We start from the raw sequence: 532,432 nt of genomic DNA on the forward strand, positions 1-532,432 counted from the left end.
AAGAGGAAAAATGATCGGCCACCTGCTACGACACGACCAATTCATCAGGAACATCGTAGAAGGGAAAATAAACGGAAGGAGAGGTAGGGGAAGGCCAAGAAAAAGTTATATGAGCCAAGTAAAGGAGCATGCAGGGGCCGTGTCGTACCAGGATACTAAAGGGCTGGCTTCGGATCGACCAAGGTGGAGACAACTTCATCACGCTGCACCGACAAGAGCCCACAGCTCTTAAATTGAATGTTTGATGAAAAAATAATAGGTCAGTTTGGGTAAGTAGTTTTCAAGTAGGACTCATCCTTAGCTCATCTACTTATATCAGCGAATACCCGAAACATCTCAGCGAAGCTATATAAGCACTTTCACTGATTGCCCGCGTGAGTTGCGCGTCGAAGCCCATGTGAGCGCGCCGCGAGATCGCGCGGATCTTAAGTGCAGTGCAGTGTATTTTTTTGTGATAAAGGTGAGTTTTGGTTTTTGAGGATGATTTGGGATGAGTATGTAAAAATTAAAAAGGATGTTCTTTAAAATTAATTTAGAATCCATTTCTAATATATTTATTTCACATTAATAGATCGTAAGTAAATAAAAATATTATTTAAAAAAAAAATTAAATAATTATTATAATTATTACAATATCTCCATTGATTGATAATTTATTTGTCCATTAAATCCTACATCAAAATAATTTTTTTGTTTGATAAAAGTTTGTTAAAAAATATAGTGTTAGAATATATAAAAAAAGTACGTCGAAGTATATTTTTTTTCACTTAAGAAATGTATTTTGATTTCTAATATTTTTAATAATTAAAAATGATAGTCTATAACTAATAATAATTATGATTCCAAAATATTTAATAAATATATGCCCTACTTACTGTTTACTGCAGGTGCAGTCTACAGATATTATTTTTATCTTTACAAAACAACCTGTTCAAAGAATAAAAATTCGTTCTAACGGAAAACAGTGCGTGTGAAATTCGGGCCGCAATAATGGCGCGCATCAAATAGACATCAACGGGTCGTCAGCGGGCATTATTGTTTGCCTTTGTTGCTTATTTTATATGCTTTGAAAATGCAATTCTTAGTGTTACATAATATCTGCTTCCAAATTTATATGGAAAATTGAAACTTATTTATGTTTTTTAGAATTGTGTCAAACATATAATTGAATTAAAAAAAGTACAACATTTTTTCTCAAACTTTGGACATCAATCGGTACTAAATTATTGGCTTAAAAGTATACGAGTCATATATATATATATATATATAGTCATATTACTAAACTTAAGGTCTAGACAAGACAATATCAGAAATAGAAACTGTAATTTAGAAACTAACTAAATAAAATATTTTACATGCACAATCAAATCGATTTCTGGACATAGGTAGTTGTATACATAATAATTGTTGGTAGTTAGTAATTGAAACGTGAATTTAAAGTAAAAATCATACGCAACATGTAAATCGTTTCCAATTTGTTACGAAACAAGGTAATTGTTTGTTAGTTAAACACCATTTAATTTGTCGGACACAAATTGATTGACCAGCAAACTGAATAAATTGGACAATAATTAATGCTTCTTGATAAGTCAATGTTTGCTTTAGGTCTATTTTTAATTATTAGATACTTTTTTTTTTTTTTTTTTTTTTAATATATTTGTTCCAATTCATGTTACTGAACACATGTGTTACATGTCGTGTTTATGTGTTGTTTGTGTCACTCATAAATCAAATCATATGTCAACAAAATTAGTAGAACATTTTCCGACTTTCAAAAATAAAATATTGTTTTTTTTTTTTTAAATACGACTTTAGGCAATCAAAGCCATACTACATAACATAATAATCATCGAATAAAAAACATTTAAAAAAATTCCAGTGTCAAACTCTTTAGCTACCAACGCAATTTTCTAATCAACATTCAAGATTGAGCAACCCTTTGTTTCAATACAGACAATACTATTTAACCACAATAAGCATTTATGAGCTTTAAGCTTTATTGCACTTAAGTGATGCGCAAGCACGTCTATTAAAAGCTTAGATCTTGTTTAAATTGATCAATCAAGACAAGACTCAACCTTACTACTCGACATTATAGTTTAAATTAGTATCACAAGCGTCGACACTTAAGAGCTTGCTACCGCTATCCCTTTGATGCATTAGGTGTGGCTAAGTTAGCAAGCTCGTATCTGTCAAACCTGCGCTTGAAAAGAAGACTTTAAGATAAGACATTAAAGTCGAAATTTCTAGTAAATCATAAGTTAGATGTGTAACGTGTTAGGGGCGCGTGAGTAACCTTTTGCCAGGGACGATCCTATGAATGCTAAATAACTTGAGTTGATACGTCTAGTAGATAAACTGATATTAAACGGTGACGTGATAATTATCGATTTGAATTAATTCAAGTCCAATCCATTAGCTATAGCATATATAGCATAATGTTAAATATCCCTGTATGGTTTTAAATATAGGTATATCATTTTTTTTTTACTAGCCTATTATGGTGTCCCACTGCTGGGCAAAGGCCTCCCCCCTTGTCTTCCACGACTCCCGATATAGTGCCTCCTCCGGCCAGTTGTTGAGAAAGGTGTCTAGGTCGTCCCGCCATTTCCGTCTGGGCCTGCCGGGTCCGCGCCCCTCTTCTGGCATCCATTTTGTGGCTATGCTAGCCCATCTGTCTGGATGCATGCGGCAGACGTGACCGGCCCAGTCCCATTTGAGCCTAGCAGTCTTCTCACCGACGTCAGCAATGCGGGTTTTTGCGCGCAGCGTGGTGTTCCGGATACGATCGGTCCTTTTCACACCTAAAATGCTGCGCTCAATAGCCCGTTGGCAAACCTTCAACTTGGACTTCTGACTCTCTGTGAGTGACCATGTTTGAGCACCGTAGGTATATCATAAATTAAAATATGTATTTTACTAAACATTTAAATTTATTACATCTCATCTTCCTCGCGTTGTCCCGGCATTTTTGCCACGGCTCATGGGAGCCTGGGGTACGCTTGGCAACTAAACCCAAGAATTGGCGTAGGCACTAGTTCTTACGAAAGCGACTGCCATCTGACCTTCCAACCCAGAGGGGAAACTAGGCCTTGTTGGGATTAGTCCGGTTTCCTCACGATGTTTTCCTTCACCGAAAAGCGACTGGTAAATATCAAATTATATTTCGTACATAAGTTCCGAAAAACTCAGTGGTACGAGCCGGGGTTTGAACCCGCGACCTCCGGATTGCAAGTCGCACGCTCTTACCGCTAGGCCACCAGCGCTTTTAATTTCACATTTAAATTTATTACAATATGTATTATGATTTATCTTGATAATGTTGTTTAGCCCTATGATTGACGCATTATATAAATATCTTTATACTGTTATGTATTGTACAGGTAGTCAATCTTTATTAAAGTTCATGATTAATGATGTACCTAATTTATAAAAATAAACCCGATTGCGGTAAGGTGAACATAAATTTTGGCGTCTATTCGTCAATCTCTAAACACTCTTTCGGCGCGATTCGGAAAATAAATTAGAGATTCACTAGATATGAAATAATAAAGATATGTGACGTCCCACGGGTAAAGGTACCTTTACCCGTAGTACCTTATAGCGGTTGGCGCTCACGCTATTATTAACGCCGCTCCAATTAATGTTGGATGGCGCTTTCGTCGCACAGCGCCGCAAATTATTACTATGCGACGTAAGCGCCAGCCACCATAAGTTACTTTTTGCTGTGGAACGTCACAATATCTTTACTATTTAATATCTAGTGAATGTCTAATTCATTTCCCGAATCGCGCCTTCTATCACTCCCACAATTGAGGCGTTTAATTAGGCCAATTTTCGTTGTCGACTTGTTTTTCGTTACATTTGGAAAAAAAATCTGGGATGTAGAGCTCCTTATTATCCTCACAGGCGTTAAGTCCACCATTTGTACTATCGTGTGCAATAAAGATTTAATAGATATATCAGATCAGTAAAAAGCTATTAACTCACTCGGGATGAAAGGGAATGCTAAGGTCGCCTAACCGGTAGTTTGCAATGTCAAAGGTCGTGAAAGGAAAAGCAAGTTCGACGTACTATCTTCGCCATCTTGCTACAAAACTACTACTAAAGGTACGGTGGGATTCGGACTGCACTTTTTATGCAGCAGTATTGCGGCACGATATTTCTACCATTATCAATTACTGCTATAAATATCAATCTGTGCATGACATTAATTGTGACATTCTTTAATTCTTATTTCTAAAGCTTGTTACACACAAGACTACATGAATGATAAAATAATGTGGAATTAATTATGATTCGAAATGATTAATTATTTATTAGGTATATTTTGATTAATGATGAGGAAATAGATAATCCAATGTATGTGTTACTGTAAAAGCCCGTAATACGGTAAAACCTAAGTTTTACCGATGCCGATCGGTAAAAGCCCGAAATGTTAAATAATATTAGTTTACTTCGGGCTTTTACCGACACTGATTCGGTAAATCCTAGGTTTATACCATGGCGACCGGTAAATGTTGAATCATGCACTGGTTCTTGAGATTATTAGATGAAATTTGTTGTAATTTTTTTTGACATTTAGATTATATTCTAGAAACATTCTAGACTTGTATTTTTTTAATAAAAAATTGACGATTTTTTGTGAAATTCTTAGTATTAAATTTAATCTGTATAATAATTCTGTATTATAAAGGAATAATATTAACACCAAGAATATGCTCTGCTAGCTTAAGATACCACCACCATTATTAAGTGCTTGTTGCTAGGCCTACATGAATTAAGTATATTTGAACTTTGAACTTTAGAAACGAATTTAATATCTCTATCTTGAAGGGTAATAAACAAAACTTATCGTCGATTATCTATAATCGAAGTGACAAAAAATGCGAGTTTGTATCTGCGGAATTGTAAATTTTGATGTTAAGTGTGAATTTAAGAAGTGTGTGTATTGCCATACGATAAATCAATAAAATAGAAGTACCTATTACTGGACATTTAATTTTTAGGACTGATAATCATGGGCTCAAGGTCAAATCAAGTTGAGATAAAAAAATATATACGCCTTTAGGCCAGGATCATCGCTTATTGAAGCTTGATTTAAAAAAGGCATTGATTTACAATAGGCCGATATTGGAAACTAACAAATTTACCTACTCAAAACCCTACAAAATCTACTAACACATACGATCTCATTAAACCAAGACTAGTAGCTGGCCCATTAGCATAAGGATGTGCAGATCAGAGATACAAGTCACAATAGGCCGACCATACATCACTGCTCAGCGATACCAGAGACAAAGTTACTAGTAAAGACTGTCTTTAAAGAGCTTTTAAGATGGTACTGGGTTGACTGTAAGGCAGGCTTCTTCTTAGTCGCTCACACTTGACAGGGTGTAAGATTGTAACGGGCCAATTTGAACAATGATCTAGATATCCACTAGATATAAAACAGAAACGATAACAGATATTTAAGAAAGTTATGTCAAATTTGACATTTCTGCGATTCCGAATGTCCTCTTGAGCGATCTCTTTAAGATTTGCTTAAGATATTACTTAGACATCCAATGGATATTGGATATCCCAAAACGTCACAATTATTGTAGCGTGAAATGACAATTGGTTTCTCGAATCGAACTGCAAAAGATAACTAGTTGAGAACTAAACTATAACGTATCTATTAGATCTCGAACTGTTCTCGTATCTAATAGTAATAATCACGTTTATCGAATTGACCGGTTGGTCATTGACAGCTATAATCGCAGTTCATCTTTTTCCATAAATTCATGTGCATGGCGTTGCGAGAACCCGTTCAACCGGCCCAAAGCAATCATTTAAGGAATAAGTACTTAACTTATCAACACAGTGATTTGAATGCTTAATATTGCCAGCAACGCGCTTGTAACACCGCTTGTCTTGTGAGGTGTGCTTGTAAGGCGTTAAGATCAGTACTCGGTACGTTACGTACCGAGCTTTAATTTTATAGTTTCTCCAAAAAACTGACATGGGAATGTAGATGCTATATCCTCTGTCTAAACATGCCTTATTTGTCTTATTATTTCTATGTGCAATCGGACCGGGAGCCAAGGATCAACAAAGACACAACATTCATAGGGCATTCAAGTTTGCAGTGTAACCAGTCTTTATTAAATACTTTTCTCTGATCGCTGCCGACCGATATAGAAAAGCGTAAATGCTTATAGGGACGAGTAGCTGCGAGGCCTTCTAACATGAAGATCTAGCATATGTATTATGTATGTCTTAAACGAACTGTCAGGCAGAATGCAGCGATAATGTATATACATACGGTGAACGTTTTGTTTTATGACTATTGCATAAGGGGCAAAAAAGTAGATTAAAATTTTATAGGTAAGTACAGTAATTTTCTTTGCAAAAAATACAAAAAAAAGTACCCATATTTTTATACTTGACTGTATGTTCAAATTAGCCAGAGTGTTTTATGAAACAAAGTAAAAGCTATGATCTAGGTTATAGAATAAGTAAAGCACCAAAGATCTAGAATCAGCATCTTTCATTTGCATCTTGTGTTCTAGTCATTTCATCATTTCCAATCTGCATAACGAATCGTGGGAAAAGGCTAAGCACATACTCATTTCATTAGGTATTTAAATTAATATAGTAGCTTTAATATTAAATTACAGACATTTATTAAACGTTACTGATGTAAATGTACATATTTATAATTATTTACTCGTATACAAGTGCTTGAGACTGTGCTATTAGTTGCCACCAGCCACGGAATATATATAGCTATGACTTCGAAAGACGGTCTATATGACTGACGCTTATCTTACACATATCACTGACAGTTAACCCTTCTCCATAAATATACACCGCTCGCAGCTATAAATATTGGCCTATACATAAATTCTCGTCATAGAAAAAAGTTGGGATGTTATTCTCGTTTGTTGGTTGCTAGTTTCAATTTTAATTCAAATTTTACAAACAAGCTAAAGGGAACGCGAAACTCTGCGTAGGTGGCGCCACTACCACAATCTGGGGGTCTATCGCGAAACAAGAAAATCGTTATCTAACATCTCTGTCACTTGCATATTCGATCTATAAAGAGGCAGATAGCGAAATTTCGGATTCTCGTTTCCCGGTAGGTCCTCTGTAAACAAACCGCCTTGATGCATCAATGTCATATTTTATTATCTCTAAAAACTTGTCAAAAACCTGTTAAAGGTACAGTATGTATAAGTTACTCTATGGTTTACTAAAAAGGCTAGTGCTGCATTCTGGTGGCAGAACATTGCAGTAATATCCCCTATTATTAGAATTAGTTTATCAACCACAAGGACGAATGCCTTAAGAATTAAGGGACGAACGCCTTAATTAATAAAAAAATGTTTGCTTCGGCATTCTCTACATTAATCAAGAAGGATTCAAATGTGTAGACAAAATGTTTTATGATAAGACCAGAAAGCAGTCGAATTTAAATAATATTCATATCGTTGACATAATTTATGTTTAAAGAATTTAATTACCTAATAACCTTGTAACAAAAACAACGAAAACTACCTATTTTGTATAAAACTCTTTTATTTATGAATGTTTTTATCGGTATTGATTGGCAACAGTTCTATAAATACTATTGAATAAACCGTTTGAAAAAATATTTTATTAATTTCACTGTACCTATTTGTTTACTATTGCTTTTTGATAACTAAAATATTAAAAGTTAATTTAAGTTTAAGAACGGTTAAGCAATTTCATTTCTGTTGCACTTCCTACCCTGTCACATGACAATAATATGAGATCTCTAGAGGCTTTTTTTAAATTACTTTTGTCCTTGTCTGTACCTACATAAATACTTAGGCGGAATAGGGAAAATAACGCGAAACTCTACGTAGGGGGCGCCACTACCACAATCGGAGGGTACACCACGAAGCAAGAAAATCGAAATCTTGCATTATTCGATCGATAGAGACAGATAACGAAATTTCGATTTTCAAGTTTCCCGGTAGGCCCTCTCTGTAAACAAATCGCCTTGATGCATCAATGTCATATTTTATTATCTGTGTAAACTTGTCAAAAAACTGTTTTAGGCACAGTATGTATAAGTTACTCTATGGTTTAAGATGTGCTAATACTGCACTCTGGCAGCAGAACATTGCAGTAATACCCCCTATTTGAGGGCATTGAACTAATATGAATTACCCGTAACATATCGATATTTAACTCGAACGTCATCAGTAAATGTCATCCGGTCAAATATCCCAATATCCTTATGACATAATTTGGCATAATCATAAATCTTTGATATCATTAAATAAAAGTTAATATCTAATGTCTAACAAGTCAGTATATGTATTACGTAAGCTAGAAATTCCAAAAAAGTCTATTAATTAGTCTAAGCCTTAAATGGCAATACAGTTGAAATGTCAAGCGGTCACGCCCAGTATGACCATAATGACCATATTAATCCAAATTTGACTTGAGCCATCTTTGTCACTCAAAGATTTGAGTAGGTATGTAACTTTTGATAATGTTGATTCGATCAACCATGACTAAAGTTTATTTCATGAACAGTCAATTTTTTTTTGTTCAGATTACATCCTTATTAGTTATCCTAGTCAGTTTTTTATTTGTTTGGAATTTTCTTTTTTGTATCAAAAACAATGTCAAAAACTTTCGTAACATTTGCCAAAATTATGTCAAATTAGCGAGTTCCAAAAGTAAGGATTTTATTTTTATTTGGAATCTTTATCATTAAAAGTACTAAATCATAATTTCGAACATGTACAAAAAGCAAAGATAACGAAGACTTGTGTCTTAATTAATACAATTTTATTATTATATAATATATAATATAAATATTCTTTATTTGCTTAAAATATGGTACAATGAGATGGTATAGATAACATATTTCTGCACTAAGACATATTTTGCTAGTTAGCATGCAAATGTACACTTAACCTAAACTTAAACCTATCTAAATTCTACTTAATACTATTACATGCAAACAAGTCATCTATACTGTAAAACATCTTAGTTACCAGCCAACGATAAAGTTGAGTTTTAAATAAATTAAGAGGGAGATCCTTAACATTATCTGGAAGAGCATTAAATATTGGCTATCAATAAATCTGTCACAAATAATGAGGTAATCAAATACATAACAATAGTGTATTAGTGTACAAATAATGAAGCGATATAGCACAATAGCATATAATAATGTAACAACTATACGACCCATCAAATGTCACTCGGTCAGTGACGAGATAGCCACAATTAAAACAAAAAGCGAAAGCATACATAATAGCATAGTGTCAAATGTGAAATAGGAAACAATATGGCAACAATTAAAAAAGAAAACAATGAAAGTGTATTTTTTTTATACTACGTCGGTGGAAAACAAGCATACGGCCCGCCTGATGTTAAGCAGTCTCCGTAGCCTATGGACGCCTGCAACTCCAGAGGAGTTACATGCGCGTTGCCGACCCTACCACTCCTCTCCCTCGAGCTCTGGCAACCTTACTCACCGGCAGGAACACAACACTATTAGTAGGGTCTAGTGTTATTTGGCTGCGGTTGTTACTGGTTGTTATCATTTGCATAGTGTAATGTAATGAAAAAAAAAATGTTCTTTATCTTTCTTCAAGAGAAAATTGTAACTACTACACAACAAGCTTTTTATCGCTAAAATCCGAACTTCCCATAGAAATTTTTGGTTGTGAAGATAATAATATTTCAAAAGAAGATATGTGTAGTTGAAACAAAAACAATTCAACTTAACGATAAAAAGATTAAATCGATACCTACAGAAATACTAACAAGGTGATAGCTTACACTGACATAATGTAAACAAGCACTTACTACTTAAATTTTAAAACACTTTACGTAACTCATGTCAAGTAGTCAAATTTTGATAAATTGTCTATAGATTTGATGTTCTCGTACGAGAATGGATGGAAAAGGTATTGCTCTTCAACTCTAATAAATGAGGAATGTCTTTTCAAAAGGGCTTATTTCTCAGAAAGCCATACAAAAGCAAGCCCTTTTGAAAAGACACTCCTCAAATATGACTCATTTCAAAAATGTTGAGTGGATTATTTCCTTAAATATTTATACTACGCACATTTAGCATAATAAACGAATACCACAACACAAAAATTTACATTTTAAAACTAGTTTACACAATACTTACAAAACTACACAGATTTAAGTAATTAAAAGTAAAACAGTCAGAGGCATAGATCATAGCTCAGAGTACTGTAATGTCAGAGGTCGAGCGAAAGTGGAGATGTTGCGTGTTCTTACGTAACTATACTGTCGCGTGGTCACCATCGCGTCAACTGTCCAGATGTGAACTCTATTTCAATGATATAAGGTATATTGTTGAATATGTCAGTGTTACATTGGGCGAGTGGGTCAGTGGGTAAGGATGAGCTGCCCGGTTTTTTGTATATTTGTTCAGTGTTTGAGTTTCAGTCATTGTCAAACTTTTACTAATATTTGTGTCATGTAATCTGTCATATTTGACATACATTAATACCTACCTTAAAGACTAAAAAGATTTTAATTCAAATTTAACGATTTGCCCATTACTTAATAATAGCACAAAGGTTACCCAAAATTACCCTATTAATAGTTTAGCTATTTCTACCGACTGGACTGTCGCTATTAGATATACCGAAGCGGCCATGGTGGTCAAAAATATCTAACCATTCATTTTAACATCGTGATACAGTATGAATTATCTCAGATGATTTTTTCGGGCTCGGGCCCTAATCTGTTAAACAAAAGCCTTTATTTCTTTTAAGAGCGGTGTTCAGCGCGTGCCAAAGCAACCATGGCGTTTAAAAAGCAACTATTGTGGTAGTAGTAAGGTTCAAATTTTTGTGACAGCTCATTCAGGGAACAATCAGGGTGGTCTCTTCTTTGGTGATATCAAAACGTGTTATCTCCGAATGGGGTGTTTCATAAATTTGAACCATATAAATAGAATGGTAAATTTGCTTTTTGAACGGGCTTGTTCCTGTTACTTATATCGGTGCTATTAGCAGTAAGCAATGTAACCACTGCATAAAGGAAACAATACCTTTTGTTTAACAGATTAGGGCGCGAGCCCGAAAAAAATCACCTGAGATAATTCATACTTATAATAGCTTTGTTTAGATATTTGTGAACGCCTTAGCCGCTCCGATAAATCTGATGGCGACTGGACAGTAAAGAGTAAAAGCGAATACGAATAGGTTAAATAGTACCGCGAGAATAAAATGTGTAACTGTGTCACACATCTTCCGTGAGAGAATTCATCTTAGACAATAGCGACCTCAGGGGGCCGGTTCGAACTTTACTTGGTCTTATTTTGAGCGCATGTGCATCACACGCGTAGAAAAATATAAGTACGAGCGAGATGTATTGCGTGTGTAATGAGATGAAAAATGAGTTTATATTAAACTGAAATAGATGTCATATACATATATACCTATTAAAGAAAAAGTGACCAAACCCTCTTCTGGCCCAGTCCGGATTTACATAGTAGTGTAACTATTAATAGGTCAAACCAAATTGTCAGTAAATAAGAACAAAAAAAACTATACTCATCCTTTTCTTTTGGGTGCTAGTAAGGTAGTTGGGTGTAAGACATAGATAGTATGATTATCTGTCTATGTTTGAAATGAGGCAGTCCTTTGACAAACTATAATTAAAAACGCAAATCAAAGTATTTAGTAAAATAATTTGATTTATTCCCTCGGCAAGCTCGGTTTTCCGTATAAACGTAGTTACGCTCTCGTTTTAAAACGAGTAAGTACTTTGTACTTACAATAGGATAAGCCTTGATATACCTCACGACATTGTATGTGCAAAGTTTCATAACAATCCTACACGTAGTTTTAAAATGAAAACAAAACTCCGTTTGTATGGGAAGGTGAAATTCGGCCGAGCTTGGCGCGTTAAAATCCTACACTAACTACTGCAATACGCATACTTAGATCCATCTTATTTAAACGCATAGGTACATTCATTCACACAAGTAGGCTGCATATCACCAGCATGTGAATGTTTATTTACTTTTTTTTATTTTACTTTTTTAGACTAGGTAATATTATGAGTATTTTGAGTCGTGAGTCAAGTCGCATATACGACCCCTTAATGACTTGAGGCTTATAAAAAAGACTTCGCCATAAAATTTTATTTTTCTTTCAATAAATTGTGGCTTTTTATATAAATTATTTTGTTTTATTAGCTGTAGCTATTATCATAGGGCACAGTAGCTCTTTTTGTTTAGTTTAACATGAGTTATTGCAAATTTCAATTGCCTCCTCATGAGATTATCAGACACGAGTGTTGACATTTAAAGTTCAAACATAATATGCAGTAAACATATTGATTGAAGAATTGATTTGACTAGTCAATATACATTTATTAGATGACTCGGTTAATGGACTACTTAAATACTACAATGTATGGATATTATCCATTGGGTAACAAAGCTTAAATACTAAAAATATTAGTCAAAAGTATGAGTCTTTATCATGTGAAGATTAAGACGAAAGAAGATATTCTTCATTGTAGGTATTATGCGATAATGGTTCTAAAAGTTCTTTTTTAGGGTTCCGTACCTCAAAAGGAAAAAACGGAATTATAGGATCACTCGTGCGTCTGTCTGTCTGTCTGTTTGTCTGTCCGTCTGTCACAGCCTATTTTCTCCGAAACTACTGGACCAATTAAGTTGAAATTTGGTATACATATGTAAGTTTGTGACCCAAAGACGGACATATATCGTAAACAAATACATTTTAAACACGGGGCCACTTGGGGGGTAAATGAGAAAATTAAAAAAATAAAGTTTTTCAAAATATATCTTGTTACATATCAAATGAAAGAGCTCATTGTGAGAATCTCAATTTTTTTTTTAAATAATTTTAGGATAAATAGTTTAGAAGTTATTCAAGAAAATAGGCAAAAAATGACCATTCCCCCCTTTATCTCCGAAACTACTGGGTCTAAAATTTTGAAAAAAATACATAAAATAGATCTTTACCTATAGATCACAGGAAAACGTGAAGCGCGTTTAAATTGTGTAATGTACGGAACCCTTGAAACGCGAGTCCGACTCGCACTTGGCCGGTTTTTTTCTCTCGAATTAACAAGCATAAGTGTCCGCTAAAATACTAGTTAAACTTTAACGCTAACTTTAACTTTAACGTTAGCTTTCGGTTTACTTTATTGCTTTGGATAATACATTTTGTATTTCATTACGTTCCCTTTGAGCATTTCTGCTTTAATTAACTAGTGGAAACTGTTTTGGCTTGTGTTTTATTAATATTAATTAATTTTGTGTAAGATTGTAAGCTGTTTGTTTCCCAATAAAAAAAAAATAAAAAAACCACTAGACCAGTGCTGAAGCGAATGTTGAAATGATGTTCTCTAAATAGTGTGCAATAAAGATTAAATATAGGTATATAATTACGGATGATCGTTGCACTTTTGTCGTCTGTCGTACGTGTCATGCATCACTTACATGATAGAAAGTGAACGGTGATACGATATAAGCTCGACCATCTTTGGTCCTCATGGACCTCAGGTAACGAAGTTTTCCATCAACGTAAATTGCCGTCTAAACGCTCAAGAGGTCATTTAACATGAAACACTCTCCCATCTTAGAGAGACCCCACACTATTAGCGTCTCGCGAGCGTTGGCGTCTAGTTAACTCTATAGCTGCTACTCAATTGACTCGACGCAACGTGTGCGCAAGTGCGCAGTGACGTCATTTTCCATAGCGCTGACTAGACGCCAACGCTCAAGTCTGGCCTTTAGCGTGTATCCCGGTTACGTCAGTTACTACTTAGTAGCCCAGAGAGCCGACCGCGAAATCGGAAATCGAAACTTCGTTATATGCATCCCTATCGCTCATGCAAATTTCAGAGATAGAGAGGCAAATAGACGAACTGAGTTCGTGATAAGCCCAGACCCCTCAGAGTCCGGTTTCCGACTTTTTCTCCCCTTCGAACCGTTTTCAGCATCTCATTTAAGGCCATTGCATGTCATACATCACAAGGTCATGTGAATAATTGACTAAATACCAAAACTCCTTAGTAAATGAATCAGGTATTGTAACCGCTATTATTAAGGAATTAGCTTATTTTCCCACGAATCTGATCTGAATTTAGTATTGTTAATGTTCATTTTGTCTTTTGTGTAAGTCTTTAAGTCTGCCTGGGAGTTTTAGATAGGTAATTGGATTACAATTACTCAAATAATGACAAAATATTATCATGTAATTACAATTACTTAGACAATAAAATCCTTGAAAATAAAAAGCCTTGAAAATCTATCAGTGTTATTAAAATCTGTAATCTTTTTCATGCTATATAGAAAAAATAAATAACTTATTGTTTATTATTAAGATACTTATATCTAAAGGTTTATTTAAGTAGGTACCTAAGTAGGTAACTTGTGTCAGATAAAATAAACTTTCCAAAACCTTTTTTTTCGATACGACCTTTAACCCCTTAAGAAAAGAGTATACTTCCATCTTAAATGCCGGCAACACACTTGCGAACTCTCTGGTGTTGCAGGTGTTCATGAGCGATGGTAATTGCTTACCATCAGGTGATTCGTCTGCTTGTTTGCCTCCTATATCATAAAAAACCGGACAAGTGCGAGTAGGACTCACCCACCGAGGGTTCCGTACTTTTTAGTATTTTTTGTTATAGCAGCAACAAAAAATTTAACCGTCTAGCTATCACGGTTCATGAGAAACAGCCTGGTGACAGACAGACGGACAGTGGAGTCTTAGTAATAGGGTCCCGTTTTTACCCTTTGGGTACGGAACCCTAAAAACTAGTCACTGATTCGATGCTTTATAAAATCCTGTAGATTTTACAACAAATCGTTACATTCAAAACCAATAAATATCAAATGATATTGTATCGTATATTTTCATTCAAAATTCCCATCATTATTCTTGTGTGCACCCTTTATATTGGTATATTTAATCAATCATTCACTGAAGGTCAATGAACTTTAAACTGCAACTATAAGCCGCAAAGCATCTTCAACAAGTCTTTCAACAATACATTCAGACAAAATTGAAATGAAATGATTTGCAATGTGAAATTACAATTTAATCACATTTAATCTTCATAAAATAACTATTCAATTTCTATAATCGATGAACACACAATATACACGTCTATTATTTGACTTTTTAAATAGAATATATTGATTGATTGATTATATATTGATTACTTGTCGGTGACTGTCAGACAAATGTTGTTTGACTTGCTAATAGTAAACTCGAGAACCAGTTGTAAGCCCTTGGCCCTAAATGGTAAAAAATGAGCCGTCAAAGCTGATATTCTTTTATAATTTTATTAAATGTTAACCGTCCATCAGCACTTTTGTAATCATTTATTATTAACAAATATTTATACATAATCATCACTTGTGTATTAGTAATAAATTACGTTGCGTGCTGGATTATTAGGTAAGTTTAGGTTTAAGATAAAGTTAAGTTGCATATCAACAGCTAACACAAACGCAAAGGAGCCTCGTCTGCCAACAAACCACTGTGTGGTTTGGCAAAAGAAAATATGTATTTAGTTGTAAGTAAGATCTTTGAATAAACGTTTATTATTTATTTATTTTATTTATGAGGAACTAAGTCGTAATTTGTTTGGTAAACATATGCAAGCAAATTAGTATGGGTCTATACTAACTGCTCGTAGAATACGAGTCATTATATTTCGCTTGCCCTTGTCCCATTCACTTGGGGTCGGCGCAGCATGTCTTTTTCTTCCATACCTCTCTGTCACCCGTCATCTCATCATTCACTTGCGTTAGTTTCATATCATCTTTCACACAGTCCATCCACCTTTTCCTCGCTTTTCCTCTCCTCCTACCTCCCTCCACATTCATTATTTTCTTTCTCGTCACATGACTTTCATCCCTCCGCATTACATGCCCGTACCATGCTAGGCGATTTGCCCATACTTTTTCTGTTATGGGTGCAACTTTCAGGCTTCCTCTTATATACTCATTCCTTATCCTATCCATTCTCGTCACGCCACACATCCACCTTAACATTCTCATCTCCGCTACATGCAATTTCTTTCCATCCGTCACCTTTAGGGCCCAACACTCTGATCCATACATGACGACAGGTCTTATGATCGTTTTATAAATTTTACCAATGAGGATATAATAAGATAGAGCGGTACTGTCATAGTAAATTTTGTAACCACTGTAAATTCACTGCCATCTATCGACATACTTCAAAACTAAAAATGAAGATTTATAAAAATACGTTAAAATGTATTTAAATATGGATAAATGATTTTTTTATTTGTATTAATTATTTTTATATGATTTTGACCCATGTTCTTTCACTGGTATGCGTTAAAATTATAAATAACAAACGAAACAGTCAACGCCCTCTATACGAGAGTTGGCCAAAACTAGTGGCGCCATCTGATCGAGAATCAAATTTTCGTGATTTTCGAGGCACGTTTTTTCCTTAGACTGTATCCATCTATTACGGAGTTATATCTATCTTTGATTTTACCCATCAACCGAAGGGGCATACGGGCGTCACAAATCGCTCGTAGAATACGAGCATGTGTTCGTATAAAATACACGCTGTATGTGTACAATATAAAAAAAATTCGAAGTGGTGTATTTTATCAGCATAATAAGTGTAACAAAATTATGTCCTATCGAAAAAAAAAGGTTTTTTGAACCAATGATATAAACAACAGTATTAAACATACCTATCATGAAAACTTGTTGTACTTTTGGGACGTTTACCTAAACTGTTATATAGTCACATCACAGAAGACCTATTAAGCTACTTATGTTATTTGATTGGTAAAATATGAATCAATTTGTCATAATAATATAATACGAGTAGCAGTATCAAAGAAAAACCAGTAGGCGAATAATAAACAATCATCATATTTTGTTGGCTCGAAACATTATATTACCGGTCGGGCGATCACAATAGGTCATTGCTCATCTGTTATTAGGGCTGTCAAACCTTTCACTATGTTGCTTTATTGAATGGTTATAAGACAATCAATGTCGTTATAGGTCTCAGCTCTGTTAGTTATGTCAATTACACTTTGCCTATATTTACGAGATATCTTAGGAAGAAGAAAATCCGCCTTTAATAAATAATCATCATAATTTGTTGGCTCGAGACATTACCGGTCAGCCGATCACAATAGCTCATTACCATCTGTTATTAGGGCTGTCAAACCTTTCACTATGTTGCTTTATTGAAAGGTTATAAGACAATCAATGTCTTTATAGGTCTCAAGCTCTGTTAGTTATGTCAATTACACTTTGCCTATATTTACGAGATATCTTAGGACGAAGAAAATCCGCCTCTAATAAACAATCATCATAATTTGTTGGCTCGAGACATTACCGGTCAGGCGATCACAATAGCTCATTACCATCTGTTATTAGACTTATTAGGGCTGTCAAACCTTTCACTATGTTGCTTTATTGAAAGGTAATAAGACAATCAATGTCTTTATAGGTCTCAGCTCTGTTAGTTATGTCAATTACACTTTGCCTATATTTACGAGATATCTTAGGACGAAGAAAATCCGCCTCTAATAAACAATCATCATAATTTGTTGGCTCGAGACATTACCGGTCAGGCCATCACAATAGCTCATTACCATCTGTTATTAGGGCTGTCAAACCTTTCACTATAAGTTGTTGTATTGAACGGTAATAAGACAATGAATATATTTATAGGTCTCAGCTCTGTTAGATATGTCAATTAGCTTTGCCTTTTTGACGAGATGTTTTAGGACGGAGAAAATTCGCCCTTAAACATATACAAATGACACAGGTATTAATTACTTTGGAGATAGGAAAATGGAAACTTTACCTAAAACTTTACTTGTATTTCAAAAAGGTAGTATTTATATTATGCAGTACACTGAAAAGATATGAATGAAATAGCTTCGTCAATTTAGCACCCTTGATTAACATAAAAATGATACCAAACATGACTACATAGATAAATATTTTTTCAGTTTTTGGGTTGCACCCCGGCTTAAGACAAAATTGTGCGTAAATAAAATTACTGGCTGCCCTCCTGCTTAAACGTCAATCTGTGAGTCGAAAGGCAGAAGAGGCAAGAGAAAATTTATCATATTTGCTTTATAAATAAGTGTACATCACGGACTATACGATTTGTCAGATAGTAATGTCGAAGATGGTACCAATGACACCAAGTAACAGCCATAAAGAGAGATGGTAATGCCACTAAATGACCGATAGCTTTCGAAGCCGATGGCGCTTGGTCTTTCACGATTCCGTGGCAAAGTATGTGTTCGTAAATGAAGTAAAAAATACCTAATTATAAACAACAAGTTTTTCTTGAAAATGTATAATCCGTTTTATAAATAAACTATTTGCTGGCACCTGAATTCGCTAAAATTGTGAAACTTTGCAAGTTGCAACGCATAGCAACGTTACAACAAAGCAATGTTATAGTGCCATCAAGCTGGCTAGGAACTCCTGTATTAAAATAACGCAGCTTCTTGTGTAGATATAGAAAAGTAAAGTGCTAAAGCTTGTACCATACATCAATATTTTTGCACAACTTTTTAAATGTCAACTCCGCTAAAAATCATTATCTGATTATTCCATTTCAACACTAATAGAACATGTGTGCCGTGTCAGACGTGTGTAATTACGTACCGTACCGATTGCATATGTCCATGTATGTATGTAAATCAACATTATTAGTATCGTATCGTCCACATCGTTAAGAGTCATACAAACCTAGCGGCCGCCATACAGTCAAAGTTACGCTCTCGTTTTAAATTTGAATATACATATGTATCAATAGAACTACGAACACAAATTGTATATTGTTATGTTGTATAAAATTATAATTATATGGTTGACATTGTATATTATAGTATGGCTGAGGCTGAATTGACGTGTAAAATTTGTACAATTTTATCAATAAATGTATCGTATCTTATCTTATCATATACTCGTATCTTTGTCTTGTACCAGTTTCCGTTGCTAGAAATTGAAAAACAAATTAATGCTAGTTATACAATACTTCTACATGCTCTATGTTCTTTGTATAACATTTTTAGCAACAAAAACTAGTAGGTACCAGACAGATGTATGGTAATGTTCATTCAGTTTCATGTAATTTAATAAATTAATATTTATTTTTGGTTTTTAGTTATTTTTTTTAAGATTAGTTTTATTTATTTCAATTTAGGTTTAAGTTTCATAGGTAAGGTATTTTATTTCGGTTTTATTTATAAGTATATTAAGTTTGTAAGTAATTTGTCTCTTTATTAAATACATATTTAATGAACGCCTTTTTAAAATGAGAGCGCAACTTTGATTGTTTGGGAGTGGTTTTTTGACTTTTGGCGGCAGGTTAGTGTGACTCTTAACTGATAATTGGTAAAGTGTTAGTACATTGGAAAGATGAGATGTTTGCTTTCGTGAAATTAGTAAATACAATCAAGTTGGTTAAGCTGGATCTTAAATTATAATCAGAGAACACATGTTAATGAGGTGTGGTTATTACGAAGATGTTGAAAGCAGCAGGTCATGTTTCTTATAATTTGTTACTTTGTACTATTAAAATTAAATGCATTGCAACCGTTTTGTTTAATTACATATATATTTCGACGACCGGTCTGGCCTAGTGGGTAGTGACCCTGCCTGTGAAGCCGATGGTCCTGGGTTCGAATCCCGGTAAGGGCATTTATTTGTGTGATGAGCACAGATATTTGTTCCTGAGTCATGGGTGTTTTCTATGTATTTAAGTATTTATATATTATATATATCGTTGTCTGAGTACCCATAACACAAGCCTCCTTGAGCTTGCCGTGGGACTTAGTCAATCAGTGTAAGAATGTCCTATATTATTTATTTTATTTATATTCATTTGTACGTTAGTCAATGTCTTTTATATGAAGATGAATAGGTAGGTAAGTATCTGTCTTCTGCTTAATCATTACATTGTACGCACACTGATAGTGTTGTGTTCCTGCCGGTGAGTAAGGTTGCCAGAGCTTAACGAGGGTGCGGAGTGTTAGGGTCGGCAACGCGCATGTAGCTGCTCTGGAGTTGCAGGCGTACATGCTACGGAGACTGCTTAACATCAGGCGGGCCGTATGCTTGTTTGCCACCGACGTAGTATTTAAAAAAATGTTCTTTTTTCAAAATGAATAAAGCTAAGAACCACTAGTCTACTACTACCATCGTCAGCATCGTCAACTGACAATAGTCAGTCAAAAGTGTTGATATTATTATTATTACCCATGCCCAAGTAAAAGTCAGTTCAAAGCATACGTACCTACGATATCTGACGAATCATAGAGAATCCCAAAGGGCGCGACCTAGATGACAATCACTAAGTAAATTGTTAACAGCAATCAAAAAGTAAAAACGTATCAGATTGACAGATGTGATAGAGAAGTCACGTGGTAATTTTTTAGGGTTCCGTACCCAAAGGGTAAAAACGGGACCCTATTACTAAGACTCCGCTGTCCGTCTGTCCGTCTGTCCGTCTGTCCGTCTGTCTGTCTGTCACCAGGTTGTATCTCATGAACCGCTATCTATCTATCAAGCTAGACAGTTCAAATTTTCACAGATGATGTATTTCTGTTGCCACTATAACAACAAATACTAAAAAGTACGGAACCCTCGGTGCGCGAGTCCGACTCGCACATGGCCGGTTTTTTACATAACGATTGGCGTTAACGATTATGATTAAAGTTTCGATATCGATATCGATATCGATATCGAAATTCGAATATCGATATAAGTATACATTCGAGTATCGTATCGTGTAAAAAAAATCCTACAATACCTTTGAATGTATTATATATGTTATTAAGTTCATGTTACTAGATTATACGTACGCAATAAATCTTAATGCCAAATGTAAATTCAATCGTGGGAATGTTTACCAGGAAAGACAAATTAAAACCTTAACTGAATCTGATTATTGTAATTGCAAACATCATAATTGCATCTCAATTAAATCAAATACCATATTAATGAGATAGTATTTATAATGAATGGACTCTTGAAAGGGGAATTTTATCAATGATTTAATTATGCGCGAGTATGTTCATATAATTAATGTCTTGTTAGTAAGATGCAAGGAATGCCGGTTCAATGACTATAGGTCACAAACCTACCTGCAACCTGACTCCAAGTTTGAATTCTTACATTCAGTCATAGGGCGGCACAGGGCGGACACGCTATACATCAAAAATCACTTGCGTTTCTATGTGTGAACGGCACGTCTGTACACGCGGCATGCGTCATTATGTGAGTAAGTTGCTTAAAAACAGTACTGAGCGGACGGCAAAAGGTCGCTGTCGCGGGGCGAGGTAATTCGAGTTGGTGCGGAGCGGTGCGTGGCCGTTCTGTATGATAATACTATTACTTATTCTGTGGTGTGCGTTCCATAAGTTCTTATATGTTCGGAACTATGACATTTTAAGATTCCGCCATTACGCACACGATAATAGTTTAATGCATTCGTTGCGACACATGTGTTAACTGAATGTGTAAGTCTGAAAAGGCCACTTACGCAAGGAAAGTAAGATTTTACAGGTGCATAATCATACTAAAATAATTGACATTTATGTTTTATTTGTGTGTCTTAGGACATATCATGTCATTCAATATACTCATTGTAATTAAAGTCAATAATAGTTTTGCCTTCACAATCTGCATCATTCCGGATAGAGAGGCTATCTATTGCGATTTAGCGTGGCAACGTGGCGAGAGTAATGGGTATTTTTGCATATGGAAGGGCGCTGGTCGAGTTCCTTGACTAGATTTTTTTCAAAATTAATTATATTCATAGTATTTTTTGTTTACAAAATTTATTATATTTTATTATGTCATTTATACCCAACGTTCGGAGACTCGTGTTACTTAATACGTGTTAATATGCTAATTTCTAACGTAACTTCTTTGACAAAAATGAATAATGATATGCTAAAAACCCATGAGAAACTCAACTGACCATTGTAAATCATGTAAATGTCTACAATAAAGGTCACACATCACACACATCCATACATATATACATACACACACACTTAGTTCCTTGTCATCGCAACTCTCATACAACTTCACTTAACACCATAGAAGTCTCAAAACGACATAGTGGTAATATTCGTAAACCAAAGATAAGTTAACAATAAAGAACTTTAATGTATTTTTTTACATTAAAGGGAGTGGGAAAATTCACCGCCTCGGACAAGACTCAACTTGTGACATTTCGGAACACCGGTCCGATCGCTCTTAACCAACTCAGCTACCAAAGCTTACCAAAAGCGTGCGACTCTTTCCATTCCTTTCTTTTTTGTTTACACGCCTTAAGGACACGCATAGCGATATCTACTGTAGAATGTTCTATCGTCAATCTACATACCCAGCGTTCCTAATCAATTGTATATATGGCGCCACAGTTTGCTAAAAAGGTCAGATCTGTATATTTTCTATAGAGCTCTGACCGCGGAGGTCAACCGTAACACCATGTACGGATTAGTTACCTATAACATGTACCTTGTACAGTTTGATAAAATGAAGATAAATGTTCACCTACTGTATTTTATTTGGAAATTTTGATGTTATTTCTATTCAGCGGTGTCAACATGGTTGCATTTTTATCATCTGTCACTATGCTTGTCACTTTCGCACTTACGTACTTGTTAGAACGTGACAGGCATGGTGACAAGCGATAAAAAATGCGACCGCGCTGAGCCTGCAGAATCACGAGCTCTTTCGATCCTAATAAGAGAAATAAGTGTCCCAAGATTTTTATTTCAAATTCAAATTCAAATCACTTTATTGCCCAAACATGATAGTACAAAAAATACCAATACAACAATACAATACAAAAGTTCTAGTTTAAGTATAGTGTTAACTTTTTTGCATTCCGTTACCATTTTACATAAAGATAAGATAAAGAAAGTTTATTTTTCAAGTAGGCATATATAACTCGTACAATGCGCTTATGAACGTCAAATAACGATACACCGGCTCTAACCCTACACCACCCAAGATGATTTAAGTAGTTTTGTATGACGGTTCCTAACAGAATGGAAGGACAAAAAATGTACTTATGGATAATTTTGGGTCAGTTTTTTCTCCTATTACGCTCGAAAGAGCTCTGCCCGCGCAGCATGGTTTCCCCTATCACTAAGTCCGTCACTTTTGCACTCACATACTTGTTAGAACGTGACAGGCATGGTGATAAGCGTACCGTGCAGACTCCTGGATTCTGAGTAGTCAAATCTAAAAAAAGTGTAGTGTACAACTTTAAAGAAGTAAAACCATTATTTAAAACCCTTTATATAAAAATATAAAGATAAGATAAAGATAGATAGATATAGATAGATAGATAGTTCATTATTCAAGTAGGCATATTACAATGCGCTTATGAACGTCAAAGAAAGCTACGCCGGCTCTAACCCTACACCGCCCAAGAAGATTTAAGTAGAGTATGACGGTTCCAAACGGAATGGAAGGACAGAAAAATGTATGGATATATTGGGACAGTTTTTTCTCCTATTACGATCGAAAGAGCTCTGGATACTATGTAATAACATAAAAATACCCAAATCTAAAAAAAAGTGTAGTGTACAACTACAATAATGACCCATTATTAATGCGCTATAAAAGTATAAAGATAAAATAAATATAAAGAAAATAATAATAATTAAATTCGGATATATAGAAAGTTTATTATTCAAGTAGGCATATTACAATGCGCTTATGAACGTCAAATAAAGCTACGCCGGCTCTAACCCTATATCGGTGCCAAGAGAAGATTTTAAGATTTATAAAGATCTTAGACCTATGTGGCTAATCGGCATCGCATTATCTACAACAATAAGGAACGCGACTTCGTATAGATGTTGTCAGTCTTTTTTCACTAATCTCTGGTAAAGCCCAACTAATCGTTTTCAAACTATGACTCATTAGCAGCTGTACAGTAACGCACATGTAACTTTCACTCACACCCAAAATGTCATATCTACACTAAAGTTTTAAACACATACGTCATTTCGCGTCTTTAGAGTACTCAGTTGGCAAACTATCCGATTCGTCTCGCCTAAGCGAAAGCGACTCGTAATATTTGTGTTTGTCTATAACACCCTGTATAGTTTATGTAATTGTTTAGGTCATACGATGAGTTTACGATTAGGATGAATGAAAAATTGCGTAAGCGATTGTATACGATTTAGCGTGATAGACATGAGAACTTACCTCTATAATAAAGTTCAGCTAACCTGTACCTACCCCTAGGGTAAATTTCATTCGATATCGTGACGCGTTTGCGCTGTGTGTCATTTTGTATGGATTTTTGAGTTTCCAAATTTTCCGCTTGGCGCGCTGTTCAAAATCCCATACAAAAATAGACATAACGCAAACGGAAACACGCTCGTCACGATATCGAATAAAATTTACACTGTTACTTATTAAAATTCGTAGTTTTTATACTACGTCGGTGGCAAACAAGCATACGGCCCGCAACTCCAGAGGAGTTACATGCGCGTCGCCGACCCTAACACTCCTCTCCCTCGTTGAGCTTTGGCAAACTTATTCACCGGCAAGAACACAACACTATGAGTAGGGTCTTTATATTATAATTTTTAAGTTTTTCTTTTCTCAACTTTAAAAGTCGATATCTTTTCGATGTCCCGCCCTAAGACACTCAGGAAAGAGGAGCATCGGCTTCCCCGATATATATATATAGTTTTCCCAGTACTTTAGATAGAATAGTTGTATGGATGGCTGCTTGCGATTGTAAAATGTATATGTTTATTAATTTGTTTGGTATGATGTTATAATTTTATTTTGTCTGTTTCAGGTAATTATACTGGATCAAATGTAGGCCATGGCGCTTTGCAGGCACTAAGCCTACCCATTTTATAAGTCCCACTGCTGGGCGCTGGGCGCTGCTTGGTCTCGCATAACGGTTTGGAGAAAAACAGTAATAATGTTAAGAGTTTTGAATGATTTACGGTTAGTTTCACTAGACATATTGACCGGGATATAGACAAAAGGTAATCACGGTCTAAACTCTGATTTGTAATTAGATTCCAAAAAACTAACCTCACTCAGATCCTTTTTCTTTCGTAATAATGGAAAATATGTAAAGAAGTAAACTCAAATTTCCCTTTTGCATACTCTAACATTTAAAATAAATATAGATGTATCCTTTTAGCTTTGTTTAGTTTCTTAAAACATACGGAAAAAGAGAAAAAGTGAGGTTAGTTTTTTGGAATCTAATTACAAATCAGAGTACATATCCCGGTCAATGTAAGTCTAGTAATAATGTTGTTTTGTTTAATAGAGCTAATATGAGGTAACTTTTTATGTTAAGTTAGTGAGTGAAAAAAGTACATTATTAGCTCAACTTATGAGTTACGTACTCAAAATAGTACTAACTAACGATTTAATGTAACGATGTAGTTTAACCTTTTTTAAATGGAACTGTTAAGATCGTTTTGCATATAAAATAGATATGCATACATTGCATAATTTTATATCAAAAATAATTAAGAAATTAAGACAATTCTAGTATCAAAAATAAGCAAGTTTAGTACATGCAAATAAGTTTATTTTTACCCCAAAACAGAAATATTCTAGATAACCGTTTTGAGACGAAGGTACTGAGCTGAGACCGTTTTTATCCATAATCTAAGATCCTCTTTGGTAAATACACATCTTAGAGATCTATTAAAAGTAATTTAATGTTATTGGTCAACTACATATGAGCTTTGCTTTAATTGGGTATGGTAAAAAACGTAATAAAAAGAATTTATTTTTTACATTGTTATAATATGTAAGTATCAACATTGACGTCTATCAACGGGCAATCTTTATTTTTACGTGTTTATAATTGATCTGACAATCAAAATGTATAACAAATAAATAACGGCAAATTTGTTTGTTTATAATCTAGACACATCAATAACAGCCATTATATTTGCATAATCACTAACTACGATCATCAAATGTAATGATGGAAGGACTAATTGCAAAAACCAATACAAATAAAGACATCTATAATTTTTTATGCACTTTGTAAAATTTGGCAATCCCTAATTTCATAAGCTGGCCATTTGACACGAGGTCAGACAATAATAGAATAGTTAGACAGATACAATAGGTAACTACGATAGATTAACAATGTGTTCAAGTACTTGCTTTGCTGGCGACAATTGAGGAGTATTTTCAAAAGGGTTTATTTCTCCACGAACACCATACAGCAATAAGCCCTTTTGAAAATACACTCCACAATTGGTAATGAGCCAATCGTGTTGTCCCGAATTACTTTACTGAATACCAAACCAAATACCTAGGTATTTCCGAATTTAAACTGTTGTGAGACATACTAACATTAAATAATACCCCAAACACACATCTTACATTATACATTAAATTATACATGTTTCGGCGAGGCTCTCCGAAACATGTCGCGCGAGTGACTAAAACAAGTGAAATTATTTAATGCTAACCTAGGTATTTATTTATAAACTTTGTTACCTGCAGGTAAACATTTTTTTTATTATTGTCCGGGTAGATAGCTCCTACCTAGTCTAGACAAGAAAAAAATCTGTAACTTGGTACGTAAATGTGAAGTGGCTGCAACTTTTAAAATAGTTTTTCTCCCACAAAATTACAATTCTCACGTGACCGAGTCGTTTCACAAGCTCATAATGAGTGCGTGGGCGCAGAAACAAATGACTGTCTTCAAATAATAGCAACCGTTTGATAGCTCCAATGACCACTAATTAATCTTTGATGATTTTCACCTAACTTAATGTACCGGTTAATAATATGTCACTCTGTTCTTTTTTGTAAGTTTTTAGTTTAGTACCAATATTTTTTTTAACAATACATGTGAACTAAAAAAGCATATAAACTACTATTTAAAATACATATATAATAAGTTGTAGTCAAACCTCTACACTCCAGCACTTCTCAACTTAAGTGAAAAAAAACGCGTAACTTTATTATTCACAACGACGGGACTTAATCGCGTAAAATAAGTTTTAAATTTACCTCCGACGTTTCGAGGACGGCGTTGTCCCCGTCGACAAAATCAAAATTGGATAATGAGTAAAAGTCGTAAAAGTTTAAAATGGTGTGACACGTAACTTTGTATCGATTTTTTACAGTCAGAGGCAGAAGTACCTAGCTCAGAGATTGGGAAGTTTAAAATGTATAGCGAGCTACAAAATTGGATTTTATGAATAGAATTCATTCATAAAGTAACCATGCATTTTTGCATCTTGCATACACACTTATATTAGCAATAAAGTTATTATTTTGAACACCTTGCCCACTTGTCTGATGTCTTTACATCTACGCTTTAAGCATAGGATAGCTTTAACTACCGAAATTTAGTTTTAATTTATTTTAAATTAATGGTTGACACTGAGTTTTTTTTTTCAAATGTTTACCTTCATAACGTGTTCCTGTATCGATGCAGAATATTAATTTGTGAGATCCACGCATATCCATAATATTTACATAATTACATCCTTGTAGCTTGTAGCTGTGTCGTCAAAAATATCAATTTATAGGTAAGTCAATTATAAGACTGTGTGGGTGTTCGTCTTTTATTGGGTTACAAAGGTTGCTATACAATCATATAATTTGACAGCATTATCTCATTGTGTGTGAAGATAGAAGTAACTGCTCGGCCGCAAAAGCGCGACTGACGGCGGCGTCGCCATCAACTATAGGTTGGAGCGAGACACAGCGATCGGACTGTTCGTTCCCACCCCAGTCGTGGCCGGGCCGTAAACTTGTCGTACCTACACATATTTATTTTGCATAACAACGGTATGTTACATTTTCCAACCAATTCGAATGTGCACGTTGCACGAGAAGACGAAATCGTCTCGCGTCTTCTCGCAAACAAGTGAGTATTTTAGTAGCTAACCAACTTTAAATCGATTTAGATCCTAAGGGGCACTTTATAATTTGAAAAAAGTGATTAAAACAGAGAATCTCCATTCGATCATAATTCACTCGACATATTTTTAAGGTTCCGTACCCAAAGGGTAAAAACGGGACCCTATTACTAAGACTCCGCTGTCCGTCTGTCCGTCTGTTCGTCTGTCCGTCTGTCTGTCTCACCAGGCTGTATCTCAGGAACCGTGATAGCTAGACAGTTGAAATTTTCACAGATGATGTATTTATGGTTGCCGCTATAACAACAAATACTAAAAAGTACGGGACCCTCGGTGCGCGAGTCCGACCCACACTTGGCCGGTTTTTATTTTTAACAGCATAGCGTCTGATAAACACATGACCCTCCTTTGCTTTGCGCTATCGGGTAAAGCGATTTGCATGCTATCTCTTCATATCAAGTACGAGTAATACGATTAACATCGCATCAGGAAGAAACATTGTAAAGTATTCGATTGATGCGTTACCGACCTACGGCCCGCAAAACTTCCTTAATATATCTCATGTTATTCTGGTCGCTTTGAAATTTCAGGTGAGGCGTAACTTTCATTTAAACCAGTACAAAGGGTTATTTAGGTGTCCTTGCCTCCCGCTTGAACCACATATGAGATAATCGCCTCGAACCTGGGAGAAAAAACAAATGGCCACTCGTACAAGTAGGTACAAGTACTTGTGTCTATTCGAGCGCTTGAGATACAAATAGACGGACGAACTAATGGTTCGCGGTAACGTTCGGCTCGCCAGTGCTCGGTGACAGACAGGAATATACGGTGTGCGCATGAGTTGACTTTCTCACGCATTTCCCAAGAAAGCTTGGTTATATCTTCGTTGACAGTCGTAATAGCTTTTGGATAACCTGCCTCATTACCACTTTATGGAGATTTGCAATATTGAAGGTATATAAGTAGTATAGTGGTTAAGCAAAATGTATAAATCATTGCTTTGTGTATTGCAAACACAGCGTACGCACGTACATACGATTTTGTTGTGTGCGGTTTTCCATGCACCAACTTTGTGTGTGCTTTGCACCGTCTTTTGGAACATTTATTTAAAAATAATTTAAATCTTATTCAGATACCTTAATACCATCCAACTGTTGTCCAACTGTAACTATGATCAACAAATTCAATGCATAATAAAAAAAAAGAAAAAAAAGAGTTTAAATACCAATGTTGCTTTAGTTTTATGTGGGTTTTTTCTCCCAGCTATGTAAATATTTGGCCTCAGAACTGAGTCATTCGATAAAATTACAAGTAATTAAAGATATTCGAGTAAGTTTTGGACAGTAGTTGGGAGATTTTGAAATATAGTTGCGTAGTTTTTCTGGTTGTAACTGATTCCTTAAAAAGGTTGATTCCGGCCAGGTGCGAGTCGGACTCGCCCACCCAGGGTTCCGTACAAATACTACAAATTTCACAATTTAATTCTTTTTTTACAAATTTACTGTTTTCAGATTTTTCCTTGTATTTGAGACGATATTACTTGCCAAATTTCATAGTTCTAGGTCAACCGGAAGTACCCTATCAATTTTGATTCCCTTGAGAGTGTCGAAATATACGTTTTTGCGGCATTTATCTTTTTTTACGTTAACTTAGAAGTTCGATTTTTTTACAGCTTCAAGGGACCGTAGATCTGAGTATATGGTTTAAATTCCATGCGTTCCCGAGATAAAGGATCTTGACAGACAGATGGACGGACAGACGAACAGACGGACGGACAACAAAGTGATCCTATAAGGGTTCCGTTTTTTTCCTTTTGAGGTAGGGAACCCTAAAAATTAACACTACTTCTAATTCTGGATTAGTTATAGTAACAGTTGCCATCAGATATATCGGAGCGGCCAAAGTGCTCACAAAATATGGGGCATTTTCTATGAAAAGGGACCTTTACGCCGCACAGCGTGGCGCGGCATTGTATCTCCAAATTGTATAATGACATACCTTATGATATAAGGAAATGTAAGTCATTTAGGATGTTTAAGTCTAGAATAAAAATGTTTCTGTTAAACAAAATTACATTGTACTGTACTACCGTACTGTGTACTACCATAAACACTAAGATGTACCTATGTAAGCTATGTACTTAGTATGTAATTAGCTAAGACTACCCATCTGTATTAAGGGAGTCCCCTCTGCCAACAAACTGTCTTGCAGTTTGGCAGAATAAGAAAATGTAAAATAGGGTTTATTTCGCCAGAATAAATTATTTATTTATTTTTTATTTATTTTATTTTATTTTATTTTTTATATTTATTTATTTATTTTATTTTATTTTAATTTCGGAGCATCGTTAATAATGGCGTAAGCGCCATCGACAATAAGGTCCCTTTTTATAGAAAATACCACATATAAACACTTCCTTACGCGTCTAAATTATTTACCCACTGACCTCTAACATTAATAAATTCATGTTGAAAACTGAGAAACGTATTACGAGTGCGAAGTGCTAAATCGGAATCCGTCAAGCTTGCACAATGTTTGCATACATTTGCTCGTTGCAACAAGCTAGTACAAATAGATCTTATGTCGCGTGGGTATTCGGTAGCAAAAATGTTGATTATATGTGGTATTTTCTATAAAAAGGGACCTTATTGTCGATGGCGCTAACGTAATTATAAACGATGCTCCGAAATAAATACAATGCCGCGCGACGCTGTGCGGCGTAAGCGCCATCGACAATAAGGTCCCTTTTCATAGAAAATGCCCCATATTTGCATGGTAGCAAACGATGAAAACGCATGTATAGTTTGTCAAAGGACTGTCTCATTTCAAACATAGACAAAGAGAATCATACTATCTTTGTCTTAAGAGGCCCACTGACTATCAGTCCGCCGGACGATATCGGCCTGTCAGTTGTTCGGAACTGTCAAATTATTGTTCTAACTGGCAGGCCCATATCGTGGGCTGATAGTCAGTGGGCCCCTTTAGACTAGTACTAGCACCCAAAAGAAAAGGATGAGTATAGTTTTTTTTTTGTTCTTATTTACTAATAATTTGGGTTGACCAACAAAATTCATTGTCATTTGCTTTAAATTTTAAGTAAAAATAAACATTGCGCGAAACAAGGACACTATGATAGAGAAAAATAGTCTTATTGCGTTTCCTATAAGAAGAAAGAGAAAATAGTGTCATGCTTTGTCCTTATCACCGACCGGGTGGCATCGTAGGTAGGAGGCGATGGCTAAATACCGAAATTTATAAGAGTGAAGGAGAAAAAATGCTATGCTGTCCAAATTTTATACGAATATTCTTTCTCTCGCTCGGTGGCGCGTCTATAATTATTTGTATATACTATGTCTATGGCGCGAAACCATCGCATTTACACGAAAATATACGTGCTCTTTTCCCACATCCTATACCAGCCAGTATGTTTAGCATATCTAGTCAAAAGTCGCGCGATTTGACATATAGTCACTACTTTGAAAAAATCTCGTATCTCACTGCTACTCAAAATTGAAAGGCAGTACCTGCCTACACAAAGACCCCACATTTTTCTTTTGATTGACAGAACAAGATACGAGTTTTATTTAAAGTTGTGCCGATATATATCTAACATAAAACGTCGCGCCATTCGTGTAAAGATATGCTAATTTATTCCGTAGACTAAAATGACGTTTCATGTGTAAGACATGACATTTCTTAGTACCACATGAAATGTCATTTTAGTCTACGGAATAAAAAAACAGAATAGGCCTTCAATACAGTATTCAAACCGGTCAATTCGAACAACGTGATTTACTAGATACGAGAACAATACGAGATCTAATAGATACGTTATAGTTTAGTTCTCAACTAGTTATCTTTTGCAGTTCGATTCGAGAAACCAATTGTCATTTCACGGTACAATTATTGTGACGTTTTGGGATATCCATTAGATATCCATTGGATGTCTAAGTAATATCTTGAGCAAATCTTAAAGAGATCGTTTAAGAGGACATTCTGAATCGCGGACATGTCAAATTTGACATGACATTCTTAAATATCTCGTTATAGTTTCTGTTTCATATCTAGTGAATATCTAGTTTATATCTAGATCATTGTTCGAATTGGCCCGATAGCCTAGCGATATCTTTCGTAAGATATCGTTCATAAGAAGCATTATACAAGGTGTTCACGAGGAAACCGAAAGATTTTAACCACGCTTTACTGAGGCCAAAAGAAGGAAAAAATTTAATAAGTTTAGGTAAAATTAGCAAAAAAAAAATTTTTTTTTGTTTTTTTTTCGATTTTTCAGATGTATTTGTACATAAAAAGTAAATATTATTGGTAAACTTGTCACTTAAAATGGACTTTTACCTTTTTTTTCGTAAAACGTAGTTTTTACAAAGTGGTACTTGTCACTTTTTGACATCTATCAATAAGGTTACTTAGACTACGTCCCACAGTGGCAACATCGACATCAAATATGCGTTTTGCACTATGTAACAATAAAAACTTGTTTTTGTTTTGGTATTAACTCTGAAACTAGGCAAATTACAGAAAAGTTTATAGGACATTAAAAACTGTAATAGATGTCATATATTAAAGAAAAAGTGACGAAGCCCTCCAGTGGTGAAGGCCGGATTCGAACCGGCGTCTTTAGCTATCGCGGCTAACGTCATGAACCCCTAGGCCACCCCGCCACGGCGGTGCCCGTCCGAATTTCTCGACTATATGCCATCTTAGTAAGACTAGGCGTCTTTGACCAGCTCTAAGGGCAAGCAGTGCACGCTTGCACCTCCTACACCCTTAGAGCCCTTAGAGCTGGTCAAAGACGCCTAGTCTTACTAAGATGGCATATAGTCGAGAAATTCGGACGGGCACCGCCGTGGCGGGGTGGCCTAGGGGTTCATGGCGTTAGCCGCGATAGCTAAAGACGCCGGTTCGAATCCGGCCTTCACCACTGGAGGGCTTCGTCACTTTTTCTTTAATATATGACATCTATTACAGTTTTTAATTTATATATAGTAGTGTGACTACTTAAAAAACACAAATCAAAAATATTTAATAAAATAATTTGATTTGTTCCCAAACTTGTTAATAGATGGCAGCACCAGTCTCTCTCGCTACAACGTAAATCCGTAAGGAGTTCGTGTAGGAGGTGCAAGCGTGCACTGCTTGCCCTTAGAGCTGGTCAAAGACGCCTAGTCTTACTAAGATGGCATATAGTCGAGAAATTCGGACGGGCACCGCCGTGGCGGGGTGGCCTAGGGGTTCATGGCGTTAGCCGCGATAGCTAAAGACGCCGGTTCGAATCCGGCCTTCACCACTGGAGGGCTTCGTCACTTTTTCTTTAATATATGACATCTATTACAGTTTTTAATTTATATATAGTAGTGTGACTACTTAAAAAACACAAATCAAAAATATTTAATAAAATAATTTGATTTGTTCCCAAACTTGTTTATAGGACATTTTAGTCTTTAAATATGACAGGAATACGCTGTTAAAATTATTCGGTATCCTCATGTTACACCGTGTATATTATGATGATATAATGACGGTTTTTATATTTAAACCTACTTTTATTATATAAACCTAAATTATTATAAATCATGACCTCACCAAGCTTCAGTTTATTTTTAAAGTGGCATTTATCCGATTTGCAGATTAGGTATTAGTCGATATTTTAACAACCGATTATCATAATTTTGTAAAATAAAAATTAGCTAATAAAATCAATTTTGTAGAAGTATAAACAGTGTTATATTTGAATTAGGAAGTGCTGACATAATTATTGCGTTCTGTCACCTTGTATTTCGATGATCCTTCACTTAGTTAGTGTAAATATACAAATAAAAACTTCAACAACAGAAAAGTGTCCATATATGTCTGAATTAGAATTAACTGCAGTGTTGGCCGCAACGTTAATGCAATTAACCATTAACCAGTACAAATTGAACCGTAAACTGTAACCGTCCGTTACGGTTTACGGTGACCTAAGATATAATATCACAAAACTGCAAACATCTGTATGCAACATTTGCTTTATCTGAAAAACAAATGTTAAATTTGAATGAGGAAGTGCTGACATAATTATTGCGTTCTGACACCTTGTATTTCGATGATCCTTCACTTAGTTAGTGTAAATATACAAATAAAAACTTCAACAACAGAAAAGTGTCCATATATGTGAATTAGAATTAACTGCAGTGTTGGCCGCAACGTTAATGCAATTAACCATTAACCAGTACAAATTGAACCGTAAACTGTAACCGTCCGTTACGGTTTACGGTGACCTAAGATTATCACAAAACTGCAAAAATCTGAATGCAACGTTTGCTTTATCTGAAGAACAAATAAATCAATCAATTTAGTCTTTTAATTTGGCATTAAATTTGGCACAGGTGAGTTAATTAGCATAAATTTGTTTATTTTCACTAAACATGACACTAAGTGCCTCTGTCGTATATTAACTTTGTCACTTGACCTTTTCTTCGCGACCAAAGCATCCGCTGACCTTGGTTTCTTTTAAAATCAATTAGGTATAGGTGTTATATTTAAGTTTCAAATGAATAGTATCCACGTGACTTGGGTTGCGAATATAATAAGTATTATTTGATATTATCCAATTTATATTAAATGTTTTATGAGAAAAACAACTCTAACAGATGGATAGAGCGACGTTTTTTTTTCAAATCTTTGACGGATCATTGTGGCTAGCCCCGGAAACAAACAGATGTGATCTTCAGATAAATGTTTCTTGACTATATGATAAGGGGTTAGATACTAGTCGAAACACGAATGCTTAAAATTTTCTCGATAGAAAATAAATCCAAACTTACGTCTTCATTTTTAGTTTTTAGCTCTGTGCAACTAGAAAACACATCTTTATCCAGCATAATCCACCTTTTATCGTCTATCGTGTCTTTGTATGAAATTTGTATTTTGTTATTACTTGTATTTTTATATGTTTGTATTTTCATCTGCTTTGTAGTTGGCAGTGCCTTAATTGTAATATATAATGCTGTGTAACTAATTTTTATAATAAATCAATAAAATTAATAAATAAATAACTCTGGATCTTGTAAAAAATCGGCATCCGGAACAACAGATGATAAAAGCTTGACCATTTTATAGGAACGCTGATTGTTTTTAAAATACCGCATATAAGTCCACTGTTATTCCACTCATTTCCTTTCCGATCCTAATAAAATATTACACTCACTTTCTGAAGTTTAGACGAATGAAGAGCCTATTTTTGCCTAAACTTAAGACCCGTTTCGCGATTGTAAAATGTTCATTACGAGCTTCACGCTTTCGTTCTGTTACACCGACAATTGCACTCATTCATTTAATTTTGCACAACGAACTGCAATTTCGTCGTTGCCGCCATTACCATTGTACCTATCTTTTAGCATGTTTTCACTAGAATGTTCTCTTTGATTTTATTACTTACCTTCTGCAAACTGTTTTAAAGTGACCAATAAATAAATATTTAGTCACAATTGGATAATTTTACTATAGGCATAATTGATATATAAATTAACCTAGTGTCACGCAAAAAAGGCACAGTGGTTGTCGATTTGCGGAAATGTCCAGTATTACTAACTAACCTAGTGTTTTACATAAAGTAAGCACAACAAGGCTTGTGCTGTGGTAACTAGACGACGATAAAATAAATAAAGCAAAAGAAAACACTCAAAAATTAAAAATAACGAAAATGTTTTAAGATGCACTTAGTGAATTAATTAATTTATGTTGGTGTTAAAAATTGTGACAAAGAGTACTCGTAACATCCGCACATCAAAATTTCAGAAGTAACAGGCATTCAATAGAAAATTTTACACACTACACAACTACTAAGTACAGTCAAGTGTAAAAATATAGGTGCACTCATCATACTCAAAAATATGTCCCATAGCTCTTATGTCAGCGAATTAAAAACTATGAGACATATTTTTGATAAGTTGCATGCACCCATATTTTTACACTTGCCTGTACATAAATTAAATACATACACCTCTAGTGTGTATTTTATAGTTTTAAATAGGGAATAAAACCCTTAGCAACAGAAATATCCATTCGAAACGAAAACTGCCAAAATTAGCATTTAATTTAAATAAATCGCGATACAATTTCAAGAATTCTCCATCTCCCAACGAAAAAAAAAACTGCTTACAAATTATTATTCAACTTTTGACATTAAATAATCAGAATAGTGGGTGGGTCAGTCCTTGACACGGCGAACTAACGTAATAAAATGTCTATTATATGGCTATTTTACGATTTTATTTTATGCCTATGAAATTTTATAACCGGAATCGATCAGAGTTTTGGCACATCTACAAACATTATGTAAGTATTGTGTTATTTTAATAGTATTAGTGTCAAGGATTATACTCATTTGACACTTACTTATTTTAGAAAATATTATTAAAAAAAAAACATTCAGTGTAAAAATGTAGTGGAAGTTTGTAGCATATAGTTGTTTGCTTATAACGGCCCGATTCGAATTTTAAGATACGTCAAATATTACGTCGAGATACGATATGAATTAGATATGTCAGTGTCAAAAGTGACGTTTCTTCAAACAAAAACGTAGTTCTAATACGCCTGATAAAAAATAATTATTATATCAAAGAAACCTTCAACATGGGAAGGCTTTTCTCAATATAATATCTTTACATACTTTGACTGCAGCAGCAGACTGCACACGCATTATAATAAGATGAAATCATTTATTCATCTGTTAAGGAAGGTCGATGACGTATAATTATAGGAATTTAATGGTGCTTATCTTGAAGCAATATATATTTATAATTTATTAAGCAAACATTCATGCATGTTATTATAATGATTGTAATATATTTTAGATCATCATTCGCTTGCCCTTGTCCCATCACTTGGGGTCGGCGCAGCATGTCTTTTTCTTCCATACCTTTCTGTCACCCGTCATCTCATCATTCACTTGCGTTAGTTTCATGTCATCTTTCACACAGTCCATCCACCTTTTCCTCGGTTTTCCTCTCCTCGTACCTCCCTCCACATTCATTCTTAATACCTTTCTCGTCACATGACTTTCATCCCTCCGCATCACATGCCCGTACCATGCTAGGCGATTTGCCCTATAATCTAGAATCTCACAATAAAACCTCACAATAAAACCACTGCAGCTACATTTTAAATGCATATATATGTTTAAGTTAAATAATAACGTAAAGATTACCAGTCCGCCGGACGATATCGGCCTGTCAGTTGTTCGGAACTGTCAAATCTTTGTTCTAACTGACAGGCTGATATCGTCCGGCGGACTGATAATCAGTGGGCCCCTTAACGCAAAATGTTTATATACAAACCCTATAAGAACCTATGTATGTGTAAGAAGTAAGCAAGCTGCTGTTTTTTTGTGACACATACTTTAATTTGTCTGAACTTCTTCTCATTAGCATGTCTATCTACTTCTCGAGACCTTTCTAATGAGCCTAATATCGATATATTTGTGTTTTGCCATTGAGGACTTCCTTAGATTGCGTTCCAAATGCATCCTCCATGATACCATATTATTGCATTGACATTGAAGTACTCCAAGTTTGAACTGAATCAGATAGTAGGAAGATGGTTCAAATTTAAGTTGCAAGTTTTGAAGCAGATATTTATACATTATACAAATACTAGCGACCCGCCCCGGCTTCGCACGGGTGCAATACTGATATATTATACATATATAAACCTTCCTCTTGAACCACTCCTATCTATTAAGAAAACTGCATCAAAATCCGTTACGTAGTTTTAAAGATCTAAGCATACAAAGGGACAGACATCTATCCAGACAGCAGGAAGCGACTTTGTTTTATACTATGTAGTGATACGCATGAAGCTATGTAAGTTTGTAACAATGGTAGTTCTAAAGTCAAGCCCGTAGGCTTTGCCGTCCGTTACCATCACGCAAACCCTTGGTTTTTTTTCTTCATGTTTTAAGAAAACTTATATTTTACGTCAATACTTCAATGAGGAAGCATCTTTATCGCAATTCCTTCCTCGGTGAGTCAGATCGAAAGCGATCAAGAAGACAGTGAGATGAGCCCATCTGATCGAGATACAAATCGGTCGATCACGAGGTGAAAGTGCACTTTCTGATTAAATGCACTTTTTGTGACCTAAGTCCTTTCATTTGATGCTTCGCTATCTTGAATAGATTTCTGGACAGTCGCCGTTAGACATAACTTGCTCTCTAACGCTTTGAAAATAGAGGCATCCTTTGTATGGTGTTCATAGAGAAAAGAAAAAAAAAAGACTTTTGAAAAGACTCCTCAGATAAATTCAGACTATTTCAGACCTTGACTGTTCCGATATGCTTGACTACTCGTACGTGAGTATAAGGAAATGTGCGTCAAACATTGTTTTTTTTTTTACAAGATATAAAAGGGGTCTATCAAAGGGTCTGTGTACTCAGGGGTCAGGGGGTGTGTATAGACAACAAAGTGGAATAAAGAAATTAATTTATTAATATGTATTTTTTAAACTCTTTAATTACAGTATAAATAAAATTTACTTAAAAGTAAGTAATTTACTAAAAATATAACTTAGTTTGTCTAAAATAAGTCAAAAAATGGCCCCTGCGGCATAAGCTCTGGAGATAACCAAAAGGTCAAAGTGATTGGATGTCCGATGGATTCTTTCCATAGATTGACTATTATAAAAACCAAACCTAACCAGTAAAGTTTATATTGGAAAGTGACGTAACTCCAAATCCGGATTTTATTGTATGTAAAACTAAATAGGTAACATTAATAATATGGATTAACCAATTATGGTTCTTCCATACCGGTTATTTTACAAAGAACTGAATAGAGTGGATTATTTTATTTTATTTTATTTTCTTTATTGGGGAAAAAAACAGATACAGACCAATAAGATTTACAGACAAAGTTAAAACAGTACATATAGCCTACATCCTAAGACAATTCCCACTAGGAGGTTCGACAGTAGTTTTAGGATAGCATTGTGATCGGAACTAAATACACAGACATACACTATATACTTAAACTTAACAATAACGACATTTAACACTTCTAAAGTACATAAGCACAAGCATAGGTTTATCATAAAAATAAATTATGGCTAATGAACACTACAAGATATACAAAAGAAACAAAATTACACAATATAAATAGGCTTAAAATTAAAGTTGTAATATCGAGCTGACTTTGCGCTTAAATTCAACTCGAGTATTATTAAATATGTCAACCGAGACTAGGCGTTTATTGTAGTTATTACATATCCTACGCAGCGGAGCTCGCACCCCAGCGTTAGTGGCAGCTATCGGGACCGCGAATAAGGACAGATTTCGTGTCCTGTAATTAGGAGCTCGGAAACTAATAGCCTCAAGTAGCTCCGGACAGTTGTACTGACCTGTACATATGTTGTATAATATGGTGGCGTCTTTGGCGTGGCGTCTGCTCGCCAGGGTCTTCAACTTGTATGTGTCGAGTAGTTTGTCATATGACATTGTTGTACGTTCGAGTCTGTAGTGGAGGGCTCTAAGGAAACGCTTGATAAGTATTCTATTATTATGTCGTTTTCCGACTGACCTTTTTTAACGTTAATGAGATGTAGGTAGATTTAGATTTTGGTAGTAAAGATAAAGATTTTGATAGTGATTTTAAAGCCAATTTAATTTTACGGTCTTCGTTAGATACCTACGCGACAATAACTTTTCTAAGGCAAAAATATAATTAGTAAAGTAAATATTTAAAAAAATATGTAAATAAATGTTTGATTACAATACCTACTAGCGACCTGCCCCAGTTTCGCACAGGTTACACAAAACCTAATAACAAATTATACACAAACCTTCCTCAAGTATCGCTATATTGATAAGTGAAGATTGCATGAAAATCCGTTCGGGAGTTTATGAGTTTATCGCGAACATGGAGAACATGGAGACAGCCGTACGAGACAGACGTGCCGTTCAGCTGCGATCGTGGCCCACAAATGGACTCGCCGGAAGATCAGCGCCGACACTTGGGTCGGCATTATACTGAGGCGAGCCCATTTCGTGGTAAACACTGCAAATATGTTTTTTTAATTTTCCTTGTAATGCTAGTATGTAAGTTTATCACGAAATAAATGATTTATGATTATGACATAATACAGCCTTGAGTTACCATGATTACCAGTACAATTTGACACTGGGTTAGTAGGATAGTGTAAGTGGCCCTAAGGATATTAGGTTTTTTTTGGCAATTGTAAGCCAATTATTGTTCTTATAATCACCAGCTGTTTCCATTTTCATATAGAATTAAAAAATGTCTCAGTTTATTCTCTCGTTCCGTTGCAATCTTTCATGTTACACTTCATTATGACAAGTTGCGGAATATACGGTAGGTATAAAAATGTATGAAAATCAAGGAAATCTTATTTCCTAACTAGAAATCTATACTCCATGATTTTTTAGAAGACTCATTAACATTGTAATTTTTCACAACATCGAAAACCATCAACAATGTTTCGCTTGCCAACATATTAAATCCTCATCATTAAGATCATTATCACGACGATGACAATATTCGTCACGTTTATCTCTAATCGTGGGTTGTATTTCAAATGTCAATATGGAAAGCTTACCAATTATGGCGGTAGCTGTTCAAATGTACGGTCGAGTTAAACATCTTACAAGCTAACGTCCCAAAAATATGTTTACAGGCCTTTAAGACACTGCCAATAAGACCGTGTAAATGTATTATTGGAACGTTGGTTTGTATAGATGTTTGTGAACTCGACAGTACATATTGTTCCATTGATCATGGATCCATTGTGTCGATACTTATGTAACCTGCTTGTGATATAACAAGTGATCTATTGCTGTGTAATCGAGTTTTTATTGCGATGCTATCTGATTTGATTGTTCTGTATTTGATTTGATTGGGTATGTAAATATTGGATTGCGATTTGCGAATGAGTATGATTGCAATTTTTATGAGTGGTACAAGTATTGGAACCAGCTACCTTCCTAAGAGAACACATGAATGAACTTATTTCAAGTAACTATATGTAGACTCATATAAATTGTAGGGTGGCAAAGCGGGAAACTGCCACGGGCTTTGACCCGAGAGAGGCCCTTCAACGCTCACACAGTGAGCACATAATGTAGGTTGGTAAATGATTAGAAACCACAAAATAATATAAAATCACATAATGGTCCAAAAACGATTCTGTGGTCTACCCTTTTTCACTAACCGTAAACGGGTATCTTTTATTTAACCATGTACTCATAACCTTCATAATTAATTTACTTTATTGGTACGGTAATAGACACGTACCGTTTACTAATTATACTAGAACATATGTTCAACGTGCAACTAACATAATGATTAGCGATGTGAACACTGCGTATATGTCTTTTATAAAACGATTCCCACAAGCGATGAACTAGAGGTGAACTTTGAACTTTGGAACCCATTTATTAAGAAACTAAAAAACGAATACTAAATTTTGATGACTTCATAACACTAATACTGAAACTTTTATAACGCTGTCGCAAAATACTTTCGACGCTTAGTCTTATCCGCGAATTCCGCGATGTATGATCACTCATGTAGAATTACTATTACGGGCGAATAATATCAAAATGTAATCAGTTAAATATCATTTTGACACAAAAAAATTATTGACGCCTGGTTAAGTGTAAAGCTCTACATTGCGTCTCGCTCACGCCAATACAAGTACGGACAAATAAGCGCGAAATACACGCGTGAATAATAACAAAATAACATCATTTAGATATCATCCAGGGTTCTAACTTTCTGTCCCAAGGGCCACAAACTTTCGTCTCTCCCGCTTCTTTTTCGCGTGCTCTCCTCCGGTTTTGTTTCTTTTCGTTTTTGCGAGCTGGATTGAAAGAGCTGGGTAAATGAAAAATATGATTCTCTCATTTTAAACAGATAGCTGCATCCATATTGCTCATAATTAAGTGCAGTATTGTTACGTCTGTATATATTAAACATATTAATAACGGGTCACTCAGTATTTTAAGTCGAAAACGCTCGACATGTTTCATTCCGTACAAACTCCGTCCGTCCGTCGCGTTTTCGACTTAAAATACGTGAGTGACCCGTTATTAATATTTTTAATATGTCTGTGTCTCACGGACGTCTGTATATGTCTGGGCGAACACCAAGCGTACACTTGTTGCATTTAACCTTTTGGTATTTGAAGTTTTTACGCTTCACTGCCGGGCAATCGAGTTAATATCAAACTGCTTAACTCGAGATAATTTAAGATTACACAGGGCTTATGTTTATCGTGGGAACTGAATTGTAAATGATATTAAATGGCAGCACATTTGAGTTAACGTACTTTATTTTGCAATAAGTTGAGACGTATAATTTAACTGTAAATTTTTATGGGCGTTATTATACCTTTTTGATTTAACACAATCGAGATTTTTAGGCTAGTACAATTACATATACATACATACATATAATCACGCCTATTTCCCGGAGGGGTAGGACAATTAGGTACAGAAAAAAGGGTGACTTCAAAATTTTGGGGTGACTTTGCTTCATTAGTTTTTACATCATAACACTTCTTACACCAGTATTTTTTGTAGTAGATAGAACTACACGAACAGTTTGAGAAAATAAAGAATAATGATGTTGTGACTTTTCAATATATCAAATTAACCTGTTTTTTCGTAAAGTTTCATTTTGTGGCAGCCATATATTCTCATGACTTATTAAAAAAAGGAGTTAAACGGCAAAAGCTTAACTTACCATGTTATTAAGTTGTTTGGAAAACTATCGTAACTGTCCTAATCTGACGACTCCTCAGAGGAATCACTAGACTAGTCAGTATTTCTTTTTTAAGGGGTTAGTGTTATGTACGATTCCCACCGACCGGCTGGAGTCGGGCCGCGCCGGAGCGAATTTTCAATGTGTCTATACATTATTATGTATGGCAGAAGCGATGGAATCCGACCGAAGCTGTCCGCGTCCGCGAGCAGCCGACCGGCTTGCGGTCATACAAATGTGAAATGCGCGCCGACTCCGCCCCTTCGGTGGGAATCGTAATTAGTGTATTAGATCCGCGGCAGCAACAGTCTCAAACGGTTCACTTTATTTGTTTAATCCAGGAATATTAATATTCTAATATATTTCGTTTCGTTTTTACAGGTATGTGAGAGAACGATTGGGAGATTATAACCAGGTTACGTAACAAATATCTTTATACCAAGAATTCCTAAAAATAGGTATACTTTTTAAAATAAAATATTAACAGACTTTTATTGACTATTAAATGAGCGAAAAAAAACACATTTTTCGGTTTTTAGCATGTTATAGTGGAAAAAAACGACAAAACTAAGCCTATTAGCCTTATTTAATGATGTGACGATTTGTATAATTTGTTTAAATAGATAGGTGAGGTTTTTTTCTCTATTAAAACTGGTCACATGTTCAAAACTAGTTATTTGGTAACTAGTTGTTAATGGTCCCGCCGGAAGATCAGCGCTGACCTTCGGTTCAGCATTATGCTGAGGCGAGACCATTTCGTGGTAAACTTCAACTCCTACCTATTTTATAAGTTTCTATAGCTTTAGTATACTTTTGTATGTAATTTTAGTTTTAAGTTTATCATGAATAAAACATTTGAATTTGAATTTGAATTTGAATTTGAATTTGAATTTGTAATGTCAGTTTATTATGTCGGAAGATCCATTTAATTTAATAATGTTATCTTTTTTTAAATTTTGCAATTTATTTCCACCTCCAAACGTGATTAATCACAAAATAGGTTAAAAACAGTATTTTAAATCAGATAGGAATCTTCAATAATCTAAGAACATATTTTACAGTACATATGGTGCTACTTTCTCGCACTAGTGCGTAAAGGAGCATATTTCGTGCATATGTCGAAACTTTAAAGGGCCATATGTACTGTAAAACGTTGTACGATACACGTGCGAATAGGTAATTCGCAGCTCGTGTCGATTTAAAACACTCCCTGCGGTCGTGTTTTAATTTATCGCCACTCGTTTCGAATTTCCTCTTTTCCGCACTTGTATCGTAAATAACTATTAATAATCTCTATTAGACGGTCTTCCACATTGACTTTCAAAGTAACAAATAAATCGAAGTTCTATTATAGAGTATGTGCAATATGTGCATGTGCATTCGCGAATTTTAATTGCTTAGATATTTAGAACTTACTATACATTAGGCATTTCATAACGTGTTTGAACTAACAAATAAGCAGGAACCCTAAATGACTCAACAATTAAAGACCGTTCTTTCTTTTTCTCTACATTATCACTGACGCTACCATTTTCTAATCAAAGTGCGTCAATTTATAGACAAAGTTCACTATGCAAGAATGAGGGTTCGCGCAAGAATGAGGGTAGACAGAGCGCTGTCTACACAACTTTGACACCCACCCGCTATCTTCAGTCACCCGTGAACATGATGCATGTAACTGCGTCGAAATATCGGGAGCTCACAAATAATACAAAAGGTAATCACGGTCTATATCCCGGTCAATATAAGTCTAGTGAAACTAACCGTGAATCATTCAAAACTCTAAAGTTCACTATATTATGAGCTAGCCATTCGCCCTGACTTCGCATGGGTAAACCTTAACAAATTTACCACCTACACCTTCCTCAAGAATCACTCTATTGATAGGTGAAAAATAGTTTTTGAGTTTACCGCGAACATACAGGCAGACAGATGAGAGGGACTGTTTTATAAGGTGCAGTGAGAAAGTTTCCTTCTATTGTGACATTTTCAACCAAAAGGTACCACATTGTCGCTTGTCAAAAAATCAAAAAATCAACCGATTTCGAATTGAAGCTGTATGGAAATAGCGCTTTATTGACAACCGACAATAATAGGTACCCTTTTGATTGAAAATGGCACTATTGGCTTGTAGTCTGATAAACTGCAAGTGTTCCATAATAACTAATGGTGCTGGTAATGAGTATGTGGCGACGATGATTCTCACAGCCTTCCGACCTCATCGTTGCGTCATACGCATCGCAAGCGCATCAGTACCTTGACTTTAAGGCATAGAGTGACTTATACTAGAGCGGTACTGTCATAGTAAATTTTGTAACCCCAGTAAATTCACTGCCATCTGTCGACACACTTTAAAACTAAAAATAAATATTTATAAAAATACGATAAAATGTATTTAATTATGGATAAATGATTTTTTTATTTGCATTAATTATTTTTATATGATTTTGACCCATGTTCTTTCACTGGTATGCGTTAAAATTATAAATAACAAACGAAACAGTCAACGCCCTCTATACGAGTGTAGGCCAAAACTAGTGGCGCCATCTGATCGAGAATCAAATTTTGGTGATTTTCGAGGCACGTTTTTTCCTTAGACTGTATCCATCTATTACGGAGTTATATCTATCTTTGCTTTAAGGTAAGATACGAGTCAATGATAATTTTAAACACTGTAATAATTATTATTTACAACGACGGGACTTAATCGCGTAAAATAGTTTTAAATTTACCTCCGACGTTTCGTTGAGTCTTCTCCGAGACCACGGGGACAACGCCGTCCTCGAAACGTCGGAGGTAAATTTAAAACTATTTTACGCGATTAAGTCCCGTCGTTGTAAATAATAATGAGTAAAAATCGTGAAAGTTTAAATCAGTGTACTGTAATAATTAACAAATGGGCCTAAAACGGGCGTCTTTCCTGTAGACAGTAAACCTAAGGCTTTTATATAATAAAGTTCATATGAAATAGAATATTTCAAGCCACTTTCAAGCTGCCTATGAGGGTCTTGAAAGAAAATTAAGCTCTTGACTTAAATCCAATTTTATGATGTCCACATGAAAAAACGAATAACACGAGCATAAGCTTAAGCGATTTAAGTCAAAACATTTTTTTTTGTATAAACAAAAAAAATGTTTTGACTTAAATCGCTTCTATGGGTATTTTTGATGATTTAAGTAATAGAATAGCTATAAACTGGCCCTTGAAAATGATCTTAGCATCACATTACGGTACGGTAGAGGTTTAGATATCAACGCGCTTTCACGTACACATGTTTAGTAAAAAATTGTGTACCTAACATACGACCCAGATCATTGCATTTTGGTGTAACGGAGAAACGATAGTATGAAGGTGGTGTACATATTTTTGTTAAATTGTTCGCATCAATAACTTAACCTTGACTGAAGATGACAGGTTTATCATTCATTTTACAAATGACCCTAAAATACACGCGTATATTAATTATGAGTATGGGTTTCCCTGTTCTTACTATATGAAGTCAAGGTACTGGTAATAATAGAACTATGTTTTCATCAACCTTAGATTATACTATCCGTGAAATAATAATGAACTGTGCCCTTTTAGAAATTGTATTGCCAATTAAATTTGACCCTTTTCATATACACAATAAGGTTCTTATGCAAACTCATGTGACATAAATTATGAAGCGATATAGTAAATTAATAATGCATTTCTTGAATAGATAAAAAGGTTAAATTTGAGTGCTATCGCTAGTTATTGACTTATTGTATACAAAAGGGCCTATATGATAATTCTATACTTAGAAAGGCTTATTTGTGTAACTATTCATTATGAATTAGTTGTACAAATAACTCATTTGGACATCGGCATACTATAGCTAATTTACTTAACCTTTTATTATACCTCAATAAAGTTGTCTAAACATAACTTTGTTACTTTGATCTTAAGCTGTGAAATCATTTATTACAATAATTAAAGGCCTAATATATTTTTTATGATTTATTGCCAATTGAATTAGGCATTCAATTGTAAATAATTATTTTGACGCCATCGAAAATTGTTTTTTGTGGTTAAAAACTTTTATGACTCTGACGTGGATTGAATATGTATTTTAAATACATAGGAAATAAATCCAGCTAGTATTTATGACCTACTTATTCTTAGGCGTCCAATATGGATCCCTGAACAGAACGAATACCAAAAATATATTTTGAAATTGAGAAAAATTTACACTGCGAAGTAGGAATACTATTGATATTTATGTCAAATCCAATTGAATACAATAATACATTAACCACACACCACCACGCCACATTTTGACTAATTGAAGTATCCAAGAAATATCAAAATTATTTACCATTACATTATTTTAGCTAAACAAAACAATTAGCTGAAGCCGCGGGTTCGATTCCCGTCACTTAGTCACTTTTTCTTTAGTGTATGATATATATATTTCAGTTTATAAAACAATTAGAGTTTGACAGATACTTTTAAATGCGGATTGTAGATATATATCTATATTCTGTTTTTTTATTCCGTAGACTAAATTGACATTTCATGTGGTACTAAGAAATGTCATCTCATACACATGAAACGTCATTTTAGTCTACGGAATGAAAAAACAGACTTTAGTGTCGTGATAGGTTCTTTTGATGCGTTGTTTCATACGCCCCTATTGATGATAACGTGATGAAGCAATATGTTTTTGGCACTTCATCGTCATAAAATACTTTGACTTTATATTGCAGTTATATTTCAAAACTTATGCACGCGTCAAATCACGCTTGCACATACTACGCTTGGCATTATCTGCTAATTTCACGCCACTCGCCCGTCAGCTTAACCTTTTGGTTCATAGTGCATAGGTATACCGCATTTAACTTGGCACTTTTCTTACTCTAAACATATTTTATTGTGTACCGTAAGATCTGGGGCCCATTTCTCGAACGGTATTAGACTAATATTATTTGTCCACAAACTGTCAAGTCGTATGAGTTACCATGGCAACTCCCTAGTTCAAACCCCCTAATGCAAACCGGTTTTTATTTGTATGAAATTTCGGCTAATAACCGGTTATTAACCGGTTTTTCTATACAATTAAAAACCGGTTTGCATTCCCTAATGGCAACACACTGATAATATTAGACTAATACCGTTCGTGAAATGTGCCCCAGGTAACTTTAGTCCACAACTTACAACTATGGTCCAAATTCAAGTTCCAGTAAAATATGTATACTTAAGTATTTTTCAAATTATTTTTATTATATAATATAGATTAGTGTATCTAAGCTTCAAAATAAATGTAACGAGTACAAATCATAAAGGCTCGTTAAGAATCAACGTTAAAAACTGAACCATAGTTTTACTTAAGGGGCTACCTGAGATTTTCTTCGATTTTTGACAAGTTTTGAATCGTATCTCCTACTTTTGCACTACATATAGAATTATAAGACAAGCGGCTATCGGTTCTTCAATCTTTTATCTCCATTTTTGTCTACCGGATTGTGAAAAAAAATGAATACTTATTTATTTATGATTGTTTTAAACATTGTCTAAAAAAACACTTTTTTCGTATCTCGATTGCTGTGAAAGATCTTACTTATACGAAATCTACATATTTGGGTTCGTCTTAGATGTCTCTAAAAATTTGTCTAAGGTTTTAATTTTAAACTAATTTACACAAAAGTTATGGCCAGAAAACCAGTTTTTTGGCCTAAAATTGTTCAACTTTGATGCCAAATATTTCGAAAACAATGAACTTTGAAGTAAACATGGGATACTATATTGCTAAAATCCGTTGCTGTTAATATGATAAGCTACAAAAAACATTAGAAAAAACTAAGGGATTCAAATCGAAGGTCATTGGGGCATGGGATCCCCTTAAGGACTATAGTTACCTGATTTAACAATACTACAAGAGTATGATTCTATTAGCGTCTGCCCGCGATTTAGGGCCCATTTCTCGAACGGTATAAGACTAATGGGTTCCGGCAGAAAATCAGTGCTTTGCTCCAAAGAGCGAAGCGTTTCACTGAGCCGTGACCCTTTTGTCCTGCTGCAACGCACACAGTTTGCACATAATTTTACACCATTTCTGTTTCATTTTTATTAGGGTATTTACGTTATAATTTTATTTCTTTGTTAGTGTAAGTAGTAATTAGTATTTTTTTTTCTTCTGATGTGTTTGTAAATTAATATTGTGTGTAATTGCAGCTGCACAAATAAATCATTTAAATATCTATCTAATATTATTTGTGTGTTGTCATAGAAACCCATATGATTTGACAGTTTGTGGACTAATAATAGCCTAATGCCGATCGAGAAATGGGCCCTTGTTGGACCCATCTACGTGATATGATGAGTACACCATTTCCCGCTATAATTAAACAAAACAGTTGTGATTGGTCAATATAGGATTTGATTGGGTTGTGTTGAGACATGTAATGATTTATACATAAGACCTTTTGTACACACACTAAGCAAGGAATAAAAGAAATGAAATGAAATTGGCTAAAGTCGTGCGGTATTACAATATTTACAATGTTTGAAGTTGTCAACATGCGCGCACGCACTATGGTTGAGTCGCTCGCGGCACAATTCCCGTGGGGTCATTTTTAGGGTTCCGTACCCAAAGGTTAAAAACGAGACCCTATTACTAAGTCTGCTGTTCGTCTGTCTGTATCTCATGAACCGTGATAGCTAGTTGAAATTTTCACACATGATGTGTTTCTGTTGCCGCTATAACAACAAATACTAAAAAGAACGAATTCCTTTATTCAGACTTCTATAGTTCGTTGTGTGTTTACATTCTTGACAAGCTATAATAAAACACTCCACACATTGAAATCCTCCATACAAGGAAATCATACAGATATGACGTAGCTTATGAGGCATGTAACTTGCTGCATAGTTTATTTAGGTCGCATGTCGCATTAAAGTATGTTCTTAGATGATCAATTAAATACTAACGGGTCACGATGCACCTAATAATTTAGTTTCTATGCCAAATAAAAATCGTTGAAATAACAACTTTTAGAAGTTTTGGTCAATATCGACTAGTCACGAACTCGTCGCAATAAACTACATAAATCAAAGTGATATAAGGTCGTTTACGAAATACTTTAATCGAAGCCAACAAAAAAAACCTTTTTTTAAGTTATAAATCTGTTATTTATATGCATACTGGTCAACTTAGAGATCATATGTTACTACAATGGATGTATTTGTACTTTTTGTTTAACACATGCTAAAAGTAGTAGGCACACACCCGTACGTGACCCGTACGTCACTGACATTATCAAAACTGACATACGTACGTCTACGTAATTTACTTTTTATACAACTCGCTCGCACATGAGAGTACAAGCGAGATGCATAGAAAGTAAGTTACGCTCTTGATAGCGTTTATGTCAGTGCCAAACTGGTGGTAGCCAGTGTAGCCACACCCGAGATAGAATACCCGTCTTTTACTATCTGTATGAATTAAAGAGGGACGGGTAGTCTATGTCGCGGCGAGATACTCTCGCGCCAATCATGTGCTAGCCCGGCTGGTGCGATGACAAAAACGATTGATGACAGGGTCGTACCTACCTACTCTCCTCAAATCCATCCACAAGTATTTTATAAAAATGAGAATAGCTATTATAAATTACCGTAGTGAAAGTCAACACTTATAATAATCTATATTATTGTTAAGTTGGTAAAACTTCAATTTAATTAAAAACTACAATTAATAACGCCGTCAATCATGTAACACAATGATTATCTCCACTGGCCAATGACATTCAATTGTTTTGACGCAAAAAGTTAGAACTATGTGTTATTGTCAGCTGCTCACACGACGTTATTGTTTAACAAAGTCCCTGTCAAAATGTTAAGTTTGACTTGGGACCAAGGATAAGACATTATGACAATCGTATAAATATATGGGTCAAGGGACAGTGGATCAAGTGGATACAGTGGATCGCTCATGCTGTTACTTAAATTAGGAAGTTGTTTGTTGTTTTAATTGTCATAATGAGCAGGTTTTTTTTACCTATTGCCATCGAAAAATATTTTCTGAACAAAGCAAAGTACGTTATATGGGTAAAATGATTTGTCAATCCTAAATTTAAGGATAGACACAATATGACAGAAGCGCGATAAATGTCAATACCGAAAACGTTGTAAAAGCTAACAAGTGTAGATATCTCAATAAAACAGATAAACGTTCCATTACGCACAATCAACGAACTGACCAACGTTAAATATGGCGTTTGTCGTATAGAACAGTCGTATCATCAGTAGATAACAGTCAAACTTTTCATAAAAGCTTTTAACGAACTACAATAACTTTAACAGATGGTTTAGTGCAACTGGCCCTTACTTAAACGTTGTTATTGCTAACCCTAAACTTCTCGCCACCTATCATTACCTCCTCATATTTCGAGCGCAACAATTTAGATGAGAGCCGCTCTTTGGTTAAGTTTTGCAATTGTTTTTACTTTTTAACTCTGAGAATCATTGTCCGTTTGTGAAATGACACCGCCTCTGTTACGCAAGTGTGTCCATTGTTTCTGCGATAATAAATTAATATACAAGCACATGACCTTGTAATTTCATAATTAATGCTTAGATTTCGATGTGTGAAATATTGAATGGTTTAAACTCGAGTTATATGGAGATTACCTAAAAAGTTTAGACATTTAGAAAATGAAATCAAGAGGTGGCTAAACTATTGAAATGGCTTTTAGTTTTCTGGTTAAATAAGACTAAAACCGCATTTATGGTGTCACCATATTTGTCAGACGGCTTTGATGTGTCATACTACAAATTTAATAAGTTACAGTCCGATTTCAAATCGCGTCTTCAGAGCCGAAGCGAAACGTATGTATGTAGTCGTGTCAGTCTCATAGGGAATAGTCTCGATATACCTAGACTCCCGCTGGGCTGCTGGATGAAGGGTCAGATGCAGAAGGCGGTAACCGCCTTGAGGTATCTCTTCCAGTTAACCTTTGAGGCGTAATGAGTGTGTTTATATTGTATTATCTAATAGACGATTAGTCACTTTTTCTGATTAGTCTCTCTAGGTAGGTCGAGACTTTGCTATAAAACCGTTCGCTGACACGACTATCGTAACAATGATCGTCGAGTCAACATCCCACATGGCGGTTGTATCTTGGACCAAGTCTAGGTACTTGTTGAACTTGTCCTTCTCGGCTTTCAAGAGATTCTCATCATGGGGGATGGTGACGTCGACGCGCACGGTCCGGCGCTGCGATCGCTCTATTCTTATTCTTATTATTCTGTTAAGGCCGTTCCATCGATTTGCCGCTGTCTTTGTCACATTTCGCAAGAAAGAACGGGAAAGAACATACGCGCCAAGTGTCAATTTTGATCAAATTTTGTCGGTTTTTATTTATTTTAAAAACGTTACCTTACAATATCGAAATTCTAAAGCTATGAAATTACTATTTACGTTAAGATTGTTTTTTCTTCTTTTTTGTTTATAGTATCACATAATAAATAACCGAGTAAAGTAGGATTAAAAGTCCGAGTTAGAGGTTACTTTGGGGATTAATTGTATCGAGCGAAGTGTCATAATTCGTGTATCGGAAGCTATGTTGTTAAAGATAATATAGTCAAGAACTACATATATTTTTTCCACGTCTAAGAATATCAACGCCTCTTAGAAAAACATGATCATATAAGGAGATTTTTCGCCTTCTGGCTCAGGGAACCGCTTTAATATTATTAGTACATGTCGTTAATTCTTATGTATTGCTGCGAGAGGTATTACGCACATTCGCGTGAGCTTGCAAGCTGCGACAGTCATTGACAAGTGATATTCAACGACCTTCTAAAGCATCTTATAAACATAAGGTCAGACATTCCCACATTCTTATGTGACTAAGTTACCTACATAACGATAAAACTAAGATAAGTAACGATACGTAAGAACGATAAGTAAGAAGGTATCCTTTATAAGTTTAAAGACTTATAATTACTTAGAGGCCGATTCTAACATTAAAAAAAATAGTCATAGTAGTAGTAACGTCTTTACTCAAAACTCATACTATAAGTAACTTACAACTAAGAATAGTTAAGTACAAAGGTGAACTTATCCCTTTGAGGGATCTCTTCCAATTAACCTTTGAGTAGATGAGAGGAGAAAGTGAGAAGAGTGTGACAAATGCAGCAACATGTACCAAAAAGACAATAAATGACATAGGTAGGTAGGTTTTGATATTGTTATGATAAGATCTTGACACCTATAAGTGCGAACGAAATGCCTAATTGCATGGCTATGCTATGACGCGCTTGTGCAGGGAATAAAACAGGGTGAGCGTTGGCCAAGGCCGTACCAAAACAATATCAAAACATTTACAAATGGTTAAATCAGAACCGGCTATTGTGTCGATAAACACTGTATGTAATGTAAAAGCCCTGCTGCTATGTCGACCTTTCGTTCCCAGACAGCTTGGCGCCGTCAACTGCTCTCGTTTAAATGGCCTCCCGCGAAGGTGAAGTCGATACTACCTATACCTATAATACGCTCCGACAATGGGCACAGAAAAAACAAAAGTAACTGTTTTCCTGTTTTGTGGGCAGTGACATAAGAATACACAATATTTTGTAATGTTTAGATCATTTTTCTACATGATCGATAAATTTGTTTCTAATGATGAATAGGTGCTGGACTTAACAGAAGCTTTAAAGCGGCCCACTGACTATCAGTCCGCCGGACGATATCGGCCTGTCAGTTGTTCGGAACTGTCAAAGTTTTGTTCTAACTGATAGGCCGATATCGTCCGGCGGACTGATAGTCAGTGGGCCCCTTAAGTAACCCTTTTCTCATTCATGTTTTATTTACTTTAAAAAAAATATTTTAAACTATTCCTGAAAAATTATGGAGTCGGTAATAAATGTTTTCCTAAACATTCTGTAAGGCAGAATTGAAAAGACGAGAGGCAGTGGAAAGCCTAGAATCACATATCTCAGCTAAGTGAAAAAGAATGAATCGTACGAGCAAATCAAAAGACGGCTCAGAAAATAAGTATTGGCAATTACTCCATCGACAAGAGCAGAGCTCTTAAGTTATGATGATGATGAATAAATGCAGCATGAAAAAACACGTGAAAAGATGTCATTAAATTTAATTAACTAATTTACAAATGTTTTCTTATTAACATTTAAAAATGGAAACATAGATCACACTGCAATTATATTAGGATTCAAAGGACACTGGAAATTACAAACAGACAGATCACACTGCAATCATATTAGGATTCAAAGGACACGGGAAATTACAAACAGACCAACAGCGGCCTCTGTGTAGATATTTGTTCAGTTAAGTAAACTGCTGCAGTGCTACTAAAGCAAACAGCCGCAAGACTCTTCCAAGCTTCACAATATGACCTCTTAGAATTAACGCCAAATCTATTGCATCAGCACGTCAAATACTTCTCGTGACCCGGGTGAAATGTGAGCAAATGTTAGTTATTTCAATATTAGTGTTCGGAGATGTTTCATACTAAAAAGTTTACCAAATAACACGTTAGATGGCGCTGATGCGTGCTCGACGATTCCTACATCGCGATAACGACATTTTATACCTACATATACATTGTCATTTGTATCTTAAGTAGTTTCAGATGCATGATTTGCATTATTACATTGTCCGATCCGATGTCGGATGTCGGATGACTCTTGGAAAGAGACAGCTACTAGAGATAGCATCAAATTTGCAATAACGCTTTTTTTTAACAATTGACAATTATTAAAAAATATAAAACGGTTTTATTTTACTTCTTTGTGGTGGTATCATACTAAAAAGTTTACCAAATAACACGTTAGATGGCGCTGATGCGTGCTCGACGATTCCTACATCGCGATAACGACATTTTATACCTACATATACATTGTCATTTGTATCTTAAGTAGTTTTAGATGCATGATTTGCATTATTACATTGTCCGATCCGATGTCGGATGTCGGATGACTCTTGGAAAGAAACAGCTACTATAGATAGCATCAATTTTGCATTTACGCTTTTTTTTGAACAATTGACAATTATTAAAAAATATAAAACGGTTTTATTTTACTTCCTTGTGGTCGTATTCGGGTCGTTTGACGGACAATGTGAAAACGCTCTAAAAGGGTTAGTTTTAAAGTCTCGAATGTATAGTAAGTATACATTCAATTGCGCTTACGTATTTCGTAATTATTGTGTTAGATGGCTCATCTTGAAAGCGTTGACCGTCTTTACCACAAATTATGGTGCAAATAGTAGTTTTAGGGTCAAAAAGACTCATCTAAACCTAACCGTTATAGCAACATGTGACTTTTTTCGTCTAACTACATTGCTGACTATGCTAACGATTTGCACGATTATGCCTTAGGTTATGTTTAATTTAAATAATGCAGTTTGTTCCGGATGAGTAATTATTTCCTTTATAGGTCGATGATATATCCATATTGTAAACAATGAGCTGTGAGCATTTAACGCAATAGAGAATATCAACGTTTATATATAAATCTTTAGAAGAGCGCTGGTAGCCTAGCGGTAAGAGCGTGCGACTTGCAATCCGGAGGTCGCGGGTTCAAACCCCGGCTCGTACCAATGAGTTTTTCGGAACTTATGTACGAAATATCATTTGATATTTACCAGTCGCTTTTCGGTGAAGGGTTTTCCTTCGTGAGGAAACCGGACTAATCCCGACAAGGCCTAGTTTCCCCTCTGGGTTGGACGGTCAGATGGCAGTCGCTTTCGTAAATACTAGTGCCTACGCCAATTCTTGGGATTAGTTGCCAAGCGGACCCCAGGCTCCCATGGAGCCGTGGCAAAATGCCGGGACAACGCGAGGAAGATGATGATATATAAATCTTTAGGATAATTGTTTATCCCTACTTAATATTATAAAGGCGAAATCTACTCCGTCTGTGTGTCTATTATTTCTTCATGTTAAAACTGCTGAACCGACTTAGATGAAATTAGGTATTTAAATTGGGGAATTTAAACAACGAAAACTAGTACCAGACAAATGTTCACACCCATGTAATTTAAGCATATTGTTTTCATTTAAGTATGTTAAAAAGTTTTAAAATGAGAACGTAAGTTTAATTGTATGGAAGCGGCTTTTTGGCGGCGGGCTCATGTGACTCTTGAACGTTTTGATTAATTGAAACGTTATAATGCTATACTTAGTCACAATAAATATTTTATTATTTACTATACTAGACTTTATAAAAACAATTTATAAATTACAACATACCTGTTAAAATCAATGAAGTTTATTGATTTACTTATGATAACATTCGAATATAAATTAAGTCAGTTTTTTGCATTTTTTTCTTCTATTGAAAAACTAGCAAAATGTCATAGGTACTGGCATTAGTGGCATTTAGCAAGTTTTTGGATTTATAAGAAAGGTCAAAGTAGATTAATAATATATTTAGTAAGTACCTATTGACACGCAAAATGTAATTTTTTTTAGTGATCATCCCGGTTTTTTCGCTATTGTTATTTTGTTATATTACATCCCTTTTAGGCAGTTCTGATTCAAGATACAAAGTTTGTGTGTTATTTTATATTTAATTTAATAATATTATCATTTATTAGTTTCATTGGATTTTACCAACAAGCAAAAAATTTAAACTTAACGTCATAATTTCAATAACCGACGCATCGCCATCAGAAAGGCAGATGTCACGAGTTTACACTTAACAAGTAAAATCAAGGGCATAAATATATATACATTCCCAAAGTTTCAAAAACATGTGTACGCTACCTTAGACAATAAAGTGTTCACATATTTTTGAGCCATTTGTCTGGATCGATATTTTTGCTTTCGACTGTACAAATTGCCAGTAGCGTAACCTATAGCAAGATAGATTGCGTCCTAAGCGCGGAGCATACGTGTGCGTCAATTTATGATATGATCTTTTACATTCGATCGTATCGTGCCCGACCTTTGCACATTTAATGACCATTTATGTACCTTGCTGCGTTGGGATCAGGAGTCGTAGCACGGTACGCTTATCACCATGCCTGTCACGTTCTAACAAGTATGTGAGTGCGAAAGTGACGGACTTAGTGATAGGGGAAACCATGCTGCGCGGGCGGTCTACAAAACATATAAAAATAAACGTCTGTGAACTGAAAGTCCAAGATGTATATGCCAATGTGTAGTTGACCAGAATAAGTCCGGTCCGCGATTATTTAGACATCGTACTTTGAAATCCATAGGTCAAATTATATTAGCTTATAATAAGTTTTGTAATTTTGATATTAAAGAAGGATGGTATGTGTAAAACATGAAAGGTCGCCGGCGATTCTAGTATTTATCTTGTAATTATACATGTGTAACAAAAATAGTGGGGATCCGTTTAAAGGGCATATTCGGGATCGTGTTCTGATTAGGAAATAGTAGTAGAAACAATTTCTTGACAAAAATTTTTTTTTTAAAGTAAAACTCCTTTAGGCGCGACTAACCCAGATTTTTTTTCTGACGGAAGTAACGCTCAGTAGTGACACACGCACAATAGGACACACGTCAAAGTGCCAACATAGCGATTAACGTCATCGTCAAAGAAGTTTTACTTCAGTCGCGCGTAAAGATTACACACTTTTTTTATGGGGTAGGTCGTTTAAATCGGCCAACCGTCCATACAAAGGCTAAAAATTGTTCGCATCAAAAAGGGGATCCCCACTATTTTTGATACATTCTGTATAAAGCTAAATATAGGTACATTAGGTAGGAACCTACAAAGATGCGTAGTGTAAAATATTGTAGCCGCAATGTTCGCACCTGAAGCAGCTGGCCTTGTATCGCGAGTATCGCGACCAATAAGCGCCGCAAGTGGATAAGTTTGACAGTCCAGTTATTACAAAACGTATGGGTTTAAAGTTTATGCTTCTTTCCTTTGAACATTATGAAAAAATTAACTTGCCTAAACCTATTACTTCTTTCCCCGATGTTTCTTAACTTTTTATTTGCAACAAATCGGTATGGATGGTCTCGATTAAAATCTCCAGCTAACCGTGCTATATTGATACTTCATAAATCACCATAATGGCAATGATATTGGTTAAGAATAAAGATAACATACCAATAACCCACAATCATCACACCTGACATACTTTGAAGAACCAGAAATCTGAATCATAACATTCATAACACTTTATCAACAGCGTGTTTTTGAAATATAAACTCTATTATGAAGCTTTTAAGGAAGCTTTTCAAATCTAGTAACACATATGTTTAAAATACGAGCTTTAGTAACTAATTCGAAATCGTGCATTGCCGTTAAAGAATTATAGTAATTAGGAGTAGTTTTGTTCAATAACTGTTTGCAAACAAAATCGTGATCGTTTTGAGTTTTATACCTATTTTACAGATTCATATGATTTGGTGTTGGTAATATTTTAATATGTTGACCGCATTTAATTGTTTATATGATTCCGATTATATTGCGTATCGGTAATATTTTCAATCCTTTTAAAATTATGACCTATACGTAAATTTGACAGTTTTTACGTTTGGATGTTTTTTTTTTCATCACACAAAACCCGATTAGGAAAATTACACACTGTTAGTTTATAACCTAAAACTGTGATACCTACACTACAGCTTGCCAAAGGGATGAACCGATTTGAGTGCGGTTTTTTTAATTAAAAATCTTGTATATTGAGATTGTACTTAGCTATTTTTTGAGGTTTTTAGTTTTACAATTTTATTTATAGTTAATTAGTTATTGTTACACATTGCGCTAAAAAAATCTTCTATACTGATATTGTACTTACTTAGCTATTTTTTGAGGTTTTTAGTTTAACTATTTTATTTATAGTTAATTAGTTATTGTTACACATTGCGCTTACACTTTTTTATGCTATTTGTCGCCTAATACTTAATACATGCTCAGTCTACAAATTACCCTAAGCATATTTCACCTTCAATGAATATTCATACACACGTAACTGATGGATGAAAGATGTACTATTATGTTGTCATCACTTTTTCCTTCCTTAAATCGTAAAAGTGAATGTTTAAAGCTATTAACGAAGAGTAAGTGGCATTCAAATGAATAATGACATGTTTAGAAAAGTGTCTTACAATACACTGATTTAAACTTTCACGATTTTTACTCATTATTATTTACAACGACGGGACTTAATCGCGTAAAATAAGTATTAAACCCACCTCCGACGTTTCGAGGACGGCGTTGTCCCCGTGGTCTCGGAGAAGACTCAACGTGACCACGTGGACAACGCCGTCCTCGAAACGTCGGAGGTGGGTTTAATACTTATTTTACGCGATTAAGTCCCGTCGTTGTAAATAATAATGAGTGTCTTACAATATTTCTAAAAGACCGATTAGACGTACATCAAAAATTCTAATGCATTAAAATCACATTAGACTGATATGTTCAAGAAAAAACCTTAAATATTGCTATTTTTGCAATTAAGTATGTACCTATCGATTCTAGATAAAATAAAATAAATTTTAAATAGATTGACCTAGCCCCAAACTAAACAAAACTTGTAGATACCATAGGTACTAGGCGACGACATACATACTTAGGTAAAAACAAACTTAGATACAAATAAATAAGTTTGAACAGAAAACGTGTAGTTCAACGTTCACAAGTTGCGAGAATAATTGGTGACTTTATTACAATGCAAAATAACTATAAGAATACTAATGCTATAAAAAAATTACGCATAAAAAAAATTCCCCAACTTGCTAAAGTAATACAGATTAACATTCTACAGGATAGTGTTCTTAGTTCTTACTGAACTTTAGTAACATGTTACTCTGTCTGGGGTCGGAAACCGGTATTTGCTCCATACAAAAATACCGGTATTATTACGTTCTTTTTCGTTCTACATACATACATACATACATATAATCACGCCTATTTCCCGGAGGGGTAGGCAGAGACCACGGATTTCCACTTGCTGCGATCCTGACATACCTCTTTCGCTTCCTTCACTTTCATAACATTCCTCATACACGCTCGCCGGTTTAGGGTGCTCTTGACCTGGCCTTTCTTCAGGATTTCCCCGATCTGATCAGAGAAAGGACGCCGAGGTCTGCCCCTTCCAACTCCCGTTTCTACCTCTCCCTTATACACTCTCTTTGTTAGCCTTCTTTCACTCATTCTTTCCACGTGTCCAAACCATCTCAACATACCTTTCTCAATTTTTGTCACTACATCTTCGTTCAGTCCACACTTTTCCCTTATCACACTGTTCCTAATTCTATCTTGTAATCTCACACCACACACACTTCTCAACGCTCTCATTTCCACTGCATTCACTTGGCTCTGATGCCTCTTCTGCCATACCCAACTTTCGCTACCATACATAAGTGTAGGCACCAGCACCCCTCTATGCACAGCCAACCGTGCCTTTTGCGACACCTTCTGGCTGCTCATAAAAGCATTAAGTGCCCCATTCACGCGATTTCCAGCACTCACTCTCCTTTCAATATCTTTATCATGCTTACCGTCCCTAGTGAATAAGGTTCCCAGATACACAAACTCTTTCACTTGTTCTACTCTTTCTTGACCAATCAAAATTTCACAGTTTGTCATATATTCTTCCTTTTCAAATACCATTACTTTCGTCTTACTTACATTAATTTTCATTCCTTTCCTTTCAAAAGATCCAAGCATTCTAGTTACCATCTCCTGCAACTCTTCACCCGATGACGCTAGCAATACCAGGTCATCAGCGTAAAGAAGACATTTGACGGGTAACCCACTCATTCTCAGCCCACATTCATCATTTCTCAAATCATGCAAACTACTGTCCATGAACAGATTAAACAGCCACGGTGACGCTACACATCCCTGCCTAACACCCTTTTCGATGCTAAACCACTCAGTGTACGACCCGTTTACTCTCACACAAGCACTGGAATCCTCATAGAGCGATTTCAGTGCCTGAATGAGACGGCCGCTCAATCCATACACCGACAGTACCGACCAAAGTTCATTCCTCACCACTCTGTCATAAGCCTTTTCCAAATCCATGAAAGCGCAATAGACCTTCTGACCTTTAGCCAAATGCTTTTCGGCTATGCATCGCAAGGAAAAGACTTGATCCGTACATCCCATACCCTTTCGGAATCCCGCTTGTGCATCCCATACTTTCTCATCGGTTTCTTTCACTACTCTTTCAATCAATATCTTTGCATACAATTTGCCGACGACGCTGAGTAAGCTAATGCCTCTGTAGTTTTTGCAATCCAGTTGTGATCCCTTTCCTTTGTAAAGAGGTACAATGACGGCCTTGCACCAGTCCCTGGGCACTTGACCGGACCTTTTTCGTTCTTTTGTTTACAATTTCATTTTTAATGGGACGTTTTAATAATGCAAAATTGTTTCCTAAATACATGATTCAGTCCTACGTAATGAGCATAAAATAATTCAAAATATTGGGCTATTTCGGGGTTTTTAAAAAATACCGGTTCCGAGCCCTGCTCTGTCTTAACGTAAAAAATAGTATGTTTCCGTACATTTATAATAAGCCCATGTGAAAAATAAACGATTATACCTACGCTTAAACCCTTTAAAAATAGAATATCCGCCATTTTAACAAATGCCGGGTCATAAGTCATAGCCCGCATTTACTCACATGAGTGATTACTTGATCGCCCATCACTTTTTACTATTGGGCAACGTAAGGTGTGGTTACGTAGGTATACAACATTCTAGTTTAATTATTATTTGATTAAAATATTTATATGGTATTTACTATGAAGTTACTACATTCACTAGAAAGTTTATGGCACTGATGGTATTTGCATTTTTATTTTATCTACATTCTGACAGATATTTTAAAGAAAAACCCGGATTTTTTTTTTGTTTTTAAATACAATTAACCATAGGTATATGTTAGCTGCCCTTTTCGAAAAAGAAGGAGTTGAATATAAAAAAAACATACGGGTTAAACTGAGAACCTTCTTTCGGGTTACTTACAATTATTAGTTTTTTTGTAGTAATATGATGAGCTTAAATCGAATAGGTAGTGGTATTAGGTAATAAATATAGCATTGCAGACGACGCGCGTTACATTGATATTATCATAGAAATGTATACAAAAGCGAACTCATCCCTATAAGGATTTCCGGCTACCCTTTCAGTAATTGGGTGCAAAATTGCAAGTTAGAGAAGAAAACTTTTCTTGCACAGTTAATACAATCTTGATACAGGACACAATAACTTTAACAAACAAGTACTTAATTTAATAAAAAAGGTATACCTGGATCGCACTAGAACAGTAACTTGATTTCATTATATTAACTTGATGTGTCGCACTCTATCTCGCGCGTGCTAATTAAATACAGGGTGGCCCAAACATACCTTGATAAAAAAGTTTTAGGAATATTTTTCTTACTATATAACACTTTAAACTCTCGCGTTTTGTACACATATTTAATTAGACCCGTTAATGATAATAATATTTTTTTCTTACTTCCACGTCTTTTACAAAATGTCATTAAAAATTAAAACTATAATTATTTAAGTAAAACCGAACGTCTTCAAAATACGTACCAATAAACGTACTGTCCGCCTTTGGTTTTGATACACGAACGCAGACATTGTTAAAATTATCATCAATATGCACAGGAACAAATCTGTGAACGTATTATTTGGCCAGCCTCTTACAAGCAAGTGTAATTTCCAACCAATATCAAACCAAGTCGAATTTTTAAAGTACAAATGACTGTTCTAATCCATACTAATATTATAAATGCGAAAGTCTGTCTGTCTGTCTGTCTGTCTGCCTGTGTGTTACCTCTTCACGCTTAAACCGCTGAACCGATTTAGTTGAAATTTGGTATACAGTTAGTTTGAGTCCCGGGGAAGGACATAGGATACTTTTTATCCCAGAACTCACTCCTCAAGGGGGTGAAATTTGTATGGGGAATCAATAACCGCTGAACCGATTTAGATCAAACTTGGTATGGGGATAGTTTGAGCTGTGGGAAAGGATATAGAATAACTTTTATTCCCGGAATCATCCCTTAAGGGTTAAAAATGGGGTGGAAATGTATAGTGTGGACCAATTTGGGGGTGAAAAAAGGATGGTTTAAAAAGGAGATTTGTTTAAGAATTAAGGTACCCAAATTACTAATTCCACGCAGACGAAGACGCGGGCAAAAGCTAGTTGAAATATAAAATACGGGAGTCTCGACACCAACTACAACTTTGTTGCATTTGGACTCGAGACTCTTGGTCCGTGGGGCCCCACAGCACAGGGCCTATACCGACAATTGGCGAAACGGCTGGTGGATGGGACCGGAGATAAGAGAGCTGGCAGCTTCCTCGCCCAACGCTTGATCATAGCGATCCAGCGAGGAAATGCTGCCAGCATCCTCGGCACCATGCCACGGGGGCCCATTTTAGATTTAGATTCTTAGTTTTATAGTAGTTTTAGTTTAGTTAATTGTAGTTTTATTTTTACTGTAAGGCTTTGTTTATTGTTACTATTATTAAGTATTATCTATTAAACTTTCTATTGAAATATTATTAACTGATATAATGATATATCGTAAATTCGACATCGGCCAGTCATTTACCCATCTTAAAATGATTTTAAACTCCCGATTAGTCGTTAAATCGAGTCGTGGGCTCATTCTGGGTAAACTGAGGTCAGGTTGGGTCAGGCCATTCGGCTTATGGTTTGTGCTAACTGATTATTGCATGGTAGATCCTACGGTCAAATGATGTGGGCTATTTTAGACCATATGTCTCGGCTATATAGGAGACGTTCGTGTGTTATGTATGTGTGTTTCAATATAATAATTGATTTTGAAATTTATTGGTGGTAAATGTTCGAATTGAAATTATGAAATAGTGTAAAAACTGAGAATTTATTAGGAAAGACATTATAGGCAAGTGCAATCATCTTTGACAATATTAGTAAAATGAATTGTTGCACCCTTTAAACTTTAATCCGATTTCATTTTCTTCTACACTCCTGTCCTGACTAGAATTAGATTAACATTGAGTAACTTAACCCTTCGAATGCCTTGTCCCGTATACGTCACAGACAATTTGAACTTTAATGTACAATTTCGAGGTTATTAATTCGGTAGCAAATTTTTGACACGAGCGTTCGAGGGGTTAAGACATTTATTAAGACGGAAAAAGCGCAACGGCGAGAGTTGTAGAGATCAAGGAGAGAGACAACTGCTCAGCAGTGGGACACTTGCACCATTTACTAAAATCACTAGCCCGGGGTTAACCGGTTAAACCTGGAGTTACAATGGTTAACGGTTTAACCGCTTAACCCCGGGTTAGTGGGATGGTGCAAGAGGCGCTAAGAAAAAAAAATTAAGATATTACCAAAGATAGATATAACTCCGTAATAGATGGATACAGTCTAAGGAAAAACGTGCCTCGAAAATCAAGAAAATTTGATTCTCGTTCAGAGGGCGCTACTAGTTTTGGCCTACAGTCGTATAGATGGCGTTGACGGTTTCGTTTGTTATTTAACAGTTTTAACGCATATCAGTGAAAGAACATGGGTCAAAATCATAAAAATAATTAATGCAAATAAAAAAAATCATTTATCTATATTTAAATACCTACATTCTATCGTATTTTTATAAATCTTTATTTTTAGTTTTAAAGTGTGTCGACAGATGGCAGTGAATTTACTGGGGTTACAAAATTTACTATGACAGTACCGCTCTAGTATAAGTAACTCTATGATATTACACACATAGATATGTAGGTACATAAAACTTCTACTTTTAAAATTCCAGGTTAATTGAGAACCTACCCCATAAGACTTGTAAAACACGGTAAGTTTTGTAAGAAAAAGTCCCCCAATTATCTTTTTTTTTCCTTGTTACGTAACATTGGCAAGATCCATCCCGCTCCCTTAATTACAGGCCGCGCCTGCGCAATTATGTCGCAAGCGCTCGGAAACATGGCCGGGATGACTGTTGCGCTACTTTTCAAGTGTCAAACAGAGCATACTTAGGTAACTTTACTTTTTTGTGCGAGTTATTTATGAGTTTTGACTGATAACAAGTAAAACTATGCTCCTCCCTAAGGCGTGTAGACAAAAAGGAATGGATTTCAAAAACTCAGTTTTTTAACCTCCTGTACCTTAAAATTAAGCAATACATTTTTAATCTACGGTAAAAAAAAATGTGCTATACAATCATAACCACCTAACCATAAGTAATAAGTAGAATATTAAAGTCATAATACTTTTGTCTTTGTTGTGTTTAGTTGAGTAAAAACTGTAAAAATAGGTTGACAAAGAAAAATTACTCACCTCTTTTTTGACCGAGTAATTAATAGCTTAATTCAGCTTCATCCATTGTCTATTATAACCCTATAAATAGTTATACACCTGGTCAGTATATCAAGTCTCACATGCTGCCGCAAAATTACGTAAAACCAAATAAATCTTCTTTTTGTGTGAGGATTAATGATAGTCACGATAAGGCCCTATATTTCCATCGCACAGAGAACCTTGAAAAAACTATCAGAATAAGTTGGAACTCTATGTTCTAACTAAGTATGCATAAGTGGAGTTCTTACTTATAATGGTTTTACAGACAATGCTCTTGGTATGATATTAGGTGTTTTTAAATGGTGTTTATAATTTGTTAGGGCAAGTGACCTTTCACGCCAGTTTTTTTTTCTATTGTTGTGAATCTTTAAGGCATTCATTAGCACAATAGAAGTACAATATGTAAATTAATTTTATACTTAAGAGTCCCCAGCAAGCTGTGATGGTCTTGTGGCTGATTGCCTGTACCCTCTGAGATATACTACTGTTACTAAGTATTTGAATGAGAGAATTTATATGTAATTGCTTGCATGTAAGAGAGATCTGAGCTACTTTGGGGTGTCGATATAAGGAAAATGCGCATAGCGATTTGTAATATTGGATTGTTTATTATCGCAATTTTGTTTGGTATGGCGTTCCTAAGACAATCTAAGTATATGGCATTAGTTAAGTAAAAGTAAATTATTAGAATGAATATGAAATCTTTACACTGCGCAAATACAGATATAAAATGCGAACTATGCCTTCTATTGTTTGAAACATAATCAGTATTCGATGGTCTTTATACAATAACAACTAACGCACATACCATCCTGGAATAAAACATTATCTGTAATTTACCTATCCGTCGAACCAGGAAAACCAGGGAAAACCATGGTTCGACCCTTAATAATCTAATTTGCAAAATCTAGATACATCAGTGCTTATGCGGTGCAGTTGGACCAATAATAAAACAATTTAATCGCAATTAAAACTTCTAAGACAATATGAACAGGTTAATATTAAGGTTAACTGTTTAACATAATTATACGTTAGGTACAATTCACATAACAAGAATAACACCGTATCAATAATTTCTATTGGCAATTAATTCACATCCATTACGTACAGGAATTCGAATCCTTGAGTCTATGTAAATGTATTTATACCATACATTATTTGGTGCCACTAATGAGAGTCGAACTCATCATATATAATGGGTTAACATCAGTTGTCTCGTCATAGGGTGTTTGTTAGGTGACCTAGGTCATACAGGGGCAATTCACTTATTAATCAAGTTACTCAATAATTATATAGATTCGTCCCAACAATGAACTTGGTTTATTGAGCAAGGCTTGAACTTCCTCATGGCAAATAGATGGTTAATTGTTGAAAATACAACTTGGAGACTATTTGGACGAATCTCTTGGCATAACGTTCTAGATAGATTACTTAACTGGATTATATCGCCTAAACTGGAACCACTGGCTTTAATTTGAATTTGACTTTATACAATTCAAGAACAGTTAACAGTTAGTTAACATTTAGGGCTTTACTTTTATACAAAGCTCTAAGTTTTTAGAGAGCTAATTTAATCGACCGCCTTCTTCCTCCGAGTCTAAAATCTGAGTGTCCCTAACTCTCCATCTCTTCATCCCCATGTTATCATATTACCTTACAATCTGAACTCAGCTCTACTTAGACTAGAATCGACTTTATTTACAACGGGATAAGGGTATCTTCGATGCATCTGCGCCTGCGCGTCCAGGGCGCTGTCGAAATCTCCTTTCGTCCCTCGCTCCGCCGACCTCTGCCCCGTCTTGGACAGCACGCGCTCTTCTATCTCCTTCCAACAACTCGCATCATCGGCTGATGTTGCTCTGTCTCGCTCGCTCGAACAGGGATGCTCTTTGTTCGCATAGTTACGGTCAGCGGTGTCCGGTGTGACCACCAAGATGTTCTGCACATGTTTCTCTGAAATTTTAAACAGGCCAAAGTAGATGCCGCTGCGTGTTCCGTCGTAAACCTTAGATCATGTGCTGAGGTTCTATATTAGATTACGGTTGTGTACAGTGACGACCTTTTATATTTATTGGAGGGTGCTGGTATTGTTTTTGCGTAGTTATTGTAATCTATAAGTATTGTATCTGGCTTCTCGAAACTAGGGCCATAATTCAAGATCCAAGTTTTTGTTGGTTCACAGAAAACGTTCACATGTCTAGAGCTATTCAGAAATTTATTACTTCCTTGTGTTGGGACTTGTAATTTAAAAATTATTAGCACCCTACGTATTCCCATCTCAAAGCTCGGTTCTCAATACAAACGTAGTTACATATTACGCTCTCATTTTAAAACGACTAGATAGATTGCTCTGAAACTTTGTACTTACAATAGGATAAGTTATATCTAGGTCTGTAAGTAGTTTATATAGGTTCAGATACAATAGTTTAATAGTTATTTGTGCAACAAGAGAGGAAAGTTGGTTTTTCTTGCGAGTGTTTATTTTGAGTCCCGAGAAAGCGAAAGATTTTATAATTGAATCACGAGCGAAGCGAGTGATTCTAAGGTAGAATCTTGAGCGTAGCGAGGGACTCAAAAACACGAGATGTAAAATAACTTTGCTCTCGTGTTGCACACATAATTTTTCACCTCAGTAGTGAGAACATATTAAAGGTTAAAAATGTATTTCGAATTACACAGAATAAACAGAAAAAAAAAGTATTATAATATGTACGATACGATAAGATACGATACGATACGATACGAGACGAGACCGGACCGGACCGGACCGGACCGGACCGGACCGGACCGGACCGGACCGGACCGTACCGTACCGTACCGTACCGTACCGGACTGTACCGGACCGGACCGTACCGTACCGTACCGTACCGGACCGGACCGTACCGTACCGTACCGTGCCATAAAAAAATGTAATGAATGTAATGTAGTTATGTGGTGTAAGGTTCATGGCCTTCACTAAATTAAAAAGCTACATTGTTTCACTCCCTGGAGTGAGGAAAGTCGCACTTTCCTCACTCCAGGGAGTGACGAAAGTAGGCTTGTTCGAGCTGCTGATGTGAAAAATTTTTAGCTAATTTAAGTTTTTATACAAAATTAATTTTTGCTCTATTTCGTTTGTTTTATATACTAGAGCTATATAAACGAATTATAGACCTAGATATACCCTATGTCATTGTATGTGCAAAGTTTCATTACAATCCAAGACGTAGTTTTAAAATGAGAACGAAACTCCGTTTGTAATGGAAGGTGAAATTCACCCGAGCTTCCCGGGGACTCTTAACAGATACGTCTGCTAACAATTTTAACAAAAGAATAATCTAACCGTAAAATTTCACAACAAAATCTCAAGCTAAATTTGATCTCGCATCTGGCATACAATGATATTTGAGTTCGATACGAAATTTCTCTCAAAATATTCGAGGGTACTTTTAAAATCAGAATGTTGCTCCTCGGAATATTCAGTCAGTATCTCAGCACCATCAGTTAAAAACGAGTACGAAAAATAATTTAGTTGTAAGTTGTATCAAATCTAATTTTTTAACCATATGTAGTTATCACAGAGTAAAGGATAACTCACGTTAGAACGGTCTAGGACTTGGACCGTTTAATTCTAGCAGAATTTAATATTTTAGTAGACTTTTCAAGTGACAGGTTCTTTATGAGCCGATATATTAGCTCCTCAATATCCAAGTATTAGTTACCTTGACTTTTGTTTTGTATATTCGTAATTTTTATAACTCAAGCTGTCGTGACCACGCCTTTTTAGGCGTTTTAAGTCAAGGTACTACAAGGTTAATATTTCTATTGTGACATAAAGTTAGCTGTCATAATCTATTGATGTGTGAAATATTTGTGTTACCTTGGCAGAGGCGTGGCTAAAACTTAATTTATATTAATTGCCTTTTTCGACTACTGAGAAGATTTGATGTTATGATGAGACAAAGGTCACGTACTTATAAAGGATGTGGTGCAGTTAGCCTTGCATAAATCATTTTTGTTAATTATTTTGTCAAAATTTTTCATATTATTCTTATCTTCGGTTTTGAGTCGTTAATTAATAAAGCCATTTTGTGAAATTAGTGTGTAAAAGCATTGTGTGTGCTTCAAAATAAATGTAACGAGTACAAATAATAAAGACTCGTTATGAATCAACGTTAAAAACTGGACCATGCTTGTACTTAAGAACTATAGTTGTTGACGGAGTGGTAAAATGCGTATAGGGGGATATGTGTGACTCCCTCCTGTAGCCATCCTCTCCTATAGAGGAGGAGAGGAATAATACCCACTGAAAGCCACTCCGGCACCCGTCTTACCGTTTTAAAGGAGCCATGGGATGCCTGAGATTCTCCCGTGACTCCTTCCAGCGGCCCTGGCTTATCTTGCGCCAGAGTACCTACACCGATGGATATTAAGGACTATAGTTAACTGAGTTGATGATACCTACATAATTATGGAGGACAGTTCTGATTGAGAAAAGTCTCAGGCAGGCAATTATTTTCATTCTCAAGCACCTTGTCAACTGGCGGTCAACTTTCTGTACAGTTCCACTCAAAACCTATGGTAGGTCACCTAGTCGGTACACCTACCGTACTATGCTGCGAATATACCGACAGAATGAGAAAAGTAATTATAATCAATAAAAGGACGTCAGTTCGGCCTGTTGCGTTTATCAAGCACATTTTTAATAAATACTTAAAATAACACCTATGTTTAACAAACTAAATGAACTGAACTGAACATTTTTAAAGTATACTGTTTTTTTCCAAAACTATATTTGTACCTAAGCGTAAAGGAAAGAACCTTGTATTTTAGTACAAGATAAAGTTTTTAAATGAGAAAAAAAAACTTTGTTTTATACAGAACTCACGCAAAAAAACGGTATTTTGGTGTTACATTGATAAAAAATATAACGTTTCTATCAACAAACGAATATTCGAAAGTAGATATATGCGCTCATGTTTATGTAGTAATAGTATGTAATGACTTAATAAAACGCGATTGTTGTTTGTATGGAAAGCGAACCACTTTAATTTCAATGTTTTTGCTAGTAACTGTACACACTGCAGAAATTTCGAAATGTATCGACATAAAGCTCTTCACAATAGTCATCGAACGATGACGGCCCCGGTTATCGATAATATCTTTTCGTTTATTTTATTGCTTCTGACGTTCTGACACTTGTAATCATCTCCAAAATTGTGTAAGCGCTACATTGTTATGTACTGACTTTATTGATAACGGCTTTTAAACATACACTTTAGTGTTCTGCCTCCTCACGCATATAGCAGGTATTGGAAAACCAGTTTGAATTTCGAATTTGCGTGAGAATACGATAATAGTATTTTACAGTACATATGGTGCTACTTCCTCGCAGTAGTGCGTAAAGTGCACTTTTCGTGCATATGTCGAAAGTTTAAAGGGCCATATGTACTGTAAAACGTACGATACATGTGCGAATAGGTAATTCGCAACTCGTGTCGATTTAAAACACTCCCTTTGGTCGTGTTTTAATTTATCGCCACTCGTTTCGAATTTCCTCTTTTCCGCACTTGTATCGTAAATAACTATTACACAATCGTGACATAATGAAGAGTTTTCGGTCGAGAACCGTGTGTAGGCCACGCCGCTTGCTACGTACTTGCTATTTATGTCACAATTTTTCACAATACTTTTTCTAAGTCAACCGAAATAGTTAATTAAACAAACTATGTAGGTATCTACTGAAAATTTAAATTCGATGTCTAGCCTACACGAAGTGCATTGTTCCCATTTCGTTTTTCGTTAATGTCTTTTATTCTATGTTTTGGTTTTATCCTCGTGTCCGCGGCGGCGTCACGTGATTGGGCAAATTCATAATAGTTCACAAAAAAAAATTTCATATGGGTAGAGCTGGGAGCTCAATAGAAAAAGTATGGGGTTATTGTTTGGTCTACGAAGTCTTAAATCAAACATTTTAGTCGACGAGTACAATTGAATAGAATATAATAATCTTATTCGTAAACATAAAAGAGACAAATTGCATAATAATATAACATAAATAGTATTAATAATATTATGTGTGTGGGACCTGTACTTATGTACATACAGGGTGACCTTAGCCAATGGGCAAACCCTGAAATCCCACGTAGGGTTACTTCTCAGGAATGCTCAAGCGTTAATATTTTTTTAATGAGAACAAAAGATAAAAAATAAATTTTCAAACAAAAATTAATTCCAATGATCAAGACAAAAAGAAACATACTGTATTAATCATTGGCAGTGTTTTTGACAAGTTCGAAAATGTGCGGCAATGATGACATTTGTCAAAAGTCAGAATCTTATTAATGTCATAAATAAAAAAGATAATCAATAAGGTCGAAGAAGGTTTCATACTATTTATTACCTCAGGAGCTATTAACACATACAGGCTGCTCCAAAGTAAAAAATCGTAATTTGTAAATTTCTTCGTAACCGCTACACCGATTGTTATACTAATTCTAAATACCCTAATGCATATGTACATTTCGGCTTTGTCCACTGGCTAAGGACACCCTGTATACCTATGTTGAACAAATAAATGCTTTTGACTTTTGACATTTGAAAAACATTGAAGGAAAATAGTGCCACGAAATAGCCTCATCTCAGCATATTGCTGGTGACTTCCAGCGCTGATCTTCCGATGAGATCATACAAAAGAAGAAAGACATAAAATTACATAACATAAGAGTAGAATAACAATTAAATACATTTTCCGATGGTTGTTATGCATGTTTGGGTTCTTTAGATATCTAAACAAAACTGTCATTTTGACAGAATCAAGTACCTGCCTAAATACTGCTTGATTCGTACTTCTGTATGACTATTCATTTTTATACAAACCACATCTTGAAAAATTGGTTTGTATGTACAAAGATAGATATAACTCCGTAATAGATGGATACAGTCTAAGGAAAAAACGTGCCTCGAAAATCAAGAAAATTTGATTCTCGTTCAGAGGGCGCTCCTAGTTTTGGCTTACTGTCGTATAGATGGCGTTGACGGTTTCGTTTGTTATTTAACAATTTTAACGCATATCAGTGAAAGAACATGGGTCAAAATCATAAAAATAATTCATGCAAATAAAAAAATCATTTATCTATATTTAAATACAAAATAAAACAAATAAATAAAAATACAAATTTAAATACATAAATTTAAATACATTTTATCGTATATTTACAAATCTTCATTTTTAGTTTTAAAGTGTGTCGACAGATGGCAGTGAATTTACTGGGGTTACAAAATTTACTATGACAGTACCGCTGCTCTAGTATAAGTTACTCTATGGTATGGAATATCGTTTTATGCAATTGTTGTTTGTCTCTTACCATTAAGTTTTACCATAAACATTTCATAGATCTAAAACCAATAATAGACATATAGCCGGTCAGACAAGTTTGTCAGTAGAAAAAGGCGTGAATTTAAAAAATTATATGGGACGATAACCCTTCGCGCCTACATTTTTTAAATATGCCGCTCTTTTCTACTGACGGAAATTGCTTGACAGAGTATAGATACCAATTAACTAAACAATACAAAATAACATGTGTTTATTGCCTGTTAAGTAGAATGAGGAAAGTTTGGTTATCATTATAAGTATTATAACACGTTGTAAAACATATATTAAATTTAAAATTAAATAAACTAACTAATCTCTAAAACTAAACTAAACTTATAAAACTTAAAATAAACTTATAAATAAAAAATGCTCCCCAGGTCGCTATCATGTGTTATGGTGCCTAGAAAACTGGCAGCGTTACCTCTTTGGATGGCCAGACTTAGTCTCTGGCGGAAGTAGCTGCCAGCCCTCTGGTCACCAGAGGCGTCTACAAGGCGCTCCTGGGCCCCCACGGTCCCATAGTTTCGACTCCGCGCAAATATGTAGCCCTCGCCGAGAATAGCATGTGTGTTTATTTGTAGGTAGCTCCTTGACCGGCTACATTTAGGCTCACCGTACTAATATGAAGTCATACGATATTATATTACCTAATTAACATACATACGAAGGTTAGCTAATCAAGTCATAAAGTTCGAGGTTTTTTAACTAACTATAGATTTGTTATGATTATGACTGTCAAAATATATTGAACTTACTCAACATAAAAATCGGCCACGTGCGAGTCGGACTCGCGCACCTAGGGTTCCGTACTTTTTAGTATTTGTTTTTATAGCGACAAATACATCATCTGTGAAAATTTCAACTGTCTATGAGGGTTCATGAGATACAGCCTGGTGACAGACAGACAGACGGACAGCGGAGTCTTAGTAATAGGTTTTTACCCTTTGGGTACGGAACCCTAAAAATAGTTAAGGTATAATAGTCTGCATAATTTGTTTTTACTTTGAAGTAGTTTTACATTTTTTTATGGTTGTGTTGTTTTATTCATTATTTAACCCCTGAAGAAAGGTGTTATACGTTAGACCGCTAAGTGTGTGTCTGTCTGTGTCATCGTAGCTCTTAAATGGGTAAACCGATTTGAATACAGTTTGTTTCAATTTGAAAGCAAGTTTTATAGCGGTGGTTCTTAGGGGCATTCTCACTCAAAAGTGTACCATTTACTTTTTTCGAAAAACAATTAACTTTTGGGTTATTTCTACTCAAAATCACGAGGACTATCGATTTAAAAAAAAATGTCCCACAAAAAATTACAGTTTTGTAACGCATTTTCTTATATACTTATTTTGTATGGACGGTTACAAAACTGACACCCAAAATTTGTATGAAAAACTGGGGACACTTTTTTTCTTTGTCTCATTCAACAGTACTCGTGTTTCTGAGTCTAATCTAAATAACCCAAAAGTTGATGGTTTTTCGAAAAAAAGTAAATAGTACCATTTTTTCTGAAAACCCCCTTAGACATGTTTTATCAAAAGCAGTTCATCCGTTTGATTGCGTTGACTGTACTAGAAAACCCTAAAAAAGGTTTAGTACGAACATGCAGTAAGGTACATAAAAATGACAATATCACGTAAACAAGACAATATCCAACTGGATATTGTCTTGTAATGAACTCATTAACACCACGTTTACAAATTGAACTTTTATCGTAAACTCGTATTACGAATTGTGGACAAAGTGTGCCATGGTCGTGACATCACGGATCCTCCGGACCGGTCGGACTGGTCGCGCGATCTGTCGCACGATTTGTCGGGCAGATGCGGCGAAACGCGAGGTGATGTATTTTGTACAATCTACTTATTGGATTATGCATATCAAAAAGTTATTGTTGATTCTAAAAGTCTTAAAAACGTATGATAGCTGAAATAGATTGCATACTTGGATGTATTAAAGAAGTGGAGCCACCCAGATTTTTCATATTTGTGTATATGTGTTTTAGTTCGGAATGGTGTCATTATGATATCATAAATTAATTCGACATCTCCGATTTATACGAAAACGATACCAAACTTGATGGATGGAGTTGAGACCCCCCCCCCCCCCCCCTAATAATTCTTGGTGGCTCCACTTCTTAAATCCATCCTTGGGTCGCAACTCCGTATTTTGGACATCGGAATAGTCCATTTTCATAGTAATTTCCTTCCAACTCTTATATTAATTATATCCAATACATTACACAACAATGCGTAAATCCATAGAGCCAAGTATCGATTATTGACAATCCAATCGATTATCGGTAATCGATATTAGACAAAGAGACAATGAAATTAGTGTTTTTGTAAATCTATGTACTGGGAAAAACTTGGGAGATACAAGACAATGCCGACAATAACATATAATTACTTCGCACCATACTTAGTTGCTTGAGAGTACATTTATATAGTTTTTGCATACTAGTGAAATATTTCGGTAGTGGTATTTGTGTCATATATTAACGTTCGTAATATTATCACATGTGCATAACATTTATCAAGACCTACGTCTGGAGTATAGCGTTATATGGTAGCAAGACGTGGACATTAACCCAGAGTGATAGAGACAGACTAAGCACTTTTGAAATGTGGACATGGAGAAGAATGGAAGGTATAAGCTGGAAGGAGAGGAAAACGAATGCAGAAGTATTGGATTTGGTAGGTGAGAAGCGATCTCTGCTGAGAATGATTGAAAACAGAAGGGGAAACATGTTGGGGCACCTGATACGGCACGATACTTACATAAAGTCTATAATAGAAGGAAGAATAGAAAAAAGGAGAGGCAGAGGAAGACCGAGACGTGCGTTTTTGGACCAAGCCAAGGAGAAAATCAACGTAGTGACGTATCAGGAGCTCAAAACAGTGGCAAAAAGAAGAACGGAGTGGCGGTTACTCCACCGACAAAAGCCAGGCTCTTAAGAGTTATGACGATGATGATGATGCATAACATGGTATATATTTGGGTTCCCCTCATCTGGCAGAATATTATTTGTCAGAAATACACTTCGCATAACACGTGTTGCAGAAAACTTCCGCGATTATGCGAATGATACTTTCGCATAAATATATACTTGCCATAATAGTCATTTCGCATAATATTCATTTGGCAAAAATTTCTAAGTAACTAGTAAAGTTAGGTGAGGTAAATATAAAACACGGGTAAAAATAAGTTTTTAACACTCAAAAACATATTATATTTTATTCCTATTCCATTTAAAAAGAAGCTTTGTGTGTAGAGATGGAATAGGAATGAAATAGAATAAGTTTTTAAGTGTTAAAAACTTATTTTTACCCGTGTTTTATATTTACCCCACCTGACCCTAAGTCTAAAACATTTCGAGGTAACTAGTACCAAAATTAAAAGCATACCATAAGCTGCAGTGTTATTGTTTTATTCATTCATTCATTCATTCATCTATTTATTGCAATCATGTTCATTACATACAGTTGGTAAAAAAAAAATAGTCGGTACATGATACCCTGTTAGGGCACAGCAAAATTGTCTTAAATACTAAATTAACAAAACATTTTTTTAAATCAATTTTTTTAACATGCAAATACGTCTGCGAGCGATACTCCAAATTTCCATGAGGCTTCCGTAGCTCAATTGGTTAAGAGCAACGCACGGATTGCGGAGGTTGCGGGTTCAAACCCTGCCGGAAGTGTAACTTTTTCCATTTTTTCCTTTAATATAAAATTTAAAACATTTTTTTATTTATTTTGATAAACATCGTACATATTATCGACTTTAGACTTCTTCTACTATTTCTATCTGAGTGTTATTATAATGAAAGTGTTATTATAATGACAGTGTTATTTATGACCAACTATCGAAGAATTTTAGCAATAGTTTTCCGAAGTTTACTAGGTCACTCCGTTAGTAAAAACTGCTACGTCTGGGTCTGTGGAAACACGCGGAAGCACAGATCACACCGCCGACCTCAAGAGGGAGACGGCTGCAATTAAGCTCGTGATCGGCCATTTTAAGTACTACGTATTTATTTTATAGGACGGCCCAAGGAGGAAAGGGTGACCCATTCCTAAAATAGAATTTCTTTTTTATTAAGCCGATATATGTGACGTTTTAAATCAAAAGGTACCACATTGTCGCTTGTCGATAAGGTTGATTTCTAATTGAAGCTAATAATAATAATAATAATAATAATAATATTGTTTATTTCAAGTTTTAAACTCATACAGTAAAATAAAATAAGGTAACATAAAACTTAAAAATACAATAATATATGGAAATAGCGCCTTACTGTCAAGCGACAATAAGTACCCTTTTGATTGAAAATGGCACATATTATTTAAACATTTAACCCTTTAAAGGGCACACTTAGATATTATACGTCAAAAATTACCACCTTATTGTAACTATTTCTTAAGCAGAATTTTTAGGACTTTTTAGGCGATGACTTGAATCGTGTTTCTTATTTTATATTTGGACTGTTTAAGGGTTAAATGCCGAAGTATATTTCCCTCCGAATTTTTTTACGTGAAATCAATTCATTGAAAGCAAAATATACTTTTTTTAAACTGATAAATTAATAATATATGTGGTCGAAAATTTATAATGTACCTATGTTAATTAAACAATTTTTCTAAAAGCAGATTAGATTTAGTATGGGATAGCGCATCGTTACCTACTGGTGAATTTCCAATATGACTTGGAACTCCGGTGGCCGTTTAAGAAGTGTAACGCTCTTACGGTAGATGTCTCTAGAGCCTCCCTATGGCTCATATATGGTAAAAATATTCGCTGTATTTGGTACGGTCTTGGTAGCTTCGACGGCAGAACACTGTACTAGTGATCCAGTGGTGGGTTCAAGTCCCACCCAAGTGTATACGCGATTTCGAAGGACCAGCGGGAGCGCAGCCCGAAGATAAAGAGGGGCTATGGCTGAAAATGAATCTATGAATTAATGGGGCCGACCTTACCTGCTCAGTAAAATTCTGTCCGGTTGCGGCGGCCGCAGAGTTATATTATTGTAATTTAGTGGTTCGTTTGCTTCTGATTTCTTCTCACAGTTCTTTTTCTTTTCTTGATGGACTTGAGGGCGGTGTTGCCCGTAGCCAATGTCACGTAAAAGGGTAGGAACAAAATAAATGCTCTTAGAGCACGACGCTGTTCGGTGGTTGTTGTAGTTGTCTCGTAAAACCGATAGCTAGATTTTACGAGAAGCACGTGGACTACCGGCCGTTGACTCCAAAATGGTGGTTAAACACGCTTTGAGATTAATTCTCCATTCACTGCACACTACCACATTAGATTATTGTATAATAGAACTATCGATATTACACTTTAAACGATATTAATGAGCAAAAAACAAAGGAATTAATCACGAGGCTACTATCAAGATGGCGTTCGAACCGGAAGTCCTCACAGTTCTCACCTTCACACTCACGTTTATCGTTCACGAGGAAAGATGCGTTTTTATTTTTATTGACAATTTTGGCAATGACAGATATATTCAAATTCTTCTGCTTTTCTTTATAGCGTTTAAGAAGGTCGGCAAAAAGGCGGGTGATATGAAAATGAGGTCGAATATATTTATGAAAGAAAGATCGAGCGAAATGGATGAAAGTGAATGACAAGGAATGAAAAGGGGCGCGAACACCCAAGACAGTGAATTTTTCCCTTTTTCATTTATTTAAAAGTTTAATCTTAAAGCAGGTTGCTTCACTGATTTGGGCAATAAGGTAAATCTTTTATCGAAATGTTTTAACCTTAAAGGGTTTACAATAGTGTATATATGGTATCGGGATTCCGAGCTATGTCGGTATGTTGTAGGGACGTGACGTATTTAGAATGGTCTTTATGACATAAATGGAGTAGTTACACTACTTTAGCGACAGCAATGTTGTCTGTTTTAGAATCATTTTATATGATAAGATTGATCAATCATCATCATCATCATGTCAGCCGATAGACGTCCACTGCTGGACATAGGCCTCCCCCAAGGCTCGCCACTCCGACCGATCCTGTGCCGCTCGCATCCACCGAATTCCCGCGACCTTCACCAGATTGATTGATTGATTAATAAGAGCTAATACTAAATTTCGATGACAATATTATAAGATTATTAAAAATCTTATGTTATTTAGTTGGGTTAGGTTAGGTTTTTCGTCGCGTCGCTACAAGTACATGCGGCCCACACCAATTTTGGTGTCTAGCCATAGGTAGTTGCCGCGCACCGCTACGGAATGGACGCCTGTTCGCGCTTGTCATATCTGTCGTAAAAGACGCGGTTTGTTAGAGATTGAATCTTCTCTACCTAGTACTAATTTATTCTTTGGTTGGGTCAAAAACACTCCGGAAAACTGTAGCCTTACCACGACTGCCTTAGTAGTGTCAAACCGTCATATTCGCTAACGTCTGCGTAACTCACTTTCTTGTATACATCTCGCTCGCACTAATCTACGAGTACGAGCGAGATGCATAGAAAGTAAGTTACGCACACGCTAGCGAAAATGTCAGTCTCAAACTGGTGGTAGCCGTACTCGTGTCGTTTCTGTGGACAGTACGAAAGTTAACAATTTGGACACATTTATTTTTACTGAAACATACCTATAAGAGTCTGCATAGAAAAATAGGCTATATAGGTACATTTATTTGTTGATGTCCACAGAAAAGTCGTATAACCTTAACTTATAAAGTTTCTACAGTTCCTATCTAATCATATGGCCACTTATTATTGCTACCATTAAAATATAGATTAAATTTGATTTAATGCTCATTTTCATTGACAAAGAACCATTACATCCTTCATCCTCGCGTCGTGTTCCTCATTGCTGAGGGTCGTGAAATCCCCATGGAATCAGCTTCTCTTTGACGGTGTCATCTATGTCTGTTTTTGGCATCGTGAAGCGCGACGTTCAGTTAGGTGTCTAGGGTAGAACGGTCTTGATCTGCCCACCTTATTGGGCTACGGCCTCTAGGTCGTTTGTCATCAACCTTGCCAGTAACTATGAGTTGTTTAAGATTATGACCTTTCCTGGCTATGTGCCCGAAAAACTCCAGTATCTTGCGTAGACTAGTTGAGTCTATTTTTGATATTGAGTTCGCGTAAGATCCTATTTATGCGAAAAGCAGTCCATTACCAAAAGCATACACTTACATCAGAAACCACGAAATTAATTCTTCAAACCGCAGTTCAAGAACCATCAGGTCAAGGAATTTAAAATAACATAACAATTAAACATGACTAGCTGCACCATGGTCACCGCTCTGACACTTTATAAACCTTATTTCAAGAATATAACGCTTACTTTTGATCAGCTAATAATGTTGCCAGTAGTGAGCGTGACGGATTTCCTAATTGAATCATGCTGTGTCTATAACTCTATAATGGCTCACGATCTGATGTCGATTCATGATCTCAGCTGCTTCCGACATTTGAAAGCCATGAAATTGATAATGCAATTAAAATATTACTATAATATTTCGTTCCATTTGGAGTTGAAACTAGGTCCATGGGGTCCCAGCGCGCACAAGTTGTTTGTAGAAATCGCGAAGCGTCTGGTTGACGTAACTGGTGACCGAAGAGCTGGCTGCTTCCTCGCAAAACGTATCAGCATTGCCATACAGCGAGGAAATGCCGCCAGCATCCTTGGTACAATGCCTCAAGGGCCTATTTTAGATTTAAGCTAGTTATTAATTTCGTTTACGTAGTACCACTGCATATATCTTGTATGTAAATAAAGTTTTAAAATATTACTATGGTATTTTTCAAACTCAAACGGTACGCTGACAGATATCATTTCAATATTTATACATATAGTTTGTCAAAGCACTGTCTCATTTCAAACATAGACAGAGAGAATCATACACTTTGTCTTACACTAGTACTAGCACCCAAAAGAAAAGAATGACTATAGTTTTTTTTTGTTTTTATTTACTGACAATTTAGTTTGACCGACTATAATTGCGAGGTTTGGTGTTTTTTAGGTTACCCTATCCATCTAGTTTGTAAAATACTATAGTAAATTTTTTACCCTTAATTCGGCAATGCAAAATAGTGGAAATATTTATTTGTTATATTGATCAATTTTATTGGCGATTGAATCCACCTAAATAAATTACTTAACTTAAAAAGGGGGGAGGGGGTTATTCCTGTTCCTGCTTAAGGGGCCCACTGACTATCAGTCCGTCGGACGATATCGGCCTGTCAGTTGTTCGGAACTGTCAAATTTTTGTTCTAACTGACAGGCCGATATCGTCCGGCGGACTGATAGTCAGTGGGCCCCTTTAGTAGCCCTTAGTGACTAGTCATAGAGAAATAAGTAAGTTTACTAATTATTTGTGAAGTTTTCAACCAAAAAGTACCACATTGTCGGTTGTTGATAAGGTTGATTTCAAATTGAAGCTATATGGAAATAGCGCCTTATTGACAACCGACAATAAGTACCCTTATTAAATCATTTTACGGTTTAGACTCACTTGTTTTAGTCACTCGCGCGACATGTTTCGGAGAGCCTAGGTCTCCTTTCTCAAGCACTAATAGTGCGAGCAGCGGTTTTCTCGGCGCGCGCGCAGCGAGCGACGCGGCTCGCGGCAGCGGCAGTACGCAATACACGGTCGTCGTGAACGCTGCTCGCACTATTAGTGCTTGAGAAAGGAGACCTAGGCTCTCCGAAACATGTCGCGCGAGTGACTAAAACAAGTGAGTCTAAACCGTAAAATGATTTAATGTTAGTATGTCTCACAACAGTTTAAATTCAATAAGTACCCTTTTGGTTGAAAATGGCACATTTCTCTATGCTCGAGTTTCGTCAATATACACGCAGGGTGCAACAGACCAACAGGAGCAAAGAATTAAAAAATAGTTTACTCCTTAGATACATTTACACATATTTCTGTGGTATCAATAATTATTAAAATCAATTTCCCTGATATTACTTATACGATTGTCAAAAATAAGAATTTCAAAGTAGAATCTAACAAATGCGATTTATGGACTGCGTTAGAAACCTTGCATACCGTAAAATGGGGTGAGTAGGGTTCGCGGGGAGAGTTGGGTTATGAATGGGGAGAGAAGGGATGAAAGGGCGGTGAGATGGGATTTTAAGGCTACTGCTACAAAAAAAAATATACTCCAATTTAAAATGGAGCTATAATTTAAAAAAAAAAAACGATCTAACAATCTTCCAAAATCACCTTTGTATGAAAACCCATCTCACCCCAATTACGAGGGACTACGGGGTGAGGTGGGATTTCCTGTTTATCGTCAAAGTTATGAAATGGATCTACCCAAAATAAAATAAAAACTCAAATACAAACGTCCGGAACACTTATTTTTACACCATTCAGTTTGCATATGTAAAAATAAAATGTTATCGAGGTTGGAATGTCAGTTTTGCTCCTACTCACCCCATTTTACGGTAACACTTAAACCACATTTAACGGTAATTTTATTATAATTACGATAGTAATGTGGTATTTAAGTTTCATAAACAGTACCTAAACTAGGAGCACGCGGTTCACTTAAACGAGATTTAATAGCCCATTATATTGATTTCAATTACTTATAAATATATTTGTTTTGTTTCAGGGCCCCATGAAGCGGCTGTCATGCGCATAGCGGCACTGATTGCACTTGTGCAGGTAACCAACATATTATTAACAATAAAATAAATAAAATAAATTGATAGATAGATATGTTGCGAACGCAACCCTTTATTTGTATAATGCAGTAGCAAAACGCAGCCGTCGGGCTCGCTTACTATGCGGAGGCTTATTTGAATGCACCAATAGGAGCGCTCCACATAACCTGTATCGCGGCCAATTAGAGGCACCTAAATTTAGACTACCTTTTTACCATTCAAAATTAGCTTAATCACTTTCGCATCAGCCTCCATACTATTACCACCACTTCTACACCTTTAACCGTTTTTGTCAACTGTACCTCGTAACCAGCACCTATGTGATTACACGTTTACTTCAAATCGAAGTCTTTTTATTTGTCGTCGAGACCTGCACGGCGGCTACAAGATATAAAACTGACATGTCGGACGCCTCGGCCCAGGTACGGGCCGTTCTAGCGTCGGTCATCCTTCACTCAAGAGTCCATTGACTCCAAAAACATAGTAACCACACTTTAAAATTAAGCAACACTTGTCATATAGATACCACATTACAAAACATTTCCATCTTTCGTTGCGCTAATCATGTCAATACTCTATGACCTCGCGTTTCGACTCCTCGTTTCATAATTATATAGAAATGGTGGAATCTAAAATTTTAGATTGTATCGCTGTTATGCAAATCAAATTACGATGAGCTTTTACGTAACATTTATTTGAGAATTGAGAGACGACAAAAGAGCTTATAAAAAGCTTTATAAGTAAATTCTAACTGATCTAAGTTGAGATGGCATTTATTCGGTTTTTTTTTCTTTTGGTCTATTCAGCCATTTTCTTTAATAGTAAGTGGCGTGAGCTCACGGGCGTTTTCTGCGATAAACGAATGCCAGTTCGTATTAAGGGCAAAGTTTATGAGGCAGCTGTGCGACCGGCAATGACATACGGCTCTGAGTGTTGGCCACTCAAAAATAACAAGTCGCAGTGTTAGCCACTCTAAAAAGAACAAGTCGCTAAACTCCATGCTGCGGAGATGAGGATTCTGAGATGGGCTGGCGGAGTAACGTTGAATATCCACGTTAGAGGCAGTTTCAGAGTAAGGCCAATCGAAGAAAAACTTACCGAGAAGCGACTACGACCACCAGACCACATGACAAGAAAGGTGCTAGACACAGGGCGGACACCATATACCTACATCAAAAATCACTTGCGTTTCTATGTGTGAACGGCACGTCTGTACACGCGGCTTTCGTCATTGTGTGAGTAGTTGCTTAAAAACAGTACCGAGCGGTCGGCAAAAGGTTGTCAATCTGCAGTCGCGGGGCGAGGTAATTCGAGTCGGGGCGGGCCGTGCGTGGCCGTTCTGTATGGTAATAAATAAAATAAAATAAATAAAAATAAAAAAGCCTTTATTTCTTACAGAATTAATTAATTATACAGTTTCCAAAAGTAGTCTTGTTAGTAATATCATGAAAAAAGATTGTAGCTATTTTAGTGTTAGTAAACTATGAGATAACAAAAAAAAAAAATATTATTAGAATATTATTATTTGATTCTTTTCCCGTGAGTTATTCTGCAAGAACCCCTCTGCAGGTAAAGGCCTCCTCCAAGGTGAACCAATCGTCTCTGGATTTTGCAGTTTGCATCCAGCTTGGACCCGCTGTATGTTTGATTTCATCCTCCCACCGATTTCTGGGTCTCCCTTGCTTTCGTTTGCCTGGTGGTCCCCTCCATGCGGTCACACTTTTCGTCCATCTCTGGTCTTCAAGGCGCGCGACGTGTCCAGCCCACTTCCATTTAAGCGCTAAAGCATATGCCAAGCCATCTGTTGCTTTGGTGATGTTTCTTATTTTTGTGTGGCGTATTCTTTCTATTCGTTTTATATTTAACATACTGCGCTCCATTCCGCGCTGGCACGTAGTAATTTTATTTCGCAGATTCTTATTAAACTTCCAAGTCTGACAAGCATAGGTCAGGCATGGTATGAGGCAAGTATTCATTACCTTAGTCTTCAGATTGATTGGCAAGTTGCTCTTAAATATTTCTTTTAAGCTCCAGTATTTATTCCATGTTAGCTGTGCTCTGCGTTCCACCTCTTGGTAATTGCTTGAAATGTCGAAGCTAATTTGTTTACCGAGATAAATATATTTATCAGTATATTTAAGAGGTTCGTCGTCAGCATATATTGGTAACTTAGTGCTGTTAGACATTAACATAGTTTTGGAGAGGTTCATTTCCAGGCCAGCGAGTTTACTAGCGCAATTTAAAGACTCTACCATATACTGTAGTTCAGTTGCTTTTTCTGATATCAGCACCAGATCGTCGGCGAAGCGTAGGTGGTTAAGGTATCTGTTTTCGACTCTTATACCGTATTTTTTCCAGTCAAGTTTGTTTATTATTGACTCTAGTACAGCTATAAAAAGTATAGGAGATAGAGGGTCCCCCTGTCTTACACCTCTTTTGATAGGGAACCAGGTACCGGCTGTTTCTAGTTTAATTCTACTTTTGCTATTTTTGTATATGCTCTTGATAACTCGTATATAGTCATTTTTCACGTTCTGCGTTGTTAGAGTTTCCCAAATATAATTATGTGACACTGAATCGAAAGCTTTTTTATAATCGATATATGCCAAGTAGAGCGGTCTTTTTTTCTCCTGGTATTTCTCTATAAGAAGCTCGAGTGTGTGGATGTGATCGATTGTAGAGAAGCCCCTTCTGAATCCTGCCTGTTCTATGGGTTGTTTTTCTTCTAATATAGAGCTGATTTTTTTGGTAAGGATTGTGGAAAATAGCTTGTACATACTTGGGAGTAGACTTATGGGTCTATAGTTGCCGATATCGTTTGGATCGCCTTTTTTGTATAACAAAATGATATTTGATTCAGACCATTGAGTTGGTGTCTCTCCAGTTTCGAGGATGTAGTTGAAAAAATTTGTAAAGGGTGCGGCTAGTATCGGGGCGGCTATTTTCAAAGCTTCGTTTGCTATGTTGTCCGCGCCCGGGCTCTTGTCTGATTTGAGTTTTATCAATGCTTCTATGACTTCGCTTTCTTTTATTTCTGGTCTATTTAATTCGCTGGTTTTGCTGGTAGTACATTGGATTTTGTTACTGATGTCTGTCGGTCCTTTAGCACTGTATAATTCTTCATAAAATTGGGTAGCTATGGAGATGATTTCGCTACGGTTGTTTTTGGTTGTTTGGCCTTGATTTAGCCCGTCGATCCAATTTTTATTTGTTTTTAGCTCCCTGTATGCTTTTTTCGTACTTCCAGTGTGGCTCAAATGTTTTTCAATTGTGTTGTATCTATAATTTGTGTAGTCTTTTTTTATATATCTATTAACAAGCTTGTAGAGAGCCGAAATTTCGTTTTTCATTGCTCTGGTTTTATTCTTGCTTTTTTGCAGCTCTTGTCTTCTCTTTATAAGCTTTAGTGTACGATTGGATAATATTTTATGACTTTTTTCGGAATTATGTGCTTCACGGGTGTTTTGTAAGCTTTTGGTGATGATATTGATTAGGTTATCGTAATATTTTTGAACTGGAGTAATTTTTTGCATGATCGTTTGATCTTTCAGTATATAGGAGCTTAAACATTCTTTGAACTTTGAAATTTCTTCTTCGCTTTTTAATGTATTATTTTGACAGTTGGTAAATTTTGTTCTACTTTTTTTTTGTCGTAAGCATGTTATTGTAGCTCTCACTGGCCTGTGGTCTGAAGGGTAGTTTATGTTTAGTACCTCTATGTTTTGGAATATAAGAGGTCGATTTGATAGCACGAAGTCGATTTCGTTTTTATGAGTCCCATTAGGTGATCGCCAGGTCCATTTGTTTTTCGTTTTTTTTTTTGAAAAATGTGTTTAAAATTGACAGTTTGTTCTCGCTAGCGAAATCGATTAATCTTTGGCCTCTCTCGTTCCTATCACCATAACCGTGTGCTTTCATGATAAGGTGTTCCTCTTTTTTTGGTATTCCAATTTTCGCATTAAAGTCGCCCATCAATATGTAGTCCTTGTATGCCAGTTCTATTGCCTTATTAATTGTTGTGTAAAAATTATCGATGTCAGCGTCGCTTGCTTTTGATGTAGGAGCATAGACCTGTATGATTGATAAGCGAGAGTTTCAAAATTCAGGTTCAGTATTGCCACTCTTTCCGAGAGGCCGACATAACTTTCTATATTATTTTTTAGATGGAGTTTTATTATAAAACCTATGCCATACCTTCCAGGTGTGTGTCCTGTATGGCACAAGATAAAGTTATCGTGTTCTTCGATTTGATTTCCAATGCGTCTCGTTTCAGCTAGCCCTATTATATCGTATTTGATTTCTTTGAGAGCTTCGGTTAGCTCTATTAGTCGTTCGGCCGATGAGAGTGTTTTGACATTGTATGTCAGTATGTATAACTTTTTTGGTGGGTTTGTTTTTTCGCTTGGAGGGTTTTGGTCTTGATCTTCCACGGTGACCAGCCGGTTTGGAAGATTTTTACTATGTTTATATTTTACACATGTATTATTTTGCTGTGGTCGAGGAGGAGGCGCTAGTTGCTATTTAGTTTGACTTGTGTTGTTGCCTGAAGGTGTTCTGTTTGTAGTAGTGACGAAGCTCAATAGGGTCGAGTTTTTATCTTTATTTATTATATTTGGTGTGATGCTGTTTCTGTTGCCGGGGTCCCTTAGCAACGGCTCGGTTGAATATTTATTTTTCTTATTCGATTGTATGTGTGAAGAGGATTCGTTACTTTGGCCGGCTTCGTTTTGAGGCGACAGCGACAGGTTCCTTTTTTTCTTAGTGTTTGAAGGTGTAGCGGATTCCTTATTCAGTATTATTAATTTGTCATATTTAATAATTGTTCTGTTGCCCTTTTCCTGTTCGTGTTTTGCTTGTTCTTGCAACTCTTTTCTTATTTTTAATATTTGGGGAGGATAGTCCTCTTGAATGTAGTAACCTGAGTTATCTAATTTTTTCTTTTGTTTCAGTATTTCTATTTTTTTCCTGAGTGTCGTGAAAGTTGCAATAATAGGGCGGGCTTTTTCTGATTTTTTTCCTACCCTTTTGAGACATTCTATATCTCTACAATCAAGCTCGATTGAAAAAAGCTCGCCGATGAAACTTAGAAAGGTACTTTCCAGTTCGAAGTAAGATTTTTCGGTGTCTGCTATGCCGAAAAAGACTAGATTACGCTGTCTAGCATGCTTCTCTAGAAAATATAGCCTTTTTTCGTTGTTCTCTACCCGATCTTTTAAACTTTCGTATTTTTCTTCTAGTAGGTTGAACTTCTCGTCAAGGGACTGCTGTATTTTTTGTGTTACATTTTCGCCGCTTTTTTTAATAGTTTCATTTTGGTTGTCTAGATCTGTTTGGATTTTTTGTAGAGATAGCATGATCTGTTCTAGTTTCGATTCCATTTTTTCTATTCCTTATTCTGTGCTAGAGATGAGTGGAAAGCCTAGGGGTCACGGGCGTTTTTTGGAAGAATTAATTTCCAGCATGCTGGAAATCGTTTCATTAGGTCCTAAATTCGTGTAATCCGAATTTGCGCAATCCCAGAAGGTGGTTAGCTTAATTCTGGTATTAGTTAACGGCCTCCTAGCAGTCCTAGCCTAGTCGGAGTAGTCGGTAGTGACCCTGCCTACGAAACAAGAGGTCCCGGATTCAAATCCTGGTAAAGGCATTTATTTTTGTGTTCATCACTGATAGTTCCCGATTTTTTTGATTTAGATTTATTTATTTCAGGATAAAAATTACACTATAAATTTGCATCAATGTCAAAATTATGCTTATCTTCTTATCATGATCGTCAAACATTACATACTAAAAAATACAAAATAAATTAAAATAATTATCTCTCCCAATAAGGATCGTCATATAAGTATGTATAAACAAAAACATGTCAAAAATAGATGTCAATCTTAGCAATTTAGCATCATCATTAAATGTCAAACAAAATAAAATTAAAGTTTCCTATGTATAAAGGTGTCCTTAGACATTGGACAAAGCCGAAATGTACATATGCGTTAGGGTATATAGAATCAGTATACCAAGTATCACAACAACCGGTGTAGCGGTTACGAAGAAATTTAACAAATTACGATTTTTTTACTTTGGAGCAGCCTGTATGTGTTAATAGCTCCTGAGGCATAGAGCAACTTATACTAGAGCGGTACTGTCATATTAAATTTTGTAACCACAGTAAATTCACTGCCATCTGTCGACACACTTTAAAACTAAAAGTAAATATTTATAAAAATACGATAAAATGTATTTAAATATGGATAAATGATTTTTTTTATTTGCATTAATTATTTTTATGATTTTGACCCATGTTCTTTCACTGATATGCGTTAAAATTGTTAAATAACAAACGAAGCCGTCAACGCCATCTATACGACAGTAAGCCAAAGCTAGTAGCGCCCTCTGAACGAGAATAAAATTTTCTTGATTTTCGAGGCACGTTTTTTCCTTAGACTGTGTCCATCTATTACGGAGTTATATCTATCTTTGTCCTGAGGTAATAAATAGTATGACTCCTTCTTCGACCTTATCGATTCTCTTTTTTATTTATAACATTAATAAGATTCTGATTTTTGACAAATGTCATTATTGCCGCACATTTTCGAACAAGTTGTCAAAAACACTGCCAATGGTTAATACAGTATGTTTATTTTTGTTGTCGATCATTGGAATTAATTTTTGTTTGAAATTTTTTTTTTCTTTTGTTCTAATTAAAAAAATACTAACGTTAGAGCATTTCTGAGCTAGAAAGGGATTGAATATTTTTTTTTTATACCACGTCGGTGGCAATCAAGCATACGGCCCGCCTGATGGTAAGCAGTATTGACGCCTGCAACACCGGAGATATTACACGCGCGTTGCCGACCCTAACACTCCTCTCCCTCGTTGAGCTCTGGCAACCTTACTTACCGGCAGGAACACAACACTATGAGTAGGGTCTAGTGTTATTTGGCTGCGGTTTTCTGTAAGGTGCAGGTACTTCCCCAGTTGGGCTCTGTTCTAGATCTGGAATGACATCCGCTGTCCTGTGCCCTACCACACAAAGCGAGATGTCATTCACAGTGCCCATACCTCTCTTTTGGACGTAGTTTAAGGACATATCCGGGTCCGGACGCAGTTTAAGGACATACCCGGGTCCATTTAAGGACATACCCGGGAATAATAATAATAATCCCTACGTGGGATTTCAGGGTTTGTCCAATGGCTAAGGTCACCCTGTTTATATACATCTACATATTACATATATCGCCGTCGATCGGTTTGTGTAAGATTGCCCATAATATTTATTTAAATTGTGTTTTAGTTTCGTGAGTGTTGCGGATTGATTAGTATAGCACGTGACAAATGTAGTGTAGTCAGTGTTGGCCGAACGTTAATTGCAATTAACCATTAATCAGTGCAAATTGAACCGTAAACCGTAACGTACGGTTACAGTTTACTGTTCAATTTGTGCTGGTGGTTAATTGCATTAACGTTTCGGCCAACACTGAGTGTAGTGAGATTAGGGTGTAACTTTTGCATTAATTTCGCAATATGCGGAAAAGGTTGTATGAGTGCCTACTGCGTACACAGTGAGAGTCGACAATAAATAATTTGATTTGCAAAAAATGAATTCACCTTCTTCTCATAAAAATACTTAGTTTTAAGTTATGTCTTAGTTTTTAGGGTTCCGTAGTAGCCAAATGGCAAAAAACGAAACACTTATGGATTCGTCATGTCTGTCTGTCAGTCCGTCCGTATGTCACAGCCACTTTTTTCCGAAACAATAAGAACTATAATGTTGAAACTTGGTAAGTAGATGTATTCTGTGAACCGCATTAAGATTTTCACACAAAAATAGAAAAAAAAATTTTTGGGGGTTCCCCATACTGAAACTCAAAAATTTTTTTTTATCAAACCCATACGTGTGGGGTATCTATGGATAGGTCTTCAAAAATGATATTGAGGTTTCTAATATCATTTTTTTCTAAAGTGAATAGTTTGCGTTAGAGAAAAATGTGTGCCAGTCAAGCATTCACGGCTGCCTTATCGCGCAGCTAATATTTTATTGTTAACACAGACAATGCTTTTTGCTCACACGAGATACATATTTCCATGTTACACATAGTTGTGTAAAACTGTCATTGATGAATCATTTACGTAGCTGTCGACAACTTTCGATTGTGCCAAGTGATATTTGGTACAGCCACAGAATAAATAATGGTACTAGGTACAGAAGGTTCACCTTCCAACAAAAGGCGTCTATTACGAGAGATATAAGCGCAAGCGCGAGCAGGCGTCCGTTCTATAGCGGTGCGCGGCAACTGCTACTGCTAGACACCAAAATCGGTGTGGGCCGCATGTAATTGTAGCGACGCGACGAAATCGCGGAGTGAGCCACGCCTGGTACAGCCAAAATTAATTCATTGTAGCTAAGCTGTATCCCGCTAGCCTTACAAAGCTGGCCTTTGACCACTTTTTCAGTAGCTTTACTACGACTACCTGAGCAGTGTCAACCTGTCATATTCGCTAACATCTGCGCTGCGTAACTGACTTTCTATACATCTCACTCGCACTAATATGCGAGTAAAGGCGAATTGCATAGAATTAAGGTTTGCAAGTTACGCACACGCTAGCGTATGACGCGTCAGCGTCAAACTGCTGGTAGCCGTATAAATAAGTGTCATTAAAGCCGATAACCGCCGAATAAGCCGATAAGTAGAACTAGGGTCACCGACATAGCTCGCAGAATTGCAAACCTTAAGTGGCAGTGGGCGGGGCACATTGCTCGCAGAACTGATGGCCGGTGGGGCCGGAAGGTTCTGGAGTGGCGTCCGCGTACCGGAAGACGAACTGCCGGTAGGCCTCCAACAAGATGGAGCGACGACCTGGTGAAGGTCGCGGGAATTCGGTGGTTGCGAGTGGCACAGGATCGGTCGGAGTGGCGAGCCTTGGGGGAGGCCTATGTCCAGCAGTGGACGTCTATCGGCTGACATGATGATGATGATGATGAAAGCCGATATACTCGTAATAGTTTACCATTTTAAGCTGTGTAGTGTGTGTGTGTGTGTGTGTGTGTGTGTGTGTGTGTGTGTGTGTGTGTGTGTGTGTGTGTGTGTGTTTGAGAGTGCGATTTGGCTCTGATGGTTCTGTGGTTTATACTAATTTCACCTTTATTTATTTTCAGCTGTCGCTCGCTACAGCTTCAGATGGCGAAACCCTTACTGCTGCCGAGCTGAACTACCAGCTCTCTGACAATGTCCTCTCCCCCTTCTACGAGTCCTCGGAGGAAACTGGAGTCACCTTCATCCGCGGCTCGCGAGCGGCTGACTCGCCTCAGGCACCTGATATAGATGTCCAATGTTCGGGCGATTATATAGATGTTACTGTGGAATTCGCCGATGTTTACGATGGAATCATTTACAGTAAAGGGTTCTTGAATGATCCTAAATGCAAGTGAGTATAATCAAGCTATTATTTACTATTATTTAGGTATGCTAACTGGTCAGGAGAAACTGGGGTTTACTTCATACGCGGTTCGCGAGAGGCTGACTCGCCTCAGGCACCTGATATAGATGTCCAATGTTCGGGCGATTATATAGATGTTACTGTGGAATTCGCCGATGTTTACGATGGAATCATTTACAGCAAAGGGTTCTTGAATGATCCTAAATGCAAGTGAGTATAATCAAGCTATTATTTACTATTATTTAGGTATGCTAACTGGTCAGGAGAAACTGTGATCCCATTCGCCCAGTGGTCCGATTCACCTCGGTCTACCCTAATTGACTGGTTTTGGTAGGTTGTGGGGCATAAAGTGTAATAGGAAGAGCGTGGAAAACTATATTGCGATAATACAGTTCACAGCCCTTCACTCTATATGAGTTATACAGTGCATACGATAGTGATCATATGATACGAAGTCTAATTAGATTCTTGATATAAATTTTAAAAAATTGAACAAATATATGTAAGTAACAGAGTAATTTTCTTTTTTGGAGAGTATTTAAAATTTTGCACATAATTTAATAATGTTATTTATTACCAACATTCGATGTACAGTACACAGCAAAATGATACCACCATAGAAACATCACACAAGATACACACATAACATCATACACATTACACATAACATCTCACATAACATCATAGAAGGGAAAGTTGAAGCAAAGAGGAAGGAGGGAAGACCAAGGAGAGCGTACATGCATCAAATAAAGGAAAAACTCAACGTCGTGTCGTATCAGGCTGTCAAAGAGAAGGCAGAGGACCGCGAAACATGGAAATTGCTCCACCGACAAGAGACTTACTCGTATATGATGATGGTATTCTATTTGAAAGTTCACGGTTCAAGTTCCAGTCCCTATTCGGTACCAACATCTAGGTACATGTTTTCACTTCTTAATAAATATTCCGTGTTTCCAGATACGTGTCGCTGGGCGGCAGTCAGTCTCGCTACTCGTTCCGAGTACCGCTGAATGGCTGCGGCTCCCGGCCTCTATGCAACGCTTGCGGCACTGTTGACAATGTACTCGTCTTCCAAGCTGATGACTTCGTGCAGGGCCCGCTTGACTTCGCCAGAAAGGTACTTTTATAGTCGGTTAGCTGTAAAAAGTAATGAAATAAACTCATTTGTATTTGTATTTACATCGCCATTAGAACTTCAATAAACAGCTGTGCTGGGGGCCTAGCCAAGATTACAATCTAACATCGAAAACCGCCAAACGAAAATCAAAAATGTTTTGGTATGAGATGCTGCAAGTCACGTGAATATTTCCATACATTATTTAAGTTTCCATTGGGGTTTTCTATCAACGATTGTTGGTCTTTCACGCTTACATTGCCTATGATTTCTGGCACAGCCCTTGATTTCGCCACAATAGTAGTAATAACTAATAACTACTTATAAAATGATAAGTGTCCACATCGTTTTCTTTGTCGGTGTCAGCAATTTCCCTAACAAAATCAAGAAACATAATCCTGTCCTAATTTATTTTACTACTTTCCAGGTGTCATGCGCTCGCACATCATACGAGCTGTCCACCGGGCAGCGCCAGGAGTCACACACGCTCAAACTGAAGCCGTTCATGGTTGATATGTTAGATGTGGTCGCGGTTGAAGGACCAGCCGGTGGCGTGGAATGCTGGATGGACATACAGAAGGGTGTCTTCCCCAATGTGAGTAAATTACAATATCCAGATATTTCACGTACCTACACAAGATATTAGCAAGCCAATATTAAAAGAGATTTTAATATTTTTTCCCTCAATACAAGTTTCGTTAATAAAAATCATCAAACATGTATTATATGTATTTTTCAGACCTATAAGGAAAGCCTCATCGCAAGCCTACTTTTTTTAGAGCATATGCCTTCCTAAGAAGGTTTAGGCAATATATGTCGTCCTTTGGACCAGGGACTTCACATCACACGCATCTTTGAACTTTTGTGTATATTTTATGTACGTACGCTTGTTATCTAAACTTTAAAAACATTTTTCCAGACGACCCCGCTAAAAGACTCCATCAAGATCGGCGAGTACCTGACCATCCTGGTGTACCTGAAGGATGTGAGGAACCAGTTCAACCTGAAGATCCACGACTGCTGGGCGTATGATAGTGAACAGTACGACAGCCCGAAGACCAACAAGATACAACTTACGGACAAAGAGGGATGTCCAAAGTAAGTCCTCAATCGCTTTCTCTAAAGGTTTTCATTATGGAGGCTTGGTTCCTCATGCTCCTGCTCTTGAACTTTCCTACTGTGCTCTTTGGGATTAAGTAACCATCGGGTTGCAAAGCAGACTGGGCTTGCCTCTTTTTACAATTTGGGTACCAGGTTTTACAAAAGCGACTGCCATCTAACCTTCCAAACATGTCTTATGAGATGCTTTATTTTACCCGAGAACTAAAAATAAATGGTTCGAGAAACTCATTGTTACGCGACGGGATTTGCGCCTTGCATACCGCTTAGGTATCAAGACTTGCGTTGTCGCGCGCGACTCCTTATGTCAAGCGCGGCATCAAGAATGGGTTTGCTCGCGACAACGCAGGTCATGCTAAGCGGTCATCCTACCATTAAAGCACGCACGCTTGGTTACTAGCGCTCATTCACTCACTTGGATGTCCTAAGTAAGAAACTGACTTCACAGTATCCGCAATATCTCTGAAACCCGACAATGTTGTTCCCAGAGATCCAACTCTTAAAAAAGTGAAATTTATTTTATTTGCTATATTTTTCAGGAAGAGGAAGCTTATAGATTTGTGGCAAAAGAGCACAAACACTGGCAAAAGCGGCGCCACCCTCATTGCTTACAGTAAAGTTAGCGCCTTTCGCTTTCCTGAGACCGACCAGGTCTATCTCACTTGCAATGTCGAGGTAAGGGAGATTCATAAACCCTTATTTATTAAGTTAGCTTTAGCCTGTGACTTTGTGCAGCAGTCGTTAGTATATTAAAGCTAGCAAAATCTATAATATTAGTTCCCCTTTGTACCTCTATTTCTGTAAATTTTATGTAAACCTGTGTTGTATACAAAGGGATTACTACTACCTTTACTATAATTATTAAGTAGAGAACCTTAACAATCGGGATATAAAAAACTGGCCTATATATTATTTTACTCCAGGACAGGACCAGGTAACTTTATTTTAAAAAAAATCGTTTGGTAGCATTTTCATTTGTTAACTTAGATTTGTTAGAAAGACGCAGGCATTATCATTATTATTTATTTAAACATTATTGCACAAAAGAAAAAACATTTTTCAAAAGCATACTTTTGAACGTGTATATGAACATTAATTTAATTAGGTATATTTAAATTCTATTGATTCATCTTTTATTCCACAGCTCTGCACGAGCAACTGCGAAGGAGACTGCAAAGAAATCACGACCGAAATAACAACAGGCCCACCTCAGAACAAATGCTATCCCGGATCCACAGATCCCAGGTGTCCAAAAGCCATACCACCCGCACCTAACTGCTACCCTGGTAGCACGGATCCAAGATGCCCTCAACAGACAACACCCCCATCGACTTACGTACCAACAATCGGTCGTCCAAATTGTTACCCAGGTTCTACTGATCCAAGGTGTCCAAGACCTACTACGCCTTCCCAACCAAATTGCTTTCCTGGTAGCAATGACCCTAGATGTCCTAGACCAACCACGCCAGCTCCACCTAATTGCTTCCCTGGCTCTAATGATGCTAGATGCCCTAAACCAAACACCACTCCGGCGCAACTCAACTGTTACCCAGGAAGCCAAGATCCTCGTTGTCCTGAAACTCCAAAATGTTACCCGGGAAGCACCAACCCAGCCTGCCCACGAACGACACAGCAACCTAACTGCTATCCAGGCAGTACGGACCCTAGGTGTCCTAGGCCGACCACACCCGAGCCAAAGCCTGTCTGTTACCCTGGCTCACCAGACCCTAACTGCCCTCAACCGACTCGTCCTTCAACATTGTCGCCGCCGACATATTTGCCACCGTCAACAACTGGAGAGCCTAAATGTTATCCAGGAAATACTGATCCTCGATGCCCTAGGCCAACGACACCAGCTCCACCAAATTGTTACCCTGGAAGCACAGATCCTCGATGCCCTAACCCTAAACCAACCACTCAGGCACCGCCGGACTGCTACCCTGGATCCAGCGACCCACGTTGCCCACGACCAACAACTCCTGCTCCACCAAACTGTTATCCCGGATCTACCGACCCTCGTTGCCCAAGACCAACCACCCCTGCACCTTCAACCACTGCTGGTCCTAATTGCTACCCTGGATCCACAGATCCACGTTGCCCAAAACCAACTACACCAGCGCCCCCTAACTGCTACCCTGGAAGCACAGACCCTAGATGTCCAAAACCTACCACACAAAAACCAGTCTGTTACCCTGGATCACCTGATCCCAACTGCCCTCAACCACCAAGACCAATCACTTCGTCGCCACCAACTTACCTACCCCCTTCAACTACTGGACAACCCAAATGCTACCCTGGAAGTAACGATCCACGATGCCCAAGACCAACTACACCAGCGCCCCCTAATTGCTACCCAGGATCTAAGGATCCTCGTTGCCCAAGACCTACTACTCCTGCTCCTACAACCACTGCTCGTCCTAATTGCTACCCTGGATCCACAGACCCACGTTGCCCACGTCCAACAACTCCTTCCCCACCAAACTGTTATCCCGGATCTACGGACCCTCGTTGCCCAAGACCAACCACCCCTGCACCTACAACCACTGCTCGTCCTACTTGCTATCCTGGATCCACAGATCCACGTTGCCCAAGACCAACTACACCAGCACCCCCTACCTGCTACCCTGGAAGCACGGACCCCAGATGTCCAAAACCTACCACACAAAAACCAGTCTGTTACCCTGGATCACCTGATCCCAACTGCCCTCAACCACCAAGACCAACCACTTTGTCGCCACCAACTTACCTACCCCCTTCAACTACTGGACAACCCAAATGCTACCCTGGAAGTAACGATCCACGATGCCCAAGACCAACTACACCAGCGCCCCCTAATTGCTACCCAGGATCTAAGGATCCTCGTTGCCCAAGACCTACTACTCCTGCTCCTACAACCACTGCTCGTCCTAATTGCTATCCCGGATCCACGGATCCACGTTGCCCAAGACCATCAACGCCAGCCCCACCAAACTGCTATCCCGGATCTATGGACCCTCGTTGCCCAAGACCAACGACTCCTCCACCCACAACTATTACTGCTCGTCCTAACTGCTACCCTGGAAGCACAGATCCTCGATGCCCAAGACCAACCACACCAGCCCCCACCACATCAAGAAAACCTGTATGCTACCCCGGATCCCCTGACCCTAACTGCCCTCAACCAACTCGTCCTTCTACGTTGTCTCCGCCAACATATTTACCGCCGTCAACTACTGGACAACCCAAATGTTACCCTGGAAGTATCGACCCACGATGCCCAAGACCAACTACACCAGCGCCCCCAAATTGCTACCCTGGATCCACGGATCCCCGTTGCCCAAGACCAACAACGCCTACCCCACCAAACTGTTACCCTGGATCCACGGATCCTCGTTGCCCAAGACCCACTACCCCCGCACCAACAACCACTGCTCGTCCTAATTGCTACCCTGGGTCCACAGATCCACGTTGCCCAAGACCAACTACTCCAGCCCCACCTAATTGCTACCCTGGATCTACGGATCCTCGTTGCCCAAGACCCACTACCCCCGAAACAACAACCACTGCTCGTCCTAATTGCTATCCCGGATCCACAGATCCACGTTGCCCAAGACCAACTACACCAGCGCCCCCTAATTGCTACCCTGGAAACACCGACCCTCGATGCCCTAAACCTACCACACCAAAACCAGTGTGTTACCCTGGATCCCCTGATCCCAACTGTCCGCAACCCCCAAGACCAACTACCTTATCACCACCAACTTACTTACCCCCATCAACTACAGCACAGCCTAAATGCTATCCTGGAAGTAACGATCCTAGATGCCCACAGCCTACTACACCAGCACGCCCAAATTGCTACCCTGGATCCACGGATCCCCGTTGCCCAAGACCAACAACGCCTGCCCGACCAAACTGTTACCCTGGATCAACGGATCCTCGTTGCCCAAGACCCACTACCCCCGCACCAACAACCACTGCTCGACCTAATTGCTACCCTGGGTCCACAGATCCACGTTGCCCAAGACCAACTACTTCAGCACTCCCTAACTGCTACCCTGGCAACAACGACCCTCGATGCCCTAAACCTACCACACCAAAACCAGTGTGCTACCCTGGATCCCCTGATCCCAACTGTCCGCAACCCCCAAGACCAACTACCTTATCACCACCAACTTACTTACCCCCATCAACCACTGGACAGCCGAAATGCTACCCCGGAAGTAACGACCCTCGTTGTCCCAAACCGACCACCCCAGCACCACCGAATTGTTACCCTGGAAACAATGACCCAAGGTGCCCTAGACCGACCACCCCAGCACCTCCTAATTGTTATCCTGGATCCACAGATCCACGTTGCCCAAGACCCACAACTCCTGCTCCACCAAATTGCTTCCCAGGATCAACCGATCCTCGTTGCCCCAAACCTACTACGCCTGCCCCACCAAATTGCTACCCTGGTTCCACGGACCCACGTTGTCCAAGGCCTACTATTCCAGGGCCTACAACAACTGCCCGCCCTAATTGCTACCCTGGAGCCACTGATCCACGTTGCCCAAGACCAACTACACCTGCCCCACCAAACTGTTACCCTGGAAACACGGATCCACGTTGTCCAAGGACTACCCCTGTGCCTACAAGCACTACCCGGCCCAATTGCTACCCTGGATCCACGGATCCACGTTGCCCAAGACCCAGTACTCCTGCCTCACCAAACTGCTACCCCGGATCAACAGACTCTCGTTGTCCAAAACCGACTTCTCCTAAACCTGTTTGCTATCCAGGTTCTCCCGATCCTAACTGTCCACAACCATCAAGACCTACAACCCTAACTCCTCCAACATACTTACCCCCTGAACCGGAGAAACCTAGGTGCTACCCTGGTTCCACTGATGCGAGATGTCCTAGGCCATCTACTCTAGCACCACCTAATTGCTTCCCTGGGTCAACTGATCCTCGTTGCCCCAAACCTACCACTCCAGCACCTCTAAATTGTTATCCTGGGTCCACTGATCCTCGTTGCCCAAGGCCAAACACCCCAGCCCCTCCAAATTGCTACCCCGGATCCACGGATTCTCGTTGTCCAAGACCTACTGCCCCTGCACCTACAACCACAGGTCGTCCTAATTGCTACCCCGGATCCACAGATCCACGTTGCCCAAGACCAACTACCCCTGCACCACCTAGATGTTATCCTGGAAGCACGGATCCAAGATGCCCTAAACCTACTACACCTGCACCTACAACTTCCAGACCTAATTGCTTCCCTGGATCGAATGATCGTCGTTGTCCCACACCTACTACTCCAGCACTACCTAGGTGTTATCCTGGAAGCACAGATCCAAGATGCCCTAAACCTACTACACAAAAACCAGTATGCTACCCTGGATCCCCTGACCCTAACTGCCCTCAACCGCCAAGGCCCACCACATCTTCACCCCCCACTTACTTACCCCCATCAACTACTGGACAGCCAAAATGCTATCCTGGAAGTAACGATCCACGATGCCCAAGACCTACAACCCCAGCACCGCCTAACTGCTATCCTGGTGCCACGGATCCACGTTGTCCAAGACCTACTAATCCTGCACCTACGACTACTGCTCGCCCCAATTGTTATCCAGGCAACAATGATCCAAGATGCCCTAAGCCAACTTCTCAAGCCCCACCTAACTGCTATCCAGGGAATAATGACCCTAGATGTCCAAGACCAACTACCCCTGCTCCTCCTAGATGCTTCCCTGGAAGCTCCGATCCTCGTTGCCCAAAAGCAACTACCCCAGCCCCTCCCAATTGCTACCCTGGTAACAGGGACCCTCGCTGTCCCCAAACGACTCCTAGACCCGCTTGCTACCCTGGTTCCCCTGACCCTAACTGCCCTCAGCCATCACGACCAACCACTTTGACCCCACCAACATACCTTCCACCTACAACTGCGGCTCCAAAGTGCTACCCTGGTTCTAATGATCCACGTTGTCCAAAACCCACAACGCCTGAACCTCCTAAATGTTATCCGGGATCAAATGATCCTCGCTGCCCGAAACCAACCACACCAGCTCAGCCAAAGTGTTACCCTGGAAGCACAGATCCAAGATGCCCCAGACCAACTACGCCAGCACCCCCCAGTTGCTTCCCCGGATCAACCGATCCTCGTTGCCCAAAACCAACTACCCCAGCTCCGCCAAACTGCTATCCTGGCAACACAGATCCAAGATGCCCAAAACCCACAACTCCAGCTCCTCCCAATTGCTTCCCCGGGTCAACCGATCCTCGTTGCCCAAAACCAATTACCCCAGCCCCTCCGAACTGCTATCCTGGCAACACAGATCCAAGATGCCCAAGACCTACAGCACCTCCTCAAATCAAATGTTACCCAGGATCAACCGATCCTAGATGTCCAAAACAAACAACTCCTAAGCCTGTTTGCTACCCCGGTTCCCCGGACCCTAACTGCCCACAACCTCCAAAACCTACTACTTTAACGCCACCTACTTACCTACCACCTTCCACTCAAGCACCAAGGTGTTACCCAGGCTCGAATGACCCTAGGTGCCCTAAACCAACTACCCAGGCACCTCCTAACTGCTATCCAGGAAATAATGACCCTAGATGTCCTAGAACTACTCCACCACCAACCACTCAAGCTCCGAGATGTTACCCAGGCAGCCAAGACCCTAGGTGTCCTAAACCAACAACTCCTGCCCCTTCTAATTGCTTCCCTGGATCAACCGATCCTCGCTGCCCAAAACCGACAACCCCTGCACCTCCGAACTGCTATCCAGGAAACACAGACCCTAGGTGCCCTAGACCTACAACCCAGGCACCTCCTAATTGCTACCCTGGAAGTACCGACCCTAGATGTCCTAGACCTACTAGCCCTGCCCCTCCTAACTGTTACCCTGGATCCACTGATCCTAGATGCCCTAAGCCTACAACTCCAGCACCTCCAAGGTGCTATCCAGGAAGTAATGACCCTAGATGCCCTAAACCTACCACACCAGCCCCACCAAATTGCTTCCCAGGTAGCCAAGACCCTAGATGTCCTAAGCCCACAACACCTAAACCTGTCTGCTATCCAGGATCTCCCGACCCGAACTGCCCACAACCACCAAAAACAACGACGGTGGGACCCACATACTTGCCACCTTCCACTCAAGGACCTAGATGTTATCCTGGCTCGAATGACCCTAGGTGTCCTAAACCAACGACACAGGCACCTCCTAATTGCTATCCAGGAAATAATGACCCTAGGTGTCCTAAACCAACGACACAGGCACCTCCTAATTGCTATCCAGGAAATAATGACCCTAGGTGTCCTAAACCAACTACCCAATCACCACCAAATTGCTATCCAGGAAGTACAGATCCTAGATGCCCTAAGCCCACTACTCAAGCCCCACCTAACTGCTACCCTGGAAGCACTGACCCTAGGTGTCCTAGACCAACTACCCAGGCTCCACCTAATTGCTACCCTGGAAGCACTGACCCTAGGTGTCCTAAGCCAACAACTTTGGCACCTACTACTCAAGCTCCTAGATGCTACCTAGGCTCAAATGACCCACGGTGCCCTAAACCTACCACACAGGCTCTTCCCAACTGTTATCCTGGCAGCAACGACCCTAGATGTCCAAGACCTACCACACAAGCGCCCCCTAACTGTTATCCAGGAAACAATGACCGTAGGTGCCCTCGACCCACGCCCCCGCCAACCACAACAAAACCCGCGTGCTACCCTGGTTCTCCCGACGCTAACTGCCCACAACCATCAAGACCTACAACATTAACTCCTCCCACTTATCTGCCACCTTCCACCCAAGGTCCAAGATGTTACCCAGGCTCTAATGATCCTAGATGTCCTAGGCCTATCACTCAGGCGCCGCCAAACTGCTATCCTGGAAGCACAGACCCTAGGTGTCCTAAGCCTACTACTTTAGCACCAACTACCCAACCTGCTCCCAGATGCTATCCAGGCAGCCAAGATCCTAGGTGCCCGAGGCCAACTACTCAGGCTCCTCCAAATTGCTATCCTGGAAGTGCAGACCCCAGATGTCCTAGACCTACTACTCAGGCACCGCCTAATTGCTACCCTGGAAGCACAGACCCAAGGTGCCCTAAGCCTACCACTTTAGCACCAACTACCCAACCTGCACCCAGATGCTACCCAGGCAGCCAAGATCCTAGATGCCCTAAACCTACGACACAAAAACCCGCATGCTACCCTGGATCTCCCGATCCTAACTGCCCACAACCTCCAAGACCTACGACTTTAACGCCACCTACTTACCTGCCACCTTCCACTCAAGGGCCTAGGTGTTACCCTGGCTCAACCGACCCTAGGTGCCCTAAGACAACTACCCAAGCTCCACCAAATTGCTACCCTGGAAACACAGACCCTAGATGTCCTAGGCCTACCACTCAAGCACCGCCTAATTGTTACCCTGGAAGCACAGACCCTAGGTGTCCTAGACCAACTACCCAGGCTCCGCCAAATTGCTACCCTGGAAGCACAGACCCTAGATGTCCTAGGCCTACTACTCAAGCACCGCCTAATTGCTACCCTGGAAGCACAGACCCTAGGTGCCCTAAGCCTACCACTTTAGCATCAACTACCCAACCTGCACCCAGATGCTACCCAGGCAGCCAAGATCCTAGATGCCCTAAACCTACGTCACAAAAACCCGTATGTTACCCTGGATCTCCCGATCCTAACTGCCCACAACCTCCAAGACCTACGACTTTAACGCCACCTACTTACCTGCCACCTTCCACTCAAGGGCCTAGGTGTTATCCTGGCTCAAGCGACCCTAGGTGCCCTAAACCTACTACTCAAGCTCCACCGAATTGCTACCCTGGAAACACAGACCCTAAATGTCCAAGACCCACAACCCCGGCACCTCCAAGATGTTACCCAGGAAGCACAGATCCTCGTTGTCCCAAACCAACTACCCCCGCACCTACCACCCCCGCGCCGACTACCCCAGCACCACTCAGGTGTTACCCTGGCAGCCAAGACCCTAGGTGCCCAAAGCCAACCACACAAAAGCCACGTTGTTACCCTGGATCCCCTGATCCTAACTGTCCCCAACCACCACGACCTACCACAGTAAGTCCTCCGACTTATTTGCCGCCTTCTACGCAAGGGCCGAGATGCTACCCAGGATCAACTGATCCTCGGTGCCCCAAACCAACCACTCCATCTCCTCCCAACTGCTACCCAGGATCAAATGATCCCCGTTGCCCCAGACCGACCACACAAGCACCTCCGAACTGCTACCCAGGAAGCACCGATCCTCGTTGTCCCCAACCCACCACCCAAGGTCGTCCTCAATGCTATCCAGGCAGCACAGACCCCCGCTGTCCGAAACCCACTACCCAGGGCCCAAGATGTTACCCAGGATCTTCAGACCCTAGGTGCCCGCAACCTACCACTCCTAGTTCTTGCTACCCAGGATCGAACGACCCTAAATGCCCTCAACCCTTCAGGCCAAGCAGCACTAATCCTCCATCGACATATCTACCGCCTTTCCCTAGTGAAAATGAAATTAGGGGCGGAAGAACTGCAAAAAATTTAGACTACGATGATGAAGCCCAGGCTGCTATAGGTAAGAATAATTAAATACATATATAATTTAGCGACATTTGGCATTTTTATTTTAGGTTACAAATTGTTTGGAGATGACATCTATCATCGTACCCTTCCAGTTTGAAAAATACTATAATCTAATAATATTATATTTTCATCAAGTAGGTATTTAGAGAAAAAGTAAATATTGTCAGTGGAAATGAGATTGTGATTACCAAAATGTTTACACCTTTAAGGTTTGACCTATACAAAATTTACAAAAAATGCAAATTAAGTAAAAGCTAAAAAATATTTATTATACTTTACCTTTCCCTGATCCATCCAAAATTCCGTCTTATCCGTTATAATGTAATCCTTTAATTCCGTTTCCACGTTTTACTCGTTTGGCTGAATGCGCCAGGAGCGCGATGCCATTAAATAAAAAATAAAAATAAAAATATGACAGGCTAACCGGGTGTTCCATTTTTAAATTTATAACTGAATAACCAGCCTTTCCGATGGCATAACATGCCAGTATCAAACTAATGAGCATAGACACCGAATAAGTATTATGGCATAGAGTATCTAATTTTTTTGGCAATTTGTATGAGTACTAATTAGGAAATTGTCGTGCACGATACAATGTACTCGTAAATCTTAAGTTTTGTCCCTATTCACCCCACCCATCCCTATTGACGGGATTGATCAAAAAAGCGTACGTACTCACGCCTTTCAGTTTACAACCGTATCTAATGGTACAGATTTTACAGCTGTTTGAAAGCTAAAATAATCGACTAACCTAACCTAACGGGCCAATTCGAACATCTAGATATCAACTAGATATCTACTAGATATGAAACAGAAACGATAACGAGATATGTATTTAAGAAAGTCATGTCAAATTTGACATTTCCGCGATTCCGAATGTCCTCTTGAACGATCTCTTTAAGATTTGCTTAAGATATTACTTACCCAATGGATATCTAACGGATATCCCAAAACGTCACAATAATTGTAGCGTGAAATGGCAATTGGTTTCTCGAATCGAACTGCAAAAGATAACTAGTTGAGAACTGAACTATAACGTATCTATTAGATTCTCGTATCTAGTAAATTATCACGTTGTTCGAATCGACCGGTAAGTAGGCACAACAAATAAATTTATCTTTGTTGTTAAATTAACACTTCTATTTCGTTTCCAGATAACTTTCAGTTCACAAGGACGAAACCTCGTTCCAGAAAAGCCCGTGATGTCAGTCACTTAGTCGAAACCATTGCCCAAGCAACCAACAATTCCGCTGTCATCTACATCACAGTTGGTTCAGTCCTACTCATGCTCTTATCTGCAACCGTTGCTGTGTATATGTACAAAAATAACAAGAAATCTAACCCACAGAGTACTTGTTAAATAACATTTTGTCCTAACTGTAAAATAAAGCTAATAGAAAAAAACGATATTTGAAATATGATTTATGATTGCGTATCCTAATCATTTAAAAAGGTGATAGCGGTATTGGTTGCGCTGCGTTTGTCATGACGCATGTCATTTGTCGATTCAGTCAGCACCGGTATCATGGTCGCGTTTTTGTCACTTGTCATATCATGCGTCACTTTCGCACTTACGTACTCGTTAGACAGGCATGGTGACAAATGATAGACAGCCGTCCATCTTAGCCCCGCAGGACTGTTAAAAGTAATCATGATACATTGTGATACTAGTAAGTTTTTTTATATCGTATTTTTTGTGATTTTCAATGCAAATGGCTGCTTTTGCGTTATTATTTGTATTTGTATCTGTCACTGCCGTATATTAAGCTAAAGTCATAATACTCGGATGCCTATTTTATATCTTATAAAATAGTGCCATAAAAACTCCGTTCTGATGCATCCTCAGAAAATATGTACATAAATATTTCTTTATATACCTTATTTATTTACCCTAGTCAAAATAAATGTATTTATATTCTGAAACCTTCAATTTTCAAGCTTGATTTTGTGATATTTACATGCATATTTGTAAATAATAAATATATGCCAGTATTTGTGTGGCCATTCGATGTAAAAATATGTATTTTAGTTATTTTGTAATATTATGTCAAACAAGTTGACTTGCCCAGTTATGTACAAAAACAGTTATACAGTCGGTGGCAAATGTTGCTACTCGCACGAAGTGATCAAAAAGATCTACACAAGTTCTGTATACCTACTCTTGATCGTAGAGTAGTGTAGAGACCATTTTGAGCACTTGTGTTGCTGACGTGTAAGAAATGTAAAAATTAGAATGTGTTATTTTTAAGGTGACCGCTTTTGTACATTTCAGGTGTTTTTAAGATTTGATGTTTTGTATCAAATAAAACATTCTATGAATGTAAATTTATAAATATTTGTTGTTTTATTCCCAGTTTTTAGAACCATCCATGGCGTCTACTTTAAAAGGTACCTATAACCTAGGTATTCACGTTTCTTATCAACAAACCGGTCTAGTGCGAGTTCTTCTAACTCGCGCACCGAGGGTTCCGTACAGACTTTAAATATCTCATGTAACTATAAACAGAAAATACTTTAGACCAGAAGTATACTAAGCATAATTGCGTACAGCTCCATCTATCGGCAAATTGGCTAACTAATTTGTGGACTTCTATGTATGTTGGTTTTTCAAGGATAAATTATTTATCATGTGAACCGATTTCAACAATTTTTGTTTTATTTGAAAGAATGTGTTTTTAGTATAATCTCGCAGAAATTCCAAGTATCATAAACACCCGCAAAGGGGGTTGTTGCAAATTAAATTATTTGATAATTTAAAAAAAAGTTATCTAGATAGAGATGTGATTATATTTATCCTATAATATTTATGATAATTTTAATGTTATGTAAAAGTTGGATAATTTTCAATTTGAGCTCTTTCAAATGATGTCCCATCCCACTTTACCTAGTATTTAAACAAAAATTTTGCCCCCTTTTAATATTGGTAATTTTATATAGTTAATAAAATAAAAAAATAATGATGCTTTCGATGTATTTGGGTTAGAGTTGTTCATGACTATTCCAAATTTCAAATCGATAGCTTAAGAATTTCTCGAGATGTTAAGCGATGTGACAGTCGGACGGACAGGCGGACAGACGGACAGAGTCGCACCATAAGGGTTCCTTTTGTACCTTTTGTTACGGAACCCTAAAAACGGGAGGAATATAAAGATTTTAGGGGTATTAATACAAAATAAAATTTTCAATAAAAATTATAATACAATAACATACAATACTGAATACGAAGTCTTTACACATAATGTACTTAATGAATACGTAATAAAATTACGTCATTTACAGTTACATTTACCCAGTAACTATCAAAACCCTGAATGACTTTACCGAATCATATTCGTAAGACCATAGTTGCAAAGTCAATTTTAAAATTACTATTCTAAAATACCAACGAAAATGTTGAGGACTTTACTTTAGTACTCTGTCTACTCTATGTATTTAATAGTTATGTAATACCTATGTAATCCACACTACAAAATAAGTCTACAGAGAGCAATTCTTTTTTTGATGTGATATGTGATAGTTTTAAGTCCATCCATCGCGATATACAATACAGCCAACGAGAGACATTGTCCCTCGCATACAGACGCTGCATAAATCATTAGTCGAGATGTTAAAGGCCTCATGATGACAGTTCTAAGTACATTTGTTACAACATTTTCATGGGCTTACTTGGTATTTTGAAGATTAAGTATTATTATATAAGAGCTTATTGGCAATAGGCATAGACATAGACATTTATTCATAATATTTTTAAATATTACATGTCAATCATTATTCAGTTCGTATATATTATAATAACATTATAATAAAATATAAGGATTGAATTATTCAATTAAACACATTATTAAATTCGATTTATAAATTAAAATTGTAAAAATAAATTCGTTAAGAATCATATTTCATTGAATAAACATAAGTGACACATAACAAAAGGTACGCAGCGATCGCGCGAATAGCATTTGATATTTACATCAAACCCTAATGCTAATAAAATTTGATTGCTGAAAAAATCTCGTAGTTTTGGCTGAACTACGTTTGTCAGTACATCCATTATGGACTTTCAGATACTACAGAACTTCTGTGATACTCAAACACTTAAATGATTAAAAACGAGTCACCACGATTAATCGATCGTCAACTATTTTAAACGGACCGTTTCAAATAGTATTAAACTGACTTTAGGTATTAAGCTAAGGGCTAAGCTATAGCTACGCCCTAAATACTTTCACGGTCAATAAGCTTGATCCGAATAGGTCCGTTAGGTGTGTACATAGGATGAATATGGTAGTCTAGGGGCTCGTGGTGGTATTCCATTTTGAACGCCTGCACCATCTGCGAAGAAAACTTTGATTTAATAATTGCAGACAAGTTTTTAAACGACTTAAAAATACTAAGGCTGCCTGGATTACAACCAATACAATTCCTCTCATCTTCGTCTCAGTGGAAAGTCTAGGTATTGGAAAATTGGTGATATATTATTTTTCCAAAACAAAATCTCGAATGCATCGGCCCGGACTGGACCGTTATAGTTCGTGTCATCCTTTGTACTTCACCTTACAAATGACGGTGTGTACCTCCAGCTCGGCGAACCTCCTGCCGAGACACATGCGCCGGCCGAAGCCGAACGGCAGCGACGCGAAGGCGTTGTGTTTGTTCAGCGCGACCGCTTGAGCCAGCGCTCTGGACGGTATATTATAGTCTAAATTGTATTAAAGGCCTCCACATGGCGACCCTGCCACGATCAATTGGGATTAATTAGTAGCCAAGACTGGATCATGGGCTGTTTTTGGATGGAACCGAGAAAAAAACTAAGACGAAGAACATTTCTGCAGACTGCATTGCTGCCGCAAATTTCGGAGACGATGTTTCTGCCCGCATTTTTGGAATGCAGCCGACTGCGCTGCTGCAGGAAAAGTCTAAAAGGTTATTTTATTAAGAATTTTATATCAAATTTAACATTTGTGGCGGTTGTTGGTGTAGTCTGAATCCGAAAGGAACCAAAATACTTCACCTTACAAATGACGGTATGTATCTCCAGCTCGGCGAACCTCCTGCCGAGACACATGCGCCGGCCGAAGCCGAACGGCAGCGACGCGAAGGCGTTGTGTTTGTCCAGCGGCGACCGCTTGAGCCAGCGCTCTGGGCGGTACTCAGCGGCGTTGGTGAAGTTTTCTTCGCTGTTGCCCATTACGTAGTGTTGGAAGATCACTTGAGTCTGGAATAAAAAGTGTGTGCGTGTAATCTTTACGCGCGATTGAAGTAAAACTTCTTTGACGATGACGTTTATCGCTATGTTGGCACTTTGGCGTGTCACTACTGTGAGCGTTACTTCCGTCAGAAAAAAAAATCTGAGTTACCCTCTAGTCGCGCCTAAAGAATTTTTACTTCAATAATAATAACTATTTAACTTACTCATCCTAAACTAACCTAAACCTAACTCTATAATGTACATAATGACATGTCATGAGTACAAAACGATGATATACCTATAAATAGATTAGTACCTAATAGTATTTTTACTCTTCGACTTTATACCGTAGGGTCTTGCCACCGAGGATGCGAGATTCTCGAAACGATTTTATCGAATGCAATGCTCAGTGGCACGTTGTTTCGTTCACACGAGCGAATGGGTTTATCGTATGCGAGACGCGTGCGGGCGCAGGCACAAGTATACGGGAAGACCGCATACGTGAAAAAACCAAATGAACCTCGCGCCGTGTGAACAGTCGTCTCGTATACGGTGAAACCTTATGTGAGAATAAATCGAATCGAATAGTCGCCGTGTGAACCTAGCCCTAGATTTTCAACAGATACCTTCTGTACTACAAGAAGTATTGTATAATAGAAAAGTAGTGTGATAAACAGTGAATAAATTCCAATTTGACGACAGCGAAAGGGCCAAGCCACATATTTTGACTGATGTTTAGAGTTTGTAAAGTTAGGGCTTAGTATAGAGTTAAGGGGCCCACTGACTATCAGTCCGCCGGACGATATCGGCCTGTCAGTTAGAACAAAAATTTGACAGTTCCCAACAACTGACAGGCCGATATCGTCCGGCGGACTGATAGTCAGTGGGCCCCTTTAGGGCGTGTAGAGTTTGAAGCTTGGCTCTACATGAGATCATAACTTTTTGACAATGCAAGCCATTGGCAAAATTTTAGATGAAAATGTTTTTGGTGGGATTTATGTTACTTATTTAGTAGAAGTCGAAGTAAAGTACGTATACACACCCCTTTAGGAACATTGTACCCGCAGATAACTGTGTCTTTAGTCAGTTGTCGACCGTTGCCGATGACTACTGGATACATTCTGAAAATAAAAATCCCGAACAAAGCATTGACTTATAAAGGTATGTATAAAGACGGGCCTTACGGCACTAATGGTGCTAGTTGTATTCAGGAATTCGAGCCAATCGTGCGGTCTGACGCAACTAGTTGCGACCAATCGCACGCGTGATGCGAACTCATCAACCAATCGCGTTGTGGCGTTTAGACTGCACGATTGGCTCGAATTGCAGGGTGTGCGTGACACCGCTGTATTGGCACCATTCTTAGTGCCCGTAAGGCCCGTCTTTACGAAGTAATATAAAGTAAGCTACAAAGTTAGTGAGTCAAAAAGTCAAAATTGTACCTCGTAGAAAATTTACAAAAAAAAAGAATTACCCAAATCGGACAACGCACGAGTAATCGGTGAACGTACATAAAAAACCGGCCAAGTGCGAGTCGGACTCGCACACGAAGGGTTCCGTACCATTACGCAAAAAACGGCAAAAACATCACGTTTGTTTTATGGGAGTCCCACTTAAATATTTATTTTATTCTGATTTAGCATTTGTTATTATAGCGGCAACAGAAATACATCATCTGTGAAAATTTCAACTGTCTAGTCTATCACGGTTTATGAGATACAGACTGGCCAGCCAGACGGACAAACAGACAGCGGAGTCTTAGTAATAGGGTCCCGTTTTTACCCTTTGGGTACGAAACCCTAAAAACTGAAGTAGAAAGCACCGTATAGTATGCGTAGGTAACTCTAACTAGGTTGACACCCGCGAATGTTAAACCTATCACATGTCATTGTATGTGCAATGTTTCATTACAATCCAACACGTAGTTTTAAAGTGAAAACGAAACTCCGTTTGTATGGAGAACCGAGCTTGCCGGGGACCCTTAAGGAAAGTGCAGTATTTACGTCGTGTGTACCTTATTCTGGAATCGCGCTAACCTTAATACTTCCTTAACGCACGCTTTAAGGTACGGCATCTGGTTGATGTCTCCAGGCTTCAAGTCCCTTCCTTGAAGTGCTTGTGAGACCTCACTGTAGATTTTCTCTTGTACATGTGGTCTAAGCGAGATTTGGTAGAGAGTTGAGGCCACGGCGTTTGAGGTCTGAAATGTTATTATAGTATGAATTTTCGCAAATAATTTTTACGCCTAAATCCCTAATCTATTGTACAATTGTTATACGCATTTATGTTTTAATCGTTTAGTAAAGAAAGTTGGAGAATTGTTTAGAAGTAGAAGCGGGAGTTGAAAGGGGTAGACAGCGGACTTTCTCTGATCAGATCGGGGAAATCCTGAAGAAAGGCCAGATCAAGAGCACCCTAAACCGGCGAGCGTGTATAAGGAATGTTATGAAAGTGAAGGAAGCGAAAGAGGTATGTCAGGATCGTAGCAAGTGGAAATCCGTGGTCTCTACCTACCCCTGCGGGAAATAGGCGTGATTATATATTATGTTATGTTGTTTAAGACATGTTTACACATAAGTCAGACATTATAGTCTATAAAGTTATATGAAGAAACGGAAACTGGCTGCATCTAAATTATTAATTAAATTAAGTAACTGGATTAACCGATTGAGTATAATTTCATTGCGTGTCTGGTTAAATTCGCGCATGTTTTTTATATCAAAAGTTCATTATATTTTCCAGGGCGGTATTAAAGTCTTCTTCCTATAAAAAATGGCTTCGATAAAATTTATGATGATTTTGCCAGTGCCAAAGTGTGCTCGGAGAGTATGATGTTGTTCTGTAGTTCGTTTTTAGAACAGTGATAACAGGGTTTACAAAAAACCACGATAGATTGCCTGGTGTTTACTTTAGAATGGATGAACGCGTTTCAAGACTAAGTAGTAGGTAGGTAAGTAGATAGGTAAGTAGATAGGTAAGTAGGTAGGTTAGGTAAGATAGGATTTAGGAATGTAGGTAGGTTAGAGAGGTATGGGCACTGTAAATGACATCTCGCTTTGTGTGGTAGGGCACAGGACAGCAGATGTCATTCCAGATCTAGAGCAGAGCCCAACTGGGGAGGTACCTCCACCTTACAGAAAACCGCAGCCAAATAACACTAGACCCTTATTAGTAAATAGTGTTATGTTCCTGCCGGTGAGTAAGGTTGCCAGAGCTCGAGGGAGAGGAGTGTTAGGGTCGGCAACGCGCATGTAACTCCTCTGGAGTCACAGGCGTACATACGAGTAGGCTACGGAGACTGCTTAACATCAGGCGGGCCGTATGCTTGTTTGCCACCGACGTAGTATTAAAAAAAAAAAGTCGGTAGGTACCGTATCTATCCCAACTAGGAACATGTCCAAAGCCGCCACAGCAGCTACCCTGGTGCCGGCAGCAGCCACTAAATCCTGCAGCAGAGACTTGTTCGAGCTGGCCTTGCTTTCCTCCAGTGCTCTCTCCACGTGGCTTAGAGTTACACTGAAAATAATGACAGGGTAGTTTAATCCAGAGGCCTCTAAAGTTTTTGTCGCGAGGGTCATGCATCCACTTCCTTTTTATACAGTGTGGAAAGAATGAATGGGCCCTGGAGGTCATTTTGCTCAAAGGAAACATTCTTTTATTTTTAAAAAGAAACAAAATTGCATTCTAAGATTTTTTGAAATTCGCTTGTTTCACCCGGGAATCGAACCGACAAAAAATTAAAAAAAATTACACTCGCTATTTTATTCTACTATTCGATACAGTTAATGTTAATGTACAAAATATCCATAAAATCGAATATAATAAAATATTTTTTAGACAAATTGAAAAAAAAAAAATGAAAAATCTTTCAATGCAGTTTAGTTTGTCTAATACTTTAAGAATTTTAAAAAGCCTTAAACAAAATGACGATGATGAACTTTAAACACTTAGAAGTGTTTTTTTATAACTCTTTTAGACCCATATGAAATAGAATAGATTTGATGGAACTGGAACTCAACAAAGTCAAAGCGGTACTTCATTTTCACAACCCATAGCGCCTCTGGTGATGTGAAAAAGGGTTGGTTAAAGACTGACTGTAGATTTTTTAACAGAATATCTTGGAACAAGTTAATGGCGTGGTACGAATGTGGCACCGTATATTTGATGATGTGACCGGACTTTCAGGTATCCGCCTAAGAAGGAGCTAAAAAGGTGAAGCTTTTTTAACGAAGATACCCGTGTTCATTTGACCTAGGCAACTACAATCTTACCTGAGGATAGTATCAAGAGCGTTAACGTATTGCTTAAACATGCGAGTGTTCCACAATCGCCACCAGGGCGCCTTGAGTTCTAGTTGTCCAACGCAGAGGAAGAATGTGTTGACGGCGTCGATTAGACGCTGGCTTTCTGAGCCAGAGGATGCGTGGAAGCAGCCGAGGCGGGTATCCAGGGCTATTAGACCGAGAGCTGGAAAAAGGAGTTAGTTAGCCGTTAATCCAAGGTATTTCGCGTTTACGAATACCCTTTAAACCCCTCAACCCCCAGGGGTCTAAACTTGGTAGCAAAAGACGATCTCGCAGTTTTAAATTAAGAGTTGAATTTTAATAACCTTGGCTGGCCTGATAACAAGACGACGGGAAGAAAGGGGTTAATAGTTGTTTTAAAAATGCTAGTAAGACGAATTTGGTCTTAATATCCACCAAATAAATGCCATCAAATATCATTATATTTCATGGCATTTACAGTGTCAAACTAACACCAACTTCGAAAATCGCAAGAGTATCGTCCATAAACAACTCTGGCGAAATGTTCCTAATAAGGTAATAAATAAAATACAATGGAATGTAGCTACTAACTACTTACATTCTAATGACCACTTGTGAACTTCATTTAAAAAGTCCTCTGACGTTTCGTTGTCCTCTTTTCTGATTTCGCGCAATCTGGAGATAAATATGAGTCATGAAAGTCATGTGACGAGAAAGGTATAAAGAATGAATGTGGAGAGAGGTACGAGGAGAGAAAAACCGGGGAAAAGGTGGATGGACTGTGTGAAAAATGATATGAAACGAACGCAAGTGAATGATGAGATGACGGGTGACCGAGAGGTATGGAAAAAAAAAGACATGCTGCGCCGACCCCAAGTGAATTGGACAAGGGCAAGCGAATGATGATACAACTGCCTCTAAATAAGGTAGGTACTAAGATGTCCAGGGGAGGCCGAGCTATGCACGTCATGTCAACGATGGGCGGCCCAACGGCCCGATTGTATACAGACTGCGTTGTCTGACAGACCATGTCAGAAAAGTAGGTACGTGTAGGAAGGAAGGTAAGTGTTATGTTTACCTGTTTATAAAGGAGTCCGCAACTTCACTAACGGCCACCGTATACTGTGCGGCAGCACTGGTGCTCAGTGCAACTCGCGAGACCTTTGTGCGAAACGCGGACCATGAATCGCCGTGCCTGTAATCATACCAACAGCATAATTGATTTCTCCTAATCTTTCCCTCCAGGAGTGTTGGCCGAACGTTAATTGCAATTAACCATTAACTAGTACAAATGGAACCGTAAGCCGTAACGGACGGTTACAGTTTACGGTTCAATTTGTACTGGTTAATGGTTAATTGCATTAACGTTTTGGCCAACACTGCCCTCAAGAGCTACTTCTAAAAAGTAAAATATGTTCATCCTCAGTAGTTAGCCGTGAAAAGGTAGCAGACAAAGTTGCTGTCACATTAAGGATGACTCACGCTAGACCGGGCCGGAGCCGAACCAGAGCTTCCAGCGCTTCGTTTTCTATAGAAAGCACCACGTGATCGCCGATCAGCCGTCATAGAAAATGACATGTCGAACGCCTCGGCCCGCGCACGGCCCGGTCTAGCGAGAGTCATCCTTTACTTGATAATAGTTAAAATACTACTACATTTAGGTACCTATTTAATAGATATATACAGAGGTAAACTAAACTAAATAAATTAATAACCAGCTTAAATCTAAAATAGGCCCTTGAGGATGCTGGCGGCATTTCCTCGTTGTATTGCAACGTATACGTTGTTGTTGTTGTTGTATACACACAACGTGCGAGGAAGTCGCCAGCTCTTCGGTCACCAGTTACGTCAACCAGACGCTTCGCGATTTCGCAAATAACTTGTGCACGCTGGGACCCCATGGACCTAGTTTCAACTCCAAATGGTACAAAATGGTACTATTGGTACTCTCTACCGAGGCTCTCATATTTATTTTTCATGGCGCTTTTCACCGCTCCGCCCGCTTTTATATTAGCCCGTTGGAGGTGGGACGGTGCGGTGCCAGTGTTTATAGTTTGAATTGAATTTAAAAATGAGGACGGGAAGATGGTTTTAACAATCGCTTCATCAGGAGGTAGGCCGACGGCCCAATTCGAACAATCCTTATAAGTAGTCCCAGCGATACGATACTGATCTGTCAGTGTCAAAAGTGACGTTTTTTAGTTGAAGATACTTTTGGGAAAAATAAAGTTGTATGTCCAATGTGCACTCGAATAATAAATAAATCAGATGCCTGTGGTTTTTTACGAGCAAATTCGATGAAAACCGTCATCGAGATATTTAAGGATATTTTTTTCTATTAAGTTGTATAAAGAGCCATTTCAACGGATCACTTTGTACAGGAATTTCCTAAGAAAGTAACCAGTTTCTATTGTTTTTGAGTATGAGTATCTATTTTACTTACACGGCAATGACTCCTGCGCAATTTTCTTCGGCGCCAAAGAAATCTTTTCTCAAAACGTGCTTGTAGTAATTCAACGAAGGCATTGATGGTCTGTAGAATTACAAAAAATATAAACGATTAAAGATTTTCTTATTAATTAAAAAATAAACACTTTTTTTAGAAGAAAGCGGTACAAATTCATATAAAAACACCTAATTGATTTTTTTGCTTTATTATTTTTGTTATCCCTTTTTCGTCTGTTAACATTTCGCATATGAAGGGTACACGAAAAGAACATTTTGAGTAATCGCGGTTTTAAAATTTCGAACCATGTCAAAATGTATGGTAATTTCATGGCCAGGTCTTTTTTAAATAAAAAAAAGTTGTGTTACATATATTATACAGTGGTAGCAAAGAATATAACTAATAGTTCATTAAGAGCTCTTCATTCTGAAATGAAAATCTCATTTTCCGAAAAAAGTGACTAGACATGTTCTTTCCGTGTACCCTTCATATGTAATTTTAATAACAAAACTTCCGTGAGACACATGTAATATGTCCTTCATATGTAATTCCAAATAGACGTGCGATTGTGAGGTATTTGTAATAAAAAAATCACCTACCTATGAGGAGCTCCGTCTTCAGATCTGAACACCCTTTCCACTTCTGCCGCGTCAAAAACGAAGAGCATATCCGGACGGCCGAGTAGACCTGCTATCTTGACGCACTTCCCATATTGTTCCCGGAGTGTCAGACACACTTTGTCTACCTGTTCCACTGAATAGTTACCTAAAAAAGAAAATTATTGTTTCGATACTGTTTACAAATTCACGGCGTTATAAGCAGAATCAAATGACATAATCTTATAATATGTTATGCAGCAGGCACATAATAAGGGTTATTAAAATTCAAGGGCCATATTTAGTTGTGGCTATTTCCATACATTATTTAAATTTGAAGGCTTATTACAGGGTCGAGGACTACTAGACAGACAAACATGCATGACCATGCATGGTCCAAACCAGAAACTGTAATAAAAAAAACCGGCCAAGTGCGACTCGCGTTCCAAGGGTTCCGTACATTACACAATTTTCAACTACTTACAGTAATTGTTGAGCAACACTTTTCGTCAGTCGTGACACAAGTGATATCTAGTGTCGAGTAGCAGTACTGATAATTCCGCTACTTGCCGCTAGATGTCGACTACGAAAATAATAGTCTCTTCGGTATCAAAACTGATATAAGGAGTGAGCACTATGTTTACTTAAATCTCTTTGCACATAACACATGAATAATTAATATGACTTACTCACGTATGGTAACATGATACGAGTATATTAGCTGAAACTAGTTTCTAGAAAGTCATTGGCAGTCCCGTTACAGATAACCTAATGATGATCGATAATGATCGCTATGATCAAAGATAGGTATAACTCCGTAATAGATGGACACAGTCTAAGGAAAAAACGTGCCTCGAAAATCAAGAAGATTCTCGTTCAGAGGGCGCTACTAGCTTTGGCCAACTGTCGTATAGATGGCGTTGACGGTTTCGTTTGTTATTTAACAATTTTAACGCATATCAGTGAAAGAACTTGGGTCAAAATCATAAAAATTAATAATGCAAATAAAAAAAAAAACATTTATCCATATTTAAATACATATTATCGTATTTTTTTTAATGAAGATTTATCTTCATTTTTAGTATTAAAGTGTGTCGACAGATGGCAGTGAATTTACTGGGGTTACAAAATTTACTATAACAGTACCGCTCTAGTATAAGTAACTCTATGCTATTATCAAAGAGGATATAATATTATAATAAAGTAAATTTTGTAACCACAGTAAATTCACTGCCATCTATAGACACACTTTAAAACTAAAAATGAAGATTTATATAAATACGATAAAATGTATTTAAATTTGGATAAATGATTATTTTTATTTGCACTAATTATGTTTATTATTTCGACCCATGTTTTTTCACTGATATGCATTAAAATTGTTAAATAACAAACGAAACCGTCAACGCCCTCTGTACGAGAGTAGGCCAAAGGTAGTCTGGAAAGGTAGGTAGGTAGGTCTGATCGAAAATCAAAGTTTCGTGATTTTCGAGGCACGTTTTTTCCTTAGACTGTATCCATTTATTACGGAGTTATATCTATCTTTGCTATGATCTATTCAATCATGTCCACTGATATGTGATTTAAAATACAGGGCGACCTAAGCTTTTGAACAAAAGCTCAAATTATACCTCTACTATGTAGAGTTTCTTTTTAAATGTGGCGTTAATTCTGCGCGCACGGGTAGTAAAGCGTTATATTTTATATGTAAATTTTTTTCAAATTCGACTTAAGGATGACTCGTTAGACCAGGCCGTGTCCGGGCCGGAGCTTCCGGCGCTTACTTTTCTATGACATGACAGGTGATCACGTGATGCTTTCCATAGAAAACGAAGCGCCGGAAGCTCCGGCCCGGTCACGGCCCGGTCTAACGTGAGTCATCCTTAAATGTTCAATTTTACCATATTATATTGTACAACTATCTACCAGACACAAAGCACATGCGACCTCAAAGTTTAATTTTGAAATGTTTCACTACACGTAAAACATTACACCTTCCAACAACACAACTCAAAAAGACAATAAAATACATCCAGTCATTACATAATTTCGAGTAACAAACATGCACTTCGAAAGTATATTCATTTATTATTATTAGGGAAACGCGTTTCGCACGGTCGAGCTACGCACGTGGGCACAAAAATGCTTCGTATGAAAATGTAGGTACCTCCTTCCACAATAGTGCACGAACACGCTACGCACGGAATAAATAAATAAATATTATAGGACATTAGTACACAAATTGACTAAGCCCCACAGTAAGCTCAAGAAGGCTCGTGTTATGGGTACTCAGACAACGATATATATATAATATACAAATACATGAATTGTAAACACCCAAGACTCAGGAACAAATATCTGTGCTCATCACACAAATAAATGCCCTTACCGGGACTAGGGTATTTTTTAGGGTTCCGTACCCCAAGGGTAAAAACGGGACCCTATTACTAAGACTCCGCTGTCTGTCTGTATGTCTGTCACCAGGCTGTATCTCATGAACCGTGATAGCCAGACAGTTGAAATGTTCACAGATGATGTATTTCTGTCGCCACTTTAACAACAAATACTAAAAATAGAATAAAATTTAAGTGGGGCTCCCACACGACAAACGTGATTTTTTTGCCGTTTTTTGCGTAATGGTAGGGAACCCTTAGTGCTCGAGTCCGACTCGTTCTTGGCCGGTTTTTCCTTTACTCGCGCATACGCGAAAGTGAGAGTGCGCTGCGCCGATGATTGCTGTTAGATACGAACTAGTAGATTGATTATTGCGATAATTAGAACAATTTCACTTATTCATTACGGAAGGGAACGGTGGAACCTGTCTGTTGGGATTTTATCGCCAAGTTGAGCATTTTATTTATTTGTTACGTAATACTGGCCGAGTTTTAGTTATTCAGTCTGTTTCCAATATGATACAAATTTTTCAGTGTCAAAAGTAACATTTCTTCAACTAAAAACATCACTTTTAACACTGACAGATCGGTAGGTATCATATCGGAATCAGAACAAATATAAACTCGAATTGGCCTATTAGTTCTTTGGATTAGGCATTGAGTAGAGATTTACTTATGTCAGTTAAACGAAAACCCAAAAATTAACTTCATCAAAAATCTAGTCACTTCTAGAAAAAAATACTGGTCATGTGCGAGTCGGTCTCGCGCACTAAGGGTTCTGAACAAATCAAACAAAACTGTTCATCCGAAATAGGTGGTTTATTGAGGTTGGTAAACAAAAACATGACAGACTACTTATACAATCTAAGAAAAATCTTAACACCGCGATGTACAGAACAACGCGGAGGGAACAGCGCCATCTAGCGGGACATTGGTACACTACCTTTACTATACAAGTTGTACATACCGCCCACCAAGGAACGTCTTACGTTCTTTAATTATAGGAAGATACCGCCCACCGTGACAGAATTTTATAAAAACGATGAGTAGATGGGTAAAACCTTCCTTAAGGGCTAACAAAATTAAACTAACAAACTAAGAACGTAAACTAGGTAAGTAATCTAAGTTATGGAAATATACATTTCTTCTTATTGTTTACATAAGAAGAGTACTCTTAATTAGAAAAATGTGACAAACAGAAATCACACTGACTTAAAACTAAAAGGCCTTGGTCCATAATTGACCAAAAAAACATATATAATGTAAGTTAGACTTAAAACTAACATCATATTGTCCATCTGGGACGAAACTTAATAATAGGAAATGACAACTTTTAATTTTACATGCAACTTAATTACTAACTGGCAGAACACACAGTTTGGAGGTTGGGCGTTTCATTAATGACCCCTTTGAACGTAAAGTAACAACGCGAGTTATGTTGTCCGCACCAGGGTGTTTGTTAACAACTCTACCAAGCAGCCAACGACTGGGAGGCAAATCGTCTTCCTTGATTAGGACAACATCTCCAATGTTGGGTTCTGGAGTCTGTTGAGACCATTTATAACGATGTAAAAACCTTGTGAGGTATTCATTTGACCATTTTCGCCAGAAATCTTGGACCATGCGTTGCGTAAACTGCCACCTGCGCAAACTGCTAACATTAGTGTTCGAGTAATTGTAATCTGGCACGGTAACCAGTGGTTCTCCAACCAAGAAATGTCCAGGTGTCAAGACATTTATATTATCTGGATCATTGTTTATACGGGTCAGGGGTCTAGAGTTTAAACAAGCTTCAACCTGAGCCAATACCGTCGCCATTTCTTCATACGTCAGCGTGGATTCACCTATGACCCTTTTTAGGTGGTACTTTGCGGATTTGATACCTGCTTCCCACAAGCCGCCGAAATTGGGAGCATGTGGCGGAATAAAATGCCATGTGGTGCCTTCGGTTGCCAAAGCTTCTGCGATTTCTGACAACATATTTTTATTCTCCGCTTGTAGCAATAATTTAAGTTCTCTGGAGGCACCCTGAAAATTTGTTCCATTGTCACTCCAAATTTCTTGGCACGGTCCACGTCTAGCTACCAATCGTTTAAAGGCTTGTATGAACCCTTCAGTTGTAAGGCTGCTGACTACTTCGATATGGACAGCTCGCGTGGACATACAAATAAATAGGCATATATACCCTTTAACGGATCTGTGTCCACGCCCTCCAGACGTTCGGAGGTGGATAGGGCCGGCATAGTCGACACCACAAAATTTGAACGGACGTGCTGGTGTAACCCTTGCTGCTGGTAATTGTCCCATTAATTGAGATTGAGATCGACTTGCTGTAGAATGTCTGATACATGTCACACACTTTCTGAAACAGGCATTTACCAAATCTTTTGATCCTAAAATCCAATACCTTGAATTAATGTAATTTTGCATAATTTGTGGTGCACCATGTAAAGTCTTCATGTGAGCGTCCATTACTATCAGACGTGATAATGTAGAGATCTTGGGCAGCAAGATTGGATGCTGCCTATCGTTGCTTAAGTGGGTAGTATTTGCTAATCGCCCTCCAACTCTCATAATTTCCTGCTCATCTAAAAATGGATTCAGAGACTTTAAGTTTGAACCTCGTGGCATTTGTGTTTCTTTGTTTTTTAACTTCTTAATTTCTTCTTCAAAATATTCTTTTTGGCATTGCCGTATGCAAACGTAGAGAGCTTCCTTTAGTTCTTTACTGGTTAAATATTTGGTGTTATATCTTTCAGTGACAGACCTTCTTGAGTTTAAGAAACGTCTGCAATAAGCAATAACTCGGATCAGTCGTGATAACGATGAAAACCTATCCCAAATTGTACAATCACTTGTAATATGCAAGACCTTTGCTACTTCGAGATCTGTGACTATGTTTTTTGGTCTGTCATATTTTATTGGTTCTTTTTTAAGGTACTCTGGTCCATTAAACCACATAGAAGTAGTTGTAAGCTCTGATGGACGTAAACCTCGTGAGGCATAATCTGCAGGATTAAGCTTGGATGGGACGTGGGACCATTGGTTGGCATCTAATGTAGTTAATATTTCGGACACTCTGTTCGCGACGAATGTTTTCCACCTATTTGGGTGGCTGTTAAGCCAAGCTAGGACGACTGTAGAATCCGTCCACGCATGAATGTCACCCTTGTTGACATTTAGATTCTCCGAAATTTCCATTAAAAGCCTGGTTAGAAGAACCGCCCCACAAAGTTCCAGTCTGGGTATGGACACTTGTTTAATTGGAGCAACCTTTGTTTTTGCCGACACTAGAGTGACCGTTACATCTTCTGTTTCGTCTACTATTCGGACATACACCACAGCAGCAAATGCGATTTTTGATGCATCGCTAAACCCATGGAGTTCTATTTTCTTGCTAGTTTTCTTTAATCTGATCCATCTTGGAATATGAACCTGTGTAAGCATTGCCAATTCTTCACGATAAGTACTCCATTCGTTTATTAGGTTGCTAGGAACTTCCTCATCCCAGGTTATTCCTGTCAGCCACAACTTCTGGATCATAACCTTTGCTAAAATTACACAAGGAGCTACCCAACCCAATGGGTCGAATAATCTCGAAATATCCGAAATTATATTTCTTTTTGTTACCGGTATTTTCATAGGTGTAAGTGACACGGCGTAGTGAAATTCATCACTTTCTCGATTCCAGGTAAGTCCTAAAATTTTGATTATTTCATCCTGTTTAATTTCTATTCCACTCCCCACATCCTCTTTCTCTCTTTTAATCATCTCCAATAAGTCATTGCTGCTAGTAGTCCATTTCTGTAAAGTAAATCCGGCCTTTCCCAATAATTCATTCATTTCCCTGTAAATTTGAATCCCTTCTTCTTCCGTTTCGCAACCTGTCATGAAGTCATCCATATAGAAGTCTTTGAGTGTTCTTTCAGTGGCTAAAGGGTAATGTTCTCCTTCATCTAGTGCTATTTGTTGTAAAGCCTTGACGGCCAAATATGGTGCACTAGCCGTACCAAAAGTTACTCTGAGTAGTCTATAATCTTGCAGCTCTGAATCAGGATTATCTCTCCATAATAACCTTTGAAAGTTGGCATCTTCGTCCTTTACCTTGACTTGTCTGTACATCTTTACGATATCTGATACTAGCGAAATGGGATATAGTCTCCAGCGAAGTACTAAATGTCGTAAATCTGGTTGTAATTTTGGTCCAATCATAAGATTATCATTTAATGACACTCCATTCTTTCCTTTGCAGGAAGCGTCAAAAACAACCCTAACCTTGGTTGTTTCTCTCTCCTTTTTCACCACAGCGTGGTGGGGTAAGTATACAGCGTCTATTTTATTTTTCTCTTTTTCAGGTACTTTCTCCATATGTCCTAATTGTAAGTATTCATCTATTACATTTTTATATTGTGATAGAAGTTCCGGGTTTTTATTTAATCTCTTTTCCAGTGTATAAAATCTTTTTTCTGCTACATCTCTAGATTCGCCATATTTGCAGCCAGGGTCGTCGTCAGCAAACGGGAGCTTTACAACATATCTTCCCGTATCATCTCTAGAAGTAGAAGCTGCAAATATTTCCTCGCATCTTTTCTCTTCTTCTGTCCACAGGTCGTGACCTTTGACCATAGACACATCAGACTCTAATTCCCAGAATTTCTGATACTAGCGAAATGGGATATAGTCTCCAGCGAAGTACTAAATGTCGTAAATCTGGTTGTAATTTTGGTCCAATCATAAGATTATCATTTAATGACACTCCATTCTTTCCTTTGCAGGAAGCGTCAAAAACAACCCTAACCTTGGTTGTTTCTCTCTCCTTTTTCACCACAGCGTGGTGGGGTAAGTATACAGCGTCTATTTTATTTTTCTCTTTTTCAGGTACTTTCTCCATATGTCCTAATTGTAAGTATTCATCTATTACATTTTTATATTGTGATAGAAGTTCCGGGTTTTTATTTAATCTCTTTTCCAGTGTATAAAATCTTTTTTCTGCTACATCTCTAGCTTCGCCATATTTGCAGCCAGGGTCGTCGTCAGCAAACGGGAGCTTTACAACATATCTTCCCGTATCATCTCTAGAAGTAGAAGCTGCAAATATTTCCTCGCATCTTTTCTCTTCTTCTGTCCACAGGTCGTGACCTTTGACCATAGACACATCAGACTCTAATTCCCAGAATTTCTTAAGCAGATCATCTCCAACAAGGTAAGTATGGAACACAGATACATTGGATACATTTTGTTTGGATCCAGTCGCTCCCATTATAATCCAACCCAACGACGTTGCTTGGGCTACAAGAGTTTTTTCTTTGTTTTTCCTTATTTCTCCCGAAACAATCTGGCTGTAAACTACTGCACCTAACAAGACGTCAATTTTGTTAGGCGTGTGATAATTTGGATCAGCCAGTGGTAATCCTGTGACGTCTATTGAGCCCAAATCTACCACTTTCTTGGCTGGCATAATAGTAGTAATTGTACTCAGTACATATGCCTTTACTGAAAGCCTTTCTTCAGGATCAATGATTGCAAATTTAGTATCACCCTCGACCTTGGTGTTGCATTCTTTTGTCCTCCCAGACCAAATATGTTACTGCGGACTGGGATACGTTTCAGTCCCAGATATTGAGCCGTTGCCTCCGTAATAAATGAAGCTTGAGAACATGGATCTATCATTGCTCGCACGGGATAATATTCATTGTTCCTCGACTGGGCTCCAACAACTGCAGTGGCTAACAGTACTTGACCCTGATCACCCGAAGAAAAACAAGTCGTAATATCTGTTGGTTCTGAGTCAGTTAATTCTTCCATGTCTTCCATTGTACCAACATTAGTTGTACCTTCAGCTACCTCGTCGGAAGAAACACTGGCACCAGGACCATTTTTGGGATGAAGTAATGAGTGGTGGCGGCGTTTACAAACTCTACATGGTGTGGGATTCTGGCATACCTTCGCTGAATGGATTCCGCCTAAACAGTTAAAACATAAACCCTTGGTTTGGACAAACTCGCGTCGTGAGTCTACGTCTTGCTTGACGAATTGTTTACAGAATATTATTTTGTGAGATTCTGAACAAAACGGGCATTGACTGCCTTGAGCTACATGCAAGGCGCGTGCCTTATAAGTTATAGGGGTGGGGTTATGATTAACAGTTTTCTTGGTTTCCATAAACTCTAAAGCTCTAAATCGATTTGTTATAAAATCTTTGAATTGCTCAAAGGTCGGTAAGGTCTCCTCTGTGGTTTGCATTGATGCAGTCAACTCCCACTGCTTTCTTGTTTCTGGGTCTAACTTGAGAGTGAGCAAATGAATCACTATGGCGTCCCAAGCATTGACGTCTATGCCTATATTTTTTAGAGCATGTAGACAGTCTGAACTAGTATCAATTAATTCCTTTAAGAAATTTGCTGACTCACAAGTTGCGTTTTTTTGAGATAAAAAGCGTTTTAAAATAGTTTGACACATGAATCTTTTATTGTTATATCTTTGTTTTAAGCATTCCCAACATTTGTTATAATTGGAATTAGATATCGGAATTTGACGAAGCAATTGTTCCGCCTCTCCAGACAAATACCCTTTTAAATAGTGCATTTTTTGTACATTGTCTATGGACTCATTATTGTGAATAAGGGACTCAAATAAATCACGGAAAGTAGTCCATTCTGTATATTTGCCCGAAAAGGTCGGAATAACAATTTTTGGTAATTTCACTGAGTTGTTTTTTAACACAGCGGGTGATGTACCTGGGAATTGCATGGATTGTTCTTGAATATGGTCAGTGACCAAAGTTTCAGCAACTGATTTTAACTCAGTCTTAAACTCTACATACAATTCCTGAGTGATATCATACATATCGCTCTGAACATAAGTTGACGACTTTATTTCTTTGTGATGATTTTCCATTAATCTTTTGTGACCCAACAGAAATTCCGTCCACAATTCATCCAAAGTTTCTATCCTAACTTCTATATACTTTACTGTTATACGCTCTTTCGGAGATTTTTTGTAATTCGTTCGAGCTTTATTCATACGCTTATTTATATCCTCTTGGCTTGCAATCAAGGCTTCCATGTTGTATGGGTTCTATGTAAATGTATTTCTAATCAAAATTCTAAAATTGAATAAGTATCCAGCGTAATATGACACTAACTTTCTAAGTTCCTATAATGCGTTAACAAAATTTTACAAGTGTTTATAGGACCTAATGTCTATAGAATAAACCTAAAAATTTTACAAGTGTTTACCGGATGGAATTCTTCTAAGTCTATAGAATAAAGTTTTAAAATTGTACAAGTGTATAGAATAAGTTTTTAAAATTTTACAAGTGTTTTTTCGGATGGAATTTTTCTAAGTCTATAGAATAAAGTTTTAAAATTTTACAAGTGTATAGGATAAGTTTTTAGAATTTTACAAGTGTTTTTAAGATTTAATTTCTACCAGAAATCGGGCATAGGTTCCCCGTCGGAACTAATTTCCTTAAACTAAATTATTCTAAGTTAATAAGCTAATGCACTTAAAGTTCAAATTGACTTGATTCTCGATTCGATGATTAATTTTTTAAAGTTTTCCAATTCTTAGACACAAGGCTCAAATTTGCACAACACCTTTTTACTACTTGACCACTATGAAAACACTGAACCTTATGACACTGGATTAAAGGTTGTTATTTCTTTAACAATTGTAAAAGTACTCACAGTTGTTTGACCATTGATTTTGTCACCTGGCTGTTCACGTTTGCACCATATCCTTCCGTGACGTCACGGATGTAGATTGCTCGCTCGCTGTTGTAGGCTTCCTTCCAAGGCGCCCTCTGTCGGCAGCCTGGATGCAGTCGTACGCTCCTCACGTACTTGCTGAAATCGCCCCGAACAGCAATCCACTGCCCATAGGTGCGCGTTAAACAATTCGTCCAATTGACGAATTGTTTATTTTTATTTACGCAAAAACGTTTCCACTACTATTCCTGCCGGAATCCGGCTCGAAGGACCATGAACAAATCAAACAAAACTGTTCATCCGAAATAGGTGGTTTATTGAGGTTGGTAAACAAAAACATGACAGACTACTTATACAATCTAAGAAAAATCTTAACACCGCGATGTACAGAACAACGCGGAGGGAACAGCGCCATCTAGCGGGACATTGGTACACTACCTTTACTATACAAGTTGTACAGGTTCCGTACCATTACGCAAAAAACGGCAAAATAATCACGTTTGTTGTATTCCCATACAACAAACGTGATTATTTTGCGTCACTTAAATAATTATTTTATTCTGTTTTTAGTAGGTATTTGTTGTTAATCCTCTGGATTGAAAGTCACACGCCCTTATCGCTAGGCCACCAACGCTTATGTACATAACTAAACTGTGGCATGAACCGCGAACGGAACGTGAACAACCTTTGAACCTTCAAGAAAAGAGCGTACTCCCATCCTAAACACCGGCAATGTACTTGCAACCCCTCTCGTGTTGCAGGTGGACGACGGTAACAGGCGATTCGTCTGCTTGCCTAAAAACCGGACAAATGCGAGTCGGACCACCGAGGGTTCCGTACTTTTTAGTATTTGTTGTTATAGCGGCAACAGAAATACATCTCAAGTGAAAATTTCAACTAGCTATCACGGTTCATGACACATGACGCCTGGTGACAGACGCACAGACGGACGGACAGCGGAGTCTTAGTAATAGGGTCCCCGTTTTTACCCTTTGGGAACGGAACCCCAAAAATGAGCGTATGGTAATGATTCGGAACAAAAGCCTTAAGTGACGAACTGAACATAAGTTTTAATAAAACCAGCGTTAAGTAAGTATTTAGGTACTATTAGGGACATTCGCGGTGAACCACCTTCAGGGCGAAAATCTTTTAAACGTCTTGCAGGCGGTCAGGCGATTACACAAAAGTGGAATTTTCATTAAAACCATAAAAATTATTAATACCAAACTTACAATAAAATGTAGGTAACCTAAAACCAGGTTTGAGTTGAAGAGAGCAATATTAAACATTAATAACGGGTCACTCACGTATTTTAAGTCGAAAAACGCTCGACATGTTTCACTCCGTACCGAGTAGCGTCATCAGGAGCTTGCGTTGACGGTGACGGACCGGCGCGTCTGCGTTATTAATCCATACTAATCCATACTAATATTATAAATGCGAAAGTGAAGTCACGCTTAAACCGCTGAATCGATTTAGATGAAATTTGGCATAGAGATAGGTTGAGTCCCTGAGAAGGACATAGGATAGTTTTTATCCCGAAAATCATCCCTTAAGAAAGTAAAAAGCGGGATGGAATTGAGATAATTAATGAAGTGTCTGCTAATTTGTGTGCATACTGCATAATATGCTCAAATTGAATAATTGCTATAAGATTTTCTCCAGGCGCTATTCTTACTCTAGCTGGGGTTACTAAGTCCACGCAGATTAAGTCGCGGGCAAAAGCTAGTGTTTAATATGTCTGTGTCTCACGGAAGTTTTGTTGAAGAGAGCAATATTTATGCACGTATTCTACACGGTTTAACATGTCAAATACAGCTTCTCTATTGTATGCAAATGCGACATTAAAACAAATTTAGGTCATGTTTTAATTACATATTTTACGTGGCACGAGTTTCTAAAATCCTTACTAGGTACTTAAAGAAAGATCCGTAAAAATTATAATTATGTAAAATAACAGCACGCTCTCTTACTTTTTCATACGGTTCTTAAAATTAAAATGAGTTTCATTTAAGTAAATTTCTTTCTCAAAACGTCGCCTGCTCTTTATTATATTTAATGTATAATCAAATCATTTCTACTAATAAGACCATTTTATAATCTGAATGAATATTTTGATAACTTGGCATTTTAATTGTAATTAGTTTATTTAGATTATTATTTTCAGTCTAAGATTTTGCATGCCATATTGTGGTAGACCATATATGTATGTACCTACACTTAATAGCTACAATATGTACCTATAACTTCCCAATGACATGTAACCATAAAAACTGTGTATGTTCAAGCGAAATATATAAAATTGAAATTGAATTGAAATAAGGACCGGCCATTTGCATGCTGCCAGAATCAGCTAAAAAGGCCTATGGGCTATGTACCTTTTATAATATCTATGTAAAACCCTTTTTATGTGCAAATAAATGATTATGATTATAATATATGTTTGACTCTTTATTATACGATTATACGCTTGTTACTCAATGTTATTTTATCGTTTTAGTAATGTCTCGCCTTTCGAGCTTTATCATCAGACGTATATCAGACGGTTTAATTGAATCTCACAGTATGTCATCTTAATTTTCTTTTTACTAAGTTGCTAAAGCCCGACCATATGATCATTGTCAAGAGGGCGCTGTTATTCTCATGTATGCGGTGACAGTTCAGTATAGTATGAAAAATTTAGTTCCAATGAAATTCCGCAACATGGCGCGATCATATATTACTGGTCAGGCTTTAAAAAAGTTGAGAAGCCGCGACTTCATAGAGATCGGATATCAAAACGGTGATGTTATCTTTAGGCTTATACCAAAGTCGAATAGCGGTAAACGGAATAGAGATGGCACAGATTATATTACTTGACGTTTAAGCCTACTCAAATTTGGAGGTCAAAATTAATTCACGAATGCCTAACTGCACAGAGCTTAAGGTACAAATATTCTTTAACAGTCGAATAAAAGACGTAACTATGGATGGTATAGAAAGGATGCACATCTCTTATGGCAGAATTGTTGCAAAAGTGACTGCTTTCAGCTTTAAATAATAGTTCCTAATCTCTCCGGTGGCGCTAGTTAGGCTCTGGGACATAAGCCATATAAGGCAACAAATAACCCGACCAAATTACGTAGGTTGTTTTTGGTAGTATTTCGGTGTATGGTGGCGCCGCCTAATTACTGTTTTTTGATGGACACTTTTCATACATAGAGATTTGGGTCCTTTATATAGTCTCCATGATCAGACGGTTTAATTGAATCTCACAGTATGTCATCTTAATTTTCTTTTTACTAAGTTGCTAAATCCGACCATATGATCATTGTCAAGAGGGCGCTGTTATTCTCATGTATGCGGTGACAGTTCAGTATAGTATGAAAAAAATTTAGTTCCAATGAAATTCCGCAACATGGCGCGTGATCATATATTACTGGTCAGGCTTTAAAAAAGTTGAGAAGCCGCGACTTCATAGAGATCTGATATCAAAACGGTGATATTATCTTTAGGCTTATACCAAAGTCGAATAGCGGTAAACGGAATAGAGATGGCACAGATTATATTACTTGACGTTTAAGCCTACTCAAATTTGGAGGTCAAAATTAATTCACGAATGCCTAACTGCACAGAGCTTAAGGTACAAATATTCTTTGACAGTCGGATAAAAGACGTAACTATGGATGGTATAGAAAGGATGCACATCTCTTATGGCAGAATTGTTGCAAAAGTGACTGCTTTCAGCTTTAAATAATAGTTCCTAATCTCTCCGGTGGCGCTAGTTAGGCTCTGGGACCTGGGACATAAGCCATATAAGGCAACAAATAACCCGACCAAATTACGTAGGTTGTTTTTGGTAGTATTTCGGTGCATGGTGGCGCCGCCTAATTACTGTTTTTGATGGACACTTTTCATATATAGAGATTTGGCTCCTTTATATAGTCTCCATGATCAGACGGTTTAATTGAATCTCACAGTATGTCATCTTAATTTTCTTTTTACTAAGTTGCTAAAGCCCGACCATATGATCATTGTCAAGAGGGCGCTGTTATTCTCATGTATGCGGTGACAGTTCAGTATAGTATGAAATTTTTTTAGTTCCAATGAAATTCCGCAACATGGCGCGTGATCATATATTACTGGTCAGGCTTTAAAAAAGTTGAGAAGCCGCGACATCATAGAGATCTGATATCAAAACGGTGATATTATCTTTAGGCTTATACCAAAGTCGAATAGCGGTAAACGGAATAGAGATGGCACAGATTATATTACTTGATGTTTAAGCCTACTCAAATTTGGAGGTCAAAATTAATTCACGAATGCCTAACTGCACAGAGCTTAAGGTACAAATATTCTTTGACAGTCTGATAAAAGACGTAACTATGGATGGTATAGAAAGGATGCACATCTCTTATGGCAGAATTGTTGCAAAAGTGACTGCTTTCAGCTTTAAATAATAGTTCCTAATCTCTCCGGTGGCGCTAGTTAGGCTCTGGGACATAAGCCATATAAGGCAACAAATAACCCGACCAAATTACGTAGGTTGTTTTTGGTAGTATTTCGGTGTATGGTGGCGCCGCCTAATTACTGTTTTTTAATGGACACTTTTCATACATAGAGATTTGGCTCCTTTATATAGTCTCCATGGACGTAACAATCAAGTTTTTGTTTTTGAAAGAACTATAATTAGTGTCGGGTTTTATGAGTATAATAATGATTGTCACCAATTAAATTGTATTGTAATTTTACCACATACCTTAAGTACCTGATAAAAAGCCTCATGCTTATACTTCTGTGAATATTTTTCTACGTGAGTTTGGCACTGTCATAAACGCTATCGAGAACGTAACTTACTTTCTATGCATCTCGCTCGTACTCGCATATTAGTGCGAGCGAGATGTATAGAAAGTAAATTACGTAGACGTTTTGACACTGTCAGTGACTCGTGTGGTACGGGTACTTATGCTTAGAACGTAGCATAGCATGTCACCCGAACCAAAACGTAATTTAAACTTTATGTGAACGTCTATTTCATTTCGAACTTTGAAAACAAAATCTGGGATAAACTGTATGTATGTGCGAAAGTTTATACAAACCCATTAGTAACAAACTTCCAAACAAACAGAAACAGTATGTTTAATATTAATACAATATTAATGCAATTTAATTTAAGTGTGCAAATTGCAAAAACAACGACCGTAGAATTATAATAATACTGTGAATAAACTTACGGTCTATACCATATACGCCTAGGCCTATGCTATGAGCCCATGGTTAGATGAAATCCAATTCAAAACGGGTTTTGGTACTTTGTAGATACACAATGACCTCACAATTCGCCATTTGGGAATCCCTGCCGCGCCTCTTTCTTGGTGGGCCTTTGAAATAGGCTCATTTATACGATTAGCAAAATAATTAGGCATAAGTGATGAATTAAACATAAATATTAAATTAAACAAGCAATATTATGATGTTCACATATCAATAAGATTATTTTAAAGTACCTGTTGCAGTACCTAACCTATAAATATTAAACAATAAACTAAATTAAACTAATTTTAAAATAAATAGTGGAGAAGTCAAGAAAATAGGCAAGGACCATTCCCTTTAACTCCGAAATTGAAAAAAAAAAGTAAAAAAATCAAAAAAAGGGTAAAATTTAAAATAAAATTGACAAAATAGATCTTTACTTATCGATCACAGGAAAACCTATTAGAAATGTGCAGTCAAGCGTGAGTCGGACTTAATTACTTAGTTTTTGATCCGACTCCTACGGGTTTTTTAAAGACATTTCACTCACGTTTCACATAAAAAAACTACATTGCTTAAATTGTGTAATGTAGAACCCTTGGAACGCGAGTCCGACTCGCCCTTGGCCGGTTTTTTCTTAAGTAACTATGATCCAAAGGATGACATAGATAAAATACTACTACTACTACTGGTGTGGCGCGACGACCCGAAGTGGATCTTGGCCTCCGACACCAAAGACCGCCATGCTACTCTGTCCAAAGCCGTTTCTGTCCAGTCGACGGCGCCGAGTTCGCTGAGGTCTTTCTGCACTTCGTCTCTCCAGCGGTACCTAGGGCGTCCAGACGGTCTTCGGCCACTTGGTACTCCAGAGTACGCCCTCCAAACTGCGCGATCTTCCCCCATCCGGACTACGTGCCCGAGCCATCGGAGATATTGGGACCCACACGTCGAGAGGATGGAACCTGGAGACTCCGCAAGAACCAGGAGATTGAAGATCTGGTGTCCGAGCCGAACATCATCGGGGAAACGAAAGCCGCCAGACAAAGATAGATAAAATAAAATAAGTTTTGATACAAAACAAGGTTTATAAAACCTCCAGTGTCATCTTGTTTGCATTTTATCTTAAGCCTCAGTTTAATATATTTCGTCATCAACACGAGGCCTATAAAATGTTTTCAATGTTATGTACTTGCCTAATTTGTCAGTTTTGGCCCTCTTTGAGCCTCTCATTAGATTGCGAATTTAAAATGGCCTTAAGTTCAGCCATTATTTAGAAGTCAGGAAGTTTAAGTTAAGGTCACCGTTTATGTTTTATGTTGTGCCTTGACTTAGGGCCGTTACAGACGGCCCGGACGGGACGAACGGTGCAGTCAGTCTGTATCGGCCCTTATAGCTAAGCATTGCTAGGGCAGACGCAGAAGTAAAAACTTGTTTGTCATTAAAAAACGAGTTCTATATATTTATTAATAGGATTTAATTTTAAACTGTCAATTTTCTCATGAAACAATTGTACGTTAGTTTGTGTCAAATTATAAACAGTTATTACTATGGATGGTATAGAAAGGATGCCAATCTCTTATGGCAGAATTGTTGAAAAAGTGATCGCTTTCAGCTTTAAATAATAGTTCCTAATCTCTCCGGTGGCGCTAGTTAGGCTCTGGGACATGAGTATAACATGAACCATATAAGGCAACAAATAACCCGACCAAATTACGTAGGTTGTTTTGGTAGTATTTCGGTGTATGGTGGCGCCGCCTAATTACTGTTTTTTGATGGACACTTTTCATACATAGAGATTTGGCTCCTTTATATAGGCTCCATGGTTATTACTAACAAACACAAATGTCAACATGACGGATAACGCCAAAACCATTATCATGGGCTTCATGGAGACTATATAAAGGAGCCAAGTCTCTATGTATGAAAAGTGTCTATCAAAAAACAGTAATTAGGCGGCGCCACCATACACCGAAATACTACCAAAAACAACCTACGTAATTTGGTCGGGTTATTTGTTGCCTTATATGGTTCATGTTATACTCATGTCCCAGAGCCTAACTAGCGCCACCGGAGAGATTAGGAACTATTATTTAAAGCTGAAAGCGGTCACTTTTTCAACAATTCTGCCATAAGAGATTGGCATCCTTTCTATACCATCCATAATGGGCTTGTTAGACTTGACAACCGTCTATGATTAGCGCCACGTAATTTTAACAAATCGTAAAATCAGAATTGCCCTCCGGCCACAATAAGCCATAGTCGGAAATACAGACTTCCTTTACGGTAACGACTGAACGCACATGTAGGCAACCATTTGCAACATTCTTGCTTCCTTTCAGAAATCGCGGTTTATGTGGCCTCGGGTACCTAATGGGAACTTATGAAGTACTAGTACAGTTGTATATACAATCGCCATCAGATATATCGGAGCGGCCGAGGCACTCGCAAATATCTGAACACGCCTCTATTGTCAAGGCGTTAGAGCGCGTGTTCAGATATTTTTGAGCACCTCGACCGCTCCGATATATCTGATGGCGACTGTACTAGTACAGTTGTTGTACAGTTGTAAAATATCTGAACACGCATTCTATTTGCCTGAGGCGTCTCATTGTTTATTGTCAAGGCGTTAGACTGCTGTTACTGATTCCACGCAGACGAAGTCGCGGGCAAAAGCTAGTATTACATAGGTACTGGGCAATGTTGAAATGCCTGATAAAATGGATATGAATATTGATTGAAATCCGTTAGCAAACACGCTACCTATTATATACCTGCAGTCTATACCAAAAGAAACTTGGTAAGCAGTCCTAAATATTCGCTGTTACAAGCAACAATTAGGTATACATATTAAGGTAAAGTAGGGTAAGAAAGTATCACCGGGGTAAATAAGACTATCACTTGACTTATATCGACCGGGATATGGTCCGTAATTAGACTTATAAAGTAGCCAAACGATTGAATAAAATAGTTGCTGAAGGACTGGACCGTACCGATATAGTATTTTATGCAACTGGTACATAATAAGGGTTCTTAAAATTCAAGGGACGAAGTTAAAAAACGAAACGAAGTTGAGTTGAATACATATTTACCTATGATGAACACACAAAGGCCATAAACCGATTTGAACCGAAGACTTCCTGCTTCGTAGGCAGGGTTACCTACTGCCTAGGTTTGGAGGCCGTTTATTTATTTATTTAAGCCATTTAATTCCTTAATAATTATACGCATATTTATATTTCATTATTAAATTCAAAACATAATAATAGCAAAGATAGATATAACTCCGTAATAGATGGATACAGTCTAAAGAAAAAACGTGCCTCGAAAATCAAGAAAATTTGATTCTCGATCAGAGGGCGCTACTAGCTTTGGCCTACTGTCGTATAGATGGCGTTGACGGTTTCGTTTGTTATTTAACAATTTTAACGCATATCAGTGAAAGAACATGGGTCAAAATCATAAAAATAATTAATGAAAATAAAAAAAAAACATTTATCCATATTTAAATACATTTTATCGTATTTTTATAAATCTTCATTTTTAGTTTTAAAGTGTGTCGACAGATGGCAGTGAATTTACTGTGGTTACAAAATTTACTATGACAGTACCGCTCTAGTATAAGTTACTCTATGATAATAGTAATACATTAATAAATTAAATTAAATATTATCAAATTATTTAACATGCATGTTTAAGTCTGTAGAAATTTTATACGATAATTTAATTATTTTTATTATTAAGGACCTTTTGACGAGTAAAGGCCTCCTCCATTTTACTCCACATTTCCCTATCTTGGGCTATTGTTACCCAGTCATCGCTGGCAAACTTTCTTAGTTCTTCAGCCCATCTTTCCAGTGGGCGGCCTGACTTTCTTTTACCGGGAGGCTGTTAATCTCTTCAAATGTTCAACTGGGTCCACGTCTTGCCAATCACGGTAACCACATGTCATGACAATAACATCTGTGGTAACAGCGACCTTGGCCGGATTATTTTGTAACGGTACTTGTATTTTGTATGCCGATCGTCAAGTGTCATCGTACTTAGAATAACAAATGCAACGGTTTTTATTTCGCGCTAATTTGATCATTAGTTGATGTCATGTGGCTGCATACATAGAGTAACTTATACTAGAGCGGTACTGTCATAGTAAATTTTGTAACCCCAGTAAATTCACTGCCATCTGTCGACACACTTTAAAACTAAAAATGAAGATTTATAAAAATACGATAGAATTTATTTAAATATAGATAAATGATTTTTTTATTTGCATTAATTATTTTTATGATTTTGACCCATGTTCTTTCACTGATATGCGTTAAAATTGTTAAATAACAAACGAAACCGTCAACGCCATCTATACGACTGTAGGCCAAAACTAGTAGCGCCCTCTGAACGAGAATCAAATTTTCTTGATTTTCGAGGCACGTTTTTTCCTTAGACTGTATCCATTTATTACGGAGTTATATCTATCTTTGATGGGAACTATTGTCTTTGTATCACAGATGGGTCAAAAACTGCAGGCAACAACGACGACAAAATAGTTTTGCCAGTGCTATTGATATCCGAACATCAGCTTAAGGTATCCAGTAACTTGGCCATAATATCGCTACACTATAACCATACCAATCTTTTTTAATAATCTATTCCCAGTTCACTATAAAGTATGACTCACGTTAGACCGGGCCGTGTCCGGGCCGGAGCTTCCGGCGCTTCGTTTTCTATGGAAAGCATCACGTCATCACCTGTCATGTCATAGAAAAGTAAGCGCCGGAAGCTCCGGCCCGGACACGGCCCGGTCTAACGTGAGTCATCCTTAACTTGGATCTTTTTAAATCGAGAGTGAATAGACATCTTTTAGGTAACCATGATCCATAATCACACTTACATCACAAAGGCTGTGACTTCAGGCAAACTATGCGTTCCTAGAATTAATAACTACTACGGGGATAGAACCCTTAGGAAAAGAATACCATATTTGCTTAATAGTTTGCCCGAAGCCATAAGATGTGAAAATAAGAAGTCTAAATTTAAATCTATGTTAAAAATACACTACCTCAATATTTTGTAGTAATTGCACTACTATAAAATTAAGTTAAGTACATATGTAACTAGAGACTGATGACCCCACAGTCAAACTCATTATTGAGTTTTGCGGGGCTATGATTATTGTATGAATACTCTGTATTTTATTAAGTAAATAAAATAATTTAAAAAAATTACCATCAGGTGAGATTGCGGTCAAATGCTTGCCTTTTTGTAATTAAAAAAAAAAACAATTGAGGGGGGATTTAAATCTTCTCGGGCAGAGGCGTAGGATTGCAGCCGGCGTAGCTTTATTTGACCTTCATAAGTGCAATATGTCTACTTGAATAATAAACTTTCTTTATTTTATCTTTAACGATTTAATGAAACTTTTATGTGAATAGTTAAATATTCTATCGTAAAATCAAATCTCATCACCTAGCTAGAAGGACGTTTCTAATTTTAAAAAATCTTATGGTTTTGATACGACCTTGTTGATCGTCTTGGTGATTGGCGCGCATCTCACGCACGACTTTCACTTCATTTTGCATGCATCAATCAGCGTGAGTGATGTACAAGGTCGTATCAAAATAAGATCAGAGCTGTAACAAGTTGTTTAAGCTGAATCGGGAGAGCTCATTATTACGATTTAGTGAATGTTGTTTTGTTGTTACCTGAATAGTTAAACTTTCTATCGTAAAATCGAATTAAATCATTAAAAAAGCTTGTACTATGGGTGCTAGGCGACGATATTAATACTTATATAGATAAATACATACTTATATACATAGAAAATACCCATGACTCAGAAACAAATATTTGTGTTCTTCACACAAATAAATGCCCTTATCGGGATTCGAACCCAGGACCATCGGATTCACAGGCAGGGCCCACTAGGCCAGACCGGTCGCCAACCTACCTAGAATGGTAATGTTACCAGCTAAAGTAATCTTAGAGAACACGAGAAACCCTTCGTGAGAACAAGTCGTGCTTGAATGTAGAAGCTAGCTTTCTTACCATTTTAATGAGGTTTCCACGAGTAGGTAGCTGCCATTTCTATCATTACTAATGTTTTGAAGAAACCTAAAGCCGATAATCTACAAGGTACAAAAATGTCTGTCACTGTTGACTGTTGTCAACTGACTGTACACTCTGTGTACTGTTGTAATCATAAAAGACGTTTATTCAAAAAGTTTGAAAGTTTGAAGTACACGATAATGCTTACAAACTAATTGAAAGGGAAAGTGGCTCAGCTAATGTCTGTGCTAAAAGGCTTCGGGACACAGCGGCCCTAAACACTTCCAGCATGGGACGCTGTTATTCTGCCACCGCCGTATTTGTATAGCCAAAGATAGATATAACTCCGTAACTCCTAAGGAAAAAACGTGCCTCGAAAATCAAGAAATTTTGATTCTCGTTCAGAGGGCGCTACTAGTTTTGGCCTACAGTCGTATAGATGGTGTTGACGGTTTCGTTTGTTATTTAACAATTTTAACGCATATCAGTGAAAGAACATGGGTCAAAATCATCAAAATAATCAATGCAAAAAAAAAAAAAAACATTTATCTATATTTAAATACATTTTATCGTATTTTTACAAATCTTCAATTTTAGTTATAAAGTGTGCAGGGACCGGCCCGCTATCCCTTATCGGGGTTTTATAGCATAAGGCTTAACTCACCATACCCTTTGCCAGACGAAACCCTTTGTTTTGCTTTTAAAAACCCTTATATAAAGCTAACACATTTGAGTAATCGGTAGCCCAAATACCCTTAGAAAACCCTTATCATCCGCTCACCAACACCTTGCATATTGCTTATAAGGGTTAGCCTTATATAGGGCTTCACTTTTAGCATATAAGCGTGCTAATTTAAGTCGTCTACCTTGTTCATAAAGCACACATTACTTCGAATCCGAGCGATCGTCGGCGGCGACGGCGGCGTTCTTTGACTAGGCACGTATTTTCTTTCCTTTTCATACACTACCGTAGATATATACTAATCCTGTCTCTTTCACGCAAAGGGAAACCTTTATAAAAAGCGCTTAAAGATAAGGGTAACCCTTTTTGGTTAGCTTTTCGGTAAGGGTTAGTCAAAGGTAGGAGTATGAATGGGCTTGCAGTTCAAAAGGGAAAGTCTTTCAATGTGTTAGCCGTGTTTAAGTGTCGCCCATTGAAAGGGTTTTATCGCGGAAAGGGTTGTCCGGTCCCTGAAAGTGTGTCGACAGATGGCAGTGAATTTACTGAGGTTACAAAATTTACTATGACAGTACCGCTCTAGTATAAGTTACTCTATGGTATAGCTAAGGACAGCAGAAACATTTTACACAATTACATATAGGACAATTACATATAGGCAAATAAAGGATAGTAAAACCACAGAATAACTAATAGCACTACCGGTAAAACCGAACAATGCGCAGTGGAGTGGAAGTGCTAACTACAATTTAATATCTACAGAGCAGGTTACTCAACCAAAAGTGTAGGTACGATTTGTGTTTAAGTACTTATACAATAAAACCAAAGTCTCATTAGTACTCGACTATTTATTGGTGTATCACTCCCATTCACACCTTATACATTTGTGGCGGCCTGCTCGGCTTGCCACTCTACAACCGCTACCTTACGCGCCTAAGTCCGCGCGCCTGCGCGATGCGCCCTCGCCGTGACTAGGCAACGAATAATATATACTTCTATTAGATCTGCCTAAGAAGAAACGTTATTTAAATTGTTGAAAATAAATTGCAATTTAGTGTAATGTTATGTAAATACTTATGTAAATAATATTGTAAATACTTTTCTCGTCTTCTTCTTGTACATTACCCTCTACACTGGTGACTACCGACTAACGCAAGATGTCTACTGAAGATCTCCATGAAAAATTTGCGAACGCAGACGAGGAGGCGCAGGTATGTAGGGTCGGAGTCCGCGTGCCTCCATTTAACGCAGACGAGCCCGCACTGTGGTTCGCCCAGATTGAAGCCCAATTTCATCTATCCAAAATTATGCTCGACGATACGAAATTTTATTATGTCGCTGGGCAGTTGGAGGCGCGGTATGCGATGGAGGTAAAAGACGTTATCACTAACCCTCCCGCTGCCGATAAATACCCTAAAATCAAGGCGGAATTGATTAAGCGTCTCTCCGCGTCGCAAGAAAAACGGACGCGGCAACTACTAGTTCAAGAAGAGCTTGGCGACCGTAGCCCGTCGCAGTTCCTGCGCCATCTACAGAACCTGGCCGGCGCCGTTGCAACTTCGGACCTCCTACGGACAATTTGGTGCGACCGTTTACCGCACAACGTTCAGACCATACTTGCGTCGCAGTCCGAGCAGCCTTTAGATAAGCTCGCCGATTTAGCAGATAGGGTTTATGAGCTAGCTCCTTCAACCCCCCGTGCTCCGCAAGTGGCGACTACTTCTGGTGCTGCTACCACCTACGCACCAGCGTGTTCTGTCTCCCACGCGCCCGTTTCGCCTACTGACGCTTTGACGCAGCAAGTCAACGAGCTTACAAGGCAAGTTGCTTTATTAACAACTAACTTTAAAAGAGGTCGTTCACACTCGCGCTCACACTCCTCGTCAAAGCCACGAAGACACAGCCGCTCTCGACCTAGGATGCCGCAGCCGCCGCCTAACCATCCGCACTGCTTTTATCACTACAACTTTGGGCAAAAAGCACACAAATGTAGTAAGCCCTGCAGTTTCGACTCGGGAAACTCCCCGGGCGGTCGGAACTAGCGGCCAGCGACTGCCCTACCTTAAAATCTGGCCGTCTATTCATCACCGACCGGACTTCGAAAATAAGATACCTCGTTGACACAGGATCTGATTTATGTGTTTTCCCCCGGTCGGCTGTCAAGACGCCTCGCCCACAATCAAAATTCGAACTAGTTGCAGCCAACAATTCCGTCATACGTACCTATGGACCAATACAACTAACTATCAACTTGGGTCTACGAAGAGCGTTCCCATGGAACTTTACTATAGCCGACGTGTCAAAACCGATTATAGGAGTCGACTTTCTTATTTATTACGACCTACTGGTAGACTGCCGAAACCGTCGACTGATAGATAATCTGACATCATTATCGGTAGCCGCAATACCCTACAAGTCGTCCGATAATATTGCTGCCATTAAAATCGTGACCGGTGAAACAGAATTCCATGAAATCTTACGCGAATATCCCGCTATCACTAGACCTCCAGGTAGGCACTCTCCATCGAAGCATAACACCTTGCACTTCATCAAGACCACTTCCGGACCGCCAGTATCCTGCAAACCTCGCCGCCTTGATCCGATGCGTCTGAAAGCTGCCAGAAAGGAGTTCGAGGATATGTTGGCATCCGGTATAGCCCGTCGGTCAGAAAGTCCTTGGGCCAGTGCACTTCACTTGGTGAAAAAGAAAGATCATTCCTGGAGACCCTGCGGTGATTATAGGGCACTGAACGCCAGAACGATCCCTGACCGATACCCCATTCGTCACATTCACGACTTTTCTCACCAACTGTCCGGATGCACCATCTTCTCAACCATTGACCTGGTCAAGGCTTACAATCAGATAGCCGTGAATCCTGATGACATACCCAAAACCGCGATTATCACTCCATTTGGATTATTTGAGTTCCCATTCATGAATTTTGGACTAAGGAACGCGGCGCAGACCTTCCAGAGGTTTATTGATGAGGTTCTGCTCGGTCTAGACTTCTGTTATGGTTACTTAGACGATATCCTGATTTTCTCATCTTCACTGGAACAACACAAAAGTCATCTCCGTCAACTGTTTCAGCGTTTGACACAGTACGGCGTATGGATCAACATCTCCAAGTGCTTGTTTGGCCAATCCGAAGTCACTTTTCTTGGTTATCATGTGACAGCTTCAGGTACCAAGCCCTTGGAAGCTAAGGTACAAGCTATCCAGGAGTACGCCGTCCCTAAAACAGTCAAGGAACTCAGAAGATTCCTGGGTATGATAAACTTCTACCGCAGATTTGTACCCAACGCTGCACAACTTCAGGCACCGCTTCACTCCATTCTGTCAGGACCCAAGGTCAAAGGATCACATCCAGTGAATATGACTCCTGAATTGCTACAGGCTTTCGAAGACTGCAAGTCTTCGCTGTCGAAAGCAACACTCCTAGCTCATCCGGATCCTTCTGCTCAACTAGCGATCTTCAGTGACGCTTCTGACACTTCTATCGGTGGAGTACTTCAACAGCTTGTAGACGAAACCTGGCAACCCTTGGCATTTTACTCGCACAAGCTTACCAAGCCACAGACGAAGTACAGCCCGTACGACCGAGAACTCCTGGCTGTGTACGAAGCCATCAGATACTTCAGGCATATGGTCGAAGCTAGAGACTTTATAGTGTATACAGATCACAAGCCACTTACCTTTGCTTTCTCCACTAACCGAGATAAATGCTCGCCAAGGCAATTTAGATACCTGGACTTTATCTCGCAATTTACAACAGACTTAAGATTCTTACCTGGAACTCTCAACGTTGTCGCTGACGCCTTGTCTCGCGTCGAGAAAATCGCCGTCCCTATCGACTACCAGGTGCTTGCACGATCTCAGGAAGCCGATCCAGAGCTGCAAGACCTGATCCTCCACGGCTCCTCACTCAAACTGCAGAAGTTGCCTGCACTTGGCAGTACCTTACCTGTCTTCTGTGACACTTCTACTGGACAACCTCGTCCATATGTCACTTCAGAGTTCCGGAAACAAGTCTTCGACCAGCTACACCAACTTCATCATCCAGGATGCTCAGCTACCGCGCGACTGGTCTCTGAAAAATTTGTATGGCCAGGGATTCGCCGAGACTGTAGAGAGTGGGCCAAACAGTGCTTGAGATGCCAGCAGACCAAAATCACTCGCCATACCATTTCACCACTTTCCACTTTCACCACTCCATCCTCGAGGTTCGCTCATATTCATCTCGACCTCGTAGGGCCTCTTACCCCGTCTTCTGATTACAGATACTGCCTCACCGTCATCGATAGATTCACCCGATGGCCTGAGGTATTCCCACTCAAAGACATCACTGCCGAATCTTGCGCCTCTGCCCTGGTATCTGGCTGGTTTGCCAGATTCGGATGTCCACTGCGGGTGACCACAGACCGTGGGCGTCAGTTTGAGAGTCATCTCTTCAAGGCGCTGACCTCAATGGTTGGTGCTCACCACCTCCGCACCACTAGTTACCATCCAGCCGCCAACGGCATCATCGAGAGGCTGCACCGTCAGCTCAAATCCGCCATCATGTGTCACTCATCTCCATCGACTTGGACTGAAGCTCTTCCCCTCATCCTGCTTGGTATTCGAAGCGCCGTAAAGGAAGATTTACAGACTACCCCGGCAGAGCTCGTCTATGGCGAGACGCTTCGTTTACCCGGCCAGTTCCTGTCACCTCTACCAGACTACAAAGTGGCAGATATCACCGAGTACGCCACACGGTTACGCTCACAAATGGCTAAGCTTACGCCCAGACCAGCATCTTGGCATATATCATCATCACCATTTTACATCCCACGGGACTTAGAATCATGTTCCCACGTGTTTCTTCGAGTCGACCGAGTCCGCAGCTCTCTTGAACCACCGTACGAAGGCCCATATAGAGTCATTAAGCGACAGTCGAAATACTACTCTATAGACATTAAGGGCAAGATGAACAACGTTTCGGTCGACAGACTCAAGCCGGCATTTGTCATGCAGGAAGTGTCGCCGCAATCCCCTGAGACGGATAACAGCATTAACAGTGATGCTAACAAAGAGAAGCAGACGAGGAGTGGAAGACTTGTGAGGTTCCCCGCTAGGTATCGACCGTAGTCACGGTCTGGCCAGGGGGAACATGTGGCGGCCTGCTCGGCTTGCCACTCTACAACCGCTACCTTACGCGCCTAAGTCCGCGCGCCTGCGCGATGCGCCCTCGCCGTGACTAGGCAACGAATAATATATACTTCTATTAGATCTGCCTAAGAAGAAACGTTATTTAAATTGTTGAAAATAAATTGCAATTTAGTGTAATGTTATGTAAATACTTATGTAAATAATATTGTAAATACTTTTCTCGTCTTCTTCTTGTACATTACCCTCTACACATTCGTCACTCGTGTTTTAAGAAACATGAAAATTGCCGTGTAAAATTAATACCTACCTATACCGGTCACAGCACAAAAATCCACCACAAAAAGCATCCTACGGAAGTCATTATAAACTTACCAATATAGGGCGCGAATCTCCAAGTATTCCCAACCAGCGGTAGAGGTTTAGGTCCAGGAACCTCCTCCCACGGTCTGATGGACGAAGGGGTCACCGTTTCGAACACTGAAGTGTCCAGGGCCGCGTGCGTGGACCGGGCACGGTGGCCTTGGACTGGGCATGAGCGGGGTGGTAGTTTGGCACCTAGAGAAAAGTTTGGTTTTATAAAAAATTAAATATTTGGGGACAATCTTGGGTAAGTCGACCTAGCCCCAAAGTAAGCTAATATGCTTGTATTAGGTGTGTATAAACAAACGTATGATAACCTTAAACCGCTGTACAAAAAGGGCTTTAGGAGAATGAGCCAAGTGCGTTTCAGGGTGTTCGTATCCTACTGAAAATTTGTACGCATGAGAAAGAGTTAATTAGCACGCATGAAAATAAAGTGGCGACTTAACTACTTTACTTTCCTCTATTCTAAAAACTTTCGGTTTCCCCTCGTATGTATGCTAATGACATTATTACATACATATGCACTTCAATAAACAAAGTCAACAAAAAACAACTATGTATAATTACTTACGCCTCAACACATCTGCTAATAAAAAAACTAAAAATTATCATTTAGTTCTGTCATGCGAATACTGATTCATTGAATTCTAACATACTCATTAGTATAATTTAACTAACACAATCTTGTTAGCAAAACTACGTATGGAACCAGGATATGATAAAGCCATATATGTACCTATTAAAGCACAGGTACTAAGTTATCTAATTACTTGTTTAAACACGCCATTGTTTCCATGCTCTATAAAACAGTGACATAACGTACTCGTATGTGGGTATGTGTATGAGTATGTAGGAATAGTTGCAAACTATTACTTCTAAGGCTTTTCGGTTTGTCTTAGTTTTTCCTTCCATTATAGGTATATGAAAATATTTTGTTTTAGAGCTGCACGCATTCAAATAATAATTACCCCATACACGAATACATTAGAGTAGTTATTTGACCAATGACACAGAATAAGTAATAGTATTATCATATGGAACGGCCACGCACCGCCCCGCCCCGATTCGAATTACCTCGCCCCGCGACAGCGGATTGACGACCTTTTGCCGACCGCTCAGTACTGTTTTTAAGCAACTTAAGGATGACTCACGTTAGACCGGGCCGTGTCCGGACCGGAGCTACTGGAGCTTCGTTTTCTATGGAAGGCATCACGTGATCACCTGTCATGTCATAGAAAAGTAAGCGCCGGAAGCTCCAGCGCGGACACGGCCCGGTCTAACTTGAGTCATCCTTTACTCACACAATGATGCATGACGCGTGTACAGACGTGCCTCCACACATAGAAAAGCAAGTGAACTTTGATGTATACCATGTCCGCCCTGTGCCAATAGTTGGGAGATTTTGGACTTATTTTTTGGATTATAGTTGGGTTGTTTTACACTTTAGTTACCTTGTGCTGTCTGAAATATATACCCCGTTGTGACAAATGCCGGATCTATGAGAGACTAAAGGATGACTCACGTTAGACCGGGCCGTGTCCGGGCCGGAGCTTCCGGCGCTTCGTTTTCTATGGAAAGCATCACGTGATCACCTGTCATGTCATAGAAAAGTAAGCGCCGGAAGCTCTGGCCCGGACACGGCCCGGTCTAACGTGAGTCATCCTTAACTTGTTTGTGACTAAAACATTAATATCTACTTAGGTATTATACGTACTCAAATAATAGACGCAGCTCGGAAAGCGGCTAAGTTGAAATGGGACTGGGCTGGTCATGTCTGCCGAATGCCGGACGACTTGTGGGCCAAGTTAACCACGGAGTGGGAGCCCCAGCCCCACGAGTCTAACCGGGGACCTGGCAGACCTCGTCGGCGATGGCGGGATAACGTGGACTCCTTTTTGAGAGGCTGGACAGATATAGCAATAAACAGAGACGAGTGGCAGGAGAGGGGGGAGGCTTTTGCCCAGCAGTGGAACACAGTGGGCTCTGAATAATAATATTATACGTACTGTCCAAAGGTCCATCAGCCGCTTGTCGGTGCCTGGCGCTGGTGGTGACCTGCCGGCAGTAGCTCTTGACAGGCCACTGTGCTAAGCGAATCTGACTCCTCATCTTCAGCTAATAACCTGGTAACAACAATGAGATTTTTGAATACTTGAGATACTTTGAGATACTTGAATACTCGTACTTCATATATTCAGAGTTATTGAGGTAAAACGCCCATATCATTCGTCGCAAGTTTCGCGCGGCGCGCCATATCTTTTGTTCCCTGTAATTTCCTGGCGTTAATATTCCTCTCTTAAATATTTTTAAAATTGGATGTGTATGTCTATACCAGCGTTAAATTTAATATGAATTTAATTTGATAATTTATTTGTCAATATGGGTTACAAAGAGGTCTTAAAACTATTTACAATATGTAAGTACATAGGATCTCCACATTGTGCCTACAAACTAGCATACAAATTTAATTAAACTAGCCTAAGTCCATGCATATTATAGCCTTAAGGACGACTCACGGTAGACCGGGACGTGTCCGGGCCGGAGCTTCCGGCGCTTCGTTTTCTATGGAGGGCATCACGTGATCACCTGTCATGTCATAGAAAAGTAAGCGCCGGAAGCTTCGGTCTGGACACGGCCCGGTCTAACGTGAGTCATCCTTTAGTCGTAAGTGTCGTAACGAGTACATAGAATTGCTAAAGTTCACTGGACTCAATTAGGTTTTATACATAAATTAAATAGTTATTCATAAAAATAAATAAATTACAGAAGTCATGAAATCCGAAAATACACGAAAGAATTATATTCGTATGCTTTTAATTCAATTATTTTAAATTAATAATAATAACTCAATAATAGAACTTCAATAATTTTATGAATCAATAATGTTAGTTTTATGAAAATACAAGGTAGTTTTTATGCGCTTTCCAATATTTAAAATCAGCAAAACCTCTTATAAAAGTTAGACCAAGACAACTCTGCAGCGATTTTGTTAGCACAGACTGTGTAACTGCTATTTTAAATGTAAATTTGGGTGGACATTATCTATAAGACTGGGTCATTGCTAAGAGGTAGGTACGGACACATGCCATAACATTTCGATCAAAAATCTTTATTTCAAAAAAACATATGGTCCATTTTGTTAGTTATAACTAATCCCTTATGTTAGTAACAACAACACCAGTAACCTAATTAAATATTTAATATTGAAATATTTAATGCTACGCGATGCACATATTATCATCACTACGTAGTATAAAACAGTCCCTTCCGCTGTCTGTATGTCTGTCCCTATCTTTAAAACTACGCAACGGATTTTTATGCGGTTTTTTCCAATAGACAGAGTGATTCAAGAGGAAGGTTTATATCTATAATGTGTAAAGGTTTTGTGTAAATTAGTTGAACTACCCGTTCGAAGCCGGGGCGGGTACGTTACTTATTAAACTGTTGTTACAATCTTACAATCGACTTTCGCTTTCGTAATGCTCATTTTGCTCGCGTGAGGAAAGCCGACTTGCCTACACGTAGAATTTACTTTTTTACGCGTCTCTTTAAGAGGATAGTCGGCTAAAAAGATTTTTTTTGCGAAAAGTAGAAAAAATGTTTTGATTCCTAATAGGTCCGATAAGAAAAAGCGCTGAAACACGAACAGCCAAGAACAGCTTGATTGTACTATATTTTTTCCTTTTTTATTTTTTATATAATTATTTATTTATTAATATTTTTTGTCTTTGGATACCGCGATTACTTCATGAAATAAAACTATGAAAACGTATTATATCGCGTATATTGAATTTATTACATTTATTACCTAAGTATATATATTAATTATTGTATAATTAATATATATATTAGAAGTATAAGTTGTAGTACACTTTTAACGTCCGTTTTCTTTATATTTAACATTTCCCAAAAAAAATTTTTTTGAGTATTTTGAAATATTAGTGATGAAGCTAAGATGAAAATTAGTATAATATAAAATATTTGCAATATTTGTATTTAGGTGGTTAAGTCATCCATAATAAGTTAAATTAGTAATACAACATGGACTTCATAAAAAAACAAAAAGATTTTCACTACAATCCAGACAATTGGGTAAAAAAGCAGTCGCAAGGTTTAACAGTCACGAATAAAACTATTTAGGGATAAAACAGAGGATAAAGTTTGCAGAATAAATGTAAGAATTGGCCGTGGACTATCTTAGATTGTTCGCGTGTGTTATTGTGTAACGTGATGAGATGAGAGATAACTTGATGGGTGGTATCTCGCAAATTATAGTATTTACGTGACACGGTACCATTATGTCACGGTACAATTTAAAAGTGCTTGTTGCTAGGCCTATGTGAAGAATATTTTGGCTCTTGACTCTATGACAGGGTAATTTTTTCCAGACCAAATCTATATAGTCGCAAATTTTACTACACCTTATAAAACAAAGTCCCCCGTCGCGTCTGTCTGTTTGTGTGTATGTATGTTCGCGATAAACTCAAAAACTAATGAACTGAATTTCATGCGGTTTTCACCTATCGATAGTGATTATAGAAGGTTTAGGTATATAATTTATTAAGGTTTTGTGTAACCCGTGCGAAGCCGGGCGGGTCGCTAGTTATATATATATATATATATATATATGTTCAGATCCCGATGATATGATACGCGGACTAAACATTATGTAGATAGACAAATTTGTGCCTCGAATTTCACAGCTGATGTAGATTGGCTCTGTACCGTTTTGTACTCAGCATTATTCGGTACCTCTATGACTTTTATTAGTAATGAACTAACGTCATTAATTAGGTATTAATGTCATTACTAATATCTAATTAATTGGGTCTAATTGTAATTATACTTTCTACTAACACGCCTAATATAAGTTATTACTAACACAATATGGATGTATTTGTGTCCGAAATAAATGCTTTCATTTCATTATTGACATTACTAGTCAGTGGAATAAAATAAAATTATTTGTATGTTTCTAAAACAAACGAATCTAGACATTCCCACTGATATTGATGGATTGTTCTGGTATTTTCGTCATTAAAACATATCAATTATTTAATTAATTCTAACAAAAATAAATATATTAAATAACATTATTATGAAAACTAATTATAAAAACGAAACTAAAACTAGATAACACCCTGTGGTATATAATACCCAAGACGTTGGCAGCTGGCAGCATTTCGTCGCTGAATTGTTAGGTTGATACGTTGAGCGAGGAAGCTGCCAGCTCTGCGGTCTCCTGTGGAATAATATAAAAAAATTGCATGCCAAGTAAAAGGAACGGGCTCAGGCTGAGCCATGGCTGAGACCATACTGAGAGCATGCAATTTTTTTATGTTATATTTTGTAACTTATCCGATTTTCTTTGTGTGGCAAAATAAACGGTTTCTTATTCTTTTATTCTTATTCTAATATGTAGAACTATTTTAAATTATTATTATTCACAACGATGCGACGGGACTTCATCAAATAAAATTTCAATCGAGACGAAAATTTTAGGATCTCATCCATGGAACCCAGATCATGGTTCTCTCTCATGGAACCCAGTCATTAGCAAATGTAAACGAAAACTAATATCGCAGGTTGAAAAATCGAACATCGTGAGTGTTGTGTGACTTGTGTGTCAATCCGGTGACATCCTTAGTGCGCAAAACGTTCAAGTTGATAAACAAGACCAAGTGAGGGTAGTTCGAAAAAATCGCGCGCCTAGACGATGTTGATGTCAATTAAAGTTGACATCAACAATCATCAGAATAAAGCCAGTCTTCTCCGAGACCACGGGGACAACGCCATCCTCGAAACGTCGGAGGTAAATTTAAAACCCGTCGTGAATACTAATGAGTGAAAATCGTGAAAGTTTAAATCAGCATTTTAAATTTAATTTATTACCTAACTGTTTATATCGAACACGGTTAAACTTCGGCTTCGGTAGGTTAGTAGGTATACACGAATATAACATACCATCGTCAATACAAATAATTGACCAGTTATAAAACTTATTGCAATGAATTAAGGTTCAATATTGGTTAATTATGTATGTCGCTATTAGGCCATAAATAATAAATATGTAATATTACTAATTAATTTATACGACGCATGGCTCGGAGTAGTAGTCGGAGTGCGTAGGGGCATTGTACGTTATATAACATAACATATGTTCGAAACCAGTTTTTTTAAGCACAGCGTTTGTATTAGAATTTAGAATGATAAATTATGTACTTAAATTAAAGCAACGTTTACCGCTTTCTATCAGGCGGCCTGTATGCTTATTTCCCAGTGGCACAAAAGGTAGAAGATAGAATTATTAATACACGATAGAATTAGGAACAGTGTGATAAGGGAAAAGTGTGGACTGAGCGAAGATGTAGTGACAAAAATTGAGAAAGGTATGTTGAGATGGTTTGGACACGTGGAAAGAATGAGTAAAAGAAAGCTAACAAAGAGAGTGCATAAGGGAGAGGTAGAAACGGGAGTTGGAAGGGGCAGACCTCGGCGGACTTTCTCTGATCAGATCGGGGAAATCCTGAAGAAAGGCCAGGTCAAGAGCACCCTAAACCGGCGAGCGTGTATGAGGAATGTTATGAAAGTGAAGGAAGCGAAAGAGGTATGTCAGGATCGTAGCAAGTGGAAATCCGTGGTCTCTGCCTACCCCTCCGGGAAATAGGCGTGATTATATGTATGTATGTACAAAAGGCGTTTTTTTGTGTGAAAGATGACATGTACTCGTAGAGTTAAACCAATCTTAAAATATTGAGATCAGTACGGTTTTACTCACTATTATTTTTAGTCGCTTTTTAGTGCCTTAGGAAGGATTCCCAAAGAATCCGAAACATGTCGCCAAAAGCGACTAAAAATAATATTGAGTAAAACCGTACTGATCTAAATATTTTAAAATATGTCTCACGATAGTTTAAGTTCGACAATCTTAAAATGTTTACCACTTTATCAAGTTTTTACGTTCGCATCTAAACCTGACGATTAGCATAGTGGCATTGTCAATTTTTACTGGCAAAGTAATCAGCGGTGTCAGCATGGTTGCATTTTTATCACCTGTCACTATGCCTGTCACTTTCGCACTTACTTACTTGTTAGAACGTGACAGGCATGGTGACAGGCGACAATAATGCTTCCGTGCTAAGCCCGCTGGACCCAACTAGAAGATCAGAGGGGCTACCGCGAAAACCGAAATTTGCAAATTGCGGGGATCTTTCTCTTTTACTTCCGAAATTCGCAAATTGCGGGGATCTTTCTCTTTTACTCCAATGAAGGTGTGATTTGAGTGACAGAGAAAAATGCCCGCAATTTGCGAACTTCGATTTTCGCGTTTATAGCCCTGTATCTCTATAAGTATTGCGTGGTGTTAAAAAGTGTCACCACTCACCTATCAGAGTATGTTGCTGAATGTGCTCGTAATGTAGAATGTAAGTCGTATCGAATAAGAATAATATCGTAGCTAGTCTATTATCGTAAATATAATAGACTAGCTTCTGCCCGCGACTGCGTCTGCGAGGAATGATGATGATTGATAAAAAACCGGCCAAGTGCAAGTCGGACTTGCGCACGAAGGGTTCCGTACCATTGGGGTACGGAACCCTAACCCTTAAATGCAGTTTTATTTCTTTTTAAGAATAAAAGAATGTTTCCTTTGAGTAAAATGAGCTAACTTAAGGTTTTAAGGCACTTTCCTTCCAGGGCAGGGCAGGGTTTTGTATAGTGTTGTGTTCCTGCCGGTGAGTAAGGTTGCCAGAGCTCGAGGGAGAGGAGTGTTAGGGTCAGCAACGCGCATGAAACTCCTCTGGAGTTGCAGGCGTACATAGTCTACGGAGACTGCTTAGCATCAGGCAGGCCGTATGCTTGTTTGCCACCGACGTAGTATAAAAGGGCCCATAATTTTTAGTCCACACTGTATTACCGATAATGTACGAGTCAGTGCGTATACGTATATTAAAATACAACGTAAGCACCTAAACAATTATATAGGTATGAAATTATCGTGCCAATTAACTTAGACGGTTTCCTTGCTTATACCACCGCTGTGAGGAAAATCAAAATTATTGAAACTATTTCCTATTCTTATGTAAATCGTACAGACTTCATTGTAGTACATAAGTACACTGATGAGCCTCCTTTCAAGTACCGTAAAACGGGGTGAGTAGGGTTCGCGGCGAGAGTTGGGTTATGGGATGAAAGGGGGGTAAGATGGGATATTAAGTCTACTGCTACAAAAATAATGTATTCCAATTTAAAATGGAGCTATAGTAATACTCCAACGATCCAACAATCTTCTAAAATCACCTTTGTATGAAATTCCATCTCACCCCAATTACGAGGGACTACGGGGTGAGGTGGGATTTCCTGTTTATCGTCAAAGTTATGAAATAGAACTACCAAAAATAAAATAAAAACTAAAATACAAACGTCCGGAACCCTTATTATATATCGCCACTAAAATTGCGCTTGCTCAGTCTCTCCTCCTGCCCATTTTGGACTATGCTGATATCTGCTATCACCATACCAGACCCCTATACTGAAGAGCAATTGAACAAACTCGAACGACTTCATAACGTCTGCATTAGGTTCATTTTCGAGTTGCGCAAATTCGACCATATTTCCATATTATAAATATATACTTACATACATAGATAACACCCATAACTCAGGAACAAATATTCGTGATGAACACTCAAATAAATGCCCTTATCGGGACTCGAACCTAATGAAGTCTGATTGTGAATTATATTGACCAAAACCGGTGCCGACATAATTTCGACCAGCACTTAACCAACATTTGTAGGGTTCCGTCAATGTTCTCAAATTTCGGTAAAAAAATATTATTATATGACCCTTTCATGTTTATAAATTGTACTGAGATATGCTGTCATAAAAAAAAAGATAATAATTACCGTCTTTAATCCACACAGTAAAAAATATTTCACTTCACACACTATTATTCATAGTACACTGACACTACAGTGTTGTTTGTTTAGTGTTCCCTTTTGGCGAGCCGCGAGCGAACTGAGCGCCCGCGTAGAGGGTTCGTGCGACTTTCTGTGACCGCGGCTCCGTTGTCCAACGGCACGATATTTCATCCGTCACGGCATTTATCGCAGGTAAAATGTTCATATTTAGCAATTAACAGCTCTATATTCTTTTTTTATTTAAGGTGAAACGGGACTTTATAACGTACACTTACTTTCTTATTTTTTTAACTGAAGTTTTGCGTAACATTGGAATAAAACAAAAATTAGTTTTTTCTATTAAATACAAATTAATTAGTATAAGTTGTATACCTAATGATTTAAAATATAATACTCTTTATTTATGTACAAGATATATAGTTGTACTACGTAAACGAAATTAATAACTAGCTTAAATCTTAAATAGGCCCTTGAGTCATTGTACCAAGGATGCTGGCGACATTTCCTCGCTGTATCGCAATGCTGATACGATGTGCGAGGAAAAATGATTTAAAATATGACAGATTAGATTTTATAATAATGTAAATCTCAGCATTCTTAGCTCTCAGCGCGTCACGCACGCACTCGTATGCTAGCGCAAGAGGATCACAATGAGATAAGTATCATTATGATAAAGTCTATGTACTTATAGGTTGTTACAGTTTTGATTTTATTTTCATACGACCTTGAAGATCGCTCACGCTTATTGGTGCATGTGACATAAAGTGAAAGTCGTGCGTGAGATGCGCGCCAATCACCAAATTTTGTACTAAAAAGACGATCATCAAGGTACTCCTGGAATTCTAAATACATACGACCCTAAACATTCTACTAGACCAGCGGGCGCAGCATGATTCCATTTTTATCGCCTGTCACTATGCCCGTCACTTTCGCACTTACTTACTTGTTAGAACGTGACAGGCATGGTGACAAGCGATAAAAATGTGACCGTGGTACCGCCGCAGGTTAACAACACCAGAGGTCTCCTTCTTTGCTATCTAATTTTCAACAATAACAAAAAGTCTAATTTTTTTTTCATTCATAATAATCGGATCTAACTTCATTGTATTATGGAAACACGGCCACTACGGCCAGTAAAAGAATGACATCGGACGTTTTCATCCAAGTGTAAGGTTACTACTTACTCAAACGAGATCGAAAGTGCCGATTCGTAACAAGTACAATCGAAATTATACTCTATAGCTCCTACAATAAGGTTCAAGGTTTCAGGAGAATGTGGAGAAAATAACAATAGTCTTAGGGTCAGCAAATTTGAGTCGCAATTTGCATCGAGGTGCTAAACATGTGAGATCACGAATGGCTCTTGGACTTTTTAGGGTTCCGTACCCAAAGGGTAAAAACGGGACCCTATTACTAAGACTCCGCTGTCTGTCTGTCTGTCTGTCTGTTTGTCACCAGGCTGTATCTCAATTCTCATGAACCGTGACAGCTAGACAGTTGAAATGTTTACAAATAATGTATTTCTGTTGCCGCTATAACAACAAATACTAAAAATAGAATAAAATAAATATTTAAGTGGGGCTCCCATACCACAAACGTGATTTTTCGTAATTCGACCTTATAGACAACCGACAATATGGTTCCTTTTAGTTGAAAACGTCACATATGTTTAAATGTGAATATATATCTATGAAACTACTATGACGTTTAAAATAACACTTGCACAGCCTGTACTATCAAAATTGCTGCTGACATCAGGTTTGTTTACAGAGGACCTACCGGGAAACGCGAAACCGAAATTTCGCTCTGCCTCTTTATCGCTCGAATATGCAAGTCACAGAGATGTTAGATAACGAAATTTCGATTTTCTTGTTTCGCGATAGACCCTCAGATTGTGGTAGTGGCGCCCCCAACGTAGAGTTTCGCGTAATATTCCCTATTGACCTAACCTTCTCTTTATATGTGCGCCGATAAGCCGATATTTTTTTCAGTTTTTATTCATTTATTCCTTATACAGCCAGCTGCAAAATTGCATGGCCACTATGAATGAATTCATTAACAATGTGCCCATGCAATATTGTAGCTCGCTATACAAAACGAAATACGTGTAACAGGTACACCCATTCATTACTATTACGCATCTAGCGACCGCACTTTTACTTGATACACATACTTACTTTCTATTTTTTTTTGCCGCTAGGCGCGAAGCTACAGAGTAAGGCCCACCCCACACTAGCGTCTCCCGAGCGAGTCTAGTGAACTCTATGGCTGCTGCCCGACGCAACGTTGGCGCAACTGCGCAGCGACGCTGTAAATGTACAGCGCTGCCCTGTTTATCGTATGTGTATGAAAAACATCATTTAAATAAAGAACTTATTCAAAGAGAACAAGATAAACAATTGTATGACTGTTCAACTGCGGTGGCAGCATAATTCAATTTTAATAGCCTGTCACTTTCGCACTTACATACTTGTTAGAACGTGACAGGCATGGTGACATTGGTGACAGGTGATAAAAATGCGACCGGCGTACTGCGTAATGTTGTTAGCAAGGCTGAGCGCTGACTAGACCGCGACGCTCAAAAAGCGCTAGTGTGGGGTGGCCCTAACAGGCAGTTACAATTGTAAGGTGAATGACCAAAGGCGCGTTTACACTAAAGTGTGTTTTATTTATTAATACTAAAATCGTATATTATATTTATTATTATTCAAATTAGTTACACAGCATTACAGTATTACTACCAAGGCATGCACTGCGAACTACAAAACAAATAAAAAATACAGATACAATACCCAGGTAGCATTTAGACGTCATTATGAGGTTACTTGTGCGTCGCTCACGTCACTTTGCTACCTGGGTACCCTACGAGAAAACACAAAAATTTAAGTATTTAAGATTTGGGCGACGACATAACAGCGTGGCTCCGTTGCGTCGTCTGACTTGGTGTAGGTAGAATTCGGCAAGTTGCCCCGGAACCGCCGAAACACCCTTCGGCCAGAAGTCCGCGCTAGCGATGGTGTCCTGCAGCGGCCGCGGCACGAGCACCACAAATGAACTGATGTGCACATAGTGACGCGACTGCAGCTGGTGCACCCTCAGCGTATAGCCAGTCTTCTGGCCTGGTTATATATATGTCTTTACAAAAAGCGTATTAAAGATTAATTTTAAGTGATAATTGGATATATGGGGCATTTTCTATGAAAAGGGACCTTATTGTCGATGGCGCTTACGCCGCACAGCGTCGCGCGGCATTGTATTTATTTCGGAGCATCGTTTATAATGGCGCGCCATTGACAATAAAAAAAACATATAAAAAATAAATTTTATAGAAAATACCACATATTTGTTGTATAGGTAATATTATAAGACATTTGTAATAACTGGTTATGAGCCTTGCAGCTTGAAATAAATTAATTTTATTTTTTATTATTTTTTTATTAAGCAAAATGGTGGTTTTATTTTATTAGGCTTCAGAAAATGGGAATCGTCTCGTGATACAGGTTTCTGACAGTAAATTAATTAGACCTCAGAACTTTTTTGTGATTAATGACAATACTTACAGCCTTCTAAAACAGATACACGGATGACGTATATCCGTCATATATCGAAGTAGGTATCTTGAAAAAATAAAAGTTTCTAGCTATCGGCTGTAGCCCAATCCTATTTAAGAAACGGCGTCATAATGAAACGTCGACACATTTCATTTAAGTAAAACTTGAATGTAATAATATGTAGTTACAAGTGTGATCCTGTAATTGGCATTCCATTTCTTATGAATTGGTGCTACTTTGTATTGATAGGTGTTGGCTCTCCAAAATATAAATAAATAAATAATAACTAGTAGAGCTCTGCGAGCTGCGATAAGCTTAAAAAAATACCTATTGTGTACTACCAGAAAAGTTCTGTCTAACTACCAAACCTGCACACAAAATTTGACGAGAATCGGTTAAGACATGCGACTTGCAAGTAACATACGGAAGCGTTTGGCCCAAGCTATCGTCGCTATCGCTCGGTCAAAAATTTAATTTTAGAATTTGGACTTAAGTCTACTGCCGCGACGTCGTTCGTCGGATTGTGTGTCGACTTTTCGGCCACCCAGTGTAAATGTGCCTTTATTCAGACCATTTGCATCGTGTAATCTTGTGATTAACTGAGATCATGTTTACGTCATAAGTTAATGTTGGATGTTGGATAATAGAGTCCGTATAAGCTGACTAGGGAATGCAAACCGGTTTTTAATTGTATGGGAAAACCGGTTAATAATCGGTTCTTAACCGAAATGTCATACAAATAAAAACAGGTTTGCATTCCCTAAAGTTGACTTTGCACCGACTCGAACAGAACAAAGTGAGGGAGTGTCATTATACACGTCCTATTTTCATAGAAATTAGCTCCATGCATGAATTTATTTATATTTTTGGATTCATCATTTATATCGTTGGAACACCGGAAATGATAAAAATACTTTTGTAAACCTTAACATTATTTTATTAAAAAATATTTAAAATGTTGAAAAATTTTGAGCGGTTGAAACGCTCATAATTTTTGGCGCGAATTCGACAGAGCGTGATGACGTCACACGTTGGGCGGCCCAACTGACGTTTGCTACTAATGACACTAATCTGTCGAACGCGTGACGTCACGTGGCGTTTCGAGCGTTTCGCTCACTAGCTTTTCGCGGGCAAATTTTTGTACTTTTTATTTATAATTTTAAGTAATTAAATGGTAATTTAAAAACGGAAATGCATTTGTAACATGATATAACGGTAACAAACATCCGAATAAAACGTATTTCGTTCAAATATACACTTCATGCATGAGGCTAATTATACATCACGATGACATTACCAGTTACCACACTTTGTCATTGCAAATGCCATTAGTAAGCTTGATCTCACTCTATATACTATACAGGCAAAACATGGCAAAAAAATGTACATTCCAATTGCTAGGGAGGTTTTGGGATTATACTGCATGAGCAAGTTTTACTATTGGACCAACTACACGAAATCGCGAAATAGTGAAAATAGCGAAATTGTGCAACAAGAGGATAGTTGGTTTTTCTTGCGAGTGCTTATTTTCAAAAACACGAGATGTAAAATAACTTTGCTCTCGTGTTGCACATATAATTTTTCACCTCAGTAGTGAGAACATATTAAAGGTTAAAATGTATTTCGAATTACACAGAATAATACAGAGAAGCAAAAAAAAAAAAACAATTTGTACTAGATGTATGAAGTGGCAGTTCATGGCCTTCACTAAATTAAAAAGCTAATTGTTTCACTCCCTGGAGTGAGGAAAGTCGCACTTTCGTCACTCCCTGGAGTGAGGAAATCGCACTTTCCACACTCCAGGGAGTGACGAAAGTAGACTTGTTCGAGCTGCTGAGGTGAAAAAAAATTTACTCTCTCATAGAAAATGGACCAGCCAAAATTTATGAAACAGCCAAAATGTTTACACTTCTAGACATAAAATTAGTTAGGTCAAGCCAATATTAGCGCCTAGGTACACTAGCAAACTAACAATATATTATGTGTGTCATTAACGAAGTCTCAAACACAGATGATAATCATCATCATCATCATCATTGGCCTTCAACATCAATTAAATGATGGTTTAAACAGCGTCCCTAACCCCTAACACTGCGGCACTTACGTAAATGACTAGTAAGTCCAATGCGAGAGCGGCAGCCGCGACCGCATAGCGGGCAAGAGAATGTTGTGCCCTGTGATGAAGGTGGGAAATCAGCGCGCTGGTGTCTTAGTTCTCGCCTAGTGTGAAGGAGGTCAAGCCATGCTTCATCGTGTGCAGCTGCTCCCTTGCCCAGGGTTTTCCTCCAGTGATAATAACTATACCTAAATAAATTTTTAACAAGCAGAAACGTCTGCAATCGATGCTATTAAGCTTAGAATAAATTTAAAAGTACCTAAATACCTAAATAATTGCATTAAACCTTGAACTAACGTCGTGGTAATTAAAATAATCTTCGCTGTTCGTCACATGTATTTAACTATCATTTAAAAGTACGTAAAATCGTTCATAAAAATAATTGATTGTGCTTATAATTGCTTTTGTTGAGTGAACCTTCTGTACCATGTACTATTTATTCTGTGGTCAGGGGTTAAAACCGAAAAAAGTGTCCTCAGTTTTCAATAAAAAATGTATGAGTCACTTTTTTGAAGATCCATACAAAATATAATATACATTTTATATGCAACGTCATGATAAAACTAACAATTAAATTTCTTGGGACACTTTTCTTTTTAAATTCAATTGTACCTACTATTGAATGAACCTAGTTACTCGAATATTAATTCGCAAATGGGTCAAAATTCTTTTCATTGTCTTGTTCTTTGTCGCCAAAAAATGCGACGGAGTGGAGGTTTATAAATGCAAAGATAGATATAACTCCGTAATAGATGGATACAGTCTAAGGAAAAAACGTGCCTCGAAAATCAAGAAATTTTGATTCTCGTTCAGAGGGCGCTACTAGTTTTGGCCTACAGTCGTATAGATGGCGTTGACGGTTTCGTTTGTTATTTAACAATTTTAACGCATATCAGTGAAAGAACATGGGTCAAAATCATCAAAATAATTAATGCAAATAAAAAAAATCATTTATCTATATTTAAATACATTTTATCGTATTTTTACAAATCTTCAATTTTAGTTTTAAAGTGTGTCGACAGATGGCAGTGAATTTACTGAGGTTACAAAATTTACTATTTATTTGGCCCAAGTTAAGGTAGAAAGCGGAATGTAGCTGGAAAGCAGGGTTATAATGAATTCAATCAGATTAACCTTTCGTATGACTTGTCCCGTATACGTCCCAAGACCGTTTATAACTATCTTGTCAATTTATAATTATATTGTCAATGTATAATTAATAATTTCAAGGTTATTCAGTAGCAAATTTTAGACAATTGCTGCATACGTAACTTAAGAATCACTGCTTAACATACGTGCAAATACTGCAATTGTTATTTGTGATATTATGTACAAGTGTGACAAGTAAGCAAAACACTACGAGAGGCCAATTCTAACTTTAATTTGATTTGATGTCTAAATAATTTCATTTTGTTATTACGCGCGCGTGCATTTCTCTCGTACTTTTTCGTAATTATGTATTGGCACAGAATAACTAAAAGTTGGTATTGGCGCGCGCGAGGCCTGTTGGCTTGAAATTTAGAAAATTCTGGTAAACTATATAGTTTAATTCCTGTTTCACTACCTAATTTTCTCCGATTTATTTTATTCATAAGAATTGGTGACTTCAAGATAATCATGACACCGACCTGTTAAAGGTTGACTCACGATAGAACGGTCCGGGTCCAAGCCGAGGCGTCCGACACTCCGTTTTCTATGAATGGTGACGGTGATTATTTACGTGATGCTATTGAAAACGGGGTATCGGACGCCTCAGCCTGGCCCCTAAACATTTTAGCGTGAGTCATCCTTAAAGCATCATAAACCTGATTACTGTCTGTCAAAAAATATGAATTTCCCAAAATCATGAATCTAGTATAACTGGATCGGTCATGAAGGGTGGTGACCGAACGGGATAGTCTTATGTATCTTTCAGTGGGAGTAGCAGAGAAAGCGCTGTTATTGTTTATCCTTGTCACAGTTTCACATTTTTTTATTCCCCACCGTAAATTTACTATGGTTTATGGTGGGCTACAAATCTACTCGACCAATCATTTTGTTACTTTGCGTATATGTTTTGTCCCTCACGGGCGCACGCGTATAGTTGATCTATGTAATGCTAGGTGGGGTCCCTTTGTTTGACATAATTATTGAAAGTCATAATGTAATGATTTTCATATTATCATTAGTCATAATTCTGAAACCGTTAACTTTTCAGGAATTTCCTCGGGTTATCGTATAGATAGGTTAGGTTAGGTTTGTTTTATGGCAATCCTGAAAAGTTACGCGTTTCTGAGAAAAACCAAATTATGACTAATGATAATATGACAATCATTACATTATGGCTTTCAATAATTATATCAAACAATAGAGAACCAATGCTAGGTCTATGCCCAAAACGCTTTCGCTTTTAATATGAACCCGTGCGTCAGTGACACAATCCATTGTAGATTTGTCAACCGGAACTTTACATTCCCATAATCAGCTTCACACACTAAAATAACAATACAAGGCACACTCCATTTAGTGTACGTACTTATTTATTGTTATTTTCAACACTTTATGTTGAGGCCAGGGGCCCGTTTCTCAAAAGCTTAGCTTTTAATACAAGTGGAAGTCCCTTTCTAACAGAAGCTGTCGAAAAGTATTACAAGTTATAGTATGCGGTCTATCTACTGAGCTCGTTCACTTACCTGTACTGACAATGGCATTCTGTTAAACAAAAGCCATTATTTGTGCCTGAGCGCGTGGCCTTTGTGCCTGAGCGCGTGGTCATTGTGTGTGAGCCTCAAGCACAAAGGCCACGCGCTCAGGCACAAAAGAAATAATGGCTTTTGTTTAACAGAATGCCATTGTCAGTACAGGTAAGTGAACGAGCTCAGTAGATAGACCGCATACTATACAAGCTTTTGAGAAACGGGCCCCAGGCGTCTTTTACGGCCAACGGAGGTCTTTGGTGCACATAAAATTTATCGCTTGCGTAGGCGCAACTAAAGAGTTGCCTGCTGTACAATTTGTACAGATTAAGTGCTTCAATTTTGAAACGCCTACAACATATCAGATAGGTTGTAGGCGTTTCAAAATTGAAGTTTAATATGTATATCATATGGTTGAGTTACGAAAATTCAATAGGTTTATTATTCACTTCGTTTTTAGTATATACTCTTACGGTGAAATTACCCGGCTCGTACCAGTGAGTTTTTCGGAACTTATGTACGAAATATCATTTGATATTTACCAGTCGCTTTTCGGTGAAGAAAAACGTCGTGAGGAAACCGGACTAATCCTGACAAGGCCTAGTTCCCTCTCTGGGTTGGATAGTTAGATGGCAGTCGTTTTCGTAAAAACTAGTGCCTACGTCAATTCTTAGGATTAGTTGTCAAGCGGACCCCAGGCTGTATCAATAAATCAAATATTGTCGAAATCTGACGGAAAATAAACAGACAACCAAAATACAAAAGCGGCCCTTTACAATAACTGATGTTAACTGCTCCGTATAACATTGCATTCCAGTACCAGTTCTATTAGTAGACAGGTGTTGTTACTAATAATATCCAGAAAACGTAACTAGCTAGATTTTATATCCCATTAAAGCTGCATTAAAGTAATTAATTACAGGCGAAGGTACCTTTCCTTTCGTAAGAAGTGGTTTCTCTAGCCATGAGAAAACTTTTCCAGGAAATTAAACCTGTCTTACAACATGGTAATCGTATAGATTAGCTCTAAATACTTTCAAACCAGTTTTGTTATTAGCGCCATCTATACGCAGCGTAATACAACTTAAGCAACGACATCTAACGAGCATTTTGGAAAGTTGCTCATTGATAAGGTATTGTAGATGGGACACTTTATAATTAGCACCAAAGATAGATATAACTCCGTAATAGATGGATACAGTCTAAGATCTCTATCTCACTCAATCTAAGAGTCTAAAATCAAGAAAATTTGATTCTCGTTCAGAGGGCGCTACTAGTTTTGGCCTACAGTCGTATAGATGGCGTTGACGGTTTCGTTTATTATTTAACAATTTTAAAGCTTATCAGTGAAAGAACATGGGTCAAAATCATAAAAATAATTAATGCAAATAAAAAAAATCATTTATCTATATTTAAATACATTCTATCGTATTTTTATAAATCTTCATTTTTAGTTTTAAAGTGTGTCGACAGATGGCAGTGAATTTACTGGGGTTACAAAATTTACTATGACAGTACCGCTCTAGTATAAGTTACTCTATGTTAGCACCTACTAATTTCAACTAAAGTTTGTTTTATTTTGAAGTCTGTATGTATATTCTTTCTAATCTATTTATAACACATTTATAATATATATGTGGTCCCAAGCACTATTATTGGAACTAATACACCCATAGTACAGCTTTGCTTAGTTTGGGGCTAAATTGATCTGTGTAACATGTCCCCTAATATTTATTTATTTTATTTTATTATTTCATCATTCGCTTGCTCTCATCCCATTCACTTGGAGTCGACTCCGCGTGTTTTTCTTCCGTACTTCTCTGTCGTCCGTCATCACAACATTTTCTATTTGGATCTAATAATTTGGGAAAAATAATAAACAAAACATATTGATTACCTAATTTATAAAAAAACTTTATTTACATGATTAAATTCTATGTTGTTACATTTAAAGATGAAAAATACAATCTTATTTATACACACACATGTAGAAATACATACATACATTTAACGTGCAGTTAACATTTAAAAAACGTATACCTAGTAGGTTATAATCACAATGTTTTTTTTATTCATCATATTAACTTATGTCTCGTCAATAGAGGTAATATTAAAAGGTAGTATTTCGGTGGAACTATTAAAGTAATTGTTAGAAACGTTCTAATCTTCGATTTAAGAAAATCTACGGCTATTACGTATCTGAGGGCCTACCGCTAAATTTCGCTATTTGTCTCTCTATCGCTCATCCATATTCGTGCGATAAAGAGGCAGATAACGAAATTTCGTTTTTCGCAGTAGGTCTTCTGTTTTCAAATTATATGAAATATTCACCCTGTGATCTATTGCACTTTTTTCTGTACCTATATTAAAATTAATTATAATTAGGTATCCTGCTAAAGTTAAAGACCTAGAGATAGAAAGACAAGTGTATATTATTTGCTCCGGTATCAAGAACAAGAGGCTTATTGAAATTGTAATAGCAGTGTGTATTTAAGTTTCGATTTGCATTTTTATCAACGTTTTTCATATTGTCAAATAACGTGACCACGCATTGCGTCGCTCAGCCGAGTCAACTGCTTAGGACACGTATTCACTATAAACAATTTTGTTTATAAACAATTTTGTGTTGGTAGACAAGTTTTCTCAGAAAATGTATGGTACACATTACGAAACACACAATAGTCAATAACATCCTTGTAAGCGTTCTTCTCGTCGTACTCGCCTGCATCGGTTGCTGCGTCCTGTCACGGTCGCCATGTGGTAAGTATGGGACTCGGAGGAGAAGTGAAACACACGTGCTTGCTCGTGAGCGTCTATAATGTAACTAACAACGTACATCGACAACTTATATCTATATCTTATATTACTACGCACACCTCACATTGTTTATAAACCTCGTTTCTAAACAAAAATGTTTATTGTGAAATGTTTATAGTAGCCTTTAATTCTAGGTATATTAATAGTGTTTTATACAATCGTGATATAATAGAGAGCTTTTCAGTCGAGTACCGTGTTAACGCAACGAAGCTTGCTGAGTTGCCTAAGTAAGGTACGAGATTGAAAAGCTTGATTATATCACTATTGTATACAATACTTTTTCTACGAGTCATCTAAAATAATACTTTTTTTACTATAAAACCTAAATAATTAATGAAAATTGGTAAGTATACAGAAGTAGTCGCGCGTTTATGTCTTTTATATGGGAGCGTGGCGCCATGTTATTAGTCAAATTCTTTTATAATTGACTATAGCGTATTGAAATGCATGAAAAGTACGCATTTATAGTTTGGTATACGAAATCTTAATTCAATTCATAATTAAGTCGACGAGTAGAAAAACGTTTTTATTTGTGTAATATGGGTAACTAATACACCTAACCATTCGTAAACCTTACTACATCGACATAAGGTCTACTAACAGTTAGTGTTGTTTATCGTTCAATCATGCGCAGGCGCAGCGGGCCCTCCGGCGCGTACATGAAGGTGACTGCGTAGTCGAGAGGCTCGTGGTGGTATTCTAGCCGGTATCGGCGAATCAACTGTAGGTAAGAAAAATATTTGTTAATACTTAGGTACAGTCACGGACTTTAATTGTTGAGCTATTTAGGGTTTACTTTACATTGGATATTTGATACCGTTAGTATTGACAACCAATTTAGCTTGAACCCTAAATTGCTCAACAATTAAAGTCCATGACTGTACTTAGAAATCTTAGAATACATATATAAAAGACAAAAAATTAGAGGAAAATTTGAGAGTTCTACAACTGTCTCCTACATGAGCGTTTCTTAAAAATGCCACAGTAATGCGTACTGCTTTGGCTTTATTTGTGTCGTTTTCAAGCAAAAGGTACCACATTGTCGCTTGCCATACGGACGCTCTGACACGTTTTTCGTATAAAGATACAAGCCATTTTCGTCCTTATGGTAAGCGACAATGTGGTACCTTTTGCTTGAAAACGACACAAATAAAACCGTCACATTTTTTCGGCGTTACGATTACTTATTTCTTAACCATATATGTCACCACAAGGCTTTAGAACGTCATAAATATCTTAGCACATTTGCATAAATGATACAAGATTACCTTAGCCAGCAGAACTTGTATCTCCAAATCAGCGAACCGCCGTCCCAAGCAGATCCTGGCTCCAAATCCATAAGGAAGGGACGCGAAGGAATGCAGCCGCCCGTCGCCCTCCAGCCAGCGCTCCGGTTTGAACTCCAGCGGGTTGGACACGAACTGCTCCATGTTGCCGGTCACTATGGTGGGGAATACCACTTGAACCTGGAAGGAAAATGTGATTTAGTGGCTAATCGTCAAAATTCTAGGTATTTTGGAGCCAAACAAGGCTATTTAAGAGTCTGGCTCTACTGTAGTAGGGAGTTGACTTCCGTTGGCCATAACCAAGGAACGTTGAGAATTTCTCTAGTTAACCTCCGTTATTATAGCTTATATTGATTATAATCAGGGGTTCCCAAACTGTGCGCCGTAGACAATAAAGAGGGGCGCCGTGAGGCAATCCTCGTCACCATGATACGTATTTAACCCGAATAGCCTCGCTAGGTTAGAACGCTAAAATTACATTTTAAACTTACTATATAGTGCGCCGCGAACCGAAAAAGATTGGGAACCCCCTGGATTATATGATATGTAGTATTAGTAGTAAGTAATCACTTTATTGTACACAACACAGGTTTACAAAAATAAATTACAGTAATGGAAGTACACAGGCGAACTTATCCCTATAAGGGATAGATATACATGGAATTTAAGATGTAAATCCTTAGCGTTTTAGCTAAGGGTACCATTTCGGAGATGCTAAGAGTTTATAAAACAACTAAAATAATGACATTCGCTTACCCCCTTAGGAATATGGTATCCGCAAATGACATCGTCTTCTTGCAACGTACGTCCATTGCCAATGACAGTTGAATACATCCTGCAAAAATAAAAATATAATGTTATTGTTTAAAATGTATGATTTCTGAAATAGATCAAAATACAAATATCGTATGAAAAGCTAGAGTCCGTCTTATTAAGCCATCCCTGCTCCGGCGACGAAATGATTTGACGTTTATTTGCTTCAACGCTTTCCAAATCTGTGCAGAGTTAGCAGACTCTAGCTTGTTTGATAAAAACGCCTGCATAAATATTACGGCCATAACAACTGTGAAATTACTGTAGTTGTTACATTGTTATTATGTATACAATAATATCAGAATTTACCTAAATACTTCTCTAACGAAAGCTTTAGTGTAATGCAGCTTATCCAGATCGGCAAAGTTGATGGGTTTACTGGGATCAGGGAAGACTCGTGCGATCTCCTCCGCCATCTTTTCTTGTTGCGGCAGACGTGTGGCCGCTTGGTATAAGATTGAGCAGACAGCCATTGATATCTGCAATCGAGCAAAACGTATTTCTTTAGCGAACAATCTAGCTTGTTTTCATGTTAACCTGGTTGTTGTCAAATAAAACTAAAGCTATGAAAGAGAGGGAAATAAGGACCCATTATTTTTCTTTCTTACATCGTTTTACACTTACAAAATTTAAAGGCAAACTTTTACCTAAATAAAAAAGTTGTCGGTTTGCTTCACGCGGCAATTTCAAAGTGCCTTTTTTGAGTAAACATAGCTCTTAAACAATTTGTTTAATGTATGGAAAGATGGAAAACGAATCCTAGCAAAACTCGATTAACGTTGTTGCTTGTGTTGAAATTTCTCTAATTACAGTAAAATGGGGTGAGTAGGAACAAAACTGACGTTCAAACCTAGATAACATTTTATTTTTACATATGCAAACTGAATGGTGTAAATAATAAGTGTTCCGGACGTTTGTATTATAGTTTTTATTTTATTTTGGGTAGTTTCATTTCATAACTTTGACGATAAACAGGAAATCCCACCTCACCCCGTAGTCCCTCGTAATTGGGGTGAGATGGGATTTCATACAAAGATGATTCTGGAAGATTGTTGAATCGTTTTTTTTAAATATGAGTATTACTATAGCTCCATTTTAAATTGGAATACATTATTTTTGTAGCAGTAGCCTTAAAATCCCATCTCACCCCCTTTCATCCCTTTTCTCCCCATTCATAACCCAACTCTCCCCGCAAACCCTACTCACCCCATTTTACGGTACTTGGCTAGGGTAGATAGATAGATAGATAGTAAAAGTAATTACATATATTAGTTGTAAACTGGCATGCACAACTCACCCTAACCACTAACGTGTGCCTTTTTAAAGGGCACCATGGCCCCTATAAATAATCTAATTTTACCAACTAAAGTCGAAGGTTTAGAATTAACGAATATAACTTACCGTGTCGATGCCCACAAGAATGAGGTCAAGTGCCATGATGGTAGCTATCTTGGGATCGCCTTCGCTGGCCAAAACTCGCTCTAGTAGGGACAAGTCGTTTTCCGAGGTCACTTTCTTGGTCTTTAGCCTTTCTAAGGCTTCATTGATATATTTCGAGCATAACCTGTGATAAACAAATAGGTACAACATGGTAAGATTGAATGAAATCAAGTTCTTGGCTAATTATTCATAATTCATAATTTATTGCTTATTATCATGTGGTACAAACAGATGTTACATTAGGGTACGTTCACACATGAACCCTGTTAGGGCACAGCAAGTATTTCTTAAAACTAAAGTATAACTAGGTACATAAATTAAAATTAACGCATTTTCATCAAGGCATAATTATTTAATATTTCGGGTTTTGTGAAGTTAAAACTTTAGATCACCCATTGATTTATCGTTATATTTTACAACTACAAAAGATTTGTTTGTAGTCTATGAAAAAGAAAGTAAATAGTTTGATACACGTATGAATATAATTCAAACTACTGGGCATTGTATATCCCTCGTATAAAAAGACTTGCCTAAAGATAAATCTTACATGATAATAGCAGTACCTATAAGTATGTAGCAGCCAAAAAGATGCAATCTTTTTCCAATTCACGTGGTATAAAAAAATAAATAATCTGATACTTACTCGACAAAAAAGTTCATATTATTCACATATTTCGTCCACAGGGGCGTCGGTATATACCGCCAGTACGGCGCCTTCAGCTCCAAAACAGCGACGTTCCTCAGTGCGAATTTTGCCGCGTCTATAATCCGTTGCGGCTCAGATTCTTTGGTCAGGTCGGATGAGAGGCAGCCGAGTCGCGTGTCAAGTGCTACTCGTCCAATACCTGGAACATAGATGGCGTTACTGTTAAATTATGAAACAGGTAGCTTGTGAAAGAATTTAATGTTAGGTTACTAATTTTAAAGATTCATTAAAGAGATGTATATTAATCAAGAGTTTCATATATTAAAACGTGAGACTCATCATTGTTGTAGAATTTTTATTCTATAGTGTTTGTATTTTTAGCATTTCAGCTCTAATCGTAGGCTGTAATTTTAAGCCTGTGATTGCGTCTGCATTAACAAATGAAATATTCACTTACACACACGTAATCATGGGCATAAATTTACAGTAGTGATAAAAAAATTAAGGCATTTTTAGCATGCGCCACCTACTTTTAACAGTTTTAACTTTTTTTAATCATGGGAAACACTTGTGGGGAATACGGTAAACATTTTTTAGATAGGGCAGGACGTTTTCAAAAGGGAGAAAGGGAGATTTTGCGAGTGGGATAAAAACAGATAAAACTTACACTCCAAAGACCACCTATGAATATCGTTGTCGAACTCATGAGGCAGGTCGCCTTGTTCGTCTCTCGCGTTCTCCATGTATCTGATGAAGTCCTCAGTGACGGTCTCGATGGGGGCCACGTATTTCTTCACGGTTTGGGGCTGAAGGATGGGACGCTGGACCTTTGAGCGGAACTGACGCCATTTTTCTCCATGTCTGAAATGAAAGAGAAATTTTGTTCAAGGTTACGTAGCAAAGTTGTACTTTGGTCGCGGAATGAGGATAAAATTATTTTAGGAATAAATTTAAGTGCAAAGATATTTGTGCTCATATCTGGTGAACTTTTTTACTCCTATCTCCTATTAGCTCTACTATCATTTAAATTTGTTTAGCCCTATGGTTGACTGGTAGAGAATGACTTCAGGCATCAAGTCCGTCATTTGTTATTTGTGCAATTGTGTAAATAAATAAATAAATTCCTCTTTTTAGCATTTTTTTACCTTTAATATTACAGTTAATCATTATTAATATCAATTAATAGGTATGATGTAACTGAAATATTAAGGCTATTCCTTTTCTGCATTGTGTCATGGAAAATCTCAACATTGCATTTATTTTAACATATCTACTTCGATACTATACCTACGGTCACAGACGACTATTCGTATTTAATAATTATTAATTCAAAACCTCATCATCATCATCATATCAGCCCTTTATCGCCCACTGCTGAGCATAGGCATCTCTTCCAGTACGCCACTTGTCCCGGTCCTGAGCTAATCTCATCCAGAAGTGACCCGCAACCTTCCGGATGTCGTCCACCCAACGACAACCTACCAACTTCAAAACCTACTAACTTCAAAAGACATTATGTCCAAATAAATCACGAACCCATCCTGCCTTTATTTTTAAGTGATTTAAACAAGGCAACGGAATGGAGTCTTATTTCGTATTCCACGTGCGATTTTTGCCTTCTCTCGGTGATGGTCATTTGTTTGATTTAGCCATGTTGGAAATTCCATTAGGTATGTTGTTATGTACGTTGAGGTACCTTTTGTTAACACGTTGAACATACTTACAACTTTGTATAGACGATGTGATAATGGATATACATTATTAAATACAGGCACTTCCTTATCCGTTGTACGGCCAAAGGCTTAAGGGGCCTACTGACTCAGTTCGCCGGACGATATCGGCCTGTCAGTTAGAACAACAATTTGACAGTTCCGAACAACTGACAGGCCGATATCGTCCGGCGGACTGATAGTCAGTGGGCCCCTTTAGATTTTAAGTGTACGTATACTGTAGATACTGCGCAAGTGCTATAATAGTTATTTACGATACAAGTGCGGAAAAGAGAAAATTCGAAACGAGTGGCGATAAATTAAAACACGACCGCAGGGAGTGTTTTAAAACGACACGAGTTGCGAATTACCTATTCGCACGTGTATCGTACAACGTTTTACAGTACATATGGCTATTTAAACTTTCGCCATATGCACGAAAAGTGCTGTTTTACGCACTAGTGCTAGAAAGTAGCACCATATGTACTGTAAAATATATTACAAATATACACAGTTTAAGAAACGTGGAACGAACGATGAATGAATGAAATTATGTACAGTCGCCATCAAATATATCGGAGCGGCCGAGGTGCTCAAAAATATCTGACCACGCACTCTATAACGGCTTGACATAGAGGCGTGTTCAGATATTTGTGAGCACCTTGGCCGCTCACATATATCTCATGGCGACTGTACATACTGGTAGTGATGTAAAACGATCTCCCACCGACTTGCCCATTTCGAGACAATATGTATCGATGAAGTTGCAAATCAATATACTTAATCGTACCTAATTGTATCAGAAACTCAAGATTATTTTCACAAGCAAACGCTATAAGTGTCTCGAAAGCATAGTCAATAGCAATGAGGATATAATAAGATAGAGCGGTACTGTCATAGTAAATTTTGTAACCACTGTAAATTCACTGCCATCTATCGACATACTTTAAAACTAAAAATGAAGATTTATAAAAATACGTTAAAATGTATTTAAATATGGATAAATGATTTTTTTATTTGTATTAATTATTTTTATATGATTTTGACCCATGTTCTTTCACTGGTATGCGTTAAAATTATAAATAACAAACGAAACAGTCAACGCCCTCTATACGAGAGTTGGCCAAAACTAGTGGCGCCATCTGATCGAGAATCAAATTTTCGTGATTTTCGAGGCACGTTTTTTCCTTAGACTGTATCCATCTATTACGGAGTTATATCTATCTTTGTCAATAGTAATAATCATAAAGTCCAACATTACTGTTGACTTGTGATGTATGTTCAGCAAACACTCAATCATATTCATATGTTACGTAGAATAAGCACTACTTATAGTACTTATACCTATATCTGTACCTACTATCACAACATGTTCAAAAGGATTATCCCTATATTTAGCAGGTATTTTAAAGGGGCCCACTGACTATCAGTTCGCCGGACGATATCGGCCTGTCAGTTGTTCGGAACTGTCAAATTTTCAAATTGTCAAATTGATAGTCAGTGGGCCCCTTAAGGGTGTTATTAAAAGCAGATGTAAATTTTAAATTAAAAATTTGGACTAGAAAGTCTGTATGACGACATTTTATAAATATATAGACAAAAACCACGTACATACATAATATATGAATACATAGAAAACACCCATGATTCAGGACCAAATATTTGTGCTTATCACACAAATAAATGCCCTTACAGGGATTCGAACCCAGGACCTTCGGCTTCATCAGGGCCACTACTCACTAGGCTAGACCGGTCGTTCTTTTACACATCAGTCACGTATAATTCCCTCATTATTATGACTCGATACATCTCTACTCCAATGGAATACTGAGCCTATACGTGTGTGTGCTTACATACCTACATTATTTGTATTACGAAAAGTACAGATTCAGATTCATCTATATTTGCAGAAGGTTTAGTTAAAGTAAAATTAGAGTCTTAAACTTAACAGACAAACAAATAGACAGACAGGTCTGAAAATTAACATTACATTTAGATTTTAGATCTAGGTAACAACTTCTCGTCTAACTTCGGCTTGCCTATTTTCATGCTTATTCAATATTCTATGATGAACGACAATATTATCAGTAGCCCATTTCTCGAAAGGTAATTATTAGACTAATATCAAAGATCTTATTATATCCTCATTGCTAATATTATTAGCCCACGAACTGTCAAATCGTATGAGTTTCCATGACAACGCACTAATAATATTAGTCTAATGCATGGAGACTATATAAAGGAGCCAAATCTCTATGTATGAAAAGTGTCCATCAAAAAACAGTAATTAGGCGGCGCCACCATACACCGAAATACTACCAAAAACAACCTACGTGATTTGGTCGGGTTATTTGTTGCCTTATATGGTTCATGTTATACTCATGTCCCAGAGCCTAACTAGCGCCACCGGAGAGATTAGGAACGCGGTCACTTTTACAACAATTCTGCCATAAGAGATTGCGATCCTTTCTATACCATCCATAATTATTAGCCCACGAACTGTCAAATCGTATGAATTTCCATGACAACGCACTAATAATATTAGTCTAATGTCTAATATCGTTCGAGAAATGGGCCCCTGGACACAGATTATATAACAGTCGCCCTGGATTAAATACTTAATATTGTTCGATGAAACAAATAGGGCCATGTACTTTAAAACGTACGATACACTTGCGAATAGGTAATTCGAAACTTGTGTCGATTTAAAATACTCCCGGTCGTGTTTTAATTTATCACCACTCGTTGCAAATTTCCTACCTTTCGCACTTGTATTATAATGTATCAGTATTGCCAAAGATAGATATAACTCCGTAATAGATGGATACAGTCTAAGGAAAAAACGTGCCTCGAAAATCAAGAAAATTTGATTCTCGTTCAGAGGGCGCTACTAGCTTTGGCCTACAGTCGTATAGATGGCGTTGACGGTTTCGTTTGTTATTTAACAATTTTAACGCATATCAGTGAAAGAACATGGGTCAAAATCATAAAAATAATTAATGCAAATAAAAAAAATCATTTATCCATATTTAAATACATTTTATCGTATTTTTATAAATCTTCATTTTTAGTTTTAAAATGTGTCGACAGATGGCAGTGAATTTACTGGGGTTACAAAATTTACTATGACAGTACCGCTCTAGTATAAGTTACTCTATGATATTGCCCTGGATTAAATACTTAATATTGTTCGATGAAACAAATAGGGCCATATGTACTGTAAAATAGGTAATTCGAAACTTGTGTCGATTTAAAATACTCCCGGTCGTGTTTTAATTTATCACCACTCGTTGCAAATTTCCTACCTTTCGCACTTGTATTATAATGTATTAGTATTGCATTAAACATTACCCAGTTTAAGAGGGCGCAACGACTGTGAAGATTTGACCATCGTACTTATACTTTCACCTACATAGTTGCAAACACACAATAAGTAATAGTTACAAATATATAACTTTATCATGACATTTGCCTTTGTAAAAACGTGTAACGGCTGGCGTCCACTAGACTCGCCGAGGCGAATCGAATCGAATCGCAATAATTCGCCTTCTATACATTTACTATGAATGGTAAATTCGATTCGACGCGCCGCGGCTCTTCGTCAATAGACGCAGTTTCATAGTAAATGTATAGAAGGCGAATTATTGCGATCAGCCTTACAAATTCAATATAAATACTACAATTTTGGTTAGCCCCCACTTAATCATACCTTAGTAAGTTAGTATGTGATAATATTGTACTTAATTATAATCATCACATTAAGTTTCTCGCCCGTGCAGTATGTACCAATGTCCTTACCATTTAATACGATGGTGCGTTGCGAAATGTCGGGCCAACTAAGATTAACCTGCGGTTTTGCAACGGAGGCCCTGTCTAATCTTGGAGTTGTGTGCGTGTTATATAAAATATAATAACCTCCCTATAATATATTCAGAAACGATAAGCTAACGGCCTATATTAACAAACCTGTATCTGTGGGTGCATCGTAATTTTAACTTTACGTTATCCCGATACCTAAATTACATTCAAATTTAGAACATCTCTGAGAAACAAAGAAATGTGATTTAGCCTCTATTCTATGGATGGTATAGAAAGGATGCCAATCTCTTATGGCAGAATTGTTGCAAAAGTGATCGCTTTCAGCTTTAAATAATAGTTCCTAATCTCTCCGGTAGCGCTAGTTAGGCTCTGGGACATGAGTACCTATATAACGTGAATCATATAAGGCAACAAATAACCCGACCAAATTACGTAGGTTGTTTTTGGTAGTATTTCGGTGTATGGTGGCGCCGCCTAATTACTGTTTTTTGATGGACACTTTTCATACATAGAGATTTGGCTCCTTTATATAGTCTCCATGCTCTATTCTAATATCAGTAAATGAAGTGTCAGTTGCAAACAGTTTTGTCAAATTTGGTATGCTACTTGATGTCGAACGATATGGCAGTCGGCACCCGATTCTAGTTTGTCTCTGAATAAAAAAAAACAACGGATGCGTGACATGAGCGAAAAAGTAAGTCTAAAAATCGAAATTTTGTGTGATGTAATTAATGGTTAAGTTATTTTTACTTGTAGCATCGTGACACAAAAAAACACTAATCGAAATAATAGCATGAAATCTAAGTTCTGTTTCAGTTTACTGTTTAATTTATTTGTATTTTTTTTCTACCGTTTGTTCTTCTTTCTTCACATAATGATGAAAAACCGTGATAAAACGATAAATCAGCGGTCGTCTATCGTACCGCCTCTTATTTAATATTCACAAGGTATTCTTATACAAACATTGTAGATATACGATACGAGACAAAGAAAATCTCTCCAAATAAAGAAGGGTAACCGGTCAAAAATCCGTTATAACATCCGTATGTATTAGGGTTGCCACTAACCAGACACAGGGTTGGGCAAAATACTTGCTTCCACATATTTCAAATACAAATTACATAACACGCAGAAGCCAAAAGAAAAAGAACAAAATTTGAATTTGATGTAAAAAAAGAAAGAATAAAGAAAATGTCAGAGAAAGATTTTGGTGCGGTGGATTTTGCGAAAAGGAAGATTTTATTATTTGGGCCATTTTTCTATGAAAAGGGAAAGGTCCCTTAAAGGGACCTTATTGTTACGCCGTACAGCGTCGCGGGGCATTGTATTTATATCGGAGCATCGTTAATAATGGCGTAAGCGTCATCGACGATAAGGTCCCTTTTTATAGAAAATACCACATTTAAGTACCTTTAAAGAAAAGTGAGACTTGCGGCAGACTTGCTGTTAAGTGAAGTTACACAGCACACAGCGGTTTTTTAACGACATATTTATCAAACATTGCACAAGGAACAAACCTGCACAACGCCACGGGGGTGAGTGTGCCTTTATTTATCTATATTTATCCTTTTGAGTTTACCATCCTTTGCGTGCATGAAACGGGTGTGGATTTTGTGCGTGGTGCTGACTAAAATCGGTGTAATTGAACCAGCGAAATCATCAAGGTAAAAATCCACGCTAACCGGGCAGCTGGAAGGCTTTGAAAACAATACCTATTTGAGGCATTTTCTATAAAAAGGGACCTTATTGTCGATGGCGCTTACGCCGCACAGCGTCGCGCGGTGTATTTATATCGGAGCATCGTTAATAATGGCGTAAGCGCCATCGACAATAAGGTCCCTTTTTATAGAAAATACCACATTTATAAAATAAAACGGCCAAGAGCATGTCGGGCCATGCCGAGTGTAGGGTTCCGTAGTTACCCTTCGTCACAATAGACTAAACTGGAGCTTTTAGTATAGAAGATTGCTAACAAAAGGATGAATTGATGCTTGGTGCCTTTCACCCGAGTTAAACAATATACTTTCCATATCGAATACGAGGTAACCGAAAAGACAAGGCAAATTTTCATAATCAGTACTTAATTAAAGTAATAGACGTATGGCCATGATTGTTTCCTTAGAACTCACTTTTAATCGAAGACTGCATGTCTGGTCATAATAATTCATAGCGAAAAACATTAAATTGCAATATTTATGAAACAAACACATATTTTAGGAAATTGCAGTAATTTTGAAATGATTTGTTAATTAAAGTATGAAAATCAGCACGATTATCTTTTACTTTTTTTAAATTACTTTTTCGTTCTAAAACTGCCAATAGTCAACGGCATTACTCATTCAGCCAATGAAACAGTTTTAGAGAACTTTAATAATATATATATTAAATAAAAAGTTCCTTCAAGGTAGGTAAATATCGTCACGTAAATTACATTCACTCATTTGTTTATTCACTGGGTAATAGGGAATGTTACGCGAAACTCTGCGTAATAGGGGGCGCCAGGGCGCCACTACCACAATCTGATGAGGATCTATCGTGAAACAAGAAAATTTCTTTATCTAACATCTCTGTCACTTGCATATTCGAGTGATAGAGGCAGATAGCGAATTTTCGCATTCGCGTTTCCCGGTAGATCCTCTATAAGCAAACCTCCTTGATGCATCAGTCATATTTTATTATCTCTAAAAACTTGTCAAAAAACTGTTAAAGGCACAGTATGTATAAGTTACTCTATGGTTTAAAAAGGCTAGTCCTGCACTCTGGTGGCAGAACATTGCAGTAATATCCCCTATTAGTAATGTAGCTGTGTTGTGTGTGTAGGTATTCATTCACCTCAACTCTCCTGCCACCAAATGTGACGTTTTCAACTAAAAGGTACCACAATGTCGCTTGTTGATAAGGTTGATTTCTAATTGAAGCTATATGGAAATAGCACCTTACTGACAAGCGACAATAAGTACCCTTTTGGTTGAAAATGGCACAAATAGGTACGCAGTTCTGCGTGCTTGTCACGACGCTGATAGGCACGCGGCATCGGTGACGCTTTCGTTACGCCCTGCTTCACATGTGGGTCACATATCACGCAGTTCTTTAGCACACGATAACAACATTAGAGCATTGGCCTTCTATTTACGCATGGCTTATGTTAGAACACCGTTATTAACCGGTTCATGAACCACTGGTGGGCCTTGAAATGACTTGGACGTATTGTCAGAGCTCTAGTCATAAGTTTTGTTTACTGAAAAGTCACATTTTTATTGCAAAATTTTTTGTCCTTACATTATAAAATAAAACCGGCCAAGTGCGGCAAAAATAGCTTCGTAAGTCACGCACATTGTCGCACATGTCAGAAGAGGGCAAATGACACTTTTGTGACCATCTGGCAACACAGTGAAGCAAAAAATACTGAAGAGTGAAGTGGTCCGAGAAGTGTAAGCAGAACCTTTTGTGGACTTTATGTCGATATAGATTTACTTCCAGACAAAGAAACATACAATATAAAATTGTAAAACGGGACCAAGTCGCGTTTTAATTAAGTTTTAAGATTTACCACCGACGTTTCGAGGAAGGACGGTGTTGCCTCGTGCTCTCGGAGAAGACTGGCTAAAGTTGACAACATCATCTAGCCGCGCGAGTTATTTAAACTACACCGCACTTGGTCTTGTTTGTCAACTAGTGAAAGTTTTACGCACTAGTGATGTTACTCTGTTTTACAATTTAATAATGTGTAAAAATCGTGAAAGTAAATCAGTGTTAAGGAAACATACAGTCATGGGAATATTGTTGATTTTTAGGGTTCCGTACCTCAAAAGGAAAAAACGGAACCCTTATAGGATCACTCGTGCGTCTGTCTGTCTGTCCGTCTGTCACAGCTTATTTTCTCCGAAACTACTGGACCAATTAAGTTTAAATTTGGTACACATGTAAGTTTGTGACCCAAAGATGGACATGTAACGTAAACATATTAATTTTGAACACGGGGGCCACTTTTGGGGGGTAACTGAGAAAATTAAAAAATAAAGTTTGTCAAACTATATCGTGTTACATATCAAATGAAAGAGCTCATTGTGAGAATCTCCAAATAAACGTTTTATCTATCTATCTCAAATATATTTTTTTTATAATTTTAAAATAAATAGTTTAGAAGTTATTCAAGAAAATAGGCAAAAAATGACCATTCCCCCCCCCCCTTTATCTACGAAACTACTGGGTCAAAAATTTTGAAAAAAATACACAAAATAGATCTTTACCTATAGATCACCGGAAAACCTATTAGAAATGTGCAGTCAAGCGTGAGTCGGACTTAATTACTTAGTTTTTGATCCGACCCCTACGGGTTTTTTAAAGACATTTCACATAAAAAATTCATTCTTTAAATTGTGTAATGTACGGAACACTTGGAACGCGAGTCCGACTCGCACTTGGACGGTTTTTCTTTCCTTAATTTGTGTAAATGCTTCAATCTACATCACTCTTAAGCTGAAGGACGCATCGTTCACACCGTTCGCATAATAACAATGCAGTATTGTGCAGATCTTTAGCTATAATCTTTTAGCGACAACGACAATTCAACGGACATTTAAAATTTATCTGATCTGTCTACGCATTCTCATTGAAGATGTTTCGACAGGTGTTACAAAATAGTAGTAGGTACCTGTACCTTCACAATATGTTACAATACAGTTTTATGGGCCGATCACATTTCCGTAATATAAAAATTCCGATAAATTGAGACCGCCTTTTATGAAATCGGTTAAAAAGACATTGACGCCTTATTTGTATGGCGAAAACTGAAAACGAAATATTATTATATTATTCATGTACTTCGCTCTAAAGTTACGATTTTTTTTTTCTTAGTGCACCCACATTGACGATTTTCTTTTAGCCCTGGTAGAGAATGTATATAATGGCATTAAGTCCGCCTGTTGTACACTTTTTATGTGCAATAAAGTTTAAAATAAATAAATAAATAAAACGCAAAATAACTGCGTTTACAATAAGTACTGTAATTTTTTTACCGTGCGAAGGTCGTGTAACGTTCTTTATAAGATATCACAAATATTTTCTGCATTTTAGTTCAGTTTGTCAGGTCAGCGGACATTGTTCATTAGTTTCAAGTTCACAACTGTAAACAATACGTAAGAAACTAATACTGTCGTAGCATTTTAGCGAAGGCACGCAAATTGTGAGAACGCACTTTCAATGACTGGCGTTGACCTTATGGGTTATGGTTATGCAGTAATTTGTATGAACTAACAGCAATAAACAAGTGACCACTCCAATGAGGGGAGTGAAATATCATTCAATTGTTCGGGTGCGCTCAGCTCAATGCTCACCACTCCGAGCAGTCCTATCGCTGCTAAATATTACCTATAGTTTTTAGGTTTCCGTATCAATAAGGTAAAAAACGAAGCGTCGGAAGCTCCGGCCCAGACCCGGTCCGATCTAACGTGAGTAAAGGATGACTCACGTTAGACCGGGCCGTTACCGGGCCGGAGCTTCCGGCGCTTACTTTTCTATGACATGACAGGTGATCACGTGATGCTTTCCATAGAAAACGAAGCTCCGGCCCGGTCACGGCCCGGTCTAACGTGAGTCATCCTTAATCCTGGTGGGACTCTGTCCGTCCGGGGTATGTCTGTCACATCGTTAATTATCTCGATAACTACTTGAGGAATCTAAAGCTATTTTCTACGCTGCTTACAGGTGGGAATTTTTTTTGTACTAATTAAAACTCAAATAAGAAAAGCGGGATATTTATGTACCCGGGTCGTTAATTTTTATTGCATTGTCCACAGAAGTGACCCATTTCTAAGACCTGTTTGACCCGTTCTACGCAGTGGCGTAGCTAGACGTGGGCGAAGTGTGCCGTCGCCCACGGCCTCGCGCCCCACTGGGGACCTCGCGCGAGGCCCCTTCGGGCACAGCGAAAGAAAAGGGCCTCGCAGATGCAATTTCGCTCACGGCTAGATTAGTTCACGCTACGCCACTGATTCTACGGATATTCCATTTATACTGACCGGATTGATATTTATATTTATCCTAAAACATTTATGCCCATAAAGTGATGGCTTGGTTTTATTCGTGGAATATATTGAACCCCATACAATCCATGACTTCTCTTTCCGCACAGACTAAATAAATATGAAATTTCTATATTCAATTGTCAATTGCAATCTCATACTAACTTTCAATTGAGGTGGTTCACACTTTCACACATAGTTCGCTGGATTCGAAAAAGCTTTAAATTCCTCGGCCCACTTTAACCTCGGGTTATTTTACCTATTTACATATTAATAACTACGGCCTTCAGACCCAACCAATGTTAACACGAGTATCCTCTAAACCCAATAAGGCGTGCTAATTCCAAAGACACTAGGCGATAAATACAAAACTAACACTAAGTAGGTACCTATGACCATTACTGTGAGCAAAGATAGATATAACTCCGTAATAGATGGATACAGTCTAAGGAAAAAACGTGCCTCGAAAATCAAGAAAATTTGATTCTCGATCAGAGGGCGCCACTAGTTTTGGCCTACACTCGTATAGAGGGCGCTGACGGTTTCGTTTGTTATTTATAATTTTAACGCATATCAGTGAAAGAACATGGGTCAAAATCATAAAAATAATTAATGCAAATAAAAAAAATCATTTATCCATATTTAAATACATTTTATCGTATTTTTATAAATATTTATTTTTAGTTTTAAAGTGTGTCGACAGATGGCAGTGAATTTACTGGGGTTACAAAATTTACTATGACAGTACCGCTCTAGTATAAGTTACTCTATGCTGTGAGATCCATACGTACAGTACCGGCCAATAATATATCACCTTTGAGTGTTTTTGTATGAGCTTGTATAGAGTAAATAATATAGGTTATTTTGTAGATTGCATGTTTTACTAGTAATTTTATACAAATATAATTATGACGAATATTGCAATGAAGTACTGTGAATTACAATAGAATACTCAGCATATGACTAAAAAAACCTCTAGTAAACCTCGAGTTAAATGAAGTTAACAATACATTTAAAAAAAAACTTTTTTTTTACGTGAGACCAATTTTTCTAATCGCCCGAACAAAGGAATACTACTATACTACCTAAAGCAGTGAGGTGGAAGTCACTCACGAATATAAAAAAAAAGTTATACCGTAAAAACATGGAAGTGATTTATTATTGGTAGGTACTAAGTATGCATCTCACTGTCATGGAATTTAGCACATTTAGCATCGACTAGCTAAGTGTTACTAGTATTGTATACAGTGATACAGCATTTTAGCTAAACCAAGGTTGAAAAGTTATCTAAGACTAGGCCTAAGATTAGCGTGCGAATGCGAAGGCCGAAGTGCTAAACGGAATTTAAATTAATTTATAGTATGAATCTCTGAATTAAATAATATGTATTGAGGTTTGAGGTTATCAGCCGTATTACACAATAATTACCTAGTCGGTCACAAAGTGCTGTCACAAAGATTTTGACTGATAAAAAAGTTATAGGTTATTTATTATTATTTTAAACTTTTTTGCACAAGAACAAGTACAAAAGGCGGACTTAATGCCTTGAGGCATTCTCTACCAGTCAACCACTGGGCCAAACATAAATTAGTTAAGGTGGGTGCAGTGCGATGCGAAAAAAAAAAAGTTCTAAATATAAATTCTAATACTAACGCCAATATACAAACTAGTAATATTTATATACTATAATACCTTTATAAACTACATAAATAAACATAATATAATATACATAATTATATATAGGTTGAAAGCTTATTTAATGCTGAATTACTGACAATATAATTTAACGTAATTTGCTGTTTCAGTTTTGCATAATTCTATATAATATTCTTAAAAAAGTATATAATATCCCTATTTAATTATTTTTCTTTTTTAAATTGAATATAACAAAAGCTGGGTCTTTTATCTTTCTTTACATATATAATTTATGTGTATTGGGCTGCCAAAATTGCAACTGTACATGTTTTACCAAACCTACTCGTTTGATGGTAAATAGTCAAAAATAAGCGTATTAGGTACTAAAAAGTACCCTAAGTTTGAAGGGTATTAAGGATGACTCACGTTAGACCGGGCCGTGTCCGGACCGGAGCTTCTGGCGCTTACTTTTCTATGACATGACAGGTGATCACGTGATGCCCTTTCTATGAAGCGCCGGAAGCTCCGGCCCGGACACGTCCTGGTCTACCGTGAGTCGTCCTTTAACTGATGTAGACTTATCGGAGAACTAAATGCTGGTGATAAAATAACGTTCTAATAAAGTAACTTAGGTTCATACAAGTAAACAATTGTACCTATTTTATTAATGTGACACTGATTTTTGAAGTATATTTCCCTTTTTGAAGTATATTTTTTTTACAATCCAGCCGCGTATTCGCTTATGTCGTTAGACAACCCCAAAGACCCCAAAGTAAACAAGTAGTAAACAAAATCGCGATCCAAATTTTAAAATAATTATACTTATTACATTTTTCGAGCTTTCAAATCATGGCAAACTTTTTTTATTAAAAGCTTTGTATTACATTTTATCAGTCAAAACCTTTGTGACAGAAGAACTTATGACCCGACTATATGGATGGTATAGAAAGGATGCCAATCTCTTAAGGCAGAATTGTTGCAAAAGTGATCGCTTTTAGCTTTAAATAATAGTTCCCAATCTCTCCGGTGGCGCTAGTTAGGCTCTGGGACATAAGGCAACAAATAACCCGACCAAATTACGTAGGTTGTTTTTGGTAGTATTTCGGTGTATGGTGGCGCCGCCTAATTACTGTTTTTTGATGGACACTTTTCATACATAGAGATTTGGCTCCTTTATATAGTCTCCATACCCGACTAGGTACATATACCGGGTGTTTCCTGTGACAGGAGCAATAAATTAAACTGTAGGCTGTACTCCTCAAACTGACCAACATTAGTTCAGCAACTTTAAAAAAAAACCTGTGTTTTGATTTTTATTACACTTTAAAGTTTTTCTAAGACGCAATGTATTGCAAATTTTGTCATGTTTAAAGGGGTGAAAAAAAAAAATTTTTTTTTTTTAATTTTAAAAAGTTGCTGAACAAATGTTGGTCAGTTTGAGTACAGCCTACAGCTTAATTTATTGCTCCTGTTACAGGCAACACCCGGTATAATCACAATATCGTAATATAATAAGTTTTTTGATCGTTATCGCAATCATTAAAATTACTATGATTGGAATTTTTTCTTCTACGCTGTTAGGCTGCTACATTTTTTTAACTATTAAAACTCCGTTAGTTAGACCAAGATAATTCCGCAACGATTTTGACAGCACACGCAGGGTAAGTGTTATTTTATGAAACTTCTATGAAATTATGCGATTTCAAGTTCCGGGTTATTGTTTGATGGCATTTAGCGATCGCAGGGAGAACCTACGAGATAATAAATTACGTCGCTAGCCGGTGGCAATTGGATAGGCAGGGTTCCAGCTGTTGAGAAAATCCCTCCTGGCGCCTAACAACACTTAGTTTAAGATTATTAGATTTAAGTTCTTCGTTCACCCTTTGCATTCTAGTATATTAGTGGTTATCTTATTAAATTCATTAAAACGCATCAGTTGGTTGTCTTTCATACCTCAACAACCCGTAACAACTGCACCGTTGCACTGTTTTGCTATCAAAATCGTACTTATCTTGGTCTATGGGATTCGTTATAAAGCTATACACAGCTACAATTTCACCCGTCGGTCGGATCGACTTTCTCATGCTAACCATGTACTTTCCCGACGATCAAGTGACTCTAAAATGCATACTTGTTTGTTTACAACATTGTAACTAAGAGTACATTTTGTTTACGATATTATTAAACATAAATAAAGCCACTGGAGGGCTTCGTCACTTTTTCTTTAATATATGACATTTATTACAGTTTTTAATTTATATATAGTAGTGTGACTACTTAAAAAAAAACATCAAAATATTAAATAAAATAATTTGATTTGTTCCCAAACTTGTTCATAAACAAAGTTATCAAACCAAAAAACGCAACTACTTAAATTAAGGCTTTCCATAAATATATAAAACTAAAATACGCTTATTTTTCGAATTAAAGTAGTTGAAATTTTAAGGTACGGACTTAAGCTGTTTACAATATTTTTTGCTTAAAGGCCTTAAACTCTGTTTCCAAGGTCTCAATCTGTAGTTAAAGTTCATTAAAATGACTATACGTTGCGTGCCGAATGAAACTGTGTGTCAAGGAAAGGCATAAAGAATGAAGGACTTTGGAACAGGCTATCTGGAACCAAAGGAATTCAAAACGCTACCCATAAGGTCCATCATCCGGCATATGGAGATGGTGGGCTCTTGAGTAGCGGACGGATCTTTCCTAGGGGGTAACTGCACAAAAGATCCCTATGGGTCGAAGTGTATCCGCAAGGGCCCCCGAAATAATAAGATAAGATAAGGGAAGGCATAATGATATTTATACAAGATAAATTTGTTTAACAGCTTATGTTAAGCACTGAGGCCCTTTACCGCGAAAAACGAAAACCGAAATTTCTTTGGCTCTAGATATTGAATATGCAAGAGCGATAGATAATAACAAAATTTCGACTTTCGTTTTTCGCCGTAGGCGCTCTGGGTACTTCGAAGGTGTTAGTGTCAAGCCATAAAAAACGGTAACTAGAATAACGGGTGCATAAGACATGGCGGGCCGCGCGTAGTTGCGACGGGATATAGCATAGTGCTTAATATATATACAACTAGCGACCCACCCCGGCTTCGCACTGTTCAACTAATTTACACAAAACCTTTACAAATTAGACATATAAACATGGAATCACTCTATCTATATAAAAAAACCGTATCAAAATCCGTTGCGTAGTTTTAAAGATCTAAGCATCGTACGGACGGACGGACGTACATAGCAGTATAATTTTAGTATAAAATAGACATTGCCGAGGGATCTAACTTGCAAAATTGTAAACAGAAGTATGTTTTCAGAGCAATTGCAATAGAAGGTAAAAAATCTGTGCGATGACCATTATCTTTCCTCGCAAGTTTCCCGAAATAATGAAAATATCTGTTGTCCCCTTTTAATTTCGTGGCTTTGCACCCCGTCTTAAAATAAAAAGGTTTCACTGCCATCTATCGACACACATTAAAACTAAAAAAACCGGCCAAGTGCGAGTCGGACTCGCGCACAGAGGGTTCCGTACTTTTAGTATCTGTTGTTATAGCGGCTCCAAAAATACATCATCTGTGAAAATTTCAACTGTCTAGCTATCACGGTTCATGAGATACAGCCTGGTGACAGACGGACAGCGGAGTCTTAGTAATAGGGTCCCGTTTTTACCCTTTGGGTACGGAACCCTAAAAATGAAGATTTATAAAAATACGATAAAATGTATTTAAATGTGGATAAATGATTTTTTTTATTTGCATTAATTATTTTTATTATTTTGACCCATGTTCTTTCACTGATATGCGTTAAAATTGTTAAATAACAAACGAAACCGTCAACGCCCTCTATACGAGAGTAGGCCAAAGGTAGTAGCGACATCTAATCGAGAATCAAATTTTCGTCATTTTCGATGCACGTTTTTTCCTTAGACTGTATCCATCTATTACGGAGTTATATCTATCTTTGGACTTATTTAGACGTATTGTGTTATAAAAAGTAGCATTTATACGTCATTATGACGTCAGCGACGTCATTATGACGTAATAATGCCGTCATTATGACGTCGCTGACGTCATTTTGCTACCTGGGAAGCTAGGTTATGCTTATGAATTATGCATCCGAATTCGAAGCTAGATCAAGACCACCAGCTATAATTACTTAATTAGCTGACCTTACCTAAAGTTATTTAATATACGTTTTCTCCGGCATAAACTGCCGTATCTTAAGTTTGATTTTTCACAGCTTTAAGGGACTGTAGGTAGACCTGAGTATATCGACTACCTTAGGCTCAATGGACGTAACGGACAAAATGCGATATTTCAGGAGAGCCAAAAAATTGATTTATTAAAAAAAAATATCAATACTTTTTGTTTCTTTGAATAAACTGATGCTTGTTTGTGGCTTATTCTTAGCTTTCTGAGCTCTTTTAAACTAGACTTATATTGACCGGGATATAGACCGTGATTACCTTTTGTATTATTTGTGAGCTCCCGATATTTCGACGCAGTTACATGCATCACAATATCATTGCAGTTGTCATCGGGAGCTCACAAATAATACAAAAGGTAATCACGGTCTATATCCCGGTCAATATAAGTCTAGTGAAACTAACCGTGAATCATTCAAAACTCTCTTTTAAACTGTTTTGTTGAACTTAGGATACAATGCTTATTTACGTAAATAGCATGTCCGTTACGCCAAAACACACGAGTGTTTTTAAAGAAGGGAGTCCCTTGCGCCCCTTTTACAATATTAACCTTATTAGCAAAAGGGCGTAATGTACAAAAAATAATACCTTTTTAGTACCATTTGGCGTAAGTCCAACCATTTCCTTACAATATTGATAGTCCCATTGAAGATACACTTTTCTGGGTACTGTAATGTACAAACTTTTTTTTTTACAAAAACATAGATTTATTAATTGTTTAGTTATTTTTTCCTAATTTTGTTATTTTGATTAGAAGTAGATTATAGATTATGCTCTGGTCGAAATAAATAAATACAGATAACCTTCGTCATCGTTTTAGAAGGGCCGGTGAAAGTATCAAATTAAGAAGCAGAGAAACTTAAACTACTCACATTAGTAGGCATTTAATGTGATGACATCATGCTAGTTAGGCAGGTATGTAGGCGAAAATACTGGTTATGATATGTGGTCTGTCTGTCTGTGTCTGTCTGTTACCTCTTCACGCTTTTATCACAGAAATCATCATTTAAGGGGGTGAAAAGGGGGGTGGAATCCGTGGAAGTTTGTATGGGGAATCAATAAAAACCAGATTGGATAAAAAATTTGCTACGCAAATGAAGTCGCACACGAAGTCGGCAAAAGCTAGTACTAAATAAAGTGCTTAGGTACCCACAGGTACCTACTACGTAGGTACATATTTATAGTTAAACGTGAAGTAGATTATAGATTATGCACTGGTCGAAATAAATAAATACAAATTAACCTGCGTCATCGTTTTAGAAGGGCAGAAAGTGAAAGTATCGAATTAAGAAACAGAGAAACTTAAACTACATTAGTAATGGCATTTAATGTGATGTCATGGTACGCGAAAATAATGGTTAAGTATGTGCCTTTTAAATAATGACAAATAATGTGCGCTGGAGTAAATTGAAAGGGGTTTTCATGAGGGGTAGGATGTAAAGTCGCCCGTAGCGCTTCGGCATGCGGATGATCTTTTTGTCTTACCCCTTACCCCTCATGAAAAACCCATCCAATCTTGCCCCAACGCAACTTAATCGAAGAAAATAAAAGTATGTTGGTACCTTTACCTAGGTACAAATAAAGGTTTGGTGCCACCTGACCTTAAGATTATTTACAATGTCGTAGAATTACTTACTTTATTAGGTACTAGCTTATGCCCGCGACTTCGTCTGCATAGCTTTGGGTAGCTTATTTTTTATCCAATCTGCTTTTTGTCGATTCCCCCTAAAAAAATCCACATCCCTTTTCACCCCCTTAAAGGGTGATTTCTGGGATAAAAACTACCCTATGTCCTTCCCCGGGACTAAATCGGCTCAGCGGTTTAAGCGTGAAGAGGGTAACAGACATACAGATAGACAGACAGACAAGACACCTTTCGCATTTATAATAATTAGTATGGATTGTCTTAAGTAAATGGAATTTAATATGTATACCTATGTATAGTTAACCATTTTAACCAGATTTCAAAAATAAACGTTCTCAATTCGTCGAAACCTTGTTTTATGGGGCAGACTTTTGTTTTTTGTTTTGTTTTTTTGTTTTTGGGTCATTTGTAATCAAAATTTAAATTAAGATTATTGAGGAGTGAATAATAATAATAATTATAGCCAAAACTACGTTACACTAAGCACTCTTAAAAATAATGTAAGACATGTGTGAGATAAAGATAACATAAGATTACTTTCCATTCTTTTGTTGCTGACTGGCAATATTTTAAAGAAAATCGATGAAATAAAATTAAAAAATAAGTACTTACACCCCAACAACTCCTGGCAGCTCTCCAAAGAAATCTTTTCTGACCTCCGACTTGTACTTCACCAGGCACGGCATAGCTGGTCTGAATGGTGTCGGACCCTCTCGCCTATACATCCTCTCTATCTCATCAGCATCGTACACAAACAACAAATCCGGACGTCCGATCAATCCACCCAATCTGACAATTCGACCATATTTATCCAGGAACAACTTAGTCACTTTCGCGAACTCGGATATATCGTACTGCCCGATCACGGGCACCATACGCCACGTATTCCCCAAAATCGGAATCGGTTTAGGCCCCGGCACCTCAGAGTAAGGTTTGGCGTTAGCGAAAATTTCCTCGCTAACCTCAGCGGTTGGGGCTATTTGGGAACGCTGTCGTTTCGAAAACGGGCAGCCCGTGGTCGCGTATCGAACATTTTTTGTGGCGAAAGTTTGGTACGTCTTAAGCAAGGAACGACCCATGGCGGTTAAGGCCGCGCTGTAGACTGAGCGCTGCGCGGTCCACAGTAGGTTAGGTACCGTTGTGCCGGTCATGGTCGACTATCTCATAAACTGGATAGCAGTGTACGTTTTTTTGCCGTTCTCTTTTTTTTTTCAATGTGGGATTTTAAATGTAGCTGCCTAGCTGCATACCGAGATCCGGCCTTCAAAACGCAGGTGTTAATTTTTTTTGCTTTTTTTTTTTTCAAGTAAAAGTTGTACCCTATGTGGGAATAAAATTGTTATAGAAATGCCTATATTACAATGAAATATTTTACCTAAAATTATTAAATTTAATAAGTTAGAGTAAATAAATTTAATAAATCATATTTTAGGTTAAAAACTACATCGTTTTATAAGATTATTAGTATAAAAAGTAATATTAATATTTTGTAGACCCTACTGATTCTGACCATTAATCTACTAACTGCAGAAATTTGTAAGCATTTTTTTTATGATATAGAATGGAATAGAAATAATTTATTCGTTAGCACTCACAAATAGAAAATTATACAAAGCAGAGAAACATAAATAAAAAGAAAAAGTGCCACGAAATGGAGCAAAAGGCAAAAGAGCAGACGGATCACCATGGTAAGCGATTACCACCGCCCATGGACACCCGCAACACCAGAGGGGTTGTAAGTGCGTTACCGGCCTTTAAGATGGGAGTACGCTCTTTTCTTGAAGGTTTGAAGGTCGTATCGGTAAGCATACCTACATATCCCTATTCTAAGCTCTATACTTGATGTAGCACTTGGCGTGAAAACTTAACGTGGTCCGACTCTACTGTATATGTAGTTTACAGTTTTACACTTTGTTAAACTCGGCGGGAAACATTTGTACTTGTGACGTCATTGAAATCGTTCAAGTGAAGTTGAGCTACATAATGAAAACACGTTCTAACATACGGAACAAAACTTTCTGTATATATATAGTTTAATGAAAGTATTTTTATAAGGAATAAATTTGGACTAAATTAATTTACTTAATAACAATATTGAAATAATACTAATTTTAATAAAACTACATTTACCTTAATGACGTAACAGTTTAAAAGTAAGCTCGAATACTTTTTTTTTTACCTGGCAAAGTATTCAGTTGTGTTGTCAATGCTGTCAATGTCAATTGTCAAATTCCCAATCAATTTGGACGATATGCTGTTGTTTACATCAGTTTTAATTCAATAATAAACACAAATGATATCAGATTTTGCCAAAGAGAAGGTCTTCTGGACCAGAAAGATGAACCTCAAATTAGTAAAATACATACAGTGTAAACCCAACATCTGGAACCCGAAGCATCCCAAATACACTTCCGTCGAGCACAGGGACAAAACTTATGCAGAATTTGCAGAAAAATACGGCAATGAGTTCACAGGGCAGGCTGTGAAAGACCGATGGACGAATATTCGGTCTACTTTTGCTAATTATGTGCGGAAAATTACCGCCAGTCGGATGAAAGGCGACGGAGAGGCTAGTCTACGTAGAGTTTGTTTACGTCTTTAGATCTACTTTATCCCGACTGCTTTAGCTATTTATGATAGAATTTACGATTTAACACGATATTATAAATACGATAGTTTATGAGATGCTATGAAAATCGAAATATTTCCCAATCTTTTCAAGCATAATGATCAGTGAAGTGTACTTAGGCATAATTATTGATTGATTATGATGAATGAAGTGATTATACTGAACACAATTTCCACAGTCTAGTACCTGTTCAAGTAGGGTGTCATTTGAAAGAGCTTGCGTTGCATTCAAAACATTTTTTTTGTTATGATTCAAGCTTATCATAATGTGGAACATCATTTAGGAACTAAATAAGAAATAAATGTCTTTAAAAATCATGAATTTTACATTTCAGGAGTATAAAGTCAACTGGCCTCTATGGGAGCCCTGTCAGTTCTTAATGAAAGTGAACCGGAGAGCCAAAGCTGATACATCCACTAGTATTGCCGAGGAATTTGAAGATGATGTTGAGGAGAAAAAAGTATGATTCATTTGAATACTTGAAGTGGTACAGTAAGATAATGTTGAATCCTTCCTTGGTAGAGTTGTGGTCGAGCCGTTCCCGGTAACATTCCCCATACAAAATGGGGAATGTTACCGGGAACGGCACAACTCTATTCCTTGGACAAGAAAATAGGGCGCGTTGGGGTAGGATTGAAAGGGTTTTTCATGAGGGGTAAAACAAAAAATCGTCCGTATGCCGAAGCATTACGGGCGACTTCATCTTATCCCGCATGAAAAACCCGTTCAATCTTACCCCAACGCACCCTGCTTCCTTAGCCATTCTCAAAACTTCTCTTTTAACAAACACAAAATGATCAGGGACCGGACAACCCTTTCCGCGATAAAACCCTTTCAATGGGCGACACTTAAACACGGCTAACACATTGAAAGACTTTCCCTTTTGAACTGCAAGCCCATTCATACCCTAACCTTTGACTAACCCTTACCGAAAAGCTAACCAAAAATAAGGCTAGCTCTTAATAAGGGTTACCCTTATCTTTAAGCGCTTTTTATAAAGGTTTCCCTTTGCGTGAAAGAGACAGGATTAGTATATATCTACGGTAGTGTATGAAAAGGAAAGAAAATACGTGCCTAGTCAAAGAACGCCGCCGTCGCCGCCGACGATCGCTCGGATTCGAAGTAATGTGTGCTTTATGAACAAGGTAGACGACTTAAATTAGCACGCTTATATGCTAAAAGGGAAGCCCTTTATAAGGCTAACCCTTATAAGCAATATGCAAGGTATTGGTGAGCGAATGATAAGGGTTTTGTAAGGGTATTTGGGCTACCGATTACTCAAATGTGGTAGCTTTATATAAGGGTTTTTAAAAGCAAAACAAAGGGTTTCGTCTGGCAAAGGGTATGGTGAGTTAAGCCTTATGCAATACCCTTATAAAACCCCGATAAGGGATAGCGGGCCGGTCCCTGAAAATGATAACAGAATTTTATTTATGACTGTAATGTATTTGTTATGTATTTGTTTGGTATGTATTGATAATTAGTAAAAAATTAAGACATTCTTTATCATATTGATCATCATCATCTTCCTTGCGTTATCTCGGCATTTTGCCACGGCTCATGGGAGCCTGGGGTCCGCTTGACAACTAATCCTAAGAATTGACATAGGCACTAGTTTTTACGAAAGCGACTGCCATCTGACCTTCCAAGTTTCCAACCCAGAGGGGGAACTAGGCCTTGTTAGGATTAGTCTGGATTCCTCACGATGTTTTCCTTTACCAAAAAGCGACTGGTAAATATCAAATGATATTTCGTACATAAGTTCCGAAAAACTCATTGGTACGAGCCGGGGTTTGAACCCGCGACCTCCGGATTGAAAGTGGCACGCTCTTACGGCTACGCCACCAGCGCTTCTTTTCTTAATTATATTGATAATGTCTTTTATCATGTATGTCTCTGTTTTTCAGAATAACAGTGTAATCTCCACAAAAGAAGATGAATGGAGTAGCGATGACAATGATGCTGCCTCAGATAGTTCCGCTACAAACACAAACTGCACAGCTATAGCAAATAACTTAGTTACCGTGTTCAAGGGAGTCCGAAATGACGCCTTCGGTCTAGACAATTCTAGAAATGGAAAAATAGGCAGATCTGTGAATAGAAAACTTTCACAAATGAATTCTTACGATGCTGCTACGATGTCACATAAAATTATGGAAATATTATTGCTGTATGATGAGAATAACCCATTGAATCCAAATACATTAAAGTCTGATTATATGTAATGAAATGGTATTTTTATTTTAATGCTCCCTTTCATATATGACGGATGAATGTATCAAACCTTGTATAAATCCATACTATCTATCCCAAATCTATTCTCTCAATCTGTGTTTTTGAGTTCAGTAGCCTTGGTTTAGCCGTTAAATTTAGAGCCACCCCACACTAGCGTCTCCCGAGCGTTGGCGTCTAGTCCCAAGAGTAGAAAATATGGTCTAGTCAACTTTATACTTTATGGCTGCCATTTTTCATAGCGCTAACTAGGCGCCGAAGCTGAGATCATAATGCTATCTCTTTTACCCTTGTTAAGACCAACCAAGAGTGATTCGCCACTTAGTTTTGCGGTAAGTATAGTGTCGGGTGGCCCTTATATAGTCTGTCAAACAACTTTGGCAGTAGAAAGAGGCGCGAAATTCAAATTTTGTATGGGACGATAACCCTTCGCGCCTATATATTTTAAATTTGCCGCTCTTTTCTACTGACGGAAATGACTTAACAGACTATAGCTCATTAATAAAATCTGTTATGCGATTTTATTTTTAAAATTCATTTTTCAAGCCCCCGCGTTCCGGTTTCGTGACATGGGTGCGTTCTTGGTTTTGCCTACTCTGTGGTTGAACAGCTGAGCTTGACATTGACATGTCATGATGACCATGATGACACTGACGTTTTATTTCCTTGTAAACATAAAACAAATACTTCATTGTCTTCATTATTTTATTCATAAGTTTAAATACTTACGTTTGTGTAAAACTAATTTATTATGTTTACTATCAAAATCCCATCTTATTGTTCAGAGAGTGCCCAAAAAATAACAAATATTGACAGTGATCGCTTCAAGCAACTACTTAAAACAAAATGGGATGAAATTCACGATCAACCAGATGTTTTTCGCTACAAAGTTAACAAAATGAGAGAAATAATTGTGGATAATAGATACATACTACTGGTAACCATCTATTTTTTCGCGTATATTTAGATTTCAACATACATATATTTATTATGTATACTGTCCGCGCGCGAATTCCGTGCACGGCTGAGGAATGTTAGGTTGTTAGGAATGTTGGGCGTCATGGCCGAGTGGTGTCCTGGTGTCATTTTATACGTACGGGTGCGGCGCACACCCTCCCACTTCCTTGACCTCCGAATGCACGAAGTTGGCGCGCGGACAGTACCTACCATTTTTTTTTCTAGTTGAATCCTGACCGTGGATTCAAAAGAAGAGAGCCGGAGTTCATAGACAGTATCCACAAGCCATATAACCCTGATGAGTTCAATTTTAACAAAACATCAACAAAAGAACATTTATTTACTATGCATGAAAACAACAGTAAGTATTGCTGACCCTTTAATTGTCATAGTACTAAAATTTGTAACAAAATTCTGATTCTTCTGTTTGTCCTTTTCCTGCCTAATATTCTTCATAATAATAATAATATAATAAAGCCATTTATTCCGAACAATATAAGTTACAGTTGTTTTTTTTTTATTTATTTTTTTATAATATATCTCTCAGTTCGGTGTGCCGTAAGGCATAGGCCTCCTCCAACTGTCTCCATTGGGCTCTGTCTGCAGCAACCCTCATCCAGTATGGCCCCAGAGTCAGACGAATGTCATCTTTCCATCTTGTAATTGGATGTGCTTGCTTTCTAGTACAGCCTCTAGGGTACCATAGAGTAATCTGTTTGCTCCATTTTTCTATTGGGCAGCGTAGCATGTGGCCTGTCCAACCCCACTTTAGATGATCAATGCGAGCAAGTATGTCAGTAATCTTTGTTTTCTTTCTTATTTCTGAGTTTCTAATCTTATCCGATAGTTTGACCCCTAACATACTACGCTCCATTGCCCTTTGACACCTTGCAAGTGTCTCGCGATGGTTTTCGGTAAGAGACCAGGTCTCACAGCCATATGTTAGGCAAGGTAGAATGCAGGTATTGAATGTTTTCTTTTTAATGTTGATGCTTAAATCTTTGCTCTTCATAATTTCTTTAAGTGACCAATACTTTTTCCACCCGCTGGCTATTCTTTTATTTATTTCCTTGGACATCATATTCTCAACAGAGATGATTTGTCCCAAGTAAACATATTCGCGAACATATTCAAAACTGGTTCATAAAGGACATATTTATTTTTAAGGGTATGGAAGTTCTTTTAATAATGCTTGAGCAAGATAATAGTCAGTTGAGTAATAAAATAAAATTCAGGCTCAACTAAAAAAAAAAAAACATTTTATTAATGTCATTTTTTCCGTCTGTCTATCTGTCTGTCCGTCTGTCACCAGGCTGTATCTCGTGATCTGTGATAGCTAGACAGCTGAAATTTTCACAGATGATGTATTTCGGTTGCCGCTATAACAACAAATACTAAAAACAGAATAAAATAGAGATTTAAGTGGGGCTCTCATACAACAAACGTGATTTTTGACCGAAGTTAAGCAACGTCGGGCGGGGTCAGTACTTGGATGGGTGACTGTTTTTATAGTTATAATAATAATAATATAATATAATATTAGCCTTTATTTCAGACAAGTGTTTTGTAAGTACAATTTGTTAACATATATGTATATATATATATATATCTAATTTCCATCTGTATGCCTTTTGTAGGCAAAGGCCTCCCCTAACTCTTTCCATTTATCCCTATCTTTTGTTATTGTAGTCCAGCAACCTCCTGCTGCGCTTTAATAAATTCCTCTATGTAGGGTTACAGTTCTGGTTTTACTAAAAATCCTGTGCCATATTGGCCCGGTGTTACTCCTTTATAGTACATAAGAAAGCTGCCATGATCCTCTATATTTTCTCCTAGTCGTCTAACTTCACTAAGGCCCACAATGTCCCATTTTATGTTTGATAATGCTAGTTCTAGCTCGTTTAGACTTTCAGGAGTTCGAAGTGTTCTGGTGTTTAATGTACACACGTGTAGAAAGTTGTCTTTACTGGTTGTCTGTTTCGCTTGATTTTCTTTTTTTAGGGTTAGGGGGTATTGATCATTATCCCCTCGGGGACCAGCCGGCTTGGGGAATGTTGTTTTGGTTTGTTTGTTTGATAGTTCTGTATTAATATTTGGTTTTATTGATTTTCCGGTGGCCGGGGTTTATTAGTTTTTTGACTGGGAGTGAAATGTGTGGGTGATTTTAGTTTGTTTGGCAAGCTGATTGATTTTGTTTTGCTTCTCGGGATTGCTAAAGTTGCTTGGAGGTGTTGAGGGAGGTGATGATGGTAACCTTTTCCTTTTCTCCGTTTGCTGTTCGTTTTTTTCTTTTATTATAAGCTTGTCTTGTTTCAGGATGGCATATTTTCCTGCCTCTCGTGCTTCTATCAATTTTGGAATAAGTGCCTTTCTTTCTTCCATAATTTCTTTTGTAAAATCTTCAGTTATCTTTAAGTTTTTTGGGTATGATTTTCTATTTCTGAGTAATTCCATCTTTCGCCATTCCAATGTGAGCGTTATTTTAATTGGTCTGTGTTTTTTCTCAGTCTTTTTTCCTAACCTTTCAACTTTACTAACTTCCCACTTGTCCCACTCGGCGCCTTTCTGATTTTTGTCCGAGCTGTTCAGTACTTCCAAAACCATTTCCAATTTTTTATAGTTAATGGTACGGAACCCTTCGTGTGTGAGTCCGACTCGCACTTGGCCGGTTTTTTAAATCATAGTATTTTAGATACCTGTACTTATAAAATAATAAAGATATCAAATTGATATGTAACAGATTTTTCTTGTATTTAAAATTTAAAAAATATTTATTATCAAATCTTAATTAACCAATCTCAAGTTTCATTGCTTGATTATTATTTTTAGGTACAGACACACACCTACTCCTAGTAAATGTGAGTCCCATATCCCGGTACCACACTCTGCTGTGCCCGTCAGTCAATAAATGTCTGCCACAGGTTGTGACTGAAGACAGCATTAGATTGGTTTTAGACGTCAAGTTCTTGGCTCAGGATCGGTGAGTTAGGCAAGTAATTTAGGAAAATATATGAACAAATAGTAGGTAGATAATCTTTTAGTTGGTTTTAGTCAGTTTGTTTAGGAACAACAAATGAACTGGAAATAGTGTGGTAGAATATTAACCTAGTATACATTAGTTTAAATTTAAATAATACAACAAAATTGAAAAATTTCAGTAATAAATTAAATATTAACTATAATTTAACCCTTAAAATGGCAGTGACAATTTACGGCATTTAAACTTTGAAATTTGATCAATTAAAATAAAATCGAAATTCTAACAAGTCAAAAATTACGTATGCCACTTGAAAGGGTAAAGTCGCCAAAAGCGACTAAAAATAAAAGCGAGTGAAACTGTACTGATCTAAATATTTTCAAAGATAGATATAACTCCGTAATAGATAGATACAGTCTAAGGAAAAAACGTGCCTCGAAAATCAAGAAAATTTGATTCTCGTTCAGAGGGCGCTACTAGCTTTGGCCAACTGTCGTATAGATGGCGTTGACGGTTTCGTTTGTTATTTAACAATTTTAACGCATATCAGTGAAAGAACATGGGTCAAAATCATAAAAATAATTAATGCAAATAAAAAAAATCATTTATCCATATTTAAATACATTTTATCGTATTTTTATAAATCTTCATTTTTAGTTTTAAAGTGTGTCGACAGATGGCAGTGAATTTACTGGGGTTACAAAATTTACTATGGTAGTACCGCTCTAGTATAAGTTACTCTATGATATTTTGAAATATATCTCACGATAGTTTAATTTCTAATATAAGAAATAAAACTATGAAAACGGATTATATCGCGTATATTGAATTTATAATACATCCCGACGTTTCGAACTCTTTACAGCGTTCGTGGTCAACGGGTAATCCGTTTTCATAGTTTTATTTCATGAGTAACTATCGCGGTAACCGAAGACAATATTTCTAATATAAGTTTATTAATGTTTTTAATTGAATTGCAGTGATCTAAAAATTGGTTTCAACAGTCTCTGTGCTTTTGCTTCTGTGAACCACCTACACTATCACTTGATGTATGAACAGAATACACTTCATGTTGCAACTGATGTAAGTAAATCTTTCTTTATTTTTGATTAAATGTGGCGTTTTCAAGCAAAAGGTACCACATTGTCGCTTACCATAAGGATGAATTTTGCTCGTATCTTTATTTATACAAATAACCTGTCAGAGCGTCCTTATGGCAAGCGACAATGTGGTACCTTTTGCTTGAGAACATTACAAATTCAGTTTATGACCTTAATACAAATGTATTTGCGACTTGACAAACATCTACATTGCTATTTCATAGATTAAGGCACTTGCTTTTCAGATATAATATGATGTAATTGTGATCATTATGTTAACACACAACATTACCTACTAGAATAAGTTTATATCATTATTAATTACCTTTTTGGTTATACGCTTTTATTACTGACTGTACTGTAGTTTACGCCGTGAAATAATTGGATACGTCAAAATGGGTCATTTGAACTCAAACTCATGCGGTTTGCTAGTGGCTACCAAATAGTTTCGTTGTCCTTCCTCAAACTCCATGCGATTAGCTAAATAGTACTATATTATTGTATTGTAATTTACATAAAGTAGGTACATTACGCACTTGCCAAAATATTATATCGATACGACTAGGCATAGTAGGCATTAGAAGTTAGTTAAAGATTTTATTACATTGTTATTTTATGAGTTGCATGCCAAGAATTTTATAAAAGCGTCTTAATTAAAATTTACTTAATCAGTGAGTTCTTATTTTGTTACAGAAATGCACCCACATAAAAGGTCCTCTCTATTTAATAAATAATATAGTCCCAGCATTCTGTTTCCAAGTGACAAAAGAAACAAAAACCAAAGCAGTTAAACACATCTTTAAACTGGCTGAATATCTCGTATCAAAGTCCATAGGACATAATATATTAGTCACTGATGGGGAGCCTATGGTACTAGGGTGTAATAACGTGGTACCAGAGTGTAAGAATATGGTACCTCGGTGTAATGATATGGTAACAGGGTGTCAGAATGCGATACCAGACTGTAAGGAAGTAGTACCACGGTGTAATGATATGGTACCAGAGTGTCAGGATAGTGAGGTGGTGAGAGTACTGGTGACGCCAAGATTGAGCACTGCCGGTGTTAAAATGTTGACGTCGTTCAATGTGGCTGTTTTGGAGCTGAGCGGATGGTTTCCTGTGTACGGTAAGTAATTATCTTATCTTAAACTTATCTGAAGTTTAAGTCTTTGTCCGCCGAAAACGTAATCTGACGCGCGCGGCAACAGCCCAATATGGATCTTCGTGCATTGCGACAAGGTTCTTAATGACGCGCCGCGCAAGGAGGCGTGGAGTTCAAAAGGTTAATGAAAATAGCAAAGAATGTAGACAAAACAACTTACCTTAATTAGGTAGGTAACTTACGAAGTAGTTTGTACCGTATTTTAAAGAAATAATATGGTTCATCATCATCAACCATTTATACACTTAAACCTTGCAAATACAATTTTTTTTGCATGAAATGTCTTTTCATGTTTCTTATTTCATTAAAAATGAACTGTTAAAATGAAGGCGGTTAATTATTAAGTTATGTGTCAAATGGTATACCTATTTCTAATCATTTTTTGTAATTTCTAGAAAACACCGTTTCGGTAGTTATATATGTATAGCTATTAGCTACTCTATGCAAAATATACGCGGTTAACTGTTAACGTAATTATGATGGCGTTAAAATAACATTTCAAATGAAAAGAATGATGAATGATGTAGGGTAAAACAACCTTTTATAAGCACTCACTATTCTATTTTTGTCACCTCTTTATACCAATTTCAGTTTTTGAAGTAAAACTTCTTTAGGAGCGACTAGAGGGTAACTCAGATTTTTTTCTGACGGAAGTAACGCTCAGTAGTGACCTAGTGACACACGCACAATAGGACACACGTCAAAGTGCCAACATAGCGATAAACGTCATCGTCAAAGAAGTTTTACTGTATTGGTAAAATGGTTAAGTTGATTTTACGCCTACGATTGGTGGGTGTACTCATCAAATTCTGACTACACAACAAACCTTATTCAGTCATAATGCGGTTTAAAATTACGAACTATATGATATGTAAAATAATATTATAATCGAATTAAAAAGTTCATATTTACGTAGGTATATGATATCATAATGAATTTATTATGAATTCTTAATTTTAAATAACTAATGACAGAGAGAAGAACAGGCGAACCCCTGTGGCTCCACCGTTATGAATAATTTCCAAAAACTGGATCTATAAAAAAATCCATATAGCTATCGAACCTGCTCACAAAATCCATATAGCTATCGAACTAGCTCACAAAATCCATATAGCTATCGAACCTGCTCACAAAATCCATATAGCTATCGAACCTGCTCACAAAATCCATATAGCTCTCGAACCTGCTCACAAAATCCATATAGCTATCGAACCAGCTCACAAAATCCATATAGCTATCGAACCTGCTCACAAAATCCATATAGCTATCGAACCAGCTCACAAAATCCATATAGCTATCGAACCAGCTCTCAAAATCCATATAGCTATCGAACCTGCTCACAAAATTTCACGAGAATCGGTTGAGAACTGCGACCTGTAGAGGAAACCAGCCGGACAAACATACGAAAGCGGTTTTGCCCAAGCTGAAACGGAGACCTTAGCTGTAGCTCAGTCATTTATTAATTTTTGTTTCAGATGCTGAGTATTTCGATACGTTCAGTGCGGCAGATTTAGAAAAGGAATTGAGTAAATGGAAGTTACCTAATTTTGACGAATTATGTGATGAAGTTAAATCATTGTATTAATTGTATGTGATACCTACGTGTTATTTATGTCTTTATTATACCCAAGGCTAAGTAAAAGATAATTAATTTTAAATATTTTCCTTCCAACACACATAAAGAGGTACATTTGGAATAGTGGCATACCAAAGATAACTCCACAAATAGCAACAAATAATTCTTATCACCTTTGATAACTGAAATAAAACAAGTAAAACTTTTTTTCAGTTTTAAAAGTTTTCAGTAAACTAAAAAGCCTGATCAGGAATATATGATCACACATCACGCGCTATGTTGCGGAATTTCTTGTTCTTCTTATCGTGCCATATCCTATTGGATGTCGGCGATCATCATGCGAAAGTCTTCTCTACTCTTTGCCGTTCTAGAAAGAGTGGCGGCGTCCTTGGTACCGGTACCGGTCCAATCCCTAATATTGTTACTCCATGTTGTTCTAGGTCTTCCTGTACCTCTTTTACCTTCTATTATTCTTCTCAATATTTGGTACATATAGTCGGACGGTTTTAACATGTCGGAATCCACTTAAAGGATTACCTACCGATGAATGGCATTGTTGTCTTTTGTTAAGCCCAACCGCTAATTGGCTGTGCAAAATGGAATGCAATAACAACAAAAGATTCCATACAGATAACAACCTTATCGCTTGAAGAATATAGTTAAAATTGCAATAGCAGGTACACGATATAGAACCTTTTGGAAATTAAACATGAAAATACCACCAGGAGTCGTAGCACGGTACGCTTATCACCGTGCCTGTCACGTTCTAACAAGTATGTGAGTGCGAAAGTGACGGACTTAGTGATAGGGGAAACCATGCTGCGCGGGCAGGTGTGGAATTTTGTTAGTCAGGTACAGGATGCTATATAATATCGAGTACCTGCTATTGCAATTTTAACTAGGTATATTCTTCAAGCGATAAGGTTGTTATCTGTATGGAATCTTTTGTTGTTATTGCATTCCATTTTGCACAGCCAATTAGCGGTTGGGCTTAACAAAAGACAACAATACCATTCATCGGTAGTTAATCCTTCAAGTAGATTCCGACGTGAGTATTATATTCTTTGATTCCGACATTTTAAAACCGTCCGACTATATTTACTATTTGCGGAATTTCACTGGAACTATTTTTTTCATATTATAACTATCAGCCTATACTATACATGAGAATAAAAGCGTCCTCTTCCCTCTTGACAATAAAATCGTGCTTCGAATTCGACAGCTCATGTAGATGGCGCTGTGCCCTTACATAGATACGGTAACTCTAGTTGTCAATAGTTGATGTTTGACAACCCAGTAACAATATAACATATAATAACAACATCCGCTTAGCTGTCAGTGTCAAAGTGACGTTTTTGGTTAAGAAAATGTCACTTTTGACACTGACAGTCAAAATCCATAACTAATCCAGACCGCCGAACACCGAAAATCCGCAAATTGCGGACATCTTTCTCTTCTACTCCAATTAAGGCGTAATGAGAGTGATAGAGAAAGATGTGAAAAGAGAGAGATAAAACTGTGGTGTTCGCTGATCTAGTTCATAACTTGTTATTAAAATCTTGCCTGTATGAATAATGCCATAAATGACTAACCCAAAGACTTATTGCATACAGATAAGATAAGGTCTAATCGGTGTTGGTCAGTAAAATGTGTTGTTGTATGTGTGTTATGTCTATAGTGTCGGTGATAACAATTTAACGATTTGTGCATTTTTTGTAAAATAGCAATGTTTACCTACGTTTAAAATCTCCACATATTCTTAAGAGGAAAGGGGACAGCCGTTTCTTCATACAAACCTAGTCTCCATTTTCCTCTCTGGATTGACATTATGGAAATTTTTTTATTTTTATAATTTGATGTATATTAACCATAGCTATGCCGCTGCGTTTGACTTTTATTAGATTTTTTGATTATTGTAAAAATTAGGACCGAAAAACAGATTTCATACAAATTATTAAATGCTCCTAACTCTTATAATAATTACAAAATTCGAAAAAAATCCAACGTACGGGCATAGCTGTGGTTGATATACAACAAAATATTTTCAATAATGTTAATATCCAGAGAGGAAAATAGGGACTACGTTTGTATGAAAAGGCGATTTCGTGCGGGTCCTCTACTTTCGTCTTAACATTTTAAGAGTTATGTATAGACTATTTTGTCTTTTTGTTTGTTTATGAGTAATTAATTTTGTCATGTTCTTTTACCACAGAAAGTTGATGGTTATAGTTTATTAACTAGGCACTGGTATATAATTTATGTTTATAACTATAATATTGTCTTCGGTTACCGCGATAGTTACTCATAAAATAAAACTATGAAAACGGATTATATTGCGTATATTGAATTTATAATACATCCCGACGTTTCGAACCATTTTCAGCGCTCGTGGTCAACGGGTGACGGCGGTCGGGATGTATTATAAATTCAATATATGCGATATAATCCGTTTTTATAGTTTTATTTATGTTTATGATGAGCAGCTTGAATATAAAGATTATAAAGTATCCATGTTGTGACATTGAAATTTTCAATGGCATGAATATCAAATGGCACTCAGACCGGTTTCGTACACCTCTGCTCCGACGGATTATTACAGAATGTTTAATTTTGTCGTTGCGTTTACCAAATCGTGTGCGAGATTTAAATCAAATGAATTAATACCTTCTGTGTTTTGTGGCTAGGTAACTATTTGTCAATCAAAAATCGAGCACATAACAGCTTTTAAAAGCGCAACGACAATACTACTTTATACGTCGTTTTACGACGCGGCACTATTTATAAACTAAGTCGCGTACGTCAGCTCCCTCAATTATATAATAACATGAATCATGCTAGTTGTAGCCGTACAAGCCCAATATCAAAGGAAAACCGCAAATCGATGTACAGGTTAGCCGTTTGGTTAAAACTAAATTTTGATCCGCAGTTCCTAAAAAAAATTCCCTTAGGAGGGGAGTGCTGAAACTTTTTTTTTGTATGGAAAAATTTTTTTTTTCTAAAATCTCGTGTGTGGTATCATACGAAAGGGCTTTTTGAGGCGATACCACAAATGATACTTGATATCCTATCTAACCCCAAGAAAGCCATTTTTAAAAATAATTTCATGTAGTATTTCTTTTTTAATTTTCAATATTACAAAGTGACACAGTTCTACTTCAATACCTATTTTACGAGACTTATGTAACTGTACTGCAGATACGGTACATATTAATCATAAAATGATACGTAATATCCATATAGCCAACGGCAATACCTCTTTAACCCTTTAATTGTGCTTTTTCATTAGTTGGTATAGTATGTTTAGTTTTGGACACAAAATATCAATGTTGAGCTCTTTCAGATACGGTATACCCAACTGATTTTTTTATACAATATACCACAAATGATAATATCTTGATATCTAATTCCAAGAAAGCAATTTTGAAAATAATTTCATTTACTAGTATGTTTTTTAAATATTTTTTATGTGTATAATTTTTCAATATTACAAAGTGACACAGTTCTAATGGAATTGTATTGAACTGTGCTGTTTTGTTTATTATTGGTGTTATCTAAGTGATGATTACGATCAGAGCAGTGGGGATGGAAGAGAAGACCTGACCTTTCATTAGAGCCTAATTAAATAAATAAATATTATTATAGCACATTTTTACACAGATTGACTAAGTCCCACGGTAAGCCTAAGGAGGCTTGTGTAATGGGTACTCAGACAACGATATATATAATATATAAATACATAGAAAACACCCATGACTCAGGAACAAATATCTGTGCTCATCACACAAATAAATGCCCTTACCGGGATTCGAACCCAGGACCATCGGCTTCACAGGCAGGGTCACTACCCACTAGGCCAAACCGGTCGTCTAATTGGATTGAACTAGACTGTTTATGGCATGCAGTTAACCCCAAACCCCAACTTGAGCCCAAACTTGGTATGTTTTGAATTTTTTTGTTTTTATTTATGAAAAATGGCTGAAATGTAATGATGTGGTATATTTTTAGAATCGCATCAAAAAGCCCTTTCGTATGGTACCACACACGATAGGTTTTTGAAAAAACAAATTTTATTTGCATTCGAAAACAATGTTTCAACGTAAGGAATTTTTTTTAGGAACTGCGGGTTAAAAAAATTGTTTTGACCTCCAGTATGCGTGTATCAAACGGCTAATCTGTACATCGATTTACGGTTTTTTTATGCGAACAGCTTACACTATACGTGTTTACAATGTCTGGTTCACTGCTTCCTTGACCCCGCTCTATAATAAATTACGTCCTCCCGGCATCATTCGTTTCAGTGTGCGACATACACGCGCGGCGCCATGAGGCTCCCGGTTTTATTTTTGTTTACAATCGTTCTCATACAATACGGTGATTGCCAGAGCACGTGGTTCTCACATATCGTCGGTAAATTTAACAACAAAACTACACAGCTGAAGAATTATGTGCAGGACAAAGGACGCGGTATCATTAATCACGTTGGTAGTGTGCAAAATAAAGTGACTTCTTATTTTAAACCGGCTCACGGAAGGAGTTTGGACGTGACAACAGAAGATCAGATTAAAGGCAGGTTTCAAATTTACTTAAATGAAGCGGAAATGTATGACTCTAAATTGTTTGACGTCATTGCTCCAGCGAATATGAAATATAATTGCACGCCCGATGATCCAACGATTTATATGACGACGCCTCAATTAATAGCCCTTCATGGATACCCCGCCGAGTCCCATGTGGTCATTACTGACGACGGATACATCCTCACGCTGCACAGAATTCCTCATGCCAAAGTGGGTAATGGGAGCAACCGTATTGAAATTCCTCGAAAAACTGTTCTTTTGCATCACGGTTTACTTGGCAGCTCTGCAGACTGGGTAATGGCGGGCCCAGAAAAAGGTCTGGCATATGTTTTGTCTAACGCCGGATATGATGTTTGGCTGGCGAATGTCAGAGGGAACACATATTCGAGAGCTCATATATCTTTAAATTCAGACCGCCGGGCATTTTGGAACTTTACATTCCACGAGGTCAGTCAGCACGACTTGCCAGCTGTGATCGATTACATAATGGAGACCAAAGGATTGGACGCGAAGCTCAATTATATTGGACATTCAATGGGCACGACAGTTTTATTCGCTTTGCTGTCAACTAAAACCCATTACAATAAAGTTTTAAGAGCAGGCTATGCACTCGCGCCTGTGGCTTACATGACGGAGATTAAAAGTCCGATAAGACTGCTGGCCAGATTCGCCGATGACATTGAATATTTGCTAAATCTTCTTGGCCAGAATGAGTTTCTGCCGCAGAATGCTGTCTTGCGATGGCTGTCGAAGCACGCTTGCGAAATAAGTCACATCGAAGAAGCTATTTGTGAAAATTCCATGTTTATGCTTTGCGGGTTTGATGAGAAGCAATTCAACAGGACGCTATTACCCCTCATTTTGAGCCACGTCCCAGCTGGGGCTTCAACGAGAACTCTTATCCACTACGCCCAAGAGATTCGCAATAAAGGCCAATTCCAAATGTTTGACTTTGGCAAGGAAGGAAATAAGAGACAGTACGGGACCCCAACGCCTCCTCAGTATCCTCTTGAGAAGATCACCCTGCCAATCGCCCTACTAGGTGCGCAGAACGATTGGCTAGCCAGCACCGCCGATGTCACCAAACTATATCAGCAACTACCTAACCCCATTGAGAACTACGTAGTGCCTTTGGAAGAGTTCAATCATATTGATTTTCTGTATGCAATTGATGCGCCGAAGCTAGTGTACAACAAGTTATTAGATCTTTTAGAAAAAGGAGGTAGTAAATATGAAAACGTAGACGTAGAAATCATAACTAATGAAATTAATGAACTTCATTAGTAGAGCTTGCAATATCGGATGGTTCCCAATTCCGGAACCGATTTTCGATATTGGGTTACAATTCCGGAATTCCGGAACTGGTTCCAGATTCCAAAAGTAGGATTTATCATGTTATTATTAGATTTTTTAACAAAAAATGTAAAATTATGATACTTTGTTTTGTTTATCAAAGGAAGTACTTATTGTTTTAGAGGAAATTAATTGAAGTATGTTTCATCCAGAAATTTCAACAAATTGAGTTGTGCCGTCTTTTCACCGCTTATTTTAGCACCTTGTTACTATGGTCACTTATTCATTTATTTTATATGATACGGCGTATTTATATGGGAAAACTGCGGTTGTTAGCAAACCATTCTAATTTTATATACTTAATATTTAAATAAAACTGCTTCCTATTCTTACTATTATCTTCCTAGCCTAGAGTTAGACCAAGAAAAGTTTGCAACGATTTTGATGACATACGCTGTGCAAGTGTTATGTATACGTAATAATGTCTTAGAAGTTTGACGTTTAAAATAACACTTGCACTGCGTGTGCTATCAAAATTGGTTCAGACTTTTCTTGGTCTAACTCTAGTAGGTAGTGGTTCTATTTACTAAGTTTAAGGTCTTAGGCTCCTATTTCTGTAAGGGCATTTATTCGTGTGTGTATCTAATATTTTGCTTTTGACTTGTGATTGTGTTCTATGTATTTAAATATTTAACTGTTACTTATCTATATTCAATCCAATTCATCATTCTGTATTATCTGTAGCGCCAACAACGCAAGCCATATTGAGATTTTTGTAATATTGTCCCTGTGTACCACCATAACATTTATGTAGTATGGGCCATGGGGCATTCTAATAATGTATGTATTTTAATTAAGATAGGTTTTTTTTAAATAAGTAGTTGTATTTATATTTGTAGTTTATTTGTAACTCCTTAAACTGAAGAATAAATATTTATTTTCATGTCATGTCATAATAAACCAAATCGGTTAAATTATTAAAATTAATTTATCAACGTTTCGGTACGGCTTAATGAGAAAAAGGCGGATGATGAATTCTCCCAGATTTGTAATAAAGAGTACAATATAACTATGACAGCTCATATGGCCCTTCTAGCATGGAGACTGTATAAAGGAGCCAAATCTCTATGTATGAAAAGTGTCCATCAAAAAACAGTAATTAGGCGGCGCCACCATACACCGAAATACTACCAAAAACAACCTACGTACTTTGGTCGGGTTATTTGTTGCCTTATATGGTTCATGTTATACTCATGTCCCAGAGCCTAACTAGCGCCACCGGAGAGATTAGGAACTATTATTTAAAGCTTAACGCGGTCACTTTTACAACAATTCTGCCATAAGAGATTGCGATCCTTTCTATACCATCCATACCCTCTAGTGTTGCCTCCCATATAAAAAAAGAATAGACGTAATGCGAAACAGTGCTTTGCATTCATCGACGTTACGCTTTTCAAGTTTTTTTTTCTAGTTCCTAATCCTAATCCAGAATATCACATGTACTTCTACAGGATCCGAAACCGTTGATAGAGAAAACCCCTTTCTGAATTGATAATGAAATATTCAAAAATTTATAATTTCAATTCAAAAATGTCACTTAGGTATGTAGGGTTATGGCCATGTAAATGTAGCGCTTAACTTTAGCAAACTTATGAAAAGCAAAATCAAAAAAAAAATGATTAGGCACGTTAATGCATTCTGCTAGTCTTCCTACTTTTGTTAGTAACGACGTATTAAAATCCGTAAAAAATAAATGTACTTTAAATCCGGTACCAAATTGCTAATTTCACGCAGACGAAGTCGCGGGTAAAAGCTAGTGACTTCATAAGTTCGACCGCATTTTAAAGAAAGAATATGTTTGATTTCAACTATTAAATTTATACACCTACCTTGTACATATTTGCATTAATGTTTGCTTGAAATGTTTTTTATTTTGTTTTTCATATTTCATTAAAAACAAACTTATGGACGGTATAGAAAGGACGACAATCTCTTATGGCAGAACCAAAGAGTAAAGTAAGTATATGGCAGAACTATTGCAAAAGTGACCAGCTTTCAGCTGTAAATAGGTGGCGCTAGGTAGGCTCTAGGACATGAGTATGACATGTACCATAGAAGGCAACAAATGACCCGACCAAATTACGTAGGTTGTTTTTGGTATTATTTCGGTATATGGTGGCGCCGCCTAATTACTGTTTTTTTATGGACACTTCATACATAGAGATTGTGCTCCTTTATATAGTCTCCATGAACAAACTGTTAAAATTATTAAGTCATGCGTCAATTGACTATTTGTATAATTTTTTTAGCATTTCTAGTAAACACCGTTTCGGTAGTTATATACCTACACCGTGTTTTTAGGGTTCCGTACCCAAAGGTTAAAATGGGACCCTATTACTAAGACTCCGCTGTCTGTCTGTCTGTCTGTCCGTCCGTCTGTCACCAGGCTGTATCTCATGAACCGTGATAGCTAGACAGCTAAAATTTTCACGAATGATGTATTTCTGTTGCCGCTATAACAACAAATACTAAAAACAGAATAAAATTAATATTAAAGTGCCCATACAACAAACATAATTTTTTTTTCTTCTACTAAAGGGGCCCACTTTGTTCGGAACTGTCAAATTTTTGTTATAACTGACAGGCCGATATCCTCCGGCGGACTGGTAGTCAGTGGGCCCCTTTAGACGGGCGCGGGTACCGTATGATCCACTACGTCATCAGATACAAGGATAAGCCCCATGGCACACGTTCATATAAGTGATGCTAAGTTTGGAAAAAATTGTTAAAAAAATTTGAATTGGCCGAACGAAAGCGCGAAAAAAAGGACCACTGCCGGTTACAAAAAAAAGTTAAAACGTCATCTGATACAAAGATAAGTGGTGGCAACAGATAGGAAATTATATGTAGCTTCAGAGACCACTCTCCTGCCAGCTCGCGTACGTCAGCTCCCTGAACTATTAGACGAATCATTCGTGTTTACAAAATCGGGTTCACTGCTTCCTTGACCCCGCTCAACAGAACGTCCCAAAACTATGGGATATGAAGGGAAAGCACCTTAAATATCGTAGATAGGATATTTTGCTGAAAGAGGATTTTATGTTATTTTTAAAAGTCAGCAATACTGCATTCAAAGATTCTCAATAAATTACTTGCTTTGTCTGGGAATCGAACCGCCTTAAATGTGAAAAAAAAATCACCCGTATTTTTACGTGGCCAATCGAAAGAATGGACAAAAAATATTAATTCTTCTTAAGTAACATAGTATCTTAAAAGAAAGGAATAAGGTAAAATGTTTAATTCAAATTTCAAGAATAATTATTTATTGCCGACAACGACGTTCGAAAAATAACGATATTATCATTATGATAATATCATATCATTCCACAGATACCATTCATTATTCGCAAATAAGTACCCACTTAAATGACTTCCTAGGATAGTTTTTCTAAAAAAATTAAATGATAAAACTTTGTATTTGAGCATTTAATTTATTTATTTACAAAAAATACTCAATTGACTTCGGCAGTTTCAAGTATGTTTTTATAATTTGATTAAAATAATTACTATTAAAAAAAATTAAATTAAAAAGCTTTTATTTCGGATTAATTACATCCATAGAATTACATATTATTTGAATTAAAATTAAAACAATTAAATTAATGTTAAACTTAAAACTAACTTAAACTAAACATATTTTAAAGAAATTACTTTTTAAAATCTGCACGTGGCGCGTGCGATTTCGCCCAGTGGCCAAATATCGGGCTGTCATATGCCCCTGCGACCGCACTCAGGAGCCCGTTGGTGCTGCCGCGCGCACGGCGCATCAGGGACGCGACGCGTTTGCGCATAATGGCATGGAAATCATCCGTGTGTGCCTCCGCGAACATCCCAGAAGCACTGCAGTACCGCGGCAGCCCCATCAGCATCCTGAACGCGTTATTGTAGAGGACGCGCAGCGCACTATAAGCTTTCTTCGTGCAGTTGATCCACAGGCTGCAAGTGTAAAAAGTTTGGCAATATGATTTGAACAAGGTTAACTTAACACTTGTTGTGCATTTTGCAAACCTGCGGATCAACATGTTGCTTCTCACTGATAGTGCCCTGCGCTCCCTCTCCACGTCCACGTCATCATTTTGAGACGCAGTGGCCCAATGCCCCAGGTACTTAAACTGTGTTACTAATTTCAACTGAACGCCCCCTAACATGACTGGTGGTACTATGCTGTATGTTTTTGTGCCGGCTTTGAATATCAGTAACTCATGCAGTCTTATTAGAATTGTACCTGAGGCCGTGTGCCTCTGCGTATCTTTCACATATGGCCAGTAGCTTATTAAGTGCGCAAATCGAAGGGCTAAGTACCACCATATCATCAGCGTAGCTGATGTTATTGAAGCACCGCCCTCCGACCTACTATGTTTTTAATTTTTAACAAGCAGAAACGTCTGCGATCGATGCTATTAAGCTTAGAATAAATTTAAAAGTTGAAAAATTACTGCCTTGGGTGAGACATGAACTCACGGCCTCTGGATAGATAATCCAGCGCTCTGCAAACTGAGCCACCAAGACCTCATCCATAGTCAGCAAATCTTCCCACTATATGGGTCTAAGGGACCCTAGCGACATCTACCGTAAGAGCTAAGGGACTGCGTAATCCAGAGGCCGTGAGTTCAAGTCTCACCCAACCAAGGCAGTAATTTTTCCACTTCTAAATTGATTACTATGTTACTTAAGAAGAACTATTATTTTTTCTCCATTCTTTCGATTGGCATTATAAAAATACGGGTGTTTTTTTTTACATTTAAGTCGGTTCGATTCCCAGACGAAGCAAATCATATTTTAGAAAATCTTTGAATGTAGTATTACTAACTTTTAAAAATAACATAAAGTCTTCTTTCAGCAAAATATCCTACCTACGATATTTAAGGTACTTTCCCTTCATGTCCCATAGTCTTGGGACGCCCTGTAAGTATAATAAATAAAATACCTAATAAATTACGTCCACCCGGCACGCGGCATCATTAGTTTCAGTGCCTCAGTGTCCGACATACACGCGCGGCGTCATGAGGCTCCCGGTTTTATTTTTGTTTACAATCGTTCTCATACAATACGGTGATTGCCAGAGCACGTGGTACTCAGACTTAGTCAGTATATTTAGCGAAAAAACTACACAGCTGAAGAATTATGTGCAGGACAAAGGACGCAGTTTCAAAAATTACGTTGGTAGTGTGCAAAATAAAGTGACTTCTTATTTTAAACCTTCGGCTCACGGAAGAAGTTTGGACGTGACAACAGAAGATCAGATTAAGGACAGGTTTGAAGTTTACTTAAATGAAGCTGAAATGTATGACTCTGAGTTGTTTGAAGTCATTGCTCCAGCTGATATGAAATATAAATGCACGACCGATGATCCAGCGATTCATATGACGACGCCCCAATTAATAGCCCTTCATGGATACCCCGCCGAGTCCCATGTGGTCATTACTGACGACGGATACATCCTCACGCTGCACAGAATTCCTTATGCCAAAGTGGGTAATGGGAGCAAAGGTATTGAAAGTCCTCGAAAGGCTGTTCTTTTGCATCACGGTTTACTCGGCAGCTCTGCAGACTGGGTAATGGCGGGCCCAGAAAAAGGTCTGGCATATGTTTTGTCTAACGCCGGATATGATGTTTGGCTGGCGAATGTCAGAGGGAACACTTATTCGAGATCTCATATATCTTTAAATTCTGACTGCCGGGCTTTTTGGAACTTCACATTCCACGAGATCAGTCAGCACGACTTGCCAGCTATGATCGATTACATAATGGTGACCAAAGGATGGGACGCCAAGCTCAATTATATTGGACATTCAATGGGCACGTCAGTGCTATTCGCTTTGCTGTCAACTAAAACCCATTACAATAAAGTTTTAAGAGCAGGCTATGCACTCGCGCCTGTGGCTTACATGACGGAGATTAAAAGTCCGATAAGACTGCTGGCCAGATTCGCCGATGACATTGAATATTTGCTAAATCTTCTTGGCCAGAATGAGTTTCTGCCGCAGAACGCTGTCTTGCGATGGCTGTCGAAGCACGCTTGCGAAATAAATCATATCGAAGAAGCTTTTTGTGAAAATTCCTTGTTTATGCTTTGCGGGTTCGATGAGAAGCAATTCAACAGGACACTATTACCCCTCATTTTGAGCCACGTCCCAGCTGGCGCTTCAACGAAAACTCTTGTTCACTACGCCCAAGAGATTCACAATAAAGGCCAATTCCAAATGTTTGACTATGGCAAGGAAGGAAATAAGAGACAGTACGGGACACCAACGCCTCCTCAGTATCCTCTTGAGAAGATCACCCTGCCAATCGCCCTGTTAGGTGCGCAGAACGATTGGCTAGCCAGCACCGCTGATGTCGCAAAACTATATCAGCAACTACCTAACCCCATTGAGAACTATGTAGTACCTTTGGAAGAGTTTAATCATATCGATTTTTTGTGGGCAATTGATGCGCCGAAGCTAGTGTACAACAAGTTAATAGACCTCTTAGAAAAAGGAGGTAGTAAATATGCAGAAGTAGACGTAGAAATCATAACTAATGAAATTAATGAACTTGATTAGTTTATTATTTAGGTCAGCGCATTTGTAGATGTATTTTAAATAAGAGTAGATAAAACTTGCGTTAGTGAAGGGAAGTGAGATAACTTCGTATTTTTAAGACGAATTTGAGATTAGCTGTAATATTATGTTTAATAATAAAGTACATACTATCTTTCTACAAGTATTTTGTTTGAATTATATTTACTACATGGTGTTATTTCAACCCTTCGCTAAATTTTACGAGGATTTCGGAGTTGGTCACATAGTAAGTTGCTCTGTATCACCTATATTCACCACATATAATATGGCTAAGGGTTGATAAACATCCTGTATAAAAACAGTAGGTACTTACCTACCTACTGTTTTTATAGGCATACAAAAATAATAGGTAGGTATACCTTTGATTTTTTAGCTGGACCCTGGATGCTATAATCAATCTACCATTGAGGACCAAAGTACTCAAGACAAATTAAAGGAGCCCAAACTCAAGGGGTTTGCGTCATTTTATTTTTATGGCCATCTTCCAGATCCATCATCAGGTCAGCTCCTTGTCATAATAATTGCATTGTCATTCAATTTACATTTTTTTATTTTATTTATTTATTCACTTTAAATATTCATACAACTTTTGCCAGCATGCCACTATTGTAAAGGGGCCCACTGACTATCAGTCCGCCGGACGATTTCGGCCTGTCAGTTAGAACAAAAATTTGACAGTTCCGAACAACTGACAGGCCGATATCGTTCGGGGGACTGATAGTCAGTGGGCCCCTTAAACCTGTATGGTTTATGTAATAGTTGGCGAGATCGCGCGGTCCGATCCGCGTTAGCTTAATACTATTAGGTATATAATTATTATATTAAATTAATCTATACACATCAAATCTCTGCATGTGTTTTAAACATTTAGAACCTAGGGCCGGTAATGTTGATATGTATTGGTACATATATTATATATAGGTATATGGTTCGAATCCGCGTAAGGGCATTTTTTTCTGTATTTATCACTAGTATGTATTCCTGAGTTACGGATTATATAATTATTAAAGTACCAAAAGCAACACAAGCCTTAAAGGGGCCCACTGACTACCAGTCCGCCGGACGATATCGGCCTGTCAGTTAGAACAAAAATTTTACAGTTCCGAACAAGTGACATACCGATATTGCCCGGCGGACTGATAGTCAGTGGGCCCCTTAATGAGCTTACTGTAGGACTAGGTTGGGTTGTTTGAGATTGTCCTATACCATAAAAAGGTGTATTCCCATTTTTCCCCGCCGGATGCAGATGGGAATAGGTGAAGTAATATAAATCCCAATTGTCCCTGCCTCCTGTATGGCGGGGGTCACGTGAGGCGATGACAAATGTGAATACGCGCACAAAATTGACTTGAACCCGTTTTCAGATATTGAGATGGACAAGGGGGGGGCCCCAAATTCTAAGTGCTATACCGAGTGCCTATTAAAGGGTCCCTAGGTTCTAAATCCGTTCCTGTGCCTCGCACAGCTAAACTGAACTGTCGCCTGCGGTATTTCCGGACCGATAAGATCTTCAAACCTTCAAGAAAAGGGCAGGAGTACGCTTAAAGGCCGGCAACGCGCTAACAACCCCTCTGGTGTTGCAGGTGTCTATGGGCGGCGGTAATCGCATACCATCAGGGGATTCGTCTGCTCGTTTGCCTCCTATATCATAAAAAACTGGCCAAGTGCGAGTCGGACTTGCGTACGAAGGGTTCCGTACCATTACGCAAGAAACAGCAATGTGTGTGTTGAATAGGAGCCCCACATAAATATTTATTGTATTCTGTTTTTAGTATTTGTGTTATAGCGGCAACAAAAATACATCATCTGTGAAAATTTCAACTGTCTAGCTATCACGGTTCATGAGATACAGCCTGGTGACAGACGGATCGACAGTGGAGTCTTAGTAATAGGTACCCGTTTTTACCCTTTAGGTACGGAGCCCTAATTAAGGTGAATATATAGGTCATATATATATACCAAGTCATACTGAGCCACTTTTGCTATGGAATCAACCCCGGTAATGTTTGTAAATTATAAATTATAGTTCTGTCATCCTATTATGTCATTCCTGGTGCAAAGTTTATCTATTGCGGTTCAACGCGGAAACGCAGCGAGCGTGTTGGGAACTTTCGCGCCTGGAATGACCCGGGGTGGGTTATTTGATTAGTTGTTATTGTGCTTTTATGTTGACTGTTTTTTTTTGTAATTTAATAATTGACATTGTAATTGTATTTAGAGTTATGAATTTTATTATTTATGTTTTTATTACTGAGATGATCTTAGTTACATATTTTAAATTTCAATGATTTGGAAATAGACTAGAATTAGACCGATAAGATGAGCTGTTGTTTATCTATCGCCTCTAGTTTTAGTATTTGTTTACACAGTTTTGTTTTGTTTATCGCTGTGTGCAACAAAGAGTATTTGATTTGATTGTTTATTGCAATTTATGCGCCAACTCTGCTGATGCATTACGCAATATTTCAGCTGTTCAGCATGTTATTTAAACTTCATAATTTCATAGAAGTTACACATTTAAAATATATTTGTACAGTTTGGGCTATCAAAATCGCTTCCAACTAAATAGCTTGGTCTAATACTACACTACCGCTCATAACTAATGTGGTGGAAATCACTCACAAATATATAAAAAAGTTATACCTGTTCAGGCATGAATACTATATACACTACCGCATTTGGTAAATAGGCAATGTACACGAATATTTAATTCTGCACATCATTTTGAAGCTCGATATGTTTGTTAAATTAAAAAAGTAAATTGCACAAAAAACTGTTACCCGACTGCGACTTAGCTGTATAATTCTGAGAGACGATTTTGTATACAATTGTATGGAAAAAATGACGAGTGCCTAAATATGTAGTTATTAGCGGTAGTGTAGAATTAGACCAAGCTATTTGGAAGCGATTTTGATAGCCCAAACTGTACAAATCTATTTTAAATGTGTAACTTCTATGAAATTATGAAGTTTAAATAACACTTACACAGTCTAAGGCTATCAAAATCGCTGCCAAGTCTAGCCATAAATTCTGTAACAAAGTTAATTGTCTCTATAGAGACTATAATTTAAAAGTTATTTAATAAAGTTTTAAATACCTAATAAAGGGACGAATTAAAAATGACTAATAATTATTCCATGCTGCCAGTCCTCGCCTTTATAGATGCCTTTTAAGCAAAGATAGATATTGCTTTTAAGGAACAAGCGAAGAGGGCCTAATTTACGCACAATTTTTTGCGCAAATATGACATTTTTGGTCTGAAAAAAAATATTCAGGTAACCAAATTTTTACTTTTATTCAAACTATTATTTTTTTGTCCGAAGAATACAGATCTAAGGAAGCGGCAGATGTAGTTAACATATTGCTGCGAGACTATCATCTCGTGTATTTTATGGTTTGTTGAGCAGGCCCAGATAAAAGGGTCACCATTAAGCCCAATTTTTGCGCTTAATGGCAGTTAATACACTTAATACACGTGCATGAGTGTTACAAAATACCGTAATAGACGCTTAAGTCCAAGAGGATATAATAAGATAGAGTGGTACTGTCTTGTAAATTTTGTAACCACTGTAAATTCACTGCCATCTATCGACATACTTTAAAACTAAAAATGAAGATTTATAAAAATACGTTAAAATGTATTTAATATGGATAAATGTTTTTTTTATTTGCATTAATTATTTTTATATAATTTAGACTCATGTTCTTTAACCCTTAAATGCATAATGATGTATATATGCATCGTATATTTGATGGTCCGTGGCTCAATATGCAGCTATCCAAAATATTATTCCCTCAATCTATACAACATGACACATCTATTTCAATTTATTAAAAAGTTATACAAAAAATCATGCATTTAAGGGTTAACTGATATGCGTTAAAATTATAAATAACAAATCAAACCATCAACGCCCTCTATACGAGAGTAGGATAAAACTAGTGGCGCCATCTGATCGAGAATCAAATTTTCGTGATTTTCGAGGCACGTTTTTTCCTTAGACTGTATCCATCTATTACGGAGTTATATCTATCTTTGCTTGAGTTTAACCTATTTGCAACACCGTATTTCATGATAAAAGATTGACATTTTGTTAAAGCTCATACCTGAAAAACGTAACTCCTACTTCCCAAACCTCTGAATATGGATTAATTTACCAAGGTTGTTGAGGCAACTTACTTGACTTGGCACTGTGGCATACTTACTTCCGTGACAATCAGACATACTATCTCCGGCTAAAATTTTTATGTTTATATACAGAATTAACGTTTCTAATTCCTACATATTTATCTTAAAAATAATAAATCAGTAGGTATAGGTACAAAAACTTGTCAAGTGACAACCCCGTGCCGACACGCAGCTCGGTCATAAAACTGCGGCGCGCAAAGAAGATTCACGGTTCGTGCGCGGTTATAAGTTTAAATTTTGCTTGCAGGCGGCGAGTGTAGGTATAATTTTATACCTAAATCTGGCTTTTGTGAAGGAGTGAATTTTCTGTACGGTAGTACTATTAGTTATTCTATGCTCTTGGTAAGTAAGTCAATGTTTGATCCATTGGATAAAAAGTCATGTGTCTTAGAGAACAAGGCCTGCTCTACGCGATACATAAAAAATAGTTTGTTAAGTACAGAAATGTTTTAAAGCTATGGGGTCGAAATTCCCGACGGAGGTGGTGAAGGTGAATAAGACGTTGTATTTTTGAGGCAATTCGCTGCTTCGTCAAAGCACGTAGGTACATAAATAAGCAAGAAATGATAAAATCATTATGTTTTTTAAATTCGTCACTAGTTTGTCTATTTGATAATATTGATTTTGTTTCAATAACTTTTAATTTATAGTCGTTATGTGTAACTTACGTTATAACGGAATTTATGGCTATATATTTTTGGCCTCTTTGGCCGTCACTATCTATTTATCAGTCCGCCACGATCAGCCTGTCAGTTAGAACAAAAAGTTGACAGTTCCGAACAACTGACAGGCTGATATCGTCCGGCGGGCTGGTAATCAGTTGGCCCCTTTATTAACTGTGGCTTTCTGACCTCAAAAAATTTAAACATTTGCCTATTCTTTCTTTAAAATTTCCAGCTTGCTTTTTTATTGACCGTTAAACAGCCTGAGAAGAAAGGATAATATATATGTCTTTCCCAAATCTCCTACAAAATATGTATGCCTATCAATCCCTTAAAATATGATTCTATGATCTTTATTCACAATCACATCATTTGTGAGTCATTCCATCTTACAAACTTTAGTATTATAATTATGTCAAAACAAAACATATGATTCACAATGATATATTGACCTTAATTATGCTTATGATGAGTATCGATATTAAACCATAATTAGTTCAATTATAATAAGCATACATTCATACCTACTCGTCATGTCCACAGAGTGAGTCATAACGGATACTCCTTATCAATAGATACCAGTGCAACATGAAATAGTAGAAATTGTGACAGTTTCGTAGGAATTATTAATTCATTTTCTAATAATTTTCTACAATTTCTTGTCGGACTATACGTCATAGCTGCTGAGTACGCACCTACTTATCTCCACATTAACTTCGATTTAAAAATTCAAAACATAGTTCTATTTACAAACAAAACTATACTATTTTAACTCTAGGGTTCAGTCCTGTTTTTCAAAAGCTGAATTTCTATTTAATAACCCGTTGTATGAAGCCTACTAACGACAACGCTTTTGAAAGAATCAAAACACATATTGCTCATCATGTATTTCTCGTTTTTAGACCAAGCACAAATGCTATTATGGCATATGGCTTTGACTTGCTAACAACTTATTGAAGGCATTGGAGCCCATATTTCCAATTTGTCATATGATTGGTCGAGTAGATTTGTAGCCCACCATAAACCATACTAAATTTACGGTGGGGAATAAAAAAATGTGAGACTGACAAGGACAAACAATAACAGCGCTTTCTCTGCTACACCTACTGAATGATACATAAGACTTTCCCGTTCGGTCATTTCCCCCCACCCCTCATGACCGATCCAGTGACTAGATTCATGATTAAGCCAGAAATTAATTGCAGCAGTTACTATATTTGTAAGTATTCGTTTGTCAAAGGACTGTCTCATTTCAAATGCACTTCAAACATAGACAGAGAGAATCATGTTTTCTTTGTCTTACACTAGTACCAGCACCCAAAAGAAAAGGATGAGTATCGTTTTTTTTGTTCTTATTTACTGACAATTTGGTTTGACCAACTATATATTCTTCACGCTAATTGAAAATATATTAGTTGGTCAAGCAAATCTTGTCAGTAGGAAAAGGCGCGAAATTCAAATTTTCTATGGGACGACAACCCTTCGCGCCTAGAAAAAGGCAGCAAATTTAAAAAATATAGGCGCGATGGGTTGATATCCCATAGAAAATTTGTATTTCGCGCCATTTTCTACTGACAAGTTGGGTGTGTTTCAGTATCGCTTCAGCCGACAACTCTACAAAAAATTGCCCGACAAACGTTTTAATTTTTACTCTGTGACTCGAACCGTTTTTAGTACCTTACATTGGCGTTTCAATGACAGTGACATAACAAGTAAAACAATCATTTGGTCGCATATTATTTTTGTGAATTCCAATTCCATTGCTGTTTTAGTAAAACGTATGAAATAAATTAGTAAGAATAGAGATCACTAAACAATATGGCTTCATTCAAAGGTTGGCGGTACGCTGCCTTCCTTGGAGGTTTTGTGGGAATGATCGGACTGACTTTGTACCCAATTGCAATTAGTCCTATGATGGATTCTAGCGAATATAGTAAGTTTATCAACACAATGTTTATTTTATAAGTTTTGCTCACTTAGAATCGAATGTCCTGTTAAAAAGAAATGAAGTTCTCACGACACAGGCATAACCTAACTTTGTAGTCTGGCAAAAGTTTAGTACAGCCGTCCACCAGATTTTTCGCAAATATTTAGGTTTCTCGCAGCCTACTCAATAAATATATTAGTGAAGATAATAATGTTTGTACAGCTGTTAGTTCATTTATTAAATGAAGATGGAAATTTAAATATGAAATATAACTATTGTTTTAGAAAGCATTCAAAAGGAAACTAGAAAGAATATCAAAATTGAAGACATTCAACCTGGTAGTAAGTATAATTCATAATATAAATATTTATTCTCAGATTGTGTTGGCATATCCTATCAGAAATGATACTTTTAACGCTCAATCTTAGTCTAATTGTATGGTCAGGTTGGGTAAGAGAAACAGTATGAGAATTCTCTACAAGCGTTTCTCTTGCCCCATAGTTTATTATATTTATAATCCTTGAGTGAGTGATAGAAACCAATGGATTTAATCAAAGTATTCTATTATCCCTTTCTCCATAAACTTTTAAATTATTGTACCTACTGTACCTCCATTTCTGTCACTAGAATATTGCAAATCTATATTTATGGTAACAAATTTACAGGATACAGTTGCCATAAATATAGATTTTCTTAAGAACAGCCTGTGGTACATATTGTGCAATAATTGATATAATATACGTGGAAAATTATAGGATGTTTATTTAGTCTCCTGCAGTAATTTACGGGTTAAATTTGTAGGTCATACTGAGCAACTTTTCTTTAGGACCAACCACCACATTGCGAAAAAAAAATTGGCTATTTCATACATTTTGACTATCTGACCTTGACATTTTCTATGGGAGAGTAAATTTTTTTTTCGGGATTTCATGGTTGGTCCCATAGTAAAAGTTGCTCAGTATGGCCTATAAATTCACCCTGTAAATTATTGCAGGTGACTAAATTTAATGAACATTTAATTAGTATTAATTAGTATTTTTTGTTTTTAGATATGAAAGTGTGGAGCGATCCCTTTGACCGTAAGAAACCCCAGAGCGAGTGAATATTGTATTATGTAAATAGTGTAATTATACTTATTATGTTAATGTTGTTGTATTAAAGTTTAGTTAATCATTAGAATGGTATTTATTTATGGTCGGTTGAATTATATATGTCCACTAAATTTAGAAGGAAGGTTCTCATCCTGGTCATAAATACTAGTGGCTCTGTGAGCTGCAGACCAATAATAAAAATAATAAAAGTACTAGGTACAGAAGGATCACTCTTTAACAAAACATGTCTATTAAGGCAGATATGACCGCTAGGTGGCGCAAGCGCGACCAGGCGTCCATTCCGTAGCGGTGCGCGTCAACTACTATGGCTAGACACGACAATTGGTGTGGGCCGCATGTACTTGTAGCGACGCGAGGAAATCGCGGAGTGAGCCACGCCTGCCGGCGGACAGATAATCAGTGGGCCCCTTAACAAGGCTGTGTTAGGCAACTAACAGCCAGTACCAAGGCAAAAAATTAAAAACATATCAAGAAGTAGGTAACTGAAGTAAAACCACTAATTAATATAAAGAAGTTTTTATTTTAGAATTTCCAAAATAACCTATTTGGGAACACTCCGCACGGAGCACCCCTAAAACTTTGTACAAAACAGTGGAGTCCCTGTTGCATGCAATTTTGTAAAAAAATAAGTCTGAAACTCCATGACATTGTATTTACATTTAAAATGTGCTTTTCAAAGCATTCAAATCAATAGTTCTTACTTAGTACTTGGATATACAGTTAACAGCAGAAGTTGTTAAGCGGGCGAGATGTTCAAAATTACCTCGACTCTTAATCTCTTAACAATAAAGTCGCGTCAAGATCATTTTGAACTCCTCGCCCGCTTAGCAACTTCTGCTGCTGCACCACTCCCAAGTTGTTGACTATCAAAAAGTTGCTATGCAATGTATTTTTTTATGACAAATTAGTGTAATCACTAATCAAACTGTAATTTTTGTAGGTATCAGCCGGGTCCACACAAAGCGAGCATACGCGCGAGGCAAAACGGCCGGTGTAGACGTGCCTCGGCCGAGGCGGCGCGCGCGAGGCATGTCTACAATTGCCTCGCTGGTATGCTCGCTCTGTGTGGACCCGGGTAGATACCGAAGTATACGTAGATACGTATACTTCGTTTTTTAGCATTAGAAAGAACTTCGCAGAAATAAGTATGAGGTTGAACCGCGCAATTTTTGCAGTCAAATTTTGAAGTAAATAAAAGTATTGGCCATGCTACATTAGATAATTCCATTATTATTAGCCTGATAAAAACTGCACGCCTATTTCTGTGGAGTTCTATCTAATGCTAAAAACGAAGTATATGATTTAAAAACAAAATTTGAATGTGAAACTTTATATAATGATACATTGATACATTAAAGTGCATTGGGATAACTTTGAATGGGGGGTAATTTTAAAAATTGCAGGTATCTACTAAACTTCTAGCACTTTATACTGTAGCAACGGTGAGCAAGATGCCTTGATGACCATTGCAGAAGCGTAAGTGTTGCCAAAGTATGCAGTGCTCCCAATACAGTAAAATCTCGATAATTGCACTTTGATGGTCAGGTATACCCAGTAATCCGGCACTAAAATTGGGATACGAATGATCATTCTATGTCCTAATTTACTATGTGCGCTTACATTTTCACCCTCCAATCTCTTTATAAATGGTTAAGTTACTATGAATTTAGTATTTTCAAGTGTATTTCTACGACATACTAAAAAACACATCAATAATATGCAGATTTGTTCTAACTTCTAGTAATCCGGCTCTCTTGTGTCAGCATGTGCCGGATTAGTGATTGTACGTAGATATTAGCAATTTTCAATATTACAATTTCCGTAATTACCCCAATGTTTTTTTTTTAAAACAAAATGACAACAGTATACATGAGTTGCCACAAAGCTAACAGCAATTGATTAGAATTTCTTGCTACAATTGTATAAAAACTATAATAACCGACCATATATGTATTTACATAGTCACAGTAATACCTTTAACAATTGAGATAATAAAGAGGATAGTGGACGACAGTTCCATTCTCCATAAAACGTAGATATTCTCTATAATGTTATATCCAGAGAGGAAAATCGTGACTACGTTTGTATGGAGGAGCGGTCTCACGAGGTCGCCCCCTTTCCTCTTAAGGTCTTTACACTGTCGTTTTTGACCGGCAATTTTTTACCCATATTAAATCACATTTACAATCGGGTCTATCGCGAATTTATTTTGTTACCTTTATTTACCGATTTTTCGATTGTAAATGTGATTTAATGTGTTCAAAACGCGAAAGTTTTTAATGTTATAATTTTTTACCTTTTAAGATGCATTTTAAAGAATCGCTGGTAAATAATACGAGTGTATACATGACATTAGAAGAAAGTGTTTTTACAAATGAATAAGTAGTGATTGCCACTAAAACAAATAATACATATTTCTTTGTATAAAATAATTTGACGGCAAAAGTGATAGCTTTAATTTTCTATTTACCATTAACATGAGCAAATGCAAGACGGTACAATAGAAAAAAAAAATTGAGCTATGATGAGTATAGTTATTAATTTATTATCGTGAACACAGATTACAAAATTAAAAATTAAAACTGATTCTATATCACAATTTTTGGTTCAAACTAAATAAAAATAAGAAAAATGATTATATTTGTAAGGAAACTTAATGAAAACCTTTCACTCAATTACAATATTTGCAAACCTATGTATGAAATTGCGTCACGTTTTTCGAATCTCCATTTATTCGAATACATTCTTAAAAAACCGTGACATATATGAATCGTTGTCAAAATGAGTATGAAAAATAGGAATGCAAAATAACTAAAATATGGTATCATATACGCCTAAGCGACTCATTTAATCATTCAATTACATTCCCTTAAAACCATTCATTCAATAGTTTTCATTCACTCATTTTTATTGCCATAGCGAAATAATAGAGCTCGTCTTTTATTAAACCTAACTTTAAAAGCCCTAGATCACATGTTTATATTAATCTAAACATAGGTTTTCTTTGAATCTATAAAAATCGAAAACCTTGTGTTGTTTTACATAGAACACATTTTTGACAATTATTGAACAACTATATGTAATATTTATAATTGGTAGACACATTAATAATTTACAAGAATGTTATATTCTCGTACTAGAAATATTTACACAAAGATTAAGGAATAAAATATACAAAAACTATTAGGTTACTGACATTCGTATAAAATTAAAGTAAATAAATGGACACGATTTGTTTACTTATATAATTGCAAAGATTGCACACTTATCCGATTATCTTATGACACTTTCGGATCTATCTGCTGTTTTCACTTTTTATTTATAAACAGTTTTTGCCAAAAACATTGTAGGTGAAAGCTGTATCATTGCAGAAACTCGTCATCATCGCCCACCTGAAAAAAAGAGGTTCACGTTAAAAAAAACCGGACAAGTGCGAGTCTGACTCGCCCACCGAGGGTTCCGTACAAATATCGATGGCTGAAGTAGATGTCGCTGTACGGCCCTCAAAAGTTGACGGCACAATAGTACATTACTACAGAGGCCGGGAAGGAAGGGGTTGCCGGCCGAATAGAATATACGGCCGAACGTAGTGAGGCCGGATAGTTATGAGGCCGACAACCCGTTTTCACGCCGATGTATGTATAGTGCTTTTCTCAAACGTTTAATATGGGTATATAGTTTGTCAAAGGACTGTCTTATTTCAAACATAGAGAGAATCATACTATCTTTGTCTTACACTAGTACTAAACCCAAAAGAAAAGGATGAGTATAGTGTGGTGACTACAACTCCACACTACCAACTTCTCCAGCGGGCCCGAAGTCAGGCGACGGCGAGAGCGGCCGGCAGCCTGGCGGTCCCTGGCTGTGACGTCACGCCCCCACCGCGGCGCGGCCGCCCGGAGCTCAGTGCGTCGCCTGCGCTTGAACAGAGGCTCCCAGAGATTCGCACTAAACGCACGCCGCTTTTCTCCGCGTTATCGCTAGCCTCTGCTTGCGCGCGTTACGCTAACAACAACTATAATAATTGTACATAGCTTCTTTCTGTCGCCTAAACTTCTTCCGCTCTTTGCACGCGTTTGTAAACTACGTTTCTTAATTATTATAAACTTTATATGGATCTCCGAGTTTGATTTCTACACCGCTGAATAGGAATCCATATTGGTGACCGCGCGACGTTTTAATACGCGATGTCGGACACGGAGCGCGAGAAGACAGAGGAGCCAGCGGGCGGGGCAAAGGTTAAACCGCCGGCCAAGAAGGTAAACGTGGCCGCGGCTCCCTCGTCGGATAATGACGTCGCGGAACCTTTAGTGTACGGCGCAGTGAATCGAGTTGCTGTTCGTTTGCCCCCGTTCTGGCCAGATGACCCAGAAATTTGGTTCGCCCAGGTGGAGGCGCAGTTTGAAGTTACGCGTACGAAGACCGACTCCACTAAGTCGCCTAAACTTCTTCCGCTCTTTGCACGCGTTTGTAAACTACGTTTCTTAATTATTATAAACTTTATATGGATCTCCGAGTTTGATTTCTACACCGCTGAATAGGAATCCATATATAGTTTTATTTGTTCTTATTTACTAACAAGATTTGCTTGACCAACTATATATATCAATTAAATATCGTTTTTTTTTTACTAGGAGTATTTCAGCTTCCAGCGTAGCAAAACCGTCTCGAGTGATGCGGAAGGGTCCTGGATTTTCCCCAGGCTACCATCCCCCCACACAGTCCTACCGCTCGAATGGCCATAGTGCCATAGAGCCCGTCAGGTTCAAAACAAAAAAAATGGCTGAATGCCATGATGCTGTGCCACAATTAGCTTCATGCATGAATTTATTTTTATTTTTGGATTCATAATTTATATCGTTGGAACACCGGAAATTATTTTGAGCGGTTGAAACGCTCATAATTTTTGGCGCGAATTCGACAGAGCGTGATGACGTCACACGTTGGGCGGCCCAACTGACGTTTGCTACTAAGACACTAATCTGTCGAACGCGTGACGTCACGTGGCGTTTCGAGCGTTTCGCTCACTAGCTTTTCGCGGGCAAATTTTTGTACTTTTTATTTATACTTAATTTTAAGTAATTAAATGGTAATTTAAAATCGGAAATGCATTTGTAACATGATATAATGGTAACAAACATCCGAATAAAACATATTTCGTTCAAATATAAACTTCATGCATGAGGCTGTGATATGTGTGAAATAGAAATTAAAAAAAAGCCACTTCCCGGCCTAGGCCTGCAACTTTGTATGAAATTTCATTACAGACCTCTCGTCTAGCCGGGCCTGAAACGTGATACTTCCCAGCCTAATATAAAGAACGTAATATCAATATTACATATCATGTTTGAGAAAAATAAATAATTGTACTATACAGAAGGTTCATTCTCTAACATAACGGGTCTATTACGACAGATATGACCGCAAGGTGGCGTAACGCGAGCAGGCGTCCGTTCCGTAGCGGGTCGCGGCAACTACTACTGCTAGACACCAAAATTGGTGTGGGCCGCATGTACTTATTGTAGCGACGCGACGAAATCGCGGAGTGAGCCACGCCTGGTAGAGGAGCCATTTGACATAGATTATAACCACAAAGTAATAGTATTATCATACAGAACGGCCACGCACCGCCCCGCCCCGATTCGAATGGCCTCGCCCCGCGTCACCAGATTGACGACCTTTTGCCGACCGAGTACTATTTTTACAAGCTTTTTATTAACTTGCAATGTGCCTATGTAAGTATGTATGTAACATGTTTGTAAGGGTCAAATCTTGCAAGTTAAATTTGACCCACTTCCCGGTTTCCGTTGAAGCTGAAAATTTGCATACATATGTAAATCGTGTGACAATGCAATATTATGGTACCATCGAGCTGATCTGATGATGGAGACAGGAGGTGGCCATGGGAACTCTGTGATAAAACAACGCAACCTAATTGTGTTTGGGGTTTTTAGAATTGTCTCGGTGAGTATTAGTTGTTTGTGGAAAGTAAAGTACAGTCAGCGATAAAAACTTGTACCAAAAATGATATTTTTGCCAAAAACTTATTAAGCAACTTACTCACACAATGACGCATGCCGCGTGTACAGACGTGCCGTTCGCACATAGAAACGCGAGTTATTTTTGATGTATAGCGTGTTCGCCCTGTGTTATTTATAACTTAGATTGCTTAACTCACTTGCATGAAGTACTCAAATTCGCTCCGGTGGCAGCTGCCCTCGGCCGAGAAAGTAAACTTGTGGAACGTGCCGTCTTCACATATGACTGGAAAAACAAAGTTTCGTGTTTATGAATTATCCCTTGTCCAGATAAAGTTCGCGCCAAGAATCTCGGGATTGGCGAGAGGAGACAAAAGTGGAAGTGGAATTCACTGTCAACGCGTAAGTCTCGGTAGCTCAGTTGGTTAAGCGGCGCGCTGGCACAAAACCAACGTTGGCAAAAGAAACTTCCTACAAAACCGAAGTTCGACAGCGATTCAGGGACGAAACATGCTGTCCCTTTCTTATGTATGTGGTACCATTAGGACAGGCCGGCGGCGGGTTGGTCAACGACACCTTCTCGTAACTCATGAGGCCCTGGTACCTGCTCCGCGCTAAATTAAATTTTGAGACAGTATTTTTCTCGATTTTGGCCACCGTAGCCTATGGAGACCAACAAGCAACGCTAAGCGGTTTTCGTATCTATGGATATTGCTATATTAAGGATGTCGCGCGTTTCTGACTTATGAAGCAATCGTTTCTACTATACAACCTAAAATAATTAATTAATTTGAGCTATCGTTTTGTTTCGTCCTCTTGACCGCGGCGAGTTGTGATTGGTCAATTTCATTATAGTTTATTAAACCGTTTCGAAATGTTTATTATAGTTGAGTTGGGAGGCCATACATGAAAAGTACCCAATTACAGTTTGGTATACACATTCAACCATTACAGTCGACGAGTAGAAAACTTGTTTTTTTCTACTCATCGACTATAATCTGTGTATTACAACTTAACACACAACACGCATATAACACTACAACCTTACTCTTTTCAACGTTAGATAGTCTATAGTCTATGGCACTTGCGACTCAAGCATAATTTTATCGATACGGTTTAGTCAATTATAAAAAATTTGAAAATAGAACTTTATACATTTCGATAAAATATTTCTTGTTTAAGGAGACTCTCGATTCAATGCAAATTAGCCTACTTAAACACGCTTCTGCGTCGCATCTGCTTTGTGATTGGTTGGCCAACAAAAAAAAATGTAGTAGAAACAATCGCTTCATAAGTCAGAAACGCGCATGTGACACCCTTCATATAGCAACATCCATACCTTACGAAAACCGCTTAGCCCTGCATGTTAGTCCCCATACGCTACGGTGGCCAAAATCAAGAAAAAAACTGTCTTAAAATTGAATTTAGCGCGGAGCAGGTACCAGGGCCTCATGAGTTACTCGGAGGTGTCGTTGACCAACCCGCCGGGGGCGCCGGGCCCGGCGGCCGGGGCGCGTGTAAGTATGAAGATATCGCGGGCTGCGGCAGCTCGCGTATCTTAGCTGTATACTTTTGGTTTGTTTACCTATATGATTCTACTAGTTGAAAATATTATTTTTTTGTCTCGTAGAAAAAGTATTGTATACAATAGTGATATAATAGTGATATAAAGTATCTGGGCGTTACGCTTGATGAAAATCTTAATTTCAAAAAACACATCGAAATAATGTCTACTAGAGTCAGAAAGGTGATATTTATTATGAAGCTGCTACGAAATTCTGCTACGAGGGAATTGCTTAAGATTGTATACACTTCGATATGCGAATCCATCCTGTCTTACTGCATTGGCGTGTGGGGTGGCTCCACTAGCTCTGCACTACTGCCTCTCGAAAGGGCCCAAAGGTTTGTGCTCAAGGTCATGCTTGGGAAGCCTCGGTGGTTTTCAACGGTCACCCTTTATAAAGACGCGGATGTTCTTAGTGTGAGACAATTATTGATCCTACGAGTTGCAACTCACGTGCATCGAAAAACTATAAATTCCGAAGAATATCTTACCCTAATCCGTAATCGAATCTTCAAAGTTCCTACTCCCATCACAAAATCCGCATTCGCGAGGCGTTTGCCTAACTCCCTGCATCCTTATATTTACAATACAGTAGTAAAGGCCTGCAACATATCTAAAAAGTCTCCTCTTGAAGCAAAATTCGTAATTAAGAACTGGTTGAAAGGTCTTAACTACAGTCAAACTGAAATGCTGCTGAAGGTCGTCACCTAATCACTTACGTATGCTAACAATCTCTGTAGCCTTAATACATGCGCAAGCCAACACACACTCACACACATACACACACACACACACACACACACACATACACACACACACACACACACACACACACACATACACACACACACACACACACACACACACACACACACACACACACACACACACAGAGACAAAGTTTTTCTTTAATTTTCTTTCTTTAAATTACTTAATTTCTTTAATTATTACTTCTATTAATGTCACCTAGTTTTTTACTTAACCTTTGGTTGTTTAATGCGAACCCGGCTACCACGTGATTGCCTAGTGTGGGGCCACTGGATATTGTCGAATATTATTAAGGTTTTTTCTTTTAAATAAATATATTCTTATTCTTATATTCTTATTCTTATAATCAAGCTTTTCAATCTCGTACCTTACTTAAGCAACTCAGCAAGCTTCGTTGCTTAAACACGGTACTCGACTGAAAAGCTCTCTATTATATCACGATTGTATAAAATACTTTTTCTACTCGTCGAGTATAATCTATGTATTACGACTTCATATGCGACACTACAACCTTACTCTTTTCAACGTTGGATAGTCTATGGCACTTCCGACTTAAGCATAAGAATTTTATCGATACGGTTTAGTCAATTATAAAAATTTTGATAATAGAACTACATACATTTCAGTAAAATATTTCTTGTTTAAGGAGACTCGATTTAATGCAAATTAGCCTACTTTAACACGCTGCTGCGTCGCATCTGCTTTGTGATTAGTTAGCCAACAATTGCTTCATAAGTCATAAACGCGCATGTGACACCCTTCATATAGCAACATCCATATCCTACGAAAACCGCTTAGCGTTGCTTGTTAGTCTCCATAGGCTACGGTGGCCAAAATCGAGAAAAAAACTGTCTTAAAATTGAATTTAGCTCGGAGCAGGTACCAGGGCCTCATGAGTTACGAGGAGGTGTCGTTGACCAATCCGCCGGGGGCGCCGGGCCCGGCGGCCGGGGCGCGTACGAGTATGAAGGTATCACGGGCTGCGGCAGCTCGCGTATCTTAGCTGTATACTTTTGGTTTGTTTACCTAAGTATATGATTCTACTAGTTGAAAGTATTATTTTTTTGTCTCGTAGAAAAAGTATTGTATACAATAGTGATATAATCAAGCTTTTCAATCTCGTACCTTACTTAAGCAACTCAGCAAGCTTCGTTGCTTAAACACGGTACTCGACTGAAAAGCTCTATTATATCACGATTGTATAAAATACTATTTATTCTCGACAAACGAGCAGACTCGCCTGGTAAGCGGTCCCCGGAGCCTACGAACACTCACCAACAGCCTGGTCGTCCCCCGCGAAGGCGCACAGCGCGCGCGTGTCGGGCGCGGCGCCGGCGGCCGCCACGTGCGCGTGCGCGGAGCTGCCGCGCGCCGCCCACACGTGCAGCGTGCCCGTGTCCGACACGCAGCATACGAGAGTGCCCCCGGGGTTGAACTTTATACTGTCATCAAAATTCATAAATACATGTGTCGTTTTCATGCAAAAGGTACCACATTGTCGCTTGCCATAAGGACGCTCTGACAGGTTTTTCGTATAGAGGTACAAGCAATTTTCGTAATGGTAAGCGACAATGTGGTACCTTTTGATTGAAAACGTCACATATATGCGTTTTAATTTTTGTAATTTTTTAACCATCGATTAGTCCATGCTGTTATTGAAAAGAGGCCATCAAAAATATCTGAGAAGCTATTAATTTAGTTTAAATTCATGTACTTGAAAAAGAGCAAAAATATTTCAGAACACGTTCTTACCAATAAACGTTAGCGTAATCAGACCCCCGCCTCAGTTCGTGCAGCATTTGCTTCGACGCGGTATCCCACAGCCGTATGATGGTTCCCCTCGCCGACGCCGTAGCCAGCTTCGCGCCGTTTGCCGAGAGACCTATGCATACTAGCTCGCTCTGATGGCAGCCTAGGACCGCTGGGGAGCTCGATTGGGCACCTTTTACCGCCCGGGACACATCCTAAAAAAAAAAGTTTTATTTAGTTTTTGACGTCAAACTGACTTATAAATATTGTTTGGCACCTCCACCCCACCTGACTTATAAATGTTGGCACCGCAAACTGTCTCTTAAATTTTGTTTGGCACCTCAAACTGTCTTATATATTGTTTGGCACCTCAATCTGTCTTTTTTATGTCGTTTGCCACCTTAAACTGTCTTACAAATGGTATTTGGCACTTCAAACTGTCTTACAAATGGTGTTTGGCACCTCAAACTGTCTTACAAATGTTGTTTGGCACCTCAAACTGTCTTATTAAATGGTGTTTGACACCTCAAATTGTCTTATAAACGTTGTTTGGCACCTCAACTGTCCCTTATATGTTGTTTGGCACCTCAAAGTGTCTTTAATATGTTGTTTGGCACCTCAAACTGTGTTATTAAACGGTGTTTGGCACCTCAAATTGTCTTATAAACGTTGTTTGACACCTCAGCTGTCCCTTATATGTTGTTTGGCACCTCAAACTGTCTTATATGTTGTTTGGCACCTGAAACTGTAGCTTACCAGCAGCTGCGCTGAGCCTTTTCTCGGCGCAGGCGCGGCGAGCAGCGCTGCCCCCGACTCGGTGGATAATGCGCACAGGGGACGCGAGCCGGTTGGAGTCCTGACTAGAGCGACCCGTTGCAGCGACGGCAGAGACAGGACTTGTATGCTTGACGACAACACTACTGCCACTCTGAAAAAGACATGATTTGTATTAATAACTGACTTTAAAAAATACTGTCCGCGCGCCAATTCCGTGCATTCGGAGGTCGAGGAAGTGGGGGGGTGTGCGCCGCGCCCGTACGTACAAAATGACACCACTCTGTCATGACGCCCAACATTCTTAACATTCCTCAGCCGTGCACGGAATTCGCGCGCGGACATTAGTTTGAAATGCCATCATTTTATGATCTTCATCAGCAGTTTTACCAAATGATGCTTTCCGAGAGTAAATGCTTGAGCTAGTATAAAAAAATATCGATACGAGTATGACTGTAGGCGCGTTTATAATATTTGAAGCTATCCCTCAATTTCCCAGCCGTTTTCGAGATATATGGGAACATACATAAAAAAAACAAAGTTGAGAACCTCCATTGATAAATATGCAATAAAATAAGTATTCACCCACTTCCACAGTTTATACCTTAAGTTTAAAATAATGAGATAGATTGTTTATAAGTTTTAAAAAGTAGTTTAATTTAGATTAGCTTATTTATATTTGTAAGTCCTATATTATCTGTCTTTTTCGTATCACCTTATTGATAAATCTCCTGGAATTTCCTAGAGTTCACTACACAGGCTTACCCTAGTGTGAGGGCTACTGCCAAATTGTAATATTTGTAAATGAAACTGACCCTTGTCTTTATCTTATATTTCATCTATGCCTGGTAACGAAATAAATTTTTGTATTTTGTTTTGTATTTGTATGTTAAACGCTATGTGTGTTATCTTAACTAAATTAAAAGTTCATTTGACTCACGGTGGTGTGATCCAGGAATAATATGAGGCATTTTCTATGAATACCAGGAATGATATGGGACCTGGCGATGGCGCTTACGACGCACAGCGTCGCGCGGCATTGCATTTATATCGGAGCATCGTTAATAATGGCGTAAGAGCCATCGACAATAATGTCCCTTTTTTTTTAAATACCACATATGCATGACTTACACGTAGATAAGTCCGCATAGTCTGAAAGTGTTTGTTCTATTTATAACTATATATATTACAATAGTAATGAACAGTGCACTTTAGATCAATGAAAATGGGTCACTTCGTACAGTAATGTATGTCTAAAGTTAATAGATTTCATTGGTTTTGAGTCTACATGATCTACACGTGCTGTGGACATCCAAGTGTTTAGTGATAACAATAAAATAACAATAGAAATGATAGAAACACGTTTTATCTATGAAACCGTTTCAAACAACACAAAACATAGTCTTGACTATAGCCATCATCAACAATATCTGGACTAGACAGATGCTCAAAAATATCTGCACACACACTATAAGTAGGGGAGACCTAGGTGAGTTGTGACAGAGGAGAGTTGAGACATCGCCGATTTTTTGGAATCTATTATACTCGCCCTCAACCAAAATGACGACTGAGGCCATAAAACTCGAGGCAGGGCTAATAAAGCTCGGCGGTCGTAGTGATGGCAATATGTCGATTACGAAGTGTTTTAAACGTCGATGTAAATCTATTTTATTTTAGTTTCACTGTAATTGCCCAATTATTTAATGATTTTTGTCTGTATACATATTATAAGTTAGTAAATAGTAGCGTAGTTAACCTTTTTATACTTCAATTTTACACTTCTATACCTTAAATAAAGAAATAGTATAAATTATTTATTTGAAATATTATATGCACATGTTTTTAATTATAATGTTACACCGTATTTCCCCTTTAATTATAATAATATTGAATTCATGCACAAGAAATGTACCTATTCACTCACTTAACTTATCGACAATATCGACATTCCTTTATGTGGGTTTACTACCTGCACTAATGGTCTCCGCTCGCTCCGTGCAATACAATGAGAAACTGATAACGCGAGCTCAAGGGTTTTATTGCCCTAGTCGTCATCTTGGTTGAGGGCGAGTATAACTAACAACGTGGTCGCAATAGCGGGCGTTTGTTAGTTAAAGTTATAGTCGGACGTTTTTAAAATGTCGGAATCCACTTAAGGGATTACCTGCCGATGAATGCCATTGTTGTCTTTTGTTAAGCCCAACCGCTAATTGCCTGTGCAAAATGGAATGCAATAACAACAAAAGATTCCATACAGATAACTATTTATTTTATATTTATATTTCTTTGTTGTTAATATACTTTTTGTATGTTAAGTTTACCACGAATAAATGCGATGATTTCTGATAACAACCTTATCACTAGAAGAATAGAGTTAAAATAACAATAGCAGGTATTCGAATTTAGAATTGATAGAAGTTTTTGGAATGCAGGGCCGTACCTGACTTTAACAAAATTTCACACCTGGTGGTATTTTCATGTTTAACTTCCAAAAGGTCGTGGGCTTAACAAAAGATAACAACGGCATTCATCGGTAGGTAATCTTTTAAGTGGATTCCGATATTTTAAAAACGTTCGACTATACTAGCTAACAAACGCGCGCTGTTGCGAGCTCGATAACGGTTAATAGTTTCCAAACCGACGATGTCACAACTCTCCTCGGTCTCCCCTACTATAACACCATGACAATAGATTCGTGTATAAATATGTACGATTGTACACGTGTGCCTATTGATGATATCGCTATCTTAAAAAAATATTGTGACAAATTTCAAGAGAACACAACAACGATGTACGAGAGGGCGATACATTACACTCGAAGCGAACCGAAAGTATTATTTATAATAAAATTGAAAAAATATCTGATCAATATATTTAGTAAGAAATATAGAGAAAGTTACTAACATCCCATTCATTATTTTAGATATTCATTCACATAAGTCTTGGCAGTTTACACCTACGAGAGGTCTAATGTACTATTAGATATAACGGCCTTTTAAAATATAGGTAAGTAAATTAAACAATCTAGTTACAATATTATATTGTATTTAAACTACTAGGTTATTCGGCTAAGGTCTCCTTATCTTATCGACGCTTTACGACGAAGCGTGAGCGATGTGTGAGAAAAATCAATTTACTTATTGGTGATTGCAGAAATACCAGTAACACAAGTGCCAGAGAAGCATCAGCCAGGAGGGATCGTTCGTCTGCCACACACGCGACAAAAAAGAGGATAATTTTTCACTCGATCACTGTTGGTGCTGTCCCATCCTGCATAACAATGAAGCGGCTATTTACGCATAATGGCAGCAAAACTATCCACGCGCGCCTCCGCAAAGATTGTTGACGCCCTGCAGTAGCAAGGGAGCCCCATCAGCACCCTAAACGCATTATTATACTATACTCGCAGGGCACTGTGCGTGTAGTTCACCCACAGGCTACTGGTGTAAAAATATCTACATAATGTAACCTTTACTGCTGAGCTACAAGGGCAATCATGTTCGCTTTCACAGCCAGTGCCCAGCGCTCCTTTTCGACGCCGGCACCGTCCTTGAGGGAGGTAATCATATGTCCCAGGCAGTGGCGTAACTAGGGGTGGGGGGGGGGGCAGAGGAGGCAAGTGCCCCGGGCGCCATCCAAGGGGGGCGCCAAAATGGGCAAAAGGCAGCAGCGGGGAAACTTTTGTCAGTCGTCAGGGGGCGCAAATTTGGTGATTGCCCCGGGCGCCATATCCTCTAGCTACGCCCCTGGTCCCAGGTATTTAAAACTGTCTACCAACGTAAGCGGGTTGTTGTTTAGTTGGTCCCAGGGGTCGGAAACCGGTATTTGCTCCATACAAAAATACCGGTATTATTACGTTCTTTTTCGTTCTTTTGTTTATAATTTCATTTTTAATGGAACGTTTTAATAATGCAAAATTGTTTCCTAAATACATGATTCAGTCCTACGTAATGAGCATAAAATTTTTTAAAATATTGGGCTATTTCGGGGTTTTTAAAAAATACCGGTTCCGAGCCCTGGTTGATCCATATGTCACAGGCAAAACTGTCTACCAACTTAAGCGGGTTGTTGTTTAGTTGACAATGGGACTGTTGATGGACATTTACCTCTGTTCGCTCTTCACAGAGAGAGAATACTGAATGAGTATTTGAGACAAGGAATCTTTGTTACTGAAAACTGTTTAATAATACAAAGATTTCTTGTCTCAACACAGGCAAAGTAAATCGAAGGCCAGGCAATCTGAACGCCTGCTACGATTACGTCTAGATTAGGCGTTTCAAACTTCCGTGTATGCGTTTTGCATATAAAATAGGCATTTGAAACGTAAATAATATAAGCTTTGTTTTTGCTAACGCTAATATTAACATAAGATTAAAATTCCAAATGCTTCACAATGTCGGTTATGGATTAAGTGCACTGTATGTGTTGAACAATATAATAAAAGTACCATAATAAATGTACCATTTTCAACAAAAAGGGTACTTATTGGCGCTATTTCCATATAGCTTCAATTAGAAATCGACCTTATCGACAAGCAACAATTTGGTACCTTTTGGTTGAAAACGTCACAAATGTTCGTACGAAGTAAACGGTTTTGACGGTCGGAAACGGTCTTTTCAGTGTACAATGTATCACATATAATGTATCGCACTTTGCATAAAGCTATCTGGTTCAGTCAACGTTTGGGTAGCGAAATAGTACCTATTTTATACAATAGTGATATAATAGAGAGCTTTTCAGTCGAGTACTGTGTTTAAGCAACGAAACTTGCTGAGTTGCTTAAGTTAAGGTACGAGATTGAAAAGCTTGATTACATCACTATTGTATACAATACTTTTTCTACGAGACAAAAAAATAATACTTTCAACTAGTAGAATCATATACTTAAGTAAACAAACCAAAAGTATAGTTAAAATACGCGAGCTGCCGCGACCCGCGATACCTTCATACTCGTACGCGCACCGGCCGCCGGGCCCGGCGACCCCGGCGGGTTGGTCAACGACACCTCCTCGTAACTCATGAGACCCTGGTACCTGCTCCGCGCTAAATTCAATTTTAAGACAGTTTTTTTCTCGATTTTAGCCACCGTAGCCTATGGAGACTAACAAGCAACGCTAAGCGGTTTTCGTAGGATATGGATGTTGCTATATGAAGGGTGTCACATGCGCGTTTATGACTTATGAAGCAATTGTTGGCCAACCAATCACAAAGCAGATACGACGCAGCAGCGTGTTTAAGTAGACTAATTTGCATTGAATAGAAATATGTTACTGAAATGTATGAAGTTCTATTTTCAAAATTTTTATAATAAGTCGTAATACACAGATTATACTCGACGAGTAGAAAAACGAATTATGTTTATCCGGAAATAGGTATGTACATATTTATATAACAAAGCGCTATTTTGTAGCTGCTAATAATTACATTATGCAAATTATAATCCCCGCTACCAATGCCAAATACGTATATTTTGTGGATTTGTATTACTATTACTACGCATCACGCAATGCTGCGTAGCTGACATCATTTATGATTTTAGATTCCATTATTTTAATTTGAGTTAACAATTGTTACAAATTTTTAAGGTGCGTTTTAGACCAATACTTTTGTTATTTTTTTTATATCGAGCGAAAGTCAAGAAATCTGGTTTCGAAACGATGAAGGTACAAACAAGGGCTCAAGATTGCTAATAAAATTTTTAGCAACCGTATCTAAAAAAGCGCTACAATTTTTCAAAAACGAATCTACTGCACCTTAAGCTAGCCAATGGTCTCGAGACTGCGGACCGCAAAACTGTCAATTTAGTCCGTGTAAAGCGGAGGACTGGCTACGGCCCTTTGGTCCAAAATGTGACCCCTGTTAATCAGAAAACACTCATCTCGCTGCGCTCACAGCGCCCGTACATTGGCGACTTGAAAAGCACCCCGGCCTGGACTGCTCTTTGCTGGTCGTCCAGCAACAGCAACGCGCAAGGCCGTCTCGCCTTGACCACTAGGAGCCAGTTGGTGCGAAACACAATCACGGAGAGGGACACGTCGCCGAACTCTGCCTAGAAATAGGCTACAGATCTAGTAATACTCACTTATCACGCCGCGCTCGTAGCGCCCGTATTGGCGACTTGAAGAGCACCTCGGCCCGGAATGCCCTTTGCTGGTCGTCCAGCAACAGCAGCGCGCATGGCCGCCTCGCCTTGACCACTAGGAGCCAGTTGGTGCGAAACACCATCTCGCAGAGGGACACGTCGCCGAACTCTGCCTAGAAATAGGCTACAGATCTAGTAATACTCACTTATCACGCCGCGCTCGTAGCGCCCGTATTGGCGACTTGAAGAGCACCTCGGCCCGGAATGCCCTTTGCTGGTCGTCCAGCAACAGCAGCGCGCATGGCCGCCTCGCCTTGACCACTAGGAGCCAGTTGGTGCGAAACACCATCTCGCAGAGGGACACCTCGCCGAGCTCTTCTTTGCCTAGAAATAAACCATAGATCAAAAGTAAGGAAGCTAAGCCAGAATAATTTCGTTATTTTATTTTATTTGTTAAGAAACAAACTGTCTCGTATTTGTAACATTAGGTACAAGGGTAGTTAGTAATATTGTACACTTACAGTTTCCTTAATTAAGTTTATGTAAACCTAAACATTAAAGCATTTAATTTGAAAGTATCTAATATCTATATGAATTATCGATTTCAATCGTTAATAACAATTAAAGGTGTGTTAATAAATAGTACCAGAAAACTTGCAGTTATGTAAAAACAATACTAAAAACAATAGGTATGTAGAACAATATGTAAAAACAATATTATGTCTGTTGAATACATTTTAAGGATAATCGCTTGAAGTAACATAGTGTTATTGACTCGCATAATTATATAGCTGTCATCATGGACAGCAATATACATATACATACCTAATAGCGTCCTCACCTTATAATATCCTAAGGCTTTAAATATTTGAAGTACTTATGTAAAAGGGAAGCCTTTACTTAGAGAACCTTATAAGCTCCTGATTTGACCTCCATATACCATTTCAGTCAAATCTGAATAACATGTATAGTGGTGTAATCTGGTCTCCTGAGCATTATTTTGCAAGGACCTATTCGACTTGCATTAATAAGGCCCACTTGCACCATTCCACTAACCCGGGGTTAACCGGTTAAACCTGGAGTTACCATGGTGACCCGTTTAGCGCGGGTTAGCGGGGGGGATTTTTTTGGTGTAATTAATTGATATAATAAATAACAGTCATAAAAATGGTAAATTAAATGACTCGCAAAAAATAATACTAAAAACCGCTTATTTTGATTATAACTCGCATACCAAATTTAACCTTAAGATATCATTACTCTTTAGTATTCAACTGTGGCAATAGCAAAATAACATTATGCTTTGTTACGTAGGTATTAAGAATTGACGCATTTATTAAACACAAACATGATAATGATAACATAATGATATACTGTCACGATTTTCGCTCAATTGTTTGACCAAATACGACTTTTTAGGGTCCAAAGGGTAAAAACGGGACGCTATTACTAAGACTCCGCTGTCCGTCCGTCTGTCACCAGGTTGTATCTCATGAACCGTGATAGCTAGACAGTTGAAATTTTCACAGATGATGTATTTCTGTTGCCGCTATAACAACAAATACTAAAAACAGAATAAAATAAATATTTAATTGGGGCTCCCACAAAACAAACGTGATTTTTTTGCCGTTTTTTGCGTAATGGAACGAAATCCTTCGCGCGCGACTCCGACTCGCACTAAGATAAGATAAGATACATTTATTGATAAAATTGTACAAATTTTACACGTCAATTCAGCCATACTATAATATACAATGTCAACCATATAATTATAATAAATTTATACTACGTTACAATATACAATTTGTGTTCGTAGTTCTATTGATAAAGTTCATTATTACAATTATTATATTTATTATTCGTTATTACAATTATTATATCTATATCTCAGTTTTTTATCTAATGTCAGGGCTTATTACACTTCCTTAAAATAAATTCATTCACACTGTAGCAACACAGGTCAAGCAACATTTTTTTAATCTTATTGTAAAATATTTTATCGCTCGCCGAGGTAATTATGTCACTAGGTAGGGTATTATAGATCTTGACACCTAGGACAGCGAGTGACTTTCGAGCTTTAGCGAGTCTGCGGTGCGGGACAAGTAGCAGGTGTGCACCACGGGTATTTCTACCATGACACTGACCGCGCGTTGGGTATTGTTTAAGATTAGACCTCACGTGTTGGCAGGCCATCAATATGAAGATACAAGGCAGAGTTAGAATTTTATGCTGCTTAAATAATGCTTGGGCTGGATGATCGTAGGGCTTACCAGATATAATTCTAAGAGCACGCTTCTGTAGTTTAAACGGTCTGTCACAGTCTGCTGACGTACCCCATAGTTCGACACCTTGGGTTAAAATTGAGTGAAAGTACCCGAAATAGGCAGTTCTGAGGTTGTCAGGTGTCAGGGTGGGTGCCAGTCTGGATAAAGCAAAACAGGCAGATGCTAACTTGTCGCAAACTGCGTCTATATGGGGTGACCATGTCAAACCTGAATCCATCGTGAAGCCTAGATATTTCACCTGATCAACTTGAGGTAAGTTAATATCATTTATAACAATATTAAATTGACATTCGTTACTTTTACGCAGTTGGAAGTGCATAATGTTAGTTTTGTCAATGTTCAGTTGCATGCCGTTAGATAGGAACCATTGGGCAATCTTATGCATAACTTCGTTCGCTTTTACTTTTAAATTATTAAAATTCTCTGCGTTAATTATTATGCATGTATCGTCAGCAAACATAATGTATTCAGGTTCCGAACATGCAGTTGTTATGTCATTAACTAACGTTAAAAAAAGGTTATTCCCCATTATGGATCCCTGGGGGACAGAACAACCCCCGATGGGCTCGAGATTTGATTTTGCACCGAGAACGGAAGTACTCTGCTGTCGATTAGACAAGAATGACGCAATTGTGCTCAAAAAATGTCCTTCGAAGCCGTAGCGATTTAGCTTTTTTAAGAGCAGGGCATGATCGATCATTTCGAAGGCGCGCGACAGGTCGCAGAATATCGCTGCTACCTGCCGCCCGCCCTCGAGGTGCGTCATCACCCGGGTGAACACATCGCGGGCCGCATCCCTCGTTGACCGGCCCGCCTGGTAGGCGTATTGCTGCCTATTTAAAAGGTTATTTGAGGTGAAATGCTGCATTAGTCTTGCACTCAACAAACTTGGCAAGTTTTTCCTTTAATATAAATTGTAATGTCAGCCGTCTTTGTATCTGACTGTACAAATGTTTTGCATATTGCCCTGCATACTTTCAATAAAAAGCCGTGTCAGAAATTAGCCAAGTGTCAACGACCGACTATATTTAGCTTGGCACAGATATTTTGAATGAAGTGTTATCTATGTCTGCGCATTGGATCTGTTAGGGATTAGGGAGCGTGCATAAACTGTAGGGGGCAGCACAGGAGATGTCAGATTTTTGGCGCGAGGCGTAAATGTGTAGTTTATGCTTCCAAAGTAGCCCACAAGATGGCAGCACTTGCTTTGGCGTGAAGTGTCAATGTACATGTTTATGATTCCGATTCAGGCCACAAGATGGCAGACCCGCCAACGCGCACGGTCCCTTTGAGAACTGCAAGCCAACTGCACCGTCGGCATGCAGTTCCCATACAAGTTGCAGTCGGGTTGCAGTCTGTAGAGTCAGTGCGGAAAGAGAAGAGTCGTGGAATGTAAGGGAGCATATCAGTGGCGGATTTGCCCTAAGAACAAGTAGGCCCGGGCCTAGGGCGGCAAGACGTTAGGGGCGGCAGCAAGCAAGATGAGTGCTGAGAAAGGGGCGGCTAGTAGTTAATATTACTACAGGCACGCACCGCCCCGCCCCGACTCGAATGACCTCGCCCCGCGACAGCAGATTGACGGCCGTTTGCCGGCCGCTCAGTCAATGATACCTACTGACAGACCCCGTTTACCCTATTCTGACAGAATGTAACTACGGAACCCTACACTGTGCATGGCCCGAACGATTTTATCTATTCTAGTTTTAAACAACTATTGACGTCGAATATATATTATGCGTAAAGCGATTTAAAATGGAGATTATGCACAACACCACCACAACACAATTCCATCGGTAAACAGTAGGTATACCTACTCATAATTTTAACACAGAAAAACACTGCACAGTATACTATTTGACTATAGGCACCTACATCCAATTTTTCAGTAGAAAAAGATGCGAAATTAAAAAATTATGTACAAACTAAATTGATTTTCTTGGAATAAATATAATAATTATACTTATTTTATCCCCTTATAGAAGCACCCCAATACCCAGAATACTAGTTATATTACGGCCATTTTTTATTTTTTTGTCAGATTTTGATAGAAATTGGTAGGTTTTAAAAGCTCCTTATTCTGGTCAGAATAAACACGAAATTAAAATTTGAAACAAAAAATTTTTTTTACATACATTTGTATGAAAATTCCCATTGAGTTACGGAAAATTCCATACGTTTTCCGTAACTCAATGGAAGATTTTGTAGGACGTAGAGTGAAATTGCGCTTGTTGTACAGAATAAGGAACACTATCTATCCACCAAATTTTATCAAAATCTGAGAAAAATAAAAAAAACTCGAACTCCCGCACGAAGAGTTCCGTACCATTACGTAAAAAACGACAAAAAAATTCAACAGTCTAGATAACGGTTCATGAGTACAGCCTGGTGACAGGCGGGCAGACAGACAGACAGCGGAGTCTTAGTAATAGGGTCCCGTTTTTACCCTTTGGGTACGGAACCCCAAAAATTACCAATTAATGACAAAAATACCCGCCATTTGACGTTTCTCTTGGGACCCGTTATAGGTATTTTAAGTATAATGAGTGAAGATCGTGTTAGTTTAAATTAATATACCTAACCTTAACCGTGTCAGCATAGAGTAACTTATACTAGAGCGGTACTGTCATAGTAAATTTTGTAACCCCAGTAAATTCACTGCCATCTGTCGACACACTTTAAAACTAAAAATGAAGATTTATAAAAATAAAATAAAATGTATTTAAATATGGATAAATGATTTTTTTTATTTGCATTAATTATTTTTATGATTTTGACCCATGTTCTTTCACTGATATGCGTTAAAATTCTTAAATAACAAACGAAACCGTCAACGCCATCTATACGACTGTAGGCAAAAGCTAGTAGCGCCCTCTGAACGAGAATCAAATTTTCTTGATTTTCGAGGCACATTTTTTCCTTAGACTGTATCCATCTATTACGGAGTTATATCTATCTTTGGTTTCAGTTAGGTTGGTAGTTCCGTACCCAAGGGGTAAAACCGGGACTCCACTGTCCATCTGTCTGTCTGTCCGTGTGTCTGTCACCCGGCTGTATCTCATGAACCGTGATAGCTAGTTGAAATTTTCACAGATGATGTATTTCTGTTGCCGCTATAACAACAAATAGGTACTAAAAACAAAATAAAATAAATATTTAAGTGGGGCTCCCATACAACAAACGTTTATCTTATGCCGTTTTTATGCGTAATGGTACGAACCCTTCGTGCGCGAGTCCGACTCGCACTTGGCCGGTTTCTAATTTTATTTTTAACTCGAGAATTTCTGACAGAGAGCTTGTAGTCAATTCATTTGATGCCATACGGATAGAAAGAATAGTTCTCATTCCATAGTATTGGTCCTTATTATTATATGATTAAGGTCGAATTTAGATAACAAGATTTAGAAATAATAAAGTGTTTTCCTCAATAAAATGAGTCATTTCGCGAGTGATGCATGACCCTAAGTAACCCCTTTATAATTATGTTTTAAAAACTAAAAACAGAAAGATTCAATAAAGGTTAACAATATTACTGATATAGTCTCTGCAACCATTGGAGGAGCATTGACATTTTAATGATTAAAGCGAGGCTTAGACTAGCAAGAACATGCATGCAAATTGCAATTCACGTTACAGTAAGGTAAACTGTATTCAAAAGTTTGATCAGATGCCGTAATGCAATGAAATTTGAGTGCAAATTCTTGCTAGTCTAAACTCTAAACCCCGGTTAAAAATTGATATGACCAATACCGAAATCGCGAAAAAAATGTTGGCTGTTCCATAGAAATCAGCGGCATCACATCAGCCGAGAGTATGAAACAGCCAAATTTTTTTTCGCTATTTCGGCATTGGTCCCATAATAAAAGTTGTTCAGTATGACCTATAATATCACTACGTAGTATGAACGGTGGTTAAAATTTCACCCTGTATACAGGATGGCTAAAAAATAAGTGTTTTGGGATTACACTGAGCAACTTTTACTATGGGGCCAACCACGAAATCGCGAAAAAAAATTTACCCTCCCATAGAAAACCGACCAGCCAAAATGTATGAAAAAGCCAATTTTTTTTTCGCGATTTCGGGGTTGGTTCCATAGTAAAAGTTGCTCAGTATAATCCCAAAACCTCCCTAGCAACGGGAATGCACTTGTTCCAGGGGCCCGTTTCTCAAAAGCTTGTAACTTGTAATACAAGCGGATGTCACTTTTTGACAGCTTTTGTTAGAAAGGGACTTCCACTTGTATTAAAAGCTACAAGCTTTTAAGAAACGGGCCCCAGATCTACAGCAGAGACATAGTATAAAAAAAAACTAAAGTAAACTTACTGTAATGTGCTTTCTCCACGAGCGGTTCCACATTGTAGACGCGCAGGCCTGATGTGAGGCAGCAAGTGAAGCAGCCTGCAACAGAACATTTACTGATCGCCATCATGTTTGGGCTTGGCAAAAACAACTGATAAATAAATACAAAAAAAAAAAAATATGGGACAATTTTACACAGATCAACCTAGGGCCCGTTTCTCAAAAGTTTGTAACTTGTAATACAAGCGGATGTCACTTTTTGACAGCTTTTGTAAAGCGAGGTTTAGACTAGCAAGAACTTGCATGCAATTTTCATTACATTGCGGTATCTGATCAAACTTTTGAATGCAGTTTACCTTAGTAGTCGGCAATGTAACGTAAATTGCATGCAAGTTCTTGCTAGTCTAATCTTCCCTTTAGAAAGAGACTTCCCCTTGTATTACATGTTACAAGCTTTTGGGAAACGAGCCCCCAGGTTTACAGTAAGCTCAATAAGGCTTGTGTTGTGGGTACTATACGACAATACATGTATTAATATAGGGGTGTATAAGTGTGTTATAAATTTAACATGTGTATCCATATTGGGAGACTTATCTACGAGTAGTGTGACTACTTAAAAACAGCAAATCAAAATATTTAATAAAATAATTTGATATGTTCACAGTTCTATCATCTGAGTTGAGCAGTAGGTCAGTACCTATATAACATTTACGGAATATAATATTATCATTCGCTTTTTAGCGATAAGACCGCCTGTTGTTTACCTCTACTTCTGCTGCTGTTTTCTTTTTGTATTGTTTTTTTTATTGAGGTGTGCAAATGCAAAAGTAACTCGGTCTTTCTGTTACCTCTTCACGCATAAACCACTGAACCAATTTAGAAGTTTGATTTGAAGATAGTTTGAGGCTCGGGAAAGGGATTTTTTATCCATAGGCAGGTCTGCTCATTCGGTGTGCCTCGGGCAAGGCATGTCTCCACCGACCAAGCTGCTTCATGTGGCAATTTCCTGTGAGGTAGCCCATTCTATGTGGATGCACCTAATTATCATCATTCCACACCAGCAAAGTCACGGGCAGACGCTAGTAAACTATAAACATCACTAGCTCCCAGTCCCAGTCTGCCTGTGACCACAAACGTAACGTCACTTTCGAAACGTCAGGCCATAAATAAACGTAAGTTTGTACGCGATTAAGTCCTGTGTTAGTTTTAAAATTATCACTAGCTCCAACAACCTCATATAATAGTTTGCTGGAAACTCGAAATAAAAAAGCAGAATCAGTTATATTTGTTACAATTAAATTATGGCATCTGATTGTGATATTTTAAGTCTGTTGTTGGTATCCGAAAACACTAACAACATTTTAATCAAACGGCTAGTTATTTCGCTTTATAACTCTGGTCCGAGACAAATAGAAAACCTTTTGAACACATTATTTTTTAAACCGTAACATATGGCATGCAAAATTATAATAGCAAATTAACAATAGCCTGACAGGATATAAAACTGGAATAAATATGTATGTGTCATAGAACACAATGAAATAAATTAACCTTGATTCATCTAACGCGTTAGCGCGCTCTAACCTCATAAGGAACCTAAATAAAAATACATAACAATAGTTCCTTGACGTAAGTAAAGTACGTAAACAGAGATAGTTTACACACAAGTGTGTACCTAGTGTGTAACAAAATTCAAAACAATAGTGGGGTAAGCAAATGCGCGTAGGAGCCACTAAAAATAATAACACGTGGAGTGTATGATGGTGATAAAGCGTGGCCACAGCGTGGCGTTACGTTTGCAACCAAATACCATCTCAAACTTCAATATGTAACGTGTAAGACCGCGTTTTAGGACACAATTAAAACATTCACACACTCATCACGCACCAACATAATATCACCAGAACATAAGAACCGTATTGAAGAACAAAGAAGGTGATCGAACTAGGAAGTGTCACATCACAAACCTTGGTCCTGGTTAAACCCCAGGCTAGTTATCCCGCTGCCGCTCCGCCGCGCCATTGCTCTTTGACAATGAATTTATCATAAACATCGAGTTTCTTTATCAGTGGACATTTTCACACGAATAATTTAATACGCACATTTATTATGTACATGTTCCCTGTGTGTGATACACAGCTGATTTGATGACTTATGACAGAAAAACAACGCGGTGTTGAAAGCGTGAATATAGATGTGTGGCAGATTAAAGTTGCCAGTGTAAGAATTAAATTTATCCTAAAAAAACTAATTCAAGAAGTTCCAAAATGAACAATTATTTTGTGTTAAAACATGGCATGACATAGTGACATGCAGATTGTCATTACAAAAAAATATATATAACTTCAAAAATGTTGTCGTCTTCCCTTTTCGAAGAAATTATCACACAGATAAAGTTTTTGGCCTCAAAAGTCATTCTAAATTATGTAGGGTGCTATTTAGCAAATGTAGTATTAATAAACCTGAAAAAAACTAACTTATATATTTAAGGTAAGTGTTTATTAACAGTGGTTTGACAAGCCCTTTGTTTGGTTGGTTTACTTATGACGTAGTTTTTTCTTGTACCTTAACTACTTATACCTTATTTTCAGAGAAACGAAAAAAAAAATGGATTTCTCAACAACAGTGTCAAGCGATTACCAATGGCCCTTTCCAAAGCCCATCATAGGAAAGTAAGTACATTACGCCTACAAGTTTTCATTAGCAATCTTCTATAATGTCAATAACGACCATAATTCATTTCATTAGGCACTACTCTTTTCTTTACCATTTATATTTACAGAAAATTTCTAGCTCGAAAAAAGTTTCCACTTCTATTCTTATTTAGCCTTACCTTGGTACATTTCCTTATCAAGGAATTAATTTAAATTTTAGTACCTACAATTGTAGTAAACACGCATACAGTAAAGTTACAGGGCGCCGCCTCTATTGCCTATAAACATGAGTGGCGTATACATATCAAAAGGTTACTAAATAAGAGACAAATAAGCATTCCCAGTAGTATTTAAATTGTGTTGAAAGCCTATACATCGTCTACAGTAAGTGCCAGTTGCACCATCCGCACTTGACAGACTGATCAACGTCACCCGGCGCGCCGCGGCGGTTTACTATGAAACTTTCCATACCTACAATAAAATTTTGCCAACTCTTTAACGATGAAAAACAGTTTGGTGCAACCGACCCTAAGAGATCCTACAACCGCGTAGTCAGGCCGCGGGGGCGCGCCCGGGCGCCGTCTTTAGCGGTTACGCGTGCACGCACACTACAATAAACATTATGCCTACTCACACGCACACAAACAAATGTTATCGGTCCGACAGCTGACGGGGGGCTCCGACATGGCTGAATTTATCGGAATCGCCTTTCCGATGTGCCGATATCGGATGTCGGAAGGCGCCTATAACAATAACAACTGAAGGAGAGTGCCATCGGCATTAAGTCCGCCTTTTTTGCGTTATTTATAATAATGATTTATTAAATGCATAAATAAATAAAATACAGAGAAACACATATCTTACATTTTACTTCCTTCCGACATCCGATATCGGCGAATTTAAAAACGCTCTAAGTGTCACTATATTATTTCCAGACCATGTGAGCCGCCATCTCCGGACTCAGCGCCGCCGGCGAGGCCGGCGCCCGTGGCCCCGTACTGCCACTGCGACGCCCACTCCTACTCCCCGAGAGTGCAGCAGTACCAGCAACTATTGGAAAAGGAGAAGAAGCTGTGTGAGGACTATGAGCAGCTGCGGAGACAGGTTGGTTTAGAAATCCCGTCCGTCCCGTCCTCGGCAAGCTCGGTTCTCCATACAAACGTAGCTACGCTCTCATTTTTTTAAAAATCTATTCTCTTTTTAGTCAAAAGTAGGTTTTAATAAAAAAGACAGCGCAGCGCTACCTATTAGCTGTTAAATTTCCGGTTACTAGATTTTGCAGTACGTTAATTTTAGTATGAGCTATAAATTCTACCTTCTGCAACATTCTGAATGTAATTTTTTTATTATACTTTCACGATGTTTGTACATGTGCGTTATGAATGACACTTTCAAAACCTCAGATCAAGACAAGAAATAAATGTATGTGTATTGTATATAATATGTCCGATTTCATTTAAAATAACGTTATATTTTGTTTGCAGATGGTAGACGTTACAAATGATATTTTGGACCATCCATGCGACGATTTGGACAGCAAAATGACAACAATGTATAAATCAACATACCAAAAAAGATGTAAGTCCTAATTTTAACATTTAACCTTGTGCTTTCGTTTGCCCTACTGAAAGGACATAGACCGCCGTTATATATGTGGTATATAGTTTAAATTAAATATACGAGTAGGAGCAGTTGACGTTTAAAATATATTTACTTCCCAACAGCTACTTTCTCAGCTTGAACGAGGTCTTCAGGATTTTGATATTTTATTACAGCATTCCCAGTAACCGAATACAGAGCTATAATGGCCGCCTCGCAGTCACCCGCCCCGATCCCAATGGAGAGCAACCGTCTCGGAGTCCTACGCTGCTACAAAGACCCAACCCACTTCTCAGAACCCCCGCCGATTGTCCGACCAACAATCGAACCACCCAGAGAAGTCCACACGGGAGTTTCACCCCAGTCCTTCCAATTGTATAACGCGGACTTCCCAGGGAGGACAGAGTACCAGGATACTTATAGCGCCTCTGCTAAGGCTTGCTGGAGATCTATGCAGAGGTATAAAGAGCCCATACCGTCCACGAGGAGACGGGCGGATGATTCGTGCGTGTAGTTTTTCTTAAAGCAATAAATCTAAGGGAAGACTAAACTATGCTTTTTCTTTTGCAACGACATTTTAAAGATTTCACGACATTTTAAGTCAAAGTCAATATACTATTTATTCAAATAGGCCTAGCAACAAGCACTTTTTTAATTACATTTACCTATAGGTAGGCTAAGTTGTTCTTTGTGAGAGTCCTACAGATCTTCAAGAACAGATATGTAGCTCATACATTCAGCCTGCTTTGAAATGAGCTGCTAAATTATGTCATAAATATAAATATTCTAATATTGTCTTCGGTTACCGCGATAGTTACTCATGAAATAAAACTATGAAAACGGATTATATCGCGTATATTGAATTTATAATGCATCCCGACGTTTCGAACCTCAGTCACCCGTTGACCACGAACGCTGTAAAGGGTTCGAAACGTCGGGATGTATTATAAATTCAATATACGCGATATAATCCGTTTTCATAGTTTTATTTTATAAATATTCTATTAAAATGACGGCAACAAAACATTTAAGTTCATGTTTTGAACAACCAAAATTATACAGTTCTGAATTCGTTGATATAAGAGCTATGGGACATATTTTTGAGTATGATGAGTGCACCCATATTTTTACACTTGACTGTACTTTCGGTGTTAATATACTCTCATTTGTTATTTAATCGTGTAGTTATATCAAAAATGAAAGCTTATTTTATTCTTAATCTAACTGTAATAGGTTGCCTTATTTAAAAGTTGGCCCAGTCTATTGGTTGTCTAGATTTTAGATGTAAAATTTAATATTTTCGATATCCTACACGAGTGGGAAAGCAAAAATAACACTAAATATAAACGTCACATACCGTCAATATTTTATTATTAAGTAGTACAAATACCTAATTGAAATAATTAAAAATAACTCATTGGAAATATCGCTACTGGAAATTGATAGGTTATCAGCTTGGCCGGCGAAACGCAGCTGGCTCGTTGTATGTTCATCTCAACGTCCTGCAATGAACAAAGGGAGTCTGTGTTAAATATAGACCAGCTATAGGAATTTATTATCAAGTTATTTAGTCTAAAAATAATAACTATCACACCGAAGCTAACTCATGTAGATGGAGTCGGACTAAACTAACTTGGCACCAATTTTAACAGAACAAAGTGAGGAGATGACATTATATTTTCATAGAAATTTGATCTTAATGATGACATTGTCGCACTTTGTCATTGCAAATGCCATGAAGAGTTAGCTTCGAATTTGTTTCCTTGTTCATTATATTATTTATTATTATTATTTAATTACAAACCAAATTAAACATGTTTTCAGTGTTTTACATTTGTAGATTTTTATTTTATTTGAGGTAACATTTTTAAGAAATATGTCACCCACTGGAGTGGAGTGGAGGCCCCTCGCGAAATCGCCTTTTCATACAAACGTAAGTAGTCCTCATTTTCCTCCCTGGATATTAACATTATTGAAAATATTTTGACACAATTTGTTGTATAACTTGTATATCAACCACAGCTATAAGAGTTAGAAGCATTTAAAAATTTGTATAGTCTGTTTTTCACTCCTAATTTTTACCGTAATCAAAAAATCGAAAAAAGTCAAACGTAGGGGCATAGCTATGGTTAATATACATCCAATTATGTAAAAACATTTTCCATAATGTAAATATCCAGAGAGGAAAATGGGGACTACGTTTGTATGGAGAAACGACCGTCCCCTTTCCTCTTAATGTGCCAGTGTCCAGAGAACTAACTAGAGAATAAAATACTTACTCAAGTAACCCTGTGACCATCCCAGAAAACAGAGGCATAAATCTCTTCAACGTCTCATAATATCGGCCGGCTACCATCGACACCATGTTACCCACCAAAAACGACATATTCTTCAGTCCTTCCTGGCTCATGGCCATTTGTCTGGCTATTTTCAATAGACCCAGTAACCCTTCAACTATTGATTTGCCCATTTGAAAGCCGTTTGATTGTAATTCTTCAGAAAGTACGAAGCTAGGAGTCATAGGGTCGTATTCGGTTATTTGTCCTGCGTTTTCATCTTTGGTCATTGATTCTTCCATTTCTGCGGAGAAATCCTCATCGGATATATTGCTTAGTGAAGCTGTGTAGACGGTAGCGATGCATAGAAGGAAGATAGTTCTCTGAAAATTAATATATAGGTTATCCTTAAGTCCTGAAGATAAGTAGGCCTAGAATGGCCCTACGTTGTTAGCATTGTGAAAATTACTAATTAGGACGCTTTTTGGCGCTTTTGGCGTTAAAGGGTTAGAATATTTTTGACATTTATTTATATTTATGTATAACTCTTATGGTAGGTACTTCTATAATTAGAATAGCATTTGGTTCAAGGCCCGGTCGGTCAATGATGTCCATTTCGACAATGGATTGATTTTTATGGGATCGGCAAATTCATTGTGTACCTAATGCTCTTCATTGAATTATACACTTCATTGAATTATATACTGCGGGGCCAGCAGTTACTACTCTAAAAGCAGTCGAAGTGCGTAAACATATTCACTTGTGGAATATGGTCTCGAGCGCTGAAGAAATTAAAGAGTACTTGCAGAAACTGTGCGAAGGGGCTGAATGCAGTGTGGAGGAGCTTAAATCTAGGGGCAACTATAAGTCTTTTAAATTGGGTGTTACTGCAATCCACTACGATAAGTGTATGTCGGCGGACGTCTGGCCCGAGAATGCAAGGGTCAAAGTGTGGTTATTTCGAAAACAGAGAACAGAATCCTAGAACCCACCGCGTCCCTGTCAACATCCCTTCTCTCAACATCACTTATCAGAACGTCAGAGGCCTTAACACCAAGCTGAGAAGTTTCAGGCATAATGTCCTTGCTCACGAATGTGATATAATCGCTGTCACTGAAACATGGCTATCTGATTCAGTCGAGGACTCAGAGTTGGTAGGAAGCGACTGGAGCGTTATTCGACGAGATCGCGCCGACGGACGAAGAGGGGGCGGTGTCTTGGTTGCAGCGAGATCTGGGATTGCTCTGCGGCATTTACCTGACCTTGAAACAATGAGCGGAGAAGATTTGTGGGTCTCGTTTGTGGTGGAAAACACATTATTTTATCTGTGCGTGGTGTATATCCCACCTAATGCCGCCGAAAGCGAGTACATGAGATTCTTCCACAAGATTGAATCAATCATTGAGTCGATAGCCGGTGTCGTAATTATAGTTGGGGACCTAAATTTGAACCCTAAGCACACCTCTATTAGTACTTTAAGTTACTACTGTTATTTTACTACAGTTTGTGATTTGAAAGAGATGAATGAAGTTGCGAATATGTATGGCGGAGTGTTAGATGTAGTGCTGGTGCGTGGGCGTGAAGGTGGGGTCACTGTAACGGAAATTAAAGAGTGTGGACTGGTTCCGTATCCCGATGCGTACCATCCTCCGCTTGAGATCTCTGTTCCTTGTGTTGATGCCAAGAGTGCTACTGCTAAGCTGCAACCAAGCAATGTTGACTCGAGACTCGATTGGAACTACCCCAAAGGAAACTATACACTCCTTTACCAACTGATTTCTGAAGTGTCTTGGGAAGAAGTTCTTGAAAGTCGCGAAGTCAGCACTGCTTTGGAGCACTTTTATAAGATAATATACAACATATTCGACATTTGTATACCTAGGAAATGCAGATCTGAGAAAGCGCGTACACGTTATCCAATATGGTTTACAGCCGATTTAATAAAGGATATTAGGCGTAAAGCTCATCTTCACCGTGAATGGAAGCGAACAGGTGACAGTGCGGTATATGAAGATTTTTCTAGGCTAAGGGCAGCTGTAAAATCGAAAACCACAGTAGCCTATGATACTTATGTCCGTCGTATCCAAAGCAAGATAACTTCCGAACCTAGGGCATTTTGGCAACATGTGAGCAGTCTAAAATCTAAAGGAGGATTTGAATCGCAGGTCAATTATAAGGGAAAGATGCACGAAGGGGTTGAAGCAGCCCAGGCCTTCTCAGACTTTTTTTCAAGTGTTTTTCTTCCGTCTGAACCTCTCCTTGACCATGAAAACATTATCCGTAATGACTCAACATGTAACTCAAACTACATAAACGTAAATGAGATATCCCTTGCGGATCTAATAATTGGTATAGCTCATTTAAAACCTCAGAGCTCCCCTGGCCCTGATGGCATACCTGCATTTATTATCAAGGGGTGTAAGGAATGGCTAACTGGGCCACTACTTCATATTTTCAACTTGGTTCTTGGTTCTGGAGAGTACCCGAGTCAATGGAAGATTACACGAGTGCGTCCCATCCCAAAATCGAGTGAAACGTCAGAGGTCGAGAATTACCGCCCTATAGCCATTCTATCTTCAGTTGCAAAAGTGTTTGAGTCAATCATAAATAGACTTGTCGCTTCTCAAGTAAAACCTTACCTATGCGATTCTCAGCACGGCTTCAGGCCCAAGCGATCTGTTGAAACGAACCTATTAACTCTGGTTGACTCAGTCTCTGAACATTTAGATAAGGGAATACAAGTTGACGTGCTGTACTTCGACTTTAAGAAGGCCTTCGATCGCGTGGATAACGACATACTGTTGAGCAAGCTATGTAGCGTTGGCTTCTCGCCGAAGCTGCTCCGGTTGTTTGCCAGTTATCTGCGGGATCGACAGCAGTACGTGCAGCATGGATGCTTCGTATCGAAAGCCTACCACACACGTTCCGGAGTCAGTCAGGGTTCGATTTTAGGTCCGTTTCTATTTGGCTTAATGATAACTGACTTAGCTGCAGTCCCTAAGTATGCCAGATGTTTATTATATGCTGACGACCTAAAGCTCATTTATGGAGTGCAGCAATTGTCCGACTGTGTGTCTTTGCAGGAGGATATTGACCGCCTTCATCAGTGGAGCATTGACAACAAGCTCCTTTTTAACAAATCAAAGTGCTCCGTGATGACTTTCAGCCGTGCCAATAGTCCCTTATTCGCCCAATACCTGCTAGGTCCTGATCCCATAACTCGTGTCGAGTCTATACGTGACTTGGGTGTCATCCTCGACACGCAGCTCAACTTTCATGAGCACATGAAAGCGTTAGCCAATAATTGCTACCAGAGGTTAGGGTTTGTAGTTCGGAATGGGCGAGATTTTGATGACGTCAGGGCTATTAAATTAGTGTACACTGCGTTAGTACGGAGTAAACTTGAAGCTGCCTCGGTCGTTTGGAGCCCGCATGAAGACAAGTACGTCCTGCTTCTGGAAAAAATCCAAAAAGCCTTTCTGCGGTTCTTATATAAGAAGATTCACGGGTATTACCCATATTTGTACCCATCAAAGTTCCTGCTTGGCGTTTTGGGGTTTAATTCCTTAGAGGTAAGGCGTAACTACGGGCTCTTGACTACTGCATGTAATGTCTTACGGGGGAACTCGGACTGCCTTGAAATGGTTGCACAGCTCGTACGCCTGTTCGTACCATCTATAGCTAAGGCCCAAATTAATTTACGACCGCGAAGTCCTCACCTATTAGCTGTGCCTAAAACGCGCACTATGTCTCATGGCAAATCACCACTTGTCCGCGCTCTACAGTATATCAACGCGCTCCTCGCATCAGCACCGGAATGTGATTTATTTGCAAGTAGTTGGATGGATCTGTGTAAAGAATGTATGAAGTACTGTGAGGCGATGGATAAGCGTGAATCATCTGTTTTGTACTAGTTTTTTTTCTTACATTTGTTCTGTTGTCCTTTCTAGACTGTATCATGTACCTAGTTGTATAAATACTTTCTATTATAAATTTCTCAGTGTATTAGTTCGCTGTAATGCTGTGTAAATTTTTTGAATTAATAAAAAAAAAAAAAAAAAAAATACAAGTACTTGATTTAAAAAAAAATGCAAAAAAAATTGTTATTCAATCCTTGTATACCTAGAGTCCGCCTTAGCTAACTTGGCACCAACTTGAGCAGAACAAAGTGAGGGAATGTCATGAACTTGATCATCATTGCTAATGTCAAAGATTTTATTACATAAATTAAATTGCACTATTCATTATACATTAATATCTGGGAGCGAATACATACATATAAAAACTCAAAAGAAGAAAAAGGTGGAAGTCGTAACAACTATTAAAGAAAGGAAAGCTTCATATTTCGGACATATATATAGAAACGCAAAATACGACTTGTTAAAACTAATAATTGAAGGGAAGATTGAAGGGAAACGAGGACGTGGCAGAGGGAGAATATCATGGACAAGGAACATAAGAGACTGGTTAGACGTGGACAGTACAGAAAAACTAATTCGCATGACTACGGATAGAACGGCATATAGGCATAAGGTCGCCAACCTCTGGGACGGAGAAGCCACTTGAAGAAGAAGAAAAACTCAAAAATGCGCGTTTTCCCAGAGATAAGACCTAGCTCGATTTTTCGGTCTCGAAAACCGTTAGAGCCGTTTACGAGATCCTCGAAATATATAAATATATATACAAGAATTGCACGTTTAAAGGTATTATAATTAAATAAATAACTCACCTGTATTTGTGACATTGTACAGCAAAAGGTATCTTAGTCGTTCCTGTTCTGGTTAAGCACACTTTTCGATGCTGAATGATGTCAGGATAATCTATTATGCAGTTTATATAGTTAAAAATCCACTTCCTAAGCCTAAATGACCTAATTAAGAATAATATTAAGATGTTCTTATTACAGGATTGTCAATTAGGAATTCTTACTAATTGATGGAAAATGTCACTCATACTCTAATCGAGTTAGGTGTGTGATCTAATTGCATGTATTAAGAGTATATTTTGTAGTAATGTAATTAATTATGTCATTGGATTTAATAGTAATTAATACGCCATTATTTAAAACGCTCATTATCGGAATCATGATAATATTAGTCATTATTCGCGATGAATGCGACGATACTGCAAGCAATTCTCATACCAGCCTATCTTTGAACATACTTACCTTTCATCATCATATACTTAAGAGTAAGTCTCTTGTCGGTGGAGCAATTTCCATGTTTCGCGGTCCTCTGCCTTCTCTTTGACAGCTTGATACGACACGACGTTGAGTTTTTCCTTTATTTGATGCATGTACGCTCTCCTTGGTCTTCCCTCCTTCCTCTTTGCTTCAACTTTCCCTTCTATGATGTTTTTGATAAATTCGTCGTGTCGTATCAGGTGCCTAAGCATCTTTCCTCTTCTATTATCTTACTTACACTTTACTTACATTGATTGCTTTTGAGTCGTGTTCGGATATTATTGAACAAGTTGTTCGCTGCTTGTCTGATGAGGGGTGTTTTATCATTCTTAGGCATATTTTCTAGGGGACTAGGTACACCCTTTAACTACGAGACCAAATTATAAAACCCCGAAAAATTTTGTTTCTTTTTTTGTAATGGAAATTATTGAAAGTCATAATGTATGATTGTCATATTATCATTAGTCATAATTCAGAAACCGTTAACTTTTCAGGATTTTCCTAGGGTTATCCTATAGATGGGTTAGGTTAAGTTTGTTTTATGGCAATCCTGAAAAATTACGCGTTTCTAAGAAAAAAAAAAAACAAACTATGACTAACGAAAATGTGGACAAACAATACATTATGACTTAAAACTGTATGGGAAACAATAGAGACCCCTGGAAAATACACCTTGAATGTATTTTGAATTTTTCTAGCTCAATAGCCGGGTCCACGCAAAGCGACAATACGCGCAAGGCAATTTCCTCGCGCACAAAACGGCCAGTGTAGACGTGCCTCGGCCGAGGCGGTGCGCGCGAGTAATTGTGCCGTTCCCGTATGGGTTTCCCGCTCGAGAAATTTCTCCATACAAAATGGGGAACGTTCCCGGGAACGGCACAACTTTAAGCGCGGGGCACGTCTACACTTGCCGTTTTGTGCGCAAGGGAATAGGGATGATGACTCTTGAATTTTATAATAAAATCTAGTAAAATATATAGCAAATAAGCAATTTGTCAAAATAATGTTGATATTAAAATAATATATGGAAATAGGGAAAATAATACAAAAATACAGGACCTGAAAGTTACAAAATTTAAGTTTTTTTTTAACTTTCAAAAAGGAAAAAAGTAAGAGTACCATTACATTTCCTTACATTTTGCCAACGCAATATTTCATCGACAAAAACGCAATTTTCTTATTTTGTCCATACTTTAAGATGGGCACCCAGTGACCTTGACGTCACGTTAACTTATCGTTTTGTTAGGAGCGTTTCGCGACTTTCGCGAGTGAAGAATGACTGTCACTAACGACTTTGACTATCATTTCTGACTTTTGTATTGCTTTAATGCAATGGGTCCCATATGGACATTTACTGATCCTAAAAACAAACCTGCCCGCGCAGCATGGTTTCCCCTATCACTAAGTCCGTCACTTTCGCACTCACATACTTGTTAGAACGTGACAGGCATGGTGATAAGCGTACCGTGCTACGACTCCTGATCGATTGATACCGTTAAGACGGTTCCCTGAGCCAGAAGGCGAAAAATCTCCTTATATGATCATGATCCTGTTTTTCTAAGAGGCGTTGATATTCGTAGACGTGGAAAAAATATATGTAGTTCTTGACTATATTATCTCATCATAGCTTCCGATACACGAATTATGACACTTCGCTCGATACAATTAATTCCCAAAGTAACCTATACCTCGGACTTTTAATCCAACTTTACTCGGTTATTTATTATGTGATACTATAAACAAAAAAAGAAGAAAAAACAATCTTAACTTAAATAGTCATTTCATAGCTTTCGAATTTCGATATTGTAGGGTAACGTTTATAAAATAAATAAAAATCGACAAAATTCGATCAAAATTGGCACTTGGCGCGCATGATCTTTCCCGTTCTTTCTTGCGAAATGTGACAAAGACAGCGGCAAACCGATGGAACGGCCTTAATGAAAATTTGTTATCTAGCCTATTGCCTTGCGCGTATGCTCGCTCGGTGTGGACGTGGACTCGGCTAATGAGATTAGGCTAAGTTAAACTAAACTGTTTAATAACTTAAGCTCACTATAATCAACACAGTTAAATAAAACAACTTTTAAATTGATTGATTTATCTATTAAAAATATCAATATCAAATTGTTATAAATAACTATTTCACGAGAATATTATTACAATGGTAACTATTTTATTGATTTAAGATATAGATAAAATAAATAATCTATGATAATATATTAAACATAACTAGGTATAAGAAATTCTTTTAATTGATTGTATATGTAAATACTTCACAATTTCGATCTCCGAAAAGTCATATGTCAAACTCGCGGGAACACGATTTTTCTTAAATTATTTCATTCTTTGTTAGTCATGTATTTTACAACGGTTTGGTCGGTTTTATCATTTATCACTTATCACTTACAGTACCCCTAGTGTAAATTTCATTCGATAAAGTGTCGTGACGTACGCGTTTGCGTTAAGTGTCATTTTGTATGGGATTTTAAGTTTCCAAAACATCCCGCTTGGCGCGCTGTTCAAAATCCCATACAAAAAATAGACATAATGCAAACGCGAACGCTCGTCACGCAATCGAACAAAAATTTACCCTAGGGGTTCAGTTCTGAAAAAGTGAGTGATCTTATACTTGAATGTATGTAACTTACGAAATTTGTGCATTGAAATCACGAGAAAATGAGAAATGGAGCTAGAACTTTCTTTAGGTATAATTATTTTCTGTACAGTCAAGGGCATAAATATATATACATTCCCAAAGTTTCAAAATGTGTACGCTCTTACATCTCAGACAATAACGTCGTGTTCACATATTTTTGAGCCATTTGTCTGGATCGATATTTTTGCCTTCGACTGTACAACTTTACAAGTATCTAATCACCTGGCCGAAATCAACCTTACACTGCCTACAGCCCTTACCAAAAACAAATATGTGGTATTTTCTTTAAAAAGGGACCTTATTGTCGATGGCGCTTACGCCATTATTAACGATGCTCCGATATAAATACAATGCCGCGCGGCGCTGTGCGGTGCGGCGTAAGCGCCATCGACAATAAGGTCCCTTTTCATAGAAAATGCCCCATATGTGATATAGCTTATAAGTACAGTTTGACTCATCAGCAGCGGATAGAACAATGCTCTAAAAGTATCACCGTCTCATAAATTTATTATAAAAATCTAGTTTGCGTTCAGTATTTGTCGTAATCTAATCGTTTACATAATAGAGACGTATATATATGAGAAGTCTTCAGAAGGGCTTATTTCTCTATGAACACCATACAAAAATAAGCCCTTTTGAAAAGACACCTCATATATACTTTTGACACGTATTCTCATCCGCTACTTTTGATGCTACGCACCTAATACAAAAACTTTAAATCATTGGTAGCAGAATTATGCGACGTAGAATATAATGTTGTGTACAGTCGCCATCAGATATATCGGAGCGGCCGAGGTGCTCAAAAATATCTGAACACGCACTCTAGCGTCTTGACAATAGAGGCGTGTTCAGATATTTGTGAGCGCCTTGGCCGCTCCGATATATCTGATGGCGACTGTACAACCTTTTATCAATCATACAATTTTACACATCATTGAACTAAAACGGGACCTAATCTTGTTATATATTTTTTTGTATCAAAAAAATTAATACGGTCGTTTCGTTAACGAATAGGACGCAATATGCTAATTTATTTTTATATGTCGCTGACTAAGTCCCGTTTGAGTTTTAATAACGTGTTTAAAATATTATAAACAAATATCTCTGACATGAGTACTGCAGACACCATATATCATCACACACAGCATATGTGCAATTTTATTTGTAAATATCTATTCCACGAGAATCACTACTGAGTTACATCTTACACTATTTTATAGGTAACCTATAACTAATTTTTTCTAGATATTTTTCAAGTCACAACTGATAAATGCATACCTTCTAAATTAGTACGACAGCGCTGTGTGGCGGCGAGTTGTCTTATACGAGCCATGTTGCAGTTGAGAAACTTTAAACTAGTCTCACATATCTACTCGTAAATCTAGCCATCCGACTTGTGTCATAAGTATGTAGTTATTAGGTAACTATACTTTCTGTAATCGTCAGACACATTGCGGTTCGATGCACTATGTGTAATCTCCGATGTCTGTGTGTGGGTGTCGGGTTGGAGGGAACCGTGCCATGGCAGGAGGCGGTAGCCCGTGACGCTGGTTGCTAGGATTGTGACGCACAAGGCGAGAAGAACCTGAAACAAATATATGATGATGTTAAAATAGAGTTTCTAATATGTTATTGATTTTAAGATATATAGCAAAATGTTGGTTTGTAAGAAACATTACAACTTTAACATTACACTAGTTAAGAGAAATCAAACCACGTTCGAAATCTGATGTTGAATAATTTTAAATTTCGCGTCCGTCGTGTACGTACATGACATAAACTACCTACAGCGTCATTTACAGGGTAAATTTTCTATAGACACTGGAGACAGCTAGAGTTAAATAGACCAAGATAAGTCTGCAACCAACCGACGCCGCACCAAGGTGCAAGACGTCGGATACGTTATTACCAAACATAAATGGAGCTGGGCGGGACATGTTGCCAGACAGTGATGGCAGGTGGGCCAAAATGTTAACGGAATGGTGGCCGCTTTCAGACGAAAAGAGTGCCTGGCGTCCGTTGGCTCGTTGGGTGGACGACATTCGGAAGACTGCGGGTCACTTCTGGATGAGATTGGCTCGGGAGCGGGATAAGTGTACTCGAAGAGAGGCCTATGCTCAGCATAGAAGGCTGATATGATGATGATGATGATGAAGTCTGCAACGATATTGTGCTGCGTAATAATTTCATAGAAGTTTGACGTTTAAAAATGACACTTGCACTGCGGGTGCTATCAAAAATGTTGCAGTCTTACCTTGGTCTAACTCTACCAGATTCCATGCTGCTTTCGTATGTGGCTTTTCTTAGTGCCTCTACACAAAAATGGAGAAAATATGTAAATGCCAATTGTCGTTAATTAAAAAGTTAGGGAAGGTCTCCTAAGACACTTTTTGGTAGCTGTAACGAGTGTCCCACTTAAAAAATCCACCGTGTATAGTAATCTTATAAAATAAACTCAAGGAGCCCAATTCGAACGTAACGTACATATGACCTCAAAATTATATCTAAAGACGTCATTATTATCATTCGCGCGTGCATTTTGTTCGTACTTATTAATTAATTCATTGGCGTGAGCGAAACGCACGGGCGAAATGATAACAAAAAGACATCATAAAAGACAACCTACGACCGAGATTGTGAAGTGTGAAGTAAAAAGGTTTCGAATTAGAACTGCGTTTGAGCGCCGGTATTTCATTCATTCTTTGTTTTATAACCATCAATAATCGTAACTATTATAGCCCCCCTGTCTGAACCGTTCTCTTATCGAGCCGTTTCGACCTAATCATAATCAATTGAGCCGTAGACGTGAGTCATGCGAAACAGGCATGCCATGTGTTTCACAGTTGACTTGGTGTTTAATCTAATTTGGCTCAAAATTGTCCTTCCTGTTCTTGGCAGCTCAGAAGTGGAGAGCATTCGACCTTTTTTAGGGTTCCGTTACCCAAAGGGTAAAAACGGGACCCTATTACTAAGACTCCTCTGTCCGTCTGTCTGTCTGTCTGTCTGTCTGTCTGTCTGTCTGTCTGTCTGTCTGTCTGTCTGTCTGTCTGTCTGTCTGTCTGTCTGTCTGTCTGTCCGTCCGTCCGTCCGTCCGTCCGTCCGTCCGTCCGTCCGTCCGTCCGTCCGTCCGTCCGTCCGTCCGTCCGTCCGTCCGTCCGTCCGTCCGTCCGTCCGTCCGTCCGTCCGTCTGTCTGTCTGTCTGTCTGTCTGTCCGTCCGTCTGTCTGTCTGTCTGTCTGTCTGTCTGTCTGTCTGTCTGTCTGTCTGTAGGTCACCAGGCTGTATCTCATGAACCGTGATAACTATATAGAGAGTTGAAATTTTCACACATGATGTATACTTATTTCTGTTGCCGCTATAACAACACGGAACCCTCGGTGGGCGAGTCCGACTCGCACTTGTCCGGTTTTTTTTAAATGTGCGATATACTTACATACAGGCTAATTCAAATGTTATTTACCTATCGTGCCTCTCGCTTACGCCAATACCTACATGTACGGGCAAGTACGAGGCACCAAGGCTAATATGATAACTAAATGACATCGTTCAGTCAAAGTCAATATATTATTTATTCAAATAGGCCTAGCAACAAGCACTTTTATATTTTCAAGTTTTAAATATTACCTTAATCTAAATATCAGAGCAATTTATTGATGCAGTTATTATTATTCTTAAAAACATTGAATTATTATAGATATGTCAAACTTATAATAAGAATTCACAAAAGGATCGTCAAACACCAAAATTGTATAAAAATACTAGTCTAGAAACTTTCTAGAATAAAAATCTTCAGATATCATACTGATTTCAGTGGGGCTAAGATGGACGGCTGTCTATCATTTGTCACCATGCCTGTCACGCTCTAACAAGTACGTAAGTGCGAAAGTGACGCATGACGTGACAAGTGACAAAAACGCGACCATGATACCAGCGGGCTCAGCACGGTCGCATTTTTATCGACTGTCACCATGCCTGCCTAACAAGTATGTAGGTGCGAAAGTGACAGGCATAGTGACAGGTGATAAAAATGCAACCATGCTGACACCGCAGTGCAGTGTACGAATTGGACTGATAGCGCTTTAATGTGGCTTTTGAGTTATTGCAAAAAGTCTTCTCTTCTTAGTAAAAAAACGTAAACCTACTCCCTTATACTTGTCATGTACTACATGATACCCACTAATTTACCCCATTCTGATAAACTAGTATCTACAGAACCCTACACTGAGCATGGCCCGACATGCTCTTGGCCGATTTTTAAGTGTATAATCGTTCCTCAACTGATTCTATCGGCCTTCTTACGCTTTAGTACCAAGCAAGGTAAAATGGAAACCCTTATGGTGCGAAAGTCTATACAGGGTGGTCAAAAAATATGTGCATTCCCGTCGCCAGGGAGGTTTTAGGATTATACTGAGAAACTTTTATTACGGGACCAACCACGAAAACGCGAAACAGATTTTTACCCTCCCATAGAAAATGGACCAGCCAAAATGTATGAAACAGCAAATTTTTTTTCGCGATTTCGGGGTTGGTCCCATAGTAAAAGTTGCTCAGTATAATCCCAAAATCTCCCTGGCAACGGGAATGCACATAATTTTTGGCCACCCTGTATAGATACTATAAAAAGTTATAAAAGTTCTAAATATCTCCGCGGACCGACGTTGCGATAAGTATTTCAAGTTTTCTTTATTTAGAGGATATAACCAAACGGAGTAGCCATTAACAGGCGTTCCCCTCTGTCGAACATAGTCGGCCAATGGTCATACACAATGTATGGACTGACGTTTATCTGACATGGCTATTTTGACGTTACGTAGTCCATTCACGTCACATTTGACGTCCCCTCCCCCGCAAAAATTGGCAGACTTTTTTGTACAGCAAATTACAGACAAGGCGTCTCCGTTGGTTATATCCTCCAAGTTTCTTTAACCGGTACTTAGATTCCACAAAATGTGGTATTTTCTATAAAAAGGGACCTTATTGTCGATGGCGCTTACGCCATTATTAACGATGCTCCGATATAAATGCAATGTCGCGCGACGCTGTGCGGCGTAAGCGCCATCGACAATAAGGTCCCTTTTCATAGAAAATGCCTCAAATAGTATGGATGGTATAGAAAGGATGCCAATCTCTTATGGCAGAATTGTTGCAAAAGTGACCGCTTTCAGCTTTAAATAATAGTTCCTAATCTCTCCGGTGGCGCTAGTTAGGCTCTGGGACATGAGTATAACATGAACCAACAAATAACCCGACCAAATTACATAGGTTGTTTTTGGTAGTATTTCGGTGTATGGTGGCGCCGCCTAATTACTGTTTTTTGATGGACACTTTTCATACATAGAGATTTGGCTCCTTTATATAGTCTCCATGTCAAATAGGTTCGAAATGTGCGGCATGTCACCAAGGTAACCAAGGTTGTATGAGTGGCGGACTTGTTAGCATGTAGTTGTTAGTAAACGACGCGTGACGCGTGTAAATGGAACATGAGCCAAGACCATAGACATAGTATATACAAGTAGTTATAGACATGAAACCGAGCGACCAGGGTAAGAGAAAAACATATTGTATGATTGACAGTTTCATGTAGCAGCATAATCCTATTGCGGTATTTGTTTTCTTTGGCTTATAAATTTCAGTATTTCGCCATCGCCTCGCCTCCTTGCGATAACCCGACCATGAAAAAATGCCCAGTCGGTGATAAAGACATTGGCACTATTTTCTCTTTCCTCTTATAGGAATCGCAATAAGACTCTTTCTCTACCAAAGAGTGTCAGGCCCTTGGGCAAGACGGAGAATGACTGGGCCTGATTCGAACTTTAAGGTACGTCAAAAATTTGCTAAAGATACGATATGGATCGGATATGCCAGTGTCAAGTGACGTTTTTGGTTTAAGAGGGCCTATAAGCTACCTACTTGATGGAAATACTTACAGTCAGCAAAACTATTAGCTTAGCTACCCTACCTACATATGCGATATAAAAAAAATTGTATTTTTTATTTTTATTTAGGCAACAAACAGTCATTATACAAAAATGATGTAATAATAAGCAATTTGTTAATAGACCTGGAGTGCCCTACCTTAATTAAATAATTTCTAATCTAAAGTAGCTAGTGTAGGAGCAGTAAGCGGAAAACAAAGTTATCATTAATTAACAAACTTATCAGTGACTTGAAGTGTATCTATATTCATTCATCCAAGCTCTGGTTGGATCACCTTCACCAGAAACGAATTCGCAGAGCTGCTGGACCACCTCAGGAGTCAAGACACATCTGTGATCGGTGCGGCAAGAAATGCCGATCAGCCATTGGTCTTTACAGTCACCGCAGTCAATGTAGACTGTAGACATCTCCTCAAATACCTCTAGTTGCTGCAACTATCATCTGTAAAGATGCTGTGGCCAATGATGATGTATATGTATGCACGGGCAATTTTAACAAGGAGGTCAAGGAACGAGTCGGTACGAGTAGGTAAAGCTTCTTGCAACCTTAGCTAAATGCTACAACATAATTTTGGCACGCGTCAAACTCTCGGTCACGTTCATTGCCAACAAACATACCTATTTTCATATCCGATCATAGTTCATTTGTAAATATTAACATAAATTAAGAGCCACACGAACCTAGGCGCCGCCATACAATCGTAATTACGCTCTCATTGTAAAACGGATTTCTGCAATAAGAATTGGACAAGAACATTCAAGTAACAGTCTATTTATACCTTTGTCTAGTCTGCCTTCGTAAAAATTAGAGCAAGTAGATGTCTCATACAAACACGCAGTGGCTATCCTCCTAAAGCCCAAGGTCCTACCTATAGTACTTCAGTTCCATGAAATTTCAATCTTATTTAATTGACACAAAGTCGCTTTTGCATTGTTTCGTTCAATTTTCAAACAACGCAAAATCAATTATTTCCTATACTATAGTTTCAAAATGCTGTGGCAAATTTTGGATTTTTTATTTCTATGGCTGGGCCTTAGGCTATACGTATAGTTAAGGGCATAAATATATATACATTCCCAAAGTTTCAAAAATATGTTTCGCGCTCTTACACCATAAGTCCGCTCTAGACTACGCGGCGCGAAGCCGCGAACGCGAGTGTGGAGTCGATTTCGCTGTTTAGCGAACTAGACTCCACACTCGCGTTCGCGGCTTCGCGCCGCGATTCGCGCACGAGTGTGGAGGCCCTTTAGACAATAAAGTCGTGTTTACATATTTTTGGGCCATTTGTCTGGATCGATATTTTTGCCTTCGACTGTAGTTCAACCTTGCCAATTCATTTACTAATCGTGATAGCAAGCGGTTTATATTCATTATATTTATCCGCTATCGGAGCTCTACCCATTACTATTAATTTGATATTAGCTTGCACTTAATAGGTGTGTTCGTAGGGTCTCTATTGTTTGACATAATTATTGAAAGTCATAATGTAATGATTGTCATATTATCATTAATCATAATTTGGTTTTTCTCAGAAACGCGTAACTTTTCAGGATTGCCATAAAACAAACCTAACCTAACCTAACCTATCTATAGGAAACCCGAGAAAAATCCTGAAAAGTTAACGGTTTCAGAATTATAACTAATGATAATATGACAATCATTACATTATGAATTTCAATAATTATGTCAAACAAAGGGACCCCGTGTTCGTATCATACCAATAACAAATTAAGTAGAAAAAATAAATTTAATAAAAAAAAAATACCAAAATTTCACAATAACATACCTATCCTAAGAGCTACACAATTTTGGCTACGGAACCCCTGAAAACATTTAATCATATGGCGAACCTCTTTTAATTTTTTTCGGTGACAAAGCGAATGAAAACGGATTAGCGTATATCGAATTTATAACATCCCGACGTTTCGAACCCTTTACAGCGTTCGTGGTCAACGGGTGACTGAGGAAAAGCTAAAGTGCAAAAATACCCCCATACAAAAATAATGAGCCATCATAAACTATAAACTTATGTATTATAAATTCAATATACGCGATATAATCCGTTTTCGCAGTTTTATCTCATGAGTAACTATCGCGGTAACCGAAGACAATATCAAATGCACTCGTATTGTCACTTGAGTGTGACAGTGAACTACTGTTGATTTCGTTTCGACACCCATTTACTACTGATATGATTTTTGTAAGATAAGTTTACAATTTAATAAGGTCAAGTGACTTAATCTTAAGATTAGGTAGTATAGGTATAGGTTTATCATGTACGGAAAATCTGTCGTGACATTGACTTCACATTTCGACATCTCTGTAATCACTGCAACAACTGCACGTTTTGTGTTATTAAAATTTTCTATTTTTTATATGAACTGCTCAGCAAATTACCTTACCTTACCTTAGATTTAGCTTAAAATAATGTTTATAATAAGTAAAACATAAATAAATAATTCACGTGGCTTATTTTACAATATTTACTACTCAAAATTTCAATAGTAATACTTATAATTCGCATTTAATCGCACAGTATTAACTATTAGGATTGATTTATGTAATATTTTGAAATTCGTCCGTCTATTGTAACACAGTATTCTAGTCGCTGACAATGGCCCGCGCCGTAGCACGCGCTCAGACGCAATGATACACAATGGGCGACCGCTCGCCCAAAAGGAACAATGGCTTTTGTTTAACAGAGTCAGGCGAAAAAGTCATTTGAGAAGATGCAGACTATACAAGTGACGACAGCGACGTCATAATGACGTCGCTGACATCATAATGACGTATAAATGCTGTTAGGGACCACAAGAAAGATATCTATAAAAGTCATATTTCCATAGGAATTAAATAAAATATGTTGCAATTTCCACACTCAGTTCCTTACCAAGTAGGTACTAGATTGATCTGACTATTTCCATCGCTACGGAAATACCAAAACGCTCTTTAAGCATATTTAACCCTTTAATAAGTATGGAAACAAGTTGCAGGGGGACGTGCGAAAGTAGGCGTAGGTATTACGCGGGAAATCATTATATTAAGTGATAGTAATAAGCAGGTTTTACTGTAGAAGATAACGGTCAAAGAATATAATACTCACTAATAACGGTCGATCTTAGAGGATATAACCAAACGGAGACGCCTTGTCTGTAATTTTCTGTAATGTATACGTAACGTAAAAATAGCCATGTCACATAAACGTCAGCCCATAAATTTTGTATGACCATTGGCCGACTATTTTCGACAGAGGGGAACGCCTGTTAATGGCCACTCCGTTTGGTTATATCAAAGATAGATATAACTCCGTAATAGATGGATAGAGTAAGGAAAAAACGTGCCTCGAAAATCCCTAAAATTTGATTCTCGATCAGATGACGCCACTAGTTTTGGCCTACTCTCGTATAGAGGGCGTTGACGGTTTCGTTTGTTATTTAAGTGAAAGAACATGGGTCAAAATCATAAAAATAATGAATGCAAATAAAAAAAATCATTTATCCATATTTAAATACATTTTATCGTATTTTTATAAATCTTCATTTTTAGTTTTAAAGTGTGTCGATAGATGGTTGGTTATATCCTCTAAGTTCTCTGTGAAAGAACATGGGTCAAAATCATAAAAATAATGAATGCAAATAAAAAAAATCATTTATCCATATTTAAATACATTTTATCGTATTTTTATAAATCTTCATTTTTAGTTTTAAAGTGTGTCGATAGATGGTTGGTTATATCCTCTAAGTTCTCTGTATACTAATACATGACACTAAAACCAGAATCTGCCGTAGTCTCTGTATTTGCATACATATTATTAACCCGTTTGACCCGCGGCCGTCACGCAACTTCAGAAAAACTAGTAGCAAAGATTTATTAACGTAGAAGAGGTGCAAAGTCTTAGCAAAATGCTTGTCTCGACTTTGTATCGCTGTACGGCCCCGCACATTACGCGCTGAGTGAAAATGTTTGACAATGAGGGCTACCGCGTTTAATTTCGCCGCTAGGGGCGCTAGTGTAGATAGAGGTCGTTCAAAATATCAAATGCATAGAAGTTTTGGGGGTTTCGAGCTTTTTATCGGGAATTTTCACTCCTTATTCATAATTGTGGTAGATCTTTGTCCATCTTTCATTAATCATGGTAAACAATAGATATAGCTCAATAAATGTTAGTGGTTTAAAAAACCGGCCAAGTGCGAGTCGGACTCGCGCACGAAGGGTTCCGTACCATTCCGGAAAAAACAGACAAAATCACGTTTGTTGTATGGGAGCCCCATTTAAATATTTATATTATTCTGTTTTTTGTATTTGTTGTTATAGCGGCAACAGTAATATATCATCTGTGAAAATTTCAACTGTCTAGCTATCACGGTTCATGAGATACAGCCTGGTGACAGACGGACGGACAGACGGACAGCGGAGCTTTACTAATAGGGTCCCGTTTTTACCCTTTGGGTACGGAACCCTAAAAAGTACCAACTAAAATATATGCAAAATAAAACAGGTTGAAAAAATGGCACATTTAGACGTTAAAATACCTTTTTGTATATGAGAAGATTGAGAAGTGGCGCAAACTGGTGAGCACAAAAACGGTAGCCCTCATTCTGAGGGTCTACCGCGCAAATCGAAAAATCGAAATTTCTGCCCGTCTATCGCTCATAGATAGGCAAATCGACAAACGAACTCGGTATACAAAACATAATATGGCTCCGTATAGCGCTGTCAAGTTTGGTTGTCAAACTTGATTTTACACCTCTTCTACAATCTATAACTCTTTGTTTTTAGCAGGGATCGTTACCGGTATAACTTAAAATCAAAATTATTATTTACAACGACGGGACTTAATCGCGTAAAATAAGTATTAAACCCACCTCCGACGTTTCGAGGACGGCGTTGTCCCCGTCTCGGAGAAGACCACGGGGACAACGCCGTCCTCGAAACGACGGAGGTGGGTTTAATACTTATTTTACGCGATTAAGTCCCGTCGTTGTAAATAATAATGAGTAAAAATCGTGAAAGTTTAAATCAGTGTTAAAATCAAAATATCACGTATTCGAAATATTTCTTTGATATTGAAGAATGGTATTTAGGTAAGCACAATGAGTTATCAGATTACCTAAATGAAATGAAAAAAATATACACAAACAACCGAGATAGCGAAATTGAATACCGGTTAATTTGTATGAAAAATATACCGGTATTCGATCCCTGGTTTTTAGTAATTAAGAGCCAACAGGAGTGGTCATTTCTCCATACAAACGTACTCGACTGTTTCCTCCCTGGTTTTTGAAGCTAGAGGAATGATTTTTTCAACACAGATTAATATTGTCAATATCTGTGTCGGTGTGTTTTGCTTTTTTTGATATTTTTGTTTTTTAAGGCGCTAGAGCCCTTCAAACATGGCCAAAAATGGCCTCACTGACTATGCCGCAATGAGAGGCGTGGTATTCAAAACTGGTATCAATTAGCCAAAAAATCAAAACAGTCCGACACAGACAATTTCATAATCATTTAGATTTCCAAATTTGGTTACGATTGCTTAAGTTTTGGAGGAGGAAACAGTCGAGTACGAAACCTCGATTTTTGAGATTTTTACGCAGGATTTTTCGCCTAAGCTGCAGTTGTCCTTATCGCACTAATTTTAGGGGCGGGGTCAAGTTTCTAAATACGTACACGGACAGAAAAGTGATGGGCAATAGTCGACATTGAAAGTCGATAATCTAGTGATGTGATAAGTTATCGATAAACCATAACAAAGTCGCGATTTGCCTCTTAGTAGGCGAAGTAAGTAAAGTGAGTATGCACTTTGGCCTCAGGGGATATCGTTTAACACTATTTATTATTCCTTGGTTCATACAAAGCTGAGCTGACGCACTAGCTACGAGATTAAGTCCTGGCTACCCCCCAAAAAGGGAGGGGAAAAGTCGGCTTCTGCGGTCCAGTTTGCCTCTATTTCTACCTATCTCTTGATATGAGATCAAATTTGGTATAAATTTTGTGTAAATTAGGGACGAATAATTTATTTTAGAAATAATAGTTTCACATTTTCATACACAAATCTGAATATACGAACGAAAAATTAAAACTATATATAATTTTTGGTCACAGATTTGCTCTTTAGAAGCAAATTGTGGTGATTTGCACTAAAAATTAATTACACAATTTAGTTTATTCATTCTTTATTTAGAAAAGTATCAGTTCTAAGTACGTATTATTATATTGCTTTATATTTTACAATTTTCACTATTATTCAAAAATTTATTTTAAACAAAGTATTAATTTTATTAAAACTTTTGTGACGTGATCTCATGAAAGGGGCTCCACGAGGCGAAATACTTTTTACGCCAATTATTTTCTTTTTTTTTTATTTACAACAAAGACGAAAGTTCGAAAAAAATGTGGTTACTTAATAATTGCCTAACTTGTTGAAAAAATTACTTTACATAATATCAATGTATAACCGTAGTATATTCCATGATATGTTTTAAATACACCATATTATTTCCTAATTTTTAAAAGAATATTTAATACCTTTAAAATAATATCTGTCTGTCTGTCTGTCAATCTGCCTGTCCGTCTGTCACCAGGCTGTATCTCGTGAACCGTGATAGCTAAAAAGTTGCAATATTTACGGATGATGTATTTCTGTTGCCGCTATAACAACAAATACTAAAAACAGAATAAAATATTTTTTTAAGTGGGGCTCCCAAACAACAAACGGGATTTTTTGCCGTTTTTTGCGTAATGGTACGGAACCGACTCGCACTTGGCCGTTTTTTGTTAATAGCTTTGAACTTTTTTTATGTGGGAATAAACATTTTCTAGACATCATTCTAAATCCAATGAGGTATCATACGTATTTTTAGGAGTTAGTATCTCTATTAGTGGCAGCCGTACAAGCCCAATTTCAAAGAAAAACCGCAAATCGATGTACAGGTTAGCCGTTTGGCACACGCATACTAAGAGGTCAAAACAAAATTTTTGACCCGCAGTTTCTAAAAAAAAATCCCTTAGGAGGGGTATGCTGAAACATTTTTTTTGTATGAAAAAAAAAACATATTTTTTTTCCAAAAACCTATCGTGTGTGGTATCATACGAAAGGGCTTTTTGAGGCGATTCTAAAATTATACCACATCATTACATTTTAGCCATTTTTTGTAAATTAAAACAGATAGAATTTTCAAAACACACCAAGTTTGGGGTCAAGTTAAAGGGTTAAGTAGAACTGTGTCACTTTGTATTGAAAAAAAAAAAACTAAATAAATTTTTTATTGCTTTTTTGGGGTTACATATGAGGATATCACGTATCATTTGTACAAAAAAATCAGCCATATCGTATCTGGAGGAGCCCAAACTTGGTATGTTTTGAAAATTCTTTTTCTTTCAATTTAAGAAAAAACCGGCCAAGTGCGAATCGGAATCGGGCGCCGAGGGTTCCGTACATTACACAATTTAAACAATGTATTTTTATGTGAAACGTGAGTGAAAGGTAAATTGCGGTTTACGATTTATAACGTATTAAAAAAAAACTACTAACTAGATCTCGTTCAAACCAGTTCTCGGTAAAAGTTGGCAAGGTAATGTACATCATATATTTTTTCAGTTTTATCATTCTCTTATTTTAGAAGTTCCCCCTCTAACTTACACATTTTACCACTTTGGAAGTGTCTCTCGGTCTCGCGCAAACTATTCAGTTTAGAAAAAAAATATATGAGAAACCTCAATATCATTTTTGAAGACCTATCCATAGATACCACACACGTATGGGTTTGATGAAAAAAAAAATTTTTGGGTTTCAGTTCTGAGTATGGGGAACCCCTAAAATTTTTTTTTCCTATTTTTGAGTGAAAATCTTAATGCGGTTCACAGAATACATCTACTTACCAAGTTTCGACAGTTCTTATAGTTTCGGAAAGAAGTGGCTGTGACATACGGACGGACGACAGACAGACAGACATGACGAATCCATAAGGGTTCCGTTTTTTGCCATTTGGCTACGGAACCCTAAAAATGGCTAAAATGCAATGATGTGGTACATTTTCAGAATCGCTTCAAAAAGCCCTTTCGTATGATAGATGAGAAGTATACGATAGGTTTAAAAAAAAAGTTTTTTTTTATACAAAAAATGGTTTCAGCACTCCCCTAAGGGAATTTTTTTTAGGAACTGCGGGTCAAAAAATTTGTTTTGACTAGTATATACGTGTACCAAACGGCTAACCTGTACATCGATTTGCGGTTTTTTTATGCGAACAGCTTACACTATTTTTTTCACCACCTTGAACCTTTTGTAGACTAGACTATTGTCCCAAAAATATTGGGCGACGACCGGTCGTCTGGCCTAGGAGGTAGTGACCCTGCCTGTGAAGCCGATGGTCCTGGGTTCGATGATATGATATGATGAGCACAGATATTAGTTCCTGAGTCATGGGTGTTTTCTATTTGTATTTAAGTATTTATATATTATGTATATCGTTGTCTGAGTACCCATAACACAAGCCTCCTTGGGCTTACCGTGGGACTTAGTCAATCTGTGTAAGAATGTCCTATAATATTGATTTAATATTTATTATTATTTATTTATTTATTGGGTTTCATATTTATTCCGATCAGAATTAGGAGCTCTTCAATTTATACCTATTTTTATCAAAATCTGACACATAAATAAAAAAACGGACCATCAATAAAACTGTATAATTACATCAAAGTAAGAAATATCACATGTCACATGTTTCTTTATTATGATAATTTTATCTAACCTGAGGCTTTCTTTTTTTCTATTCAACGGAGCCGGAGAGCGGCAAATTTGTTTTTCAAGACGCTTGCTCGAAAAGATCTTATTTCATGCAGGTGTACTGAAGGGAAAAGGCCTATATTGTTCCCGAGGGAGTTATAGCTTTCTTTTTTAATTAGGTATGTCACTAATTCATACGAACCAAGTAAGTTATAAGTAAAATACTTTGTTTAAAATCAAGGTATAAGGGAGTTTTACTTTTAAAATACTCACGACTATAATTTAATATTTTTGTTTATCATATTTAAAAATATTTAATTGGATTAATTTAACAGCCGTTATCTTGTATGTTTTTATACAACAATGTTTTCTTGTATGTCCATGTTATGTTATGTTTTTTTACTATTCTGTAACTCGAAATGTTAATTAGATTGCAGGTTGTAGAAGGATATTGAATTTAGTTACTAAAAACGCGAGCGGCGTGAGGCCGGCGAGGAGCGCAAATAACGTGCGCGTCGGTGTGCGTGCACCACACACACTGGGATAGTCCCTCGGTACGCGGTACCGCCCCCGTCAGCGCGACGACGATATTCTCTTTCAAATCTCAAAATTGAGTTTGGTCTCTGCTCCTGTTGGCTCTTAAACAGTCTTTAAACTACACGCTGTTACAAGTTTCTAACTTTGTAAGGTTTCTTGAGTTTCTAGAAGCTGTATTAAGACGTTACCCAGGTAGCGAAGTGACGCCAGCGACGTCATAATGACGTAATTTACACGTCACAATGACGTCACGGACGTCACAATGACGTATAAATGCTACCTGGGTAATAAGCTAACTCGCTATTTAAAGTGGCTCAAGAGTCAGACCACGCTAATAAGTTTTCATGAAGATAAGATTCGTGATTAATAGAAAACATACAAAAATATTGGTTTGATAACAGAACACAAATATTTTGAGTATCGCCCGAAATAAAATAACTTTATATATGTATAAGTATTTTTAAAACAATAGACCGGCCAAGTGCGAGTCGGACTCGCGCACGAAGGGTTCCTTACCATTACGGAAAAAAACACCAAAAAAATCACGTTTGTTGTATGGGAGCCCCATTTAAATATTTATATTATTCTATTTTTAGTATTTGTTGTTATAGCAGCAACAGATACATCATTTGTGAAAATTTCGACTGTCTAGCTATCACGGTTCATGAGATACAGCGGAGTCTTAGTAATAGGGTCCCGTTTTTACCCTTTGGGTACGGAACCTTTAGGGTTTGTAATGACCAAAGTAGGTATTTGTAATGACCGAAACCGTAATAAAATAATAGACCGTTAAATAAAAAAATAATAATAATAAGCCCGCAGGGCAGCTTGTGGCGAGCTTTTGGGGAGTGACGACCCCACGGACCCGAGTGCTCCAGAGAGTCGGTCAGGGTCTTCGTCTCCGGCGTGTCTTCGTCGGTCGGAGTGGACCCCAAGGACTCTCAGCTCTGGCTTGCCTTCATTGGATGTCCAGAGGGGAGTCGTAAGAGCTATATGCTCCAGGGGTGGAAGTGTTAAAGGGCATAACGCCGCGAGTAACTTCGGAGAAAGCGCAGCACACCTCTCGACACCCCTGAGCCGGTCACGCCGGTGTTGCGCCTGGCCGTCTTTACGATGGCGCATCAGGTGCCCATCTAACGAGTGGCGAGTCACCGCCTGCCTCGATAACTTGTGCAAGCAATGTTATGGCAGGTGTCCGGACTTCTTTGCAATAGCCCAGTCTCTTTCCACCCAAACTTAAACCATAGACCAGTACTCTGTCCATATTCTCTACAATAGCTTCCAATGCCTGCTGAAACCGGTTCACGGGTATCTATTGATGTACCCATGAATGGGTTCCAGCAGGCGTTCTACATGACATCAAATCTCTCCAAACGGCCTCTACGTGTTGGATCTATATCCCCACGCACGCCTTATAAATGACCGGGATCGAAAGACCCGAGAGTTTTAAAACGGAGATACACATAATAATAATAATAAATATATAAAACATGACACACCCACACGATTTCTAATAAATACTTAACTTCAATTCTGCAACTAGATAGCGAAAAGAGAATCGTACGTTCGATACTTGTCTATAATGTATTTTATTTTTACTTTTACCACACTTTTACTTTTACTAACACCGTAACAACCTCATCTCTTTTTTTGATAAGATATATCTTTCTTTATACGTTATGCAAGAAATTATACTATCTATATAATAATACTAGCTTTTGCCCGCAACTTCGTCTGCGTGGAATTAGTAATTTAGGTACCTTAACTCTTAAACAAATCAGCTTTTTAATCCATCCCCTTTTCAACCCCAAATTGGTCCACACTATACATTTCCACCCCATTTTTTACACCCTTAAGGGATTATTTCGGGGATAAAAGTTATTCTATATCCTTTCCCACAGCTAAAACTATCCCCATACCAAGTTTCATCTAAATCGGTTATTGATTCCCCATACAAATTTCCACCCCCTTTTCACCCCCTTGAGGGATGAGTTCTGGGATAAAAAGTATCCTATGTCCTTCCCCGGGACTCAAACTATCTGTACACCAAATTTCAACTAAATCGGTTTAGCGGTTTAAGCGTGAAGAGGTAACACACAGACAGACAGACAGACAGACTTTCGCATTTATAATATTAGTATGGATGTTTAGGTTTTTGGTCATTAAAATGTTTTTAAAATAGTTAAGAGCGGTGGACAGTCTATTTTTTTGAAATATTAGAATAAAACTATCCTGGAGGGTCGGATAGGAAGGAAGCGGGGTAGAGGAAAACCCAGACGCAGCTTTTTAGATCAAGTGAAAGAAAGAGTAGGGGTCGTGTCGTATCAAAAAGTCAAAGAGCTGGCGCGGGATAGGGAAAGCTGGAAGATACTCCACCGACAAGAGAATAACTCTTAAGTTAATGATGATGATGAGAATAAAATAAGTACCTATTTGATACCTATAACTACTATCTCGGTAGTAGTTGTAACTTTACACTATCATAATACCACTATCATATTCGCTTATTTTATTTTAAACTAGCGACCCGCCCCGGCTTCGCACGGGTAGTTCAACAAATTTACACAAAACCTTTACAAATTATACATATAAACCTTCCTCTTGAATCACTCTATCTATTAAAAAAACCGCATCAAAATCCGTTACGTAGTTTCAAAGATCTAAGCAATCATATGGACAGACGGACAGACAGCGAAAATGCGACTTTGTTTTATACTATATAGTGATGTAATATATTGATGTTAGTAAACTAGATAATACTAAAACTAGATAGAACACAAAAAGGATGAAATGGCCTATTTATTATATGCCCCAATTTCCTATTTGAACATATGATAATTCTTTTATTTCAAACAAGACAATAGTAAGCAGTAATATTTTGTGACATTACGGATCTAAGACGTGGGCGCTAACGATGGGCCTCATAAGAAGGCTCAAGGTCACGCAAAGGGCAATGGAGAGAGCTATGCTCGGGGTTTCTCTGCGTGATAGTCAGAAATGATGATATCCGCAGTAGAACTAGGGTCACCGACATAGCTCGCAGAATTGCAAACCTTAAGTGGCAGTGGGTGGGGCACATTGTTCGCAGAACTGATGGCCGGTGGGGCCGGAAGGTTCTGGAGTGGCGTCTGCGTACCGGAAGACGAACTGCCGGTAGGCCTCCAACGAGATGGAGCGACGACCTGGTGAAGGTCGCGGGAATTCGGTGGTTGCGAGCGGCACAGGATCGGTCGGAGTGGCGAGCCTTGGGGGAGGCCTATGTCCAGCAGTGGACGTCTATCGGCTGACATGATGATGATGATGATGATGAATATTTTGTTATAAAACTAAACCTCATTATCATAATTATGATTAGTAATAATATTCTTTAAAATAATACGAGTAATAATAAGAAATTAGGTACTAGTTGTTAATGCCTTCTTTTCTTTGTTACCCGACTACAACAGAGCAAAAATAAAGAGTGATAATTGTGGAAAATAGTATATCTATGTAGACTTTATGGATTTATGAAAATGTTTAAAATAATTATTTTATTTTATTGATCAAATAAGTAACACAGCAGTCAGCATTACAGTAAAATCAAGCCCAAGTAGCAAAGTGACGTCAGCGACGTCATAATGACGTAATAATGACGTCATAAAGACGTCGTCGACGTCATAATGACGTATAAATGCTACCTGGGAGGAACTGTGAAACTATAAAATAACAGAAAATACCTGGAGACAAAAAAAATACACATAAAAAACGTAACAGCGCTAGTTAGCGCTATTATGGTAATACCTAGTCTTAAGTCATGTTACTCATGTTTTAATTGAAGATTTTTATCTTGGACACACCTAAATTTAATTAAGCATACCTAGAGATAGGTAATTAAAATGAGCATAGCCGTAGTAAATATTATCCTAATGGTAGATGTAGATATATTATATTTCCCAGAATGTAGGCCATTTTTACAGAAAAATATCGCTTATTAACATAAAACTATAGAAAATTTGCGATGATTACCAAACCGGTATTCTTAACTATTATTTTTAGGATAATCATCAGTGACTACTTAAAACACACGCTAATACTTAGCTCTTAAATAACTATACACTTTATCTAGGTATCTAATTGACCACAATTGACTTAACACACAGGAAATTACACTTTGCGTAATGTAGTTAAAGTATGAATTGCTATACTTTGCTATTTTTTTAAACCTGTCCAATTTCGAATATCGAAAATAGACTTACCGTTCGGTTCATTGTGTCAACGTCACGTCACTTCACTGTGTAAACACGATTGTTATCATGATTTGTTTATATTGTTCACGTTTGTTTATTGTTATGTTTACGTGCACACGTCCGTCCCTGCGGCCGCTCACATGGGGAATGAGATGAAGTCCGCGTGCCGCGTGCTCTGAGTTTGATAACATTGCTATTTTTATATCGTCAAATAGGATGAAATTGGATAATAATAAGATGGGAACCTGTTGGGAGGTCATCGACATTAGGGTGAAATGTAGTTTGTTTTTACATTCTAGATATTAAAACGGTAGTTCGATTGCCAAAATGTGTTATTTAACTGTGTCATTTTAATTTTATTACAAAAATAGCACTAATGTAAGTAATGTAGGATGACTGGGTAGTAAATTGGCCATAGGTTTGTTATTTTAGACCTAGAACTAAACAGTTTGCCTTCAAAAGTATCTATCACAACAAAAAACATTTCATGTTTTTTTACCTTACAACCATCGCCACATGTGGCGATAGCGAAATGGCCTAGCCACATATTTTGACTATAATAATATATCTATCTTTGCTAAGGTGTAGAGTTTGTGAAGTTAGGGCTTGTAGAGATAGGGCGTGTAGAATTAGAAGCTTGACTACATGAAATCTGGGGCTCTACCGCGAACCACGTTCGACGTGTTGCCTCCCTGTCACACTTACGTACGAATTTACAAGTGCGACAGAGAGGCATCACGTCGAACGTGGTTCGCGGTAGGCCCTCTGATAACTTTTTGACAGTGCGACTCAAGTTTTATTTCATTTCATTTCATTCTTAAACAATACAATCATTGTCAGAAATCACATTAAATACAATTTATAAATAACAATAATAATAAACACATTTAAACTAATCCTAAATAACAATTATAAATACCTTAAATTAGCGCCCTATCAAGTATTTCCTCAATACTATATAGGAGCATCTAGTCAATAAGAACATAAAAACCAATCCGTAATGACTTTTAGGTCATTAGGGAGCTTATTAAATATAGTGACTGCTTGGTATCTTACGCAATGTCACAGAATAAATAATAGTATTATCATACAGAACCCTCCTACCCTTTGGGTACGGAACCCTAAAAATCACTATTTTCATAAGTCTTCGAGGGTGGCAGATATACTTTTGGCGCGTTGTTTCATCCGTCTTGTTTTGATTTTGACTGTACGATCATACACACTATAAAGGATGACTCACGTTAGACCGGCGCTTACTTTTCTATGACATGACAGGTGATCAATCAATCAATCAATCTTTAATGTCAAAAAACAATTACAATACAAATAGAATTAAAAATACACAACACCCTAAATCAAATAACAAAATCGCGCATTAAAAAATAAAATATAATTATATATACAAATGTCAAAAATAAAAAACCATTAAAAATACAAATGTGATCTCGTGATGCTTTCCATAGAAAACGAAGCGCCGGAAGCTCCGGCCCGGACACGGCCCGGTCTAACGTGAATCATCCTTTAACTAGCAATTTTAAACCTTAGGATCCAATTAGTCAGTTAAGAATGTTGCCTAGTACATAACTATATAATTGTCTAAATGTGACAAAACTAACGTCACAAGCGAATCTGTTCCGGGGTATCAAGAATATTCATATCAAAAATATGTTTACAATTTTGTATCATATTTCGTTGTAATAAGGCTTAAAATGTGTACGTATATATGAGGTCAATGTAGGACAAAGTTGAACTAGATAAATAATGCGATTACATGTCTGCGCTGTGTTTGCGATAAAATCCATAATGTTTACTTTGTTTGCCGGAAACCTTGTGTTTATTTAAATATTTATTAAAAATGTAATTAATAATATTTAAGAAACGATTGTTTGCTTTAAATATAATAATTTACAGCTCTCTAGCATTGTCCAAGACGAAGCTACGAGAGTTCGAATATACGGCGAAACGTGCCGAGAAAAGATATGCACTGCCTTTTGCCCTTTGTCTCGTATTGACGTTCAGTGCTGAGAGAACTTGCGTAAACTATAAAGAGCTGAACAAGATATTAAGTTTTTTTAATTTTGAATTAATTCCGATTTGGGCCGATGGCAGTCTAACAAAAAATAAAACTTCGTCGGTTAAACACTAAAAACGAAATTATTCAAAATAAATAATAGAAATTTCGTCATAGAATTATCATGATTCCTCTTAAGTGTAAGTAATGATTTCATGATATAAACGTGATTTTTAGATAAGTAATAAATGCACAAAGATATCGGTGCATTGAAATGAAATGTCACGCGCACGCGTCTGCGCAAAGAAAGATAATAAGTATTTTAATGCCATTTTAACATCGTATTTGACTTCGAATGCTCCGTGCATTAAATTTACGTCTCACAATTCAGTTACCACCAAACATATGGCGCCATACTAAACCATCTACTTCAGCTTTTTTCTTAGACTTTACATGTCTTCAGAAGCAATAATTATTTGGCCATACGATTTAAACTATAAAACTCCCGTGAGACTCAAACATATTAGATTATTTTAAAACGGGTCACTCACGTATTATTAAGTCGAATAGCTCGACATGTCTCGATGTGTGCTCAGTGAGTGTTGTGTGCGATCCGACATTTGACAAACGCAATACGGAGGGTAGAGCCATCCTCGCAACGGTGACGTCGCCGGCACCGCCGACGCCGTTTGTCGTGAGACTCGTGAGCGGCCGGGCGAGTCGGGCTTTGGCCCGCAGTACGCAGTACCGGCAGTACACGCCGCGCCCTCGACCAGTGAAGACGTGTCGTGGCTCCGTGAAGACGGTCCTCGTTAATTGGACCGAAACATGTCGAGCTATTCGACTTAATAATACGTGAGTGACCCGTTTTAAAATAATCTAATATGGCCATACGATGTCATACTATTGACGTACAAATTGTAAAAGGTCCGGGCTGCCGAGCGTCTCAAACGCTAACGCCATTACTTTACGTGACTTGTAATAAGCAATAAAAACCACTGAAGATGTACTATGGAATTATTTTTAATGTCGAATTTTAAAGGCGGAAAGGCAATCCATGTTATTTAGCTCCGGCTTAATTAAGAACATTACCTTATGCGCGGCCACGATGTACTCATTGTACTCACCTATATTTGGGGCATTTTCTATGAAAAGGGACCTTATTGGCGATGGCGATTACGCTGCACAGCGACGCGCGGCATTGTATTTATATCGGAGCATCGTGTTAATCGACAATAAGGTCCCTTTTTATAGAAAATACCACATTTATATTAAAAACTAGTTGAGTTCATGGTATATTTGTTTACCACGCGACGGCCGGCTACACGTGCAAATGTGTTTATAATAGTAGTGCTAATAGGGACGACAAATTGTTAGTAACACGGCAAGCAAAATACGTGTAGATAGCATCTGTGAAACATAAGTAAATACACTGCTAGTGTTGGAATGTAATGAAGGAATGACAATACAGTGAAATTTCGATAATCCGGCACTTTGATGGTCCGGTATACCCAGTAATCCGGCACTAAAATTGGGATACAAATGTTCATTCTATGTCCTAATATACTATGTGTTCCATATAAGAGCAGAATTTTCTTTAAATTTAGTATTTTAGTAAAATGTATTTCTACGACATACTAAAAACACATCATAATATGCAGATTTGCTCTAACTTCCAGGAAAACGAATTTTTCAGTAATCCGGCTCTCTTGTGTCATCATTAGTGCCGTATTAGTGAGATTGGACTGTATTATAGGGGCATTTTCTATAAAAAGGGACCTTATTGTCGATGGCGCTTACGCCGCACAGCGTCGCGCGGCACTGTATTTATATCGGAGCATCGTTTAAAATGGCGTCAGCGCTATCTACAATAAGGTCCCTTTTTATAGAAAATACCACAAATTTATTTATATTTATATGAGCCTAGTGTCCCACTGCTGGGCAAAGGCCTCCCTCCCCCTTTCCACGTATCCCGGTCTTGACCCGTCTCCCAAGGCGTCAAAGTCATCTCGCCAACGCCGTATATACATTTTATAATACATATTCATGTCTTTCATATTGACAGTGTCTGATACAGTTTTCTCATCATCATCATAATCATAATCATAATCATTTTATTCATAAAACCAATTTACATGTCAAAAACTTATAATTACAATACAGTTAAAATATAAATCGAGATAAAACTATTCCACCCAACGAGCCGATGGACGCCAGGGGCTTCTTTCATTCGAAAGCGGCCACCATTCCGTTAACATTTTAGTCCACCTGCCATCACTCTGCCTAGCAACATGTCCCGCCCAACTCCATTTTAGTTTGGTAATGGCGAAACCAACGTCTTGCACCTTGGTGCGTCGACGGATCTCGACATTCCTTACTCGATCTTGAAGCTTGATACCGAGCATGGCGCGCTCCATGGCTCTCTGTGCTACGCGGATTTTATGCACAGCCTCCTTAGTGAGCGTCCATGTCTCGGCACCGTATGTCATGGTGGGCAGGACACATTGGTTAAAGAGGCGAGTTTTCAGGCATTGTGGAATGTTAACAGGTTTCAGGATGTCCGCTAATTTATTAAATGCCGCCCAACCCAGCTGGATTCTCCTGGAGATCTCCTTCTGCTGCTGTGCTTTTTCAAATGATAGAATATGGCCAAGATCTAAATTGAAAATTGTGCTTGTTATTTTCCAAATTCTAAATTATGCTTGTTATTATTACTCAATGTTATTGTTAAATTCAACTTTAAATTCAAAATACCTAATAATTGTACTTTTTTTTCGGAGCAAAGGAATTTTGTATTAACTATAAGTGGAAACTCTTTTGGCCTATGTTCTTACTATATCTTTTACCTTATTGTATTATTATGTGCTGTATGTTTCCCAAATAAATAAATAAAAAAAAAAAAAAAAAAGATACAAGTATTGCTCGACCATCTCTAGCATTTCGTTCCCAACCTTAATGATTGGAATCAAATTACCGGGGATGTTCGTCATAACCTTAGTCTTGGACATATTCATCTTAAGACCTATCTTCAAAGAAGCATGGTATAGGCTTTCAATCATGCTTTGAAGATCTTCCAGGGTCTCGGCAAACAAAACAATGTCGTCGGCAAATCTCAGGTGCGACAAGAAGACACCATGGATATTTATACCAGTTTTGTCCCATGCAAGCGTTTTTATGACGTCTTCAAGTACCGCCGTAAAAAGCTTGGGTGAAATGGTATCCCCTTGACGCACTCCCCTTTGGATGGATATTGGGTTACTTAGTTTGTGAAGCCGAACTTGCATTGTTGCCGAGCTATATAGTTCCCGGAGCACATCCACATAGCGAGTATCAACTGAACAGCGATGGAGAGAGTCAAACACGGCCCAATGTTCGACACTGTCGAAGGCCTTCTCGTAATCTACGAAAGCCATGCACAGGGGCCGGTTGTACTCGTGACTCTTCTCTATCAGCTGCTTTTCTCGCCAAGTGCTAAGCACGCCAAGAATGGCTCCTATACTATTATATAATCTGTGCCTATAGGCTATAGCATTGTCACGTGCATTGTCACTGTTAACTTGCCAAGTCGATGCAAACGTATTGTGGTCAAAGTAATAAAGAAAAAAAAAATAACTTGTGGATAAATGTTTATTTTATTTCAATGTATTTTATGTCAAATCATCACTATCGAGACAAATTAAACAAATGAAAAGAAGAAAAAGTTTTTTTGGGTTATGCCTCGTTCGTTGTTCAGCACGGTGTACCACGAGCAGGTGAGGATGACTTGGGGCCCGAAGTGTGTTTTTTGGGCCCCCCATTACACCCCAATTCACCATGCATTGCAACTAATTACTAATGTAATAATATTGTCTTCGGTTACCGCGATAGTTACTCATGAAATAAAACTATGAAAACGGATTATATCGCGTATATTGAATTTATAATACATCCCGACGTTTCGAACTCTTTACAGCGTTCGTGGTCAACGGGTGATTATAAATTCAATATACGCGATATAATCCGTTTTCATACTAATGTAATGTCATAACATTACATTAGTAATTAGTTGTATCTTATCTGTTGTATTATGTTTGTTATATTTATAAAATAAATTAATAATCTTTATTTACTTGAAACCTAATACAGTATGTAGGTAAGCCTTACACTAAATCACAAAATAAAACTTATATTAGGTTTGTAACAGTTCCATTAGGATGGAGCCTCTGTTTCCTGTTATAATGTAATGTGGAATTACTGAATCCTGAGTCACAGGCTTTGTCCTAGTTCAGGAAACAGAGGCTCAATCCTTATGGAACTGTTACAAACCTAATAGAAGTTTTATTTTGTAATTTAGTGTAAGGCTTACATACTGTATTAGGTTTCAAGTAAATAAAGATTATTCATTTATTTTATTAATGTGTATTGATAAGTACAACAGATAAGATACAAGTAATTACTAATGTAATGTCATAACATTACATTAGTAATTAGTTGCAATGCATGGTGAATTGGGGTGTAATGGGGGCCCAAAAAACACTCTTCGAGCCCCAAGTCATTCTCACCTGCTCGTGGTACACCGTGCTGAACAACGAACGAGGCAGTATATATATTATATATATATGTATATTTAATATGAACGAGGCATAACCAAAAAAAACTGTTTCTTCTTTTCATTTGTTTAATTTGTCTCATCACTAAATCCATTAGCCTAGGGTACAGTACCCTAGACTAAAGGATTTAGTGGCTTAGAGAAATATACCTGAAAAAGAAAAATAACTTATTTTATTTTATGAAAAACAACTAAATTAAACCGCGTCAGTACTGGCAAGGAGCCCCGTTAATCACCAAAATCATTGTGGCCGCGTAATATGTTGATTGTTGACAAGCATGTCTCAAACCATCTATAAGTACTCGTAGTAATGGCACCAATCATGAGACATTTAGGCGGTTCACTGAGCCAGAAGGCGAAAAATCTTCTTATACGATCATGTTTTTTCTAAAAGGCGTTGATATTCGTGGAAAAAATATATGTAGTTCTTGACTATATTATGTTTAATAACATAGCTTCCGATATACGAATTATGACACTTCGCTCGATACGATTAATTCCCAAAGTAACCTCTAACTCGGACTTTTAATCAAACTTTACTCGGTTTTATTATGTGATACTATAAACAAAAAAAGAAGAAAAAACAAACTTAACTTAAATAGTAATTTCATAGCTTTTGAATTTCGATATTGTAAGGTAACGTTTTTAAAATAAATAAAAACCTACAAAATTCGATCAAAATTGACACTTGACGCGCATGATCTTTCCCGTTCTTTCTTGCGAAATGTGACAGTGACAGCGGCAAACCGATGGAACGGCCTTAAGGAAATATTTGAAGTATTTTTACCGACTTGTGCGTTAAAAGTAGTGTCCTATTTCCTAATTGTCTTTTTATATTGTGACTTGTTTAATGAAATATACTGATAGCAGTATCTACCCAAACCAAGAGTGGTTTCAACATAATTATAAGTCTCCACCGATATAGCGAATTTTAAGTCACACATTAAGCGCTCCTTGTTAAGTAAGGCGTACTACACTGTAATAGTAGATTGTGTCACAAGGGAGCAAAATGACATGTTTACGGCGAGGGCGTATATTGAATCCTGAGCGTAGTGAGGTGAGTGATAACGCCCAAGGTGGAAATAATTTTACTACCATGTGACACATACTGTTTTTCACATCATCTACGAGGATTGTTATGTTCCAAAATATAATTTTACCTAAAAAAAATTGTATGCAAAAAAGAAAAGAAAACCTAGAACAGAAAAGTGCCACTTTGATCCCTCCTAGCAGGGAAGAAAAGTGCCACTTTGATCCCTTCTAGCGGGGAAGAAAAAGCCCTTTTTCGAATAGGTGATGTGAAATTACATTGTGATACAAGTGTGCTACGTTTAGGGTTGCCATACGTCAGGATTTGTCCGAACATGTCAGGATTTTTGACCCTTTGTCCGGATTGCGGCCGGACTTGGCAATAGCAAGTGTCGGGATTTTTAGGAATGACCCACCGCAGAGCGCAGCGCGCCACCGGGGTGTTGTCAAGCTACGCCAAATTTCTGTTGCAAGAAATGTCAGGATATTTAGGGTGATGTCAGGATTTTTATCAGGACATTTAATTCTTCCATATGGCAACCCTAGCTACGTTGGTCATTACACACGAGGCGATATTGTGCGCGACTCTCCTACCATGCTACTCCAAGGAGACGGACGGGGGAGACCAAGGAGAACGTACATGTACATAAATAACCAATGGACCGCCAAAGACGTCAACTGATATTTCAATAAGGTTCGTGTTCGGTTCATTTCAAAAAGGCGTTGCGACCAAAGTCAAGGGCGTAGCTAGAGGATATGGCAGTCACCAAATTTGCGCCCCTGCTGCTGCCTTTTGCCCATTTTGGCGCCCCCCCTTGGATGGCGGGGCACTTGCCCCCCTGTCCCCCCCCCCTTAGTTACGCGACTGTCCAAAGTTAAGCGGGTTATACTGTAACTTGATGATGATGATGCATTCCCGTTATCCCTCATTAGGGACAAAAGGGCTCGTAGAAAAATCCTCCATTTGTCACGATCCTGAGCGGCTACTTCCAACTCTTTCCAGTCGAGTTCAGTTGAGCCAGCCTCTTTCTCAACTGATCACCCCTAGGGTTTGCACGACGGATCCGAAATGTATGGGAAGATCCGCGGATCCGGATTCAGATCCGGATAATTTCATAGATTTCGGATCCGGATTGCAAACCCTAATCACCCCACAGTACACGGTGTAGTATACTGTAACTTAAGGTCTGTTTTTTATTCCGTAGACTAAAATGACGTTTCATGTGTATGAGATGACATTTCTCAGTACCACATGAAATGTCATTTTAGTCTACGGAATAAAAAAACAGAATATATTAGTTTACCTTATCTGATTCAAGGTAAAGGCACAGAAACACCTCTTCAGCTTGATAGCAGTGGTCAGTAATATGCTCGGTCACTGTAAATAACCAAACTATTGTCACTTAAGGTACCTACCGTGATATAGGGTAGGGTAGGAAACAGTGGCTCGGAAAAAAATAGCCGGGTACAGTGGCTCACTCAACCTAATTCCAACATGGTAGAGGCGATATTGGGGCGACTAAGCCACTGTTTCCTATCCTACCCTACTCATGAAAAAAAAGATGTAAATATAGTATATCGCGTATAATGAATTTAAAATCAGAATACATCCCGACGTTTTGAACCTTTTACTGCGGTCATGGTCAATGAGAGACAAAAACTATAAAATTATAATATTGTCTTCGGTTACCGCGATAGTTACTCATGAAATAAAACTATGAAAAAACGGATTGTATCGCGTATGTTGAATTTATAATACATCCCGACGATTCGACGTTCTCGTTGTTATAAATTATAAACTGAAATAGATATCATACACTAAAGAAAAAGTGACCTAGTCCACCGGTGGCCGAGGTAGGAATCAAAACACAAATCAAAATATTTTGCTTCGTTCCCTAGTTGAAAATCTATAAATTTTAAGGCTGGTTGTATGTACCTATACAAATAAGGGTATAAAGCTATACATAAACATTATTTTAAAGAAAACTACTGTACTAAAAAAACCGGCCAAGTGCGAGTTGGACTCGCCCACCGAGGGTTCCGTACCTTTTAGTATTCATTATTATAGCGGCAACAGAAGTACATCATCTGTGAAAATTTCAACTGTCTAGCTATCACGGTTCATGAGATACAGCCTGGTGACAGACAGACGGACAGCGGAGTCTTAGTAATAGGGTCCCGTTTTTACCCTTTGGGTACGGAACCCTAAGAAGTATTATACCGTTACCATTATCCATTTACAAAGTTTATTTCATGTGTAAATTAATAGGTTAATATGAATTGCGTTCAAGAGTCCGTCTAAACTGCAACGGCTTTCGCGTGGCAAAGTGTGTAGTGCCACAATAAATTTTTGGTATTTGTCCGGTTCCCTCAAGATATTTTCTTTTACTGAAAATCGACTGGTAAATACATTATGAAAATGATATATCGTATCGTACATACTAAACATTAGTTTCTAAAAACTAATTGGTACAGTCGCCATCAGATATATCGGAGCGGCCGAGGTGCTCAAAAATATCTGAACACGCACCTAGCGCCTTGACAATAGAGGCGTGTTCAGATATTTGTGAGCACCTCGGCCGCTCCGATATATCTGATGGCGACTGTACAAGCCGGGGTGAGAACCGCGACGTCCGGATTGAAATTCGCACGCTCGTAAGTATCGATAGGCTACCAGCGGTTTATTTGAATATATCCACACATGTTTCAGAGGTTGACACTTGACTGGTAGGTAATGCCTCATGGCATTAAGTTCGCCTTTTGTATGTGTTAAGACCTATCTTAACAAGTAACAGATAAGTAGGTATTAGCATACCTAAATACCTACTGACCTAATCTAGATAGATTAAGTCTCTCAATCGTCGGTAGGTGGCACCACAGTCCTATGATATGTAAAGGTGACATCTACCGAAACTCTTGTGTACTAGCATAAGTACTCTCTAAGCTTAGTTAGCTATGTCAGTATATGTAATAGTTCATAACCAACCCGTAGTATCATAGTGTGTCGCTGTACTTACCTATATAAGCTTCTACATGTACGTAGATACTGTAGATAGGATCACTTTTCCCAACCAGCCTTCTGTTAACATTAAACCTAGATTCTTAGTATCCCTGTTTTCATTTGGTCGCCATTACCTCCAAAGCTGAACAGTATGTTAAGGTTTTCTTTTGTGCACTAATGTTGAAATAAATATATTTACCTTTGATGCATTTTGTTGCGATGTTTTCGGCTTCAGTTTTGTTATAGTATATGTCATACCCAAGTATCACGTGCATGAGGCGTAAACCGATAAATCTTGTCATTTCTGTCTCCACGTATTCGTTGTCCTGGATCTGCAGAGTACAATAAGCTATAAGAAGCTAGAGGATATATTCCAATTTATAACTATCCATACTAATATTATAAATGCGAAAGTCTGTCTGTCTGTCTGTCTGTGTGTTCCCTCTTCACGCTTAAACCGCTGAATCGATTTAGATGAAATTTGGCATAGAGATAGGTTGAGTCCCTGAGAAGGACATAGGATAGTTTTTATCCCGAAAATCATCCCTTAAGAAAGTAAAAAGCGGGGTGGGGGATAATTAATAAAGTGTCTGCTAATTTGTGTGCATAATATGCTCAAATTGAATAATTGCTATAAGACTTTATCCAGGCGCTATTCTTACTCTAGCTGGGGTTACTAAGTCCTCGCAGACGAAGTCGCGGGCAAAAGCTAGTCAATATATAATGCGAGTGAAACATAATCCTCTGGGCTCCGAGTCCAAAAGGGGATTTTTTGAAGTTACACGTGCCATACCATCCCAACAATATAAGTGTCATCATCATCATCATCTGATCTTCTATCGCCCACTGCTGAGCATAGGCTTCTCTTCGAGTACGCCACTTATCCCGCTCCTGAGCCAATCTCATCCAGAAGTGACCCGCAATCTTCCGAATGTCGTCCACCCAATGTCTGTCACCTTTGGGCAGGAGCACTTGGATGCCAGCTTGGCCCCTTCGACTCAGTCCAAAGGCGCGCTGTACGAATCGTCGACGATCCCAAACTCACAAGCGGTATTGAACCTTTAAGTCTAAGTAGAGACTTCGCCTCCTTATGCGTGTTCTACCGCTTGTACAATGGGCTGTGCTCTGAAGAGCTGTTTGACATGATGCCAACGGCCGCTTTCTATCACCGCACCGCTCGCCATCGGCAGGGTGTTCATCCTCACACCCTAGCACCTAAATGGTCGCGTACTGTGCGGTTTAAGAGGAATTTCCTCCCGCGTACGCTTCGGCTGTGGAATGAGCTCCCTGCCCAGGTTTTCCCTAGGGGCTACAGTATGGGGTTCTTCAAAAAAGGAGTGTACAGGTTTTTAAAGGGTCGGCAACGCGCGTGTAATATCTCCGGTGTTGCATGCTTCATTGCCACCGACGTGGTATAAAAAAAAACCCAACGAGCCAACGGACGCCAGGCACTCCTTTCGTCTGAAAGCGGCCACCATTCCGTTAACATTTTGGCCCACCTGCCATCACTCTGTCTGGCAACATGTCCCGCCCAGCTCCATTTAAGTTTGGTAATGACGTATCTGACGTCTTGCACCTTGGTGCGGTAATATTAAGTGTGTAACATCCCAACAAAGTGGTTAAGGTATACATCTCCACGGGTAGATATCATGAAGATATGAGTGACAAGCTCGAGTAACTCCAAAAAATCTCCTCTTAGGCTGCCCCACTACTTACTAGCTTGATCCTTTCGGGCTGTTTTCTGTAGCTTCCTATGATGAACTGTCTTGCTCAGTGATAAAGGTCAATTTGTATAAGCAAAAAGAGACAGTACTATTCGGATCTAGGTATGTACAAAGAGAGGCAAAATTGCATACTCACTTTATAAATGCAATTTATTAGTAAAGAGGACATGCACTTTCGCAGCTTGATGTTCAGCGAGCTGCAAAATTACATGGACACATTATTAAATGGAATTCAAACATAAAGAAGCCATGCACTTTTGCAGCTGGGTGTAGTACATCTGTGATAAAAAGTACCATTAAAACTTACAATACCATATTTCTTCAATAGACACCTTCCGACACAATCCTCCTCCTCCTCCTCGCAATTTTTACGACTATTCTCTAGTGTATCAACTTTCTTGTTGTAAATCTAGAAATAACCGGGAAATAATCAGTTAGAGGGGCTGGGGCAAAATTGTAAACGAAAGTTAATAGAAACCTGTGTATTAGGAGATATGTTAAGGCGGGATAAAGCTTAAATTTTATGAAATAAAATATGTCCCTGAACATAATATATACCTAAATGGTTTGCCTAAAAAATATGGTAAGGCTATTTTTAATAAATTTTGGAAAAAAATCTCTAAATTTCACCGGCTAGCCTAGTGTAGGGGTCACGGGTAATTTTTAAGTTCCAATTAATTTGTATTTTGCAGTGTCAGTAAACATCACGTAAACATATAAATATAATAAGTTGTATTTTTTTAACTATAAAACTCCCGTGAGACTCAAACATATTAAATTATTTTAAACCGGGTCACTCACGTATTATTAAGTCGAATAGCTCGACATGTTTCGATCCAATTTACGAGGACCGTCTTCACGGAGACACGACACGTCTTCACTGGTCGAGGGCGCGGCGTGTACTGTCCGACGCGTCGGACAGTACACGCCGCGCCCTCGCGACGGTCCGACGGTCCTCGTAAATTGGACCGAAACATGTCCAGCTATTCGACTTAATAATACGTGAGTGACCCGGTTTAAAATAATTTAATAAGTTGTATTTGTAACCTGTAAAAAAGCACTGTTTATAAATAAATCATTTTTTGAATTTTGAATTATTAATATATCAGCGAAAATTACCTTCGTAAATATTAAAAACTGTAATACATAGATGTCATATATTAAAGAAAAAAGTGACGAAGCCCTCCAGTTATGGATGGTATAGAAAGGATCGCAATCTCTTATGGCAGAATTGTTGTAAAAGTGACCGCGTTAAGCTTTAAATAATAGTTCCTAATCTCTCCGGTGGCGCTAGTTAGGCTCTGGGATATGAGTATAACATGAACCATATAAGGCAACAAATAACCCGACCAAATTACGTAGGTTGTTTTTGGTAGTATTTCGGTGTATGGTGGCGCCGCCTAATTACTGTTTTTTGATGGACACTTTTCGTACATAGAGATTTGGCTCCTTTATACATATAGTCTCCATGCTGGTCACTTTTGCAACAATTCTGCCAAGAAATTGACATCCTTTCTATACCATCCATAGTTCAAAGGTTTAAGCTGGTTCAATACTTACCGTGTTACCGTAACTACTAGGTCTACTAGCATACCTGAAGCATTAGTTTACGGTAGCGCATATCCACTTCGTTACCTCGTTGGCAGCCGTTTGTGATAAGGTTGTTGACTGTAAGCACAATATTGTCTTCGGTTACCGCGACAGTTAATTAAAGTCGTCGTCAATAGAACTTGCAAACAATGTAAACAAATATGACAGATTTTGTTAGCGTTTGACACATAACCTAACATATTTACCAAGGTTATTTTCGCTGAAATCATGGAGACTATATAAAGGAGCCAAATCTCTATATATGAAAAGTGTCCATCAAAAAACAGTAATTAGGCGGCGCCACCATACACCGAAATACTACCAAAAACAACCTACGTAACTTGGTCGGGTTATTTGTTGCCTTATATGGTTCATGTTATACTCATGTCCCAGAGCCTAACTAGCGCCACCGGAGAGATTAGGAACATTCAAAAGCTGAAAGCGGTCACTTTTGCAACAATTCTGCCATAAGAGATTGGCATCCTTTGGTCGGGTTATTTGTTGCCTTATATGGTTCATGTTATACTCATGTCCCAGAGCCTAACTAGCGCCACCGGAGAGATTAGGAACTATTATTTAAAGCTGAAAGCGGTCACTTTTGCAACAATTCTGCCATAAGAGATTGGCGTCCTTTCTATACCATCCATAGCTGAAATATTAATAATTTATATAAATAAAATATTTAAGTATATACACTGTTGATAAGGTGATGGTTGTCCTTTTAAAGAGCGAGATTACGAAGTAATGAAGGTAAAACGGTTTGTTTGACATTGTTTGCAAGTTCTATTGACGACGACTTTACTCACGAAATAATACTGTAAAAGTAGTATATCGCGTATATAGAATTTAAAATACATCCCGACTTTTTGAACCCTTTACAGCGGTCAACGAGACACTGAGGAAAAATAAAAATTAGAATGTGCAAAAGTACCTACGTACATAAATGGGGCATTTTCTATAAAAAGGGACCTTATTGTCGATGGCGCTTACGCCGCACAGCGTCGCGCGGCACTGTATTTATATCGGAGCATCGTTTATAATGGCGTAAGCGCCATCGACAATATGGTCCTTTTTATAGAAAATACCACAAATAATGAACAAAAACTATAAAAGGCAGGTTGTTCATGCACCATTAGTATAGGCCATAAAACTTGTTATACATTACCATTATTTAAACATTACTTTAAGTTACCTCAATGTCCTTAAAAGTAAACTTTCTTAACAAGACCGATGGATGAAACTATCTACTTTGGAAATGCTTAAGGGGCCCACTGACTATCAGTCCGCCGGACGATATCGGCCTGTCGGTTGTTCGGAACTGTCAAATTTTTGTTCTAACTGACAGGCCGATATCGTCCGGCGGACTGATAGTCAGTGGGCCCCTTTATGTTAACATCCCGTATGATGTATGATACTTAAGTAAATATCACCATGTGTTTACGGCCATGCCTCGTTGCACTAAGTTCGCCTTTACATTCCGTTTTTAGGGTTCCGTACCCAAAGGGTAAAAACGGGACCCTATTACTAAGACTCCGCTGTCCGTCTGTCCGTCTGTCTGTCTGTCACCAGGCTGTATCTCATGAACCGTGATAGCTAGACAGTTGAAATTTTCACAGATGATGTATCTCTGTTGCCGCTATAACAACAAATACTAAAAACAGAATAATATAAATATTTAAATGGGGCTCCCATACAACAAACGTGATTTTTTTGCTGTTTTTTTCCGTAATGGTACGGAACCCTTTAACGGAACGCAATAAAATTTAAATAAATAAGTATGTATATTTACCACCATTGCAGGTCTTAGAGATATCTTCGACTAGATCTGATAGTTTCTGGGATTCTTCAATGTGAGGTAGTAAATCAAACATAATATTTGTAAAAAAGTCCCATGTATTATCGTCACACCGTCCGTTCTCCTCTATCTGCAAACTGCAAACTATAAGAAGCTAGAAAATGCAATATGGCAAACTACACTAATAGTACGTTGCTTCTGGATCGAAATATATGGAAAACTTGGCATAATTAATGGAAGACTTTTTTCAATTTGGGATATGTACGTTATGGACCGAACTTATTTTTCATTAACCCTCTCTACCCCTCCCCCCTCTGCGTCAACCCCCCGCACCCGCGCAAAGGGCCCGCAACGCGGTTTTTCTCAATTTTTAAGGAAACCGTTCAAGATACAAAAAAAGTGTGTAGGAACAAAGTGATCCTTAATTAATTTGCTATTAATCTCTTAATTATGCCGTAATTTTAGCTAATTTCCCTCAGCTATAATAGGACTGGTTAGATAAACACAGGCCTAGACTCATCATCAGAGCCCGGAATTTTCGCGGCAAAACAAATACAATCTTGCTAGAGTTAGAAACATTTTTTTATCGATATCGATAGTTCGGTAATAGAAGAAAAAAATGGTCCACCACTAAAAAATATTTAAAAACTAAATTTACGTAAGGTTTTTATAAAAGTATATGACATTTTCTCCTAGTCGCTTTAGCTTTGCATAGGCTTAATTTAAATAAAACCGGTCAAGTGCGAGTTCGTTTAACTGGCGCACCGAGGGTTCCGTACAAAACTTTAAATTTTCTCATGTATGGTTAAGCATAATTGTTTAAAGCGCCCTCTATCCCTGTATGTAAATGTATGTTGGTTTTTCAGGGAGAATTCTTTATCATGTGAACCGATTTCAACAATGTTTCATTTATTTCAAAGAAGGTGTTTATAGTGTAATCTCAAATAAATTTAAATTATAATAAATTAGGCTTAAATTGAAAATTAAATTAGTAACTGTTTGTTAATTAAAAAAGAAGTTTTCTAGCTAGAAATGTGATTATATATTTTTCCTGTGATATTTATGATAATGTTATTATTATGTAAAAATTTCATAAGTTTTCGTTAGTAAACTTCGGAGATAACGGGGGTAATGGTATTTTTTCACATTTTCCTTCATAACTCCTTTTTTTTACTACAAAAAAAAAATGCTTTGAAATGTTTAATTTGAACTCTCTTTCAAATGATATCCCACTTGACTTGGTTTCTAGTTTGAAATTTTGCCCCCTCTTTAAATTTGATATTTTCCATAATTAATAAAAATAATTAAAAAAAAACACTTTCAAGATGTCTAGGTTAGCGTTGTTCATAACTATTCCAAATTTCAAATCGATAGCTTAAGTAGTTGAGATATTTAGCAATGTGACAGACAGACGGCCTTCGCCCTCGGAGTTCGCCTTTGTACCTTGTATACTTTCTGTTTAATTGTATATCTTAACCTGTCTAATGTGCAATAAAGTGTTTACATACATACACACATACAGACGGACGGACAAAGTCGCACCATAAGGGTTCCTTTTGTACCTTTTTGGTACGGAACCCTAAAAATAACTGAATACGTGGTTTTTACAAATATTTTTATAAAACATTTAAAAATGGCATTTCCACTTTATAAACGGAATTCGTTAATAAAGTGGCCATGTCATTTTGCAGCTGGCTGTATACCCAGCACCCATATTAGGTAGGTACCTATAACTGGAATCCAATCATAAAGTGGCCATGCACTTTTGCAGCTGGTTGTACATCCGTGTTAAAAAATAAACATCATAACTTACAAATCCAATTTTCTGATAGTAACACAGCATAACACAAGTCTCGTTTGCTCGGCAAATTTCTTCAGCCGACTTTATAGACCAGAGGAAATCCGTTTTTCGGGCCTGTTTTCAGAAAAATAGTCGTCATCTCTTCTAAATACCTAAAACTGGTATGGATGTGTTTCCTCGTGGTCCCTAGAATACGAATTGACCTGTTGTATCTGTTGTAGTTTATGAAGGGGGGGACGGGTCGCAAAGGGGGGGGGGGTAATAATGGCCGCCCATCATCGATATTTGGTCAGATCTTGAGTCCTATCGAACCGATCGGTTCGTGTGAGGTGTCGTTTGAATGAATATCGATGATGGTCGGCCGCCATCTTTACCCCCCTTTTTTTCGAACCGCCCCCCCCCCCTCCATAAACTACAACAGGTCAATTCGTATTCTGGAGACCACGAGAAACACATCCATACCAGATGTAGGTATTTAGAAGAGATGTCTACGAAAATCGTGAAGGAAAATACTTTCATTTAATTTGCCTATAGGCTATTAATATTTCGGGTGTTATCTTAAAATAACCGGAATAGTTATTTGTTATACAAGGGTGCAAAGTTGTATTTTACCCGCGAGTGTGGAATTGAAACACGAGCAAGCGAAAGGATTCTATAGTTGAACTAAACTAAAATAGAATCCTGAGCGCTGCGAGTGTTTCAACACACGAGAAGTAAAATACATTTGCACCCGTGTGTAACTTTTCTCCTCACTATAGCGAGGAAAGTGCAACATCCACAGGCGTTAGATCATCTTCATCACTGGAATCACTCATTTTTTTACGATATTATAACAAAAAACCGGCCAAGTGCGAGTCGGACTCGCGCACGAAGGGTTCCGTACCATGAAGGAAAAAAAACAGCAAAAAAATCACGTTTGTTGTATGGGAGCCCCATTTAAATATTTATATAATTCTGTTTTTAGTATTTGTTGTTATAGCGGCAACAGAAATACATCATCTGTAAAAATTTCAACTGTCTAGCTATCACGGTTCATGAGATACAGCCTGGTGACAGACAGACAGACAGACGGACAGCAGAGTCTTAGTAATAGGGTCCCGTTTTTACCCTTTGGGTACGGAACCCTAAAAACTGGAAATTCTGTATTTGTACGTGAGAAGTTTTTAAGTAAAAATTTTGTTGACAATGTTGACATTTCTGACGTGTGAAATCATGAAATGTCAATGATGCGTTTTGAAATTGCATCGACTCAACGTGTGCGTTCAGAATTATATTTAACATCATTATTATAAAGCAAACGTTTCTTATGGAACTTTAAGGTTTATGACATAAAATCATTAAATAAAGCTAAATTTGGTATTTTTTATTAGATTCTCAAACCATTTGTTTAATGATAATTAATATCAAACGAATCATTATTATGAGCGTTTTACGTTTTGTTATCTGTCAAGCTACTTAAACACGCTCCATCAAAGGTCAAATTACTTTCCCCACTAGTGGATAAAATGCGTTTTTCCCCGCTTGTTTTAAAGGATAAAAGACAACTTTCTGAGCTAGTGAGGGGAAAAATATATTTTCCACGATTTCAAATTGTGGCTGTATGCTAAACATTGTTAATATTTTCAAAGATAACTCCGTAATAGATGGATACAGTCTAAGAAAAAAAAACGTGCCACGAAAATCAAGAAAATTTGATTCTCAAACAGATGGCGCCACTACCTTTGGCCTACTCTCGGATAGATGGCGTTGACGGTTTCGTTTGTTATTTAACAATTTTAACGCATATCAGTGAAATTGGTTAAAAAAATGCAAATAAAAAAAATATATCCAATACATCTTCATTTTTAGTTTTAATCGTGTGTCGATAGATGGCAGTTTACTGTGGCTACAAAATTTACTATGACAGTACCGCTTTATACTATTATATCCTCTTTGTTATTTTGAAGTTACACGCGGTATTTTTGATTTTTAACTAAGTTGCATTCGGCACTCGAGGTCACAAACTTGAATTATTCATTGTGCCAACATCATAAACAAGTAAGCAAAAAATCAAAACTACCGGATTTGACGCAAAACGCTACAAAAGTTGACAATGTTACTGGATTATCATATTTTGTTTCGTTTTCTGCAAGCGATTGTCGTCTTGGCTAGGCCTCAAGGCAGTCAAGGCTAGAAATCATATTTCATATTTATTTATTGCAACCATATTACATGCATACTTAGGATCTAATCTTAAATCTATGTGTATAATATAATATAATATAATATAATATAATATAATATAATATAATATAATATAATATAATATAATATAATATAATATAATATAATATAATATAATATAATATAATATAATATAATATAATATAATATAATATAATATAATATAATATAATATCGAGAGAGACATACTCAAAAAAGATGTGGATGGTAGGTGCCGGCTTTGTCTTGCGAAAGATGAAACCGTTCAACATATAGTTTCGGGATGCGAGAGACTGGCTGGCACTTACTATACCAGAAGGCACAACAACATTGTTCAATATGTACACTGGTCACTAGCAAGAAAGCACAAATTCAATGTCAATAACCTTTGGTGGAAAGAAACTTTAACGCAACCACAGGTAATAGAAAACGATACTGCAAAGCTAATTTGGGAGATACCGGTTCAAACAGACGTAACAGTAGCTCACAATAGACCAGATATTATATACATAAATAAAATACAAAAGCACATATACTTAATAGATATTACTGTTCCATCAGACTACAACATAGGACCAAAAGAGGTGGAAAAACTGAGCAAATATCACCTACTAAGAACAGAAGTAACGAGATTATGGAAAATGCCTGCCACAGTAATCCCGATAGTAATAGGAGCCACCGGTATTGTAGCCAAAAACTTACACAGATATATAGACAAACTAGATGCACAAATAAACATACACATTTTACAAAAGCAAGCAGCCATCCATACAACTACTATTTTATCTAAAGTACTAGGAAATACTATATATATTGGGGAAGCCGATGCTCCTCTTCCTTGAGTGTCTCAAGGCGGGACATCGACTTAATACCGATTTTTAAAGTCGAGAAAAGAAAAACTTTAAACCTAATATAATATAATATAATATAATATAATATAATATAATATAATATAATATAATATAATATAATAATGTCAATAACCTTTGGTGGAAAGAAACTTTAACGCAACCACAGGTAATAGAAAACGATACTGCAAAGCTAATGTGGGAGATACCGGTTCAAACAGACGTAACAGTAGCTCACAATAGACCAGATATTATATACATAAATAAAATACAAAAACACATATACTTAATAGATATTACTGTTCCATCAGACTACAACATAGGACCAAAAGAGGTGGAAAAACTGAGCAAATATCACCTACTAAGAACAGAAGTAACGAGATTATGGAAAATGCCTGCCACAGTAATCCCGATAGTAATAGGAGCCACCGGTATTGTAGCCAAAAACTTACACAGATATATAGACAAACTAGATGCACAAATAAACATACACATTTTACAAAAGCAAGCAGCCATCCATACAACTACTATTTTATCTAAAGTACTAGGAAATACTATATATATTGGGGAAGCCGATGCTCCTCTTCCTTGAGTGTCTCAAGGCGGGACATCGACTTAATACCGACTTTTAAAGTCGAGAAAAGAAAAACTTTAAACATACTAATATAATATAATATAGTCAATTCAGTAGTTTTTTATATCAAAAAATAAGGATAAATAAATATAACAATACGTAACGATAATATTAAACTGTAATCTAATTAAGTAATTTATATTCTCTCTCTCCCTATGTCAACTTAAAATTAAGTTAAAAAGCATGTTTAAAATGTTACTTAATAATGTTAATTCTGAGCAACAGAGATGTATTTATTCATTCGTGGAAACTGTGTGGCTTGTGAATGTGTATTATGATTTTACCATGTGTGTTGTATTTGCCTGTTTATTTCGAAATTATAAATAAATAAATAAAAATATTTGTTGATCGTATTAAGATGGTGATGGTTCTACTGTAAGGCTGGAAACATTGCTCGACCGACGGTAAGCGCTGACTGTCGGTCCTGACCAAATATGCCAATACCAAATCACGCACGTACCGTCATCGTCAGCGTAGCTGTGTGCGCGTTCATAGACTTGCATAGATATTCAGCGCTGACTGTCGGTCGAGCACTGTTTCCAGCCTAGGTATGTATTTTTTTACTAACCTCATCAACAGTCACATCACCAACAGTCTCATCACTAACAGTCTCATCACTAGTACAAGAAAGGGGCAGTGCCAACAACGCCGCTGTCATGTAGACGATGAACGTTACTGACACCATTATTTGAAATAATATATCTTTCGAACTGCAACAGAAGGTAGTTGTGAATATTTTATACTAGCTTTTGCCCGCGACTTCGTCTGCGTGGACTCAGTAACCGCAGCTAGAGTAACAATAGCGCCTGGAAAAAATCTCATAGCAATCTAAATTTAGGCATATTATGCACACAAATTAGCAGGCACTATGTTATTTATCTCAATTCCACCCCGCTTTTTACTTTCTTAAGGGATGATTTTCGGGATAAAAACTATCCTATGTCCTTCTCAGGGGCTCAACCTATCTCTATGCCAAATTTCATCTAAATCGATTCAGCGGTTTAAGCGTGAAGAGGGAACACACAGACAGACAGACAGACAGACAGACAGACTTTCGCATTTATAATATTAGTATGGATTATACTTAATTTAATACAGATTTATTTTTTTGTCACCTGCAATCATTTACGGTTTGAATATACCTATATATGTCATACCGAACAACTTTTAGGCACTATGGGACCAACCCCGAAATCCAGAAAAAATAAAATAACTCCCATACAAAATATCATCAGACCAGCCAAAATGAATGAAACTGCCAATTTTTTTCGCGATTTTGGGGTGGTCCCATAGAAAAAGTTGGTCAGTATGACCTATGTCACACCGTAAATTATTGCAGGCGAGTAAAAAAACACCCTGTATGGCACATTTTTATTGTGTAGTCGATTCTGCTTTTTCGTTAGATTTTTTATTTTTTATTTGTCTCATCTTAAGTTAGGGTTTTTATAATATGGATATAAAAGTAAAATATAAAAGCACTTACAAAACAATACAAAAAATATATAAACACATTATTAAAAACCTAACTTAGGGTGCCGCCGGAAGGCAAGTAAGACAAGGCCCAAGCTGCCGCGCGGTAGTCAGGGCCGCAGATTGAAGTACCGACGCGCCGTGTCCAAGATCACGGCTTATTGGCAGATGTTTATAATTATTATGAGCCCATATTTCCCACTGTTGAGCAAAGGCCTCCCTCTTATTCTACCACGTAGGCACGTATCCCTATCCTCGGAAGTCTTCCACCAGTCTCTGTCACGCCGTCAAGCTCGTTAGATATTGATAATATTTGGTAATATTGCATGAGAACCCCTCATTCTGGGCGGAATAAATACGAAATTCCAATTTGACGAGTATTCCATACGTTTTCGTAACTCGGGTTACATTAGAAATTGTACATAGGGAACTCTATCTATCTAACTTTATCAAAATCTGGCGAAAAAAAAAAACAACAACATCGAAATCAGCCCATATAATTTGACGTAACCTGTGCTAAAGTTATTTCATTATTTTATGTGTAAAAATGTTCAAAGGGTCTAGCCGTGAATGTACGAGTATCAATGGGGAACCGGCCTCAGACGACGCCAAATGTGAGGTGCCACCAAATATTAACCCTAAAATAACAAGTTTTCTAAAAAAACTAGTGGCTCTGTGAGCTGTAGACTTAGACCTCGCGAGCATAGCTTAAAACTGAATTTGGTATGGCTCCACCGCGCCGTTAAGAAAAAAAAACGGAAATTTATTGACAAATAAAATAATTCCCTGTTGTCATTTATCTGTTTGTGTTCACATCACATAAAGCCTGACCAGGAATATATGATCATTGTCAAGAGGGCGCTGTTATTTTCATGTATAGGGTGACAGTTCAGTATAGTATGAAAATATTAGTTCCAGTGAAATTCCGCAACATGGCGCGTGATCATATATTCCTGGTCAGGCTTTACTTACAATACGGTATTTTTGGCCTGCTGATCCAAGCGAATGTTTTTGAAAAAAATATGTATATTATAGAATATTAGTTAATAATCAAAATTGGTGGGTGGTGTGTTTCTCGGAAATATAAAAAAACCGGCCAAGTACGAGTCGAACTCGCGCACGAACGACACGAAGGGTTCCGTACCATTACGCAAAAAACGGCAAAAAAATCAGGTTTGTTGTATGGGAGCCCCACTTAAATATTTATTTTATTCTGTTTTTAGTATTTGTTGTTATAGCGGCAACAGAAATACATCATATGTGAAAATTTCAACTGTCTAGCTATCACGGTTCATGAGATACAGTCTGGTGACAGAAGGACAGACAGACAGACGGACAGACAGACGGACAGACAGACAGACAGACAGCGAAGTCTTAGTAATAGGGTCCCTTTGGGTAAAATAAAAATATTGTAAAATTCAGTGAAAATTTCACTATTTATATTAGACATTTGGAACTACGTATTTTTATTAAATAATACATCTAAGCTACTTACATAATATGTATAAATTACAAAAAAATCGGTTCAGGGTTTTAGATAGAAATAAAATTGAGAACATTTTTTTTTCTTGATAACTAGCATTTTAGGGTTAACATTTGGTGAAATAGCATCTTGCGTTGCAACAAATTGCGTTTTGCCGAAAACGCAATTTGGTGTCTTGGATTGCCTATACATACAAACATGGCTAGATTCTTTTGCGTCCACGTTCGTTAGACGGGGTTCAACAGGGAAGATGGGTACAAATTATCGTCAACTTGGGGACCAGTGATTCAGATGTTGAAACCGAGGGATCTATCTTAGGACCAGTGTGCGGATATTGTTAGTTGCGTGTCGTGCCGCGGACAATAAACATTAAACAGAAACGGGTAGATAAATTTATTTGTCTACCCCGAACATTTATATAAACGAATGTCGGGTAGTTTAGTGTTGTTTACCAATATCTCAATTGACATTTTGCTAGGACGTCAGTCATCCGCGACCACAGCTAGTGCAACCTAACAGAAACGTCGGAATTAAAGGTAATGTTGCGAACGCAACCTTTTATTCGTAATGCAGTAGCTAAACGCAGCCGTCGGACTCGCTTACTATGCGGAGGCTTATTTAAATGCACCAATAGGAGCGCTCCACATAACCTGTATCGCGGCCAATTAGAGGCACCTAAATTTAGACTACCTTTTTACCATTCAAAATTAGCTAAATCACTTTCGCATCAGCCTCCATACTATTACCACCACTTCTACACCTTTAGATAACCGTTTACGTCAACTGTACCTTGTAAAGTAACCAGCACCTATTAATTACAAGTTTACTTCAAATCGAAGTCTTTTTATTTGTCGTCAAGACCTGCACGGCGGCTACTACAGGTAAAAACAATGAAATTAATAAATCGCGGTAGACCCGTTCGTGTAATTAAATATGTAATTAAATACATGTTCGCTAGTACCATAGTCACCATAGACGAAACGGTAAGTTCATATTAAATATAAGAAAAAAATATATACTTACCGAAGAGCGCGCAAATGTATGTATAACGACGAAGCCTAACTTGCCGAATAACGATTCCGTTCAAATGTATACGATAACCGTAAAATTTTCTTGGTAATTAATGATATGGTTTTGATTGCAATGCGTTGATGAGCAATAATAGTAATTCGTTCTGCTAGTTACACTAGTAGGGGAGACATGGGGACGAAAATGTAAGTGTCATAAGTCATGTCAAAAATCATTTACTTTCAATTAATTCAATTATTTATTTAATTCAATTAATCAATCAATCAATCAATCAATATATTTTATTTCAGACTAATGTCCATAGTGTTAGTGAACATTCCCTTAAGCCTATGTTAGTTAAACCTATACTAACTTATAATAACCTATAAACTAAGCCTCTGGATCCCATATGTACATTGTCCCAATGTTTCCAGAAGGCGCAAGCAGGCGACTCTAACACTAGGCGCACGAGGCTGTTGGAACTGTCTCGCACGCGACGCATCAGGGAGGCAGTTCTTTTGCGTATTATCGCACCGAAGCAGTCCGTACGCGCCTCCGCGAACATACCTGACGCGCTGCAAAAACGAGGCAGTCCCAACAGCATCCTGAACCCATTGTTGTACTGGACGCGCAGGGCATTGAAGGCTTTTTTAGTATAATTTGTCCACAGGCTGCACTGGGCTGCACGTATAAAAGGTCTGACAAAATGCCTTATTTTGACATTATTCGAATCATTTTGATCCATATAGTGTTAGTAAGTACAACAAAACTTAAAATGAATTAAGGTTAGTGACATGCAATTACAATTCACAAAACACACATAAATTATAAAATAAAATACAATAACAGCTAGAATAAAATCTAGGCAATCTAGATGCAACATTTCTCAACATCTGTTGCGGCCACGTGTAGACTGTTCCAGTGTTTGAGTAATTTTAAATAATTAATCAATTTTTGATTATTTATTATTGAATTAAATTAATTATTTATAAAATATGATAGATTATGTCACAAGGGAGAAAAATTACATATTAACGGCGTGGGCGTACCTACAAATCCTGAGCTTAGTGTAGGATTCAAGTGTTACGTATAGTACGCTGCGTTAGCGTTAGCGCCCAATGTGAAAAAATAATTTCTATCATGTGACATATAATACTGCATTTTATATCACATATGAGGAACTTGTTATGGTTAAAAATATTATTTACTTAAGCTTAACATTGTATGAAAAATACCTACTATTTTATTCTATTATACTGGCAATAAAATGTCCTAGACCAGAAAAGTGCCACTTTAATCCCTCCTAGCAGGGAAGAACGAACTTTTCAGACGAAAGGAGTGCCTGGCGTCCGTTGGCTCGTTGGGTGGACGACATTCGGAAGACTGCGGGTCACTTCTGGATGAGATTGGCTCAGGACCGGGATAAGTGGCGTACGCGAGGAGAGGCCAATGCTCAGCAGTGGGCGATAGAAGGCTGATATGATGATGATGATGATGATGAGCAGGGAAGAAATCGCCCTTTTTCAAATAGGTGATGTGAAAATGTAATGTCAAATGTCAGGTACTAATTATATATTTTAGGGGATCCCATGCCCCAATCACCTTCGATCTGATTCGTTTTCTAATGTTTTTTGTAGTCTATCGTATTAACAGCAAGGCTTTAAGCAACATTATTAGTATCCCATATTTACTTCATAAGTTTATTGTCTTCGAGATATTTGGCATCAAAGATAATTTTAGGTCAAAAAACTGGTTTTCTGGCCATAACTTTTGTGTTAATTAGTTAAAAATTAAAACCAGTTTTTAGAGACTTACTAAATAAGTCACTTAATTATTGGGTTAACCGCCACTTGAATGGATATGAATTACTTATTCTGTGATATGGGTGCCAAGTTCTAGTTCGCTTGGGATGTAATTAATTAAAGTTCAGGATTTGACTTGGCGAGTTTTTACTTACCCGCTATTTCTATGCTACTTTTCTGAAATTTAGTTTGTTGGTATAAAAACTATCCAAGACAAATACTGAACTTTAATTACCTACATCCCAAGCTAACTAAAACTTTGCACCCATATATAGGTATATGTAGATATCTCAATTCTTTTTCCGGCGAAGTATACCTATATGAATATTGAACTTGGCTCTTATTTCACATTTATGTTTTTGATGGCATTATCAATATTTTTTTGTACATAAATTATTAGTATTCGTCATAGTTGATTTCGAAATTAATATTTATTTCTGCTACTCCAAATTCGATAGGCGCTTAGTGTAAATAAAAACTGTTTTTTTAGAAAATAATACATATCGTAAAAAAACACTGTTGTTAGGTGAGTCAGTACGCACGTCAGTCATTCAGTCAATTAGTCAGTGAATACCGGTTAATAAGATAAATATAGATCGTGTCATTCACGAGGACGCGTGCCTTGGTTCGTATTGTCATGCCATTAAAGGTTAGATTTGTCAGATTCGCGTGTCATCGTGAACACATCGTGAATGACACGATCTATATGTATCTTATAACCGGTTGAGCTGTATTCATGAAATTTGGTAAAAAGGCATAATTTAATTGCTATATTCAAATAGCCTATTTAACGCTGATTCTAATGATATATGATTAATGTATACTTTAAAACAGAAAAGTTTAAATCGACGATTTTGTGATTTCCTTTTAATTTGCGCTGACCACACACCGGGGCCCCGCCACGTGACTGCTTTTGCGCAAATCCGCGGCGCCACTTAACTACTTTTCGCGTTTTCGCTGGCGCCACTGGCGAAGCCTATAACGACGCATATTCTTAATATTGAACTTGGCTCTCATTTCACATTTATGTTTTTAAGGGGATCTTACTTAGGTATCGATGTCATTTTATCGACATATGCTCGTGACTATTTCTTCTTTGCAGGGCTATGATGCATTTGTCACCATATCATTAATCATTTAATGCGTGAAATGACGATTATCTGATATTTAATTAGGATTACGTATAAGTGACTAAATGATACCGTGACATGTTTTGACATTTTTAAAAATCAATTTTAACCTCGATGACTTAAGGCGTATTTTAAAGAATAGATCAATAAAAACTGGATAAAATGTTAGTTTTATCATCATTTATACAACCATATCATTTTATTTATAAAGTCGACCATCATATCCCTGCTGGTATTATTTTAACCTCATGTCACTTTAGTTCGCCTAATTCTGGAGGCATTTTTAGGGTTCCTTACAAAAAAGGTACAAAAGGAACCCTTATGGTGCGACTCTATCAGTCCGTCCGTCTGTCTGTCACATCATTACCGTGCCCCCAGATTAGCAACTACACGAAAAATATTTACAATGACATTAAAAATTTAATGAATTCCCGAATTTAAACTATCGTGAGACATATTAACTTAACTAACTTAGCGGTTTCACTCGCGCGACATGTTAAGGAGAGCCTAGGTGTCCATTTTCAAGCACTAACAGTGCCTGAGTGAGTACCGGTCACGACGGGTACGGGGACGTACTGCTGCGCGCCGCGTCGAGCGCTAATGAATTCCGCTATTAACGGATAGCAATTAATTGTTTACTTAATCTTTCAATGCAATAACTATTATTTATCCATTACAATCATCCTATAGTGCGGTTAACATTTTGCTATTTTAAGTAATTGTGTCTAAAATTAATTTAGCAACCCAAAAATATGTTGAGCTTCGATGAGAATTTGAGCATGTTTATATAGTTTCATGGAACAAATGGTAGGCAGGCATACTTTGAGAAAACTTCGGAAAAGAATGGAACAGTTTTTCATTTCAGCAAACGTTATTAAATACATACAATATTATCGTCATCATCATTTCAGCCTTTTAAGAGTCCCCGGCAAGCTCGGCCGAATTGCACCTTCCCATATAAACGTAGTTCCGCTCTCATTTTAAAACTACGTGTTGGATTGTAATGAAACTTTGCACATACAATGACATGAGTTATATCTAAGTCTGAAATTAGTTTATATAGGCGACTGGAATATTTCGGAAAGCCAAATTATAAAGAAAAATTAGTTGTACCGAGCTGAAATTTACACTACATACTTTGGTTATTCATCTGTCCTCTTGCATTATCAGTTTTTCAATTAATACAGTTATAAAGTGGCTAGACAAGTTTAAAAAAAGGGGAAATGAGCCACTGTGTACCGGTACTGGGTTATTGTGCATTTGTGCCTCTACCCTCTAGTACACAGAGACTAACACTATAGAACCGGTATGTGTATACACAGTGACTATAAAAATCAATTAAAAAAAACTATAATTTCACATCAGTGTGGTATATTTATTTATGTAGAATAAAACTCTGAGCATAATTATTTATCAATACCAATCACCCATCATAGAAAACGAAGTATCGGACGGCGCGGCCCCGACCCGGACCGTAGCGTAAGTCATCCAAGAGTCACAAAACACTAGCGATAAAGTGACAGTGACTCAATGGTCAAACCATGGTATCATGGAGACTATATAAAGGAGCCAAATCTCTATGTATGAAAAGTGTCCATCAAAAAACAGTAATTAGGCGGCGCCATCATACACCGAAATACTACCAAAAACAACCTACGTAATTTGTTCGGGTTATTTGTTGCCTTATATGGTTCATGTTATACTCATGTCCCAGAGCCTAACTAGCGCCACCGGAAAGATTAGGAACTATTATTTACAGCTGAAAGTTGGTCACTTTTGCAATAGTTCTGCCATAAGAGATTGTCCTTTCTATACCGTCCATACATGGTATAATAATATACTCCGCCTGGTACTCTCTTCCGAGACTCGCGAACCACGTCTGACACAAGCCTACGTCATCGTGAACCTGTGAACAGCACGATGACGTAGGCTTGTGTCAGTCACGTGGTTCGCGAGTCTCGGAAGAGAGTACCTTAATATTATTATACCAAAGATATATATAACTCTGTAATAGATGTATACAGTCTAAGGAAAAAACGTGCCTCGAAAATCACGAAAATTTGATTCTCGATCAGAGGGCGCCACTAGTTTTGGCCTACACTCGTATAGAGGGCGTTGACGGTTTCGTTTGTTATTTATAATTTTAAACGCATATCAGTGAAAGAACATGGGTCAAAATCATAAAAATAATTAATGCAAATAAAAAAAGTCATTTATCCATATTTAAATACATTTTATCGTATTTTTATAAATATTTATTTTTAGTTTTAGTATGTCGACAGATGGCAGTGAATTTACTGGGGTTACAAAATGTACTATGACCACGGAGTAGGATGGAGATGGCAAGTGGGCGTTCCCGTCTATCCGACAGTTAGTAGCGACCGACTCACTTTATGCACAGACTATGCTCAGTTGTTGTGTAAACTTCATGCTCGAATGACATTCACGTCGTACGTACGCTCGTCTAACAAAAATTGATAATTAAATTTAAAATGCCGTATTGTGCAGTATTAAGCTGCAGACATCACAGCGGTTTAAAAAATCTTTCACGTGGAGGTATTTCCTATCACCGGTGGTTATTTATTTAAATATAATCCGATAAATACGAAAAATCTGTTTCTATTGCATTATTTACGAATGTTCGTTAAGTAAATCTATATTTTATCAGTTAGAACTTAGAGTTCACAGTCCTTTGTCACTATTCTTTACGTTTATCTGGAATATTCGCTATCCTAAATGTCAAATAACTTCGCTACTCAGATGCTGCGCAATGTCGATATTTATATCGATAAAGTTAAAGTTACGATATTTCAAGTTTGATGTTTGGTAGTTCGGTAATAAATTATTATTTTAGACACGTTTCTAATTATTATTTGGGATAATCAATGTCTTAGTAAATATGGCAGCTCTGGTCATCAAGCACTAAGTTAAGTCGGGGTCATTTCATGGCAACCTTTCAAACCTTCGTATTCCTTTACATACGTTTTTGTTTTTTACACCCATCATATTTTCATCGTTAATATAATTAGACTAGGTACTTAATGCACTTATGCGTACAATGCATGCAATGTGCCATGAATAAACGTTTTATATTTTCAATTTCTTTATTATTAATTATTGTAGGTTACCACAAGATGCCGATATTAAAAATAAATGGGTCAATGCTACTGGGCAAGAAAATTAGTTTCCGCAAAAATATAGCACCATTTGCTAGGAGCATTTCTTAGAGAAAGATTTCTGGGGATAAAATTGCCATACATCTCATCTAGCGTCCACACGCCTAAAACTTAGTTACTAATTTAGTAATTATTAGTGACATTCGGGCTCACTTAATTAATAAAAAGTGTTCCGTACCACGCAAACTAGCGTGAAATATTGGAATTTTGCCGCCCCCCTTCCTGATTTGATAGGTCACAATCTTACAATCAAATCAAGTGGGATCGATGAGCCAGTTTCATGTATGCTTTCACACCATACAATTAATTTGACAATTTAATCAGGTTGTCCCGTCTAGATTGCCCTTAAATGCTGCTACAAGTAAATATATTGTTAAAGACGAATACTTACCTATGTAAGTAATTGCAGATTTGTGATCACAAAATAACAGCAATACCGAGTTAATAGACCTTTAAAGAACTATGATTTTATCTGTTTGACTTTAAGATATATTTAATGTTCACATTAACAACCTAGTTGGTCAATTAATAAGAAACAAATTTCTAGTTAGATATTTGTTGTACTGTACTACATATTATTTTTCATACAATCACGATTATCACTACCTATATTATAATCATAAATAAAGTATCATCTAAATGTGTTAAAACATACGGTAATGAAATATCAATACCTAACTGAACACACAAATATCGATAAAACACTCCGATTACACTGTCCCCTCCCTATATCGTCGAATGGAAAGAAGTTCCAACGGTTAGCTACTCGCAGGCGTGTAGAGGTCTCGAAAACACCAGTGTAACGTGACCGTGAGATCCGTAACAAACCATGCGTAATTAGACCTTACTTGTACTGGTTTTTTAGCCCTTTTCTCGCCTGTAATAAGTAAGTGATTTTAAAATTATATAAAATAACGCCATCTGGTGGTGAGTAGTTGTATTAGGTGAACGTTGAGCGAGCTTTTGTGAGATGAATGAGATAATGAAAGAGTCGTATGTCATATAGCTTTGACATTATAATTTAAACCGTCACTCATGTAGCCTACAGTTGATATTCGTTCGAGAAATGTCCACCGGTAATAACTTTTTGGTATGGAAAGTTGCTACGAATCAGAGCAATTTTGTAAGTGTGTGACGTATTTTAACGTGGCTATGAATGTGTGAGTTTAGCGACACTGGTTTTCATACTAAATAGGAGTCATTTCACATCCACTAGTTTATTAATTCGTGACTATGACAGTACCGCTCTAGTATAAGTTACTCTATGATTATACCATGGGTAAAACCTAGAAATTGTGAGCTATTACGTCGCACTTTTTATTACTCAATTGGCACCTTTGTTTGCCTATATTAACGGTATGGGAAACCTGTCTGAATTTTCCCAACATGCATTGTTTATTAACAATCTATCTGAGATTCAGTAGATTTACTTCAATGTATCACGCAATTCACGCGTCACTATCTCCTAAATAATTTCTATATGGCGTCATTCATAAACGCGTTACTGGCCTGAATTAGCTGTGAATCGTTTGTCTTTATCTGTCATTTTGACTAATGTATTTGTAAGAAAGGGATAAAACATAATTTAACTAAATCAGGCCCGTAAAGTTTTATGAATTAGGCCCACTTGCACTATCCCACTAACCCGGGGTTAAAAGATTAAACCGTTAACCCAGTCACAGATTATAAATTATAATACCCAGTATCAAATTGTACTGATAACCATGGTAACTCCAGGTTTAACTGGTTAACCCCGGGTTAGTAGGATGGTGCAAGTGGGCCTAAGGGGTATAAATTATTGCGTTTTTTTATTATTATCCGAAACTCATTTGATCAACGATATTTTGAGAACTACAATATATTCTGCCATAGGCTAGGTATTCAATGCATACCAATAATACACTGAATTAACCTAAATTCTGTAAGATAATAAAATAACTAAAAATAAAATACACGATTTACCTGTTTATACCTGTCCTACGTACCATCGGAACTTATTTCAAGTGTTTTGTGAACGCAGCTGTTTATTCATTTGACGTGTAACTTTGACATGAAACTGACATCGTATTTTTAAACGTATTAAACTTTAAATTTTTAGCGTCTGATTCAATTTTAAAATTCAAAAGTGCTATTTAAATGTTTCACCGTTTGTATCTTTTGGTTCTTTGTATATTCAACGCGTCTCCAGGTCAAAGATGTGTGCTAAATTCTCGGTCTCATTTTGGAGAACCGTTGCCGGTATTTTTAAGGAATGGAAGACTTTTAGAGCCCGATGATCGATATGGAAACGTGGAGATGAATAGCGGAGACACCTTGACTTTAAGCTGTGGGAGCTCAGGGCCTATATCGCATCCTAACGCCATTCGCCAGCTCAGAACTGCTACTATAACTTGTGAAGCCGGCGATAACTTCAGAAACGATGATTGGCTAAACGCGCCGGCTAGCTTCAGCCAATTTCGCTGTCAGGATCCCCCAGACTATAATAGCCAACGCACGAATCAATCATGCTTTAATGGGCATCAAATCTACGAAGTTGGGTATCAGATTGATAATCAATGGCATCCAGTATACCAGTCCTGTTTCGATGAAGATGTCCTCAGACCTGTTTATTCGAAATACACGCAGAAGCCATATAACGCCATGTTTCAAACGAGAGTAGATAGACCTTATTTTAAAGCGGATGGCAATTATAGAACCATTCCAGTGGAATCCTTGTTCTCTCCGTGGGGTCAGAGGGCAGCTATCGGAAACCTTGTAGGGTCTGCTATCGACCGCTACGTTACTAGATCCGAAGAGATGTCTAGAGGCCACTTAGCTGCGAAAACAGACTTTGTGTTTGCGTTCGGAGAAAGGGCTACATTCCACTACGTAAACTGCGCGCCTCAGTGGAAAAATTTCAACGGAGGAAACTGGAATACCTTAGAAGTTGACTTGAGAAACCACGTCCACGCAGCAGGATACAATACCATATTATACACGGGAACTTTTGGAGTGACCAGCCTTATTAACCAATATGGAGAACGAGTTGATCTCTACCTTGCAAATGATAATAACAACAATCCAATAATTCCAGTCCCTCAATATTATTATAAAGTGGTTTATGATACGGATTCTCGCAAGGGTATCGCCTTTGTGGGTATAAATAACCCGTATTACACTTCGAGCGAAGCAAGGGACCTGTTTTTCTGTGAAGACTTGTGTAGGGGCAACCCGGAATTTCGCTGGTTGACATGGCGCCCGGATAACCCTTCGGAGGGATACACTTTTTGTTGTAGAGTTGAGGATTTTCGGCGTACGGTTAATCATTTACCGGAATTCGAGGTTACAGGATTGCTAACGTAACTTAAAAAAAACTGTTCGTTATGTACTATTATAAATATCCATATTTATATAAATATATTATTTAATTGCTATCGTTTCATTTAAACATTACTTTATTTTATTTTTGTATGTTATCAAAATGAGTAGAAAAATAGAAAGTGAATTATTTGACACACCATTTCTACGTTGAAAATCTATAATCGAATTTAAACTATCGTGAGACATACTAACTTAGCTAACTTAGCGGTTTCACTCACTTTTGTTTTAGTCACTCCATTATCTTGGTCCTATTTAGGTCTTGATCATTATCAAGCACGCGGTCACGACGCTACACGACGCCGACACACGACGACGACGACGGTGCTAGCTAGGCTCTCCGAAACATGTCGCGCGAGTTACTAAAAGTACGTGAGTGAAACCGCTTAGTTAGCTAAGTTAGAAATCTAAGTCAGAAAACCGGTTTAGTTATGAATATAGGCAATTTCTGACTTACGATCTATTCTTAAAAATTTATGAGTGTAATGTAACAAGAATGTAACTCGTTTTTTGGTAAATATAATAGTTAAATTGACAAACGTGTGCCAATCACGAAATAGGTATAATGTGTATCGAGCCATTGCCCTCTTTTACAGATAGTGACCGTAATGAATATAGCTAAGCGTCTTATCACAACTATGCGAATATAAAAACAACGGCCCAAATATTTCCAGATATAATTAAAACTGATTATTGTGATATTATGTGAAAACTGGTCTGATCTGAGCGTAATGGTGCTCCCACATTAGCTGTTATAAAATTTTATATAACATCGTGTGACAGGGACAGCATGATAGGATCGATAGTGCTTTATTAATTTTATTATGTTGTCCCTGTCACACGATGTTGTATAACATTTTATAACAGCCAATGTGGGAACCATAATTCCGACACTGCCCCACCAAACACAGACACATGAAAACGGCCCAAATATTTCCAGATATAATTAAAACTGATTATTGTGATATTATGTGAAAACTGGTCTGATCTGAGCGTAATGGTGCTCCCACATTAGCTGTTATAAAATGTTATATAACATCGTGTGACAGGGACAGCATGATATGATTGATAGTGCTTTATTAATTTTATTATGTTGTCCCTGTCACACGATGTTGTATAACATTTTATAACAGCCAATGTGGGAACCATAATTCCGACACTGCCCCACCAAACACAGACACATGAAAACGGCCCAAATATTTCCAGATATAATTAAAACTGATTATTGTGATATATTATGTGAAAACTGGTCTGATCTGAGCGTAATGGTGCTCCCACATTAGCTGTTATAAAATGTTATATAACATCGTGTGACAGGGACAGCATGATAGGATCGATAGTGCTTTATTAATTTTATTATGTTGTCCCTGTCACACGATGTTGTATAACATTTTATAACAGCCAATGTGGGAACCATAATTCCGACACTGCCCCACCAAACACAGACACATGAAAACGGCCCAAATATTTCCAGATATAATTAAAACTGATTATTGTGATATTATGTGAAAACTGGTCTGATCTGAGCGTAATGGTGCTCCCACATTAGCTGTTATAAAATGTTATATAACATCGTGTGACAGGGACAGCATGATAGGATTGATAGTGCTTTATTAATTTTATTATGTTGTCCCTGTCACACGATGTTGTATAACATTTTATAACAGCCAATGTGGGAACCATAATTCCGACACTGCCCCACCAAACACAGACACATGAAAACGGCCCAAATATTTCCAGATATAATTAAAACTGATTATTGTGATATTATGTGAAAACTGGTCTGATCTGAGCGTAATGGTGCTCCCACATTAGCTGTTATAAAATGTTATATAACATCGTGTGACAGGGACAGCATGATAGGATCGATAGTGCTTTATTAATTTTATTATGTTGTCCCTGTCACACGATGTTGTATAACATTTTATAACAGCCAATGTGGGAACCATAATTCCGACACTGCCCCACCAAACACAGACACATGAAAACGGCCCAAATATTTCCAGATATAATTAAAACTGATTATTGTGATATTATGTGAAAACTGGTCTGATCTGAGCGTAATGGTGCTCCCACATTAGCTGTTATAAAATGTTATATAACATCGTGTGACAGGGACAGCATGATAGGATCGATAGTGCTTTATTAATTTTATTATGTTGTCCCTGTCACACGATGTTGTATAACATTTTATAACAGCCAATGTGGGAACCATAATTCCGACACTGCCCCACCAAACACAGACACATGAAAACGGCCCAAATATTTCCAGATATAATTAAAACTGATTATTGTGATATTATGTGAAAACTGGTCTGATCTGAGCGTAATGGTGCTCCCACATTAGCTGTTATAAAATGTTATATAACATCGTGTGACAGGGACAGCATGATAGGATTGATAGTGCTTTATTAATTTTATTATGTTGTCCCTGTCACACGATGTTGTATAACATTTTATAACAGCCAATGTGGGAACCATAATTCCGACACTGCCCCACCAAACACAGACACATGAAAACGGCCCAAATATTTCCAGATATAATTAAAACTGATTATTGTGATATTATGTGAAAACTGGTCTGATCTGAGCGTAATGGTGCTCCCACATTAGCTGTTATAAAATGTTATATAACATCGTGTGACAGGGACAGCATGATAGGATCGATAGTGCTTTATTAATTTTATTATGTTGTCCCTGTCACACGATGTTGTATAACATTTTATAACAGCCAATGTGGGAACCATAATTCCGACACTGCCCCACCAAACACAGACACATGAAAACGGCCCAAATATTTCCAGATATAATTAAAACTGATTATTGTGATATTATGTGAAAACTGGTCTGATCTGAGCGTAATGGTGCTCCCACATTAGCTGTTATAAAATGTTATATAACATCGTGTGACAGGGACAGCATGATAGGATTGAGAGTGCTTTATTAATTTTATTATGTTGTCTCTGTCACACAATGTTATATAACATTTTATAACAGCCAATGTGGGAACCATAATTCCGACACTGCCCCACCAAACACAGACACATGAAAACTTATTTGTACCACACCAACTCGAAAAAGCTTTCTTTATTATTAAAAAAAAAAACAATGGGAAGGTCGCATTTTAACCACAAGAGTTGCAAAGTAAGTTGCAAATTTTGAGTTGTTTTGTCATGTTGGCTAGTGAAACTGACTTATAAATGTTGATTTTGAATGATAAACATTTAATTGCGTCCATTGAGACTTGATTGGTAATGTTCGTATTTTTCTCGCGCGTTGCACGAAAAATGTGTTTCACTCGTTAGCAAAGTTTGTTTAACCCTCGTGCCTTGAAACCCTCGCAACGCTGAACATTTCACTTTTCGAACCACTCGCTACGCTCGTGGTTCAATTTTGGAATCTTTTCGTTGCTCGGGTATCAATATTAGCACGAGGGGTTGAACATCAACTTTGTCCCCTTGTAAAAGAATAACTAGTACAATATATGTTGTATGTGCACGCATGAGATCTATGATGTTAGTATGCCTCACATCAGTTTAAATTCAAATCCACGTATTGCCACGAATTAATTGTATATGCACGCATGATGTACGAGTTCTCAATTAAAAACACTTGATGTTTAAAACCACAGTTGTCTTTATTTATCAACTTTTACTTATAATCAGATTTAACTAACAATCTAATGCTGTTTTCCATTTCTGATGCAATCTATCTCTAGCTGTCAAAGTGACAGATCTGAATTATCTCTCTTTTCTTGATGGACTTGAGGGCGGTGTTGCCCGTAGCCAATGTCACGTAAAAGGGTAGGAACAAAATAAATGCTCTTAGAGCACGACGCTGTTCGGTGGTTGTTGTAGTTGTCTCGTAAAACCGATAGCTGGATTTTACGAGAAGCACGTGGACTACCGGCCGTTGACTCCAAAATGGTGGTTAAACACGCTTTGAGATTAATTCTCCATTCACTGCACACTACCACATTAGATTATTGTATAATAAAGCTATCGATATTACACTTTAAACAATATTAATGAGCAAAAAACAAAGGAATTAATCACGAGGCTACTATCAAGATGGCGTTCGAACCGGAAGTCCAGATTTGAATTAGTGATGTTCCATCACTGATGGACTCTACACATGAGATCCTAAATAATATAAAAATTATATTCTTTGATTTTATTAAGCACTATTCGCACGATCATACACGACGATCTTGTAAGAACGAGACATGTAAGGTCGTTTATCTTACTATATTAAAATGATAGCTGATCGGGTCGTGTAGACGCGGGCTGTGGCTATAATAATTATCTGTTTTCACTTTTCTTAGTGGATACATATTAAAAAAAAGTAAAAAACAATATAGTAATTACTTCCCGTTCGCACACAGGACAGGTTTGTTTTTCTTATTATTTGAATTGGACCGTAAAGAAGAACTTCTCGTAATTTTTGCTACAATAAGGTGAACATTTCCGAGCATATTGGTGAAAATAACTATTTCAATATTGGTTTAACTTTCTATTGTTTTATCATTATCAAATATTATAGGATAGGTGAAATGGCTTTCACAGTCACTTACTAACTTAAAATCCTAGTGTGTAATTAGCTTATAGACTCCAAACGAGCTAAAACCGACCTAGGAAATATCTAAATGGATATTAATAGCCAAATTGATTATGATTCACTATCGTTCATTAGACATTAATGCATTGCCGAAGGAAGTGCTATAATTAGGCTGACGGCCAAGTTAGATGCCATTTGCTTATTGTGATTTGGTCAGGTCGTGTGAAAGTGGTGTTTGGTCGAAATGAGGATATTTTTGGTAAGTTTTATTATGATTTGATAATTTAAAGTTTGCTATAGGAATTTGTATAGTTATTTTATTTCACATTACCTACTAATGTTAACAAGATTCAGAAGATCAAAATCACCGAATGGGCCCTACGGAAGACCAGCGCTGGCTCTATAGCTAGCATTATGCTGAGTTGGGTCCATTTCGTGATGCACACTTGATGATCTCTTCTTTTCTTGCTGTTGTTGTCTGTACATGTTCGTACTTGTGTTGTGATCGTCACGAATAAATGTCTTTTATCTTTATCTTTATCTTTAAAATTGGTCCACGCTAAGTTTTCATGCCAAGCATGTACAGGGGGTCCACCGCAAAATCGGAAATCGAAATGCCTTTATCTGCCTATGCCGATAGCGCTCGAATGCAAGAGTTAAGGAGAGGCAGATAACAAAATTTCGTGTTTCGCAGTAAGGCCCTCAGCCATCCTCAGCGCTAATAGAAGAGAGATATTATTACTGTTATGCTGTGAAATGTAATGAATAAAGAAAAAGTTATGTACCTACCTAGGTAAGCATTGTCACTCTTAAGTCAGTGCAAGCTTAGTGTGATAGGAGTCTAATTTAGGTACCTAATATCTAAACTTGATTGGTATTAACTCAATTATAGGTCTCATTTTGTAAACTAATGCAAGAGTTGAGGGCATGAATTGTCAATTGAAATAGTAACTACTTACGTAGAAGTGGTTTGGGTTATTATATAATTTTAAGACTTGCATAGCTAATATAGCTATGGTAATTTTATATATTGAATCTACAACTTATTTACTATTTCTAACCTACTTACTGATAAATATGATTTTTTTAGGGTTCCGTACCTCAAAAGAAAAATACGGAACCATAATAGGATCACTTGTGCGTATGTCTGTCTGTCACAGCCTATTTTCTCCGAAACTACTAGACCAATTAAGTTGAAATTTGGTACACATATGTAAGTTTGTGACCCACAGACGGAAATATAACGTAAACAAATGGATTCTAGACATGGAGGCCACTTTTGGGGGGTAAAAAATTTTTTTTACAAAATTGGTACCTATTAATAAAACAATAAAAAATATATGAGAAAATTTAAAAATAAAGTTTTTCAAACTATATCGTGTTACAAATCAAATGAAAGAGATCATTGTGAGAATCTCAAATATATATCTTTTATAATTTTAGGATAAACAGTTTAGAAGTTATTCAAGAACAGAAAATAGGCAAAAATGACCCCCCCCCCCCCCCCTTTTATATCCGAAAGTACTGGGTCTCAAATAAAATAAAAACTACAAAATAATTCTTTACCTATTAGAAATGTGCATTGCAGTCAAGCGTGAGACGGACTTAATTACTTAGCTTTTGATCCAACCCCTACGGGGTTTTATAGACATTTCACTCACGTTTCACAAAAAAAATACATTGTTAAAAATTGAGTAATGTACGGAACCCTTGGAACACGAGTCCGACTCGCACTTGGCCGGTTTTTTTTCACTACGAACTAACTTTACTGCATCGAGGCTTACCTTTGGGTATACTCAGCTCATAGTACATTGTTTTAAGTTGATAAATTAACAAGTTTTGGTTGCGATGCTTTCTTGAGAAGGTCTTTTTACCCATTTCAACACGTGTTTATTTTAACAGGATATTATAAGGGTGTGTAACTTATAAAGTAAAATTCCCTACGTCTCTTTCAGATATTTTATTCTGCGGCCATAATAATTGCATTAGCCTATGCCCAACGAAAGCCTAACATCACCAAACCGGTCGTGAACCTCGAGAAACGACCACGTATTCCAGTATGGCATCGACCTCCCGAGGAGAGAAGAAAATTATCATTTTTCCCAAAAAACAACGTAAAATTCGTGGTCACCCCCAAACCTGTGAACGACGAGCCAAAGGAGTCACCAACTAAAAGGCCGTTAATGAGAAAGTTTATAATGCAGGACAAGAACGAGAAAGGTACCTGGTCATTCGCACCAAGAGAGCCTCTCATGAAGACACAGAGATTCACTGTGACTTTGGCACCACCTAAATCTAGCAACCAAAAAGCCATAGACCATGTGGAATCTAAAGAATTAAAAAAGGTACCAATTGTGATTGGTAATATAAACACCAAGCCAAAATCAAGTAAACATCATAATATAAACAATGGACATCTAATTGAATCGGTAAAAATAAGAAAGGACCCTTCAGCATCTAAAAACTTACATAAAATTGAACAAAATATTACTAAGGAAGACATTTTACAAACGGCAAAGGCAAATTACATACAAACTACCCAACTAGTTCAAAAGAACGATACTACTCGACCGACATTTAGTAAAGACTTAATCGATGTTCAAAGTTTCAACGATAGCGGTGTTGTTTTGGATAAAAACGAAACTGGAGAGCAATTCTCAAATGAGTCATCTTCACATATGACTGAGGAAGAGTTATCAAATGAATCTTATGCAGATAAATCTATTAATTCGGAAGAGATTTCAAGTGATTCCATAATTAAAAACTCCAACAGTTATTCTGGTGAACAAATCTCAGATGAATCATCAAACATAACCGAGGAAGAATATTTGAGTAACGAGTCTTATTTGATTGATGATAATACAAATGAAAGCATTGAAACCTCTGGCAATATAACAGAAGAGGAATCCTCAAATGAATCATCATCAAATACGGCTAGCGAAGAAATATCAATGGAGTCAAGTATTGAAACATCTTACAATTTCACTGCAGTGCCACAGGAATTGTTGAGTGATAACTCTGACAATATAACTGATGAAAGGATACCTGATGAGATAGTGGCTAGTGAGCAAGGAATGAGCACCGAAGACATTGAGGAGGAAGCATTATTAAATAGATTTAAAAGGTAAATGTCATGTTACTTAATATTTTTGTACATTAAGTACCTGTTTCTTTAATTAATATTTTTCTTAATATAATTAACAGATTTCAAGTTCATTGTAATTATGATTGTTTAAATAAGAGTATGTTTATAATTGCTGCATCTAGCATTTTTGGTATGACGTACTTATGACACATAATAAGTAACTACTTATTTCATACTTATTGTTGGCTAAGTTAACTTATGGCCAATTATTTATGCCTTGTACTGTAAATATGCGCCTACTTTTTAAAGGCCAATGAATAAATATGAGTAGGTACACATCACATAAGTAAATTAAAATTATGTCTTCTGTATTTCTTACAGGAGCAATAACATTATTGAGGAAGAAATTTTACCAACAACCGCCAGCAGATTCAAATACACAGACCACGAAGTCACACTTAATCACGACTTGAGTTACAAAAACATCAACGCCTGAAATAAAGTGTGGAGCAATTTCACTGACAGTGTAAATATATGAATAGTAGGAGTTATTTTTGTTTAGGGTGAATAGAATGTATGCGTAGGTGTTTAATTTTTTTTAACTATCTTATAACATGTCAGTACCGTTTTCCGCAAGCTTCTCTTGTCAGGCTTGCGGTAGGCCATGTCGGTCTCGCATCGGTCTTTTTAGCCATCAAAAACGGTGTCTCTCCGGTGTTACACGATAAATCGTCTGCAACAGACGTTAAGGCCAATGATGATAACATGCCTAATGACCTAGCGCGCGTCGTCTCTACGAGGAGCTGTCAAGGCGCCTCATAGAGGCTTCTGGTGACCAGAGGGCTGGCCAATATTTTGCCCAGTGGATCAGCATTGCCATCCAGCGGGGCAATGCGGCCAGCCTTCTGGGCACCCTACCGAGCGAATTCGACTTAGGCCAAATTTTTTATTTATAAGTTCTAATTTTTACGTAGCTACTATGGGACTGGCGTAATCTTAAGATTAAAAGTCCCTAAATAAAAAGATGAATAAAAAAAAACGCGTTATTTTAAATACAATGAATTTCGAATTTTAATAAACAAATGCCTAATTATAATTACAATTATAAAGCCCCGCTATCATTGTCGCAGTTCATTGTAAATAAGGGTTGGCATAAATACTTACCCTAAATTTGCCTTTAGTACATAACTTCGCCTTTTTTATAACATTTAGGTATACAATAATTTTGTACTTCATGAATTTTGTTTAGATCATCTAGTATATATGAAATAAAACTATGAAAACGGATTATATGGCGTATATTGAATTTATAATACATCCCGTTTCGAACCCTTTACAGCGTTCGTGGTCAACGGGTGACTGAGCAAAAATTACAAAGTGCAAAAATACCCACATACTAAAAATAATGAACCATCATAGACTATAAACTTTAAGGCTGGTTGTGCATGCGTTTTCATAGTTTTATTTCATGAGTAACTATCGCGGTAACCGAAGACAATATCATCTAGTATATAATTTAAATGTTCCGTATGTTTGAAATTTAATTTATTAATTACCAAGTGACTGCTTAGTATGATTACGTTGTCTAGTATTAAGTTACGATTTTAAATAAAACAAGCTACTTACATGTATAATTATTTATTATATTCTTTACAAAAAACTTACAATTACAGACACCTAAAAATGTACATCCTTACTCTAACAGGCAATGGCAAAAACGATCCTCACATTTTGTTACACAAATTCTGTTCTACTTGATCACACTGAAATGAAATATAAATAAATGTAAACTAAGGCAAGAGAACCAAAATATTCTGACGGGAGCTCACAGCGGCACACACCGAAGATATTGAAAATTTTCTTTATATTATAAGTCTGATTTCGTAACCAAAATGATACCGTTCGTGTTGGAGGGTCTGCCATCTCGTGACCTGGATCGAAAACAATTCACGCTTCTAAGCAGGTGCTGCCCCTACACTTCACGCTGTCTCTATTTCGCATAGTAGGGCCTGCCATCTAGTGGCTTAAATCTAAAAAAAATGGAAACTTGACGTAATTCTTCGCGCCAATGAATAGGGCACTTCTGCGCTGCCGTCTACAGTTCATATTTACACGCTCACTATATGTGGTATCCTGTTTTGAAATAGGGATTACAATTCCCCATTTTACAAGAGTTACTGGTTACAAAATCGAAACTTATACATGGCTCTTACCTACTAAAATCAATCAGTATAAGTACATGCTTTTGTTTGTATTTTTATCCGACTTCGGCAATGTAGTTTTGACAGCTAAAACAAACGACGCTGTTCGTTGCCATACATTTCAAGCAAAGATAGATATAACTCCGTAATAGATGGATACAGTCTAAGGAAAAACGTGCCTCGAAAATCAAGAAAATTTGATTCTCGATCAGATGGCGCCACTACCTTTGGCCTACTCTCGTATAGATGGTGTTGACGGTTTCGTTTGTTATTTAAGAAATTTTACGCAATCAGTTTAAAAACATGGGTCAAAATAATACAAAAGTAATCAATGCAAACATTGCAAATAAAAAAAATCATTTATCCATATATAAATACATTTTTTGATATTTTTATTTTTAGTTTTAATCGTGTGTCGATAGATGGCAGTGAATTTACTGTGGCTACAAAATTTACTATGACAGTACCGCTCTATCCTATTATATCCTGTTTGGTTTCAAAGTAAATTGATTTACCTCGTTATGTATTACGGGGCTGTAAAGCGCCATCTGAACAGCTGTCAATACAGATAAATTTTGTTTGTTTTTGTAGTTATTTTTCCAAGCCTTGGACTGCAGGGGGTATTTCCACGCGCTACGCATCTATACATTTTTAAAGATATTGACCCCACTTAGCTTCATTACATGTTTATAGTACGCCGCTGTGGGTTCCGCCTCTACGGTAACTACAGACACCGATATTACAACAGAGAACAGACTGGGAGCCACTGGGCACATTTACTACAGGATATATCAGTTGTACAGGGATAAGGTCCACTATTTAATTACAATACTTATACTTTAATTAAGTAGGTGTTTCATACCCTTAAAAAGATTAACCGTGATTCCAAGATTTAAGATTGCAATAAAAAAATAACTGAGATTTTGCTTTCATTTCAGGCTCTTTACATACTCACATAAACTAGAAAGTGGAAAAAAGTTACGAGGGTTGAAAAGTTTTTTTTCGCACGGTGTTTTCTTCTAAATTAGCCGTAATAACTTTAGCTTTTAACTAACAGATTGACAGAAAAACGCCAATGTACACATCACTGTCTCTTGTCACACGAAAACGAACCTTACCCCTACACCACAACTCCACTTCAGAAGCATTCCACAGGTTGTCCCGCACAAACGCATTTTATTTCGTGAATTGTAACTTCTTTTACAGTACATATGGTGCTACTTTCTCGCACTAGTGCGTGAAAGAGCACTTTTCGTGCATATGTCGAAAGTTTAAACGGTATGTGTACTGTAAAACGTTGTACGATACACGTGCGAATAGGTAATTCGCAACTCGTGTCGATTTAAAACACTCCCTGCTGTCGTGTTTTAATTTATCGCCACTCGTTTCGAATTTCCTCTTTTCCGCACTTGTATCGTAAATAACAATAGTCTTTAAAGCCGATAATTATTTTTTTGGACATATTTTTGTCACAGAGAAAGAAACTAATCCACGCACGTGGTTTTAGTAGCCGTAGCTACCAGCTGTCACCCTAATTATTATAACAATATCACTGAAAAATATCAATCACTTGTAAACCTTTAGAAAATTCCCGTTTGTACGGAACAATGGTAGACAACGTCATGGAATGCTCCTTCAAGGGTCATTCCCTGAGAATGTGTCTGCGTTTGCCTCAATTGCCGCGACTCCTTTACTTTAGTATGGGTCGCGGCAATTAGACCGTAGACATATGTTTTAAGAATGACCCTCAATTGTACTCGCGTTCAGTTCTCGCTAGATGGCGTTACTTCTTCAGTCGGAACACGTCGTTGAGCGGCGAGTACGGCGTCCTCGTCGGGATGGCGTTGTACGCGAACGCGGGCTGCGCGTCCGCGCGCAGGATCACCACGCCTGTTGGGGAACTGTGGGTTAGGATGTTGGTGTGGTGGTAGCGCTAAAGAGGACTGTTACAACAGTGATATCGTCTGAGTGAGTCGTCTGCAATAATATCTAGGCTTGGCCAAACACACGGCGTGACGCAGCGCCGCGTCCGCGCGCGTCCGTGCCGCGTGGACGCAAGGGGCCGGCGGGACGCAGTCTGTTTGACGTCGCTGACCTGTTAGCAGGGGCGGCGCTGCGTCGCGCCTTGTGCTTGGCTAAACCTACACAACAAAGCGTGCTAAAATATATGACACGCCATAACGGCCCGGCCACAACATCGCGCGGCGGCGGCAGCGGACCTTTCGTTCCTTTCGTTTCGTTTCGTTCGTAAGGCTCTAGAAATAAGATATTATTGCAGGTGACTATTTATAAGAGCAGCGTTAGTATAGTGTGGCAGTATCACACGTATTATACACAGTGTCGATTTTAGTATGGATCAAATGAAGGCTAACGATAGAGGACAAAACTGCCGTTACAATAGATCACGGTGCTTAGCCAATATGCCAATAGTTCTCGCTCAGCAGCGTCGAGAGCGATGACTATCTCTCTCTGCGGAGCGTTAACGATTGGCATGTTGGCTACGCACGCAGGTCATATTTAACCAGATTTGTCTCAAAATTATTCTAATGATTATCAACGAATAAAGCCAAATTTTCGCGGCAGCTCTTAAGGTCATCTATAATAAGTAAGTAAGTAAATATTCTTTATTGCAGCAAAATTATACATTTTACATAAATGTAAAACTACAAAGAAATTTTAAGCTAAGTAGCCTAAGGCCTATGGGTTTGATTCATACAAACTGCGACAGCGCACTGACTGTGGATACAGTAGGCACGTTTTTATACAGCTGTTGCTCTGTCTATTAAGTCCTCTTTAGCACTGACTAGTTTAGCTCTTCCAATAAGGTTTTGATATTACGTAAAGGATAGAGAAAATATTCGTGGGCTCGATTCTGCTTCAACTATTTGTTAAGGTTTTCATCTTGTTTTGATACCACGTTGATTATCATTAGGCAGATCACGCGCAACAATAAGTGCGAGCGAGACAACACGACTGATTTCATTTTGCGAGCACCAATCAGCGTAAGCCCTTAATGTTGATTGATCAGAATCTACCTCCGCTTATGTTTATTCTACGTGTAGTAGAAAAGGAAAAGTTAATATTCAAATAAGGTATAGAAATTTAAATACTAGATTCAGGTTAAACTTTAAACGTTATACAAGCGATGTAACTATGAAATTCGATTGACATATTAGTATTATTTTGTGTCATAAAATTAGTGTGTGATAAAATTATAGATTGAGTGCATCACTGTGCAATGTGCATTTGTATTCGTCGACATATTTAATTAACTTGATTGATCAGCAATAGACCGACAGTGTCAAACCTTCTGCCATGGAGACTATATAAAGGAGCCAAATCTCTATGTATGAAAAGTGTCCATCAAAAAATAGTAATTAGGCGGCGCGGCGCCACTATACACCGAAATACTACCAAAAACAACCTACGTAACTTGGTCGGGTTATTTGTTGCCTTATATGGTTCATGTTATACTCATGTCCCAGAGCCTAACTAGCGCCACCGGAGAGATTAGGAACTATTATTTAAAGCTAAAAGCGGTCACTTTTGCAACAATTTTGCCATAAGAGATTGGCATCCTTTCTATACCATCCATACCTTCTGCTAAAAGTTTTTTTATTCCGTAGACTAAAATGACATTTCATGTGTTGCTAGTTTTTTACGTTTTATAAATAGTGATGTGCGACAACCGGTACTAACCGAAAATAAACTATTGGGAGGTACTTATATTTGTTGATGAAGACGAGAGAAAACGCACTGAATACATCCGATCACTATACGATTAAAGTAATGATTAATGAATGTTTTTTTTTATCCGGTTTTTTAATTTAATGAATATTAAATACTTACGTATCAAATCACATATCAAAAATACCAAAATGGCGTTGAGTCAGGTCGGCGATACGTCAATGTAATTTTTTTAGTGTTTGAGTAGATTAGTAGTGAGTAGATTTTATTTATTGTTTATTTTAAATCTAAAATTAATTTAATAATTTTATCGGTTATTCACAAACCAAAATCAAAGATCAGCACTGTTTGCTTTAGGCTGGTCACATTATTTCTACGTTTGACATTTGTGGTTGTCATTTTAGTCTACGGAATAAAAAAACAGACAAAACTAATGCTTCAATGCGTAAGAATTCATTAAATTTGGGACCCAACGACGTAATTAAACCATAAATATGTGAAATGAGCGATTTGTATGGATTCCCATCGCCCTTTCCCCTATCCCAAAGCATATATTTAACAGCAATCCTCATGTGATTGGGCCCCAGTACCATACCTTCACCTCTTCCTGGCGTGGAATTCTGCTACCTTACACCGATAATAAAATAATATAAAGCTTTCCAACTGGCATCGGGTTTATAGCAATACAAAACCTTATGAAACACCGGCTGCCGAGTGAATTTAGGGCTTCCATTCCAAAACTTTTTGCATAAACAGATCCTAATCACTAAACTAAACTAAATTCCTCGAGAATATCATCTAGGGACATCCCGACATTGCAGTTGGCATGCAGTCGGCGTGCAATTCAAATACAAATTGCAGTCGGGTTGCAGTCCATCTGTATCGGCCCTTAAAGTCTATGGACATACAAGTTTCGTACGAAGCAAATATCTGGTTCAATTTCTTGTGAAATATTTTACAATCCATTAATCAGAGATGTTGACTGTAGTGAAATACGAAAACACATTTTTTTTTCTCAATCAAGGGATAATTTTTGGATACAATTTATATTCAAAGAGTAACTGAACCGTAACGTGAAAAAATTAAGCTTAATTGATTTCAATTAGGTAATTACTATAATTTGAGTTCCATGGGGTCCCGGCGCGCATAAGTTGTTTGCAGAAATCTCGAAGCGTCTGGTTGACGTAACTGGTGACCGAAGAGCTGGCGGCTTCCTCGCACAACGTATCAGCATTGCGATAGGTACAACGAGGAAATGCCGCCAGCATCATTGGTACAATGCCTCAAGAGCCTATTTTAGATTTAAGCTAGTTATTAATTTAGTTTAATAAAAGTTTTTTTGATTTTCAAAACTAAAATACTATAAAAGTCCTAGGTATGGAAGCCCCAGCGATGTTAGTCCGCGCCCAGATACTGAACAAGCGCAACACGTTCTACCTGAGGGGTTCACTTTCACTTTGATCTTCGTCTGCGGCGACAGCACGCCGTAGTCCACATCTTCGTACAAGTCCTGATAAAAAACAAGGCCTTTGTCTTATGTTTGAAGCAAATATACCAATTTTAGGATTGGAAGTTGGCGAAACGCTTAAATATAACGGCTCCTTTTGCACCAACTTGACAATTGACACCTCTGACATTGACAATGTACAACCTGTAAATTTCTGGGTCGGTAAATGACGACGCGACGATGCATAGCGTCAAAATTTACTTGTTTGATCAGAAATGTACGGTAAATGTCAATGTTTGGCGACAAATCTCAAGTGTGGCCAGGCAATGGAGACTAAATAATTCAAAGTTCCGCAGTGATTTTTGAGGGTATGTCTTACTTAATCATAAGGTAGGGAGGAATGCGGAAATTTATTTGTGCAACAAGAGAGGAAAGTTGGTTTTTCTTGCGAGTGTTTATTTTGAGTCCCGAGAAAGCGAAAGATTTTATAATTGAATCACGAGCGAAGCGAGTGATTCTAAATTAGAACCTTGAGCGTAGCGAGGGACTCAAAAACACGAGATGTAAAATAACTTTGCTCTCGTGTTGCACACATAATTTTTCACCTCAGTAGTGAGAACATATTAAAGGTTACATTAAAGGTTAAAATGTATTCCGAATTACACAGAAAGATAAAAGTATGAAGTGGCAGTTCATATGGCCTTCACTAAATTAAAAAGCTACTTTGTTTCACTCCCTGGAGTGAGGAAAGTTGCACTTTCCTCACTTTAGGGAGTGACGAAAGTGGGCTTGTTCGAGCTGCTGAGGTGAAAAGATATTCTGAACTAAAAGATCAGGGTGCTTAGAAGACCGTCTTACCTCGACTCTGTACCCGGCGGGATTGTTAAGTCCCAGCTCCCGAAGTGTGACGGCCACATCAGACGGCGTTCCGTCCGTCCGTCTGTTGACGAAAGCCACGGCGTACGAGTAGTGTTGTCCTTGGATGGGCAGGATGGGGCGTGACCAAATTTCGATGCCTCGATGCTGAAAAGTGGAATCAATTTATGAGGTTAATGGGCTTGTATTTATAAAGCAGTTGTTGCCAATGCATGTGCTGCTGCTGAGCTTCGGTAGTTTAGAAGGAGACAAGAGATTTGCAATTTTACCTGATGAGCTGTCATTAATCACGTGAGATCCCCTCACCACTAGTAAATTAAATGGATACTATTTAAAGAAGGGCTGAACCCAAATCATTAATTTATCAGTATTCGGTTGAACTTGAAAATCGAACAGAGGGCCTAACGCAAAAATGTTCTCTTAATTTTTTTTCGATTGGCCCTCTAAACGTTGATCGTATTGGGTCGTTCAAGAAGACGTCATTTCGCAATATAGATCATAATTCATAGGGCATTTGACAAATTGTGTAAGTATCTACATGCGGCATATAAACTAGAACAATTATGTACACAGATTACAATTTTGTGTAGGTAGGTATACATCTCAAGTGTTTTATTACTTGGAAATTGATTCTATAAAAAATACGACGTCTCACAATCAGGCGATGAGCAATTTTCAGACAGGATGTTTCCGACTGAGTTTATTTAAATTAGACATGCTTTTTATAAGAAGTTTTTGCTGTTGGAAAATAAACATGTTTAGTGTACGGATTGACTGGTAAACCACAAAGTTACAGTGTCATCATGTAACTCGCCGTAAGCCGCATAGATGCCTAGATGGGGCATTTTCTGTGAAAAGGGACCTTATTGTCGATGGTGCTTATGCCGCACAGCGTCGCGCGGCATTGTATTTATATCGGAGCATCGTTTATAATAATAATAATAATAATAATAATAATAATAAAGTGTTTTATTGCAGGCATTAAAAAAAACCCATACACTTCTTAATAACTAACTATAAACTAGCTAAACTAACGAAAATAAAAATAAAAATATTGAGTATTAAATATAATTCAATACTCAATATTGTTATTTCCGGTTCTCATTCTGATGAACAGATAGCCAGTAATAGTATAATGGCGTAAGCACCATTGACAATAAGGTCCCTTTTTATAGAAAATACCACAGATTTTAATTATATCCTAAAGTAAAAAACCGGAGTGCGAGTCGGACTCGTTCACCGAGGGTTTCGTACAAATTTAACTTTTTAACTTTTTAATTTTTTTTACAAATTTAGTTTTCAGATTTCTCACTGTGCTTGTGGTATAAAACGATATAGCTTGCCAAATTTCATAGTTTCATATATGTACGTTTTTTGTCGCCGTATCTTTTTTTACGTTAACTTAGAAGTTTGATTTTTTACAGCTTGAAGGGACTACAGACCCGAGTATATGTTTTTAATTTCACCTCGATACGTTGCCGCGTTGCCTCCACGCGTTGCCGAGATAAAATGTCTGACAGACAGACGGACGGACGGATAGACAAACGGACAACAAAGTGATCCTCTCTACCTCTATACCTCTGTATAACGGTGTTTTTTCCTTTTGAGGTACGGAACCCTAAAAAGATGCAGCTCTTTGGTAAACTATGAAGTCATTTGTCGATATAAAAAGTACAGTCTCGCTACTTTTCGATTACGTAAAAAGAAAATACCTGTATTAAGTACGCAAGCATATTACTTATGCTTCTTATGCTTAAGTATAGGGGTTTGTAATATTGTCTTCGGTTACCGCAATAGTTACTCATGAAATAAAACTATGTAAACGGATTATTTCGCGAACCCTTTACAACGTTCGTGGACAACGGACAGCGCTGGTGGTTCAGTGACACAGTGACCCGTTGACCACGAACACGTTCGAAACGTCGGGATGCATTATAAATTCAATATACGCGATATAATCCGTTTTCATAATTTTATTTTATAGAAGTTTGGTTTGGGACCAAGTAGACAAACTAATAAGTTTTGTGGCTAGATGAGAAGGCACCTCTAAATGAGGCGATCTGTTATATAGGCTGTTAATGCCAATTCTATAAATTAGGGCGACAACAATATTTAGATTACTGCTTAAAAGATCTAAAAATTGTATATTTGCTTAATAACTTACCTTGTATATCCTCCTGCCCTGAATCCCCAGCGGGTCTTGATCCACCTCAATAATTTTCCTATTCTGCAGTATGGCCTTGTATTCAGGCCGGATGGTCCGGAGATCCACACTCATCAGTAGAGGCGCTGCCAATATGGCCCATATCGCGAATTGCGTTTTACTCTGCTCGTATGATAGGCCGAAGTTGCCGATGATAAGCTGAAAATAGAGAAAACAACTTTTAAAAATGTTGTTCATGTTCGAAACCTAAATATTCGATGCAATCTAATTTGAACCTTGCATGAAACAAATAAAGTATCATTTCTATTGTTTCATTGCGTTGTAAAACAAACGAAATTCGTTCCAATTTACTTATAGAACAAGGTTTAAATTAAGAATTGGAAAACTTTATATGGTGGGTCTTACGAGGATAATGAAAGTGCACGCGATAAATTTTTGTTTCCGTTTCAATTATGAGTAATAATAATAATTATGTTGTTAGTTTTCAATCAATAACAGTAAATATAAATTTATTATTAAAACACTTCGATTCATTGCCTTATAAGGCAATCTAATCGTTGTCTACTAGTAGAACACACAGCAGGGTAAGTATCTAATAAGCAAAGAGCTGGATCGATAAATTTAACTATTTAGAAAGTTAAGTTTTCAACGAGTTAGTTAGCTAATGATCGTAATCCAACTTTTTCCTATTTTCTATTTTCCTTGAATTAACGTAATAAAAATTAAATTATCATGAGTGCTATTGACGCTACAATAATTCATATAACATTATGGAGGCCTTAACATATATCCATGACGGCTACCATCACGCTCTGATAATGATCGAAAGCTTGTTTACTATAGGATAACCGTAACCGTAGGATTATAACCGTCGGGGGGCATCGTGGTAGAATGTTTGAGATCCCAGGACGGCTCCCCAAACGGCACGTTGTGGGAAACGCCGGTGTTTGTGGAAAGAGCCGGGAGGTAGGAGTCCCACATACCCCCTCAAGCCCCAGGGGATCATGCGTAACAGCATTCCCACACCCACAGAAATAAAGGATATATTCTTACCATGTCAGGGTCGTTCCAATGTCCAGGCCCGGCGTTCGGCACGATCACGTCCTGGTGGTTTCCGTAGTAGTCTATGATAGACTCGACGGAGGCCCAGGAGTCTTGTATGTCGTCAAAGTTCCGCCACAAGTTGCAATGCTCGATGATGGAGGAGAAGTTTGGCTGGAAATCAGAAATGGTACCTAATTTATTGATCATTGGATTCAAAAGGCCGAGGACTTAGACAAAAGATAGGGAGGAAAAATAGAATAACTGGATTTAATTTTTTACAATATCAACCAAGTTAACCAACCAAATGGTAATTTTTCGTCTGACGGAGAAGTATAATTTATAGGCCAATGTGTCTAATTAGCCCCTTAGTTTGAGCTCATAGCCTAATAAGCCATTTAAATTAATTGTGTATAATTAATTGGTATAAGTAATATTGTTTGCATGCCAGTATTGTTGGCAAAATATGAGCGCACCTCTACGCATTGTAAATTGTTTTAACATCTATATAATCTTGTCTCTTGCAAATAAATTCATTCATAAGATTTCGACTTTACACATTAAGTAGCCCACCTTTCACTGTAGATATGACAGCATTTACAGCGCCTTTCAGTGCACTTACGGCTGCACTTACAATTAAAATTATATAAATATTCATCCATAAGGTATGTTAAACCGCTACATAGACGCCTGAAGTATGTTTAAAGTAAAATCTCACCTGCATGCCAGCGTATATCTGATTCACAGCCCAACGCAAACGCTTCTGTCGACCAGTCAGATTGAGATGTCGACCAAACTCAGGGTAACGTGATCCATATCAGCCGCCAGCCGACTACATTAGGGTATTTGATGCATTTCAGTGTATACCTGATAGACCGACTGCAAGAGTACACCAGTCCGGTTGAAATTACGTCCAAACTCAAGAAGATACCTTCGCTTTTCGTCAACAGGTTGTTAGGATTATTACCTGCATTCCAGCATATATCTGATATACAGGCCAACTGCAAGAGTAGACCATTTGTCGTCCAGTCAGGTTGAGCTGGCGTCCAAATTCAGGGTACCCGTGGTCCATATCAGCGGGGAGGGCGTAGCAGCCGTCCAGTTTCACGTAATCCACGCCCCACGACGCGAATGTGGCGGAATCTGGGAAAATAAATGATAAAACAAGTGAATTCACATGGTCCACGCAGTAAACCGAAAGCTAGTTAACTTTATTGTAATTAGGTATAACAATATTTTCTAAACAGTGCATTTTTTAGAGAAAAAATGTAAAACTATGAATATAAAGGTATAAATGGAAAAGATTAGTAAATTATTAATGAAAAAACCGACCAAGTGCGAGTCGGACTCGCGCACGATGGGTACCGCAAAAACGGCAAAAAGTCACGTTTGTTGTATGGGAGCCCCACTTAAATATTTATTTTATTCTGTTTTTAGTACTTATTTGTTGAATTTTGTTGTCATAGCGGCAACAGAAATAGATCATCTGTGAAAATTAGCTGTCTAGACAGCAAATTTTCACTATTACTAAATTTCACTATTACGGTTCATACAGCCAGGTGACAGACAGACAGACAGACGGACAGTGGAGTATTAGTAATAGTTTTTACCCTTTGGGTACGGAACCCTAAAAAATATATACACACGCAGCTTTAAAAGGGAAATTGTAACTGCATTAATGAACGCATTAGCCGGTCATTAATTGTGTCAAGGCTGCGTAATTGAGGAAGGCACTCTGTCGCGATCGATCGCTCCCGACAAATTGTGCCATGAGTTGGTTCCTGTACAGTCGGCAAAAATAGCAATTAGGGTGTTTTTTTTTTCCAAGGTTGAATCAAATATCTTGCATTTATTACAATCATATGGCATCTAGTTCAGTGTAATAAATAATAGTTACCCAAAGGAAATCATATAAAATTCCTATAAGGTTAAAGTCTGAATAAGTTTTATACCTTCTCATATATTTTTTGACGAGAAAGTGTCTGAATCAGTATGGTAAAATTATATTACAAATAATTGTAATACTGTGGAGTATTACAATTATTTGTAATATATTTTTTTTAACTGTAGTAGGTAGATTTTCATTGAGTTATGAACATAATAATATTAATAGATTTCAAAATATTTATCAGTATGGTTTCTACTCACTATTATTTTGTGCACGACGTACAACCGCCGCGGACACTCGTGCCTGAGGATGGATTCCCAAAGAATCCGAAACATGTCGCCAAAAGCGACTAAAAATAATAGTGAGTAAAAACCGTACTGATAAATATTTTGAAATATGTCTCACGATAGTTTAAGTGCGATTATTAATAGATTTAATAACCAAGTCCGGTACACGCAGTCGCTGTGGCCGAAATCAGCTAGTAATTTATAATAATATTGTAGGCAGTTAATAGATTCATGCACAGATAATTTTGACACTTTTGCATTGCTGTTTCCTGTGTTGACTGTACATTAATAAATTGACAAATCACTGAATAATGGGTCAATCCACTGTCGTAAACACATAAAACTGACAGTACGGGAAACGACATTTTTTATGCTTCGAGCTTGATAGTCATCTATTGCTTTAATTTCATGCGGGGCTGTTTTTTTTTTTATACTACGTCGGTGGCAAACAAGCATACGGCCCGCCTGATGTTAAGCAGTCTCCATAGCCTATGTACGCCTGCAACTCCAGAGGAGTTACATGCGCGTTGCCGACCCTAACACTCCTCTCCCTCGAGCTCTGGCAACCTTACTCACCGGCAGGAACACAACACTATTAGTAGGGTCTAGTGTTATTTGGCTGCGGTTTTCTGTAAGGTGGAGGTACCTCCCCAGTTGGGCTCTGCTCTAGATCTGGAATGACATCCGCTGTCCTGTGCCCTACCACACAAAGCGAGATGTCATTCACAGTGCCCATACCTCTCTTTTGGACGTAGTTTAAGGACATACCCGGGTCCACGTGTGTGTAAATCGGTATCATACGTATCTCACGTAATATGTAAACGATACATTATTTTGCATGTAATATTTATGTTTTCGGTACAAGAAGCTGTTGTTGGAGACATTAGCACAGAATAAGTAATAGTATTATCATACAGAACGGCCACGCTCCGCCCCGTCCCGACTCGAATTACCTCGCCCCGCGACAACAGATTGACGGCCGTTTGCCGGCCGCTCAGTACTGTTTTTAAGCAAGTTACTCACACTATGACGCATGACGCGTGTACAGACGTGCCGTTCATACATAGAAACGCGAGTGATTTTTAATGTATAGCGTGTCCGCCGTGACATTGGGTAAGTTAAGAATTTAAAAGTATAAGTATCTACTAGGTAATTAATCAGGTTTGGGTTATTAGAGGCTAGCCAAGTGGATCTGACGTTTGACTTTTAATCCGGAGGTCGCGGGTTCAAACCCTGGCTCGTACAATGATTTTTTCCCAACTTATGTACGGAATATCATTTGATAGTTATTTACTACTTTTCGGTGAAGGAACATAACGTGAGGAAGCCTCATACATCCGCGTAGAAATATGTTTATGTGAAGTCCCCATCAACATCAGCAGCATTGGGCTAACGTGGGGACTATAGCACAGATTATATAATAGTTCTTACGAACAGATACTTACCTCTCAAAGAAAACGCAAATACCTACCGTTTTGATACCTACACAAAAATACAATGGAGTGACCCTCAACGCGCCGCTCCCCGCACCGCGCGCGCCTACACAACGCTAGGGTTGCCGACGCTTCTTTCAAATACTTAGGTGTCTTAGGTAGATATCTAGCTATAAATGTGTCGTAAAAAACATTACCTACATCTTTAAAATAATTTAATAGTACCTACGTAGCTTGTAACTATCGTAAAAATAATAACAGTAGGTGTAAGTACGAAAGAGAAAAAGACTATACTTTTTATTTGTTTTGTTGTTTCTGCATTCACACTACAAGCTGTGTTATTTGTTCTTGAGGAAGACATTTTTTTAGCATAGCGCGCGGTGACGTGCGTGCGTGAGCGCGTGTGGCAACCAACTGGCTAGCTTGAGTCCCGCCGGCGGGAAGCGAGTCGTAGGTATAAATCCGAGCTCGCGCGGAGAGTTCCATAGGCCTGACTATAGCCCAAGCCCTCACGCGCATAAGAGGCCTGTGCCTAGCAGTAGGACGTATGCTTAGGGAGATTTTTATTACTAGGTAATTTGAAAACGAACGTATTTGATGACTGTATAGATATGACTTACATACCTATTAAAAAGGGCTATACGTGGCTAGTATTTATTACCGTTATGATAAACCTAGCTTTATATGACATATGTACACTAACGCTCATAACTCTTCTAACTAACTAACGGTCTCTTCTACTAACAATAGAATAAGTCACAAATGTAAACATTAAATTAAGTAAGAGTTGAGCGCGGCGCGTTTATAGTATATGTGTAACTGTGTAACTATTTATATGAAAAAAAAAAACTATTTAGCCACTCGTAATTTGTTCCATACAATTGTATACAAAATCGACTTTCAGAATTATACCGCTAAGTCGAAGTCGGGTAACAGTTTTTTGTGCAGTTTACTTTTTTAATTTAACAGATATATCGAACTTGATAATAATGTGCAGAAAATTCGTGTACATTGCCTATTTACCAAATGGCAAGCGTAAAAAAATCGATAAATCGTTTTCCAGTACAAAATCGTTTTATTTTGTACGAACCAGTACATGAGGGTTTTTTAAAACGTTGCATAAAGTAAACTCAAAATTTTAAAGGATGCCTTTGGCAACAATTTGAGGCTCAATATATTTACCCAAATAAAAATTCAATCCAACATGTAAGAGAGTCATTTGCCTGCGATCGAACAGTATGATTTTGAAAATAATTTTTGTATACAATTGTATGGTGAAAATTGCGGGTGCCTAATTACTTCTGAGCGGTACCTACTCGACCAAGTCATAGCTAGTTCATAAAACCTAAAGGAAGTTGCAGGTCCTGGCTAATGGACATGCCCAGGAAACACGTCACGACTGTCACGAGTGTTGCAACGCCTTTGGACTCGCCTGATTACACAATTCAAATATCAATTCCATTTAATTTACATTCCTATTGTAGCTTCTTTAAGTGTAAGATGAATTTAAAGCATGTATAACAGTTTTTATGTAATGTGAAGACCTTTATGCCATAAATTACACCTGCTCAGCTGTTTGACATGTTAGCTCATAACGGTGTAAAGGTTTGCCCACACTGGTGCTCATAACAACTAACGTTATGCACCGTAAACGTAGTGACGCCACTGAAAATATGCAAGCAATAACCGCAACAACTGATTAAATACAATGGCGTTCTTATGGACGCGACCACTGCGGTTAACGCAGAATGTCGTAACTGCATCTGTCGTGTGACTCATGTGTCACGTGTCTTATTAAACATTCCAATTAGAGAGAAATTTTATTTAATAACAAAACTTCCGTGAGACACAGACATATTAAATATATTAATAACGGGTCACTCACACATGTTTCACTCCGTACCGAGGAGGAGGAGGTACTTAAAATACGTGAGTGACCCGTTATTAATATAATTAAATTTTATTTAGTAAAGTTAGTTGTACTACACTTATTTTTAAAATTTGTTTGTACTCTTATGTCTCAAGGTTTTTATTTCCGTTCCGTTACCATTTTTACACGACTGCCCAAAAAAAGGAGTGTATTGTTTTCAGGGTTCATGTTTGTATGTGAGTTTCTTTATTCCACCATAACTTCTAAATGCCTTAACCGATTTAGATGTATGATATATCATTAGAAGCCTTACGTCATCCCGGGAGACACAGGCTATACGACGTCATAATAAAAGCAACATGGCGGACGTAATACACAATAACGCGCGACATTTGGAAAAAAAAAACTTGCAATTTTATCGAGTGGGGTATCAAAATGAAGAGCTTTGAGAGACGATTAAAATTCTGCAGTCGTGTTTTTAATTTTTTAATTAATTTATTATAATTCATAGACTTTGAATGTCGGTAACGGAATGAAAATAAAAGCCTTGAGACACGTTTTTTTCTCCTATTAGAATCAAAAGAGTTCGTGTTTCTGAGTAGAAATAACATAAAAATTCCCATATTTGAAAAAGAAACAGAAGAAAAATACGCAATACACAATTGCACACAATTAAGAAAATTAAGCGTCATGTGATTTGTCAAAATATAATAATAATAGCGACCCGCCCCGGCTTCGCACGGATAGTTCAACGAATTTACACAAAACCTTTACAAATTATACATATATACCTTCCTCTTGAATCACTCTATCTACTAAAAAAACCGCATGAAAATCCGTTGCGTAGTTTAATAGATCTAAGCATACATAAGGACAGACGGACAGACAGCGGAAAGCGACTTTGTTTTATACTAGTGATTTCATGAACGTTTCTTGCCCTCCCGTGTGGACAGTACGCGATAAAGGAGTCGCATCACTGCGATTACGGTGCTTATTTGGAGCATTGGTGTGGCCGAACCTTTAGTCTAAAGTAGGGTAATAGTTTTCTACTAGAACGATGATTTGTAGTCTCAGTAGTCTGTCCATTGTTCGAAATGCAAATATGTGCCATTCTCAATCAAAAGGGTACTTATTTTCGGTTGTCAATAAGGCGCTATTTCCATATAGCTTCAATTTGAAATCAACCTTATTGACAAGCGACAATGTGGTACCTTTTGGTTGAAAATGTCACATATAATTGAAATTGATGACAAACGAGGTTTCTTGTTATGACGAAAATATAAATTGTTTTATATTGTTTTATTAGTTAACTTGAATGACAACAATACATTGTTGTGATATTTTTTTTGGTTAGTAAGCAGTCAAAATACCACATTTGTTTTATAAGCAGTAAACCTCCTGATGGTATAGTCTGCATCTTTTCGAATGATTTTTTCGCCAAAGACCCTAATCTGTTAAACAAAAGCCTTTGTTCCTTTTGTGCGTGCGCGTGCCCATTGATGATGAGCGCATGCCACTCGCTGATAGACAATGGTCACGCGCTCACCAACAATGGGCACGCTCGCGATTAGGGTCTGGCGAAATAATCATCTTTATACAGGCACGATAACTTAACGCCATTAAGGGTCGGTTGCACCAAACTGTTTGTCATCGTTAAAGAGTTCGCTAAATTTTATTGTATGGAAAGTTTCATAAAAAACCGCCGCGGCGCGCCGGGTGACGTTGATCAGTCCTTTAAGTGCGGATGTGCAACTGGCACTAAGTATTCAAAGTGTAAGGGTAAGTATGGGCAAGACGAGTACCTCCGGCAAGATGTCCGACGACGCCCGGGTACCCGGCGCACGTGAAGTTGCCGTAATCTTCGTAAATGCCGAACTTGAGACCCTTGCTGTGTACCTGCAATAGATTTTTTCTCGTTAGTCATGGTATACCTGGGTTACTTAACTCTTCGTTGAGGCAATTATTTGTGCGATATTTTAATATATATACAGGTTGGCCAAAAAATATGTGCATTTCCGTTGCCAGTGAGGTTTTGGGATTATACTGAGCAACTTTTACTACGGGACCAACCCCGAAATCGCGAAAAAAATTTTGGCTATTTCATATATTTTGGCTGGTCCATTTTCTATGGGCGGGTAAAATTTTTTTCGCGATGTCGCGGTTGGTCTCATAGTAAAAGTTGCACATATTTTTGGCCATCCTGTATAGACTATAACTGTAATAAGAGTTTCCTACCAGTCATATAAAAGTAGTGTACTCATTATGAAATATCTAAACATTTTATTACTATGAAATTAGAATAACTAATACACCGCACTTTAGTAGCCATTTTGCGGGCACGTCAGTAAAGGTTGCAAATAAATTAATACATATTCTATACAAATACTAAATACAAATACCATATTCTGACAGCTCGAAAATGTGCTGATTTATGTGCAAACGTTACTAACTAGCGTGGAACTATGTAATAAGAAATGCAACCTGTGACGTCACAATCAAGTTACCTCCTTTTAGTTATTACTGATATTTAGCCCTCATAAAAATCTAAAACTTAAATTGGAAGAAACTCGTAATAAATATCGTAAAATACGACAAAATTTATTGTTTTAAGAAAACCGCAAACGACTTCGCAATTAACATACAAATATCCCTAGTTTTTTTTTTCTTATTTCCTGGTCTTTTAATAAAACAATCTTATTAGAACAATTACAACAAAAATTCGAAAAAAAAAACAAAACTAATCATAATATTTATCAGTACGGTTTTTACTCACTATTATTTTTAGTCGCTTTTGGCGACATGTTTCGGATTCTTTGGGAATCCATCCTCAGGCACGTGTCCGCGGCGGTTGTACGTCGTGCACTGCCCGCGCCGCCCGCCTCGTCGCTCGAAACCAAAGAATCCGAAACATGTCGCCAAAAGCGACTAAAAATAATAGTGAGTAAAAACCGTACTGATAAATATTTTGAAATATGTCTCACGATAGTTTAAGTGCGAAAACTAATCATAGTATGTAAAACTATGGTAATAATCTCGTAATCTAAATAAGCAACATGATAATGAAAATGATGGAACGAGGCTACAATTATGAAGTAATTACTTAACTATTGTTCATTGTAATGAAACACATTGGACATTGCGATATCTCGTTTAGCAAAACTAACAGTGGCGGTGTCAGATTTATTTGTAACGTAAGCTTAAGCTAATTTGGCTATTTATCCGACTACGACAAAACCAAAATGAAGGAGGAATATGCGAAAATATCAAACAATGGAGTGGCCGGCCTGCCGGGACTAAATAGTAAATTTCGATGCTAGTGCGGAAAGTATGTCATCCGGCTCGTGGCAAGACTCGGGACGAGTGAAGACTGACATTTCCGCACTTGTATCGAACGACGTTTTTAATACAGTTGCGAAAAAATAAGAAAAACAACAAGTAAGGAATTCGAAACATTTATATTATAATTCTGTGACATCATTGACATTGACATTATGAAGAGGTGTTTTTTTAGCTGGGTGTTATTATTATTGAACCCACGTCAATAAAAGTTTTTTTTTAATGCATGTTCTATAAGACAGAATCAAATGTAAATATAAAACATTGTACTATTATTACCCAAATATCGTTAATTACGATTATTTGTGTATCGTACATTTATAAAAACTATCGAATGTTGCCTTTGGCAACTTAAAGCAGAAAGAAAAAACGCCTCTTCTTTGACAGGCGTTCCGTTCCATTCAGACAACTTATTAATAACGGTTTTTCAATATTCAATATATAAAAAAAAATAGACGTGTTATAATGATGAAGAGGTAAGTAATAAAATATATAATATGTATATTTTTCGTATTCTTACATTAATAGTAGGTTTTTATGTTGATTGCGACGTTTAAAAGAAACTAATATTAACACTCATCAATAAGTAGTCATGAATTGGAACAAGAATAAATTTAAAAAAAATGGAAAAGTAAAAAGCACTAGTTCGCGAAAACCAATTTTCCGCACGCTAAACAGCTACGTAAAGTAGCACTTTTTGAGCAACTATATTAAAAATGTGTTTTTCTTAATCCATGCAGCCTAAAAATGGGGAAATTCATAAATTCTCAGTCAGCAATAAACAGAAAGTATGTATGTATGTATGTATAAACTCTTTATTGTACAAAGACATAGAACACAAATATGGCACAGAAATAGGCAGTACAAAGGCGAACTTATCCCTTTAAGGGATTTCTTCCAGTTAACCTTTGAGTAGATGAGAATTGAAAGTGACGGAGATCGTAACAAATCTTTGTTGCCAGAGAAATAAGGATGTTTTCCAATATATTTGGCCACTTTACTCGTCACTATCTGCTTGATGCTTACTGTACCTACTTATTATATTCACTCTTTTAAAATTGATCCATCATTGTATTTAACTATCGCGATCACTGTAACCTTTTTGCCTGTCAGAAAAAATGTAACCGCAAATTTATGAGCAGACAATCAGATCTGCTCATTGTCCGCCATTCTGTTACAAGACGCCCGGCAAAAACGGTATCTATGATCGTAACGATAATTTAAAGTCAATCACTTCTGGTGTAATAAGTTAAAAGTCAAGGGTATTGACAACAATGGAAAAAGCATTGTCCGTTAATAGTGCAATTATTGGTTATATTTTTGCTGTACTTACAAAAGTAATAGTTATGGCATTGATCTTGAAGCAAAGATCAAACACGATAAAATAGTAGATTCTTAACCAAGGGATCAAAGGCACCCATTTCTGTCGAGGTAGTTTGGCGCTCGAACGCAGTGAGAGCGCCAACAGTTCGAGACTGTAATGGTGCACTTTTCATTTCGAATACGAGGAACGTATGATACATGTGCATTAAAAAAATACGGCTAAATTAATTGGTAAAAATAACTTTATTTATGGAATGGGGAGTTAATTGTCAGAATGGAAATTGTATAACAAATCCATTTTAAAGCAAATTTCAATTGTATATCTTAAAAAAATGAAAAAAATTGTACTTGGAAAGTTAAATGCTCTAGTGTAAAAACGTATCACTTTCTGCACTGTTTTTAGCACAACAATGACCCTATTTCAGAACATGAGATGCAGTAAGACTTGAAACAAATCGTTTCTGGATTAAATACGATTGTTTTGTTTCAGATAGGTGTTCAAAACATACAAGGTCATTCTCAAGGTAAAACCGGTTAACCGTGTGAGGAAAGTTTAATAACTTTTTAACTATTAATGTAAAATGGGAGTAATCTGTAGAATATACAGTTGCGGAAAGTTTAAAAAAAAAAGTTCTCAAACTTCAAAAGAAAATTAAGCACTTTTAGTTTGGAAACGAAAAATTTCGATCCCCAATATCCCCAAACACATGAGGAAATTGAGAAAGTTTTCAATAAGGAAATTTCGCAATTTTGGACAGTTTCTGACTACCATCATTAGTAAAATAATAAATATCATAATAGTAAACCATCATGATCTTTGCAAAATAAAATAAACATGTCTAACTATTAATTATATAGTTACTCAAGAACAAAACAACAATACAATTATTACGCATCTGTAACGACTGTAACACCCAAATAGTTTGGAAACACAAATCACCGATTCGAATCATCAAGGCTCGTGGTTTCGCGAATTGCAAAATAATGTATAATGATATAGATATGACGAGGTTGATGTATCAATTTAATAGTAAAAGTTGTTTGACGAACGAGCGAGCCACCTCCAAATGTACTTTCGCCATCATTATTTAATGCCGGCTGTATACACTCGTCGAGAGCCTCTCGCCGAGAGTCTCGGCACCGCTCTGACCCTCTAGCATAACTTGCGTTCTGTCAGTCAGTGTTTCTCTCTCGACACCCTTTTGGGAGGGTGTGAGGGGGCTTTTCCGCATCCCTGCTGTGGAGCCTGAGTAGTGTCGCACCCTACCTTGTGGGGTGGTCGTTCGCTTTGCGTTCTGAGCAGGGACCGGCCCGCTATCCCTTATCGGGGTTTTATAAGGGTATTGCATAAGGCTTAACCATACCCTTTGCCAGACGAAACCCTTTGTTTTGGTTTTAAAAACCCTTATATAAAGCTACCACATTTGAGTAATCGGTAGCCCAAATACCCTTACAAAACCCTTATCATCCGCTCACCAACACCTTGCATATTGTTTATAAGGGTTAGCCTTATAAAGGGCTTCCCTTTTAGCATATAAGCGTGCTAATTTAAGTCGTCTACCTTGTTCATAAAGCACACATTATTTCGAATCCGAGCGATCGTCGGCGGCGTTCTTTGACTAGGCACGTATTTTCTTTCCTTTTCATACACTACCGTAGATATATACTAATCCTGTCTCTTTCACGCAAAGGGAAACCTTTATAAAAAGCGCTTAAAGATAAGGGTAACCCTTATTAAGAGCTAGCCTTATTTTTGGTTAGCTTTTCGGTAAGGGTTACTCAAAGGTAAGGGTATGAATGGGCTTGCAGTTCAAAAGGGAAAGTCTTTCAATGTGTTAGGCGTGTTTAAGTGTCGCCCATTGAAAGGGTTTTATCGCGGAAAGGGTTGTCCGGTCCCTGGTTCTGAGCGACTCCATCCACACCGTTTTACCGTTCGCAAAATTTTATTGTATGGAAAGTTTTATAGTTCTCTGCTGCTTGACGTTAATCAGTCTGTTAATTATGGTTGGTGCAACTGGCCCTAAGTATGTCGTCGTGCGCGAGAACGCAAGTCATGCTAGAGGGTCTGATCCAATCGGAGAAGCGCGAGACGAGATGAGGAAGAGCGAGACGAGAAGGGAGTATGTACACACTCGTTCTCGGCCTGAGCTGTCTCGGGGTGTCTCGACGAGTGTGTACAGCCGGCATGAGATTGATAAAGGAGATTTATGATTCCAATTAAAGTAAATACATTTTTATTCAAAAATGATTTTATTTTTCGCCTGCACGAGATGACGAATGAAACAATTAAATGCAGTATTTGCTCTATTAAGCAACGTATTTCGAAGAGAGTAAATATATAGAATATGTATGCGATCGTGAATTTTTATTTCGTTCACTTTATTCAGATTTTACATGACTGTAACAACTAGCGGGATTTTATTACCATATCGTCAAGTCATCCAGTGACAATTAAAGCTTATACCTATATACTAATTGACTTATTGTCCTATGTCCCCTAGGTGGGGCAGAAGGCGTCCACAGTGCGCCGCCATCTGGATCGGTCTTGAGCTTTGTGCTTGACTTCCCTCCAAGTCTTCCCAATAGCCTTCGCCTCTGCAATAATAGTCCGGCGCCAGGTCTGCTTTGGACGGCAACGTTTCCTCTTTCCTTGGGGATTCCAGTCTAGGGCTTGCCTCGGTATGTGTTCAGGATCCCTTCGGTTTGTGTGAATTAGTTGAACTATCCGTGCGAAGCCATTGCTGAATATCGGTGAAACTGTCCTCCTGACGGCCCGCGTCCTACACATAGTACATGGGCCCCATTTAACTTTTGACTTTTTGTCAATTTGACAGAGTACAATTTTGAAACTCACTCGTCAGGAGGTTATACAAACATTATTAAAACATACTCTAAGAGCAGCACTCCTGATATACAAACGAAAACATAAATTGGAGTATGTTTAGTCAGCAAAATTATTATCTGCATGGGTGCTCATAAGCTAATAGTTTTGTTGACTGTACATGCTATAATAAAAATGATTTTCATGATATTTGCCAGTAACTCAATGACCCACATATACATAAGTAGCATCTGATGAAACTGCATCAACATTGCACCATAATGAGTGTTGCAATGTTCGATATATAATTCTGTGCCGAATCGAGCATCGGAGAATCGGCGAGTCGGGTTCATTTAAATGCCTATCATCGGGCACTAGCCGAAAGGGTAGCAGTGTTATTGTAAAGCTGGGTTCACATTATACTAATACTAATACTATTCATTCATTCATTCATTCATTATTAAACATAGATACTGACATTGATATCGTAGTCATGGCTGAGACCATGGAGGACCTCAGTGCGATGCTCGCTGATCTCAGCAGAGTATCTGAACGACTTGGTCTGAAAATGAACATGGACAAGACGAAGATCATGTCTAACGTCCATGTTGTGCCAACTCCCGTATTAATCGGAGGCTCTGCGCTCGAAGTTGTTGACGATTATGTATACCTAGGACAAACAGTCCAGTTAGGTAGGTCCAACTTCGAGAAAGAGGTCACTCGTCGAATCCGACTCGGTTGGGCAGCGATCGGGAAGCTCCACAGTATCTTTTCGTCCAAATTGCCGCAGTGTCTTAAGTCAAAAGCCTTTGACCAGTGTGTGTTGCCAGTGATGACATACGGATCTGAGACGTGGGCGCTAACGATGGGCTTCATAAGAAGGCTCAAGGTCACGCAAAGGGCAATGGAGAGAGCTATGCTCGGGGTTTCTCTGCGTGATAGAATCAGAAATGATGATATCCGCAGTAGAACTAGGGTCACCAACATATCTAGCAGAATTGCAAACCTTAAGTGGTAGTGGGCGGGGCACATTGCTCGCAGAACTGATGGCCGGTGGGGCCGGAAGGTTCTGGAGTGGCGTCCGCGTACCGGAAGACGAACTGCCGGTAGGCCTCCAACGAGGTGGAGCGACGACCTGGTGAAGGTCGCGGGAATTCGGTGGATGCGAGCGGCACAGGATCGGTCGGAGTGGCGAGCCTTGGGGGAGGCCTATGTCCAGCAGTGGACGTCTATCGGCTGACATGATGATGATGATGACTGACATTTATCGTGACTTTTTGTTGGTTACATTATGTAACCATAGTTTGTCAGAGCACTGTCTCATTTCAAACATAGACAGAGAGAAGGATCTTTGTCTTACACTAGTACTAGCACCCAAAAGAAAAGGATGAGTATAGTTTTTTTTTGTTCTTATTTACTGACAATTTGGTTTGATCAAATAGAATTGAAAAGTACTAAACGCAAAGTAATCGCATTTAATACACGCCAACATTAGGTACTTTAATAAAAATATAAAACATGAAATTCAACTTCAAATAAAAATCAAAATAGGCCATCAAATTGCTAATAAATGATTGTTATAGCATGTTGAAATGAAATTAAAATCTTTATTTTGATGGCCTATTTTGACTTTCATTTTGTTTATAATCTTTTTGACGCCGTGTCAAACACAAAAGCTGTCACTCAGACTGAAGACAAAACTAAAGTTGAACTTTATGCATATGCGCGTAGGCACAGATTATATAATAGTTCTGCGTAGGTCTATGTTGCTCTGTGGCCAGTGATGGATTTGGATGGCACAGAATAAGTAATATTATTATCATACAGAACGGCCACGCACCGCCCCGCCCCAACTCGAGTTACCTCGCCCGGCGACAGAAATCTGGCGGACTTCTGGCGTGCTCTCAGTACTATGTTTAAGCAACTTACTCACACTATGACGCATGACGCGTGCCGTTAACACATAGAAACGCGTGTGATTTTTGATGTATAGCGTGTCCGCCCTGTGCCTATGGTGCGGATATATCCGTCATTGGCGTCAAAAAGGTAAATAATGAGAAAAGTGTCAGAGGGATCCCTAACACCTGTGTGTACCAGCCTTACAGCTCGAACCGCGTCGTGCGCGTGCGACGGTTGCGCCAACTCGTGGGAACGCGCGTTTCGAAACACTGTGCAATGTAATGATAACTAATAGCTTCCTGCATCTTCCTTGACGTAGGCCTATATGTCAATCATGCAGAAATAGGGCGGTTTTGTTTCATTTACTTAACTTAAGACGATAGTGGCCCACCGCTTCGCTATACAAACGTATGGAGAAGCGGTCATGTGATTTCGTCCTCTTTTCTCTTATTGCACATATTAAACAGATTGGAATAATGCAAAATACAAATAGATCTAATTGTATAATTAGAGAATAGAAATAATAGAAATTGTTGTATATAATATGTGTAAAGATTATATCCATCAGACTCTTAACTATCTAGGCTGAGCCTGTATCTGGAAAGTCTGCGAAAGCCATTGACAACAATTTTAACAGTTACACACGGATATCATAAGATCATGACATGATTTAGAGAAGAGCGATTCCCAATTCTTAACAAGGCGATGGAGATTTTTATTTATTTCTTAAACAGGCGGTTCTGCTGAGTTGAAAATATAAAAATGTTTGGAAACAGGTTTGAAGTTTTTTACGTTTTTAAAATTTTCATAAAAGGGAGGATAATTATTCTTTATGTGTACGTTTATTAATGTATGTGGGTTTGTGTCTAAAATAGCGTCCATACATATACTATGATTTTAAAGAAAATTCATGTAATAAAATCAAGACAGCCTACTCACAGGGGTTAATGTAATAGCGGTTCTTTATTAACTTTTCCAATGCTTGATAGCTAAGACAGTTGAAACCAATATATTGCTGGTTCTTCGTTTCAGAAACTGATAATTTTTACTAAACTTTACTTTATATAGCTGGCTTATTTCAGAAAATTGCCGACCAAAATAAGATCATGCGTAAACGCGTTCATTGTCCCATTATCATCTCAAGTATACTTCGCACTTAACTTGCGTAGCACGTTCGTGGGAACCAATCTTACAAGGTCCGCAGATATATCACGAGATACCTAACTATGTTTCACTTATTCTTATTGTTAAACAGCCATTGTTGGCTGTTCACAGCGCTGTAAGGGCTGTTTCAACACTGATTGTAATCAGGCGAAAAAATGGTCATTGTAAATTGAGTTACATTGTTGAGATAGGAATTAGGTCCTTTTTGTGGTCCATAGTTTAGTCCCTGAACGGCTGCGGCGATTGTTTCGCAAGCAGTTGTCAGAAGAGATGTACCTGATAATCGTGATACACAAGTAAGTAGAGTTAAACCTAGATAACTCTGCAACGATGTTGATGGCATAGACTGTGCAAGGATTATTTACTTATAGGTCATAATGTCATATAAGTTTGACGTTTAAAATAACACTTCCACAGTCTAGGCTATCAAAATCGCTGCAGACTTATCTTGGTCTAACTCTAGTTGCCTTTGAAGTTTTAATTCTGTTTTGCATCCCGTTGTCAATTAAAAACTCTTCGACATCAAGAAATATGGCTTTTTTAATTGTTTGTTCAGTATTTTTAGACTCAATACAACAAAATATTTCGATAGTATGGGTACATTTTAGGCCGTTCTTCTGTAGGTTAAAAATGGCCTAATATGTACCTACCTAACTACTACTGATGAGAAGCTTCATCAAACCAGTGAGATGAGCGGCTGAGCGCTCACCTCACTTGACTTCTATTCTGCAATGTCTTCTATTCTGAAGACATTGCAGAATAAATACGGACGGTGAATCTGACCCACCGTGATACAGTTCACACTAGTACGGGGGTCAGATGACACTTACTTGCTTGTTGCTTTTGTACCATACACATGTAGTTACTATATTGAAACACGTTTCAATGTTAAGGTCCAACGTGGCTGTTCCTATGTCACATCCACAATAGTCATACCTACCTATCTGTATCAATGGTCTGATATTCACAAATTCTCATACCAGTGTTATAAGTATAACCAACATATAGTAGGTATACCCCGATCTCTGCTCTATATAGCTCAAATATTACTGGACAAATCACACTAGAGTTCAATGTTTTTAGAATATGCCGTGACGAATGAAACTCATCAGGCGAGAAGCTATTCATTGTATACATACTTCCCATTAAGTCCTGTAACATTATATTCAGAAATAGGCGTATTGTCCAAATAGTTCAATGTTAATCATTCAATAGATCTCGACTACATCCATGTGGAAATGAGTCTTGTTACAAATAAATTAGGTTAAAAATTTACTGATACGGTAGTTAAGTAGCTTTTAAAAGTTAGCTACTCTTTAGTGGTATTGAAATTTGAATAGCTAATTGTAATATCAAAGAAGAAAAAATTCGATGCGTGTTCGTTGTTAGGTTATTTCACGCATAATTATAATAAAATTGAATACTATGACGTCTATGACTATTATTACATTTGTGACACACACACACGTGAAATTGATGAAAAAATTACGTTGATTTATGTATGATTTCTGTATGAAACAAAGTTTCTCTATTAATTTAGCGCAAACGAATATTCGAAAGTAGATAAATGAGCAAATATTTGTGTAGTAATAGTGTGTAGTGCCTTAATTAAAGCCGATTGAATTTTGTATGAAAATCGAACCACCTTAAGATGGTTGGTTTCAGCGCGAACTCAACGAGGTATGTCTCTTTTAGCTTCTATACCACAGAAAAACAAAAGGTAAAGGCAGTAAATAAATCCTTTTCACTTTACTAATATTACCTACCTACTTACAAATAACAACTCTATCTGTCTCTCAATTTAACGTTTATCGGTTGCATAAAATATCTATTACAATTACAGTTTTTTTTATATTATCAATTAAATAGGTCAGGGGGACGATGCGTAAGAGCATTCCCACACCGAAAAAAAAGGGCCATGGACCTTTGTCTAATTAATTGAAAACAAATCTCAAAAATTGTATTCTGGTATTTAAGAACAAAGGCAATATAGGCTTCTCATAGGTAATTATGATGACATAATTGTGACAAAACCTACATTTACAAGATTATAAATCCAAGTATGATCTAGTAACTATACTTCGTTTGTTTTAGCATTAGAAATAGCTATTTATGCATCAAGTGCGGAAATCATCTTTACGCACGTGTATCATACAATGTTTTACTATGCATTGTGCGAGTACCTAAATAAAAAAATTATATCATGGCAAATAAGTTTAATTATTAAAAGGAGTGTTTTAAATCGACACGAGTTGCGAATTACCTATTCGCACGTGTATCGTACAACGTTTTACAGTACATATGGCCCTTTAAACTTTCGACATATGCACGAAGTGCTCTTTTACAGCACCATATGTACTGTAAAAAAATTGAAAACAGAAAGCACTAGTGCGGAAAAGTAGTACTTTCCGCATGATATGGCTCCGTAGGTAACGCACTTTTCGAGCACATGCATTGTAAAAGGGTAAACAATCTTGACGTGTATTTTTATCGAAAAACAGTTAAAAAAATATTACTCAACTATAACTTATGAAACCAAAAGAATGTAAATTATCATATACTTATGCTATATAATTGTTACATATTTGCTGTGACTTATTTTTCAAGTGTTTTCATTAAAAAGCCATGTCAATCAAACAAATGACAAGTAGGTATAGTCTTCTACAATATTTTTAAGCCGATGTCAATCCGTTAGAATTCGTTCCATATCAATAGCTCTATCAAGGTCACAGTACGAGTCTAAAATCTGGGCCAAGTGTACCGACTGTTTACACAAAATGACGAAACATAAAGAAAATTCACACGACTTACGTCCTTTTGTAAAAATACACAAATCGACCGATAAGGAAAAGATCACTGTGTCATTTTGTTTACTCGTATTTCATCTATAATAAAATATTATCTACAACTCTATTAGTTAAGACATAAGGTAGAGTTTAACATAAAAGCGGTAATTAAATACGAGGTTGTCAAATAAATGGATTGCATTATGCATTAAGGCATGACAGGTTAATTACCATTGATAATTAATTGCATGGTCGTCAGGTTAATAAAGTAAATAGTACGAGTAAAGTGATAGTAAAACTAATGCGAATTAACCTTTCTTTTTATTGAAATGTTGCATACGGAAGGTTATTATTATTATTACGAGCCTATTGTGTCCCACTGCTGGGCAAAGGCCTCCCCCCTCTTCTTCCACTCCTCCCGGTTTTGAGCTACATCTGACCAGTCGCTCAAAAAGGAGTCCAAGTTATCCCGCCATCGCCGACGAGGTCTGCCGGATCCCCGGTTTGACTCATGGGGCACCCACTCTGTGGTTATTTTGGCCCACAAGTCATTCGGCATGCGGCAGACATGACCAGCCCAGTCCCACTTTAACTTGTCCGCTTTCCGAGCTACATCTATTATTTGGGTTTTAGAATACGGAAGGTTAAATGAAAAATATTACAAAGACGAAAAAAATTAAGAGATATAATTTATCGCGCGCAGACGTATTTGCTTAATAAAAAAATGGTTCGAAGAGATTATATATATGATAGTATAAAAATTCGTAAGTTAATTCATAATATCAGTCGTAAAAATACATCGTTTTACTGAAAACCGTTTAAAAGCTTGTTTTAAATTGCATTGTTTCTATATCCAGAATCTAAAAACATTGGTGTTTTTGGGTGATTATATTAAATGCAAAAATTTCGCTTCATTGTCTTTAACTTTTAGGAATAAAGAGACAAATTTAGTTTTTCTGCGTGTGTATGACCCAACTAATTACATATTTAAGCTTCTTTTAAACGAGTTCCTGGGTGTTTTCAAGACCGAATACATAAAAATAGATCACTAAAGTATCAAAACAAACACTACCGTTTCAGCTACATCTCAAGAAGCTCGCTGGCCTTGTGGCCTTGTACGTGATTCTTGAAATAGAACCAAACGGCAGATGAAAGTGTATGTAATCCGATTAAAGGATCCAGTGACCCTTGAAACGTGACTAGGGTTTGAATTAGTAAGTTTACCCACGGTTTGTATTAAGGAGAAAATAAAACTGTGTTCTCTTATCCTTCTGACTATATCAATCAAGGGTATCGATATTTGCTACTTTAAATATAAGTCCGTCAAATTGACAAAAAAAACCGGCCAACTGCGAGTCGGACTCGCACACCGAGGGTTCCGTATTTTTTTGTATTTGTTGTTATAGCGGCAATAGAAATACATCATCTGTGAAAATTCAACTGTCTAGCTATCACGGTTCATGAGATACAGCCTGGTGATAGACAGACAGACGGACAGAAGGAAAGACGGACAGCGGAGTCTTAGTAATAGGGTCCCGTTTTTACCCTTTGGGTACGGAACCCTAAAAAGTCAACAACAATCATTGGGGAGAGGATACTGACGCATATTACCTACTGCTAGCGAGATGTATGTAGGTAGGTATATCACCTACCAACTAGACTAGATGGTCTGACCAAGTTAAGAAGACCACCTCAGGCAAACTCCATCAAACGGTGAGGGAAACAAATTACAGGAGCTTCAAAACCAAGTGGTCACGATCCTCAGTAATGAGGGATAGACAAAGAAGATTTTACCTGACTACTGGAAAGGGTATGATTAAAGGATTTGCCACACTGGATGCGTTCTGCGCACAGCGGTCAGGTCAAACCCGCACTATGTATGAAGTATGAACAACATTGACAGCAACCTTTGAAGTTGAAGTTTGACCTGACCGCTGCCCGCAGAACGCATCCAGTTTTTTTTTTTTTTGAACCTGACTTGAGCTCTATTGCACTAGGGCAATTAGAGCGGTAGGACTGTGTGGGGGGATGGTAGCCTGGGGAAAATCCAGGCCCCTTTCGCATCACACGAGACGGAACGCATCCAGTGTGGCAAATCCTTTAAACAATTAACAGGTGATTTTTTAATGTATGACCATTAAAATGTTTAGAGTAAAATACTAATGCATGCTGTGTTCGCCTGTAATTGGTGGCGCAATCATAATTTAATAGTATGCAAGTGTTATTATGTTAGTCTATAAGTTGTTGTTGCCACTGTTGGTGGCCAGAAGGCGAAAAATCTCCTTATATGATCATAATTTTCTAAGAGACGTTGATATTCGTAGACGTGGAAAAAATATATGTAGTTCTTGATTATATTATCTTTAATAACACAGCTTCCGATACACGAATTATGACACTTCGCTCGATACAATTAATTCCCAAAGTAACCTCTAACTCGGACTTTTAATCAAACTTTACTCGGTTATTTTATTATTTATCATGTAACACTATAAACAAAGAAAGAAGAAAAAACAATATTTACTTAAATACTAGGTAATTTGACAGCTTTTGAATTTCGAAATTGTAAGGCAACGTTTTTAAAATAAATGGAAATCGACAAAATTCGATCAAAATTGACAATTAGCGGGCATTATCTTTCCCGTTCTTTCTTGCGAAATGTGACAGTGATAGCGGAAAACTGATGGAACGACCTTAATAACGATGTTATCTTCTCGTTGAATGAAACAAGGAAGTAATCGCAACAATCTACACGATAGTAGCAACTAAATTATGATTTGAAAAGTTCAAGACCAGACTTTGTTATTCATTCCGTTCATAAAATATTAAAATTCCAACAATCTTACTTTTATTTATAACGTAATCTACAAGTAGATACGAGTACTTAGCCACATTTCATTTTTGGTCTCAAGGTTTTTTATATAAACAACGAGTGGCATTGTCCTTTGAAAAACAAGATCAAAGTGATCAAGTTTTTGAGGAGTTGCAATTGGGCATGGCCGCCAAAATGGAAGGTCTTGTTTGTATACATTACATTTACAAATAAGTGATATTGTTACGTATTACTTAGTACCTATTGATGTGATTGTAGTACTGCTAATATTACGATGTAGGTACTCGTACAAAGGAATTTTATTTACATAAATCAAAATGGTTAATTATAAATACAAAAGTAATCGTTTCATCGCAATTTCTTAAAAAAAACACTGAAGTTCGCAAATTGCGGGCATTTTTCTCTTTTACTCCAATTAAGCTAACAAACTGGTTACTCCAGTTTGGCGCATTTATTGTACCTATTATGTAACAGTGTTATTGTTTTACATTAATAAATAAATTGGACCCGGGTATGTCCTTAAACTGCGTCCGGACCCGGATATGTTCTTAAACTACGTCCAAAAGAGAGGTATGGGCACTGTGAATGACATCTCGCTTTGTGTGGTAGGGCACAGGACAGCGGATGTCATTCCAGATCTAGAGCAGAGCCCAACTGGGGAAGTACCTCCACCTTACAGAAAACCGCAGCCAAATAACACTAGACCCTACTCATAGTGTTGTGTTCCTGCCGGTAAGTAAGGTTGCCAGAGCTCAACGAGGGAGAGGAGTGTTAGGGTCGGCAACGCGCGTGTATTATCTCCGGTGTTGCAGGCGTCCATAGGCTACGGTAACTGCTTACCATCAGGCGGGCCGTATGCTTGATTGGCACCGACGTGGTATTAAAAAAATTTAAATAAAACTATATGAAAACGGATTATATCGCGTATATTGAATTTATAAAACATCCCGACGTTTCGAACCCTTTTACAGCGTTTATTCAGCGTGCGTTTAATTTCATAACTATCGCGGTAACCGAAGACAATATTATGAATCAATGAATTAATAACAATAAGGTGTAATTAGTCTCTGTATTTTGAGTCCTATAAATAGGTGAGTTAGCGAAAATCAAGTAGGATAGTTTTTGATTAATTGTCAGTTCAATGCACAAAAAAGACAAAATAGATATCGTAAAAACATGAATAAAGACATTTGGTGAAGTGTCACAAACAAGAGCATGTGTTGTATATATGTCTGCGCAAAGTGACAAGATTTCATTGCTATTCAGTGTATTAAGTAATAAAAAAGTAATTAAATGATGATAATGCTTGAAAGTACATTAAGTTAAACGCAAGTTTGATTACTGCAGGAAATCTACTTTCGATTAATTTCATGCGTAGGTACCAACATCCTATTGTATCTATGTCAAAGAAATGAAAAGAAAACCAGGGGAAATGATTGAAAGTGATATTTAGGTCGACAATTCTAGAATCTAGAAACCTAACGACGAAACAAATACAATTGAAGGATGACTAAAGAAAGTTAGCCGCAGAAAACAATTTGCTTTACTTGAAGCGTAAACGCATAAAGCTAGTTTTGCACCGACTTTGCAGCGACAACAGAATAACTGCAATTTAAAAGATCCATCACACTGCAGTGTATACGCGTCTGTGTGGTCGGTCCTTAAGAGTAAGACAGACAGACAGCGGAGTCTTAGTAATAGGGCCCCGTTTTTACCCTTAAAGGGACCCACTGACTATCAGTCCGCCGGACGATATCGGCCTGTCAGTTAGAACAAAAATTTGACAGTTCCGAACAACTGACAGGCCGATATCGTCCGGCGGACTGATAGTCAGTGGGCCCCTTTAGGTACGGAACCCTAATAAAAACTAGAATTACTACATCGCTGCTAAATGTCGCCATGTAAAACCGGCCTTAGTAAACAATTTAGCTAAACACCATAATGCTTCGCTACATTGACTTAAAGAACATTGCCGCAATTTTTTCTCGCAATATCAGTGACCCGTATTCCGAAGTAGTAAAGTACAATTTGCACCGCTTAATTGCTCAGAGGCAAGGAAAGCAGGTTGCGTTTAGATATGGTAGCCAATGATGAGTGCTTGGGAAATTTGATCCTCATATTATGTTGGGTAAGGACGTCGTCCACTTAGGGGTACTTGCCCCACTAACTCGGGGTTAACCGGTTAAACCGTTAACCCAGTCACAGATATAGTACTACCGTCTACCGTACAGAAAGGAAACTTCCTACAAAACCGAAGTTTGACAGCGGTTCAGGGACGAATCATGCTATCCTTTTCTAATATACGGCACTATCCCTTTCGGCTATTTAGGGTTGTCAAAATTCAAGCCATTATCTTATCGTGGTCGTGCACGCAAAGGGACGTCAAGTTGTGCCAACCCAACCCTAATAATTACTCGGAGCAATGCTGAGCCGAACGGAGCCGAGTTTGCCCGAAGCAAGGAGTTTCGCACCCCTGACCCAGTGTCAAATTGTACTGGTTACCAAACTCCAGGTTTAACCGGTTAACCCCGGGTTAGTGAATGGTGCATTTGCAGCGGGGTGTACGTTAAATAGCAATATACGGATAGCATTCCGCAGTTCGTTGACTCTAACGTAAATTAGCAGATCAATAAGTTTTTTGCAATGAAATATGCTTTAAAAAAATTGGCTTGTGTTCGCAAAATCTATACATACCTAACTAACAAAAAAAGAACGAAACATGCGTTCTTCAGGGCACAACAAGATTATTATGTTTAAATTTAGCAAAAATAAAGCTAAAACCCTCTTACCCTTGACTTTACAACTAAAGTCATCGAGGTCAATTGCATACCATGATACCACAACTAAGTAACTATTCACGAAGCTCACCGATTCGCTACCGGTCAGCTAAGATCAAAGCACGATAAGAATCAACGGGTCAAAATATACTACAAGAGGAAGAGCCGTAGCCAAGATGAAAATTATTTATAGACTAACACTAACACCAATCGAAAACTACTACTATACTCCTACTGGCTCAGTGACCCAAAAAGGATCTTGCCCTCCGATACAGAGAGCGCCACTCTGCCCTATTCTGCGCCATTTTACGCCAGTTGGGTATTCCGAGGGCGGACAGGTATTTTAGGGCTTCGTCACTCCAGCGGTATCTGGGACGCCCAGACGGACGTTTTCCACCCGGGTGCCCCACATACGCTCTTCTCACAGCACGATCCTCTCCCATCCTCTCCAGGTGACCAAGCCAGCGGAGTCGTGTGGCTTTGATCTCGCCAATTATATTGGGCACCGCAACCAGCTCCTCTAGCTCCCTATTCTTCCTACGAATCGAAGGAATCGAAAACTAAATAAAAAAGTTAATCCCTGTATACCTATCGGGCGGGATGATAGATGCGACGAAAAGTCACGACATCGGAAGTCACGTTATCATTTCCATACATGATTTTAAATTAACTTGGCTGGGTCTCCAGACCACCTCATACTATACAAGATGGACAATGTTTGGACATAAACTACAGCTCATACAACATTACAATGTTGTAGTAGGTATAAAATTTTGTTGTATATAATTGTATAAAAATGCAACTTGATAGTGGCCTTTGTGATCTTAGGCTCTAGAGTCTAGAGAAATAAACGACTCGTACATCTCATGTCTGTAATTTATGACTACAAGTGTGTGTAGACGAGTACACAAATATTTTGTGAATAGGAATACGGGTGTGTCACTTACGGCAGAAGTATAATTTTCTGTATTTGGTCGTAACTGCAACATGTTGAGCGGCGTAAAGGCCAGAGGTAAGCTTAGTCAAAGTTCAACCCGGGTAATACAATCCGATCTACCTATTTAGATCCAATAATTATGCTATATGCATTCACTTGATAAGTATAGCGACCGTGGTTAGGCAAACGATGTAATCAATCATATTTCTTCCTTTTAAACGACCTAATTTGATCGTACATGGAGTCCTCGTTACGAGTGATGTGTCCAAAGAATTTGAGGATTCGCAGTTGCACAGTCGACGATAATCTCTCTTTGATATTGAGTCCTTTCAGAATCGAAGCGTTGGTACGGTGCGCAGTCCATGGGATTCTGAGCACACGTTTCCAACACCAAATTTTTGGATACACAGCACAAAAAATTAAGGAGCAGCCTTAGTCTAAGTAGCAACGTGTCTATGTGCAGTCCGCATCAATAGTGACGGCGAAAGTAGCCTAATTTGTACACATGCGTATCTCTATGGTAACAAAGATGTGTTACGATTACATTCGGTCATTTTGACCGTCTCTATCTATTTGAAGCTGACTATACAGACAAATTGACTTTATTAGTAACCATAAACTACATTATAAACCATTTATGCACTCCACTTTACTTCCAATACCGATGACTGATAAAGAAAGCGATATTAATCATTACAAATCACGGCATGAAAGTTTTTAATATGCATTTTAAACTCTGACGCGGAACTCGTTCATCGGAACAATGATCTTAAAAGCAAAATAAACTTTATGCCGACGATAAAAGGTTTATATTTAGAATATTGAATCTTGTTACTTATGATTTAATGTGTTTTGGTTGAGGAAGCTTCAGTTGAAATTCTGTGTTCCGTCATTGACTTTGAAAAGGAAAAATTGGGGCGTGATGATGGTGAAAATTAAAATTTATGGGAAGCGGTTTCTCAGTATTTTGCTGACCAGTGTGGCTACCATCAGTTTGGAACTGACATAAGCGCTATCGAGAACGTAACTTACTTTCTATGCATCTCCCTCGTACTCGCAAATTAGTGCGAGCGAGATGTATAGAAAGTAAATTACGTAGACGTTAGCGTATATGTTAGTTTTGACAGTCAGTAACTCATGGTAGGAGTACTAGTTAAAAAAAATGTTTTTAACCTGGATTTTAGTCAAAATTTGAAACAGGAAAAATGTCGCTGTCCTCCTGCCCTAGATTTAAAATTAATTGATTCAAGGATGGTTTGACTTTAATTAGTATGAATTTTAATGGCTTCCCGTAATATAATTAAAGCATCAAGCAAGCCAGCAAGCAAAAGACAAATACAAAAAAACAATTAGAAATTTAACCTTACACAGAAGACACAAATGTACAGAAAATACCTATTATGTGAATTGTCAACACAAAATTAAAATTCCTAACACCTTTTCCCAGACAAAAAAATTGAAAGACATGTCATCGGCACCCGCCAGGAAGTCAAATAATGGCATTGTTGAGTTGTATGTCTGTTCTATTCAAGTATCACTGTCAATAACCTGGTTGTGTTTACGTTGGTTAGCACTGCGAGTCGAATGCCGGGCAAAACAGTTTAGCTCGAAGGCCTCGGAATTTCGTGTGCGTGAAAATTTACCCTATAAATTAAAAATTACGTACAAATGTAATAAAAGTAGGGTACCCGTAACACCACGGGAAAGCTAAGACTATTAAGCAATTTACTTTAGTACCTAATGACAGTCTTAAAAAAAAATCTTCGATCTACGAAAAATTAAATAGCAATATATATAGTATTTGAACTGAAATTTGGACCTCCAGTCCAGTTTTCTATACAAAATATTAGTTAAAATGCGTCACAAAACTGGCAAAAAAGGACAAATTAAGAAAAAACTAAAACGGTCAAGTTATTTTTAAAGCGCTGAAACTTCTATTCTAGTACATTATTCATAAGTATATATTTATTAAGCCTAGCACTGATGAAACAAAACTATGTAAGTAAACGGATTATATCGCCAACTTCGCGAATAATGCATTTTTACATTCCGACATTTCGAACCCTTTACAGCGTTCGTGGTAAACGGATGACTCCCGTATCCGTATTCGCTTCAGTTCTTTCAAAAGTACGTATATGAAGTAACTGTCGCGGTTACCGAAGACAATATTAAGCCAAACACTGGTTCATTAAGCGTTAGTCTAGCTACCGTTTGGAACAGCACCCTGCACTGAGGTGTCAAGTGCCAATTTACATAAAATCTTCTCATTTATTAGCAGACAAAGTTTGTTCACCGCTTAATGCAAATATGTTTATTTTGATGCTGATTAGAGTTCATTAGACGGGTGAGATGCGTATAAGGTTTTTATTATACATATTTATACACGACTAGCTTCTGTCTGCGACTTTGTCTGCGTCGAATGATGATGATCATTGATAAATATTATCAACATAGGATAGTTTTACTTACCAAAAATAAGATTAAGCGCTAAAAACCTCCGCTCGTATAAACACTGATGTTAATGAAGAGAAATTTAGGGTGAATAGTTAATTTACCATTTAAAACTTTGAAGTTATAAATATTATCAACATAGTTATATTAGTCCACATTATTGCGAGTACCGTATGACATATTTAATCCGATCTCTGATTATAACAGCTATGTAGTATTTACAGATCGTTCTGATCTTACTGAATATTTTATAAATTGCCTCTATATTGTTAACTTAAATCTATTACCTACATAATGAGAGTAAAACAAAGGTACCACAAGCGAAATGGCCAATTGCCTGGAAAAGAACTTAAATAAATATGCCATTTTCAACCAAAAGGGTACTTATTGTCGCTTGTCAGTAAGGCGCTATTTCCATATAGCTTCAATTTGAAATCAGCCTTATCGACAAGCGACAATGTGGTACTTTTTGGTTGAAAACGTCACAAATCTCCCCTTAAACTACCATTTCACACCAATTAAGGCATAAGCAATATTGCAATGTAACACGAATGTAGATCAGTCGTTGAGCGTTAAAATATGTCATTACCAACTCGACAGATGATCTTGATGACCATTATTAATGACATATTATGTTCTGTTTATGCTCCAGATGACAGTTAATGCTTAATGGAGATAGACATATGGCTATAAACACAAGTAGATCACGCAGTTTTGCAGGTGTGTTTCTCGGCGTAAATACCAAACACGATACGATTATGCTTGACAGTGCAGTGCACAATGTATAGGTATAATTTGTGGTTATAATATGTCACGCAAAAGGACACTTTGTATCTCCTCCCGCGTCATCATCATTGGTCACAGCATCTTTACAGATGATAGTTGCAGCGACTAGAGGTATTTGAGGAGATGTCTACAGTCTACATCGACTGCGGTGACTGTAAAGACCAGATTTCATTTTCATCATGGTTATTTTTGTAAAAGATTTTTAGTATAATTTATTGCAAGAAAGATCAAAAACGAGGGAGACGAGGAAGTGGAAGACCACCTGTCACTTGGCTGACGACAGTCGAAAAAGACATGAAAGATGTTAATAGAGACGCTGAAATAGCCAAAAACCGTGTATTATGGAAGAAAAGGACAAGAAAGGCCGACCCCAAGTAAATGGGAAAAAGGTCAAGGAGGAAAAAGATAATAGTACACATTTATTTAACATTGGGTTGTTTGGTACTTAAATAATATGAATAAAAGGAATTATTTCACCCATTTTAAGGAACTGTTTGATATTTCAGCATTTCAGGCCTTAGTTATTTTGAGACAAGGACAAATAAAGGCAATGGCAATATGAAATTAAGGTGCAATAACACGTAAGAAACTGTAATAGATGTCATATATTAAAGAAAAAGTGACGAAGCCCTCCAGTGGTGAAGGCCGGATACGAACCGGCGTCTTTAGCTATCGCGGCTAACGCCATGAACCCCTAGGCCACCCCGCCACGGCGGTGCTCGTCCGAATTTCTCGACTATATGCCATCTTAGTAAGACTAGGCGTCTTTGACCAGCTCTAAGGGCAAGCAGTGCGCGCTTGCACCTCCTACACGAACTCCTTACGGATTTACGTTGTAGCGAGAGAGACTGGTGCTGCCATCTATGAAGCCCTCCAGTGGTGAAGGCCGGATCCGGCCTTCACCACTGGAGGGCTTCGTCACTTTTTCTTTAATATATGACATCTATTACAGTTTTTAATTTATATATAGTAGTGTGACTACTTAAAAAACACAAATCAAAATATTTAATAAAATAATTTGATTTGTTCCCAAACTTGTTAACACTTAAGAAATTTACTTATGTTCATTATTTGCGATACAAGTTGCAGCAAAAGCGACGTCTAAATATGTCTTTACCTTATGCTAAATAATGGGCTATCAAAGTGATTTATCAGCACTCACTAACTAAGATTGGCAGTAGAATATCATTATCATTGAAATGATGTTACTGATCTGATCAATGTCGTTATTGGATGTTAAATAAACACATTTACACGCAGCGCCTGTCATATCAAGAAAGGAGGAGCCCTATTCAGATTTTACAATTTGTAATGGTTTTTGAACTGGTTTTGATACGATTATGACGGTCGTTTGGTGATTTGCGCGCATATCTCACGCATGCCTTTCACTTCATTTCGCATGCGTCTGAGTGAGCGATTTTCAAGGTCGTATCGAAATATGACCCGGCAAATAGGTAACAAGTTGTTAATCGGGCTCCTAATCATAATATAGTATATGCGTGCGATCAGTGGCAGGGCGTCAAACATTATTACATAAATAAATAAATGAGTGACTTGAAATAAAGCGAATGGTTTCATCACACTAATTACAACTAGGGAACAAAATATTGTCTTCGGTTACCGCGATAGTTACTCATGAAATAAAACTATGAAAACGGATTATATCGCGTATATAGAATTTATAATACATCCCGACGTTTCGAACCCTTTACAGCGTTCGTGGTCAACGTGTGACTGAGGAAAAACTACAAAGTGCAAAAATAGTGCAAGTTTGGATATTTCTTAATCTCAATGGCCCTGCGCAGCATTCTGGGTATGTATCGCTTGTCCTTGGCAAGAACCAGAGGCTTATCAAATTATGGATGGGATGTATTATAAATTCAATATACGCGATATAATCCGTTTTCTTAGTTTTATTTCTACTAGGGAACAAGTCAAATTATTTTATTAAATATAAGTACTTTCTACACCACCACCAAACACCACGCTGCGCTCTAAGACTCAAATAATAGACGTAGCTCGGAAAGCGGCCAAGTTGAAATGGGACTGGGCTGGTCATGTCTGCCGAATGCCGGATGACTTGTGGGCCAAGTTAACCACGGAGTGGGAGCCCCACGAGTCTAACCGGGGATCCGGCAGACCTCGTCGGCGATGGCGGGATAACTTGGACTCCTTCTTGACAGGCTGGCCGGATATAGCATTAAACAGAGACGAGTGGAAAAAGAGGGGGGAGGCCTTTGCCCAGCAGTGGGACACAGTGGCCTCTGAATAATAATAATAAAAGTACTTTCTCGACCAATCACTGTTTCGATTGTAAAGCCACCCAAAAACCTATGATCCAACCTCTTTCTATAGACAAGCATAATTGTTAATACGAAAGTAAAAGTTAACAAAAACGATTGGTACACTTAGCACTATTATCAAACAGTTAATGCCTTTACATCACACTTACAACTTTCACTTTATTCCATGATAAGGCGATTAAGTGACATTACTGTTCCCAGATGATTGGGTAATGGTATTTAATAATGGCATTCAATTTATACCTATCTCAAATCCATACTAATATTACGTACCTATTAAAAATTTTAAGTACCTTAAACTATTTCAACATTGCCACAGGGCGGACACGCCATACATCAAAAATCATTTGCGTTTCTATGTGTGAACGGCACGTCTGTACACGCGTCATGCGTCATAGTGTGAGCAAGTTGCTTAAAAACCGAACTGAGCGTTCGCCAAAAGGTCGTCAATCTGGTGTCGCGGGGCGAGGTAATTCGAATCGGGGCGGAGCGGTGCGTGGCCGTTCTGTATGATAATACTATTACTGTTACTTATTCTGTGACATTGCCTACCATGCCAAACATTGTCTGGCTCAAAAAAACAGTCATCTATCAAATAGCTGTGTACGTCGTATTTCTCTTATTTTATTTTAAAACGATGAAGAAATTAGAGCAAGTATAATTAAAGTAATAAAACTATGAAAACGGATTATATCGCGTATATTGAATTTATAATACATCCCGACGTTTCGAACCCTTTACAGCGTTCGTGGTCAACGGGTGACTGAGAAAAACTACAAAGTGCAAAAATACCCATATACAAAAAAAAAATATAACTACAGTAGTTTTGCCGAGTACATACATCACATATCGTCGTGACAACCAAAACTGACTTATTACAAAAAAATAATTAAACTAGAACCAACCTTATTGGAGTATTAATATGGTTCACTATGGCTATCAACTTGTGGTAGTAATTAGTGAGTTTGCCTGTTAATGGCTACTCCGTTTGGTTATAACCTCTAAGTTTATATCTGCCTATGGCTCGAATATGTAAGAGTAGTAGAGAGGCAAATAACGATTTTCGATTTTCGCGGTAAACCCAGTGGCTCGAACTTCAGTAGTCCGTTAAAGCGGAACAATATTTACTGCTTCGGTGATTGAATGATGAAGTTGTGTTTCCGGTTCAGCATGCAAGCCGATCAATTAAGCAAACACACGAACACATGCGCACGCACATATTATATTGTGTAACAAATATCAATCGATCGCGCGAAACGGAAGATAGATTTGCATACTCTTGGTTTTACAGTCTACCCTTTTTGTACACACTTAATACTAACTAATTTTATTTTAAAAACTTGCACCAACCCCATTTAGCGGACTGATCAACGTTACTTAGCAGTGAACTATGGGACATCCCATACAATAGAATGTAGCGAATGTTTTAACGGTGACCATAGACACAGAATAAGTAATAGTATTATCATACAGACCGGCACGCACCGCCCCGCCCCGACTCGAATTACCTCGCCCCGCGACAGAAATCTGGCGGACTTCTGGCGTACTCTCAGTACTATTTTTAAGCAACTTACTCACACTATGACGCGTGATGCGTGTACGGACGTGCCGTTCACACATAGAGCCGCGAGTGATTTTTGATGTATAGCGTGTCCGCCCTGTGGCATATAGATGACGGTGACAGATGGTTTGGTGCAACCGACGCTAACTTTCTTTGGATTCAAATAAAACTTTTTTAGTGGAACTTCAGCTAACTATAGCACAATAAAAATATATAATTATATTAATTATGTATATTTCAAATTTCAAGATCCTAAACTTCAACAGTTAAAGCCAATCCGGATTCCGTACAGGCCACAGCACAACTACTGCTCTTGTAAAAATTACTGACGATATCCGGGCCGGTATGGATAATCGTAAGATCACGGTATTATCGCTTCTGGATTTCAGTAATGCTTTCAACACGGTTGACTTCGACATCTTGTTAGGCATATTGCGTTCACTTAATGTATCTCCTGCGGTAGTTGACTGGTTTCACAGTTACTTAGTAGGGCGTCGGCAGCGTATAAAGGCGGATTCCTATCGATCTTCGTGGTGCAACACGCTTGCTGGTGTCCCACAGGGCGGCGTGTTGTCTCCTCTTCTTTTTTCGATCTTCATAAACTCTATCACTTCCAATATTTTGTCCTCCTACCACCTTTACGCTGACGACCTTCAAATCTACTCTCAGGGCTCTGTTACCGATCTATCACAGACTATCTGCGCCATGAACACTGATTTGGAGAGTATTTTAAATTGGAGTAAACGTTACGGTCTCAAGGTTAACCCTACTAAAACTCAGGTTATAGTCATAGGTAGCTCAAAGCTCACTGCCCGGATTGATTTAGGTTCTCTACCTGCCATTGTGTTTGACGGTATTCAGATTCCCTACTCTCTCCAGGTAAAGAATCTCGGTGTCATGATGGACCAGAGTCTCTCTTGGGTACCTCAGGTGAATGAGGTTAGCAGGAAAATGTTTGCTGCAACTGCATCACTCCGCAGACTCCGTAATTTCTTGCCTTACGCCACTAAGATTGCGCTAGCTCAATCCCTCTTATTGCCCATATTAGATTATGCCGACATTTGCTATCTGGACCTTACGGAGGACCAGCTGAATAAGCTCGAGCGCCTCCAGAATCTCGGTATAAGGTTTATATTTGGTCTGCGCAAATTTGACCATGTGTCACAGTTCCGTTCTCAGCTCAAGTGGCTTCCTATTCGTCTTCGCCGTGACTCTCATGTTCTCGCCCTTCTCTATGGCATTCTCTTTAACCCCGCTACACCACCTTATCTCAAAGAGCGTTTCAAGTATCTCTCTTCTATCAGATGTTCTCAGACTCATATTCTTGCTTCTCCCTCATCTACTTCTAAATTTTATAATAGCTCTTTTACCTTCAGGGCTGTTCGGCTGTGGAATGCTTTACCAGTAGAATTAAGATTAGCTAAATCTCTCCCCATATTCAAAAATCAGCTAAAACTATACTTTCTATCTCTGCCTTAAGTTGCCATTTTATATATTGTATATATGCTTGTATAAATATATATTATATATATATATATATATATATATATATATATATATATATTGTATTGTATATTTATTTGTGTGTTAGGTTTCGTTTTAATACTTATATGTATAAGTAGTAATTGTAGTATGTGTGTTTGTGTTTAATAGTCTCCATATTTAGCTCTTTGCACTACCTGTTGACTTTTGTATGAGTTCTACATTTCCTGCTACCCAAAGGTTGTCTGGAAGAGATCGCTTTTTAGCGATAAGACCGCCTGTTGTTACCTGGTTCTATTTTTTCTTTAAATATTTCTTTGTAGTTTTACATGTATGTAAAATGTATAATTTTGGTGCAATAAAGAATATTTACTTACTTACTTACTTACTTACTTACTTACTTAAAGTATTTTAAGCAGTGCAGTGCTTTAACCGTTAAAGTTTTCAATACTTAGCTAGCCATAATTGAAATATAGGTATTTACTATTTCGTGAATCATCATCATCATCTGAGGCACTACAGCTGCGGGTGGGCCTTAACCTTGTCAAGCAAATCTCTCCAGTCCGATCTGGCTTTCCTTCTCCAACTTTTCACTCCTAAGGTCCTGATGTCCTGGTATACGCCGTCCATCTGAGCTTCGGCTTCGGGCTGCGGCCCTCCGGTCGGCCTTCTAGAAGGGTTTGGGTACTCTGGCCTCGTCCATTCGTAACATACATGCCTTGCCCATCGCGAGCGTCCGATCTTTATGGTCTTAATGATGTTAGGCTCATTATACATTTGGTAATGGCTCGTGGATATGACATTTAGAATTATAGTCTAAACTAAACTAGTCTAGTCTAAACTATCTCTTTGCTTTTTATGAAAAACAAAAACCACGCTAATATAACGCGTTCGCCATCTTTCATCCTCCATCACACGCGTCTTAGTATTTCGAGAAAAGTTTTTGTTTATCATCATTGCGTGACATTACTGTTTCAGTTCTACTTACTTGCCATAGTAAATTAAAATCAATGTCACCCCGGCTATGTGTAAGAAGTTTACTACACTACATACCACTTGCAAACAGTTGTGAAGTAGAAAGATCGCATTCGCAGTCTATCATAATTAAAAATGTTACAGTATCATTCAATGTCAATACTAACAAATACTACAATAAACTTTTTTATCTCTTTAAAATCATATAAGTCTCAATTTACGACTGTACGAAATGAAATTCTAACCAAGTTTAAATAAAGATCTAAATCGCATGGCTTGTACGAAAGATGTGACGGTTTAAAAAAGTGTACTAAGAAAAAAACAATAATAGTCGCACGATCTTCATTGGAGCGATTACACTGGTCGATGCTGTATAAATTGAACTGTATTACTAGAGATATAAAGTGTAGTATGCCTTGAAGTAAAATGGCCGAACTCTTTGTTACGTCAGTGGCGCGCGCGCCGACCTGGGGCCACTTTCTCGCGCACATAGGCACTGGCTACAGTAGGCGATCAATTTAAAATAAAAACGATAAGTATAAAAAATAATGATTTTTAAACACAAACAAACATCAGAAAATAATTTCAAAAAATTTGGCGTATTGGCTTTAGTAAAAAAACATCAAAATAAAACTCGAGCTTCGTTACATTTCCTGGTAAGTTAAAAGGTGGGTTGTGGAAGTGGAAGTTAAAAACACTGGTGGATTCCTTTGTTCTGATTGTAAAATGTATTATACCGATATTTTAAAAAATGTGATATTAATTCTGTTTTTTATCTCCTCTTCTTATAGGCTTTAAGTTATGTTAATTAATTGTATAAACTCAAACTAAACTAAACTCATTCGAGTCTGGGTTACCTACGAGACAGGCTAAGCCTAGTGTAGGAACCAGAGTAACCTGACTGTATTTTTCTATACCAGGTACATTTTGTCAACTGTGTTTAATTTAAGTTAATCTTAACAACCCTGAAAATATTTTTGTGTACCTACAATAAAAAAAAAATGTATTTTTTTTTTCATTTATTAGTTTTATTACTAAGTGCATATGATACGAATTCGTCTCTGTTGTGTTGTAGTTCCCATTTGATATTCGCACGTTAATTTTGTTTTTGATATTTGTAGCCTGTAGGTTAAAGAGAAAATAATATTGTCTTCGGTTTTTTGCACTTTGTAATTTTTCCTCAGTCACCCGTTGACCACGAACGCTGTAAAGAGTTCGAAACGTCGGGATGTATTATAAATTCAATATACGCGATATAATCCGTTTTCAGTTTTATTTCATAAAGAGGAAATGTTAAATAATTAATCAATCGTTTTTTCAAGCACAAAGTGCTCAACAACTAACAGACATTGCCAATGGAAAGTTATCTATCGAAGACAAAATTTAAACTTGAATTTCTGTGAAACTTTTCGAAAAGTTTCCAAAAACTATTCCACCCTTTTTTAATGTTTCTGCAACTTGCATCTGCAATTTCAACTGACCTACTGTCTTGATCTTCCTGTACCAACTCGCGGTTAGGCGTCAGTCACACTGCGGTCAAAAACTATTACCCCAGACATCTCTGTCGCATTTGCGGTCCTAACGCGGCGTGATTGACGGGTTGGGGATTTCCTTGTTTAGCGTTAGTATTACAACGGTTTATTGCGTAAAGTGATTTTAATAATCTTATATATCTACCTATTTAATTTATTTATAGGACATTTTTTACACAGATCGACCTTAGCTCTTGTCTCACAGTAAGCTCAATAAGTAGTAGTAGTAGTAGTAAATCACTTTATTGTACAAAACAAAAATTGATAACATGAAATTCATATAAATTTAATATATAAGAACACCGAAACAAACATCGAAACATCGAAATTCCAATCAAAATGAGGGAGAGGGGATTTCGTATTCGGGGAATCCAATAATTAGCAAATTTAAGGGGGAAAAACATCCCGCCACATACCATCGGATGCCGTGAGTGTTGTGTGTAGGCAAAGTGACAACCCTAGCGTACAAGTTAATAATCAAGATCAAGTGCGGGTAGTTAGTAGCAAAACCCGCGCGGCTAAGATGATGTTGATACAATTCCTCGCCAGTCTGCCTGTGACCACGAACGTAACGTCACGTTCGAAACGTCAGGCCATAAATAAACGTAAGTTTGTACGCGATTAAGGCCCGTGTTAGTTTTAAAATTATGAGTGAAAATCGTGTTAGTTTAATCATTAAATTTCTCAATTTCACCCCCCTTTTCACTCTCTTTAGGGATGATGACAGACATAAAAACTATCCTATATCCTTTCCCGAGACTAAAACTATCTCTATGCCAAATTTCAACTTAATCGGTTTAGCGGTTTAAGCGTGAACAGATAACACACAGACAGACAGACAGACAGACTTTCGCATTTATAATATTAGTATGGATTACTAAACATTGGCTAACAGAAGATAACCAGTGCATAACTAACTGACAAGTTTTATGAAGTTTTTATATTATGTTCACATGCATACACGTAACTTTTATATATAGCTCAGTTACACAAATGCTTGTAAACATTATATTTAATGAAGCATAACAATTATTGTTAGCATAGAGTAACTTATACTAGAGCGGTACTGTCATAGTAAATTTTGTAACCCCAGTAAATTCACTGCCATCTGTCGACACACTTTAAAACCAAAAATGAAGATTTATAAAAATACGATAGAATGTATTTAAATATAGATAAATGATTTTTTTTATTTGCATTAATTATTTTTATGATTTTGACCCATGTTCTTTCACTGATATGCGTTAAAATTGTTAAATAACAAACGAAACCGTCAACGCCATCTATACGACTGTAGGCCAAAACTAGTAGCGCCCTCTGAACGAGAATCAAATTTTCTTGATTTTCGAGGCACGTTTTTTCCTTAGACTGTATCCATCTATTACGGAGTTATATCTATCTTTGTTGTTAGTCTAACAAATACAGAAATATTTAGATCAAATACGATTCCTAATTATTAGCATAAAACATATCGTGATGTACGTTAATATTAATGATTCCATTAATGCCATACATGTTAAATAGACATAAAGAAAATTGAATACAGATGTAGGAGTAAACCAAATAAAATCAAATTTAAACTTGATATTTTATTTCATCACGATCTCATCTTGACATATCATGCGTAGGCAATATCAAGTTGTTAAAATAAAAATTGCCAACCATGCCCCCATTTCACCACGGTGACAGGTGCGACAATTGTCGACATCACTGTTACTGACGTCACAGGCGTCCATAGGCTACGGTAACCGCTTACCATCGGACGGGCTATGTCCTTGTTTTTTAATAAATAAATAAAAACTCCATTATATCACCAATAAATAAGTAGGTACTTATTTTGTGAAGCTAATGAGTAAAGACAATTGTCACAAGATACACGACAATAAAATTGTCAAGAATTACGACACATAACTCATTTCCTGTCAAGAATTACCGAAAATTCTTTTAAATCTTGTTACAATTGCCATTAGCTTCGCCAAATAAGTATTAAATTTAGGTACTTATTTATTGGAGATATAATAGTTTTTATTTTATTAAAATGTTGGTGGCAAACAAGCACCGGTTACCGTAGCCAATGGAGGCATGTGACGTCAGTAAAGGGGCCCACTGACTATCAGTCCGCCGGACGATATCGGCCTGTCAGTTAGAACAAAAATTTGACAGTTCCGAACAATGGACAGGCCGATATCGTCCGGCGGACTGATAGTCAGTGGGCCCCTTAACAGTGATGTACCTGTCACCGTGGTGAAATAGGTGCCAAGTGACCATTTTAAAATGATCTAAATTCTAAACACAAAGTTATTGCTGTGAATGTAAGAGTGTGTGCAGATTTTGAACACTTCACTCGACTTAGCAGCTCCAGCATTAATAATGATGGTCGTATCACGCCAACCGCATCCATCATACGTCCGTCTTTATTTAACTCAAGTTTAGGTAATCTTTTATTTATTTGATCGTAAATATTACTATAGTTGGTCAAACCAAATTGTCAGTAAATAAAAACAAAAAAACTGATTTAAACTTTCACGATTTTTACTAATAATTATTTACAACTTCTTCTTTTCCTTTGCCTTATCCCACATTAGGTGGGGTCGGCTCTCCTTATCCTTCGGCGCCAAGACGATCTGTCTTGAGTTGTCGGGTTGGGTAGTTGGGCTTTTTCCAATAGTTTGGCCATACTCGTCCACCACGTCAGAGGGGGCCTTCCTCTACCTGTTTTGCCTTCTGGCAGAGCAAGAGCTTTTTGCACGACATGGCCGTCGTCTCTCCGCATAACATGGCCGTACCACCTTAGTCGCGTTTCCGTAAGTTTTTCGGAGATGGGAGTGACTTTGAAGCTCAAGCTGAAGCTCAAGACTCATTATTATTTACAACGACGGGACTTAATCGCGTAAAATAGTTTTAAATTTACCTCCGACGTTTCGAGGACGGCGTTGTCCCCGTGGTCTCGGAGAAGACTGGCTAAAGTTGACATCAACATCTTCTAGGCGCGCGAGTTTTTCGAACTACCCGCACTTGGTCTTGTTTATTAACTTGAACGTTTTGCGCACTAGGGATGCTACCGGGTCGACACACAACACTCACAATATTAGATTTTTCAACTCTCGATATTTGGTTTCGCTTACACTTACTAAGGAACATATCGCAGCTGTCAAGAACCGTCAGGTGAACAAGTCTGCCGTTGCTGAGCATTTACTAGAGTCAGGGCCAAACCACTGGATTGAGCTTCACAACCCTAGAATACTTTCTACAGATCGTGGGTTTTATAGTAGAAATATCCGTGAAGCCATTGAAATCAAGAAACATAGAAATTTCAATCGAGACGAAGGTTTTAAGATCTCATCCACATGGAACCCAGTCATTAGTAAGTGTAAGCGAAACCAAATATCGAAAGTTGAAAAATCGAATATTGTGACTGTTGTGTGTCGACCCGGTAGCATCCCTAGTGCGCAAAACGTTCAAGTTAATAAACAAGACCAAGTGCGGGTAGTTCGAAAAACTCGCGCGCCTAGAAGATGTTGATGTCAACTTTAGCCAGTCTTCTCCGAGACCACGGGGACAACGCCGTCCTCGAAACGTCGGAGGTAAATTTAAAACTATTTTACGCGATTAAGTCCCGTCGTTGTTAATAATAACAAAAAAACTATACTCATACTTTTCTTTTGGGTGCTAGTACAGTCGCCATCAGATATATCGGAGCGCCCGAGGTGTTCACAATATCTGAACACGCACTCTAACGCATAGAGGCGTGTTCAGATATTTGTGAGCGCCTTGACCGCTCAGATATATCTGATGGCGACTGTACTAGTGTAAGACAAAGATAGTATGATTCTCTCTATGTTTGAAATAAGACAGTCCTTTGACAAACTATAAGTTCAATGGTTATTTAGACACGTGTTATCTTGCCTTATGACAGGTTCACATCGTAAACAATAGAAGTCATTAGAGATTTATTAGTAAACAAACAAGTCGACTTATCCACTAGGTTTCACGCCCATCTGCGAGCTCATTGCATCGTATAACCTCGATACTCTGACATCTACGCATAATCTAACACAGATTAGATCTTAGGCAAGTCACTATAATAATTTTTAGGTGAACTTCAAAAGAGCTAGTGTTGGTGAAGATTCGAGTCTTTTGAGTCCTCCGCTTTAAGACTCGACTGTGTTTTTCAGACTCATATAGTAGTAGTAAGTAGTAAAACTCTTTATTGTACGAAAAGAAACATAAAACAAGAAAAAACAGATCATTTGTACAAAGGGATCTCTTCCAGTTCCCCTAGTTAATTTAATACCCTTCGGTAAGGGATACCTAAGTAATAGATAAACCTACGATAGTTCTTAGATAGGTTGTAAATTGTAACTCACTAGATGGCGCTGTTATAAGTTTGTCGAGAGTCGAGATTAAAACTAGTAAAGAGCAATTAATTATTTAGTTAATATCAATCAAAATTCAGTCAATCTTCATCCGAAATATCGTCGCTATAGTTAACCTCATATCTGCAACAATCATTTGATGGAAATATCGCTTTTCTTTCATTCGGAATACGGGTGTTTTTGTCATCAAATGAGTGTTGCAGATACGAGGTTGAGTAAGTATAGCGGCGATATTAAACATAAAATAAGTAACCTCATTTAATAAGTCGAAACTCAAGTTCTTTTCAGCTTGTTAGACACTCGGAGTTCGGAGGCTCGAGTATTTTTGAGTTGCGCGTAAAAAAGACCTTTATCGATAAAGGACACGTAAGTTTTGCGACAAGTCATATTCCAAACACTTTTTTACGCGGTCAACAATTTTCAAGATGGCGGCAACTCAAAATCGTTCGCGGTCTCTTACAAAATCAATGAGTCATCTTACATGCTTCATCTACAAGTAAGTGATCGGTGGAGGAACAGCGGCTGAATAAGCTTATTGCAAAACGTGTGGGTGCCAAGGATGGCCGTCCATCTGGATTCCCACGAGAATAAAGGGGCCCACTGACTATCAGTCTGCCGGACGATATAGGCCTGTCAGTTGTTCGGAACTGTAAATTTTTTGTTCTAATTGGCAGGCCGATATCGTCCGGCGGACTGGATAGTCAGTGGGCCCCTTAACAGATTAATTGTTCATTCGTATAAATAAACGGGTTGCAATCTTATAAACCGGCCAAGTGCGAGTCGGACTCGCGCACCGAGGGTTCCGTACTTTTTAGTATTTGTTGTTATAGCGGCAACAGACGTACTTCATCTGTGAAAATTTCAACTGTCTAGCTATCACGGATCATGAGATACAGCCTGGTGACAGACAGACAGACGGACAGCGGAGTCTTAGTAATAGGGTCCCGTTTTTACCCTTTGGGTACGGAACCCTAAAAATAATACTACTTTGTCGGGGACGTGACGCGAATGGCAGCTACCGTATTACCGATGAATTTAAAGCTAATTTATCAAACGTTATCATTCCAAATATCGGCTTCTTAGCTTTATCAGAAGTGAAATAAAACTATGAAAACGGATTATATCGCGTATATTGAATTTATAATACATCCCGACGTTTCGAACTCTTTACAGCGTTCGTGGTCAACGGGTGAACGCTGTAAAGAGTTCGAAACGTCGGGATGTATTATAAATTCAATATACGCGATATAATCCGTTTTCATAGTTTTATTTCATGAGTAACTATCGCAGTAACCGAAGACAATTTCATCAGAAGTGTTAAAACAATCAAATATATACCCGACACTTTTCTTGAATGCCCCTTTACTATACTATAGGGATAAGTTCGCCTTTCTATGTATTTCTTACTAATTGTATGTTCTTAATTTAAATGTCTTTTTGGACAATTACTAGTTTACTACTATACTTCATAAAGGTTTTTCATTACGTAAAATCGTAACCTTCCATTCGACATGCTCAGATTGCTCAGCTTCAAATGGAACCAAACTAATAAATTTAGTAACGAGACAGGTAACCATTTATAACAAAGATGAAGACTAATCATGTAGAATTATTTCAAAAGCTTGATTGCAGAAGTGGGTGCCAAGGATGCCAGGTGGCATATAATTATACACCGTCAGTTTACACTAACTACCGCCTACAGTAAAACATTTTGTTATCAATGTTATCATAATTATGTTAACATGCTTTAATTAATACCTTGTACTTATTTAAACACTAGCTTTTGCCCGCGACTTCGTCTGCGCGGACTTAGTAACAGCAGCTAAAGTAAGTATAGCGCCTGGAAAAATTCTCATAGCAATCATTCAATTTGAGCATATTATGCACACAAATTAGCAGGCATTCATTAATTATCTCAATTCCACCCCGCTTTTAACTTACTTAAGGTATGATTTTCGAGATAAAAACTATCCTATTTGCTTCTCCGGGACTCAAACTATCTCTATGTCAAATTTCAACTAAATTGGTTCAGCGGTTTAAGCGTGAAGAGGTAACACACAGACAGACAGACAGACTTTCGCATTTATAATATTAGTATGGATTATCAATTACGCTAATATTAAAAGCTGTGATACTGTAAATGTCATCTTGCTAAAATGCCAAAATATCAAATTCTTCATTTTAAACAAAACCATAGATCCGACTGTTTTATTTATGACGCCTACAACATAAACATTTATTATGTCATCTTCTCAACAGGACTATTTTTATTACATCCATTAGGGTTACATAATAAGTCCATATTCACTAATCCAGTCCACTATAAAAATTCATACCTATGAAAATTAACACAACTATCTAATTTCTAAAAAACCAGCAGCGATAAAATTAAATCGCAAAATGACCTCACGTGTATAGTTTTACTAAATAATGTTTCCCAAAAGCCAGGCGAAATTATAACTTATATCGATGGCATCAAGTTTGATATTTGTACGATTATTTTACCAAATATGTAATAAAATAAAATAGATATTAAACTGCCTCTGTATGGGCGTTGACCTGGGCCAAACATTATGCGTATTAACGTGTTCAATAACGATTTTCTTATCTGGCTGTTACCTACTTAAGTAGACATTTTCAAATATTGAATTTTAATTTATTGACTTTAATTTTTGACGACCGGTCTGGCCTAGTGGGTAGTGACCCTGCCTGTGAAGCCGATGGTCCTGGGTTCGAATCCCGGTAAGGGCATTTATTTGTGTGATGAACACAGATATTTGTTCCTGAGTCATGGACGTTTTCTATGTATTTAAGTATTTGTATAAGTATTATATATATCGTTGTCTGATTACCCACAACACAAGCCTTCTTGAGCTTACCGTGGGACTTAGCCAATTTGTGTATGAATGTCCGTATAATATTTATTTATTTATTATTTATTTATTTAATTTAGCAAATTATATCATAAGGAAGAAAAGCAGAAACTTGATATAGCAAAACGTAGAGTACATATCTTGCACGCCTTTTAACCTAAATATTTTGAAATTAGTTATGGAGATTGTTCGAGTCCCGAAGAAAGAATAATTTAGAACAGTTTTATCACGGATGTCATCATTCTATGCGAACGAAGTCGCGGCAGAAGCTAGTCTTGCAGAAATCTGTACATAGTAACATTAAAAATCTGGGTTATGTAGACTAACTCTTTTTTACACACCTATAATTCTCCCTAACGATTCTTATGCAACATATTTACACTGATCCCGTATAACGCAACTGAAGACTTGAAGAGTCGTGGGAATATTGAACGAATGTAAATTTTAAACCATTCATTCACCAAACCGTGAATTTAATGGTGTTATTCAATTTTCAATGAGGGCTATCGTTTTTTTGCTCACCAGTTGGCGCCTCTGTTGATGGTGGTCCAAAAGACTAAAGAACAGCAGAGCTGTCAGTCATTGAAGTGACAAGTGACATTTGGCATTTCGAACTATGGAAAAGACCACCATCTACACTAGCGCCCCTAGCGGCGAATTCATACGCGTTAGCCCTCATTAATCGAGGTTTCTGTAAGCATAGAGTAACTTATACTAGAGCGGTATTACTGTCATAGTAAATTTTGTAACCCCAGTAAATTCACTGCCATCTGTCGACACACTTTAAAACTAAAAATGAAGATTTATAAAAATACGATAAAATGTATTTAAATATAGATAAATGATTTTTTTTATTTGCATTAATTATTTTTATGATTTTGACCCATGTTCTTTCACTGATATGCGTTAAAATTGTTAAATAACAAACGAAACCGTCAACGCCATCTATTCGACTGTAAGCCAAAACTAGTAGCGCCCTCTGATCGAGAATCAAATTTTCTTGATTTTCGAGGCACGTTTTTTCCTTAGACTGTATCTATCTATTACGGAGTTATATCTATCTTTGCTGTAAGTGAGTTGTTAATGAAGTATCTTTTGTTAGTCACAGAGATAGTTAATTCGAGCCATTCTGTAATCTAGATGTATATGAGTAGAAGACTATGCTAATGAAGCCTATATCAATGTGAAAACAATTAGCTGTAAGTAATAGTTTCGTGTAATGGATGGGTGAGGAAAAATCTAACAATTTTAATATTGCTGATTTTATATTACGCTCATGAAGGTTTAATATATATATATATATTGTATTGTATATTTATTTGTGTGTTAGGTTTTGTTTTAATACTTATATGTATAAGTAGTAATTGTAGTATGTGTGTTTGTGTTTAATAGTCGCCATATTTAGCTCTTTGCACTACCTGTTGACTTTTGTATGAGTTCTACATTTCCTGCTACCCAAAGGTTGTCTGGAAGAGATCGCTTTTTAGGGATAAGACCGCCTGTTGTTACCTGGTTCAATTTTTTCTTTAAATATTTCTTTGTAGTTTTACATGTTTGTAAAATGTATAATTTTGGTGCAATAAAGAATATTTACTTACTTACTTACTTAATATTGACGAGGAAAAAGTTTTAAAAACATAAAGGGTATTAGATTTTGCTTAAGCTCCATTGAGACGGTTCATGAACTTGCATGCAATATTTGACACATTGCTCATTAGAGAGTATAATTTTATTAATTTCGCCATTTCGCCATCAAAATATTGGCATGTAACGAAAATCGCATGCAAGTTCTTGAGCCGTCTAAATGGGGTTGTATAAATGTAGAACTTCCAGCTATTTGAAAGATACATGCATCTATTACCTAAATACCTAATTGATCGAAAACAGTTTACGACAAAAACAAACAAAAACAGCTAAAATATCGTTTCCAGTTATTATTACCATTTCACTTCACCCATTAATCTCGAACTTTTTCCGAACATTCTCAATTTTCCTTTCATAATTCCAAGAATCCACAGCCCGTTCATTGACTACGCACGCAACTTTACTTATACAAAAGCCTACATTATATAACAATACTAGCCAGTTACAACCTTCTTAAATTAAGTAAGAAAATCCAGTGTGCGTGAAGGAATTACGTACAGATTGCCTTTAATCGGTAAGTAAGCAATTCATCAATGCGCTAAAGAAGCTGAAATTATGACAAAATTTTGATGTAACTGGGTGCAATAGAGTGAGAGAGTGCGTTTGTGAAAAAAAAACCGGGCCAAGTGCGAGTCGGACTCGCCCACCGAGGTTTCCGTACTTTTTAGTATTTGTTGTTATAGCGGTAACAGTATTACATCATCTGGGAAAATTTCAACTGTCTAGCTATCACGGTTTATGAGATACAGCCTGGTGACAGACGGACAGACAGGCAGAGAGACAGACAGAGACAGCGGAGTCTTAGTAATAGGGTCCCGTTTTTACCCTTTGGGTACGGAACCCTAAAAAGATCTATTTAGGGAGCCACATCCGTGAGTAGTTTTGATACTTTTGATAGTGATGGCTAAAGTAGTGTTATGTGTTCTTAGAGCTAATTCTATTAATACAGTAACTCATATATAACACTAATAGCAAAGATAGATATAACTCCGTAATAGATGGATACAGTCTAAGGAAAAAACGTGCCTCGAAAATCAAGAAAATTTGATTCTCGTTCAGAGGGCGCTACTAGTTTTGGCCTACAGTCGTATAGATGGCGTTGACGGTTTCGTTTGTTATTTAACAATTTTAACGCATATCAGTGAAAGAACATGGGTCAAAATCATCAAAATAATTAATGCAAATAAAAAAAATCATTTATCTATAGGTATATTTATATACATTTTATCGTATTTTTACAAATCTTCAATTTTAGTTTTAAAGTGTGTCGACAGATGGCAGTGAATTTACTGGGGTTACAAAATTTACTATGACAGTACCGCTCTAGTATAAGTTACTATATGCTAATAGTCTACTCTAAAAGCCGTCAAGTCGAATTCTGACTACACTATACTTACATAACTTGCAAAGAAAACCAGAAACTAGCTTTTTAAATATGTTATCGACCTGTGATGAATCGTGGCTTTACTAAGCGCAACACTAGGATCAAGGGGGTGACTAAGGGTCTCAAGTTTCTCTCTTCTTCCCTCTCAAAATAATTTCATTTCCTTCATAAAAATGTTAGGTCTGTACCTAAACCTAGGGTAGGTTTATATTGTGCTCAACTTTTTTTAATCAACAAGTTTGGGAACAAATCAAATTATTTTATTAAATATTTTGATTTGTGTTATTTAAGTAGTCACACTACTATATATAAATTAAAAACTGTAATAGATGTCATATATTAAAGAAAAAGTGACGAAGCTCTCCAGTGGTGAAGGCCGGCCTTGGAGGGCTTCGTCACTTTTTCTTTAATATATGACATCTATTACAGTTTTTAATTTTTTAAATCAATTTAACTTATGCGATCCTATTCACATTTACATACACAATTTCAAACTTGAAGTTTGAAATACACCTACCTATAATATTCCAATTTCTCCTTTTTTTTAATACTACGTCGGTGGCAAACAAGCATACGGCCCGCCTGATGTTAAGCGGTCTCCGTAGCCTATGTACACCTGCAACTCCAAAGGAGTTACATGCGCGTTGCCGACCCTAACACTCCTCTCCCTCGTTGATCTTTCCTTATTTTTTTACGAATATAAAAAACGCTTGAAAGACATTTAAGACTATTTGTTTCAATATAATGAATTGTTAAACATATAAAGATATCTGCCGTATAATAACGCCTACAATACCATTTTAGCATAGAAATGTTTACATCATTAACATAAGCATACCAACCAGATTATCTATTATACATTTATAAGTTCACATGTCACCCAGAGACAAAGGAATTATAAGACACGTAATAATATTATAGCCACAAAGACAGCTACAATATTGGTGATGTGATGTAATTGATATAAACATCACAAGAGAGAGAGGAGAGGCAAGATGTTAGGACACCTAATAGGTACGAAACGACAACTTTTTCCTAAACATCCTGGAAGGCAAAATTGAGAAGACGAGAGGCAGTGGAAAGCCTAGAATCACATATCTGAGCCAAGTAAAAGAAAATGCATTGTAGGAACAAATCAAAAGACTGGCTCAGGAAAGAAAGGATTGGCAATTACTCCACCGACAAGAGCAAAGCTCTTAAGTTATGATGATGATGATGTAAACATCACTGATGTTAGACGATCACCTATGAAGCCGACGGACCCGGTTCTAATCCTGGTTGGGAATTTATTTGTGTGATGAGCACGGATATTTTTTCCTGAGTCATGATGGCTGTTTCCTATGTATTTAAGTATTAACAAAAATTCATTTAATTTTTAACAAGCAGAAACGTCTACGATGCTATTAAGCTTAGAATAAATTTAAAAGTGGAAAAATTACTGCCTTGGGTTGGGTGAGACTTGAACTCACGGCCTCTAGATCGATACTCCAGCGCTCTCCCAACTAAGCCACCAAGACCTCATCCATAGCCAGCGAATCTTTCCACCATATGCGTCTAGGGGACCCTATCGACATCTACCGTAAGAGCGTTACACTTCTTAAAAGGCTACCAGAGTTCCAAATTATGTTGTATAGTCTAAGCAGCAGACGTTTCTGATTGATAAAAATTAAATTACTCATCATATGGCTATGATGTTAACGCTCGATTTGATGTTGTATGTTTGTTGTTATATTATACGCAAGATACACCTGCTACTTTGCAGAAAAACGAGATTTTTGCATCTGATTATCTTTCAATTTTACGATGTAGATGTCCTCTTTTGACCTTTTCGCTAATTGATTTTTGGTCATATTTTGTCACGTTTATTTTAGAATGTCAAAATGTGGCAATACTTGAAACGTTAAACAAGTTTTAAGAATTTACAAATTTTGTGAACATAATATTGGCAATATATTTATCAGTACGGTTTTTACTCACTATTATTTTTAGTCGCTTTTGGCGACATATTTCGGATTCTTTGGGAATCCATCCTCAGGCAGTGTCCGCGGCGGTTGTACGTCGTGCACCGACTAAAAATAATAGTGAGTAAAAACCGTACTGATAAATATTTTGAAATATGTCTCACGATAGTTTAAGTGCGATAATATTGGCAATCCTACTAAACAATAAGCGCCTTCTACGGCTTCTAACTAGAAGACTCGATTTAAGCCGTTCTAGGCATCAATTTATACATACTATTATTATGTTATCTCAAATACTAGTAACATAAATCTGTCACACGGGACGGGATAGAACCATTTCGTATACGCAGTTGCGGGCGAAAAATGGATTTGGTAAGTATGAATTTTCTCAAATGATTTTTACGCCTAATCTCTTAAACAAAAGCCATTGTTTCTTTTCTGCGAGCCGTGGGCCGTGGGCTACCGTGTTGAGCGCGTGCCAAAGCAACAACGTCGTTTAAAAAGGCTGTATCGTCAGTATCGTGGTGGTTTTAAGTTTCAAATCTATGGACATGTCACATGTTTTCGTAATGGAGGACAATCGACCACCCTAATGCAGGCGAGCGCTCACTTTATTACTTAGATTTTTACCTGTTAATATCCAGTAACATTATTGAAAATATTTTTATACATTTTGTTGTATAACAACTTAACAACCCCAGCTATAAACGTAGGGGACGTTTGATTTTTTCGAATTTTTGATTATTATAAGAGTTAGGTGCATTTAAAAATTGGTAGGAAATCTGTTTTTCGCGCCATATTTTTACAATAATAAAAAAATCGAACAAAGTCAAACGTAGGGGCATAGCTATGGTCAATGAGGATATAATAAGATAGAGCGGTACTTAACTGTCATAGTAAATTTTGTAACCACTGTAAATTCACTGCCATCTATCGACATACTTTAAAACTAAAAATGAAGATTTATAAAAATACGTTAAAATGTATTTAAATATGGATAAATGTTTTTTTTATTTGCATTAATTATTTTTATATGATTTTGACCCATGTTCTTTCACTGGTATGCGTTAAAATTATAAATAACAAACGAAACAGTCAACGCCCTCTATACGAGAGTAGGCCAAAACTAGTGGCGCCACCTGATCGAGAATCAAATTTTCGTGATTTTCTAGGCACGTTTTTTCCTTAGACTGTATCCATCTATTACGGAGTTATATATTATATCTTTGCTATGGTTAATATAGATTAAATTATTTGAAAATATTTTCCATAGTGTCAATATCCAGAGAGGAAAATGGGGACTACAGTTGTATGGAAAGTGGCCGTCCCCTCTCCTCTTAAGTGAACTCCCGTTACAGTCAAAAATGCATTCATTCATTCAAGTAAATAATAATGTCTGAAAATCGTTAAAGTTTAATCCTTACACAGCCGACAAAAAAAATATCCGTTTAAATTTGAACCGTGACACGTTATCAATAGAGTTGAAAATCTTAACTGCCATAATAACGAGTCGTAAGGCCTGAGTGAAGCGGAGCGTTCGGCGGGGCGTGCAGCGTGGCGTCGGGCTCACAAGTGATGTGAGCAGCGTGCACTAAGGCCACTCCTATACGTTTGCATTTGTTTAAACATGCCGCACGCCCCGCCCCGCTGCACGCTCAACTCGAGCTTCAGGCCTTACACTTAGGCTCGTGATCGGCTGTGATCAGCGTATCGAAAGTACTTACATAGTCAGAGAGACTCTTCATGCCGTAGGGGAATCGTTCCCGGTCAGGTACCAGCCTGCCGCGAGGGTCCCGTTCCCTCTCAGGCCAGCAGTCATCCACGTTGATGTATTCGTATCCGGCCGCCGCGTACCCCTCCGACACGAGGATATCCGTCATTGTTCGGAACAGGCGGTCACTGGAAATAAGAAAAAGTTTAATTTTACAACCTTTTTTTAGTCACTCGCGCGACATGTTTCGGAGAGCCTAGGTCTCCTTTCTCAAGCACTGACAGTGCGAGCAGCGTTCAAGACGGTCGTGTGTGTGTGTGTGTGTGTGTGTGTGTTAGTGCATGAGAAAGGCATAAAGGCATATTGAGCTGAGATTTGATGAATGATACAGCCAGCGGAGGGGGCCATAGGAGCTCTGTGTATAAAACATCGCAACCTAATTGTGTTTGGGATTATTAGAATTGTCTCGATGACTATTAGGCAACGTATACACTATAAACAGTACCTACCACACATTTTCTGAGAAACTTTGTTTACCAACTGTTTCTAAACAAAATTGTTTATAGTAAACGTGGCTTTATTTGCCCGTTGAAAGAAAAATACAGTCAGCGATAAAAGCTTGTATCAAAAATGAACAAAATGGGAAGTGGGTCACACATACATAAATTGCAAGTTAAATAAAAGCTTGTAAAAAGGCGTGTGGGTAATTGACTAGTGTATTTATATTAGTATTTTTAAATTAAGTCAGAATAGGAAAGATAGCACATAACAACATGCATTTGTAATTAAAATACTTACATATTAATGCTGTAATTATAATATATACCTATGTACAACAGCCTATTCTACTTATTTACTCCAATTTCAATCACCTCATCACATCGCGACGTACAGTCGCCATCAGATATATCGGAGCGGCCAAGGTGCTCACATATATCTGAACACGCCTCTATTGTCAAGGCGATAGCCGTGTTCAGATATTTTTGAGCATCTCGGCCGCTCCGATATATCTGATGGCGACTGTACATCAGTCGAATCGTGCGCAAATATCGCATGCTAAATTATGCGTAATCATTACCCAACGCATGCTAATCTGGACCTGTTGCAAACTCGAACCCGCTTCCTTGGACGGTAATCATTCATGTAATGAAAATCTGATGCGAAAAATTTAGAATTGTTGAATGCTAAGAATTAATTTACGAACGTGCACTGAAATTTTGACGTTATGACTTATGTTATGAAACTGAAATATGAAACTCCTCGCTTCGGGGAAACTCGGCTCCGTTCGGCTCAGCATTGCTCCGAGCAATTATAAGGGTTGGCACAACTTGACGTCCCTTTGCTGACTTGTGTTACTTGTAACAGGGGTGCGAAACTCCTCGCTTCGGGCAAACTCGGCTCCGTTCGGCTCAGCATTGCTCCGAGCAATTATTAGGGTTGGCACAACTTGACGTCTCTTTGCGTGCACGACCACGGATAATAACTTGAATTTTGATATCCCTAAATAGCGGAAAGGGATAGTGCCATATATTAGAAAGGGATAACATGATTCGACCCTGAACTGCTCTCAAACTTCGGTTTTGCAGGAAATTTCCTTTCTGTACTGTAGTAGTATTATTTATTCTGTGCTTGTAATAAATAATTCTTGTAAGCATCACGTTTCGGGGGCGGCGATTTTAATAGATGCCACTGACGCCATCGCGGATACTCTAACTATAGGCCAATACTGTAACTAATATGGTCCACAGGTTCAATACGTAATAAAGTATGAATACCAATGTTGTTACGTGGTTTTGTCTTGGTTATTTCTCCCACCTATGAAAATATTTTGCCTCAGAACTGATCAGTTCAAACTAATAATTACATCTAAACGAAGATATTCCAGGCAGTTTTGGTCCATAGTTGAGAGATTGTGGACTATAGTTGGAAGGTTTTACGGTAACTATAGTCCACATATTTATACGTAATTAAGTCGAATTTGTTCGCACTGTGTACTAGACAAAGAAGACCTAGGCTCTCCGAAACATGCCTCGCGAGTGACTAAAAACACGTGAGTTTAAACCGTTAAATTAGTTTAACGTAATTAAGTATGACCAATGTTCTTTTTGATGTTGTCTGGGGTTTTTCTTCCATTTCCGAAATAACTTGCCCCACTACTACATCAAATATAATAGTCACACCTAAATCACAGAATAAATAATAGTACTTAATAGGTTTACTCTCTAACAAAACGCGTCTATTACGAGAGATATGACCGCTAGGTGGCGCAAGCGCGAGCAGGCGTCCGTTCCGTATATGGCTAGACACCAAAATTGGTGTGGGCCACATGTACTTATAGCGACGCGACGAAATCGCAGAGTGAGCCACGCCTGCCTAAAGGAAGATATCGTTTATCGAGCTTGGACTATAGTTAGGATATTTTAGACTATAAATACTCGGGTGGTTTTACAGAACTGGTAACTTACCTTATACAATTCTCAGGATCATTCTTACAGTCAGTGTTGCACCTAAACCGCTCCCAGGCTAACCAACCCATGGGCGGCGTTAGGGCCAGACCATTATCCAACGCTAAACTTTTCCCCACCACACACAACACGAAGGTCCATACTGCCACTGATGCCATCGCGAAAATACTAGTGTTATCTAGAGAACTATACTCATAGTTTGGTACACTGTTAGATTTGGAGACGCGGAGACGTCAGGCATGTGACAGGTTGGTTATCTGTAACAAAGAGAAGGCTTTTGTAAAACGGTTGTTTTTCTTAGGTTTAATATAATAAAGTAAATTAAAAGATAATCCGTAAATGCTTTGTTTAGTGTTTGATATTTAGGGCACTGGGATATTATATTTTTTACGGTTAACTTTTAGGTACATTTAGGTATTTAAAATAAGTTTGTTAATAAAAACCTGAAAGTTATAATGTATAATCAAACAGTAAAGTAAGCATAATAATAGCCAATAATGGCAACTATTTTCATTTTGTCAAATTATGTGAAGTGTACGTCAAGGCAATGCAGATTTCTAAGAAATATCGCGAAATAGTTGGCATTATAAAATAAATTGTGGGTTAAAAAATCGTTACTTACTTGTATTTTAACATTTTATTGCTATGAGTATTAATGTTCAATATATTTGTCTTTCGCCGTATTACTAAATGTTTTTTAAAATAACATGAGAAAGTGAATCTCTAACGCATGTGTGTCTGTGTATAATAAATTTTGGCTAAGTGTGAAACTAATAAATAACATAACACCGCCTTTTCGACTCGTTTCATGGATGCATCTTCAGCTCCACTCCAGTGTTTTAAGGTTTGTATAATTTTTACTAATACTTCTTAAATGTAGTTTAAATACAAATAGATGACTGGGTCACCAAGTATGTTTTGTCAAAACTTTTAAAATACTTACCTAGCGACTAAGTCTATTTATTCTCCACACTAAGATTTTGATTCGATCGATAATGAGTATTTTTATATCCTGGGGCCTGTTTCTCAAAAGCTTGTAGCTTGTAATACAAGTGGAAGTCCCTTTCTAACAAAAGCTGTCAAAAAGTGACATCCGCTTGTATTACAAGTTTACAAGCTTTTGAGAGACGGCCACTGGAGTGCCGTAACATAATAATGTATTTAATTTAATATACGCTGTATAACAGTAGGGTAGGTATAAAATACATTGTATACTGGATTATGTTGATCAAAGTATAAGTTCCTGTTATCATTCTCAGCTGAAGGTTAATAATGTAGATGAGCAAGTATCGATATAATATGTGATATATGCAATTATGCATCAGATACTCGTGTTATTATTGTTGTGATATTGGTTATGTTACTTCCTTGATAGCTGATTTGTATAGCAACCAGCCGGGTTATCCGTGAATACTCAATATTATTGCCTTATAAATAGGTATGCAACATTTTAATTGAATTTAATTGAAATTGAAAATATTTATTTCAGGCCTGTCGGCCCATATTTTGTTAGTATACAGTTCTTAAAAATATATTAGTATACACACATAAATTGTAAAATAAATAAATTAAAATTTAAATTATAAATGAATTAGCTTCAATTCAATAAAATTTTATTATAAATTACACTTGCATTAAATTCCATTAATTTACATTTAAAATTTATAAGTCAATTAAATTAGATCAAATTACATTAAAAATATAAATACCTTAAATTAAATTACATTAAAATTATAAATTATGTATATGTATTATATATATTGTATATGTATTTGGATGGTCTTGCATATGTATATTAAATTTTAATTTAGCTTTACTCGTGCCTGAGGATGGATTCCCAAAGAATCCGAAACATGTCGCCAAAAGCGACTAAAAATAATAGTGAGTAAAAACCGTACTGATAAATATTTAGCTTTACGTATTATATTTTGTTAGTAGTAGTAGCACCGCCCACAATCTCTCTGCTTTGCCCTAAGGTTGACTGGTAGAGAATGCTTTTGGCATTAAGTCCACCTTTTGTACGATAAGTATTTCTTTTGTGCAATAAAGATTAAATAAATAAATAAATTTTAAAAACACAATCACTTGACATATTGCCAAACCGATTTGACTTGCCCAACCCAGTGTTTTTGAATGTACAGTCGAATCTGCCTGCAATCAATTTCAGAATGCTGTTGTGGCTATTTCTTACACGACTCCACATGGATGCAATTTTTTTGCGCATGATTGCATGGAAGTCGTCCGTTCGGGCCTCAGCAAACATGCCTGAGGCACTGCACCATCTTGGTAGCCCCAACAGCATTCTGAAAGCATTATTATATTGCACTCTTAGGGCATTATAAGCTCGTTTAGTATACTTGACCCACAGGCCGCTCGAGTAAAATGATTGGCTGTAGGCTTTAAATAGCGCAATTTTTACATCTGTAGAGCACTTCGCGAACCTGCGGGCCAGCATATTACTCCTCACTGATAATGCCCTACGCTCTCTTTCTATGTCTTGGTCATCACAGAATATAATATTAATAGAGCGCCATGTCTATTATTGTGGGCATTTCAAGTTGTACTCCAACTTTTGTCTTAAAATTAGGATTTTTCATATTTATTCTAATCAAAATCACGAGCTCTCATCCGTATCGAGAAAAAAAATGTCCCCATTTTTTTGGTCAATTTGTTTTCGTTTCCAATACAAATATTCATCTTATGATCGTAATAAAACGGACAAACAAAAAATGTATGAACATTATATGTAGACTGCTAAAATTATATTATTTTCTATTCTATTATTTTGGTTTTATTGTAATCGGGTAAATAAATTATTAAACAAAAAAACTTGAAACCGTATTTGGGAGTTAATATTTAATAATCGAATATTTTTAGGTTTTTTTCTAGGACTGCACACACCTCCAAATAACCTCCTCGAGTTAGATATAGTTAGGCAGGAATGGCAGGATTGTGTCCGCATATATCTATTAAATGGAATTCCTTTTGAAATATCTATTATCTTCCTCGCGTTGTCCCGGCATTTTGCCACGGCTCATGGAAGCCTGGGGTCCGCTTGGCAACTAATCCCAAGAATTGGCGTAGGCACTAGTTTTTACGAAAGCGACTGCCATCTGACCTTCCAACTAGGCCTTGTTGGGATTAGTCCGGTTTCCTCAAGATGTTTTCCTTCACCGAAAAGCGACTGGTAAATATCAAATGATATTTCGTACATAAAGCGGTTCCCTAAGCCAGAAGGCGAAAAATTTCCGTATATGATAATGTTTTTCTAAAAGGCGTTGATATTCGTAGACGTAAAAAAAAATTATGTAGTTCTTGACTATATTATCTTAAATAGCTTTCGATACACGAATTATGACACTTCGCTCGATACAATTAATTCCCAAAGTATATAACCTTTAACTCGGACTTAATCAAACTTTACTCGGTTATTTAATTTGTGATACTATAAACAAAAAAGAAGAAAAAGCAATCTTAACTTAAATAGTAATTTCATAGCTTTCGAATTTCGATATTGTAAGGTAACGTTTTTAAAATAAATAAAAATCGACAAAATTCGATCAAAATTGACACTTGGCGCGCATGATCTTTCCCGTTCTTTCTTGCGAAATGTGACAGTGACAGCGGCAAACCGATGGAACGGCCTTAAGTTCCGAAAAACTCATTGCAAGTCGCACCTCCGGATTGCAAGTCGCACGCTCTTACCGCTAGGCCACCAGCGCTCTTCCTTTTCGTTCCTTTTAAAATAAAGAACATAAATTTAAGTGCCCTCATGACAGCATAATATACATATAGTCTCTACCTCACCACTACAATAATAATCTTAACTTTAATAACAGACATCTAGCCATTGTTTTAAAACTACCGTATCATCAGTAAATTGATCCTATAACATCGTGTAGGTCACGGACTTGAAACAAAGAGATTACTGGCATGTATCGTGGGCCATGGCATGGTAATAATCATATCGTTGATCTAGGGGTCGCGGCGATTATTTTGATCGTCGTGGCAATTAGAGTGAGATAAGGATGCTGGGATAATTGTACTGGTATTTCTTGATGAATACATTGAAAGTTGGTGTAACTAGTGATTAGTAGATTAGGTATTACGTGTACGTAATTCATTAGGTTTAATAAGTAGGTATGCAATGCTTGCAATCAAATTTGTAATACTTACGTTAGTCTGAAAATAAATAAATAAATTCAGTTGCTTTTTAGTCAATATTCGCATTAATTGTGTACATATGTTTTAATTTAATTGTATTTTATTATGTAATTGCTTTTAATCTTATATAAAAACCGGCCAAGTGCGAGTCGGACTCACGCACGAAGGGTTCCGTACCATAACGCAAAAAACGACAAAAAAAAACACGTTTGTTGTATGGGCGCCCCCTTAAATATTTATTTTATTTTTTTAGTATTTGTTGTTATAGCAGCAACAGAAATACATCATCTGTGAAAATTTAAACTGTCTAGCTATCACGGTTCATGAGATACAGCCTGGTGACCGACGGACAGACAGACGCAGACGGACAGACAGACAGACAGACAAAGACAGACAGACAGCGGAGTCTTAGTAATAGGGTCCCATTTTTACCCTTTGGGTACGGAACCCTAATAAAAACGTTTTCTGGAATTACGTAATTTTTAATAGTTTAATAAATATTAATAGCGGTTCTATTTAACCAACCTATTAGTTAAAACAATGTCAAATTTTTTATTTTGGTTTTATTTGTACACGACTTCAATACTTACCTAAGTTTTTCTAAACTTCAAATATGTATACCTAAAAGCTATAAATTATTTACTTATTAATTTTTTTCTTTTACAACTTGTACAACATATTATTATTCAATTAAAAGTAAAACTAAAACTAACTAAGAATAACAACTTATAAATAATAAAAATTAAAAAACAAAACTACTCTTAATTAAAAAACATCTAAATAAGGCCACCGCGGCATTGTGCCAAAGATGCTGGCAGCATTCCCTCGCTGAATGACAATACTTATGCGCTGCGAGAGAAAGCCGCCAGCTCTCTGGTCACCGGTTGCGTCTACGAGCTTTTTGCTAAGTTCTTTAAAAAGAACTTTTGCGCTTGGACCCCACGGCCCCAGTGTCTCGACACCAAATGCCACAAAGTGGTATTGTGGGATAAATACACTAAAGATTTGTTGATTCATACATTTAGAACAATGTTAAGCAATATGTAACCTATATAACTAAAACCAAAGCTTCAAGCGTGAACAGCAAATATCACTAAACCTTAAAGGGATAACGACCGACATGTTTACACAAAAAGGATTCTGTTATTTTGAAATCCTTGTCACTTAAGGCGTTTTAAGATAAAACTAGTGACCTTAAAGTATAATAGGAGCGCTACGAAAGGGCAGAGTCTTGGGCAACTTAAAACACGATCGTGCCAGGCTTATGGGCAGTCATTATACTGAGTTAGTATAGTGAATATAGTACGATGACATGGAAAAACGTGCGGTGTCAGCATGGTTGCATTTTTATCATCTCTGTCACTATGCTTGTCACTTTCGCACTTACAAACTTGTTAGGACGTGACAGGCATGGTGACAGGCGATAAAAATGCTACCGTGCTAAGCCCGGTTTGAAAAAATAAGATGATTGGTTTTATGAAAGCGCACATTTTCGTTCAGTACCCCCTAGTGTAAATTTCATTCGATAGTGACGTTACGTACCTACGCGCGTTTGCTTTAAGTCTCATCTTGTATGAGATTTTGAGCAGCGCGCCAAGCGGGACGTTTTGGAAATTCAAAATCCCGTACAAAATTAGACTTAACGCAAATGCGCGTAGATACGTAACGTCACTATCGAATGAAATTTAAACTAGGGGTACAGGTAGATGTCGTAAAAACTGTAACAATAATGGTATTGTAAATTACAATTTGTAATAGATGTCATATATTAAAGAAAAAAAGTGACGAAGCCCTCCAGTGGTGAAGGCCGGATCTATTACGGTTTATAATTTATATATAGTAGTGTGACTACTTAAAAAACACAAATCAAAATATTTAATAAAATAATTTGATTTGTTTCCAAACTTGTTCAATAATGGTATTGTATAGTCGCCATCGGATATATCGGAGTCTTCGGAGTCTTTCTTTCTTCTTTCTTTCTTTCAATTAAAGTCCGTTACTGTACTGTACATACACTTCGCATTTGCTCCGACTTGTAATATATTATTTCAAATGACCTATATTAAAAGTAAAATTTTGCAACTTCCGCTATCATTTAGAGTGTCATTACTCGCTCATCTCAGACATCTTACGTACAAAAATTATACTTGATTCTAAATGTAAAAAGGTTTCATAATAATGTGATATATGGAGACGGACAATACACCTTGAACTGGATTCGAGAATTGAAGGATTGCGTAGAAAATGGAATTGAATTGAAGGATTGCGTAGAAAATTGAATTGTAATGGGCTTACATAAATATGTAATGTAAGAAACAATGAGTATGGACTTGATTGTGGTATGTGATCATTTACATATGTTATGATTAAATATTATGCACATATATTTGCATAGCTGTTAGATTGTGTTTCATGACATAATAGGATGCTCAAACGTAAAGAAGTTCCATTTTAATTAAAAAAATCCAATTATGTATCATTAACATAATTGGATTTTTTAAAATTAAAATGTAACTTCATCGCGTAAGTATAGAATTATCAGGATTTTTAAACGGAAAGGTTATTATGCAGTTACAGCATATGGTGGTTAGTTAGTGGGCTAGAACCCAAGAAAGGTTTTGGCATAAGGGATTTAATCGGCGGTTTTAACTTTATCGCGGTAAGGGTATCGATAAATCGCACGATCGATAAAAGCGACTGCATACAATCTTATTAATTTGACGTGACGATAAATCGTGTCATTTCCGTGGACGAGCAACGGGTGATTTTTGCAGAAATTACCGTCACTTTTGTCAGGATATTCAATTTTATTCATATAGCAACCCTATTTAGGATCTATCCGCGAAACCGTTAAAGTCCGGTTTACAAGTTTACATTCGCGTGCGAGCCACGAGCCGAGCCGCGAGCCGCGCCACGAGACGCGACGCGAGTGTAAACTGTAAACGGTGCACGGTGGGCTTGTGGCTCGTCTCCCTCCCTCCCTTTGACCCTCGAGCCACGAGCCCTCCGTTTACACTCGCGTCTCGTGGCGCGGCTCGCGGCACTTAAGATAAGGAGCACAATCATCTGGGTAGGCCACTCACGATCTTAGCCATCGCGAAATTACTTGTGTGCATCATAATTGCAAGTAATTGCTGTCATTGTGGCAGCACACTTATCGTAGTTTTCACTGGCTATTGTCATGTTACCGCAAATTAGTAGCAGATTGTGTGATAACGCAAATTAGATGACACTGACATGAGTGACACGGAGTATCCTATCACTCATAGACATAGTATAGTAGTTGTAGACATGACCGAGCGACCAGGGGTAAGAGAAAGATATATTCATGTATTGACAGGTTAATGTATGGCAGCATAATCCTTTTTCTCTTTCACTCTTATAAATTTCGGTATTTCGCCATCGCCTCCTACCTATGCTGCCATAACCCGACCATGAAAAAAACCTGGTCGGTGATAAGGACAAAGCATGGCACTATTTTCTCTTCAATAAGACTTCTCTTCTATATCACTCATATATAATCTTTCTCTATCAAAGAGTGTCAGGCCCTTGCTATCACTAGATAGAATGGTTGTTTTGTCGGCTATCGTGTCATGCATACGTCAAAGTCGGCCATGATGACATACTCGAAAACCCACATGTTGGGCCAACGTAGGATGCATAAGGGGAGAAATTGGTTCCCGGTCCCGGGTTCAAATCCTGTTAAGGGCGTTTATTTGTGTTCATCTCAGATAGTTCCTGAGTTAGTATTTATCTATATCTACCTATTTATTAACATATTGTCGTCTAGTAGCCACAACAAAAACCTTTTATAGAGCTTAACGTGGGGCTAGGTCAATTTTGTGTAAGGTTAGCCCATAATATTTATTTTTTAATAGTAATATTTATTTACTTTTGGTCAAATATGACATAGGTCCGCACGGTTATGTAAGGTGGTTATTAACACTATTGTCAATGCTATTGCGTTTTGTATCTATTGACAAATAATATTTATCAAAGTTCAATGAGCTTCAAAGTCAAGGTCAAATTCTATAATGGTATCGTTGTCAGAAGGTTACAAAGTTAAAATTAATATCAATAAAAAAATACAAGTCGCGAATGGGTTGCGATTAAACAAAATGAAATACAAAAAAAAACCATCTAAAATTAAGGCGGTTCCCTGAGCCAAAAGGCGAAAAATCTCCTCATATGATCATGTTTTTCTAAGAGGCGTTGATATTCGTAGACGTGGAAAAAATATATGTAGTTCTTGACTAATATTATCTTTAATATCATAGCTTCCGATACACGAATTATGACACTTCGCTCGATACAATTAATTCCCAAAGTAACCTCTAACTCGGACTTTTAATCCAACTTTACTCGGTTATTTATTATGTGATACTATAAACAAAAAAAGAAGAAAAAACAATCTTAACTTAAATAGTAATTTCATAGCTTTCGAATTTCGATATTGTAGGGTAACGTTTTTAAAATAAATAAAAATCGACAAAATTCGATCAAAATGGACACTTGGCGCGCATGCTCTTTCCCGTTCTTTCTTGCGAAATGTGACAGAGACAGCGGCAAACCGATGGAACGGCCTTAAAGATTCCGTTTTGATTATAAATAAAAAACAACTACATTTTCTATCGAATGTATAACGAGAAGTGCTCCGAGGAATTCTTTCCGCCATCGCCCTAAGCGACAACATTGACCATCTTCACCACTTAAATGGTTGGCAGTCCTCAACTGTGCGTTTCTCCAGAAACTTCCTGCCTCGCACAGCTAAACTTTGGAATAAACTGTCGGTATTTCCGGACCGATACGACCTTCAAACCTTCAAGGAAAGAGCGTACTCCCATCTTAAAGGCCGGCAACGCACATACTACCCCTCTGGGTATCCATGGGCGACGGTAATCGCTTACCATCAATTGATTCGTTTGCTCATTTGTCTCCTATGTCATGAAAAGATAACTACTAAATTATATTGCCAATTAGGCAATCAGATAGTTGGTTCTGTTATTATCAATTAGTATTGGTATATTTCACATAAAGTACAGCAAACTATGAAACCTCACTAACCAATCAAGCCATCACTCAAACTCCATTATATCACAGTACGGCTAATAACACGAATCACATGTCAAATTAACCAATAATACAGGCAATTTGCTGCTGTGGGTAGTGCAATACAGTGAAATGCCGCTTTGTAGGTACAGTCGCCATCAGATATATCGGAGCAGCCGAGGTGTTCACAATATCTGAACACGCTCTCTAACGCCCTGACAACAAAGGCGTGTTCAGATATTTGTGAGCGCTTTAGCCGCTCCGATATATCTGATGGCGACTGTACAGTAAGTTTCTATTAGGGTGATTTTATTGAATGTTTGTACATTACACTGATTTAAACTTTCACGATTTTTACTCATTATTATTTATCTCCACGGGACTTAATCGCGTAAAATAGTTTTAAAATGTACCTCCGACGTTTCGAGGACGGCGTTGTCCCCGTGGTCTCGGAGAAGACTGGCTAAAGTTGACATCAACATCTTCTAGGCGCGCGAGTTTTTCGAACTACCCGCACTTGGTCTTGTTTATTAACTTGAACGTTTTGCGCACTAGGGATGCTACCGGGTCGACACACAACACTCACAATATTCGATTTTTCAACTTTCGATATTTGGTTTCGCTTACACTTACTAATGACTGGGTTCCATGTGGATGAGAACTTAAAACCTTCGTCTCGATTGAAATTTCTATGTTTCTTGATTTCAATGGCTTCACGGATTTTTCTACTATAAAACCCACGATCTGTAGAAAGTATTCTAGGGTTGTGAAGCTCAATCCAGTGGTTTGGCCCTGACTCTAGTAAATGCTCAGCAACAGCAGACTTGTTCACCTGACGGTTCTTGACAGCTGCGATATGTTCCTTAACTCGTTCCGCAATGGTACGTTTCGTTTCCCCGATGTAGGAACTACCACAACTGCAATCGATCTTATAAACGCCAGGTGACTGGAACGGGATAACGTCTATTAACGTCTTTATCTTCATCGTCCGTCGTTTGTACATTATCTCCTTTATTTAACTTGGGTCTTAGGAGGGTTTTACAATGTGAGTATAAAAGTACAATATAAAAACACTTACAAAACATTATAAAAAACCTAACCTAGGGTGCCGCCGGCAGCGGGGCAAAGCCAAAGCTGTCGGTGGTAGGGCCGCAGAGTGAGAAACCGACGCGCCGTGTCCAAAATTACCGCCTTTTGGGAATTTTTTTGGGAATTTTTGTTATTTCTGCTCACAACTTTAACTAAAATGGTCCATTATCAATATATGGACAGGTTTTTAGAGCATTTCATAAATTTCCTTGCCTGTGACCTGTGAAATACTTCAACTATTGACGGTTTTCGTTAATTTAATAAGACTTAGGTATTTTCATTTAAATAAAATTTCAGCGTGCTCTACCACGCTGATTTACAAAGATCTACATGTGAAAGATAGGTTTATTTGCAAGGTTTTATTTAGCTTTTATTCACCTGTCCTGTTGTTCGTCTGTGTGTGGTCTGTAATCAAATCGATGAAGCTGAAAATTTGCATAGATACATTGTTAGCGGTTGACAATGCAATATTATGGTACCATCGAGCTGATCTGATGATGGAGACAGGAGGTGGCCATAGGAACTGTGATAAAACAACGCAACCTAATTGTGTTTGGGGTTTTTTAGAATTGTGTCGATGAGTATTAGTTGCCTGTGGGAAGAAAACTACAGTCAGCGATAAAAGCTTGTGCCAAAAATGAAATTTTTGCCAAAAACTTATTTCACTATGTGTCTGTTTTGGTTGGTGAGCGGTTACTGTGGAATAGAAACGTAATATAATCCCAGTAGCACTTTCAAATCTTAGATTACCTGGGATGATCTTCTGTACATAATTGGAAGGTAAAAGCTAAGAGAATAGAGAGATTTTGTAGTCACAGTAAATGTACTGCCATCTTTCGACACAGGATTAAAACTGAAAATGAATAAAAATATCAAAAAATTACATATATGTATATGTTGGATAAATGTTTTTATTTTTTTAGAAAGCCATATGACTTTAAGTTTGTTCTTTCACTGATATGTGTTAAAATTGTTAAATAACAAACGGCATCTACACGAGTATAGGCCAAAGGTGTGGAGCCATCTATTCCAGCATAAATTTTTCTTGATTTTCCAAGGCACGTTTTCTCCTTAGATTTTACTTATCTTATAGGGAGTTACATATATCTTTGGTATAAGTAATCAAACCATGGATCATTGTACATTTATCTGATATTTGCAGCACGCATACTCATTTATATCATTAAACTATCATGATTTTTATGTCAAGTGCAAAATAATTAACCTCGCTCATTGTCAACAGATGTCATTGTTATTCAGAAAGATGACATTCGGATAGCAGCGGTAGCTGCATTACCGTTGCAGCGTGCGTCGTCGTTTTTGCCGCTGTATCTATCGATTTTATTGATGAGAAATGCGTAACGGAATGAACGTCAAAATCGCCATCGCCATCATAGCAGTGTTGGGCACAATTAATTACTTGTGTAATTCAATTACTAATTGAATTGCATGTAATTAAATTGTTTGCAATTGAATTACATGAAATTCAATGTGCTATGTAATTTGTAATTGCAATTACATCAATTGGTAATTAAATTTCTCAATTACACCAAAACACGGTACACCAAAAATTATTTAGACCATTACCATCAAACACAGTATACGAAGTCAATAAACTACTTAATGCGTTTAGTGAGGTAATAAATTATTTTATTTATCGTATTAGTATAAATTAGTATTTGGCGATGAAGACTAGGTGTGTAAATAAGACATTTATGCGCTATGGTAACAATTACATCATAATTTTCCCCGTAATTAGTACGAGGATGCACTACGGTATCACTATGGATGAAGTCTAACTAATTTATAATAAACACTTACTTTACACAGCCGAAAACACGTGCCTAATAAATTATAAATAATTATAATAAACGCGAGACGCGTTATACATACTTAATTCGCGTCCGGGCGACGTAATATTTATGTAACTGACTGGACCAAATGTAACTTGTTTATACCTCCACCTATCATTACATTTGTATCCTTAATAGATAGGAACAAGGTGCAAAATCGCAAGGCAAGCTGTTAATGAGTACATGTAACGACAAAGTGGTTTGTGAAAACTGACTAAAAATGGCACTGAAAGGGGCTGTAGATGGAGATGTAGTTTTATGAATGAATGTTGTATCGTAAGTATGGAACTGAAAGGCAAGTCAGGTTTAAGAAAAGGCTAGTTTGTTTACTAATTGAGGGTTTTTTTTATGCTAACTGACAGCGATTTTCCGCTAGGTAACAAAATGTTAATTTAAGAAGTTAACTATTCTAAGCTTGCTAGTTATACCTATATTAATTTTTAACAAGCAGAAACGACTGCGATCGATGCTATTAAGCTTAGAATAAATTTAAAAGTGGAAAAATTACTGCCTTGGGTGAGAGGAACATCCAGAGGCCGTGAGTTCAAGTCTCACCCAAGGCAGTAATTTTTCCACTTTTAAATTTATACCTATATTATCGATCAATGATTAAACAAGATGATTTACCTACATTACTCGTATTTTAATCACAAAGGCAGAGGATACCTACTTATTTTTATTGTATTGTTATCTTTGCAAATGCGAATATTAGACATGATGGGTTATTGGTTAAATTGTTTATATTATATTTTTTACATTGTTTTGGATTAATTTAAGTAAATAAAAAGGTATTTACATTATAGAAAAGTCTATTAATTCAAAAAAACCGGCCAAGTGCGAGTCGGACTCGCGTTTCAAGGGTTCCGTATATTACACAATATAAACAATGTATTTTTTATGTGAAACGTGAGTGAGTTTATTGTATGCCCGAAAAGGGTAAAACTGTTGATACCCATAAAAAAATGTACCTAGCTATACTTCTTGTACCTACACAGTTTGAACAATAAATGTTTCTGATTTCTGATTTCTGATTTCTGATTTCTGAGTGTGAAATGTCTTTAAAAAACCCGTAGGGGTCGGATCAAAAACTAAGTAATTAAGTCCGACTTACGCTTGACTGCAATTTCTAATAGGTTTTCCTGTAATCTATAGGTAAAGATCTATTTTGTTTATTTTTTTCAAAATTTTATACCCAGTACTTTCGGAGATAAAGGGGGGAATGGTCATTTTTTGCCTATTTTCTTGAATAACTTCTAAATTGTTTATCCTAAAATTGTAAAAAAAAATATATTTGAAATTCTCACAATGAGCTCTTTCATTTGATATATAACACAATATAGTTTGAAAAACTTTATTTTTTAATTTTCTCATTTACCCCCAAAAAGTGGCCCCCATGTTTAAAATTCATTTGTTTGCGTTACATGTCCGTCTTTGGGTCACAAACTTACATATGTATACCAAATTTCAACTTAATTGGTCTAGTAGTTTCGGAGAAAATAGGCTGTGACAGACGGACAGACAGACGGACAGACAGACAGACAGACAGACGCACGAGTGATCCTAAAAGGGTTCCGTTTTTTCCTTCTGAGGTACGAAACCCTAAAAATCCTGACAAAAGGCGAAAATTCCTGACAAGTTAGGAAAATTCCTGATATCTGGTAACCTTAAATGTGAGCAGTACCTAACGTAGTAAGCATTTTTATGATCAATACTAAAGTAATCCTGGGTAGTCTTCAATTGGAAAAACATTTTCGTCCAATAGGTTTAATAACCTGTGTGGTATCATGATCTTTTAAGGCGAACTTTATTGATATTACGCTTACAATTATACTCTCAGTAAAACAATACATAATGGCACTTAAATGCAAAATAAACAGACACATTAGTTAAACAAAGAGTCGCTAAATCTTCATGACCCTTAGGGCCGTTCCATCGGTTTGCCGCTGTCTCTATCACATTTCGCAAGAAAGAACGGGAAAGATCATGCGCGCCAAGTGTCAATTTTGATCGAATTTTGTCAATTTTTATTTATTTTAAAAACGTTACCCTTTAATATCGAAATTCGAAAGCTATGAAATTACTATTTAAGATAAGATTGTTGTTTCTTCTTTTTTTTGTTTATAGTATCACATAATAAATAACCGAGTAAAGCTGGATTAAAAGTCCTAGTTAGAGGTTACTTTGGGAATTAATTGTATCGAGCGAAGTGTCATAATTCGTGTATCGGAAGCTATGATGTTAAAGATAATATAGTCAAGAACTACATATATTTTTTCCACGTCTATGAATATCAACGCCTCTTAGAAAATCATGATCAAATAAGGAGATATTTCGCCTTCTGGCTCAGGGAACCGCCTTAAGGCCTGTTTCACAATGTCCAAGTAAAGTATTGGATAGCTAATTAACAAATAAATAAACTGCCAGATAAAATTTCCTACAAAAAAAGCACTTTATCCAGCAGATAAAGCTTATTTGGAGATTGTGAAACGCCAACGATGACTATTCGTCAGATAAGTGGCAAGTAGCTTATTCAGGACTTTACTTGGACATTGTGAAAGAGGCCCTTAAAATCGTCGTCTTCGTTAAGTGTAATGTTTTGTAAAAGTTGTACGACCTCTGCGTCCGAGTGTACACTTGTGCAGTAAAGTACAGTCTTGTTCGCCGGACGTTACTCAATGTTATAATATAGGTCGCCTGACCGGTTTGTGCTCCGCTAAAACTTAGTACAGTCGCCATCAGATATATCGGAGCGGCCGAGGCGCTCACAAATATCTGAACACGCCTCTATTGTCAAGGCGTTAGAGTGCGTGTTCAGATATTGTGAACACCTTGGCCGCTCCGATATATCTGATGGCGACTGTACCTACTCGTATTAATACCATTTTACGAGAATTCTAAAGGAGCCCACTGACTATCAGTCCGCTGGACGATATCGGCCTGTCAGTTGTTCGGAACTGTCAAATTTTTGTTCTAACTGACAGGCCGATATCGTCCGGCGGACTGATAGTCAGTGGGCTCCTTAAAGAGCGTCGTGACATTATAAATACGACCAAAATTGAGCTGAGAATAAGACAATATTCGAATTATTCGGGAGGCAATCTACCTCAGCTAACGGCTCGGCCACGACATTGCGCGACTGGCAACGGCGGCGGCGGCAACCATAGGTTAGAGCGAGACACAGCGATCGGACCTTTCTTTCTCACCTGTGGTTGCCGCCGCCGCCGTTGCCGGTCGCGTAAAGTCGTGGCTGGGCCGTAAGTCTTTTAAGTCTGTCTAAGATAACTATGCACCGATTCTAAAAAAGTGTAGCGAATATATAGCATGGTTAATACACTATACATTGTGAAAAACACTTTCCTTTAAATATATTTTCAATAATGTTAACATACACAGAGGAAAATGGGGACGTTTGTAAGGAGAAGCGGTTGTGCACTATCGTAAATCTTCCGTAAATTTTTGAAGATTAGTATTTTGACAGTAGTGATCTTACCACATAATTTCAATGCAAACCTAACCCTTTATAAGACACACTATATTAGGTATTTATAATGTCAAAATGTCATATTTTCGTATATTTTTACTATGCAGAATTTTTAAGACTATGAAGTAGCTATGAGGCTTGAATTTAGGATTTTTTTAATCGGGGATCCGGATTTTTTAAAATTAAAAAACCAAACATGCATCTTCTGAGGTCAAATAACTATATATGTAGGCAACTGCTGAGGTGACCGCCAAATACCTTGAAAATGCCTTCATAAATAAAACATTTTCTTTTTATTTTATTATCATTTCAATATATTTTTTGTCTAAATTTATTTACAATACAATAAAATATTACATTTCTTACAAATGATTATATAATTACACGAGGTAATTTAGTCAAACCCGTTCGTTATCGCTTTCGGTGCAAAAGTGCCCATAATGCTCACGGCATTACCCCGCTGGATGGCTATGGACACCCTCTGCACCAGAAACGATTCGGAGCGGGGGTCCTCTCCCTTTTGCCTAAGTCGACGGCCTATGTCACGCACAATTTTCTTTTTTATTTTATCGTATGGCATATGAAGGGTACACGGAAAGAACATGTCTAGTCACTTTAGTAACATTTTGAGTAATCGAGGTTTTAAAATTTGGAACCATGTCAAAATGTATGGTAATTCCGTGACCAGGTCTTTTTTAACTAAAAAAAAATTGTGTTACATATATTATACAGTGGTAACAAATAGTTCATTAAGAGCTCTACATTTTGAAATGAAAATCTCATTTTCCGAAAAAAGTGACTAGACATATTCTTTCCGTGTACCCTTCATGTACATGTCACTGGATTACAATGTATTTAAAAAAGATACTTATGGTTAGTTAAAATTTCGCCCTTCCCAGGTACGCGACTGCTTCATCTGACAGGAACTTAAAATCGTCTACATGGCCTGTGTATCTAGTAAGAGGGCATTCCAGTACGATGATAAAACATTTACTTACTGACACAGAAATGCACCCATTAACACGCTTGGAAGCGGACTTGCCACTCCTCGATAGTCTCGATACAGTTACAACGACCGCGACCGCTAGGCCTATTAATTACTTAATACCTTTACAATGTATATATAGTTTGAAGAACAAAATGTTGACGAGATGGTGACCGCTTTCGGATGGAAGTAAATGGGAATCTACTATTCTGAAGTGTACGATGCACTAATTATACTCAGTATCTAAGGCCTTGCAACTAATTGTATCATTTAGCGGTACACTGTGTGGCCGGCGCGCGCGCATGAAATCGAAAGCGGAGAAAACAAAGCGTGACGCAACCGATGGGAACCGATGATAATGGGCTTTAGCTTTAAACGGTCGCAATAAGGAAAAATGTATAAGACATATAATGTGCGTCCGAGTACGGAACCCTGAGGTAACCCCATAGAGTTTAACCGCATTTTAGTTCATGTATTTATCAAAAGCATTTGTAGACGCGACTTGCCTCAAATGTTTTGTGTTTGTTGCTAGTATAATATGCTAGTGATTCTGAGTTGAAAGAACCCAGGATCTGTGAGAATCAAGTTTTCAATATTTATTTTATAAAACACCCAAATAACGTTATAAATTTATACATCGGGGTTTTCGGTGCGGGAATGATTTGAGTGAGACTAGAGATAAACATTAAACAGGTTAGTCTGAGAAAACATCACATCACGCCTAATGTATAACGACAGCTCTGTGAGTTTATACACACTATGATACAATTAGATTTTCACTACACAAGCTTGTAAAGATACTTTATAATTCAAAATCGGAAGAGGAAATTGCATTTTATCTACAAGTGTCGAAGTAATTGGAAGCAAATGTTGAGTTGATTTCTGGTGTCGGCGAGTAGAATTGGCTTTTAAATGATGATTTTTAATGATAGGTATCGAATAAAAATATTTTTTGATTTAATCTTCTTGCTTAATTTATTATTCATTAGGTAGAAACCTGCTAGTGTACATCTTAAGTCAATACACTCTTTGGCTAATGTCATACAATCTCACACCAAAAACCCCGATGTATGGTATAGATAGGTAATCTATAAGTATACTATTAAATGTATTTCGTTTATTTTGTTTAAGTATTTACTACTTATTGTACCAACTAAGTAGGTAGTTTGTGTCACATTTTTATTACATTTCATTCTAGACCACGTGTTTGCTGTAATATTCTCAAATTTGGTTAGAAATGTAAAAAATGCGGTCACACCAATTAGGGCGTTGCACGTATACCTATACATCTTTAATTAATTGGCCGACTTGCACCACGGATTATTAACTATTTGGGTTAACGTGGGCTATGAGAACTGGTTTTATTAATAATAATATACACATAATAAACCCTTTAATTAACACGTATTTATTACAAAAATACAGTTTTTGTGATAGTTATAACCAAAATTATCTAAGAGTCATGTTATCTTCACGTTTGTTAAAATGGTTACCTGTTTCTAAATGAGCCTATCCTAATTCCTATCGAAATTCAAATTTTCTATAGGACGATTACCCTTCGCGCCTACATTTTTTAAAATTGCCGCCTTTTTTACTGACGAAAATGGCTTGACACTCTTGACAGACTAGTCTAGTTGTAAACGAATGTACAGTTGTACACTTACCCCTTCATTCATAAAACTTAGTAAACCTCTGTCAAATTTTGTCCCCTTTTCTAACAAGTAAACACAAATAAATTTAAAAGTGGATAAATTACCGCCTTGGGTGAGACTTGAACTCACGGCCTCTGGGTGGAGTTCAAGGCTCATCCAAGGGAGTAATTTTTCCACTTTTAAATTTATTTTAAGCTTGTTAAAAATTAATTTAAGTAAACACAAATGTAAAATTGACGGCTAAAGACAAAAAAATCATGGGTTTGTTATACCTGACAGGCGTTTATAAGCATACATCTTGACTGAAATACATTGGAGTTGAAAGTTTGAAACTAGGTCCATGGGGTCCCAGCGTGCACAAGTTGTTTGCAGAAATCGCGAAGCGTCTGGTTGACGTAACTGGTGACCGATGAGCTGGCGGCTTCCTCGCACAACGTATCAGCATTGCGATACAGCGAGGAAATGCCGCCAGCATCCTTGGTACAATGCCTCAAGGGCCTATTTTAGATTTAAGCTAGTTATTAATTTCGTTTAATAGTACCACTGTATACCTATATATTGTAGGTATGTAAATTCACGGAATTCACGGCACGGCCGGTTGTGTACTTGAGTGGGAGATATTTTGTTTTACCCGCCGATAACTTATTGTAATTAGGTAATCTCATTTTTAACTTTATATAATTTTTGTTTTTCCTATGTACCACAACAATGTTTAAATGTAAAATGTATCCACGAATGCAGTGTCGATACAAACCCGATAGGGTTTCACGGCACTTTTCTGTCTGATGTAATGTAAGATTTTAATATAGAATAAATAAAAATAAAAATAAATAAATAAAAAAATAAAAAAATATTAATAAATATACATGTTTACACAGATAATCAATTTAAAATAGAAAGAGATTAGCCTGTCTGTCTCACTCTAACACTAAGCATTTACTAAGGTCACTCAACTCCACGATATTTTTATTAAGTACTGTAACATTTTCGCATATGTATGAATATGACCGCATATGCAACAAATTAGCAATGAAATCGAGAGCACTTTCCCAAGGTCTGGTTGCTCAACCTGTGAATCGTTAGACAAAGGGGGATGCACACAAAAAGTGAAACAAGAACTAGTGTTAAACGATTATTCATGACTTACGACACGGGGTCGGTAAGAGACAGGATGTAGCGATTTACACTATCAACATAGAGTAACTTATACTAGAGCGGTACTGTCATAGTAAATTTTGTAACCCCAGTAAATTCACTGCCATCTGTCGACACACTTTAAAACTGAAAATGAAGATTTATAAAAATACGATAAAATGTATTTAAATATAGATAAATGATTTTTTTTATTTGCATTAATTATTTTTATGATTTTGACCTATGTTCCTTCACTGATATGCTTTAAAATTGTTAAATAACAAACGAAACCGTCAACGCCATCTATACGACTGTAGGCCAAAACTAGTAGCGCCCTCTGAACGAGAATCAAATTTTCTTGATTTTCGAAGCACGTTTTTTCCTTAGACTGTATCCATCTATTACGGAGTTATATCTATCTTTGCTATCAATCAATCTTTTATTGATAAAATGTAAGTAAATATTTTAAAGCCTGACCAGGAATATATGATCATTGTCAAGAGGGCGCTGTTATTTTCATGTATAGGGTGACAGTTCAGTTTAGTATGAAAATATTAGTTCCAGTGAAATTCCGCAACATGGCGCGTGATCATTCCTGGTCAGGCTTTACATGTCAATAACACAATCAATGCAATTGTAATACAATACTTAAAGGGGCCCACTGACTATCAGTTCGCCGGACGATATCGGCCTGTCAGTTGTTCGGAACTGTCAAATTTTTGTTCTAACTGACAGACCGATATCGTCCGGCGGACTGATAGTCAGTGGCCCCCTTAAAGCTAATGGGAACAGCATTTTATTATATTTTGAATGAAATATTACTTACTTATCTAGGGTACATCATTATTTTTGGGTCAAAATTAATTTTAATATATTTTAATTCAAATTATAACTATCTGAAGACGTGGCCGATAGGCATTGGTCTCTGGACCCTATCTGCTGCTATTTACTAACATCCTAATAGAAATAATTTCTATTCATACAATATTTACAGTACGCAGATTATAGAGCATCTATAGTCTGTTCGGAAACCGGTAAAACTATCGGATTACCCTCTTCCGTCACAAAGATTCGTTATGGTTTTTGGTTGGAAGCACAGTCCGTAAGTTTGCTGGTAAAGTGTTACGTAGCAGATAGATTTCTCTATCCCTGCCACTAACACTTATAACAGAAGACAAAAATACAGACCCACAATTCTCTAGTCGTTTTAATATTTTCCTTGAGGACTATTTATGATGACTGACAGGCCCTTTGCCCGCTTCCTGTTATACTTTAAGACGTTTCGAACTAGATATTCGCGTACACTGCTCACAACACCGCATTTGCATGTCAATCGAATGAAGAGCATAATAATATGTGAGAACTAAGAACAAATAATTAGTGGTCACACCAGTCGGCTTTTCAACTGTCTAGCTATCACGGTTCATGATATACAGTCTGGTGACAGACGAACAGACAGACGGACAGCGGAGTCCCGTTTTTACCCTTTGTGTACGGAACCCTAAAAAATAACAAAACTGGTCACCGATATGTTAATTCAAACTTTAATTAAAATTGTTATCCTAAATAAACAAATAACCCTATCCCTAGTGACCGTTATTATAGTTAATGACTACTCGTATCGTATTTCATGCAGGCCAGGCCGGAACACGAAACACTTGTAGCCGGTAGTGAAATCCGCATTACACGGAATCATTTCGTTATTCATTCGAAAGGAAGAAACAATATATTACGAGCTTTTGCACTAATTACCTACCTGTACAAAGTTTCAACCCCAACTTGACTTTTAGGAGATGAAATTCGGGGAAGGTATCGTATATTTACACTAAAATAAAGAAATAAATAAATAAATACATAATAACGTTCTATCTTCCCGTTCCCGTAAGTTAAGAACAGGGGTAAAACCCACAGATTTAATATTTCGCTAGACGACGCAAATACCACGATTTGTATTGAAACCAAGCGTGCCGAAGATTTACACATAATAAAATTTTAAAATTACTTATCTGTGATACGAAATATGTTCTTGCCTTTGGGTGCTCGCAATTTTTGGGCTGTTGCAGTTAATTATCATGCAACGAAGCATTTTTTCAGTTCTTCACGGTCGTCCGGCTGCAACAACTGACGCGCGTGGACTGTAAAGAGCGACGGTCAACCTCGACGCTTGGTCGGGGTTCGGACACGTGAAGTAGATACATTTGCATCTTCTATGGTATATTTATTTCTGGGTAAAACCATTGACCACAATTTTTATACAGGTCAAAACATTTGCTGATAACCATACTTTAGTTTTGAGGGTTCCCAAGTCAACTAAGAACCCTTATAATTTTGCCATATCCGTCTGTCTGTCCGAGGCTTTGTTGGTATTACATTTCGAGAGTCCGAGATACAAAATACAACTTGTTTTTCTGTGTGGTCATGCCCAACGAACACAAAAAACACAAGCTTAGAAAATTTTGCTATATGCCTTTGCGTGCGTTTCGCATAGCGACTTATTTCTTCATCAGCGCCTACACTTCGAAGTAATCGTATTTACCTCGCTCAAACATGCGATCAAACATATAATTTAACAGATATATTTCCATCTGATATCAACATGAGCGCAATTATGATTTCAGATATACTAACAGCACACAACACAATCGACTAATAGCAGACCTTATGTCGAGGAAATAAGGGGTATAAATGATTAGTTATTTATGTCAACGTTTGAACCGCGAGTGCGAGGCCGAGATATTGTTTAAGACACTAAACCTGGTTTTCTAAATTCTATGAGCGCTTTAATTTAGCTTCTGCTATAGATACATGTGAACAAGTACAGTATATGATAAAAATAAGGAAAAAAATACTGTAAGAATTACTCGGGAGACGAAAGTTTATAATGCTTAGTAGCATAGGTAATAAATTACTTACCTATAGCACAGGGCGGACACGCTATACATTAAAAATCACTTGCGTTTCTTTGTGTCAACGGCACGTCTGTACACGCGTCATGCGTCATAGTGTGAGTAAATTGCTTAAAAATAGTACTGAGAGTACGCCAGAAGTCCGCCAGATATCTGTCGCGGGGCGAGGTAATTCGAGTCGAGGCGGGGCGGTGCGAGGCCGTTCTGTATGATTATACTATTGCTTATTCTGTGCCTATAGGTACTGTAAACCTTAAAATGGGGTTTACAGTAGGTACATGTGGTGCTACTTTACCGCCCTAGTGCGGTAATTAGCACAATACGTGCCTATATCGAATTAAAGGGCCATATGTACTGTAAAACGTTGTACGATACACGTGCGAAAAGATAATTCACAACTCGTGTCGATTTAAAACACTCCCATCGGTCGTGTTTTAATTTATCGCCACTCATTGCGAATTTCCTACTTTTCGTACTTGTATCGTAATGTACTATTAGGATGTACGTTGCATATGTAGAAGATTACAAGTAGGTACACGGAAATTCGATACCCCATTGATTGGCTGGAAGATAATACCTTACGGCATTATGCCAGCCGTTTGTACTCTTTTGTATTGTAATAAATATTAGATATATAATAATTGTCTAACAATATAATTCTATTTCAAGCTCTGTTATGAAACGGGTCAAATTTCAGCAATTTGTTTTCGCCCCGGGCCTTTGCTTGCTCGTGTTTCTGTGTAACTGATTTATAATACAACAAATTATCTAAATTGATATACTTAGGGCCGATACAGACGGACTGCAATCCGACTGCAATTTGTATGGGAACTGCACGGCGACTGCACGTCAACTGCAACGTCGTAGTGCAGTTCCTATGCAAGTTGCAGTCGGTTTGCAGTCCGTCTGTACCGGCCCTTATCAATACTGGTCTGCAGTTTAGGCACAGGGCGGACACGCTATACATCAAAAATCACTTGCGTTTCTATGTGTGAACGGCGTCTGTACACGCGTCATGCGTCATAGTGTGAGTAAGTTGCTTAAAAATAGTACTGAGCGGCCGGCAAACTGCCGTCAATCTGCTGTCGCGGGGCGAGGTAATTCGAGTCGAGGCGGGGCGGTGCGTGGCCGTTCTGTATAATAATACTATTACTTAATTATTCTGTGGTTTAGACTAGCGTTGTTTGTCACTGTCAGCATGCAGCGTTGTTTATAATTTGTAATGCGACTGTCTAAGTATATATATGAAGATGACACAATTTTATGTGACACTTAACATGGTTAAAAATAAACTATCCGCTTAAAGTTGCATCATTTCTGCAAAAACTTATGCCAACATCTTGTAGATCGTGCTGCTTCATTTTATTGCTTATTTGCTTTTTTTTATTTTTTTCATAATTTACCTCTGACGTTTCGGCAACTTAAAAAATCCAACTATTAATAAGTACTCCATTTTAATGGTACCTATGCAAGTATTGAAAGGTCCAATAATCTTTTAAAAAAACCCGGCCAAGTGCGAGTCGGACTCGCGTTCCAAGGGTTCCGTACATTACATAATTTAAACAATGTATTTTTTATGTGAAACGTGAGTGAAATGTCTTTAAAATGCCTTTGGTCGGATCAAAAACTAAGTAATTAAGCCCGACTCACGCTTGACTACACATTTCTAATAGGTTTTCCTGTAATCTATAGGTAAAGATATATTTTGTGTATTTTTTTCAAAATTTTAGACCCAGTAGTTTCGGAGATAAAGGGGGGGAATGGTCATTTTTTGCCTATTTTCTTGAATAACTTCTAAACCGTTTATCCTAAAATTATAAAAAGAAAATATTTGAGATTCTCATTCTGAGCTCTTTCATTTGATATGTAACACGATATAGTTTGAAAAAGTTTATTTTTTAATTTTCACATTTACCCCACAAAAGTGGCCGCCATGTTTAAAATTCATTTATTTACGTTACATGTTCGTCTTTGGGTCACAAACTTACATATGTATACCAAATTTCAACTTAATTGGTCCAGTAGTTTCGGAGAAAATAGGCTGTGACAGACGGACAGACAGACAGACAGACGCACGAGTGATCCTATAAGGGTTCCGTTTTTTCCTTTTGAGGTACGGAACCCTAAAAATCTCGGATATTTCAGGAAACTTTCACAAGAAATAAAGATTTTATTTTGGAAATGGTAAATTTCGTCCCCCAAACAAAAATTTGTCAATTTTGGATACTTTCCGACAGCACATCGATAGTTATAGCTATAACAAAAGTTTAATTAAAATAAACAAAATCTTATTATCAAACCTGTGATCACCCTGTGATAACTCGGGGGCCTCGGGGCACATTCTAGGGATTTGATATCGATAAAAAAGATTCGATATTTTGCATCCGTCAGCCGCCTATTAGTCATATTGTCAAAATAGTTTCGATAAAGAACTCCTTTCAGGCATATTTTACAAAATCAATGTAAGGTTTGTCTGGAAATGGTTTATGTACCTAATGGTATTTTTATGACTAGGTAAATTTCACTTTTTATATACTTTGAGCAATAAATGAAGATAGAGTAATGTTTAAGAAATAATAAATAACGACATAAAATGATTAGAATAAAACATTTAGTGCCAATGTGGAAATACTGACCTGATTTAAAAATAAAATAAATTCTTTAAAAACACACCTTTTTAGAATTTAAGAAGCAGTAGGTATACAAAACGATTTTTTATAAATATATTTATTTTGTAGAACATTTTGATGTTGACAGTAACATCGATATATTTAATTAGCCTCATGCATGAAGTTTATATTTGAACGAAATATGTTTTATTCGGATGTTTGTTACCGTTATATCATGTTATAAATGCATTTCCGTTTTTAAATTACCATTTAATTACTTAAAATTATAAATAAAAAGTACAAAAATTTGCCCGCGAAAAGCTAGTGAGCGAAACGCTCGAAACGCCACGTGACGTCACGCGTTCGACAGATTAGTGTCATTAGTAGCAAACGTCAGTTAGGCCGCCCAACGTGTGACGTCATCACGCTCTGTCGAATTCGCGCCAAAAATTGTGAGCGTTTCAACCGCTCAAAAATTTTCAACATTTTAAATATTTTTTAATAAAATAATGTTAAGGTTTACAAAAGTATTTTTATCATTTCCGGTGTCCAACGATATAAATTATGAATCCAAAAATAAATTCATGCATGGAGCTAATTGTCGATAAAATATTTTGCTACGTCACTTTAGTATAGGTGCCCCGAGTTATCCCAGGTTTGCTTATTATATTATAGCATCTGATGGAGCGTAAGCTCAATGCTATTCGAGGCAAGGTTACTGTATGATGTAATACATCGCTAACATACTCCATATTGTCATTGCATACACAGCGAAAAGCGTTCTCTTTAGGTAAACCAGCTTAATTTTAAAAAAAAATATTGTTCTTCAGTTATTTTACTTTTTACACTTTTGTGTCATTTAACATTATAGGTAATTATTTATGTATCACTTTGTTTTATATGGGTGCTTGCCTAAAATAAAATCAATTTATTTATTTTATTTTATTATTATATTAAGGATTGGATTGAACTTTACCATATCATAACCATATCATAATATATTTATTGTGACTATAGGTCAAAAAAAAAGGTGTTACATTTCATGGGTACTAAAACCATAGCAAACCTTAGCTTTTGGTCGCAATTTCCCACTTTCGTACCTATATGAAGCCTTATTAGCTAATACTTGTGATACTACCTAGTCAAATTTTAAATTTTAATGTAATAGTAAATGTTTTATGTAATGTAAATGTGTACGGCTCACCCGGTATTGTATTGTCCTAGTCCTAGCTCTAAGTATATTGATTTGCATGGTAGGTTTTAATTAATTGTACTGTTTAACATTAGTATTTAAGTTTTTTGTCTAACACTTCTATGGGCCATGCCTGCAAATTAATGATTATTTAATTTAATTTAATTTAATAATTACCTCTTAAGAATAAATACGAAATTACGCATAATTGTTACGAAATAAATTTAAAACATTAAACTCAAACTGACTGTTTTTAATGAGGCAAACTCTCGCAAGCTCTGAAGAAAATGAGAATATAACTGCAGCGTCGTATCAAATATTGCGAAATAAACTTACATAACTAGATACATTTCAATAAGTATCGCAAACTCATATTTGAGTTTGCTAAAATTATCTAATTCCAATCTAAATCCCTTTAGATAGAGCTAAATTTAGTATAATTTTATTTTGATACTATGTCAGTTTTTGTGAAATATCGGTCAACATTTAGCTTAATCCGATATCACAAAGTAAAACGGATAAGATTATGTTTCTTAGCGTATTTAATATCTCATAGTTCGGCATTGATTGACAGTAATGATACTAATGACTGATGATTGACAGAGAGAGGTGAAACAAGGTTTTGTTAAATGACTATAAGGTTATTTGGCCTAGTTTAATTCGTAATATATTTTTGGTAAAAGGTCGTTTAGTTTGTTCTAAAATAGGCCGATAAAGTTAACATAATATAATCAGTTGAATGTGAAAAATATTTCCATATCCTATGTAAACTAAAGGAGCCCACTGACTATCAGTCCGCCGGACGATATCGGCCTGTCAGTTAGAACAAAAATTTGACAGTTCCGAACAACTGACAGGCCGATATCGTCCGGCGGACTGATAGTCAGTGGGCCCCTTAAGAGGTAAAGCTTCAGTCGTCATCAGATATATCGGAGCGGCCAAGGTGCTCACATATATCTAAACAGGCCTCTATTGCCAAGGCGCTAAAGTGCGTATTTAGATATTTTTGAGCACCTCAGCTGCTGCTCCGATATATTCAATGACGACTGTACCCGTAATATTAGATCTTACCCTTAATAAAACCTTGTAACCCCTTGATAACATCCGTTCAGAAAAGTAAACTTCACCTACTCATAGTCCATGATTCGATAGAAGCAAATATCCATACTAATATTATAAATGCGAAAGTCTGTATGTCTGTCTGTCGGTGTGTTCCCTCTTCACGCTTAAACCGCTGAATCGATTTAGATGAAATTTGGCATAGAGATAGGTCGAGTCCCTGAGAAGGACATAGGATAGTTTTTATCCCGAAAATCATCCCTTAAGAAAGTAAAAAGCGGGGTGGAATTGAGATAATTAATGAAGTGCCTGCTAATTTGTGTGCATAATATGCTCAAATTGAATGATTGCTATAAGACTTTCTCCAGGCGCTATTCTTACTCTAGCAGGGGTTACTAAGTCCACGCAGACGAAGATGCGGGCAAAAGCTAGTGTTTCTATAAATAGCATGGACCGTAAACAAAAGTCGTACAAAAAAAAAATCATAAGAAACCGTAAGTTCTCGATCAGCAGAGCATTAAATCTACAATAGAAGTAAAACAAAAGAAAATCAATCATCTCAACCATGGCCTTGTCCTAGTTACTCACGGCATTCATTAGCATCACCAAATTATCAAAGCGATTTAAAAAATGACAGACAGACACCCACACATATTAATGACTAACGATTTCTAGCATCTGTTTTGAGAGACAGGAATTTAAACTTTAAGTTGAAGCATTATTATTAAGACTATGTAAATGGACTATATCGCGTATAATGAATTTAAAATACAATTTCGAGCCCTTTACAGTGTTCGTGATCAAAACATGGTCAAAGGTCGGGGTGTATTTTAAATTCATTATACTCAATATAAAGAGTATTGTATTGTATTGTATAATCCGTTTACTCGTACTTACATGGTTTTATTTAAAGTATTATTCTATTAATTTTAATAAGCCTATAAGTAGATAGGTATAAAGAATGACGCCACTTATGTTCCATTGTGTTACCAGTTATTAGTACATTTATTCTTACTAATTCGCATATGTCGCTCCGTTTAATTGTTTTCATTATAAAATGGAACTGCCCATTGTCATTCTATAAAAACTTTTTTTTTACGCGTGCACAAACTAGATGCTACTGAAGAAAACCAAGAGTGTCTGGATGTGACATTGTCATAGCATTTATATTTCACAATTAGAAATCTATAGGACTCTAACATACTTGTACGATATTTCCGCCCAAAAGAGTCAGATGATAGAATTAGACAACGTATCGCAGCCAATAAGTTGTTTAACAAACGTGGACCGATATTTTTTCATGTTTCTTTTCACGCGGTTTAGAATATTTTTGTTATAAATGTAGGTTTTTTTTTCGATCCGTCTTATTAGAAAAATGTTTATTTTCAAATAATATTCTAACATAACCAGAAATTAAATTATATTATAAATTATTTAAAAATAAACATTTATCTTAACAAACAAATTAAATTAAATTTATAAACAGTTAACGGGTGAAAACGTACTGAAACGAAACGTTCAATAAATGTCGATGTTGGGGGCGTGGTCAACTAAAAATCTTAAGCCAAATTGTATTAATGTATAGAGGCGCCATGTTAGATCATTTGTTATTGTAACTGACATCCTACATACAGTCACTTTTTGCAACCGAGGTCACACAATCAATAATATCAACGCACCAAAACTTATTGTACCTAGACTTATATTGACCGGGATATAGACCGTGATTACCTTTTGTATTGTTTATGAGCTCCCGATATTCGTGAAACTAACCGTGAATCATTCAAAAGTACTGCGAGTACTGGGGGCGCGCGCCCCGCGCGACGCTGCCGGCGCCTCCTGGCGCGTCCTGACACACGCACTGTCCACGCAGCGAACGCACCCACCGCCCGGGCCATCTCCCTTATTAATAATATCATTACACAGGTCCCGGATGCCGACATATTTGCAGATAGGCCGGGAAAGTTCATCAAAGCCGCCATAGCGGCTTTGAACTGCACCCAACTTAGTAATTAGTAATTAATTAATAATTTTATTGTTTATTGACTACGCTGTTTTATTATTTTTATTCTTTATGTTTGACTTGCTTGTTTAACCGTAACTAGTGTTTTGTTGTTCTTCTATGTAGTTTGTAATTTTATGGTGTTATTTGTGTCAGAATTTTGTATTTGTTAATTAATTATGCATAATGTTTACCGTGTAAGCGATTTGGTATATTACTGTAAGCTTATATGAGAGAAATAAATAAATGAAATGAAATGAAATGAAAACTCTCATTGTGCCGAGTTACTTAATAATAAATCATTTATTTCAGACCGAGCTGATCCATAGTTTGTTAGTTACAGAGTATCTTAATAACTATGTTAGTGGCACAATACAAAAACAACAATAATTAAAATTTAACAATACAAATATAAAACTACATTTTATAACTACATTTATTTAATGAAAACTAAAGTAACGTAATACGTAAAAATTCCTTTGTGAACTGTCTGATCTGTATAATTTGTTTAGCTGCATTTCGTTGTTTTATTGCAAAACGTTTAGTTTGTTTTAATAGCTGTCGCCAATAAGCCATTGACATTTCAACGGGTCATATTAAAGTTAAAATGACAACCGTATTGATCAAATAAATGTTTTTTAATCATTTTATTCATTTAATTATTCGATTTTCAGCAAAATATATGTATGTACCACGTACATTATGTGATACTAATTATCAGGTTGACATAGCGCTGATGAATGAAAATCTAGTTATCACTGCAAAAAGGATGTGGCGTAATTTGCTTCAGCTGTTCTGAAAATTATAAATTAGCGGCTGCAATATTTTTCATTCCTTTAGGAGTCTTGTCAGTACTGAGTATTCTCCAATCTTTTGTCTATGCACATAAGCAAAATTTGGCAAGTTGTAAGCGTATATATTTCTTGACTACTTTAAAAAAAAAAGTCTTCCGTAGGGCCCATTCGGTGATGCCACGACAGATAAAGATTCATTAAGAGGATAGTGGACGACCGATTCTTCATACAAACGTAGTCCCGATTTTCCTCTCTGGATATTAACATTGTAATAGCTATTTATGCAACAAGTGCGGAAAGTGTATGATTTCCGACGAGTGGTATTTTATTCACGAGCGAGCAAAAGAGAGTGAGTGTATAAAGGAATACAAGTCGGAAATCATCTTTACGCACGTGTATATAATGTTTTACTATGCATTATGCGAGTAAATAAAAAAAACATATAATGGCAAATAAGTTTAATTATTAAAAAATTGAAAACAAAAAGCACTAGTGCGGAAAAGTGCTCTTTTCCGCACTAGTGCAAGAAAGTAGCACCATATGTACTGTAAAAAAAATTGAAAACAAAAAGCACTAGTGCAGAAAAGTAGTACTTTCCGCATGATATGGCTCCGTAGAAACGCACTTTTCGAGCACATGCATTGTAAAATATTTGCTATGGTTAATATAACTACTACAATAAATTGTGTAATTTTTTCATATTGTCAATATCCACGGAGGAAAATGGGGACCACGTTTGTATGGAGAATCGGTCGTCCACTATCCTCTTAATCAAAGTCGGTTAAAATGGTCAAGGCCACAACGTAATTCAACCAACACTTGCACTAATTAGATGCACCCAGCCGAGTGCATGTCATTACCAATGAGGTCATATTAATTCACCTGACTCTGAGCAACTACACCCGCCATATAATTGGGTCAGATCAATAACGCTGGGCCTTTGATGTGGCCGTAATATATGAAATTGATTTTATACTTAGTTGCATGGTTACAAAACTAGTGACTCAAGAATATTATGGACACCAGAAAAATAACTGGTAGACTAAGATATATTTGTACTTATGAAATAGTTCAAACTAAACTATTTTTTGCTTTTTTTGTTACTTTGGTGTTCCTCCGGGAAGTCTTGTTGGACCAAAACTGTTGTACAAAATGTAAAACTGATGACTTAGTTGCTTGTGTAATATCAATAATATCATTCACAGCAGAAAATTAACTATTATTAGGACATGTCATGTAGTTTGGCTAAATCAAATGAATGTTGAAGCTGTAAAAAAAATGTACTGGCTTGCATATGATAATATAGTTATGTATGTAAGGTATATATGATGTAAGTATATGATTTCTCCCTAGTTAGTATGTTATCATAAAAATAGAATTAATAAACAGAATCGAACTGCTAACTGACCTTCCACCGAAAAGGGAAAAACGAGGGTTCGAAAATACGGCGAAACGTGCCGAGAAAAGATATGCACTGCCTTTTGCCCATTGTCTCGTCTTGGCGGGGGCACGGCTGTGCCCCCAGATTATAGAATTAGGAAACTAACAAGCATCGTAGTGTTATTTCGATATTTTTGTTAGGTACATAAAATTGATGTAATATATTAGACTTTCGTAAACATTTTCGTATGTTTATAATCTACTCGTAATTAGTGCATATCATAAGCTACTTAGAAATTCTTTACATTTTGTAAGAATATGTGATAAAACTTTTTACTAACAATGAAACAAGTGTTGTAATCATTTTGTATACAGTATCGTAATATTTCTCACGAAATCCAAGAGGAAAATAAAGTTCAGCCAAACTGCTTATTATCCATGTGTAGTAATAATCACTAGGGAATTATTTAACACTTTTTTACAATTTACAATTTTAAAATTAAGGGGCCCACTAACTATCAGTCCGCCGGACGATATCGGCCTGTCAGTTGTTCGGAACTATCAAATTTTTGTTCTAACTGACAGGCCGATATCGTCCGGCGGACTGATAGTCAGTGGGCCCCTTTACCTATTTAAAATTTTTGTGGTCCTAATCTGGGTGCCCCCAGATAAGCACCACTAAAAATCCGCACCATGGCGAAGACCAAATAAAATCTTGCCAGGGTATGCTTGGGTACTTGGGCCCAATATTTTTAAATAGGTAATTGTTCTATATCCACATTCTCGTGTTGCGTGGTAATGTCTACCATTAATTTCAAACCCAATGGTCGTAACAAACAGTTTTTTTATATGCAAAACGGTGAGTTATACCGGTGGCAAAATAGCAAAAGGGCCTAAAGCGTTTATATTGTTTTACATACGTTTTTTTTACGTTTAATAACATACTTTCTTTAAAAAAAAACTTAATTCGTCGCTCACTTCTTTTTTTTGGGTTTACTAATGTATTGCCAAAAATCGTTTCCCAAAGTATTACTTCCCAAACTATTTTACGCAAATTATCATTTGGCAAAATTTCATTTCGCAAATTTTCATAATCCAACCTAACCTAACCCAACCTAGTACGTCATTTTCATTTCGCAATATGGGGTTGGGAAATGAAATGGTTGCGAAGTAAAAAACTTGCTAAAATTTCATTTGGGAAATGAAACTGTTGCCATAAGTTTGTTGGGAAGTGAAATTTGGCGAAATTTTTTTTGGCTAAACGGCGGTATCCCAAAAATGACTAATCCAAATTAAATCAAATTCTTAGCCAAAGTTTTATACAACACCGATAAAGGTCCAAAGATATCTCTACCTTAACGTCTATCTAGTCTTTGGTGCTTTGTTCGTGTCTATGTTTTAGACCTTGCTTCTGGACAATCAGAAACATATGTAAGCTATTTAGTGACGAATGTAACTTTCAGGAGAAAATTTTTTTTGAGTATGTTATGTTTAAGTTTGGGAACAAATCAAATTAGGAGGTGCAAGCGCGCACTGCTTGTCCTTAGAGCTGGTCAAAGACGCCTAGTCTTATTAAGATGGCATATAGTCGAGAAATTCGGACGGGCACCTCCGTGGCGGGGTGGCCTAGGGGTTCATGGCGTTAGCCGCGATAGCTAAAGACGCCGGTTCGAATCCGGCCTTCACATCTATTACAGTTTTTATGTTATGTTTATTTATTTATTAGGATCACCAACAGAAGATACAATTTACATACAAAAAGGGCACATTTTTTATTGATTCCCCACTTACAGGCAATTACAGCATGCATTATTATATTAATTTAAACATTTACATATATTAATTTATAATTATGTTACATGAGTGGAGATGAATATCCAAGTTTGACCCAATTATTAAATTCTAGAAGTCGTATCGCTTTTCCAACACGCCGAGATGAATGTCTCAGTACGACCTAGTTGCAATTATGAGTACCTATTATTTTGCATTTATGACCTAATTATTAAATTTGTGAGTTGTACCGCTTTGTCTTTGTGCCGTATAAGAATGTCCGGAATGAGTCTCGGCGCCTTCCGCCATTGGTGCGTACAACGGGTTTTTGCTGCGAGAAAGTAACCGATGTTAAACCAATCCGTTTAAATCGGATATTCAGGGTAATTCCACACACAGAAGTGCATAATTATTTTCCATCGTATTTTCACAGAAACGTACGAAGGTGGTGCTATTTCAGTCAGTCTCGGTACAAAAAGTACTCACGTTGACTGAAGTAGCATGACAAATACGAACGTTTTCAAGAAAATAGGGTCATTGTGCTAGTTTTCGTCCAGCTCTAGTTTTCGTCTACTTGACGAGATTTGAATATAATTAATATAAAATTATAAACTTACATTGCTGCACAATTTTGGACTTATTGCATTCCTTAAGGGGATCCCATGCCCCAATGACCTTCGATTTGAATCCCTTAGTTTTCTAATGTTTTTTGTAGCTTATCATATTAACAGCAACGGATTTTAGCAATATAGTATCCCATATTTACTTCAAAGTTCATTATTTTCGAAATATTTGGCATCAAAGTTGAAAAATTTTAGGCCAAAAAACTGGTTTTCTGGCCATAATTTTTGTGTTAATTAGTTTAAAATTAAAACCTTAGACAAATTTTTAGAGACGTCTAAGACGAACCCAAATATGTAGATTTCGTATAAGTAAGATCTTTCACAGCAATCGAGATACGAAAAAAGTGTTTTTTTAGACAATGTTTAAAACAGTCATAAATAAATAAGTATTCATTTTTTCACAATCCGGTAGACAAAAATGGAGATAAAAGATTGAAGAACCGATAGCCGCTTGTTTTATAATTCTATATGTAGTGCAAAAGTAGGAGATACGATTGAAAACTTGTCAAAAATCGATGAAAACCTCAGGTAGCCCCTTAATGTCTAAACAATATACCATTGTGAGACCACAGAATACCTTGCTTAATTCTGATTTTTGGCTGTGACTTACATTGTTCAGAACCGGTTCCGACATAGCTTTTAGTGTGACTTTTAGACAAATGAAAATACTAAATCTGTTTACTTATACTTTCTCTTTCTCTTAATTGGGTTTTTATTATTTGGGCATTACCAAATTACTTTCGTAGACACATTTGTGTAGATGTATCAATAATTTTAATGCCATTTAAAGTAACTAACAGGTCTTCCACTATCTTTTTTAGGGTTCCGTACCCAAAGGGTAAAAACGGGACCCCATTACTAAGACTCCGCTGTCCGTCTGTCTGTCTGTCACCAGGCTGTATCTCACGAACCGTGATAGCTAGACAGTTGAAATTTTCACAGATGATGTATTTCTGTTGCCGCTATAACAACAAATACAAAAAAGTACGGAACCATCGGTGCGCGAGTCCGACTCGCACTTGGCCGGTTTTTTTAATATGTCAATGAAAGTGCCGTTATTTACGTAATAAAATTTATATATTTCCGTAAAACTACTAGCAAGTTTGCTCACGCCTCACGCTCACGGTAGCGGCTCGCAAGCAAATTGTAGTCAATACACGTATGAGCGGCCGGAACTGGACTGCACTAATGAATACCTAGAAATTGTAATTGTTGCACAAGTAATTAGTACTTGATTACTTTATTACAGAGCTGGCAGATAAAAGTTTTTGTAACCTGAATCACGCTTCGGCTGTGGAATTTACTCCCTCGCGAAGAGATTATAAGAAATCCTCAACTCACGCCTCATTGCCACCTTATATATTTTGTCAATTTCTTAGTATTTAATTTGGTCAAAATTATATTTCAATATTATTATGGAATCAACATCAATAAATTGCTGTAATAATTAGGTTGTCATATATATGTGATCAAGCACTATTCACCTACACCTACACGAATAAAGTACCTATATTTGAATATAGTCCTAAAAATTCTAATTAAGCAAAAAATACAAAAAGATGACATTATTTATTCCTTAAAATATCTAATTGTGCCTTATAAAGGGTTTAAATTAAAACTTCAGTTTAAATTAAAATTTAATTAAATAAAAAAATAAAAAGTTATTTATAAGATTTTTTTGTTCAATTTTATTTCATTTCTACTATTTTATGTCGCACTATACCTACACATTAATTTGAAACTCTTAACATCATCTTTTTTGTATTTTTTGTACAGAATTTTTAAGGATTGGCGATGAGGCTTGAATTGAGGATTTTTTACACTCTTGCGTCTTGCCCGTTAAAGGATTTGCCACGCTGGATGCGTTCTGCGGGCAGCGGTCAGGTCAAACCCGCATTATTTTTATTTATTTTTATTTTATTTATTATTAACAATATATTTACCCGGCATTACAGACAAGCCAGTACACCGAGAAATTAGACATTGCAGATTACACAGCAAAGTTTCTAGACTAGTATTTTTTATACAATTTTGGTGTTTGACGATCCTTTTGTGAATTCTTATTATTAAGTTTGACATATCTATAATAATTCAATGTTTTTAAGAATAATAATAACTGCATCAATAAATTGCTCTGATACTTAGATTAAGGTAATATTTAAAACTTGACAATTTAAAAGTGCTTGTTGCTAGGCCTATTTGAATAAAGATTATATTGACTTTGACTTTGACTATACAAACACATTATGTATGAACAACATTGACAGCAACCTTTGAAGTTGAAGTTTGACCTGACCGCTGCCCGCAGAACGCATCCAGTGTGGCAATAAATAAGAAGGTATGTTACCTACATAACTTTATACGCGCAACCCATAACTTTGCTGACTGTATCTACCTTAGATTATTTTATTTTATTAAAAAAAAAAAAAAAAAACATTTATTTCAGACATACATGGTCCATATATATTTTTTTTTTATTGGGCGAAATTAAAATGGCTAAGGCATTGAGCTTAAAACGAAGGCCTTATCTACTTATTTTATCTGACACACACTACTTTACCTAGTGTTAGCCAATTAAAAAAAAAACCTTGCTACATTTTTATCTTACGAGATAAAAGTTCAATCTACAACTCGTGAGAAATAATGTTCCGAGAAAAATCAGCTCGACTGTTAATCCTTCGTCATTTCATTTGACCTTGTAATCAGGGTTGCCAGTTCATGTATGTTTATGTTTATTACAAGGTCAAATAAAATGACGAAGGATTAACGATCGATTATTTCAAATTGAATACGTTTATATTTATAGACATGTATGAAAAAAAATATGGAAGGTATCATTGACCTGAGACTGAGGTTATTTGAAGAAAAATCGATAATAAAGTGATAGGAATGCATTAGTTTAAAGTTTTTTGCTTACACGTAGGTATTTCTGATCTCAATATCAGCTTAAACTAGCTTAAAATGCTTATAAAATATCACAGCTGTGATATCTTAAAAAGGTTAAAAAAAAGGTTTTAAATGTAATCACGGTCTATAACCCAGGCGATATAAGTCTAGTGTAACTAACCGTGGATCATTCAAAACTGTTACCTAAGCATTTTAATATTATTTTGTAGTTTCTTATTTAAGATACAACCCCGAAATCGCTAAATTTTTTTTTGTCTGTTTTATACATTTTGACTGGTCCATTTTGTATGGGAGGGTAAATCTTTTTTTCGCGATTTTGTGGTTGGTCCCATAGCAAAAGTTGCTCAGTCCCAAAACCTCCCTGGCAACGGGAATGCACTATTTTTAGCCACCCTGTATATTTGACTCCCATGTCTTTTTTTTGAGATATTTAACTTAGATAATAAGCATAATCACAACTTTTTGCAGACCATATTTTATTTTGAATATTAACTCTAAAATGTAAAAAAAATTACACATTTCGGTGTCTGTTTCTAATCAAAGCAATTAATGCATGTAAAATTTAACGCACTTCCCTGAATGTTGCAAATACTTGTTTATTATTTTTTGTTTATTTAAAGTTTCTTGTGTTATTTTTCATATTCTAAAGAAATATTTAAAATTAAATGACAGGGCTTTTATAAGCTACAGGTGACAGGGCTCTGGCTAACGAGCGGTGTCACAAAAATACAGTAATAAAAAAAAAATTGCAATACAATTACTATAAGCATAATAATAATTTTAAATACAACATTTCTGCCTTATAGAGAGATTTAGAAAGTAGTTTGTGACATATGCGACTTGCTACATGGTCAGTCTCTAAACATATGGATGCTTTTATTCACAAAATATTTTACTAAGGCAATAAATTTACAGAATATTGTTATAAAAGCATAAAGGGTTAATTTTTTCTTAGATTTTGACAAATTTTGGAAAGTAAAGAGCTCCTGATTGTGAGCGGAAGAAACACGAAAGCCCAACTTGGGACAAAAAAACGTATGTAATTTTTCATTGAATTACAAACATCTTTTCATTACGGTTTCGTAACTGAGAAAGATTTTAAAATGGGTTAACAACAATTTTATCGAAATCTATGCCTTTATTCCCTAGGTCTGTACCACTTTATGCAAACGCAAAAGACTGGCTAATATCAGAGCCGGTAGAAAATGTCTAATTCGTCCGTAACAGCGAAACCTGCTCCCATATTCACGTGTTTTTACATAACTGACACTCTTGCGCAAGCTGAAGAGCCTAGTGCCGTAAGTGTAACGATTAACGATCTACTTGCAATGTGATTGTAAACATGCGTAATACGTTCATTAGGATAGGTTCATAACCTAAGTATTTTTAACGGATATTTAAAAAAAAAAGAACTTTTTTTGAGTATCCACCACGACGGCCCAAAATTGGTCCAATAATTATTACCCTGTCTGTGTCTAGTATGTCTAAATAATAATATATAATTTGAATTGTACAGTGATAAAAAATCTTACGTATATAAATATCTAAAAAAAATGTTATTATAGGTATAAAAATAAATACATATTTAGATTAGTATTCATACACTTTTTTTATAATTATGTATATTTTTTGTTGAATTCTGCATATAATGTAGAATAAGTATAATTTGTATCTCTGTTACAAACTCTCGGGTTTTCAAGCCCCGTCGTTTATAAGGCGTACGTGGGGATATAGATCCAACACGTAGAGGCTGTTTGGAGAGCTTTGATGTCATGTAGAAAGCCTGCTGGAACCCATTAATGGTTAAGTAAATAGATACCCGTAAACCGGCTTCAGCCGGCATTGGAGGCTATTGTAGAAAAAAGGAAAGAGTCGAGACTCGTGATCTATGGTTTAAATTTGGGTGGAAAATAAGATTGGGCTATTTCTAAGAGGTCCGGACACCGGCTATAACATTGCGATCCACAGTGTTATTGAGGCAGGCTCGATACTTTGTAATATTATTATTCACATTTTAAATGTTACGCGATTAAGTCCCGTCGTTTTGAATAATAATGAGTAAAAATCGTGAAAGTTTAAATCAGTGAATTTGTAATATTATTTTTAAACATGTATTAAACTACATAATATTTATATTATAAAAAGTAGAGGCCGGTTATTATTCATGTAACCAATATAAAAGGTTTTATGTAACAAGCTTTTTAGCGCGAAACGTTGATGTCTTTTCTATCAGCTATATGAAAAGCACGAACTTAATTTTTCATATTTTTTTATACTAAGTCGGTGGCAAACAAGCATACGAGCCTGATGTTAAGCAGTCTTAGTAGCCTATGTACGCCTGCAACTCCAGAGGAGCTACATGGGCGTTGCCGACTCTAACACTCCGCACCCTCGTTGAGCTCTGGCAACCTTACCGCAATCTTAGCCGTTATTATATAATTTATATCATAATATAATAAAGAAGATTCATTTCTTTATTTCATATAGGAACATAGTTTAAACTATGAATTACGCTGGTCAAGTCAGAATAATTATCATTTCTATAATACTTTTTTTAAACTTAAATTATTTTCGATTCCTTTTCTTCGACTCGTATATACAAAAAATACTGTATTACAACACTATGAAACCGTCTAGGTTAATTATGTGTTCTTTTTTAACATTTGCATCATACCTACCTATATTTTTACAGGAATCCAATGAGGGCTATCGTTTTTTTTGCTCACCAGTTGGCGCCTCTGTTGATGGTGGTCCAAAAGACTAAAGAACAGCTGTCAGTCATTTAAGTGACAAGTGACATTTGACATTAGGAACTATGGAAAAGACCACCATCTACACTAGCGCCCCTAGCGGCGAATTCATACGCGTTAGCCCTCATTAAGAGATTACACAAAATAAGGAGCGAAAACTCTCATTAATATCTTGTATTAAATTCCACTTTTTGTCGGACAATGCACACAATCGCTACCTACTACAGTGCAATCATCTCCAAGATCGCGTTTACCAATTCTAAGACATATAATTTAAACATTACGAAACCACAGCAACGAAAGAAAACGAAACTGATATAATTAAGGCAACACGCTATGTCGCGAGATGATTAGATCATACGATTATCAGTATCATTCACACCAGCATTACCATTACAGCATCATTTTCACTTACCGTAAGAATAAACGACGAAAATCAGAAACAAAACTACAAAAATATCCGTCAATATCAATCTAGCAACACTGATTTTAAATTTAAAAAAATCACGAGCCACTTGAGTAGGTACGCGCGATTTCGAAATGTTCGAAATTTGAATTCGCGGGTTTCGGGTGCGTTCGGATACGCGCGGCGGCCGTCCGTGCGAAATGGCGACTGCGCCGAGTCCGCGAACGGCGTTCGTTCCCCCGCGTCGGTCAACGTGGGTCGCGTGATGGAACGCAACTTTGCGCTCTCAAAAGCTTTCTACTGTACATTGCTTCTTTTCTTCTTAACAACAAAACCAACTACCTTAACAATGTTGTATTGGATATGTAGTTGGAAAATGTAATCGCTTCATCACGTGCGAGGCAAACGAGATATATCTCAGTCACACTAAACTTGAAGCTTCATTGAAATTCAGTGAAAATAGCTAATGAACAGCAATTTACGGAACACGAATATTTGTTGGTAGTTAAATAAATCACAATAACAAATATGAATTTGTTTCGCCAATAAATGTTGATAAATGCAATAATTAGTCATGATTAGAAACGGTTTTAATTAAATTCAATATTGGTTCTATGTATAGATTTCGTAACAGTATTTTAGCAGCATTTTTCTGTGTCTCACGGCTATTTTATTAATTATTTACGTCTTTAAAATTGTTCTAAATCATTATTTACTGATCAAATAATAAAAAAGCTATATACATTTCCTTACGTCAACAAAAAACCAACAAAATCTCCGTTCAGATTACGCCGGTTATGTAACAGATATATTGTCGCGACAATTGATTATTACATTATTACGGGCCTGTCCGGATGGCGAGCACTTCGTAACCGACCGTGATTGCCTATTGCATACTTGTATCAAATTATTAAAAAAAGAATCCCTCAGTCGAAAAAAGCGGTAAATTTAAAAAAAATGTATGCGCGAAGGGTTATCGTACTATACAAAATTTGAATTTCGCGCCTTTTTCTACAGACAAGTTGTTTGGCAGACCGTATAAACATAAACATTTTTGTTATTATTCATGCAATAAAGAATACTTACATAATGGAATGAAAAAAAAATCACATCGTTGTACAGTCGCCATCAGATATATCGGAGCGGCTTAGGCGCTCATAAATATCTGAACACGCCTCTATTCTATTGTCAGGGCGTTATAGTGCGTGTTCAGATATTGTGAACACCTCGGCCGCTCCGATATATCTGATGGCGACAGTAATTTCGGTAACAGAAGACATAAGTCACATAAGGTAAGGTGGGGTAAGACTAACATAGTTTATTTTGCATAGTTTATGGATCAAAATGATCTGAATTGAGATCTTTGTTAAATCTGAATCAGTTTCCTTGTTTTTTCCCACGACTATGCAAGATTTAGAAAGGAATATATTCAAGGTGGTCCGCTCTGATCCTGATGTGATGCAGGATGTTATGCAGTGTAAAGGAAACCGTAATTATATCGAGATAAATTTGATAAGATAACCTTGAATGGTCTTATAGCTTGTTCGATACTATTTGAAGTAATTGGGATTTTTTTTTAAACACTAATCTTAATCGTACTTAAAATCTATTACAATATCCTTTTTAGGATTCCGTACCCAAAGGGTAAAAACGGGACCCTATTACTGACTCCGCTGTCCGTCTGTCCGTCTGTCCGTCTGTCACCAGGCTGTATCTCATGAACCGTGATAGCTAGACAGTTGAAATTTTCACAGATGATGTATTTCTGTTGCCGCTATAACAACAAATACTAAAAACAGAATAATATAAATATTTAAATGGGGCTCCCGTACAACAAACGAGATTTTTTTGGTGTTTTTTTTCGTAATGGTACGGAACCCTTCGTGCGCGAGTACGACTTGCACTTGGCCGGTTTTTTTTATATTTGTAATTGTTCATGATATTTCTACTCAAAATCACGAGCTCTTTCGAACCTAACGGGAGAGAAAAGTGTCCTAAATTTTGATTTCCATTCTGTTTTTAGCTCAACAATATTTTTTTTATGTATTCTAATCAGCAAGTATCAAATACCATAGAGTAACTTATACTAGAGCGGTACTGTCATAGTAAATTTTGTAACCCCAGTAAATTCACTGCCATCTGTCGACACACTTTAAAACTAAAAATAAATATTTATAAAAATACGATAAAATGTATTTAAATATGGATAAATGATTTTTTTATTTGCATTAATTTTATATGATTTTGATATTTATTCTTTCACTGGTATGCGTTAAAATTATAAATAACAAACGAAACAGTCAACGCCCTCTATACGAGTGTAGGTCAAAACTAGTGGCGCCATCTGATCGAGAATCAAATTTTCGTGATTTTCGAGGCACGTTTTTTCCTTAGACTGTATCCATCTATTACGGAGTTATATCTATCTTTGCAAATACTAATCCCGTCGGAGAAATAGTGTTGTTATATGCCACATTTTTTTAGGGTGCCGTACCTAAAAAAGAAAAAACGGAACCCTTCTATAGGATCACTCGTGCGTCTGTCTGTCCGTCTGTCACAGCCTATGTTCTCCGAAACTACTGGACCAATTAAGTTGAAATTTGGTACACATATGTAAGTTTGTGACCCAAAGACGAACATGTAACGTAAACAAATGAATTTTAAACATGGCTGCTAGTTTTGGGGGTAAATGAAAAAAATGTAAAAAAAATTTTTTATCAAATGAAAGAACTTATTGTGAGAATTTCAAATATATTTTTTTGTAATTAAAAAAAACCGTTTAGAAGATATTTAAGAAAATAGCCAAAAAAAGACCATTCCCCCCCTCGCCCCTTTATCTCCGAAACTACTAGGTGTAAAAAAAATACACATTATAGTTATTTTACCTATTGAATAGAAATGTGCAGTCAAGCGTGAGTCGGACTTAATTACTTCGTTTTTGACCCGACCCCTACGGATTTTTAAAAATATTTCACTCACGTTTCACATATAAAAATACACTGTAAAAAATTGTGTAATGTACGGAACCCTTGGAACGCGAGCCCGACTCGCGCTTGGCCGGTTTTTTTTTAATAATGGTCGTTATTAGTAATTTCGTTAATTGAATACGTACGTTTCGTTAATTTATCAGAGTACTTTCGATTTGAAATAAATCCATACTAATATTATGCGAAAGTCTGTCTGTCTGTCTGTCTTTCTGTCTGTGTGTTCCCTCTTCACGCTTAAACCGCTTAATCGATTTAGATGAAATTTGGCATAGAGATAAGTTGAGTCCCTGAGAAGGACATAGGAGAGTTTTTATCCCGAAAATCATCCCTTAAGAAAGTAAAAAGCGGGGTGGAATTGAGATAATTAACAGAAGTGCCTGCTAATTTGTGTGCATAATATGCTCAAATTTAGATTGCTATGAGAATTTTGCCAGGCGCTATTCTTACTCTAGCTGCGGTTACTAAGTCCACGCAGACGAAGTCGCGGGCAAAAGCTAGTTAGTTTATATTTAAGTATGTACCGAAGTATACTAATGTCATGTTTAGGCGACTACGTTTTAACATAAATACAAAAAATTTAAGGGCCAAGTACTGGGGCCTGTGCCGAACATAGTTATACTTGGCGTGTTAAGATAAATGATTTTTATTTCATGAAGGACCCCCTGGCCTGCACACTTGGCTCAGGCGAAACAGATCTTATAAAGCATTCCATTTTAATAAAAAAGCTACGTAATTATAAAATAAATGGTTTACTATTACTTCGCAGAAATCGCAGTGTCGATAACAATGCTAGTGCTACCTACTTTACGTAAACAATACAATGATAAAGCTATTTCCACTAACATACGAATTAAAACCAACACTTTTACAGGAACAGCTAAAGTGACATTCTGCTAAAACCCAACAAGTTTTTAAATTTTAAGTAACAGAATTCGTAACCATTTTAATTCTATAGGTATTCATTTTTAATTAATTAATTTTTTTATTAATTACATTTTTTAATTATTATTTATTATTTGTATCTCCTTGAGGATTTCACGGGCCTATAAATCCCGGTCTTTTGATAGGCTTGCGTGGGGATATTGTTCCAACACGTAGAGGCCCCTTGGAGAGCTTTAATGTCATTTATTTATTATTATTATTATAAGTCCCGTCGTTGTGAATAATAACTAATTACACGTTGGATAAAATCCACTACTCCCTCGTGGGTATATCAATAGTGGTCTTTTTCCAACATCATAAGAGTGCCGCGGACTTTTCAGTTGAATATTAAGGCATCGCAAGAACTTTCTTTTGTATCATTTCTAGCTTATTGCAGTATACATTATAAAAAGGGTTATTCCTCTCATCATAATACGTAGGTACAGGCAACATCAATATTAGCGGATTTAACCACGCGCTATAAGTATAGTTAACGCTATCTCTACTGAGCTCGTTCACTTACCTGCACTAACAATGGCATTATGTTAAACAAAAACCATTATTTCTTTTGTGCCTGAGCGCGTGGCCTTTGTGCCTGAGGCTCACACCAATGGCCACGCGCTCTGGCACAAAGGCCACGCGCTCAGGCACAAAAGAAATAATGGTTTTTGTTTAACAGAGTGCCATTGTCAGTACAGGTAAGTGAACGAGCTCAGTAGATAGACCGCATACTATATATTTTACCCTGGTATACTTTTTCAAATATATTATATTTTATTAGGATTATAAATTTGATTACCTCTTGGATCCGTCTTACATAGGCCTAGCAACAAGCACTAACAACATTTAGGTAAAGTTAAGCCTAGAAATAAAATAAAACACACAAGCTATAAAATATACTTACCTACAAATAGATATATTTTTCAAATAGATATATTTCCACAGTTCGCCTTTAAAAGTATCTGTAATGTATACTCTGATATGCTAATATTGGTGCTGATTGTACTAATATTTACAACATATTTTATATTAAAAATCCACTCCGATATTAAAGTTATATAAAGTTATACGATGTTACACGACATTATACGACGTTGTTGAACTGTAGAGCAACGACGGTATATGACACGATGAGCCCAAAACACGCGGGGACCAGCGTCATATTGACGTTCGCGGCGTCAAATGTTTTGATGTATATCGGTTGATTTATAATAACACGTAGAAGCTGCAATAGTTCCTTTTGTTCTACATTATCTGAAAATCATAATGCCTAGTAACCAAGCAGAAATATCGATGAAACTTTACTCAATTTAGTATTACCAAATTTGCCATTAAACTCTTAAATACCAGCTAAGTGCGAGTCGGACTCGCGCACCGAGAGTTCCGTACTTGTTAGTATTTGTTGTTATAGCGGCAACAGAAATACATCATCTGTGAAAATTTCAACTATCTACGGTTCATGAGATACAGCCTGGTGACAAACAGACAGACGGACAGACGGACAGACGGACAGCGGAGTCTTAGTAATAGGGTCCCGTTTTTCCTCTTTGGATAAGAAACCCTAAAAAAGTTGCTGAATGTACAGAATTGTATTATATTATATAACTCTATGCCAAACAAACCATTTTGTCAAGAAAGCTTTAGGTACTGCGTTATATTAAAGATGAATGTCAATCATAACATTTTGTAGGTACGATACGTTATGCATTTTGTAATTTTACCTGTTTGTAAGCACGCTTGTAAGTGTAGTTGTTTCAAACACCGTGACAAATTGTTCGCGTTGTTCTGTAGATTTTGTGCCGATCGAGTAAATTTTATTGCAATTATGATGGAGAGCGTAACAGCAACATACATCGCAATAGCACTGACAACTTCAAGCGTCGAAGAATAACCCTTAAAAGTAACAGAGAAACAATAATATCCATTCATTTCTCAAACGGTATTAGTCTAATATTATTAGTGTGTTGCCATGGTAACACACTAATACATACAGACAGGGGCCCGTTTCTCAAGAGCTTGTAACTTGTAATACAAGCGGATGTCACTTTTTGACAGCTTTTGTTAGAAAGGGACTTCCACTTGTATTACAAGCTACAAGCTTTTGAGAAACGGGCCCCAGTTTGTGGACTAATAATATTAGTCTAATACCGTTCGATAAATGGCCCCTAGTCTCACAACAAACTCAATAAGGCTTGTGTTGTAGGTACAGTCGCCATCAGATATATCGGAGCAGCTCAGGCGCTCACAATATCTGAACACGCCTCTATTGTCAAGGCATTAGAGTGCGTGTTCAGATATTGTGAACACCTCGGCCGCTCCGATATATCTGATGGCGACTGTACAAGAAGACGATATATAAATATGTAGATTCAATATACATTAATCAGGAACAAATATTTGTGTGTATCACACAAATATTTCCCTTGCCGGGATTCGAATCCGGGACCTCAAGCTTCGTAGGAAGAGACACTACCAACTAAGCTAGGAGGCCGTCAAAAGTTGTGTAAACCCTTTACTATTTATATCGGACTAATGGAAACAAACAGCTAATTACTCATATTTTGTAGCCAATGTATTAATTAATAACATAAATGAATACTAGTGAAAATTTTGAAGATTGGATTCTCAAAAATTAATAGCACTAATCTAAGATAATTTTCCGGATTCATTATTTGGTATCTGCGTCAGACATCACACCTTGATGGCTTTTTAATTCATGAAAACAACAATATAAAAGAAATGGAGAAAATATAAAATATAAATATCTCTTGCCTTGATGCCTGTGCTTACAAATCTGTAAAATAATGCAATATAATATGTAACAAATATGAAGAGCAACCACGACATCTGCAAAAAACAAAAGGGGGTTTTGTAAATTTCTATATTATTGGTTATTTAGGTATTATTGGTTTATGGTAGTTTAAGTACACGAGTGTTAGAGATGTTATTAGAGTACCTGTATGCCGTAAATTTTGTTAAAAAGATTGGAACTTTTTTTAACATTTGAATAGTTGAGAAGCAATTGGTCGAGATTTCTTGATACATTCTCGACGTCGTTTTCATCTTTTATTAATGTTACTCTTGCAAAAGAATCAATGGCCTGTTCCTTTTTTATCGATCGTGTAAAGCACTGCAATTGTTCAGACATGGTGCAGAGTGTGCAGTTTATAACTGCCAACTCGATGTGGAAACGTAGATTTCCTAGCAGTTCATTGATAACTATTAATAAAGTGCTAGTAGCGTCAATATGGTAGAACATAATGAAGCTCATCATTCCTATTACGCAAACTGATATGAAAAATCCGAACCAGAGATAAACTTCCAACTTTTGAGACTTGATCAGTTTACTTCTATACACATTGTCACTTTTGAATTTAATATTATTAGTCTGTATATTGCCAATAAGCCTTAAGAATGTTTTAGAGTGATAACATGACATCAGTAAGGAGCCAAATGTTAAAGTGTTCTGCAATATAAACTCTAAAATACTGTATATAGTTTGTATCCTCTGGATAACAAATATTGCTATAATGAATTCAATGAGCAATCTTAAAAATACAGATAACTTTCCAGGAATACTCCACGTGGCAAACCTCCGGCTAAAACCGAGGATGTCTTCTATTTTCAATAATATTTCTAACCATTTTAGCTCCACAAACATTTTTTTGTATGAATTCTAATCAGTAAGTACCCAATACTAACACCGTCGGGGTACATGGTACTCGTAATGAATGACGCAGTTTGTATTACTACTTTTATTACTAATTGAATTAATGGAATACTTCAAGGAAATTAAACAAATACAATTCATTAATAGCTTTTAAGAGTCCACAGCAGCCGGAGTGGGTTTATTGGGTAAGGTCAAACTTTAAAGTAAATTTTAAAGATGTTTAAAATGATGTGTGACGCTCACGAATTAATAAACTAGTGGATGTGAAATGACTCCTATTTAGTATGAAAACCAGTGTCGCTAAACTCACACATTCATAGCCACGTTAAAATACGTCACACACTTACAAAATTGCTCTGATTCGTAGCAACTTTCCATACCAAAAAGTTATTACCGGTGGACATTTCTCGAACGAATATCAACTGTAGGCTACATGAGTGACGGTTTAAATTATAATGTCAAAGCTATATGACATACGACTCTTTCATTATCTCATTCATCTCACAAAAGCTCGCTCAACGTTCACCTAATACAACTACTCAACACCAGATGGCGTTATTTTATATAATGTTAAAATCACTTACTTATTACAGGCGAAAAGGGCTAAAAAACCAGTATAAGTAAGGTCTAATTACGCATGGTTTGTTACGGATCTCACGGTCACGTTACACTGGTGTTTTCGAGACCTCTACACGCCTGCGAGTAGCTAACCGTTGGAACTTCTTTCCATTCGACGATATAGGGAGGGGACAGTGTAATCGGAGTGTTTTATCGATATTTGTGTGTTCAGTTAGGTATTGATATTTCATTACCGTATGTTTTAACACATTTAGATGATACTTTATTTATGATTATAATATAGGTAGTGATAATCGTGAATGTATGAAAAATAATATGTAGTACAGTACAACAAATATCTAACTAGAAATTTGTTTCTTATTAATTGACCAACTAGGTTATTAATGTGAACATTAAATATATCTTAAAGTCAAACAGATAAAATCATAGTTCTTTAAAGGTCTATTAACTCGGTATTGCTGTTATTTTGTGATCACAAATCTGCAATTACTTACATAGGTAAGTATTCGTCTTTAACAATATATTTACTTGTAGCAGCATTTAAGGCAATCTAGACGGGACAACCTGATTAAATTGTCAAATTAATTGTATGGTGTGAAAGCATACATGAAACTGGCTCATCGATCCCACTTGATTTGATTGTAAGATTGTGACCTATCAAATCAGGAAGGGGGGCGGCAAAATTCCAATATTTCACGCTAGTTTGCGTGGTACGGAACACTTTTTATTAATTAAGTGAGCCCGAATGTCACTAATAATTACTAAATTAGTAACTAAGTTTTAGGCGTGTGGACGCTAGATGAGATGTATGGCAATTTTATCCCCAGAAATCTTTCTCTAAGAAATGCTCCTAGCAAATGGTGCTATATTTTTGCGGAAACTAATTTTCTTGCCCAGTAGCATTGACCCATTTATTTTTAATATCGGCATCTTGTGGTAACCTACAATAATTAATAATAAAGAAATAGAAAATATAAAACGTTTATTCATGGCACATTGCATGCATTGTACGCATAAGTGCATTAAGTACCTAGTCTAATTATATTAACGATGAAAATATGATGGGTGTAAAAAACAAAAACGTATGTAAAGGAATACGAAGGTTTGAAAGGTTGCCATGAAATGACCCCGACTTAACTTAGTGCTTGATGACCAGAGCTGCCATATTTACTAAGACATTGATTATCCCAAATAATAATTAGAAACGTGTCTAAAATAATAATTTATTACCGAACTACCAAACATCAAACTTGAAATATCGTAACTTTAACTTTATCGATATAAATATCGACATTGCGCAGCATCTGAGTAGCGAAGTTATTTGACATTTAGGATAGCGAATATTCCAGATAAACGTAAAGAATAGTGACAAAGGATTGTGAACTCTAAGTTCTAACTGATAAAATATAGATTTACTTAACGAACATTCGTAAATAATGCAATAGAAACAGATTTTTCGTATTTATCGGATTATATTTAAATAAATAACCACCGGTGATAGGAAATACCTCCACGTGAAAGATTTTTTAAACCGCTGTGATTTCTGCAGCTTAATACTGCACAATACGGCATTTTAAATTTAATTATCAATTTTTGTTAGACGAGCGTACGTACGACGTGAATGTCATTCGAGCATGAAGTTTACACAACAACTGAGCATAGTCTGTGCATAAAGTGAGTCGGTCGCTACTAACTGTCGGATAGACGGGAACGCCCACTTGCCATCTCCATCCTACTCCGTGGTGACGCTGACACGTTGTTAGTGTTACAGATGTAGTGCATAATTGTTTGCCATCGTATTTTCTCGGAAACGTTCGTGTTTGTCATGCTACTTCTGTCCACCTCGGTACTTATTGTACAGACACTGACTGAAATAGCATAACACGCTCGTGCGTTTCCGTGAAGATACGATGGCAAACAATTATACATACATCCTGTGCCTATTTAATGTTTTTTTATTTTTTATTTTAGTTTGATGTAGAATTTAAGTAGGAGTTGCCCTTAATAAATTATATTTTTTAATAAAATTTCTTAACTTAATAGCGGTTCACAAACTACAAAACTACACGTATGTTACGTTCTATTAAAATAAAGAAAACTAGCTCTTGCCCGCGACTTCGCTCGGGTGGATCTGTGTGCTGGTGGCTGGTGGTATATATTCTACATAGCTCCTCCACGCGGTTCTCTGCCTTTTCGCCGAAAATTGTATTGCCGAATTTCACTTGGCAACCAACTTTTCGCCAAAGTTTCATCTGGCCGAATTTCATTTCCCAACTTTACATAATCCAACCTAACCTGTTTTTTTTTTTTTTTTTACCCACACCCTCGGGGGAGAAAGTGCGGGTTATGTGGGACTTGGCAAAAGGCGCCACTACCCACTAAAAACCAACGGTATGCCTGCGCGCCGCCAATGGGGCGTGGCCACGGGTTCTCTTAAGTACGCAACCGTGACCACGCCGGCGCCGCCCGCCACTACCACATGCAGCGGGCCCTTCTCTGGGGGGGGGGCTAGGGAGTAACTTCTAGCCCTGCCTCCTCAGAAAGCGCGGGGGCACACCACGCGCGCCTTCTCTGCGAGGCCTATGTAATGGGCAGCGACGCCCCCGCGCCGCTGCCCAGACCTCGCTAGGTGGGGGGGAGGAGATGGGCATACGCCCTCCTCCGAGCCCCTGCGCGCTTGCGGCGGATCGGGTACGAGGCTGGGTCGGCCTCCCGTTCCCTCTCCGCTGCCTCCTTCTGCGACATTACATCCTCGCAGAAGGAGAGGACCGCTTTCCACGACCTCTCGTCGGCGACCATAGCCTTAACTACGGCCGGCAAGGAGAGGTCGTCCCCCACCACTGCCATGAGGTCACGGCGCTGCCCCGCCCAGGCTGGGCATTCCTCCAGGGTATGCTGCGCCGTGTCCTCGCCGCAGCTGCACTGGTGACACTCGGCCGTCACCTCCCGTCTTGCGAACCGGTGCAGGTAGCTCCCGAAGCAGCCATGACCCGTGAGCACCTGCACCAACCGGAAGGTTAGCGAGCCCCGCTCTCTTTCCAGCCAGTCTTGTAGGACCGGCCGGACCGCCTCGACAGTCCTGTGTCCTCCCTCGCGCCCAGCTAGTTCTTCCTCCCATTGGAGGACGATGGACTGCCGGACGAGGAGCCTCTGCGCCTCTACTTCCCTGGGCGTGGATGGTACTCCTGGAGCCGGAGGTCCCTGCGCCACTCGTACAGGGCCGCTTGGGCCTCCGCCTCCAGATCCCAAGGAGGCGTTCCCGCTAATAGGCACGCCGCATCATATGAGGTGGTGCGGTACCCGCGTACGACGCTGATGGCCATCGCCCTCTGAGCCTTCCTCAGCAGGGCGACATTTCGGGCCACCAGAGTCACCGCCCAGATCGGCGCCCCGTACAGGGCCATCGATCGCACCACGCCCATATACAGACGGCGGCTCGCAACCTCCGGCCCCCCGATGTTGGGCATCAGCCTCTTCAGTGCGGCCGATGCTGCCATTAGTCGGGGGGTCAGGCGGGCAAAGTGCTCGCGGAAGCTCCAGCGGGAGTCGAGGACAAGTCCAAGATATTTCATGTTGGACTCTACCTCGATTCGAGTGCCACCAACGACGATGCTGGATCCTGCAGGTGGGGCCTTCCGGGCAGCGTGGAAGCAGAGCGCCTCGGACTTGTGCAGCGCCACCTCCAGACCCAGCATCGTTATGCGTCTCACCACCTGTGCTACCGTCACGGTGGCGAGGCGTGCTGCTTCCCGGTACGAGGTCCCCCATCCAACCTAACCTAACCCAACCTAGTACGTCATTTTCGAAATAATTATTTGGTAACGATTGGTTTGTCAAATGAAACTTTGGCGAAAAGTTGGTTGCCAAGTGAAATTCGGCAATACAATTTTCGGCGAAAAGGGAGTACAGCCCTCCACGCGTTTTGAATCCGTCTTTCGACTCCTTTATCTTGTCTATCGCTGAAGGAGACTAATAGGCCCATTAATTAATACAGAAAAAGACGGGTAGTCTATCTCGCGGCGAGATACTGTCGCGCCAATCATGTGCTAGGCCTACAGATACGGGTACTCGTTGCACATTGTGCAACATGGGGCGTAAGTAAAATATTGCAAACGAGAGTATAGTTAAATCGCGACGGCTTGCCGGAGCGATTTATAGACTCGAGTTTGCAATATTATTACGCCCCGAGTTACACACAATGTTTTTCATTACACTTGCGATACAAAAATCACAAAAAAAAAAACGATAAAAAAAAGAAGTATAAAGACAAAAAACTGTTAATTATAATCAAAGATAGATATAACTCCGTAATAGATGTGACAGTCTAAGGAAAAAACATGCCTCGAATATCACGAAAATTTGATTCTCGATCAGATGGCGCCACTACCTTTGGCCTACTCTCGTATAGAGGGCGTTGACGGTTTCGTTTGTTATTTAACAATTTTAACGCATATCAGTGAAAGAACATGGGTCAAAATCATAAAAATAATTAATGCAAATAAAAAATATCATTTATCCATATTTAAATACATTTTATCGTATTTTTGTAAATCTTCATTTTTAGTTTTAAAGTGTGTCGATAGATGGCAGGGAATTTACTGTGGTTTAAAAATTTACTATGACAGTACCGCTCTATTTTATTATATCCTCTTTGGTTCATGCAAAAATACAACAGCGGTGCGTCAACCTAAATAAATACCTAGCTCCCGTTTAGATATAGAATCATGCAATCATAAACACTGCGAGGCATTCGTATCAAAAAAATATCATCAAAAAAGTTGTACTCATGATATTATGTCAAGCCCGTTATATGATGTCAAACTCATGATACTGAATAACCTAAAAACTTCTCGCCTGACATCGATTAATCAATAATTAAGCTTGATAATATACAAAAGGTACTCGTGCACAGCCAGTTTAGTAGGCACCTATGCAGTTATCTACGTGAAATAACATAACAAGACATTATTGAACAGCAAAGTGTCGCGTCGCTCTAGAGTCTAGAGTCACGAGTCACGACGTTTCATATGACAATGCTGCATTAATTGTTGAATGGAAGAGCGTCGCGTCGCTCTAGAGTCACGAGTCACGACGTTTCATATGACAATGCTGCATTAATTGTTGAATGGAAGAGCGTCGCGTCGCTCTAGAGTCACGAGTCACGACGTTTCATATGACAATGCTGCATTAATTGTTGAATGGAAGAGCGTCGCGTCGCTCTAGAGTCACGAGTCACGACGTTTCATATAACAATGCTGAATTGTTGAATGGAAGAGTCGCGTCGCCGATCGCTCTTCGTGACACTCAAGCAAGACACCATGCAATATCTACACGACGTTGTTAAACTGGAGAAAACTATTAAATACCTAAATATAATATATTTCATTGAAAGAAAGTTCTAAGCAATATCATTTTATAGACTTCCTTGTTTTCTTAGAATTAGACTAAAATTAGAAGAAATATAAACTGAAATAGATGTTATATCTTAAAGAAAAACATACACATATCTATTTCAGTTTATAATTTATGTGTATACTGAATTAATAAAATAAAATAAAATATTAGACTTATATTGACCGGGATATAGACCGTGATTACCTTTTGTATTATTTGTGAGCTCCCGATATTTCGACGCAGTTACATGCATCATGTTCACGGGAAACTAATCGTGAATCATTCAAAACTCTATATTATATATTATTTTGTATTTGAAACTGTTTTTATTTTTTATTGCCTGCGTGGCATTCCACGATATATATTATAAGACATTGTTGAAGTGGAGAGCGTCGTTACACGACGTTGTTGAACTGGAGAAGGATGACAGTGTAGCTCGCGACGAGGGTGAGGCACGCGGGAACCAGCGTCATGTTGATGTCAATACTGCCAAAGGTTTTCACTTTTATTGGTCGCGATGAAACTATTCTTAATAGCCGTTTTACTGTCCTGAGCTTCTTTTGATCTAAATTTATCAAAATCTTTGTTAATTATGTGATAAAATTAAGGATACTGGAAATGTGTTAATAGCAATGAAATTAAAAGTGACTGCAATAAAATTGTAAATATTATTTTATAGAAGTACAAAAATATATAAATGAATAATATATTGCTAGTTAAATTATCATTGAATAATTTTACGGTGCTCAAACATGGTCATTAACTGAGGCGTTAAAGTCCAAACTCAAGGTTTGCCAGCGAGCGATGGAGCGCAGTATACTAGGTGTTCGCAGAACTGATAGAATCAGAAACACGGAACTGCGCTCCAGAACTCGAATTGTAGATGTAGGTGTCCAGACCGCTAAGCTTAAGTGGGACTGGGCTGGGCATGTCTGCCGCATGCACCCTGAAAGGTGGGCCAAGATGGTTACCGAGTGGGACCCACGGAACACCATAGATGGTGCTGGCCGGGGTGCAGGCAGGCCGAAAAGGAGATAGCGGGACGACTTAGACGCATTTTATCCGGATTGGCGAGACACTACAAACAACAGGGTCGAGTGGAGGAAACGAGGGGAGGCCTTTGTCCAGCAGTGGGACACTAAATTAGGCTAGTAAAAAAAAAAAAAAAATTTTATTCAAAGATAAATGAAAATTAAAACGACAAACGTAAATCTAACCTGAATGAATATTGGCTTCACCGCGTACGAGTATTTGTTTTAAGCAGCGCGTGAGAGCTGTGGCACTGTTTTGTATGTTCTGGGCTGCACGAACCATTGCACACATCATACATGTGGAGAACAATATCCCAGATATGTAAGGTACCATTTTTGAAACGTCCCGGTAGCCCTCAAAAGAAAAATAGCACAATTAGAAAACAACCGGCCGATGGAATGGTCATTCTTTACATATTTTCTTAAATAACTTCTAAACTACATAATATCTTCAAATTGTAAAACAATATATATCCGAGTTTCTTACAATGAGCCCTTTTAGTGGCCTGGCCTTTTCTCCAAAAGTCTTCTAGAAATCGATTTTCGCTCATATCATCTCGGATATGGATATATTTAATATCAGTGCATTCAGGATGTCCTGACTACAATTATATGAGATATTTACCCATATCCGAGACGCCATGAACGAAAACTAACCTAAAGCCTGTTCGGCCACCTATTTAATTTGATATATACTTTTAGGTACAAGTAACACGATATAGATTTCAAATCTTTTATTTTCTCTTTAACCCCCCAAAATCTAAAATATAGGGTCCACCTATATTTAAAATTTATTTATTTACGTTACATGCCCGTCTCTGGGACACAGACTTGCATGTGTGTACCTACCAAATTTAAACTGAATTGGTCCAGTACTTTTGAAAATCGTCAGATAGTATAGGAAAGGACCCTAACGAAACCTGGAACAAACTACACGAGCGCGTTTTGAAATCTGCTAAACAACATCTTGGCATTACCAGGGGCAAACCACCGACGACTAAAGAAACTGGCTGGTGGAGCGATGAGGTAAAGTCGAAACTTAAAGAAAAGAAGGTAAATTTTAAGACATGGCAAAGCACTCATACAGAAGAGGACCGTAAGAAATACGTGGAAAGTAAGACCCAGGCCAAAAAACTAGTGGCATGTTCTAGAGCTTCATTTCGAGAAGATTTTTATAAACGTTTGGAGAATGCAACAAATGATAAAGATATTTTCAAATTATCCAAGTATAGAAATAATCAAAGTAAAGACATAAAATCAAATAAATACATAAAAGATAAAGACGGTAGACTTATAACCAAAGATAAAGAAATAAACATACGCTGGCAAGAATACTATTCCACCTTATTGAACGAGGAGTTTCCACGAGAAAGGATGTCAGAGTCCATGAATTACATTGCTGGCCCAATTGAGGCGATAACACCCCAGGAGGTAAAATATGCTATCAGAAGAGCGAAAAACAATAAATCGATGGGACCAGATGAAATTCCGACAGAACTCTGGAAAAAACTTGGTGATACAGGTGTAATCTGGCTGGCAAACTTCTTCACAACTATCATAGAAAGCGGTAGAATGCCGAATATGTGGAGAAGCAGTGAGATAATTCCCTTTTACGCTGCCGATTGCGGAAACTATAGAGCCATAAAGTTAACCTCACATACGTTAAAAATTTGGGAAACTCTTATTGTTAATAAATTAAATCACTTGATTGCATTAACACCAAACCAATGTGGCTTTACTAGGGGCATGGGGACTATAGATGCCATCCACTCCATCAAAATGCTTTTACAGAAGTACAAATCTCTCAAAAAGGATCTACATCTCAGCTTTATAGACCTGGAAAAAGCTTTTGATCGTATACCGAGAGACCTGATATGGGCAGCACTAAGAGAACAATCTGTACCTAAACAGTACATTGATCTAATAAAAGATATGTACCACGACGTTACCACAAGAGTGCGCAGCCCCGCAGGCTTGAGCGAAGCTTTTCAGGTTAAGGTAGGAGTGCATCAGGGTTCAACCATGAGTCCACTTCTGTTCAATACTGTCATGAACTTTGTCAGCGAAGATCTGCAGCGACCAGCTCCTTGGACATTATTATACGCTGATGACATAGTGCTCGTATCGGAGACCTTTGATGACCTACAAGATCAGCTGACCCAGTGGTGCAACCGGCTCGAAAGTAAGGGAATCAGAATAAGCCGCAAGAAAACCGAGTACATGTGCTGCAATCTCTCTGGCTCATCTGTGGATAGACCATCACCACTAGTAGATAATGTCCCCATCAATAAAGTTACCAAATTCAAATACCTTGGATCGATAATAACAAGTGACTTGAACACCCAGGCAGACATAGAAAACAGGATCCAGGCAGGTTGGCAAAAATGGAGAGCGTTAACAGGGGTGCTGTGTGATGCTCGAATGCCGACCCAAGTAAAAGGTAACGTCTACAAAAGAGCTGTACGTCCGGCGCTTCTGTATGGTGCAGAATGCTGGCCAATGCGTAAGGAGGAAGAGCACGTAATGCACTGCACAGAAATGCGCATGCTCAGATGGGCAGGAGGAGTGACGCTGATGGACAGGGTCCGGAATAACCATATCCGTGGAACATTCAAGGTTGCACCTATTGCCGAAAAAATGTGCGAGAGCCGACTGCGCTGGTTCGGCCACGTGATGCGAAGAGACGACCACCACATGACTAAGAGAGCCCTAAATGACATTCCTGAAAGTAGAAGGGGCAGAGGCCGCCCCCCTACGACATGGATGAGCACAGTGTCGAAAGATTTGAGGACGATAGGCGCAAGCCCTGACATGACGCAAAACAGAGAAGAATGGCGCAAAATGATACGGAGAGCCGACCCCAAACCCTAGGACATTGGACAAAGGCTAAGATGATGATGATGATGGTCCAGTACTTTTGGAGCAAATAAGCTATAACAGACGGATTTTTTTCCTTTTGAGGTACGGAAAACTATTTTTCTAATAGTAACATCTGAGGCACTTACTTTGACACCATATAAAGCTGCGTTGTAGATTGTCACAATGTAACGTATTGCGATGATACATAAAAACGATGTGAGCTGCAACATTTAAAAGGAACACATTACATTAAATATCATTACAAAATATTAATATGAACCAATAATAAAGCATTTTAGATGTACCTGTATACCATAAATTTCATCAAATAACTCTTTGCTTTTTTTTACATTTGTGTAGTATTGGCGCCATTTCTCTAAATTAATCATTTCATCGCTATTTTCACAATAATATAATTTGCTTCTAATAGCAGATCTTATAATGCATTGCAGTTGTTCAGATAAAGTATGAAATATATAGTAAATAAAGTTGCATTCGATATGTATACGCATAAAACTTATCACTCTGGCGAGAGTTACTATCCTTACTTCCTCCCTGCCGAGTGGATAGTAAATATTGAAAAATCCGGAGATAATTAACATCAAACAAGAAGTAATTAAATAGGCGAACAATCGAAAGAGGCCAATTTTAAAACGTGTAACCAAACGTTTAAAATATATCTTGTCGTTTTGAAAATCAATGATTATATCATTGGCATTTAAGCAAGTATGAAATTTTACGTATTTTTTCGAATAGTAACAAGACAAGAAAATAGACAGAATAGAGTCCAACTGAGTAAAGCATGTATATGCAGCTTTAAAATCGTTTAGTTTATTAGAAACTAATATGTACAAGCACAAAGATAATTCAATAATAATTAAAGTCACAGCTATCGTTTTTCCTAGTTTGCTAAACGTGCTAATATTCCTGAAAATGCCAAACGGGTTTTCTGTTAAATGAAGGATTTTAAATATTATTCGTTTTATATTCATTTTTAATATTTTGCGCTACCCGGCTCCTGCCTCCTGCACTGGCAAGTAGATGTTTAAGTAGTTAATACTTGACGTGAAACGAGTTATTATTATTACATTACGTTAAATATATTAAAATGAGTACATGTGCTACTCAATCATAGTAAATATTTAATGCATAGTAAATGTACTTAAAAGTTTTTAATGATGCGCCGCACGAACCGTCGCACACATCATACAAATGGAAAACAATTATATCCCAAGTAAATAACAATACCTAAAACGTTTTGGTAGCCACTTACTTTGATACCAAATAAAACGGCGGTGTAGCTTATCACATTATAACGTATTGCGATAATACGAAAACGCGAAGTGAGCTACAACATTTAAATCACATTAAATTTAACATTACTACAAAATAAAATATCAATATGAACCAACAGTAAACCTGTACCCGTATACCATAAATTTTCCTGTGCTTTTTTTGACATTTGATTAAGAGGGGTTGTAAGTGCGTTGCCGGCCTTTAAGATGGGAGTACGCTCTTTTCTTGAAGGTTATTATATGTGCTACTTATTCTTCATCAATCTTTCAGTAAGTAAATGTTTAATGCTTAATAAATGTAAGTACTTAACTGTTCGTTTAATGACGTTTGTCTAATGTCATTAGTGAAGTGCACGGGATACAAAATGATATCTGAGTTAAAATTATTGAGGCAATAGTTTTTATTTCGATTATATTTCATATTTATCTCAAAATTTAAAGTTTTGAGATTACATAAAACTGACCGGTATCGTATCGCAAGTATGGCAACGTCATGTAATACAAAAAAAATATTATGCATGATTCTAGGTTTTATTACATTACTAGTTTTCTCCCGCGACCTCGTCTGGCCAAAGATATATGTCCGAGGTACGAGGTGCCTACCTCGGAAAATCAGCAAAAAATTATGTTCGAATATATAGCGATGGCAAAGGTATCTGGACCCTTGGCCTATATTTGTGTAGATGGCGACACCCTTTTATATTTAACATTTTTAACACATATCAGTGAAAGAACATATGGCGTTCTAAACAAAAAAAAAAACATAAATATATATTTTTTTTATTCATTTTCATTTTTAGTTTTATACCTGGGTCGAAAGATGGCAGTAAACTTACAGTGACTACAGAATTTACTATGACAATAAGCCTATTCTCTTTGGTCTTACTATGAACGGGCGCGTAAGCTCTCACGTCACCACCCTTTAAAAAACGACATTGTTGGACTGGAGAACGTCGTCGCGTTGCGTGACTCTTACGTCGCCACGCTTTATACGACATAGTTGGACCGGAGAACGTCGTCGTGTTGCGTGGCTCTCACTTCGCCACGCTTTATACGACATTGTTGGACTGGAGAACTTCGTCGCGTTGCGTGGCTCTCACGTCGCCATGCTTTGTACGACATTGTTGGACCGGAGAATGTCGTCGCGTTGCGTGGCTCTCACGTCGTCACGCTTTATACGCCATTATTGGACCGGAGAACGTCGTCGCGTTGCGTGGCTCTCACGTCGCCACGCTTTATACGACATTGTTGAACTGGAGAGCTACGACAGTAGCATCCGACGACGGCGAGGCACGTCGGAATGAGCGTCATGTTGACATCTATACCACCAAAGGCTTTAACTTCTATTGGTGTTATTGTAACAATTCTCAAAAGTTCTTTTACTACCTTTAGCTTTTTTTTATCTGAAATGGTTAAAACATTTATTTAATGCTTTTATGATTTAAAAAACCTGAATATGACAAGCGATAATTAAACCGGCATATTCGTCCGCTTGTTGTGGTACGAAAAGTCGTTTTAAACAACGCGTCAGATCGTCAGCGCTTTTTCGTATAATCTGCGCTGCGTGGGCGGTGGCAGATGTTATCCAGGATACTTATCCATATAGAAAACAACACCCCAAAGAAAAACGGTAATATTCGATAAACGTTGTGATGACCCTCGAAAAAAATAACACAATTAATAAAATATCAAAAATAGTTTTATTTCATACCAGTGATGGAGACACCTACTGTGAGATCATACGCTACTGTAGTTAGTACAGCGGCCAGATGGCCTAAAACACCATTCGATGTGACTGTACAGTATACTACCGACAAGAGGTATTGTTGTGTTCGGTAGAGTCTACTGAGTACCAAATAAGAACTTGTCACTTTCTAAGAGTGTGGGGGGGATAACTGTGACGTCACAAAATCGGCAGTACAAAGTTTTTAACTTTTTTCTTTTAAACATACCAGGTGGGGTACCAAATGAAAGGGCATTGTGAGTAGATGACAAATATATAACATAGGCTAACATTTTCACTACTTGGTCTAACAAATTATTAAATAATGATCAAAAATTTCACAATTCAGAGTTGACTTTGAACTGCTCTAAATTGAAAATGGCTAAATGGATTAGTCCAAGATTTACATACAATGTGACTGTGAATTTCATACCCATTACTATCACTTGAGGTAGTTGAGATATCTTCAAAAATAATAACAAATATCAATTATTATAAGTGCTACTTTAATCAAATTAGTAGCATCCAGCATTAACACTTTCATTACCAAGCGCCTCATTTCCAATACAAAATGAACATATCTAGCTTGTTCTTTGCAGTGAATGTGTTAGAATGAATGAATTGGGTATTTTTAATTAATGTTAATTAATAAAAATAAAGATAAGGAACAGAATAACAGTACATATTGAGCATAGAGTAACTTATACTAGAGCGGTACTGTCATAGTAAATTTTGTAACCCCAGTAAATTCACTGCCATCTGTCGACACACTTTAAAACTAAAAATGAAGATTTATAAAAATACGATAGAATGTATTTAAATATAGATAAATGATTTTTTTTATTTGCATTAATTATTTTTATGATTTTGACCCATGTTCTTTCACTGATATGCGTTAAAATTGTTAAATAACAAACGAAACCGTCAACGCCATCTATACGACTGTAGGCCAAAACTAGTAGCGCCCTCTGAACGAGAATCAAATTTTCTTGATTTTCGAGGCACGTTTTTTCCTTAGACTGTATCCATCTTTTACGGAGTTATATCTATCTTTGATATTGAGCATAACATATTGTGAATAGTACATATTGTGTACAGGTTGCCGAGTTTGAGAGCGTCACGTCGCTCTCGTGTTGCAGAGTTCGAGAATATCGTGTGAAGCGTTGAAAAACGATCGAGTTTCTATTTCCAAAATGAGGTATATTTTTTAATCAAAAGTACATAAGCAACCCACAAACGGCAGTTCAACAAATGAACAATGTCACTCTCAGGAGTCTCAGGTCATCTCGTCACGCCTTTCACGACTTTGTTGAACTGGAGGGCGATGACAGTGTAGCTCGCGACGAATGCGATGCTCAGCAGGCACGCGGGAATCGTCATGTTGATGTCAATACCACCTAAGGCTTTTTTTAACTTTTATTGGTCGTAACTTTTAGTAAGTAACTATTTGCTAAAGCCATTTTTCAGTACCTTGAGCTTGAGAGAGGAGTGTTAGGGTCGGCAACGCGCATGTAACTTTACTCCTCTGGAGTTGCAGGCGTACATAGGCTACGGAGACTGCTTAACATCAGGCGGGTATGCTTGTTTGGCACCGACGTAGTATATAAAAAACACAACAGTTAATCTATAACCTGCATGATTGTTCGCTTTTTCTAGTACGAAAAGTAGTTTTAAGCAACGCGTCAGAACGCTGGCGCTGTTTTGTACACTCCACACACCACCGTAAACAGCAACATTCTAAACACATTGTGGTGCCCTCCAAAGAAAATAGGTCTATTGTTTTATTTGTGAAATCTCTTACGGGCTTACAGTTGACCCCAAAACGCTCACAAAATAATAATATTGTAAGATAATAATATTTACATTTGATTAAGGTCAGGCCGTTAGCAGCGTAAGCTGAAGACTCGGGTTCGATTCCCGCCTGGGCCACCGGTGGACTTGGTCACTTTTTCTTGTATGATATCTATTTCAGTTTATAAATTATATATAGTTACTGTGACTACTTAAACAACACAAATCAAAAAATATTTAATAAAATAATTTCATGTGTTCCCTAGTTAGAAAGGCCCAATTGTTGACACCCTGCTGTTATCAACGCGGAATGTCGTAACATTACTTTATTTAATTGAATAAACTTGAGCGATGCATCACACAACATTGTTGATAATGATATGATGAATAAGAGAACGTCGCGTCGCTACCGTGTTGTGACTCTTCTCACGATATTGTGGATTGGAGAGCGACTCGGAGAGCGGCGCTTCACTCGACACTGTTGAACTGGAGAGCGTCACGTTGTGTCGCTCTCACGTCGCTTATACGACGTTGGTGAACTGGAGAGCGACGACACTATAAAACGCAACGACGCTGAAGCACACCGGGATGAGCGTCATGTTGACGTGGTAACTAAAGGCTTTAATTTCTATTGGTCTCGTTGTAACAATTCGCAAAAGCGCTTTTACTACCTTTAGCTTCTTTTCATCTGAAATGATCAAAACATTTATTAATTTATTTTTGTATGTTTTAGAAAAACCTGAAAATGACAAGCGCTAATCTAACCTGCGTATTCGTCCGCTTGTTGTATTAGGAAAAGTCGCTTTAAACAACGCGTCAGATTGTCAGCGTTTTTTTGTATATTCTGCGCTGCGTGGGCGGTGGCAGCTAGTATCCATATTGAAAACGACACCCCACAGAAAAACGGCAATCTTCCAAAAAGGTTCTGGTGACACGCAAAAGAAATTAACACAATTACAAAATATCCAAAACAGTTTTATTTCATACTAGTTGCAGACACCTACTGTGAGATCAAACGCGACTGTGTTGTAGCTTATGTCAATATAACGTAATGCGATGATAAAAAACGATGAAACCAACTGTAACAAAAGGAAATACACGTAATATATAAACAACATTTTTACTATGTTACAATTAAAAGTAAAACTTAAGATATACCTGTATGCTAAGCATTTTATTAAAGAACACAGTGCATTTTTTGATATTTGCATAATTTTGGCGCCATTTCTCTAAATGTATTGTTTGTATTACGTCGGTTTTTTCACAATAATACGAGGTTCTTTTAACAGATCTCGTGATGCACTGCAGTTGTTCAGATATACTATGGAATATATAGCAAATAAAATTGTATTCAACGTGTAAACGGAGAGTGCTTAGTGCTCTGCCGAAAATATGCAGAATTTTTTCTCCTTTGTGTGCATCCAAAATGTTAGGAAGAACTCCCACCAAAGAATAAATAAATATGTATGACCATAATCGCAGGAGGCCAATTTTGAAATGTGAAGCCATACGTTTGGAATAATTATTGTCATTTAGAAAATCGACGAGTATATCGTTGGAATTTAAGCACTTTGAAAATTTCACATAATCTTTCGAAAAGTAGCAGGATAACAAAATAGAAACAATAGAATTTAACTGAATCGCCAATCGATAAAATCTATATGTGAAATTGGTTAATTCGATATAAATAGCGTATAAACACAAAGATATTTCTATGGAAATTATAGTTGAAGCAATTGTTTTCTTTAGCTTGCTAAATTTGCTAATATTTTTGTAGAGACCAAACACGTTTTCTGTTAAAAGATGTATATTAATTGGCTTCAGTCCGTTACTCATTTCTAATATTTATTATTCCTTGCCCGCTCGCGCACAGTTGTAATCTCTTAATGCGTTGGCTTTACTCGAAAAACAAATACTCAGTGATGTCACACGCGAACATCAAATTTATGGTACAAAGGCCATGCCAGGATAACCTAAGTGACTCTGCCCCCAGCGAGTTTTGGCTTGTAATTTTGTTTGATGATGTGGCTTTTTATTAGTAACAAGTATGCAAAATTTCAGCCCCCCCCCCCCAAATTTTATAGTTTTTGTAAATAAAAAACAAAATATGATCTTTATTCAATATTTTATTTTCTAGCCAGCCGATTTTGACGTGCGTCAAAATTGACAATTTTTTTTCTTTTTTTTTAAGTACTTTCACGTCAGCGACACTTCCAAGTTTTTCACCAAAGCTAGCCTCTTTAATAAACTACATAGTAAATGTATTTACTTAATTTTATCTGTGGTAGAACAAAGTGTTTTTATTTTTATTGAGTACATCACTATTACATTTTCTGTTTTTTGTAAAGCAATATATCCTATAATTGTATTTGCTATATGCAAGTGCAAGGCTAGAAAAAAAATATTGAAGAAAGATCATTTCTTTTTTTTACAAAAATTTTGCATAAGTACTTTTGTTACTGATAGAAAGCCAAAAAAAAATACAAGCCAAAACTCGCTGGGGGCAGATTTATATCCTGGCATGGCCTTTGCAAAAAAATATGGTATTCAATGGAAGGTCGAGAAAAAAATATACAAACGCAAACCCCATACAAACGTCCCAAAATTTACTGCGTAAAATTATGGTACCTGTATGGACATGGACACCCCTCAAATTTGACATTACGGGGGCTTGAAAAATTATACATGTACCATAATTATGGTACGTATAACAGTACCATAATTATGGTACGTATAACAACACTGGAATACTTACCCGTACATACCAAATATTATAAGTGCTACTTAAGCAAATGAAGTAACTGCGAGCATTTACTTAATAAAATAAACGCTATTTTTGATGACAGCTAAGGGATGGAATGACGGTCGATACTAAGGCAGTTATTTGAGTAGGTACCTGTGTATTTACCTATACAACTATGGGAACATATTATTTTGTTAAATATTTTGATTTGTTTTTTTTAAGTATTCACACTACTATAAATTATAAACTGAAATAGTTAAATGAAGACACTTTTTCCTTTTTTAACTAAATACCTTGAGAAAGTTTTTTCGAGAAAAAATATCTACCCTACACGTTTCAGTGAAAACTAAAGCATTTTAATAGAGTTCCGGAGAAGTAAATATATTTTAATTTTAAAAAAACATCACTGCAATGAGTACTAAATTCATTTCAACATTGAAAAAAAAGCAAAAAGATTCCTTCGAGCCGGATTTGAACCAGCGACCTATGGATGACAGCTTCGGTTACCTCTACAGTCCACCGCTCTACCAACTGAGCTATCGAAGGTGATGACGGGTGTCCGAAATAGATGATTATAAGACAAAACTAGTATTGGAATGGAATATTTCAAGCATTTTCAAGGAAAAGATAAAAATCGTAAATTATTATCAAGAATGATAAGAATCCAAAGAATCTTAAAAATACTGAACAACAGTGTTAATTTGCCCTCCATACAAAAAATAAATCCATATTTAGCCAGTGAAATTTGAACCTATGTTGTAGGAAATAGAGTTGATTTTGCTCGAACGAAACGAAAATGAACGAAACAGAACAAAATAATTGCAACTATTCCGATTGAAAATTATTGAAATTTTATCGAACTTAATTAGTAGGTACTAAAGGTAGGACCGGAAGCCTTACCAGGTTAAAGGGGCTCACCCATTACCAGTCCGCCCGACGATATCAGCCTGTCAGTTACAACAAAGCAAAAATTTGAAGGGGCCCACTGATTATCAGTCCGCCGAACGATATCAGCCTGTCAGTTAGAACAAGAATTTGACAGATCCGAACAACTGACAGGCCGGTAATGGGTGGGCCCCTTAAAAGACAATGTGTGACGAGTAGTAAATCTTTGGTGCAGTTAAAAAAGTGAAGTATTAAGAGTTCGTTACATTTCCATCCATAACTTGCCTCATGCACTCAAAGGTACTTAAAAACATTTAAATTAATTAGCATAACTATCTAACAATTGATTTAATTAGATCAAATAAAATCCTAATACAAAAAAAAGTTCAAAAAAATATTTCTAAATAAGAGTTTAATTAGTGGCGTGTCAATATTTAAAAAAAACTGACAAATTGAGAATCTCCTTTTTGAAGTCGTTAAACAATTTAAACACGATACTGCGGTCCGGTCTACTAAATAGGAAAAAATGCAAAAAGATGTCGCCCCCGGGTGGGCTTGAACCACCAACCTTTCGGTTAACAGCCGAACGCGCTAACCAATTGCGCCACGGAGGCAGATGCTCTCTGCGTCGAAATTCACCATTACGTTCCTTTGACATATATAATCCTATAGAATGAGGTTACGTCACCATGTGAACTTTGCCATCCTACTATCACGATTTATCGAATACGGTTTCGTTCGAATTTCCTTATCTTTGTATTTGTAGTCACTGAATAATGTGTCATGGTCGCTGTTGGAAAGGTAGCTTTTGGAACAGCATGACTACGTTAAGTACAACCTTGTGAAAATTAGCGCTCGATACGAAAACGTGCATCTCGTTACAAATGTTACAATACATGAATACAATACGTGTAATTAATACGTAGGTATTTCTATTGATATTATTGATTGTGGTTAAAGTGTATTGTCTTTTTATAAATTGAAAATCATTTTTACTAATATTAAACATGTTTGATTTGATGTTTGACGTTTCTAAACAAAACATGCAAACCGATTATTTACATTTACGGTCTGATTACAATGATTCTTGAAGTATATTTATTCCTTAATGGGCTACCTGAGGTTTTCATCGATTTTTGACAAGTTTTGAATCGTATCTCCTACTTTTGCATTACATATAGAATTATAAGACAAGCGGCTTTCGGTTCTTCAATCTTTTATCTCCATTTTTGTCTACCGGATTGTGAAAAAAATGAATACTTATTTATTTATGATTGTTTTAAACATTGTCTAAAAAAAACACTTTTTTCGTATCTTGATTGCTGTGAAAGATCTTACTTATACGAAATCTACATATTTGGGTTCGTCTTAGACGTCTCTAAAAATTTGTCTAAGGTTTTAATTTTTAAACTAATTAACACAAAAGTTATGGCCAGAAAACCAGTTTTTTGGCCTAAAATTGTTCAACTATGATGCCAAATATTTCGAAAACAATGAACTTTGAAGTAAATATGGGGTACTATATTGCTAAAATCCTTTGCTGTTAATATGCTAAGCTACAAAAAAACATTAGAAAACTAAGGGATTCAAAGCAGGGGTTGCATCCCCATATCCCTTAGCCCATATAATCTTAAAAATATAAGATTGGAGCTAGGAATGTTGTAATTCTTGTTCTTTATAAAAAAAAAACTTAAAATTTTGAATTATTTTTTTTTTAAATCGAAGGTCATTGGGGCATGGGATCCCCTTAATCTGATAAGATGAGGCCATAACAACAGTAGTGCAAATTGCTTTTTATCTTACTCAGATAGATAGTTGTTAATAGTACATTGTGCAACGAGGGGTTAAGCGAGATTTTGTAAACGAGGTCTATAATTCCCGACAGCCGCAGGCTGGAGAGAATTAAAGACTGAGTCCACAATCTTACAATGGAAACAAGTTGGATCGGCGAGACAATTTCATTTTTAGGGTTCCGTACCCAAAGGGTAACAACGGGACCCTATTACTAAGACTCCGCTGTCCGTCCGTCCGTCTGTCTGTCCATCTGTCGTCTGTATGGTGCGGAACCCTTCGTGCGCGAGTCCGACTCGCAATTGGCCGGTTTTACGCAACACACAATTAAATTGACAATTTAATCAGATTGTTCGAAAAATTGTTCCGTCTTGACACCTTTTTATTCAGTGAAAGTGGCCCTATTATAAATAAGAATAGTTGACCAAACGCGTGTTGACGGGACACGACTCATATTGTTACCTTACATGTTTAAAGGCCTCAAAGGGCTCATTATATAACGTTACAAAGGTAAGTACTTACTTAGACACGCTTAAATAACTATTGGATCAATGGATCAAGTATCCTTGATAAGTAAACACTGTAAAAAGAAAAAAAAGTGCGTTTCGAACTTCGTTCCTTTATTGCACCAAAATCATACATTTTACATGCATGTAAAACTACAAATAAATTCTTAAAGAATAACAACATATATACCTACAACTTACACTTTGTTAATGTAATATAAAAGTATTAACCTTAGGAAGATAAGTTAATCATTTAATTTAGATTAAGGTACTAACATTGAAAGTGCGTGCATCATTTCGCCGTTAAACGAAAGTTTGGCGAACCTAGTATAAGTTTAAAATGTGTTATACTTAGTATAAGTTTAAAATGTGTTATACTTAGTATAAGTTTAAAATGTGTTATAAAAAAAAAACCACCCATAATGTTTCATACCAGTCTTGCGCAGAACGAATTCTTTTGTTTTCGTTGTAATTTATACAGGTAGGTACAAAATGGTTCGCTAATGGTTGGTTGGTTGATTGGCTGGTTGGTTGGTTTGATTATTTTTACACAAATACTCAAAGTATCCATCCATACGAGTAAAAAACTATTTTCAACACACTACTTATACGGAATTTTGTTCATTATAAACTTACAATAGTAGCATTTACCACATTTCCGGATTTTTCCTAATACAAGCACAGAATAAATAATATTACTACCGTACAGAAAGGAAACTTCCAGCAAAACCGAAGTTTGATAGCGGTTCAGGGTCTAATCATGATGTCCCTATCTAATATTTAGGGTTGTCAAAAGTCATTATCTTATCTGTGGTCGTGCACGCAAAGGGACGGCAAGTTGTGCCAACCCTAATAATTGCTCGGAGCAATGCTGAGCCGAACGGAGCCGAGTTTGCCCGAAGCTAGGAGTTACGCACCCCTGAAGGTGCTTTAAAAAGACCAAGATAAAATTACCTACAATTAGTACTTATTCCGCAACGTTTTAGTTTTTTTTTATGAAATAGGAGGCAAACGAGCAGACGGATCACCTGATGGTAAGCGATTACCGCCGCCCATGGACACCCGCAACACCAGAGGGGTTGTAAGTGCGTTGCCGGCCTTGTATTTGTAATCAATGCTTTGTTTCTACACAACTTCTTCAAACCTGCCGGAACAGAGTTTACTATTACACCGAAGATCGATCGGCACTCATTATCCATAGATCAGTTCACCAATCAGCAGATGAGATCTATTCGTTAATTACACTTACCACTTACCTAATCCATTGTTATAAGACAATTATGAATTATGATATCTATGATAGATAATCAAAAAGTGTAATCAGTACCAAAGAGAATTAAGAAGACATGCTCACTCCACATCGGTTTTGTTACCAAAAAGACTATTATTTTCGTAGTCTACATCTGGCGTCAAGTAGCGGAACTATCTGCAGTACTGCCGCTTAAGCACCTCCAACCCAAACAGCTCAATTTTTTCGTACCTATTTTCACGGAGACGTACCAACGTGTCTTTTTATTTCAGTCAGTCTCGGTACAAAAAGTACTGAGGTTGACTGAAGTAGCATGACAAATACCAAAGATAGATATAACTCCGTAATAGATGGATACAGTCTAAGGAAAAAACGTGCCTCGAAAATCAAGAAAATTTGATTCTCGTTCAGAGGGCGCTACTAGCTTTGGCCTACTGTCGTATAGATGGCGTTGATGGTTTCGTTTGTTATTTAACAATTTTAACGCATATCAGTGAAAGAACATGGGTCAAAATCATGAAAATTATTAATGCAAATAAAAAAATCATTTATCCATATTTAAATACATTTTATCGTATTTTTATAAATCTTCATTTTTAGTTTTAAAGTGTGTCGACAGATGGCAGTGAATTTACTGGGGTTACAAAATTTACTATGACAGTACCGCTCTAGTATAAGTTACTCTATGCAAATACGAACGTTTCCGAGAAAATACGATGGAAACAGTTATTTGTGCAACAAGAGAGGAAAGTTGGTTTTTCTCGCGACTCAAAAACACGAGATGTAAAATTAAATGCTTGCACACATACTTTTTCACCTCAGTAGTGAGAACATACTAAAGATTAAAATGTATTTCGAATTAGAATAATTTAGAGAAAAAAAAAATTGTGATCAAAGTATGAAGTGGCAGTTCGTGGCCTTCACTAAATTAAAAAGCTACTTTGTTTCACTCCCTGGAGTGAGGAAAGTCGCACTTTCTTCACTCACTGGAGTGAGGAAAGTCGCACTTTCTTCACTCAATGGAGTGAGGAAAGTGCGATTTCCTCACTACAGGGAGTGACGAAAGTAGGCTTGTTCGAGCTGCTGAGGTGAAAACAATTATGCACTACATCTGTATATTCTATTAGCAGATAACTAAACGTAACAATTTCGGTCAAAGGTGAGGTCATCTGGCATCGGTAAAAAACCCATGATTGTTAACGTTAACAAATGTTATTGGGCCGCGAACCTTTTCAACGCCTTCACCTTTTAAAACTAGGGCGAAAACTATTATAAGTTCAAAAGGTTGTGTCTCCGTACCATTTGTATGTAATTTACGACCTTAAAAGTTAAAAGATAGAAGTTTGTATGTTCTTGCCAGTTTTATATTGATATGCAGCTTTAGAATGTGCCTATAATTTCAGTGTTGTTGGGGCTATTTTGAGCATCTGAGGCTGTTTATTAATATTTATTTTTACATTTATTGTGATGGTAAAAAACATCATTTACCTATCTTTTACGATTTTGAATGTTATTATTTTTATACATAAAATTAAAGCCTGACCAGTAATATATGATCATTGTCAAGAGGGCGCAGTTGTTGCGCATGTATAGGGTGACAGTTCAGTATAGTATGAAAAAATTAGTTCCAGTGAAATTCCGCAACATGGCGCGTGATCATATATTCCTCAGGCTTTACGCGTTATAATTAAATTTATGTTTTTGAATATGAATCATGCCTACTCTGGTATAACTACATACTATATATAATTTATGAAATATTATAACAAAATATTTGCAGATTTATTTAATCTTTATTGCATTATAAAGGAAAATACAAATGGGGACCTGATACATAGGGCTCTATCAGTCAACAGTTGGGTCAAACAGAAAGATTTTTGCACCTACATTCGTATAGCTCAATCAATATTAATCAGTATTGCCCTTACAATTACGGACAAACTAACCTTTATAATTCTTATTATCGTAAAGTAATAACGTCAAAACATTCACTTCCTTAAGGCCGCGGTATCTTGATCGTTGCATTTGACGCAAACTGCTCCGATCCAAGTATCAAGGATGATTAATTACGACTTTGACGGTTTAATTACATGCAACTTAATTGTAATAAGTGTAAAGCGTGAGTTGGTCTCGAATCAAGAGTAAATGTATGATAAGATCAGCGGGGTGAAATCCATCTGTGGGAAAACAAAAAGTTTGATTTACAATATCCTGTCCACTTATAACTTATCGTAAAACAGGCCGTTTTGTGTCAGGTAGATATGCATAATGCAGAGTTTCGTATATACCTTCATACCATGTGAAAAAGCCATAAAAGCAAAAGGAAAAAGGGCATACCTCTGCGCCACATATAGGTACGTCATTTCCATAAAAAGAGAAGTTTTTTGGAAATACTGATTATGGTCAAAACAATTTTCGTGATGGAATGTATTTATTAAGCTATATTTGCTAACTATAAAACTCCCGTCCCCGACCGAACATATTAAAATTATTTTCTTGATTTAAAAAAAAAAAAATTTGTACGCACGGATAAAATGTTAGAAATAAGGGCGTTGGGGGAGGGGGGGCGTATTGTTCAAAGGTAACACCTTGCATATTAACACCTGTTAAACCCATCACAAAAGGTCGCGTTGCGCGTTGTGCGTTGTGTCACGATTTCGTCACGACAGACGACAGTGTCGTATCGTGGGAACGATTTGCGACACGCCTCATTGAGATGAGATCTGCATTTCGCCGCTATACTTACTCAACCTCGTATCTGCAACACTCATTTGATGACAAAAACACCCGTATTCCGAATGAAAGAAAAGCGACATTTCCATCAAATGATTGTTGCAGATATGAGGTTGAGTAAGTATAGCGACGATTTGCTATACATGCATTATGTAATCTCTATTGTAAGTAGTAGTAGCCTTGATACATGAGGTGTATCTAAGTTTAGTACTAGTTTTCGGTGCTAGAAATAAATAAATCTTACGTAAGCGAAAAACTCGCGAACGTGGCTCAGCGGGCCCACGGCGTTCGCGTTCGCAACGAGATCGCCTCACGCCGCCACGTAGGACACTTCTATACGTATCAAAGGATTGAATCACCCCGCGCCGCATCGCTTCGCATCGCGTTCGTGTGTTGTTCGCCTACGTAGTACGCTGCGTTATGGGACAATCTTATTACACAAATCGACCTAGCCCCACAGTAGTAGTAGTGGCTTTATTTGACGTTCATAAGCGCATTGTAATATGCCTACTTGAACTTGAATAATAAACTTTCTTTATCTTTATCACCTCTTCTTTATTTATTTATTTATTCTTTATTGCACATAAAATAAGTACAAATGGTGGACTTAATGCCTTAAGGAATTCTCTACCAGTCAACCACTGGGCCAAAAAGAGACGTTTGTTGGTGCAGGCTTTGTACTGTATTTGAAAATAATTAAACGATATCACTACCTACTATTTACAAATTAAATACTAATTATAGTATACCTATTATATTTAAATCATAAACTTAAACATATACTTTGTATGATACATACATATCTACATATATACTTATACATGGACCTACTGTGAAACATTACTTACATCTTTCAGACAAATGCTTTATCTTATCTAGTACGCTCAATGAGGCTTGTGTTGTGGGTACTACACGACGGTGTATATGTATAATAGATAGATATAGATAAATACTTAAATACATAATAGAAACCATCCATAACTCAGAAACTAACATCTGTGATGAACACACAAATAAATGCCCTTACCGGGATTCGAACCCGGGACCTCCTGCTCCGTAGGCAGAGTCACTACCGACTAGGCTGGGAGGCCGTTAAAATTTACATGAGGTGCGTTGGGGTAAGATTGAAAGGGTTTTTCATGAGGGGTAAGAGATAATCGTCCGTATACCGAAGCAATAGGGGCGACTTTTAATTAACTTAAAAAACTTTTACTCGCTTTATTTTCTTAGCACCCAATTTTTGGTAACGAAAACTAGTACCAGACATATTATTATTGTTGGGGTGTTGTGAGCCTGTGAGTGTCACGTCGACCAAGCAGTGATCTATTGTGACGGCCTTTTAAAGTTCGTTACTAATGCACGTTGAGTCCAGAAAATTCCAGATTCTTTGGGCCGTAATGTTCTGTACCTCATAGGGTTGCAGTATGTGCCGCCCTAAGTGGATACTTCTTTTTGACATTAGTGGTCCACAGGAACAGAGAATGTGCATTGCAGTCTCCTCTGACTCCTGGCAGAACCTGCATGTCGCATCCTGTTTCTTTCGAATTCGGAACATGTGTTTGTTCAACTTACAGTGTCCAGTCAATATTCTAGTCACTGCGCAGGTTTTATATCTTTTGAGCCTTAGAAGCTCCTTAGCAGTTTTGCCGTTGAACCCTTTGATTAGAGCTTTCGAGTTTTCTTGTCCTTTGACGAACTTCCACCAATCGATTGCTCTCGTTTTTTCTATGTTGCTGAGCAGACATAGATGATAAAGATAAGATAAAGATAGTTTTATTGTAAGCATATTACAATGCGCTTATGAACGTCAAATAAAGCTACGCCGGCTCTAACCCTACACCCCTGCCTCGAGATTTAAATCCCCCTCAATTGGAGGAGGGTATCCCAATATGGGACCGGCAACAAACTCGGCGGGATACATATTTTCAAAACATTACATGTGTATGTTACATGCCATTAAATATTAATGCCATGCCAAGTATCATGTAATTTCGGCACTCGTTGGTGGTTTTAGACGGTAGTCCTCTGGACAGTCCGTCATCCCTCCTGGTTCCCCAGACCAGGTGGCATGCGTAAACGCATTTCCCCAACGTTAAAAAAAAGTGTCATGTAATTTAAGCAACTAATAATAAAATGTGAGCGTAACTTCAATATTGTATGGAAGCGGCTTTTTGGCGGCAGATTCATGTGACTTAACTCTCAAATCGTTACCAAGCCATAAACATTGCGGGGCTAGGAGTTATTAAAATCAATTAAATATATTAAACAATTAATCTTACCATTCTGTCCGTTACGTGCGAATAGTTTTTTCATAATAATAGGTTTTGTTGAACAATAGGGTTGCTAAACTAATTCTTTTGATAGGTGTATGTGGGAAACGTAGCCTGTGGCTATTGTTTTGGATGTAATTTGTACACTGTACATGTCAAAGACCATTCACACACAAACGGCCTGATTCGAACCAAAGTTTTAGGATACGTCAAAGATTTGCTAAAGATGCGATATGGATGTCAGTGTCAAAAGTAACGATTCTTCAAACAAAAACTTCAAATTATTGACGTACGCTCGTATAGATAAAATTTTCTCTACTGAGCTCGTTCACTTACCTGTACTAACAATGGCATTCTGTTAAACAAAAGCCATTATTTCTTTTCTGTGAGCGCGTGGCCTTTGTGCCTGAGGCTCACACACAATGGCCACGCGCTCAGGCACAATGGCCACGCGCTCACCTAAAAGAAATAATGGCTTTTGTTTAACAGAATGCCATTGTTAGTACAGGTAAGTGAACGAGCTCAGTAGAGAAAATTTTATCTATACCTATCTTAAAGTTCGAATCAGGCCAAGTGAAAAGTGTAGTAACCTCACCTCCGTCCGTGCTAATCAAAATATCTGTTCCATCCATCAAAGTCAGCCTAAAACAAAAACAAATAAATAAATAATAATAATACAACAAACATCAAGTCCCATAACAGTGTCTGACACAACATTAAAAGTAAAAAAAAAACCCGCGTGATGGCCATACCTTCCATCGCAAGATTCGTGCAGCATTATCTTTTATTTCCTTCTAATTAATTATAATTATTCTCTTACTAAATTGGCTCCAATGTGTACGGTGACTGCGAGTCGTCTTGTATTTTCATTTTCCATCTACTACGAAGTGATCTGTGTACATAATAAACAAATCTACGTTATTTGTTAGTGGAATAGTATTAGACTGTTTTAATACTATTCCACTACACACTTACACTTCCATTTTTTACGACAAGGACATATAAAAGAAGCGTGGACTAGAATATTAATTTTGTTCGACATAAATTGCAACAATAAAAACCAGCCAAGTGCGAGTTGAACTCGCGCACGAAGGGTTCCGTACCATTACGCAAAAATGGCGTATGTTACTGAGGCTTTAATTATACAGCTTTTAAGAATTTAAATTAGATTTATTTATAATAAAAAGAAAACCGTCCAAGCGCGAGTCCGACTCGCGCACTGAGGGTTCCGTACCTTTTTTAGTATTTGTTGTTATAGCGGCAACAGAAATACATCATCTGTGAAAATTTCAACTATCTGGTGACAGACAGACGGACAGACGGACAGCGGAGCCTTAGTAATAGGGTCCCGTTTTTACCCTTTGGGTACATCTCGTCAACCGTGATATTTCTGTTGCCACTATTACAATACTAAAACCAGAATAAAATAAATATTTAAGTGGGGATACAACAAACGTGATTTTTGCCGTTTTTTGTGTAATTGTACGGAACCCTTCGTGCGCGAGTCCGACTAGCACTTGGCCAGTTTTTTTTCTACGAGGTCTGTCTTTGATTCAATTACATATCAATATTATATATTTATACAAAGACAAGAATTACAACAAGTTTTACAATAAATTAATAAATATTTTGAGAACCTTGTTTGACATTATGGTTGTTTTATAGGCAACCCCAGCTCTTATCGGGCGACACAAAGCCAAAGGCGATGTTGCGACATTCCTGCGAATGCCATGGGATCAAGGGTTATTGTAGCTCGGGATCTATAGGGCACAATCAATAGATACTACGGTAAAAAGGCCATATATATATATACACGTTGGCCATTTTATTTAAATTTATACACTTCCTTTTTAGGGTTCCGTACCCAAAGGGTAAAAACAGGACCCTATTACTAAGACACCGCTGTCCGTCCGTCTGTCCGTCTGTCTGTCTGTCTGTCACCAGGCTGTATCTCATGAACCGTGATAGCTAGACAGTTGAAATTTTCACAGATGATGTATTTCTGTTGCCGCTGCTATAACAACAAATACTAAAAACAGAATAATATAAATATTAAGGTGATATAATAAATCCCATACAACAAACGTGATTTTTTTGCTGTTTTTTTTTCGTAATGGTACGGAACCCTTCGTGCGCGAGTCCGATTCGCACTTGGCCGGTTTTTTTATTTTGGGATTTTTATGTTATTTCTACTCCGAATCACGAGCTTGTACGAACCTAATAGGAGAAAAAAAAGTGTTCCATCATTTACATAAATTATTCGATCGTTGCATTCCATTACCGTCATACTGTCATACAAAGTCTGAAAAATGCTAGTAACGGAATGAATGAAAACATTTGGGACACTTTTTTTCTCCTGTTAGGATTGAAAGAGCTCGTGATTCTGAGTACTTAACATAAAAATATCCAATTTTTTTCTTGTTTATAGCTTTAAATAAAATAGCTTAGGTACAACGTCTTTATCATCATCAACATAGAATAATTTTCGTGTTAAAAACTATCCTACTTTAATTATACCATACAATTTTTAGCTGTTTAATACTGATCTATTTTAGTTCAGTTCGTAATCGATGTTCGCTTAGTAATGTAAGCGAAAACAAACACCCCAGGTTGAAAAATCGGACAGTGTGTTGTGTTTCGATCCGGTGACATTCCTAGTGCGCAAAAGGTTTTGATAAACAAGACCAAGAGCGGGTAGTTCGTAAAACTAGCGCCTGTATGTCAACTTAAGCCAGTCTTCTCAGAGACCTCGGGGACAACGCCGTCCTCGAAACGTCGGAGGTAAACTTAAAACTTAATTTTACGCGATTAAGTGGCGTTGTCCCCACCACACCACCACCCACCCACACAAACACACACACACCCAAACTTGAATAACATGTTTAGATCTTTTAATTTAGTTTTTCTTTAGCTTGTATTGTAGTAATTACTTTTAGTATTAAGAAATGTATAATAATGTGGACATAATTGTCAATCGCTCTCGCCGTCTTTCAAGAAACAGGTTCAGCCTAGTTTGGAGTCTGATGGATATATCGATGCACATGTAAACAACCTTTATGATAATAAACTATTTGTATTTTGTATTTTTGTATTTGTGAATAATAATGAACAATGTACAATTCTGCGAAGCAAGAGAAGAGACTATAATTGAAATAACCTTTAGCTTAAAAAAAGTACATATGTAAAGATTTATTTGATCTTTAGCTTTACGTACAGTCTGTAGCGGAAGTTGCTTAGCGGGCCAGGTGTTCAAAATGATCTCGACGCGACTTTATTGATACGACAGATTATGCCTTTGTTGGTAAGCCAAAATTTATTGCACTAAACTAACATGGCCTAAGTACTAGCATAGAGTAACTTATACTAGAGCGGTACTGTCATAGTAAATTTTGTAACCCCAGTAAATTCACTGCCATCTGTCGACACACTTTAAAACTAAAAATGAAGATTTATAAAAGTACGATAAAATGTATTTAAATATGGATAAATGATTTTTTTTATTTGCATTAATTATTTTTATGATTTTGACCCATGTTCTTTCACTGATATGCGTTAAAATTGTTAATTAACAAACGAAACCGTCAACGCCATCTATACGACAGTTGGCCAAAGCTAGAAGCGCCCTCTGAACGAGAATCAAATTTTCTTGATTTTCTAGGCACGTTTTTTCCTTAGACTGTATCTATCTTAAAGTTTGTAGTCTATGATTGTTCATTATTTTAGTATGTGGGTATTTTTGCACTTTGTAATTTTTCCTCAGTCACCCGTTGAGTTCGAAACGTCGGGATGTATTATAAATTCAATATACGCGATATAATCCGTTTTCATAGTTTTATTTCATGAGTAACTATCGCGGTAACCGAAGACAATATTATGTATCTATCTATTACGGAGTTATATCTATCTTTGGTACTAGGTACTCGGTAGTTCCTGGAGAATTTATGTGGCATGTGACCAAGTCCCTATGGTGGATTAGATTAAATAAATTGTGTAATTTTGTATTGTAATTATTTTCTTAATGAAGTTGAATTATGGAATTGTTGACATTATTAATTTATAGTCATGTGCATTTTAAAAATATTGACATGTGAATCTAAATTTATTATCATTATGTAAGTAATTATACAGAATGGCCAATAAATATGTGCATTCCCGTTGCCACCCTGTATATTGTTAGGTATGTGTATGATTAATGCCAATAAAAATCTATCTAAGTATCTATCGTTAAGAGAATAAGAGCGTGTCGAGGTAATTTTGAACACCTCGCCCGCTTAGTAACTTCTGATGCGACTGTACCTATCAAACCATTCGGTTGAAACAAAAAACTTACTCAACCGTCCATCGAAAACGACCTCCACTTTTTAACACTGCACATCTGCCTAAAAAAACCTGACATAGTTCACAAAAACAACTAAAGAAAAACCGGCCAAGTGCGAGTCGGACTCGCGCACGACGGGTTCCGTACCATTATCTATTGTTATTAGTATTTGTTGCTATAGCGGCAATAAGAATACATCTGTGAAATTTCAATTGTCTAGCTATTATTCATGAGATACAGCGGTGACAGACAGACGGACAGTGGAGTCTTAGGGTCCCGTTTTTACCCTTTGGGTACGGTGCCCTAAAAACCAGCAGACGAAACAAATGAGGTCAGTGACATAATGGAACATGGTATTAAAGGCTAATAAAAAAACATTGGCCAATGAAATTAAAATGGTTTTTGACTTCGACCACGGATTAGCATAGTGATAATATGTGATGTTTTCAATCAAAAGGTACCACTTTGTCGCTTACCATAAGGACGAAATTAGATTGTATCTTTATACGAATAACCTGTCAGAGCGTCCTTATGGCAAGCGACAATGTGGTACCTTTTGATTGAAAACGACACATATAAAACCGGACACACTAATCAGCTTATAAATGTTGGCATAATGTTCTTCATTTAAAAAGAAACATGATCGATTATCGAACATGACGACTGGTCTGGCCATGTGGGTAGTGACCCTGCCTGTGAAGCCGATGGTCCTGGGTTCGAATCCCGGTAAGGGCATTTATTTGTGTGATGAGCACAGATATTTGTTCCTGAGTCTTGGGTGTTTTCTATGTATTTATATATTATATATATCATTGTCTGAGTACCCATAACACAAGCCTTCTTGAGCTTACCGTGGAACTTAGTCAATCTGTGTAAGAATGTCCTATAATATTTATTTATTTATTTTATTTATCGATATTTTGCGTTTTAAGTTCTAATTCTAAGGTCACTCGCCATAAAAATAACGGCTTTGTTGACATTTCGTAGGTTCTAAATGATTGTGAATTTGGTCACATTTTTATTATAACCATTGAGAGATGAATATGCCCATGGGCATGTCTTAAAATTCTTAAATACTTTCGTTGTAAGTTTTTGATTGTGACAGCGGTCACACAAGTCAAAATTTATTATAAGGTGGAAAAAAATTATGGGCCCTGGAGGGAAAGTGCCTTTAAGTTAGCTAATTTTTCATTTTACTTAAAGGAAACATGCTTTTATTTTTAAAAAGAAACATAACTGCGTTCAAACAGGGCCCATAATTTTTTTCCACACTGTATACCTACGAGTAGTTCGCCCCGAACTGAGAACTCGCGTTTCGCCAAAAACTCAGATCTATGAATCTACTCTATAGAGTTTTTGGCGAATCGCGAGTTCTCAATTCGGCATAAAGAATATTTGTGCCATTTTCAATCAAAAGGGTTCAATCAAAAATTGTCGCTTGTCAATAAGGCGCTATTTCCATACAGCTTCAATTTGAAATCGACCTTATTGACAAGCGACAATGTGGTACCTTTTGGTTGAAAATGTCACATTAATATTTATTTTATGCATTTTTGAAAAGGAGGTGGAAGTTTGTATGGGGAATCAATAAAAAGCAGATTGGATAAAAAATACGCTACCTACTCAAATTACTAATTCCACGTAGACAAAGTCGCGGGCAAGCCAGTTTAGTTATTCGTGCCGCTTCCCCACTTGGCGGCGCGGTATCAGTGCAGTACGCAGTATTTCTTCCTGCGGTGGCAGCATGGTTGTATTTTTATCGCCTGTCACTATGCCTGTCACTTTCGCACTTACATACTTGTTAGAACGTGACAGGCATGGTAAAAGGCGATAAAAATGCTACCGTGCTTAGCCCTTAATTCGTGCTTAGCCCGCTTATTGGCGCGCCCGCGACTCCGCGCCAATCAGGAATAAATACTGCGTACTGCACAGATACCGCGCCGCCAAGTGGGGAAGCCGCCTATATTACAATAACAGGGTAAGATATGTTCGATTTCCAATAATTATATATTATATCATGAAAAAATAATTGTATATTATATCATCTGGTCTGGAACTAACCTTTTAAATAAATCAATAAATAAAAATGTTATTTATTTAGGTATCAACCCATTACATTAAATTTATACATGCTAATCTATATTACATTTAACTATTACTACTTACTACTTTTATTACTTTTAAGGTCAGAACCATAAAAACCAATGTCAGGTGCGTTGACCTCAGCATGGTTTTTGCGTTCGATTGTTTTGCTATTACGATGAGGCTCAAATCATGATACTTATCATTATCTTGGCAAAAACGTAAATTCTAGTCCATTGTTAAATGATCTAGGAAACAAAGTTAGTGCGTTGGAGCAGAGAGAAGTAAAGTGTAGACTGTTAGTATAAACTATGGATGGTATAGAAAGGATCGCAATCTCTTATGGCAGAATTGTTGTAAAAGTGACCGCGTTAAGCTTTAAATAATAGTTCCTAATCTCTCCGGTGGCGCTAGTTAGGCTCTGGGACATGAGTATAACATGAACCATATAAGTACAGTCTCCATGCATATAAGGCAACAAATAACCCGACCAAATTACGTAGGTTGATTTTGGTAGTATTTCGGTGTATGGTGGCGCCGCCTAATTACTGTTTTTTGATGGACACTTTTCATACATAGAAATTTGGCTCCTTTATACAGTCTCCATGGTATAAACTGTGTCTGTCTGTCACCAGTCTGTATCTGGCGAACCGTCATAGCTAGACAGTTGACATTTTCGTAGATGATCTATTTTTAGGGTTCCGTACCCAAAGGGTACCATACTACCATATTGCTAAGACTGCGATGTCTGTCTGTCTGTCCATCTGTCACCAGGCCATGAACCGTGATAGCTAGACAGTTGAAATTTTCACACATAATGTATTTCTGTTGCCGCTACAACAACAAATACTAAAAAGTACGGAACATTCGGTGGGCGAGTCCGACTCGCACTTGTCCGATTTTTTTAATGTAAGTATTTTACTAAAGAGTAGCAACTTGCTACAAAGTTTTTTTTAATACCATAGTTTTGTTTCGCTTTTTTATCGCTTTATCAACTAAACGGCCACATTTTTTAGGACAACAATACTAATATAAGGGATTTATAAATAAATTCATTGGTTTATTAGAAAACACAATTCCCCCAATGAGTCCGGCGCCACTGGTTGATGCAGCTTATGGGTAAGCTATAAATTTAAGAACATTATCTTCAGTATTTACTCAGTTTAAAGTTTAAAAAAAACAAGTGGCGCCATCTACTGATAAACAGTCTTAATTTTTGTCATGTCTCTACAAGTAGGTAGTCGGAAAACGGCATTTATCCACGGCATGTATCAACGTTGCCATGCCGCCAGTTAATGTCAGAATGCAATAAATTTGATCAGAACTTCACAATCTTCCGCGATGCCAGTATGAGCTATAAATATTATGTTTCCTACCAAACCGTTTTTACACACTTTTATTTAGCTTCACTGCGTATATACCTACCCACCTTTGTATATACAATATATAGTGCTTCAAATCTTGTAACTAAAATTTAAACCACTTCCCGGTATCTGATTCAGTTGAAATTTGGAGCACTGTCGTAATTCCGGTGACAATGCTAACATGGAGGTGTTCTGATGATGCAGCAGGTAGGTAGCCAAAGGAACTCCTCGATGGAAAAACACAAACACATCAAGTTTAGGCTCATTATAAAGGTCTCAAGAAGTACTCGATATACATATAAACGAGAAGAAGTACAGTAAGCAATAAAAGTATCACAAAAAAAAAATTTGACAGTTACTTGTTAAAGGAAAGATTTTACTACAAAAATAAATAGCGGCTTCCAAAAAACATCTGCGCATTCCGAAATGTATGAATGCTTTGAATACCTATGAAATTTATAGTTTCTAGTAAGTATAATACAAACAGACAGACGAACAGACGGATAGAAGAAACTTCAATTTTGGCAACCGAACTCTAATAAGATTTGCTTTGTTAGTCTGCCAACTCACAAGCCGTTGATAATTGTATGGATGGTATCTTAGAAAGGATGCCAATCTCTTATGGCAGAATTTTTGCAAAAGTGACCGCTTTCAGCTTTAAATAATAGTTCCTAATCTCTCCGGTGGCGCTAGTTAGGCTCTGGGACATGAGTATAACATGAACCAACAAATAACCCGACCAAATTACGTAGGTTGTTTTTGGTAGTATTTCGGTGTATGGTGGCGCCGCCTAATTACTGTTTTTTGATGGACACTTTTCATACCTAGAGATTTGGCTCCTTTATATAGTCTCCGTCTCCATGGATAATTGTTTGTCCCTATCTGTCATTTTGACATTTGCATGTGTTCGTAACAAAGAGAATATATATTAGCAAAGATAGATATAACTCCGTAACTCCTTATTATATCCTCTTTGATATTAGGATAGTGGAGTACTGTCATAGCAAAGATAGATATAACTCCGTAATAGATAGATACAGTCTAAGGAAAAAACGTGCCTCGAAAATCAAGAAAATTTGATTCTCGTTCAGAGGGCGCTACTAGCTTTGGCCAACTGTCGTATTGATGGCGTTGACGGTTTCGTTTGTTATTAAACAATTTTTTACGCATATCAGTGAAAGAACATGGGTCAAAATCATAAAAATAATTAATGCAAATAAAAAAAATCATTTATATATCCATATTTAAATACATTTTATCGTATTTTTATAAATCTTCATTTTTAGTTTTAAAGTGTGTCGACAGATGGCAGTGAATTTACTGGGGTTACAAAATTTACTATGACAGTACCGCTCTAGTATAAGTGACTCTATGATCATAGTAAATTGTGTAGTCACAGCAGGTCACAGTAAATTTACTGCCATCTATCGACACACGAATAAAACTAAAAATAAAAATATCAAAAAATGTATTTACATATGGATAAATGTTTTTTTTTTTATTTGCATTAATTATTTTTATATTATTTTGACCCATGTTCTTTACCTGATTATGCGTTAAAATTGTTAAATAACAAACGAAACCGTCAACGCCATCTATTCGAGAGTAGGCCAAAGGTAGTGGCGCCATCTGATCGAGAATCAATTTTTTTTATTTTCGAGGCACGTTTTTTGATTGTATCCATCTATTACGGAGTTATATCTATCTTTGGTTTTATAATAAATAATCGGGTTAGCCGCCAATACCGCCATCTGTTACAACTCGTTTACAACGCGAGCTTAGTATTAGCCAAGCAATGCATTAGAATTAGTCTTACTGATACCTGGTAGTGCTACTAGATGGCGCTGTAATAAACCAATGAAAATAATGGTTCTTACGTTCTTACAAAGATAGATTTGGGTTCTTATTTTGTATTTTGATTTATTTTGTATTTACATCAGGACGTTTGTATGTGCGAATAAATATTATATGTGTCAAATTAAACTTAAGTATTGAACTAAAATTAGTTTTTATTGTTTGTAGTTTTATCATTGTTAGAAAATATAGTAAACTTTCAAGAAGATCCGATAGATGTCATAGATGTTGACATGGATGGTGACTACACTAACGCCATAGATATCATCATCATCATAACTTAAGAGCTTTGTAATTGCCAATCCTTTCTTCTCAGATATGTGATTCTAGGCTTTCCACTGCCTCTCGTCTTTTCAATTTTGCCTTCCAGGATGTTTAGGAAAAAGTTGTCGTTTCGTATTAGGTGTCCTAACATCTTGCCTCTCCTATTCCTTATGGTATTTAATAAGCTTCGCCTTTCGCCTACCATATTCAAAACCTCTTCATTCGTCTTTCTTTCAGTTTGGGCAATGAGGATATAATAAGATAGAGCGGTACTGTCATAGTAAATTTTGTAACCACTGTAAATTCACTGCCATCTATCGACATACTTTAAAACTAAAAATGAAGATTTAAAAAAATACGTTAAAATGTATTTAAATATGAATAAATTATTTTTTTATTTGCATTAATTATTTTTTTATGATTTTGACCCATGTTCTTTCACTGGTATGCGTTAAAATTATAAATAACAAACGAAACAGTCAACGCCCTCTATACGAGTGTAGGCCAAAACTAGTGGCGCCATCTGATCGAGAGTCAAATTTTCGTGATTTTCGAGGCACGTTTTTTCCTTAGACTGTATCCATCTATTGGTTTGGGCCATAGATATGGCGTTCTGAAAAGAAAAAAAACATTTATCAATATAGTAAGTATATATATACTAGCTGTTGCCCGCGACTTCGTACGCGTGGATTTGTATGTTGGTGGTTATATATTTTAAATGAGCATGGAACATTATGCAGCAAAAGATATCAGTAGGGACGGTAAATCATTTGTTAATAATTATACAGCGCATGAAATTTGTCTTTCACGAAGTACGAAGTTTCAAGCCCCTATCCGAAAAAAATTGTTCTCGATACTCACCCAACACTTAACACCCTCTCAACACTTAGATTTTCAAGTCCACTATTTAAAAAAAAATGTTCGCTCCCGCTGCAAACTTTATTAATACAAACTTTTGAAACACGGTGCAATCAGTTTTCGTCTATTTTAATATAATGCCCTTGTACCAAGTTTCATGTTCCTAGCTAAAACGAAAACTTGTATATACTACATATAAACTTACATCCCCTTTCTAACACCCTTAGGGGTAGAATTATTAAGAACGTTGAAATAACTTTTTTTGTAATATTATACAATGCCTTTCTAAGAAGTTTCAATAAGCATTTGTAATGGATTCAAACATTCAACCCCTTTTTAACCCTTTTAGGGGATTTTTTGATATTTTTATACATTTTCATTTAGTTTTAAAACCTGTGTCGACAGATTGCAGTAAATTTACTGTGACTACAAAATCTACTATGACAGTACCCCTCTATCCTATATATTCTCTTTGCTATCAGCGTTCGGCTGCGTACGGTTTTAGGGTTTTACGTTATCCTATAAAAATTATTAAAATACCGTTTGTTACTTTTTTTTCAGAAATGAAATGTATATAACATTAAATAATTTCACGGTTTAGACTCACTTGTTGTCACTTGTTTGTTTGTGTTTGTTGTTGTTGTTGTTTGTTTTGTTGTGTTGTCGTGTTTGTTGTTGTTGTGTTGTTGTGCTTGTTTGTTGTCTCACAACAGTTTAAATTCGATGATTGGTGTATATAACATATTAGTTTAGTTCGTATGTGTATATTACTGTAAGAAAAACTTTAATTGTTACTCAAATTAATGCTATTTTATCATATTTATCTATAAATTATGAAACTTGGGTAAATATAGTACATATTTAATACAAATTACTTGTACAGTTGACATGCCTAATAATGGCTACTATAAAGAATAATTTGAGTAATAAATTTTACTTGGTATTTACAAAATGAATACACAAAATATTTTACAAAAAACCGGGCAAGTGCGAGTCGGACTCGTGCACAAAGGGTTCCATACCATTACGCAAAAAACAGCAAAAAAATCACGTTTACTTTGTTGTCTGGGAGCCCCACTTAAATATTTATTTTAATCTGCTTTTAGTATTTCTTGTTATAACGGAAACAAAAATACATCATCTGTGAAAATTTCAACTGTCGAGGTTCTATCCTATCACGGTTCATGAGATACAGCCTGGTAACAGACAGACAGACAAACGGGCAGAGGAGTCTTAGTAATAGGGTCCCGTTTTTACCCTTTGGGTACGGAACCCTAGAAAAGATTCACAAAAATAACCAAATTTTGTTCTTTCTGTAGAACAACAGGCATAAAAATCAGTCTATTAAAAAGCACTTCACGTGACCAATAAATCACATAGTCATTGATATCTTCGAATTAAAATTCTGCAACAGCATTTCTCCTCATTTTCGCAGGATCGTGGCGCCTTTTCCGCGCGCCCTGATTGGCCGGAGCCACGTGACGTCATCGCGCCCACGCGTTCACTGTGACGCAAGCCGATCGATAAATATACTCGTCTCGGTCTAGACTTTAGTTTTAGATGTGGGGTTGTGTCGGCTGTCTCTGTCTGGCGCGTATGAATGCTTCGAAATTCGAATCCGTGGGTGTTTCGTGCGTAGCCGGGCGCGGTGACAATGTGTCCGATTTACGAGCAATTTTGATGGAGTTTTGTTTTGTAAATATGGTTGACCTGCAGCAACATGGCTAGTATGGCTACGGCTAAGGTTATTTTTATTTGACACCATTACGCCTAACCGGGACTAACGCACTTTAGATTATTCTACGGCAAGAGTAAACGCAATTCACTATTTTATATTATTCCTTTATTCGTGATACAAATTGAATTGTCAGTTTATCTATAGATATCTAAATGTTACTTTTTATCCCTACATAGGATGACTGCTATACACGGAGGCTAAAAAATAAGTGCTTTCCCGTTGCCAGGGAGTTTTTGGGGTTATACTAGGCAACTTTTACTATGAGACCAACCACGAAATCGCGAAAAAAAAAGTGCCCTCCCATAGAAAATGGACCAGCCAAAATGTATGAAACAGCTAATTTTTTTTCGCGATTTCGGGGTTGGTCCCATAGTAAAAGTTGCTAAGTATAATCCCAAAACCTCCCTGGCAACGGGAATGCACTTATTTTTTAGCCACCGTATATAAGTACGTTATTGGTCAGTTCATACATCCTGATTAGATCGGGAATATTGCTATGGATCTGAACATTGCTATGTCCAGAGGAAGAGTAAGACCGAGGGTGAGATGGGCAGATACCATAGCAAAAGACATGGGCCTGCGACGTTCAGTAGACGACATACGTCCGATCGTGAGAAGTGGAGAGAAAGGACAAGGAAAGCAGACCCCACAATCAGATGGGAATATAAATGATAAGGAGAGAGAGATTGGTCAGTTCATAGTATTTGGCTCCAGCATAGGTTTTACCTGTTTCTAGTTTTGTTCTATGAGATTTGGCTTAAAGGGCTAGACTCGCATCCAGGCCATAAAACTCCAAAAAAAAAAACAAGACTACGACAGCATCCGTAAGATTATCAGGTTAAACCTTTGCTAGTGCCATCTGTAAAATACTTCGACCAACCCCATCGACCGCAAAATCTGACCTTAACACTCCCATTCACAATGATCTCCATAGGCTCCGACTCCGAGTCAGACGCCGAATTAGCCTCCGAGGCCGTTTTTGTGCCGCTCTCGCGCTCGTCCTCACTCATCTTTCTCACTTTTTTCTAACAATTTCAATTTTCTTAATCTTTAATGGCGGCGAGTTACACACGCAAACGTGCGGATGTCTCAACTTTCGACAAATAGATACTGATGATCTACTTAAGGTCAGCCAGGGCGATTGCAACTCTTTTTTAGGGTTCCGTACCCGAAGGGTAAAACTGGCACAGCAGGGATTAATCCGAACAACTCTGGGGCAAATGCAAATAGACTTATATTGAACGGGATATAGACCGTGATTACCTTTTGTTTTATATCCCGTTCAATATAAGTCTAGTGAAACTAACCGTGAATCATTCAAAACTCCAAATGCAAATACTCTAAAAATACATTAATATAGCTAGAGCCACTTATACCATGCTGGGTGAACTCTCTTTTATAACTGGCAAAAGTGTGACATGAATACAGGTGGTTCTAGCTGCAGACTTCTTGTATTTTTAGAATACATACTTGCATTTGACCCATAGTTTAATTTGCCCAGACTGACATTATGCAAAAATCTTTTGGTACACGGTGCAAAAACAATAAATGTCCGACGTGTATGTGTATGATCGTACTTGTACAATTGACCGCCAAATTTGACCCCAAGACGACCGCTTCATTCACAAGGACCCCAAGGTGCCAATGGGATTAAGTACCATTACATAAGGAGTGCAGACAGACATTAAAATGTCTCAGCTTTTGAAACCAAGCGAACTTCCATGGCTCACCCATTAAACAGAATACCACAAACTGAATCAACAAAATATTCTCGGTTAAAAATCGAATTGTCTAGATTTTTGTCGCAAAAAATCCTATGTGGACGTTAAATCTGACCTCAAGACCATTCACAAGGATTCCTAGATGGGATGATAGCCAAAGGGATAAAGTAGTAGACATTACATAACGTCTAGTCCTAGTCAGACATGCGGATGTCTCAGAAGCAATGACGCACGGCGGGAGACGCTCTGGCGCCGGCCACGCCGAGGTCAGACACCATTCAGATTTGGCGGAGAACTGATTGATTCATGGTTTTTGTCTGCCGTGTAGGCTGCCTTAAAATGTACCCTTATGTAAATGTAGCTGGCAGGTGTCGGACTGGTCCACTGCGACAAGGTGAATATTGGACACTGTGAGGGTTTCTCCTCTCACTTATAAACTAATCACTGAAAACACTGTGTATAAAGAAATACTTAAAAATACAACACAATAATAATGAAAACAGCCTCCGCTGACAATATTATTTTCTCGAAAAAGAACCGTCATAACATTCCATTCAAACATCCTTCAAGATTCAAACCAGCCAGCCTGTCAACAATTAGCTCCATGCATGAATTTATTTTTATTTTTGGATTCATAATTTATATCGTTGGAACAACGGAAATGATAAAAATACTTTTGTAAACCTTAACATTATTTTATTAAAAAATATTTAAAATGTTGAAAATTTTTGAGCGGCTGAAACACTCATAATTTTTGGCGCGAATTCGACAGAGCGTGATGACGTCACACGTTGGGCGGTCCAACTGACGTTTGCTACTAATGACACTAATCTGTCGAACGCGTGACGTCACGTGGCGTTTCGAGCGTTTCGCTCACTAGCTTTTCGCGGGCAAATTTTTGTACTTTTTATTTATAATTTTAAGTAATTAAATGGTAATTTAAAAACCGAAATGCATTTGTAACATGATATAATGGTAACAAACATCCGAATAAAACATATTTCGTTCAAATATAAACTTCATGCATGAGGCTAATTGTCTACCTCTTTGCTCTAACAGACACACACACACATGGGCCCATATTTGCGGATAGAAAATGTAAAAGAGAATCAAATAGAATCTTACATTTTATGACTGTAGTTAATAATTGTAACATCGCCTGTGATGTCGCCATGTGACATGTAAATTAAAAGCGATCGTTGCTAAAATCTCAAACATATTTTTGTATACAGGGTGAAATTTTAATCACTAGCCATACTCTTACGTATAGTAGGAGAAAAGAGGACTTTGTTAAGAACTATAGATAATAGAAGAGGAAAGATGCTTGGGCACCTGATACGACACGACGAATTTATCAAAAACATCATAGAAGGGAAAGTTGAAGCAAAGAGGAAGGAGGGAAGACCAAGGAGAGCGTACATGCATCAAATAAAGGAAAAACTCAACGTCGTGTCGTATCAGGCTGTCAAAGAGAAGGCAGAGGACCGCGAAACATGGAAATTGCTCCACCGACAAGAGACTTACTCTTAAGTATATGATGATGATGAGCCATACTCTGCGTAGCGGCAAGGTACTGAACAATTTTTATTATGGGACCAATGCCGTATTCGCGGAAAAAAATTTGGCTGTGTCATACATTCCGCTTGATGTGATATCGTTGATTTCTATGGGACAGCCTAATGTTTTTTCGCGATTTCGGCATTGGTCCCATAATAAAACTTGTTTAGTACGACCTATAAATAAATTCACTAACGCAGGATATTGGCTGGTGATTAAAATTTCATCCTGTATTTTATTTTTATAAGAGATAGAGGGACCCCTACCTTTTAAAACCTTAGGCTAAGACTAAAAAATATATATAAAGTATAATATTGTCTTCGGTTACCGCGATAATTACTCATGAAATAAAACTATGAAAACGGATTTATCGCGTATATATCTTTACATGAAAATAGTGGTACTTATTTCTAGCCTTATGAACCGGTTTTGCATGTACAACCAGCCTTAAAGTTTATAATTTATGATGGTTCATTATTTTTGTATGTGGGTATTTTTTGCACTTTGTAGCTTTTCCTCAGTCACCCGTTGACCACAAACGCTGTAAAGGGTTCGAAACGTCGGGGTGTATTATAAATTCAATATACGCGATATAATCCGTTTTCATAGTTTTATTTGATATATTAAGGAGTTAATTACCTATAGTATAGCTTGCAATAAAATCTATAAAAAGGTCTAATGCGAGAACGTGAATCGATCTTCAGAAAAATATTGTAGATGGCGCTTACGCCGCACAGCGTTGCGCGGCATTGTATTTTTATATCGGAGCATCGTTAATAATGGCGTAAGCGCCATCGACAGTAAGGGTCCCTTTTTATATAAAATACCACAAATATGTAATTGGCGCCAGTCTGACTCGCACTTTGAAGTAAAACATCAGCAACTACGATCTACGATAAAAAAAGTAATAAAAATAATCTAAACTTCTTTATACCAAAGATAGATATAACTCCGTAATAGATGGATACAGTCTAAGGAAAAAACGTGCCTCGAAAATCAAGAAAATTTGATTCTCGTTCAGAGGGCGCTACTAGTTTTGGCCTACAGTCGTATAGATGGCGTTGACGGTTTCGTTTGTTATTTAACAATTTTAACGCATATCAGTGAAAGAACATGGGTCAAAATCATAAAAATAATTAATGCAAATAAAAAAAATCATTTATCTATATTTAAATACATTCTATCGTATTTTTATAAATCTTCATTTTTAGTTTTAAAGTGTGTCGACAGATGGCAGTGAATTTACTGGAGTTACAAAATTTACTATGACAGTACCGCTCTAGTATAAGTTACTCTATGTTTATACACATACGTTCATAAAGTATCGGTAGGTATATAATTACAGCTTCATTTACTGTTCCGTACAAGTGTGAAAAGTAACCAATTACAAACGAGTGACGATATACAGATGGACTTAGTGCTTGCATCTTTTTCCATCGTATTTTCTCGGAAACGTTCGTATTTGTCATGCTACTTCAGTCAGCCTCAGTTTCGTACTGCGATTAACTGAAATAACTTGACACGGTCGCACGTTTCCGAGAAAGTAAGATGGAAAAAGAAAGCATGACATCTGTATTAGATTGTAATATCGACTATAACTCCCCGTGCGCCTGCATGGAATAACCACGAGGAAGTGTGATGAAAATTTATTTATTACCGTAGATACATAATTTGAACCAAAAATGTATGTAACTTCGTACAAGATAAGTAAAGGAAAAAACGTGCCTCGGAACTTGGAATATCAAGAAAAAGTTATACTCGATAGATGGCGCCACACCTTTAGCCTTTAGTTTCTAACATTTGGGAGGCGTACGCGGAGCCAAAGCCTACACGTAGAGCCCCTTTTCAGTCAGCCTCAGTTTCGTACTGCGATTAACTGAAATAACTTGACACGGTCGCACGTTTCCGAGAAAGTAAGATGGAAAAAGAAAGCATGACATCTGTATTAGATTGTAATATCGACTATAACTCCCCGTGCGCCTGCATGGAATAACCACGAGGAAGTGTGATGAAAATTTATTTATTACCGTAGATACATAATTTGAACCAAAAATGTATGTAACTTCGTACAAGATAAGTAAAGGAAAAAACGTGCCTCGGAACTTGGAATATCAAGAAAAAGTTATACTCGATAGATGGCGCCACACCTTTAGCCTTTAGTTTCTAACATTTGGGAGGCGTACGCGGAGCCAAAGCCTACACGTAGAGCCCCTTTTAACATTTTAATGAGATATAAGGGGTATTACACCGAGCGAGAGCTGTCCTTGCCTGTGTTAGGACCCACGCAGAGGCAGTACCCACCAGGGCGTAAGGACTATTGAGAGTTAATGGAATCTAAAATGAACTAGCTAGGCTATTTAGTGAAAGCTATTAATTAAGTAACTTGGATATTGGATAAAAAAACCGGACGCCTGCCTAATAAAACGGTATGCAATTTTATTTTCGGCAGACGCCACCACAATATGGTCCTTCACAAAAAGCTCTAGGGTGGCTCAAGCATCGATATGAGGGCTGAGGGTATAGAGGTGTCATTGGATTTAAAACACCCAACTCGCCACCTACGTTTCCGCGTCTACCCTCGAGAACAGCTCTCCCGGCTCCACTCTGGACAACCGGCTAAGGCAAGCCAGAGGTCTCTACCTGTTTCACCCACTAACCTTTAGGGTGGCTGAGCTCCCACGGGTCACTCGCATACGTAGGGTCGCAGCTCGCCACCAGGGGCCCATTTCTCGAACGGTATTAGTTTAGTGGCGTCGAATGGCAAAGGTCAGTTGGACGGAGAAGAAAACAAATGAAGAGGTTTTACGCATGGTAGGAGAGAAGAGGAGTTTGTTGAGAACCATAGAAAATAGAAGAGGAAAGATGCTTGGACACCTGATACGACACGACGAATTTATCAAGAACATAATTGAAGGGAGAGTTGAGGCAAGGAGGCGGAGGGGGAGACCAAGGAGAACATACATAGATCAAATAAAGGAAAAACTCAACGTCGTGTCGTATCAGGCTGTCAAGGAGAAGGCAGAGGACCGACACTAATGGAAATCGCTCCACCGACAAGAGTATAACTCTTAAATATATGATCATGAAAGTTAAAATATCGCCCCTTTACAAAGGTAAAGGTAAAAAGTCCGATATGAAGTCATATAGGCCGATATCCCTGGTTCCAGCAGTCAGTAAGGTTCTAGAAGTAGGTTTGAACAGAAGGCTCCTATCCTTTATTGAACAACGCAACGTAATGACGGAGAGACAATATGCATATAGGGCCGGGCGCGCCACCACCGACCTGGTGCGCGAAGTGATGTGGCGCGTGCTGAGCGCGCGCGAAGCTGGCCAGCACGTAGCGCTGCTATGCTGCGACCTCTCGCGCGCGTTCGACACCGCCGACCACCAGCCCATAGCCGACAAACTGAGCGATGAACTGATTTGGTATTCGCGGTCCGGCCCTGTCCTTGCTAACATCGTTCATGTCCGACCGCTCGCAAGTCGTTGTCGCTGAAAGCGGAAGGCTCAAATCATCTGAGATGACGAATGCGATGGGTGTACCACAGGGCTCGTGCCTGTCGAACACACTGTTCAGCTTGCTGCTCAACGATCTGCCCACCGCAATACATGACGCGGAGATATATATGTACGCTGACGACGTGGCCGCCATAGTCACTGCGCCGACCACAGGAGAACTGGAGCTAAAATTAAACTCCGTAGTTCGGAGGCTCGAGTTGTGGTTCCGACTGAACGGATTAGCATTAAATAGAGATAAGACATGTTTCCTCTCATTCCAGCTCAACGGCTCGGCACCACCGGCGTACCTAGTCACTGCTGACCAAACCACCCTGCAGGTGGTCCAATCGACTAAACTACTAGGCTTCCAAATAGATAGCGGCCTCACTTGGGACCAGCATATCGATGAGATCTGCTCCAGGCTCGGCCGCGCATGCTTTGCACTCCGTCGCCTCGCAAGCACCGCGTCTCGCAGCGTCGTATTATCGTGCTACTTCGCGACAGTCCATAGCCTCATCACCTACGGCGTGGAGCTGTGGGCGCGGGCGGCTGACGCCGAGCGAGTCTTCAGGATGCAGAAGCAGGCGATACGAGCCATCGCGGGTGTGCCCGAGGACGCGTCGTGCAGAGAGTTGTTCAAAGAAATGAATATTTTGCCTCTTCCCTGTGAGCACATCTTCCAAGTAGCTCTCTTCACACATAAAAATTACCATGCGTTTAGGCAACGAGGTGTGAACGAATCCCGCGCGATGCGTAGCAATAAGCTTGCCCATCTCCTCGTCACCCCCGCTCATAAACTCAGTAAGTCGGTAAGGTCGGTATACATCTCGGGCCCGTCGGTGTATAACAGACTGCCTGACGTAATAAAAAAAGATGCAACTTCTACGGTGGTCTTCAAGTCTAGATTACGCAAGTGGCTTCTTAGTCACACCTTTTACTCCATAAGCGAGTTCTATGAACTGCCTAATATATAATTATCTAGTCACTGTTTGAATGTTTTATGTGTATAATCAGAACAAATAATGTACTACCTATGTAATTAATTTTAAAATGCGATATTATAGAATGTACGTACGTACCTGACATGTAACTTGGTGTTATTAATAAATTATTTGTATTTGATGATGATGATTAGTTTAGTATTATTAGTGTGTTGCCATGGTAACCCATACGACTTGACAGTTTTTGGACTAATAGTCTAATACCGTTTGAGAAATGGGCCCCTGCTGCCCTACGTTGACTGATTGCACTGGTAAAACCAGCGGGCAATGGGGTTCACATTCCTACGCCTTTACAAATTTATTTTATTATTGTAGCAAGAGCACAAAATATAAGTAAGTAAACAAGTATACCCCCTCTTTGACCCCCATTAAAACAATAACAATCCGCAGACGTATCAAATAGCACTAAACAAACAAGCTAAATATGACGTTGATGTTATTGTCGTCTAAATTAAGGAGAAAAACAACTTCTATTTACAGGAAGGCTTCTACGCCGTAGACTACGTCGCACGCTTAAAATATAGTTCAGTTCAGTTCAGTTCAGATCTAAGTATACCTCAATCCTTTAAGTGTGTCACTTAACTTCAAATTCGGGTACATCAATTCGACCCTCTCAGCAAATATCTAGTTATCTACCCTACTTTACTACCTTTTCTTAATACCAAAATCGCATAATCTAACAGATGGGTTTACCTGAGTTTGTAGTTAAGCGACAAGTCTTCAGTCTATTGTCATTGTCTTAATATTTAAAAGGTTTTTAGAGCCTGCGAATGCCAGTTTAAATTTCGAATTTTCATTGTAAGTTTCGAAACATAGCTTACTCTTACATGCGCGTAGGTGGTTTTGGCGGGTAGGAGCGCGCAGGCGCGCCCGCGGCCCGCAGTCCTGCCACCATTCTTCAGTAGCAAGACCACTGTCGCGCAGAACGGACGTCACGAGCGCGACCGACCAAACTAAAACATCTTTAGCAAAAAAACTATCAAAACCACTGAAATTTGATCTAAAACCTATCGAAAAGGTTATAAAAATTGTATTTAACAGTGTCAGTGTCGAGTTTTGGTGATAAAAAAGGCTTGGCGAGGAGGAAAACGGTAAACAACCATTACTGTGCTATAGCGATTTTTGTGAATGAATTTAAGATGGCTGGCTGTGTAGGATGAAGTTTTGCGAGGATTTTGTCTGTTGCGATCATATCGCGCTGATTTTTGGTCCTATGAAGTTTAGGTGTGGTTTGTATAGTTGTGTGTGTGTGTGTGGATCGAAGGATGAATGGTATGACGTCGGTGGGTTAATGTGTGTTTGATAACGCTTTACTGAACTATCTACTCAATAACCTGGGCGCTCCTCGGTCCTTATTTTTAGATCGGGTCACAGCTCGCCCGTTTCTTTGCTTTCTAATGGAATTTATTGATGTAACTTATGTACGGCTTGAAGTTGGCTACGGGTATATCGGGTATATATGGAGCTTGGGTTTATTTGTGGATTTTCCAATTTTAGAACACTACATTGTCAACTGAATCGTTTCGATTATACTTAACACAACCTTTTACTTGGTATATACCTATCTATTGTTTTGGGACGGTTTTCTCTATAATGTGCGATGTATTTCAATAAATTGGGACCTTTTAAAGCCAAACGGGTTCAGTTGGCGATAAATGTCTCTTTTATTTGTATTTATTGGTCTACCCGTTCTGAAATATGAAGTTTGCCTTGTTTTATAAAAGTTCCTTAAGTAACAAGCGCTGATGGCCTAGCGGTAACAGCATGCGACTTTCAATCAGGAGGTCGCGGGTTCAAACCCCGGCTCGTACCAATGATTTTTTAGAAACTTATGTACGAAATATAATTTGACATTTACCAGTTACTTTACCAGTTGCTTTTCGGTGAAGGAAAACATCGTGAGGAAACCAGACTAATCCCTATAAGGCCTAGTTTCCCCTCTGGGTTGTAAGGTCAGATGGCAGTCGCTTTCGTGAAAACTAGTGCCTACGTCAATTCTTGGGATTAGTTATCAAGCGGACCCCAAGCTCTCATGAGCTGTCGCAAAATGCCGGGATAACGCGAGGAAGAAGAGAAAGACTTCAAGTAAGGTGGCGTAAGAAGATTTTTTTTTAATACTTTTAACTATAATATGTTAACCCGACCTCACCCTATGTTTAAGTAAGCCTGAAATATATATTTAATATGTACTAGTAGCAACTGTCCACGCGAATTTCGTTATCATACATTATGATTAATACTTTAACAATTATAACAATTACATATTTATAATAGTACCTAATCCTAAAATTAATGTCTGAATTCCTAGTGGGAATTGAGTAAGGCCAGGATTACACTTGTAAGTTTTACTTACGTAAGTAGGGACAAAGCTATTTGCTAGAATGAGATAACGATATTCATATCTCATTCTGTAGTATAGCTGCGTCCCTACTTACGTAAGTAAAATTTACAAGTGTAATCCTGGCCTTAGGATGCATGCTAAATTTATCTTTTTATAATCTTATCTGTGTATTGTTTGTTACTGGCCTGTATCTGTTTTTTTTTTTAATAGTAGTCGCGTCAGGGGCGCAGGCCCCCCATGTGTTTCCACATTTCTCTGTCGCGGGCCTTTTGCATCCAGTTGTCGCCAACTATTTCTTGAAATATATCCCTCCATTTTTCCTCGGGTGTCCACGATTTCTATTACCATCATACGGAAACCATTCTGTCAGCCGTCTTGAAATATTGAGTATTATAAACTGAAATAGATATCATAAACTAAAGAAAAAGTGACCTAGTCCACCGGTGGAAGAGGCGGGAATCGAACCCGCGTCTTCAGCTTACGCGGCTAACGTCCTGATCACTAGACCACCCGGCCACAATACACACAATATATACAATATAATCGAATTTAAACTATCGTGAGACATATTAACTTAACTAACTTAGCGGTACACACAACCAGGGCTCGGAACCGGTATTTTTTTTAAACCCCGAAATAGCCCAATATTTTGAATTTTTTTATGCTCATTACGTAGGACTAAATCATGTATTTAGAAAACAATTTTACATTATTAAAACGTCCCATTAAAAATGAAATTATGAACAAAAGATCGAAAAAGAACGTAATAATACCGGTATTTTTGTATGGAGCAAATACCGGTTTCCGCCCCTGCACACAACACACAATATACAATACACAATATACAACACACAATATGATATGTTGTATACAAAATATACAATATTTTCATAAAATAATTTGATTTGTTCCCTAGTTAGAAAATATTGAGAAGTTTGAATGGCGCTGTTTTTACAAAACCACAGCCAATATGCCGCTACGCGCGAGTGCTACGACGGCGTAGCTCGTAGCGGCGTGCTAAATGCTTGCAAAGCGAGTCCGTAGTACCATAGAGTAACTTATACTAGAGCGGTACTGTCATAGTAAATTTTGTAACCCCAGTAAATTCACTGCCATCTGTCGACACACTTTAAAACTAAAAATGAAGATTTATAAAAATACGATAAAATGTATTTAAATATAAATGATTTTTTTTATTTGCATTAATTATTTTTATGATTTTGACCCATGTTCTTTCACTGATATGCGTTAAAATTGTTAAATAACAAACGAAACCGTCAACGCCATCTATACGACAGTTGGCCAAAGCTAGTAGCGCCCTCTGAACGAGAATCAAATTTTCTTGATTTTCGAGGCACGTTTTTTCCTTAGACTGTATCTATCTATTACGGAGTTATATCTAACTTTGGTAGTACTCAGTATTGATAAGTAAAGTTAATATAGATTTACAACTTTCAGCTGGGGAGCCGGCGATGCTAAATGTGTAGTTACTCGAGCGTTGTAGAGACCTATTGGAATCGAAATATTAGATGATAAGAAGAAAAAAAGGTTATATAAAGTTTTCTTTTCTAGCGAGCAGGAAGGAGTCTACAGATTTTTTTAAATTTCGGGGGGTTGGTGGAGGGTTAAAAAAATCGTTAAGTAGATTGTGGATTTGGTCGTTTTGGCCCAAGTTAATGCTATAATTTTTCTATAACTAAATATGACACTTATTTGTACTTATTTCCTTAATCTGACGACCACAATTTCGACGCCCGATTTTCACATTAAAACCGTCAGATTAAGGAAATGCGTAGAAACAATTGTAAGATTTAGTAATAGCACAATTATAGCATTAATTTGGACTAAAATTACCGAATCCACAATCTGCTTAACGATTTGTTGAAACCCCCACCAACCCCTCACCAACCAACTGCTCAACATAGACGACTAAAAATGGTAAAGGTAGACTCCACGGGGTAGCAAGATATCAGTCATATCTTAATCTGACGCGCTCAAGTAACTACAAAAATCCCCTCTTGGGCTCCCCGACCATTATCAACATTTCTCACTCTACCATATCACTCAAACTAGATGCTAGAAGCATATAATAAGAACTACGTATACATTGGCGCTTACATATAAGTAACCAACTGTATCATATATTAAATAATAGTACATTTGCGTTTATGTTTATATTCATTTACCTACTCGTAAACAACAATTATGAACATAATTTTTAAGAAAAAAAAACCGACTAATGGGGGATGCCGCTGAAAGTTTACTTATTGTTGATGGTGCACTCTTAGATTCCAGACAATGAAATGATAAAGACAGCATCTTTTGCCTAATTATCCTAATCCTTCTTTTGCCTAATTTTGCCTAATTGCCTAATTATTATAATATTGACTAATAATGTAGAAACGAGGTTTAACCACCCACTTTTCTAGTAGCATTTCGTTTTTGTAAGGGTCGCAGTTCTAACCTAACCTAACCTACTTTTCTGATAGCATTTCGTTTCTGTAAGGGTCACAGTTCTAACCCAACCTAACCCACTTTTCTAGTAGCATTTCCGGGTCCGGGTCTGGGTCCGGATCCGAGTCCGGGTCCGTGTCCGGCTGTCCGGGTCCAAGTTTGGGTCAGAGTTCGGTCCGGGTCCGAATCCGAGTTGGGGTCCATGTCCAGACCCGGGTCCGGGTCCGAGTCCGGGTCCAAGTTTGAGTCTGGGTCCATAAAGAAGAGAACAAATCGCCAAACGTGAACTATGTGTCATTGAAGAGTTCCATTCTGATCATCATCAGCAGTTCAACTTCATCAAATGTCACTTTTTTAAATGTAAATGCTGGATTTGTTGATGAAAATACAAAAATCACAATATGTATGCCTTTCTTATTTGAGGAGTTCCCTCGCTTCCTCATGGGTCTCATCATCAGAACTCGAGCTTGACAAAAATATGTCTTAAAAACTTAAGTTGCTTAACAAACATAAAGAAGAGGACAAATCGCCAAGCGTAAACTATGCGTCATTAAAGAGTTCCGTTCTGATCATCATCAGCAGTTCCACTTCATCAAATGTCACTTTTTAAATGTAAGTGCTTGATTTGTTGATGAAAATACTAAAATCACTATATGTATGCCTTTAACATTTGAGGAGTTCCCTCAATTCCTCATGGATCCCATCATCAGAACTGCGTTTTGACAAAAACGGGACCAATCTGTATGTATATACTTACAATCATAATAGTTATTTACGATACAAGTGCGGAAAAGAGGAAATTCGAAACGAGTGGCGATAAATTAAAACACGACCGCAGGGAGTGTTTTAAATCGACACGAGTTGCGAATTACCTATTCGCACGTGTATCGTACAACGTTTTACAGTACATATGGCCCTTTAAACTTTAGACACATGCACGAAAAAGGCTATTTGACGCACTAGTGCGAGAAAGTAGCACCATATGTACTGTAAAAAGAATTTTCAAAATCGGTCCAGAAATGACGGAGTTATGGAGTAACAAACATAAAAAAAAAAAAAAAAAACATACAACCGAATTGATAACCTCCTCCTTTTGAAATCTTGAAGTCGGTTAAAAAATGGTATAAAGGCTCATTTATCTATATAATTATATAAATGCAAGTGTCCTGACTGTCTGATTCATCATCGCAGAGCCGAAACTACAGAAGCTAAAAGTTGAAATTTGCTCATCAGGTTACAATTATAATGTGTACAACAGATAAGAAGCAATTTTGAAAAATTCAACCCTTAAGGGGGTTGAAAAGAGGATGAAAGTTTGTATGGGGTTAAAGTTTTATTTTAAACTAGCAATTTGAAACTTCGTAAAATGATACATTATTCAAATACAAGAACACTAATTTCAGCGTTTTTGAAAATTCATCCCCTAAGGTGGTGAAAAAGGGGTTGAAAGTTTGTATAAAGACCAAAAATTTTTTCGAGCGCGGGACTTGAAACTATATCGGCATATTATTAGAATACATGACAAGTATTTTCAGCATATTTTTATAATGAATTCTATATCTGGTTCAATGTATTGCCGGTATTGGATTTACACAATAATATAAATTATAAACAGAAATAGTTGTCATATACCGAAAAAGGCCGAGGCCGGAATCTAACCGGCCTCTTCAGCTTACGTTTTGACCACCCGGCCTTGGTCACCGGAGAGATTTCAAATAATTAACTATTGTTTTTTTTTACCTACAGGTGAACAAAGTGACGGTGCACCAAGTGCTAGTGTGGTGAGCATGAGCTGAGCTTTTGAACGGCTTAAGCCGAATGGAGGAGCGTGACCGGCTATGACTGGCCCCGGACCGAACAAACAAACTGACGCGACAATATGACACAGGTTAGTGACACGCTTTAATTATTTTGCGTAAAATGGTAGCTTTACCACAAGGCGGACAAAGAATTTCAATGATCTGTGAAGTAGCCTCAACACTAAGTATAGTAGTGGTTAGTGTTCCCAGCAGTGCGACTTTATCATTATAATGCGACAAACTCGACCAATAGATATACAAAAACGGCCATGGAATGCACCAAACTCTTTCTTTTCTTTTTCTTGATGGACTTGAGGGCGGTGTTGCCCGTAGCCAATGTCACGTAAAAGGGTAGGAACAAAATAAATGCTCTTAGAGCACGACGCTGTTCGGTGGTTGTTGTAGTTGTCTCGTAAAACCGATAGCTGGATTTTACGAGAAGCACGTGGACTACCGGCCGTTGACTCCAAAATGGTGGTTAAACACGCTTTGAGATTAATTCTCCATTCACTGCACACTACCACATTAGATTATTGTATAATAAAGCTATCGATATTACACTTTAAACAATATTAATGAGCAAAAAACAAAGGAATTAATCACGAGGCTACTATCAAGATGGCGTTCGAACCGGAAGTCACCAAACTCATTACACCGCCTGTTTCACTACGCTGGCTGAATGGTTTGAATACCAAATTGTACTCTTTGTCCTCCTTAATAGAGCGGCTGAGCTAGCCGAACTATTCACAAAGGTTTTACCGCTTTTTACGGGTTTTCAGCTTAGTATGACCCCTAGATTATTACAAGTACAACAGAATAAAAACCTGATAGTATTAATCGAAATTAAACTATTGTGAGACATATTTCAAAATATTTAGATCACAACGGTTACACTCACTAGTATTTTTAGTCGCAGTGCACGGAGTACAGCCTCCGCGGGCACTCGAGCCTGAGGAAGGACTCCCGACGGGTCCGAAATATGTCGCCAATAGCGACTATAAAATACTAGTGAGTGTAACCGTTGTGATCTAAATATTCTGATAGTATTATCATACAGAACGGACATGCTGCACCCGGCCCCGAATGGAATGACTTATAAATCTAGATAATGACGCTTGCGTTTGAAGATAATTTAAGTGTCTAAAAGGGAAACCATGGCGTATATGACCAATTCAATAATGCAAAAGAGACGGGCAACAAATTCAATAACGTGACCACTTTTGGGACTTCATAGCGGCCTCTTGCGCTAAACGTAACCCTAACAGCATTTATACGTCATTATGACATCAGCGACGTCATTATGACGTCATTATTACGTCATTATGACGTCGTTGACGTCACTGCTACCTGGGAAGTTAAGCGTAGCGTAGTCAGGCTTCTGTATGTATTCTAGTTCGTAGAATGAACGGCGATATTCTGACCCATATGTGGTAAAACGTTTGGTATCGTGAACTGCCTTTTATCATACAATGTGCCCTATATGTGCGCAATATGGTTGCTTGGTACTATGCTCTCTATTCAGTAGGAAACAGTTATTAATAGTAGAAGAGGTAAGCCTACGAATAATTTGTGCCACCAGATGTCGCTTTACAGCCCCGTACATATTATGCTTACATTTTTCGCCTTATTTCAAAAGAAAAGCGCAAAAGTATAAGTAAGCTCTTGAGCTTACTGTGGGATTTGGTCAATCTGTAAGAATGTCTCATAATATTTATTTATTTATTTATATCTTTGACATCGACTGTACATTATGAGTTCTGTATACATATTTGATGCTGACAGTACAGTGTACATACAGCAAACCCAAAAACCGGCCAAGTGCGAATCGGACTCGCTCACGAAGGGTTCCGTACCATTACGAAAAAAACGGCAAAAAAATCACGTTTGTACTGTGAAAATTTCAACTGTCAACTTATCACTGTTCATGTGATACAGCCTGGTGACATACAGACGGACACATAGACAGACAGACAGACAGACGAACAGTGCACTCCATAGTCTTAGTAATAGGGTCCCGTTTTTACCCTTTGGGTACGGAACCCTAAAAATAAATAAAGGCTAAAGCACTTCAGTAGCCCAGAGTAATTTGACGGGTGACATTTGATTGTCATTGACTTAGGTCGTACAATGAGCCAGGAATAACGCAGGCGAACAATAAACAATTTTGACGCATGTACAGAAATAAGCTTAATGACGCTATTGAAATTGAATATAATAATAAGTTACCAATGGGTAACTTTAATTGTTACAGGCTTCTCAATTAGATGGTTTTCTAATAGTAGTAAGCTAAAGGGGCCCACTGATTACCAGTCCGCCGGACCATGGAGACTATATAAAGGAGCCAAATCTCTATGTATGAAAAGTGTCCATCAAAAAACAGTAATTAGGCGGCGCCACCATACACCGAAATACTACCAAAAACAACCTACGTAATTTGGTCGGGTTATTTGTTGCCTTATATGGTTCATGTTATACTCATGTCCCAGACCCTAACTAGCGCCACAGGAGAGATTAGGAACAATAGTTCCTCAAATAGTTCAGATTGACATCCTTTCTATACCATCCATAGGCCGGACGATATCGGCCTGTCAGTTGTTCGGAACTGTCAAATTTTATTACAAGTTTAGGAATAAATTATTACCTAAAGTATTGTATGTATGTCGATTGATTTTGATATGCATTTGATGTACTTTTTATAACACTTCGGTGAGTTACAGCTCATTATAATTATTTATTTGTGTTTTTTATGCCATTCGATTAAATAAATAATTATCTTTTATATTTTTATCTAATTTGGTTTGCTTATGTTACGGGTTTGCCGATGTTTTATTTTAGCAAAACCTCGTTTTTGCTAGAAAAAGTTCTAGGTATAATGATGATATTTACATTGTAGACTGATCCTTAAGGGGCCCACTGACTATCACCGCCGGACGATATCGGCCTGTCAGTTGTTCGGAACTGTCAAATGTTTGTTCTAACTGACAGGCCGATATCGTCCGGCGGACTGATAGTCAGTGGGCTCCTTTAAACGTCCATAGATCTTGTTTATACAAGCATCGATGTTGTGACGCGACGAACGACCTTTCCATTTGTGACGTCACATTACCACCCTCTGTGTCTAATTGGGCTACTGCATATACGTCATATTTCAAAATAAAACTAATCTATACACACGCAGTCTAATTTAAATTGTGTACATTTATAACTAGGTACTAACTGGACACCTACACTCCATGTTCACGTCGATTTAAAAATAAACCCTGTGAATGAATACTTAAAGTCTACTTTGAATTGGCGTGTAAGGTGGATAAGTCGTTTTCAAACGTCGAAAGACAATTAGCTGAAGCGATTTAGCGGAAAAATGTTTGGTCATTTTCTTGCGAATTCTGTAGCCTTGTACCGGTCGTTATAACTGACTTCAAACCTTATTGCAAATACATAAGACCTATAATCAGTGTTGCCGTTAGTAGGGTCACAGACTTTAATTGTTGATCCATCAAAGGTTCAAGCTAATTTGGTTTGCAATACTAACGGTATGAAATGTCCAATATATCGTAACCCTAAAAGGCTCAACATTTAAAGTCCGTGACTGTACAATACGAGCAACGTCCTCGTATTGTACAGTCACAGTCGGAGCCATATTCTAATGGCTCCTCTACACTGCGATGATCATAGACATAATATATACAAGTAGTTATAGACGCGCCACCGAGCGACCGGGGGTAAGAAAGAGAATATTCATATAAAATTTGGGCAGCATAGGATTTTTTCTCTTTCACTTATACATTTCGATATTTCGCCATCGCCTCCTACCTATGATGCCACCCGGTCGGTGATAAGGACAAAGCATGGCACTATTTTCTCTTTCCTCTTATAGGAATCGCAATAAGACTATCTTTCTCTATCAAAGATTGTCAGGCCCTTGGCGATGATAGACGATGACCGGCGGGCACGATAGTGTAGAGAGCATACTCGGCAGTCCGCGCTAGTCATCGTCTATCATCTCCTACGACCCGTGAGTTGTCGGTTTTTTGGGCACGCATTAAAGGGAATCGCCGGGTTGCGTACAGGCGATCACGTGGATGCTTACACGATGATCTTGCCGATGACAGACGATGATACTATCAACGATCATCGCCGATAGTGTAGAGGTTGCAGTTTCTTAAGGCCGTTCCATCGGTTTGCCGCTGTCACTGTCACATTTCGCATGAAAGAACGGGATAGATCATGCGCGCCAAGCGTCAATTTTGATCGAATTTTATCGATTTTTATTTATTTTAAAAACGTTACCTTACAATATCGAAATTCGAAAGCTATGAAATTACTATTTAAGTTAAGATTGTTTTTTCTTCTTTTTTGTTTATAGTATTACATAATAAATAACCGAGTAAAGTTGGATTAAAAGTCCAAGTTAGAGGTTACTTTGGGAATTAATTGTATCGAGCGAAGTGTCATAATTCGTATATTGGAAGCTATGATATTAAAGATAATATAGTCAATAACTAACATATATGTTTTCCACGTCTACGAATATCAACGCCTCTTAGGAAAACATGATCATATAAGGAGATTTTTCGCCTTCTGGTTCAGGGAACCGCCTTAAAAAAATTGTGTAATACTTGGAATAATATTAAATTGCCTACTCAAATTTAATTACTGAAACCACACAATTTATTCTTCTGAATCACTGGTCCTCCATGCACGTTAGCCTCAATAATAAATTTAATTTAATTTAAGATGTTTAATTTAATAGGTTCGTTTTATCAATCAATTTTTTAAATTTTAATTTAATTATTTATTTTAATTCTATTTTAATTGTAATTTAAACAATGTTGTAATTTTAATTTTAATTTCTAAAGTTGATTAATTTTAATATTTTATATTTGATTTGTGATATATGGATTCCGAATTGTCCGAAATAAATGTTTTTATTTATTTATTATTATTACTTGGCCAGTATTTCGCTCAGCGTATAATCATAGGGCCTCGTTAGGTCTGGAAGCATGTTCGTATCCTACCGACTGCGCCATGCCAGGAGATATATATAATAAGAGACTTTTTTTACTGTATCATCGAGCATATTTATTTACAAATCTCTGTTTTGACATTTTGCTGGGACGTCAGTTAGCCGCGACCACGACCAGTGAAACCTGTGCCGAAACGTCGGTAAATAAAGGTAACAAAATAAATTCGCGATAGACCCGATTGTAAACGTGATTTAATATGTGTTCAAAACGCGAGTTTTAAATGTTATATATTTATTTATTTAAAACTTTATTGTACATCAAAAAAGGTACAAATGGCGGACTTAATGCCAAATGGCATTCTCTACTAGTCAATCATAGGGCCAAATGCAAAAATGTCAAGCATAGACTACGAGTATTTTATTCATATTCAGCTTAGCCTATCAACATTATTGTGATTATCAAGATACTTACACATGGTATAATGAAATCAAGGTACTCTCTTCCAAGATTCGCGAACCACGTGACTTACACAAGCCTACGTTATCGTGCTGTTAAAAGGTTCACGATGACGTAGGCTTGTGTCAGTCACGTGATTCGCGAGTCTTGGAAGAGAGTAACAGGCGGAGTATATTATTATACCATGATACTTACACATTTAACGTGGCAATCGAACCAAACATCACACACACTTCCCATCGGCAGCGATTTGAAGAAATTTTATTTTATTAATTTTATGTTCCTTTATACCTAGTTTATTTTTATCAATTTGTCTAGTGCTATTTAATTATTATTATACATATAAAGAGACATACTAAAGGGGCCCACTGACTATCAGTCCGCCGGACGATATCGGCCTGTCAGTTAGAACAAAAATTTGACGGTTACGAACAACTGACAGACCGATATCGTCCGGCGGACTGATAGTCAGTGGGCCCCTTAACTTTCACATATAATATTAATTAGTAAAATATATGTAAACTATTCTATATGTACATGTAAACGGGAAATACAAAAAGATCCGTTTGCATTGTTCTCAAGTGTTCCGAACGTAGTACAACGTGCGCACTTGGCCCGCCGCCCAACGATCGCCCCAATTACTGCAACTTACGGCCAACTTGCAACACCTAATTTACTACTTACTACTGTAGTTATTAGTTAAAGTGCACCTCCGACTGTTATGTTGTAAACTTAGTAGCGAAAACCTAGTTTTTAGGGTTCCGTACCCAAAGGGTAAAAACGAGACCCTATTACTAAGACTCCGCTGTCCGTCTGTCCGTGTCTGTCACCAGGCTGTATCTCATGAACCGTGATAGCTAGACAGTTGACATTTTCACAGATGATGTATTTCTGTTGCCGCTATAACAACAAATACTAAAAAATACGGAACCCTCGGTGCGCGAGTCCGACTCGAACTTGGCCGGTTTTTATGTGTACCAGGTCTAGCCAAGATGAAAATTGTCGATAGACCCGGGTATGTCCTTAAACTACGTCTAAAAGAGAGGGTATGGGCACTGTGAATGTCATCTCGCTTTGTGTGGTAGGGCACAGGACAGCGGTGTCCAGACTAGAGCAGAGCCCAACTGGGGAAGTACCTCTAGAGACTGCTTAAAGTGCTTAACATCAGGCGGGCCGTATGCTTGTTTGCCACCGGCGTAGTATTAAAAAAAAGAACGCCAATCGAAACGTTAATAATGTATGGAAATAAGTCACAAAACTTTTTCATAGCATCCATCATCCCGATAAATTTTTACTTTTGGTTTGGGGTCTATTGATGTAAGATTATCATCTTGACTAGGCCCCCTGATCACAAATATAAAGCCTGACCAGTAATATAATGATCACGCGCCATGTTGCGGAATTTAATTGGAACTAAATTCTTCATACTATGACCCAGGTAGCAAAATGACGTAAAATGACGTCAGCGACGTCATAATGACGGCATTATTACGTCATTATGACGTCGCTGACGTCATTTGACGTCATTTTGCTACCTGGGGATTAACTGTCGCCATATAAATGAGAATAACAGCGCGCTCTTGACAATAATCATATATTACTCAGGCTTTACATTGTACAAGATTATGAACCGTGATTACCTTATGTATTGTTTTCGAGCTCCCGCGATATTTCGACGCAGTTACATGCATCTTGTTCACGGGTAACTGACGAGCCGGTGGGTGTCAAAATTGTTATGTAGACCCCGTGAATCATCCAAACTTGTTAATGTATACAAGATTGCTTGTCTAATATCAAAGTTGCGACCAAAGTCGGAATGATGTCAAGTAGATGTCAGAAATATAATGTGATTGCGTAAATTATTTGCTTTTTTAACAGTATTCGAAGATCTAATAACCCACCGTATCTCCTGAATACAGCTTTTCGTGTTTTCCGCTAATTTTCATCCATTTTGAAACATTCAAGCGGCCGCTATGAGGCTCAAAAGTGGTCACGATTCTTCGTTTGTAGTCTCTTTCACACTCATTTCGAATTTTCATATACGTGATGGCTTCCCTTTTACACACTTCAATGTTTAAGCGTAAGCATCATTCTAGATCCGTGTACTACAGAGCAACATGAACAGTAGCAGCAAATAATGTATCATATTTTTTCAGCTCCATAAAATTTTTAGTAATTTCTCAAAAACGGCTCTAGCGATTTCAACGTAATTTACAATATAGGCCAGGGACATATGAAAACGACAAGTCTATCAAATTAGGGTACATTTTAAAAATAATTAGCTTGTCCGAGTTTTCGCGGTACCCCGGTGGGTATTAAATTGTAAAGGTAACCAGAGGCTTACCCGAGCAAACATTGAGTGTTTTCAAATAACAAATTCAATAATTATAAAATACATTAATTGGTGTGTGTGAAGTCCCCAATCGGCATTGTGCTAACGTGGCTACATATATTGCTACGTGCAGTAGTGAGACGTAAGTATATATGGTCGTGATAATAATACAATCATTAAATAAAACTATGAAAACGGATTATATCGCGTATATTGAATTTATAATACATCCCGACGTTTCGAACCCTTTACAGCGTTCGTGGTCAACGGGTGACTGAGGAAAAATTACAAAGTGCAAAAATACCCACATACTAAAGTAATGAACAATCATAGACTATAAACTTTAAGGCTGGTTGTACATGCAAAATCGATTCATAAGGCTAGTTATACACTACAATTATTTTCAAGTAAAGATATATATATATATATATATATATATACGCGATAAAAACCATGAGTAACCGAAGACAATATTAAATACAATCATTGTTTACATGATATACCTATAATGTCTAATTTCACGAATTTTCAAATGAATGCCTGCAAAAAAGTTGAAATATGATAGATTTTTTGCCGCTACTGTACATTCAAGTAAGCAGTTTCAATAAGTCGCACAAACATTATAGATCCTGTATCGCTCGTACCGAAGTGGCTGCCAAATGCGTAGCCCGTGGCGGCATCATCCTGTACCACAGGGCATAAGCGCTGAGCGACTAATAAAAATACATATGTATATGTTCTGACGTGTGTGAACTACTTTTATTTCAATACTTTCAATGCAGTACCTATTATAGTTTTGTTTATCTTTATAACATTTAAAAATTTCGCGTTTTGAACACATATTAAATCACATTTACAATCGGTTCTAACGCGAATTTATTTTGTTACCTTTATTTACCGACGTTTCGGCACAGGGTGGACACAGGTTTCACTGGTCGTGGTCGCGGCTAACTGACGTCTAGTCCACCAGTCCACCACAATAATGTCTAGTCAGTCGACCACGACCAGTGAAACCGGTGTCGAAACGTCGGTAAATAAAGGTAACAAAATAAATTCGCGATAGACCCGATTGTAAATGTGATTTAATATGTTGTTTATCTGTATCTCTACGTATTTTCTTTTAGTTCCTGTACTACTCTGTACCTCTGTCTGTCTGTGTCTCTGTTTTTACAACTCTCTGGTGCGGGTGTCCATGGGCGACGGTAATCGCTTACAATCGGGCGATCCGTCTGCTAATTGCCTCCTAAATCATAAAAAAAACTACTCAAAATGTCCCTAAAGATTAAAATTTCACTATCGAATCGCTTAGAAAGTTTACTTAAAAAAACTGAACATTATTTCCTGTACCATAAGCGCTGGTGGCCTAGCGGTAAGAGCGTGCGACTTTCAATCCGGAGGTCACGGGTTCAAACCCCGGCTCGTACCAATGAGTTTTTCAGAACTTATGTACGAAATATCATTTGATATTTACCAGTCGCTTTTAGGTGAAGGCAAAAAATCGTGAGGAAACCGGATTAATCCTAACAAGGCCTAGTTCCCCCTCTGGGTTGGAAGGCCAGATGGCAGTCAAGCGGACCCCAGGCTCAGGCTTCATATTTGTATATTCATAATAATTCATATTACATGTCGTTTTCATAATTACATTAAAAACGCGAGGAAAATGATTATTTCCTGTACCATGAGATATGTCACTGACAGTGTCAAAACCGACATATACGCTAACGTTTACGTAATTTACTTCGAAAACGTAACTTACTTTCTATACATCTCGCTCGCACTAATATGCGAGTACGAGCGAGATGCAAAGAAAGTAAGATACGTTCTCGATAGCGTTTTTGTCAGTGCCAAACTGGATACGCTTTTGACTCGGCCCGGCGCGTTTATTGTTTTGGAACTCTGACAACTTGCAGTGCCTTCGGCAAATGACCGTTGAAATAGAATAGTAACATATCGGTATAGGTACTTTATGCGTTCGGTAATCAGCTTAGCATTAAACTACCAACAGGTTGTTCATATTAGAAGGGGACATAAGATATGGCCCGCCGCGCGAAATCTAAGATATTATGATAATATATGGCCGTCGCGAGGGTTTTTGCCTTTTTATCTCAATAATTCTGAAAAAATATACTTAACTGTTCAAAAATCTCGTCAGATTCCTCGATATTATAAACTATTTTATACAAAAATTGTAAAGTCGAAGGCAAAAATATCGATCCAGACAAATGGCTCAAAAATATATGAACACGACTTTATTATCTAAGGTGTACTTAGACAATAAATTCGTGTTCCTTACCATCCGGGCCGTACGCTTTTCCTCAATCATGGTATAAACAAACCGGCCAAGTGCGAGTCGGACTCGCGCACCCTCGGTGCGTCCGTACTTTTTAGTATTTGTTGTTATAGCGGCAACAGAAATACATCATCTGTGAAAATTTCAACTGTCTAGCTATCACGGTTCATGAGATACAGCCTGGTGACAGACACGGACAGACGGACAGTGGAGTCTTAGTAATAGGATCCCGTTTTTTAACCTTTGGGTACGGAACCCTAAAAAGCTACCGAAAATAAAATCTCGACCTACATCCCGAAACTAACTTATTACCCAAACTCGTATTTCACCTCTCGAGGTGCATCCTTATCAACTCCATGCAAGATAAGTTCGGGCGAGGCTTCAGCAAGATTTGACTGAAATAGAACGCCGGACTAGAATTTGATAAGCGCATAGGCAGAATGTTGCTACATTTCTGTTATCTGGTAGCGTTTTACTCTGAACGCAATGAAAACAGGTAAATTTCATTAGCTTCAATTTCATTCTTGGGCTTTATTTAAAGCGTATTAAAAAAATACACATTGTATAGTGTATACACAAGCTTTTGTTTCTAATCAAATTCAAATCATATTGGACGAAGTGGAAAGTGATGGTGATACTAACCCAAATAATAACCTATTTGGCAATAAGAAACAAAAGTAGACAACAAAATAGATCAATGGCCAATTTAAAACTGGCGTGCCAACATTGTGGCAATATTTCGTGCCAAAATGTATTTATTTTACATAAGTGTTGTAGTTAATATCGCTGACAGCAAATGCAGTAGGATTGCAGTGGCAGCGTTTTAGTAGTAAACTACGATCTGAACATTGACCTAAATATGAGAGGTGTCGCTTGCGTGGACTTAGTTAGATTTCTGGGGGGTATTCAACTTGGTTTTACAACATTTAGGTCTGGATTTCAATATCTCGAATGCTAAATGCCTAGCCTCAACTTATTCAGGGTCAAAAACCGCGAAAACCGGCGTCTTTTCTGTGAAAATACAAAAGTTAACGATTTAAAATGTACATTTTACTGATACTTTAATCATACAAAAGCCCTAAAGTAAATTCAATTAGATAGCGTTACGTGCGTTCGCGTTTGCGTTGTCTATTTTTGTATGGGATTTTGAACAGCGCCCCAAGCGGGACGTTTTGGAAACTACCATTTACAGAATTGAAACAACCAAACTATAATAATCCCAACAGATTTTCACACTATCCAAGTTACATTGTAACCGCTCCTAGAGCTTGCCCTATGTCCGCTGCAGCCAATGGGGTCGTCGCATTGCGCGTGAAGGCCTCTCATTGGTCGCCCGGCGAAAGTTCGTTCAACTTCCAATTCCAAAACCGTTATGCAGGCGTAGTTGCTGAAAATAATTTTACAGCTAATTTTGTCCGATGCAACACTATTTTGAATTTGGAATACGAAATCGAACGGTTTAAAATAGACGGGAAAACGTTGGTAGTAGAGACACGAAATAAAGGGATGTTGATTCTAAAATTAATTATTTGACACCATGTGCGAAATGCGAAATAAAACATTAGAAAACTATAGGAAAAACGTTCATCGAATATATAAACCATGAAAAATATAACGATGTATAGGTATATTAATGAAAATGATAATGAAATGCTATCAAATAGTTTGATATTAAATAATGCAAATAAGATTGCAGTCAAACCCTCTATGACTAACCTAAACATAACCTTTATATTATGAATATTTTATAGTACGTTTAAATTAATTTCAACTTTAATAGTATTCGTGCTTTTTTAAAATTACAAAATATTATACAAACCCTTGCGTTATTTTACCAAATTTCTCACTTAAAACCGAGGTTGGCGTTTATTGGTACATTATAAAAATTGCCCAACACTTAGGCAGCGATGAACGTGTGAAATTTTAAGGGAAAAATATACTGGCGTATTCTGGTTTTATAACTTAGGTAAAACTTGAACGCTATGACTTTTGGCGTTATTCATAAACCTTAATTGGGTCAAAATTCTTTTCCAGTGAAACCTGTCGAAACGTCGGTAAATAAAGGTAACAAAGTAAATTCGTGATAGACCCGATTTTAAATGTGATTTAATAAAACACGAAGGGTTCCGTTGAAATTTCAAAAATCACGTTTTTTGTATGGGAGCCCCACTTAAATATTTATCTTATTATTCTGTTTTTAGTATTTGTTGTTATAGCGGCAAAAGAAATACATCATCTGTGAAAATTTCAACAGTCTAGCTATCACGGTTCATGTGATACAGCCTGGTGACAGACGGACAGACAGACAGACAGCGAAGTTTTAGTAATAGGTTCCCGTTTTTACCCTTTAGGTACAGAACCCTAAAAAGTGTGTAGAGCTTCATGTCATAATAACATTGCATTGTCATCCGATTTACATATGTATGCAAAATTTCAGCTCAATTGGAAATCAGTAAGTAGGTTAAATTTAGCTTCCAAGATTTGACCCACACTAACTAACAGGGCAAGTTAAATAAAAAGTTGAGAAAAAAAACCGCTTAAAAACACCATTCATGAGCAAAAAACTAAAAAATATTCTCGAGACGACTTCGCAATTTTGAAGTACAAACGGAAATAGTTATCAATTATCTAAGTAATTTAATGTTCAGTTTTAAATAGCTAGAGTGATTCTCAAAATAGTGGCATCTTAACCTGTCATTGAGTTCTTGAATGGAATGTATGCTTATTTTCTCTTTTTCATGTGATACAAAAATATGTATAGATAAACAAAAACAATGTTTATCGAGGCCAAGTCATTATTTTTATTTAAATTAAATACTTATATTTAAAAAAAATAAAGAGTACCAGTTTTTACTGTAACCTGTCTTGTCCAAACGCATCGCTGTTCCAGTTTTAGTTCTTTAGATTTTATAAGCACCAATTAATGTAACAAATATATCATTCTATATAACAACAAGAATAATACCTTTAGTTTTTTTATAGCACTGGTCTTTTATATATTTTTTATACAACAAAATTTGCGCACGAAGTTTGTCCAGCGATATTTTCACTGTAACCTGTACATCCGTGGTAATGCATCTCACTCACACATAGAAAAACATATTAATGGGTATGTTAACTTTAACTTACCTTAATTATTTTATCATTTTGGTATGGAGCCTTTTTTGCTTATACCATTTTAATGTTGTAATAAGTAATACTGATTGATACTAAAAATGAGCAATGCGTATGATTAACGGTTTTAGAGATAAAATAAATAAACCATACTTTTCACTCTAACCTGTGTAACTTTAACCTGTAATCAAAGTACAGGTTAAAGTGATCATAGACAGGTTAAAGAGCCCCATGTACAATGGATGGATGTTAATGGGACGCTTGCCAGGGGAAAATATTTTTTCACCACACCAGCTGGTAAAGGCACTCTTGATTGTTCAAAAACTGATAAGAAAGTTGCATTTTATCCACATGTTAGGCAAAGGCAAGCAAATTTTCAGACAGTCGCAAATCACGGAAGAGATAGTATGTTATCTCCATTTTGTGAGATGAAATTGCATAATTTAAGAAGTACTCTTTTGGACAATATCTTAAACGAAGATCCAGAAAACCAAACTGAATTACCGCTAGATAGTGACAGTTGCGATTCTGATTTCAATATATTTTAATTGTCATTGAACAATAGGTACGTACAATAATTTATGGATAGTTGAGATCTTAAGTTTGCCATATACTCGTATGTTACATATCATTGTAATGTAACATTATGAGCAATTATTTTTTGTTTCTTAAATTAAAGACGCTCGTCGTTGCCTTCCTGTTGATTAGTTATAGTTCTGTTATAAAATTACAGACTAAAAAAACTGAAGACGATGGTTGAGACGTTTTCATTTGATTTCATAATACCATTTCAATCATCATTTACCTATTAGAAATTATAAGAACAAGAACACTTGATTCACTTGAGAAGTAATTTAGAGTTCTTTGTATTAGTTATATCACAGGTTATATATATGATTTTGTGTAGGCTAAATCATAGCCTTTATTTGTAATTGCAAAATTTATTTCGATTGTATATTTTGGTACATCAAACAGTTTAATTTGATTATACATAAATATTCTCATTAAAATTTCTCATGGCTTTAGCGGCAATTGTAGTCCATTATCATAGAGAAATAATTGAGCTTAGACTCAGAAGCCTAAGTGTTCACTCCATACATGGATAAAAAGCCATTTATTAATAAATTTTAAGCGCCCTTTTCCGAAACTTATTTGTAATAAGTTTTAAACTTAATAAGTACTCTCCTATTAAGTTTGAAGCAAGTTTCGAACTTATTAATAAAACGTTTTACCATACCTCCTAACCCAAACAACCTTATATTACTTATTATAAACGATTGTGATACTGAGGTTGTGAAATATATAGTAAATATAGTAATGCCTTTTAGGTTCATAGAAATAAGCATAACAAAAATTAACTAATTTCTTGAACATAATTGGTATTGTTATCATAACTATGCCGCATATATTTTTGGTATAAACTAATTAAAATCAGAGCACTTTCAGATTTGGCTTAGCTACGATCATAACGATGGTTGTAAAAATATTTCAAAAATATATTTTTATAACCGTTATATTAATTGATAACCGTTTTATTTTATTTTCCATACAACTCTCTTTAACCTGTCTAATGTCACTTTCACCTGTACCTTCAAATCTTTAACAGGCTATAACTTTTACATTTGTATGATTTTTTCGATGCCTTTCGAAAAAATGCTAAAAGTGATACTTTAATAATATTTTTCCATCTTTAAAATGTAAAAAAAGTAAAGATAAAAAAAAAGGTTTCACTTTAACCTGTCGATGCCACTATTTTGAGAATCACTCCTATATAACATTTAAAACCTTCGCGCTTTGAACACATATTAAATCACATTTATAATCGGGTCTATCGCGAATTTATTTGGTAACCTTTATTTACCGACGTTTCGACACAGGTTTCACTACCACGCCGCGACCACGACCAGTGAAACCTGTGTCGAAACGTCTGTAAATAAAGGTAACAATAGTTATTTGTTATACAAGGGTGCAAAGTTGTATTTTACCCGCGAGTGTGGAATTGAAACACGAGCAAGCGAAAGGATTCTATAGTTGAATACGAGAAGTAAAATACATTTGCACCCGTGTGTAACACAAAACTTTTCCCCTCACTATAGCGAGGAAAGTGCAACATCCACAGGCGTTAGATCATCTTCATCACTGGAATCACTAATTTTTTTACGATATTATAACAGAAAACACTAGAAATTCTGATTTTTACGTGAGTCGGTGAGAAGAACAGTAAAAATTTTGTTGACAATGTTGACATTTCTGTTCTGACGTATGAAATGTCAACGATGCGCTTTGAAATTGCATCGACTCAACTTGTGCGTTCAGAATTATATTTATCATCATTATAAAAAAATCTAACGTTTCTTATGGAATTTTAAGGTTTATGACTTAAAATTATTAAATAAAGCTAAATTTGGTATTTTTATTAGATTCTCAAACCATTTATTTAATGATAATTAATATCGAACGAACCATTATTATGAGCGTTTTACGTTTTGTTATCTGTCAAGCTACTTAAACACGCTCCATCCAAGGTCAAATTACTTTCCCCACTAGTGGATAAAATGCGTTTTTCCCCGCTTGTTTTAAAGGATAAAAGACGGCTTTCCGAGCTAGTGAGGGGAAAAATAAATTCGCGATAGACCCGATTATAAATGTGATTTAATAAATTGCTATATGTATTTTATTCAGATTTTATTGTATTTGAATCCCCGTTTAGAATCCAACCATCCAACCGGGCAGGGGCATCCAAGAAGTGGGTCACGGGAGCGATGACCTGCGCCAATAGTTTACTGCCATGGGGACGGTGTATCGCGAATTTATCAATAATTACAATGATAGAGCCTTCTTTTGAATATTTGGTTATAGTTACATATGTAGGGTCGAAAATCCTGTGTTGTCAAAAATCGTTGGTTCAAACCTCGGTGCTGTATAAAGCAGAAAAAATCATCCTCGAAAAAAATGCATTAAGATGACTAAAATTTCGGTCAATACACGGACAAGAGGTTAATTAAATTAAATTAAATAATTATTTATTTCAGAAATTCAATTTCCATAATGTATTAGTAACTTATTATTATAACTCTTAACCTATGTTAGTGACAATAGCTATGTATGTATACTTTAACTATTATAAACATGTAGGCTACTCCAGTACTTCCAGAAAGCGCCATCTATCCTGTCAGCGACTGTGGCTTAATAAGAAACAGATTACTGTGAGATTAGAAACAACTGAGAGCAGGAAAAAAAATCACTACCCACGTTGGGTCACAAAAATTTTTTATGCCAAGGAGGTGGTCATAAAAAGTTTATAAAATATTGATATAGCTCATTGAAGTCTTGTCAACAGTATGGTTGTCGTTTTTTGACAAATGGCATTTTTACAAAAGCGAGGAGAGAGAAGCTATACTAGTTGCTGCGCCGTCAAAGAAAACAGACAACGTTGGGGCCTTGCCCAGGCATCTTGTGGCCGAGCCAGTGCGTCCTGAAAGTGGGTCGGGGGGTCGTCGATCTTGCTGCAACGGCACAGAATAAGTAATAGTATTATCATACAGAACGGCCACGCACCGCCCCGCCCCGACTCGAATTACCTCGCCCCGCGACAGCAGATTGACAGCCGTTTGCCGGCAGCTCAGTAATATTTTTAAGCAACTTACTCACACTATGACGCATGACGCGTGTACTGACGTGCCGTTCACACATAGAAACGCAAGTGATTTTTGATGTGTTGTCCCGGCATTTTGCCACGGCTCATGGGAGCCTGTGGTCCGCATGGCAACTAATGCCAAGAATTGGAGTATGTACTAGTTTTTACGAAAGCGACTGCCATCTGACCTTCCAATCCAGAGGGTAAACTAGGCTTTATCGGGATTAGTCCGATTTCCTCACGATGTTTTCCTTTACCAAAAAGCGAGTGGTAAATAATGAAATTATAATCCGAACATAAGTTCCGAAAAACTCATTGGTACGAGCCGGGGTTTGAGCCCGCGACCTCCGGATTGAAAGTCGCACCAGAAAATTTCAACTGTCTAGCTATCACGGTTCATGAGATACAGCCTGGTGATAGACAGACGGACAGCTAGATTGCTGTGAAACTTTGTACTTACAATAAGATAAATATCTAGGTCTGCAATTAGTTTATGTAGCTTCAGATCCCATAGTAAAAAAATACAGCGAATTTAAGTTTTCCATACAAAATTTGTTTTTGCTCTATTTCGTTTGTTTTATGAACTGGAGCAATATAAACTAATTACAGACCTAGATATACCTCATGTCATTGTATGTGCAGAGTTTCGTTACAATCCAACACGTAGTTTTAAAATGTGAACGAAACTCCGTTTGTATGGGAAGGTGAAATTCGGCCGAGCTTGCCGGGGATTTAAATTCTTTGAGTGTACCTGTACCGTGAAAAACCAGCATTAACTCTAAAATGGAGGCTCGCCGTGTCCAAATACGTTGAATAAATCAATAAACGGTTTTTGATGTTAGTAATCCGATTCGAATGATGTCGAGTGGACGGACGGAGATAGGGGCGCGAGCCATTGAGAGCGGATATTAAAGCCCGACCAGAAATATATGATCATTGTCAAGAGGGCGCTGTTATTCTCAATGTATGGGGTGACAGTTCAGTATAGTATGAAAAAATTAGTTCCAGTGAAATTCCGCAACATGGCGCGTGATCATATATCAGGTCAGGCTTTACAGCAATTTTGTCTATTTAACACAATCCGTACTACACAGGGTGCTTTTGTTATCAGTGTTATCACTGACCTTACTTAGATCAAAAATTTAAATCAAAAATTAAGAAGTTGCTATTAGGTACAACGTATGACTAAATAGATAAGATAGGTAGGTTTATACATACAACTTACACTGTGTTAATGTGATAAAAAAGTATGTATTAACCTTAGTAATATAAGTTAATCATTAAATTTAGAGTAAGGTACTAACGTTGAAAATGAGTGCATGATTTCGCCGTTAAACGTAAGTTTGGCGAACCTAGTATAAGTTTAAAATGTACCATACTTTTTTGAAAAAAAAAGAAAAAAAAGATGATTTCCGCTTACTACTTACTACCCAGTTTGTGTAACACACTTTTTATATTCAAATATTGCTCTTTGACGAGGATATGATATCAGATTTGGCTATACTGTATTTGATAGAGTAGCAAATCTAAATTCCGACTGTATTTTATTTTTAGTAACAAGAAATGCTTTATTCTGCACCCGCTGTCACTGCGGCTACAAATAGCTATCCGATAGTCCCAACTAGGCCTTGCATGCAAGCCCGAATGCTAAACCCTACCTCGTACACATCACAATTTGTACTCTATCACCATGGCATCTAGGTAGACTTCTAAACAGTACGCTCGTGAGAGATATAACGTTTTATAAGTCAAACGAAAATTCGAATACCCAACAACGCTTATACTTTAACCTAATCTCAACCCAATCACCATAGGAGTAAGGTTGATTTTAAAGCTGTCCTCACGAAAGATATGACGTTTTTTTAAATAGAAGAAATTTTCGAATAACAACGGTTACAACTTCAAATCTCAACTTTATTACTATGTAAGTATAAAGGTTTATTTTGAAATGCGCTCGCGAAGGATGTTATTTTTTTAATTCGCTCAAAATTCCATTTGATTTGTGCCAGTATTGCAGTGAGTTTTTAAACTCGTTTCATAGCTCGGCGGTTTTGATTTGACAGCTCAGCTGTTTAGGTGGGGTCAATTTGTCGTGGGTTGGATTTATATAGGTTTTGAAGTTACGTAACACGGTAACAAAAAAACGGCCAAGTGCGAGTCGGACTCGCGCACGTAGGGTTCCGTACCATTACGCAAAAAACGGCAAAAAAACACGTTTCTTGTTGTTTGTTGTTTGTGACGTGTGAGCCCCACTTAAATATTTATTTTATTCTGTTTTTAGTATTTGTTGCAACAGAAAAACATCATCTGTGAAAATTTCAACTGTCTAGCTGTCACGGTTCATGAGATACAGCCTGGTGACAGACGGACAGACGGACGGACAGACAGACGGACAGCGGAGTCTTAGTAATAGGGTCCCGTTTTTACCCTTTGGGCACGGAACCCTAAAAATTGTCAAATACTCTATTTGTTATGGTGTTGAACTGGTTTTGATACGACCGTGGGCCCGTTTATTAAAAGCTTGTAGCTTGTATTACAAGTGGAAGTCCCTTTCTAACAAAAGCTGTCAAAAGGGGACTTCCACTTGTATTACAAGCTACAAGTTTTGGCCCCTTGTCGATCGTCTGATTGGCTCGCATCTCACACACGAATTTCGCTTTTCGCATGCCCCAATCAGCGAGCAATCTTCGTTCATGTCATAGTTAAATCAAAACCGCAAAAAAACTTGTTGTTTGTATACCTAAGGCCCGATTTAGATTTATACAGAAACGAATTTCCGTAGCAACCGCTACGACGTAACTATTCTAGTTCGTTGATCTGAATATGAAATGAGTATGTATTATTATTATCATTTCTCATGCTCTGAAAGAGGGTCATTGTTGTTCTAAAAGGTGTGCAGAAAATGATACGTTTCTGCACTAGACCATTTTACGTTCCAAGTACGATTTTTTGATTTAAAAAAAATAAATAAGCAATTCATATTTTGGTTTAAATTGATTTGTTATACAATTTCCATTCTGACATTTAACTCCCCATGCCATAAATAAAGATACTTTTGCCTAAATTGTTAATTGAAACAAAGATAGATATAACTCCGTAATAGATGGATACAGTCTAAGGAAAAATTTGATTCTCGATCAGAGGGCGCTACTAGTTTTGGCCTACAGTCGTATAGATGGCGTTGACAGTTTCGTTTGTTATTTAACAATTTTAACGCATATCAGTGAAAGAACATGGGTCAAAATCATCAAAATAATTAATGCAAATAAAAATAAAACATTTATCTATATTTAAATACATTTTATCGTATTTTTACAAATCTTCAATTTTAGTTTTAAAAGAGTGTCGACAGATGGCAGTGAATTTACTGGGGTTACAAAATTTACTATGACAGTACCGCTCTAGTATAAGTTACTCTATGATTGAAAGTACCCTCAAGAAATACTATAAAAATTTATACTTAGTCAAAATACCTCGGCAGATATAGTGCCTTTTATCCCTTGGTTAACAATCTACTATTTTTTGCTTGTATGTAAATTCAATATTGACGTGTAAAAGTACCCTTGTGGCATATTTGCTGAATAAATGTTGAAATTTAAAGTATGATAGTATGATGTAAACGGGGACAGTTAGGCGTAAGCGCATTACGAGTGGATAGCGAAGCCTTACAAGATGCATTTATCGCGCCAAATACCACTTAACATGTCGCACTTAAACTATCGTGAGACATATTTCAAAATATTTATCAGTACGGTTTTTACTCACTATTATTTCACGACTCACTATTATTTTATCACTCGTGCCTGAGGATGGATTCCCAAAGAATCCGAAACATGTCGCCAAAAGCGACTAAAAATAATAGTGAGTAAAAACCGTACTGATAAACACTTAACATGTGTTAAAGGGGCCCACTGACTATTAGTCCGCCGGACGATATTGGCCTGTCAGTTAGAACAAAAATTTGACAGTTCCGAACAACTGACAGGCGGATATCGTCCGGCGGACTGATAATCAGTGGGCCCCTTTAATACACTTATAACTACTAAGTGTGTTCATGTATGTTCCTACTATTTATCGTGTCAGTAATATTTACGTATCTGCACTAACATACGGGACGCGATATCAAATAATGGCGCCACATGTGCTCCCTACATTTTATTAAGAAAGTTGTGCAATTCTGTCGATCTGTCGGCCATCGGACCTCGTCATAAAGGAATATTACGCAAAACTGCGTAGGGGGCGCCACTACCACAATCTGAGGGTCTATCGCGAAACAAGAAAGTCGAAATTTCGTTATCTAACATCTCTGTCACTTGCATATTCGAGCGATAAAGAGGCAGATAGCGAAATTTCGGATTCACGTTTCCCGGTAGGTCCTCTGTAAACAAACTGCCTTGATGCAACAAAGTGATATTTTATTATGTCTGAAAACCCCTAACGTTGGTGTTGTGAAAAAAATGTTTCGCTTGTAGAAAAGTTTGTTTAAATATTAAAAATATTATTTTTTAATTTTATTTTTTGTTTAATTAATTTTTCATTACATTATAGGTAGAAACCTGGTAGTGTAACATTCTGTTTTTTAACTCAATACCGACTCTTTGGCTAATATCAAACATTCCCGCACCAAAAACCCCGATGTAGACTCATATAGTTTATTTCTATTTATTTATTTCAAAATATATAAGTATTACAGTCAACAGAAACCAAGTAACTTATATACTAGGACAATTCATAATATATACATTTAGATAGAAATAATCACAAAAATAATACAACTGTCATAACAACTAAAATAAAAATTAAAGTAAAATGTCACAATATACATTACATTAAAATTCGTTTTAAAATTAAATTAAAACCCTGCAAAAACTACACACAATTATTATTCAAATAAATTAAAAGTTTTTGACCAAATCCACCAACACTGTCCGCAAAGGCTGTTATCAAAGGAATGTCTCATTTCAAAGAGACAGAGAGAATCATACTATCTTTGTCTTACACTAGTACTAGCACCCAAAAGAAAAGGATGAGTATAGTTTTATTTGTGCTTATTTACTGCTAATTTGGTTTGACCAACTATATTTGATATTTGACAGGCAATCTAGACGGGGTTTGGTCGTTTAGTCATGCTGGGGGCCGATATGAATCGAGAAAGAGGTTACCACAAAAATCAATTCAAAACTAGAAATCGTACTTATTATTAATATACACTTAAGATGTATGCCTTCTGAAAGTATTTTTTAAAAGATTACTTTATATGCTGATATGATGAATCATAAAATATTCAATATTATCAATATAATCCAATAAACACTAAGTACATTTTATAAGTATCAAAAATTTATAAAAATAGTACATTATGATATAAGTGTGCTAAGTTGGTTATTACACACGAGGCGATATTGTGCGCGCTCGCTTACAGCTCGCGCGCAATAAGAAAGCCGATGTGTGTAATGACCAATGCACACGCGTTTCATACGACGTTTTTCAACACACTTGCGAGAAAAAAAAAGATACTCATATTAATCAAATTTTAATAGTTAAAACAGTTAGTATTGTGTGTTGCATCTGTCATACTGCCGGCCGCCCCTCGCCCCGGCCGCGCACCGCGCAGGCAGACGGGCGCGCCGGTGCCCGCCAGTCCATGCATATTATTAGCAATCAGTTACCTTCTTAACTCAGTCGGATAATATAATGAAAAACACGAGTGGAATAATACACTGAAAGAGCACGCGTGTTTAATATCTAGGATTATGAGCCAAAAATCGGTGGAATAAAAACGTCGTTTTGAGCAAGTGTGTTGAAAATTACATTATTATTATACCTTGAACGTACCCGTGCTTTACACTTCTTGATGACGTAAATTAGGGCTTCACTGAATTAAGTGCTTGTTGAGCGGTCTAAATTTATCACAGTCCTTAAGCTTATCTTATCTTATTCAAAACTGTATAAAAAGTATAAATTGAGAGACAGCTGAGTAGAGTTTATTAATATTAAATTTGTGTACTTACCTATCGTACATAGAGAGTTAGACCAAGATAAGTCTGCAGTGATTTTAGCCCAGCGTGTGCAAGTGTTATTTATACGTCATAAGTCTATAGAAGTTTAACGTTTAAAATAACCCTTGCTCAATCTGGGCTATCAAAATCGCTGCAGACTTATCTCGTTCTAACTCTACAACATTTCTGTCAATTGTGTACGTTCGTACGCCATATAACACAAAATCTTGATAAATGTATTAACATTAAATGCAAAAGGTAAACTAAAGTCTCGAAAGGCAGGAATTTGTTGAATTCTGAACATTTTAACATAAATCCGTACGGTACGTGCGCCGCTCCGTATTGAACGCTTTTTGCACTAATGTTCCTGAGATTTCGAAGTGCTTTAAATTTATGTTACAAAATGCAGGTATAATACCATGCATTTTGTTGCGCTACAAAATTTACCTACAGTGGGCTCCAGACTATCCAACCGTTGTATTTCCTAGTTTTATTTGTCGAATTACCTACTAGATGTCGCTGTACTGCGTGTAAATAAATCTACTTCGCGCTTCTGGGAAACATGAACTCTTACCGGTAAAGTATCAAACATCAAACATTTATTCAGCAAATACTACAGGGGCACTTTTACATGTCAATTTTTACAAACAATAAAATTAACCCAAAATTACAAAAAACAATTACATAAATATAAATGTCAAATTACACAAAAAAAACTAATAATAAAAAATATACAAACAACAGAAGTACTAAAATGAGGGCTATCGTTTTTTTGCTCACCAGTTGGCGCCTCTGTTGATGGTGGTCCAAAAGCCTAAAGAACAGCTGTCAGTCATTGAAGTGACAAGTGACATTTGACATTTTGAACTATAGAAAAGACCACCATCTACACTAGCGCCCCTAGCGGCGAATTCATACGCGTTAGCCCTCATTGTTTAGAGATGTAAAAGTCTCTAGGTGTCAGAGATAAAATGTATAAAATAATAAAAAAGATCAATCAAATTATCCATCAAAGTATCATCAAGTTTACACCGGCATTTTGAACTTTCCGTCATCGCGTTCCTAGCGGAGTGAGTTTTTAGCCGTTTCATGCGTAGTGGTACGGAACCCTTCGTGCGTGAGTCCGACTCGCACTTGGCCGGTTTTTTCATTTGTAGTCTCGCACTTATAGATCATATACGTGATGGCTTTCCCTTTGCGCACTTAATAATGTTTAAGCGTTAGCGTTATTCTAAACTGATTTATAATTAAATTCCAATAATCTAACCTCACTTTTTCTCTTTTCCGTATGTTTTAAGAAACTAAACAATACTAAAATGATACATCTATATTTATTTTAAATGGGAATGCAAAAGGGAAATTTGAGTTTACCTCTTTACATATTGTCAGGTATTCTACACGTGCAGCCTCTGGACTAGTTATACGCAGAAGACCATCAGTTCCCTGCGCGTCCAATATAATAATGGTTTCAGGATGTTGTTGGGGCTGTCCCGTTTCTGCAGCGCATCGGGCATGTTTGCGCAAGCTCACACGGATGACTACTATGCCATAATACGCAAGAGAATTGCCTCGTTGCTCTGCAGAGTGCGGGCCAGCTCCAACCCCATCCTGACCACTGTTGCGGGCCGATACGACTCACCTATAATGCGGCATTTTGAATGTGTCATAACCGCTATTAGGTGAGTTGTAAGAATTTTATTGCTGTCTGTTTTTGTTTTGTCGTTTTCTGTTTTTTGTGTTCCACTAACACTTAGTTTTTTTTAACCTTAATTGTTACTAACCGTTATGGGCCAGTGTTGTCTTAAATAAATAAATTGAAATTGAAATTATCCATTATTACGAAAGAAAAAGGATCTGAGTGAGGTTAGTTTTTTGGAATTTAATTACAAATCAGAGTATAGATCTGTCTGTGTGATATTACCACGTATTTTGTGCTATAAGTTAAAAAGGTTCTCGAGCAGGCAATTTAAATTGCTGCACATCGCCGTTTCCAGGGCCGTTGCTAGGTCAGCGGGTCGCCATTTTATTACGATACACATGTGTGCGTGGCCCGTGGCCGTTTACAGTGCATTTTGATTATAGGAATACCCTTAAAAAGTTATAGCTGAATTATAAACAGATATATACCTATGTAAAGCCTGACAAGATTATGTTTGGCCCTGAGTAATAGTGGCAATAACGTGCGTACTCGCCATCAGAGACATCGGAGCGGCCAAGGCGCTCACAAATATCTGAACACGCCTCTATTGTCAAGGCATGCGTGTTCAGATATTTTTGAGCACCACGACCGCTGCGATATCTCTGATGGCGACTAGCTTTTGCCCGCGACTACGTCTGCGTGGAGTTAGTAATTTGGGTAGCTTATTTTTTACCCAATCTGCTTTTTATCGATTACCCATACAAACTTCCACCCCCCTCCCCCTTTTCACTCCCTTAAAGGATGACTTCTGGGATAAAAACTACCCTATGTCCTTTCGCGGGACTCATATTATCTCTATACCAAATTTAAACTAAATCGGTTCAGCGGTTTAAGCGTGAAGAGGTAACAGACAAACAATTAAGCATATTAGGTATGATCGAACTTAAACTATCGTGAGAAATATTTCAAAATATTTAGATCAGTACGGTTTTACTCACTAAAAATAATAGTGAGTGAAACCGTACTGATCTAAATATATTAGGTATGCTCAAAACTATTGCCATTAGATTTTATCCAGGCGTTAGACTTACTCTAACCGCTGGAACTAATTCTACGCAGACGAAGTCCCGGGCAAAAGCTAATAAAGAATAAATAAGTTATAGATTTTACATTGTTTGACTATTAATACATTTATAATGCTCTATAATGATTGTATATTTTCACATTAGACAAATTGTAATCTTAAATTATATTTACAATTTATGATTTTATTATTTATTATTAATTGTACTTTTATTTCAAAATATTTATCAGTACGGTTTTTACTCACTATTATTTTTAGTCGCTTTTGGCGACATGTTTCGGATTCTTTGGGAATCCATTCTCAGGCACGAGTGTCCGCGGCGGTTGTACGTCGTGCACTGCCCGCGCCGCCGAAAAACATGTCGCCAAAAGCGACTAAAAATAATAGTGAGTAAAAACCGTACTGATAAATATTTTGAAATATGTCTCACGATAGTTTAAGTGCGATGTACTTTTATTATTTTTCAATGTGACATTTTGTTTTAATGGAGGTTTAATATTAGTTAGTAATTTAAGAATATTTGTACGCCATGTATTATGGTAAATCAAGGACTGGAAACAATATTATCTAACAACAATTTATACCCTTTTTGCACAAATAAACTATTCTATTCTATTCTATTCTAATAATAAAAATGTAACATACGTATAATACGCACGCCCCGGCAGTATAACCACTATTACAAAGATAGACTGATAATGATAAGGTCAGTTCCCTTTTGTTATCGGCTGATGGTGGATCAATAGGCCGCTAATATAGCTAACAGAAACCCATTTAGCGCCACCTTCACTGTCCCACTAACCCGGGGTTAACCGGTTAAACCGTTAACCCAGTGTCATATTGTACTGGTAACTATAGTAACCCCAGGTTTAACCGGTTAAACCCGGGTTAGTGAATGGTGCAAGTAGCCCTTAGAAGGTCGTAACTAGGGTTACCATATGTTATTATTTCCCCTGATGTCCGGGTTTTTGGCCCTTTGTTTCCACTTTTTTGTCAAGAATGTATGTCACTTTTTACAAACTTTTACAAGCTTTTTATTAACTTGCAATGTATAAGTAGGGTAGGGTAGGAAACAGTGGCTCGGGAAAAAATAGCCGGGTACAGTGGCTCACTCAACCTAATTTCAACATGATATTGATATTGGGGCGACTGAGCCACTGTTCGAGCTGAGCCACTGTTTCCTACCCTACCCTACATGTAAGGTAGATCACATTTTAAGTTTTGTCCCTATTCACCCCAACCATCCCTATTCATCCCGGTCACCCCCGGTTGACAGTATTAGATAACTTTCATATTAAATACCTACCTGCCTTAATCCCTTTTCCCTTAATATAATACCCACACAGAAGTACTAAATAGTTAGTATCGAGTGTCGATCGAAGTTTAATTCGTCAGTTCTAAAATTGCTAAATCACGATTTGGTTTAATTGTCTGTATAGTTTTATACTAGCTTTTGCCCGCGACTTGGTCTGCGTGGACTTAGTAACCGCAGCTAGAGTAAGAATAGCGCCGGGAAAAATTTTCATAGCAATCTAAATTTGAGCATATTATGCACACAAATTAGCAGGCACTTCGTTAATTATCTCAATTCCACCCCGCTTTTTACTTTCTTAAGGGATGATTTTCGGGATAAAAACTATTCTATGTCCTTCTCAGGGACTCAACCTATCTCTATGCCAAATTTCATCTAAATCGATTCAGCGGTTTAAGCGTGAAGAGGGAACACACAGACAGACAGACAGACAGACAGACTTTCGCATTTATAATATTAGTATGGATTAGTGAATAGGATTTTAGTTTTTTTTACGAACATTTGAATTTAGGATTGAATTTATAGCAGTAAAATTATCCGACCGACGAAAAAGGGAGGCGGTCAACCGAAAAATATTTGATCTTACCAAAAACTGATTTCAGAACATATGAGCGATACGTCAATCGAAACTCAAATAATGTACGGAAATAGATATAGTATGGATCTTTTCAAATGATTTTTACAAAGCCATTGTTTTTTTTGGAAGCGGTCGGCCATTGTGTCCGAGCGCGTGCCGGCTTTTGTTTAACAGTTTTTTTATTAGATTAGTGTGTCTTAGGCGTAAAAATAATTTGAGAAGATCCATACTATTAGTTTTATGACTTTTCGTAGCTTCTGTCATACCGGTACATTTTACTTTTCGTTTGTCGTTTGTCTATCTTGGCTAGGACTCCTGATGATCCATTTAAGGGCAACGGAGAAAATCACATCCGAAACAAGAGAAAATATACTTTTTCACCTCAGCAGCTCGAACAAGCCTACTTTCGTCACTCCCTGGAGTGAGGAAAGTGCGACTTTCCTCACTCCAGGGAGTGAAACAATGTAGCTTTTTAATTTAGTGAAGGCCATGAACTTCATACTTTTATTTCATTTTTTTTATGGTACGGTACCGGTCCGGTCCGGTCCGGTCCGGTCCGGTCCATCTCGTCTCGTATCGTATCTTATCGTATCGTACATATTATAATACTTTTTTTTTCTGTTTATTCTGTGTAATTCGAAATACATTTTAACCTTTTATATGTTCTCACTACTGAGGTGAAAAATTATGTGTGCAACACGAGAGCAAAGTTATTTTATATCTCGTGTTTTTGAGTCCCTCGTTACGCTCAAGATTCTACCTTAGAATCACTCGCTTCGCTCGTGATTCAATTATAGAATCTTTCGCTTTCTCGGGACTCAAAATAAACACTCGCAAGAAAAACCAACTTTCCTCTCTTGTTGCACAAATAACTATTTCCTAATCGCAATATACCTACTACGTCTTGCACGACGTTTTTGTCTTACCTTAAAGGTTGGGACAAACTGAACCCAAGCAACGCAACGTAATGCAATGCATTATGAAATCTGGACCCTGAAATTTGTATGCTTAGAAACATACATACTATGTTTCTAAGCATACAAATTTCAGGGTCCAGATTTCATAATGTTTCTAAGCATACAAATTTCATAATGCATTACCAATGATAGATATAACTACGTAATAGATAGATACAGTCTAAGGAAAAAACGTGCCTCGAAAATCAAAAAAATTTGATTCTCGTTCAGAGGGCGCTACTAGTTTTGGCCTACAGTCGTATAGATGGCGTTGACGGTTTCGTTTGTTATTTAACAATTTTAACTCATATCAGTGAAAGAACATGGGTCAAAACCATAAAAATAATTAATGCAAATAAAAAGTATCATTTATCTAAATTTAAATACATTCTATCGTATTTTTATAAATCTTCATTTTTAGTTTTAAAGTGTGTCGACAGATGGCAGTGAATTTACTGGGGTTACAAAATTTACTATGACAGTACCGCTCTAGTATAAGTTACTCTATGGCATTACGTTGCGTGGGCTCAGTTTGTCCCTACCTTAATACAAACTAACTAACTAACTAACTTTACTACCAACTCTAAAACTGCCATAATCGCATCGTAAAACGGCTCATTACAATCCGATAACGCTTCATTTGTGTGTTCCAGCGTGGTGCGATGGCGGTGCGGTGATGGATGGCGCGGACGCGGGCGCGGGGGCGGGAGCGGGCGCGGGCGCGGGAGCGGAGACGGCGGCGCGCGGCGCGGCGCTTGAGCGCGCGTATGTGCATGAGGTGAGTCAATCAAATTAACATTTCAACCTAGAGGGTAAGTTAGTCCTTAATGGGATTAAGTAGTCTGATTTCCTCACGTAGTTTTCCTTCACAGAAGGTTGCACTTCTGATATGGTAAATGATAATAATATGAAATAAAATAGGTGCTACTGTCGCATTTGGCTGTCCTGGGGGCAAACCAAGATGTCAATCGTTGATAGAAAATACCAATCAAAACTTACATAATATTGAACTAGTCACGTAACTTTTCGTAAATTTCGTAAAATACAAAGCCCTTGAAGATGTTACCTTAGACTTAATTATTAATTAGGACCACCCTACACTTTTGAGCGTCGTCGTCTAGTCAACGCTGTGTAAAATGGCGTCGCTGCGCAGTTGCGCCAACGTTGCGTCGAGCAGCAGCCATAGAGTCGACTAAACGCTCGGGAGACGCTAGTGTGAGGTGGCTCTTAAAAGCACGTAAATTGCAGGTGTACGAGCAGGCGGGCGAGGACGGCGACGATGCTCGCGCGCCCGCGCCCCGCGTGCAGGCCTTCCTCGACGACCTGGACCCTGGCAGCCTTGTCTGCGATGTCGGTCAGTATTTCACTCAATCTATTAACTATACTTTACAAATATATTTTCACCTCAGCAGCTCGAACAAGCCTACTTTCGTCACTCACTGGAGTGAGGAAAGTGCGACTTTGCTCACTCCAGGGAGTGAAACAAAGTAGCTTTTTAATTTAGTGAAGGCCATGAACTGCCACTTCATACTTTTATTAAATTTTTTACATTTTAACCTTTAATATGTTCTCACTACTGAGGTGAAAAATTATGTGTGCAACACGAAAGTAAAGTTATTTTACATCTTGTGTTTTTGAGTCCCTCGCTACACTCAAGATTCTAACTTAGAATCTTTCGCTTTCTCGGGACTCAAAATAAACACTCGTAAGAAAAACTAACTTTTCTCTCTTGTTGCACAAATAACTATTAATTGATCCAATTACAAAAACAAAACCTTTTAAAGGTTAATTTAAGATATCCGCAACGCTGGCTTCCTAATTTTTTAAAACTTACTTAAGTTGAATAAAATAAAATAACCTATATGAATTTCACCTGGCTCAAATGTCTCTATCACACTGGCAGTCTTACCGCGTTGAATGACCAATGAGATCTGTTGGACCAGGCCCCGTAGACACGCCTATCGCTAACGCTACGTAGTGAACTAAACGCAAATGTCACTGTCACACTAATATGGAAGAGTGATAGAAAGACACAAAGTGGACTTCCGGTTCGAGCGCCATCTTGATAGTTAGCATCGTGATTAATTACTTTGTTTTTTGCTCATTAATATTGTTTAAAGTGTAATATCGATAGCTTATTATACAGTAAACTAATGTGGTAGTGTGCAGTAAATGGAGAATTAATTTTGAAGCGCGTTTAACCACCATCTTGGAGTCAACGGCCGGTAGTCCACGTGCTTCTTGTAAAGTCTAGCTATCGATTTACAAGAGCTAACAAATCACCGTACACTGTCTTGTACAACCGTTCAATTTTTGTCGTTTTTAAACCTCTTAATACCTTGATACTGGCGAAATAGTCCCACTGGGCTGAAGCCATAATTTTAAAAGAAGAAGAAGAAGACACAAAGTGATTCGATGGCGAAGCGCAAGCGATGGCGGCCTAGCCAGGTACTCCCTAGGGTCCGACCCCCTGTCCTTCAGATGCCGACCCAAATCCCTCACAAATTCCTTGGTCTCCGAAGCCTAAGGTCCCGCAGTCTCTACTGCAACGGGCACAAAGTAGTAGTAAAGTCAGCTATAGACTTAAATAGATGTCATATACTGAACAAAATGTGACCAAGGCGTCAAATGGCCGAGGCCGGATACGATCCGGGTGAGTTTAGCTTTAGGCCACCCGGTTACAGCGGCACCCAATTTCTAGAGTATATGTAATTTTTCCCCTCACTAGCTCGGAAAGTTGTCTTTTATCCTTTAAAACAAGCGGGTAAAAACGCATTTTATCCACTAGTGGGGAAAGTAATTCGACCTTGGATGGAGCGTGTTTAAGTAGCTTGACAGATAACAAAACGTAAAACGCTCATAATAATGGTTCGTTCGATATTAATTATCATTAAATAAATGGTTTGAGAATCTAATAAAAAAAATTAATGATTTTATGTCATAAACCTTAAAATTCATAAGAAATGTTTGTTTTTTAATAAAGATGTTAAATATAATTCTGAACGCACAAGTTGAGTCGATGCAATTTCAAAACGCATCATTGACATTTCATACGTCAGAAATGTCAACATTGTCAACAAAATCTTTACTTAAAAACTTCTCACGTAAAAATACAGAATTTCCAGAGTTTTTTGTTATAATATCGTAAAAAAAAAATTAGTGATTCCAGTGATGAAGATGATCTAACGCCTGTGAATGTTGCACTTTCCTCGCTATAGTGAGGTGAAAAGTTTTGTGTTACACACGGGTGCAAATGTATTTTACTTCTCGTGTGTTGAAACACGCGGGTAAAATACAACTTTGCACCCTTGTATAACAAATAACTATTTAAGGGTCCAAAGGCACCTTTGATCTAAGGACGAGCTGTATATGGGTGTATCGAGGCAATACAAAGTATTTTAAAAATTTATTGTTCCCTAGTTGGGCACATTCTAAAAAATCTTCTAAATCTCCTCGGTATCATGAAAGATACATATAACTAGCGAGTATACCCTATTCCCTTTAACAAATACCTCATTATTAAGTAAATTCTACTCAAATGTTCCCACGCTCGCGGCTCGACCTTTGCACCCAACAAGCTTTTTTATCAGTGGGCGTAACATTACAATACTTAATTACCTTGTTTCCAAGAAAATGAACAAATAGGTACAAGCCGATATTACAGGGCGGACACACCATAGTACGGAAATCGTTTAAGTGGCTACACGGTGTTCTTTTTAGGGTTCCGTACCCAAAGGGTGAAAACGGGACCCTATTACTAAGACTCCGCTGTCCGTCTGTCTGTCACCAGGGTGTATCTGTGATAGCTAGAGAGTTGAAATTTTCACAGATGATGTATTTCTGTTGCCGCTATAACAACAAATACTAAAAAGTACGGAACCCTCGGTGCGCGATTCCGACTCGCACTTGGCCGGTTTTTTTTAAATCCGTTAATATCAAGGGTGCATTCCTGAGCTTAAATTAAGTAACTTCCTCAAAGATACCGGTATTCTAATTAACTCCATTATTGAGATAATCAAAGTTTTATTTTTATCTGATAAGGCCCCTACGAGCGTGTTCTCTTGCCTTAGGGCTGTGCTTAGGGCTTGTTTACATATTGATTAGTGTTTAGTATGAGTTTATACATTTGCTACTACACCACAGAATAAGTAATAGTATTATCATACAGAACGGCCACGCACCGCCCCGCCCCGACTCGAATTACCTCGCCCCGCGACAGCAGATTGACGACCTTTTGCCTACCGCTCAGTACTGTTAATGAATATCAATGGGTTATATGGTGAAATGTTTAGGTACATCATGTACCTATAATGTTTATGGCTGTACGTGTGATAGGAAACGAAATACCATGGGCATTGAAATGATGGGCACTTAGTACTCATAGAATAGAATTGATACTCGTATCACCTATTTTTTTCTTATGTAATCAAAATCAAAATTTATTTATTTGTAAACATAGGTTAAATATAGTTCTTATACAATAATTTATGTTTCACTATGTTTTGCCATTTGGCATACAAATATAAACAAGAAGAGATGGAGCATGCACTAATTATAACAGATGTCAAACGAAAGTAATATGTTAAATGTCAAACAAAAGTAAAGTGTAAAGTGATGTACTAGTGTAGGAACCGGTACAACCGTCATTGTAAATGCATAAATGTACATAAATTGTCCCTTAGTTTTAAGACCAGTTAATTTTGTTTCTGCCTAATTCTTTGTGTACAATAAATGATTTTTACTTTTTACTTTTTTTTTACTAATGCTGTTTATTACGTACCTATTGAAAAAAACGTGTGATTTTATTTACTTTCTTTAGTTCCTGACCTAACCGCGGGAGCGCGGGAAGAATTTCTATGTCCCTCTCGCTAACCCGCGCGCCTCTCTTAGGGTCGGTTGCACCAACTGTTTGTAATCGTTAAAGAGTTCGCTAAATTTTATTGTATGAAAAGTTTCATAGTAAACCGCCGCGGCGCGCCCGCTGACGTTGATCAGTCTGTCAAGTGCGGATGGTGCAACTGGCACTTAATAAAGCTCATATAAAATACCGTTTAGTTAATAGCCATTCCAATCGGGGTGGAGAGCGTCCGTTCTGTATGAAGTACGATTACTTATTTTGTGCCAATATTGTGTCTTACGCCAAAGGGGCTTAAATATGTGCCATTTTCAACCAAAAGGGTACTTATTGTCGCTTGTCAGTAAGGCGCTATTTCCATATAGCTTCAATTAGAAATCAACCTTATTGACAAGCGACAATGTGGTACCTTTTGGTTGAAAACGTCACATATATTCTTCTTTAAAACTTTCATGAGTCGATTTTGCAACGGTCCGCTTCCGCTACCGCTTGTTCTTATGGTGGCACCCGATTATTGTGAATTATTTGTGATATTGTTGGTCAAAGCGTAGGGCAATATACCCTTTCTTATCTTGAAATCTTGAGCTAAATTTGTTACTCTCTCTCTTTCTCTCCTTAGCATTATTATTCCCATCTGATTGTGGGGTCTGCTTTTCTTGTCTTTTCTCTCCACTTCGCACGATCGGACGTGAGCTAAATTTGTTACTGTTGAGTCTATAATAAGACTGAAACATTTTTCAGTAGTGTTCTGTTATTTATAAAGTTGATTGAAAAAATAAAGTCTCATAAATTATATCTTACCAAGAGGATTTCGTAACTAAATGGTTTTCGCTAGGGGGTATTTATCTTCACACATGAATGCTGCGCTGCGCTGCGATTGCAAGTCCTTAGGAAAAAAATTATGACCATAGGTCTATTTAGGTACTTTAATTATTGATCTTGCAAAATTGCCTGGTCTTGTTTAGTTTTCTCGCATTCGATATCAAAAGTAGAGTGTTTAACTCGGGTGAAAGGCATCATTTCCGTGTCGGACTATTGGCGCTCTCACTGCGTTCGAGCGCCAAACTACCTACACTGAAATGGGTACCTTTCAACCCTTGGTTAACAATCTACTACTATTCATGTATATCTAAAAAAATGTCAGAAGAGTATATGTTGAACTTCCTACACACTTCTGAAAAGCATATCGCATGATATTTTGACCTTTTCAAATTTTCCTTCGCGGCACCTACACACCGGCGAATATGAAAAAAACAATCATAATAATGTGTAATCATTTAATATTTACATACATCTAATACTTGTAATACATACAATGTTTTGTTTGAATCACCTTTAAAATGAACAAATTCACGAACATTGGTTTTTAGGGTTCCGTACCCAAAGTCATAGTAATAGGGTCCCGCCCGTATGCTATCAAAATCGTTGCAGGCTTATCTTGGTCTAACTCTAGTACTCAAAACACAAGCCTAATTGAGCTTACTGTACGACTAGGTCGATTTGTGCAAAACATTTATTTATTATTGTTAGGTTAGTTCAACTTGTCTTTTTCGCTCCTGTACCGTTAGGCGAGTCAGTGCATTAAATGGTTGCAACGCGAGCGCACGTCTTTCATTTATCACAATTATTTATTTATTGGTTGAAGTTTACTAAAGATATCGTCTAACAACCACGGAAATTCCAGACATGAAAATTGCGCCCTGATTGACCGTAAGACCTCACTTCTCTCGGTCGGTAAATCGTGTAGGTGTTGTGTAGGAGTGAACTGAGGTGCGGAACCTTTATAATAACCAGGGTTTATTCCCCGATTAGATTGCAAGACAACTTTGTAATACCCAGGAGATACCCAAGAGATATTTACACCCACTCCGTTAAAATGTTATCACGTAACTGACCCTGATAAACATCTCAGAGAATATAGAAATATATTTCGCTGTTCCTTATAAAAAACAAGGTAATATCCTATTATAAATTACATATATTGTTTTACATATGTAGGGTTTATGGTTTTGCATAGGGCGCAAAAGCATGAAATTAGGATGCATACATATTCTCTATTAAATTTTTTGCAACGAAAACTAGTAATAGACATGTTACGTAAATGGTCATGCCAAGTTCATGTAATTTAAGTATGTCATTTTAAAATCAGAGCGTAACTTCGATTGTAACCTCCCTTTAGATAGTTTACATAGATTGGACTAATATTCATATTATTTCCAGGTTGTGGTAACGGGAAGTACCTGAGCGTGAATCCGTCCGTGTACGCGGTGGGCGGGGACCGCTGTACTAGGCTGACCGCGCACGCCCGGCACCATGACAATGAGGTAAGGATAACGATACAATTAATATGACAGTGTTATTGTTGTTCTAAGGGCAGCAGGTGCAGAGGGCCTTCACAAGCTCGCGCCATGCCTTCTTATCTTCAGCGCGACCGACCCAGGTCAGCCCGACCGCTCGTAGCTCACTCGCGACGGACCGATGCCAAGAGTGTACAGGCGACCTAGCCAAGGTGACAAACAAGCATATAATAGTAAGCTGTGACCTAAGTTTAAGGACTTGAAAGAAACCTTTAAAACTCCTTTAGAACCCTGTATTATCTTTTTTTGAAAAAATAAAAGAAATCTCGGCAGGGGTGCTCATTTAACTTCACTCTCACTTCCACAGCCGAAGCGTATGCGGGAGGAATTATTTTAAGGAAAACCGACTCTTCGATAACACAAAACTGTGAGTTCATAACACACCGTTTTCTTCGTGCACAATCGACGCGCACACATTTACAATATGAGATCGAGCGGTGAACGGCTTAAACCTCAAACCCGATAAGCGAGGATACGTGCGAAATGCTTGTAATGAAGTCACAGTTTTCCTCAAGCAACCTTCTGTCTATCTGCCAACACTGTGGTAAAACTGATCATAATTCCAGGTGGTGGTATGCGACAACCTCTGCCTCCCCTTCCGAGATGAGTCCTTCGACGCCGTGCTGTCCATCGCGGTGGTACACCACTTCGCCACCGTGGAACGGCGAGCCATGGCGTTACGGGAACTGGCCAGGGTGACGAGAATCGGCGGGAGGCTACTGCTGACTGTATGGGCTATGGAGCATGAGGGCCGGAATTTTCATTCCCAGGTACTTTTTTCATGAGTGCCAGGTAGACCAAAGATTTTTATTAGATCAAACGGTGATGTTCCACTTTATGAACGTACTGGTGAGCCATGGTTCTACGGGAATTGGCTAGTTCTAGTCACGAGGATCAATGGCAGGCTGCAGCTTACTGGGCTACCTATAGAATATGAAGGCCGGAACAGCCATTCGCCCAGGTACTTTATCATCAGACCTAAAGAGCACTCCACTTTAAACACTCATCTCCTCCACTCCATAGAAAATGTCTGCATTGTATAAACGGTAAATTTTTAGAAGTAAAACCCTTTAATTGTTGCTAGATGTACGTGTTAACGTAAACCATCTAAATCTGTAATCATGTTTTATTCTTACTCTCTTTTTATTTCTCATAGTATTTAATAAGTAATTTACGATAACTTACAATTTATGATTCACATCTTAGTTTTCTATCGGTTCAAAAATAAAGTTTTTTTTTCTTTTCAGGATGTATTAATCCCTTGGCATCGGCCCGCCACGCTGTGTCCGCCCACACCGGCCCCTCGAAGATTCCTCTCCGTTGACCATGACCAGTAAATATTTCAGATTTATTCCTATTTATTAGAATATAACGAATAGAAGCAAGTTTGAAAGATGGTGATGTGTTTGTAGATGGCGATATTTTGAAATTCTATGGAATTTATCGCAAGGAAAGTAACAAATGTTAAAAATGATCCATAAGACTACCGATCGATTGAAACATTCAAGTGATTTCTGTATTTTGAATGTTTACTCTTTATCCTAAGTCATTCTTACGTCGACTTTGTCTTTTCCAGCAACGCCGAGCCGTGGAAGAGCCGCGAGGGGTCGCCGGGCTCGTCGTCCCTGTCCTCGCCGAACGAGACGTGCTACTCGTTCGTGCGGCGCGCGCTGCAGCGGCTGGCGGGGCGCCGCTCCTTCCTGCCGTCCTGGCGCCTCCCCGCCGGCCTGCCGCCCCACCCCCGCCCCCGCCCCCGCCCCCGCCCCGAACCCCCGGCGGCCGACCTGCCCATAGAGCTGCGGAGACTCGACGAGGTCCTCCCGCCGAGACTCGTCCCCCAGCACTCGGACGCCTCCAACGCCACCAAGTCGCGGAGCTTGACCGACATCGCCGATATGGAGCGGCGGGCGCTGGTCCGCTCCCGCTCGAGCCTCCCGAGCTTGGGAGTCGAGGACGAGCCGCCGCCTAAGGAACCTCCCCCGCCCGAAGTCGAGACGAGGAGGAAACCTCGGCTAGTGAAACAGAAGAAATCTATAAACGAGGACGACGCGGACGAAGATTTAGACAAGCCTACGGACATGAAGAGTCTAGTGGAGGAGATGCCTAATTTTAAAATCCACACGCATAGATTATCGTCCAAGAAGCCTGGAGTTTTTAAGCAGACCTCGCTCAATGAGGAGCTGATGTCCGCGGAGAGGTTACGCGAGAAGGAGCATCTGAGGAAGAATATTCAGAAGCAGGCGTCGCTCAACGAGGAGTACCTGTACCGTCGCCAGGGGGCTCTCGACTCGATCCGCGACTCCATATTTTCGACGTCGGCGAACACGGCCAAAAAGTTCCAGTCGCTGAAAAACGGCCTCACTAGTAAATTCAAAACATCCACAACGAATATAGATAAAGTAACCGTGTTCGTGCGAATGCTGCAGGGTTGGAAGAATCACGGACCGGTGCCCGAAGTTCCTACGCCAAACGACAATACTACTGGAAGCGAGAGGAGTTATCCGGAAAGGCGACATTCGAAGGAGGATGGCTCGGATTCTTCAAAGGATAGCAGCTTACAGAGTGACACTAGTGTTGATTCGGAGGACAGTTTTGCGTCAGTAATATATGTACCTAAAGCGGACGGTTCGGGTGATCCGTTATCGCCTACGCCGCTCTCACCCGGACCGACCTCACCCAGGTTAAAGGTGTCTTCTGTACCGACCTCACCTAGAATGAAAAGTTCACCAGGCCTACCGTCTCCGCGGATAAAACAAGCTTTCCCCTTAATACGACCACCGACTTCCCCTAGCGCGGTCCAAGCGCCTGTCAATAAAATACTAGTCGCCCAATATAGTCTTAAAAATTATACCACATCCAGTGCAGTGTGCACCGCTCCTCTAAAACCACAGTCAAAAAGCCAGCCTAATTCACCACCAAAATCGGAGTCAGATGAGAAACTTGCCAATACCAAGCCGATAGTAGCAATACCAGAACCACAGCCAATTATAAATAAAATACCCCCTCCAATAGAAATATACGAAGAAATTGACCCAATACCGCCTATAAAAGAGGAGGAAGAAACGACGCCTTCTGATGAGACTAAAGAATTATTAGCTGAAATCAATAGAGACATTGAAGAGATTCACAAACTAACAGCGGAAAGTAATCAAATAAACCCTCGTGTTCTTCAGGATGTAAAACCATATCCGAAGATAACTTTACAGACGGTTGCGGAACTGCCTGAAATTCCACAATTTAAACCTAAAGAGCCTCGGAAATCTCCTACTAATGACAATTTAGATTCAAGGGCGGCAGATCGCAAGCGAAAAGAGAGAATAAGGCAAATTAAAGAGATGCTCAATAAAGGAATTCCTGCAGCAAATGTCGGTAGGAGGCCACCGTTCCCAATAGTTCGATGCAACAGGAAAGCGGAGGCGATAGCCAAGAGTCACCCGAAGCTAATGTCACTGGAATTGTTCAACCCGGCCACTGACGATGTAGACAGCGATTCGAGTGGTGTGTCGTCTCCAGACTCTGTCGACAGCGTTATAAGTGTCGTCCCGGAAGAATTACGAAAGACTGCAATGGAAAAAGGTAAGATTTAAAAAATTCATTATATGTTTGTAACTAGAGCTCTTCTACTCGTATACACGGCGGCTAAAAAATAAGTGAATTCCCATTGCCAGGGAGGTTTTGGGATTATACTTGTTATATATGGGTATATTTATATACCTCTTTGTAATAAGTGGGTAGGCAGTCGCGGAATAAATACTTGCCAAGCAACACGTCTTTTATTCATCAGTGGCGACGAGGATGGGATCCGAACCCACGCGAGCAACTTTTACTATGGAACCAACCCCGAAATCGCGAAAAAAAGTTTGGCTCTTTCATACATTTTGGCTGGTCAGGTCCATTTTCTATGGGAGAGTAATTTTTTTTTCGCGATTTCGTGGTTGGTTCCGTAGTAAAAGTTGCTTAGTATAATCCCAAAACCTCCCTGGCAACGGGAATGCACTTATTTTTTAGCCACCCTATATATTATCACAGCCGTTACTGTATTTATGTATTGACGACTGGTTAATTTTTGGTAAATTTTCATATCAAACTATCAAACCGACTAGTCTCCCTTAGGACTAAACTTTGATCCTAATATACCAATATAAATAGGACCACTTGTCATTTTCCCATTTATTTAGATTGGGTACTAGAGTTAGACCAAGAAAAGTGTGCAGCGATTTTGATAGCACACGCAGTGCAAGTGTTATTTAAACATAATTTCATAGACGTTTGACGTTTAAAATAACACTTGCACTGCGTATGCTATTAAACTTCATCCCTCTTTGTTGCAGACCTTCCAAACCCGTCAATAGTGGAGCCTACTAATGAGAAAGAAGATGACAAGCCCGAAAAATCTCCTGCAATATCTTCGTCACCGCAAAACCTAGAAGCGGTAGCTGAAGTCGCTGCTACTTTAGACGAAACCTGCGAGACTGTTATAAAATCCAGCCCAAGATCGAAGCGAAAGAATTTAGAAAAACTTGAAAGCAGTGAAGCGATGGCCATCGTGCAAGGGGCTTCAAGCAGTAGCAGCAGTAGCAACTGGAGTCTTAACAAACTCTCTCCTGGTGACTTGAGGATTTTGGACGACAAGTCCCGGTCACATACCAGCTCAAGTGGTGGAAGCTCTTCAAGCCTGGAGCGACTCTCACCAGGCAGGAGGTCCAAAGAGCGCTCTCCAAAACACGGCAGCACAAGCAACTCCACGTGGAGTCTAAATCGATTGTCCCCCAACAGACCCGAAGGACGCTCCCTAGACGAAAATCTCAGCAAGAGCCACAGGAGCCCCACCAGAATACCCTACGATTCTGTTTCAATGTCAAGCACCGACTCTGAGAAATCTATCTCAAAATCAGAGAGCTTCAATAGGATACAGAACGAACCTCTTATTACGTGCAAATCAGACATGCTAGATAAAGAAGAAGATTGGATAGCTGATCAGCACGAGCGCGGTCATCATTTAACGGAATTTGCTGAGAAACTTAGCGAGAAACTGCTTCAGGAAATAGACCAATACTCCAAGCGGATTAACGAGGAAGATTTTGACTTGCCAAGTAGTAGTAGTAGCGAGAAAAGTATTTCCCTTAGACTTAAACGTGAAGAGGAAGACAGGAATACTCAAAAGATTCTTGACGAGCTCTCTGATAGCTTACAACACCTAGACGATCCGTACATTAGTAAAATAGGAACTGACATGCATGGTTTGAACAAACTGAGCGCCGAATTTCAAGAGCGGCAAAAATTCATAGCATCCTTAAACGACTCTCAAGAGACGGATATAAATAGACTATTCCCGAAATGCGGAACTAAGCTAAAAAGCAAAAAGAGGTCGAAAGACGTCGATCCTATTATAAACAAATATAGGGAACTTAAAAAGAGCATGAAAGTAACCAGCGATGAAGACATTTATCTAAATAACTGTGCCAACATCCAATATAATGTGACTAAATGTACAGAAGACAAATTACCTGATATGGACACTAAAAATCCAGACGATGATAGCGCGATTTGCTCGAGCAACGGTAATCCTGAGATCACTATCGATTCTGGAGCTTATGACACCAGCCAGTCGCTCGAAACTGGGTACTCGCTTGAGTCAGAAATAAGTGTAGACTCACTATGTACCAGTACTGATAAAAGGTCGTCACTCAAAGTGGGACAGTCGACTGACTCGAGCGATCTTGACAAGATGGAGATAAGTCCAGAGTCAATCACATCGCGATCAAGTGCTAGCACAGCGCCACTAAAGTCTGGATTTTCAATCGAGTCCAGCGACACGTATGCAGGAAGCGATTGGAGTCGACGAGATAAAACTGGAAGCACCGCTTCGCTCGGCTGCGCGAGTTTAGCTTCTTTGCCTTCATGCAGCGAGTGTTCCAAGGATAGAAAGCTGTTGGAAACGCGGTCGTCTTCAGAAGACACAGCCCCGGCGGCGTCATCGGCTAGAGCTATGCCTCACGCTCCACTCCTGCCTTCTCTGAGTGACGGCTCAGATAGCTTACCCTCGGAAGGCGGGGCGGTAACTTACCATAGATACTATCACGTTTTTAAAAGAGGCGAGCTGGATCAACTGATCGAGCAGTACGTTGAGAGTCTCCACGTCGTCTCATCCTTCTACGACCAAGCCAGTTGGTGTGTGATCGCGGAAAAAGTTCAAGTGTGGACTATTTAATTTCCCAATAACAAAACTTTAATAGTGACTAACACTATTCAAGTGACCTTAACGAACTCAAGTGAGTGTTAAACATTGACCCGGGCGTTAAACCGATTGCCAAAAGCGAAGCTTTTGTTTTTAATATACCTACTTATTCTTAGTCGCTCTATACCGGTTTACTAGTTGTTATCTATACTGTGTCTACTCGCCCAGGCTACGTCGAGTCTTAGTGTTTTAACAGACGAGCGTACCGGACCGCGAACTTGGTACGGTCCGAGGCTTGTCCGATCGAGTGGAAGGTGGTTCGCCGTACGTCCGTCAAGGACGCAGCTATGAGTGAGAAAAGCTGACCGTACCAAGATCACGGTCCGGTGCGCCCGTCTATTAGCACTATTAACGTAGGGCGTTAAGGGGAATAAAAAAGAATCCTAGTTTTTGTCAGACTTTGAAAATAGGGTCTACATTCTGAGGAAGGATTGGATTTTTTTTATTTCCTATTTAGTATTCTGCGCGAGCTCGCAACTCGCATAAAATGAAATCTAAGAGCTTTAAATAGTGAAAACAAATAAATATAATATATTATATACTTCAGTGGCTCAATAACATAAGCTACGAAAGCTTATCAACTGTAAATGAGTCCTCGGGTTTGTGACGTCGTCATAATTTATCGAAATAGTCAGTTTCTAGTCATTATTATTACGACAATAAGATTAATAGCAACGAGAAGCAGCCATCGTCGTAGTTCAGGACGTCACATACCTTTAGCTTTAGTCATGTGAATACTTCGATTTTTTGTTATAAAACTGAGCTGGCCTCTCGTAGTGGATAGGGTTGACTGTACGGGTCCACTCGTCCCGTATTGCTGATCTATATATAATTCTTATACTAAATACGGACCATTTAGTGAGGTTATAGTTTAGTCATCGTAGTGAACCCTTGCCTATTTTAATATCGACGAGAGTACAAATAAACGCGTCATACTCAGTGTACAGTTTGGGGTAATTTTTTCACCTTATTGATATAAAATGAGATGAAAAAATATACATATCTTGAACTTCAACTGTACTACATAACGTAACCTTTAATTATGTTTACAGTTTGACTGCACTTCTACATACCCATTTCTACATACTGATGACCAAATAACAACAACAACAACAGATGTTTAGATCAAAGCTAGGGGAGGGCTATGCTGGCTCTACACAGATTTTTCTCTAATAGAGTGTACCTAAAGGTGTTTGCAACCCTTGATCTAACAAAACAAATGTGGTATTTTCTATAAAAAGGGACCTTATTGTCGATGGCGCTTACGCCATTGTTAACGATGCTCCGATATAAATACAATGCCGCGCGACGCTATGCGGCGTAAGCGCCATCGACAATAAGGTCCCTTTTCATAGAAGATGTCCCAAATTGAGGTAAAAACTAATAACTGCGTGATTTTCTGGATCATTCGAGTCGGAATTATTATCTGAAGATTCTTTTTCCATCCTTCAATTCAATGTCAGTTTGTAGAAACGGGATGAATTGAGAAGAATTTAATTTTTCAGACTACGGCGGATTGGCACAAGTCCGTGGTATGACAACATCGTTATAGTCCTAAATATTTAGACTAGGTTTAGTCAAATTTTGTCGTAGCCGTTTCTAATAGAAACTATAATAATTTGCTATCAGTCAACTTGAATACGAATTTTTTTCACAAAAATACTATTGGATAAGTGAATAACGAATTTTAAAGTTAATTTTTTTATGACATACTTATTAGTTGATAATGAATAATTTTAATTAGTGTGTAAAATTTAAATGCCGCATTCTAATATAAATAGCATTCATGGTCATTCCTGTAAATGGCAACACCATAGGCAAGAAGTTGGCAACATTGGTCGCGCTATGCAATGATGGCAAGTATTTGGTATGAATGTAAATAATCGCTATAAGTATATAAATGCTATTAGAAAATAATTATCAAAAAAATCAGTGAGATTAAAATTTAATATTAGATTAGTTACGTGCTTTTTTCATGTTTTTCTAAATTAAAGAATCTCAAAATATTTTTAGAAAAGCATGGATTAAGCATACGTAGTTCTCATACTTCGTCACTAGGATTGTACGCAAGTAGTTACTACTGGAACGTAATGAATAGGTATATATAACATGCACAACCGTTGATTAAGGTTAATTTAATATATGTACATGATAAGTCTTCATTGTAAGTCAGTGCCATCGCTATAACGATTTTGACAAATACAATCAAGGACTTTAATAAATTATCAAAAAATATCGATAAGAGTGGAAAGGTTGAATGGGTCGGTAAGGACAACGTATGTTTTTATATATTTATTCATATTTAAATATTAGGGGTGTGGTATAAGCTGTATAAAAGGAGATCCTTGGCCATAAGTGTTAATTTCGGTATCAGAACACCATTTATTTAGCCTTATGGCGCCGCTTTCAGCGTTTATTCAGCTAATTTACAGCCTTAGGCGGAGCAACTTGCCCCTTTGTTGTTGCTCCAGCAAATATACAGCAATTTGTGACAGCTTGAAGAGTTCAAGACGCGAACTGATGCTGGGCAGCGCTTAATAGGCCTGCTTGTACTACTTGGGTCCCAGTCCACCGAAGTCTTTGGCGAAGCTAGGACACGAAAAATACAACATTCTTCATAATTTGCATCTTTACACGTCGACTCGACTTTACACGTCACAAATGTGACGTTTTCTACCAAAAGATACCACATTGTCGCTCGTCGATAAGGTTGATTTCTAATTGCAGCTATATATTTGCCTTACTGACAAGCCACAATAAGTACCGTTTTGGTTGAAAATGGCACAAATAGATAGGGTTTGCTAATCCGCATAATGTCAAGTAACTGCTCTTAAGGGCCGATTTAAATTTTCCAACCTATATACACATATATGTCGCGTTTTCTGTTATCTCCTAATCTTGCCATACTCTTATTTTATTGTAAATATGATCCGGATCGAAGGACCAAAATTAAATCACACGCAGGCACTTAATTGTATTTGACAATTTCATTACTACTCCACAGTATTCTCTAAATAAAACATTTCATATCGAATAATCAATTATTGTAATATTTGACAAAATTATCTTACTGTAAGTAAATAAATTTACTTTCGAATTTTAAGCCTTGGCGGCGTTAAATTTATTTATATTAATTGGAAGTTGTGAAGTTTTTAAACCATATCAATGCTTTGGTATAGAGAAATTTATAATTTTCCTATTTTTGTAATTTATATTAAGCGTAATTTAATTTTAGTGTATTAAATTGGTTTCAATACGGGTGTTACATGGAAATTGGGTCATACTCAGGTACATAATGTTATTAATGTATTATGAAAACAATGTTTATTTAAGTAATATACCTGCGATCGCAATTTATCGGCGATGAGACTGCCGATTGTGTTACCGGTTTACCGTTGCTTTAAACTGAAACAACACAAATTAAAATATTTTCATAGAAAATAATTTAATTTGTTCTTAGAGTATCGTTGCCCTAGACTAGGTTTAGAGCTGGTCAAAGACGCCTAGTCTTACTAAGATGGCATATAGTCGAGAAATTAGGACGGGTTAATGGCGTTAGCCGCGATAGCAAAAGACGCCGGTTCGAATCCGGCCACCACTGGAGGGCTTCGTCACTTTTTTCTTTAATATATGACATCTATTACCGTTTAGAGATTTCATTTCCAAAGCCAAAATATTGCTCGACGTATTTTGATCCGATTCGAGGATCCTTCATCGGAGCAACGTCATCTGCAGTAAATCTCCGACATACTGCGAGCTAGGGCTCAGCTCGCACGGTTACTTGCTGCAATATGTTGCTCTAGAACATTTCGAGCTAATATTTCGACTAAAATAACGTGTTAGAAATAATTTAACATTATAAACTGAAATAAATGTCATATACTAAGAAAAAAGTGACCAAAGCCTCCAGTGCCCCGGGCTGAAATCGAACCCGCGTCGTGTGCTATCGCATATTTTTTTACTAAAAATAATTCAATCTGTTCTAATATTTTTAATAACAATTTTACATGTTCGAGTTTCGCAGAAGATTTATTATTATTACGAGCCTATTGTGTCCCACTGCTGGGCAAAGGCCTCCCCCCTCTTCTTCCACTCCTCCCGGTTTTGAGCTACATCTGGCCAGTAGTTTAAAAAGGAGTCCAAGTTATCCCGCCATCGCCGACGAGGTCTGCCGGATCCCCGGTTTGACTCATGGAGAAGATTTATACTCGTATATATATAGGTAAATGTAACAGTGAATAAGTTCAAGCATCTGCTTAAGACTGTCTGGAATTTAGAAAGGTAGATACTAAATTCCAGACAATCTTACGGCGTAACTGGCACGTTTCACTACACAATAGTCCCCCCAGAAAAACTAAGAATATCTGTGTATGACCCACAATACAAAATTATCCATCGTGACCAAATGGAAACCCTTATAGAGAACCCCGTCATGCTCTAAAACTATGTAATGTGTTTAGTGAAAAGGGACTTAATGCAGCAGGCGACACTAAAGGTCGGTTGCACCACTGTTTGTCATCGTTAAAGAGTTCGCTAAATTTTATTGTATGGAAAGTTTCATAGTAAACCGCCGCGGCGCGCCGGGTGACGTTGATCAAGTGCGGATGGTGCAACTGGCACTAAGACAATCGATCGATCGTAGAATCAGACTAAGTTAAATCTGCATTGACGCTGACATTTCAATGACAAATCATGGAAGTAGTAGTAGTAGTAGTAAATCACTTTATTGTTCAAAAAAAAATTGAAGAAACAAACCAGAAGAAGGAAGTGTCAGCAAACGTGAAACTTCTATGAAAATATGACGTTTCTCCTCGTACTCCACGCTTATCGCGTTAAAGTTGGTGCAGTTAGCTAAGGCGGGTTCTAATAACTCTGATTCTGAGGGCCGAGAAAATCGAAAATCAAAATTTAGTTATCTGCCTCTCTATCGCTCTTGCATATTCGAGTGTTAACGAGTTTGGCCAGGCGTGGCTCACTCCGCGATTTCGTCGCGTCGCTAGAAGTACATGCGGCCCACACCAATTTTGGTGTCTAGCCATAGTAGTTGCCGCGCCCCGCTACGGAACGGACGCCAGCTCGCGCTTGCGCCACCTAGCGGTCATATCTGTCGTAATAGACGCGTTTTGTTAGAGTGAATCTTCTGTACCTAGTACTATTATTTATTCTGTTCTTTGGCAGATAACGAAAATTCTATTTTCGATGATTGAGGTAGGCCCTCTGCTGATCGAGGCTTATCATATACTTAAGGCTTAAGCGTTAAGATCCCTCTTCCTAAAAAATATACAAATAAATTAATAAAGTAGGTACTACTACTTTTCGGCTTTTTAAAACCAGTTCTTGTACATATTTATCCATTTTGTATTACTGAAAGAGTTAATGTTGGCTTAAACTGTGATATATAACTTAATAGAAGATACACAGGATCGCGTTTGTCCACAATTTCACAACTTAAACACCAAATAAAGTAAAATATGCAATATTTTCATGATTCATATTTACTACTACAATATATATTAAATTGTGAAATTGTAACATTGCTTCTTCACGGGACTGTGTGATATTAATTTATGACCGCATGATATTCCATAGGAAATTTTAATTGCTATTTTTTATAATTGGCAATGTTGAGTAAAAATAATGAATACTTACCATATACAACGCATGTTTAGATAAGAGTTTCGCATAGAATAACTTTGATGTTTGTGTTGGTCCCTTTGTTTCTTTGCACCCGAAACGTATCAAATTTAATAATAATGAACATAGTTTACTTCATATCACTGACTTGTGGTTTGTCCACGATTGTCTAAAAACTATAAATTTTAATCTACCTTTTTGTCGGACAATATATCATAAGAGGAACAGATAAAGATATACCTATGTTATTTCCCTGTCCAGCTTAGCAGAAAAAATTGTGTCCTGTAAGAAGGTAGATGTAATAACTGCTTTAGATAATTTAGAGAGAAAAAGATACGCACTATCCTCTAAAGCGCCGTCCACACTCGTGCGTGAATCGCAGCGCGAAGCCGTGAACGCGAGTGTGGAGTCGAGTTCGCAGATCTGCGAGCTCAAAAT

At 37.5% G+C, this 532,432-nt stretch overlaps 17 protein-coding genes, 3 long non-coding RNA genes and 2 other non-coding genes across 23 annotated transcripts; 11 read left to right on the plus strand and 11 right to left on the minus strand.

Annotated features, from left to right (window-relative positions):
• The first annotated feature begins 448 nt into the window (after positions 1-448).
• Positions 449-105,572, plus strand: LOC134747246 (mucin-2-like). Its single transcript, XM_063681850.1, has 16 exons — positions 449-460; positions 81,934-81,986; positions 91,137-91,405; positions 92,375-92,534; positions 92,959-93,126; positions 93,451-93,629; positions 94,190-94,325; positions 94,795-94,920; positions 96,694-98,065; positions 98,201-98,639; positions 99,261-100,880; positions 101,061-101,203; positions 101,264-101,615; positions 101,676-102,803; positions 103,041-103,231; positions 104,394-105,572. Exons 2-16 carry the CDS (start codon positions 81,954-81,956, stop codon positions 104,597-104,599), a joined length of 6,522 nt encoding a protein of 2,173 aa, XP_063537920.1. The 5' UTR covers positions 449-460; positions 81,934-81,953; the 3' UTR covers positions 104,600-105,572.
• LOC134747303 (uncharacterized) lies at positions 20,004-151,178 on the plus strand. Its single transcript, XR_010128313.1, has 2 exons — positions 20,004-20,063; positions 151,063-151,178. It is a non-coding gene; the product is annotated as an uncharacterized LOC134747303 (long non-coding RNA).
• LOC134747297 (uncharacterized) lies at positions 95,755-100,751 on the minus strand. Its single transcript, XR_010128308.1, has 5 exons — positions 100,619-100,751; positions 100,499-100,558; positions 98,987-99,145; positions 97,997-98,056; positions 95,755-95,815 (listed from the first exon to the last, which is right to left on the minus strand). It is a non-coding gene; the product is annotated as an uncharacterized LOC134747297 (long non-coding RNA).
• On the minus strand, positions 96,273-96,675 carry LOC134747299 (uncharacterized). The gene is made up of 2 exons (XR_010128309.1): positions 96,599-96,675; positions 96,273-96,523 (listed from the first exon to the last, which is right to left on the minus strand). It is a non-coding gene; the product is annotated as an uncharacterized LOC134747299 (long non-coding RNA).
• Positions 106,656-145,419, minus strand: LOC134747293 (probable cytochrome P450 49a1). Its single transcript, XM_063681916.1, has 12 exons — positions 145,302-145,419; positions 143,305-143,487; positions 115,735-115,900; positions 115,133-115,222; positions 113,768-113,884; positions 113,288-113,364; positions 112,696-112,891; positions 111,796-111,940; positions 110,461-110,624; positions 109,467-109,545; positions 108,248-108,451; positions 106,656-107,568 (listed from the first exon to the last, which is right to left on the minus strand). The coding sequence occupies exons 1-12, from the start codon at positions 145,402-145,404 to the stop codon at positions 107,452-107,454; spliced, it is 1,641 nt and encodes a 546-aa protein (XP_063537986.1). The 5' UTR covers positions 145,405-145,419; the 3' UTR covers positions 106,656-107,451.
• A 12,336-nt stretch (positions 151,179-163,514) lies between the features above and the next one.
• LOC134747261 (probable cytochrome P450 301a1, mitochondrial) lies at positions 163,515-187,767 on the minus strand. The gene is made up of 8 exons (XM_063681875.1): positions 187,211-187,767; positions 168,228-168,421; positions 167,558-167,759; positions 166,876-167,038; positions 165,784-165,953; positions 165,418-165,496; positions 164,644-164,841; positions 163,515-164,096 (listed from the first exon to the last, which is right to left on the minus strand). Exons 1-8 carry the CDS (start codon positions 187,747-187,749, stop codon positions 163,989-163,991), a joined length of 1,653 nt encoding a protein of 550 aa, XP_063537945.1. The 5' UTR covers positions 187,750-187,767; the 3' UTR covers positions 163,515-163,988.
• Positions 187,768-188,831: 1,064 nt separating this feature from the next.
• On the plus strand, positions 188,832-191,457 carry LOC134747278 (uncharacterized). The gene is made up of 3 exons (XM_063681899.1): positions 188,832-189,167; positions 189,562-189,687; positions 191,135-191,457. Exons 1-3 carry the CDS (start codon positions 188,892-188,894, stop codon positions 191,450-191,452), a joined length of 720 nt encoding a protein of 239 aa, XP_063537969.1. The 5' UTR covers positions 188,832-188,891; the 3' UTR covers positions 191,453-191,457.
• A 684-nt stretch (positions 191,458-192,141) lies between these two features.
• LOC134747269 (GDP-D-glucose phosphorylase 1) lies at positions 192,142-199,292 on the plus strand. Its single transcript, XM_063681886.1, has 6 exons — positions 192,142-192,396; positions 192,642-192,777; positions 195,246-195,396; positions 196,374-196,476; positions 197,187-197,619; positions 199,131-199,292. Exons 1-6 carry the CDS (start codon positions 192,211-192,213, stop codon positions 199,238-199,240), a joined length of 1,119 nt encoding a protein of 372 aa, XP_063537956.1. The 5' UTR covers positions 192,142-192,210; the 3' UTR covers positions 199,241-199,292.
• A 4,187-nt stretch (positions 199,293-203,479) lies between these two features.
• LOC134747238 (lipase 3-like) lies at positions 203,480-206,044 on the plus strand. The gene is made up of 2 exons (XM_063681843.1): positions 203,480-205,298; positions 205,332-206,044. Exon 1 carries the CDS (start codon positions 203,554-203,556, stop codon positions 205,090-205,092), a length of 1,539 nt encoding a protein of 512 aa, XP_063537913.1. The 5' UTR covers positions 203,480-203,553; the 3' UTR covers positions 205,093-205,298; positions 205,332-206,044.
• A 2,764-nt stretch (positions 206,045-208,808) lies between these two features.
• LOC134747170 (uncharacterized) lies at positions 208,809-209,309 on the minus strand. The gene is made up of 2 exons (XM_063681750.1): positions 209,170-209,309; positions 208,809-209,097 (listed from the first exon to the last, which is right to left on the minus strand). Exons 1-2 carry the CDS (start codon positions 209,307-209,309, stop codon positions 208,809-208,811), a joined length of 429 nt encoding a protein of 142 aa, XP_063537820.1.
• Positions 209,310-210,125: 816 nt separating this feature from the next.
• LOC134747239 (lipase 3-like) lies at positions 210,126-211,789 on the plus strand. Its single transcript, XM_063681844.1, has one exon. The coding sequence runs from the start codon at positions 210,165-210,167 to the stop codon at positions 211,704-211,706; it is 1,542 nt and encodes a 513-aa protein (XP_063537914.1). The 5' UTR covers positions 210,126-210,164; the 3' UTR covers positions 211,707-211,789.
• Positions 211,790-218,294: 6,505 nt separating this feature from the next.
• On the plus strand, positions 218,295-219,673 carry LOC134747487 (small integral membrane protein 20). The gene is made up of 3 exons (XM_063682107.1): positions 218,295-218,508; positions 218,787-218,843; positions 219,552-219,673. The coding sequence occupies exons 1-3, from the start codon at positions 218,394-218,396 to the stop codon at positions 219,602-219,604; spliced, it is 225 nt and encodes a 74-aa protein (XP_063538177.1). The 5' UTR covers positions 218,295-218,393; the 3' UTR covers positions 219,605-219,673.
• Positions 219,674-220,114: 441 nt separating this feature from the next.
• LOC134747277 (WD repeat domain phosphoinositide-interacting protein 4-like) lies at positions 220,115-245,282 on the minus strand. 2 transcript variants are annotated; one of them, XM_063681898.1, is made up of 8 exons: positions 245,078-245,282; positions 243,135-243,209; positions 236,736-236,913; positions 230,430-230,601; positions 229,677-229,888; positions 229,200-229,366; positions 225,793-225,878; positions 220,115-223,006 (listed from the first exon to the last, which is right to left on the minus strand). In XM_063681898.1, exons 1-8 carry the CDS (start codon positions 245,130-245,132, stop codon positions 222,977-222,979), a joined length of 975 nt encoding a protein of 324 aa, XP_063537968.1. In that variant the 5' UTR covers positions 245,133-245,282; the 3' UTR covers positions 220,115-222,976. The 2 variants fall into 2 exon arrangements, with proteins under 2 accessions (XP_063537968.1, XP_063537966.1); XM_063681896.1 differs by lacking the exons at positions 236,736-236,913; positions 243,135-243,209; positions 245,078-245,282 and adding an exon at positions 236,530-236,704.
• Positions 245,283-245,701: 419 nt separating this feature from the next.
• Positions 245,702-247,909, plus strand: LOC134747280 (uncharacterized). Its single transcript, XM_063681901.1, has 4 exons — positions 245,702-245,782; positions 246,700-246,868; positions 247,249-247,342; positions 247,540-247,909. The coding sequence occupies exons 1-4, from the start codon at positions 245,718-245,720 to the stop codon at positions 247,875-247,877; spliced, it is 666 nt and encodes a 221-aa protein (XP_063537971.1). The 5' UTR covers positions 245,702-245,717; the 3' UTR covers positions 247,878-247,909.
• An 867-nt stretch (positions 247,910-248,776) lies between these two features.
• LOC134747497 (uncharacterized) lies at positions 248,777-250,019 on the minus strand. The gene is made up of 2 exons (XM_063682115.1): positions 249,643-250,019; positions 248,777-248,865 (listed from the first exon to the last, which is right to left on the minus strand). The coding sequence occupies exons 1-2, from the start codon at positions 249,939-249,941 to the stop codon at positions 248,853-248,855; spliced, it is 312 nt and encodes a 103-aa protein (XP_063538185.1). The 5' UTR covers positions 249,942-250,019; the 3' UTR covers positions 248,777-248,852.
• A 60,223-nt stretch (positions 250,020-310,242) lies between these two features.
• LOC134747488 (uncharacterized) lies at positions 310,243-311,540 on the plus strand. The gene has a single exon (XM_063682108.1). It carries the CDS (start codon positions 310,330-310,332, stop codon positions 311,533-311,535), a length of 1,206 nt encoding a protein of 401 aa, XP_063538178.1. The 5' UTR covers positions 310,243-310,329; the 3' UTR covers positions 311,536-311,540.
• A 6,501-nt stretch (positions 311,541-318,041) lies between these two features.
• LOC134747401 (uncharacterized) lies at positions 318,042-319,718 on the plus strand (the record flags this gene model as incomplete). The annotated part of the gene is made up of 2 exons (XM_063682025.1): positions 318,042-319,231; positions 319,574-319,718. Coding segments are annotated over 2 exons (1,305 nt in total), but the record flags the coding sequence as incomplete, so codon positions are not given.
• Positions 319,719-320,814: 1,096 nt separating this feature from the next.
• LOC134747240 (alpha-N-acetylgalactosaminidase) lies at positions 320,815-383,723 on the minus strand. Its single transcript, XM_063681845.1, has 10 exons — positions 383,467-383,723; positions 381,015-381,189; positions 337,889-337,982; positions 331,576-331,751; positions 330,621-330,782; positions 329,568-329,765; positions 327,386-327,550; positions 326,518-326,590; positions 323,139-323,283; positions 320,815-323,026 (listed from the first exon to the last, which is right to left on the minus strand). Exons 1-9 carry the CDS (start codon positions 383,622-383,624, stop codon positions 323,177-323,179), a joined length of 1,308 nt encoding a protein of 435 aa, XP_063537915.1. The 5' UTR covers positions 383,625-383,723; the 3' UTR covers positions 320,815-323,026; positions 323,139-323,176.
• Positions 383,724-437,217: 53,494 nt separating this feature from the next.
• On the minus strand, positions 437,218-445,110 carry LOC134747402 (uncharacterized). The gene is made up of 4 exons (XM_063682026.1): positions 445,026-445,110; positions 443,200-443,410; positions 441,018-441,267; positions 437,218-437,403 (listed from the first exon to the last, which is right to left on the minus strand). Exons 1-4 carry the CDS (start codon positions 445,108-445,110, stop codon positions 437,218-437,220), a joined length of 732 nt encoding a protein of 243 aa, XP_063538096.1.
• A 3,610-nt stretch (positions 445,111-448,720) lies between these two features.
• Trnay-gua (transfer RNA tyrosine (anticodon GUA)) lies at positions 448,721-448,810 on the minus strand. Its single transcript is given in 2 exon segments — positions 448,721-448,756; positions 448,774-448,810. It is a non-coding gene; the product is annotated as a tRNA-Tyr (tRNA).
• Positions 448,811-449,689: 879 nt separating this feature from the next.
• Positions 449,690-449,763, minus strand: Trnan-guu (transfer RNA asparagine (anticodon GUU)). The gene has a single exon. It is a non-coding gene; the product is annotated as a tRNA-Asn (tRNA).
• A 35,402-nt stretch (positions 449,764-485,165) lies between these two features.
• LOC134747404 (protein piccolo) lies at positions 485,166-527,479 on the plus strand. The gene is made up of 8 exons (XM_063682027.1): positions 485,166-485,229; positions 513,564-513,671; positions 514,019-514,264; positions 519,986-520,089; positions 520,689-520,892; positions 521,370-521,455; positions 521,699-523,698; positions 524,454-527,479. The coding sequence occupies exons 1-8, from the start codon at positions 485,166-485,168 to the stop codon at positions 526,331-526,333; spliced, it is 4,692 nt and encodes a 1,563-aa protein (XP_063538097.1). The 3' UTR covers positions 526,334-527,479.
• Positions 527,480-532,432: the final 4,953 nt, after the last annotated feature.

The sequence above is a fragment of the Cydia strobilella genome, chromosome 14, assembly GCF_947568885.1.
Source record: "Cydia strobilella chromosome 14, ilCydStro3.1, whole genome shotgun sequence".
Lineage (NCBI taxonomy): Eukaryota > Metazoa > Arthropoda > Insecta > Lepidoptera > Tortricidae > Cydia > Cydia strobilella.

Bases quoted from the DNA above. Each gene is read 5' to 3' on its own strand.
- LOC134747246 (XM_063681850.1), top strand. From the start codon at position 81,954: ATGCGCATAGCGGCACTGATTGCACTTGTGCAG. The intron at 92,535-92,958 runs GTACTTTTATAG...ACTACTTTCCAG, and splicing joins CGCTTGACTTCGCCAGAAAG to GTGTCATGCGCTCGCACATC. The intron at 93,630-94,189 runs GTAAGTCCTCAA...TATATTTTTCAG, and splicing joins GACAAAGAGGGATGTCCAAA to GAAGAGGAAGCTTATAGATT.
- LOC134747293 (XM_063681916.1), bottom strand. From the start codon at position 145,404: ATGAGGAGTCAGATTCGCTTAGCACAGTGGCCTGTCAAGAGCTACTGC. The intron at 143,488-145,301 runs GTACGTATAATA...ACTTTTCTCTAG, and splicing joins GGCTGATGGACCTTTGGACA to GTGCCAAACTACCACCCCGC. The intron at 113,885-115,132 runs GTAAGTAAAATA...GTATGATTACAG, and splicing joins TGCGCAGGAGTCATTGCCGT to GCACGGCGATTCATGGTCCG.
- LOC134747261 (XM_063681875.1), bottom strand. From the start codon at position 187,749: ATGACCGGCACAACGGTACCTAACCTACTGTGGACCGCGCAGCGCTCA. The intron at 167,039-167,557 runs GTAAGTATCAGA...TGTTTATCACAG, and splicing joins AATATGAACTTTTTTGTCGA to GTTATGCTCGAAATATATCA. The intron at 164,842-165,417 runs GTAAGCGAATGT...TTTTCCTTCCAG, and splicing joins GATACCATATTCCTAAGGGG to GTTCAAGTGGTATTCCCCAC.
- LOC134747278 (XM_063681899.1), top strand. From the start codon at position 188,892: ATGATATCAGATTTTGCCAAAGAGAAGGTCTTCTGGACCAGAAAGATG. The intron at 189,168-189,561 runs GCTAGTCTACGT...TTTACATTTCAG, and splicing joins GGATGAAAGGCGACGGAGAG to GAGTATAAAGTCAACTGGCC. The intron at 189,688-191,134 runs GTATGATTCATT...TCTGTTTTTCAG, and splicing joins ATGATGTTGAGGAGAAAAAA to AATAACAGTGTAATCTCCAC.
- LOC134747269 (XM_063681886.1), top strand. From the start codon at position 192,211: ATGTTTACTATCAAAATCCCATCTTATTGTTCAGAGAGTGCCCAAAAA. The intron at 192,778-195,245 runs GTAAGTATTGCT...TATTATTTTTAG, and splicing joins TACTATGCATGAAAACAACA to GTACAGACACACACCTACTC. The intron at 196,477-197,186 runs GTAAGTAAATCT...ATTTTGTTACAG, and splicing joins CACTTCATGTTGCAACTGAT to AAATGCACCCACATAAAAGG.
- LOC134747238 (XM_063681843.1), top strand. From the start codon at position 203,554: ATGAGGCTCCCGGTTTTATTTTTGTTTACAATCGTTCTCATACAATAC.
- LOC134747170 (XM_063681750.1), bottom strand. From the start codon at position 209,309: ATGTTAGGGGGCGTTCAGTTGAAATTAGTAACACAGTTTAAGTACCTG. The intron at 209,098-209,169 runs GTTTGCAAAATG...TTACACTTGCAG, and splicing joins AGCAACATGTTGATCCGCAG to CCTGTGGATCAACTGCACGA.
- LOC134747239 (XM_063681844.1), top strand. From the start codon at position 210,165: ATGAGGCTCCCGGTTTTATTTTTGTTTACAATCGTTCTCATACAATAC.
- LOC134747487 (XM_063682107.1), top strand. From the start codon at position 218,394: ATGGCTTCATTCAAAGGTTGGCGGTACGCTGCCTTCCTTGGAGGTTTT. The intron at 218,509-218,786 runs GTAAGTTTATCA...CTATTGTTTTAG, and splicing joins GATGGATTCTAGCGAATATA to AAAGCATTCAAAAGGAAACT. The intron at 218,844-219,551 runs GTAAGTATAATT...TTTTGTTTTTAG, and splicing joins TGAAGACATTCAACCTGGTA to ATATGAAAGTGTGGAGCGAT.
- LOC134747277 (XM_063681898.1), bottom strand. From the start codon at position 245,132: ATGGCGCGGCGGAGCGGCAGCGGGATAACTAGCCTGGGGTTTAACCAG. The intron at 243,210-245,077 runs GTTTGTGATGTG...GTTCTGTTGCAG, and splicing joins GGGGTTTAACCAGGACCAAG to GCTGCTTCACTTGCTGCCTC. The intron at 225,879-229,199 runs GTGAGTGTTCGT...TTGTTTTTCCAG, and splicing joins GGGGGACGACCAGGCTGTTG to TCATATGTGAAGACGGCACG.
- LOC134747280 (XM_063681901.1), top strand. From the start codon at position 245,718: ATGGATTTCTCAACAACAGTGTCAAGCGATTACCAATGGCCCTTTCCA. The intron at 245,783-246,699 runs GTAAGTACATTA...TATTATTTCCAG, and splicing joins CCAAAGCCCATCATAGGAAA to ACCATGTGAGCCGCCATCTC. The intron at 247,343-247,539 runs GTAAGTCCTAAT...ATTTTATTACAG, and splicing joins ATCAACATACCAAAAAAGAT to CATTCCCAGTAACCGAATAC.
- LOC134747497 (XM_063682115.1), bottom strand. From the start codon at position 249,941: ATGGAAGAATCAATGACCAAAGATGAAAACGCAGGACAAATAACCGAA.
- LOC134747488 (XM_063682108.1), top strand. From the start codon at position 310,330: ATGTTTCACCGTTTGTATCTTTTGGTTCTTTGTATATTCAACGCGTCT.
- LOC134747240 (XM_063681845.1), bottom strand. From the start codon at position 383,624: ATGGCATCAGTGGCAGTATGGACCTTCGTGTTGTGTGTGGTGGGGAAA. The intron at 381,190-383,466 runs GTAAGTTACCAG...TCTTATTTCCAG, and splicing joins GATCCTGAGAATTGTATAAG to TGACCGCCTGTTCCGAACAA. The intron at 326,591-327,385 runs GTAAGACGGTCT...GTTTTTTATCAG, and splicing joins CCGCCGGGTACAGAGTCGAG to GACTTGTACGAAGATGTGGA.
- LOC134747402 (XM_063682026.1), bottom strand. From the start codon at position 445,110: ATGACGATTCCCGCGTGCCTGCTGAGCATCGCATTCGTCGCGAGCTAC. The intron at 441,268-443,199 runs GTCCAATAATGG...TCCACTCGGCAG, and splicing joins CAACGCGACGACGTTCTCCG to GGAGGAAGTAAGGATAGTAA. The intron at 437,404-441,017 runs GTACATCTAAAA...TAATTAACAAAG, and splicing joins ATGAAATTTATGGTATACAG to ATTTTGATAAATTTAGATCA.
- LOC134747404 (XM_063682027.1), top strand. From the start codon at position 485,166: ATGGCGTTCGAACCGGAAGTCACCAAACTCATTACACCGCCTGTTTCA. The intron at 485,230-513,563 runs GTTTGAATACCA...TGTGTGTTCCAG, and splicing joins TTCACTACGCTGGCTGAATG to CGTGGTGCGATGGCGGTGCG. The intron at 514,265-519,985 runs GTCAGTATTTCA...TATTATTTCCAG, and splicing joins CAGCCTTGTCTGCGATGTCG to GTTGTGGTAACGGGAAGTAC.